We start from the raw sequence: 485,559 nt of genomic DNA, 5'->3' as shown, positions 1-485,559 counted from the left end.
CAAATCAGTTGGCGCCGAAGACCCGGGAGGAGACCCCTCCTCAGGCCTCTAAGGGTTGAGGAACCTCCTCCTGCTCCCACGCGGCAGACGGACCAGGACCTGAGACCCGCTTCCCTCACTCTCACGGCCTTTCTGGGGTAAGTGCCTTGTCTCCTCTTTACCTCCCTCGGCCAGAAATCCTGTGCAGGTCCGAGGTCCATTTGGAGCCACCAAGTGGCTCGGGAGACCCGTTCAGGACGGAGACGTCCGCCTGAAGGTAATCTCCATTTTGGCTTCCATTGTGTAAGTAAAGAGGAAACAAACGGGAAACCCCCAGTCCAAATTTCCAAAGAGCACCCCCTTAGGGTGCCTCCTAGCCAATTTAAAAAACCTTACAGCTTGTGGCCGGGCGCGGTGGCTCAAGCCTGTAATCCCAGCACTGTGGGAGGCCGAGACGGGCGAATCACGAGGTCAGGAGATCGAGACCATCCTGGCTAACACGGTGAAACCCCGTCTCTACTAAAAAATACAAAAAACTAGCCGGGCGAGGTGGCGGGCGCCTATAGTCCCAGCTACTCGGGAGGCTGAGGCAGGAGAATGGCGGGAACCCGGGAGGCGGAGCTTGCAGTGAGCTGAGATCCGGCCACTGCACTCCAGCCCGGGCGACAGAGCAAGACTCCGTCTCAAAAAAAAAAAAAAAAAAAAAAAAAAAAAAAAAAAAAAAAAAAAAAACCTTACAGCTTGAACAAGACCTTAGGAGGAAGCGGTTAATTTTCCTTTCCACTGTGGCGTGATCGACCTCAGCAATTTCTGCCAGCGGCTAGGCAAGTGGTCCGAAATTAATTACGTACAAGGCTTTGGGCCTTCTGGTCTCGTCCCGACCTGCCCTATATTCCTCCTTCTCTCCCCTCTCTCTCCAACCCCTCCCTTCCTGCCCAGACTCCTCCTTCCTCCTCCTTATCTACTAGTAATCCACTCGGTCCCGTGCCTCCTTCGGGGCCCCAACTGGCTGTCTTGAGTCCCCTATCTCTGCCCACACCCTCCTACAGTGTTAGCACCTTTGTGAGAGGTGGTTGGGGCAGAGGGGGTAGTCAAAGTACGTGTCCCTTTTTCATTGGCCGATCTTTTCAAAATTGAGAAGCGTTTAGGCGATTTCTCAGCTAATCCTACCATCTACATAAAGGAATTTAGATACCTTTGTCAGGCCTATGACTTAACTTGGCATGACCTCCAGGTTATCCTAACCTCTACCCTAAACTGACTGAGGTTCTAACCCAGTATACCGGTTGGATCCGGCCTCCCCCACAGGGGCCACTATTTTGGCGTCTTATTTCATTTCTCAATCAGCTCCTGACATTCGTAAGAAACTTTAAAAGGTAGAGGATGGTCCTCAGACACCAATACAAGACCTGGTTAAATTAGCCTTTAAGGTCTATAACTCCAGAGAGGAGACGGCAAGCTCGCCTTGAACAGAAGTTACAGCTCCTAGCAGCGGCTTTACAGCCCAGTTGTAACCCCAGGCCAGAGAGTACACACTCCGCAGACTCCAAGGCTACAAAAGGAGCCTGCTATAAGTGCGGCAAAGCAGGACACTATGCCAACAGGTGTCCGCAAGGTCCCCGAGCCCCAACGCAGCCTTGCTATAAGTGCAAGGCATCAGGACATTGGACCAGTGAATGTCCTAACCCTCGTCCACCAGCAACCCCCTGCCCTGCTTGCCAGCAGGGAGGACACTGGCAGTCTGATTGCCCCACCCTGAGAACGGTGCTGCGTCTCCACGTGACCCCCTTTCCCAGGATCCTGGGAGCTCCTTCCAGCTCCTACATCTAGACGACGACAACTGAAGGTGCCGAGACTCGGGGACCCCCATCACCCTCGCCGAGCCGCGGGTAACTCTCCTGGTAGCGGGTAAGACAATCAATTTTTTAATCAACAGCGAGGCTACCTATTCTGTTTTGCCGTCCTTCTCTGGACGTAGCCTTCCATCCAATATCTCTGTAGTAGGAGTAAGCGGAAAGCCATCCACTCCACAAAAACTCCACTCCTTAATTGCTGCCTGGCCAACAACTACTCTGCACACTCGTTCCTCATTCCCAGCTAAAAAGGGCCCCTACCGAAAGCAATCAGTGGAAATCAGTTTGGCTTTCCCCCACTCGCCTCAAACTTACTAAATTTTCTTAACTATCTCATACTCCTCAACCTTGCTGGGACCTTCCTTCTGGGTTTTTCCCCTATTCCAACAAATGCTTCCATTCCTCGTTCCTATACTAATACTGTGCCTTATTTTATTTTTCATCCGTGTGTCCAAATGCCAACCATGGGCCCCGACCTTAACGACGCCCCTTAACAGCAGGAAGTAGCCAGACAGACCACGGCGCCCCTTATCACTATTACCAATAAAAGGTTGGAATGTTTGGATGAACGGAGGCAAGATGGTGCACTTCGGGTTCTTCATCCCCCCCCAACTTTTCCCGCGCGTGCGAAAATGCAGCCGGCGACCCGGGAAGGTGCAGACGAACTAGGCATGCGCCAGGTGATGTCAATCCGAAGAGACCAAGATTTACCTGGTTGCACCTGGGGAACGCCCCCGACACGCCCGTGCCCCGCCTATCACCCTCCCACTCCTAGAAAAGCCGCTCCGGAGGGACGCCATGCGCGGGCTTCCTCAGCCCCTACCTTTGTCGGGACTGCATTAGGAACTCTGCCCGAGAGCTCTACTGGGTGACTCTCTCGGCCTCCTTTGCCGGAGGCCAACAGACTTCACCCCCATACCTTTTTCTCTGGAGCTAGATGACAAAGAATAAATTTGCAGTTTTGCTTTTAGCCTTGCCTACTCGCTGGTTCTTTTGTGCCCGCTCTGGTGGTCTTAGAAAAACAAGTCAAAAAACATAGTGATATGTTTCAGCCAGGCTAGATCTGAGGATCTTAAAAACAACCAGAGTATAGGTCTGGCTTCAGATTACAGGCGAGAGAAGATTCCCCAGGGAAAATAATATTTAATCCAATACTTGGAAAATGAGAAAGTGTCAGACTAGTGAAAAGAGTCCCCTTCTCAGACAGGCATCAAAAGGTCACGGATATGGAATTTTAGGAAAGCTGTGAGGTCAGTCTTGAGAGAAATTGGTAATTAGCTGTAGGTAAATATAACTTGCCAATAGACTCGTCCGTGATTAATTTTTATAGATTGGTCTTCACTAAGGCTGCTTCTGTGATTATTATTCATCTTTGATGGTTTTTGCCCTTCCAGTTTGTTAGCTAGTATCTGCCTGTTAGAATAACGTGGGGGTAGAGAAGCTTTCAAAAACTACCTGATGTTTTTAGAGCACTCCCGACCAACTTGATTAGCTGGGCTCATAACCACTTTAATTTTAAAGACAGTGGGACAGCGAGGGTTTCTCTACGTACTCACCTCGAGAATTCTGGAGTACCAAGGCAGCCTACTAGGAATATGATTTTCACTAGGGTCCTCAGAGCCCCTGTTCAGTGGTTCTAGCCACTGAACAAATAGGGTAGACAAATACCCAAATTCTCAGAAGACAGGGAATTCACCTTTTGGTGTATAGAGATTGTGTGTGTGTGTGTGTGTGTGTGTGTGTGTGTGTGTGTATTTTAAAGACAGGGTCTCAACTCTGTTGCCCAGGTTAGAGTACAGTGGCACAATCATGGCTCACTGCAGCCTCCAATTCCTGGGCTCAAATGATCCACCTGCCTCAGCCTCCTGAGTAGCTAGAACTATAGGTGTGTGCCACCACACCTGGCTAACTTTTTACTTTTTTGTAGAGATAGGGTCTTCCTGTATTGCCCAGACTGGTCAAAAACTCCTGACGTAAAGTGATCTGCCAGCCTCAGCCTCCCAATGTGCTGGGATTACGGGAGTGAAGCACCGCACTTGGCTCTGGAAATGAACATTTGATTCAGTCTAGGAAATGCCTCTTTTGAGCATAACTCTAGATACTTTTACTTTATTTTTCCACCTGCTACCTGGGGCATTTTACCCCTGGTACTTACTCAAAGGGAATAATAAAGTTGAAAGAACTGGATCTGTCCCACCCACATTCAAACATCATAAAAGCAAAACAAAGGAAAATTGATCTAAACCCTACCTCTCCATCCAGCTACCCCCTCTCTTTAGTACTCTCTACAGCCAAACCTCTTGAAAGACTTTTGTGCTCACTGACCCCATTTCCTCACAATCCACTCACTCATTATACCACTCCAGTCTGTCCTCGGGCTTCACAGTGAATTCACGGAATTCACTAATGAAGGACAAGTCGCTCAGCCCAACGGTCACTTCTCAGTCCTCTCCTCACCTAACTTCTCAGCTTCGTTTAACACTTCGCCTAGTTTCTCCTTCTTGAAATACTTCCATTAACTTCCATGAACCACCCACTCCTAGGAGCTTTCCTACTTAGAAAACCTGCTTTCTTTCTATACAAATTTAAATGTCAGAGTACCTCAAAGTTTGTTGCTAAGATTCCTCTCCATTCTATAATCTTTCCTAGTTGATTCCTCCATACCTGTTATTTAAGTTTCCAGCCATTCGTCAGTGACTGACAAATAATCTCTCCCCGTCAGATTCCTTATATGAATTCTAGAATGCTCTCCCCAAATCATCTACTCAACATTTCATTTGTATGACTCCTCAAACTCAAGCACCTCAAATGCAAGAGTGACCAAAACCAAATGTATCATCCACGCTCAGGCTCACCTCGTCTAGTGTCCCCATCTCAGTGAACAGCATTGACATCATCTAGTTGTGTGGACCAGAAACCTGGGTTTCTCCTTCACGCTTCCCTCTACTTCACCTCCTAGGTCTAATCTGTCCAATCCTGTCCATTTTTTCTCTTTCAAGTTTACCCACTCCTTTCCATGTCCACTTCCACCCCTCCGGTCCCAGCTATGATCACATCTTTCCCAGCATCCTTATTGATCTCACCCATCCTTTCTTGCCCTATTTCAATCCATTTTTCATAGCCAGAATAGATTTAAAAATGCAAACCTGATTAAGTTACCCATCTGCTTAATACCATTCAAGAATTTCACATTGTTCATGGGGTGGAAAACAATGTCCTCTCTATGGGCCAGCAAGTCCCCCTGCACTGGCCACACAGCCTTCCTCCATGGCCTCATGCCTGTTACATGCCCTTTGACTTGAAAGGTACCTGCCACTCTGTTTTTTTTCTTTTCTTTCTTTTCTTCTTTCTTTCTTTTTTTTTTTGAGACGGAGTTTCACTCTTGTCGCCTAGGCTGGAATGGAATGCAATGGCTCACTGCAACCTCCGCCTCCCAGGTTCAAGTGATTCTTCTGCCTCAGCCTCCCAAGTAGCAGGGATTACAGGCATGCACCACCACATCCAGCTAACTTTTGTCTTTTTAGTAGAGACAGGGTTTCACCATATTAGGCTGGTCTCAAACTCCTTACCTCAGGTGATCAGCCCATCTCTGCCTCCCAAAGTGCTGGGATTACAGGCGTGAGCCACTGCACCCGGCCTCTGTTTTTCCTTGAACACTGTGCTCCCTCCAGCCTCAGCTCTTTGCACAGTGTTCTTTCCTCTGCCAGGTGTACTCTTCACCCTCTCTCCATTGACCCCCTTTATACCCTCCATATCTCAGCTCATTATCACTTCCTCAAGAACATCTTCCCTGACACCCCCAAATTAGGTCAAGTCCCCTTGTTGCCCACTCTCATGCGACCCTGAAATTTCCTTTCACAGTGCTTTTCAGTTTGTCTTCGTGTGTGGGGGGGGGTGTTTGTGTCTGTAATACCAGTGCCTGGCTCTCCTTCCAGCTCTAAGTTCCATGGGGCCAGGACCATTGTCTGCTTTGCTCATCACTTGCAGTGGTATTGCCATGCACCACCCAGATTTCGCCTCAGGAATGATTGTTTCCTCGCTGCTAGGGGAGCGTTGCCCCAGCAGCTCTCTGATAGTAGTCCTCCTCGTGAAGTGATGGGGCTGAAGAGAGTTGCCTCACCCAAGGCCATGCCCCCTTCCCTAGGCAGCCCCTACATGCAGCAGTCATGGAGCAAAGGGAGAATATAAAGGCCCAGCCCCCATCACCTCCCTTGGACACCTTTGAAGGTATATCCCATCTTCAGAGCTCACGTGGGGTTCAATGAGACTTCATTGCAGCCCAGCTCCCCTCTCTGTTCAAGCCTGCATCTGTCACCTCCCTTCCACAAGTGTCGATGCCAAGAACAGTCCCTAATCTCTTGCACACTAATCTCCATCTCAGAGCCTTCTTCTCAAGAGTCCTGACCTATAGCAATACATATTCCCAACATGGAGAACAGGGCCTGGAACATAGGAGGTGCTCTGTAAACATGTGAAGTAGACCCATAAAATGAGGAAGAAAGAGTATGGGACAATCTCAAAGCACCACAGCTAGTAAGTAACACAGCAAGAGTTAAAACTGAGGTCGTGTTTCTGCTAGTCCTGGCCTACTTCTGACACATCTTCATATATTTAAGTTTGCACTAAAAAATGTATAATGTCAAATGCTATAAAACTAGCATCTCTTTCTGGTTGCCATATAAATTGTTAAAGCTCTTTCACAAAGCAATTTGGCAGTATGTGTTGAGTGCTATGAGAATGGACATATTCTGACCCCATAATCCTACTTCTGTAAAGTGGCCTGAAATATTAGAAACAGTGCTATGGACAAATTTGTTCCTTGAAGTATTATTTGTAATTCCAAACAAAACAAAACAAAAAACAAATTGTGACAACCTAAATACATGAAAGTAAAGGAATAGTTAAGTCAGTAACAGCACATCCACTTGATATACTATCAACAAAAATGATTGCTCTACAGACATTTTCAAGTCAAATGAAAATAGTGCTAAAGCCATATGTTCAATGTGTCATACTATGTAGGAAGCAAATACGTACATTAAAAAAATGCTTGGAGAAGGCTGGGCATGGTGGCTCATGCCTGTAATCCCAGCACTTTGGGAGGCCGAGGCGGGTGGATCACCTGAGGTCGGGAGGTCGAGACCTGTCTGACCAACGTGGAGAAACCCCATCTCTAATAAAAATACAAAATTAGCCAGGTGTGGTGGTTCATGCCTGTAATCCCAGCTGCTCGGGAGGCTGAGGTAGGAGAATCACTTGAACCTGGGAGATGGAGGTTGCGGTGAGCTGAGATCACGCCACTGCACTCCAGCCTGGGCAACAAGAGTAAAACTCTGTCTCAAAAAAAAAAAAAAAAAAAAAATGCTCAGACAAAATAAACCAAAATCCTTTCTTTGTTTATGTTATGGTAATAGCTTTTTTCTTTTAAAAATAATTTTCCAATTTTATGCAATGTAGTTATATTACTTTTATAATGAAAAACATAAATATAATAAATGCTTAAGACTATATATGTTAAGTTTATGGTTGTTATTACTTTAGGGATTCCTCAGAAGTGTTGCATTTAACCAGTTCGGGGCTCAGACCCTGGGAGCCTGGTTCCCAGCTGTGGCTGCCCAGTGCAGTCCCTGGGGAGCTTTTAAATCTACCAGTGTTGGAATCCTACCCCCAGAGATGCAAATTGTACTGATCTTGGATGAGATAATCTGGAGAAAATGACTTTAAAAAATATTTCTTTTAAAACTACTTACTTTACAATAATTCCAAACGTATATCAAGACACATTAATTTTTAAATTTTGCCACATTTGATTTATCATTCTCTTTGTCTCTAATAATATATTACAGTTTGTGTTCTGAACCATTTTAAGGAAGGTTACAAGCACCATGCCTCCTTATCCCTTAATACTTCAACATTCCTAAGAACAAAGATATTCTCTATCATAACCAGAATGCAGTTATAAAAATCAAGAAATTTAAGATAGACACAACAGCTTATTCATATTCTAATTCTAAGACAAGCATTTGACAAAGAAGGTAGTTATTATGGAGGAACTGGCTTTCTTCTAATTGTTACTCTGACTACACAGACCATCAGCTACAAAGCAGCAGGAATCAGCGCTTATACCAGAAATCAGACCTGTCCTTTCTCATGTTTCCTCAGACTCCTTCCATTCTCTGAGCTCCCATATATCATTCTAGCCAGTCCCCTTTTATTCCAATAAGTTTTATGTTATCTAGGGTCAGTTTCTGTTGCTTGCCACCAAAGAACCCTGCTAGTTTAGAGTAGTTGAGCTGGGACTGTTACTAGAATACTTGAGTTCTTCATGAGTGTCTTTAAGCTTATTGGGCTGTTCTAGGACATTCCTCCTCTCCTGTTTAGGACACAGAATGCTTCAGGATACAAAAACTGGTGGAAGACAAGTATCATTCCTGTCCACAGGAGATCTGGCCACACCTGACCGGGACTCCAAGGATCAAATCCTGACTTAAGAAAAATCCTGGAAGGCTGAGGCTCTGAGTGAGCAGAAAGCATTGCTTAAAGCTGCTGATCCCAAGACTAGAGGAAGCTGTAGCCAGGGACCTCCTGCAGACATGGGACTCCAAAGGTGACTGCTTCAGTTCCCTGTGTCTGGAGAGTCCTCTGGATGGGAGCCCCGTGGAGCTTTGTTAAGACTGCACCTGTCATGGACACCCCCTCAGGTCTTAGTGGAGGGAAACCAGTTGTCTGCGGGCCCAGGGGACCCACCAGCCTCCAGGCAGGATGTCAGGAGCTGCCTTTGTCTGGCATTCCAGCATTGCGGCATTCAAGTGTAGGGCTTTGCCTGCTCCATGATAAGAAAACCTTTGACCAGGGAACTTCTGTCTGGGCAAGTCTGCTCAACTCCAGGAGTTGTGGGCTGCATATTTCCCTGGAGGAAGAAAGATGCTGAAAAATGCATTTTCTGCCTCTCTGCTTCTCACTCTCTAAGTTGATTGAATATGTGGGATTGTGCTAAGAAGGAAGGGAGGTTTTAATGCTCCCATTAAATACGGAAGCATGAGAAGGTCTCTCCTTCTGCTCTCTTTCTCTTGACCTCCTCCTTCTTTCAAAAGTTTCTGGCTCTCTGGTCAAGAATTAGTTAGAAGACTCTAAATGGGAAGAAGACTTAGACTCAAATTCTGACTATAAATAAATGCAACTGAGGAGGTGAATATATGCTATTTGCAGTTAGTTAAAAAATAGATTTTAAAAGTTCTCACTGCAAAACATTGATAAGTCTGTTAAGTGATGGATATGGTAAGCAGCTTGATTTAATCATTCACAATGTAAGCATATATCAAAGCATTACATTGCAGCCCATAAATTATATAATTATTATTTGTCAATTAAAAATAGAATTAAATTTAGAAAGTTTTGAAGTATACTTTTTTCTGAAATGTTATTGAACCCAATGGCACATTTTACAGCCAGAATAAACAAATCCAGAAAATGCAGTGTATATTGTTGTGACAAGAGAGAGCTGTAAAATGGAATGAGCATTAGCTTGGGATCAGTAGGCTAGGTCTCCAGTCATCGCTCAGCCCCCGCAAAAAAGTGGCCTCAGTTAAATTTCTTCACATTGTGTTGAGGCTCAAAAGAGATCATGGAAAGCTGTTAACTCTGGGCACACAGTGAACCCACAACAAATGTTACTAGATTTGTGTATGGGTTGCTCTCTTTCAACTGCTTATTCAGTTTCCATTGACTTGAATTGGATAAACCTATAGCACTGTCATCTGATTTAGGCTGAAGTTTACCAAGCTGTTTGACATTTCAGATCAGAGAGAAATGGATTAGAATAGCAAGAGACCCAATGTTGACTCTTTAATTGTGAACTGATTATCCTTAACCTATACCTTACTGAAAAATAAGTGATCTAGTGTCAGTGCCAGAGGACTGCAGCTTGCAGTTTTATGGCTGGGATATGTTTAATTTTACACAAGAATTGTCATGTTGCCAGGATTTCTGTCCAATGGGAAATCCATTTTCAGACTAAACACTAAGCATAGATTTAAAATGCCTTTCATGGGAATAGAGAAGAGAAAGCTTGGATCTTATGGAAAGACCATAAATGGCAGAGAAAATTCAGTTACAAAGAACTTCATAGATCCATAGCTACCCCCATAGTCCATGCACACCAGTCCTTCAGAACCTGGTGGATGCGGGCAAAGCTTTCCTTAGAAATTAATGTGTCAAGGCTTTCGGGTTGTTCTTTGAGCAAATGGATAAGCAAGGATTAGAAATGGAATTCCAAATCAAAAAACGAACATTCCAGCTTAGGCCAATCCTAGTGGGATCAAAACAAGGTAAGATAAAAAGAAGCACACCTAAATCAAACCAGTTGTAATGAGCAAATGAGTAATTTAGGTTAAAAACAAAAGGTGGGATCAAAAACTGCAAAATGTGCTGCATTTTTTATGTTATTTTTTCCCCGTTTCCCTCTAAGGATGTCTTTAGTACTGCCCATGTCCAGACTATACCAAAACAAAGGTGGCAAAACCCAACAAAAGTTGGAAACTTAGCAATCTAGCAATATCTACTTCTTAGCCTTGTTCTGTTTCTTGTCTTGGGATATCTGATATCCAGCCACAGTGTTTTGACTGTGCACGTGGAGTGCCTGATATTAATCCTTCCATAAACAGTCCTGTTAAGTGGGTCATCACGGGCCCCTCAGCACAGGTCAAAAGGATTCATAGCACAAGTGATCGTAGTTAAGGGCCAGGGAGGGATGAAGTGTTTACATCTCGAGATGGAGAAGGGGAGGACATTCCTTATGCTCCTGAGGGAAGAAAATTTGTACTTCTGTAATAAAATGGTATGTTGGTAGACAAAAGAAAAGCAACAGTTTTTACTCAGCATGAAAATGAGTAGGGTAAGGCATTGGAAAAAGCATTAAGTTGAGTCACAATTACAACTTTCTTATCAATTTAATACACCTGTTAAGGCTACAGGGTTGCAGGTAGAGCAAGGATTGGAGTTGAAAGGGAATTGCTTTCAGGCGTTTGGAGGACAGTCACGTGGGATGTTCCGTAAGTACTCATTGCCATGCTGCATTGCTGGTGCTGTGCCACACGCTTTCCTCTCTACCTGTGAGCCATTTAGGGATTGGAAACATTTTTTCTCAGCTGTCAGCATATGTGGACCTGGAATTCTGACTCTCCAGGTCATGAAATCTATTCTGTTTATCTGACGCTGAGCCAGTGACTTTGGATCCGGCCAGAGCCCAGCAGCTCATCCTGTATTAATAGCAAGGCAAGTCTTAGGGAGTAGAGCTTCAGTATTTATAGGTTTTATCTTTTCAAAGCACTTTAAGATAATTTCATTCCCCTAATGGCCCTGTCAGAAAGGTGAGCTCAAAATTAGCCCCATTTGAAAGATGGGAACATTAAAACACAAAATGTACATGAGAAGCACAATATGGAGCCAGGTACTGTAGGCAAAGACACTGTGGCCTTAAGGAACCACCGAATCCCTCCAGACCTCAGGGTCACCAACGGTGAAGTAGTAGACATTGAATCAGGGGTTTTAAAACATTTCTGGCTGCCATTCATACTAATAGTTTGTAATGTGACTCAGTGCACATATTTCTATGTATATAAAAATGCAACTGAAATACATTTCACAGAAAGATATCGACCTTCACAGTATTCATTATTATATTATACTTGAATATTGTCTCTATTCCATTCTGTTCCAGTTTACTATTTTTTTAAAGTCTTATAATTTCAACACACCAATATTGATTTCATGACTCCACTAATGGGTTAAAACTTATAGTTTGAAAAACAGTGAACTATATGATTATTAATGACCCTTTCAATATTTATTTCCAGTTACATACCTGAAGTCAAGAAATCAGAACTCAATACCTGGTCTAAAGACCATGCCCTGTCACTGCTCAGGTGTTTTGATAAGGTAATGATCTCTTCCTGAATTATGAGTCCCACATTCACTTGTACTAATTCAAGTGTAGCCCTGTAATCTTTCTGCAGTTCATTCGAATGTTTTTTGATGTGTTCATTAATTGTCTCAAAAATCTTCTTGTTTGAAAAGACAAATCTAGGTTCGGATTCAAGCTTCACTTGTTAAAACACTCTCCCTAATTTTCTTGAATCTTCTTCTTGTAAAATGGGATAAATGAGCTTGTTGCAAGGGTTAGCCATCAGTAATGTAAGCCCATAGCGTGTGCAGGTGCAGGTGTGTGGCAAGCATCAAATAAGCAGTCCTTTCTTGACGGGTGTGCTGGGCACTGTGCTGGCACTGGTGTGACAAAGACCATGACCTGGAATGTACCTCTAAGGGGCTCCAGTGCTTCTCAGGCTCACCCTCTTTCTCTTTTTATTTTGTAAACTGCCTTGAAAATGTACCAATACATCACAAACATTTTTCTGTCAGCAAGTAGAACTGTAGGATATAATTTTTAATGGTTGGTTAGTATTACATTTTATGATTGCACCATAATTTATTTCATCATTTCCTCCTTATTTTTTAGGTGTTTCTAGTTTTTTACTTTGAAAATCTTTTTATATAAAAACAATGCATGAGGACTGAAATTTGAAATTGTTCTGTAGAAACGTAAAACCATTCTCTTTCTACTCCATCTCTTCCCATTCTTCAGCAATAACTACTATTAGTACTTTCTTGGGTATACTTTTAAAATATTTTCTAATGCATATACAATTTGCATATATTTATATAATTACGTGAATGAGTTAATATATACATGTAGAAAGCAAGATCTGCAATATGCCTTTTAAAATTAGTACATTTGGAACACCTTTTGTTGCTAGCACATGTAGATTAATTTTGTTTTCTAAGTGGCTGTATGTATTCCATTGTATAGATGGGCCATAATTTATTTAAATAATCCCCTACTTATTTAAATTCAGTGTATTCTAAAAGTTGTGTCTAGATTTTGCTATCATAAACAATTATGCCATAAACATCTGTGCACCCTCTTGAGATAACTGTGGGATAACTAATAGAAATGGAATTGTTTTATGTGTTTATAGTTGTGATCTATGTTACCAAGTTAGTCTCCTGAAAGATGTGCCAATTTAGGCTTGTACCAACAGTGTGTGAGAATGTCTATATCTGCAAAACCTCTCTAAACTTGGTATTCCATCAATATTTTATCTTTGAGATCTCTTTTTCTCTTATTTAGAAATATTAACAAGAATGTTTATGTTAACTCAGTGGAGAAAAGTAGGAGACATTTGGATAAGAGGGGTTAATGCCCCTTCGCATTCAGGAATTATTTGGGAGGAAAGCTGCTCCTGGGACAAGTCATTTTACCTTCCAGGAGAGATTTGACACTGGCCACTGACTATATGTGCAGCAAACACTTTTTCTGAAGGCTATAGGCATCCACCATGTGACAGATCATGAATCAAATGACCTGCAAGCCTAGATAGCCTTTCTCAGCCCTGCCACAGGCAGCTATGTTGATGTTGATGTGACTGATTTTACTTCCTCCCCTTTATTCACCAACAGAGAGGTCGCTATCACACCACCATCTTCTGTTGCTTAGGTCCTGGCTTATGAAGAATAGACTCTGGGAGCACACTGGAAATCAACACTCTTGCCTTATGCAGGACAGATGCTGAAATTCTCTTAAGAGTAGCTTCATGATCATTTTCTTTGGAAACATGGATTAACTCACTTGCCATCTTCAGGCAGAAGAAAATCCTCTTCCCTTCCCCACCCCACCCCTATAACTTTTAGATTCTGCAACTCTGTATTCTGAATTTTTTAAAGAAAATCTACAAATTAGAAATATCATTTTAGGGACAATCAGTATTAGGTTTCAATGTAACAGCAACTGTTGAATAAGAGAAAATACCTACTTTCAAAGCCCACATGTCAGTAAATAGTAATAATAAAGAAGTAGTAAAACTGGCTCAAGGAAAACTAGCCAAGGATTCAAAACTAGCAGATTCAAATGACCAAATGTACACAGAAGCAGCAAGATTCATATTGTTGAAATGTGACAGTGGACCTTAGAAATAATTAAACAAAACATCCTCAGTTCATGTGATGAATGAGAACATGGATACACAAAGAGGAGATATGACTTAGCCCAGGTCACACAGTATGTTAGAGGCACTGTCGTGACCTGTGACAATAGCAAATAAGAATGGCATGTTGAATTCTCAACAGCATGTACATTTGGCATTGAAAGGGAATTATTTTTATGTACAGAATGCTCCTATGTGAGCTGAATAATGTCATGTATTGAATGCACTAAAACCAAATGGATGCAATATCCAGTTTATTCTACATTTCCTGTGTTAATAGAGCATTTTAATCACCTTCTCTAGTCGAATTTGTTTCCTTCAGAACAACATTCCTGCTGAGCACCATGTTTCCATGAAACTCTGTTGTTTTTTTCTCTGCAACTGTGAAACTCTTGTCTTGCTCCTCTGAAATAAGATAACCACAGGCAGGCTTTAGGCTAAACCCACATTCTAGAAATATTTTATGAAAGGTTTTCTAACTTCTTGGAGAAGCTGCTGTTGTCTCTAATGGCAAAATCAATAGGGGGAAAATAAAAACACTTTAATTTGGGAAATTCTAGGACTTCCAACCAGTGAGACCGGAAAGATAGGAAACAATCTGCTCAGCCCAAACATAAAAGTTCTCACTGGGAAGTTCAGTGGAACACAGCAGCTTGTCTTAGACTCAGAAAATTCTGGGTCTTTGGGATGAAAAAAAAAAATTAAAAGTCTTTTTGTTGGCTTGTGTACCAGAAACAGAACATTCACTACATGTGAGCTTGCAGAAGAAAAGAGGCCAACTCCTGGCACAGTTTCCTCCCACCTTCCAGAGAAGCCACTGAGCCACACCCTAGTGCCTTCTGTGTGGGGCACAGTTTTAGTTTATTATTATTATTAAACTCACTATCTGTCATCTTTCAGTAGGTTATGCCACGGTAGCCAACAACACTAAAATCTTAGTGGCTTCAAAAAGAAAGGGATTTTATTGTTGTTGTTTTCCCTCCTTGCTCACACTATCAGCTGCAAGTTGGCACCACTGGTCTCCTTCATTCTGGAATTCAGGCTACAAGCGCAGCCTCTTTCTGGAGCTTGTCATTCTCTTGATAGAGGGCAAGGAGAGCAAGATCGCTGCGGGGAAGCCACAATGCCTCTTAACGCTTTCTGCTAGAACACACACGTCCACTTTCACTCTCATTTCATTGACCAAAGCTGGTCCCTTAGCCAAGCTGTTGTCAGTATGGCAGCGCAGAGCGGCACACTCCTCGTCTTCTCCGACTGGGGACTCTGCAAGTCACGTGGCAGGGGCAAGCCAAGTGGGGAAGGGGCAGAGAAAACTCGGGAACAACTGCACAACCTACCACTCAGGCTGAGTCCCAGAAACGTGCTCCTCGAAAGTCAGAGGGGATGAGGTGTTTTGACCAATAGCTCTGAAGCCAAGGGGCATCAATATTTAGTCATGATTCTAAAAGAAGGGATGGGTTAAGGTCAAAGTTCATGGGAGGTGTGGCTTCACTCTATGCAGCCCACATTACCCACCCGTCCCACCCTCATCTTTTCCTCCTTACTGAAATAGGTAGGTTTGATGTGGTTTCTACGTTTTCCAAAATTGGATAAGATAGCAACAACAGAAAAAGTCTATTAGGATGTTTTCCATATGGCTGAGCCTTGGATTTTTTTTATGTGGAAAATGGTTTAAGTGGGTGATTTTGAGTGGTGGCTGTAAAAGAAAAATCCAATTTTGAATCATTTCTGAGCCAATTTTCCCTACTTGTGTGTTTAGCTAAAACAAGGAAAAAAAGCAAGACTGAAGATCAGCTGCTTTTTAAAAATGAAATGAGTCTACTTTTTTTTTCCTCATGAAAATCAGTTTTAGATGTTGATTCTGAAATGCAAGTCCAGCTCTAGCAAAGGGTTTTCAGTGGATGGTTTGTCTTGCCTTTTTCCCGCTGAGCTCTTCAGGCATTCAGTACCCTCATGCTGCCCCCTGCAGCACTCTGGGCCAGGAATCTACAAAATTCAGCAAAAATGTAGGACACGTGTACTCAGGGCTGGGAACTATGCCAGCTAGAGCTGAGACGATGGATTCCACACTGCACCTCCCTTCAACAGCCAGCAATCTCAGAGGGGAGACAAACAAGTAAACAAGAAATTATACAAGAGTGATGAATGCTGCAAGGTTGAGGTACACAGAGAACTTTTGAAGTGCAAAGCGGGGAAGTATAACTCACTTTTACAAAATAGGAAAGGCTTCCTAGAGAGGGTGATTTATAAACTGAGAGATGAAGGATGAGTGGAGCCAGCCAGGTGATAGAGAGGAGAGGAAATCCTTTCTGGGACTCAGGCTGCACGCCCCTAAGTAGGAAGCAAAGGGTGAAGGGCTTTGTAGTTTACTTGCAGCAGCATCCCTGACCACTAAGATAATCGGATGATGATGATGATTGTTAGTATTATTATTTTGAGACAGGATCTTACACTGTCACCCAGGCTGGAGTACAGAGGTGCGATCTCGGCCCACTGCAGCCTTGACCTCCTGGGCTCAAGCAGTCCTCCCACTTCAGCCTCCCAAGTAGCTGGGATTACAGGTGCATGCCACCATGGCTGGTGGGGTTTTTTGTGTGTGTGTACTTTTTCATAGAGATGGAGTTTCGCCATGTTGTCCAGGCTGGTGAGCTTTTTATAATGGTGATTCTCATCCTGTTAACAGTCTTTTTTTAAAAAAAAATAAAAATAAAAATAAAAAACCGATCTCAGCTCCTGCTTTTGTGTTTTTCCAAAATATTTATAAACTGTTATAACTTATTTTTTATTTTGAATAACTAAAGACCAAAAAGTTATAAAAAGGATAAGATAAATGCCAGTGTACTTCCCATCCAGAATTAGCAAATATTTGTATGTCATATTTCATTTGATTTTTTTTTTTTTTTTTTTTTTTGAGACCGAATCTCGCTCTGTCGCCCAGGCTGGAGTGCAGTGGCCGGATCTCAGCTCACTGCAAGCTCCGCCTCCCAGGTTTACGCCATTCTCCTGCCTCAGCCTCCCAAGTAGCTGGGACTACAGGCACCAGCCACCTCGCCCGGCTAGCTTTTTGTATTTTTTAGTAGAGACGGGGTTTCACCGTGTTAGCCAGGATGGTCTCGAACTCCTGACCTCGTGATCCGCCCGTCTCGGCCTCCCAAAGTGCTGGGATTACAGGCTTGAGCCACCGCGCCCGGCCATTTCATTTGATTTTTAAAGAAATAAACTATTAACAACAAAGTTGAGTTCTCTATCAGCCTTTCTCTGGTTATATTTCTTTTTATTCTTCTCAGAGTTAAATGCTATCATGAATTTTGTGAGTCTGGTTTTATACGTTTACTAAATATATATTAATAAACAACATTGTTTTATGTATGTAAATTTTACATAAATGATCTACTGTACATAGTATTTTACAAATTGAATGTTTCTCAACGTGACGTTTTCAAGATCTACATATGTACTGAGCTTCATGATATAAATATACCAAGATTAATTAGGCTGTACCACTGCTATGAAAATATGGGTTGTCAAGTTTGTTTTCTTTCTAGGAGGACTGCAGTAAAAGTGTTTGAATGAGGCTATTTACCTATTTACTTATGTTTACACATTTAAGGGGTATTATCTCAAAATGTGATTACTGAGTCATTGAGAATACACATTTTAAGTTTTGCTAGATGTTAATATCTCAAATTGTTAGTTTTCATTTGTTTTCTTCTTGAAATCTTGGTGAGAATATTTCTTTCCTCTTGATCTTTAGTGATTGTGTGAGGTCCCATGTTAATTCATTTTAATTTGCAATTTCTCCAGTGAGGGATGATCTATGCAGATATACTCTTTGTTGAGTGATTGGCTGTGATGTTTCTCCTCACCACCTTCCCTTGCCTTGGTGCTATTAAATGCATTTCTCATATTTTCAGATCCAACACTCTCTTCCCTCTACACTCTCAATAAATGACTTCACTTCTTATTTAATGGAAAAAATATAAATAATGTGAAGAAAAGAACCTGAAGAAGTACCTCTAGATTCACTAATGTGCAATTTGTATACCATACCTGCCGTCTCCAGTTACAGACGGGAGGTGTCCTTGCTTGTAGTTAAGGCCAGTGCTTCCACTTGTACCCTGAATCTCATCTCTCTTAATCTTCAAGTCCACAGTTCCTCCAATTTCCCCGACCTCCTACCTCAGGGGTCAGCACACTTTTTCTGTAAAAGACTAGATAATACGTATTTTAGGCTTTGTAAGTCTCATGACATCTGTTGCTGTGTTTCAATAAAATTTTACTTTTAAAAGTAGGCAGAAGTCCGGATTTGTTCTGCAACAATTGTTTGTCAGTTCCTGTCCTATGTCATCCATAATTTCTCCAGCTCTACTAGAGTTTTTCCCTTCAGCGTACAAATGTGCTGCAATACCACCCATTTTAACAAATAGTCTTCCAACTGTGAAGGTCATCATAATTTCTCATCTCGGTTCAAATGAAGTGAGAATCCATGTGGTCAGATGGAAAGTGCTTTGTGATAGGAGTGAGGAGATAGGGAGATAGGGAACTGATCCTCCCTCTACTTCTGATGCAAAAAGAAAGGAAAAGAAAAATATTGACTTAAACCCACACCTCCTTCTAGCTACTGCTCCACTTCTCTACTTCCCTCTACAATAAACTTCCTAAAGGGTTGGTCTGTTCTTGATACCCCACTTCCTCTCCTCCCTTTCTCTCTTGAACCCGCTCCTATCCATGTTTGGTCGACCCTTACATGAAATATTTTTCCCAAAGTCAGCAGCCCCCATCTTGACAGCTCCCAAGGCCAATTCCCAGTCATGTTCATCACTTGGCAGCGTCTGAACTGTCTTCCATTGTCTTCCTTTTCTGGGTTCCTCTCATACCTTCTTGCCTTCTGTCTCTGACTAAATGCAGGAGTGCCCCAGGCTCAGATCCTGGCCGTCTTCTTTTCTGAATCTACCCTCATTCCCCAGAGCTTATGCAGTCACATAGCTTTAAATTACAATTATTTACAGATGACCTTCAAATTCATGTCTCCTGCCCAAATGACTCCCCTGAGCTACACACACATCTTAGATAGGATTCCTAAAAGTTAGCTCTATTAAACACATGCAAGGCTGGGCACAGTGGCTCATGCCTGTAATTCCAGCACTTTGGGAGGTGGAGGAGGGTAGATCACCTGAGGTCAGGAATTCAAGACCAGCCTGACCAATATAGTGAAACCCCATCTCTACTAAAAATACAAAAAAGCATCGCCAGGCTTGGTGGCGTGCACCTGTAGTCCCAGCAATTCAGGAGGCTGAGACAGGAGAATTGCTTGAACCCGGGAGGTGGAGGTTTCAGTGAGCCGAGATCATACCACTGCACTCCCACCTGGGCGATAGAGTGGAACTCTGTCTCAAAAAAAAAAAAAAAAGGCAAACCAGAACCTCAATTTCTACCTTCTCAGCTGTATTCCTCCCCAGATTTTTCCATCACAATGGCACCGTCACTCATCCAGTAGTGCTGATGCAGGACCAAGGAGTCATCTTTAATACTCTTTCTCTCACATACTACATCTGATTCATCAGAAGACTCTATCACCTCTCCCTTCAAATTATATCCTGAATATGACCACTTCTAATCATGTGCATAGCTGTTACCCTTATCCATGGCACCTCCACCTCCAGGCTGGATGGGTACAGCAGCCTCCTAATTGGTGTGCCTCTTCTACCTTTGTTCACATTCCATAAATTCTCAACACAGTAACTGAAATTATCTTTAAATGATGTAAACCCAATCATGTCATTCCCCTTTGGAATAAAATCCAAACCCTCCACTACCTGCCCCCTGGTCACCTGTGTTCTCTTTTCTCCCACAACCTCTCAGTTGATTGTGCTGCTTCCCTGACCCAGGCTCAGCATTCATTTCTGCCTCCACTTCTTTAATTTTCTTTGTCTCTGTAAGGCTCACCATGACCTTCACACTGGCCTATTTCTTCCTGGTCTTTCTTCAGATGTCACTTCCTCAGGCCTTTTGAGACCCCCATCTCCACTTCCTTATTTAGATTAATTTTCTTTTTTAAAATTATACTCTAGGTTCTGGAATACATGTGCAGAATGTGCAAGTTCGTTACCTACGTATGCATGCGCCATGGTGGTTTGCTGCTCTCATCAACCCGTTATCTAGGTTTTAAGCCCCACATGCATTAAGTATTTGTCCTAATTCTATCCCTCTTCTTGCCCCCCACCACCTGACAGGCCCCAGTGTGTGATGTTCCCCTCCCCGTGTCCATGTGTTCTCATTGTTCAACTCCCATTTATGAGTGAGAAAATGTGTTTGGTTTTCTGTTCCTGTGTTAGTTTGCTGAGAATGATGGTTTTCAGGTTCATCCATGTCCCTGCAAAGAACACAAACTCATCCTTTTTATGGCTGCATAGTATTCCATGATGTATATGTGCCACACTTTCTTTATCCAGTCTATAATTGATGGGCATTTGGGTTGGTTCCAAGTCTTTGCTGTTGTGAACAGTGCTGCAATAAACATACTTGTGCATGTGTTTTTATAGTAGAATGATTTATAATCCTTTGGTTATATACCAGTAATGGGATGGCTGGGTCAAATGGTATTTCTAGTTCTAGATCCTTGAGGAATCACCACACTGTCTTCCATGAGGGTTGAAGTAATTTACACTCCCACCAACAATGTAAAAGTGTTTCAATTTCTCCACTTTCTCTCCAGCATCTGTTGTTTCCTGACTTTTTAATGATGGCCATTCTAACTGGTGTGAGATGGTATCTCATTGTGGTTTTGATTTGCATTTCTCTAATGACCAGTTATGATGAACTTTTTTTCATATGTTTTTTGGCCACATAAATGTCTCCTTTTGAGACATGTCTGTTCATATCCTTTGCCCACTTTTAGATGGGGTTGTTTTGTTGTTGTTGTTGTTCTTGTTGTAAATTTGTTTAAGTTCCTTGTAGATTCTGGATATTGGACCTTTGTCAGATGAATAGATTGCAAAAATTTTCTCTCATTCTGTAGATTGCCTGTTCACTCTGATAGTTTCCTTTGCTGTGCAGAAGCTCTTTAATTAGATCCCATTTATCAATTTTAGCTTTTGTTGCCACTGCCTTTGGTGTTTTAGTCATGAAGTCTTTGACCATGCCTGTGTCCTGAATGGTATTAACTAGGTTTTCTTCCAGGGTTTTTATGGTTTTAGGTTTTACATTTAAGTCTTAATCCATCTTGAATTAATTTTTGTAGAAGGTATAATGAAGGGGTGCAATTTCAGTTTTCTGCATATGGCTAGCCAGTTTTCCCAACACCATTTATTAAATATGGAATCCTTTCCCCATTGCTTGCTTTTGTCAGGTTTGTCAAAGAGCAGATGGTTGTAGATGTGTGGCATTATTTCTGAGGTCTCTGTTCTGTTTCATTGGTCTATATATCTGTGTTGGTAGCAGTACCATACTGTTTTGATTATTGTAGACTTGTATAGTTTGAAGTCAGGTAGCATGATGCCTCCAGCTTTGTTCTTTTTGCTTAGGATTGTCTTGGCTATATGGGCTCTTTTTTGGTTCCATATGAAATTTAAAGTAGTTTTTTTTCTAATTCTCTGAAGAAAGTCAGTGGTAGCTTGATGGGAATAGCATTGAATCTATAAATTATTCTGGGCAGTATAGCCATCTGCACATTATTGATTCTTCCTGTCAATGAACATGGAATGTTTTTTCATTTGTTTGTGTCCTCTCTTATTTCCTTGAGCAATGGTTTGTAGTTCTCCTTGAAGAAGTCCTTCACATCCCTTCAATGGTTTGTAGTTCTCCTTGAAGAGGTCCTTCACATCCCTTGTAAGTCGTATTCCTAGGTATTCTATTCTCTTTGTAGCAATTGTAAATGGGACTTCACTCATGATTTGGCTGTCTGTCTGTCTATTTTGGAGTATAGGAATGCTTGTGATTTTTGCACATTGATTTTGTATCCTGAGACTGTGGAAATTGCTTATCAGCTTAAGGAGTTTTGGGGCTGAGACGATGGGGTTTGCTAAATATACAATCACGTCATCTGCAAACAGAGACAATTTGACTTCCTCTCTTCCTATTTGAATATGCTTATTTCTTTCTCTTTCCTGATTGCCCTGGCCAGAAGTTCTAATACTATGTTGAATAGGGGTGGTGAGAGAGGGCATCCTTGTCTTGTGCCAGTTTTTAAAGGAAATGCTTTCATCTTTTGCCCATTCAGTATGATATTGGCTATGGGTTTGTCATAAATAGCTCTTCTTATTTTGAGATATGTTCCATCAATACCTAGTTTATTGAATGTTTTTAGCATGAAAGGGTGTTGAATTTTACTGAAGGCCTTTTCTGCATCTGTAGAAATAATCATGTGTTTTTTGTCGTTGGTTCTGTTTATGTGATGGATTACGTTTATTGATTTGCATGTGTTGAACCAACCTTGCATTCCAGGGATGAAGCTGAATTGATCATGGTGGATAAGCTTTTTAATGTGCTGCTTGTGGTTTTGGTTTGTCAGTATTTTACTGAGGATTTTTGATCAATGTTCGTCAGGGATATTTGCCTAAAATTTCCTTTTTTGTTGTGTTTCTGCCAGATTTTGGTATCAGGATGATGTTGGCCTCATAAAATGAGTTAGGGAGGAGTTCTTCTTTTCTGTTGTTTAGAATAGTTTTAGAAGGAATGGTACCAGCTCCTCTTTGTACCTCTGGTAGAGTTTAGCTGTGAATCTGTCTGGTCCTGGGCTGTTTTTGGTTGGTAGGCTATTAATTACTGCCTCAATTTCAGAACTTGTTATTGGTCTATTCAGGGATTTGGCTTCTTCATGGTTTAGACTTGGGAGGCTGTATGTGTCCAGGAATTTATCAGTTTCTTCTAGATTTTCTAGTTTATTTGCATAGAGGTGTTTATAGTATTCTCTGATGGTAGTTTGTATTTCTGTGGGATTAGTGGTGGTATCCCCTTTATCATTTTTCATTGTGTCTATTTGATTCTTCTCTCTTTTCTTCTTTGTTAGTCTGGCTAGTGGTCTACCTATTTTGTTAATCTTTTCAAAAACCAGCTCCTGGATTCATTGATTTTTTGAAGGGTTTTTCATATTTCTATCTTCTTCACTTCTGCTCTGATCTTAGTTATTTCTTGCTTTCTACTAGCTTTTTAATTTGCTTGCTCTTGATTCTCTAAGTTCCTTTAATTTGATGTTAGGATGTCAATTTTAGATCTTTCTTGCTTTCTGATGTGGGCATTTAGTGCTATACATTTCCTTCTATATACTACTTTAGCTGTGTCCCAGAGATTCTGGTATGTTGTGTCTTTGTTCTCATTGGTTTTGAAGAACTTATTTATTTCTGCCTTAACTTTATTATTATTATTATTATTATTTTTTTTTTTTGTTGTTGTTGAAAGATATATATATATATATTTAGAATTAGGCAGCTGGACTCAGTTTAGATGATCCCAATTTTGTTGGCAACATCCAAAGCGTCGTAATCAGGAGCTAGTCGAACATATGCCTTTTTCTCTCCATCAGGCCGAATCAGGGTGTTGACCTTGGCCACATCATGTCATAGAGCTTCTCACAGCCTGTTTATCTGTGCTTGTTGGCTTTAACATCCACAATGAACACAAGTGTGTTGTTGTCTTCTATCTTCTTCATGGCTGACTCAGTGGTCAGCGGAAACTTGATGATAGCATAGTGGTCAAGCTTGTTTCTCCTGGGGGCGCTCTTCCGAGGATATTTGGGCTGCCTCCGGAGTCGCAGTGTCTTGGGCCGCCGAAGGTGGGTGACGTGCGGATCTTCTTTTTTTTGTGGCTGTGGACACCTTTCAATACTGCTTTCTTGGCCTTTAAAGCCTTTGCTTTGGCTTCGGCTTTAGGAGGGGCAGGAGCTTCCTTCTTCGCTTTCGGCGCCATCTTGTGAAAGGGGTTAACTTTATTATTTACCCAGTAATCATTTCATTCAGGAGCAGGTTGTTCAGTTTCCACGTAGTTGTGCGGTTTTGAGTGAGTTTCTTAATCCTGAGTTCTAATTTGATTGTACTGTGGTCTGAGAGACTGTTACAATTTCTGTTCTTTTGCATTTGCTGAGGAGTGTTTTACTTCCAATTATGTGGTTAATTTTAGAATAAATGCTAAGTGGTGCTGAGAAGAGTGTATATTCTGCAGATTTGGGGTGGAGAGTTCTGTAGATGTCTATTAGGCCCACTTGTTCCAGAGCTGAGTTCAAGTCCTGAAGAAGCTGGTTAATTTTCTGTCTCATTGATCTAATATTGACAGTGGGGTGTTAAAGTCTCCCACTATTATTGTGTGGGAGTCTCAGTCTCTTTATAGATCTCTAGAACTTGCTTTATGAATCTGGGTGCTCCTGTATTGGGTGCATATATATTTAGGGTAGTTAGCTCTAATTGTTGCATTGATCCCGTTACCACTATGTAGTGCCCTTCTTTGTCTTTTTTGATATTTGTTGGTTTAAAGTCTGTTTTATCAGAGACTAGGATTGCAACCCCTGCTTTTTTTTTTTTTTTTTTTTTTTTTTTTTGCTTTCCATTTGCTTGGTAAATCTTCCTTCATTCCTTTATTTTGAGCCTATGTGTGTCTTTGCATGTGAGATGGATCTCCTGAATATAGCACAGCAATGAGTCTTGACTCTATCCAATTTGCCTGTCTGTGTCTTTTAATTGAGGCATTTAGCCCATTTACATTTAAGGTTAATATTGGTATGTGTGGATTTGATCCTGTCATCATTATGCTAGCTGGTTATTTTGCACAGTAGTTGATTCAGTTTCTTCATAATGTCATTGGTCTTTATATTTTGGTATGTTTTTGCAGTGGCTGGTACCAGTTTTTCCTGTCTATATTTAGTGATTCCTTAAGGAGTTCTTGTAGGCAGGACTGATGGCAACAAAATTCCTCAGCATTTGCTTGCCTGTTAAGGGTTTTATTTCTCCTTTGCTTATGAAGCTTAGTTTGGCTGGATATGAAATTCTGGTTTGAAAATTCTTTTCTTTAAGAATGTTGAATATTGGCCCCCACTCTCTTCAGCTTGTGGGACTTGTGCAGAGATCTGCTGTTAGTCTGATGGGCTTCCCTTTGTAGGTAACCTGACGTTTCTCTCTGGCTGCTGTTAACATTTTTTCCTTCATTTCAACCTCGGTGAATCTGATGATTATAAGTCTTGGGGTTGCTCTTCTCGAGGAGTATCTTTGTGGTGTTCTCTGTGATTCCTGATTTGAATGTTGACCTGTCTTGCTAGGTTGGGGAAATTCTCCTGAAGTGTGTTTTCCAACTTGGTTCCATTTTCCTGCTCACTCTCAGGTATACCAATCAAATGTAGGTTTGGTCTTTTCACATAGTCCCATATTTCTTGGAGACTTTGTTCATTTCTTTTCATTATTTTTTCTCTAATGTGGTCTTCACACTTTATTTCATTAAGTTGATCTTTGATCTCTGATATCCTTTCTTCTGCTTGATCAATTTGGCTATTGATACTTGTGTATGCTTCACAAAGTTCTCGTGCTGTGCTGTGTTTTTCAGCTCCATTAGGTCATTTATATTCTTCTCTAACCTGGTTATTCTAGTTAGCAATTCCTCTAACCTTTTATCAAGGTTCTTAGCTTCCTTGCACTGAGTTAGAATATGCTCCTTTAGCTCAGAGGAGTTTGTTATTACCCACCTTCTGAAGCCCACTTCTGTCAATTCATCAAACTCATTCTCCATCTAGTTTTGTTCCCTTGCTGGCGATGAGTTGTGATCCTTTGGAGGACAAGAGTCATTCTGATTTTTGGAATTTTCAGCATTTTTGTGCTGGTTTTTTGTCATCTTTGTGGATTTATCTACCTTTGATCTTTGATGCTAATGACCTTTGGATGGGGTTTTTGCGTGGTCATCCTTTTTGTTGATGTTGATGTTATTGCTTTCTGTTTGTTAGTTTTCCTTCTAACAGTCCCCACTTCTGCAGGTCTGCTGGAGTTTGCTGGAGATCTACTCCAGACCCTGTTTGCCTGGGTATCATCAGTAGAGGCTGCAGAACAGCAAAGATTGGTGCCTGCTCCTTCCTCTGGAAGCTTCATCCCAGAGGGGCACCCACCAGATGCCAGCCAGAGCTCTCCTCTGTGAGGTGTCTGTTGACCCCTGCCAGGAGGTGTCTCCCCCAGTCAGGAGGCACAAGGGTCAGGAACCCACTTGAGGAGGCAGTCTGTCCCTTAGCGGAGCTCAAGTACTGTGCTGGGAGATCTGCTACTCTTTCCAGAGCTGGCAGGCAGGAATGTTTAAGTCTGCTGAAGCTGTGCCCACAGCTGCCCCTTCCCCCAGGTGCTCTGTCCCAGAGAGATGGGAGTTTTGTCTATAAACCCCTGCTGGGGCTGCTGTCTTTCTTTCAGAGATGCCCTGCTCAGTGAGGAGGAATCTAAAGAGGCAGTCTGGCTACAGTGGCTTTGCCGCACTGTGGTGAGTTCAACCCAGTCTGAACTTCCTGGCATCTTCGTTTATACTGTGAGAGCAAAACTGCTTACTCAAGCCTCAGTAATGGTGGATCCCCCTTCCCCCACCCAGCTCGAGTGTCCCAGGTTGACTTCAGACTTCTTTGCTAGCAGCAAGAATTTCAAGCCAGTGGATCTTAGCTTGCTGGACTTTGTGGGGGTGGGACCCACTGAGCAAGACCACTTGGCTCTGTGGCTTCAGCCCCCTTTCCAGGGGAGCAAATGGTTTTGTCTCGCTGGGGTTCCAGGCGCCACTAGGGTATAAAAAAAAAAAAAAAAAAAAAAAACCTGCAGCTAGCTCAGTGTCTGCCCAAACAGCCACCCAGTTTTGTGCTTGAAACCAGGGTCCTGGTGTTATAGGCACCCGAGCGAATCTAATGGTCTGCAGGTTGCAAAAACCATGGGAAAAGCATAGTATCTCAGCTGGATAGTACTGTGCCTCATGGCACAGTCCCTCATGGCTTCCCTTGGCTTGGGGTGGGAGTTCCCTGGCCCCTTGCACTTCCCAGGTGAGGCAACACCCCATCCTGCTTCTGCTCTGCCTCCCTGGGCTGCACCCACTGTCTAACCAGTTCCAATGAGATGAACCAGGTACCTCAATTGGAAATGCAGAAATCACCCACCTTCTTCATTGGTCTCCCTGGGAGCTGCAGACTGGAGCTGTTCCTATTTGGCCATCTTGCCAGATCACTAGATTAATTTTCTTCACAGCACTTAATGTTAAAAAGCAACATTTGTTCTTTATTTCCTATGTGAAGGTAAGCTGCTTGAAGGCAAGGAGTTTACCCCATTGCCAGGAAGAGTGTCTAGCATATAGTAGCCACTAAATAAATAGTTGCTGAGTGAATGAATAACTTTACCTCAGAAGGAAGGAAGGATTTTAAACACAATCCCAAGGCCAGTTCCTCTCACCCCACATGTTTCCATGCCGTGACTCTGCTGGACTGTGGCAAGGTGCTCTGACACTCAGAACCTCTGGAATACATGTGATATTGCCACTCCTAGATTTTCCCACTGTCATTCACCCCTACCCTGTCCTTCTTCATGATTAGTCAACAGCAGTGTCACTCACCCTCTCCACCTTTGTAGTGCAGACAATTCCCCATCTCTCTGGCTGGTTCAGACCTTATCTGCTGGGCCAGTGACAACCAGCAGGGACAGGAAAAAGGCTGTCAGATTTCTCCCTTTCTGGAGGTAAAAAATTAGAAGGTTACAAATGTGTCTTTCAATCTAATTCCACCAGTCTTGTAGTTTATAAAAATTCCTCCTAGAGTTGGGCAATAGCTTGACTGTCAGTACTAGCTCTGGCCAGTGTAAATACTTACATTTCATTCTGGATTTTCTTGGATTTTAATGAAAAATTGGGACACCAGGCATCAGTCTTCACACTACAGTCTGCTGTCAAATAGAATTTCCTTTCTTCCTTTATTTTACAATATACAGCCCCAGTCAACAAATAAACACATTTGTCTTCTTCCCCAACCCACTCATATCCACCAGATACTAGAACCCAAAGGTAATGAGGAATTAGGCAGAATGTATAATTTTCATTAAAATATTTGTTTACCCATTCCTTGAAAGCTACTTTCAGAAGTGTGAGATTCCCACTCTTTTAAAAAAAGTTAACTCTGATGCTGACTTTTTAATAATTCTAGGTTTGAACTGAACACACCTCCCATGGGGAGAATGTGGAGTGGCAGGTGGCACTTCTGTTAGACAGGCCATGTTCCTGCCTGTTTGTCCCTCCTCACCCCTACCCCCAACTATGAATATAGCAGTTCTGACCTGTAAATATGTATGACAAGCAGAGACATGGCATCTTTCAGGGCTTGACACTGAGGATTTCCACAGCTGGGGACCCGACAGAGGGAGAGGCAGCTCATTCAAGGGAAACAAGTTCTCTTGACATAATGGGCCTGGAATGTAGATGTGGGATCTGTCAAAGGAGCTTCTCTGTTCTCCATATTGACAGCTCGTGCTTGCTCCATGACATGCTTGCTGCAGAAACATGACCTGGAACTGATGTGTTCTGACAGAAACAAGCTGGGAGATTTCAGGCATGCTCTCTCTGTCTTTCTCTTTCTCTCTGCCTTTTTCTCTCCTCACTGATGGTGCTGAACTGTTGAAGAGGAATGGGGCCATGTAGCTGTCAGAACAGGGTCCCCAGCCCCACCATCATTGCCTTCCTGAAAGTCATGCTCCTTGGCCTATTAAATCCATATGGAGGCTGTTCCTGGAAGTCTTGGAAGAATGCGCTGTTATCTGAAAGTGGGATTTTACTGTACATAGACTACAACTCTGTTGTGATATCTGCAAAACAGTGATTGAAAGAATGAAAAAAAAAAAGAAAAAGAAACCCACTTGTAGAGACAGGTAGTATGGTATAACCAAGATAACAAGAACTTAATATAGAAAAAAGACACTCTTAATTTTGATGTTGAAAGATAAATAATCTATTATGATCAGTCTTGATTGCCTATATCAGTACAATTGAACTCTCTCTGTGTAGTTTTAAAATTTCTTTTTGGGAGTGAGGATTAATCAAATTTTACTTTGAAAAATTCTACCCAGATGATCAAGCATTACATTAATCAATTCATTCAGCAGGTATTGAAAGAGTATTTACTATGTGTTATGTACTGGGAATATAATGGTGCAGAAGAGGAGGGTGTTTCCCATCAGGTTTGTCTTTATCAAAGGCTTGGACTGATCAAAACAAATACACAAATAGGAGAATTACAACATCTGATAAAGTATATGAAAGAAATGAATGAGGGGCTGAACCAGAGAATATGAAGGAGGGGTAAGGGACTGAAGTTAATATTTATAGTGAGATTCCAAAGATGAGATTAGAATATTCACATGAGGAAGTGGGAAAGGGCATCCAGGAAAGGGTAGCAGTGAATTCAAAGGCCCTGTGATAGAAGAGGGCAGGATCTGTCCAAGGAACTGATGGAAAACCAGTGTGGCAGAAGTTAGGAGGGGTAAGGGGACAGAGGAGCTGAAGAAATGGGCAAGGGCAATATGGAGGACATGGCAAGGAGTTTGGATTTTGTTCTACATGTGATGGGAAGCCAGTAAAGACATTTAAGTTGGAAAGTGACATAATCCATTATACACACACAGGCACACACTTTATAAAACAAAAAACAAAAACTTAAAGTACAGCCTTTTCTCCAGAACCATCTGAGAGTAAGTTGCAATATGATGTCCTGTATTAGTTATCTATTGTCTAACAAATTACCCAAAAGTTTAGCAGCTTTAGGAATGAGATTATGTATTTAGAATGTATTTAATTCTAAAATAAAGGGAGAAAGGAAGTTCTATTTGACTGCAGACAGCAGAATGTAGTTTGAAGACTGATGCCTTGTGTCCCAACTTTTCATTAAAATCCAGGGAAATCCAGAAGGAAATGTAAATACTAAACAACATTTATTATCTCAGAGTTTCTGTGGGTCAAAATCCAGGTGTGGTTTGGCTGGGTCATCTGCCTCAGAGACTCTCAGAAGTCTTTGAACATGGTGTTGGCTATGGCTTCAGTCTCACTCAAATACTCAACTGTAGGAGGATTCACTTCCAAGCTCTTTCAAGTGGTCATTGGCAGGATTTAGCCCCTTTCAGGCTCCTGAACTAAGGTCTTCAGTTGCTTTCTGAGGATTGAGTTCCTCACTGGCATATGGCTGGAGGCTTCCCTCAGTTCCTTGCCATGTACTTCTCTCTATAGGGAAGCTCACAGCATGGAAGCTGACTTCTCAGTGTGAGTGAGTAAGAAAAGGAGAAAGAGTATCCAAGATGGCAGCCATGATCTTTTTGTAACCAAAAAGGCTAATCTCATAAGTGATATGCCATCATTTTTGCTGTGTTCTATTATTTGGAAGTGAGTCACTAGGCATAGATGTAACTCAATGGGTGGGGATTATATGAGGGCATGAATGTCAAGAGGAAGGGATCATGGAGACATCTTAAAGGCTGCCTACCACATGACCCATCAGCCCAACCACTTTATAACAGGGACATTCTCCTACTACTCACAATGCGACCCCACAAATCAGGAAATTAAATCAATACGTTATTTATTCATTTATTTATTTTTAGACAGTATTGCTCGGTCACCCAGACACTTGGCTCACTAAAACCTCTGCCTCCCAGCTTCAAGCGATCCTCATGCCTCCCAAGTAGCTGGGATTACAGGTGTGCACCAACACGCCCAGCTAATTTTTGTATTTTTAGTAAAGATGGGGTTTCACCATGTTGGCCAGGCTGGTCTCGAACTCCTGACCTCAACTGGTCCACCCACCTGGGCCTCCCAAAGTGCTGGGATGACAGTCTATTAACTAGTCCTTGGACCCTATTCAGGTTTTGCCAATTGTCACAATAATGTCCTTTATGGCAAAAGGATGCCATTCAAAATCATGCTTTGCTTTTAGGTAGCATGTCTCTTTAGTTTTCCTCAATCTGCTATAGTGCCTCACCTTTCCTTGATGGCCATGATCTTGACACTTTACAAGGTTCGAGGCTACTTCATAGACATCTCTCAATTGTGGTGTTTCTGATGTCACTTTATGATTAAATTCAGGTTATGTATACTTGGCAGGAATATCATAGGCGTGATGCATTACATCCTACAGAGTGGCGCATGGTTTTGAGCAACCTATTTAAGCCAGTGATTTTAACTTTGATCACTTGATTATGGCCAGGTGAGAGCCAGACCTCTCCACTGAAAAGTTACCTTTAAAATTTGTATTTATTTAATGAATATTTAGTATGATCACTAATTTTTGGTGCTAAAACAGTTCCAGATGTGACCAGTGGGAACCCCTTCAAGGTGGCTTCTGTGTTCTTTTGATATGTTTCCATCATTTTATGAACACTTTCTCAATTTCTCACACAAAACATTTTCCATAGTCATCTAGTACTTTCCTTGCCCCAGGCTTGGGATGATCCATTTCAATTAGGAGCCCTGGTTCTTTTTAGTAGAAAATGGTATTTAGACACTTGCACTTATTGTTACTTAGGTGTCAGTGCTCCCAGGCTTTCTCAGTGGATGGAGTTAGGGAGCTATATGTGTAAGTATGTGTGTGTGTTTACACATATTTACCTCTGTTGATTTTTATGTCCATTGGTATATATTGGAATCATGAATTCATACTGCTATCTCCAATTCCAGTGCAACACAACAAGGTAAGTCCTGTTTTAATACCTTTCCATATTTGTAGCCCTTTTCTCCCACAGTGAGAAATATGGCTTCCATTACCCTTAATCTATTTAACTTATTTGATCAGTATCCCTGCATATAATCAGTCTCCCATTTTTGCTGCCAACCCTCTGCACCTTCCAGCATTGACAATCTCACCCACTTAGGCTCCAACAGCCATGCTGGGCTATTGCCATCTCCTCGCCCTCCTATGGGGATATCCTTCTCACCCACCCAGGCTTAGGCAACACCCACCAAGCCGTCTCTCCACATGGATGCCCTCCTGAGCTCTCCCTGGGTTCTGACCCCCGTTTCTGGGTCATGGTGGCCAATCCCCCACAACATGAATGCCTATGTTGTTTAACACCAGTGAATGGCTTAGGGGCTGAATTGTTGAGGAAGGGTAAGGAAACAAAGGAAAAAGAAAGAGGAGGAGAAGGAAGAAGAGCTGTGGTATATTTTAAACCAACATCCCTTACATTTATCTGGAGCATGGATTGGAGAAGACAGGAACTGAAGCAGGGAAACTAGTTGAGGGGCTAATGTGCAAGGTCTGGTGAGAGGTGATTGTGGCACAATTGTGATATGATTTAAGGGACAGGCAGAGGAGAGAAAAATACATTATTTGGAGAGTTGAAAGCACTTTTTCTTGGATTGCATGCAGAAGGTAAGGGAAAGGTAGCAATTAAGGAAAATTCCTAGATTTATAGCTTGAGCAACTGTTAGAAAATGATGCTCTTGGGCCAGGCACAGTAGCTCATGCCTGTAATCCCAGCGTTTTGGGGGGCCAAGGTGGGTGGATCACCTGAGGTCAGGAGTTCAAGACCAGCCTGGCCAGCATGGTGAAACCCCATCTCTACTAAAAATACAAAAAAAATAAATAAATTAGCCAGGCATGGTGGTGGGCACCTGTAATACCAGCTTCTTGGTGGGCTGAGGCAAGAGAATTGCTTGAACCTGGGAGGCAGAGGTTGCAGTGAGCCAAGATTGTGCCATTGCACTCCACCCTGGGCAACAAAAGCAAAACTCTATCCCTACACCTACAAAAAAAGAAAAAAAATGCTTTTTAATAGGAGAGGAAGAAATTGGGGTTGGGGTGCAGTGTGTAATGAAAAATCAAAAATTATTTTTCAAATATGTCAAGCTGAAAATACGTGTATGAAACATTCAAAAGATGTTAAGTAGGCATATGGCTAAGGTAGCAAACTCAAACCAGAAGTCTGGGTTGGCAATATAAATTTGAGAGTCATGAACATAAAAAAGGATAGAGAGAGGGAGGGCATTCAGGACTGACCCTCAGCAGCCCCCAAAATCAAATTCCAGACCTAGCAAGCAAGCTTGAAAAGGACAGGCTAGTGGCAGAGGAGAAAGCCCAGAAAAACAGAAGTGGTAACAGAGAACTAAGAGAACAACGTGTTTTAAGAAGGCAGTCATAACTTCACATTTCAAATATCATTAAGAAGACAAGCTTGAGAACCCAAATCTTTTTTGGCTTTAGCAATAAGCACATTGCTATGGACAAAATTGTGTTCTCCTCCACACCACCCCAACCCTGCAAAATTCATCTATTGAAGCCTAAGCTTCCAATGTGATTGTATTTGGAGACAGAGCTTTTAGAAGTTAATTAAAGTTAAATGAGGTTGTAATGGTGGAATCCTAATCCATAGAATTGTTGGCTTTATAAAAAGAGGAAGATTCTCTCTCTCTCTCTCTCTCTCTCTCTCTCTGTATCTCTCTCTCTCTCTCTCTCTCTGTATCTCTCTCCCGCCTAACCCTCGACCACACATACATACAAATAAACCAAGGAAAGGTCATGTGAAGACACAGTGTGAAGGTGGCCATCTGCAAGCCGTAAAGAGCTCCCTCACAAGAAACCAAACCCTGTTGGCACCTTGATCTTTGATTTTCCAGCCTCTAGAACTGTGAAAAATTAAATTTTTGTTGTTTAACCCACTCAGTCTGTGATATTTTGTTATGGTAGCTGGAGCTGACTAATACAAAAGTCATTGGTGATCTTGACAATATTAAATTCAGTGGAATGGTTCAGGAGGAAATCAGATTATAGTGGATTAAATAGCGAGACAAAGAAAACGGAAATGTGGTATGAGACAGTTTTGAGAGGTTTGCTCGGAATGACGGGAGAAATGGTGCTGTCCTGGAGGAGCATTTAGAGTCAAGAATGAGTCAAATGGTGGTTGGTTTTGGAATCTGATCATATGTGGAGGGTGATGATCTCAGAGGAGGAGACTGATGAGGCAGAGTGAGGGGAGATAACCTAAAAGGGAAATCCTGGAGGGTACTTGTGGTTGTTGACAAAGTGGAGGATTAGCCTTTTATATGAATAGTCTCCGTGGTGATGGAAAAAGATAAAGACACTATGGATTAACAAATACATTTGTCATGTAGGAGAATGGACATCTAAAAACCATAACCTGACTTTTTTTTTTTTGTTATGTGGGTTTCTCTCTCGCTGACCTTCTACTATAAGGTTAAATTACACATATTATTGCCCCAAGGAAGAAGTGGAGGGTACTGCCTTGAGTAAAACACAAAGAATAGAAGAAGAGGAGAAAATGATAGGAGGGGACTTCCTGCCAGGCAGGCAAGGGGAGGACAAAGAGAGGAGATGCCAGAGAGAAGAAGTGTGAAAGAAAGAAGCAGCCACACGAATGTTCTTGAGGTCTAACTTGAGAGTATGTTATATTGGAAAGTTCTAGATAGATTTGTAGAAAACAAAATTTATATCGCTAGTACTTACTTTCCTGAGACACAACCTGGGGTGGTTGAAATCCTCTCAAATGAGCCCTACATTTGAGGCAACATCATCTCCAAGAAGGCAAAGGAATGGGAGATAAATCAAGGCTGAAAGAGATGCTTGAGAGATGCTTCAACAAACATTTCCATCAACACAAAGCCACTCCCACAGATTTGAGAAAGCAGCTGGTTCCAGCCCCCATTGGTGGCGGAAGTGTTGAGAGGAGCCAAGGCTCAGAATAAGGCTGAGGTTGAGATGGAAGTCTGTGATATGGTGAGGGACCAGAGTATCATCTGTGGAGGCTGCTGGATGGTCAGAAGCCCACTAGAATGACTTATCCCCTAGTGGGACTGGAGGCTCAAAGGAGAGGAAGTGGACCAGAGGCCTCTCTCCCACTGCTGTGAATTCACACAGGGTTCCACTATGTCCAGATGCTACCAAAGGAGAAGAGAAAGACAACAAGAAATGGAAAACACTTTGAAAAATTGAGTATTTAACTCCACAGAGACTATTTAACCAACAGCTTCTTTTAAATGGAAAGAAACCAAGTTACTCTTAGTAAACTTATTATGATTTTTTTTTCTTCATGGAAATGAGAACTCCAGAGAAAGATGAGGTCGATAAGAGATAAGGAAAAAAAGTCACCCTTTCCCTAAACATGGGCTGTGATATAAATTTTGACAGCAATACAGTAGGTTTATTGGTGAGAAGATGAATGAGGTTGCATTGAATGGCTTCTATGTTGCTCATGAAATGTGAGATCTGAGTGACAGTTTAGAGGAAGGGCTCGGAGAGAGGTGTGGGCGTTTGAGGAAAGAGGAGAAGGTATAACATTGCTATCTCAGGGGGATTCAGAATGCACATCAGTATCTTTTTTTTTTTTTTTTTTTTTGAGACAGAGTTTTGCTCTGTTGCCCAGGCTGGGGTGATCTTGGCTTACCACAACCTCCAGCTCCTGAGTTCAAGTGATTCTCCTGCCTCAGCCTCCTGAGTAGCTGGGATTACAGGTGCATGCCCGGGTAATGTTTGTATTTTTAGTAGAGACAGGGTTTCACTATGTTGGCCAGGCTAGTCTCAAACTCCTGACCTTGTGATCTGCCCGCCTCAGCCTCCCAAGGATTACAGGCCTGAGCCACGGCGCCTGACCTGCACATCAGTAGCTTAAAGTCTCTGAGAAGCCCTATTTTGTGAAACAGACACCTACTTAAATTTATATACAAGCTGAGGAAGATTCAGGTTTGATGGGTATCAAAGTTTATACAATTTGAAGGTCCTTTTTAAGAAAAAGAACACAGAGGGGCGGAGCAAGATGGCCGAATAGGAACAGCTCCAGTCTCCAACTCACAGCGCGAGTGACACAGAAGACCGGTGATTTCTGCATCTTCAACTGAGGTACTGGGGTCATCTCATTAGGGAGTGCCGGACAATCGGTGCTGGTCAGCTGCTGCAGCCTGACCAGCCAGAGCTGAAGCAGGGCGAGGCATCGCCTGACCTGGAAGCGCAAGGGGGAAGGAAATTCGTTTTCCTAGCCAGGGGAACTGAGACACAACACCTGGAAAATCGGGTAACTCCCACCCGAATACTGCGCTTTAAGGAAACAGGCACACCAGGAGAATATATCCCACACCTGGCCGGGAGGGTCCCACGCCCACGGAGCCTCCCTCACTACTAACACAGCAGTCTGCGGCGATCTATCCGCAAGGCAGCAGCGAGGCTGGGGGAGGGGCGCCCGCCATTGCTGAGGCTTAAGTAGGTAAACAAAGCCGCTGGGAAGCTTGAACTGGGTGGAGCTCACAGCAGCTCAAGGAAGCCTGCCTGTCTCTGTAGACCCCACTTCTGGGGACAGTGCACAGCTGAAGTCCAATAGGGGAAGCAGCAGGGGCCGGGGCAGACGCGAATGACTCTGTCTGACAGCTTTGGGGAGAGCCGCGGATCTCCCAACGCGGAGGTTGAGATCTGAGAAGGGACAGACTGCCTGCTCAGGTGGGTCCCTGACCCCTGAGTAGCCTAGCTGGGAGACATCCCCCACTAGGGGCAGTCTGACACCCCACACCTCACAGGGTGGAGTCACCCCTGAGAGGAAACTTCCAAAGGAAGAATCAGATAGGTACACTCGCTGTTCAGCAATATTCTATCTTCAGCAATCTCTGCTGCTGATACCCAGGCAAACAGGTCTGGAGTGGACCTCAAGCAATCTCCAACAGACCAACAGACAGTCCTTCTGACTGTCAGACGGAAAACTATCAAACAGGAAGGACACCTATACCAAAATCCCATCAGTACATCACCATCATCAAAGACCAGAGACAGATAAAACCACAAAGATGGGGAAGAAGCAGGGCAGAAAAGCTGGAAATTCAAAAAATAAGAGCGCATCTCCCCCTGCAAAGGAGCACAGTCCATCGCCAGCAACGGATCAAAGCTGGTCAGAGAATGACTTTGACGAGATGAGAGAAGAAGGCTTCAGTCCATCAAACGTCTCAGAGCTAAAGGAGGAATTACGTACCCAGCGCAAAGAAACTAAAAATCTTGAAAAAAGAGTGGAAGAATTGACAGCTAGAATAATTAATGCAGAGAAGATCATAAACGAAATGACAGAGATGAAAACCATGACACGAGAATACGTGACAAATGCACAAGCTTCAGTAACCGACTCGATCAACTGGAAGAAAGAGTATCAGCAATTGAGGATCAAATGAATGAAATGAAGCGAGAAGAGAACCAAAAGAAAAAAGAAGAAAAAGAAATGAACAAAGCCTGCAAGAAGTATGGGATTATGTAAAAAGACCAAATCTACGTCTGATTGGGGTGCCTGAAAGTGAGGGGGAAAATGGAACCAACTTGGAAAACACTCTTCAGGATATCATCCAGGAGAACTTCCCCAACCTAGTAGGGCAGGCCAACATTCAAATTCAGGAAATACAGAGAACGCCACAAAGATACTCCTCCAGAAGAGCAACTCCAAGACACATAATTGCCAGATTCACCAAAGTGGAAATTAAGGAAAAAATCTTAAGGGCAGCCAGAGAGAAAGGTCGGTTTACCCACAAAGGGAAGCCCATCAGACTAACAGCAGATCTCTCGGCAGAAACTCTACAAGCCAGAAGAGAGTGGGGGCCAATATTCAACGTTCTTAAAGAAAAGAATTTTCAACCCAGAATTTCATATCCAGCCAAACTAAGTTTCATCAGTGAAGGAGAAATAAAATCCTTTACAGATAAGCAAATGCTTAGAGATTTTGTCACCACCAGGCCTGCCTTACAAGAGACCCTGAAGGAAGCCCTAAACATGGAAAGGAACAACCGGTACCAGCCATTGCAAAAACATGCCAAAATGTAAAGACCATCGAGGCTAGGAAGAAACTGCATCAACTAACGAGCAAAATAACCAGTTAATATCATAATGGCAGGATCAAGTTCACACATAACAATATTAACCTTAAATGTTAATGGACTAAATGCTCCAATTAAAAGACACAGACTGGCAAACTGGATAAAGAGTCAAGACCCATCAGTCTGCTGTATTCAGGAGACCCATCTCACATGCAGAGACATACATAGGCTCAAAATAAAGGGATGGAAGAAGATCTACCAAGCAAATGGAGAACAAAAAAGGCAGGGGTTGCAATCCTAGTCTCTGATAAAACAGACTTTAAACCATCAAAGATCAAAAGAGACAAAGAAGGCCATTACATAATGGTAAAGGGATCAATTCAACAGGAAGAGCTAACTCTCCTAAATATATATGCACCCAATACAGGAGCACCCAGATTCATAAAGCAAGTCCTTAGAGACCTACAAAGAGACTTAGACTCCCATACAATAATAATGGGAGACTTCAACACTCCACTGTCAACATTAGACAGATCAACGAGACAGAAAGTTAACAAAGATATCCAGGAATTGAACTCATCTCTGCACCAAGAGGACCTAATAGACATCTATAGAACTCTCCACCCCAAATCAACAGAATATACATTCTTCTCAGCACCACATCGCACTTATTTCAAAATTGACCACATCATTGGAAGTAAAGCACTCCTCAGCAAATGGCAAAGAACAGAAATTATAACAAACTGTCTCTCAGACCACAGTGCAATCAAACTAGAACTCAGGACTAAGAAACTCAATCAAAACCGCTCAACTACATGGAAACTGAACAACCTGCTCCTGAATGACTACTGGGTACATAACGAAATGAAAGCAGAAATAAAGATGTTCTTTGAAACCAATGAGAACAAAGATACAACATACCAGAATCTCTGGGACACATTTAAAGCAGTGTGTAGAGGGAAATTTATAACACTAAATGCCCACAAGAGAAAGCAGGAAAGATCTAAAATTGACACTCTAACATCACAATTAAAAGAACTAGAGAGGCAAGAGCAAACACATTCAAAAGCTAGCAGAAGGCAAGAAATAACTAAGATCAGAGCAGAACTGAAGGAGATAGAGACACAAAAAGCCCTCCAAAAAATCAATGAATCCAGGAGTTGGTTTTTTGAAAAGATCAACAAAATTGACAGACCGCTAGCAAGACTAATAAAGAAGTAAAGAGAGAGGAATCAAATAGATGCAATAAAAAATGATAAAGGGGATATCACCACTGACCCCACAGAAATACAAACAACCATCAGAGAATACTATAAATGCCTCTATGCAAATCAACTAGAAAATCTAGAAGAAATGGATAATTTCCTGGACACTTACACTCTCCCAAGACTAAACCAGGAAGAAGTTGAATCCCTGAATAGACCAATAGCAGGCTCTGAAATCGAGGCAACAATTAATAGCCTACCCACCAAAAAAAGTCCAGGACCAGATGGATTCACAGCTGAATTCTACCAGAGGTACAAGGAGGAGCTGGTACCATTCCTTCTGAAACTATTCCAATCAATAGAAAAAGAGGGAATCCTCCCTAACTCATTTTATGAGGCCAACATCATCCTGATACCAAAGCCTGGCAGAGACACAACAAAAAAAGAGAATGTTAGACCAATATCCCTGATGAACATCGATGCAAAAATTCTCAATAAAATACTGGCAAACCGGATTCAGCAGCACATCAAAAAGCTTATCCACCATGATCAAGTGGGCTTCATCCCTGGGATGCAAGGCTGGTTCAACATTTGCAAATCAATAAACGTAATCCAGCATATAAACAGAACCAAAGACAAGAACCACATGATTATCTCAATAGATGCAGAAAAGGCTTTTGACAAAATTCAACAGCCCTTTATGCTAAAAACGCTCAATAAATTCGGTATTGATGGAACGTACCTCAAAATAATAAGAGCTATTTATGACAAACCCACAGCTAATATCATACTGAATGGGCAAAAACTGGAAAAATTCCCTTTGAAAACTGGCACAAGACAGGGATGCCCTCTCTCACCACACTTATTCAACATAGTGTTGGAAGTTCTGGCTAGGGCAATCAGGCAAGAGAAGGAAATCAAGGGTGTCCGGTTAGGAAAAGAAGAAGTCAAATTGTCCCTGTTTGCAGATGACATGATTGTATATTTAGAAAACCCCATTGTCTCAGCCCAAAATCTCCTTAATCTGATAAGCAACTTCAGCAAAGTCTCAGGATACAAAATTAATGTGCAAAAATCACAAGCATTCTTATACACCAGCAACAGACAAGCAGAGAGCCAAATCAGGAATCAACTTCCATTCACAATTGCTTCAAAGAGGATAAAACACCTAGGAATCCAGCTTACAAGGGATGTAAAGGACCTCTTCAAGGAGAACTACAAACCACTGCTCAGTGAAATCAAAGAGGACACAAACAAATGGAAGAACATACCATGCTCATGGATAGGAAGAATCAATATCGTGAAAATGGCCATACTGCCCAAGGTTATTTATAGATTCAATGCCGTCCCCATCAAGCTACCAATGACTTTCTTCACAGAATTGGAAAAAACTGCTTTAAAGTTCATATGGAACCAAAAAAGAGCCCACATTGCCAAGACAATCCTAAGTCAAAAGGACAAAGCTGGAGGCGTCACGCTACCTGACTTCAAACTATACTACAAGGCTACAGTAACCAAAACAGCATGGTACTGGTACCACAACAGAGATATAGACCAATGGAACAGAACAGAGTCCTCAGAAATAATACCACACATCTACAGCCATCTGATCTTTGACAAACCTGAGAGAAACAAGAAATGGGGAAAGGATTCCCTATTTAATCAATGGTGCTGGGAAAATTGGCTAGCCATAAGTAGAAAGCTGAAACTGGATCCTTTCCTTACCCTTATACGAAGATTAATTCAAGATGGATTAGAGACTTAAATGTTAGACCTAATACCATAAAAACCCTAGAAGAAAATCTAGATAGTACCATTCAGGACATAGGCATGGGCAAGGACTTCATGTCTAAAACACCAAAAGCAACGGCAGCAAAAGCCAAAACTGACAAATGGGATCTAATTAAACTAAAGAGCTTTTGCACAGCAAAAGAAACTACCATCAGAGTGAACAGGCAACCTACAGAATGGGAAAAATTTTTGCAACCTACTCATCTGACAAAGGGCTAATATCCAGAATCTACAAAGAACTCAAACAAATATACAAGAAGAAAACAAACAACCCCATCAAAAAGTGGGCAAAGGATATGAACAGACATTTCTCAAAAGAAGACATCCATACAGCCAACAGACACATGAAAAAATGCTCATCATCACTCGCCATCAAAGAAATGCAAATCAAAACCACAATGAGATACCATCTCACCCCAGTTAGAATGGCAATCATTAAGAAGTCAGGCAACAACAGGTGTTGGAGAGGATGTGGAGAAATAGGAACACTTTTACACTGTTGGTGGGATTGTAAACTAGTTCAACCATTATGGAAAACAGTATGGCGATTCCTCAAGGATCTAGAACTAGATGTACCATATGACCCAGCCATCCCACTACTGGGTATATACCCAAAGGATTATAAATTATTCTACTACAAAGACACATGCACACGTATGTTTATTGCGGCACTATTCACAATAGCAAAGACTTGGAATCAACCCATATGTCCATCTGTGACAGACTGGATTAAGAAAATGTGGACATATACACCATGGAATACTATGCAGCCATAAAAAAGGATGAGTTTGCATCCTTTGTAGGGATATGGATGCGGCTGGAAACCATCATTCTAGCAAACTATCACAAGAAGAGAAAACCAAACACCGCATGTTCTCACTCATAGGTGGGAACTGAACAATGAGGTCACTTGGACTCTGGAAGGGGAACATCACACACTGGGGCCTATCATGGGGAGGGTGGAGGAGGGAGGGATAGCATTGGGGAGTTATATATGATATAAATGATGAATTGATGGGTGCAGACGAGTTGATGGGTGCAGCACACCAACATGGCATAAGTATACATATGTAACAAACCTGCACGTTATGCATATGTACCCTAGAACTTAAAGTATAATAAAAATAAAAATTAAAATAAATAAATAAATAAAAAAGAAAGAAAAAGAACACAAAATTCAGAACAGAGCCTTGGAAGGGACCTATGAGAACAGAAGATTTAGCTTCCTTAGCTTTACCATAAACCCACTTCTGTCTACATGTTACAATGCCTGTATTTGCTCACCTGAAGACTTTCCCCTCCTCACGCCTACTAATAACTCCCAGAATAGGCTTCATTCACAGCAATTTGGGATATGCTGGCATAGACTGTTGCAGCTTCCCCTAACTTGTTTCCTTTCTTCCATTCTTCATCTCAAATGTAAATACATCATCCCACAGTGTTATTTTTCTGGACATGATTTTTCTAGGACACCAACCTCATCCCCACACTACATCTCTCTTCATGACTTAGGTTCCAACCTCTCTAGATGAGCACCTTCTGCACTTTTTAGGCCACAACCCACAATAAGAAGTATGTTTTATATTATGACCCAATACTCATACATATCATTGAAAAAAATTTCACAAAATCAACCTTAACTTTTCTATGTGTGATGTACTCTAATATTGTGTCACTGATATACTCAATATACAAACATAATCCTGGTAGGGCCACAGTAAAATAATTCTTACAGTCGGCAGGTTGAGAAACACTCCCTGGTCAGCATCGCACCCCTAATGGTTTTTTATGCTGCCATGCTTTGCTTTTTAGTCTGCTGTTTTATTTTTCTGTGTGGTTTGCTTTTGTGGTTCCCTCACTTTTGTGGATTGTCCTGTACCTCTGTTATGACTCTGCAAATTCTTTTCACCCCTCCAGTTTCAAATCAAATTCTATCTTTTAAATAAAGGCATCCGTTGAATCCTCTGTGCCCTCCAACATTTTGCATTCACATTGCTTTGGGAAATATTTCATTCTGCTTTTGATTATAATTAATTATTTAAAAGTCAGTCCTTTTTACTTCATTGTAAAGTCCTTGAGGGCAGGATCAGATCATTTATAGACATGGTCATTTCTATGAATCCTTCAGCAATCAGCACCCAGTATCTTGCAAAGTTTTAAAGTTGGAAGAAATAATAGTGGCTCACAAGGTTGTTGCGATGATTCAATGAGATAATACGTTTTAAAAATAATGGTATAACTAATATTTATGATAACTTGTTTTAAACTGAAGTAGCTGGCTTATGGTTGCACAAATAATAACTGGTGTTGCCAGGACTCAAGGCAAGCCCGATATTGGCAGTCACCACATTACAGTCTTATTCAAGTGCTTAGCCCATAGGAAGCATTCAGTAACTGGTAACTGTTATTGTCACTTAACAAAAGGGTGTTGAATCAAAGCTGAATGAATGAATTAGAGACTGTAGATTATGTATAATAGCCTTTGGGCCTAGGGATAATTCCATTCATCATTCTGCTATTAGTTTGCTATTTAGTCTGCTGTTTTATTTTTCCGTGTGAGTGGTTGTGACTATATGATTAAAAATCACCAGATCAGGAAAATGAATTTACTGTCTTCAGTAGTCTTAACGGCCACATCAGATTAACTGCAAGACTGATTCAACTATGAACAAATTAGATATTAAGATAGATGAAAAAAATCCAATTTGATCAAAAATAATTTTGAGACTGCATAGATAAAACTAATTTTCTTCCTTTGTGCACTTTAGTTCAATTGAATCTTTCAAATATATGCTGTAAGGCACGGCAGGAGATAGCAAAAAAAAAAAAAAAAAAAAAAAGCAATGTATTTTGTTACCAAGGAATTTATAATCAAGTGTGAGTATCTTGGGGGTGGGGGTAGAAGGAATATGATGTCTATCTAAATAAACAACCCTAATAGAAGGCAGAGCAAGAGCTGTTTCATGAGGTTTCAATGAGCTCTGAGGCTCCAAGGAGGAATGAATTGTTTCTCCAATGAGGGAATTGTGGAGAGGAAAGGTATTAAAAAAGTGGAATGAACAAATGTGATTCTGATTCTCAAAATGAAGTAGCAACATTTTTTCACTAAAGATCATTGGGAATTATATAGATTCCAAGTAAGATTCTAGTATTAATTATTAACAGGATGGTGGTGAGAAAGGAATCTGGTGATCATAAATATTGAAAAAGTCTTCTATGAAGACTTCAATCCTATTGACACTATTTGACAAGATAGAGAAAGAGGGAACCCTTCCTAATTCATTCTCTCAAGCCAGTATCACCCTAATAACAAAACCAGAACAGAACAAACCAGAAAAGGAAACTACAGACAGATATCACTGATGAACATAGATGCTAAAATCCTTAACACAATGCTAACTGAATCCAACAATATGTCAAAAAGATAATCTACCATGATCAACTGGGGTTCATACAAGGGTTGCAGGGATGGTTTAACATATGCAAGTCAACAAATGTGATACACCACATAAACATAATTTAAAACAAAAATCACATGATCGTCTGAATAGATGCAGAAAAAACATTCAACAAAATCCAGCAATGCTTTATGATTAAAAACTCTAAGCAAAATCAGCATACAAGGGACATATCTCAATGTAATAAAAGCCACGTATGACAAACCCACAGCCAACATAATACTGAATGGGGAAAAGTTGAAAGCATTCCCTCTGAGAACTGGAACAAGACAAGGATGCCCACTCTCACCACTCCTCTTCAACATAGTACTGAAAGTCCTAGCCAGAGCAATCAGGCAAGAGAAAGAAATAAAGGGCATCCAAATCTGTAAAAAAGAAGTCAAACTGTCACTGTTTGCAGATAATATTATTGTTTACCTCAAAAACCCTAAAGACTCCTCCAGAAAGCTCCTGGAACTAATAAAAGAATTCAATAAAGTTTCCAGATACAATATTAATGTATACAAATCAGTGGCTCTTCTACACACCAACAGCGACCAGGTAGAGAATCAAATAAAGAACTCAACACCTTTCACAATAGCTGAAAAAAAAAAGACAAATACTTAGGAATATACTTAACCAAAGAGGTGAAAGACCTCTACAAATAACACTACAAAACACTGCTGAAAGAAATCATAGATGACACAAACAAATGGAAACACATCCCATACTCATGCATAGGTAGAATCAGTAGTGTGAAAATGATCATACTGCCAAAAGCAATCTACAAATTCAATGCAGTCCTCATCAAAATACAACTATCATTCTTCACAGAATTATAAAAAAAAACTCTAAAACTCATATGGAACTTAAAAAGAGCCTACATAGCCAAAGCAAGACTAAGCAAAAAGAACAATTTGGAGGCATCACATTACCTGATTTCAAACTACACTATAAGGCCATAGTCACCAAAACAGCATGTTACTGGTATAAAAATGGGCACAGAGACCAATGCAACAGACTAGAGAACCCAGAAATAAACCCAAATACTTACAGTCAACTGATCTTTGAAAAAGCAAACAAAAACATAAAGTGGGAAAAGGACACCCTTTTCAACCAATGGTGCTGGGATAATTGGCTAGCCACGTGTAGGAGATGAAACTGGATCTTCATCTCTCACCTTATACAAAAATCAACTCAAGATGAATTAAGGACCCTAAAGAGACAACCCACAGAGTGGCAGAAAATCTTCACAATCTGTACATCTGACAAAGGACTAATATCCAGAATCTACAACGAACTCAAACACATCAGTAAGAAAGAAAGAAAAAACAAAAAACAAATAATCCCATCAAAAAGTGGGCTAAGGACATGAATAGAAAATTCTCAAAAGAAGATATAAAAATGGCCAACAAACATATGAAAAAAATGCTCAACATCACTAATAATCAGGGACATGTAAATCAAAACCACAATGTGATACCACCTTACCCCTGCAAGAATGGCCATAATAAAAAAGATAAAAAAAAAACAGTAGATGTTGGTGTGGATGTGGTGGTCAGGGAACACTCTACTCTGCTGGTGGGAATGTTAACTAGTACAGCCACTATGGAAAGTAGTGTGGAGATTCCTTAAAGAACTAAAAGTAGAACTACCATTTGATACAGCAATCCCAGTACTGGGTATCTACTCCGAGGAAAAGAAGTATTACACGAAAAAGATACTTACACACACATGTTTATAGCAGCACAATTTGCAATTGCAAAATCATGGAACTAACCCAAATGCCCATTAATCAACGAGTGAATAAAGTGTGATATATATATACACACACACATATATGCATGTATATATGATGGAATACTACTCAGCCATAAAAAAAATGAATTAACAACATTTGCAGAGACCTGGATGAGACTGGAGAGTATTATTGTAAGTGAAGTGACTCAGGAATGGAAAACCAAACATTGTATGTTCCCACTGGTATGTGGGAGCTAAGCTATGAGGATGCAAAGGCATAAGAATGATACAATGGACTTTGGGAACTTGGGGGGAAGGGTGGGAGGGGAGTGAGGGATAAAAGACTACAAATAGGGTGCAGCGTATGCCCCTTGGGTGATGGGTGCACCAAAATCTCACACATCACCACTAAAGAACTTACTCATGTAACCAAACACCATCTGTGCCCCCAATAACCTATGGAAAAAGAAAAAAAGTCTGCTGTAGGTGGAATGTTTCGGTCATCTCCAAACTTATGTTGAAACATAATTCCCAATGCAACATTATTGGGAGATATGGGCTTTGGGAGATGATTCAGTCATGTGGGCTCCACCCTCAAGAATGAGACTAAGAGGTCTCCTTGTAGAAAGGCTTGATGAAGTATGCCACTTTTTGCCCTTCTGCCTTCTGCCGTGTGAAGACATAGTGTTCCTCTTCTTCAGAGGACTCAGCATTCAAGATACCATGTTGGAAGTAGAGAGCAGTCCTTACCAGATGCTGGCATCTTGATCTTGAACTCCCTAACCTCCAGAAATGTGAGAAATTAAATTTCTGTTCTTTATAAATTACCCAGTCTGTGGTATTCTTTTATAGCAACACAAGTCATATCAAACTAATTTTTTCAAGGGGGCCTTGATTATTAAATTGGTACAAAGAAGAAATGCAATATATAGAGGCAGCATCCAACTTTCATGATAGCCTTGGGAATGGAACAGAAGAAAAATGAGGAACATTAAAATTGATGAATTGAACAATTTTATCCAAAGGATGCTGATTAATAGATAGATGTTACCCTGAAGGACACTCTTTAGTGTCTTTTCATAGGCCTCTAACTTTAACACTGCTTGATTCATATTTAATCAGAAACTTGGATAAAGATATAGAAGACATGATCATTAATCTGCAGATAAACCAAAGCTGGGAAGAATGGTGAACAGTGACAAAATCAGGATCTAAATTGACCTTTGTTAGGTTGAAATAATGACTCAAATCTACCAACATATGATCAGTAGTCTTGATCTTGGTCCAAAAGACAACAGTAGATTGAAAAGATGATGGAAATATGACTTAGTAACAGCAAAACAGACTTTTAGTTTTAATTAATTCACTAAATCAAGAGTATTACATGATTACTGAAACTATCACCATCTTCACCACACTACTATCACCACAACCACCACCACACCACCAACTCCACTACTACCGTCACCCTCCTCACCATCCCAACCACCACCATAACTACCACCTCCACAACCATCATCACCACCACTGTTACCACCATAATCACCATCACCACCACCACAAGGACTTGCTGTGTTCTTAGGCTGTGTTCATGGAAAAACTGTTTCTGGAGTGGAAGGGATAGCACCACTGATCACATCACACAGAGAACTGAACAATATACAGTCTTACCACATGCACAGCCTGGAGATTATTCCGGGGGAGAGCAATTATATGAGTGAAGAAACCTTAAAGTGTGTTATATTCACAAAACTAAAAGGCCCTGGAGTTGGTTAGCCTGCAGTAGAGAAGTCTTAGCAGGAATATGATAAAAGTTCCCAAGTGATTCAAGGACTGTGATATAAGAAAAGCAATGTAATTTCTTTTATAGAGCTTCAAAAAGCAGGACTAGACAAGTAACATTGATGATAAGAACAGAGGCTTCAGCTTATTAAAACATTTCTCATTGATAGAGATGTTTGAAAATGGAAAGTATGGCTCCTGCTGTAGTGAATTTTCTTTTTCTTTTTTTTTCTCCTTCAACTTTTAAGTTCAGGGGTAATGTGCAGGATGTGTAGGTTTGTTATATAGGTAAATGTGTGCCATGGTGGTTTGCTGCACAGTTTATCCCATCACCTAGGTATTAAGCCCAGCATCCATTAACTATTCTTCCCGATGCTCTTCCTCCTCGCAACTACCCCCCGGACAGGCTCCAGTGTGTGTTGTTCCCCCCATGTGTCCACGTGTCTCATCATTCATCTTCCACTTATAAGTGAGAACACACAGTATTTGGCTCTCTGTTTCTACATTAGTTTGCTAAGGATAATGGCTTCCATCTTCATCCATGTCTCTGCAAAGGACATGATATCATTCCTTCATATGCCTGCATAGTATTCTGTAGTGTATATGTATCACATTTTTTTATCCAGTCTATCACTGATGGGCATTTAGATTGATTCTATGTCTTTGCTATTTTGAATAGTGCTGCAATGAACATACATGTGCAAGTATCTTTATAATAGAATGATTTCCCTTCCTTTGAGATTATACCCAGTAATGTGATTGCTGGGTCTAATGGTATTCCCACCTTCAGGTCTTTGAGGAATCACCATGTTCTCTTCCACAGTGGTTGAACTAATTTACACTCCCCCCAACAGTGTAAAAGTGTTCCTTTTTCTCCACAACCTCACCAGCATCTGTCATTTTTGACTTTTTAATAATAGACATTCTGACTTGAATGAGATGGTATCCTACTGTAGTTTCAATTTGCATTTCTTTAATGGTCAATGATGTTGAGCTTTTTCTCATGTGTGCTGGCTGCATGTATTTCTTCTTCTGAGAAGTGTCTGTTTGTGTTCTTTGCCCACTTTTTAATGGCATTGTTTCTTGTAAAATTGTTTTAAAAGTTCCTTGTAGAGTCTGGATATTAGACCTTTGTCAGATGGATAGATTGCAAAACTTTTCTCCCGTTCTGTAGGTTGTCTGTTCACTCTGATGATAGTTTCTTTTGCTGTGCAGAAGCTCTTTAGTTTAATTAGATCTCATTTGTCAATTTTGGCTTTTGTTGCAATTGCTTTTGGCATTTTCATCATGAAATATTTGCCCATGCCTATGTCCTGAAGGAAAATCTATTGCCTAGATTTTCTTCTAGAGTTTTTATAGTTTTGGGTTTTACAATTAAGTCTTTAACTCATCCTGAGTTAACTTTTGCTTACAGTGTAAGGAAGAAGTCCAGTTTCAATTTTCTGCATATGGCTAGCTAGTTCTCCCAGCGCCATTTAATAAGTAAGGAATCATTTCCCCATTGATTGTTGTTGGCAGGTTTGTGGAATATCAGATGGTTGTAGGTGTGCAGTCTTATTTCTGAGTTCTCTGTTCTGTCATTGGTCTGTGTCTGTTTTTGTAGTAGTACCATGCTGTTTTGGTTACGGTAGCCTTGTAATATAGTTTGAAGTCAGGTAGCATGACGCCTCTTTGTTCTTTCTGCTTAGGATTGTCTTGGCTATTTGGACTCTGTTTTGGTTCCATATGAATTTTAAAATAGATTTTTTTCTAATTCTGTGCAGAATGTCAATAGTGTTTTAATGGTAATAGCATTGAATCTATAAATTACTTTGGGCAATATGGCCATGTTCGTGATATTGATTTTTCCCATACATGAGCATGGAATGTTTTTCCATTTGTTTGTGACCTCCCTGATTTCTTTGACCAGTGGTTTGTAGTTCTCCTTGAAGAGGCCCTTCACTTCCTTTGTTAGCTGTATTCCTAGGTATTTTATTCTTTTTGTGGAATTGTGAATGAAATTTCATTGATGGTTTGACTCTCTGCTTAACTGTTGTTGGTGTATAGGAATGCTAGTGATTTTTGCACATCGATTTTGTATCCTAAGACTTTGCTGAAGTTGCTTATCAGCTTAAGAAGATTTGGGGCTGAGGTGATGGGGTATTCTAGATATAGAATCATGTCATCTGCAAATAAAGATAATTTGACTTCCTCTCTTTTTATTTGATACACTTTATTCTTTCTCTTGCCTGATTGTCCTGGCCAGAACTTCCAATACTATGCTGAATGGGATGGTGAGAGAGGGCATCCTTGTCTTATGCTGGTTTTCAAGGGGAGTGATTCCAGCTTTTGCCCATTCAGTATGATATTGGTTATGAGTTTTTCATATATGGCTCTTATTCATTTGAGGTATATTCCTTCAACACCTAGTTTATTAAGAGTTTTTAACATGAAGGGATGTTGAATTTTATCGAAGGCCTTTTCTTATCTGTTGAGATAATCGTGTATTTTTTTTATCTTCAGTACTGTTTATGTGATGAATTACATTTATTGATTTGTGTATGTTGAACTAAGCTTGCATCCTGGAAATGAAGCCAACTTGATTGTGGTGGATAACCTTCTCGATGTGCTGCTGGATTTGGTTTGCCAGTATTTTATTGAGGATTTTTGCATCAATGTTCATCAAGGATATTGGCCTGAAGTTTTCTTCTTTTGTTGTATCTTTGCCAGGTTTTGGTATCAGGATGATACTGGCCTCATAGAATGAGTTATGGAGGAGTCCCTCCTTTTCAATTACTTGGAATAGCTTCAGTAGAAATGGTACCAGCTCTTCTTTGTACCTCTGGTATAACTCAACTGTGACTCCATCTGGTCCTGGGATTTTTTTGGTTGGTAGGCTATTTATTACACCTCAATTTCAGACTTGATATTGGTCTATTCGGATTCAATTTCTTACTGGTTCAGTCTTGGGAGGATGTATGTGTCCAGGAATTTATCCATTTCTTCTAGATTTTGTAGTTTATGTGCACTGAGGTGTTTATAGAATTCTCTGATGGTTGTTTTTATTTCTGTAAGGCCAGTGGTGATATTCCCCTTATCATTTCTAACAGTATTTTATTTGATTCATTGCTCTTTTCTTCTTTGTTCGTCTAGTTAGCAATCTATTTTATTATTATTTTTTTAAAACCATCTCCTGGATTCACTGATTTTTTTGAAGGGCTTTTCATGTCTGTATCTCCTTCAGTTCCTCTCTGAGCTTGGTTATTTCTTGTCTCTTGCTAGCTTTGTTTTTTTTTTTTTTTTCTTCTCTAGGTTCTCTCGTTCTTTTAGTTGTGATGTTAGGTTATTAACCTGAGATCTTTCTAGCTTTTTGATGTGGGCATTTAGTGCTGTAAATTTCCCTCTTAACACAGCTTTAGCTGTGTCCCAGAGATTCTGGTATGTTGTCTCTTTGTTCTCATTAGTTTCAAAGAACTTCTTGATTTCTGCCTTAATTTCATTGTTTACCCAGGAGTCATTCAGGAGCAGGTTGTTCAATTTCCATGTAGTTGTGTGGTCTGACCCTCTTAAAGTCTGGCTGCTTTTTGGTAGAGCAGGTGTGGTTTTGGCTGCTTTTTGGTAGAGCAGGTGTGCTGTATTGAGGGGGACCCTTCCTCATCCAGATTGTTTAGATTCTCCAAAGCTGGCAGGCTGGAATGGCTGAGTCCACCAAACCACAGAGATGGTGGCCACCCCTCTCCCAGGGAGCTCCATCCCAGGGAGAGATCAGAGCTGTGTGCATATAACCCTGGCTGGAGTGGCTGAAGCCCCTACAGGGAGATTCTGCACAGTGAAGAAGAATGGATCAGGGTCCCTCTTAAAGAAGCAGTCTGGCCACAATCTGGCAAGGCAGCTGTGCTGTGTTGTGGGGACCTTTCCTTGTCTGGACCATTTGGATTCTCCAAGCCAGAAGGCTAGAATGGCTGAGTCGACCAAACCCCAGAGATGGCAGCCACCCCTCCCCACAGGAACTCAGTCCCCTCTCAGGCAGACTCCAGCCTATTGCTGTTGGCTGGCTGGAATTCCAAGCCAGTGGGTCTTAACTTGTGAGGTACCATTGAAGTGGGGCACACAGAATGACACTGCTTGGCTCCCGGTATTCAGTCCCCTTCCTAGAGGTGTGTAAGAAGGGATCTGCAGCCTCGCCAGGGATCCTGGGGCTGAAGTATGCAAAACTCCTTGGTTTCTGGGTGTGCCTGAACAGCTGCTCTGCTGAGATGATGATGGGGTACAGGATGAGAGAAATGGAAAGAATGGTACCACTAGAGAGATTCTGCACTGTCATGGAGGATAAAAATAAAAGCAAATGTTAGTGGATGATATACAGAAAAGTTCGATAACCAAGTAGGCTGTTTGTAATCAAATGGAGGAACAGGAAGAAGCTGGAGGGGTGGTAGAGGGATCTGAAGAGGGGTGGGTTTGATTTGGAAAGCCTGAGGGTCCTGGAGCAGGTGGGAGAAGTGTTAGGGATTGCGGCAGCAAACACAGATAATGACAAGAAAGGAGGAGTTGGAAGGCCAATCTGACTTTCATATAGGTAAGAAAAGAAGGACTAAGGCAGGATTTCATTAATGAAGATGCCCCTAGGACTAGTTCCCCATTGTCTACCCGCCCCTACTCTCACCCTCAGTTCTCCTGCAACAGAGAGGTGAGGTATCACTTTGTACCAGCCTGCAGAGTGCACTGAGCTCTTGGCCTGTGTAAATACTGGAACAGATCCTGAGTGCACACACTGCTCCTTCCTCCTTTACAGGGTTCATATTTGTTTTTCTAATCTCTTTTTGGGGGAACAAAATCTAGAATAAAGCCTGAGAGGGTTTGGCATTCTGGCAACCCCTTATAGAAGATTCCAGACACTGGAGAAAGGAGGAGGAGCTGGGAGCTGGGAAGTGCCCTCATCACAGGGATGGATGATGTGAAGCATAGACTCTCAGAGTCATGCAACCTTTCTATAAAGAACATTTGAACCGTTTGAGGGTGAATTTTCTGTTTTTGTGTCTCCAGGATCTAGCCCAATCCTTGTCACATAGTAACTAGACATTGACAGATGTTATCTGGTTGACAGAGAGCTGGATCAATGCATGAGGTTGCCGTTCCTGGAAGGTTCACTCCCAAAGCAGGTCAGCTTCTGGCCCTGTTCACCCTTCTCTTTCCCACTCTACTTTAAAGAAACGCGGACTCCACAGTCTTAAGTGCTAGATGTGAGGCAATCCTATTTCTGAGGCATAGATTCTGAAACAAGAAGAACTCACAGGTAAACAGGATTTTTTCTCTTTGCAAATAATGAGAAGTTCTGTCTTAGTAATAGCTGGATTTGGTAGCAAGTAAAGGATATTTATAAGGATATCTTTCTTAGAAGTGTCTCTAAATACTTTAACACATACATGGTCTTCAAAAAGTCCTTGTTCAGTATATGACATTGTAAAATAGCTGAAGACATGCTAGAAACCATCTGTAGATGACATTTAAAGAGAAGTTGAATTTCATTTTCACATTCCATTTAGACTTCAGTTCTTAGCCATAGGGTAGAATTTGCCTCCTCTGCTAAATAGCCATATTTTGCTTGTCATGGAATCTGAAATAAGCTCTGTGTACAACATGTAATGCAATTGTCCTAGACAAGGAATACATCTTATTTAAAATGCTCTTTTTACAGATTTTTCCCATCGTTCCTGTGGCTCCAAATAGCCAAGTTTAAAGGTACAGAAAGGCTGTGTGAAGACCTTGTGTCACTTTACTTTGTCTTCAAAAGTAGTTTACATTAACACGTCACTGAAGTAGTCTGTTCTGTATACTGGGCGAGCAGGAACCACCACTGGCTGTCAAGAAAAAGACAATTTCCTAACGTCACTTTGCCTTTGGCAGAGCAAGGACAATACCAAAGTTTACTTCCTGTCTCTCTACTGCCTGTGCACTTTTCAAAGAAAGAAAAGCTTTTTCTTCTCTGTGGCCAAGGCCATGAACGCTAATAGGTGCAGCCTGTATGCACTCTATCCATCATTCCATCTATTATTCTATGCCCACTGGCTGGCCCCGACCTTGGCACGTAAGCGGTTTGAGTAATATTTATTTATGTTGAAGGAATGTTACTAGATCAGGTTCTACCCAGGGGAGCTTTTTTGATTAATCAAGAAACTATTTTCATTATTAAATTTGCATGAAAACTAGACTTCTCTTGAGACTTAAGTTCAAGAGAAAGAAAATCTATCCTTTCATTTATTCAGAGTCAAAGAGCTCTGACTTGGAATAAACCTAATAAATACCATCCTACGAAAGTGGCTTTGTTGGTTGTTACTTTGAATCATCTCATGACTGCCAGGAAACACTAAGCCGCACGTATAGAAAGAGCCTAATAAGATGGATAGCAGAAAGCAGAAAATCTGATTAGAACGACCGAGCACAATCAGAAAATAACCACATGGGCTGAACACAGGCCTGCTGTTCTCAGCTGATTGCTGCTGCGCCCTTCCCCATGGGTTTTTCTTTTCCTCACTTAAGCTCCATTCATTCATTCTCTCTCTCTGTCTCTTTCCCCCCTTTTTTTCTCTCTCAATATCCTGGTCTTACATTTCTAACAGGGTTGGTCTGTGATAATTGTGATTTTGTTACAAGATGTAAATGCAATCCTGGCTTTGTGGCAGGCCTAAAAAAAAAAAAGACATCTGTGTAAATGTTTGCATTTGTAATCTTATCCCACTCCCAGACTACACGTTTTGATAGGATTAACTGAAAAACTAGCGCCCAGGTAAATTCACACTGACTCAAACCCATCTGAGCCCCTGGTGGGTTAATGAGACCATTGTCATCAGCTTCCCAAGCATGAGAGGTGTGTTCTTTGGAAGGCACTGTGGGGTGAGCATTCTCTTTGTGCACAGGGGGTAGCAATAATCACAGGAGAACTTCATGTCTTTCATCACTGGATCGTTTTCTGAAATGAACCATGTGCAAAGTGATCCAGCAAAGCTGGGAAACAAGCTGACCTGTGGGTTAGGCCTGGCCAGGGATGAGGAAGTATTTAGCATTCTGGCAAATGCAAGAAGCCTCTAGCTAAGGCAAGTCTGTTGCCCAGGCTTCACCCAGAAGTGGTGGAGACAGGCTTGTCCGCACAGAAAGGCCTTTCCCCACATCCCCCTACACCTCAGTGCGTCTTCTGCTGCAGGACACAAACAGGTGGGCACTAGATTTCCTGACAATTGAAAGAACGTGGGTCCCAAATATATGTTACTGACTTGTTGAGCCTCTGTCAACACCCTTCAAGTGAAGATGAGGTCTGATGCCATGATCCAGACATATCAAGACCCCAAAGGTCTATTAATTGCAATATCCAATTAACTGAGAGTTAGCCAGGTGGGCTAAAGGTCCTGGGTAACTGTCCCTTCTCTTAGGATGTGCAGATGAACTGACTACAGGGCATAGGTTCTAAGCTGCACACCCAGCCCTGGCCTGCCGTGTTGGTGGGAGAGCTTGTTGCAACTGCCAGCAGGATGCTGCACTCCAAGAAAAACAAGACTGATGACATTTACCATTGCCATGTGTACTCTGACCTAACTCACTGGAAGGGGATTTGTCTTGGCCTCATCATGTGTTGGGGGAATGTTCAGCTTTATAAGACCTTAAGCTTATACATTTTTAGGGGTCCTCTTTAAGAGAAAGCATACAAAATTGGGTGTAGGAGTTTCTAATAAAGTTAACCATACACGTACTCTGTGACCCAGCAATTCTACTCTGACTTATATCCCCAAGAGAATTCTTACAGATGTCCACAAAAAGACTAATGCAAGAATGGTCACAGCAGTTTTATTCATAATGGCCCCAAACTGCAGAAATTTTAGCTATTTGAGATTACAGGCTATCAGTTTTCCACTTTAGAGAGTGGTTCTAATGCAATTCCTCTATTTAATCAAAAATTTTGATTTTTCTTGCTTTTAGCTGGAAAAATGACCATCCGCCAACTTTATACAGTCTTTACTTGTTTTTGATCCAGAGAATATAACACATTCCTTGTGCAAGCTGTTGATTCAGCAAGGCTAACAACAACAGAAAGACAAGAAACTACTGAAGAGCTTGTAATTGCCTGTTTCTGTACAACCCAAATGTCCATCAACAGATGAATGCATAAAGGAAGAGATATATATTTATACAATGGCATACTACTCAGCAGTAAAAAAAAAAAAATGAATTACTGGTATGTGTAATAACATGGATGAACTTTATATACATTATGCTAAGCAAAAGAAGCCATGTAAATAACTCCATTTGACATTCTAGAACAGGCAAAATTAATCTCAGGCAGTATCTATTAGAATGAGCAAATGATTAAAAACATCTAGAACTCTGGTGGGAATGTGAAATGGAACAGTCACTTTGGAAAGCACTTCAGCAGTTTCTTATAAAGTTCAACATACATTTAGCCCACAACCCAGCAATCCCATTCCTTGCTGTTTACCCAAGTGGAACAAAACCTATGTTCATATAAAAATCCATACATAAATGATTAGAGTGTTTTTATTCATAATAACCCCCAAGCTAAAATCAGCCCAAATGTCCCTCAACGGTGGAATGAATAACCACATTGTAATATATCAATATAATGAAATATAACACGGCAATAAAAATAGATCATTGATATACACAACAACACAGGTGGAGCTTAAGTGCTCCATGTTAGTAGGGGAAACCACACCCAAAGGATACATACAAACTCTGATTTCATTTCTGTGACATGCCACAGAAAACAAGATCAATGATTGCAAGTGGTTGGCTACAAAAGGTGTGGAGAAAATTTTGGCATGATGAAAATGTTCTATGTCTTTATTGTGATGGTAGGTACATGACTGTTTATTTGTGAAAACTCACAGAATTGTGGCCTTAACTCCACGGAGGTTTCTCCTTCAGTAGAAGTTATATATGTTATGAAAACCATGTGAGAAACAGCCTGGGGAGGAAAATCAATGAATTAAACTCAGGGAAATATCCACCAGAAGACTTAGCCACGAGCATCCACATAAAACTCTTTCCCATCTCTTAAAATCACAAACTCTATGGCTGGTAATATAGGTAGCAGTGTCCTTTTCCCTCTCGGAATCCTACCTCTCACCTTGGCAGCCTGGACATCTGCTTATTTTCTTGACTGAGAAAGACCTGACTCTAAGGGAGAGAATTCTTTATATTAGATAAGTTAGACCAAACTGAGGTAAGAAATAGACTCAAACATTTAATGGCTCAAACAATAGAAGTTAGCTAGAATTCAGTCACATCACCTCACCAAACTAGAAGAGAGGCTATAATATCAAGTCCAAGTGCATCCCAGGAAGATGGGGAAAATGGAATTGGGGGCACAACAAGCAGTAGCTTTGATGCTCTGAAACCATTTAAAATAGCAAGTGGTACTTTCAACTGCTTTGCTTATCAAGGATTTGGCTTAAACATAGGCAACTATTCACATATCTATTTTGTTTTGTTTTGTTTTGTTTTGTTTTGTTTTGTTTTGAGACAGGGTCTCATACTGTTTCCCAGGCTAGAGTGCAGTGGTGTAATCATAGTTTATTGAAGTTTATTGAGTTTATTGAAGCCTCAACCTCCTAGGCTGACGTGATCCTCCCACCTCAGCCCCCTGAGTAACTGGGACTACAGATGCATGCCACCATGCTGGGCTAATTTTTTTATTTTTCATAGAAATGGGATGTCACTATATTGCCCAGGCTGGTCTCGAATTGCTGAGCTTAAGTGATCCACCCACCTTGGCTTCCCAAAGTGCTGGGATTACAGGCATGAGCTACAGAGCCCACTACTATTTTTATCAAGGCTTTTGACCATTCATAACTCTTTTGATAGAAAGATAGAGAACAATGGCAAAGAAGATAAAAAATCATATTAACAGAAGGCCCAATAGTGAAAGATCTTATAATTATGGTTTCAATTGAAGCTGATGAATTACTTCTAGATTTAATGATGACACCACTCTGATCTTAGGTAATTGATAGGGGTCAAAATTATTAATATAATTAAATTTGTATTTGATATAATACATAATAGGCAAATCAATAACTACTAGGTGTAGCTGCTTTTGAGTTGACCTGAACTTAGAAGGCAGCACAGGCTGGAATCTTTCAGACAGTAAGAAGCTAAGCAGTGAGATTTTTCTAGGCTTTGCAATTTTTTTTTTTTTAATGTCAAATGCATTTCTCCATGAGCAAGGGGGAAGGTGATGGTGCTGGGGAAAATACAGTTATGTAACACCTAATGATAAAGACATGTTCTGAGAAATGCATCATTAGGTGAATTCATCATTATGGATACATTACAGCATGTATTTACACAAACCTAGATTGTATGGCTTACTACACACTTAGGCTGTATGGTACAGCGGATGGCTCCTAGGCTACAAACCAGATAGCATGTCACTATGTTGAATACTACAAGCAGTTATAACACAGTGGTATTTCTGTATTAAAACACAGAAAATGTAGAGTAAAAATATGGAATTATAATCTTATGGGACCATCATCCTATATGTAGTCCAACATTGACCAATATTGACAACATGGTCCAACGCTGTCATGGGGCATATGACTGTACTCCAAAGGATGATGTAACCCTAAACACTCAAGCATTGCTCATGGAACAATGCTAATAATGACTACTGACAATGTGTACTAAATAGGTATATTTTACAACAAAAAGACAAAATGTAGGCCATGATTAGAAGGAATACTGGGAACCAAACAAAATGTTTTCCTATCTTTGTTTCAGAAATGCTGGGTTCTGTGGGAAGTGCTAGCTGTGAATTATTAAGACAGAAAGCTACCTGAGATATCACAGGTAAGGACAAGTGGCTAAGCAAGGAGAGTAATATCTAGCTCTGTGAAGGTAAACTATAATATAAAAAGGACTTTTGTATAAAGTAAATGATCTTTAAATATTTGTTAAATAATTACATAAATTAATCAAAATCTTATAGGGTATAGAACATAGACGTATTTGCCAAATGCTGGAAGTAAGGATTAAGAGGATAAATTTAGCACACTCGTAAAAAACAAAGAAGAACTTTGCACAAGAGCAGTAAACCTAAGGAACAAGTTTGTTTGTTTTTTTTAAATTATACTTTATGTTCTAGGGTACATGTGCACAACGTGCAGGTTTGTTACATATGTATACATGTGCCATGTTGGTGTGCTGCATCCATTAACTCGTCATTTACATTAGGTATATCTCCTAATGCTATTCCTCCTCCCCCCGCCAACAACAGGCCCCGGTGTGTGATGTTCCCCACCCTGTGTCCAAGTGTTCTCATTGTTCAATTCCCACCTATGAGTGTTTGGTTTTCTGTTCTTGTGATGGTTTGCTGAGAATGATGGTTTCCAGCTGCATCCATGTCCCTACAAAGGACATGAACTCATCCTTTTTATGGCTGCATAGTATTCCATCGTGTATATGTGCCACATTTTCTTAATCCAGTCTATCATTGATGGACATTTGGGTTGGTTCCAAGTATTTGCTATTGTGAATAGTGCTGTAGTAAGCATACGTGTGCATGTGTCTTTGTAGCAGCATGATTTATTCTCCTTTGGGTATATCCCCAGTAATGGGATGGCTGGATCAAATGGTATTTCTAATTCTAGATCCTTGAGGAATTGCCACACTATCTTCTACAATGGTTGAACTAGTTTACACTCCCACCAACAGTGTAAAAGTGAGGAAAAGTTTTCTTAAGAGGCAGAACATGAAAAAATCAGTAGGACTGAGAGTGGATAAATAAATTCATGAACAATATATCATTAATGGGTTGCTAAGGGAAGCAAGGGATGTTTGAGGGTTATTTTTTGAGACTGTTGCTAAACTATAGTGTAACTTGGGGGAAGTTCTCCAAACTTTGCTTTTCTATAAATTGTCCCTGGATGTCACTATTGGAAAGAGGATAGTGGGATGAGCAGTCTATGTGTCCAGTATGGTTCTTCTTTTATAAAAACAAGCTTTTAAAGTAAAGCCAGAACAACAACAACAACAAACACCCAGGCATTTGTTTCTGTCCACAGCATTTTGAGATGGAGTCTGCCTGCTCAGAGATGCTGAGGAGTGCTCTGTGACTGACAGCCATTATCTAAAAAGACATCCATGACACAAGAAAGGAGTGGCCACTCAGGAAAGGGCTCTGTGCCCATTTGTGTTACAAGACACAGTCCAAGGAATCATAGTGATGGAATTTCTGCAGCCTGAAAGAGTGAGGGTAACAATTAATTAATGTTCAAAAAAGTGGAAAGCGTGCTAGCTATTTTTGGCTGCTATGTCTTCTAGAGTAGAGGCTGAATGGACAAGGAGTAGACAGAAAAGAACAACAAAGAGCACCTGGAGCCACTCCCAGAACACAAAGCTTTTGTGCCAGGGAGCTAGCCTCCTGGGAAACGTGTTGTCTTTTCCTGCAAGCGGAAAAAAGCACTTAGGTCCACAGGAGCACACATGCCCTTATGCCAGACGACCACAGCCAGAGGCAGTCTGTGTGACATCCTGGAAAGGCCAGGATGGGACTGTGAAAGAAAGAAGTCACCCAGGCCCATGTGCACAGCTCTGGTGACATCCTTTGAAACCTGGTTTCTGTTTTGAGATTTCCTCTTTGATCTCTTCATTCAAAAGTCTGATCTGAGGAAAACACAAATCCCTTGAGCTGGGTTATCTTGCCGTCCATCCGGTTCCTCTTCCAGGCAACTTGTTTCAGGACAAAAGTGCCAGAGATGACTGCCAGCACGATGACTTCTGGGGCTTCCTGGCATGAGTGATGCTGTATCGCTTGGGTATAAGCATGGCTTGGATGCTACATCATGAGGACAAAATGTACTTGTCCTCTCCCTGCTCTGGGCTCGTTGTGGTTTGCTCTCTGCCTTTCTCTCTATACACCTGTCTCTCTCTCCCTCCTTCTCCCCTGCCCTCCTTCTCTCTATTGCTCTCCCACCCAAGACATTTTTCATTCTAAAAAATGTAGCAACACATTTATTACCCCTGGGTAACTCCACAGACAATCAAGAAAATGCATTTCAGCATGATGAAGTGTCACGCACAATGAACATAAAGCAAAATAAATTACCCTATAAACGAAGAAAAACATTTCACCAATGCACGGTTCAGAAATATCTGAAGGTAACAATTTACTTCAATTAACAACTATGTGGAAAAAAACAACAACTCTAAGTCAGAACCTGATATTTATAAAGGGTTTCAGACTTGTGCAGTGCAATTATTTAGCCAGTGAGTTTGTTAAGGTGGAAGGCAGGCTGCCAGCACCGAAGCCTACTCATCCTTCATGTCTCGTGATCTTATGAGACCCCCCCCGGTCTGTGTTGGTGCCCTCTGACCTCTCATTACCCACGCACATAACTTTATTTTGCATCTAGTGCATTGTTTTGGGATTGCCATTTCATGCACCTGCACCTGTGGCTAGGTTGCAAGCTTCTTGAGGAACAGGTAGGACCTCAGCTGATTGAACTCTGCTGGCACAGGGCTCCCAGCATGATGGACAATTAATACATGATTGACAAATGCACAAGTGAATAATTGATACCAGCTCCAAGATCTTGATTGATTTCTGCAAGATGGCAGGGTGCAAAAACTAGTGTGTGGCTTCATGTTCTCTTGAGATCCAAGAAATATGAGTCAGGCCAAGTGGTCTGCAAGAGCAACTACCATCAGGGATTGCCTTTAGATGGCCTCCAGGCCAACCTCACATAGGGTGGGACTCAGCAGCAACCTTTTACAGTGAGTCCATCCACCATTATTGTAGCACTGGCTCACCTTCATGTCTCTGCTTGTATCACTGTCTCAGTGAGGCCTCCTCTGATCACCCATTTACGGTTGCACCTGCCCCACCCCACACCAGAACTCCTGACTCCTATGGCTCTGTCCTCCATTTTCCTCTCTAGCTCTTTTCTCCTTAATATATTACCTGATTTACTCTTTCATCCTGTTTATTGTTTACTGTTTCTCTTTCCCGCTAGAATGCAAACTCCGCTATGTGCTTGGCACATAGCAGGTGCTCAATAAATATGTGCTGAATGAATGTGTACTACCTTATGACACTGGCCAAGATATATAAACTAAAGCAATGGGATTTTATCTATGTCCTTTGGAAAAAAGAGTTCTGCTGAGATACTTCTGGCTGCAGGACGCTGAGAAGGAGGCCAAATAGGCAGGGTTTAGGGGATCTTCCTTCTATGTAGCCACTTTTGCCTGTTTTTTACTTTACGGTTTTATAAAATATTTATTTTGAGAAAGGAATTCTGCTGCTCTTAAAACATTCTGAAACCTGCTGATGTATAGCAAAATATACATCGCTCTGTATTTGAATAAAAATGTACCAGGGAGGATCTTTATTTGATTACCTATATTCTGAACCTTATGTAAAAGTAAAATAAGTTCTTATCTATTGCTTGTCAAGGTGTACCACTATTTGCCTAAGCCTTTTCTACTCAAAATGTTTGGATCCATGGACCAAAGATGATAGCATCACATGAGAACTTGTTGGAAATGCAAAATAGGGCCTGGCATGGTGGCTCACACCTGTAATCCCAGCACTTTGGGAGGCTGAGGCAGGAGGATCACAAGGTCACGAGATCGAGACCATCCTGGCTAACACTGTGAAACCCCGTCTCTACTAAAAAACTACAAAAAAAAAAAAAAAGCTGGGCGTGGTGGCACGTGCCTGTAGTCCCAGCTACTCAGGAGGCTGAGGTAGGAGAATGGCGTGAACCCAGGAGGCAGAGCTTGCAGTGAGCCCAGGTCATGCTGGTGCACTCCAGCCTGGGTGACAGAGTGAGACTCTGTCTCAAAAAAAAAAAAAAGAAAAAGAAAAAGAAAAAAAAAAGAAATGCAAAATCGTAGGCCCCACTCCAGACTCACGGAGTTAGAATTTGCATTTTAACAAGATCCCCAGTTGATTCAGAGCCACCTCTAAGGACTGTGTCTTTAATACTGTAATTTCTTGCTTTTTCTAGAATGCTGTGAACCCATTGGGAAGCTAGACTTCACGGTGCTGTCTTTCTTTAGGTTGGATTTAAAGCACAGGACTGCTGACAAAGTTGGGTAGGTAGAGTGGGCGAATATGGGGGAATCAGTGTATGTGGACACACCACACTTGAGATAATAAAACTTGACCAGCTGACTGCATGCCTGGGACTGGATTATTTGGCTAAAGAACAGAGTGAGAGCTCAAGTAATTGAAATATACTATATTCCCTGAACTTCATTTCAGCCAATACTTTCAACATCTTCCTGTAATAAATCTTCTACCATTGCTGCTAGCAAGAGGTAAAATGAATGGAATTAAGTTTCAGCTCCTTTCTCTGCTCCTTTGCCAAGTAGAAGCACTAACAAGGGATGACATATCTGGAAAGTAGGCAGCAGGAAAAACAAAGAGGAGAAAAAGGGTAAGGGAAATGGAGGCTCTATACAATCCCAAAACATTATTACCAAGCTATGTCCTCTGAAAAAGTAAGGGCTCACTGCACATTAATTTGAAATTATGCACACATTCTGTAAGCCAAACTTTATTAATTACATTTGGGAAGAGAAGTTTAGTAAGGTAGCTGAGCTTTTACCCACAGTATACTTTTAAGTTACCTGCAATCAAATTGAAAGATACTTTAATATTTCTTGAGCAATTGCAAGAGATCCTATAAACACCTTTCAGTTTCATTTTATCTTCCCTGTAACTTAGGGTTGTGGTTCTTGATGAATGATTTGGCATCTTCCTATATGACTTTGATCATACCAGTTAGCAACACTGTAGCAGGATACTTATGTGCCTTTGCTCTGAAACTACCCATTAAGAGATGAATAAAAAATCAACAACATTACCCACATCATTAGTTTATGTAATAAAAAGTGATTAAATACAGCTAGCTTTCAAATGCATGTAAAATAGATCTAGCTGAAAGTATAAATTTTCATAATGTTTACGTTCTGCTTGGATTGAATTACCTTAAATAACAGAAAATCACCATCCTACCTCACTGATAACAGTCAACACTGAAGTCATTACTGGATTATGACAATTTTGCAAAAATGGTTGGATGATGCTGTAGTTTACATTGCTAGTATTGTTATAGTTCTAATTGGTTAAATCCCCCAAAACTGACCAATTATATCTTCAGCAAAAAGAAATGAGAGCATGAATTTTTAGGTGTTGGAAGTGGAAGTGGGATATGTGAAAGAGGGAAAGATGAACTTATTATTTAAGAAATATACATGGTTGGTCGGGCGCGGTGGCTCAAGCCTGTAATCCCAGCACTTTGGGAGGCCGAGACGGGCGAATCACGAGGTCAGGAGATCGAGACCATCCTGGCTAACATGGTGAAACCCCGTCTCTACTAAAAAATACAAAAAACTAGCCGGGCGAAGTGGCAGGCGCCTGTAGTCCCAGCTACTCGGGAGGCTGAGGCAGGAAAATGGCGTAAACTCGGGAGGCGGAGCTTGCAGTGAGCTGAGATCCGGCCACTGCACTCCAGCCCGGGCGACAGAGCGAGACTCTGTCTCAAAAAAAAAGAAATATACATGGTTGACCGGGCACGGTGGCTCACGCCTGTAATCCCAGCACTTTGGGAGGCCGAGACGGGCGAATCACGAGGTCAGGAGATCGAGACCATCCTGGCTAACATGGTGAAACCCCGTCTCTACTAAAAAATACAAAAAACTAGCCGGGCGAAGTGGCAGGCGCCTGTAGTCCCAGCTACTCGGGAGGCTGAGGCAGGAAAATGGCGTAAACTCGGGAGGCGGAGCTTGCAGTGAGCTGAGATCCGGCCACTGCACTCCAGCCCGGGCGACAGAGCGAGACTCTGTCTCAAAAAAAAAAGAAATATACATGGTTGACCGGGCACGGTGGCTCACGCCTGTAATCCCAGCACTTTGGGAGGCCGAGGTCAGGAGTTTGAGATCAGCCTGGCCAACATGGTGAAACCCCATCTGTACTAAAATACAAAATTAGCCAGGCATGGTGGTGTGCAACTGTAATCCCAGCTACTCGGGAGGCTGAGGCAGGAGAATTTCTTGAACCTGGGAGGCGGCAGTTGCAGTGAGCCAAGTTCGTGTCACTGCACTCCAGCCTACACCTAGCAAGACTCCAACTCAAAAAAAAAAAAAAAAGAAAAAAGAAAAGAAAAGGAAAAGAAATACATGGCTTTGCCCTACCAAAAGATTTGATGAGTCATATGTGTGTGTTTACTCTCTCTGTTTTTAGAGATTAGCAGGATTATGGGCATTCCCAGCTCATGTCCACATTCCTGGACTTCTTTGGGTGGAAATTCTAGGAGCCAAGGTACTATGGGTTTGGAAACTTCATCTCTAGAACACCCTTCAGGTGGGTGAGTCATGGCTTATTACTAATGCTACTTGGAAGGCCACCAAGTCTCAAGTTCCCTAATCAGCATCAGGCGCTTCTTTTAACATTCACAAACCGTGTTCAACAGCACTCAACAGTGGTCACGCCTCCTCATTAAAAGGTTGTGTCTGGATGTGAGGTTTGTAATTTAATCTCTTTATGAAATACTTTTGACATGGAACTATATGAAATTTTCACAACGGACATTTTTCAGTCTTTATCCTTACTGAGTTCTCAGGAGCACTCAAACCACTCTTCTGTGCTTGTGGCTCCTTTCTCTTTGAAACACTCTCTTGCCTTGGTTTCCATGACGCTGGATTATGCTGATGTTCTTTCTACTTCTATGACGAACACTTCTGTCTCTCATTTAGTGGCTCATTCTCCTCATGATGGCCATTAAGTACAGATGTTCTATAAGTTCACTGTGGCCCTCAGTCTTATAGTCCTAAACTGGTCTTCTTTGCTTCTTGCTCTATTCTCTCTCCCTAATCAATCTCATTCACTCCAAGGCTTCATTGACCATTCATATGATGATGACCCCTAAATTATGATCTTCAGTTCAGAACTACTCTACCACCAACCTTGTCCAACTTACTAATAGTATCCCCCACCAGGATTATTTTGATTGAACCCTCTCAACACACATTGAATAGTGTGAAATTATTCGCCACACTATGGCCAGAGTGATTGTTGGAAATTCAGATCTGACTATGATGCCTCTGGCTGAATAGCTTCATATTGTTCTTAGGTGAACCCTGCCTTAGCCTTGCCTACGAAGATTGTAGGAACTCACCTCTGAGGACTCATCATGTCTCACCTTGTCTCCCCTGACATACCTCTGGGCTCTGCCACATTGGCCTTATATTTTAGGTCTCCATTTGTTCTGGGCTCCTTCTTTCCACAGGCTTTTTTCAAATAGTTCTTCTTTCTGGAATTTCGTTTTCTCCCTTGTTGCCTTCCTATAGCAATTTTCAAGATTTAATCTTGGCTTAGTCTCTTCTCTCTGCACTTTCTCACTCAGAGTTTTAGTTTTTATCAGTTTCCATGGTTCCAATAACCATTTCTGTGTCGACAATACTCTTATCTACCTCTTTTTAATTTTTATATTTTTTCCCATTTAGAACCACCTGCATTTAAAGAGCTACCTCTTCAAATTACACTTTCAGTAATGAATATTTCTATCTACATGGTCTTATAAATGCCTTAATTTAATATGTCTCAAAATCACTTTTTTTCCTAAATCTGCTCCTCCTTGTGCTCACTGTATCCTGGTAATGGTATCAGCAGTCTTAAAGTCACTCCCTTTTTATTTTTTTTTTTTGAGACGGAGTCTCGCTCTGTCGCCCGGGCTGGAGTGCAGTGGCCGGATCTCAGCTCACTGCAACCTCCGCCTCCCAGGTTCACGCCATTCTCCTGCCTCAGCCTCCCGAGTAGCTGGGACTACAGGTGCCCGCCACCTCGCCGGCTAGGTTTTTTTTTTTTTTTTTTTGTATTTTTTAGTAGAGACGGGGTTTCACCGTGTTAGCCAGGATGGTCTCGATCTCCTGACCTCGTGATCCACCCGTCTCGGCCTCCCAAAGTGCTAGGATTACAGGCTTGAGCCACCGCAGTCACTCCCTTTTTAAAATAACATCTTCATTGAGATAAAATTCACATGCCATGAAATATGTTACATTTATATTCACATGAATATAAAAACCCTTCAAAGTGTATAATTCGGTGGGTTTTGGTGGATTCAAAGAATTGTGCAATCATTACTAATATCTAATTTTAGAACATTATCATCATCTCACAAAGGAACCTCAAATCCATTAGCAGTTATTTCTCACCTGCCTCTCCCCCTAGTACCTGGGAACCACTAATCTACTTTCTCTCTCTCTGGATTTGCCTATGACAGACACTTCTTATAAACAGAATCAAAGAATCTGTAGCTTTTTGTGTCAGGCTTCCTCCACTTAGCATAATGTTTTCAAGGTTTGTCCATGTTGTAGCAGGAATTAGTACTTTATTCCTTTTTAAAGCCGATTAATATTCCATTCTGTGGATATACCACATTTTCTTTACCTACTCATCAGTTGATGGATATCTGAGTTGCTGCCACTTAGGGCTGTCAGGAATGATACTGCTGTAAATATTCCCACGCAGGTTTTTGTGTGGACACATGTTTTCCATTCTCTTGTATATCCCTGAGAGTGGAATTGCTGGGTCTTATGCTAGCTCTATGTCCGACTTTTTGAGGAACTGCCAAGCAGCTTTCCACAGTGACTGCACCATTTTACATTCTCATCAGCCGTGTAGGAGGGTTTCAGTTTCTATACATCTTTACCAATAAGGCCACTCACTTTTGAAGCCATAGTCAAGCTTGGATTTAGAAACAAAGAAGGAGTAACTGATTAGCTGGCTCATCTCACTTATTCAATCTCTGCAATGTCTCCTAAATCTGCCTCCTGCTTTCCACGAGCATTGGTACTGCCTTACACCATAGCTTCATGACTTTTCCTCTTGGAGACCGAAAGGTGTACAAACTCCTGTTTCCTTCCCTGTTTCTCCTTATTTTAGCTCTGCCTTTATCAAATTAATAAGAGCCAAATTAAAGCTCTGATTCTGTCACTCAAGTGGTAAAACATCCTCAATGACTTCCCAGTGCCAACTGAATTAAGCCAGACTCCTGGAATGGCATTAGGGGCCCTCCATGGTATTCCTCTTGCCTGATGTTTTGGTCTTAACTCCATCTACTCTAGCATAAAAGTTGATCTATTTGTAAAGCCTTTCCTGAATAATCACAATCACATCCCAAGTGGAAACCAGGTGAACTTTGTTAATCCTTTCCTAATACTTCCATAAGCACATCCATTTGTATTACAGTAAAAGTCTTCTTAGAACAATGTGCAAGTTCTAGAGCAATACACATAGTAGGTGCACAATAATGCATCCAACAATTTTTTGAATGAATTTTAAAAATGTATGAGTATTCATTTTCTTCTCTCTCTCCAATATACTCATTGAATTCATTCAACACCACTCTAGGGCGGTAAAGTTCCTGAGGGACAGGGCTGTGTCTCAGACATCTTTGAATCTTCATCAGGTAACACATGACCTGGCATACACTAAGTTTTCAATAAATACTTGTTGAATGAATGAATGCATGAATCAACCAATGAAAACCACACTGCACTGTGTCCTGGTCTTTGGACACGCTCTGAGCCTCTCCACCTTGCCTTTGATAACAGTGTTCCTTCTTCCTGAAATGCCGTCTCTCTCCAATAAGACCCATTTCAGAAGCCCGAGTAGCTGGGACTAAAGGCATGCACCTCCATGCCCAGTTAATTTTTATATTTTTAGTAGAGACAGGGTTTCACTATATTGGCCAGGCTAGTCTCGAATTCCTGACCTCAGGTGATCCGTCTGCCTCGGCCTCCCAAAGTGCTGGGATTACAGGTGTGAGCCACTGCGCCAGACTGATAAGTCTCTTTATTTTAAGTCAGTTGATTAGTTACTTGCCCAAAGGCATATGAGATAAATTTTAGTTTTGACTGGAATGGATCACAAAATCATCATAAAAATGATGAAGCTCAACACTCTTCTTTTAGATAGGTATAATCTGAAACCCAAGAGAAGTCACACAATTTTCTCAAAGGTACCTGTGAGGTAGCCACCCTGTGAGGTATCCAGTACTGAAACCTGTACTTTCCAACATTCGATCCAGCGTGCTTGCCAATGCAGTGAAGACTTGCATGAAGGCTGCTCCTGTGCCTCCATTCAGTTCTTAGCCACTACCATTCTGTTTTTATGCTTGACATTCAAATCTTGGTTTCATTTACATTGTAGCCCATTATTTAAAGTAGTGTTAATTTATTCAAGCAAAGAGATGACAAATCTTTTTAAAATGTATTCAGTGAACATATTGACTGAATCAATCACTCAAAACAAAACTCAAAAATTCCCTCATTCTTGGACATGCTCTGAACTGTAGGACCTTTTAATAAGTGTAGAGCCCCTGTTACGTGTATACTAATGGGCTAGTTTAGGAAGATGATGTGAATAAATGTACGATGCCACATCTCTAATAATTCAGGACAAGACAACAATAAGGAGACACATAATAATGCAAGTCAATGGGGGATTAGTTGCCAAATGAAATGATACAATAAAAATGTTGATAATAAAGTTCGGAGCAGAAGAGACCAATATGGACTGTTTAGACATGGAGAACTGGATCTTTCTTGCTGGAAAGAACAGAGATTAAAAAAAAAAATGCAGAAGGAGATGACAGAATGCTCTAAGAAAAGAAATAGTATGAGAAAAGAATTGGAAGTAAAACCTAACATGTTGTTCATAAATATAGTAAGAAAACCGTCCAGCCTAGAGGAAGAGATTAGCATCAGGAAACGGTGGATGACAAAGTTGAGTGGAGAGCATAGAACAGTTAGTGGAGAATTCTGAATGCTGTCATTTGCTTTTGCAAATACGAGAGTCAAGAAATGCTTGTCTCCGTCATTTTTTGCAATAATTTTCAATTTTTATCCAGCAAAAGCAAAATATCTCACGTTCATTGATAAATTTCATGAACAGCTCTTTGTTTTGGCAAAATTATACATAGAGACACAAAATGATCCGCTATTATTATTTAAAAGAACACCAAAAATAAAACTATGCACTATATATATTTTGTCTAAGTGCCAATAGAATTGAGAAATGAAGAGTGAAGATAATGTATCCTGTATCTTTAGGGATGCTGTTCTGAGAAGGCTCAACTCATGCTTCCTCAATGCATGGAATCAACAAGTCTGGAATCCTGCTTTGTACCAAGTGTTCTACTAAAAGGAGGGATTGTTAGGGCTGGGAACAGTTACCTGCAGAAATTTAGGAATAAGAGTGTACCTGATGGATAAGGTGGTGGGGAGGGAGGCATTCCAAGTAAAGGGGAGCAGATATGCCAAGGTAAAGCTTTGAGGTTAGAAAAATTAAATGGGCAATGCCAGTATTCAGGATGCCTGGAGACTACTAGAAAACAAAACTGAAAGTAGGGGGGAGGGAGATAACGAAGGGCCTTACATACCATGCTAATTACTTTGAATGTCAAAGCAGTGATTTTTTTTCTCTTTAAAAATGTTTTAATTGACTAACTTCTGTATACTTATGGTTTGCAACATGATATTTTAATAGATGTTTTCACTGTGAAATGGATAAAGTGAATTGTATGTATTACCTCACATAATTCTATTTGTAATGAGAACATTTAAAGTCTACTCTCTTAGCAATTTTCAAGAATATATTTTATTAACTATAGCTACCCTAATATACAATAGATATCTTAAACTTATTCCTACTGTCTAACTGAAATTTTGTATTCCTTGACCAACATCTCCTCAGCCATTCCCTTTCCCTAGCCTCTGGGAATCACCATTCTACTCTATGTTAGAAGTTCGACCTTTTTAAGACTCCACTTATAAATGTGATTATGTAGTATTTATCTTTCTGTGTCGGACTTATTTCACTTACAATAATGCTCCCCAGGTTTATCCATGTTTTTGCAAATGACAGAATTTCTCTATTTTTAAGGCTGAATAGTAATTCTTTGCGCATACGTGTGTGTGTGTGTGTGTGTATGATATACATATATCTCACATTTTCTTTATTTGTTTATTTGTTGGTGAACACTTAGATTAATTCAGTATCTTGTATATTGTAAATAATGCTGAAACGAACACAGAGGTGCAGATATCTCTTCAACATATTGATTCCAGTTCTTTTGCCTACATACCCAGAAGTGGAATTGCTGGGTCCTATGGTAGTTCTGTTTTTAGTTTTTAGAGAAAATTCCATATTGTTTTCTGTAATGCCTGTAGTAATTCCATTCACACTTCCGTCAACAGTGTGTAACGGCTCCCTTCTGTCCACTTTCTTGCCAACACTTGTTATCTTTCGTTTTTTTGACAAATGCCATTCTAACAGGTGAGAGGTGATATCCCACTGCGGTTTTCATTTGCATTTCCCCAATGACTAGTGATACTGAGCATTTTTTTTTCATATACCTGTTGGCTATTCATTTGTATGCTTGCTTTTTTTTTTCAACTCTTATTGTAGGTCCAGGAGCTGCAAGTGCAGGTTTGTTACATGAATAAATTGTGTGTCACTGAGGCCTAACCCTGTCACCAAGGTAGTGAGCATAGTACCCAATAGGCAGCCTTCCAAGCCACCCCCCTTGCTCCGTTCCCACCTCAAGTGGTCCTCAGTATCTATTGTTCCCATCTTTGTGTCCCTGTGTATTTAATATTCAGCTCCTACTTATAAGTGAGAGCATGTGGTATTTGGTTTTCTTTTTCTGTATTAGTTCACTTAGGATAATGGTCTCCAGCTGCATCCATGTTGCTGCAAAGGACATGATTTCATTCTTTTTTATGGCTGCATAGGATTCTATGGTATATGTAGCACATTTTCTTTATGCAGTCCATTGGTGAGCATTGATGGGCATCTTGGTCGATTTCATGTCTTTACTATGATGAATAGCACTACATGAACATAGGAGTACATGTGTCTTTTGGGTAGCACGATCTATTTTCCTTTGAGTATATATCCAGTAGAGCGATTGCTGGGTTGAATGGTAGTTCTGTCTTCAGTTCTTTGGGAAATCTCCACACTGCTTTCCACAGTGGCCAAGCTAATTTACATTCCCACCAGCAATATATAAATGTTCCCTTTTCTCTGCAACCTTGCCAGTGTCTGTTATTTTTTGACTTTTTAATAATAGCCATTCTGACTGGTGTGACATAGTGTGGTTTTGATTTGCATTTCTTTAATGATTAGTGATGATGAGCATTTTTTTCATATATTTATTGGCTGCATGAATGTCTCCTTTTGAGAAGTGCCTGTTCATGACCTTTGTAGGGCGGTGATTTCTATACAGGTTCCATGGCGTTCTGGAAGTTTCCTTATTAAGGGGGCACTGTGTAGTGTTATGGGGAACAGTGCAGGTTGTGGGGAAATGGAAGAGGGTTCTGACACTCTCCCATTGCTCAACGAGTGCTTAATATAAGAATTTTTATTTGCTTAAACTCTTACATAAGTATGTAAACAAAAGTTTTCAGGGCCAAAATGGTTATAAACCACTGGAGGAAAAAGGAAGCTGTAAGATTTTGAAAAAGACAAAATCAGGTGCAATTTGAGAAAACGACTCTGAATTCCAGAATAGAGCATTAGTCTCTAATCTTAAGTGGCTGTTCCCCAAACTATATTGGATTGGATTGATTGTTGTCAACTGGTACCATCAGCTCCAGTATCTTCTGAGGCTGGGAAATACATTTCTTGGAATTGCCTTCTCAGTAGAGTAATGTTTTAGAGTTTTCTGAGGAGAAGAACTTGGAGAAATTGAGAAGGTAGAGGTGAAGCAAAAAGCATCATATGCAGAAGGTCCTGGGGCCCCCAGAGATGGTCCCACACAGCAGTTTTCTGAGAATTCTGTAGGAGCTCCTACTTCACTGTCCTTATTTGTGGTCAGATCTACTGCTTCTGAGACTTATCTGCAAACTCCAACTCTTCCGTCAGCATTTCTACTTCAAGCTGAAGTTGTTAGTGTTTCTCCAGTCCTGACTCTCCCCTTCCAGACCCACCTGGGCTTCCTAGCTTCTCCCACATTCAGGTAAGCTGTAATTCTTCAGTGACTCCTCCAATGCTTGTAGCATCCTTTGTCTTGACAGTACACAGGATGATACGTGTATGTGTCAAATAATTCATTGAATGGGGAAGATCATCTTAGAACTTCTATTCACATTTATCTTTTAATCTGTCCATTTAAACATTTTAAATGTGTATAAACATCTTATTATATACATATAATAGTGAAAGTATGCATACTTATAAAGAAATCAGTGTGCAGGTATGGAAGTGTGTGCTCAATGTTTTCACTCACAGGGGTGTGAAGTTTTAAAAGTTTGGAGAATAGTGGTAGAAAAATGACCTTGGGAGGGAGGACAAAACTGAAGGCAAAACATGCCATCCATAGGCTATTACAGAAGTAGTGCAGGAGAGAATTTATGAGCATCTGAAGTAAGGCAGTGGCAGGGGCAGTCCTGATTAAAGTGGTATTTAGGATGTTAGATAAATAGGAAGCAGCAATTGATAGATCACCTTTGAGGAGTCAAAGAGTAGGACACTTTACACAGCTCGCATGCTTGCAGTTTAGCTGCTCCCATTCACAGAGCAAAGGCTGCTGAGTTTTTTGTTTGTTCTTCCCAGCTCAACCATTTAGAAAAGCAGCCAGTCTGCCACAACCAAGTAAGGTTTATCTTAGGAATGTGAGGGATGATATGAGAAAAACACGATCTCAAATCTATCTCATAAGAGCTTTAAAAGAAAATGATTGTAGGAGCAAAAGCTAATTTTCCAGCCAAATTTTGTCTTGGCTTTTAAGTTGCCTTGACCCAGAAATGACTCACATCACCACCACTGCTTTTTTTTTTTTCCCCTACACTCTTTCCGCTCTTGTCAGTCGAATGTAGACCAGTAAGGACTTAGGAGTTAATACACATATAAGGTGGAAGGAGTCTGGGTCCCTGAATTACCTTCTGGAGGAGAGCCACCTGCCTTCCTGTAATACAACTGAGAAGTAAGACTTCCATTGTGTTGGACGCCAGAATATATATCAGTGCAAGCCAATATAGTAGTTTAGTCTACCTTAAATATGACAGCGATTATTATAATAGGAGCCCCAAAGTATGCAATGATAGTAAATAATCATTGCTGATACAAACTGTGGAAAACAGATATCTTAGTTACTTTCTTAACAAGAGGTCCATGGACTTCCAGGGGTCCATGCATAGAATAAAATTTGGTTGGAAAGAAAATTACATTTTTATTTTGGCATTCCTTTCCATTATGAACATAGGCAACAAATCAAGTGTTATTAGCAGTTCTTGTGACTTGTCACCAACAGAAAACACAGATTTTTCCCCATCATATTACAGCCATTGCAGATATCTCATAAGATCATTTCTCATCACTAATTCAAAATTATAGCAGCAATGGAATGCTGTACGATTTTGTAATTTAATGCATTAATAAAAAGTATATATGTCACAAACTTTAAAAATGTTTTTGATAAATGTGTTTCAAAATAATTGGGTTTTTAGTAACTATATGTATTTTATGCATTTAAAAGCATAATTCTGAAAAGGGGCCCATGGCATAAAAAAGGCTAAGAGCCCCTGAAAGATATTTTTTCAATGTAGCAATGAATAGCTAATGTAAACAAGAGTTGCTGCCTCCAAATTTCATATTTCTAGTTTGAATAATAACTAAGATGTAATAAAGAAGCAGAATTATAGCAGTTAAAAAACTTATAGTATTTCTTAAGTACCAGAATAATATTAATTTGTAATAATATAATATAAAATAAACATTTTAAAAACCTGTGCATATCTGTGTGTGTTTGGACATATGAACATACATATTTGTAACTTTTTTATTGAGGGCAACCATAGCCCTTATACCTATTAAGACTTTTTTTGGGATGTTTCTAATTCATTCATACAATCACTTTATAAATAGTAGATTCAAGTTAAAGTATTTACACTATTCTTGAGCTTCACCAAACCATATAAGCAGGTGCTAATAGACACTTTATTCAGGAATCATGCTGGGGATTGCAATACTAAAATTTTAAATTTCATCTAAATTTTGTTAGTCTAAAAATATACTAGTGCACTTTTTCTAAATCCAGAATTCAAAGGCTTCTTGAACTTTTATTTTCAAACATAGCAGAACATACTCTGAGCCACCTGCCATATAAAGACTTGTATTATCAAGGCTTTTCATTTATGACTTTGGGATACCTAAAAAAAATCATTTATCAAAATCACTTTAAATCATGTTCCAATCACTTCCTTATAATCAACAGCCCCTCCCTTCAATAAAATATCCAAAAGTCATTTCCAAAAGTGAGAGGCTTGATCAGTGGTTTTCATGAAGCAGTAGAGCATGAAAGATTGGAACTTTCATATCAAAAAGACCTGAGTTTGGATTCCTAGTCCGTTACTTAGAAATGTTGTGAACTTAAATCATTTACTTATTTTTTTCCGAGTTTCGATTTCCTCCTCAGGAACTGGAGATACTATCACTTATCCCATGCTGTTTTTATGACTATTAAATGAGATACAGTACTTCTGTAAATTTTAACAGTTAATGCATGTGAAAAAATGTTTAATTTCCAATCTCCTACTGACTCGTAAATGGAATCACAACAATAGATGTGAACAGTTTGACCTTTGCGAAGACCTAGCAAAATCTCTATGGAGGGAACTATTTTGCACTAACATAGGATTCTTAAAAACTTAGCTTTCTAAACACATAGTATCTGTCACTATAAATGCTGATACTTTGAAGACCTGTATTCTCTCACAGTGCATGTATATAAGTTTTTAAACTATTGAGGTGGAATTCTGTTGGATACAGTGTTTGCCTGTTGGGTTTTGAGGTACTGTACACTTCGCCAACAGGAAACCATTTCAAATGCCAATAAAAACTTTCCAGAAAAACATCTCTGGGCATGTAATGGCTGATTAAGTCTAAAGCAGTGAATTCCATGGTTACTTAACACACTATCTGTGTATGAACAGCTAGTAGGAGTGCTGCATTTATTTGTTTTGGATGTGATGAATTGTTTGTGAAGGTATTACTTTTCCTTTTCTAAACTTGTGGTGAGATTAAATACTAAAGTGTTCTGCCAAACACGTTCTCTTGAAGAGGTTTGTATTATAATTTTAGGAAAATATATTTGGGGATAATTTTTACTGTTTAGATGTCCACAAAATTTGTACACATTCAGAGGTCAGATAATAAGAACAGCTAAAATTTACTGACCTCTTCCACAGGAATAGTAAGAAATGGCTTGCATATGTCATCCCTCCTAAACCTTAAACCTTCTCATGAGATGGGTATTAACAGAAGTGGAACTTGCCGAAGGTCAGGAAACCTGTAAATGGCACAACTGAGATCCAAACTCAGGAGCTTTTTTCCAAACCCCAGTCTCTTAATGATGCTGTACAGCCCTTTGATTTTGGATGAGTATCTGGATAACTGAACTAGTCATGATATTTCATGCATGTTGTAATGTTGAGAAATTTCAGAATCCTAAAACAGTTGTTAAACATTGGAACATAAGAATGAGCATGAAAATATTATAAGCGACTTGATTTCCTAGAGCCAAATGGAAATTAAAATAGTACATGATGACGTAGCAAATTATTTGCATACATCAGAGAACAAAAGATAAGCAGAGCATTACTACTGAGAGCTATGATGACAAAGCCTGTCAAAACTCTTTCCAATGGGTCTGAAAATCTTTATTGTTTTGATCCCAGCCCTACCACACCCTCTCTCCTGAGCTGTGGAAAATCAGTGGGTTAAATTCTATCATCAAATGCAGTAATGGAGTTTCAAACATTCAAGTTGAGTGAAGTATGCATGTCGTTCAATTTTATATCCTCTATCCTGAGTACTTTCTGAACTCTAGGTTCCCAACTCTAAGTATATGCAGATATTCACCACCATTTTAACTTTACCACATAAATTTAAAAGGGCTATATGCTACAAACTAGTACTTGGTAGTGAGACCACCAGGCTAGGCATTAGGGTCCAAGGCCCAGTTGCTTGTGTTCCAGTCCTGGCTCAGCCATTCGATATCCATACAACTTTGAACACATCACCCGGCCCCTCTCTGCTTCAGGTTTCTGATCCATGAAATGGGAATAATAATACTTATTTCATGGGGTTGTTATGAAGATTATATGCATTAAGTATAAAGCACTTAGAGAAGTGCTGGGCACAGTAAGCACTATGAAAATGTTGGCTGTTATTATTATTACCAGTGCTATTATTATTATTATTAATCATCCATGTTGAAAACTGCAGTCTTTTGTTTGGATTGCTGGAAGTGGGATTGGACAGCAAGACCTAGGGAGCAGTCAGTCCCTGCTTTAATTTCTCCTTTGGAATATTTATGTCATTCTTATGGCCACCACCCTAATTTAGGCCTCTATTACCTTTGAGTTACCCCATTACAATAGTAGTCTTTTTGTTGCCAGTACTTTTTGCCTACAATTTATATCCTATACCACCAGGAGATCTATCTTTCCAAAAGTTGATTTAATCGAATTATTCTCCTACTTGAAAACCTTCAATGTTTAATGCTATAGCATAGCGGGGAATTCCTTATTCTGGAACTAAAAATCCCTTCAATCTAGCCCCAAAGTGTCTTTCTAGCCTCATTTCCCAAGTCCTTGCACTCAAGGAAACTCTAGGTAAACCAGTCCACCCTCTTGTGTTAGTCTCACATTCCTAGCTCCTGGAATATCCTCTGCTCACTATTCAAATCCCACGTGCCTTTCAGGGGCCAGCTCAGATTTCCTCTCCTCCAAGAGTCTCTAGACATGCCATAAGCTCTACGACTTGGAGCAGACGTAAAGGACGTCAGCATCAAACGTCAAACTTTACTAATTCAGAGTGGACGTATATTGGGTATGATTAAGTAAAAAGCAAAGGAAAGGTGTAGAGTTTGAGAAAACCTCTGTGAATCATAACATTTTAAATGATTTAATTATTCTTATGCAGTGTTAGTCCGTTTGGGTTCGTTTAACAGAATACCACGAACTGGGTTAGTTACAGGTAAACTTGAATAATATGGGTTTGAACTGCCCAGGTCCACTCATATTCAGATTTCCTTCTGCCTCTGCCACCCCTGAGACAGCAAGAACAATCCCTCCTCTACCTCCTCCTCCTCAACCTTCTCAACATGAAGACAGTGAGGATGAAGACCTTTATGAGGATCCCCTTCCACTTAATAAAGAGTAAATATATTTTCTCTTCTTCATGATTTTTTTTTAAACATTTTATTTTCTCTAGTTTATTTCCCAGCACTTTGGGAAGTTGAGGCGGGCGGATCACGAGGTCAGGAGATCGAGACCATCCTGGCTAACATGGTGAATCCCCGTCTCTACTGAAAATACAAAAACTTGGCCGGGCCTGGTGGCGGGGGCCTGTATTCCCAGCTACTCGGGAGGCTGAGGCAGGAGAATGGCGTGAACTCGGGAGGCGGAGCTTGCAGTGAGCCAAGATCGTGCCACTGCACTCCAGCCTGAGGGGAAAAAAAATACAGAATGTAATCATTTAATATACAAAATATGTTAACTACTTATGTTGCCAACAAGGCTTCTAGTCGACAGTAGGCTATCAGTAGTTCAGTTTCTGGGGAGTCAAAAGTTGTATGTGGATTTTTGACTCAGCATGGGGTTGGGGTGGTCGGCACCCCTAATCCCCCTCTTGTTCAAGGGTCCACTGTAATAGAACTTTCTCACTGTTCAGGATGCCGGCAGATGGGGTGTGTGGTAAGGGCTCTCTCTCTGCTTCCAAGATGGTACCTTGTTGCTACACCCTCTGCAGGGATGAACAGTGTCCTCACATGGCAAAGGGAGGGAAGGGTAGAAGGGTCAAGGTGCTCTCTGAAACCTCTTAAAAGGGCATTAATCCCATTCGCAAGGCAGAGTCCTTATAACTTAATCACTCTCCCAAAGGCTCCACCTCTTAATATTACCACCTTGGCGTTTAAGTTCCCACCTATGAATTTTGGAGGGACACGTACATAAAACCATATAGTGATGGCAGGCAATGACAGAAGTAGCAAAGGGCTTGCTGTAATCTATTTTAATAAGTGGTTGGCATTGTGTACAAAAGAATGCCTGACATAATTGTTCAAGATCAAATTAATAGCCCCATCATCTCAAATATCTATGCTGCTATGTGACAGATACATTCCTAGGAAATCTTGCATGATAAAAAAAAAAATTAATAGCCCAAACAGGAGTTTCAAATGCATACCATTATTGTTTATGAAGAAATTTCAATAATAAAGGTGCTTTCTTATACCCATAAGTGTATAACTATGAAACCTAAATATTAATGAGCAAATATAGTATTTTATCATATCAAAAGGCCTTTCTGTGTTAGTTCTGGCCCTCCCACTAGCCAGAACTTCTTGCCATTTATATAAGCACTGATATAATAAATGGAGCAGAGCTGCTCAAATAAAGAGTACAATGAGTTTCCTTTTTCAGAGTGGAGAAGCTTCCTAATTAAGACTGCATTGCAAATACATTATCATGTAATGCAAATTGATGAAATTATAAAAGTCTATACTGTAATTAAAAAATCTTTTTTCATAAAAAATAATATGTTAAAGTCACTTACCTCAATTATCAGAAATTGCCAATTAGACAAGAAGTAGTTCATGGACTAAGACCCAGAAAAGCTGTATTCTAATGCAACCTTGGGCAAATCATTAAACTTTTCAAGGCTTGAGTTTTCTCATCCAAAAAATAAAGGGCAGGACTACACAATTTCTAAGACCTCCCAAATCAATACTCTTTTATTTTTCTTGTCTACAAGGCTATTATTTGTGTAAAGTTCTGTTACTTACTTACCTTGACCTTGATGTTCAATGTGTCTGTTCCCACATAACTTATTTTTCAAATAATTAGAATATAATTTCTTAATATTAAAATAATTATAAATTTTGAGTTTTCTTTTACTATTCACAAGACACTTTGGATTTTGCCACGGTCTGTTCTAAATACTCCATAGTAACATGACAAAATTGAATTGGTTCATTTTTTCATGCATTTTCTCTGCATTTCACATAGTATGTTTTTAATGACTGTAAAACCATATTTTGCTTTCATGTCAGAGCCACAGTCCCTTTTTTTTTTTTTTTTTTCAGGAATGGGAGGCACTAAATAATTGCTTAACAACTAAAAATTAATTTTAAATCTCAGATCATGTCAGATCTTTTGACTAAACACAGTGCTTTCAATTCCAGGATTTCTTGACTGCTTTGCTGGTGAGAAAAAATTCACTATCTCAAACCAGGTCTTTTTGCTGCCTCTTTCCTTATTTCCCTAAGTGCCTAGGAGTGCTCCCTTATCTTTCTTCTGATTCAAGACACTAGATTGTATTGTAACAGAGTGATACTTTTCTAGAAACTCACAATTTAAAAAATGATAAAAATTACATGTATAATGATGGAACAACATGACACTGCATCAGGCATTCATTTTCTATTTCATAGCCCAAGTAATGGCATCTAGGAAATAGCACTAGAAAAAAATGCTAGTTTCTAAAAAGCTACAAAAAGAAGTAATTATCAATGTGCAGGAACTTTTCTAATAGTTTACATTTCAAACATGCAGAATTGATAAGGTAACTTTTTTTTTTTTCTTGGCCAAACTACAAGTCTCAAATTTGAGGAATTTCAAGGTAATTAAATGGTGCCACCTATTGGCCAAATGTATCACTGCAGCCTGTCTTTTTAAATATGGAGGATGTTCAATAAAGTTGGCAAAATCCTAAGTGCAAAATTAGAGGTTCTCATCCATTTGAGATAGTCACATTTGCGAATAAATTTTAGTGCAACATAGATGACATATCTCAAATATATAACTATTTTTGTTGTTAGAAGGTTTGTCCACAAGGTGTGTGTATGTATGAATAAGAAATATATATGCTCATGAAAAGGACGCTCATTGTAGCTTTAGGTTATTTTTCACTCTGAAATGGACGGGCATACTGGAAAAGCTAATAGCTAAAGGCAATCCTGGACTTACAATAGCTCTTTCTGCTGGTTGAGACTAAACGGTACTCACAACACTGGGGATCTAGTATTTGAAATGACTGTAATGTTTTTTTCATACAACTTATGGAATTAGTTAATCTCAGTGATTTTCAGTTATCTTTCATAATGCAGTATCAGAAAAGGGGTTATCATAGTAGGCTTCTACAGAGTCTTTAACTTGCCTGTGAAAATAAACGTCACTTTAAAATGAAAGCCAGAATTAATTTAAGAAGCAGGCCACGAGTTCTGATAGCCCTAAAGAATAAACTGCTTGTTTTTTGCCTTATTGTGACTCCCCTACTTTGTTGAGAGGATTTTTAGTTGTATCTCTATTTTAGATTCCATGACCAACTTGCAGGGTTTTTTTTTCAATATGCTAAAATATTTTTTGCTTCTTAGAGACACTGTCTTGAATTAACATGGACTTTCGACTAATCTACATAAAACTACACTGTAGGTTAACCTACATTTGATTCTTGAAAAACTGTAACGTAAATAGAGAGCAATCTAGAAGCCAAGTGCTCATTCGTTTGAGATTAATTGCCTCTTCAGATCACTAATTCATGCTCCAGTGTCCCAGGAGAGTTAATTTATTTCCCATGAGTGACCACTTGACTCAGAAGGTATTTTAACTCATCCAGGCTTTGTACAGGACAAATCTTGTTACTGTAACTTAGTTACACTGCCACAAACATAGTTTCCCTTTCTCTTTCTCAGCTTGATTACTTAGTACCAGAAGAAAGTCTTCTCTGTGACCACTGGTGACTTAACTCACTTTGAATGGGCACAAATCCAGCAACTGACAACATTGTGTGACATTGAAAATGGAGTTCATATTATTTAAAATAACTTTAAACAAGGGTAAATGAAGTCACATTCACTGTAAGCAAACAAGGAATAGACCTCATGTCCTTCTGCAATCAAAAAGGGATGTGAAAAATAAAATTCTTATAAAATTATTGTTGATTTCAATGTTGAGGATCTTAGTCACAAATTTAAAACAAACAGGAGACATAAAATAGCAATTAATGAACAGTAACTATGAACCTTCAAAGGCAACAGCCTGAAATTATAAGCTGATGATGAGCCATGGAGGCACTGTTTAACCCGGAAAGTGCTGATTTTCTAGGGTACTCAAAGCTTGTACCCTTTTTGGCTTTAGCATTTTTTTTTTTTTTTTTGAGTCCCTCTACAATTTTACCATTAAAAATAACTGTCATTTGATAGCAATGTTGTCATTCACACACAGTCACCAGATTCAGCAAATACAAAAAAGAAGACACTAAGATAAATTTGAATTTCAGATTAAAAAAACTTTTTTAATATATGTGCTATTCAGTATTTGGGAGACAAGCAGTGTATTTCATTAAATATACTATCACAATTGTGCTGATAAAATAGTGCTACAGTTGTAAAACAGGCTAAACTAGTCTGAAACTACAGTCATGCATCTCTTAACTACAGGGATACGTTGAGAAATGGGTAGTTAGGAGACTTCATCAATGTGTGTATATCAGGAGTGTACACAAACCTGGATTGTATAAGCTACTATATGCCTGGGTTCTAATGGTATAGGCTATTGCTCCTAGGCTACAAACCTGTACAGCATGTTACTGTACTGAATACTGTAGGCAACTGTGATACAATGATACGTTTTTGTGTATCTAAACACAGAAAAGGTACAGTAAAAATATGACTACTATCATTTGTGGTCCAAACTTGACAGAAACGTTGTTATATGGTGCATGACTTCAATTAAAGATCTCTACACCAGGTTTTTGGATTAAAGCGGATACATGACACAGCTCCAGTTTGACCTCAACAAATCTAGATTTACTCTTCTGAATCATCATTAAGTTAATCAGCATCTAATTCACATCTGTTACTGAACATCTATGTGACAGGAAATGTGCTCAACAATTCTTCCAGTAACAAAATTGGACTTTCTGGCAGGCACTTTTTCAGGAAGTCTGTGACAAGGATGACTTTAAACTATTTAAAAACTACTAAAAATTAAATTTGTAGCAAAATGGCATATACAGCTACAACATAAGCTATGAGTACAAACCAGTGTTTAAAAAGTTTAATGTCGGCCAGGCACGGTGGCTCAAGCCTGTAATCCCAGCACTTTGGGAGGCCGAGACGGGAGGATCACGAGGTCAGGAGATCGAGACCATCCTGGCTAACACAGTGAAACCCCGTCTCTACCAAAAAAAAAAAAAAGCAAAACACTAGCTGGGCGAGGTGGCGGGCGCCTGTAGTCCCAGCTACTTTGGAGGCTGAGGCAGGAGAATGGCATGAACCCGGGAGGCGGAGCTTGCAGTGAGCTGAGATCGGGCCACTGCACTCCAGCCTGGGCGACAGAGCGAGACTCCGTCTCAACAACAACAACAACAACAACAACAAAAAAGTTTAATGTCTATTTTTGTACTACTAAATTGTCACTCATTTTAAATAGAGTGGCAATTTAATGACACAAAATATACTAGAAGATGTAAGAAGTCGTAACTTAAATATAATCCTATCTACATAAAATTAAAGCAATTAGAGCCTCTATTTTTATATAGAACAATGAGATAAAAGCAGATTATAGCATTGCAACCTTACCAGTTTAGCCTGTTTTCATTTAAAGGATACAAAGTTAGTGACTATGCCATTTCATATGAATACTCTGTGCCCAAGATGCAACATTTCATGAAATAACTGAAACAGTGAAAGAATGTTAGATTGATAAAGAGGAAATCTACATGGATGCCTCAATGTTAGGAACCCTAAGCATGATTTAACTATCCAAGCATTAAGAGGTTCTGGGAAAACTCTTAAAGCTCTTGACTAAAATGATCATGCTATAAAGAATGTAAAATATGTCTAATAAGAATATTAGTAAGAAAAATAAAATGCTTTGAAAACTTGTTTTATATAAGCATTAATGTATAATTAAAACTAAATATTTAATAAGAAGACAATTTTGCTTCAAAATTTCATTTACCTATAAATTTTAGTTCCTTTTTAAAAACTGGATTCAGTTTAAGGGCCCTTTGCTGGCATCATTTATTTGTGAATAGGTTCTCCCACTATTTTAAGAGTGGATTTGATTGTATTTTTCAAAACTTTATTGGAGTATACCATACATTCAAAAAAGTGCACGTTAAGTTTGCACAACTATATTCATCATGTGGTCAATACTCAAATTCAGAAAAACAAAACAGAACACAAAACATTACCAACATTCTAGAATCCTCTTTGTCCTTTCTTCCAGTCAATTCTTCCTTTCTGAAGGGTGAGCACTATCCTGACTTCAAGCAGCGTAGTTTTGTTTTTGTATTTCATATTAATAGAATTACATAGCATGTACTCATGTGTCTGGCTTCTTTGGTATATTATTACTTTCATCCATTTTGTTGCTAGTCATAAAGCATTTATTCTCATTATTATATAGTATCTCATTATGTGAATGTGACACAACTGATATATAAATTGACAAAAAAAATTCTAGTGTGCATCTGAGTAGTTTCTTACGTTTGGTTATTTAGCACCGGTATAGACTTTTACATGAGTAAACATCTTTTGGTGAATATATACATACATGTGCACACACACACATATATGCATTTCTGGTTGGTCTATACCTCAGAGTGAAATTGCCGGGTCCTAGGGCGCATTAAGCCTTAGAACTGTCAGTTTTCTGAAGTATTTATACCACTTTCCATTCCCATCAACAGAATTTTAAGTTGTTCTACATCTGTACTATAACTTGGTGTTATCTCTGTTTTCATTTTTCATTCTGGGAGAGATGTAGTGGTATGGCATTGTAGGTTTAATTTACATTTCTGATGATTAATGAAGTATTCCACCTTACCATATTTATCGACCATTTGAATATCTTTCTTTGTAAACGTTTATCTTTATTTTTCTGCTGGTTATTTGCTTACTGACTTTAGGAGCCTTTATATATTTTGAATACAGGCTCTTTATTGGATATGTATACTGCTGGATTGTTGGTATGTACTTATCTTTAACTCTGTTAGCTGCCTTCTCTTTCATAATGTCTTTTGATGAATTAAGAGTTCTTAGTTGTTTTGTGTGCGTGTGTATGTGTGTGTGTGTGTGTGTTTTGAGACACTTTCGCTATTGTTACCCAGGCCGGAGTGCAATGGCACGATCTCGGCTCAATGCACCCTCCACCTCCCAGGTTCAAGCGATTCTCCTGACTCAGTCTCCCGAGTAGCTGGGATTACAGGCATGCACCACCACGCCCAGCTAATTTTTTTTGTATTTTTAGTAGAGATGGGGTTTCTCCATGCTGCTTGGGCTGGTCTTGAATTCCCAACCTCAGGTGATCCGCCCGCCTTGGCCTCCCAAAGTGCTGGGATTACAGGTGTGAGCCATGGCACCCGACCAAGAGTTTAGTTTTAACATGATCCAATTAATCATTTTTTCCCTTTGTATGATTATGTTGTGTTCTCTTAAAAACAAATCTTTACTCCAAAGCACAAATATATATATATTTTTTCCCCTAGAAGCTTTAACCTTTCACATTTAGACTTGGAATCAATTTAGAAGTAATTTTCATGTATGTGTCATGTAAAAGCAAAAATACACTTTTTCTATATGAATATCCAGTTGACCCAGCAATATATACTGAAAAGATCATTCTTTTCTCACTGCACTGCAGTGTCACCTTTGTCATCAAGTGACCACTTTATGTGTTTTATAGTAGTGACATGGTTTTAACTGATTATAATTTCCAGTAATGAATGGAAGTCAAATGCTCAAAGTCTCAAAATACAAAAAATGCTCAAAGCCTTAATTTAAGTCTAGGTAATTTATAGTTTACATGTATTCTGAGAGGGCAATGAAAACCCTATGAAAAAGTTTAAAATATCCTGGTTAGTAATGAGAGGATAAGAGGAAAGTTATTACTGCATATTCAATGGTGTGTTTTAGTGGGAAATTGGGTCCTTACTTTCCAAGTGTGGGAGGCAAGATTTAAGACAAAAATACAAAGGAACTGTGTAAAAAATTGTGGTGGAGACCAAGATACAAATGAAGGAAAAGACCAGTGAGGGATGGAAGAGCCAGGAAAGGTTTCATAGAAGAGTGCAACTCAAATCCTTGAACTGATTTAGGCCTGATTAGGTCACTCTTAATGTAAAATATTAGAGCCTTCACTTTTGTTTTCTATAGCTCCTTAATACATGAACTGGATGACCAAATCTTACTCTTACTTCCTTAGATGCCGCTAATCCACCAATTACTACTGAGTTTCCGAAGAGACTGGAGGTTCTAACCTGAATGCACACTGAAACACCTGGGGAGCCCTTAAAAAGTACTTATGTCCAAACCTCATCAGACTAATGATATCAATCTGTGGGTGTGAGGCCAACTCATCAGTATTAAACGCCCTCAGGGGATCTAAATGTTCAGTTAAAGTTGAGGACTTCGAATCAGTGGTTCTCAACCCCAGTGACAGAGCTGTCAGGTAAAATTCAGAACACCTGGTTATATTTGATTTCTGGTAAGTCTTTTGTCCCATAGGAGAAATACAGCAATAACTGAAGACATTTTTGTTATAACCATGGATTGCTGTTATCTAGTAAGCAAATTAGGGAATGCTGCTAAACTTCCTACAATGTCTAGGACAGCCCACACAACAAAGATCTGGTTCAAGACGTCAGTAGTGCAGAAGTGGATAAACCCTGCTTTGGAGCAACAAGAGTCACAAGGAGAATATAGAGTTGGAAAAAGAGAGTTTTGTTCAAATGTAATAGCAATAACGACTAGGTTGATATTACAAGTAACAGAAGCCCAAGAAAGACATGAAGATTTTAAACTTGAAGCTAGAGAACTATTGTTTGAAGTCAAGCATTCTATAATTGAATTTTTAGATACATGTTTCAGTAAGTTTTCAAAGAAATTCGGAGCAGATAGAGTTCAATCTAACGAATTCCTAAGTTTATGAAGTGGTAGCATTAGTTAACCCGAAAGTTCTTTCACTTTAAATTCTTCAACTCTTTGATATTTTTGATCAGACACTTAATAGACTTCTTGATTATGACCATGAAGAGTGAATATAGAAAAATATATATAACTATTGGACTAACGGTCAAGTCCCAGTGCTGGGACTTAACACTAGCTGTGTGACCTGATGCCTGCTCCTGTTTCCCATTTTATCTACTATAAAATGAGGAATGTGGATCACATGATCTGAAAGATCTTTCAGCATTTAATTTCTATGTGCTTGATAAATTTTCATCTATGTAATCAGCATTCAAGAACAAAAATTCCTAAGTTCTTGTGAAAACATAAATTTAACAACAAACTTTTCTTCAGTGATAGCTCTAATAGTAATTTCAATGGCTCAGTCTTATTTTAAAAGGTAGCAAATTTATGTTTAAGATACATAATTTTGCAAATTCTTTCTTGTCCACGAGGTCCTGATCAAGTGAACAAAGTTACCTGAGGTGTTTTTTTCCTGTGGTACATAATAGTCAACCACTTTGTATTATTATCATTCAGTTAAAGTTCCTTGGGTTATATTTCTAAAACCTGAATCTTGCCATAATACTTCAGAAAAAAAAGTTTTTAATTAACAGTTACTGCTGATCATAGTATTTGTTTCTGGAAATCCCGTTAAAAAGCAAGTTGATAAGGAGTCTCACCACCATGTACCCTTTCTCAGTACAACAGAATGCACCGAGTTAGCCACCTATAGGGAATAAGTATCATTTTCAATCAGTAAGTGACATTTCATAATTGTTAAGGCAAATGTTGAAATTTCAAGGGAACTTGCCTTAAAGAATGGTGCAAGGTATGAAATGGCTTAATAAGCAAAATACACATTAGAAATAACGAGTGGTGCCAAGGTACCTGACCAAATTCTGTATTGTGTAAAACTGTCCTCTGTATTGTGGGATGTTCAGCACTAACCCTGTCCTCGACCTACTAAGTTCTGTAGCACAACTCCCCCATATCCCTCCAAATTGTGAAAACAAAAAATGTCTCCAGACATTGCTAAATTTCCCTTGAGGGGCAAAGCTGCCCCAATTCAGAAGCAATGAGAAAGCAAAAACTAGGCAAACAAGTGTGATACCATATATGATAATAGAAATTAATTTCACAATGTTGAGTAAAAGCTTTTATATATATATATGTGTGTGTGTACATACACATGTGTATGTGTGTATATCTATATATAAAGCATCAAAAGAGGCTAAATCAACCTATACTAAGGAAATCTGGACAGTGGTTACTCATGGAAAGGGCAAGGGCTGGGGCATGTTAAGTACCTAGAAAGGAGCAGGATGAGTATGTCTGAGGTATTCTGTGTTTTGATCTGGGTGCTGGTTACATAGATAAAAATTTATTGAGGATATATGACATATGCATATATATATATATATACACACACACACACACACTTTAATAAATGTTATTCTAAATGCTGTGGCAATCACTACACTTCATCATTTCAAAATGAATGCAAACTTTCTAGCTCTAGATCATAAGCAACACCTCTTATCAAACGACATGTTAACTAAGCTAGGAGTTTAAAAACAAGGTGTGATTAAAAAGTTATCTCCATGTAGTCCTTTTCAAAACAGGCATTTCATGAAAAGCCAAAAAAACAGAAAAAATCTATTTCAATTCATTTTGTAGAAGTTACTTTTACTCCTTAGATCTGCCTATTTCTATTAGAAAAGGTTCAAAAATGAAAGATAATTCTTTTGAAGTTTCTAATGCTATAAAAACAAGCCCCATCTCAAATGAGGCACCTTTGTAAAGTACTACAGTTTCCACCTATTGCTAAAATTGAAAAAATAAATTTGGCAGTTAAGGCATAGTTTTATTTATCTGTCTCAACTCAAGAGTTAAGAGAGAATTACCTTTTTTAGTAGGGATAAGGACAAGACTCATGTGTGTTTAAAGATGTATTATCCTTCTTCTTCTTTTCCTGAACATAAATTATTTCAAAGTAATACTCAGACTGGTACCACAACACTTTAATAGACAATAAAGATAAAAGAAAATTTGAAAAAGTAAAGTCTAAAATGAATCCAAAATTCTCAATTGTATTATTAAAAAGAACTTTAAAAAGATTAATACAGAAACTTAAGAATCAATAATGATGGTATTTTAAAAATATTGTAATGAAAACACACATTATTATAACCAAATGTGTGATTTATTTTGGGAAGAAAATAATTAAAACTGAGGCCTTTTTCCAAAAAAGGGGAGAAATAACAATAGCAGATCATACCCTGGTTACAAGCTAATTACCACATCCCATACAATGTGGATGTGCTCAATGTGTATTCAATGATACGAATAACGAAGATTTGCAATTTTAAAGTCCCAAATCACTTGCCAATGTTGTAAATTCATAAATGCTGAAATAAATACTTAGAAGTAAGTCTATTTTAAAAACTTGAGTCTGACAGTGTTTACAGATCAATCCAAAGATCACATACAAATAGTACAGCAAATAAATGGACATTTCTGCTAATTTCCACTTAATTTCTTCATAATATGGCTGTCTGGTGTTGCATTAGTGAAGATACTTCCTACAACTACATGGGTACCCCAGAGACTATGACGAATCACTTTACAGCATCCAAGGTCATCAACAGAGAATCCTAAATGTCGGTAGCGTTCATCAGTTTCAAAAAGAGTGTTGTTTGTATATGGTCCAAAAACTGAGGAAATAAAAATGAAGTTTTTTCATTAGTAAGAAAGACATTTTAGTAATAATTTTTAGGTAAACATGACACCTATCCACTTTAATATTCCAAATATTTAAAAAAACTAAATAAGTAAAAAGTCACATGCAACACTTAAACTGCCTTAACACCCCTTTCCCCCAATTCCTATGCATTCCGGAAATGTGAAATGATCTAGCAAATTTCATGTTACCCAGAATCAAACGCATAATATTGCACATCCTTTAAAGATGGAATAAACTTTAGACAATTCTCTACAGTTCACCATCATTTTCAAGACAAGGAAACTAAAGACCAAGCAAGTTTTCCATTTCTCGATACCTTATTTGACTTTGAGAAGAAATGGTATATATTCCTATCTTAAGATTCAAAAAATGATTTGATTACTACTTGTTACTGAAAGATATATCCAGAATTTAAAATGTGACTACAGTGGTAGTTCAGTTATTTCTTCAAAGTACAACCTTATAAATGTTAATTTCCAAAAATTTACTGGTCTAAGTATTTACTTTTACCACCTGTATTTTAATCAATTAATTCTAATAATAATTATTTCTTCCTTACAGAAACTAGACTGGACCAATTTATAGTTTTCAATTTATAAAAAGTAAACACACTAATGCAATGCAACTCAAATATAGAATATCTACTAGTGAGAACAGAAAGTAAAAACATTTATAATTAAAAAAATTAAAGTGATGGAGAAACTTAACTGTGAGTGATAGAGGTCTCTCAAAAGTTGTGAATTCCAATGACTCACAGTAGTATTTATTTGGGTAAAATTGTGAGATTTTTAAAAAGTCTTAATCTATTACCAAAGTTATAAACAAATTTTATAATAAAAATCATCTCTACTTCACATAATTTGATTTTCAAATGATAATTACTCACTGCCAAACCAGATGATGGGTCAATAAAGTCAGCCCAATATCCCTCAGCTCGAAGAGCGTAGCAAATTTCCTTAGCACCGTTGATGAACTGCATTGAAAGTCACAAGTAATATGCTTAAAGATAGCATTACTAGAGATTGTTTTATTTTTAAAGAAAATTTTAAGTGACTATCTTGTTTCAGAAAAGAACTCAAGATTAATAAAAAATAAAAACCAACGGCAAATTAGACTATAAAAGCATAAGATTTTTACCATTCCAGAAGATTGTTAATACAACACTTTAAAGACTAAATTCTACACATTTTCGTCTGAATTCTTTCTTACTTTATGAACTACTTGTAATCAGTTCTGTGCTACTAACTTCTGAATCTGTCATAAACTATCAACTATGGTTGCTATTTTCTATTATTACGGTGATAACAGATATAGGTAAAATACTAAATAGGTATTTTAATAGAAATAGGTAAAGGAAAACAAAATGCTCTTAGTGAAAAGATCTGAAACATTCATTTGTTTGAATGAAAGTTGTTTAAAAACATTTACTTGTTTGTGTGTCCTTCAAAATACATCTATCTACTCACATGAAATCATTCTGAAAAAACACATAAAAATAATATAAAATGGTAAATGGTGTACAGTTAAACAAGGTACTTGCTTTTCATTATATACTCTTCTCTATCTTTTGTATAGTGTACAATTACTACTACCATGTGCATGTATAAAAATTGTGGTCTTACCATCCTAATTTATAAGCTATTTTATTAGCTTTATCAGAAGTCTAAGTAGTGAAAAGACAGTAACAAATATTAAGACCAGATTACAATGTTGAAATAAAGAAGAGATCATGAATGTTTAAAAACAAGGGCACACAGCTACTTGGGAGGCTGAGGCAGAAGAACTGCTTGAACCCGGGAGGCAGAAGTTGCAGTGAGCCGAGATCACGCCACAGCACTCCAGCCTGGGCGACAGAGATACTCCATCTCAAAAAACAAAACAAAACAAAACAAAAAAATCAAGGGCACAGTTCCACTTTGGCCATAGCAGAGTTAACAGGTATTGAACTCGCAATCCTGTTGTAAAACTATAAAACTGATCAAAATATACAAAGTAACTATTTTTAGACCCTGAACAACAGGTGAGACAAGACTATGATCTTTCAGAGAAGGGAAACAAATGAAAAAATCCCCATATTTGCTCCAGCTTTCTGTCTGTGGACATTTGCCTGTCACAGGGCAAAGAACTAGAGCCCAAGCAAAGTGATGGTGTCACTGGAACTGAGGAGGTAGAAATCAAGAGTTCGAGACAGCTGAGGCACCTGGGATTTGTAGGGCAAGGTATTGGAAATGAAGGAGATACATAAAATGGGCTCCTGAGTTAGTCTGCAGAACTATTCACCATGATTTCTTAGCTAAGGGCTGAGCTGTGCACTCATGAGGCAAGATTCCAAGAGGCCTAGAGATCCATGTGTCATGCAGTGCTGGGAGACATGGATTTCCGACCCACCCAGAATTAAAAGGCCTTACTGACCAACTGTGGTATTTCAGCTGAGATCTCCAAAAGTCCAAGCCTTACAAATCAAGACTATATTGTAATTCAGAGGTTAGTAAGCTACTGTCCAACGGCCAAATCTGATCTGGTGCCTGTTTGGATAAACAGTTTTACCGGACACAGCCATGGCAATTCATTTACATATTGTCTACAGATGCTTTAACAACACTGGGGTAGAGGGTAGAGCTGGGTAGCTGAGACCCTAAGGCCTATAAAAGCTAAAATATTTACTATTTGGCCCCTGTTAAACAAATTTTATGGGAGCTCCTTGTTTTGGACTAGCCTCCTGCACTAGGTCGCAGGAGATGAGACCAAACCAGAATGGAGTCACTCATGCTAGGTACTGCCTAATCTAACTGAATTCTGAAACAGACTAGTTTTCAAACAAATGAACAACAAAAAAAACCAGGATTCACAGCAACCAATCAGAATGGGCTTAGTTTACCTGAGCCAGCATAAGAAAGCCACCTGTGTTTTAACCCTATAAGGAAAGTAACTTTGAAAGGAATAATCTGCTTCTTGTTTCCAATTGCTGCTTTCTCCAGCTCTTTGCCGTGTATAAAGCCAGTCTCCTCTGCTTAGTTGTTTGTAACACTCAATCTATTTTACAGAATGAGGCATTGCTTAATTCTAGAATTTCAAATCAAAACCAATTAGATCTTTAAATTTGTTATAATTTGTCTTTTAACACCCTTTCCAGAAAAAGTTAGTTGATCTAAGGTAACTTTTCTCTTAATATTTTCTTGTAAACTAACAATAACCATTAAGATAATACTGTATTCTTTAGATTATCTTCCATACTTAATATTTATTGCTGTATTTTATTAATCCTCACAATTTTTAAAAATAGGAAAACTACTGAATACGGCTTAGAAAACAGTCATTAGAATGTATTTCAATTTAATGAACAGATGTATCATACATAAACTACAAGGAGAGCAAAACAATGCAATGCAATCAAATGTTTACAAAGGTTAACTGAAAGAATCTCAAATTAACACAAAGCTGAAGTATTTTTCTTAGGATTTCTGTTCACCAACACTGACATCTGCTGGAAAAAATTAGAACAGATTTAAACCATAAAATATCAAATATTTACTTGGAGAGCTAGGTGTGGTTCCAAAATAATCACGAAGAAATCTTTAATCAAAAAAATCTCTTTTTTTCACAGAAAATAAAATAGCTTCAGTCATTACAAAATTAAAACTCTCAAGTTGAAGCATGTTGCTATTCAAAGCCCTGAAACTGGTTACAGGAAACTAACTTAGAACTATACTGGAGTCAGTATCAAATTAGGTGCAGAATCTTAAACTGACCAAAAATTAGAACCACAAATGCAATATACATGTGATAATATTCTAGCACTTCAATGATAGTGATGAGTATATATTTACTAAGCATTATTTTAATATGTAAATAGAAAAGATCCTACGCCTCTCTATAACTCCTTTGTTAATCAGTATATAATATGCTTGTGATTGTTAAAAACCACACAAAATCTATTAGCAGCCATATGACATTTAAATGTGAAATTATAATATTGCTGAATATGTAAATTACAATATACTTTTACAAATAAAAACCATACATCTAATCCCAAAGAAAACATAAAATAATTCCTAATATCCTGCATAGAAATCACTAATGGGATTTTTAAATTCAAGTTAGTGACTTGAACCCCTCAGCTAACCTGAGTTGGAAAGAACTGCTAACACCCAGGGTAAGCTGGCATGACAGTTTATATACTAGAACAATCTTTTTGGTGGGCAAATTGGAAGTGTCTTACCAAAATGTAAAAGGTAGATACACACTGATTCAGCAATTCTCTATTTAGGAATCTATAGATATTAGCATGCATAAAAGTATTTGTAAAAAGATTGTCACTGCTTGTTGCCTATAATAGCAAAAGTTGGATTTTAAACTTATAAATGACTAAGAAACTTCTTTTATAAGAGATGAGAGGTCTCACTTTGTTGCTTAGACTGAAGTGCAGTGGCACCATCAAGGCTCACTACAGCTCGACCTCTCAGGCTCCAGTGATCCGCCAGCTCAGCCTCCAGAGTAGCTGGGACTACAGGTGCGCACCACTACACCTGGATAATTTTTTTTTTTGTAGAGACAGGGTCTCGCAACATTGCCCAGGTTGGTCTCAAACTCCAGGACTCAAGCAATTCTCTGGCCTCAGCCTCCCAAAGTGTTGGAATTATAGGTGGGAGCCACTGCACCCGGTTAAAATTCTTAAATAATTTAAAAAGTTTATGGTTTACCCATGTGATATAGTGCTATGCAGATTTTATAAAGAATAAAATATATCTATGTATAAGTATGGAAACATGTCAAAGCATACTTTAGGTTAAAAGCAAAACACAGAAAAAAAGTGGGTATACATTATTATACTGTTATTGTATCGCATACTGTTACTGTTTACTCTTGGAGAGAGCTGGCATAATTTTCACTCATTATTTGACATGTTCTAAGCCCAGGAGAAAGGCGATAGAGATGGAGGGGAAGATGGGGAGATAAAGGGGGAGATGGAGGAGGAGCGGGAGGGGAGGCTGAGGGGAGAAGGATAAAGAGTTAATTTTACCTTTTTGTCATTTTCCAAATTTTCCAAAATAGACTTTTTAAAAATAAATTGAGGAAAGTAATAAACAGAATCTAAATTTTTAAGGATACTAAAAAAGCAGTTTTATTCTCAAAAAAGATGTAAGTCCTTTAGTATTACAACACTTTGGAGGAAAAGGAATGAAGGGTGGAAATGACAGTCATCATTTTAAGACACTGGTTCAGTTACTTAAATAATGACCATAAAATTAAATTATTAGCAATTGAAAGAATTACCTTTTCTAAGAGCACTTCTCTTTCAATTTCTACTTCTTCACTCCAAACAGTCATATCATTCTTAGTTTTCTGTGTTACAGTCAGAATCAGTAGTTTGTTATTAGCTACTTCTGGAAACAGTGATTCAAAATCTACAAATAAGAATAAATATTCCAGGTAGAAAAGAATTTGATTTTTAAAGAACAAATTTTTAAAGAAGGATACAAGTACTGCTTTAGAAAAATGCTGATTAAGTAAAATTACTGTGGCATTAGATTTTTATAAATGTATATTATTTTTGAAAAGGGTAAAATTAAACTTAGTTTTGTTTACTTCTGCTTTTGTTGGATGAACTGAAATATTACTACCAACAATCCTGAAGGGTAAGTAGGATTATACATTATTTGGGGTTAATATAATTTTCAAAAATGCTTACTAAGATTTTTCAGTATTATATTAACTCATAAAATTATAACTCTAATAATCACACAGGAGTAAAAATGACTTTAATTTAGCCTTAGGAAAAAAGTTATAAAAATTTTACTCTTCCTATCTAATGGCAGCATGAGGTCAGATGTCACAGGACATTTAAAAGCCTTTATCTTGGTCATGCAATCACTTCCAGCCAGATACAGTAAAATATAATATTAAGGTATAGAGCATTCCAATTTCTAGAGAGGACATTACTCAACATATTAAAAAAACTACTAACAGTATTTCAAAGTATAAACCATGACATACCTTTTCGCAGCAATTCTGGACATGTTTGTATTGCACACTCTACTCTGGCACTTTCAAAGTAAGTTTCTGCACTGTTAATTTCTTGTTCAACAGGTGCATCATTACCCTAAGGAGAACAAGGATGTAAGTCAACAAAATCTGGAGTTCAAATAAAACGGTATCTTGCCTGTTACAAACCTGTCTTCCTTAGAAAGCTTTTTGTTTGTTTTTACAAATAATTATAATCTATCTGGAAGGTGAGGTAATAATGTTTTTTCATTTACTCAAACTTTTCTCTACAATGAATATAAGATTTGGAAGTTCAAAAAATGTGAATACAGCAGAGCATGACTATATAAATATACTGATATTCTAAAACTTGCTATGAACAGAAATTGGCTAAGTAACTAAAATGCTATAATGTGTCTCATAATGTTACATCTTCTATTTTATGGTAATATATTTAATTATCTTTTCTTCTATAATCTGTAAAATGGGGATAATGATACTAACTTACAAGATACATGACTAAATAATACAGCCTCTCCTACAGGAAGAGCTTAGAGGCTTTTATTCAACTGAAATTTACTGAGAGCCTACTATACATCAGGCACTACGACAGGAGCAGGCACTGCAATGGTAAAAAATTCAGTCCTCACTTTCAGAGATTTCAGGCCTAACAAAAAAAATAAGCACAAGCACATAAATGCAATTCAATATGACAAGTGCTATCGAGTTATGAATAAAGTCTTCTAGGGGCATAGATGAGGAAGAAACACTTTGCTGGGAGGAATCAGGAAATGATTGAAATGGTGGTATTTGAGCTACAAGTTAATGTGTTATATCTGACAGGTAAAAAATAGGTGGTATAGAGATTAGGAATTCAGGAGGAAAAATAGTTCAGCAAAAGACAATAAAGTGCAAAGACACAGAAGGGTGTATTCAAGAAAAATGGCAAGTATGTGTGGCTGGAGTACAGAGGGAATAGGAAGTAGTGGCAGATAAGGTGGGAAGGATAAGGGATCAAAATTGTGAAATGCCATTTATTCAGCATTAAGAAATTTGAACTTTAGTCTACAGGCAATGAGAAACAGAAATATCAAATGCAAAAATTAGCCAGGAATGGTGGCATATGCCTGTAATCCCTGCTCGTTGGGAGGGTGAGGCATGAGAACTGCTTGAACCTGGGAGGCAGAGGTTGCAGTGAGCCAAGATCGTGCCATTGCACTCCAGCCTGGGCAACAGAGCAAACCTCTGTCTTAAAAAAAAAAAAAAATTCTTGTGGGCCAGAGATTACTACTATCCTCATCTGACATATAAAGAAACAGGAGTGGCCAGGCGTGGTGGCTCATGCCTGTAATCTCAGAACTTTGGGAGGCCGAGGCAGCCGGATCACGAGGTCTGGTGATCGAGACCATCCTGGCCAACATGGTGAAACTCCACCTCTACTAAAAATACAAAAATTAGCCGGGTGTGGTGGTGTGCGCCTGTAATCTCAGCTACTCAGCAGGCTGAGGCAGGAGAATCACTTGAACTAGGGAGCTGGAGATTGCAGTGAGTCAAGATTGCACCACTGCATGCACTCCAGCCTGGTGACTTCATCTCAAAACAACAACAACAACAAAAAAGAAACAGGAGCTTAGAAAGGTTAAGTAATTTCCTCGAGGTCACAAAATTAAGCAAGCTGCAGAGTCAATCTTTGAACCCAGATTTATTCTATCTTCATTGTGTGTCATACTATAATGACTCTAAAAATCCAGGTAAGACAAACAGGCCTTGAACTCTGGCAAAGAATTGAAAGGACACTAATATTTTAGGAGCAACATCAGAGAAAAAAGTGATGTGATTTTTATATTATCTATAGTGATGGAGAGAGAAGGTTGGTGCTCTAAGTTTTAACTTAGGAGAAAGGGCAGGATGGTTATTCCACTAATAGTATTGGTTATATGGGAGTTAGAACAGGTTTTTAAGGAAAAAAAATTATTACTTCAGTATTAGACACACAAAATCTGGGGACTTGTGAGACATCCAAACAAAGATGGTCCAGTAGGCATACAGAAATATAGAACTGGAAATATCAGAAAGAGAAATACTGGATTAGAAATTATAAAAACATAGACTGTAGAGGAGGCCAAGGGATTAAGTGACCAAGGAGTGATTCAAATGAGAAGCTGTAGGACAGAAACTTAGGGGAAATGTAATTTAATTGACAGACAGGAAGAACAAGGAGCCAAGAAGGCTGAGAAGGAATTATCTGATAAAAAGATAGGACAGGTCAACCGTGTCTCAGTGTCAGGTCATCTAATATAACTCAAAAGTAAGGAATTGCTGCTGCTTATAATATGGCTTTGATTAAAAAAAAAAAAAAACTCAGCTTAAAACTATGCAAAAATATGAAAAATGATAAACATCAGGGGTTTGACAGGAACCCTGAATTGCATGTAGCCTTCCACTTAAATAATCATAAATGCAAGTTTAAAATGTTTAAAAATGAAAAAAAAAACAACCTTAAGAAATTGTTTAAGAAAAAATAAACTTATGAAACTGGGTCCTTTTTATTATTATATCTGAACAATTTCAGAGATCTCAAATTTTTCTTAAGCTTTTAAATGGCTAGAGGAATACAGAACCAGTTGGAATTAGATCCATATACAAATTTAATTACCATTTATTAAAAGTGAAAAACAGGAAACCTAAATTTCCAGTATATAGACACAATTACATTGTGTATATCTAGAGTAGTTACTTAAAAACATATTTTTGAAGAAATATTTAAAAAATATTATAATCTACAGTACAAAAATTATATAGTAAACACTTTGTAGAGGACAATGCCAAGTCTTCCAAAGCTATACATGCTGTTTTTGTATATACAGGTACTGGAATTGATTTTTAACTTTTTCAACAAAAGCAACATGCTTATAATAATCAGGAGTAATATAGCATTAATAATCAGGAAACCACAATAAATGTTACCAACAATTTACCTGAAATTCATTCACATATTGTGCCATCACAAACTCATGTCTTTCACTTGATAAAGGTTCTGCTAGAACATCAGGCAAAGTTTTATGAACCAGGCTTTTCTTCTGTGAAGCAGTCCCATTGAGGTGACAATCAAAACCTATGTTCCCAGGAAGCTGGAACCTCTGATCTTGAGGTCCGAAGGGTCCCATAGTTTCATCAGGCCACACTGTTCGAGAGCCTGAAGAGAAACAACAAAAGGAACAGTTTCTCCTTAATAGTTAAGTATATTGGTAGACTGAAAGAATGTTCTTCTTAAAATTATGTATATTTTTATCTAAAAGATCTTTAAAATCTGTTTTCCCATGTGAATATAAATACATAGTTTCCTATTGTTTCCAAAACACTAATCAAAGCAACTGATTGACAGATTACAGGCAAGTCTGTTATTAGGGGAAAGACTGAATAAAATAATCCATACTAAGAAATGCTTGAATGTCATTAAAAAGAAGACAATAAACCTTTACGTACTGACATTGAATGAAATCCAGGATACAATGCATTAAAAGAAAAAGCTAAGTCAAAGAACAGCATGTATAATAACATATACATCCTCATTTCTGTGTATTATTTTGTTTTTGAGACAGGTCTCTGTCATCCAGGCTGTAGTACAGTGGTGTGATCGCAGCTCACTGAAGCCTTGACCTCTGCAGTCCACCTCAGCCTCCCAAGTAGCTGGAACCATAGGTGCACACCACCATGCCCAGCTAATTTTGTTTATTTTTGGTAGAGACAAGGTCTCCTCTTCCCTCAGCCTTCCCAAGTGTTGGGATTATAGTCATGAGCCACTGTGCCAGGCCCATGTTTTTAAGTAAAGAGAAGACCTAAAATGAAAGATGCTAAACTTAGTAATGGTCATCTGGAGAGGGGCATTCTGCTGCTGTTATCTGGTGGCACAAAACATGAATGGGAAAAAAAATCATGCAGCCACATGAGTTAATATGGATTGCAAATACAGAACAAACCACATTACTTTATTCACTTAAAACTTAAAAACAATCCTAACTTATAAAAAATTCAAAAAGATTCAGAAAAGAATAAAGCAGAAAATTAATAATTACTCAGAGTAGTGATTTGGGCTTACAGAAACAGAGGGACAACTGCTATGCATATTACTTAGCAATAAAAATAGATATTTAAAAATATCCTGCCAGAGAACTAAGTAACTGAAAATGGCTATGTCAGTATGGCTGCCTCATTCCTAGATCATGAGCCACCATATCCCTCTTCCACACTTAGGGCATACATCCCCCATCAATCATGGAACCATTTCCTGCTGAACCCAGACGATGTCTCAAGATTCTCAACATAAACTCTAGTCCAATGCTTCTCAAACTCTAAAGATGTACTTAAGATACATCTGGGATCTAGTTTAAATGCAGATTCTGATTTAACAGGTCTGGAGTGGGGCTCAAGATTTTGCATTTCTAACAAGCTCCTAAATGATACTGATGCAGATCATGTTGAATAACAAGGCTCTATACAGACAGCCACTAATGACAACTCAAGTCATTTCCCAAGAGAAAACCTGTTAGCTATTTTTGAACAAGATGGTTTTTAAAGGTCTAACAATCTCTAGTTCTCTTTACAGAAAACACACGTCCCATATTAATAGTAGATTTGGGCAGTGGATTTGACTGTATGTTTACTGGTCATTTTAGGTTTTCTTTTCTGGGAAAGCCCTATTCATGTCCTTTTGTTTTCTGATTTTTCTTTCGGGTTGTCTCTTCCTATTGATCTATTACAAATTCTTTATATATTCCAGATACTAATCCCTTACATAATTTGAATGGCAAATCTTTCATTTATTATAAATATATGGTTAGTCTTCGGGTGATGTAAATTGGGGAGTAGTCACGAGAGTTAGAAAACTTGAGCAGGATGGACGGCTCTGAATGTTCAAGTGAACTAAATTACACTGTAAGTAATGTGTGCCATGAAAAAAGGATTCCATGTCCAATATCTTTAGGACACATTAGGTTAAGTTTCTAAGAGTCTTTAATATTTTAGTGTGCATTATAAGCCTCCAAGACAGGAATATGGCATATAGCATTTCTCAAACTTACCTACCACAGAGACTATCCCTCCTACCCCCACTTTTTCTTTTTAACCTTGAAAAATGCTTCATGGCTTGACGTTAGTCTGGGAACTACTGCTGAAAGCAATGAAAGGTAACAGGTTTTTCAAGAAAGTGACGTGGTTAAAATATTTTAGAATGATTAGCATGGTAGCGGTGTACCAAACAGATTAGAAGAAACAGACTTTGTAGAAAGCAGGTAAGTTCAATAAACACTAACACATAAAAAGTACAAGGTACACTTATGAAATTTAGCAAAGAATGGGAAGAAATAATAATATGGTTTAACAGGACCAAAAGGACATTTGTTTCAGGGAAGACTCTATGTTTGAAGACAGAAAAAGTTTAAGAAGTTTTAGAAACCAGTACTCATTCTTTCTTCCTTTTTTATACTGTAGCTTTCTGACATAAATATATTTAGGCAGAGCTGTGATTCATTTTCAACCGAATAAACACAACTTTAGAAAAATGCATTAACCCTTAAGAAGAAATATTAGAGGAAATACAACTAGAAATGTTTTGAAAAAATTATAAGTAAAGCAATAACAACTTTCACTTACATATATCTGGAGGTGCAGCGGCCACATGAGACTCATCCGAACCTGACGATCCTGCAGTCGAAAAGGCTCTGGGATTGACAACCCTTTTAACTAAAGAGCAAAATCCTGGGAGATAGGAAACCAGTCTGGCTCTGTTACAAAGCACCTAAAAATGACACAAAATTAAAATGATTTCTTCTGAATATTAATGTTATACTTACATAGACAATCTCTGGCAAATCTTCACACTGCAAGGTTCTTTTAAAAACCAACATTCTACTTTTACTGAACACCTACCATATGACAAGCATTATGTATATTTGTAATTTTAAAAATAAAAATAAATATTGAAAAAAACAACTAATGAGTTAGTTTGGGTAAAAGTCTATGTACTTTTCAATAAAGGCTAGAATTCAAGAGTGCCACACATGAGAGAATAGACATCTGAAAGTTGTCTTACTTAGACACACTAAAAAGGTAGCACAACGAAGAAGATTCTTCTATCCTCAATAAAGAACTCTCAAAACATCTCTTTGGACCAAAATCTATTACTTTCGAACTTTCCTCTCTTCTTTTACGGCTATAAATTATGCTAATTCTCTCCCATACTGTCCTTTCATTGTGGTTTCACGGCAATGTCTGCTTTTCTCCACTTCAGCACATATCTTTGTGGTACATTTTTTTCTGCTTGTATGTTCACTTACTAGAGTGTGAGGTCATGTATTACAATGGATGAATGTGTAAATATCTTTCATTCATAAATTTTTTTACTAAGTACTTGGGTCAGAACAATTTAATGCAGGGATTGGCGAATGATTTCCCAATACAGCCCACTGTTTTGGTAAATAAAAGTTTTACTGTAACATAGCCATACTAATTTATGTATTGCCTATGGACACTTTCCCACCATAATGGCACAGTTAAGTAGTTACAAGAGAGATTCTATGGCCCACAAAGTCTAAAATATGCACTATCCGGATATTTGTATTAAAACACACACACACACACACACACACACACACACACACAGAGTGGCAACTCTCAGTTTAGTGAAAAAGATATAAGAACAAACACCAAATCATCTGTGAAATGCTATGAAAAGATCTGAATAATTGTTAAGAAATCTTTGGGAGAAAAGGTAATAAATTTCATGGAGGATATATTAAGCTTTGAAGACAATAAAAATTTGCTTGGGAAAAGGTGCATTTCAACGAGTGACTTTCAGGAACAAAGGAATAGAGACATATTTCAAAGAGTGACAAATTCAGTGAGGGTAGGTATAAGAATGCAATAAAAAAAGTTTGAAATTGAACTTATGGGCAACTATATAAGACGGTATATTTAACTCAGATGGTAAAGGGCTTGTTACATTAAGATAGTAAGTCAGAATTTTAATTTGTAGGCAGGAAACAGTCAGAGTAAACAGACAAAAACAAAGGCTGTTTCAAGAAATGTATCACTAAGGATGGTATGAAAAATGGACTGGAAGAGCAGCAGAGAGGTGGTATGAAAATTAGTTACCAGAATGTTGGAAAAATCCAGCCATCTGACACTTGAGAATTATTCTATTTCCCTTTCACAAAGTACAGTATTCTAAAATTCAACCTATTTTTTCCTTCCACCTTTGTCACCATTAAGTATAAGAGTGCATCCTAACTGGTCTTTTTGTCTTTCTGACATAATTTCCTACAAATTTACCCTCACTTCCCTTACTCTACTTTTCAATCACATAAAAATATCTCCCCAACATTTCCCATATTTCTCTTCATTCTTTATACTGCCGTAAGATTTCTTCTAAAAGATACTGTTTCCTTATCGTTCTAGAAAATTCTAGCAAATTCTTACTTTTTAAGACCTGTATAAATATAACCTCCTTGGTGATACGTGTCTCCAAAGAATTCTGTCTGCCTAAAATTTAAGCAGCCTCTCTTGGGGTCTGTACCCAATTTGCCCAAAGAAACAAAAATGGTAATTATTTGGCTTTTTACTTACAAACAAACTCAGACTTTTGGGTGTTTATATAGTACAAATTTACCTTTACAAGTAAGGATATTTAAGAGAATGCCCCCAAGATCTAAAGGAATCTAAAATTTCAAATTCCAAAAATATTTTCAGCAAGGGCTCAAAATAAGCAGCAGCAAAATAAAAGATTATCTGAAGGGGACAATATTTGAGAGCATGTTTAACAGTAATAATCAATTGATGTTGGACACTATGGGTCCAAGTTCTATAGTAAGTGCTTTACATATACATTGTTTTACTTACTTTCCATAACAATTCTATACACTGTTATTAGAACTAGTTTCAGCATGATTAATCTACAATCGGCGATCATTCACATTGTTTCACAAGCAAAAACAGAAGCAAAAGGAAGATCAAATTATTTCAAAAATTGCCTATTATTAATTATTATTTCAGCCTGTCTATCAAGGCCATTAGATTATATTTTGACATTCTTTTCTTGGTGATATAACTTTTAACAAAAGTTATATAATAAAATACTAATTTTGTTCCTAGCCTAAGAAAATCCAATCACCAAATTTCATTTTAATGGCAAAATAAACCAGTATCTAAATTGCCCACTGAAAGGGACAGTTGATGACAGTACTAATCTGTTTCAAACCTTACCCGTTAACCTGTAAGATTCTCAAATCTTGGCCAGGTGCAGTGGCTCATGCCTGTAATCCCAGCACTTAGGGAGGCAAAGGCGGGTGGATTACCTGAGGTCTAGCCTGGCCAACATGGTGAAACCCTGTCTCTACTAAAAATACAAAAAAAAGACAATTAGCCAGGCGTGGTGGTGAGTGCCTATAATCCCAGCTACTCGGGAGGCTGAGACAGGAGAACCACCTGAACCTGGGAGCCAGGCTTGCAGTGAGCAGAGATTCTGCCATTGCCCTCCAGCCTGGAAAACAAGTCTGAAACTGCATCTCAAAACAAAACGAAACAAAACAAAACTCAAATCTCTAATTGTGGAAGTGGAGTATTTTCTGACCACCTGACAGATTTTATGACTGGTTCAGCTGGTGAGCATAATAAAAAATAATTGCCAAAAAGCAAGACAAAATTACAGCAGAGAGTTCATTTTAGTTTGAGGATAAGTACATATTTTATATATGATTAAATTCAAACTTCTAGACTTAGGAAGATGACATGCTATTATGTTTTAACTTTAAAATCCTTATTAGTATATAAAAAGAAAGTGCCTTTTGTGCACTGCCTTAGGACTAGGTTCTGCTTTTGATCATGTGAGAAAACACAGTCTGTACAAAAACTAAAAACCGGTAGTTTATGCAATGCATCCACATCTATCCAGACATTTTTTGCAGCCCCCAGTGTTGCAAGATATTTGAATTACATACAAACATTGAGAAATTGAAATATTTACACAAAAGGTCCAGAAATTTGGCTCTTCCCGAAAACTCAGAGGATCTGGTAGTATTGGACTCACATAACCAAATGGCATTAGTTAGCAACAAATCACTGTGGCTAAGGGAAGGCTGTTCCCCTTTTAACAAAGGCTTTGTCATAGTCCCTATGAAGGCATCTTAATTTACCTGTCTAGACTCTGAAACATCAACATTTTTGCTCCTTGTTATGAAACACCTATCTGCATATTTCATTAGTAACATCCATCCAGAATTTACAACCCATATAAATTAACACAAAAATTGTTAACGTACATTTGGATACTGAAACTTAAAATTTACTTTTACTATGAACTTCTTTCTAACAAAAGACTTACAAAAGGATCTTCCCTACTGAACTATTATAACTTATTCATTTAAACCAAAATAAAACCAGGTCAAATATTCTACTTCAATTAATTTCTCTCCTTTGAAAGTGCCACATACTTCTTTTACAGCATTCTTTTCCTGTGCAGGTTAGGGGCAGGCAAAAATTCACCGTAGAACTTGGCCAAGACTAGTAATCTACTCTTATGACTTGTCTCTATAATAGTCACACTTTAGACTTAATATATCATGTTCAATTACAGAAATACCATCCTGGCTAACTGCTGCCATACAAGTCTTCCTAGCACACAGCTCTAAGTGAATAATCACAATTTAAGGAATAAAGTCTAAATTACTGAGTTCGGCATTCAAGGTTCTCATTTACTTGGTACCAACCTCACAATTCAATCTTATAACCCACTTACCTCTTTCACACATCTTACATTTAGGTTAGCAGGGAGCAATGACTTTTTAATTTTTCAAAGGGGTAGGCGGGTGGGGAGTTCTATGAATATACCTTCCTGTCCTTCCCGCTCATACTTTAGACTATACAAATCTCACCCATCTTTCAAACCTTTCAAAAGTTAAATGTTTCCCTCATGAAGTGATTCCAAACTCCTCTCCACAAAGCCTTGAATCTGCATTGCACCTTTGTGTAGGTTCTAAAAAAATTATTACTTTAATTGTAGCTGTTTTTATATATGTCTTATGACCGCTACATATGAATTCTATAGATAGGATGTATCTAATCACTGGAAAGTTACAGTCAATAAATATCTCTGGTATGTGACAGTATCTCCTGTTCTTATTTTGTAGGATTTGGAAGTTCACTTCCAATACAGAAACTTTAAAAAAAAAAAAGAAAAGAAAAAAACACCCTTCAGTTTAGCTAACCCAAAAGATAAAAAAGGGCCTAAACACAGATTCTAATATTTACTGAAACGCTGTATTTAAAAATACCGAAAGGGTGCTTGAATTTCCACATCTGTACAAGTCAAATTGTATAAATAAGTGTTACTTGCAGTGAAAAGAATGCTACCACCTTCAAAGCATAACACAATTTCACACCACTTGCTTCCCCTGACACTTTTGAGACATTATGTCTAACTCTATGCCACCCAATGCCATCATAATTAAACCCGTTCTTTCATTTCCTAACATTCCCAAACTAGTTTACTATGCTGATTCTTAGGAGATAATGTACTCACATTGGCCATCTCCACTGGAGAGGACAGTTCGCAAAATAGCTTTCTTTTGGTAAAGTTATTCCTGGGAAAGAACACAACAAAACAGACGAGTGACCGATTAAACTTCAACAACAGACAACTGAGGTAACGTCCACTCTTCGAAGGCGTGTCCTCCACCACGTCAGGACCAAAGTCCAAGCTCTCCCCGTACCCTAAGGAGGCCAGAACTCGCCCCCATACCGGGCACAGATCCCCCAGCCTCAGAGCCCTTCCGGTTTACAGCCGCGGAAAATAAACTCGGACCAGATCGGGGAGGGGAATGGGGGCTGGGCGGCCACAATTCAGTCCCGGGAATCAAAGCGGCTGCTTTAATAGAAGTTGGGGCTGCATAACAACAGCTCCAGGCAAAGCTTCCGGCTAAGCTGAAGGATGAGGAAGCAGAAAAGAGACTAAAAACAGAGGGACAGGATGGCTGGGGAGAACGACAGGGACCCAGTGAAAATACAGGCAATACCGAGGGCTGTAGCCCTAACACGAGCAAATTTGGAGGGGCTAACGTGGGCGGAAACCGTCCGTACCAGGTACCACCACTGTCCCCAGTTGTCCCAGAACCAGAGTCTTCCTGCCGTTAAAATGGCGGCGGCGACTGCAGCTGTGGTAGCGCCTACGCTGGCGGTGACCAGGCAGAAGAAGTTGCTTCTGAGCGCGTCGATGCGAAGGATAGCCGAACCGATGATGCGCACGCGCAAAGTAGGCATACGTGGAACCGACCTGTCACTGGGTTAAACGCATGGCAGGAGAAAAGGTGGGGCTAGGGTGATTTGGGTAGATGGAGAGGAGGGCTCCCAATCTGCGTTAGGCGGTCAATTAACCTTCCTGAACTCCTTGATGCGTTTGATAGTCTTCCCAACTTAAGCCTTTCTTACTGCCTCCAGGAGATACAGTCTTCTGTTCTTTTTGTCATAGTTGTTTATTTTTCATGAAAAGCTGTTTTTGGGCATAGGACCTCTTTCTGTGTTCCCATCCCTACCACAGTGCCAGGCTCTCAATATGCTCAATAAATAAATATTAGGTGATTGATTTGTAAATCGTATATCATTTTCATGTATCTAATACGTTTTTAAAAAATTGACTATTCACAATAGCAAAGACTTGGAATCAACCCAAATGTCCATCAGTGACAGACTGGATTAAGAAAATGTGGCACATATACACCATGGAATACTATGCAGCCATAAAAAAGGATGAGTTTGTGTCCTTTGTAGGGACATGGATGCAGCTGGAAACCATCATTCTCAGCAAACTATCGCAAGAACAGAAAACCAAACAGCGCATGTTCTCACTCATAGGTGGGAACTGAACAATGAGATCACTTGGACTCAGGAAGGGGAACATCACACACCGGGGCCTATCATGGGGAGGGGGGAGAGGGGAGGGATTGCATTGGGAGTTATACCTGATGTAAATGACGAGTTGATGGGTGCAGCACACCAACATGGCACAAGTATACATATGTAACAAACCTGCAAGTTATGCACATGTACCCTATAACTTAAAGTATAATAAATTAAAAAAAAACAAAAAACTAACTAACTAAATAAATAAATAAATAAAAATTGACTAAAGCCCATAAGCTCATATTTTATTTAAGCTGTCCTTAGTTTTCGGCCTGGTGTTCTTTTCCGTTCCAGGTTCCTGTCCGGAATACATCACCATGCCTCCCCAGGCTTCTCTGGACTGTGACCGTTTCTCAAACTTTCCTTGTTTTTGATAACCTTAATAATTTTGAAGCGACTTATTGGTCATTTGGTCAAATGTCCTTCAGTTGGATTTTGCCTGTATTTTTCTCATGCATTGACTGAGGTTATAGGTTTTTTTGTTAAGAGGTAAGGTAAAGTGATCTTCTCATCACGTCATGTCAAGGGTATATACTATCAACATGACTTATTACTGTTGATGCTAACCTCTATCACCTTGTTAATGTAGGGGTTGTCAGGTTTCTCCACTGTGAAGTTACTCTTTTTCAGTTCCTTTCCATGCTATACTCTTTGGAAGGGCATCACTCTGTGCAGCCCAAACTGTAGAAATGGGAAATTGTTATACTCCACCTTTATGAGGACAGAGTATCTTCATAAATTATTTGGAATTCTTTTGTATGGGAGATTTGTATGTACTCCTGCATTTCTTTAAGTATTCAATCATTTATGTCAATATGGACTCATGGATATTGATTTTACATTTTGGGTTATAATCCAATACTACTTTATTTTGTTGTTCATATTGGTTCCAGCTTTGGCTATTGAGATTTCCTTTAGTTGGCATTTGTGTCTTTTTGACACACCCTCCTCTTTTTGTGTTTATGGATTTTTTTCTTGAGCATTTTCTTAATTTCTATAAGATGCTCCAGGCTCATCTTGTATATTCCCTGCCCCAATCCTAGAATCAGCTACTTCTCCAAAGAGCCAAGGGTCCTTCTAATGAAAAATGATATTAGAAATAAAGATTTGGACATTTGGGATATTGTTGCCTCTAGACCCTCTCAGCTGACAGAGCAAGGAAATGTTCATGCATATGCTAACCTGACTAAATATGCATATCTGTAAGTATTTATATATGTATCTATCTGTATCTTTGACAGCTACACAGGAGTTCTAGGTTTAAGTATTAGAGCTGTTATCTTCAGTTCAATTCCAGCACCACATGGATCATTGTAGCCTTCTCCCCTTGCTTGTCTGTAACCTCCCACTCCAGTGTGAGACACTTGGCTCTCATCGTCTGCAATCCATTTACCTAATTGTGCAATTACAGGTTACATGTATAATGGATTCAGAACCGTTAACCCATATTCAGAGTACATGTATAGTTGTTTCTGAATTGTTGTCAGGTATACCTGTGAGAAACAGATTTACCTATTAGAGTACAATGCTTATGGATAGTTCTTTTGCTTTTAATCTTATAGATTCCACTTATTTTCAACTGAAGTCAGCAACCCTCCATCCTACCTCTACCTGGCTTCAGTGAAGTTATTTTATATGCTCCTAATACAGTTGTAATCTTTTGCCACAATCTGCATTACCTACTGGGATTCTTTGAGTTCCTATGATTTAAAAAAAAAAAATCTTCCTCCATTTAAGTTCTCTTTGTGCAATCCTCACATTGCACATTTATTTTTTTCTTTTCCTGTGCATAGTAGCAGACAGCTGGTCAGTAGTGGGATAGAAGTAAGACATTTTTTCACTTTAAATTTTCTTTCTATGGGGTTTGACAAATCCATACATAGTGTCATGGATCCACCATTATAACAGTGTCATACAGAAAAGTTACAGTTCTAAAGAGATCCTCTTTGTTTCATCTAGTAAACCCTCCCACCTTCCTATACCTCTAGCAACCCCTGATGTGTTTACCATCTCTATAATTTTGACTTTTCCAGAATGACATAGAAATGGAATAATACAGTATGTAGCATTTTCAGACTCGTTTTCCTCACATAGTAATAGCTACATTTAAGATTCATCCATGTTTTTGTGTGGCACAACGGTTCATTCCTGTCTTTTTATGGATTCCTTTTTAAGATGGTCTGATAGCTCTGTTGCCCAGGCTGCAGTCCAGTGGCATGATCATACCTCACTGTAACCTCAAATTCCTGGGCTCAAGCAATCCTCTTGCCTCAGCTTTCCAGGTAGCTGGGACTACAGGCACACACCATCATGCTTCACTAATTGTAAAAACTTTTTTGTAGAGAAGGGGGCCTCAAACTTCTGGCCTCAAGGGATCCTCCCACATCAGCCTCACAAAGCATTAGTATTACAGGTGTGAGCCTCCATGCCTGGTCTTTATTTCTCCCTTTTTGATCCCTGAATGGTATTCTAATGTATAGATGTACCACCATTTATACCTATTAAAGAACACTGTGATTCTTCCAGTTTTTGACAATTGTGAATAAAACTGCTATTAAGTATTTAAGTTCAGGTTTTTCTGTGGACATGTTTCAAATCAGTTGAGTAGATATCTAGAAGTATAATTGCTGGCAATTGTATTTTTATAAGATATTTGAAAATAGTTCTGCTAGGTTATTTGAGCATTTCCCCACAATCATATATATAGTTAATTTAAGAAATGCTGTTCTATGTTAATAACATAGAGCAAACTTCATTCCACTCCTGTCTGGTTACTACAAATTGGTGATGTCCAAATGAGTAGGCTTTACAAATCACAGGCTGACACTCCTGCAGCTGTTCAAATCAATGAATACTCAATCACAGATAAAGGAGAATATCTTCGAACGTCTTTGTTAAGGATATCCAGAGAAGGAATTCTAGGACTTTCCTTGGAAACCATCTGATAACTCAAAGAACCTTAATCTTAGGAAATTATCCCTGCCCCAGAATCCTCATGTTGTACATTTATTTCCTCTTCCTGTATGTAGTAGGAGACAGCCAGTCAGTTGTGGGATGGAAGTCAAAACATTTTGACTTCAAATTGTCTTTTTCTTTGATGCTTTTTTATGCTGGGAATTTGTTGCTCCAAAAGTAGGCCAATTACTAAAGTCATCAGACTCTCTCTCAATTTCTGAGATGTGAAATTGAAGGAGAGCAGCATGTTTTCTTACAGAAAACACTAGATATAAGGCACAACCAAGGAAGGGGTGGGAGGTCTGTTTCTCTGTTGTGACTTCATGATTCCTAGTTAAAGTCAGTGGGTGTCAAGTTGTTCAGTGATGAAGAGAGCAGAAAAGTGCCAAAGAAGCTGGTGATTTGAGACCTTTACTTTGCAAACATTAGTGATAGAAAACTAGAGTTGAGAAGAAATTCTAAATTTGAAGAGCGAATTCTAGATTATCCTTCCAAACTAACTATGTCCAGGAGTTACCAGCCTGAAGACCTCTACCACCACTACTGATGCTATTTTATAAAGGCAGAATGTTGTATGTAATGGTACAGGTATAGACTAACACTATATGGCCCTGATTGGATTCTTGAATCTGACATTTCTAGTTGAGTCATTGTCTTAGTCTATTTTATGTTGTTATAATCCCACAGACTGACTAATTTATAAAGAAATTCATTTAGCTTATGGTTATGGAGCTGGAAGTCCAAGAGTATATGCTAGAATCTTCTAAGGGCCTGTGTGCTTCATCATCCTGTGGCCAGAAGAAATGTAGGGGATTAAGAACATTTCAGGCAAAGGAAGCAACATGAATAGAGGAATAGAATCCAAAAGACTGTGAGCAGTTGGCGAGATCCACAACTAGTTCAAGGGATTGAGTTGGAGGTAGATGGGGCCAGATCATAATTGGTCTTCAGTGCAATGCTAAGGCGGATGTAATCTGGAAGCAATGAGAAGTAAGTGAGCAGGTTTAAGCAGTCATGCCACTATCAGATTTGTGTCTTGGGAAGATCCTCTGGCTACAGTGCAGAGAATAGATTGGAAGGGTGTTGGGCTGCAATTGGATCAACTAGTTAGGAGACTCTTGTAGTATCCATGAGGAAGAACACAAAAAGCCTGAACTAAGGGAAGGGGAGAGTTAAGGAATCAACATGGCATAGCTATCCATGGGTTGCTGATGAGAAAAAGAGGACAAGTTGAATCTTCAGCTTCTACATTTTTGATTCAAGATATGTGGCAAATGGAGTTCCTTTTACTGAGATTGGGAATCCAGTAAAAAGTGGATATTTGTAGAATATATCCTATGTGGATAGGCATTTTTTCAATATCGATTTTAATCCTCAATAATGCAGAAAATTGAGGTATTATTATCTTCATATTATACATGAAAAAACAAAAGCACAAAGAGGAAGTATATTACTGAAGCTTCTGGGGCTGGATTTAAATCTGGGTCTGTTTGGTTTAAAACTAGTATTCCCTTTTTCTTTTTTTTTTTTTTTTTTTTTTTTTTTTTTTTTTGAGACGGAGTCTCGCTCTGTCGCCCGGGCTGGAGTGCAGTGGCCGGATCTCAGCTCACTGCAAGCTCCGCCTTCCGGGTTCACGACATTCTCCTGCCTCAGCCTCCCGAGTAGCTGGGACTATAGGCGCCCGCCACGTCGCCCGGCTAGTTTTTTTTTTTTGTATTTTTTAGTAGAAACGGGGTTTCACCGTGTTAGCCAGGATGGTCTCGATCTCCTGACCTCGTGATCCTCCCGCCTCGGCCTCCCAAAGTGCTGGGATTACAGGCTTGAGCCACCGCGCCCGGCCCTAGTATTCCCTTTTTCATAGGATACTTCCTCCCAAGAAGAAAGCAAATTTAAGAAGAATAATATGCTTAGTTTGAATTTTGAATTTTAATTTAAGATGCCTGAGAGCATTCATGTGGGTTTTTGTCCAATAAGTCATTTGAAAGGTCTATTGCTCAAGAAAGTTGTTTGTTCTGCTCAGTGAAATAAAAGATGCCACAAGCAAATGGAAGAACATTCTATGCCTCATGGATAGGAAGAATCAATATCATGAAAATGACCATACAGTCCAAAGTAATTTATAGATTCAATGCCATCCCCATTAAGCTACCAATGACTTTCTTCACAGAATTGGAAAAAACTGCTTTAAAGTTGATATGGAACCAAAAAAGAGCCTGCATTTCCAAGACAATCCTAGGTCAAAAGAACAAAGCTGGAGGCATCACGCTATCTGACTTCAAACTATACTACAAGGCTACAGTAACCAAACAGCATGGTACTGGTACCAAAACAGACCAATGGAACAGAACAGAGCCCTCAGAAATAATACCACACATCTACAACCATCTGACTTTTGACAAACCTGACAAAAACAAGAATGGGGAAAGGATTCCCTATTTAATAAATGGTGCTGGGAAAACTGGCTGGCCATATGTAGAAAACTGAAACTGGATCCCTTCCTTACACCTTATACAAAAATTAATTCAAGATAGATTACAGACTTACATGTTAGACCTAAAACCATAAAAACTCTAGAAGAAAATCTATGCAATACCATTCAGGACATAGGCATGGGCAAGGACTTCATGTCTAAAACACCAAAAGCAATAGCAACAAAAGCCAAAATTGACAAATGGGATCTAATTAAACTAAAGAGCTTCTGCACAGCAAAGGAAACTACCATCAGAATGAACAGGCAGCCTACAGAATGGGAGAAAATTTTTGCAATCTATCCATCTGACAAAAGGCTAATATCCAGAACCTACAAAGAACTCAAACAAATTTATAAGAAAAAAACAAACAACCCCATCAAAAAGTGGACAAAGGATATGAACAGACACTTCTCAAAAGAAGACATTTATGCAGCCAACAGATACATGAAAAAATGCTTATCATCACTGGCCATCAGAAAAATGCAACTCAAAACCACAATGAGATACCATCTCATACCAGTTAGAATGGCAATCATTAAAAAGTCAGGAAACAACAGGTGCTGGAGAGGATGTGGAGCAATAGGAACACTTTTACACTGTTGGTGGGACTGTAAACTAATTCAACCATTGTGGAAGACAGTGTGGCAATTCCTCAAGGATCTAGAACTAGAAATACCATTTGACCCAGCCATCCCATTACTGGGTATATACCCAAAGGATTATAAATCATGCTGCTATAAAGACACATGCACATGTATGTTTATTGTGGCACTATTCACAATAGCAAAGACTTGGAACCAACGCAAATGTCCATCAATGACAGACTGGATTAAGCAAATGTGGCACATATATGCCATGGAATACTATGCAGCCATAGAAAAGGATGAGTCCATGTCCTTTGTAGGTACATGGATGCAGCTGGAAACCATCATTCTCAGCAAACTATCGCAAGAACAGAAAACCAAACACCACATGTTCTCACTCATAGGTGGAAATTGAACAATGAGAACACCTGGACACAGGAAGGGGAACATTATACACCGGGGCCTGTTGCTGGGTAGGGGGAGGGGGAAAGGATAGCTTTAGGAGATATACCTAATGTAAATGACGAGTTAATGGGTGCAGCATACCAACATGGCACATGTATACATATGTAACAAACCTGCATGCTGTGCACATGTACCCTAGTACTTAAAGTATAATAAAAAAAAAGTATATAATTTAAAAAGTAAAAAAAAAAAAAGAAAGAAAGAAAGTGGTTTGTGTATGTGAGAGATCAAGACTTGAGTTTTTTTTTTTTTTTGACGAGTCTGGCTCTGACATCCAGGCTGGAGTGCACTGGAGTGATCTCTGCTCACTGCAACCACCGCCTCCTAGGTTCAAGTGATTCTTCTGCCTCAACTTCCCAAGTAGCTGGGATTATAGGCATGCACCACCATGCTGGGGCTAATTTTTATATCTTTAGTAGAGACCGGTTTCACCATGTTGACCAAGCTTGTCTTAAACTCCTGACCTCAAGTGATCTGCCAACCTTGGCCTTCCAAAGTGCTGGGATTACATGCGTGAGCCACCGTGCCCAGCCAAAATTTGAGAGTCTTTAACAAAGAGTTAAAGCCATTGGAATCCCTTCAACTGGAGTACAATGATGGGCTTTGCAGAGAGTGAAGAAGATTTGTGAAATTCCTGAAAATGCATGTAAATTCCTGTATATTTATAAGTAGGTTTTGTTCCCCCTTAGAGGGAGCTGAGCTTCCTTAGGTCTTTGAAGGAGTCTGTGCCTCTGTAAAGATCAAGGGCCGCTAGTGGAGAGTGTAAAAGAAAAAGGGCAAAAGTCAGAGCTCTAGGAACTATCAATTAAAGGAGTAACCGAAGAAGAAAACTAGCAACAGAGACTGAAAAACTTTAGTCAGTGGGTAGACAAAAATCAGGAGAAATACATATTTTAAACATCGTGAAGATAATTGCTCAAGATTATTAGATGCTACACAATGGTCTTATTAAGGACCAAAAAGAGATCATCATATTTGATAGGGCAATGGTGACTTTGCTGGAGGAATTTCAGTGGAACAGTAAGAGATGAAACTGTGATTACTGTGGTATTCAAAGGATGAAACATAAACCTCTTGAGGACAGAGATTTTTTTATCTGTTCACTGTTCTTAAGACTTCACTATATTCCTGCCACAGAGAGATAATCAATAAATATTGTTGAAAGTTGAACAGATGAAGAAGTGGTGGCAGCGACCATTAATAACAGCTTTTCTTTGTTGTTCTATTTTCAGGCTCCATACCTACCTAACATCTATCTTCTCAAGAGCTCTGCCAGGGAAGGAGTAGTTTCTGTGTTTCATAAACAGACTGAGACTCAAAGAGGCTACGTAAACTACCTGAAGCCGTATGGCAGCAGAGTGACGGATGTGAGATTCAAACGTGGATTAATCTGGCTCCAAAATTTCCGTTTTTTTTTTTTTTTTTTTCCACTACAACAAAACTAAGGAGAAGAGACAGAGGTGAATAGCTGTCTCTCAGTGGTTATTCTATTTTCCCTTATCTGCATGTTTTCCTCCTTTCAGTCTCTTGGTTTGTTCTTATCCTTCAGAGGTAAAGAGGAGCCTTCAGAGAGCTAAAAAGGTTGATCAAAGTACCAGATTATGAGACTATTCGGAGGCTAATATGTAATCCTTGGGGTTTCCTTTCTCATCTCACTCTTACAGCTGCCTGTATTATTGCTTTCTGATTAACATATGGTCTCCTTTTTACTCCAGAAAACACTGGATCTGAATAATAAAGGATGCATACTTAAGCAGACTAAGGCATATATAGTTATCACTAAATGCTCAACCTGGAAAGAATATTGGATTGCAGTCTGCTCTTTCTGTAAAGACAATAGTATTATAAAACCACAAGAGACTAGAGGGAATATTTTCTACTCAACTAAGCATATCTAAAAGCACATTTGAAGTTTGGAGACAATATTCTATGTTATTATTTTTTTTTTTTCCCGAGACAGAGTCTCGCTCTGTCACCCAGGCTGGAGTGCAGTGGCCGGATCTCGGCTCACTGCAAGCTCCGCCTCCTGGGTTTACCCCATTCTCCTGCCTCAGCCTCCCAAGTAGCTGGGACTACAGGCACCCACCACCTCGCCCTGCTAGTTTTTTTTTTTTTGTATTTTTTAGTAGAGACGGGGTTTCACTGTGTTAGCCAGATGGTCTCGATCTCCTGACCTCGTGATCCACCCGTCTCAGCCTCCCAAAGTGCTGGGATTACAGGCTTGAGCCACTGCGCCCGGCCTCTATGTTATTTTAAGAAAAGATTCTATAGCATTATTACCCGGTGGTAAGAAAATAACATGTTAAAAAAAGGTAATAGAATAAAAAATAAGTAAAAGTATGTGAACATACTAGACCCGGTTATACAACTCAACTGTTGAGAATACATTTTTTTAAAGTTGCCTGCATGGTTGCTCCAAGAGTTCTTCAGTATTTAGTATATGAAGACAGGCATATGCTCTGGCCATTTCCAGAAAAGCCAAGGCTGTCCTGTATGTTCTAGCCATCCGTTGTTAGGTGAAATGCATGAATGGTATAGAGAAATGTTATGGAGAGTGAATGTTACATGCCTCTGAGATACAATAGAAAAGAAGCCCTTGATTTAATATTTTGGTTCTTAGTTTGACTGTGACTCACCAGGGAGTGATCCTGACCTGGGCCTTTCTGTCTCCTTTGTATCAGGAAATGATTTAGTTCAGAGAAAAGCAGGCATAGGTTTTAGTGGGACTCCCACCAGGATAATGGCCTTCTTTGTTCCTAGCTACTTCTTGAGGTTACTATGGCTATCCTTTAGGCCCCAAGCATGTGGACAGAGTTGAGAACAGGGTTAAGGAGAAGACTTAAGCAAAATCTCTTTAGCCACTGAGCAAGAAGCACTTATAAGTTGCATTTTGTAAACGCAGAGGATTTGGTCTGTGGTGATCTAGCTACATAAGAACTGGAAATGCCTAGGTTTAAAATCAGGGTATCAAGCAACCCAGAGCTTGTTAGATATGCAAGATCTCTGGCTCTATCCCCAAACTACTGTGCCAGAATATGCATTTTAACAAGACTGCTAGTGACTCATGCTCAATAATGTTTGAAAAGCCCTGCTCCAGACTATTGAATAAGATTGGCCAGGAGGTGGGAAAAGGGATGGTAGCAGTGGTGCTTGCAATGTACATAGCCCCAGATATATAGAATCAGGATCTGTAAGAGTGGGGGCTTAGGAATCTATGTTTTAACAAGCTCCTCAGGGAATTTTTATGGACACTGGAATTTGAAGATCACAGGTAAAAAATAAAAACAGCTCAGGGGAGAAGTGCGATATACACTGTGAACACCAGCTGTCACTACTCTACAATTTAAAAATGACCTTGATAGTTAACAGTGAAAAGCATTATTACAAGAACATTTTCTAAATTTGAAATGTAAAGATCTAGGGAACATGAGCTCTAAGTTAAACAGATTTGAATTATCCTGTGATTTTATTAAAGATCTCTAGACATATAAATAGTTTACAGAGAGTAGTGGTTGGAGATTTAGAGATTTTGGGTACGTGTGACTAAGTCCATGTCAGAATAATGTCTTACTGTACTTGGGGAAATAAAGTGAATGCTTTTGTGGTTTAAAAACCAAACTGGACTCTACAGTCTGATAGTATGTAAGGCAGGTCAATGACTTTCTGAGAATATCTTTTCATTTTCTTGGCATTATGTCATGATGTTACTGGGTTTTTCAGATACTTAAGTTTCATGTGCAGCTCAGGGATTAAAAGTCTTGTACAGTATTCACAGGAACTTTTTCTGTGTTTGTAGACACCACACCACACTGGCAGACTTGGATATGAATTCTGACTTTTCCTTATAGTTTCGTGCAGATTACAATGACAATTCCTTAACATCTCTGAGCCTTTAAGTGTGCATAAAAATACCCACATAAGGGTTGTCATGAGGAGGAATATGAAAGGCTCTACCAATTGAAGCATTAAATAAATGCAAAGTAGTAGTTGAATGCTTATGGCGTTGGGCCTTCATTTTTATATTTGATCTTTGGAACCCCACTATAGCACCCATTTCCATAAAAATGACTCAGGTTTCACTAGAAGCCTAGTTACTTTTCCTAGTTAGGTCTTTTTTTTTCCCCATCCCAAATAGCCTTGCCTGATAAAATACTGGACAGCTAGGTAAGTTTGATGTAAAGTTTGATTTCATGTAAACAATGAATTTTTTTTTTTTAAATTATTCAGCTAAGACAGCGGAAGAGGTGATTTATTGTATGGTTGTTACACTCGGGCACAAGTAAACACAGAAGTAGTCCAGAATGTCACAGGTCCAGGGCAAAAGACCAACAAGGGCAGTTTGGGTTATGAGCAACGTGGGTCTTACAGGTGATTGGCGATCAGAGGGCAGTGAAGTTCTAGATCATGAGATAAGCTCTGGACAGTAGCATGCAGTCCAGACTTGTACCAGCTTCCCTAGCATCTAGCATTCCATGTTTCTGCTCCTGTGGCTTCCACGGTGCAAGAAGCTAGTGGTTACTTGGACATCTGACTCATCTTTCTTCTTTTGTGCTTCAACTTGTACATTTGCTTCTTCCTCCACTTGGCTTTCATGGCACAGAGGTTTCTAAGAAAATGGTGCTAAGGCCGAGAGGACAATGAATAATTTTTTAGTATGACTATGTCCTATGTATTGCACAGCAAACTGGAAAATCTAACTCCAAAACCAAATGCTATCTACATTCATGCATCTTCTACTCACCAATGTCATCTAATTACTTACATCTTCTATTTTGCCTGCATTGAAAAAGTCTGATTCAAAGACAGTAATGTAGATCTAAAAATGTTCTTGAGAGAAATTATTGCTATCTGAAAGTGCGCATCTTCAAAAATTTTTATACTTCCTGTCTAGAAATGGCTCCGGCTTATCTCTAAAGATTGCTTAGAATAAAATAGAGTCTCTTAAGTACTTACTCCTTGGGATTATTTTTGATTTTTGTTACATTCTGTTATTCTGTTGACTTTTGGTTATTCATTAACATCTCTTTCTCTGTCTCACTGTGTGGTTGTGGGAGTAGAAGGAGGGAAGAGGTGAATCTCCAAAATGCAATAATGTGAAAGCCACTTACATGTTGCTATTATGAACAATTCTGAGGCATTTTTTGGTACAACTTTCTCTTTCCAATTATCTTTGGTGTAGCAAATAATGCTATTAAAATATATAGACTTTATATAAAGAAAGGCCACATCCTGATACTGAAGGAGAGGAGGAAGAAGGAAAGGTGGGAGTTTGCTGTGTGCTCAGTAGAAGGAAGGGTTGTCCTGGGGAACACTTGGCAGTTTCAAAGTACTTGAGGAGGGTAGGTCACAAAATGGGAGTTTAACTGCACTAAAATAAATTCTTAATGATACTTTCACGTGGATGCCCTGAAGTAGAGTGAGGAATCACACCAGGAAACCTGATGTGGGAGAGAGCCACGTCCCACAGTTGGATCTAAGAAAAATGTCACTTTTGGACTCACTTAACTCCGGACACTAGGTGTCAGTATACAGCAATGTAACGATTTTAGGATACGGGATGGATGTGCTGATTTAGTGAGGGAAGAGTTGTGAGATGATGTTTCGTTTCCTGCTGTTAACATAGGTTCTCGATTTATGGTAGAAGGTTCTTTCAGCTGTGATCTTATGAATCATCAATTGAGACAGGAACTGTGTTAGAGTCACCTCTGGGGGTTTCCTTCATATTTTCTTTTTCTTTTCTCACCGACTAGGACTGATTACTTCTTCACACCTCTGCAAAGTACTTAATTAGTCTCATCAGGCAGCCAAACTTGATACCTTCATCCAATTTTAGATACAGAGATGATGAAGGTGTTTCATTGGCAGTTGGAGCCATTAGAGGGACCCTGCAGGGCAGAGAGACATTGCATTGAGGCGATCTGAGCTGAGCATAGGGGTAAGGATATATTCCTGGACTGTGCGTTGCTGTCACTGAGAACATTTGCAAATCTGCTGACACATTACAGTGGGAATATCCCCTGGACGCATGGAAGGCCTAGTGCCCTGTCATTTGAGCAGTGCAGGCACGTCACCGGTCCATGAGAATGTCAGTGTTCATGCTGCTCTTTGATATAAAGTTCGCATTTTCTATATGGTTTGATGATGTTTAGTGGGATCAGTGATGCCTGTTTGTTAATTGCTTACAGGAGATTTGGACTTAAAAATAAGATCTTGGTAACATTGTATGTTTTAAATTTTATTGATATTTCTGAATTCCAAGGAAATTACATACATATCAGATGATCTCTGAGATCTCATTTTTTTTCTATTATTTTTAGTATTCTCTGCACTCTCTCTTATATTTCTACCCTTTCTCCTGCATAAGTAAAACAGAATGATTTGGTTAGAATTTGAGGATGAAAATTATCAAGGCTCTATTCTCAACAACAATCTGGGATTTGAGTTAATTTTAATGTCCAATTTGTATCCCACTTGCCCCCTTTACATGTGTGACTTTATTTTGAGCTTTTAATATTATTCACTCTTAGTCATACCAACTATGCTTATCCCTACCTAAGTCTTTCTCATCTTGTTATCACCAGCTGGTAAATTCTTCCTGCTTCCTTTACTTATATAAATGTGGCTGCTTTTTCAATATTCAGCTCCAAGCCATGTCCTCTGTGAAGCTATCTGGGTAATTCATGGTAATCTGCTTTCCTGAATCATAGAGCATTGCTCAGTTTAGCTCATGATTATAACCTAGTCTCAGTTATTTTTAATTAGTTTTACTCACATGTACATATACACACACATGCCCACACACAACCAACTAGATTATAAGCTTTTCAAAAGTGAAGGCTGTGCCCCAGTGACATCTAGTAATATGGTGGGTATTATATATACATTTTCAATAGATAGCCATTTTTTGTTTATCTCTTTGATTACAGAGGCTAAAACATAATAGGTATTTAATAAATGTTGAGAGATCTGAGGAATTGATTTAAACTACTCTGCTGAAGTACTAGATCTTTGATAATATTAGATTGTGACATTTGGTGTGACAAACCTGGTAGTCATTAGCATATACCTTTGCAAGAGCTAGCTCAAGTTGTATGCCTTCCATGACAACTTCTCCAGGCTAATACAGTCCTCGTTGCTCTTCCTGGTGCTGATTTTCTCCTTCTCCTGTTTCTGAACTACTAAAGCATCTTATCATATCTACATTGGGCAAGTGCCTTAGGACTATATCTGTAGAATGGGTTTAATAATAGTGCCCATCTAATTGGAACTATGATAATTAAATGAATTAGTATATATAAATTACTTAGAACATTGTCTGGCATATGATAAGTAATCAATTTAGTCATGGTTCTCCAGAGAGGCAGAACTGATGAGATATATGAATTAGCTCAGTTGATTATGGAGTCCCATGACAGGCATCTGCAAGCTAGAGAACCAGGGCAACTGGTAGCATGGCTCACTGGGAAGTGTGGAGGCTGCAGAACGAAGGAAGCCAATAGCATAACTCTCAGTTCAAGGCCAAAAACCCAGGAGCCTGGGGGTTGCTGATGTGTTTCTCAGAGTCCAAAAGCTAAGAAGGGGAGTTGTAACATTCAAGACCAGCAGGAAAGTATCCTAGCTCTAGAAGACACAGCAAGATTTTGCCCTTTCTCCACCCTTTTATTCCATCTGGGCCCCCAGCCAATTGGAAGGTATCTGCCCACATTGAGGGGGGATCTTCCCCACTCAGTTCATAGACTCAAATTCTAATCTCTTCTCGGAACATTCTCAGAGACATACCTATGGTGGCCTAATAATTTTAGCCAAGTGCCAAATCACCTGGAGTTTCCCTTCAGCAGAGCGAAAGACTTTAATTTATCACAATCTAACTGGAGAGATTGTGGAGAAAAGGGAAAAGTTATATACACTGTTGGGGGGAATGTAAATTAGTTTAGCCATTGTAGAAAGCAGTTTGGCAATTTCTCAAAGAACTTAAAACAGAATTAAGATTTTATCCAGCAATTCCATTATTGGGTATATACTAAAAGGAACATAAATCATTCTACCATAAAGACACATGCACGCATATGTTCATCACAGCACTATTCACAATAGCAAAGACGTGGAATCAATCTAAATGCGCGTCAGTGGTAGACTAGATAAAGAAAATGTGGTACATATACACCATTGAATACTATGCAGCCATAAAAAAGTACAAGATCCTGACCTTTGCAGCAACATGAATGAAGCTGGAGGCCGTTACCCAAACAGCAAACCAAATACTGCATGTTCTCACTTATAAGTGGGAGCTAAACATTGGGTATGGACACAAATAAGGGAACAACAGACACCAGGGTCTATTTGAGGGTGGAGGATGGGAGGAGGGTGAAGATCCAAAAACTACCTATCAGGCATTTTGCTTATTACCTGGATGATGAAATAATCTGTACACCAAACCTTGTGACTTGCAATTTGCCTATGAAAAAAACCTGCACATGTACCCCAAACCTAATTTTTTTTTAAAAAAGTCACATATTGATGTAAAAAAAAAAAAAAAAATTTTTATTAGAAAAACCTTATCCCAATCTACCTTATACCTCTTCACATATAGTATAAGAACATCACAACAGGGTGCTTCCATCTCTATATCCTGATGGTTGCTGTTCTCATGTATTTTACTTCCACGTTTGCTGTGAATCCCATACTACACTGCTCTCATTTTTGCTTTAAACAGTCGATTATGTTTTGCTGATATTTTTTAAAATGAGAAAATTGTTTTTTCACATTCCCTAACATACTTACCATTTCTGGCTTTTTTAATCCTTTGTGTAGCTTTAATTTTCCACCTGGTGTTATTTCAGCTCTGCCTAAAGGACTTCTTTTAGCACTGTTGGAATGCAAGTCTTTTGGTGATGAATTCTCTTTATTTTGTTCTTCCAGAAATGTCCATTCATTCTTCACATTGGAAACATATTTTTCTTGATAAAAAAATGTAGGTAGACAATATTTCCCCTTCTCAATACATCTGGCTTGCATAGTTTATGATGGAAGTCTACGTCATTCTTCTTTTTATTGCTTTGTTTGCAGTGTGTCACAATGTATCTTATTTTTATGACCGATCTTAAGATTTTCTTTTTATCATTAGTTTTTGGCAATTTAATTATATAGCGCTTTGGAATGCAATACCATTTTCAAGCTTCTACTTGATACCTTATATATTTGTTTTTTGGTTTTTAAAATGTTGCTGTGGTTGTTATTGTTTCATCTTGGCTGGTGGGAATATGAACAATTCCTAGCCCGCTGTGAGCTCCAGGAATATTTCTGACTACTCCTTTCTTGTGGTTCCTTCCCTAGCTTGAGTCATTTCCTCTTATGCATGCACAGATCAGTACTTAGGCAAAGCGTCCTCCAGACCCCACTGCAGATGTCCAGAGTTCCTTTTCCGTGCAGCTCCTTCCTCTGTGCTACTATGCCCCACAAACTCCACCTTTCGTAATATCCCTGAATTCTAATCTCTCTTTCTTCAGCTTAAAAACACTGCCTGACTCTGCTGTTGCCTGGAAACTGCCTACAGGAAGTAAGATGGTACGGGTTAGCATTTCGTCATCTGGTTTCTTTCTCTCAGGGATCAGTCTTATAACGCCTCTTTTCAAATGCCTGTAAACCACTGTTTCCTATGTGTTGTCTGATTTTTTCTAGTCGCTTACAGCATGTGATGGGGTGATAGTGCTAAATCTATTCCATTTAACTCTATTTTAACTTGCAACAAAAGTGTCCATGGAGATGGAGCCAGTTTCTTACTTCCTGAATTCTTATTCCTAAACTCTAATAGAATACTCCAGAGTTTATGATAAAAGAGAATAGCCATTAAATTAATGATAAGATCAGTGCATATATGAATACTTCAGTAATTCCCAGGTGATTATAAATAAAATGATCACAAAGAGCTGCAGAATTAAAAAGCTATTTGAACTTTGAATCAACTATGTTGAAGCAATATCATGAAATACAGAGTCTTTTCTTCTAAAGACTCTGTAAAGTCATAGAATTTTAGAAAGTATTGTTCTCATTATTTCTGATGCAGTAAAGTTCAAAGAGGTAATTACATTGCTTTCTGGCAGACAATTGACCAGAAAGGCCAAAGTAGAACTCATAAGCCAACTGCCTTAATGGTTTGGGTAGTGGTATAGGTAAATGAAAAGGCAACTTTAATCTTCTCACTTCAAATTACGAGATTATATATTTAACTTCCTAATAGATAAACATATTATTGCCTTTCAATTCATTTTTGTTTGAAAACAGCTTCTTCTAGAATTCTGTTTTGGTGTATTGCTTTAGCGTGGGCACAAATTCCCAAAGATTCCATTAAGAATTTAGTATATAATCTCCCTTAGAAAAAATACAGCATTTTTATGAGCAGAATAATAATATTCAGAAATGATATAAATGTACACACAGGAATATGTGTGTAGCTTCAATCTCTATAAGGAATTATAATTTTAACATTTTCTTTTTATTGATCTTTTAAGGTGTTTTGAGTTTTCAAATAAAATTACTCTTTATTATTGTGCACTTAGAGATACTTTTCCAGGCAATAATATGTAATTTCATTGCCTTTTCAGGCTGTGCTATGGTTTCCCATTGTACCATGGAATAATATATTGGGAAGATTTTTCTGTTTTGTGGCAGTTTTAACTATCTTTTAAAAATGGTTAAAATTTCCAGTTGCAATATCTTAGCATTAAATTATTTAAAAACTGTTATGAAGAAATATATCTCAGGATTAATAGAAAAAATTTCTTATATTGGCCAATTTCAAATTTAACCACAATTCTTAATATATTTCTCTTTGACATGAATTTATAAATACCAATTATAGTGAGTATGGTTCTCTAAATCAAAGAACCTGTTAAAACCAAATGATCCAATTACAGGTTTATATTAAAAATGAATGAATAAGGAAAACTTTTTAGCCCTTAAGATGCTATCATTCCTTTTATAGAATGTCAAGATTTACAGAATACCAGGAAAGCAATCATCTTCCTTTGATTTGGCTTGTATCTTCTCTTTCTCTCAAATTTCTGCAGACTTTCCTTTTGCTGGGGGGAAAAGTGGAAAGCTATGGGACAGTGAAAGATGACAGTTAAGAATTTCCAAAGGATTCAAGGGTGTAGAAACAGAAATGACTCAGATGGTCATTGCACTTCATATTCCATCAGAAAGGCTGAGACGCTGTAGTCCTATCCTGAACTGGTCCTAATATTCTACCCTCACATATGATTTTAATTTGTATTGCATATAGAATTCTAGGTTGCAAATAATTTTCCATAAAAATTTTGAAAGCATATTTCTATTGTTCTCTGATTTCAGATTGGAATTAGAGAAATCTCTGCCATTGTGATTCTTGAAACTTTGTTTGAAACTCCTTCCCTTTAAACTTGTTTCTGGACTCTTACATTTTATTATTTTAATTATTACTAATAATTTTTTTAGATATGGGCCCTCCCTTTGTTGCCCCAAACTGGTCTCAAACTGCTGGGCTCAAGCAATGTTCCCATCTTGGCCTCCCAAAGTGCTGGGATTACAAGCGTGAGCCACCATGCCTGGCTTCTCTGGACGCTTACTGGATTGTCTAGTTCCTACTCACCCTCCCCCCGACCAAGTGTTTTACAATTTCATAGTGATGGCATTTGGTGTAGGCCTAATTTCCTTCATTATGCTTAGTACTGACTAGATCCTTTCAATCTGGAAACTTGTGTCCTTCAACTCTATAAATTTTCACAGATTTTTTCCTTGATGATTTTCTTCTCTCCATTTGTATTTTTCTCTGACCTCCTATTATTCAAATAGGAGTTGTATTGTTATTCTATTTTTTTCTTTCCTGTTTTCCATATTTTGACTTTTTGTCTTATTTTTGGAATATGTACTCAGTTTTTTCTTGCAGCCCTTCTATTAAGGTTTTGCTTTGTTTTGTTTAGGTATGAAACGAATATCTATTTAGGCTAAGAAATTCCCGCAAATTACAAATTTTTAAAAGGTGACAAATATTATAAACATTATTTTTTGCTATGCTTTTCAATAATATTTGTTGGTAATTTGAATTAAAGTAGATTAATAAAGATCATAAAGGCAAATTAAGTATATTATTCTGCTACTGGCGTTACTTGTCAAATTCAGCAGTCAATTTATTATCTCCTCTTACTCAACTGTTCTACAGCATTTGACAGCGGTGACCACTGCATACCTCTTTTGACACACTTTCTTCTTCAGCCTCAATTACACCACAGTCTTCTGGTTGTTTCTTCTAATTTTCTGGTTGGTCATGCTCAGTATCTTTTGCTGGCTTCTCTTCCTCTGCTGAATTTCTAGATAATGGAGAATTTAATAATGTGCTGAGAATTTAATCCTAGACCTCCTTCTCTTTTCGTATTAACCCTGTAGGTGATTTTATTTTTTAAATAGAAACTTTATTGAGCTATAATTCACATACCATGAAATTCACCATTTTAAGTTGTTTAATTCAATGTTTGTTGTACAATCATCATTACTATCTACTTCTATTTGGGCTATGATGTAATGTTTTTATATATATATTCAATGTGAAATGACTAAATCAAGTTAACTGACCTAGCCATCACCTTACTTACCTATTGTTTTTTATAGTGAGATAGTTGAAATTTACTGTTATTTTGAAATACGCAATACATTTTTATTGACTATAGTCACCTGCTGTGCAATAGATCTCAACATTTATTTATTCTGCCTTTCTGAAACTTTGTACCCTTTGACCAGTAACTCCACATTCCCTTCCTTCTCTCAATCTCCCAATCTGTAGTAACCATCATTCTACTCCCTACTTCTATGAGTTCCACTTTTTTAGATTCCACATATCCACAAGTCTGTCTGTACCTGACTTATTTCACTTAGCATAATGTCCTCCAGGTTCATCTCTATTGTCACAAATGATAGCGTTTCCTTTTTTTAAAAAAAGTCTGAATAGTATTTCATTATGTACACATACCACATTTTCTTTACCTATCATTCACTAAGAGATATTTAGGTTGATTTCATATCTTGGCTATTGTGAGTAATGCTGGAATGAATGTGGGAGTGCAGAGATCCCTTCAACATGTTGATTTAAATTCCTTTGATTATATACTCAGGAAGTGAGGTTATTGGAGTATATAGTAGTTCTAGTTTTACTTTTTTGAGGAACATCCATACTGTTTTCTTTATAATGTCCCTACTAATTTACATTCTCACCAGCAACGTGTAAGAGTTCCCTTTTTGCACATCCTTGCCAACACTTATCTTTCATCTTTTGAATAAAAGCTATTCTAACGGGTATGAGGTAATATCTCCTTGTGGTCTTAATTTGCATTTCTCTAATGATTACTGATACTAAGCATTTTTTTCATGTACTTACTGGCCATTTGTATGACTTCTTTTCAAAAATATCTTTTCAGACCCTTTGTGCATATTAAAATCATGTTATTTGTTTTATTGCTGTATTAGGTCAATCTTGCATTGGTATAAAGAAATACCAGAGACTGGGTAATTTATAAAGGAAAGAAGTTTAATTGGCTTATGGTTCTGCAGGCTGTATAGGAAGTGTGGTGCTGGCATCTGCTCAGCTTGTGGGGAGGCCTCAAGGAGCTTTTACTCATGGTAGAAGGCAAAGTAGAAGCAGGCACATCGCATAGCAAAAGCAGGAGCAAGAGGGGTGGGGTGAGGTGTCACACACTTTTAAACAAACACATCTTACGAGAACTCACTCACTATTGTGAGGATAGCACCAAGTCTTGGGGATCCACTCCCATGATCCAATCACCACCCACCAGGCCCCCCCGACATGTTGTGGGAGGGGTCCAGCGGGAGGTAATTGAATCATGGGGGCCAGTCTTTCCTATGCTATTCTTGTTATAGTTAATAAGTCTCATGAGATCTGATGGGTTTATCAGGAGTTTCAGTTTTTGCTTCTTCTCATTTTCTCTTGCCACTGCTACGTAAGATGTGCCTTTCACCTCCCGCCATAATTGTGAGGCCTCCCTAGCCATGTGCAACTGTAGGTTCAATTAAACCTCTTTTTCTTCCTAGTCTCAGGTATGTCTTTATCAGCAGCATGAAAATGGACTAATACAGGTGGGCACAAATACTCAAACTATATCATCCTGCTCCTGATCCCCCAAATCTTATGTCCTTCTCTAATTGCAAAATACAATTATACCTTCCCAATAGTTCTCCAGAGTCTTAACTCATTCCAGCATTAACTCAAAAGTTCCAAGTCCAGGTTCAAAGTCTCATCTGGACTCATTTGCTTCTATTTATGAGCCTGAGAAATCAAAACAAGTTATTTACTTCCAAGATACAGTGGGGATACAGGCATTGGGTTATCATTCCTGTTCTAAAAGGGAGAAATCAGCCAAAAGAGAGGGGCTACAGGCCTCAAGCAACTCTGAAACCCAGCAGCACAGCCATTAAATTGTAAAGCTCAAAAATAATCTCTTTTGACACCATGTCCCATGTCCCATGTCCAGGGCACACTAACACAAAGGTTGGGATTTACAAAAGTGGAGCTCATGGAGTAGAGAGTAGAATGGTGGTTATCAGAATCTGGGAAAAGAAGAGGAGGAGGATGAAGAGAAGTTTGTTAATGGCTGCAAAAATACAGTTGGCTAGAAGGAATGAGTTCTAAAAATCAGTAGAGTAGTAGGGAAATTATAGCTATCAATAATTTATCGTATATTTAAAAAATAGCTAGAAGAGAAGAATTAAAATGTTCCAAACACAAGAGATAAATATTTGAGGTAATGGATGTCCCAATTACCCTGATTTGATCATTACGCATTGTATACATCTATCAAAATACCATATGTACCCTCAAAATATGTGCAAGTATGATATATCAATTTTTTTTAAAAGAAACTCTTATCTAAGGTCGTAAAGATTTGCTGTTATGTTTTCTTCTGAGGTTTTATAGTTTTTGCTCTTACATTTCAGTGTCTGATCCATTTTTAGTTAATTTTTGTGTATGGTGTGAAATAGGGATCAAACTTTATTATTTTGCATGAGGATATCCAGTTATCTCAGCACCATTCATAGAAAAGACTGCTTTTTCCACATTGAATTAACATATGAAATTCTGATTATGTAATCACTTTTAAGTTTCAAGAACTCTGTTTCCTTTCATAATATTCCTATTTGATAATATCCTGTTTTTGTTTTTCTCTTGTTTTCTCTGAGGGTATTTTGATATGACTCTCGCCGCAGAAACTTTTTGTTTCCCTTTTAAAAATCTCCCTCCTCTACTCTCTTTTTGGTCACATCTCCCATGTTACAATATTTCTTCAGCTATCTGGTAATCCTTGGTCCTGGTTCTTGATTAATATTGGTGTCTTATTTCGGGGGCTTGTGAGCTCAATTGTAGGATGATTTGAGTGGGCTTTTTTTGGTGAAATGCTGATGCCAATATATGTTAAGTCTTTTTTCTTGGGTTGGTCAAGTTCTGCAGTGAATATTCCTCTATTCTCTTTCCAGGAGGGTAAAGGTCTGGCTGCCAGTATTCTGGAAGCTTTGTGGGGGAAGAAGTTAGGGGCCTCATTATTCCACCTCTAGTATGATTGCTGTTACTTACGCCTTCTGTGTGAGATCTGGTACCACACATTCAACTATGCCCAGTGAATTCCCAGTCCAAGGACTTTATCTGTCACCCTCCTCCAGAGAATAAATTCCCAGTTTCCTTTCTGAGAGGTGGTGGGTCAATTTCACAGCAACAGGAATGGGGAGGAGATCTAGGGTTCTAACTATTTATAAGCAACTTGTATAAAAATATTTGTACAAGTGTAAAACTATGTACATATAGTTTCACACATATAGTAACCTTGCACATATAGTTCTGCATTTGGTGCAATCTAACCTTGCACATATAGTTTTGCACTTGTACAAATAACATTTCAATATTATTTATAATCCAAATACGTTGGACACTATCTAGATTTCTAGCAATAAGACAAATATACACATTCCATACAATAAGATATAGTATAAAAAAGGTTAGGTAGAATGTATGTTAATGTGGAAAAATGTTCATAAAATATTGCTAATATAAAACAATTGGAATACCATTCTCCAATTTATGTAAAAATGTATACAAATGTTCATATAATGCATTCCATGCATGCATAGAGAAGAGTCTGGAATGATATACAGCCAGAATTAGAAGTGAATATGATTTTGTCCCCTTTATTTTTAGCTGTATTTCATACTATTCTACAAGACAGATCAGTTACTGACAAATGATACTTTTGTAAAGTGCAATTCTCAGTTCACAGGTGTGAGCTCCTTTCTTAAGCAGGAACGATCATTTTTGAACTCGTGTGTTGTAAGTAAACAGCACAGAACCTGCACCTAAGTGCTCAGCAAACCTGTGTGTAAGGAATTCATTCCATTTGCTTTCTTTCATGTTAATAATTTCTCCCGTATTCAGTGAAATCTACTTTACCTTGATGTTCCTGTTTTCTTTTGTCCTCATCAGTGTGAATGCTAAGGGAATGTGTGAATGTAATTTGTTAAAGTGATCTGATGAAACTTTTGACAAAATTGATATAAGCTTGTTTTCAAAAGATATAACAATTTGTTAAACTTATAAGTAAGACTGTTGAAATGACGTTTGACTTAAAATTGAAAAGCTATCAACTCTGAGTTACTGTTTAGAGGGCCATCTGAAGAAATTGCTGCCTCCTAGCCCACAAAAGAAGAAATGATAGGATCATTTTATAGTAAGTCCATTGGCAGACATATAGCGTGGAGGCTGGAAGACAGGATTGCTTGCTGATTTTGGAAAGTGTTCTGAACATTTGATTTGGGGGTTCTGTCTCATAGGAATCACTGGAGGAAACAGCAGGAGTTGTGTTTGATAAATCACTTAAGAAATAAATTCTATTGTGTATATTTAAGGTATACAACATGATTTTATAAGATACATGGATAGTAAAAAGATATATAGAGCATTCACAAATTTGCATGTCATTCTTGCACGTGGGCATGCTGATCTTCTCTGTATTGTTCCAATTATAGAATATGTGTTGTCAAAGCAAGCACTAATTTTTTTTTTTTTTTTTTTTCGGAGGGAGTCTCGCTTGTTGCCAGGCTGGAGTGCAGTGCCACGATCTTGGCTCACTGCAACCTCCGCCTCCCAGGTTCAAGCAATTCTCCTGCCTCAGCCTTCTGAGTAACTGGGACTACAGGCGCACACCACCGTGCCCAGCTAATTTTTTTGTATTTTTAGTAGAGACAGGGTTTTACCATGTTGGCCTGGATGTTCTCCATCTTTTGACCTCATGATCCACCTGCCTCTGCCTCCTAAAGTGCTGGGATTACAGGTGTGAGCCACTGTGCCCGGCCTAAATAATTTTTATTTATTTATTTTCCTACTAGTTAGAAGACTTGATAGGGAGAAGCAAGGAAGAGGAGCAGAGCTCTGGTCACGTCCTTCATTGGCTCAGCACTTGAGCTGCTCTTTAATAGGCCTCAGGCTGCCCTTGAAACCCCAGGATGAGAGGTACTTTACTTTGCCAGATTATCCTGTGTATCAGTCAGGGTCCAGCCAGAAAAATAAGTCACTCTAGGTCTTTCAGTAGATGAAATTTAGTCCAGGAAATAGATCTTGCAGATGATGGAGAGGGAGTTTAGGGACCAGAGATAGGGCTTTTGTATGGGAACCAGAACTGTGGAAGAAAAGATAACCTGGAAGGAGGTGCAGCTTCTGGAGACATCAAAGGAGACAGAGAGAGAAGGGAGAAAATTCGCTTGCCATGCCATTCCTTGTGGCCTTCATCTTCTAGCTGTGCCTCCCATATGCTGAAGCCAGAGGGCAAAAGAGCCTGAAGAGTCGTTCCCTGAGATGGAGAGCAGAGCAGGGCAAGGCAGGGAAGAGCACAGACTGGCAGGGATAGGCACATTGAGTACATTTTATGAAGTTGAGATTGTATGAATTAACTTACTACGCCTGCACCTCTGACATGTTCTTACATACCCACATGCACCCAAGCATTTTCAGTGTGTGTGTGTACCTGTGTTTGTGTATGCATACCTCTGAGATCTTGGTTGGGCTAACGTCCTACTTATGAGAAAAGTGCAAGTGCTCATTCTAAGACTGTATGCAAAATGACAGTGAACACTCCTGTTTTCAATTGGCACTTAGCATTTACATAATGCTGAAACATCTGGTCTTTCCCATCAACCCGGGCATGAAGTTAGTCCAGTTGATTGCCTGGCATTATGTACAGACAACAGCTGGCTGGTTAACTGGAGTTTTGATTATGGCTGAGTTGGCTGGATGTTTGGTGTCACATAGACTGATGTTATGACTGGCTAACGGTGGAACAGAGCCAGTTACAGAGAAGATCAATGACAAATTTGTGAAATCAAACTTTTGTATGAAACTTCACCAGAAAAGATAATTATTTATTTCCAAGACTGAGTTTCAGAAACTCACTGGAATTTCACTGGAAAAGATAATTATTTGTTTCCAAGATAGTTTCAGAAACACTGAGACCTAGCTGAGTTTATCTCTGGTGTCTTTTCATTCCCATTTCATCTCCTTGTACCCAAGTGTCCCCTGCCCATGTACCCAATATCCTCAGGTGCCCTTGGCCGTTCACCCTTAAAGCACCTGGCTCCTGGGCTCATCACCCTGGGAACAACCTCCAGATTCTGAATTTTTTAGCCTTTGTGTCTCTTTCCCCTTTGTCCCTTTCATCAAATCACATTTGTCCTGTCATTCAGAGATCTGCTGTCTGTTGCAGGATAAACTGATCTCAGAATCTAATTTTCATGAAGATGTTTGTAGATGATACTGTGCAAATACTTATATTTTCATCTTTCCATATGTGGAAGTGGTCTCAACTGAGACTGAAATTCAGGCATACTTGGCACGTTTTTATCTTGTGCTTGCCAGAAGCATGTTTGCACAAACACTGAGGAATGTCCTGGGAGAAGAAGAAGCCAGGTTGGATAAGCTGTCAGCAGAGGGCCTTGCCTTTCAGGGGGTGCTGAGCCAGCATGTGCCATGGTTTCAGGCACCTAGAGCTGTCTCCCTGCCCTAATGGAACATATCTGAGTTTTCTGGAGAGCAGAGGAATTCTAAAATTTTAAGGGAGGTTAGGGGTGAGAAGAGAGAGAGATAGAGAACTCTATAAAGTAAGTTCTGAGACCTAAGTGATCATGTTTGGGAATCTCTCCAAAGCAAAATGGAAGTAAGATTTCTTTCTTGTGACATAGTTCTTGCATAGATTTGATTTCTGGAGAGCCCTATGAGGAACTGGGGTACTTGCAGGAATGATGGCTAAGCCAAGCTGAGGTCTTCACAGGAGCCAGCAGGAATGGGATTATTTAGCAGCCTGTCTCAGACTCAGAAATATTGGAAAAAAGTTTTTGAAGGGATCAGGGCGAGTAGTGGGGTGGGGAAGGCTGAAGGCCTGAAAGCCTGTCAAACACAAATGGTTATACAGACTAGAAACATTTAAATTATTCCATTAAATAAAACTTCATTTTAACCCACACTTTTAAGGTCTAAGGAAATTCAGATGGTACCTGTAGCATATTTGCCTTTTACCAGAACCTTTGAATGTTTTGCATCCAATACATGATTGATGGTAGCAACTTCAGATCATACCAATGGTAAATTGGTGAAGGAAAAACACTTTTAGGCAATCATTTAAGTATTCTTCAAATAATACTCCATAAATTTGCTTCTTAGCCCCCTGGTTTTATTTGTTAGCTTAAGACATGGGGACTTGAAATATCACTATATGATTACTATATGATTATTGATAGAGACTTGACTGCTACTGGGTAGAAGAGTGTGAAATCCAAACACATTTAAAAAATCTGAGTAGAGGAGGGGCGGAGCAAGATGGCCGACTAGGAACAGCTCCAGTCTCCAACTCCCAGTGTGAGCGACACAGAAGACCGGAGATTTCTGCGTTTTCAACTGAGGTACTGGGGTCATCTCTCTAGGGAGTGCCGGACAATTGGTGCTGGTCAGCTGCTGCAGCCTGACCAGCGTGAGCTGAAGCAGGGTGAGGCATCGCCTCACCTGGAAGTGCAAGGGGGAAGGGAATCCCTTTTCCTAGCCAGGGGAACTGAGACACACAACACCTGGAAAATCGGGTAACTCCCACCCCAATACTGCGCTTTAAGGAAACAGGCACACCAGGAGAATATATCCCACACCTGGCTGGGAGGGTCCCACACCCACGGAGCCTCCCTCACTACTAACACAGCCATCTGCAAAGATGGGAAGAAGCAGGTCAGAAAAGCTGAAATTCAAAAAATAAGAGCACATCTCCCCCTGCAAAGGAGCGCAGCCCATCGCCGGCAACGGATCGAAGCTGGTCAGAGAATGACTTTGAAGAGATGAGAGAAGAAAGCTTCAGCCCATCAAACTTCTCAGAGCTAAAGGAGGAATTACGTACCCAGCGTAAAGAAACTAAAAATCTTGAAAAAAGAGTGGAAGAATTGACAGCTAGACTAATTAATGCAGAGAAGATCATAAACGAAATGACAGAGATGAAAACCATGACACGAGAAATACGTGACAAATGCACAAGCTTCAGTAACCGACTCGATCAACTGGAAGAAAGAGTATCAGTGATTGAGGATCAAATGAATGAAATGAAGCGAGAAGAGAAACCAAAAGAAAAAAGAAGAAAAAGAAATGAACAAAGCCTGCAAGAAGTATGGGATTATGTAAAAAGACCAAATCTACGTCTGATTGGGATGCCTGAAAGTGAGGGGGAAAATGGAACCAAGTTGGAAAACACTCTTCAGGATATCATCCAGGAGAACTTCCCCAACCTAGTAGGGCAGGCCAACATTCAAATTCAGGAAATACAGAGAACGCCACAAAGATACTCCTCCAGAAGAGCAACTCCAAGACACATAATTGCCAGATTCACCAAAGTTGAAATGAAGGAAAAAATCTTAAGGGCAGCCAGAGAGAAAGGTCGGGTTACCCACAAAGGGAAGCCCATCAGAATAACAGCAGATCTCTTGGCAGAAACTCTACAAGCCAGAAGAGAGTGGGGGCCAATATAACAACGTTCTTAAAGAAAAGAATTTTAAACCCAGAATTTCATATCCAGCCAAACTAAGCTTCATCAGTGAAGGAGAAATAAAATCCTTTACAGATAAGCAAATGCTTAGAGATTTTGTCACCACCAGGCCTGCCTTACAAGAGACCCTGAAGGAAGCCCTAAACATGGAAAGGAGCAACCGGTACCAGCCATTGCAAAAACATGCCAAAATGTAAAGACCATCGAGGCTAGGAAGAAACTGCATCAACTAACGAGCAAAATAACCAGTTAATATCATAATGACAGGATCAAGTTCACACATAACAATATTAACCTTAAATGTCAATGGACTAAATGCTCCAATTAAAAGACACAGACTGGCAAACTGGATCAAGAGTCAAGACCCATCAGTCTGCTGTATTCAGGAGACCCATCTCACATGCAGAGACATACATAGGCTCAAAATAAAGGGATGGAGGAAGATCTACCAAGCAAATGGAGAACAAAAAAAAGCAGGGGTTGCAATCCTAGTCTCTGATAAAACAGACTTTAAACCATCAAAGATCAAAAGAGACAAAGAAGGCCATTACATCATGGTAAAGGGATCAATTCAACAGGAAGAGCTAACTCTCCTAAATATATATGCACCCAATACAGGAGCACCCAGATTCATAAAGCAAGTCCTTAGAGACCTACAAAGAGACTTAGACTCCCATACAATAATAATGGGAGACTTCAACACTCCACTGTCAACATTAGACAGATCAACGAGACAGAAAGTTAACAAGGATATCCAGGAATTGAACTCATCTCTGCACCAAGTGGACCTAATAGACATCTATAGAACTCTCCACCCCAAATCAACAGAATATACATTCTTCTCAGCACCACATCGCACTTATTCCAAAATTGACCACATAATTGGAAGTAAAGCACTCCTCAGCAAATGTACAAGAACAGAAATTATAACAAACTGTCTCTCAGACCACAGTGCAATCAAACTAGAACTCAGGACTAAGAAACTCAATCAAACCGCTCAACTACATGGAAACTGAACAACCTGCTCCTGAATGACTACTGGGTACATAACGAAATGAAGGCAGAAATAAAGATGTTCTTTGAAACCAATGAGAACAAAGATACAACATACCAGAACTCTGGGACACATTTAAAGCAGTGTGTAGAGGGAAATTTATAGCACTAAATGTCCACAAGAGAAAGCAGGAGAGATCTAAAATTGACACTCTAACATCACAATTAAAAGAACTAGAGAGGCAAGAGCAAACACATTCAAAAGCTAGCAGAAGGCAAGAAATAACTAAGATCAGAGCAGAACTGAAGGAGATAGAGACACAAAAAACCCTTCAAAAAATAATTGAATGCAGGAGTTGGTTTTTTGAAAAGATCAACAAAATTGACAGACCGCTAGCTAGACTAATAAAGAAGAAAAGAGAGAGGAATCAAATAGACGCAATAAAAAATGATAAAGGGGATATCACCACCGACCCCACAGAAATACAAACAACCATCAGAGAATACTATAAATGCCTCTACGCAAATCAACTAGAAAATCCAGAAGAAATGGATAATTCCTGGACACTTACACTCTCCCAAGACTAAACCAGGAAGAAGTTGAATCCCTGAATAGACCAATAGCAGGCTCTGAAATTGAGGCAACAATTAATAGCCTACCCACCAAAAAAAGTCCAGGACCAGATGGATTCACAGCTGAATTCTACCAGAGGTACAAGGAGGAGCTGGTACCATTCCTTCTGAAACTATTCCAATCAATAGAAAAAGAGGGAATCCTCCCTAACTCTTTTTATGAGGCCAACATCATCCTGATACCAAAGCCTGGCAGAGACACAACAAAAAAAGAGAATTTTAGACCAATATCCCTGATGAACATCGATGCAAAAATCCTCAATAAAATACTGGCAAACCGGATTCAGCAGCACATCAAAAAGCTCATCCACCATGATCAAGTGGGCTTCATCCCTGGGATGCAAGGCTGGTTCAACATTGCAAATCAATAAACGTATTCCAGCATATAAACAGAACCAAGGACAAGAACACATGATTATCTCAATAGATGCAGAAAAGGCTTTTGACAAAATTCAACAGCCCTTTATGCTAAAACGCTCAATAAATTCGGTATTGATGGAACGTACCTCAAAATAAAGAGCTATTTATGACAAACCACAGCTAATATCATACTGAATGGGCAAAAACTGGAAAAATTCTTTGAAAACTGGCACAAGACAGGGATGCCCTCTCTCACCACTCCTATTCAACATCGTGTTGGAAGTTCTGGCTAGGGCAATCAGGCAAGAGAAAGAAATCAAGGGTATCCAGTTAGAAAAAGAAGAAGTCAAATTGTCCCTGTTTGCAGATGACATGATTGTATATTTAGAAAACCCCATCGTCTCAGCCCAAAATCTCCTTAAGTGATAAGCAACTTCAGCAAAGTCTCAGGATACAAAATTAATGTGCAAAAATCACAAGCATTCTTATACACCAGTAACAGACAAGCAGAGAGCCAAATCAGGAATGAACTTCCATTCACAATTGCTTCAAAGAGAATAAAATACCTAGGAATCCAGCTTACAAGGGATGTAAAGGACCTCTTCAAGGAGAACTACAAACCACTGCTCAGTGAAATCAAAGAGGACACAAACAATGGAAGAACATACCATGCTCATGGATAGGAAGAATCAATATCGTGAAAATGGCCATACTGCCCAGGTGATTTATAGATTCAATGCCATCCCCATCAAGCTACCAATGACTTTCTTCACAGAATTGGAAAAAAAACGGCTTTAAAGTTCATATGGAACCAAAAAAGAGCCCGCATTGCCAAGACAATCCTAAGTCAAAAGGACAAAGCTGGAGGCGTCACGCTACCTGACTTCAAACTATACTACAAGGCTACAGTAACCAAAACAGCATGGTACTGGTACCACAACAGAGATATAGACCAATGGAACAGAACAGAGTCCTCAGAAATAATACCACACATCTACAGCCATCTGATCTTTGACAAACCTGAGAGAAACAAGAAATGGGGAAAGGATTCCCTATTTAATCAATGGTGCTGGGAAAATTGGCTAGCCATAAGTAGAAAGCTGAAACTGGATCCTTTCCTTACCCCTTATACGAAAATTAATTCAAGATGGATTAGAGACTTAAATGTTAGACCTAATACCATAAAAACCCTAGAAGAAAATCTAGGTAGTACCATTCAGGACATAGGCATGGGCAAGGACTTCATGTCTAAAACACCAAAAGCAACGGCAGCAAAAGCAAAAATTGACACATGGGATCTAATTAAACTAAAGAGCTTTTGCACAGCAAAAGAAACTACCATCAGAGTGAACAGGCAACCTACAGAATGGGAGAAAATTTTTGCAACCTACTCATCTGACAAAGGGCTAATATCCAGAATCTACAAAGAACTCAAACAAATATACAAGAAAAAAACAAACAACCCCATCAAAAAGTGGGGAAAGGATATGAACAGACATTTCTCAAAAGAAGACATCCATACCGCCAACAGACACATGAAAAAATGCTCATCATCACTGGCCATCAGAGAAATGCAAATCAAAACCACAATGAGATACCATCTCACACCAGTTAGAATGGCAATCATTAAGAAGTCAGGAAACAACAGGTGTTGGAGAGGATGTGGAGAAATAGGAACACTTTTACACTGTTGGTGGGATTGTAAACTAGTTCAACCATTATGGAAAACAGTATGGCGATTCCTCAAGGATCTAGAACTAGATGTACCATATGACCCAGCCATCCCACTACTGGGTATATACCCAAAGGATTAAATTACTCTACTACAAAGACACATGCACACGTATGTTTATTGCGGCACTATTCACAATAGCAAAGACTTGGAATCAACCCAAATGTCCATCTGTGACAGACTGGATTAAGAAAATGTGGCACATATACACCATGGAATACTATGCAGCCATAAAAAAGGATGAGTTTGCGTCCTTTGTAGGGACATGGATGCAGCTGGAATCCATCATTCTTAGCAAACTATCACAAGAAGAGAAAACCAAACACCGCATGTTCTCACTCATAGGTGGGAACTGAACAATGAGATCACTTGGACTCGGGAAGGGGAACATCACACACTGGGGCCTATCATGGGGAGGGGGGAGGAGGGAGGGATTGCATTGAGGAGTTATACATGATAAAACGTCATGCACATGTACCCTAGAACTTAAAGTATAATAAAAAAATAAAAAAAAAATAAAAAAAAAGAAGTCAGGAACAACAGGTGTTGGAGAGGATGTGGAGAAATAGGAACACTTTTACACTGTTGGTGGGATTGTAAACTAGTTCAACCATTATGGAAAACAGTATGGCGATTCCTCAAGGATCTAGAATAGATGTACCATATGACCCAGCCATCCCACTACTGGGTATATACCAAAGGATTATAAATTACTCTACTACAAAGAACATGCACACGTGGTTTATTGCGGCAATTACAACAGCAAAGACTTGGAATCAACCCAAATGTCCATCTGTGACAGACTGGATTAAAAATGTGGCATATATACACTATGGAGTACTATGCAGCCATCAAAAAGGATGAGTTTGCGTCCTTTGTAGGGACATGGATGCAGCTGGAAACCATCATTCTTAGCAAACTATCACAAGAAAAGAGAAACCAAACACCGCATGTTCTCACTCACAGGTGAGAACTGAACAATGAGATCACTTGGACTGGTGAAGGGGAACATCACACACTGGGGCCTATCATGGGGAGGGGGGAGGAGGGAGGGATTGCACTGGGGAGTTATACATGATATAAATGATGAATTGATGGGTGCTGACGAGTTGATGGGTGCAGCACACAAACATGTCATAAGTATACATATGTAACAAACCTGCACGTTATGCACATGTACCCTAGAACTTAAAGTATAATAAAAAAAAAAATGAAAAAAAAAATCTGAGTAGATCTTTATTAGCTCATAACCAGCAATACTACAATGGAAATTATTTTAGTGTATGTAAATAAGGTAAAACTTCAGTTTTAATGATAGGTTACTGATTGTTCTTACTATATTAATTCATTTAACAGACATTTGCTTGGTGCCTATAATGTATTAAACAGTTTGGTGGGCTCAGGGTGAACTTTGGTGAATGCAGCAGATTTAAAATCTAATATAACTAAATCAGGCTTAACTTTCTTTGTTGTCTAGCTGAGACACCAACTGAAAAGATTAAGGTATCAAAACAATAAATTTTCCCTAAGAAAGATTATGCTCTATATCCTCAGAAAGTATGTTCCCTGTCCCAAGATCTGGACATATGAATATATATCAATGTTTTGTGTATGTGTGTGTGTGTGTGTAGTATAACTTGTGTTCATATCACAGAACCTCATATGGCTAAATAAAAATTACAGAAATTTAAATATCAAACATATAGGTTTCATCTTTAGAAAAAAATTCCAGATTTTATTTAAGCCACCAAAATTGCAGTCAGCTGCTGAGAGAAAAATAAAGGCAAAGATCTGTTTACAAGGCACCTAGAGTTCAGCCATCAGATGGTTTTGGTTAAGATGTAGTTTCTCTTCATGCCGATGTTTCTATAAGACATTTTTGTGAGTCAGTCATCACCCAACATCCTAGTGTCTTTCTTTCCCTTGTGTGGTTTCTTTCTTTCTTTCTTTCTTTTTTTTTTTACAATACCTTTATAGCACTGCTTTTAATTTTTGACATTTACTGAAAACTTACTCCTTTGCAGCTTTTATGGGATTTGTAGAATTGCATTCTATAATAGGCAAAATTCTGATGTATGTGTTGTGTGTGTGTGTGTGTGTGTGTGTGTGTGTGTGGTGGGGGGAGCGGGCTCTTGTTTCTTTGTGGCTCTTTCTGTCCATCTTTAACTTCTGCTGGCAAGACGCTGATATTAAATCTTTACCCCACTAAGTTGTTAAGTATTTAAGCTTTTAATAGACTTGTCCTCTCTACCTTGTCTATGCATTCCTGGAATGAAAGTACATTAGAAGGTTTATGGGTTGTAACTACCCCACCATGCCTAGAATAACTAGGTGATAAGCCATCTCATGCCAAGCTAATATTCTGCCCTCTGGGAAGTTTGCTATAGATATTGGGGTGTACCCCACTACACCAAAGGTGAGGGAGTTAAGCTGCCTGTTTGCCAGAGGGTCACAGCTTTCCCATGTATGTATGCCAGGATCTGCTGATAGGGAGTCTGTCTTGATGAGCTGCACTGCACTCAGTGCCTTCACTGCTAAAGCATTCAATGAAAATCTTTTTGATTGACTGCTCCCACTATGGCAGTTTTTGATTTCGCAGTGGGTTAGGATTTAAACCTGTTGTCCTCATTTTCTGATAATGGGAACCCCTACGTGCCCATTGCCATAAAAGGAACCCAGTAGACACACCTGTGAATTATATTTTGCATGTTTTCTACCAACTGGTAAAGCCATTTAAAATATTTAGATTCATTTGTTTTAGATGTAGAAAAAAAACTCTCTGTGTGACTACAATTGCAAGTCCACTATGTGTGTATTTGTTTTTAACCATTCTTTCTGAAATGGAAACTGATCATTCTGAGTCATAGCTGAAGAAGTACTTACCCCCTTTTCAGGGGTAAGTACTGAATTATGGGTATATGAATTATGGGAGAATAAAATATATGAAATATGGGAGAATAAAATATGGGAGAATAAAATAAATAATTATGAATTTTGGGTATGCACCTAAATTATGGGAGAATAAAAAGAAACCTTCAGTTCACCGTTCTTCTTGGCTCCTTTCCTTTGGTAGAGAGGAGGTAGGGTTGAAAGGAAGAAAAATAAAACTGCACACACACCAAAACCTCTTGGACTATTCCCTTAACTTCTTTCCCTGGATTCATTGATTACTAACTGAAATAAACCTATCTATTGATTAAAGAAATTTTTATTTACCTATTTTAAAAAGCCTATTTTTCTGTATCTCTTATTTTTCTTTAATTCTGAAGAGTATTGAATGGAAAATGTGCATTTTCTTTTTTTTTTTTTACATAGTTTGTGAACAATTTAAAGAAAACTGTAAAACGTTATTATGTTTTAGCTTGTGACTTTGTGCAGATCTGAGTATTGTGTGTTCTTCATAATGTATTGTGTAAATGATTAGTTACAATCACAACCCACTCTTTTGGCTCTGACAGCAGATATTTTTGTTAGATTTGAATTAGGCAACAAATAGAATGCTAACTCTTAAAATTTTTTTGCTATAAGTGTTTTTTGTTTGTTTGTTTGTTTGAGACAAACTCTTGCTCTTGTCACCCAGGCTGGAGTACAATGGTGCGATCTCGGCTCGCTGCAACCTCCGCCTCCTAGGTTCAAGTGATTCTCCTGCCTCAGCCTCCTGAGTAACTGGGATTACAGGCACCTGCCACCATGCACAGCTAATTTTTGTATTTTTAGTAGAGACAGCGTTTCACCATATTGGCCAGGCTGGTCTCAAACTCATGACCTCCAGGCGATTCACCCGCCTCGGCATCCCAAAGTTCTGGGATTACAGGTGTGAGCCACCATTCTTGGCTGCTCTAAGTGTTTCTATTATTTGTAATAAGACACTTTATTTATACAACAGTGTATAAAACTTCATTGCCTTCTTTGAGTCTCAGCTCCCTAAAACAGGTGCCATTGTCTCCAAATTGGGAGCCAGAATGTATTCATGACTTGTTTGAGGTCACACATTAGGTTAGTGACAGAGCCAGAACCCAAATTGAAATTCTTTCTACAAAGGCTGGACACCTTGACCAAGTATATCAGTTTATCTAGAGCTTTGGCATAGCTAGAGCTTGTCTGTCGTTCAAAATGCAATTTTTCTCTCTTCTCTGCTTCTATATGAAGACAGCAGTCTTATCCATCTTGTTCCCAATTTCAGCCCCAGCAACTTGCACAGAACTTTGAATGGAATCGTTAATACATGTAGATGAATACATACATGTGAATGAATGAAGTACAGAAGATGCTGAGGGTTTACTTTGAATAACAATGCAGTATGCCTCCCATCCCCTTTCTGCATGCTTCTCTTATGCTAGAAACAATATTTGAAGTTTGAAATAATGGAGTTGGATGCTGCCTTATTATTTAAGGATTTGATGTGGTAGTCAGGCAAAAATAATTTCATTTAAATCTCCTATTTTTTGACTTACTCTGCTCTCTTAGAAAATTAAATTAATCTCTCTGCTGGGTCTTGAGATCCATCTAGAACTTGGCTATCACCTGAGAACGTTTTGTGTTCTGGTTTTTTCTTCACTGTTGGAGTCTGCTTGAGAAGGCTGGAAATGTATTTTCATTCCATTTTTCAGTATAACACATTGTGAGTCTTCACAGAGTTAGATTCTTCCCCCTGAAAAAGCTGACCCTGGAAAGATGTTGGGCACTTTTGGATATTGCTCTTTTTTTTTTTTTGGATCCCCCAGAGAACCATTTAGTAAAAATGAACCATTATACTCAAATCCCTGTTCAGCCACTAGAAGAACCATTGCCCATGACTTCCCATTCATAAAAGCCATGCTCCAGCATACGTTTCTGTCTGAAGTGCTTTCTGGTTCCAATCCCATGTCTTTGGAATATTTCAGGCATGCAGGAGATCTTTTCTGGAGGTTTTACTGGAATGATTAGTTTGTGCTTGAAACAGGAGAAGCAGCTAAGGACGAGGCCTACTGGGACTCTAGATGCCATGGAGACAAGCAGATATTAGTTATGATTTCCATCATTTTTTTCACTACCTCTCTGAAAGTAGTAGATGTTGTGATAAGACCTCTCAAGGAAGGGAGGACAATTATTCTCTTTCTCCCTTACCTCACCTTTCCACCCTATAAAAGTGTGGCAGACTCAAACCAAACTTGTTGGCTGGAAGCCTAAAGGGATTCCTCCTCATGTGGCAGGCTGTCGTAGCATTTTTATGATAGCTAGTGTTTCTTTTGGTCTGAAACTCTGGTATGTGAAATATAGGTCAGGGGTTGGAAATTAATGCCTGCTTTTCATGTGAGAAGGAATAATTGGCATGAAATGTAGTAAAGAATGCCCACAAGCCTGGCGGTGTTGGGTCATTTCTTTTTTTTTTTTTTTTTATTGGTTTTGGCTGCTATTCCCAGAAAAATAATGGGCAGGTTCACATTTCTTAGAACATATCTTTATCAACTCTGACAACTTACTGTGTCTTGGACCCCCAAGAGACAATCAGCCAGGAAGTCTTTGCTTATGCCATTTCCGTGCTGGATCCTTGGCTGTACACACCATGATAAATTAATACAGACGGAATAATAAATTTCTCTTATCCCTGAGACTAGACCTACTGGGGAAAACATCTACATCCTTTGAGAGATTTGAAATTAGTATAACAAGTTCTATACAGAGATGAGCATGTTGAATAAAGATTTTATTTTACTCTTACATATACAGTCATCACTGGAGTATGCACATATTATAGGGAAGCTTAGTCTCCAAATGGGTTGAGTTCTAACCATTAATTTTGGAATGTTGCAGACATTTTCCTTTATGAAGAATGTTATAAGTAGTGTTTCAGATCCTACGTCTACCTGACTTAAAAATCAATAGGGGAGTAAAAGTACAGTGCATTTTCAATGAAAAACAATAGAAAACACAGTTTTAATACTATAAATTAGGGAAAACAGAGGAACAACACAATCGAAGAAGAAATAGTTTTTGCTTTTCTCAAATGTGGGTGCTTGCAGTTTGATTAGGGGCAGATGAATCAATGCCTTTTGGTGTTTTAAAGTGGTTTTGAAAACATTCAAGGACTTGAAGAGTTGGAGGCCAATCTTTTTCTATTAAGTCTGCGACCATTGTAGTTAAAAAAATGCTCATTAGAAAAAAAAAAACAAAAAACAAACCTGAAGCAACTTTTTTTTTCTTTCCCTCATTGTCTCTTTAACACATTGGGTTGAATAGCTTTTTTCCTGATTCTTGGATGAAATTTTGAGCAGATCTCAGAGTTTTAAAAATTACTCTCTATTTTCTGGCAATTAATAATCTTCTAGTTACTTTAAAGCTTTAAGTAGTTCAGTTCAGTATAATAATAGAAACCCATTGTCCTCTTTAAATTTTCTCCCATTTCCCAGCCATGGCCTGACCAAGAATTGGTAGCCTGGTGTGTGTGTGTAGTGTGTGTGTGCGCAATTGTGTGTGAATGCATATAAATGCATGTGTATGAGAGTGTATGTATATGAATGTATGTATATGAATGTAAAGTGTGTGGGTGTGTGTGAGACGTGGCATCTCCTCTTCCATCACTAACTATGGCTTCTAGTGCCTCCAGCACTGGAGGGGGATGAAGGAGAAGAGTTAAGGGGACAGCAAATATCTTACTGATGTGATCTGGATTTGCCATCATAGATGCTCAAAGCTGACTTTATCACAGGGGTGTTTTTGGAGTGGTTTTGCCCCGGGAGCCTCAACTGCAACTATAATTCCTGTAAGATAGGTGACACCTCATGCAGTTTGCTACTTTTGACACTGTCCTTGATTCCTGGCAGTTTGCTTTGTCTTTCCAGGCAGTCCTTTCAACAACTCTAGGTTTGTTCTCTCCTGTGTGGCACACAGTTGGTCTGCAGAAAGTTTGATTTCTGCCTTGTTCTCTGCATTGCTCCTTCAGGCCAGTCTAGCCACAATGTCTTATACCTGCACTAACATTTCTTTTTAAACTCTGGGAGATATTTATCAAACTCTTCAAGTGTCTCCTCCCCTTGAAGTTCCTCTCACTTGGCTAAAAGCAAAGCAGTAGGTTTTCTCTCTTGGGGGAGCCATACTGCCAATAACTCAACAGGATTCTTCCCCAGTTCTTCCAACTCCAGAGGTTTTTTTTTTCTTTCTTTCTTTTTTTTTTTTTTTTAATTGGTTAGGGTTCGTTGGTGCTGATAAAATGGTTTTACAATAATCTTAGCAGTTCTGCACAGGGCTCTCTTCTTACCTCACTGTCATATGATATCTAGGCCTTATGAGCCTAGAAAAAGCTGAAGTAGAAAGAATTTTATTTATTATTCTGTCAAATGTCCAATTTTACTTCAATACATGAAGTCTTCTTGGCTTTTGCTGTATTATTAATACTGCCCCAATCAGCCCAAATTCGGGTTTTATATGCTCACAAGTAGCGTTATAAGAAAAACGAAAAGGCAGATATTGGTAAAAAAGATATTGTTTACTCTGAGATAAATCTGACAGAGATATACGACAGGAAGAAATGCAAATGGCTAAGAAATGCTAAAAACATAGTCTAGCGTGAATTCTAATGTAGAAAAATGGTGGTGAGGAAGGGAAGTTTCCACTAGGGGACGAGGTCAAATGGAGGACGTCTTGGCGCCTCCAGGGGAGTGAAGGAGCAGAAATGGTGTACAAATGGCACCGTTCAATTTGCCTGTTACCAACCTGGAAATTTTCTTTATCCATAGAGAAAACTATTCTTCAAATTAATCTCTTGATTCTTTCTCCTTGTTCTAATGCAATCTCATACCCTATTCTATACCACTAACCCGTCATATGCCCAGGCTACTGCCAGTGTTACCCAGGTGAATCATTTATTCAGCAAAACAGCTATATAGGAGGCACCTGTTAAATACAAGGGCCTGTGCCTGGTGTGTTGAGGATATACTATATTATGGCATAACCCACTCTCAAGAAGATTGTAGTTGAGGTGGGAATGCATGATTGTATGAAGGATGACATAGAATTATAGGCCTGTTAGGATTAGAACGTTATTTCATGTGCTCCTGTTATTGTATAGATGAGAAAACTGAGATCCAGAAAGGTTCAGTGGCCTTGGAATCAACTAGTTGTGGAATGACAGAATGAGGGCTAGCACTTGGTTCTTTTTACTTTTGCTCAGTGCTGCTTCTACACCTCTTTTAAAAGTACAATAGCTTGATACAGTCTTACAAAGCTATGGGCCATTTGTTCCTAAAAAAACAATTGTCTGCTGGAGCCAGCTTTCACCAGCTCTTACCAGCAGATTGTGAACACCTTTTCAACTGGCCATGGTAAGAGAGTTTACACCACAGAAATGGACAAACACCACAAATCTGGGATCCTCTTCCTTCCAGGGACAGCCAGTTATTAAATATTTACCAGCAACCACTGCTTATAAATAACAAATGTGGTAAGCTCAGACACCCCCTCATGAAGTGGTCATCACGTGAATGGATTTTATGGAGAAATGAACTTTAGACAGGGAAAGGGGAATGACGGAGGCTATTTGAGATTGGAATTATGGAGTGAACATAATTCTGGGATATCAAATAGAGAAATTTGGCGGGGTGGGGGAACATAGGACAGGAATCCCTAAATCACATGCCTGCAAAGACCAGGCTGAAAAAATAAAGGTGTAAATCAGGGTAGAGTTATGAATATTAGGGCATGAGGAGTCTGTGGTAAAGTGAAAAGTAAAAGCCTCCTTAAAGGTATTAAAAAAAAAAATAAAAAAACTTGTTGTATTCTACCCACTTTGACTTTCCCGTAAGGAACTAACAAGAGTAAGACTAGACAGCAGTTCACATCAAATAGGGCCCTGAGAAGGGATTATCATTTTCCCTCTTAAATGATCATTAGTTTCCCTGACACAGTGAAGGCAACATTTAGCATCCTAATTTATTTCTCTTTTCTTTCTTACTTTACTTCCATGTTTTCACTGGGAAATGTCTGTAAATTATTGCTTTTTGGTATGTGTAAAAAGTCGTTCAACCAGCATTTTCCTTTGTTAGTGTGGGTTATTTATAGATGAGTTTATGGTACTATTCTCAGCTTTATCATCCTGTTTCAAGGGTAGTGATACTCCCAAAGAAATAAAGACTCAGTTATGTTTCTAAGGATGTTCATTCATATCTCTAGGTATCTGAAAAAAATGTCACTATACAAAATGGAAAGTTTGTGTATTTTATGAAAGGATCTAGAATCACATTATTTAATTGATTTTTCCTTTCAAAGTGTCCCCAAGTTAATTTCAAATAGGGGTTTAAACATGTTTCTTTTTTACATTAATCTGTAAGGATAACTCCACATTGATCAACAGTCATTTTTTAAAAATGAGAATTGCCTTCTGCAGAGATATCTTTATTCTAACACATTAAATCCACAGGGACTTACAAAAAATGAAAAAATGAATAAAATGAATGATGTGACTCCTAGTGAAAAGTTGTTCTGTATAAACCAAATACTGTAATTTTTGTCTGAAAAAGTCCTAAATTCTTAAAATTCCCTAATTATAATTGCAACTGCAAGAAGCCTAACAAGAAAAAATATTGCTCTTTGAAAATGTTCTGCAAGCCCCTCTAATGACAATGACTTCCATTGTGTTTGACAAGAATCCCACTGATGTCTGCTGCCAGGGGTACATGTTGTCTCTAGCCTCAAAGATGGACTTAACTGAGGTGCCCTCTGGGATGAACTGGTCAGAAGAAGGGCAAGGGTAGGATGGACACCGATTTTGGCATTCAGTCGTCAGAAAATAAGAGACAATCTAATCATGACCATCTAGTCTACAACTTTAGCCTCCTTAGCACAGATGGGCTAACTGGCAGAGTGTATTATAGGGGTTTGGGGATCCTGGCTTGCTTGCCCCTATGACTCTGCTAGAGATATAAATGAGAAAAAAGTAGGTGCTTAATAATTGTTTGCTGAAGGAGTCAGGAACTGAGAGGTCAGGTGGTGCAAGTTCTCTCACAATTTTCAGTCGACTTCAGCCTAGACTCTGGGCCTCAGCCCATCGCCCCAGGTTTCTCTCTGGATCTCTGCTGCAGAGGAGGACGGCACCCAACAAATTCTGTGCGGAAAGCCAGGAGAGTGCAGAGAATGTCACGCTCATGAGCAAAGTTCTGTGTACAAAGGACTTGTGGCATCTGGAAATACCTGAATTTTCCTTGGAAAGATTAGGCCTGAGTAGGTGTTCCAAATTGGACCCCTCCTTCCAAAATGTGTCTGAAAAGTGTGTCTGGGATGGCAACATGCATGGATGTACTTTGAGAAGTACTGCGTGTTCAACAATAGCCAGTCAGGTTAAAAGGTGAGCCCATAGGCCCAGAGCTGCCCATGTGCCGTGGAAGAAGGACCAATAGCACCATGAGCTTCCTGCTAGGGCACCAAAATGAAAGTGTTTGGTTTGAGATGTGTACTACACCCTCCAAGTCAAAATTCTGACTTTCTTCTGGACTGCCAGGTTTTTCATTTCACAAAAATTTCAGCCTTTCACTTCCCTTGCTCAGATTCTTTTTACCCTGGGATTTACCCGGGGAATTTTTACCGTCTAAAAAAACTACTCTGTAATTTTTTTTACCCTGAGATATTACCCTGTAATGTTTTTATCCTGGGATTTACCCTTTCACAATCCATAACTTGGTTTTAGCTCCTGTTTTTCTGGTTTCATTTAGTCCTCAGTGGCCTGAAGCACATGCCATCAGTGTCCCCTTTTTTCCTTTCTGTCATCATCCAGTGGGCTTTTCCCTGACTTCTAATTCCCAGTATTTTCATCTCAGTATCTCATTTCTTTTTCAGCAGAAGCACAGAAAACAGCTTTGCCTATGATCCATGATCAGTGAGCCAGAAGTGCCTGGGAATTAACAAACCCTGGGAGCAGCTTTCAACAATGATCTCAGGACAACTCCTGAGATATAAATACCCCAGCTCCCCTGCCTCTTGGATGCAGTAATTCGAAGGGGTATGTTCCCTGGCTCTCAGAGTTTCCTCAGTGAGATTAAACTCAAGTTGCATACAACACTAGTGGGACTGGTAAGGAACCCCTTTTTTTTGTATTCCTTCCTTTCTTCTTTACTGTTACACCCAGCATTTCCTAAAATTGCTGTTTGCACTCAAATCCTTGTCTCAGGGTGCTCTGGAACAATACAAACTCCAGCACATGTCTAACATTAGGGGCTCTACCTCTACTCCCTTGCTGTTTCTGTCTTTTTAAAAAACCTCTTGCTGAATCACCTAGATTCTGTTTCTACAAAAGGATGAGCAATGGTTTCGAGATAAAAAGGAAATTCTAGAAATGTCCAAATAATTTATACTTATGCTAGATATTCAGTGCTTTTAAATCATTAGAAACCAAGGTTGTTGGCTGACCACATCAAGTGAAAGAATTCAGTGAAACCAGGATGGAGGTAGAAAAGGGTACCAGTATTTTTAGGAATGGTAATAGCTTATCATTTATTGAACACTTATGTGCTAGTGACAATGTTTAACTATGTGTGTATGTTACTTAAGTTTATAATAAACCTAAGAGGTAGATATATTTATTCCATTTTTACTGATGATGAATATGAATGGACCAAAGTAATTTGCCTTAAATCAGTCAGCTCATAATGGGCAAAATCCACATTTAAAGATCTCACTCCTGTCAAAGTCCATTCTCTTAATTAGTCTACAGTCTTCCTTGTAAGTTTTATTTGAAGTAGATGGGAGATACGTAATCAATCCTACTTACTGATTCTGAAATGCGATTGATCAAATCATCATTCTGAAGGCGTATGATTATAGCTTTTCTTTAAAAAGGATTGAGCTGGATATAAATTGCAGTATAAATTCAGATTTATTCTGTTTCATCATTTAATTCTTGGAAAAGACCATTCATAAAAATTCTTGCATAGCATTATTGTTATTATGCATTAAGAGCTAGAAAAATGGGTCAAAGTTTTAGATGTATTTCTGGTGGCGCATTTTGCTATTAGTCTACAAGGATTATAGCAGATCACTATCTTTAAATGACATTGCAACTTGATGCTCAAATTTGATGATCCTGGGAAAGTTGAAATTTAGTGCCCTATTTTGAGGTTAAACTATGGCTGCAAGTAATTTTTGGAAAACTGACATCCTGATAGACTTGAAAAAGAAAAATAAAAAGAAAGAAAAAGGAAACAAATTAAAATTGTTCTGTCAGGCTTTGCCAGGGTCTAGAAGTTCTAATTTATAATGAAATTGAAGGTGAGCTAAGATAGGAATAGAATGAGAAGATAGGAAAGGGAAGAAATTGACTGGGAACAGTGAAAATACTGCTTACATTATCTTACATCAGAATTCAGGAGTCTCCAACATTCATTAACTAAATTCTCTCTTTTGTGTTTACTCTGATAGTTTTGCAGTTGTGATAATATTATAGATATAGTCTAGTTGTTGACATTTGAAGGTGAGAGTATGTCCAACCTGGGTCGGGTAGCAGTTTAGTAAAACATTTTCTCTTCATTAAGATGAGAGGTGTTATCAAACGGAATAAGTATTTGACTTTTCAGTGTGACCACATGATATAGGTGTTAAATAGGTTTGTCTTCAGGTGCAAACATCAGAAAACCTGACTAAAATCCCTCAGGATTAATGGGGTTTACTTTTTCTAAATAGTACTAAGTCTGAAGGTAGGTGGCTCTGAGCATTTATGGGTTTAGACGTGAGAACTCTCCTTCCTGGTTGCAAGTAGCAATCCTGGCTTAATCAAGTTTATACTCAAGGCAGAAAGAAGAGGGAATGGATGACAAAAGCTTCCCCAGAACCCACATGTGGAGTTTTCCTATGTCTCATTAGCCAGAACTGGGTTATGTTGGCAAGCCCTTGCTGAAACAGAGACCAGGAAAGTGAAGATTTAGTTTTTCTGCTCATGTTGTGGAAGCTGAAAGGAATGGAGGTTAGGAGAGGGTATAGAATTAGCAAGCCAAGAGTTCCTATGTAATGCCAATGTGTAAGTAGGATCTATAAATATTAAATCTAAGAAAACAAACTTTAGTAGAACATACCAAGAAGGACTAACTAATCATCATGGCTGCCCAGAATTGAAACAGGCTCCCCACTAGGTAATTCATTCGCTATCAGAGCATATGTTTAAACACTGGGGGAATGAGCATTTGACCGATTTACTATGGAGAAGATTTAAACATTAGATAGCTAAGTGGTTGAACTTTATGTCTTTAAAGTTGTCTTCAAATCCTCAGGATTTCATGATACTCTGTAAACATTCCAATTGCTTGCACTTTGAAAATGGTTTTTTTCTTCGTGGTTCACTTTTCTGTCATGTCCACTGGCACAAATCTGCTTTACTTTTATCCTAACATTAATACCCAACAGTGAGATATCTAGTCTCTACAAAGAAAATGTGTTTATCTCTGACTGTGTTCATATCTTAAATAAAAACCTTTTACTTCCTTCCAGGAATGTTGACAGAATAGATGCTGAAATAATTTTTTTTCTAATGCGTATGGTTTTTAATTTGATGCATTTTAAACTTTCAAAGGCTTCATTAAAGCCCACACACCTTGTCTTTAAGATGCCCAGTAGGACTGTACATTTCTGTAGTCGTCTCGAAGCACTTCCGCTATTTTTGTATAAACTTATGAGAGAATCTCTATTTGGAATTAAGTCTATGTTCATGAAAGTCAGAAGTTGCTCAAAGAGAAAAATCATGTAAGTAGTGAGTTGAAATTTTGAACTGGGTAATACTGAAAGTTTTGAATTTTTGCCAAATACAGGCCAAACTGAAATGTATCCTAATCCCAGTACTTTATATGAAATAAGATTGATTTCTGCTTTGTATGAGAGAAAGCTAAACTAAAGATGTTAGAAAAAATGCTGGAATTAATAGTCTACCCAAGAGCACTGAATTATATTTGCCAATTCCTGGAATCAAATGAATATTTCAAATATACCTGTAAGTCTCAAGACAGAAAACTTTTATTGTTATTATTTTCCTTTTCACAAATAGTATCAGGAAAGACTAATTAAACAAGGATGTGGAGAATACAGGATTAACTTAAAAAGAAAAATACTCAACTTTGATTTGTTAAAAATAATCCAAATTGAATACAAGTTGAGATATATTCTTCTTCTCTGGTCAGGCATTATTAAAATAATTGATAGCATTCAGTGATGGTAAGGGTATAAGAAAACAGGCCTTATCATTTATTTCTGATGAGAATGTAAATTGACTCAAGTGATTTGGAAGGTAATTTTTAAAGTATTTGTAAAAAGCCCTAAAAATGGAATGATCATTGACTCAGAAATTTCACCTTTAGCAATTTATCCTTTGGAAATTCTTACATAAGTTCCAAAATATAACCAAAGAATTATTGCTGTGGTATTATTTGTAATAGTGAAAAATTGCGTATAACCTAAATAAATCATCATTGATACAATGGTGGTTGAGAAAACTATAGGACATTTGTAGAGTGGCAAATTATGTGGATTTAAAAATATAATAAAGCCTGAAAATGAAAATATCTATAATATATTGAAAAAAGAAAAATTTAGGATATTATGCATAGCCCAATCTCACTTTGATTTTAAAAATTATATGACTGTATCCATCTTATAAAAAGTTTTGAAGGATCATTAACCGTTTAATAGTAGTCACATTTTGGAGCTGGAGTTCAGCATGATTTTATAAAACAATGTCTTAAAAGTTGAACTCAGCCTGAGCAACATGGCGAAACCACTTCTCTACAAAAAATACAAAAATTGTGCCACTGCATTCCAGCCTGGGCAACACAGGGAGACCTTGTCCCAAAAGAAAAAAAAAGAACTCGATTTGAGGACCATGTATCCAGTGAAGGCTCTGTTAAGAGTATTTCTTTCATGTTAGGTATCTTAAAAATATTCATGTGGTCCTAGGAATAGCGAGTCTTACAGCCAGGATGTATGGAGAAGAAATTGCCTGAGAAATTAGTAAAAAAAGCAATTGGAGATAAATTTACTTCTAGTTCTGGTCTTTACACAGGCTATTTATAATTTAGGTCGCATCAACAAAATTCAGTGCTTCAGTTTGTCTATCTGGAAAATGGGAAGCTTAAAGATGAACTGAAACTGAGTAATTCTAAATGCTTCTGTATATAAATGTCAAGCAATATTTATTTACCTCTTCGTTTTCTTCTTTGTGAGTTTTTTTAAACATGGGTATCTTTAAGATTAAGTTATTCTAGGCACACTATCTTTGCATTATTAAATTCATGGAATGGTTTCTTCTTATTAAATTTCTTCTTATTTGAAGCTTGTCTTGGAGAAAAGTAAGTTTCTCCTTTTCTGAATATCCTGTCACAACTATAAGGTACACTTCCTTAGGGAAGGGTAGGAAATTATGCAGAACAACTTTCCTAATGCAGCTATTCTCTTTTTGAGTCTTTATCAAATCCCTCTCTTGCATGCTGTCTTTTTGCAGGTTTCCATTTCCTTTGCCCAAATGGGATCATCTTGGGATTGTAGGTCCTTTGGACTCAGTGATATTTAATAAAGGTCTTACTGTATATTCCAGATCAGAAGGACAGTTCTTTTCTATGGTTATAAGTTTTGTTTTTTTTTTTTTTTTTAAATAATTCTTACTTTTCAATGCAGTGGCTGGAATAAGTGGCCATGGAGGGTTGATTGGTGAACTGAATTTTGTTGTTGTTGTTGTTGTTGTTTTACACTTGGCCTTTTCATCTCCATTTTTTCCCTTAGTTTCCTTATGAGAATTTTCTCTTTTGTTTGTATATCACAATTATAGTGGTCACTCATTTTAAAAATACCTCTCACATACATAGGTGGTTGGTCATACGTCATATATTACATACATAATGAAAGCTGAGTTTGAGAATAGATCACAAGTACTAGCATCAAATCTACTTTTCAAATGTCTTATATTCGATTTCATGATGCAGTTTTGAAGAAAGTGTTATGACATTTGCCGAACACATCTATCAATGCATGTATTATAATGTATCACTTGCTGTCTATTCTGCTCAGTGAAGCTCTAAGCTGAGGAGGTCACCTCTAGGCAAGAACAGCATTAGAGCATTTCTGGTTCAGTATCATTTGGCATGATACAGAGCCATTAATGCAGGTGTCTAAAGGGCTTTGAAAGAACTTGGCAGGTCAGTGGCTTTTAAACATGATTAATAGCCATTAATTAGTTTTATTTAATTTACTATTATATTCTAGTCAATCCTAGAGGTAAGATAATACACAAATTTTAAATAACCCAGTAAGGAAGAATACATTAGAATTAAATAACCAAGACTAATCCAAGTCATTAAGAATAAAAATCTTCAGAAAACTTCTGAACATCTAGATCAAAGTTGTCCAGTAGAAATATAATGCAAGCCACATTCATAATTTAAAATTTTCCAGTCACCACATTAAAAATAAAATGAAACAACTGGTATTAATTTTAAGAATATATTTAATTTTACTCAATATAATCAAAATATTATCATCTCAACATGCAATCAGTTTTAAAAATTAGAGATGTTTTGTATTCTTTTTTAATAATAACTTTTTGAAATCTGGTGGTGTGTATTTTATGCTTACAGCATCTCTGAATTCAGATTAGTCATATTTCAAATGCTCAATGGCCATATGTAGAGGCTACCATATTGGACAGTGCAGGTCTAGATTTTTAAAGTTGAAGCTGGAGCACAAGTTCCTTTTTATCTTAATGAAAGAAATAGAATGGCTAGTAGGTTATAATTAGAGTAACTAATAAATGCTTAAAATGACAACAAAGTCTGAGGACATACAGCAAACCACCACTTAATCTTAATAAAGGAAGTGCAGTGGATCCATTGCTGATTCAATGCCAAGGTGTAAAGAAACATACAAGCTGCTAGTTAGTGGCTTCTATTATGCAACAAATAAAACTGTAACCCACAAATCCAAAGGGAAAAGTAAAACTAATGAGCTTTGGTTGGAATGAGACCAATGGCGGAACCAGTTTGACCACACAAGCCTTTCCTGCAATCTCTTGGGGAGATGGATTTAAGGGCCACACTCTAGGCCTGAGGGCAGAGAGCCAAAGGGCAAACGTGAGCTCTTACAAATATAAGCTTTTACATGTTGCCCATCTGTTAGTCTCCTAATGAAGCCTGGTGAACTGACAGGCAGACTGACTGGTGGACGTATGGTGGGCTGTTTTAGTATCATATTCCAGTTAATAGTAGGAATAGCTTGTATTTATTCAGCATTCATTCTTTTAAAGAGCATTTCCATTTATTATTTTGCCACTTTTTAAAGCAGGTTTTACTAATTATGGCACACTAAGAAACTAAGGCCCCAAAATTTCATTTTAACCAATGATATTGAGCAATTAATAGCAAGGAATTATGCTGGGCTTCAAGATATAATCGTAATTGTTACTTGAGAATATAGATATATAAGATCTCATATATCTAAGTCCCGAAAATGACCGTTTGAATCATTTGGTTTCAGGATAATGTGTTCAGGTCTCCTTCAGGCAAATGCCCAAATCTTGCTGTGTAGCTAAGTCTATCTACTTCTTTATCCTGGCGAACTGGATTTACTATGCATAAGCCTCAAGGAATCCTTTTCTCAGGCTGAGGTAGAGCCACCAAAACTTTTTTTTTTCTTTTTATGGGTTCATTTTAGCCTTCCCATCAGCTTTCTAAGGGGAAGATAAAAGGTAATTAAGAATGAGCTGCTTTTGGACTCTTCATTTTTCCAGCCAAAGCTGTACTTAATCTTTAAGACTCTTGGACCTATGCCAGAGCTCTGCTTTTAGGAAGTACATATATTCTACATGGGTGATGGTGACAATGACTGTGAAAAGACAGGTACCACCTGAAATTCTCCCTAGAGCTTAACATGAGATAGAGCAGAGTATGTAACTAAAGCATTCCCAATCTTGTATTTTTCTTCCCTTGAGTCAATTGACTTAACTTCCAAATCTAGTGAACCAAAGATGTTGCTACCTCTTTCAAGAGAGATGAGTGGAGGTTTTTTGTCAGTTGTGTGTGTGTGTGTGTGTATGTGTGTGTGTGTGTGTGTGTGTGACTTCTGCAGTCCTTGGCATTGCTTCTATTTATCTTAAAAAAAACATGGTAGGCATTTTTATCCATATGGCTATTTATAAGTGTGCTACTTTTATTGCCCCCAGAAACCACTAAAATATATGATGTAGTTACTTAAATTGGCAGCAAATTCATTCTAAAGCCATATTGTAAAATGGGCAAGAATTTCACCTTAATTATTCTCTCAAATTGTGCCTAACTATTGTTTAACCAAATTTACAAGCTTGATCTATATAGTTATGTGTCACTTAATAATGGGGATATGTTCTGAGATATATATCCTTAGGTGATTTCATTGTTCGAACATCACAGAGTGTACTTCACAAAACTAGATTATTGCTCCTATAATACAAACCTACAGAGTATGTTACCATACTGAACATTGTAGGCAATTATAACACAGAGGTAAATATTTGTATGTGTAAACACATTCAAACATGGAAAAGGTACAGTACAAACATGGCATAAAAGATTTTTTTATAAAGTACACCTGTACAGTGCACTTACCATGAATGAAGCTTGCAGGACTGGCAGTTGCTCTGGATGTCAGGGAGTGAGTGGTGAGTGAATGTGAAAGCCTAGGACACTACTGTATAATACTGTAGACATTACAAACACTACACTTAGGCTACACTAAACTTATTAAAAATATATTTATGTCTTTCATAGTAAATTAACCTTGGCTTTTTGTAACCTTTTTACTTGATAAACTTTTTAATTCTTTTTCTTGACTGTTTTGTAAAAACCCTTAGTTTAAAGTATGAACACATTGTATACCTATACAGAATTATTTTCTTTATATCCTTATTCTATAAGCTTTTGTCTATTTTAACATTTTTATTTTATTTTATTTTACTTTTAAAGGTCTTTGTTAAAAACCTAAGACACAAACACACAATGAGCCCAGGCCTACACAGGGTCAGGATCATTAATATCACTGTCTTCCACCTCCACATTTTATCCCATCGGGTGGTCTTCAAGGGCAATAACAAGCACAGAACTGTCTTCTCCTATGATAACCATGCCTTCTTCTGGAATAGTTCCTGAAGGACCTGCTTGACGCTGTTTTACAGTTAACTATTCTATATAAGTAGAAGGAGTACACTGTAAAACAATGATTAAAAGTATAGTGCAGTAAATACATAAACTAGTAATGTAGTCATTTATTATCAAGTATTACATACTATACATAATTGTATGTGTTATGCATGTGTACAACTAGTAGTACATTTGTTTATACTAGCATCACCACAAACACATGAGTGATACATTGTGCTATGACACTAGATAGCTATGACATCACTAGGCAATATGAATTTTTCAGCTCCATTTTAATATTAGGGATCCACCATAGTATATGAGGTCTGTCCTTCATAATGTTATGAGGTGCACGACTATGTATTTTGTGCCAGACTTGTATTGCAAGTTTAAACAAATAATACAGTATTAGTAGTATAAAGGTGCCTGAAATTGTTCTATCATCTTTTACATATGTATTTAATATTACAAGAATTTGTCATCTTTTCAGTGAAATGTTTGTTCTTACATAATGTGCGAAAGTCTCTCCTTTGGTACAAAAATACTGGATTTCCCTCTCTGACTCTAATGGGAATGAGGTCCTTCTTCTGAGGCCTGACTAGAGTTTGTGGAACAGGTTATTTCTCTCTGGCTTTTTCTACTTTCCAAAGTTATTAGGGACAATCAGGAATCACTGCAGCAATCCTGGCCCCCAAAAGACCTTATTATCCAAGAAGTTTGTTGTTGAAAGGTAGGAAATTGATATGGTTTGGCTGTGTCCCCACCTAAATCTCATCTTGCATTGTAGCTCCCACATTTCCCACGTGTCATGGGAGGGACCAGGTGGGAAGTAATTGAATCATCAGGGTGGGTCTTCCCCGTGCTATTCTCGTGGTAGTGAATAAGTCTCACAAGATCTGATGGTGTTATAATCACCTGTTTCCTCTTTTGCTCGGCTCTCTTTCTTGCCTGCTGTGGTGTATAGACGTGTCTTTCGCCTTCTGCCATGATTGTGAGGTTTCCTCAGCCATATGGAACTGTAAGTCCATTACATTTCTTTTTCTTTATAAGTTTTCCAGTCTCAGGCTTGTCTTTATCAGCAGCATGAAAACAGACGAATGCAGAAATCAATGGAGAGTTACCTCTAGGGTTAACAAGGTTCTTGGAAGTTCCTTTTGTTTTGGAAGGTCTTCTGTTTTTGTTTTTATGGTGAGAGAGACTTCACATGGTTGTGATCAGAAAGAAAAGTCCACTGAGAAGAGGAGATGATGGTTTTATCATCGTTATTTTCAGTAACCCAGGTGAGAATGATGGTGAGGTTGTGATGATAGAGATGTTTCTTTCTTTTTTTTTTTTTTTGAGACGGAGTCTTGCTCTGTCGCCCGGGCTGGAGTGCAGTGGCCGGATCTCAGCTCACTGCAAGCTCGGCCTCCCGGGTTTACGCCATTCTCCTGCCTCAGCCTCCCCAGTAGCTGGGACTACAGGCGCCAGTCACCTTGCCCGGCTAGCTTTTTGTATTTTTCAGTAGAGACGGGGTTTCACCGTGTTAGCCAGGATGGTCTCAAACTCCTGACCTCGTGATCCACCCGTCTCGGCCTCCCAAAGTGCTGGGATTACAGGCTTGAGCCACCGCGCCCGGCCAGAGATGTTTCTTGATTAAAAATCAAAGTGATAGCAGACAAAAAGAAAAAGATGACAGAACTTATATCACACTCCCATAATCTATGTTAGGTAAAAGACATGGTTATAGTTAAGAGTAGGTTTGAGGCCAGGCACGGTGGCTCACGCCTGTAATCCCTGCACTTTGGGAGGCTGAGGCGGGTGGATCACAAGGTCAGGAGATCAAGACCATCCTGGCTAACATGGTGAAAACCCGTCTCTACTGAAAATACAAAAAATTAGCCAGGTGTGGTGGGACGCGCCTGTAGTCCCAGATACTCAGAAGTCTGAGGCAGGAGAATTGCTTGAACCTGGGAGGCAGAGGTTGCAGTGAGCTGAGATTGTGCCACTGCACTCCAGGCTGAGCAACAGAGCAAGACTCCACCTTAGGAAAAAAAACCACAAAGAGTGGGTTTGGAGAAGTAGTTTTGAAACAAATGGAGAAAATAGCCTCTCTGTTTGGGAGGTTTGGCAGTGCTTTTGAACTCTGGAAATCACCTGTGACCTTTGAAAAACACCAGATGTCAGGACCCCACCTTGGACTAAATGAATTTCTGGAAGGTGGGACTAAGGCCTGGTGTTTTTTAGAAGTCTCAGAAGTTTCTCATGTGCAGCCAGGGTTGAGAATCTACTAGTATGGTATTGCCATGGAATGTACTGGCAAAAACCATAATTACTTTTGCACCAACCTAATTCTAAGGTGGTAATTTCCCACTCAAGACCAGTTAAATTAGAAGTTCAGAGTGTGGGGTCAGGATCACTGTTTTGCAAAAGCTTTCCAGGTGGTTTCAATGAGTAGCTCTGAGAATCACTGCACTGGAGAACCTGGGTGAAAGAATACAAAAGCAGGAAGGGTGGCAGATGGAGGGATTTGCCTCTAAAACTTAGGATGCTCCTTTATATTTTCCAGGAGTTTCTCTTACTTGATCTCTACTTCCTTGGTGTTGATGTTTAGCCTCTACTGTGAATTTCCATCATATTCACCCATATTTGGACCCAGAACAAATATATCTGCTATTGTAACACATCTAGTGATGTAAGCCTGCCCCACATGGTTTCTTCTCCAAGTCTGCCTTAAAACTTCAGACAAGGCCGGGCGCGGTGGCTCAAGCCTGTAATCCCAGCACTTTGGGAGGCCGAGACGGGCGGATCACGAGTTCAGGAGATCGAGACCATCCTGGCTAACACGGTGAAACCCCGTCTCTACTAAAAACTACAAAAAACTAGCCGGGCGACGTGGCGGCTCCTGTGGTCCCAGCTACCCGGGAGGCTGAGGCAGGAGAATGGCGTGAACCCGGGAGGCGGAGCTTGCAGTGAGCTGAGATCCGGCCACAGCACTCCAGCCTGGGTGGCCAAAAAAAAAAAAAAAACTTCAGACAGCCGGGCGCAGTGGCTCACGCCTGTAATCCCAACACTTTGGGAGGCCGAGGCAGGCAGATCATCTGAGGTCAGGAGTTTGAGATCAGCCTGGCCAATATGGTGAAATCCTGTCTCTACTAAAAATATGAAATTACCTGGGTGTGGTGGTGCATGCCTGTAATCTCAGCTACTCAGAAGGCTGAGGCAGGAAAATTGCTTGAACCTGGGAGGCTGAGGTTGCAGTAAGTCAAGATTGTGCCATTGCACATGCCTGGGCGACAGAGCAAAACTCCGTCTCAAAACAAAAAAACAAACTTCAGACTAAACCAGACTTTGTTCCCCTTGGTCTCCCACAAACCTGGGAAGGGAGATTAAACCCTTACTATCTGTACCCTAGATTTTTAAGAGTTTATTCTATGGACTCCTGCTAAAGAAGCCTCAATTTACTTTGACTAAGATTTGACTCGTGATTCCAATCTACTCTCAGTGTAAAGGGAGACCAGACACTACAAAGGGAACCACAGGCACTTCAACACCAAAATCCTCAAATGAACTGTTTTCTAACTCATTCGAATCTGCCTGCTATGCTATATTCCTTATCTAAGTGAATGGGATCGCTATTCCACCTTATGCTGGTTTAAAACTTCCAGTTTCATCCTAAAATTTACAAAAGTTGTTGTTATAAGACACAGAACACACTTACTTAAACTGAAAATGAATTCACTAGTCCTGTGTAATTTTTAACTCTTTGGAGTTTCTCTTGCTGATTAGAAAACCATTATATCCACTTAATTCTCCAATTCTATTTCTTTGTCCACATCTTAATTGGTTTCATCCTCTTTTCTCTATCTTGATCATCACTGACAAAACTCAAGCTACCATCTCTACTAATGCATTAATTCCCATACTTATCTGCCAACCTCTAGTCCCATTCCAGTTACCCCTCCCTCCTCCTCGCCCTTAATCCATCTTTTTCATTGCTGCCAAATTGGCCTATCTCCAATGCAAACGTGATGATTTTACTTCCCTAATCAAATTCTTTTAGTGTCTTCCATAGGCTCAAGTAACATCTGGGGGTGGCATTCAAAGCCATCATGATGTGGTTCCTGTCTACCTCTCCTGTTTTATTCCTGCTGTTGTGCCTCTTTCCATTTCATAGTGTTCTGTTTTTGCCCATGTGGTACCCTGCCCAGTTAGTTCACCTGATACATTGCTCATCCTTCAGGTCTCAGCTCCATATCTTCTATCTGAAGCTACCCTTCCTTGCCTAGGCAGCCTGAGGCAGCTCTTTGCTTGATAATGCCATCATTCTTTAGAACGTTCTTCCACTAAGTCATTTTCTTCACTCTAATTGCTAATCACATATGTCTCTAATCCCATTAGACTATATGCTTCTTGAAGGTGCAGCTTTTATGTTTGTATTTGAATCTTTAGATAAACTAATAGTATAATTTGAGTTGGCTGAGAGAAAACTAGTGTTGTAAATAATAGCAGAATCTTCACAGTCCATTTAGCACAGAATCATATTAACTCAAAGCTAGTGAGGTTATTTTAAGTGATAAATCCAATTTCTTATGACATATTTTGTAACTAAAGTTTCACTAATGGCATTTTTATTTAACAGTAAAAAGATTTTATTACTGAGTATGCACATTTCAATCTGGAAAATACTCTCTTGTTTCAGCATTCTTGGTCTATAGTCATGATCTATGATCCTTTGGTCATCTGTTTCAAAATGCACTTGCTAGCATTCTAAAGCTCCTTGACTTGTTTATTAATTCATTTATTTAATACATGTTTATTCAATATGCACTAAATGTGGAGGACTATGCTAAGGCTGAAGGACTTAAAGACATAAAAGCATGGTTTACCCCTTGTGGAATTAGAAAGTATGTAGGCTTTATTTATCTAAATTAATTCTCGTAACAGCCTGACAGGCAGTTATTATCTCTGTCTTATAAATGAGGATATTGCAGAACAGTATTTATAATTTCAAAAGTGTCTTAGAATGCGCATGTTTGTCAAATATAAAATGTGCAAGTCTCTTGTTTTGGAGATTTTCTTATAGTTTACAATGATGGGTATATTTTTTCTTATTACACTTTAAGATCTGGGATACATGTGCGGAACATGCAGGTTTGTTACACAGGTATACATGTACCATGGTGATTTGCTGCATCCATCAACCCTTCATCTACATTAGATATTTCTCCTAATGCTATCCCTGCCCTAGTCCCCCACACCCAATAGGCCCTGGTGTGTGATGTTCCCCTCCCTGTGTCCATGTGTTCTCATTGTTCAGTTCGCACTTATGAGTGAGAACATGCAGTGTTTGGTTTTCTGTTCTTGTGTTAGTTTGCTGAGAATGATGATTTGCAGCTTCATCCATATCCCTGCAAAGGATATGAACTCATCCTTTTTTGTGGCTGTGTAGTATTCCATAGTGTATATGTGCCACATTTTTTTTTTTTTTAATTTAAGTTCTAGGGTACATGTGCACAACGTGCAGATTTGTTACATATGTATACATGTGCCATGTTGGTGTGCTGCACCCATTAACTCATCATTTACATTAGGTATATCTCCTAATGCTATCCCTCCCCACTACCCCCTCCCCACAATAGGACCCAGTGTGTGATGTTCCCCTTTCTGTGTCCAAGTGATCTCACTGTTCAATTCCCACCTATGAGTGAGAGCATGTGGTATTTGGTTTTCTGTTCTTGTGATAGTTTGCTGAGAATGATGGTTTCCAGCTGCATCCATGTCCCTACAAAGGACATAAACTCATCCTTTTTTATGGCTGCATAGTATTCTATGGTGTATATGTGCCACATTTTCTTAATCCAGTCTATCACTGATGGGCATTTGGGTTGGTTCCAAGTCTTTGCCATTGTGAATAGTTCCACAATAAACATATATGTGCATATGTGTTTAGTGTAGAATTATTTATAATCCTTTGGGTATATACCCAGTAATGGAATTGCTGGATCAAACGGTATTTCTGGTTCTAGATCCTTGAGGAATTGCCAGTGTCTTCCACAATGGCTGAACTAATTTACACTCCCACCAATAATGTAAAAGCATTCCTATTTCTTCACATCCTCTCCAGCATCTGTTGTTTCCTGACTTTTTAATGATTACCATTCTAACTGGCATGAGATGTTATCTCACTGTGGATTTGATTTGCATTTCCCTAATGACCAGTGATGATAAGCTTTTTTTCATTATATTTGTTGGCTGCATAAATGTCTTCTTTTGAGAAGTGTCTTTTCACATCCTTTGCCTACTTTTTGATGGGGTTGTTTTTTAAACGTTAATGTTCACATGTCATCCCAGGATCTTGTTAAAATATAGACCCGAGTCAATAGGTCTGGGGCAGGATCTGAGATTCTGCATATCCAATAAACTCTGAGACACCATGCAACTGGTTTATGAACCATGCTTTAATAGCAAAGATTTAGAAATTGCCATTTGTAGAATTCTGTTGCATCGAACATTGTTCTCTTATTCACTGAGTCTTTTGTATTGAAGATGGAGTCAGCACTACCTCTAAAAATTTGTTTAAAAATGTGGGCTGAGTATTAGTACTCAGATCCTTGATTTTCCTCAGCTCTGAGACCCGTCAATATGTTTCTACCATAAATCCTCTTTAATGGTTCTACCCCACAACAATTGATTTATCCTTCCAAATATTGTTGTGATTATTAATAGTTACATTTTCATACCTGCTAGCTTTGTTTCCTAACCTGGACTCTAAGCTCCTTAAGGGCAGGACCAGATCTTATTCATTCATTAACCCCCATACTGCTAACATAATGCCGTACATCTGATACGTCTTGGGTCCAAGATGTATTTCTGTGAATAGTAGGAGCTTTTATTTACTAAGGAATCTAGTATGTCCCTTGGACTGAACTTCATCTTTTGTATGCATTTTCTCATTTAATATTTCACAAAACCTATGAAGTTCTTACCATTTTGCAGATATACAAACTAAGACCCAGATAGTTTAATGAAATAAATTGATGTACTCAGTAGTGGCATCAGAATTTGAATGCAGGTTTAATTCCACAGCCCATGTTCTTTTCTTTCTGACAAACTACACCATTTCCCATTACAGTAGACACTTAATTATACTTGAACTGATGACTGATCCTATGAGCTAATTATTGTTTGAAGCAGAATTGAATTAGAAACTTTATTTGACTTTGTTTTATCCTTCTTTTTTATGATGAGAACCTCTGTATTAGGAATCAACAGGGGAATTTCAGTAAATGATTCTGATTAAATTACTGTTATTTTTCAGTCAGGTGAGATTCCTAGACTTTGGCAGATTTCAGGCTGAAAGTGCCATTAGCTTTAAATTTTATGAAAGAGTGGCAGCCCTGACAAGGCCATCGTCAGTGCTTCTACCCAGATTAGTGGCTACATGGTTGTCCAATCCTCATCACTTCTTTACTTCATTTATTTCACTTCTGGCTTTCTGTCCTCCCAAGCTGAGGAAGACTGATTTGGTGGACATGTATGTATTCTGCTGAATACCAGTTGATGTGGAAGTAGTTGTTTTACAGTTCAACATGTTTTTATGACTAAGATCTGTCTTATGACAATTTCACCTATACGAGGAAATATACTTAGTCTAGATGGACTCCAATGTGTCTCTGTTTACTGATACTTATTTATTCATTATTTTCAAGTAAAATGTAGAAGTGAATAAGTTAAGTTTTATGAGAAAAAAATACCCACTTTCTTTTTATTACTTTGTTCCTCTAGAGGTTCATGAATAACATATTGGACATGTGAGGAGTGAGGCCTATCTAGCTCTTTTCCTAACATTTCCACTCCTGTGACCTCTTATTAGGTGCCTTTCTCAGTGAAGAGACACAATAAGAACTTTGCATGCTTATTGGGAATTTGTCTGAAAAATCACTCAAATGTCATTAAGGCTTTTCTCACAAACCTTAATCATCCAACAACCAGAGTATTTCTTAAAATAGCTGCTCTAGAAGAATACCATAGAATGAAGTTGCTTCCTAGGATGGCAGTCAAGGATCCTGGTTCCTTGCATGAGCTCTGAAGAAGACAGACTATGTTCACCACTTACTATATCTGAGTGCCCTTGGACAATTCATTTAAACTGCCCCTAATTTTTTTTTTTATCCTCTGTAAAATGAATGTAATAATAGCTCTTAATGGGTATAAAATTAGATAATAAGGGCACTGGAATTTAGTAAGAACTTAATAAATGTTAGCTTTTATTTTTTCACATTTTTCCTTGATCACTCCTACCAGTAATAAAATTCTGGAAGGGTATAAGTAAGTAGTGAAGTGCTAACTGGTCTGGTTAATTGTTAGAGTTTTGTTAAAAAAAAAAAAAAAGTTATTTGAAAAAAAATTTTGGAGCTAGTATCTAATTTATTAATATATCTGGATTTTCTTTTTCAATTTTGGTGTCCATTATTCATATAAGTAATTGTGGTTTTGCTATATTTTTTCCTCATGAAAAATTAATCACGGCTCTATAACTAATCTTATTGTATACTGAATTTTGGAATTTTTTAGGATTTGATGTTCTTACTGGGGAGATAATTTTGAATTATTTAGCCACTTTACCTTTGAACTTCTTATCCACAGATGGATCCACTTACAATAAATGAGTACTACACCAGCATGAAAAGGGCTAGAATAATGACACTTTGCATAAGAAACTAGCAATAATACTTGGTAGTTTTTTAATACTTTTCTTCCACATAGATTTTGGTTATCTTAGGCTACACTGTATTTGGTTGGAAGCTCAATAACCACCACAGGACATTTATATCTTTTCAGCATCCATTTTTTTCTTGGACCCAAGATTACCTATATAGCACTTAAGTTAAACTTCTACTCTCTTTATGTGCATACTTAGACATTGAAGCATAGATCATTTATTCTTACAGGTCAAGACCCTGTAAAAATTAATGAGATGTGTCAGAATAGTGCCCTTGGGGATGACAAAACTAGTGTGCAATTCCAGATGGAAGTCAAGGCAGGTTCTGCCAGTGGGGGGCATTAGTGGCCTAGTTCAGTAGGAAGAGTTTTTTCAGTCCTGGAGATCCTCTGTTATGGGCTATCCATAAGGACGAACTCAGCATATTTTAATAAACTGGGATAGCTAAAAATACAAGATTATATTAAAAATATTTTTAGACCCCTTCTACATTGTTCTAAATCTCAAAGTGGGCTCTGCTTTTCAGAGTATCATCTACAAAATGTACATATAAAGAATGAGTGATTTGCTTTACCATAAGAGTGTTTATTCACTAGAATATTTTATGTAGGATTATTTTAAATCAAGGCTCACAAACCCAAGTGTTTATAGGGGTCAGGTAGAATATATAAGTAAGTAAAGGGGGCTGGATGGAGAACTAAACAGTTCAATCCACTTGCTAGAACTAGTCTCATATATTCATTCACCTGTCTCTAGCTGGTGTGGTAAAAGTAACAATGGCCTCAGAGTCTACAGATTTGAGTTTTGGGTTGAGCTCTTTCACTTATTGGCTCTATAACTTTGGATATCACTGTCTTCATTGACATGAAGACATATTGCAATACACGCTCTCTAAGGTGACTTCCAGTTTTGAGTGATGGAAGTTTGTGGACAACGATCACCTCAGCCCTCTACCTTACAGATTTCTAAATCATAGAGGAAAATCACAAGGAGCCAAATGGAAATAAAATATCAGCTTTATTCAGAAGTCTTTGATAGTGGCTAGAGGACACTGAAGGGCTTTCTACTTCTCTCTCCGAATGGAGACCTCAAGAACCATTCCCTTAGACTTACTCCCTACTCCTATGACTGCCCCAGAAGAAAAGTCAAAACAAGCTAAACATGATGAGCTGAGGAGGCCCTATGTGAAAAGTATAAGTACAAAGTCTGTAAAAGTTGAATACAGACAGGTGGAAGAAAAATACAGAAAAAATAAATTAGCTGTACTTAAAGACGTGGTGGATCACACCTGTAATCCCAGCACTTTGGGAGGCCAAGGCGGGTGGATCACGTGGTCAGGAGATCAAGACCATCCTGGCTCACACAGTAAAACCCTGTCTCTACTGAAAATACAAACAAACAAACAAACAAAAAAACAAACCACCACCAACAACAAAACTAGCTGGGCGTGGTGGCGGGTGCCTGTAGTCCCAGTTACTGGAGAGTCTGAGGCAAGAGAATGGTGTGAACCCAGGAGGTGGAGCTTGAGTGAGCCGAGATCGCACCACTGCACTCCAGCCTGGGTGACAGAGTGAGACTCCGTCTCAAAAACAAAACAAACGAACAAACAAGAATGATCTTTTCTTCCGAATCTCACCCAGAAGAGAAACACCAACCACCCAGTGCATGCTAAGCTCACACTGGCCTCACAAAGTAGACATGAGGGGCGCAATATTTTCCAAATTAAATTGAAGTATTTGACATTAGCCCCATGTTTGTCATTCACACACGCTTATACTAATAAGGATTTTTAGCAACATAAAATAGAATTTTTAATCTAGTTTAAGCACAAAGGATTTATTGAGTGTAAAGACAGCTTAAAGAATTTTGGGGAAGAGTGAAGCAGCTTCTCGGTATGATTTCAAAAGTTCCTAGACTGCCCACGGAGCTACTTCCCCTGCTTGATTAGGAAGTTGCCAGCTGCCAACTCCAGAACCTTACCACCTCTGGTAATTTACCATCAAGAAGTTACCAAATCAGAGCTACTTCTACAACTGTCAGCTCTAGTACATACTTTCCTTTCCAAGGTTCCTGCTGGAAAAATGAATGCCTTGCACTCTGCCTCTCTCCCCAGTCAGGTCAGTGTGAACCAAAGTTTTGTGTCAGCACATTTGATGGACAGAGGCCAGATCTCATTCAGAACCTACCTGCAAGGGAGTCTGGGAAATGTAGATTTTAGTTTTCTAACACCTAATGTTTTTAGACTGGAAGTTGAATGAGTCACTTCATCATCCAGAAAGTCATGTTTCCTCAGAAGGATACAGGAAGCTTAACACCACAGGCAGGGCAGGAGGAGCTGGTATTTAATGTGTTTAGCAAAGCAATAATCTTAAAGGATTAGAAGTTATTTAAAATTTTAGCATTAGGCACAGTCCCAGCTACTTGGGAAGCTGAGGCAGGAAGATTGCTTGAGCCCAGGAGTTCAGGGTTGTAGTACACTGTGATCATACCTGTGAGTAGCCATTGTACTACAGTCTGGGCAACATAGCAAGACCCAGTCTCCCAAAAGAGGGGGAAAAAGGAGAGAAAACTGGGAAAGCAGCCAAAATGGCCGAATAGAAACAGCTCAAGTCTGTGGCTTCCACTAAAAAGAATGAAAATTGCAAGTGAATTCTGCATCTTCATTTGAGGTACCCATGTTCTCTCATTGTACCTGACTCGATGGTTGGTGCTATCCATGGAGAGCAAGCAAAAGCAGGGTAGTGTGAGGTTCCACCTGAAGGCTGCACCAGGCAAAGGGAGTTCCTTCCCCCAGCCAAGGGAGGCGGTAAGGGATTGTGCTACTCTGCCCTAAAAACCATGCTTTCTCCAAGGATCTTTGCAACCTGTGTATCAGGAGGTCCCCTCATGAGCCCACGTCACCAGGGCCTTGGGTCCCAAACACAGATCTTTGCGGACTCACGGTGGCTGCTCAGGTCGGCAGGCACTGAGACACAGGAGTTTTTACATACTCCGTATCGGGGAACTCCTGTGAGGCAGGAGATCCATTCACTCCCTTGGGAAGGGGTCTGAAGCCAGGGAGCTAAGCAGCCTCTTTCAGTGGGCCCCACTCTCATGGAACCCCACAAGCAAAAACCCAGTGGCTTGGAATCCCTGCCAGCCAGCGCAACAGGCTGGGCACTGCCTAAGAAGAATGAGTTCCAGTGGGAGGGGCGGCAGCCATCACTGCTGCCTCAGTTGGCCATTTTCCTCTGCGGCTGGTGCCAGTGAAACTGGGCAGTTTGGACTGGGAGCAATTCCCCACAGTGTCGCAGCAGAGTGGCTGTGACAATTTGTGGCCGGACTGCTTCTTTAAGTGGGACCCTGACCCATTCTTCCTCAGTGGGTAGGGCTCCCCTATGGAATTTTTAGCATTGTGAGACAGGGGTTTATGGACAAAACTGTTTTCTCTAAGAAGAGCCCCTGGGAGGAAGGGCGGTGGGAGTATAATGGATCAGCGGTCTTAGTCTTTTTTACCTGCTGTCTCTGGAGAGTCAGGGGAGCCTACATGAGGGGGATTCCCTCTGGTGCAGCACACCTGCTCTGCTAAGGGGCAGCCAGACTACTTAATTGAGGGGGTCCCTGATCTCATTCATCCTGACTGGGTGAGAACTCCCAACAGGGGTCTCTAGACACCTCATATGGATAGTTCTGGCTGGCATCAAGTTGGTGCCCTTCTGGTACAGAGCTCCTAGAGGAGGGAGCAGGTTGCCATCTTTGATGTTCTGCTGCCTCCACTGGAGATACCTCCAGGTGTGGGAGGGACCCAGGCAAGTAGGATCTGGAGTGGACCCCCAGCAAACTGCAGTGGCCCTGTGGAAGAAGGGCCTGACTGCTAAAAGAAAAAGCAACAACAACATCAACAAAAAAGACCCCACAAAAAAACCTATCCAAAGGTCAGCAGCCTCAAATATCAAAGATAGATAAACTTGTGAAGATGAGAAAGAATCAATGCAAAAACACTGAAAACTCAAATAGCCAAAAGTCCAAATGATTGCAACATATCTGCAGTAAGGCACAGAACTGGGCTGAGGCTGAGATGGATGAATTGACAGAAGTAGGCTTCAGAAGATGGGTAATAATGAACTTTGCTGTGCTAAAGGGGTATGTTCTAACCGATTGCAAAGAAGCTAAGAACTATGATAAAACATTACAGGAACTGTTAACCAGCTTAGAAAAGAACATAAATGACATGATGGAGCTGAAAAACACAACATGAGAACTTCACAATGCAAACACAGGTATTAATAGTCAATAGACCAAGTAGAAGAAAGGATATCAGAGCTTGAAGACTATCTTGCTGAAATAAGACAAGCAGATAAGGTTAGAGAAAAAGAATGAAGAGGAATGAACAAAACTTCCAAGAACTATGGGATTATGTGAAAATAAAACAAACAAAAAAACAAACTACGACTGACTGGGGTACCTGAAAGAGACAGGGAGAATGGAACCATGTTGGAAAACACACTTCAGGATATCATCCAGGAGAACTTCCCCAGCTTAGCAAAACAGGTCAACATTCAAATTCAGGAAATCTAGAGAATCCCAGTAAGATATTCCATGAGAAGATTAACTCCAAGTCACACAATCATTAGATTCTCCAAGGTTGAAATAAAAAAGAAAACGTTAAGGGCAGCCTGAGAGAAAGGCCAGGTCACCTATAAAGAGAAGCCCATCAGATTAGCAGCAGACCTCTCAGTGGAAACCCTACATGCCAGAAGAGAATGGGGGCCAATACTCAACACTCTAAAGAAAAGAATTTCCGACCTAGAATTTCATATCTGGCCAAACTAAGCTTCATAAACAGAGGAGAAATTAAAATCTTTTTCAGAGAAGCAAATCCTGAGGGAATTCATTGCCACCAGGCCTGCTTTGCAAGAGCTCCTGAAAGAAGCATTAAATATGGACAAGAAAAATCATTACTAGCCACTAGAAAAACTCATTGAAGTACACAGACCAATGGCACTATGAAGCAGCTACATAATAAACAAGTCTACAAAATAACGAGCTAGCATCATGACAACAGGATCAAATTCACACATACCAATATTAGCCTTAAGTGTAAATGGGCTAAATGCCCCAATTAAAAGACACAGAATGGCAAGTTGGATAAAAAGTCAAGATCCACCAGTGTGCTGTATTCCAGAGACCTGTCTCATATGCAGAGACACTCACAGACTCAATATAAAGGGATAAAGGAAAATTAACCAAGCAAATGGAAAGCAGAAAAAAGCAGGGGTTGCAATCCTAGTTTCTGACAAAACAGACTTTAAACCAACAAAGATCAAAAAAGACAAAGAAGGGCATTACATAATGGTAAAGGGGTCAAGTCAATAAGAAGAGCTTACCTAAATTTATATGCATCCAATACAGGAGCATCCAGATTCATAAAACAAGTTCTTAGAGACCTGCAAAGAGACTTGGACTCCCAAACAATAATAATGGGAGACTTTAACACCCACTGTCAGTATTAGTTCATCGAGACAGAAAATTAACAAATGTATTCAGGACTTGAACTCAGCTCTGGATCAAGTGGACCTGATAGATATCTACAGAACTCTCCACCCCAAAATAACAGAATATACTTTCTTCTCAGCATCACGTGGCACTTACCCTAAAATTCATCACATTATTGGAAGTAAATCACTCCTCAGCAAATGCAAAAGAAGTGAAATCATAACAGTCTCTCAGACCACAGCATAATCAAATTAGAACTCGAGATTAAGAAGCTCATTCAAAACCACACAACTATGTGGAAATTGAACAACCTGCTCCTGAATGACTCCTGGCGAAATAATGAAATTATGGCAGAAATCAAGAAGTTTTTTAAAACTAATGAGAACAGAGAGGCAATGTACCAGAATCTCTGGGATGCAGCTGAAGCAGTGTTGAGAGAGAAATTTATAGCACTAAATGCCCACATCTAAAAGCTAGAAAGATCTCAAATCAACATCCTGACATCACAACTAAAAGAATGAGAGGACCAAGAGCAAACAAACCCCAAAGACCTCTTCAAGCAGAACTACAAATCACTGCTTAAGGATATCAGAGAGGACACAAATAAATGGAAAAACTTTCCAAAGCTAGCAGAAGACAAGAAATAACCAAGATCAGAGCAGAACTGAAGGAGCTAGAGACAGGAAAAACCCTTCAAAAAATCAATGAATCCAAGTGCTGGTTCTTTGAAAAAAAAAATTAATAAAATAGATAAACCTCTAACTAGACTAATAAGAAAGAAGAAACAAATAGACACAGTAGAAACTAATAAAGGGGTTATCACCACTGACCCCAGAGAAATACGAACAGCCATCAGGGAATACTATAAACACCTCTATACAAATAAACTAGAAAATCTAGAAGAAATAGATAAATTCCTGGATACGTACACCCTCCCAAGATAGAACCAGGAAGAGGCTGAATCCCTGAATGATCAATAACAAGTTCTGAAATTGAGGCAGTAATAAATAGCCTACCAACAAAAAAAGCCCAGGACCAGACAGGCTTATAGCTGAATTCTACCAGAGGTACAAGGAGGAGCTGATACCCTTTTTTCTGAAACTATTCCAAACAATTGAAAAGGAAGGACTCCTCCCTAACTCATTTTAAGAGACCAGCATCATCCTGATACCAAAACCTGGCAGAGATACAAGAACAACAATAAAAACTTCAGAACCATTGTAGAAGGCAGATATAATGGAAGGACAGGGAGAGGAGAGTGAGTCACAGAGAGGTAGAGGAAAGTAGATGTCAAGATCATTTTTTTCTCCACTGTTAGAACCAAACTGGAGAAATCCTGGAATTCAACTTCCTAGCAGGTTCCTCTCTCACCCAATAAATTCAGTGGGGCAGCATGGATAAGCTGAGGGACTGCTGGAGTACAGCTTTCCTAAGACATTGCATTTCTGTGTATTGTGTGGTTGTGCAAACCAGATTCTTGTGTGGCCCTGAGTGGGGAGGATATGAAAGGCAGGTATGTTGAATATCAGCAGACACACTAACCAGAGTCATAAGGAGTGAGTCACCCTTCAGCAGAGCTGAGAGCTGACAACCCAGGCCATGGAACTGTATGGAAACTGTGGAGACATTTAGAGAGATGCGTAGTGTCATGGAAAGCTGAGATGAGGCTGAGTCAGAGATGAGGCTGAGTAGCTGGTGCCAAACCACTGGGCAGAGAAAGACCCGCTCTTCACCAGAGCCTCCCATTTTCTGTGAATTCCAGCAAGATGAACAGCAACTGAGAAGACAAGTAACATTGCTGAAGAGACCAGGGGACATAGAAGACATCTATGGATATGAGAACTTCTTTATCCCTAAGGCCCTAAAGCTTTAGATAGCAATCTTGGTGTGAAAACCGGGGTAGGAGGCTAGGAATCTAATCGACTGAGTGCATTCTACCTATAGAGACTACACTTTAGTTTTTAAAAACGCTTAACATATCATAAGGTTATTGGTTTGAACTAAATGTTAACTTCTTCCTGTTACCAGCAGGCTTTAAGAAGATGATCCAGGCAGTTGTAACCCAAATAATGATGTAGATTTTCTTTGTACATGTGGTTTTAGAGGGAGTAACTTTGTGACACTGACAGTTCTCTCTTTTTCTGACAGAAACAGCTTCCCTATCACTTCACTAGGAAGTAGAAATATTGCTTCCCTGACATAAAGCAGGGATGTTGCCCGAGTGGGAGATGGGTCTACATCCCCACACTTCTAATCTGTGCTTTTATTGAGATAAATTTTACTCTGTGCATTGCAAAGGGTTAAACCAAAGAAAACACCACCACCACCACCACCACAACCAGAAACAACAACAACAACAAACAAACCCTAGAATACCTTTTATACTGGTAGAGCAGATGTCAGGAAACTGCAGCCTGTGGGCCAAATCTGTCTTGTCACCTAAAGTTTTATTGGAACATAACCATTCTCATCCATTTACATATTATCTATAGCTGCTTTGTCAAACTTGAGTAGTTGGAACAGAGATTGTATGTCCTACAAAGCCTAAAATGTTTACTATCTGGCCTTTTATGGAAAAAGACAAAGCTTGCCAATGTCTTCCATAGAGTATAAAAAATAAGTACATACTAGTGGGATGCATTTTATACTAAAGGAACACAGAATTGGAGGGGAGTCATCATGGGATAGTGTTCACCAAAAATGATTTTCTAGAAGAGCGGGATACATCTGGCTGGGCTTGTAAGAGAAGGCAGGATGGCGTTCATTTTTTGTTCAACAGGGGCTGGATGAAAAGTGTCCCAAAGCAAGCCCTAAGATGTCATCATGGCTTAACTACTTTATAGTTGGGTGACTGGGAATGAAGTGACTGGGTAGTTACTTTAATAATAAGATTGAATAATTGGCTAATAGTTGTCATGCTCTATAGCAGAGACACCTGTCTCCCAAAGTTATTCTCACTCATAGAACATTCTTACCCACTCCCTCTTGGTCATCTGCAGATGAGCATGATGAGCTTGGGCCAAAGGTGAAGATGATGCAACCACAAGATGGGAGGAGCCTGTGATCCTAAATCTCTGCTTAGAGGAGAGGCTCCTGCTGATAATGAATACTGATTTTGGACTTCCTGTGAGAATAAAGAAAACTTTTAATATGTGTGAGCCATTGTGTACTTCTAGACTCATGTTTGTTATGTCAATTGACACTATTTTAATGCCTGAAATTGTTCTTGGAAGTGGAGTGCTGCAAAACAAAACCAAAACTAAACTAAACTAAAATGTATTTGAGCAGTGGGGATGGTGAGGGAATTGATATCAAGCCTGGAAAATGAAGATCCAAATTACATAGCTTCAAAACATTTGGAAAATCTGTTCCTTTCCATAATCTGCAAATAAGACCCCATCAAACCTACTGAGTCTATAACTTGGAGTGTTGAGAAATGCTAGAATAATAGTGTATATTGTGTTTTAGTTTTTTTTTTTGTTTAGTATTGTATTATGAGATATAGATGAATTCAGGAGAAAATTTGCAAATCTCTAGTATAAATAAAGGTAATAAAGAATGTCTAGAAATTTGAGGTCTTGAAAAATTGAGAAAGCCAACTACAAGCAGCTACTGAGTTCCTATCAAATTCAAGTATTAATCACGTGTCAGGCACTGGCTGGTGGCTGACGGTCAGAATCTAATCCTAGCCCTACCACTCATTGTTTGTGTGACAGTAAGTGTGTTATTTAACTTTTGCAATGGAGAGAAGTTATGAGGTGAAGTGGCCCTGAAGGTTAAAGCAGGTCTTTAAGAAGCTGAGACTATGAGGAAGCAGAAACTATCAGTGAACAGGAATACGAGACAGAGAGAAAACCGGCACATTTGTGGTGAGGACTTCAGTGTATGTGGTTTGGAGAATGGAGCAGATGGGCACTTGTGGGACAGCCAAATCCCTTCAATGGTAGATAAGAACTTCATGAACTTTCCCTGCTAAGGTTTTGAGAAATGCTGTTGCTCTGGAACTCCAGTTTCTACGAGGCCTCATGCTAGTATACTCTTGCTGAGTCTGTCCCACAGACTGTGGCCAAGCAACAGATGAAAGTAGTACACAGACACAGGTACTTTGCCTGAGAGTGCGGCTGGGGGACTGCATGGCCTAGCACTGCTGATGAGAGTGCAGCCCTAATAAGCTGGAGCCATTTGTATTTATTTAGTACAGATTTAATGACAAAGGCCTGGAGCCAGCACAACCTGTGGATAATTAATATTGTCATCCCCCCTTGCAGGGAGCAGTCTTGCAGATGATCAAAGGTCGGTTTCCAGACAACATGAGTAAATAAACTTATCTAAACTCCCTTATATTCCCTTGTACCTGCTTCTTGCCCTCTGCTTCAGGATAATAGAATTAACTGCCTTCAGCTTTTATTCTCTCCTGGATCTTTGCAAAACCTCCCAGCCTTCCAAGAAGATTTGCATTTTTCCCTATAACTTTTCCTACCACCTTGACTGATCTCTTGCACATTCTTCTTGTACTCTATGAGATTTGCCATTCCTCATTTTTTCTTTTTATTCTAAAATAACTCCACCTTTTACTTAAGATAAACTGAGTGAACCTAGCAAAAACACCTATGATTAAACAAATATTTAACTTTTATGTATCTATATTGGGATGGAGAATTTGGCTTGGTAATGGAATAAATTGTCAGGCAAACCTATCAGTTTACTCTGTAGAGATATTTTTGTAAAAATGAGATGCTTGTGCTCAGATATTCAATTAGAAGATGCTTCTTTCACATCTCCCTAATTGCTAACTTCTTTGCCTATTAAATTTGTGATTATGTTTTACAAAAAAGTAAATAGTGAAATTAAAAACATATAGTAAACAAAATTATAATAGTCATATGGGAAATTTTCAGTTTTTGAGTGAAGACATGTCAAAGTGTCCCCAAAAAGAAAAATCCTGCTCCACAAAGTATCTCATGATCCCATTAAATCCACAATTTTGTCCTCATCAATTTTTTTTTTCCTGAAATTTGATCCCTTTAATTTATTTCGGGATAGCATTTGGTGTGGAAAGGTAGAAAAGGTCAATGAGAGCTTGTTAAAAAGATTCCGTTGGGAGAGGGTTGTTGGTGCCAGGTCAACTCCCCTGTTCCTTGCCAGCACCAGCCTTGAGTTGCAACTGCAGCAGCAGAATGGTCGCTGGGAGTTTCATGAACATTGACACTTCCTACCTTCCCCTCTTCTGCCCTAGTAAAATTAACTTTCTGTGAGTCCAGGTACTTCAGCTGCAGCTTTTTAATGTTAGCTGAATCACCCAGGGCCTGAAAGGAGGAACATTTATCATGTACCCACTCGGTTCCAGATGCTTTAAATACACTCTCTCAGCTAATACACACTGTTGTTATCATCTCTATTTTACAGATAAGGAAGTTTAGAAAGACTTACCGGCCTGTGCAAGATCATCAGTTTTTCAAATATCAAGATTTTCTGATTCCAAAGTCCATTTTTCTCCCACTTGCTCATGTTACCTCTTGAGCAAATTCTTTAGGAGGCAGAAACATTATTGGGAAAATTACAAGAAGCAGTTCTTTCTATGGCCTCGTGATACACAGGATATAACTTATTCCACTAGACCACAGTGCATCCTATCTAAAACACAGGACATTATAAATGTGACTAGAAATCTTTTAGATAGCAGAGATGTTTAGTTCAGAAGGGGAAAGAGGGAGGAGCGTTGCAATCTCTTTCTTCTGTGCATTTTGACTTCATTTCGTTTCTCTTCATGCTCCTTGGCATGCTTTGCTCAAAAGTAGCTCCTAACCACATTTGCCTGTAGTATGCCTCATAATAGCAAGGGCCCCAGAAAGCCCAGAAAGCTCAGAGTTGAGGCTGAGGTGCTGATGACAATGTTCATTTTGTAAGTGGCCACCAGAGCCTCATCGGCCATGCATCGTCAGGTCTGCATCAGATCTGGCTATGTAGCAATTTAGCTGTGCTGGTTCCTTCTTGCTCTTCCTCCACTCCAATAACTTACAAAAATAAAAACATTCTTCAGTTTTAAAATTGCAGTTTCATAATCATGGAAAGAACACAAAGGAACAGGGATTTTTTCCGTTAGGAATAACTGGGGGACATACTGGACCACAGCTGAGAATTCTAACTTAAACTCTTCCAGTAGACCTCTTCTACCTTGCTGTATACAAGGAAGTTGCTGAATACATTACTCATTGGTGCCTCAGCTGATTTTATAATTCTATGACTATGGGCTAGTGAGAGCCCACAGATATCTCCGTCATGGGCTAACATCAAATGTACCATGTTATTCTTTGAATAACTCATTCATTCATTCACCAAATACTTGTTGAATGCCAGTTGCATGCTAGGTACTGTTCTAGGCACTTGAATCACAGGAGAAAGCAAGATAGCCAACCTCCCTTCCCTCGTTGAGCTTTTTTCCTACCGGGGAGGGAGAAAATAGACAAGTAGACACAGGGAATAATTTGTGATGGTAATGACTATTCTGAAAGCTGTAACACTAGCAATGTGATAGAGATGGGAAATAGATAGGGAGAATAGGGAGACAAAGCGGGGTATAGAGATCTCACTGAAATCTAAGGAGTAAGATTTGACCTGAGACCTGAGTGTCATGAAAGGGGTCTTTTGTCTGGCCAGCATCATCTCCCACCCGGATTGTTGTGACACCATCTTTATGGGCAGCCTGCCTTTAGTCTTCCCCACCTTCAACCCACCTCATTCACTGCTGTCAGATTGTCTGCTAAAATTCTATGTGATGAAGTCACAGCCTGACCTCAGCCTTTCCAGAATTCTCCTGGACCTGAGGGGTAATGTGAAAACCTTGTGGCAGAATTTGTGTAATCCTTTATGATGTGTCCTCTAGGTAGTTTTTTAGACTAACTTTTAGTCAATGGAGATAAAGCAGACATTCAGCCAATCTTTGGCCATGCCCTGAATCTGGCTGTTCCTGGCTGGGTTGTGCCATTACCTCTACCTCGGCCCTCTAACCACACTTGGCTCCTACCAAGTGTGCATTCCTACCCGTTCCTTATCTTGAAATCCCAGGTCAGACAACCCCTCCTCCATGAATTCTTTTGAATCACCTCTTTCACCATTATCACCTGGCACTTCTGATAGAAATATTTTCTCTCTGTCAAGTTCCTATAGCCTATTGTGCACATTTCTGTGATGCCACATTATATGACATTGTGGTGATTTATTTGCATGTGGGTCTTTTTCACTAGATTATGAACTCTCCAACAGGTAGGGCTTTAAATACCAATATTCCTAGCGCTCTGCACATTTGCTTGCATATACTAAGGGTGCAAATAACATTTGTTTGATGCATTAAGATATATTCTTCATCCTATGTGCTAAAGTCAAGGTGTTGGCAGAGATGTATGTGCAGTTAAGTTTGGCCTAATTGTGCCACGATTCATATCGTATAATACTTTCAGGGGAAGATATGAAGTATAAACTTTTAATATAGGTGTAGAATCCTGTAATGTAGGTGCAGAACCAGGAAGTAAGGATAGAGGGAGTGGAGAGAATAGGAACTTGAAGGGGCAGGAAAAAAAAAAGAATGAAATTTCTGTAGAAAGTAACAATTTTTTTTCTGATCTTCTGACTACCTCAAATATTTTTAAAAGAGAAAGAAATACAATTCTTTTTTTTTTTTTTTTTAAACAGACTTGCTGTATCACCCAGGCTGGAATGCAGTGGCGCAATCTTGGCTCACTGCAACTTCTGCCTCCTGGATTCAAGTGATTCTCCTGCCTCAGCCTCCCAAGTAGCTGGGATTACAGGTACACACCACCATGCCCGGCTAATTTTTGTATTTTCATTAGAGACGGGGTGCCACCAGGTTGGCCAGGCTGATCTTGAACTCCTGACCTCAAGTGATCTGCCCACCTTGGTCTCCCAAAGTTCTGGGATTACAGGCATGAACCACGGTGCCCAGTCTTTTTGTTTTCTATTTTAAATTGTATTATTAATATATAAATGCATTCCAATTATACAACTCAAGCACTATTCAAGACAGCTAAAGTCCTCTGTGGTATGCTGAATAATGGCCTCTCTAAAGATGTTCATAGCCTAATCCCTGGGTCCTATGGATGTTACTTTACATGATAAAGGGAGTTAAAGATTTTGAGATGAAGAAATACTCTTGGATTATCCAGGCAGGCTCAAGGTAATGACAAGTGTCCTTCTGAAAAGAGGTAGGAGGATCTAAGTCAGCAGTGGAAGATGTGGCCATCGAAGCAGGTGGTGGGAGTGAAGCAAGGAAGAGGCTGCAAGTCATCTAGTGCAGGTAGCCTCTAGAAGCTGAAAAAGGTAAAGAAATAGATTCTCCCTTAGAGCCCCAGAAAGAACCATCTCTGCCAACACCTTGACTTTAGCTCAGTGAAACTGATTTTGGTTTTCTATCCTCTAGAAGTATAAGATAATCAATTCATGTTTTGTTTTGATTTTTCGTTTTCGACTTTTATTTTAGAATCAGTGGGTGTCATATGGGTGCAGTTTTGTTACATGAGTATATTGTGTGATTCTCAGGTTTGGAATATGATTGAACCCACCTACGTAGTGAGCATAGTACCCACTAGGTAGTTTTTCTGCACTCACGCCCTTACCTCTCTCCCCTTCTAGTAGTCCCCAGTATCTATTTTTCTTGTCTTTATGTCCATGTGTACTCAATATTTAGCTTCCACTTGTGAGAACATGCAGTATTTCATTTTCTGTTTCTGTGTTCATTTGTTTAGGATTATGGCCTCCTGCGGCATCTGTGTTGCTGCAAAGGACATGATTTCATTCTTCTTTATGGCTGCATAGTATTTCAAATTCATTTTTTTTAAAAGCCACTAAGTTTGTGGCAAATTACAACAGTGGCAATAGGAAACTACTCTGGTGTCTCAATTTCACTCTACCAAATGTAACCCAAAGTTATTAATGTGGTGTGTATCTTTCCAGGCTTTTAAAAACAAATAACATATAACTGTGCATGTGTAAATAGTTTGGTTTTTGAATGATTTAAAAAAAAATTTGCTGCATATATATTCTGTAATTTTCTTTTTCACTTATCACTGTTTCTTGGATATTTTTAAAATCAGTATATTATAACGTATTTCATTCCTTTCAACTACATTTTGATTCTTCCCTTCTATGGATCTTCCATAATTTACATTACATTTTAGTAATTATATAATTACTAAATTATAATAAATTGTTGAAATTTATCTTTCTGGTTGAAAAGCATAGCTAGGTTTTTGTTTGGGATATTAAAAACCCAATTTTAACTGTACATGATCATCATTGGAAATATTATATTTCTCTAAAATGAATGGTTACATCTGAATGCACCTTGGAGAAAGCAATGTTAACAAATCCTCCCTGATCCAAGATTTTCATTTATGATTTTTTAAAAATCTTGAAGTTTTATGAACAACTGTGTATTTCATTTGCAGATAGATTATATATAGCTTTAACAGATTAAAAATAATAGTAAAAAAAAATTCCACCCTACAAAACAGTCTTTTTTTGAGGCAGACTTGTCAGAGCAGGTTACAACACATAATGAGATGTCATAGCCTGGTGAGATATGCAAAGCAGGTTCAGAAAAACTGTCAATACTGCATAGTGACTTTAATACTGAGGATAGTAAATCTGGGGAAAAAGAAATCCATTGGCTGTCATTCTATTTAAATGACTGGAAATATGTAGTTACCAAAGCTCTGATAAATGTTCCCTGTAGGTCAAGTTCTTTCTTTTAAAAAAGGACTACGGTTTTATAGAATTGTTTTGGAAACTGAATGTACTTTGCTACCCAAGCCCTACTCAAAGCACTTGCTGTCAATCAGTAGAAAAGATTTGGCCACCACCTTTGTGTTAAATATAAATGCAGTCGAAAGGTTTAATGGATTAAAACTGTGCTGTTTAATTTGAAATGGAATTTCCCACCATCCTAGCTTAGGTAGTTAGGATTCTGTAAGTTTGCTTTTCATTCCAGCCTGGTTTATAGGCACAATAAAGAAAAGGCAAGCAATGGATTTAGAATGCAAGTGTGTCAAGTTGAGGAGATAGGCCTCCTTTTGGTAGAAGGAGAGGGGAAAATCACCCCATTAACTGCAACTTGTTAAAATTTATGAAGTCTCTATAGTTTATTAGCCCTTTTTTCCCTCTTCACACCAAAAGAGTAGGTAAAAGGTAAGCAGCAACAAGGAGAGACATTATATGCAGAGGTGAACACTGATATGACAGAGTCTTCTTTTAATAACAAACAGTGTTAGCTCTCTAGGAGGTAGACAGTATGAAGTGCAACAAAAACTGTAATTATGCTCTCAGCAGGGAACCTGTATTTAGAGTGACAGTAAGAGTGTCTCTAAAAACCTGCTAGGTTAAGGCTGCTAGTCTTAATTACATGTATTAGGAGTTTGTGTCTTTACTTTTTTCCTTTTAAAATTCAAAGAAAAAACCTAATTATAACTTGGACCCTAGTAAATTGGGCCATATTTAAACAATGAACATTTGGCAATCTCATCATGCATCATGACACATCTGACTGGTACAGCTGCTGTAGAAGCCAAACTGGCTCCCCCAAATAATTTGTTTTTGCTGCCTCCGTGACAGAGGAACAACAAACAAAAGCTAAACAAGGGAAATAATGAAATTATGCTTCTTTTCAGTCAATGACACCTAAGCCTTCTGGAGGTGGGGATCATTCCTTGGGTAGATTCTTATATACAGAATTACAGGTCGTTCATATGTTGTTAACGTGTATTTTAGCTAGATGATGGTGGGATAAATCTTGGTTGGATTTTTGCTGCTGTTTTGGTCCTAGATATAACAATAGCTCACAACTGCTTCTAGTTGACTTTAATGGAAGTGTATGAAGCCCCAAATTTTAGTTTTTGCAGGGAGTGCAGCAGAATGTGTTATAACTGAACAACATGTTTCAGAGTTATAAGGACCGGTCCTGTGGCATTCATTATAAAGATGGCTCCTGAACATGGAGCTGACTACATTTGACTTTTCCATGTATGACTTAACCTTCACTTGGTTTATTCCATACTAGCTTCTTATGCTTGTATACAATGTGCACTGGACTTCAAGAAAGAAGAGCTCAATCTGTTAGGCTTAGATTATAATACTATGGATAAGTGTATGAATATGGGCGATTGTGATGCCCTCTTAGTGGGGTTACTTGTCATTAAGGTGACACTTTGTAATTTTGCTAAGCACTCAATAAATATGTTCATTACTAATTCTCATTGCTCATATGTAGATTAAAAAAGCTGAGTATTACAAAGTTGTGGGATGAACTGAATAAAATTAATTTGTTGAGTTTAATAGGCAAAAGTTATGCTGATATGACTGAGCTAATGAATCAAGCTGTATAAAAGTGAATTTAATTTATTTTGATACTATTCTTTTCTATGGCTCTATTTTTGGAAGTTCTGATGGGTTCTATGACTCACGTGATTTTAAGATAGTCGGCACAAAATTGTGGTGACTAAAACATTTTCTTCTCTTTGGAATTTATATATAACTAAATTGAATTTCTATTTGCTTTCAAATAACTATCAAAGTAAAATAATAGTAGTTCTGAAAGGATTTAAATAAATGCTGAAAATTTGGAAACCATTTGCATATTTATTGGTGCCCCCATTGAAGTTTTATCTTGGGCAGCCCAACTTTCAATTTTGCTGAAATACTAATTTAGTCTTCATTATTGTTGGCTTGAGGAAAGTAATCACTGGTTCTAAAGTTAATAATAATTTTATAGTACAGTCTTGTGGAATTTTACAGTGATAGGGATCTGTAGTCTAAATAATAGCACTTTTCTAATTAAGCAGCAATTGAATAAACAATTAAAATCAAGGATGAACTATTCATTTATTTTGATGTGTTTAGTTCAATTTAGATTATACTTCATAGAGTATTTGTTATTGCTCTGTTGAATAATTTATTAAAGTAATGAGTAACATGAATCACTGGGACAGTTTTCTATATTTTATCAAAATAAATTGTTAGATGAAAAATTGAGCAAGGTTTATAGAGGCCACTTGAAACATTATTGGATATTACTAACAATAAGCATTAGGTAGTGAGCACAATAATCTTTCATATAATCTGTCCCTAAAGTGTGATCAGTTCAAGCAAGAAGTTAGTGAATATTATTATTAAAAGATGATCAGTTGCCATAATAGTAGAAATGGTGGCAAAAATACAAGACAACAGGGTCCCATTGATTTAAGAATGACTTTTAAAAACATCACCAAAAGAGTTAGATTCTTTGAGCATATTTTAACCACATAAAGTAGTAATTATCTTAAGTGTTCCAAAATTGAGCCATGTAATATTGGAAGTGAACCCACAGATCTTTATAGCAGGTTTTCCCCTTTTTATAGATGCAAAATCATAGAAAAGATAATCACTGGAAAACCTGAATAAATAATTTTCATGGTACTATCAAGGAGGTCTTAGAACTGACATTCAATGCATTTGTTTCCCATTCCTATGTATGTCCATTATTGAAGATGGTGAATGACTAGCCTTTCTATGGAATCTCAAAATATTACCATATGTTACCATATGCTTCCAAGCCAAAGGAAAACCTGAATGGCCATCTCATCAATTTCACACCCTGCAAGGAGATTCACGTAAGTTAGTTAATACCAGTCAGATATTACCCAATTTTAAATTTTCTCTGGCAAAGCTCTGCCTTCTGTAACCCCACTTTAAGTGGGTTTAGCTAATCTCATAGTCTGGAAAATCTTCATAAATAACATCCATTTAAGTCAGACCCATTTTGTGGTTCTGTCTCCACAGAAATAAATGACAATTGATTTAAACATGTTCGCCTGTGATTCTTGATTGACTTTTGACCATTTCAACATCTATATTCATTTAGAACATTTTGTTTTACTCCATCTGTTTTTTTCTTTCCCTTTCTATCAAAAGCTTTAAATGTCATTCTGGCTTTTTATTTTTCTTTAAGTTAAACTCATTAATCTGAGGTGGGATTTGAGAATATTAGGATATTAGGAAAGTGTTTGAGACAAATTGAGTGTTTGAGATGAATTTAGACCTTCTATGATGTTTCACATTTAAGCTTGGAAATGATTCTTTTATGTGTAGTAATATTTTGAATTCTTAAAAGTTTTCAGTCATACCTTATAATTTACCCATTTCTTAGTCATATACATTTGTTCTTTCCCAATGTTTTCCACAACTGCATAATACTACAGTTGACCTTTGAACAACTCTAGGGACACCAACCCCAGCGCAGTGGAAAATCCGTGCATAACTTTTGACTCCCCAAGAACATTAACTACTAATAGACTGCTGTTGAATGGAAGCCTTACCAATAACATAAGCGTTGATTAACACATCATAGTTTATATGTTATAGGTATTACATACTGTAGTCTTATAATAACATAAGCAGGAGAGAAGAAAATGTTAAGAAAATCATAAGGAAGAGAAAATGTATTTACTATTAAGTGGAAGTAGATCATCATAGAGGTCTTCATCCTTGTTATCTTCATGTACAGTAGGCTGAGGAGGAGGAGGAGGAAGAAAAGGGGCTGGTCTTGCTGTTTAAGGGGTGCAGAGGCAGAATAAAATCTATATGTAAGTAAATCTGTGCAGCTTAAACCCATGTTATTCAAGAGTCAACTGGTCTGCGTATTATAATGTAAGTGGAATACATGTTATTAATATGAGTAAAAACAGTGATATTCTGTAATCCCAGCACTTTGGGAGGCCGAGACAGGCGGATCACGAGGTCAGGAGATCGAGACCATCCTGGCTAACATGGTGAGACCCGTCTCTACTAATAATACAAAAACTAGCCGGGCGTGGTGGCAGGCGCCTGTAGTCCCAGCTACTCGGGAGGCTGAGGCAGGAGAATGGCGTAAACCCGGGAGGCGGAGCTTGCAGTGAGCTGAGATCCGGCCACTGCACTCCAGTCCGGGCGACAGAGTGAGACTCCGCCTCAAAAAAAAAAAAAAAGTGATATTTATCTCTAAAGAACTGTCAGACTAAATGTATTTGTAGATTCATTGATTCAAGTGATAAATGTAAGAATAGTGATCTTTAATATGTAAATAAGTTATATTTGACAGCAGTAAATACTCAGCATAATGTTATTTCATTTATTTATTTTTACTGTTTTACAATCTAGATGATACCAAGAAATTTGTTCTTAAAATGTTGTAATTAATCTAGTTGAGGAAAATGTCATATAAGGGAGTCAAACTTTTAAAAATGATTGTTGTTATACTGTGTTTCACAATTAATATAATTTTTTTAGCATAAGAAAAGTTTTACACTAGCATAAAATGGAATTGTTTAGACTGGTACTTTGGTTTGGCAATGGTAGGTAATACAGTGCAGTCCTCATTTTACTATAAGAAAGTCCACCTAATGTTTTATCTATGACCCCTGATACCATTGCTTTAAAAAGATTCAGTCCACTTAATTTGTTAATTTGTTAAAGACCAGGTCATAGCTGCTCATTCATTTGAATCTTACCATGTATCTCAAGTGATCAATTCAATTTGCATGGAAAAGACACAGGGCAGAGAAGGTTTGTGAAAATTCTCATGAAAGAAGACTGGTGAAGCCAGAATTATAATTTATCCTGATTTAGCTCAGTCTCCTTCAGTATGGGAATATTAATGCTGCTTTGCTCTGTTCACCCCCAAATTATGTTTTAAGCATAAGTCCAAATCTAGATTTAGAATAATTTCTGAGTTTTAAAGAGCGAGTCTGTGTTTTTCATCTCAGACATTATATTCATAAGAAATCTGGGGCAATACCACTTGAAAATAGGAATTTCTTAACTCCAAAATTTATGAGACTTCTGTCTGTTAGAAGAAAAATATGGAATTTTCTTTCCTTAAGACACGTTTTTACTGGGACAGCCTGTTTGCCATTGCTGCTTAAAACTGATCCCAAAGAGAAAATCCTCATGATTCATTGGATTGCTTGCCTTGGAGCAAGGCCAGGAGCAGTAAGTTTTCAAGATAAACAGTGCTCAGGCTGAAAGAATGGCACAGACGATTTCTCAGGTGGAGTGTTCCCACTTCCCTTCTGGCATGTACTGTATTTCATAGTGTCTTACAGATAAGGCTTGAGGGGAATCCAGTATGAAATAAGTTTATGTCATAATACTTATTTCCTGGCAGTTTTATCAAACTATATCTTGAATATCCCAAAGAACATGGTTCTAAATGTATTGGCATTTATGGACTGAAACCTATTTTCATCACATTTTAACCGGGGACCCTGATGCCTGTTTTGTTCAGTGTTGTATCAGTGTTGGCATAGCATCTTGCCCAGACCAGGTGTTCAATGAATATTGACTGTAGAAGTTGAATGAATGAATTCAGGTTCACCTCAATTGAAATTTGATTAATAAAGTCTAGGATGATGTAAATGTAGCCAAGTCATACCAGACGGAACATTTGGTCTTCATAATTGGCCATGTTTATGTCTTCTGAATAATCATACAATGCCATTTGTTCATTTTTGTTCATTCAGTCATCCAAAAGATATCTATTAACTATCTTGGCCATGATTGGTATTTCACTAGGAGTTAAGATACAGCAATAAGATAGACTAGGCCTCTGAGCTATATCAGAATGCATGAGGCACTTGCCCTGCCTTGCTTGGTGTTGCCATTCTGTATTTGACTTGAGGCAAGCACAAAAATATTCACAAAATTGAATCATGTGCAGACTAACATGATCAGAGTGGGAAGATATGACATGGTGCTAAGGGATAAAAAGGCCTTCACAGAGGTAGCTAGGGCTCAAGGATAGGTAGGCATTTGGAAGGTAACGTTGGTGACACAGTTTCCTAATATTGCAAGAACTGTGTATGTGTGTGTGTGTGTGTGTGTATTTGTACACTTGACTAGAGAGAAAAGGAAATGGGGAAAAAAAAGAGACATGGTCCAAGAGAAATTAGAAAGAAATATTTTTTTTTCCATGTTTGCACTCTACTATTCTATTCTCCTATTTACTGAGATTGGAGGCCCATGGGGTGAATAATTTCATCTTTGCTTTCTACATTGCCCTTCATTAGTACACACTCATGATCAGGTTTCTGGAACTTAATGGCAAACTTGTTCTGATTGAGAGTGCAGCTAACTGCTATAATGATGCGTTGTCTGAGAGACCAAAGTTAAAGACATTTGGTTGTTTCTGCACTCTGATATCACCAAAATCAACCATTAATCAGAACCTCATTCAGTATCCTAAGTACGAATGTTACTCTCAGATGTTATTTATGAACCTTATGTCTTAGAGCACAAAAGTATCATTTAAAACATAGAAATTTATAGAAGGTAATTTTGTGATTCTAAAGAGTTATTGCAGTACCAAGCAAGTATCATGCATCCCCTGAGCTTTCATATGAAAGTAAAATTGATTTGTCCACCTAATTTCTTTCAGATCAATTTTACTAATATGTATTTATTGGTCATTTAGGACTTTTGTTGACCTTTTCTTTCTTATTCAAAACTATTGCTTATTTTAGAGTTCAAGTATTCTCCCAATATTCAGGAAACTATCTGTAAAATGAGTTGACCTAGATTAGGCTTTTTAAAAGTGACGATGGGTGGACTTGAGAAGTTCATATATCCTCTAGAATTACATGAAGCTTTGTGTACACATAGTTGATTCTTAGTATTTGCAAATTATGTATATGCAAATTTGCCTACATGTCAAAATTTGTGGGTAATGCCCAAATTAATACTCACAGCACTTTTGCAGGCCTTTATAGAAATGTGAGGAGCAGTGAAAAATTTGTGTTGCCTGACATACACCTTCCTAGCTGAGATTAAACCAGGCAGTGCACTGCCCTCGTTTCAGCTCATGTACTGTACACAAGTGTGCTTTCACAGTCCCTTTACTGACACATTTTTCACATATATGTACTTTTTATTAGTGATTCCCATGTTTGAAATGAACCCCCAATGTGTGTTAATGTCTTGTCCAGTGTTCCTAACCACAAAAAATATTGTGCTATATCATATAGAGAAAATGTGTGTCATGTAAGCTTTGTTCCAGTATGAGTTACAGGGCTGTTGGCCATGAGTTCTATGTTAATGAGTCAACAATGTATATTAAATAAGATGTCTATAAACAGAAACACACATAAAACAAGGTTATATACTGCATTGATGAAAATGTGACCAGTGGCTCATAGGAACCTAACCCTGTATTTCCCCTAGGAGCAGAGGTTCCGTATTATCTGCCCTAGTGTTCATGGTGACTTTAAAGAACATAACTACCATGAATAACCAGAATTGAATGTACACATGTTTTTTGGAGGGGATAAGGGAGCATAATATGCATCAGATTCTTAGTGGGGACTGCAATTCTGCGAAGGGTTAAGAAATATTATTTCTTTGTAAGAGTTGTTTCCATGCTAACATTCTTAAACTCCTAGGCCCACCACATAGAAACTGGGACTAGTGTGCTGGCATTGAAGTGTTAAAGAAAGAAAGCAACACAGATAACTGAAAAATGGGGATTCATATCTTTAACTTGCCATTTACTGAGCCATCTCTTCATTACTGCCTTTGCAGTTAGAGCTAGTTTGAATCCTGTTTTTCAGTTTACTAGCTAAGTGATCTTGGGAAAACATTTTTTTTTCTTTTTTAATTATAATTTTAACTTTCATTTTAGATTTAGGAGTTACTTGTGCAGGTTTGCTACACAGGTTTATTGTGTGACACTGAAATCTGAGATATGAATGTTCCTGTCACTCATGTAGTGAGAATAATACACAATAGTTTTTCAGCTCCTGTCCCCTTTCTCTCTCCCCACTGTGGTAGTCCCTAGAGTCTATTGTTCCATCTTCATGTCCATATGTCCCCAATATTTAACTCCCACTTACAAGTGAACACATGCAGTATTTGGTTTTCTGTTCCTGCATTACTTTGCTAAGGATAATGACCTTTAGCTGCATCTGTGTTGCTGCAAAGGACATGCTTTTGTTCTTTTTTATGGCTGCATAGTATTCCATGGTGTATATGTACCACATTTTTCTTATCCAATCCACCATTGATGGGCACCTAGGTTGATTCCATGTCTTTACTATTGTGAATAGTGCTGTAATGAACATATGAAAGCATGTGTCTATTTGGTAGAATGATTTGTTTTCCTTTGGGTGTATACCCCATAGTGGGATTACTGAGTTGAATGATAGTTCCACTTTACATTCTTTGAGAAATCTCCAAACTACTTTCCACAGTGGATGAACTAACTTATATTACCAACAGTATATGAGCATTCCCTTTTCTCTGCAGCCTTGCCACTGTTATTATTTATTTATTTATTTATGACTTTTTAGTCATAGCCATTCTGACTAGCATGAGATGATATGTCATTGTGGTTTTGATTTTGGGAAAAAATTCTTAAGTTTCATTTTTTAAAAATATGTACAAAGGCATACAATAATACCTAACTAAGAATTATTTTAAAAATTAAATTAGATGATGCATTTAAAGCACCATGTAAAGTGAGAATAGCCAAAACCATTTCTATAAATGTTATTAAGACACTTGATAGAAAACTGTTAATTCCTTTCTTTTTCTCTTTCCCACTTAGAAATAGTGTAAGACCCATTTTCATAGATGAATTAGTAAATGTACTTTAGCATTGCCTCTTTCCTAACAATAACTAGTGGAGAAAGCAGCACAGGCTCCCAGGGTCTCTGGTTTTCTTCCTCCTGATCCCTCTGGTCTGTGCTCTGTGGCAGGGAAGGATAATTGGAGCACTGTGGCACTGGTGGGGAGCAGTGTGCTGTCTCTTGGTTACAAGGGGAATCACCTGTCTCCAACTCTGGACCAAGGATGAAGGGCTCATGCATCAGCTCTCTCCCAGGTGCTTGTCTCCCGAAGGGAAGATCAGGTTGACTCTAGCCATTCAGAAGCCTGTGAATGACATCTAAGTGCCCATTTCATATCCACCTCAAGGGGACTCTTAGGATTTCACTTTTCTAATTTGAAAACCTGAAACCCCATTTTCCTCAAGAATTTTAGACTAATCATTTTCCTTAACCTCTCAGAATTCTCCTGACTTATCTTAAATATGTAAAATAACGTAAGTGCAATGACAGATTATTGAAGAAGGAGGCATTCTACGCTAATGGATTTTCCAGGTGAAATTGGCCCCTTGCTGTGTTTTACTTTAATAATTTCGTAGAATTAGCCATAAGTTGTATTAGATGTTCTTTTGAGTTCTTAGATGTGTTTCTCGAGGGTGGATAATTTAAGCTTTTCTTAATAACTATAAATCAACTGCTGTGCTATGTTATAGAACACAGCAACTCCCTCAGAGCCTGCTAATACAAGTAGATTAATTGTCTCCGTATATTAATAGTCCCAGTTTTGTTGCTTTTCATTTGTTGTTGTCCTTGTCATTGGATTTTTTTTCTTGATGATGTAAGTATGTAAGGAATGCCATTGTAGCTCACATTCTAGACTGCATTAAAGGATAAACCAACTAATTTCTAATTGTTTGCATGACAATACAGATGCAACCATTTGTGTACATATTTGTTTAATAACATATTGTCATTCACTAGTTATAAATATGAATTGTGGCATTATAGTGGTACATTTTATGTTTATATTGAAGATATAAAACATATTTGAATGGACTAATATATATATACACTTCTGTAAATATTTTTCTCTCCCTTCTGTGAATTCTTGCTCTAGATGAGTCATTGTAATAGAACTATTTTTTGGGGGGGGGGCCCAGGATAAACTCCAAAATAACCTCACATTACTAAGAATTAAATATTTTAGTTACAGTTATGCTTTGTTTCAATGTAGTGCATATACATGCATCCCTGTATAGTTCTAGGCTCTCTTAAGTTGACACTTAGACATCACTGTTTCCTGTCTAGAGGTGGCATTTTATCCATGGACTTACAGAATAACTTCAACTCCTTTCAACTCTGGCAAAAGTAATCTATTGTTTGCAGTATAATCTCACTCTCATTTAAAACAAAAACAAACAGAATATAAATAAACAACATCAGGTTTTAGTGTTCAGTGTCTCTGTTTTGCCCTGTATGGAAATAACCCAAACCAAAGCCTCTGTGTCTATTTATTTACTTTTGTGCTAGTTGAGATGGTTAGTGAAGTGGGTCATACAGTCAGCCTCTCAGTTTCTCTACCACCAACACTAAAAGTGGCCATATCTGCCTAATTTGAAAATGACACATTCAGTAGAATAGAGACAAAGAAATGTAGTAGCTATGAAATAAAATGTCTTTCACAGACAGACAGCAAATGTGAGAGAAGGTGTATTTAATGTAAAAAACACAACTGGGGTGCCATTCTTTTTCTAAAGCACCCTAAGTAGAGAGTGCAATGTAGTGCATGATAATGAAGGTGCCCAATTTTGGAAAGTGGTTTTTAAAATGCTGCTGCAGAATGCTATCTAGAGTCTCTTAGGAAAAAGCAAAATCTCATCAGGGACCTTTTCAAGCATCATTTTCTCCTGTTTTAAATGATCTCACGTGAACTTGCTGTTAGTCGACTTGGCACAGTTTCAATTATTCATTATTTTTGACCGCTTGCAAAAGGAACAAAGGGCTTGTTATTAGTGATTTGCCAGTTGGTTGCAAGACTTAATCTAGGTATTTATGGAGCTCTTTGCCTCATGTTTATTTTGTTGTATACAGTTGTATGATCTAAGGGATTTCATAGCCCCTTGATCCTCAATTTAGAAAATCTCTTCTCAAGTGATTAGTGTGGAAGAAACTATAGTCTTTGCACACCAGGTCTCTGCTCATAATGAAGTTTCGCTGAAATCTTTTCTCCTAGCATGAGAGAGTTTAGTTTGAGATAAAGAAGTGTACTCTCTTTGATTATTTGTGCAAAGATTCCTTTCTTCCATGAGGTGAAAATGCAACTTTTCATGTACTTCTTTCTTCAAATTTCATTTTTTATTATATATATTTAAGGTGTACAATAAGACATTTTGATAATACATACACTTAAATAATTACTACAGCCAAGCAAATTAACATATGTATCACATCATATAGTTACCTTTTTCTTTGTGTTTTCATGGTAAAAGCACTTAAAATCTACTCTCTTAGCAAATTTTCAATATACAGTATGATATTATAATCCCCATGCTGTATATAATATCTCTAGATATATCTCCCTAAGTGCAAGTTTGTATTCTTTGGTATATCTCACTATCCCCACTTCTGTTCCACTACTGGTAACCACCATTCTACTCTGCTTCTATGACTTCAACTTATTTTAGATTCCATATACAATAATGAAATATTTTTCTTTCTGTGTCTGGCTTATTTTACTTAGCATAATGCTCTCCAGGTTCATCCATATTTTCACAAATGGCAGCATCTCCTTCTTTGCTAATGTTGAATTGTGCCCCATTGTGTATATGTACTGCAATTTCTTTATCCATTCACCTGTTGTTGGACACAGGTTGATTCCATACCTTGGCTATTGGGAATAATATTGCAATGAACATGAAAACACAGATATCTCAATCAGGTGCTAATTGTATTTCCTTGTATATATACCCACCAGAGGAATTAGTGGGTCATATGGTAATTCTGTTTTTAATTTTTTGATGAAGTTCCATACTGTTTTCCATAGTGGCAGTACCAATTTGCATTTCCCCCAACAGTGTACAAGGGTTCCCTTTTCCCCTACACCCTTGCCAACTTTGTTAGCTCGTATCTTTTGGACCCATCTTCACAGGCAAGAGGTGATAACTCCTTGTCATTTTGATTTCCATTTCCCTGATATTAGTGATGCTGAGTACCTTTTCATATACCTGTTGGCTATTTGTGTATCTTCTTTGGAAAAAATGTCTACTCATATCCTTTGACCATATCAAAATCAGGTTATTTTGTTTTGGTTTTTGCTCTTGAGTTGTGAGTTGGGAAAAGTGGATATTCACATGCAAAATAATGAAACTGGTCCTTTATCTTCCAATACAAAAATTAACTGAAATGGATTAAAGACCGAAATGTAAGACCTGAAACTGCAAAACTCTTACAAGATGACAGGAGAAAAGCTTATCGATATTGGCTGTAGCAATGATTTTTTTGGATATCACATCAAAAGCTAAATAAAAATAAAAAAGAAACAAGTGAGAATCCATCAAACTAAAAAGCATCTGTACAGCAAAGCAAAAACTAACAAAATCAAAAGGGAAGCCTGCAGATTGGGGGAAAATATTTATAAACCATATAGCTGATAAGTTAATATCGCATACTTCTATGTGTACATCTTATTAATTGGGTCATATGTCACCTACTGCACTGTCTGTGGTGCTGTGTAATGTATGGTTTATGCTATGCTATTACTTGTATAAAAATTTCCAGCTAAGGAATTTTGGACTTAGAGGGTAAGTAGAATACAGTAAGTCACATTAGGAGATAAAAGCTGCATGGGTACACAGGAGGAAGAAATCTGAGTCATGAGACAACAGCCCAGGCTCCATGGGGGCGGGGGGGAGTGGAAAGTGCTATTTGGAAAAGGATGAGTATAGTTTTACATGCAGGAATCATAAGGGACTGTAGGGTGAGGTTTGCTATGTTTTCAATGTTTACGTTCCCCCAAAATTAATATGTTGAAACTTAACCCCCAATGGGATGGTATTAAGAGGTGGGACTTTTAGGAAGTGATTAGATTACCTAATGGGATTAGTGCCCCTTTTAAAAGAGACTCGAGGCATCCTGTTTGTGCACACACATAGAAGGCGCCATTAAGAGAAACAGGCCCTCACCAGACACTGAATCTGCTGGTCCTTGATTTTGGACTTTGCAGCCTCCAGAACTGTGAGAAATAAATTTCTGTTTTTTATAAATTCTGCAATCTAAGGTATTTTGTTATGGCAGCTTGAATAGAGCAAGACAGTTTATAGTCAGCATAAAGAGTATGACTAAAGAAGCAGAGTAAAAATGGTACACATTTCTCTAGGAGAAATCAGAAGCAACCTAACTGGAGAGTATCCTAAAAAGATTTTAACTGATCTCCTTGGTAATAACACACATTCCTGTGGTTGATGTGATGGTGGGTTTGTGGGCTGTGAAGAACTGTTTGATAGGACCGTGTTGCCCTAATTGAGTCTTACAATGATGGTGCAGTGGCTTTGATCCTAATGGACTGTTGAAGTCATGCTACAGCTGTATTTCATGGTAACATGCTAGTTGTAATTGTTCTTGGTCATTTGTCTGATGTATAATGGCTCCTTTGAAATACTAAATTATGATTATGCATATATGTATTTACATATGATTTATAATGGAAGGAAATTTGATAGGCTACATACAGAATATTTTGAGTCTGAATGAAATCTTTCTTTTATGTACTTTTGGAGTTCAAATTTCTTTATCTAGAAGTATCATTACTTCAGAGCAGATTTGGAACAAATAGTATTCTACCGTAATATAGCACAGGCTGAATTGAAAGAGAAAGCACACAAAAACCCCAATAAGTTATAGTGTTTGGGTGTCTAAAGAGTTAGTATTTATAGGGAAATATAGTAGGTATGCTGGTATGAGGATCAGATTAAATTTGCAACAGTGGGCATGCACACACACACTGTAACTTCAGAAAGGTAAAGCTATACAAGAATACACTGGAAATAGCACATACTATCTTTCACCTATTTTTTTCCTTTGGACCTGCATGTTTTTCAAAACTAGCTTATAGAGTGCAATGGATTTCACAGATAATTCAAACAACCCAGCATTTTTCAGAATACAATTTCAGTTCAATTGATCAGCCACTTTCTTTTCTGGACGGGGTGGTGGTGAAGAAAGTGGGAGAGTTGGAAGGATTGGTTTGTCACTATCTCATAAGGAATATCCTTTTTGGTACTTTCATGTCAGTCCCCATCTGGCTGTTTCCAGCCCTCTGGCTTTGGGCAAGTTAATGAAATTTTCTACAACTTGATATTCTCATCTACAAAATGGAGATAAGATGCCTATGTGACAAGTTTGTGATAATGTATGGAAAACATGTAACTCAGTGTCTAGCACATATTACACACTCACTGTTGGCCAGTGTTGCACACCCTCTATGAGAAAGGCACTTTGACTCATGCTTCTCATGTAATTCTCGTGGTAATCCTGTGAGTATTATTATGATTCTAAATTTATGGATAAAAATCTTGAAACCCAAGAGAGTAAAGTGATTTCAAAAAGGTTAAGCCAACTCAAGAATAAAAGCCAGGAGTTTAATTTTTACCTTGCAGTGCCAAGCCTCCAACATGCGGCTGCATTAAGTGCAATCCCTCCCTCTTCTGTTTTCTCTATCTCCCCCTTTCCTGTTCTCTGCAGTTCAACCTTCTTCAATATCCTTGGAGATTTTTTTTATACTTTAACTTCTGAGTACATGTGAAGAAAGTGCAGTTTTGTTACATAGGTGTAAATGTGCCATGGTGGTTTGCTGCACCCATCAACTTGTCACCTACATTAGGTTTTTCTCCTAATGTTATCCTTCCCCTAGCCCCCCACCCCGCAACAGGCCCCAGTGTGTGATGTTCCCCTCCCTGTGTCCATGTGTTCGCATTGTTCAACTACCACTTATGAGTGAGAACATGTGGTGTTTGGTTTTCTGTTTTGTTAGTTTGCTGAGAATGATGGTTTCCAGCTTCATCCATGTCCCTGCAGAGGACATGAACTCATCCATTTTTGTGGCTGCATAGTATTCCATGGTGTATATGTGTCACATTTTCTTTATCCAGTCTATTATTGATGGACATTTGAGTTGGTTCCAGGTCTTTGCTACTGTGAACAGTGCCATAATAAACATAAGTGTGCATGTGTCTTTATAGTAGAATGATTTATAATCCTTTGGGTATATGCCCAGTAATGGCATTGCTGGATCAAAGGGTATTTCTGGTTCTAGATCCTTGAGGAAGTGCCACACTGTCTTCCACAATGGTTGAACTAATTTACACTCCCACCAACAGTGTAAAAGCATTCCTATTTCTCCACATCCTCTCCAGCATCTGTTGTTTCCTGACTTTTTAATGATTGCCATTCCAACTGGCATGAGATGATATCTTATTGTGGTTTTGATTTGCATTTCTCTAATGACCAGAGATGATGAACTTTTTTTCATATGTTTTTTGGCTGCATAAATGTCTTCTTTTGAGAAGTGTCTATTCATATTCTTTGCCCACTTTTTGATGGGTTGCTTTTTTCTTGTAAATTTAAGTTCTTTGTAGCCCTTTGTCAGATGGATAGATTGCAAAAAATTTCTACCATTATTTAGGTTGCCTGTTCTTTCTGATGATAGTTTCTTTAGCTGTGCAGAAACTCTTTAGTTTAATTAGATCCCATTTGTCAATTTTGGCTTTTGTTTCCATTGCTTTTGATGTTTTAGACATGAAGTCTTTGCCCATGCCGGTGTCCTGATTGGTATTGCCTAGGTTTTCTTCTAGGATCTTTATGATCCTAGATCTTACATTTAAGTCTTTTATTCATCTTGAGTTGATTTTTGTATAAGGTGTAAGGAAGTGATCCAGTTTCAGTTTTCTGCATATGGCTAGCCAGTTTTCCCAACACCATTTATTAAATAGGGAATCTTTTCTCCATTGCTTGTTTTTGTGTCAGGTTTGTCAAAGATCAGATGGTTGGAGATGTGTAGTGTTATTTCTGAGGCCTCTGTTCTGTTCCATTGGTCTATATATCTGTTTTGGTAGCAGTACTATGCTGTTTTGGTTACTGTAGCCTTGTATTATAGTTTTAAGTCAGGTAGCGTGATGCCTCGAGCTATGTTCTTGCCAAGGATTGTCTCTGCTATACAGGCTCTTTTTTGATTCCATATGAAGTTTAAAGTATTTTTTTCCCAATTCTGTGCAGAAAGTCAGTGGTAGCTTGATGGGGATACACAGAACCTATAAATTACTTTGGGCAGTATAGCCACTTTCATGATATTGATTCTTCTGATCCATGAGCATGGAATGTCTTTTCATTTGTTTGTGTCCTTGAGCAGTGGTTTGTAGTTTTCTTGAGCAGTGGTTTGTAGTTCTCCTTGAAGAGGTCCTTCACATCCCTTGTAAGTTGGATTCCTAGGTTTTTATTCTCTTTGTAGCAAATGTGAATGGCAGTTCACTGATAATTTGGCTGTCTGTCTGTTATTGGCGTATACGAATGCTTGTGATTTTTGCACATTGATTTTGTATTCTGAGACTGCTGAAGTTGCTTATCAGCTTAAGGAGATTTTGGGCTGAGACGATGGGGTTTTCTAAATATACAATCATGTAATCTGCAAACAGAGACAATTTGACTTCCTCTGTGTTGAGTAGGAGTCGGGAGAGAGGGCATCTTGTCTTGTGCTGGTTTTCAAAGGCAATGCTTCCAGTTTTTTCCCATTCAGTATGATATTGGCTGTGGGTTTGTCATAAATAGCTCTTATTATTTTGAGATGTGTTCCATTGATACCTAGTTTATTGATAGTTTTTAGCATGAAGGGGTGTTGGATTTTATCGGAGAAGTTTTCTGCATATATTGAGATAATCATGTAATTTTTGTCATTGGTTCTGTTTATGTGATGGATTACATTTATTGATTTGCGTATGTTGAACCAGCCTTGCACCCCAGGGATGAAGAGGACTTGATTGTGGTGGATAAAGTTTTTGATGTGCTGCTGGATTCAGTTTGCCAGTATTTTATTGAGGATTTTCACATTGGTGTTCATCAGGGATATTGGCCTGAAATTTCTTTTTTTCTTGTGTCTCTGGCAGGTTTTGGTATCAGGATGATGTTGGCTCATAAACTGAGTTAGGGAGGATTCCCTCTTTTTCGGTTGTTTGGAATAGTTTTAGAAGGAATGGTACCAGCTCCTCTTTGTACCTCTGGTAGAATTCAGCTGTGAATCTGCCGGTCCTTGACTATTTTTGGTTGGTAGGCTGTTAATTACTGCCACAATTTCAGAACTTGTTATTGGCTTATTCAGGGATTCAACTTCTTCCTTTAGACTTGGGACGGTATGTGTGTCCAGGAATTTATCCATTTCTTCTAGATTTTCTAGTTTATTTGTATAGAGGTACGTATAGCATTCTCTGATGGTAGTTTCTGTTTTTGTGGGATCAGTGGTGATACCCTCTATATCATTTTTCATTGCATCTGTTTGATTCTTCTCTCTTTTCTTCTTTATTAGTCTGACTAGCACTCTATTTACTTTGCTGATTTTTTCAAAAAAGCAGCTCCTGAATTCATTGATTTTTTTCAAGGGTTTTTGGAGTCTCTATCTCTTTGGAGAATTTTTTAAAGAGTTAAAAATCATGGCATACCAAATCAAATGGAATGAAACAATATTTTTATTCCAGTACATTACAACAAATATGATGACATCATTATATCTCATGCCATTAATTTCCATTTTTTTTAATTTTTTTATTTTTTATTTTTTATTTTATTTTATTTTATTTTTATTATACTTTAAGTTCTAGGGTACATGTGCATAACGTTTATATCATGTATAACTCCCCAATGCAATCCCTCCCTCCTCCCCCCTCCCCATGATAGGCCCCAGTGTGTGATGTTCCCCTTCCGAGTCCAAGTGATCTCATTGTTCAGTTCCCACCTATGAGTGAGAACATGCGGTGTTTGGTTTCTCTTCTTGTGATAGTTTGCTAAGAATGATGGTTTCCAGCTGCATCCATGTCCCTACAAAGGACGCAAACTCATCCTTTTTGATGGCTGCATAGTATTCCATGGTGTATATGTGCCACATTTTCTTAATCCATTCTGTCACAGATGGACATTTGGGTTGATTCCAAGTCTTTGCTATTGTGAATAGTGCCGCAATAAACATACGTGTGCATGTGTCTTTGTAGTAGAGTAATTTATAATCCTTTGGGTATATACCCAGTAGTGGGATGGCTGGGTCATATGGTACATCTAGTTCTAGATCCTTGAGGAATCGCCATACTGTTTTCCATAATGGTTGAACTAGTTTACAATCCCACCAACAGTGTAAAAGTGTTCCTATTTCTCCACATCCTCTCCAACATCTATTGTTTCCTGACTTCTTAATGACTGCCATTCTAACTGGTGTGAGATGGTATCTCATTGTGGTTTTGATTTGCATTTCTCTGATGGCGAGTGATGATGAGCATTTTTTCATGTGTCTGTTGGCTGTATGGATGTCTTCTTTTGAGAAATGTCTGCTCATATCCTTTGCCCACTTTTTGATGGGGTTGTTTGTTTTTTTCTTGTATATTTGTTTGAGTTCTTTGTAGATTCTGGATAATAGCCCTTTGTCAGATGAGTAGGTTGCAAAAATTTTCTCCCATTCTGTAGGTTGCCTGTTCACTCTGATGGTAGTTTCTTTTGCTGTGCAAAAGCTCTTTAGTTTAATTAGATCCCATTTGTCAATTTTGGCTTTTGCTGCCGTTGCTTTTGGTGTTTTAGACATGAAGTTCTTGCCCATGCCTATGTCCTGAATGGTACTACCTAGATTTTCTTCTAGGGTTTTTATGGTATTAGGTCTAACATTTAAGTCTCTAATCCATCTTGAATTAATTTTCGTATAAGGGGTAAGGAAAGGATCCAGTTTCAGCTTTCTACTTATGGCTAGCCAATTTTCCCAGCACCATTTATTAAATAGGGAATCCTTTCCCCATTTCTTGTTTTTGTCAGGTTTGTCAAAGATCAGATGGCTGTAGATGTGTGGTATTATTTCTGAGGACTCTGTTCTGTTCCATTGGTCTATATCTCTGTTTTGGTACCAGTACCATGCTGTTTTGGTTACTGTAGCCTTGTAGTATAGTTTGAAGTCAGGTAGCGTAATGCCTCCAGCTTTGTCCTTTTGACCTAGGATTGTCTTGGCAATGCGGGCTCTTTTTTGGTTCCATATGAACTTTAAAGCCGTTTTTTCCAATTCTGTGAAGAAAGTCATTGGTAGCTTGATGGGGATGGCATTGAATCTATAAATACCTTGGGCAGTATGGCCATTTTCACGATATTGATTCTTCCTATCCATGAGCATGGTATGTTCTTCCATTGTTTGTGTCCTCTTTGATTTCACTGAGCAGTGGTTTGTAGTTCTCCTTGAAGAGGTCCTTTACATCCCTTGTAAGCTGGATTCCTAGGTATTTGATTCTCTTTGAAGCAATTGTGAATGGAAGTTGATTCCTGATTTGGCTCTCTGCTTGTCTGTTACTGGTGTATAAGAATGCTTGTGATTTTTGCACATTGATTTTGTATCCTGAGACTTTGCTGAAGTTTCTTATCAGTTTAAGGAGATTTTGGGCTGAGACAATGGGGTTTTCTAAATATACAATCATGTCATCTGCAAACAGGGACAATTGACTTCTTCTTTTCCTAACTGGATACCCTTGATTTCTTTCTCTTGCCTGATTGCCCTAGCCAGAACTTCCAACACTATGTTGAATAGGAGTGGTGAGAGAGGGCATCCCTGTCTTGTGCCAGTTTTCAAAGGGAATTTTTCCAGTTTTTGCTCATTCAGTATGATATTAGCTGTGGGTTTGTCGTAAATAGCTCTTATTATTTTGAGGTACGTTCCATCAATACCGAATTTATTGAGCGTTTTTAGCATAAAGGGCTGTTGAATTTTGTCAAAAGCCTTTTCTGCATCTATTGAGATAATCATGTGGTTCTTGTCTTTGGTTCTGTTATATGCTGGATTACGTTTATTGATTTGCAAATGTTGAACCAGCTTGCATCCCAGGGATGAAGCCCACTTGATCATGTTGATAAGCTTTTTGATGTGCTGCTGAATCCGGTTTGCCAGTATTTTATTGAGAATTTTTGCATTGATGTTCATCAGGGATATTGGTCTAAAATTCTCTTTTTTTGTTGTGTCTCTGCCAGGCTTTGGTATCAGGATGATGTTGGCCTCATAAAATGAGTTAGGGAGGATTCCCTCTTTTTCTATTGATTGGAATAGTTTTAAAAGGAATGGTACCAGCTCCTCCTTGTACCTCTGGTAGAATTCAGCTGTGAATCCATCTGGTCCTGGACTTTTTTTGGTGGGTAGGCTATTAATTGTTGCCTCAATTTCAGAGCCTGTTATTGGTCTATTCAGGGATTCAACTTCTTCCTGGTTCAGTCTTGGGAGAGTGTAAGTGTCCAGGAAATTATCCATTTCTTCTAGATTTTCTAGTTGATTTGCGTAGAGGTGTTTATAGTATTCTCTGATGGTTGTTTGTATTTCTGTGGGGTGGTGGTGATATCCCCTTTATCATTTTTTATTGCGTCTATTTGATTCCTCTCTCTTTTCTTCTTTATTAGTCTTGCTAGCGGTCTGTCAATTTTGTTGATCTTTTGAAAAAACCACTCCTGGATTCATTGATTTTTTGGAGGGTTTTTTGTGACTCTATCTCCTTCAGTTCTGCTCTGATCTTAGTTATTTCTTGCCTTCTGCTAGCTTTTGAATGTGTTTGCTCTTGCCTCTCTAGTTCTTTTAATTGTGATGTTAGAGTGTCAATTTTAGATCTTTCCAGCTTTCTCTTGTGGGCATTTAGTGCTATAATTTCCCTCTACACACTGCTTTAAATGTGTCCCAGAGATTCTGGTATGTTGTATCTTTGTTCTCATTGGTTTCAAAGAACATCTTTATTTCTGCTTTCATTTCGTTATGTACCCAGTAGTCATTCAGGAGCAGGTTGTTCAGTTTCCATGTAGTTGAGCGGTTTTGATTGAGTTTCTTAGTCCTGAGTTCTAGTTTGATTGCACTGTGGTCTGAGAGACAGTTTGTTATAATTTCTGTTCTTGTACATTTGCTGAGGAGTGCTTTAATTCCAATTATGTGGTCAATTTTGGAATAAGTGCGATGTGGTGCTGAGAAGAATGTATATTCTGTTGATTTGGGGTGGAGAGTTCTATAGATGTCTATTAGGTCCGCTTGGTGCAGAGATGAGTTCAATTCCTGGATATCCTTGTTAACTTTCTGTCTCGTTGATCTGTCTAATGTTGACAGTGGAGTGTTGAAGTCTCCCATTATTATTGTATGGGAGTCTAAGTCTCTTTGTAGGTCTCTAAGGACTTGCTTTATGAATCTGGTGCTCCTGTATTGGGTGCATATATATTTAGGAGAGTTAGCTCTTCCTGTTGAATTGATCCCTTTACCATTATGTAATGGCCTTCTTTGTCTCTTTTGATCTTTGATGGTTTAAAGTCTGTTTTATCAGAGACTAGTATTGCAACCCCTGCTTTTTTTTGTTCTCCATTTGCTTGGTAGATCTTCCTCCATCCCTTTATTTTGAGCCTATGTATGTCTCTGCATGTGAGATGGGTCTCCTGAATACAGCAGACTGATGGGTCTTGACTCTTTATCCAGTTTGCCAGTCTGTGTCTTTTAATTGGAGCATTTAGTCCATTAACATTTAAGGTTAATATTGTTATGTGTGAACTTGATCCTGCCATTATGATATTAACTGGTTATTTTGCTCGTTAGTTGATGCAGTTTCTTCCTAGCCTCGATGGTCTTTACATTTTGGCATGTTTTTGCAATGGCTGGTACCGGTGTTCCTTTCCATGTTTAGGGCTTCCTTCAGGGTCTCTTGTAAGGCAGGCCTGGTGGTGACAAAATCTCTAAGCATTTGCTTATCTGTAAAGGATTTTATTTCTCCTTCACTGATGAAACTTAGTTTGGCTGGATATGAAATTCTGGGTTGAAAATTCTTTTCTTTAAGAATGTTGCATATTGGCCCCCACTCTCTTCTGGCTTGTAGAGTTTCTGCTGAGAGATCTGCTCTTAGTCTGATGGGCTTCCCTTTGTGGGTAACCCGACCTTTCTCTCTGGCTGCCCTTAAGATTTTTTCCTTCATTTCCACTTTGGTGAATCTGGCAATTATGTGTCTTGGAGTTGCTCTTCTCGAGGAGTATCTTTGTGGCGTTCTCTGTATTTCCTGAATTTGAATGTTGGCCTGCCCTACTAGGTTGGGGAAGTTCTCCTGGATGATATCCTGAAGAGTGTTTTCCAACTTGGTTCCATTTTCCCCCTCACTTTCAGGCACCCCAATCAGACGTAGATTTGGTCTTTTTACATAATCCCATACTTCTTGCAGGCTTTGTTCATTTCTTTTTCTTCTTTTTTTCTTTTGGTTTCTCTTCTCGCTTCATTTCATTCATTTGATCCTCAATCGCTGATACTCTTTCTTCCAGTTGATCGAGTCGGTTACTGAAGCTTGTGCATTGTCACGTATTTCTCGTGTCATGGTTTTCATCTCTGTCATTTCGTTTATGATCTTCTCTGCATTAATTAGTCTAGCTGTCAATTCTTCCACTCTTTTTTCAAGATTTTTAGTTTCTTTACGCTGGGTACGTAATTCCTCCTTTAGCTCTGAGAAGTTTGATGGGCTGAAGCCTTCTTCTCTCATCTCTTCAAAGTCATTCTCTGACCAGCTTCGATCCGTTGCCGGCGATGGGCTGCGCTCCTTTGCAGGGGGAGATGTGCTCTTATTTTTTGAATTTCCAGCTTTTCTGCCCTGCTTCTTCCCCATCTTTGTGGTTTTATCTGTCTCTGGTCTTTGATGACGGTGACGTACTGATGGGGTTTTGGTGTAGGTGTCCTTCCTGTTTGATAGTTTTGCGTCTGACAGTCAGAAGGACTGTCTGTTCGTCTGCTGGAGATTGCTTGAGGTCCAATCCAGACCCTGTTTGCCTGGGTATCAGCAGCAGAGTTTGCAGAAGATAGAATATTGCTGAACAGCGAGTGTACCTGTCTGATTCTTCCTTTGGAAGTTTCCTCTCAGGGATGACTCCACCCTGTGAGGTGTGGGGTGTCAGACTGCCCCTAGTGGGGGATGACTCCCAGCTAGGCTACTCAGGGGTCAGGGACCCACCTGAGCAGGCAGTCTGTCCATTCTCGGATCTCAACCTCCGCGTTGGGAGAACCACGGCTCTCCCCAAAGCTGTCAGACAGAGTCGTTCGCGTCTGCACCGGCCCCCGCTGCTTTCCCTATTGGACCTCAGCTGTGGGCTGTCCCCAGAGGTGGAGTCTACAGAGACAGGCAGGTTTCCTTGAGCTGCTGTGAGCTCCACCCAGTTCGAGCTTCCCAGCGGCTTTGTTTACCTACTTAAGCCTCAGCAATGGCGGGCACCCCTCCCCCAGCCTCGCTGCTGCCTTGCGGATAGATCGCTGCAGACTGCTGTGTTAGCAGCGAGGGAGGCTCCATGGGCGTGGGACCCTGCCGGCCAGGTGTGGGATATATTCTCCTGGTGTGCCTGTTTCCTTAAAGCGCAGTATTGGGGTGGGAGTTACCCGATTTTCCAGGTGTTACGTGTCTCAGTTCCCCTGGCTAGGAAAATGGATTTCCTTCCCCCTTGTGCTTCCAGGGGAGGCCATGCCTTGCCCTGCTTCAGCTCACGCTGGTCAGGCTGCAGCAGCTGACCAGCACCGATTGTCCGGCACTCCCTAGAGAGATGACCCCAGTACCTCAGTTGAAAATGCAGAAATCACCGGTCTTCTGTGTCACTCGCGCTGGGAGTTGGAGACTGGAGCTGTTCCTATTCGGCCATCTTGCTCCGCCCTCCGTCAATTTCCATTATTTTTATTGTTCAAAAATGCATACTCAAGTAATACATATTAATTTCAGACATTAGGAAGTATAAATAAACAAATTGCATGAATACCAAATAATCACAGGCAACATTATATTGTATTTCCTACAATTCATAGCTATCCATATACATTTTTTTCCTCTTATAACACTATCATATTATAATTATGTTTATAATGTGCCTTTATCAGTTAATCATTCAAAAATATCTTTCCAAGTTGGCACATATGCATCTGGATAATTATTTCCATTGACTGCATAACATTCCATTATATAGAAGCATTTGATTAAAATAACTTTCATTTTTGGACACTTATGCTGTTTTTAATTTTTTGCTTTTGTAAACTATATACTCTTGCGTGTGTGTGTATGTATGTGTGTGTATGTATATATATTTATGCCCTCGACCAATTATCTTCTTAGGATAATTCCCTAGAAGTGGAAATTATGTATTGTTGTTTACACACTTCTCTGGCTTTAAATATATATTGCCAAATTCCTTTCCTTTTAAGAATGAACCAACTCATACTCCCTCTAGTAATGTATGAGAATGCCCATTTTCACACTCCCACACTAATGATTATCATTCCTTTTAATCTTTGAGAACTCCATTCTACAAAAAAAGTAACTTTATTGCTTTTCTTTGCATTCCTATGTCTATCCATTCTATAAAACAATCACATTTCTCAGACTACTATCTAAACAAAATGTAAACTTCCTTAGGTCAAAGACATAATCTCAAAATAATGAAATATTTATATCAGCCATCCTTCTAAAATAGAATAACCCCCTAAAGAGGCATTTGAGACACTACATGGTAGAAAACCATGGATTAACAGCCTTATTAAGAACATCTTTGAATTTTGTTTTTAAACCTCAAGCTCATTGTTCTCAGAACTCATCTGCTGGTGTAACCTTGTCTTGACTATTTGAGGGCAACACTGTTCTAGGCAGAATCTCAATCTCAAAACAGAGGAGTGGAGAAGGTTATGACATCTAAGCCTGGCATGTCCTGATTTTTGTGTTCTAGCCTGGACTGATGGAATCCAAGTAGCACTAAGAAGATAATAACCTTTAGGGTCTGTTAATTCCTTAAACAACTATCCTCAATTTGGAAACTCAGCAAGACCAAGCTATGTTTGGCTCCATATGGTTTTCTACTTAATTTAACTGTCCCTCTGTATTATTTAAACCAACATAAATTTTAAAATTTCATATCAAAAATTAATTTTTACTTGAATAAACAGAATTTTATTTATTAAGAAGCATGCACTGTTTAAAGAGACTTCCTTAAAATAGCAAGTTTTATTTAACTAAATGTAAGGAAATGGAGAGAATCTACTCAAATCTGTGATTATAGCCTGACCTCTCACATTATCTAAGCGCCTTCCTTGGCTAAACCAGATACATTTTAATGATTGGTCAAATCTGGTTCAAGAGAAAGGTACTGCTGTATTATTACAAGGAAACTTTAATGATTGAGTTGCCATTGGGAACGTCACAAAATCCACATTAAAGCTCACTTTATGCACTGATCACAAGGCACTTGATCTTGGCATTCAGTGGCGTTTCGCATAATTTAAAAGTTGACAGCAAAGTGAAATTTGTTCAACAACCTTTGTCACCATGTCCTGGAAGTGAGATAGATTAACTCTTTGATATCCACTCAAAAAGAATCAGAATGTGAGTGAGATGGTAGACAGTGGTTTGTTTTTGTTTTTCATATATGAGAAAAGGCAGCTCTTCCAATTACTCCCAATGAGAATATTCAAATGAGCTGGAGAAACACTACAATATGTACACTGTAAGAGGGTAAAGGATTATGAAGCACTCAGGATTTATGAAGAAACAAAATATCATATTATAGGGTGATGTCTCAGATTCCTTGAAGACAGTGAGAAAGGAATGGAAGGAAGAATATGAGCTAACATTTATATGGCATATAGAATCATGCAATTCTTATGTGCCAAACACTGTTTTAAGTGTTTTTTATGCATTAATTATTTCAACCCTCCAAACAGCCTCATGAGGTAGTTATTTTATTTTGCAGAAGATAATGTTAAGATACAGAGAGGTTAAATAACTTACTAAAGATTGCCCAGCTGGTAAGTGACAGAGCTATAATATGAATTTTCTTTTGATTTAAGATAGTACATCTAGATGCCCAGGTTAAAACAGTACTGCCAAGCATGCCCACAAGGAAATATACAACATTACTAGGGAGTTTTATGATTGGCCTATGAGGAAGTAGTATGTTGGCAAACGTCACAAAATTAAATATGCCCTTAAGAACTAGTGTGACAGCTTGGCATTGGAGTAGAAACTACATGCGTTTCAGAAAACTGGTTTCTAAGATCTGAGTCTACCACTAAATATCTGTGGAATCTGAGTCAAAACATGTCATTTTCTGGGGCTCAGTTTCCTCTTCCTTAAAACAAAAGAGATGGATGACATACTCAAAAAGACATTCTACAATCCTTTTATAAGACAAACATGTACACTGTAGTCTGGTGGGCAGATCTTTCTGTCAAGACCTCACAGACGCACAGTGGTAGGGTTGTCTGAGATGAAATGGATTCAGTACAAAATGACTTGCTCATATTCTGAGATACTTCTACACCTCTGTGTTTTGTAGATTCCTCATCTGGGAGACAAGCTAAAACAGAAAGCAAAGTGGCATTTGTGGCTTTGGAATACCGTGGAGCAAACCCTTCTTGTTTCTCTTAGAGATAAGCTTCAGTGATAAGGCAGAGGGTATTGATACCAGCAACAGAAAATCTATTCCTAAATGAAATTCAAATCAAATGATTCCACTCTTCTGAGAATTCTCCAACAGTGGCTTTTCTTTGCAAATGGAGTCCAGCAGTTAATTTCGGTCTCCCGGGTTTGCCCATATAACTGTTCCAATCTTAGATTTACAAAGCCATTTCTGATGAAGATAATAAAAGCCTCCTTTCCTTCCTGTGTTGCCTTGTGCTCTGACACTTTATCAAAGCACACAGACAGGGGGCTGTTCTTAACTATATATGAAACAAAGCAGTCTCACAAATCATGTTTTACTGTTGCACTATGGAAACACCAGGGTCAAAAGGTAGGTCTGTGGCATAACCATATTGATTAATTTTGAGGTAGGAAAGTCAGGCAAATCTTTATCTTGCTTTGAAAGACTCTAGTTCTACATGGCAGGTGTGTTCCTGTGTGAAAAGATAAAAAAGAAAATATGGAGCCCTAATACAGAGAAAATGGGGAAAATCTTATCAAACATCACTCAGAAGGGCAGTGAAAAGAGTCCTCGTGCAAAGAAAATAGAGAAATATTGTTAAACAATATTTCAGAAAGGCAAAGCACTAACATGGGACCTGGAAGGTGGAAGTTATTTGGATTTCCCTTTACTTTTTAGTAGGCTTTATAGGAAACACCTTCACCAGTGAAAGAGTCATAGAAGTACCAGGGCAAAGGTAGTGACTTTAGATAATCTCACCCTCTTCCCTGATCCTTGAGAACAGAAAAAGAGAGCTTCACACCTCTCTTCTCAACAAGACTGGAATCTGTTGAAGTAGCAAACCTAACTTCTCTGACCAAGTCCTGCCTAGGTGAAAAACACATAACACTGCCTCTCACAACATGGCTTCTGTATCCCCAGGATGTTGGGGAACGAGGGAATTATCCCTAGCACACGTGGAGATGCACACATATTTAAGAATGGCTTGCCCAACTTCATTTCTGGCCTGAAAAAGATAACAAAGTTTGACAGCTGAAATTTAGAACCCTGAGAAAACAGAAAGATACAAATGCAAGTGAGGAAGGACTAAAGGCTAAACATGTGTAAGTGTGGAGAGAGAAAAATGATCCAGGGACCACAAAGACACAATGCAAATCCTGAAATACACTGCTGTTGAATGAGAAGAAGGGACTAGGCTGGCACAGGAAGGGGCCTGGAAGGGGGTGGAAGTGGGAGTGCATGTTGGAAATTTTTTCTCATTATAGTTGTATTAGGATTGTCTGGAGAGACAGAACCAATGGGAAATATATATGTGTGTGCATATACATGTGCGTGCACACACACACACACGAGAGGGGATTTATTAGCGGAACTTGCTCAGGTGAGTATGAGAAGTCCTGCGACAGACTGTCTGCAAGCTGGAGACCCTGGGATGCCCATAGTATGGTTCAGTCGAAGTCCAAAGGACTCAGACCCCAAGAAGCCAATAGCATAACTCAGTCCAAGGATGAAGGCCTGAGAACCTGGTGTAGAGGGTGACTGCTGGTACAAGTCCCAGAATCCAAAAGCCAGACAGCCTGGAGATTTGATGTCCAAGGTCAGGAGAAGGAGGGTGCCCCCAGTGTCAGGAGAAAGAGTGAATTTGCCTTTCCTCTGCCTTTTTGTTCTATCTGGGCCCCTAGCCGATTGAATGGTGCTCACCCGCACTGGTGAGGGATCTTCCCCACTCAGTCCGCCAACTTGTAACAGCAGTCTCCTTGGGAAACACCTTCACAGACACATCCAGAAATAACACCTTACCAGCTCTCTAGGTATCCTTTAATCCAGTCAAGTGCACACCTGAAGTTAACCATCACAATGTTCACACCTTAAAAAGACCTGTAGTAAGTGTCTGAAACTAGATGGACTAGACTATAATGTAGTCACAAGCACACCTCAGAGGCTTACTACAATAAAAGTTTACTTTTGGCTCATGCAAAGTCCAATGCAGTTGGGTGACACTTCTTCATCTTATACCTCTGGCATTTAGAACATGTGGCCTTACCACAGCTATGAGGAGATGCCTGGAAGATTTCATGAGATACCTTGAAGGACAGATCTGGAAGTGGGTTGCATCCTCTTTCTTACATGGTGCTGGTCTGGGTGTGGTCACATGGCCCTTGACCGACTGCTAGGGAGACTGGGAAATATTCCATATAAATATCCCATAAAAAGGTGATTTGTCTAGGTTTATCTTAGAACACCAGAGATTTAAGTTTTCCTAAAGAAAAAATTTCTCTATTTTTTTCTGCACTATTAAATATCAGAAGGAGTTACCAGGGGATGTTTGGAAACTTCACTGCTATTTTAGACACTAGAGATAGGAGACAAGACTCATCTTTAAGTTCTACTCTTTATACACAATGTTATGCTTTTATTACTGCGTAGGCTTTATAGGGAAAGCATGAAAAGTAAGCTAGCTATTTGAAATTATTTTCTTATTAAAGTGAGTTTAATTATCAGTGAATAAATCACTGATCATGGCGACTACTTAGAAGTAGGTAGTAGGCAAGGAAATGTTTATATTAGAGAAGTAAAAAAAGAACGAGTGGAATAGGAGATTAAATGTATTTTATTCACAAATTTACCCATTTTGTGGCATAAGAGTAACATGATTAATAATAAATACTTAAGGACATAAATCATAATACACTACTAATTCATATGTAAAATATAAAGTCTAACCTTAACATTATAGTCATTGAGATTCTGATGGGTTCTGTGAGAGACATTTTGCATTTACGTGTCATTTGCTTCAATATATGTTAATAGATGATAATTATATGCTTTTAATTTGGACAGCCCTTATCCAAAAACGATTTAATATTCGCATGTCTAATGGGTTGCACATGGCTATTGATCATTTGGATCAGAGTTCAATTTAAACTGCTGCTGGTTAGATTGGGAATTGTAATCATGGTAAAAAGTAAATTACAAGGGCTCTGCAGATCAGTTCTGTTTTCAGAGTAGATGTGCTTTTAGATATGAAACACCAAATAGAGAGATTAGGGGAGATCCCTGGTGGTATCATTCCATGGGCTTTCTGAGAAATATATCCACAGATCATCTGTAACCCCTCCACCATTATACCAGCAATAGGAAATGTATAGGGAATGATATTTTACTACATAAAGATAGTGACAAACACCAGTAAGTTGTTCGTGAATTATAACTATAGGCAAAAAGGAAGCATAATTTGTAAATATAAATTTTGATGTAATAAATAAAATGTTGTACTCTTAAAATTATGTGATTTTCAATATAGAGAGATTTTGTTTGGATTAGAAGACATCTAAGTGAATATTAATTTAGATAAAGCAGACCTCTGGAGGCTTCAATAGTAAAAGGATTTTATCTTTGCTTTGAAAACGATTTTTAATCTAATTACAGAATAAATACATTTCTCATTGTAGAAAACTTTGAAAATTTAGAAAACTCTATTCAAGACAACAAAAGATACTCACCATCCAACAGCCCCGATATATTACTATTAATATCTAGATCAGGTCCTTCCCTTTGAATTTTTTTGGTCATGAGATATTTTAAATAAAAAGAAACAGAAAACAATAAAGCCATACACATCTACCATCTAGATTTAAATATGTTAACTTTTTGCTATATTTACTTCTGATCTTTCTTATTCACAAATAAGTAGATCACAGATATAAATACTCTGCTTCTTTTTCCTGCCTCCTTTTTCTGGAATTAACTGTTGTGAAATTTCTGTTTTGTGATTTTACTGTGTGTTATCTATAAACAATATATAGTACTGTTTTCATGTTTGAAAAGTAAATGTTATAATCCCCTTCTTCAACATTGTGATTATGATGGTGAACACATTAAGTACCTGCTGTCTTTCAGGCAGTGTTCTAAAGAATATTACACATATTACCCTCAGAAAGTGGGTGCTATTATTATCATCATTTTATAGACAAGAAAACTGAGTACAGAGAGAGTAATTAAATTACATAGGGTTGTACCACTTTCTCTTTTTTTCCCACTTATTCTTTTATTTATCCATAATGATATGTATAACTCTCATTCATTCAATTTAACTATTGTATGGTATTCCAGTATATAAATGTCATAGTTTATCTGTTCTCCTATTGACAGACAGAACTTTAAATGTCCTTTATGTATTTCCTTGTGCCTGTTGGTGGGAGTTTCCTTAGAGTGGTTACATAGAAGTTGAATTACTGAGTTATAAATAATTCACATTTTATATTCTGTGTGATATGGAAAAATATATATGAATATTACAGCTCTCATTGCTTTTCTAAACTTTCTTATAAATTCTAATTATCTGTATTTTTTCTTCTCTGCTAATAGTTATATTTTCTGTAACAGTTGAGTGACCATTTTCTTCCTTTCATTCTTTACATATTTCATTTCTTTTTTTTTTTCTCACTGCATAGGCAAGGACACCCAGTTCAATATGGAGGAGGAATGGTGACAGAGAGAATACTTGTCTATTTCATGATTAAAAAAAGAGTACTTTGTAAGTGTGCATGGTAAAAATGTACATGGTAGTTGGCTTTCAAGAGCTGAGAAAGAGCGCAATGAAGGACCATACCTACAACTGGCCTGGGGACACTTTCACTGTACTCTGTTGGTCACAGAGTCTACCCAGATGAAAGAGACCAAAAGTAAACTCCCTTTACTGATGGGGGAGTGGGCCCTTGATGGGGAGGTCAGATTGCAGAATAACACATGGGTTGTTATTAAGTGTGCATTGTTAAGTGTCTGTATTTGTTGTACATATGCAGTGAGTACCCCTTATCAGATTGAGAATGCTTCCTCTAGTACTATTTTGCTAAGAAATTTGTTAAATCTTATTTAATGCTTTTCTTCACCATTAAGAGAATTACATCGCTTTTCTTTTTTAACCTGCAAATTGTGGAGCATCACATATCATAATGTCTAAAGTTTAACAATCTATGTATTTCTGTGGCACCACATATTTAGTCATGATATTTTATTTTTTGATAGTGCTGGTATTGTTTTCTAATATTCTATTCAGATTTTTTACATCCATATTCAAAACTGAGGTTTGTCTATAATTATTTCTTGAATTATCTTACACATTATTGATACGAAAGCTTTTAGCTTTATGGAATGAGTTGGAGACTTTATTTTTTTCTATTCTTTTGAAATAGTTCCTGAGATTTTGGTAAAACTTGCCTGTCAAACTACTGGGGCAAGATCTAGGGGGGTGCCTACTAGTGGAAATTTGGTAAATATAAAAATGTTATGTAATACTCAAAAATGAATTATTTCAAGGTATAAGGAATGTAATAACAACCAAGATCAAAAAGAAAAAAAGGCAACTGCAAGGTAATAGAGTAATAGGAGTTTTTAAAATCATTTATAACAGGAAATAGATGTTGATTAAAGAAATAAAAGATTAAGATAGTATATGTCATTAGATTAATACTTATATAGGGCTTGCTAGGTACAAGGCTCTGTTATAAGTGGTTTACAAATATTAACTCATTTAATATTCAGAACAATCCTTTTATGTAGCTATTATTATTTATCCTCATTTTATAGATGAGGAAACTGACCCAGAGAGAAGTTAAATATAATTAGCCAAAGCCACCAGCAAGGGTGCAAATAGTTATAATGATAGCCATTACACGAAGCTGAAACAAGACTACGGAACTAGCATCCCAGACATACTGCACATATTCCTGTTCGTTTCTTCCTTTCTTTTTTCTTTTTTTGAGATGAAGTCTCACTCTGTCACCCAGGCTGTTATGCAGTGGCATGATCTCGACTCATTGCAACCTCCACCTCCCAGGTTCAAGCGATTCTCCTGCCTCACCCTCTCAAGTAGCTGGGATTACAATCGCGTGCCACCACGCCTGGCTAATTTTTGTATTTTTAGTAGGGATGGGGTTTCACCATGTTGGCCTGGCTGGTCTCGAACTCCTGACCTCAGGTGATCCACCCATCTCGGCCTCCTAAAGTGCTGGGATTACAGGCACAAGTCACTACACCCAGTTGTCCATTTCTTTTCAAAGAAGGATGTTTCTGTCTATGCATTTGCAGACTATCCCATGTTGTAAGATGGAGAATTATTTAGGATTGAAGAGTGGGAGTATTTATTTCCACTTTGAGGGAGGAGACTTCAAGAATAATTTCTTTGGTAAGTGGACTAAAAACACAAAGCAGATTTAAAAATAGGCAAAAGATGTGAATAGACATTTTTCAAAAGAAGACATACAAATGGGAAACACTCATGAAAATGTGCTCAACATTATTGATTATCAGATAAATACAAATCAAAACTATAATGAGGTATAATCTCACCATGTAAGTTAAAATGGCTTATATCCAAAAGACAATTAATAGCAAATGCTGGTGAGGATGTGGAGAAACAGGAACACTTGTGCACTGTTGGTGAGAATATAAACTAGTACAATCACGATGGAGAACAGTCTGAAGCTTCCTCAAAACACCAAGAATAGAGCTGTCATATCCAGCAATTCCACTACTGGTATATACCCCAAAGAAAACAGTATATGAAAGAGGTATCTGTACTCCCATGTTTGCTGCAGCACTATTCACAATAGCCAAGATTTGGAAGCAACCTAAGTGTCCATCAACAGATGTCTGAATAAAGAAAATGTGGTACATATACACAATGGAGTACTACCTAGCCATGAAAAAGAATGAGATTCAGTCATTTGCAACAACATGAATATAACTGGAGGTCATTATGTTAAGAGAAATAATCCAGGCACAGAAAGACAAACATAGTATGTTCTCACTTATTTCTAAGATCTACGAATCAAAAAAAAATTGAACTCATGGAGACAGAGTGTAGAAGTATGGTTACCAGAGGCTAGGAAGGGTAGTGAGAGATGGTAGTGGGGATGATTAATGGGTACAAAAGATAGAAATAATGAATAAGACCAATATTTGATAGCATACCAGAATGACTATGGGAATAATAATTTAATCGTACATTTTAAAATAACAAAGAGTGTAATTGGATTGTTTGTAAATGCTTGAGGCTATGGATACTCCATTTTCTGTGATGTGATAATTGTGCATCACATGCTTGCATCAAAACATCTCATGTACCCCATAAATATATACACCTACTATGTACCCACAAAAAAATAAAAAAAAATAAAAAATCAAAAAAATCTGAAAGCCATGGTGATATCAAGTGATAATGAGTTTGTGACCACACTTTCATCACTGCTATGACCAAAGAAGGGAATTTTTCCTTTTTCTCTGTGTTTTGAAATGCTTTATAGTTATTGTGAAGTAAACTCTTTGTTCTCCTTCCCTGACATTAAAACAGTAAAGAAAAATATGCTTTGGTGCTAATCCTTGGATTGATCTTTTAAATGTCTCTCTAATTGAAGTAAGAAAGGTATTAACCCTGGGGAAAATGTCATGGACAACAAAACATTCTTGGCTTTGCCGTTCACAGGATGTGTTGGTACCAATTATAGCATTTTTTCCCCCAACAGAGTCGAATGTAGTGGAAGCCAAAGGACTCTACCAACTCAATGTGCTTTTTCAACACATTAACTGAGCCAGTAGAATTCATTTCAAGTTCATTTCTGCATGGATCATTTACAGTGTTAATTTGTGGGTTTGGATGATGACTGCTTTTTTAATTCTTTTTTTGCTTCACAGTTATTGGTCACAAAATGAGTTAATTAATTTTGTCACTTAATGGTTGCTATACTTTCTTTCTTAAGCAATGACTGTTTTTTGTCATTGTTTGCTGGACTAGATCAGGTTTCCCTCTATGATTTTTTTAAAGACCTCAGTGCACACAGCTGCTTTGGCAAGTCAGGAATCAAACTGACAGCCTATTGGAAAGGCATACCCCATCACAAGTCTAAAGAGACACAGAGTGACAGTTCACAGGCGCGGGTGCAAGGCCTGCCTCTCAATCTTCTTCAGCTGGCTAGGATCTTGGCTGATGCAGGGCGCCCATGCCAGACGGCAGAGAGCCTGAAGTAACAAAAACAGGCCCAGTGAGGTAATTAGGACTGACAGAATGTTTGCCCATCCACAGACTTCTTTGCAACAGGCAGCCAAATTTAATATATCCTATGAGAGTCTGAATACATAGTTTTTGCTGTGTCCCTGTTGAGATCCTTAAACTTTCATGATTATTTTGTTTTATTTTTGCCACAGATTTCTCAATCTACTCTTTTTTTTCTGGATTTGTGGCCCAAAGCGTGTCATAGCAATCATCTTGTTTTCTTTTCTTTTGTGTTAAAACTCATCATGAACCATGAAGCCCGAAAACACATGAGGAAATGCAGACTCGATTAGAGTTGAAGAGGCGAGAGTGCTATTGGATATCTCTGAGGCGTTATTCACAATCAATGTTTTTAGCTGCTATTATTGCTGTACCTGCTGCTAAATGAGAAGGGCAGTCTTCACACTTTGGTTCAGGTTCTTCAAAGTGTGCAGTTAGCTGGTGACATAGAATCTAATCAAAGATGAGGTGATCAGATCTCAAAAATAAAGGGCAAGTATGAATTTTCAAGAAGAATAGCCTGGGTAAAGGACAATGCTATTTCTACCAGTAGCAAGAGGCAGGCCATATGACATTCACTCTGTTTACCCTTCCCTTCGCTATGAGAAGATAATTTAGATTTTAGTAAATTTCCAGAAATACAAGCTTACTGGGCCACCCTGGTATTATTGTGTGTGTGTGTGTGTGTGTGTGTGTGTGTTTGTTTCTTTTTTGTAAGTTCAGGGTCATTTTTACCCATCAAAATAATGTAGGATTAGAATCTAGGATATGATCTTAAATGACCAGGAATATGGAACTCAGGCAGAACTGGAATCTGATTTACTTCAAAAGGGGAGGGGTCTGTAGTAGTGGAATTATTTTTTCTTAGTTCTATTGATGACATCATTTATGCCAGAAAAAGAATGTATCTGTCATAAACATGTGGCAAATAAACTTCAGAATAGTGAGAGAAGGTTTGGGGGAGCCATCTGACACTTAGCAGATGTTCATGCAGAAAAGTAGCTGTATAGAGCTAAAACTTTTCATAGTGGTTTATTCAACAGCCATTTCTTTTACTTCTTTTCACAGTAAGTTAATTTGGTTCAGCAATCAGATGGGCATGTCACCAGGAGAGGCTAGCCCCTTCCACATCCCCAAGGAGGGAATTTTGATAAATCTAACCCTGTCATGATAAGCCCATCCACCTTGCCATTTTTTGGTTTGGAAATAGTGCACGTGATATTTTCCTGGACAATGAGTACATATCTGTTGCAGAGGCTTGGGAGAAAGATGTTTTGATCTTTAAAATTGTCTCAGGAGAAAGTTTAGCTGCTTAGCTGTCTCTAGTTAAATTAGGGTGAGGAGAAGATGCTGTATCTTCTGAATCTATCCTGTAATTATGAGAAGGAAGTAGAGGACCAAGACAGCATGTTGAAGATGGCAGAGTGGACAAGCAAAATATGGCTAGCTTGAGGATGTCACTGCAGAAGCAAAATAACCAACCCCACAACCACTCTGCCTCCCAGCTTCTTGTTACATCAGACAACAAATTTCCTGATGTTTTAAACATATTTAGTTGGGTTTTCTTCATCTTTTTTTTCTGTCTTTTTTTTTTGCCAAAACGGATGCAAATATTACTAGAGATAAATTATATATTCCATAGTTAAAATCAAATCAGAAACCTACAAATATAATCACTAGTCTGTTTTCTGAAAGTTAATTAATTTGACACTGGTCTAGACATATTCACTCATTCATGAATTCATTCAATAAACAGTTATCGAGCCTTTATTATGAGCCAAGAACTGAGGATAGAGTCATAAACCAAATCAACATTGTTGTTCCTTTCATGGAATTTATAATCTAGCAAGAAGTAAAGATGTTGAACAAGTGTAGTTAAAGTAAAATACCTTGTGGGTTCAATGATGACTTGACCTGCAAGCATTAGCATCTAGCATTTCAGGATGCACACTCAGCCAAAGCGGTTACAGCCACAGCTAAAGATCAAAGAGAATCTGGCCTCCCTGTAATTGTACTGCAGTGATTGCTAGGCTTCGCAGATGGAGCTATGGGGTGACGAGAGGAGAGTGGTCACTAGGTATGCAGTTTCATACTTTCTTCTGTCCAGTTTACTAGTTTACAGCACTTTCATGTGCCATTTTTGCCCTTTGGACTGGTTAATTGGTGGTAAAACAATAAAAATCAAAATGTATTGATATAAAGATATAAATGCAATTCCCAGGAAATAGTATGTCAAGTACAGGAATATTTACCTCTAGTTATTCCTAATTTGTATTTGGGAGAGACCATGAGCCACCTGTTAAGTGGGTACTGTTCTTCACTAGTCAGGCTTTTTTTTTTTTTCCTGAAACTTTTCCCACTCATGGCCTCTTATTCCAGTCTGCATATATTTATTGACATTTTGCTATGCCTTGGGAATGCAATGAATAAGCCAGACACAAACATAGGAGTCTCCTTTTTATTCTTGAAGAGTTTAATTTTAAATTAAGAGCACAGGTTTGGGAGACAGACAGCGGGTTTTGAATACTGGCACTGCCACTGATTGTGAGGTCTCGGGTAAGTCAAGAGATCCATTTGACTTTAGACTCTTTTTATGCAAAATTATCAATAATTATAGCACCCATCACACAGGTGTTTATAGGGATTCCATGAGATAATGCAGGCAAAGCATTTAGCTGAGTGTCTGGCATATGACAATTTTTCAGTAAATGGCAGCCCTACTCAGAGCTTAAGTATGTGCACAAGCAACTATAACAAGCTAGCAGGCAGTACGCACCATAAGATGCAGAGGAAAAAATGCTGCATGAATTCAGAGGAAGGAGCCTCTGAAAAGAGATGGGGAGCCACTTCAAGAAGGAGGTGCCATTTGACCTGGGTTATTCCAGTCCTGCTTTGACGTTGGCTTTCCTTTTGGTAGTGGTTCACCTTCTGTGAGAAGCCTACCCTCTAGGTTTTCAGGGGCAGACTCAATCTTGATGAGGACCAGGTCTTCTTTGTTCCCTGTTCGCACCACTGACTCTAAGAAGTCACTCCCTGAAAACCAGCCCTCGGCACTGTGCAGAGATGGAAATATGACAGAGCAATCTATCCCGACTTAGTAGTGAAGTAGTGAAAGTAGCAGTAGTAGCGATGTAGTGAAATATACCACTTGTTTTCTCCTGGATTGCTCCACAGATAGCACCAGATCCAAACCTGTGATTTCAAAGAACTATGTGATATGAGCTGTGTAACAGGTTATTTTGTTTTTCCAGGCTTAATTCAATCATATTTAAATAGAGACACTGGACTACACAATCTACTGAGGAGACACTATGGCAAGGACTAAATGGAATGCAGTACATAATTGCTTAGCACAGTGCTTTAAACATAGCGGTCACTCAGAGGGTATCATCTAAATATTCATAATAGGTTCTATAATACTATTGTATCAGCTTGCTATTGCTGCTAAGTTACAAGTGACCATAAACTTTATGGCCTTAAACAATACAAATTTGTCATCTTATGTTTCTGTAGATTAGAATATGGGTCTCAGGCCAGGTGTGGTGGCTCACGCCTGTAATCCCAGCACTTTGGGAAGCTGAGGCAGGTGGATCACTTGAGGTCAGAAGTTCGAGACCAGCCTGGCCAACATAACAAAACTTCATCTCTATTAAAAATACAAAAATTAGCAAGGCGTGGTGGTGCATGCCTGTAATCCCAGCTACTCTGGAGGCTGAGGCAGGAGAATCACTTGGAGCCCGGGAGGTAGAGGTTGTCGTGAGCTGAGAACATGCCACTGCACTCCAGCCAGGGTGATAGAGCAAGACTCCGTCTCAAAAAACAAAAAAAAGAAAAATAGAGTACGGGTCTCAGAAAGCTGTGATCATGGGGTTGACAGAGCCTGTGTTCCTTTGTGGAGATTCTAGAGAAGGATCTGTTTCCCAGTTATTTGGGTCATTGGCAGCATTCATTTTCTTGTGGTTGTAGAAAGAAAATCCCTTTGTCCTTGTGTGCTGTCAGCTGAGGGCCTTTCTCAGCTTTGAGGAGACACCCGCATTCCTTGGCTCTTACATCCCTTCCTTCATCTTCAAAGCCAGCACCATGGGTTGAATTCTTTTGCTTCCAATCTCTCTCTCTTCTGTCTTGCCTCCTAACTCAGCCTAGAAGAGTTCTCTGCTTTTGAGGACTGATGAGTTTAGACTGGATCCATCCAAATAATCCAAGATAGTCTCTCCATTCCAGAGTTTGTATTCTTATTTACAGCCACAAGTCCCTTTGCCATGGAAAATGTCCACTGGCGCATGGACATCTTTGGGGAAGGGGCATTACTCTGCCTTCACACTGATCTTTTCACATTAAGGGAAGCACTTTATGATGAGACCTTTTGCTATTTCATCTTGGAGTGCTCATTTTCTATTTCATTTTTTATCCCCAGAGCATCCAACATTTTGACAGATCTTTGTTTCCATGCAACAGTCTTCACAGCTGACTTCTCTTTTCATGCACGAATGCCTTTTCTTTATTTCAACTTTTTCTTTCCTTTCCCTTCAAACCAATAATTTTCATACTTACCTAATCTGTGATTACAGATATCATTTCCATATCTGTTATATTTAGCTTTTGTTTCTACTTTTCCTCCAACTGGTGGTATTGTTACCTTCCTTTTTTTTCCATTTTCATTAGTGTATGGCTTCTGCATTTTAGACTCTTGAAAATAGTCATTATTTTAAGTTAAACAGAAATGGATTGAGAAGAAGAGAAGAAATTCAATAATTTAGGAAATGTTCTGCTTTCCAGGAATATATTATTTTATTAAGTTTTCATTATAAGTTTTTCATTACATTTAATAGCTATTCATTGTAACAATTAATGCAATGTCAAATGTGTAATCAAATATGTAATAAGTACTCCTCAACCTTAGCTAATCACATGCCCATGAAATGAAAGTTAACAGTTTGTGCATCCTGTGTATACTTCTACCTCTTTCTCTATGTAAATATAACTGTATACAAATACAAAGACCTTTTTCTTTTTCATTTACTGTAGTAGATTGTATTATATCCTTCCAAAATTCACATGTTGATGTCTTAGCCTTCAGTACCACAGAATGTAACCTTATTTGGAAATAGAGTTGTAGATATAATTAGTTAAGATGAGGCCACTAGGCTGGGTGCTAATTCAATGTGATTGTATCATTATGTAAAGAGGAAATTAGGACACAGAGATGTATGTACACTCAGAGTGCTCTGTGAAGGTGAAGGCAGAGATTAGGGTGATACTTCCGTAAACCAAGGAATGCCACACTTGCCAGTAGACCTCCAGAAGCCAGGCAAGAGGCGTGGAACAGGTCCTCTTTCACAGTCGTTAGAAGGAACAAACTCTGCTCACACCTTGGTCTTGGATTTATAGCCTCCAGAACAATGAGACAATGCATTTCTCTTGTTAAACCACTCCATTTGTGGTACCTTGTTAAGGTAACCCTAGCAGACTAATATATCTGCTTTCCAAATATAGGGTCATATTGTAGAAATTGTCTTGTGATATGTGTTGTTCACTTTAACATGTCATGAGCATCTCTTTAGATCATGTATTTTAAACAAGGGAATTGCCATGCTGTGAACAGGAAAGTGGAATGTGGAGCTGGAGCTGCTCAAGGCCCCCTTCCTTGGAACAGCCTGGGTCCGGGAAGCTGTAGAAGTCATGGAGTAGTTCTGGCTATGGGATGTGACCAACATGGGCGCTGGCATGGTGGGCAGGGACTCAGGGCAGCTCTTCACTGGGTAACTCCTGGAAGCCCCTCAGATACCAGCATGCACAGAGCTTTACTGTAGGAGAAAAACATTTTCTCCCCCACAGTCTGTGTGATATGAATAACATAGCACTGGCTGAATAGCTAGGTCTCTGTTCAGTTTTTAGGAAAAAAAAAAAAAAAAAAATTCAAACAAATAAGTAACCACATTTGAAGAGTGGAGGAGTTTCCACACTCTAGGAATTTCTTTGACTTTCTGGTACTTCACATAAAACTCTGTTTTTCCCTTTTTATCCCCTCAATATATTGTGTATGGGAGAAAATTCATTACATGAGGCTTTGTGATGCTTGTAGCTTCTCAACTATGGATCTGGTTTTCTGTAGGGAAGGAGAGAAAGGTCTTTTAAGGAGACTAGTGCCAAGAGGCTAAGGGAACATTGAATTTGTCAGTGCCTGAGCCAACTAAGTCTTTTGCATTTTGTAAAGTTTGCAAGCCCAGTTTGCAAAATCTGGGCTTATGTTAATTGTCTTTCTTACATCATCAACCTTTAATAATGGGAAAACAGAAAATAAGTAATAATTTGTGCAACGTTAGAGTAATTCTTATTTCATCTCTGAAATTATGTAACTATAGAATTTTTATTTCTTGGCTCACTTAGTCCATGGAGATGTAATTTCATGGCCAGCTCTGAGGAAATTAAGGAAGGTTTTGGAGTAAGCACAATTTCAAGGAACCAATTTAACCATTTTGCTTGGTGCTTAGAATTTGAGAATGACACATGAGCCATAAATTCAACTTGGGCTGATTAAATATCTGCTATTATGGGATAAACTCTGAAAGAAAAAATAATTATTTCCGTAGCTAAATATAGAGGTGAAGGAAGGTGTGTGAGTGAAGTAGTATGATAGAGACTTTCAGGCAAAGGAATTCTATTTTGCCTTAGAAGAACCGAATAATTAGAGAAGCCAGTAGTATAAAATCCACCACGGGAAAATTTGAGGTTGCCATGTAATTCAGTCTTCCATTTTCCCACATATTTCGTTCCCTTTACTTGATCTGTGAAAGTCAAATGAGGTTGGAGTAGGGGAAAGTGGAGATACTTGGGTTTCATCATTTCTAAGATTACTAATATTCTCTGCTTTTATACTTAAGTACATTAAATGTGTTTTTTATAATATTTGAGAGAATGTGGAAACTTAGTCCACAATAGCTTTTTCTTCCAAATCCACAAGCATTAAGTTAATATAGGCTAATGGCTATAACAAATAGCCCCAATGTTTAAATGGCTTAACATACAAGAAGTTTATTTTTCTTTTGTTTCATAGTCCTATATGAATCAGTGTAGAGCTTTGCTCCATGTGGTCACTCAAGGACCCAGGCTTATTCCTTTGTGTGGCTCCACCATTTTCTAGGGGCTCGTCGTCTTCTGCATTCAGCTGCACATATAGGGAGAGTGATGGAATGTGGAGAAGGCATATTCACTCTTAACTGCTGTGCCCTGGAGGTGATGCACTTCACTTCTACTTACATTGCATGGCCTGGAACTCATTTCGATGATTTTCTCTAATTTCAAAAGAGGTAGGAATATAGTCTGACAGCAGGACCAGAAGAAAATACCTGCTGCCACAATATGCAGTGATTTTCAAATAAATATAAAGGAGTGAAAGGAACTTGACATTAAAGACAATATAAGATATATTTAATATTTAGATTTTACAGTGCTTATTGTTATGAATATGAAGTCTCTTTGTACAATAGGTTCATTCATTTATTCATCAAATATTTACTGAGTGTCTGCTGTGTGCCACTGTGCTAGGCACTGCTCCAGCGTGAGCCAGATGGTCATAGTTCCTGAATTCATCAAGCTAATAGTTTAATGGCAGAGACATATGCTAATTAATGTATAATTTCAAACTATCCAGATGCACTTTTGTGGTAGTTCTGGGTAGTACAATGCCACATGAAGAATGTTCTCTTGATTTCCCTTTAAATATCTTTGTCACTTCTCATCATAATTTCTCAGTTATTTAATTAATTTTATATTTCTCAATTGCCATTTCTTCCATTTCTCCAGACTCAATCATTTTCAGAGTATGTAGTGGATGATTGTCATTCCCTAGGGATTTTTAGTGGAAATGGAGGGTTGTCTTTACTTGGAGATGAGTTTGAGCTAATTGTGTCATTTTATACCCTTTGATAAGTATTTTTTTTTTTTCTTTTTGAGACGGAGTCTCGCTCTGTGGCCCAGGTTGGAGTGCAGTGGCGCAATCTCGGCTCACTGCAAGCTCCGCCTCCCGGGTTCACGCCATTCTCCTGCCTCAGCCTCCCAAGTAGCTGGGACTACAGGCGCCCGTCGCCAAGCCCAGCTAATTTTTTTTTTGCATTTTTAGTAGAGATGGGGTTTCACCATGTTAGCCAGGATGGTCTTGATCTCCTGACCTTGTGATCCACCCTCCTCGGCCTCCCAAAGTGCTGGGATTACAGGTGTGAGCCACCGCGCCCGGCCTGATAAGTGTTTTTAAATGAAAATCCTTTTACTCTATTCCGTTTATAACTCTTACTGTGAACATATAAAAAATGTTCTATTCTGTAACTTGGGCCTCTTCTTGCACAAAACAACCTTAAGAGATGAATAACTCAAACTGCTGGGAGAGTCTACTGGTGATTCTGGCAGAACAAAGCCTATCTGGGAACGGGCCAGTCAGCTTCCTACCCTAGCACAGGTGCTAAGAAGCCTCACATGACTGCATCTGCCCTAGACACAATCCGCCACAACTGCTTTAGGTGAGGTTTGCTCAAGGAATGCCCCAGTGTGAGAAGGGATTCAAGGGCATTTTTCCACAGCCCATAACTCTACTGTCTGATTTCACTATTAGAACAGGGAAGGTTGTATTAGTCCAGTTAAGTATACAAGTTTGGGAATGGGCTAGCAGTTTGGGTGCCTGGTGCCTTTTATTTTTGGAGGTACACAGATATGAGGAGACATCCCCAGGTAACGATATAATAAGGGAAAGATTGCCTTTTCTTGCAGACTCTTCCTGACTGTGTCCTGGCTCCCCAGGGTGAAGGGGCTTGGGATGTGGATGAAAGCATCTGTAATGTTGAGTTCAAAATTAATCGACTCTCTCTTGAGGTCCCAGCAGCCTGGAGGCAAAATTGGAATCTACGAAGATTGCTAGAGAATCTTCTCTCTGGGACCAAATGAGAAACTAAATTTACAATAATCCCTTAAGAAGAAAAATAATCCCAAGAGCCTTTGATCCTTGCTGTGTACAATTGGAATCACCATAGAATAAAAAAAAATAAATATTAAGAATTCAGTGACCTCAAACTTTGCTGACGTTCTCAGCTGACACTGAGTTCAAGCAAAATAAGCAAACCTTAGAAAAAAGCCCTCTGCAAAAGTGACCTTAAGATGGTGGTGACCTCCCCTTTTTCAGAAAAGCCAGAAATGAATGAAGCTATAGCTTAACTATTAACATTTTATCATGAGCTTTGTCTCTTTGACATACGAGAATTATCATTTATGAAAAGATGCCCATCTGTAAGGAATGAGATAGATTACCTGTGGAATATTAAAGGTGATAAGACTATGTCTGGTATTAATGGAAACATTTTTGGGCTACATCTCATCTCCAGATAAATAACTTTTTTTCTGTAGCTTCTAGAGTTGCAACTTACTTTTATTACATTTATGGGGACATACACACGCACAGACACACACAATATATTTAAGTGAGGGAAATGGGAATTCCAGTACCTGGGATGTTTAAAAGATGTTTCCAATAAAATATTTAAATTCCTTAGATGTTTCTTAGGTATTTTGGGAAAATCAATCACGTGGTAAATGGCTTCATACTGGAATAATATAATGGTTGGCAACTTGCAACTATTTTTGTCAAAAATTAAATGATAAATGTTTTCCATTGGAATTTTTTTTGTTGCAAGGGATTTTTTATTTTCTTTTTGTGAAGAACAGCCTTTCTAAAATCTAAAGTAAAATTCAGAATAAAATCTTTCTGAGTGCGAAGAGACTAAATTTTACTTGGTATAAATATGGTTGCTGTTTTTGTTTAAACCAGACTATTAAAATCTATGTCCAGTATTACTGGGGCCATAAAGTTGTGATTTTTGCTCAGATTATCGATTATTATCATCACCACCAATGGGGACATTAAAGGGGGAAAAATGGAGAAGGCAAATGCAGGTTTTGTTTTTTGTGCTTTGTTTTCTTAACTTTTTATTTAGCATAATTAATTCCTCTCTGGTTTCTTTAATGTTTTCTCTTTTTTTTGAAGCACATGTTATATGATTTTAAGATTTGTTAAAAAATTTTGTTACTTAGATGATTTTGAAAAATTGTCTGCTATCACTATTCCTACTAGATGTGTTATTTGTGGGCCTATAGAAGATATTATGTAAACAAAAATCTGATATGATCTGTGATGTGTGTGTGTATGTAATATGTGTTTGTGGGTATGTATGTGTGCGTGTGTGTGTGTGTATGTGTGTGTGATTTCTGGTAGCTAAAGCCCCAAAGTGGAAAATTTAATTTTTATATTTATTGATATCTATTGGCTGCCAGGTGGATGGCCAAGTCTTTTGAATTATAAACTTTTGTATGTAAGTTAAAAACATTTACAATAAACTATAGAGCTTTTCCTCAAATTGCTCAATATTTAGGTTTTCTGCTTGCTGGTTTAGTCAACAGAAAATCTAGTCAGAAAGGTCACGGAGGCTCCTGAAGTGGACCAAGGAACCTCTGTCATAAACCCTGAAAGTGAGTCTGCACATGAAACCTGCCCCTCCATCAGGCACTGAGTTTCCTTAGACTCAGAAAGGCACCCATTTTCAGCCAGCCCCGTGAAGGAAGCAGTGCAGTAGACTCTGGCTTTAGAGCTGAAGGCCTGGTTTTGAGAATTGCATCAACGTTTTTATTATTTACATATTTTAGAAAATATACTTAGTTTTATTTCTTTTCAATTGAATAAAACTTTCCATAAACCATAGATAATGATAACTTACTGCACAGAATTTTATTAGGGATGCGTGAAACAAAGGTGGTAAAAGTATTATAAAGTTCTCCAAAGATGCTAGATGTTTTTTTTGTTTTGTTTTGTTTTAAAATGTAATATCACCTCTTCCACTGGCCCTGTTTGGTTTCTATTCATTTACTCAGCAGAGATATATTGAATTTCTACTCAGTGGCAGACCCTGAGCAGGTCCTGGGCTGTGGTGGCCACCCCCAACCCAGAGTTAATGGTCCAGTGGGAAATCTGACTGTAAAGAAACACATTAGCCAATACATAGTCACACCTGGTGATAGAAGATGAGGTGGAAAAGTGATCAGTTTTAGGAGAGAGTGTAATAGAGACTTAATTTGGATTGCGAGTCAGGGAAGGCCTGTTTGAGGAACTGACATTGCATTTGATGTTGGATTATAAGGAAGCTTTGGGTGGATGAAGAGCAGGCAGAATGTCTTCTCACTGGAGGAAACATCAAGTGCTATTACTCTGGGATGGAAAGCAAGTTTAAAAGGCTGAAGGGATACAGAGACAGCCAGGCAGGAATGGCTGAAGCATAGTGAATTAGAGGGGGCTCGGGGGTTGAATGACAAAGGATAAATCTGCAAAGACAGTCATAGTCTAGACCATATTAAAGATTTGGGTTTTATTGCAAATTCAGCTGGAGGCCATTACAATATCTGGAGCAGATGAGTGGCACGAGCTGATTTATGTTTAAAAGAGTATAAGCCCTAAATATAAGCCATATCATCAGCCATGCTGTAATATGGATTATTTAGTAGCTTAATGACTCTTGTAGAAATATAGATACTCATCATAAACATTCAAACAATTTACAAAAGTCCACAAAGGAAGGCAAAATAAATTGTGAATACCAGGCCAGGCGCAATGGCACACGCCTGTAATCCCAGCACTTTGTGAGGCTGAGGCGGGTAGATTATTTTTGTCCAAGAGTTCGAGACCTGCCTGGCCAACATGGCGAAAACAAATCTCTACTAAAATTCTAAAAATTAGCCAGGTGTGATGGTATATGCCTGTAATCTCACCTACTTGGGAGGCTGAGGCAAGAGAATCTCTTGAACCCAGGAGGCAGAGACTGCAGTGAGCTAAGATCATACACTACACTCCCACCTGGGCAACACAGTGAGACTCTGTCTTAAAAAAAAAAAAAAAAGTCATTGTGAATCCCATCATTCAGAGAAAATCACTCGTAACATTTGCACACATGCTTACAATTTTATATTTGGATGATCAAAATTATATTGTTTTATTCTCCACTGACCTGAATAAAAACTCCACTATTGTGTATTGTGGTCTTATTTCCATGACAACAGTGAGGTACATCAATATGTCTGATGGATGCTTAGCTGTGAATTACTCTAATTGGTTTAGTCAATTCCCTATTGATGACTTTCAGCTTTTCCCTATTTGTTGCTAATATACTGATGTGGTGAAGCATCCTTGTGCCTCTTTTGTGTGTGGATATAGTTCGTGTATGCAATTATCTAATTAAAGCAAACGTCTAAAAGGGAAAATGCTGGATTAAGGAACTTGTGCATTTGAGGTTTTCATGCGTGTTGCCAGTCATCTGGAATTTACTTTAGGAAATCATGTGAAGAAGAATCAGATATTTTTCTTCTGTAGATGAAGAGTCAACTGTCTTATTCACTGAAAAAGTAGGGTGCAATTTTAAAGCAACACAATGATCAATTTTACTCTTTGCAAATTTAAGACTTCTTTCTCTCATTCATTTTCTCTGTGTACAGGTCCATTTTCCTCACTGGACTGTAAGCTCCTTGCAGTCATAATAATGTATGCTTTAGGTCAATCCCAAACTCCTATCCCAGCTTGGACTACTTGACAGTTGTAGAACTGAAGGCAATGGATTATTAGAGTAGGTGTAACTTATCTTTAAGATACTTCAGCATAGATGATACCATGGGCACCATGTGTGAATGAGTGTAAATTGGTTTTAATCCATGCTTAATTAACATTTAAAATATAATTCAGAGTACACACCAGAGGGATGCTTAGTTAGCATGTGAAAAACTGTAGTCAGAATTTCACTTTCTGAAGGCCTTGGCTACAAGCCTTCAACTACCACTATCTCAATTCACATTAGAGTGTTTTCTTTTCTTTTTTTTTATTATACTTTAAGTTCTAGGGTACATGTGCATAACGTGCAGGTTTGTTACATATGTATATTTGTGCCATGTTGGTGTGCTGCACCCATCAACTCATCAGCACTCATCAATTCATCATTTATATCATGTATAACTCCCCAATGCAATCCCTCCCCCACCCCCATGATAGGCCCCAGTGTGTGATGTTCCCCTTCCCAAGTCCAAGTGATCTCATTGTTCAGTTCCCACCTATGAGTGAGAACATGCGGTGTTTGGTTTTCTCTTCTTGTGATAGTTTGCTAAGAATGATGGTTTCCAGCTGCATCCATGTCCCTACAAAGGACGCAAACTCATCCTTTTTGATGGCTGCATAGTATTCCATGGTGTATATGTGCCACATTTTCTTAATCCAGTCTGTCACAGATGGACATTTGGGTTGATTCCAAGTCTTTGCTATTGTGAATAGTGCTGCAATAAACATACGTGTGCATGTGTCTTTGTAGTAGAATAATTTATAATCCTTTGGTATATACCCAGTATTGGGATGGCTGGGTCATATGGTACATCTAGTTCTAGATCCTTGAGGAATCGCCATACTGTTTTCCATAATGGTTGAACTAGTTTACAATCCCACCAACAGTGTAAAAGTGTTCCTATTTCTCCACATCCTCTCCAACAACTGTTGTTTCCTGACTTTTTAATGATTGCCATTCTAACTGGTGTGAGATGGTATCTCATTGTGGTTTTGATTTGCATTTCTCTGATGGCGAGTGATGATGAGCATTTTTTCATGTGTCTGTTGGCTGTATGGATGTCTTCTTTTGAGAAATGTCTGTTCATATCCTTTCCCACTTTTTGATGGGGTTGTTTGTTTTTTTCTTGTATATTTGTTTGAGTTCTTTGTAGATTCTGGATATTAGCCCTTTGTCAGATGAGTAGGTTGCAAAAATTTTCTCCCATTCTGTAGGTTGCCTGTTCACTCTGATGGTAGTTTCTTTTGCTGTGCAGAAGCTCTTTAGTTTAATTAGATCCCATTTGTCAATTTTTGCTTTTGCTGCCGTTGCTTTTGGTGTTTTAGACATGAAGTCCTTGCCCATGCCTATGTCCTGAATGGTACTACCTAGATTTTCTTCTAGGGTTATTATGGTATTAGGTCTAACATTTAAGTCTCTAATCCCTCTTGAATTAATCTTCGTATAAGGAGTAAGGAAAGGATCCAGTTTCAGCTTTCTACTTATGGCTAGCCAATTTTCCCAGCACCATTGATTAAATAGGGAATCCTTTCCCCATTTCTTGTTTCTCTCAGGTTTGTCAAAGATCAGATGGCTGTAGATGTGTGGTATTATTTCTGAGGACTCTGTTCTGTTCCATTGGTCTATAGCTCTGTTTTGGTACCAGTACCATGCTGTTTTGGTTACTGTAGCCTTGTAGTATAGTTTGAAGTCAGGTAGCATGACACCTCCAGCTTTGTCCTTTTGACTTAGGATTGTCTTGGCAATGCGGGCTCTTTTTTGGTTCCATATGAACTTTAAAGCCGTTTTTTCCAATTCTGTGAAGAAAGTCATTGGTAGCTTGATGGGGATGGCATTGAATCTATAAATCACCTTGGGCAGTATGGCCATTTTCACGATATCGGTTCTTCCTATCCATGAGCATGGTATGTTCTTCCATTTGTTTGTGTCCTCTTTGATTTCACTGAGCAGTGGTTTGTAGTTCTCCTTGAAGAGGTCCTTTACATCCCTTGTAAGTTGGATTCCTAGGTATTTGATTCTCTTTGAAGCAATTGTGAATGGAAGTTCATTCCTGATTTGGCTCTCTGCTTGTCTGTTACTGGTGTATAAGAATGCTTGTGATTTTTGCACATTAATTTTGTATCCTGAGACTTTCCTGAAGTTTCTTATCAGCTTAAGGAGCTTTTGGGCTGAGACGATGAGGTTTTCTAAATATACAATCATGTCATCTGCAAACAGGGACAATTTGACTTCTTCTTTTCCTAACTGAATACCCTTGATTTCTTTCTCTTGCCTGATTGCCCTAGCCAGAACTTCCAACACTATGTTGAATAGGAGTGGTGAGAGAGGGCATCCCTGTCTTGTGCCAGTTTTCAAAGGGAATTTTTCCAGTTTTTGCCCATTCAGTATGATATTAGCTGTGGGTTTGTCATAAATTGCTCTTATTATTTTGAGGTACATTCCATCAATACCGAATTAATTGAGCGTTTTTAGCATGAAGGGCTGTTGAATTTTGTCAAAAGCCTTTTCTGCATCTATTGAGATAATCATGTGGTTCTTGACTTTGGTTCTGTTTATATGCTGGATTACGTTTATTGATTTGCGAATGTTGAACCAGCCTTGCATCCCAGGGATGAAGCCCACTTGATCATGGTGGATAAGCTTTTTGATGTGCTGCTGAATCTGGTTTGCCAGTATTTTATTGAGGATTTTTGCATCGATGTTCATCAGGGATATTGGTCTAAAATTTTCTTTTTTTGTTGTGTCTCTGCCAGGCTTTGGTATCAGGATGATATTGGCCTCATAAAATGAGTTAGGGAGGATTCCCTCTTTTTCTATTGATTGGAATAGTTTCAGAAGGAATGGTACCAGCTCCTCTTTGTATCTCTGGTAGAATTCAGCTGTGAGTCCATCTGGTCCTGGACTTTTTTTGGTGAGTAGGCTATTAATTATTGCTTCAATTTCAGAGCCTGCTATTGGTCTATTCAGGGATTCAACTTCTTCCTGGTTTAGTCTTGGAAGAGTGTAAGTGTCCAGGAAATTATCCATTTCTTCTAGATTTTCTAGTTGATTTGCGTAGAGGTGTTTATAGTATTCTCTGATGGTAGTTTGTATTTCTGTGGGGTCATTGGTGATATCCCCTTTATCATTTTTTATTGCGTCTATTTGATTCCTCTCTCTTTTCTTCTTTATTAGTCTAGCTAGCGGTCTGTCAATTTTGTTGATCTTTTCAAAAAACCAACTCCTGGATTCATTGATTTTTTGGAGGGTTTTTTGTGTCTCTATCTCCTTCAGTTCTGCTCTGATCTTAGTTATTTCTTGCCTTCTGCTAGCTTTTGAATGTGTTTGCTCTTGCCTCTCTAGTTCTTTTAATTGTGATGTTAGAGTGTCAATTTTAGATCTCTCCTGCTTTCTCTTGTGGGCATTTAGTGCTATAAATTTCCTCTACACACTGCTTTAAATGTGTCCCAGAGATTCTGGTATGTTGTATCTCTGTTCTCATTGGTTTCAAAAAACATCTTTATTTCTGCCTTCATTTCATTATGTACCCAGTAGTCATTCAGGAGCAGGTTATTCAGTTTCCATGTAGTTGAGCGGTTTTGATTGAGTTTCTTAGTCCTGAGTTCTAGTTTGATTGCACTGTGGTCTGAGAGACAGTTTGTTATAATTTCTGTTCTTTTACATTTGCTGAGGTGTGCTTTACTTCCAATTATGTGGTCAATTTTGGAATAAGTGCGATGTGGTGCTGAGAAGAATGTATATTCTGTTGATTTGGGGTGGAGAGTTCTATAGATGTCTATTAGGTCTGCTTGGTGCAGAGATGAGTTCAATTCCTGGATATCCTTGTTAACTTTCTGTCTCGTTGATCTGTCTAATGTTGACAGTGGAGTGTTGAAGTCTCCCATTATTATTGTATGGGAGTCTAAGTCTCTTTGTAAGTTTCTAAGGACTTGCTTTATGAATCTGGGTGCTCCTGTATTGGGTGCATATATATTTAGGAGAGTTAGCTCTTCCTGTTGAATTGATCCCTTTACCATTATGTAATGGCCTTCTTTGTCTCTTTTGATCTTTGATGGTTTAAAGTCTGTTTTATCAGAGACTAGGATTGCAACCCCTGCTTTTTTTTGTTCTCCATTTGCTTGGTAGATCTTCCTCCATCCCTTTATTTTGAGCCTATGTATGTCTCTGCATGTGAGATGGGGCTCCTGAATACAGCAGACTGATGGCTCTTGACTCTTTATCCAGTTTGCCAGTCTGTGTCTTTTATTTTTTTTTTTTTTTATTTTTATTTTTTATTATACTTTAAGTTCTGGGGTACATGTGCATGACGTTTATATCATGTATAACTCCCCAATGCAATCCCTCCCTCCTCCCCCCTCCCCATGATAGGCCCCAGTGTGTAGCAAACTATCACAAGAAGAGAAAACCAAACACCGCATGTTCTCACTCATAGGTGGGAACTGAACAATGAGATCACTTGGACTCGGGAAGGGGAACATCACACACTGTGTCTTTTAATTGGAGCATTTAGTCCATTGACATTTAAGGTTAATATTGTTATGTGTGAACTTGATCCTGCCACTATGATATTAACTGGTTATTTTGCTCGTTAGTTGATGCACTTTCTTCCTAGCCTCGATGGTCTTTACAATTTGGCATGTTTTTGCAATGGCTGGTACCGGTTGCTCCTTTCCATGTTTAGGGCTTCCTTCAGGGTCTCTTGTAAGGCAGGCCTGGTGGTGACAAAATCTCTAAGTATTTGCTTATCTGTAAAGGATTTTATTTCTCCTTCACTGATGAAACTTAGTTTGGCTGGATATGAAATTCTGGGTTGAAAATTCTTTTCTTTAAGAATGTTGAATATTGGCCCCCACTCTCTTCTGGCTTGTAGAGTTTCTGCCGAGAGATCTGCTGTTAGTCTGATGGGCTTCCCTTTGTGGGTAACCCGACCTTTCTCTCTGGCTGCCCTTAAGATTTTTTCCTTCATTTCCACTTTGGTCAATCTGGCAATTATGTGTCTTGGAGTTGCTCTTCTGGAGGAGTATCTTTGTGGCGTTCTCTGTATTTCCTGAATTTGAATGTTGGCCTGCCCTACTAGGTTGGGGAAGTTCTCCTGGATGATATCCTGAAGAGTGTTTACCAACTTGGTTCCATTTTCCCCCTCACTTTCAGGCACCCCAATCAGACGTAGATTTGGTCTTTTTACATAATCCCATACTTCTTGCAGGCTTTGTTCATTTCTTTTTCTTCTTTTTTCTTTTGGTTTCTCTTCTCGCTTCATTTCATTCATTTGATCCTCAATCGCTGATACTCTTTCTTCCAGTTGATCGAGTCGGTTACTGAAGCTTGTGGATTTCTCACGTATTTCTCGTGTCATGGTTTTCATCTCTGTCATTTTGTTTATGACCTTCTCTGCATTAATTAGTCTAGCTGTCAATTCTTCCACTCTTTTTTCAAGATTTTTAGTTTCTTTGTGCTGAGTACGTAATTCCTCCTTTAGCTCTGAGAAGTTTGATGGAGTGAAGCCTTCTTCTCTCATCTCTTCAAAGTCATTCTCTGACCAGCTTTGATCCGTTGCTGGCGATGGGCTGTGCTCCTTTGCATGGGGAGATGCGCTCTTATTTTTTGAATTTCCAGCTTTTCTGCCCTGCTTTTTCCCCATCTTTGTGGTTTTATCTGTCTCTGGTCTTTGATGATGGTGACGTACTGATGGGGTTTTGGTATAGGTGTCCTTCCTGTTTGATAGTTTTCCTTCTGACAATCAGGACCCTCAGCTATAGGTCTGTTGGAGATTGCCTGAGGTCCCCTCCAGACCCTGTTTGCCTGGGTATCAGCAGCAGAGTTTGCAGAAGATAGAATATTCCTGAACAGCGAGTGTACCTGTCTGATTCTTCCTTTGGAAGCTTCCTCTCAGGGGTGTACTCCACCCTGTGAGGTGTGGGGTGTCAGACTGCCCCTAGTGGGGGATGTCTCCCAGTTAGGCTACTCAGGGGTCAGGGACCCACTTGAGTAGGCAGTCTGTCCGTTCTCAGATCTCAACCTCCGTGTTGGGAGATCCACTGCTCTCTTCAAAGCTGTCAGACAGAGTCGTTCCCGTCTGCTCAGGCCTCTGCTGCTTCCCCTGTTGTTTTTTTAGCCGAGCCCTGCCCCCAGAGGTGGAGTCTATAGAGACAGACAGGTTTCCTTGAGCTGCTGTGAGCTCCACCCAGTTCGAGCTTCCCAGCCGCTTTGTTTACCTACTTAAGCCTCAGCAATGGCGGGCGCCCCTCCCCCAGCCTCACTGCCTTGCGGTTAGATCCCCGCAGACTGCTGTGTTAGCAATGAGGGAGGCTCCGTGGGCGTGGGACCCTCCCGGCCAGGTGAGGGATATATTCTTCTGGTGTGCCCGTTTGTTTAAAGCACAGTATTGGGGTGGGAGTTACCCGATTTTCCAGGTGTTGTGTGTCTCAGTTCCCCTGGCTAGGAAAAGGGATTCCCTTCCCCCTTGCGCTTCCCAAGTGAGGCGATGCCTCACCCTGCTTCAGCTCTCGCTGGTCGGGCTGCAGCAGCTGACCAGCACCGATTGTCCGGCACTCCCTAGTGAGATCACCCCAGTACCTCAGTTGAAAATGCAGAAATCACCAGTCTTCTGTGTCGCTCGCCCTGGGAGTTGGAGACTGGAGCTGTTCCTATTTGGCCATCTTGCTCCGCCCCCCCGAGTGTTTTCAATTAATATAATAAGGTAGAAATTCTATTCCATTGGTGAAACAGATAAACAGATACTGTAGTAGATATGTGGATAGGTATGCTGTGAGATATATGAGAGCCCTCTGGCGCATTTACCCTCAATATAGACTTAGAGGCACTTGGGTCCTCCAATTCTTCTCTGTGCCTTCCACTGCTGAGAATTCCTGATCCAAACCTGATGCACCTGATGAAAATAGAAGCTTAGTTGAATCCAGTTTCTGTGGTATTGCCTTACTAGTTTGGAGTGGCTCTTTCATGCAAAGCCCACTCTTAAGAGTCTAATGGGTATAGAGTTGGGACAAGAGCAATCTTCCAATAACAGGTTTTACAATGGTTTCTGTAGCCATTTGGTAGTAACTGTTTGGAAGGATTGCTGAATTTGGTCTGAGACTTGCTTTATTTGTACCATATGGTAACCTGGAATAAGATATCCACTGGAAAGAATCTACTGGCTGTGCAGATCAATTCACAATGCTGGGAATACCTTGAAAGTCTCTTTCTCTCTTTTTATGGAAACATTCAGCCATGGGACTTTCAGCAACTCAAAACTGCTGAGCCCCCTTGTAGCCTTGGGCAGCCAGTTGGCTGAATTGAGGTTGGTCACAAAACTCTCCCTGTGCCCCATTCTTCTTAAAATAAAAAGCTCACACCGAAAATCATGGCAGGTATGCAAATATTACTACAGTTTTTACAGGGAGATGCGATTGTCAAGTCACAGGCAGAGTTTAGGCAAGCTTCCCTTTAAACACTGTTCTCTCTCACCAGTCTTATCTCCACCCTCTCTCTTCCCTTTCTCATTTTCCATTGACTGTTTGATTTTCTTTCCACTTTCCTACTTTTCTAAGGCCTCAAAAATCCCATTTATTTATGGTTCACACCCTTGCAGCAAAACTAAATTGTTGCTCATAAATGCCCATTGGAACCATGGAACTATTCTTGTGTGAAAGAGCAGAACTAGAGTTATTTCATTATTTCCCCTCAGGCAAGAAATTTCAGAACGATAGAGCGTTCATTCCTCACACAGGGCATGTTTTGCCCAGAATTTTGCTTCATTGCCTCTCAGCCCACCATGAAGCCCCCTTATGTTGCCTCCTCACATCTTAGGGCAACTAAAGCCTGTCTAGCTGTGTTGGAAACGGGGCAAAGGAAATATGTATTGCAGGAGCGTGTTCCAGGGAGGGGAAGTATTTCCTAGAACATAGAGTCTGCATTCCACTTTCTTCAGAGTGGTGTCAGCAAACAATCCAGAGTGTGAAAAAGACATTTTGTATCATGTTTACAGGGCCCGTGGATACAACTTTTTTTTTTTTTTTTTTTTTATTAGGGTATGAGCTTATCTGTCCTTAAGATCTTTTGATTAGCACGTGGAGCCCAAGGCACTTTAGGCCTGGCCTAGTGCAGTCTATAAAGAACTGACCGTGGTACGAATGTTCCCTCCTTGACTCCTGCAGTATGCTTTAACATTTTTAATTCTGTGCTTCTCACGCTCACAACAGTGACTTCTCATGAATAGTAGGCATCTCATGAAGTGCAGTATGGTTTGCATTTTAATTATAATAGGTACCTTTCTTGACCACTTGGGTTCTTTTTGACTCTCCTAACCTCACAAGTTGGATAATATGTAATGTGTGGAATCAGTTTATTCTAGTGGTTAAGGACACAGGGAAAGAATCCTAATTTTGTCACCCACCCACTCTGTACTGTTTGATGATTGCAAACACTTCTAAATCTTAGTTGCCTCATCTGTAGAATGAGTGTATTAACAATACTTAAATTATAGGATGGTTGTGAAATACAAATTAGATAATATACATGAAATGTATACATAATATACATAAAGTGTCTGGTAAGTCAATAAATGATAGTTATCATCATCTTCATCACCTAAGATGACAGAGTTGAGAAGCGGGATTTCTGGGATTCAAACCCTGTCCTAACTTCTAAGTTTATGTATTTGGAATTGTGTTTTATGACAAAGACAGCAGTGAATCAGAGCTCTAAAAAGACTTGCTGGGTACTATTGTAAGCACATAAACCTATTAACCTCTCTTATAGTCATGACAACCTTATGAGACTGGTATAACTGTTATCATTTTCTGTATTTGGAGATGGAGACACTGAGGCCCAGGGAGGTTGAGTAACTTGCTCAAGATTCCTGCTGGTAAGTGGCCTTAGCCAGCCACCACCTGCCTGGAGAGTGCACGCACTGAGCCACTTGCCGTGCTCTGCCACCTTTGTGAGCCCCATTCTTGGACTGGACACTTCATTGCTCAGAATTCTTTCCTGAAGTAGGGATGGTTTCTGTGCAGCATTATGGGGACTTGCAGTGTGGGAGCCTGAGCCAAGTAAGCAGGCCTCAAGAGTTGGCAGGACGGTGTGTCAGGGTTCTCTCTTAGTGAAGAGAAGGAATTGACCCTCCTGTTGGAAAAATGAAAGATGGGGAATTCATGAAACACAAGTTGAGTCCAAAGCTGGTGACCACTAGGGAAGGAAAATTTTGAGTAGAGTTATTGTGTCAAGTAAGTGGATTTCTCCCTGACTTAGCTTGGGCTAATGCCTGCATGGGAAGCAGGGACCATATAAGACAATGAGATTAACAACTCACATTTATTACAGCTCCGTATGAGTGATCTTATGTAATTATCATGACAAGCATTTGAAGTAGTTGTTATATTTGTACCCATTTATCAGATGGGAAGCCTGAGGCATAGAAAAGTTTAAAATTATGCCCACGGTCACAGCGCTGGAGTGAGGGTCTTGACAGACAGACTCCAGAGTGCGTTCCACTTCTGTGAATGTGACGATGGTACAGGGAAGCCACCTGGTCCGCAAAGCATCGGAGCAACCACACCATGAGGGACATGACTTTTCCAAGCAAGCATTCCAAGGAATTTTCTGAAAGAGCCAGGAATTGACATGAAAGTGGGGAAGTTTTGCACATTCTGAGGTCTTATCAGTAAGAGAAATAACTAAATGAGCTGAATAAAACATTCCCTTGTTTCTCTTCTGTTCCAAGGTGGTGAGGCTTGAGGAAACATGTTAGAGAGGAAATGATTTAGTCAGAGATTGTGCATGAATAATCATACTTTTGTTTTCCTCAAGGCCATGCCATCGGTAGATGAAACACTTTAAAGAGGGCACATCCTGTATATCTTTCTACTTTCAGGGAGAAAATTTTTCTCAGAGTAGAAAAATTATAATGGGGATTCTGCTATCCTTTGTAGGAGGGAAATGGTAATAATTTAGTGACGTGGCTGGAAGGATCATGTGTCTTTTCTCTGAGGCATCATTCTGACTTCAGTGAGGGGAGTTCTTAATTATTAAGATAATGCCAGACCAATAGGCCAACTAGCCCTAGCGTAGTCAATAATAATTCTATGAGAAAAGCTTGAAATCATTTGCTGTTTGTGATTTCATAGCAAATAAAACTTTTCCCATCAGGTGTTTTAAATAACTTAGTTTGACTCCAAGGTCTACATACAATGTTTTCTTTATGCTAAATTAGTTTGCTTAAGAAGTGTCCAAGATAGGTAAAGTGAAAAGCATTGCTCCCAAGAATCAAACCAACACAACCACTTAAAACCTAATAAAAATGTATTTGACTAAGACAGGGAATAGTACCTCATTATTCTAGCAAAAGTTTAGTTTGTGTTTTATTTCACTTAGCTTCATCTTTCTGTGAACCATAAATAAGAAATGCCAAGTAATAAATACACTATACAAAATGCATTTTAATAATCCTAAAGGGCTTCATTACTGTAGTTACAACCTGCAGATGTAAATTATGGCTGATACTCTAGCCTTCATTTATCAACTTCAGAGGTTCTGTTTTTGCTGCTGTAAATGCTATAGGATTATGCTATTTTCAGAATAAATTAACTTGATGTAGCTAAATGGAATTTCATTGCTTTTAAATATCTAAAAGATAATATCAAAATCTTCAAGGAATATATCATAATACATAATTTTGTGCGGTTTTGGATTTTTTTAAAACTGAAAACAATCCTTACTGCAAGGTAATAGATTGGGAAGTTACCCAAGAGAAACCAAACAGCTGTTTTCAATAATGCAGGTAAATTCTAGTCATGGGAAAATCTCTATTACTGCCTGAGCTGTTGGAAAAGTTTTGTGCATTAAACAGGCCTTGAGACTAGCAGAGAAATCCCTTATGCAATCTAGACCAAAACCACTGTTCTTTTTTTGTTTTGTTTTCTGTTTTTCATTTTTACCTTCCATTTCAGTGAATCTGGAATTTGGAATAGTTGGTGCATCAGAAAAAAACAAAACAAAACAAAAAAACTATATGCCACTGCACATTTTTTGTTTTTAATCTTTTAAATTATTTCGCTTTTTTTTGGTTATAACTAACACATAATTGTACATGTTTATGGGATATGGTGTGAGGTTTCAATATATGTATATACATCGTATAATGGTCAAATCAAGGTAGGTGGCATGTCAGTCACCTTAAATCTTTATCATTTCTTTGTGGTGATAGCTTTCAAGATCCTCCTTCCTAGCTATATTGAAATATACAATATATTGTTATTAGCTATAGCACCCTACTGTGCAATAGAATACCCGAATTCATTCTTCCTATTTAACTGTAACTTTGTACTCATTGGCCAGTCTCTATCCATCTTCCCCTGCTCCCTTCCCTTCCCAGCCTCTGGTAACCACTACTCTATTCACTACTTCTATGAGATCAACTTTATTAGATTCCACATATGAGTGAGATCAAGCACATTTTTCTTTCTGTACTTGGTTTATTTCATTTACATTATATCCTCCAGGTTCATCCATGTTGCTGCAAATGACAAGATTTTCTTTTATTTATAGCAGAATAGTATTTCATTGTGTATCTATACATTTTCTTTATTCATTCATCTGTTAGTAGACACTTAGATTGATTATATCTCTTGGCTATTATTCATAATGCTACAATAAATGGGAGTGCAGTTATCTTTTTGACTTAACTCATTTCAGTTCCTTTGGATATATGCCCAGGAGTAGAATTGCTAGGTCATATGGTAGTTCTATTTTCAATTTTTGAGGAATCTCCATACTGTCTTCCATAATAACTGTACTACTTTACATTCCTACCAACAGTGTATAAAGCTCCCTTTTCTCTTCATCGTCACCAGCATTTGTATATATTTTTTGCCTTTTTGATAACAACCATTTTTACTGAGGATAGGTAACATCTCATTGTGGTTTTGATTTGAATTTCCTTGATGATTAGTGATGTTGAGCATTTTGTTATATACCTGCTGACTGTATGTCTTCTTTTGATAAATGACTATTCAGATATTTTGCCTATTTTTAATTGGATTATTTCTTTATTTGCGTATTTGCTATTGAGTTCCTTCCATATCCTGGGTATTAATCCCTTGTCAGATGCATAGTTTACAAATACTTACTCTCATTCTGTAGGTTCTCTTTGCTTTGTCGATTGTTTCCTAATCCCTACCAAAACACCAATGACATTCTTCACAGAAATGGAACAAACAATTCTAATATTTGTGTGGCACACAACAGACTCCAAATAACTAAAGTAATCTTGAGCAAACTGAGAAAAGCTAAAGGCATCAGGCATTACACTTCTGGACTTCAAAATATCCTATAAAGCTAGGGTAACCAAAACAACCTGGTGTTGGCAAAATAATAGAAACATAGACCATAGAATGGAGAGTCTAGAAATCCATGCATTTACAGCCAATCAATTTTTGACAAAGGTGCCAAGAACACACACTGGGGAAAACACAAGTCTTTAATAAATGGTGCTGAGAAAACTGTATATCCACATGCAGAAGAATGAAACTAGACCCTTATCTCTCTCCTTACACAAAAATCAACTCAGAATGGATGAAAGACTTAAATGTAACATCATAAACTATAAAAATATTAGAAGAAAACACAGGGGTAATTCTTCATTGGTTTGGGCAAGGATTTTTTGGATAGGACCTCAAAAACCCAGGCAACAAAAGCAAAAATAAACAAACGGGATTACACTAAGCTAAAAAGCTTCTGCACTCCTGTATATTTTTACTAAAGTTTGCTACTGATCTGGAATGCCCCTTTGAAATCTCTACCCTCCTTCAAATCCTAAACCAGATGCTGCCTCTTCCATGAAGTGCTTAAACAGAATAATTATTAGACCCTTTTCTGAATCCTTTCAAAATGGTTTGCTTAGATTCACATGTAACAGACATTACGGAAACTTTTTGTTATATCTGCATACAATTCTGATCTTCCAAATAAACTGTAATTTCTGTGAGGACAGAAATCTTCTTGTCTTATGCTTGTCTGCATTTCCCAAATGACTTAGCACAGTGCCTTATATGCTTTGGAGATTCAATAAGTATTTGTTGACTGTACAGATGGGTGGCTTTCTAATGAACTGGTCTGATCCAGGAAATAATTTGTTTACCCTGCGTAGGTCTTGATTTTGCTGTTTTAAATGCCCCCAGCTACTCATGATGTAAAGAAAAATCCGTGAGAAATGAATATTGCATAATGTTTGTGACGCATTTTTTCAGTATATGTTTTACTTCTGTCCCAAAAATATTACATATGTATGTGTGTAAAATTGTTTCTTATTACAAAGTAGTGACATTTGTATTCCCTATCCTCATCACACAGTATCCTGTTTCAACCAAGAGTACAGCTCAGTTCTTTTTCTGTGCATGATGGAAGAGTGGAGATTTTTTATATAGATACAGAGCTACATTCTTATATCATGGTACTCAGTGCTGTTTCCAGCAAGACCATTTTTCTTTCCTGGAACACTGGCCATGTGCCACACTGGTCTGAGGCCACCATTTTATTTGTGAACCAGCTCAAAAGTTACTTCTGCCTAAATGCTTTTCCAGCCTGTTCACGTACGTACCCAAAGTTCCTTCCGTATTTATGTAGGTCATGTACAGTATATTATTTCAATATTCATAAGTTTACTTGGTCATTCAGCAAATATTTACAACATTCAAGCCCTATATTAGTGAAGGTGAAGTTATTAAGATGCCTCAGACACATCATGTCTTCAATAAATGTACAGCTTAGAATGAAAGATTAAACACACCTGTGTGCCCAGGTAGTAGAGATGAGAACCACAAAAAAGGTATAAATGAAACAATACAGTTACTCAGAGGGAAGAGAATCTAATGTAAGCTGTATATTATTGGATTGGGTTGTAATTTGAATGGGCAGGTGGAATTTGAGCATTTGTTAACTTATTGCTTTCTTATAAGTCATGGTAGACTAGAGAACAAATCTATATGATTAGCATAAAGTCTTTGTAATTCCTCCAAAGAAAACCTACTCCTCCAAGCATTTTTGAGAAATGAAAATTATACCAGTAGTCACATAGCAGAGAAGGAGGTGGGTTTTACATTGCACAGTCAAAGAGATTCCTTCAGCCCATCCTCTCTATTTGTCTTATTTCCTGTCTCTCACCCTGGAGGCAAGAGGTCCCTTCTCCTCAAGTGTTCCTTTCTGATGCATCCAGCCTTGCTGACTCTAGCCTGTCTCCCTGCATCTGTCCTACTGCTTTCCCATCTCCCCTTCTCACAAAGCACTACCGTTCTCCTCTAACTGTTCCTACCCACTACTTAATGCTACATTTGTCAAAGGCCATTATTATAAGAGTAAAGATTTTATTGCACTCAATGGTTCTCAGCATCCTCTCTCCTTAGAATTCAGTGAGAAATTATAAATAACACAATTTTTGGTTATCCTACAATTATTTCATGTGTGCATGTTCTGTCTCTCAATTGCATTTTAACTCTCATGGGCTACATCTTCCAATTCTTTGGAAGCCCTCTCTTTCTTTTTTCATAATACCTGGCATGGTGCTATGTGCACAGGAGAAGGAGAAGCAAAGCTCCTGTCACTGTATAGGGCCATAGTTCTTGGGCACTACTCTGCCAGGTGAATCAGTAGCTGCAAATAAGTGGTGTTGTTGCTGCTGACATAATAGCTGGATACCCAGTCCTCAGGAATCGAGTTTGCTTCTGTTGACTTAGGAGACCCTTGGAAGCTTCTTTTGGTATCTCAGACTGCATACCAAAGTTTGAGTGAGATGTGATGCTCTGCATCCCCTGGGAATTATCATGAAGGAATGGGAGAGTAAGGAAGGTGAGAAAAGGACAAATTTATCTCTGTCCCTAAGATGTCAGCCACTGTTAGCCATGCTAATATTTATTATGACAATTTGATTCTCCCAGGTACAAAAGGAAGGCACTGCAGCAAATTCTATTCATTAACTCTAGTTGTGCATAATAAAACGTGACATCCCAATATTTCCACCATCTTTGTCAGAATTTATTTCCATATGTTATTTTCCTGACATAATAAATGTACATATGGCCTGTTTCCCTCTTTATGGCCTAATTGCTATAAATAGCCTAGAGCCCTTTCAACTGTATTGAACCATCATGTATTACAAGGTTGTTTATTCCTGTCTTCTGAAGAAGCACATGACATTAAAAATTCTGGAAAGGAGAGTTTAGAATTCAATGAAAAGAATACTGTAAATATTTCCTATGCATAACATTACAACCTATAAAAAAACATATATCTTGAGCTGTAGTCACATAGGGAAAAGAAAATGTCCACCAATTTATATTCATTCCTGGATTAAAACATATATGAATGACAGAAACAAAATTAAAACCATTTAAACTAGATGTATTACCCCTGCTCAGAGGAAACTACAGGAAATACTCCTTAATGGCTATTTATTCTTACATTTGTTTGGAATGTGGATGTTGGAGGGCCAAGGGCATCTCTAGGTCTTTAGCTTCCAGAAACAAACAAGCAAAGAAAAAGAAAATTAAAAAGGAAAAGTGAGCAAGGGGACAGTGTTTGAAGGAAGGATTATTTAGGAGGATAATTTTTCGAAAAATGAACAAAATACGCCCCTTGTAGTTAAAAGTCCCTGACTGCGTCCTGTGTCAGGCAAATCTTAGATGCACTGCAGAATGCAGAGCCAAAGGTTTCTTTGTGGTCGTCAAGCACCACCAAAAAGCAGGGATATGCTGTGATTCATGAAGCTAATTATTGGCAAAACTGAGTCTGATGCTTATGCCTCTAACCTGCTAATCCAGTGCTTTGTCAATCTTTGCTCTCCAACATCCATGGTAGCATTTCTGATGGCTGGAAGCCATATTTGGAGTGATTATTTTTTTACAATAAAAGTTGTGATTTGTAGAAAGTTTTCTCTCACAATGAGTAAATTTTGCCCCCCTATATCCAGTCAAATATTCTCACTCTGTCTGCTAAAGCTTCATTGTCTGTTTTCTTTCTCTTTTATAGAAGTGTCATTGAGGTATTTGTGTTGGAAACAATGCCAGGATTGAGGTGTCATTGGCTAGACTTTGGCCTGGGGATTTCAGGAATACCCCAGTCCAGCCTTGGACTGGACCAGTCAGCTCTCCTCCCTGTAAAGTCTTCAGGAGATAAATATAAGAAAATAGAACAGTGAGCTGCTTTACTATTAACTTTGCTTCTTGCCAAAACACTATTGGAAAGTTCTAGTAATTTGGCCCAAAGGCATAAGGAGACCTCACCCTCTCACAAGCACCAAATCCAAATCTTACAACTAGTGAACAAAAGAGAGAGGAGGAGAGAATGGCAGAACTTGAGCAAGGAAGGAGAACTGGCGCAGCAGTGCTGGGGAGGGCAGAATGGTGCTGGTTGTTTTACTGCTTAGGGCAGGATGCTGCTGAAAAGCCATCACGGAATGCAGAGAAAGAAGCCAGAGCTGGTTTTCTTGCATCTGCTTATGAGAAACTTTCTGTTTTGATGGCAGGCAGGCATGAGGAATGACAAGCCCTATATGAGCAGTAACCCTTAACACTACAGTGTTGTTACCTTCCGGGAAATATGGCTCAGTCTGGGTTGTAATATATTACTAGTCAGTCTGGTATTTTGCCTATGAATGAGAAGGACAGAGCAACATGTGCCAGAGAAATTGAGAATGGCCCCCGCCTCTATTTTGAAGGTGGCCCTTTTGTCTTCCTTATGTTTTGCATGCTCTATCTTAAGTACCCACAGTTATATGATCTTCATATCATCTTTCAGCATCCTAGTCATCCTCTTCTGAATGGGCTTCCTTAGTGAGTATTACCTAGAACTCTGTGAGGATCTTCAGATATGGTCTGACTTAGAGGCTTTGAAAGTTTGTCAAGATCCAAATAAACCATACCTATGGAACTTCCTGACTTACCACTTAGTAATTTTATACAAACAGAAATGAAAATTCATTCACTCACGTATTCACTCACATTCATTTGACACCTATACTGGCTCTCTTGGCCTCCTACTGGGAAGCTCACTGTAGCTGGTGACTCCACCATCAACCACCCATTCTCCAGGATAATAGCTGGGGATTTATTCTCAGCCCTTCCCTTTCCATGTTCTTTTCCATCCAATCAATTACCAGACTGGCCATGCTGCCTCCCATCTGTCTGCTGTTATGATTGTTGTAGTAGCAGTCTTTATCATTTCTTAATTGGGTGCCACAATAATTTCCTCATTGATTCTCTTCTTCACCACTGCAAGTCTAGCCATTTCACCTTCCTACCCTTCTGTCATTCCCCACTGTGGACAGGACACAGTCCAAGTTCCTTTTGCGTATCTCACCAGGACATTATCTAGCCTTGTGGGTGACCTTTTCCCTGACCTTTTCATGTTTTTTGCAAAAACAGCTTTTTTCCTGTCTTGGGCTTTCACATTCAGAACACCATATGGCTTGTAACTCTTAGTACTTGGTAGCTTTCCTACACCTCTGCAATTTCCATGTCTTTGCTTAATGATGTCCCTTGACTGGGATATCACCCCCCACTTCCATTGTTGTGAGAATTAAATTAGGTAATACATATACTTGGAACACATTGAATAGGAGCTGGCATATCACACATGCTCAGAAACTGTTGGCCCTGAGAATGTAACCCAGTGGTTTAAGGGGCAGAAGCTGAAGCCAGACCAGCTGTTTTGGAATGCATAATTCACTTAACATCTCTTTGTCTTCACTGCCTCTTCTGTAGAAGAGATAATAATTGTGCCTATCTCATAAGTTGTTATGAAGATTGAGATCATAAATGCAAAATACTTAGAGTCATGCCTAAGAAATAAATTCTCAATTAGTTACTATTATTATTAACCTTTGAGCTTTAGTTCAGGCAACATCGCCTCTGCCTATTGCCCTTATTAGCTGAGTTATTGTTAGGTGCTCTTCTTCAGTGCTTACCTAGCACTCACTTCATTCATTCATTCATTCACTCACTCAATAAAGAAATATTTACAGAAAGCATACATTCTGGTAAAAATGAAGACACAAATAAGACTGCCTTCAAGGAAATCTCAATCTAATGGAGAAGACCAAAACATTGATGTTGCACAAGCAATATGACAAGTACAGTGATAGGAACAAAAGCCCAGAAATGTAATGACAAGACCCAGTAGTTACAAATGATCACCAAAGTTCCCATTACTACTTTGTTTTGCCTGTCTTCTAGTTTGACAATGAGAATTAGAAAAGGTCCTTTACTTTCTGTTTCACCGTATTTTCCAAGCAATCCTTTTAGGTGTGACTTTCCTTTTAGTTTCACCAATGGTCTTCATTTTACCTTTCCCTTCAAACTTGTGCTATGTCCTACTGACGGGTCACAAACTCAAATATGAGAGGAGCTAATGTGGTGGAGACTGGGGCATGGCTGAACTCATGGCACGACTGTTCAATACTGATTAGAGTGAGAATGTTTAAGAAGGTCTAGGTCGGGCACGATGGCTCATGCCTGTAATCCCAGCACTTTGGGAGGCTGTGGTGGGCAGATCACGAGGTTAGGAGTTGAAGACCAGCCTGACCAACATGGTGAAACATCATCTCTACTAAAAATACAAAAATTAGCCAAGTGTGATGGTGCACGCCTATAATCCCAACTACTCAGGAGGCTGAGGCAGGAGAATGGCTTGAACCCAGGAGCAGAGGTTGCAGTGAATTGAAACTGTGCCACTGCACTCCAGCCTGGGAGACAGAGCAAGACTCCTTCTCAAAAAAAAAAAAAAAAAAAAAAAAGGTCTAAATGGTTAAAGGAAATATCAGAAGAGTGGACTTCGCTCCTTCTTGTCTGTGTTATGTTGGATAAAGTGCCTGAATAACATTTCCCAAGAACTGTTATAATTTTGTATTTAATGATGCTTGAAAAGTGGACTCTTCAGTTAGATTAGGGAAGAATACCAATGCTGTCAGAAACAGCATTGCACATTTGGGTTCTGTTCTTTTTTTGACCACATATTGAGAGCATTAAAAGAAAACTGAAAGTTGTTTTGTGTCAGGTAATGCTTACGGATGTGGTGGTTCTATACTTTTGACACATTGGAGGCACTCCATAAATAGTTTCAAGTCCTAATGAAAAGCTCTTTAAGCTTCTGCAGAGCAAACAAAAATGTCATCAGAGCAAATAGACAACCTACAGAATGAGAGAAAATTTTTGCCATCTATTCATCTAAGGTCTAATAATATCCAGCATCTACAACGAACTTAAGCAAATTTACAAGAAAAGAAACAACCCCGTTAAAAAGTGGGCAAAGGATATGAACAGATACTTCTCAAAAAATGACATACATGTGGCCAACAAACATATGAAAAAAAGCTCAGTATCACTGATCGTTAGAGAAATGCAATCAAAACTGCAATGAGATACCATCTCATGCCAGTCAGAATGGTGATTATTAAAAAGTCAAGAAAGCCGGGTGTGGTGGCTCACACCTGTAATCCCAGCACTTTGGGAGGCTGAGGCAGGCGGATTGCCTGAGGTCAGCAGTTCAAGAACAGCATGGCCAAAATGGTGTAAACCCCGTCTCTACTAAAAATACAAAAATTAGCCTGGCGTGGTGGCAGGTGCCTGTAATCCCAGCTACTTAGGAGGCTGAGGCAGGAGAATCGCTTGAACCTGGGAGGCGGAGGTTGCAGTGAGCCGAGATCATGCCATTGCACTCCAGCCTGGGTGACAAGAGCAAGACTTCGGCTAAAAAAAAAAAAAAACTCAAGAAACAACAGATGCTGGTGAGGTTACAGAGAAATAAGAACACTTTTACACTGTTGGTGGGAATGTAAATTAGTTCAACCAGTGTGAAGATTTCTCAAAGAGTTAGAACCAGAAGTACTATTTGACCCAGCAATCCCATTATTGGGTATATACCCAAAAGAATATAAATCATTCTATTACAAAGGTACATGTATGTGAATGTTCATTGCATCACTATTCACAATAGCAAAGACATGGAATCAACCGAAATGCCCATCAACGATAGACTGGATAAAGAAAATGAGCTATATATATACCATGGAATACTATGCAGCCATAAAAAGGAATGAGATCATGTCCTTTGCAGGAACGTGGATGGAGCTGGAAGCCATCATCCTCAGCAAACAAATGCAGGAACAGAAAATCAAACACCATATGTTCTCACTTTTAAGTGGGAGCTGAACAATAAGAACACATGGACACAGGGAGGGGAACAACACTCACCCAGGGCCTGTTGGGGAAGGGCAAGGGAGAAGAACATTAGGGAAAAGAGCTAATGCATACTGGGATTAATACCTAGGTGATAGGTTGTTAAGTGCAGCAAACCAATATGGCACACATTTTTTTTTTTTTTTGAGACGGAGTCTCGCTCTGTCGCCCAGGCTGGAGTGCAGTGGCCAGATCTCAGCTCACTGCAAGCTCTGCCTCCCGGGTTTATGCCATTCTCCTGCCTCAGCCTCCCGAGTAGCTGGGACTACAGGCGCCTGCCACCTCGCCCGGCTAGTTTTTTGTATTTTTAGTAGAGACGGGGTTTCACCGTGTTAGCCAGGATGGTCTCGATCTCATGACCTCATGATCCGCCCGTCTCGGCCTCCCAAAGTGCTGGGATTACAGGCTTGAGCCACCGCGCCCGGCCAGCACACATTTACCTATGTAATAAACATGCACATCTTGCACATGTACCCTGGAACTTAAAGAATAAAAATAGAAATTAAATTTTTTTTTAAAAAGAGAAAAGCTCTTTAAATTGCTTTGCCAAGGCAATAATAATTAACAGTCATAATGCAAACTGAGGAACTGACTCACTCTTCTGAATCATCAAAAAGATTTAATTATATTTTATTATTATTTGTACTGTATTGTATTTTTTGGAAACTAGAAATAATTGTTTAGTAATTTTTCTGTCTATTGCCTCCAATATTTGATCCATGAAAGCATGCTTTCCCCATCCTGTATCATAAAAATCATCATCATGATTGTAATCGTCATCATGATCATCTTAGCTTTTATGACAGCATTTCATAATTTTCAAAGAGCTGTTTTGTATTATCTAATTTGATTTTCCTATTCCCCTTTTGAAGTAAACTGAAGGGATGCATTCTTTAAGACTTCGTTTTCTTTCTTGTAAAATTGGTATATTCATACTTATGTGGATGTTAGAGTAAACTGCATGTGGCCCCTGCCAGCCCTTTGATGGTCGCGTCATTTTTTACAATGCCCGTTATATGAGTTTGCTGTGGCTGCTGTAACAATCTACCACAAACCAGGTGACTTAACATAACAGGAATTTATTCTCTCACGGTTTGGGAGCCCAGAAGTCTGAAGTTAGAGTGTTGGCAGGGCTGTGCTCCCTCCAGAGGCTCCAAGGGAGATTGCATTCTTTGCTTCTTCCAGTTTCTGGTAGCTGTCAGCCTTCCTTGGCTTGTGTCTCACTCCAACCTCCTCCTCCAAGGTCACATTGCTTCCTCCTCTTGTCTGTGGGTCTCTCCTTGTGTGTTATAGGAACACTTGTTTTTAGATTTATGGCCTACTCAGATAACCTAGAAGGATTTCCTCATCTTGAGGTCCTTCATTGCATCTGCAAAGACCCTTTTTCCACACAAGGTCACATCCACATGTCCCAGTGATGAGGATTGTGGGCATATATTTGGAGGGTATGGGGCACACAGATTTTTTCCTCTGCCACACAGATCTTAGGTGATTTGCGTGGAGCTTATGTACTGTAACAGATCTCTGATGCAGGGGTCTATGTTCACTCCACAACCATGCCCCTGAGTTTTCTGACTTTAACTTTTTTTGTAAAAAAAGTTATGTAAGTGATTTTCCAAGGTCACAAGACAGTGAAACCAGACCTTTGGTGTTTTTTTGGGACCCAGTGCTCTTCGCAATAACCACATTATTACAAGATTACTGTAAGACAAAGTAGGACATTTGAAAGGTCTGCCTGCACTGAGAGTAATATTCCTCATTGGGATTGTGATTATCCATGTTTAGCCTCTGGAAATGGTGAACAGCTGAATGAGTTCAGGGTAGTTGAATAAGAGCCTGGACTGAACTCTGCAGCCAGGCTGCTTGGGTTCACGTTCCACTTCTCCCATTTGTTAGCATGTGACCGTAGACAACATACTTTACCCCTGCATTCTCATCCATGAAAAGAGCTTGATAACAACAACAACAGACTGCTGATTATTAAGTGACATATGTAAGAATGTCTGGTCTGAGGAAGCGTAAGTGCTAGCTTCTGCCATCATTATCATCACTGTCACTATTTGTATTGCTTTTTGTCATATGAGTGTGTAATAGGAAATAGGCTGGCCTTTGAAAGTAAGGTTTACTGTCACTTAGTGAAGAACATGCAAAGTAGAAGTTCATGAAGGGGCTGATCATTCAGTTTAGGAAACACACGAAAAACTTAAGAAACAAAGCCAGTGGGTGCCAAAGAAAGGATTTTGGAACTAAAAATGTCACTTACTGTAAAAAGGCTTAGAAACGGAGCTGCTTTTTCACTACTGAATAATAAACTGTCAAATTTTGCTACTGGCTGCCTGCCCTGATCAAAGATTTGGAAAAGTGTGGTAAAGACAGCTGGTTGTTAAATAAAACTATTTACAAATGCTTTAGTTTTCCCTTACATAGACACATATGTGGCTTTTACCTGACAGAACCTCAAAGGTGTTTCCCCCCTTCCCACCTTTTTGATTCGCTGTAGAAATCAAACAAAAATGTTAGTAGGGCAGCGAGGCAGGAGAATGTCAGTTACCTGAATGGTGCTACAATGGAAGGAGTCATAAGGCTACAGCATTCAAAGAATCGGAAGCATTCAGCCAACTTAGAGGACCTGGTGGGAGGCTAATTCAGGATTTCCTTGCAGAGGGACCTTGTATAACAGCAATTATTTCATTGGCTGACTTTGTATTCATCTGAAGCCTGTTTATAGAGCAACTAGAAACTTGGGCAGCCAGGCTGTAACAGAGCTTTGGGAGGATGAAAGGGACTCACAGGTTACTGTGTGCTCTTGGAAAAGGTTTGTGATTCCAGGCTCTTGGCAGGGTTAAGTAATTTGTCCATGATCCACAGACAGTACAGGCCAACACTTTGTTCTCTGCTAACACAGTTTTTTCGTAACATGTTTGGGGATAGAACCCGACCTGAATCGACATGAGGCTATTTAACATCTTAGTGTGTGCATTAGTTTGCTGGAGCTGCCGTAACAAAGCATCACAGACTGGGAGGCTGAAACAGTAGAACTTCATTTTCTCACATTTCTGGAGGCTGGAGTCTGAGATCAGCGTGTTGAAAGGGTTGGTTTCTTCTGAGGTCTCTCCTTGGCTTGGAGATGGGCATCCTCTCCCTGTGTTTTTACTTGGTCTTCCCTCTTGCCTGTCTGTGCCTCAATTTCATCGTCTTATAAGGACAGTAGTCATGTTGAATTAGGGCCCATGCTAATGTTCTCATTTTGACTCACCTCTTTAAAGACTGTTCATAAAACCAATCACATTCTAGGTACTAGGGGTTAGCACTTCAACATAGGAATTTTGAGAGGACACATTTCAGCCACAAAAATGTGAATAATAATGTGTTTCTTGCAGAGATATTACCGAGTTTGATTACGGGGTGCGGTTCCAGACCCCACTGGAGGCGTGGTTTTTTAATATGTTGTATGTACTCTATTATAATAGCTTCCTAATGTGCCCCCAATTCTGAACTTCAAAATATATCTTGCTACAAAGGTTTCAGAAAAGGAGCTGTGGACCTGTAACAGTTATAGCTGAGATTCCACCTGAGGCCAGGCCTCTGCTCTTACCCACAGAGCTAGACCATAAAATGATGAGATGAAGTGAATGGTCCCCAAGGTCCTCCCAAGTATTAAAATACCATTAACTCTATGACAATGAGCAGAGATGATTTAAAAATAATTTTTTATCTCTTAAAAATTGCTGGCATTCTTCAAGACTGATTCTTCTAATGGAGCACATCTACTTGATGACCTGCAAGACAGGACTGCATCATGCTGTCACAGAAGATGACTCGAGGGCTGGGTGGGGTGGCTCACGCCTGTAATCCCAGCACTTTGGGAGGCCCGGGAGGGTCAGTCACATGAGGTCAGGAGTTTGATATCATCCTGGCCAACATGGTGAAACCCCATCTCTACTAAAAATACAGAAATTAGCTGGGCGTGGTGCTGGGCTCCTGTAATCCCAGCTACTCAGGAGGCTGAGGCAGGAGAATCACTTGAACCCGGGAGGTGGAGGTTGCAGTGAGCCGAGATCACGCCATTGCACTCCAGCCTGGGTGACAAGAGTGAAACTCTGTCTCAAAAAAAGAAGAAGAAGAAAGAAAAATGGCTTGAGCTATTGGGCGTGAAATTCTGGAGTTCAAAGTGCCTAGAGGGTAGTCTAGAAGGGTGGAGTGGGCATCTACCCAAATAAGTCATAATATTCTCTTGCTCTGTGAGGAGTGGTCAGGCTGGAGGAGGGCCAGAATGGAGCCTTCCAGAGCACAGGCCAAAAGTGGCATTGTCTGACAGCTAGGCATTTTAGGGGTTGCATGAGGAAGACAGAACCAAAGAATTCCCATCAGACAAGAAATAGGTTGAATTGTAAATCTTATGGGGCATGGAGTACTGTTTTTCCTTTTTTGTTCTTGCATATGGAGAACTTTTTGCTCTTGAGAACCATTCCTCAGGAGACAGGAGAGGGGTAAAAATTCTCTGCTGTTTCCAAGTCAACATACAATTCAAAATAAAACATAAGAAGCTCTTAAGATTTATTTTAGTAAACTTTGAAGAGCTGGCTAATGCCATGTGAGATCTGAGGGTTTTAGGTTTTGGAGGATAAAAGCTTTGCTTTTAAAAATAGTAATTGCCATTATGGGGCATTAAACTTTGAAAGTATGTTTTGAAGCCAAATGTTTCATTAAAAATAAAATCTAAGAAGGAATACCTAAAGAGAAAGTTGCTTTCTTGTATTTGATGCCTTTCCATAAACTGAGATGAAAGAAATATTTCCCCCAGTTTTGAAAATATTTCTATTTTGTAAGAGGTTTGGTGGTTTCACTCTTTTAGGACTTTTTAGAGACTCTCCAAACACACGGAAGCCCTCATATGAAGGACTTTGAGTCCTATAATAAAATCTGTTATTATCTATTCTGATGTCCTGTCTTCTCTGGGTTTGAGTTTCCCTGGGTCAGTGGGCAGTACCTGGTGACTGGAAACACAACACCAAATTTCCCAGATCAAGGCTAAAGACCATGGAGGGTCACAGCAAGTGAACTTACTTGGTCTCCAGAGTGGGTATGTCACCTTGTGCTGGCTGAGAACCACGAATCCAGTTTCAAAGATTATTGTGGATGATACCCAACTCGTAGTTAAGGTCATTTTTGCTTCTGTTTGCTAGATCAAACCTACAGATAGTGCAAAGGCAGTATATGTGAATGAGGATATGAGTGAGTGGACAGCCCCCTTAGTCTTGAAGACATACTCAGGACTCAGTAGTCAACACAGAGGAATCTGACATGTAAGAAAAGCCCAGACAAAGAGTTAGCTGCAGTTTATGGCACATCAAGAATTTACCCTTTCGAGTAAAAATCTCTTCTGTGCCACACTTCTATATTCTATTTCTCACAGATTCATCAGGGCAGCGACAGGTCTGGTCACCATACCTCTGGGAATCAAGGCAGGAACATGGGGTTGTGGTCCAGCCAAATCTACATGAGGCTGAGACAAAGCAAACATTTGGCCAGTGTGAATCTTGTTCAAAGAATGTCTCCATATATCCTCAGGCTTCTGTTTCTGACCTCATGGGGGCCTCTAGCAAACATCTACCCTTCCAAGTCCTGCTACATACAAAGCTGACTTCAGTTTTAGGGCAACCACATGCAAGAGAGCAGCAGCTCATGTTTCTCCATGGCTCTTCTACTGTCCCTTTTTATACCACATGGGATTTGAGGTTGAATTGATTCATCCACATATCAAGGAGGGCACTTATTACACCGTGGGCCTGGATATAAGCATGGGTCTTAACGCAGAAGATTTTCCATTCTCTAGTTAGTGACTTTAAAAGTAGTATTCCGCATCTGAATGGATGGGGACAAAGTCTGTGATACAACCGTCATGCAGTTAAGCAGTCAAGATACACACTTTGAAATGATGTTACAGTGCTTTGTTGGAATAAACACGGGACACATGAGTGGCTGACAATGAGTGATATGGAGGTTCCAGAGGGGAAGAGAGAACAGAGAGGAGTTGTCCAGGGAGGTACTTTGGAAATGTTGAGCTCTGAAATGAGCATTGCAAGTGGGCAGGGAAGGCAGCCAAAGTTGGGGAAGGGGGCCCTCCTTGATAAACAGAACAGCACAAACCAAAGTGTGAAGTTGGACCAAACAGTGATTACTGGGGACCAGTGGTGGGCCAGGCAGACAGGGAAAGTCCTTATCATTAGAACTCTGTCATGTGGTCAGTCTCCCTTCAGGCACCATAATATACTGCTGGTTTTTCTTTTGAAATACTTTTGGGTAATTTTCTTTCTCCAAAATTCTTACAATCAGAAAACTGCCATCAGCAGGTTCTGGGCTGTAACTGCTTCATCTGGCCTCAGGATCAGTCAACATTCATGCCTGCAAAGCAGGAGACTGGACCCCACTGACTCCTGTGTTGTTTGCACAATTTCTGCTGTAGCCCCTGATCCATGCCATGCCCTGAGGACTGCGTTTGGAAGGCAGCCATATTCTTTTCCCCAGGAAAGATTCCTACCAACAGCCTGCTCCATATGGTAGAGAGAGAATGGGTGGGGAGGGAGAGAAGACTGGGCTAATTTCATCCTTTCATACATTTTTTACATGCAATAACTTTTTCTACACAGAAAAAGTCATTGTGTTTAGGTTATTTGCCCTAAAAAGCACATTTCTTTGGTAATTTAAGTGGTAATTGGATTTATCTGAAGGCTGTTCAGTCCCATGTTGTCTGATCCCCAGTGTTTAATTGTGTGGGTGCAGTGAAGTCTCCTTGTGAGGAATAGCTTTGCAGCTTCCCTTGGGAAGAAATGCATCCCTACATGGGTTAATTCCACTCGGCTACATTATCTTTTTAATGTTGAAGTAAGCAACTTTGTCTTCTATGTCCTAAAAAGCTTCTTTCAGGAACACTACACATCTAAATAGCCTCCTAGATTTATTGTTTATTCAGCTGAAAAACAAAACATTATTGGCAACAGAACAAACTCAAAACTAATGAAACAAGATTTTTTTTTTAATTGGTGGAAGATTTATCTAATTGGAGTATGTATCACAGCCCTCATACTGAAAGAGATATTGTAGAAAATGCTGCAAATCAAGGGATATTGTAGAAAATGCTGCAAATCAGACATACAAAGAGAACAAAATAAGTTTCCTGTAGGGTCAAAAAATCCTTCTCACTGGGTACATGAATGCTGGTTCCCAGTGTCCTAGGGAGCTTTGCCTCTTAAATAACAACACAGTTAGTGTTTGTGCCTGAGCTGTCTTAGAGTAGCAAAAATCAGTGTTTAATGAGGAAGCTTCTTCCTGGACACCTCAGGAGGCCACATCAGTCCTCTTGAGCTGTCTTACGTGGGATGGAGGAATGCTCCCCAGATTAGTTCAAATACCAAATGCTGGTCTACCTCATAAGAAATGAAAAATTTCTCTTGTGCCTGTAACCTCGTATTTCTAGAATGGATGAAGTGCAGAGACTTGACCGTATGTGCACCTACTTCTTCCCCTTACCATTATTCAGAAACAGTGTTTGGCCATCAGGTCCTATGCATTGAACCTCATTCACCTCCTTATCCAGAGGTAGTTCAAGGCTAAGAATTTCAGCAACACTATTGCTATCACTTTTGATTTCCCTGACCTGTTGACCATCTGCTATTCCCACCAGCTGAAAAGGACACTGGGAAACAGCAGCACACAGAAGCTAATAGCTCTGCCTTGTCAGTTTGGGGATTTTTATTCTCTTTTGTTTGCAGGCTGCTGACAATCCACAGAGTTAAGTCACAAAGCAAATCCCAGAGCTTAAATGAAAGTGTGTTAAATACATGGTCTGTCATGGGGCCTTTCGTGCTGCTGCACAGTGCTTTGCCCTCTCTTTTACACTCCTTCACACATTCTGCTGAGTCTTGATTCTAAAGCATCTCAAAGCTCTGTGAGCTCTCTGAGGCTGGGCATCAACCTCTGACTCTAGAAGTGAATTGAGCCTTCTTTACCATTGTGAGTGAGGGACTTTCTTCTCTCTAGTATTTCCCATCATCTTCACCCAATTTTTTACACTTGTCTTCTAGTCCCTGGAAAAGGGGCATTACTCCACTTCCTTGTTAGCCTCCTTAATTTCTATGCCTTTCTGCTTCTCCTAAGATCTTGCACTCCTGCTTATTCCCTTTACATTTTATGTCAATAAAAGTATCTCCAGAACTATGGGACTCTTCTTTCTACCTGACAAATATGGACACGTTCTCATTAACTAAAACAAAAAAATAAGTGAACAAACATCAAAGAAACGCGTTTCTCTGGACTCCTTGCCTCAGACACCACTTCTCTTGTTTTCTTTTGGTGACAAACATCTTAGTCTGCACCTGCTGTCTTCATCTCCTTAGCACTCATACACTCCCTGGGATTTGACTCCCAACCTCAACATTCTGCTCAAACTCCCCTCTTGGTCACCGATATCTCATGGTCTGCAACTCAAATGACCTCATCCTAGTTCTCACGTCATTACTGTCTCTGCCATGTGATGCACAATGACCACCCACACCTTAAATTTTCAGGTGAATTTGGTGATGCTGCACGTTTCTTGTCCTCCTCTGGGTCTTCTGGTGACTATTAACATTTGCCCTTTGGTCCTCTTTCTTCTTCCTAAATGAGGAAGCTCTTTCTTCTCTTTTTCATCCTTCTCGTTTCTCCCCTAGCCATAGTCTTTCTCTAAGTGATCATATCTATTCACTTGAATTAACAAACCACTTTTTGGAAAATGCCTCCAGATTCTATGTCACAGTAATGACCTCTCTTAGACCTGCATTTCTGATTGTCTGCAACAGAGCTTCACCTGAAAGATGACCTGTGGACTCAACTTCAAACTCAACATTATCAAAACTAAACTCGCTCTTTTCTCCCTATTACTACTTTACTTCAGTCCTTCTTCACTGCTTATCAAGAATACAGCAGCACCTTCCTACCTGGTTGCTCTAATTCCCAGGTCACCTGCTCATAATTCACATATGTGGATATATTTATTAATGATGAATTTTCCTTCAAATATTCTGTTTAGAAACTCATAGTAGCAATTTTTGCCTACTGAATTGAACCCAGTCAGAGCCTTGTTTTTTAAGACTTCTCTACAATCTGGACAGACTCTACATATTCCTTATGCTATAGACAAAACTGACAACTTATGGTTCTGTGAATTGTTCTCTCTCATCTCCATTTCAATAAACTGAGATGAAAAATGGTAAATTTAACAAGTGGATAAATAAATCTACCTTTATTAGTTGAGTTCATGAACCAAGAGATGATATATAATTCTAAACTATCAATATAGGTTAAAAAAGGTTGAGTGGGTAGGTACATCTTTGTCATCATAACTTTTGTAACTTGCTTGTCTTTGATCATAATCACATTTCTTCTGTATATGTTGTCTCTTTCCAAAGAAAAAGAAACAGAACCATGAGCTCCTTGGAGACATCAATATGAACTTATTCTTCTTTATATCTTCCAAAACATGAAGAGCACACCAAATATTCTACAATGAAAGGATACATGGATGGTTAAGAGTGGACACTATGCATATTATCTTTTGAGAAAAAAAAATCTGCTATTTATCACACAAGACTGGTTTCCTGTTGTCAAGTGAAAGTTTAATGGTAAACATCTGAAAGCCTAGACAAATGGAAATTAAGCTGTTCCCAAATATATCTAGAGATTACAAGGCACTTTGTGATGCTTTTCCCATTTTATCTTCCAGCTTAATTTTCATCTGGAAGGCAATAGTCCATGAATGGCTCTAGCAAGTTGCAGATGCCAGCTGGGAGAATTTGCCATTTATAGCATGAGCCATTAAGCTTTTTCACAAAATTTCCAAGTTTTTTTTTTGAGGCTGGTGATAACTGCAAGGATAATGCGTATTTTCTATGCCAAAAGATGTGAATTAATGAGGTAAAGGAAACATTTATCTCTTGCAAATGACCAGACAAGTCTTGCCAAATCTCTTCAAGTTGTCTCTTTTCTCTTGGCATTTTCTTGGAAAGAGTACATCTTGGTAATCAGAATTGCATGTGATTAAAGAGACCTTTATGAACTGATGCAGCCTTACATAGCCACAATTAGTGATGTGGGGATATTGGAAGTTGAAATAGTATTTGAAACACATCCAGAATGTATATTAAAGTGTGATAAATGAAAAATGTCCAACATCTAAACTTGGTCCAATGCAAAGTGTGTGTGTGTTTGTCTTACATGTGATGTAGCAATTAAAATGTTGAAAATAAGGTTGAAAATAAGGAAACATTCTAGAGAAAAGCCTATCCTGGTGAAAACTGACAGAGGCTGATATCTCTAAAGGAAAATTTTTGGGTGACTGAGGATGTGGACGGTTAGTCTGGCTACTCCTTATTCTCCGAATAAGAAAGAATAGAATTTCAGGGCTTTATGTTCTTTACTCTGGATGATTTCTATAGATGTTATTAGATAATAGACTTTACTTAGGCTCCACATGTAGATTACCTTATGCTCATTCTGTCTTCAACTTTTAACGCATTCATAACAAGGTGGAAATACTTTGCACTCTACTTCCTAGACCAAATAGTTCCTTATTCAGTTAAATAAACTGACCTCTGGCCTAGAGGACTTAGACACAAGCAGAACCCTTTAAGTGATTTGTTATGTAGTCTGTTTAGTACCATCCCTCCCAAATAGCCAGAGCATGCTTATTCATTTTGGGGCTTGATTTTGCTTTTATTTGCTTTTTTTTGGTTCTGTGTCAGATCTTCCCCTATCCTACTCTTTACCTTTCCTGTTCTCCTGCTTCCCTTGTTTTTGATTATATAATTCTAGATGCCTAGAAGTTAACATGACTTGTTAAATATTCTCTGCTTAGAGTTTAGAGCTCTTTAGTGGAAAAGCGCTATGTGTGTCATGCAAATAATGATAAGGAATCAAATTCCTCTCTGTGCTTTTGTGACTCTGTGGTAATAAGTTACGTAATAATGCACTAAACGATCAATTGGCAGCCTGGCTGGGTGAATGCACTTCTCTAAGTGCCTCGAGAATGTGCTGGGAGTGGCTTAGATGCTAAGAAGTATAGAACTCAATAATACATGTCAGCACTGATCCACTTGAGAATTAATGTCTTGAGAAATTTCAATGGAAAAAAATGTAATTTCAAAGCCACAATGGCATTTGATTTGCATTCAAAGAGGGATACTGTTCTGGTCTGTTTGCTCAGGGAGGGAGCAGAGAGCTCAGAAAACCTTTTAAGCCCTTAATTTTTGTTCATTTCCTGTTACCAGTGAATGATCACTAAGTTCATGCCACTGCCTGCAAGAACAGCCAAGATAAGAGCAAGATGGGTCTGGTTGGTGTCTCTGAGATTTTTATGGCCCATAATCACCAAAAATGTCCCTTACCTGGAACTCAGCTAAGGAGTTCACTCAAATAGCTAGTATCCTGATCTATGAAGAAAAAAGCCTGTGGTCTGTCATGCATTGGTAATCCCAAACCCCAGCTCCAATATAAGGTACAGTTCCTGGACACAAATTGTCTACAGATGAGTTGAAGAAACCCATATGCTTGTTGTAAAACAACTGGTGAGCGTCATTGTCTATATCAAAGTTCAGGGAATAAATAACAGAAAAATTAGGGCAAGTAAGATCTGTACGCGCTGCGACTATCAGATGGAAGCCTCATGAGGATAGTAAGACCTGAGCTTGGTGTTTTGAAATAAAGAAGGACTCTAACTACAAGGAGCCAATGTGGTGCAGCAGAAAAAGAAGGGACTTTTGGAACAAACTGGCCAAGTTTGAATTTTGTTTGTCACCTCAGACTAGTTGCTAAACTTTTCTGCATCTCAGTTCTCTCCTGAGCAAACTCTGCTGAGATGCGTAATGGGCACAGTGTAAGTCAGACTTAACAAGGTGGAGGGCATGGAGAAAAGGCAACTGAAGGAGGTGAGCAAAGGTGCAGAGCATGAGGGAATAAGTCTGTGGGGTAGCAGTGCGGTTACTGACTGGAGATTGCGAAAGGTAATCTAGAGAGAAGTGCAAATAAGGTCAGATTATGGGAGGAAATAGAAAATGTGTAAGTCAGATACTCAAGTTTTGCAGTTAACCAGAAAATTGTGTTCACGAATGCACTCAGTTATCTGGTGTGAGGGAATTTACTGTAAAATTTGGCACTCTCCTGGTTGTGCTTCAGGTCTCGGTTTTGGTGTCACCTCCTAGGGAAGCCTTCCAGATTTTCTAAGGCTAGTCTGTGTATGTACTCGTATTATGTTGCATTGCAATTGCTTTCCCCCATGACTATCTCCTACTCTAGATGGGTATGTTTCCTGAGAGTGGCTCATTCTGTGTCCATTTTATTCACTGCTGCCTTCCCAGCACTTAGCACAGGACGTGGCACAGAGTAGATACTTACTAAATATTGATAGATGGAGGAAAAGAGGAAAAAGGGACAATGAAAGAAAGAAGGAGGGAAGAGAACTAATCAATAAGCTGCAAGAGAGAAGATTCTGGTCCAGTGAAGACAAATGCTTTGAGAGAGAGTTGGTGAGCAGGGAGTGAAAGCTGACCTGCAAATTCCTATCGCTGGGTTTTATTTGGAACAGGCAAATAATTTAGCTTTCCAATACCTAATTGATTGAGAGTCAGTCTGCAGCTACTAGAAGTGCATTTTCCTTAAAAGCCCTGCTCCTCTCTTTTCTGCAGTTATTTTCAATGCTTAAGTACAACTGCAAAAAGAAGTCAACAATAAAAATAGTCATCTCTTAAACAGGGCAAGCAACCAGACAGGATCACTTTCAGAAATATCTGTTTTGCTGAGCCCCTACCTCTCAATTATACCATTTATCATTGATTCTAAGCTGTACTGTTTTTCATATTTTAAACATCTCTGCAATCAGAATGCATTTTATAATTAATGTATATTGCAACTCTAAATGACTATTTTTTCTTTCCTGGTGATCAGTAAAATCGTGGTTTGTCTTTTAATCAGTACTATCTTGCATAAGATGAAGAAACCAAGGCCTCAGTTAATTTAGAGATTTGCCAAAGGTTATCCTAGAATTTGGAAATAGTGCTTATCTGGTACGGAGGGCCCTGATCTCACATTAAGGTCATGGCTCTGCTCCTATACGTCCTTCTTGTTCTTAAAAATTCCACACATCAAAATGGTATATACTTCATGGTAAAAATTGCTTTTCCCCCTCAGCTGCAATAAATAAGCCAACTCCAACCCAGGACTGGGAAAAGACCACATGGGAAAACTGGAGAGTTAGAGTTTATATAACCAGTGTGAGATGCAGGAGCATCCACTCTTGATCTGAGTCCTGTGAAAGTTAACCAGAAGATGTTTACCACCAAAGTGGTTCAAAGAGACTCTGTTCCACTCCTGTGAAACCAGGGGATGCAGCAGGGACACCATGATGGCACACATTTCCATCTTGGTTCTCCTGCCTCTTCTCAGCCCTGAGGGCCTGTATAATGAGACCTTGACTCGCCTGGACTGGATCAAATTATTAAGCATTATATTGTTCAGTGACTATTTGGATTTTAATGCCATCATGCCCTGGGTGGCCTTGCCTGACAATCTGGAAGCCTGAGGGAAGTAAGTCTCTTTGTATTATGCATGCTTTGAGGGTCCCACCGTCAGGCAGCCCCTGCTCCAGATAATGAATGGGCAGATATAAGTCTCTGCGGGAAGCAAAATTTGGTATCCCAAGGTTTAGGTCAGGCTGTTCACAGTGAGTATCTTGCTGCAGAACACTCATTCAGTTTCATTTAGCTATTTCCCCCATGTGTGTATTTTCCTGGTCTCACAAAGAATATTTCTCATTCTAGAAGTTTCCACACTCAAAGAACATTTGGCTTTTGTGCGCTTCTTGTCCATTTATCTTTGTGCTTTCTTGTGGAATGTATTATGCTAATATATGTGAGGTGAGCTCTAAGACAAGTCCTTAGACTTCACCTGGCATTTGTCATTAAGATATTTTCATGGGGCCTTTATAAAACTCTTTGCTCACGTGGCTTTGTAAATATCACAATGGCTGTTTCTCTATGTTACCCTCTGATAGCAATCTGTGAATCTTGTTCTCTGGCTGCATCTACACTGATGATATTATCTAATTCTCTGGTGAATTTAGTGATTTTCCCAGGATTAGACTTTATCTTTAGGGTTCTAGAAGAGAATTAAATTACTCATTGGGCAATCAACTAGTTTAAAAAGGAAAAACTAATTAGGGTTAGGATTTGCAGACATTTCCCCCCCGCCAATAAAATGTTGGAGGGCAAAGGTCTCTAAAAAAAAAAAACAAAAAAAAACCTGATTGTTCATTAAGACTGTAATGACCTGCATGCGTTTACTAAATAGTTTCTTTTCACAAGCAATAGTAACAGCTAACATTTGAACACCTCTTTGTGCAGGAAATAAATTGTTGGGGCTTTAGTCTCTGAATCAAAATGTAGAGACCTGAGTATGTATAGTCATAGATATTATACAAGATTCCCATTGATTTTTTTTTTCTGTCTAGATCTGATTTTTTTTTCCCCTGGGAAATTATTTTCATCAGTTTCTCTCCTCTTTAGAATGAAAATAACCAATATTTTACATGAGCCTCTGGTCACAGTCCATGGGTTGTCAGAAGACTCAAGCTAGGTCTATCACAGTCCCTTACTTAGGAAATTTGGAATTGGGATCAAGAGATTAACTCTATTTCTTGTGACGTGTAAACTAGCTGTCTGTTGGCCACCTTATTTTCTACTCATATGGCTCCCTGAAGGAGAGAGAACTATAGAGCTAGAAATGAATAAAGTCTATGTGTAAAGCGAGCAGAGAGGAGAGGTCGCAGGCCTTTCTGATGGTATCAGAGGCCCTGTTTTTGACCTCATAGTAATTCTATTATTTTTTTTCTTATTTAATCATGAAGGAGTTTCTGTTGATAACCAAAAAGTTCAAAGCAACATAAGGACAGATGTTTAAAGTGCATAGATATCATAAACACTGTATAAGATAACCCAAATCCAAAACTGATTTTAAATCCTACTTGAATTAGTTTTGAAAAACTGTGGAGTAGGTGGTCTTGCTCAATTAAATGAAGAAAAAAAGATACATAAACATACTTTCTATTCTACTTTTTATTTTGTGGATTGTCCATTCAACAACTTTCACTGAGCACCCGTTATCCGCAAACCAATACAAAAAGTAGCAAAAACAAAGATAATGTGTACTTACACACTCCCTGTCCTTGAGGATCCTGTAATCTAGTTGAGGGAAAATATATAGAGGAAACATTCCTAACTATTCTACCAAAGCAACAACTGTATAAATACAAATTAAACAGAGCAAAGTAATTGCATAAATGCTGAGGGGTGACAGAGTAATGAACAGGTTCAAGGAAATGATCTCTAAGGTCTGTTTCAGCTACAAAATGTCATGAGGCTGTACAGGACTGATAATTGGATAAGGCAGCACTTAGTAGTCTTAGGGAGCTTCAAGAAATCAGGCCAAAAACAAGCAAGGATTTGAATGAAGCTTGAATGTTGGGAATGCATGTTGTTCTGGACTATAATAGAAGCTTTCGTACATGATTACAGTAAGGGGACTCCTGAAAGATATTTGGAATCTGCCTCAAAGAGAGGACAGACAACAAGTTCTCCTCCGGAAGCTTTCGGCCAGGAGAGAAAGGGAAGGCCATCTTTGCCAGACTATCTATGACTGCTCACTAAGTTTATCAAGAGAGGGCAGTTTGGCTGGTCTTCTAGATTATTTCAATTTGGGTTTCAAGTCAGCGTATGTATATATTTTAATTATCTCATTTTCTGTTATCCATTTAGATTATTTCCTCTGAAGATCCTTGTTTTAAATACATTCTGTAGAGGGAGAGTCCTTGGCATCATGTATTAAGAGAGTTTGATATGATGAGGTATGGCAGTGTAATAACAGCTATGTTTCTGGAATTAATAGATTTATTTATAATGAGATGGTTATTTACTGTTTCTCCTTCCTAAACTGTAAGTTCCTTGACCACAGGGAATATAGTCATTAAAAACAAATCTTGTTCTCCCTTGTTCTTAGAACAATGTATGACACCTAAGAGTACTCAACAGAGGCAGGATAGCTGAGCTGGCTCTGAAGTCAAAGATTTGGTTTCAAGTATTGACTCTGCAAAATTGGGTGAGGAACATTGGGCAGGTGACCATTGCTCAGTCTTCCTAGCTGTAAGGTAGGGTAATAGTAGGATGCACCCTATATAGTCAATATGAGGAGTCAATGTGAGAAGGTAGAGCACCTAGAATAGTATGCATAGAGAGCATAGCAAGCTCTCAGTGAAGCATAGCTTTCTGTTTTCTGTATTAATATCTGCTGTTGAAAAAAATAGATTACCAGATGAATGGTTTGGAAGCATTCTGTGATAAAGTGGTATCAATAAATATTTTGGCCCCTGAAAATAATGAAATAATTGGAATTTTTTAAAAAAGTCTCACTATAATTAAAGGCTGTAAGACTGGTTTTATCCTCTATCCCAGAGAGTTACATTTCACCTATATTATTAGAAAAGTCGGGAACAAGGCTCCACATTTTTAATTCACATAGACTTGTGGGTAGCTGGGAACACTGTCGTGCCTGCAGGCATATGGGTTACAATGTGGAGATGCATCTTACTGCTGCTAGAAGTATCTCTGAAGCATAGAGATATCCTTTGCTCTCCTCTGCATGTAGTCAGTGACAAGCAGATTTGCAGATGCAAGATGGTATTGGCAGAGGCTGAGCTGTCATCCAAACAATGTCTTTTGTCATTTAAACTCTCATTCATTTTGAGGGAGAGGGAGGAAGAATTGCCTTTTGCACTAAAGCTGTAATGCCAAGGCATTGTATGAGCCAGAGCTCTGTGGATCTTATCACTAAACTTCCTTAGGTCTTGAAACACAAAATGGGGACTTCCTTTAACAGTGAAACTCTTTTCTTACAGCTTCATTTGTAGCAGCAATGAACTAAGATTAAATTCTCTCTTTGAAACCAAGAAAAGATAGTTTGCCAAAAGAGAATGTCAGAACAGCCATTCAGCTGCAGCCAGTCAAACTCAACATAATAATGAAGGGGGAAAAAAAGGAAACCTGAAGGAGGCTTGGTTAATGTATTTGTTTTCTAGGGCTGTCATAATGAAGTAGCACAAACTGGGTGTTTAAAATGTCAGAAACTTACTGTCTCCCAGTTCTAGAAGCAAGAAGCCCCCAATCAAGATACTAGCAGGCCGTACTCCCTCTAAAATCTGTAGGGGAAATTCTTCCTTGCCTCTTCCTAGCTTCTGGGGGTTTACCAGCAATCTCTGGCATTCCTTGGCTTGTGGGTACCTCACTCCAATCTTCCATTTTCATACGGTGTTCTCCCTGTGTGTCTTCCTGTTATCTTCCTCTGTGTTTGTCTCTGTGTTTAACTTTCTCCTTTTTACAAACACACCAGTTATATTGGATCAGGACCCATCCTAATGACCTCGTACTAACTGGTTACCTCTATAAAGATCCTATTTCCAAGTAAAGTCACATTCTGAGGTACTGGGGGTTACGGCTTCAAGAAACTTTTCTTTGAGAGGGGTGCACAATTCAACCCATAACAGTTGATAAGACAAAGTGTAAGTTTTTGCATATCAAGAAGGGATCATGCTTACTGCATTAAGCATAACACTTAAGCTCAGTAATGTTTCCTTCCAATTAAATGTTGAGGAGTGACCAACAATGAAAGGAGTCAGCTTGAACTCTGGGATACTAGGATGCAAAGGAAAGAAACTACTCTTGAATTGTCCTCAGTGAAGTGACACAAATGTTTGGTTTAACCGCAGGCAGGATGAGTCATATTTCTATTAAGTGAGTTAACCTCTCTTCTGCACCTCAATGCCTAAGTGTGGGGGCAATCTAGATACCATCCTAGCTGCTGTGACCACACAGCCCACGTTACAGAACCAGGCTGGACATGTAAATCACCTAATGGGTTCTTTCTGCCCGCTTCAGTGATAAAACCAAAGGTAAGTAAAGAAAGAGTTTAATTAATGCAAGGCAGGTCACGTGGTAAATAGAGTTTTAACTCAAATCAGTCTCCCTGAAGGCTTGGAGGTTAGTTTTTATGGACAATTTGGTGGGCAGGGTGCTAGAGAAGGGGTGCTGCTGATTGGGTGGGGAATGAAGTCATAGGGGTGTGGAAAACGTTCCTCATACATTGAGTCTTCCTCTGGGTGGGGGCCCAGGACCAGTTGAGTCATGAATCAGGAGTCTGGGTAGAGTCAGTTTGAAAACCATCTCATAAAAAGTCAATCTTAGGTTCTACAATAGTGATGTTTTCTGTAGTAGCAGTTGGGGAAGCCACAGATCTTGTGACCTCTGGCCACATGACCCCTGAGCAGTAAAGGACTACAGAAATTTTGTTTACATTTTAGCAGAACTCAGGCTCTTTCCAGAATCCTCATTTTGTGGCCTTTCATTAGTCTTACCAAGTCAGTTTCAAAGTCAATTTCAGCCCTCAAACAGTGGCAGAGGTTGGAGTGGGGAATAGAGTTAGTTTTAAGGAGGGACTACTGTCATACTTGCTTCAAAGTTAAAGTATAAGCTAAATTCCTCCCATGGTTAGCTTGGTCTATGCCCAGGAATGAGCAAAGGCAGCTCAGAGGTCAGAAGCAAGATGGAGTCCACTATGTTAGATTTACTCTCATTGTCATAATTTTGTACAGGCAGTTTCATGTGGAACTGCTGAGCATCTCAGTGGGGCAGCTGTGCCCTCTTGGGCCCTGTCCCAGGACTCCCCACCACTTTATATTTTAGTCTTTTTCATGGGAATGTGTGGGATAGTACATGTGAGAGTCTTATGGGGTTATTCTGAGGGTTACCCTATATGCAAATATACAAATATACTAATCTTGTAAAGTGGTTGTAAGAATTCCATGACTTATTTCATGTAAAGCTGTTAGTATAGCGTCTGCCAAATAGAAATGCTCAACATTTGAGGGTAAATTTTTAAAATATGATCACTATGAAAGTAATCAACTAGACTGAATTCTTTTAAATCAAAGAATATTTTAGTCAAAACATAGGAAAAGTAATCAAAAGGGCATTTAAGAATGACTATACAGAGTAGCCTAAGGGGCCTTATATTTGAAATGTATTCTAATGTTTTAAAAACTATAAATCATTACATAACTCTTTCTTATTACCTGTGCTGTAAATATGAAAACTTGCAAAATCAGTGTAGGAAGATGATTTAAGGAAGCAGTTGTTGATCAATATACATTGAATTTTAAACCCATTAAACACAGTAGATTTAATGAGGAGGAAAATAGAGCTTCCCATTTAGTAGAAAAGTGTGGAAAAGTGGAAGTTTTTCAGAAACAACCATTTAAAAAAAATGATTTATTCTTAGCCACAACACTAAATGTATTACCATATCATGCTCTCTGTATTTCAGTTAATTAAAGCTTTATGGATTATGGTTTCTTGTTTATTTCTAGATGGCAAATGTTAAATTTGTATCACTATTTAGAGAAAAATGCAACTTTTTGATATTCAAGCTAGTTCATATATATGTAAAATTCTGACATAACTCCTGTAGATTTATTTTAAAATGTCAGTAATACAGGAAATGAGAAATGAAGACAGAAAAAGGAGAGAAACAAAGATAAATAAAGGGAGTGGGCCTGGGGAAATTTTCTCATTTTAAATGCTCTACATTTCCTGCCCTGGGGGAATGTGCTTTTATCTGTGCAGTTCTATGTTTTCTGTAATTTGACTTATCATTTTTTCAGTAGATTATAAAGCATTGTTTCCTTTGTCTACAGTGTTGAGGCTGTTGCCCTTACCCCCACCCTAGGAATTCTGCCCATAAATCACTGCTTACAGTCACTTTCTCAGACTGAGCCTAACTTCCCTTCTATCTATATTTGCCTGACCCTTCTATCAGAGGATGGAAAGTTTTCGGTAACAATTTCTTGTGCTCTACAAAGAACCAAGTTGAGATAAAATTTTAACTTCTCAGGCATAACTTTTAAAAGAGTTCTTTCATCTAAGTAATTTGAATGCAGCGAGTCAACATGTGTGCTTGGCAATGGCAGGACTAGTTGGGCTATGTGCTGAGGGATGTTGGAAAGTGATGTTAACATGGAGACTCTTGGTAGTAAAAGTCTATGAAGTCAAAGTAATATCCTTTGTCTTTGTGCCTGCTCCTAGAATTCCTGTCTTAACTCTACTTCCCATTATTCTTCCTTATGTTTACTTCAAATTTCAGTCAACACAGCCGACTGCAGTTCCTTTTTTTATGCCCTGGTTCATGGCGTTGACTGTCAAAATGGAAACCTAGCATCCTGCTCCTGGAGGCTCCATGCAATGCACTTTTTTCCACCTTTCAGTTTCCTGTGTCTCTCACAATGGGCTTCGTAAGCTTAAATGTATATCCTGTTAGCCTTGAATTTGAAGGGTGCACCTGCAGTTTTGGGCATAGCTAAGGACCAGTGTCTTAATGAGAGGGGAGATACTTGAAAGGGCCAGGAACAGCAGAGCAGAGGACTACATTAGAAAGTAACTAAATCAGTTACACAATTTTATTTCTGCCTCCCACTAACTGTGTTTTCCTTTTTTTCTTTCTTTTATTCTTCCTGAGGCAGACCCGGCCTCTGGATGAACACTTAGGCAGTCCCTTAACTTTTCTGGTCACTCTTAGTAGCAAAATGTCTTATGAACAAGACATAAAACACAGCCTGGGACAAGGATGTAATGTCCAGTCACATATAATTAACACTAACAACTTGATTTTAGTTGAGGCATCTTGTCTTTCTCTCCAGTTTGGTTCTGTTTCAGGTGGAAAGTCCATGGTTGGGGAAGGGTGGTTATGTTTAGCTACTTTTTAAAAACTAGTAGTTCTAGTCTTTCCACTGCCCCATATTCCCAAAGAGTTTGAAATTGGGTAAAGGTGGGGAGCGGAGCAAGATGGCCAAATAGGAACAGCTCCAGTCTCCAACTCCCGGCGCGAGCGACACAGAAGACCGGTGATTTCTGCATTTTCAACTGAGGTACTGGGGTCATCTCACTGGGGAGTGCCAGACAATCGGTGCTGGTCAGCTGCTGCAGCCCGACCAGCGAGAGCTGAAGCAGGGCGAGGCATTGCCTCACCTGGGAAGCGCAAGGGGGAAGGGAATCCCTTTTCCTAGCCAGGGGAACTGAGACACACAACACCTGGAAAATCGGGTAATTCCCACCCCAATACTGCGCTTTAAGCAAACGGGCACACAAGGAGATTATACCCACACCTGGCCGGGAGGGTCCCACGGCCACGGAGCCTCCCTCATTGCTAGCACAGCAGTCTGCGATCTAACCGCAAGCCAGCAGCGAGGCGGGGGGAGGGGCGCCCGCCATTGCTGAGGCTTAAGTAGGTAAACAAAGCCGCTGGGAAGCTCGAACTGTGTGGAGCTCATAGCAGCTCAAGGAAACCTGCCTGTCTCTGTAGACTCCACCTCTGGGGACAGGGCACAGCTAAAAAAAACAACAGGGGAAGCAGCAGAGGCCTGTGCAGACCCGAACGACTCTGTCTGACAGCTTTGAAGAGAGCAGTGGATCTCCCAACACGGAGGTTGAGATCTGAGAACGGACAGACTGCCTGCTCAAGTGGGCCCCTGACCCCTGAGTAGCCTAACTGGGAGACATCCCCCACTAGGGGCAGTCTGACACCCTACACCTCAAAGGGTGGAGTACACCCCTGAGAGGAAGCTTCCAAAGGAAGAATCAGACAGGTACACTCGCTGTTCAGCAATATTCTATCTTCTGCAACCACTGCTGCTGATACCCAGGCAAACAGGGTCTGGAGTGGACCTCAAGCAATCTCCAACAGACCTACAGCTGAGGGTCCTGACTATTAGAAGGAAAACTATCAAATAGGAAGAGCACCTATACCAAAACGCCATCAGTACGTCACCATCATCAAAGACCAGAGGCAGATAAAACCACAAAGATGGGGAAGAAGCAGGGCAGAAAAGCTGGAAATTCAAAAAATAAGAGCACATCTCCCCCTGCAAAGGAGCGCAGCCCATCGCCAGCAACGGATCAAAGCTGGTCAGAGAATGACCTTGACGAGATGAGAGAAGAAGCCTTCAGTCCATCAAACTTCTCAGAGCTAAAGGAGGAATTATGTACCCAGCGCAAAGAAACTAAAAATCTTGAAAAAAGAGTGGAAGAATTGACAGCTAGACTAATTAATGCAGAGAAGGTCATAAACGAAATGACAGAGATGAAAACCATAACATGAGAAATACGTGACAAATGCACAAGCTTCAGTAACCGACTCGATCAACTGGAAGAAAGAGTATCAGCGATTGAGGATCAAATGAATGAAATGAAGCGAGAAGAGAAACCAAAAGAAAAAAGAAGAAAAAGAAATGAACAAAACCTGCAAGAAGTATGGGATTATGTAAAAAGACCAAATCTACGTCTGATTGGGGTGCCTGAAAGTGAGGGGGAAAATGGAACCAAGTTGGAAAACACTCTTCAGGATATCATCCAGGAGAACTTCCCCAACCTAGTAGGGCAGGCCAACATTCAAATTCAGGAAATACAGAGAACGCCACAAAGATACTCCTCCAGAAGAGCAACTCCAAGACACATAATTGCCAGATTCACCAAAGTGGAAATGAAGGAAAAAATCTTAAGGGCAGCCAGAGAGAAAGGTCGGGTTACCCACAAAGGGAAGCCCATCAGACTAACAGCAGACCTCTCGGCAGAAACTCTACAAGCCAGAAGAGAGTGGGGGCCAATATTCAACATTCTTAAAGAAAAGAATTTTCAACCCAGAATTTCATATCCAGCCAAACTAAGTTTCATCAGTGAAGGAGAAATAAAATCCTTTACAGATAAGCAAATGCTTAGAGATTTTGTCACCACCAGGCAGGCCTGCCTTACAAGAGACCCTGAAGGAAGCCCTAAACATGGAAAGGAGCAACCGGTACCAGCCATTGCAAAAACATGCCAAAATGTAAAGACCATCGAGGCTAGGAAGAAACTGCATCAACTAACGAGCAAAATAACCAGTTAATATCATAATGACAGGATCAAGTTCACACATAACAATATTAACCTTAAATGTAAATGGACTAAATGCTCCCATTAAAAGACACAGACTGGTAAAGTGGATAAAGAGTCAAGACCCATCAGTCTGCTGTATTCAGGAGACCCATCTCACATGCAGAGACATACATAGGCTCAAAATAAAGGGATGGAGGAAGATCTACCAAGCAAATGGAGAACAAAAAAAGCAGGGGTTGCAATCCTAGTCTCTGATAAAATAGATTTTAAACCATCAAAGATCAAAAGAGACAAAGAAGGCCATTACATAATGGTAAAGGGATCAATTCAACAGGAAGAGCTAACTCTCCTAAATATATATGCACCCAATACAGGAGCACCCAAATTCATAAAGCAAGTCCTTAGAGACTTCCAAAGAGACTTAGACTCCCATACAATAATAATGGGAGACTTCAACACTCCACTGTCAACATTAGACAGATCAACGAGACAGAAAGTTAACAAGGATATCCAGGAATTGAACTCATCTCTGCACCAAGCGGACCTAATAGACATCTATAGAATTCTCCACCCCAAATCAACAGAATATACATTCTTCTCAGCACCACATCACACTTATTCCAAAATTGACCACATAATTGGAAGTAAAGCACTCCTCAGCAAATGTACAAGAACAGAAATTATAACAAACTGTCTCTCAGACCACAGTGCAATCAAACTAGAACTCAGGACTAAGAAACTCAATCAAAACCGCTCAACTACATGGAAACTGAACAACCTGCTCCTGAATGACTACTGGGTACATAATGAAATAAAGGCAGAAATAAAGATGTTCTTTGAAACCAATGAGAACAAAGATACAACATACCAGAATCTCTGGGACACATTTAAAGCAGTGTGTAGAGGGAAATTTATAGCACTAAATGCCCACAAGAGAAAGCTGGAAAGATCTAAAATTGACACTCTAACATCACAATTAAAAGAACTGGAGAAGCAAGAGCAAACACATTCAAAAGCTAGCAGAAGGCAAGAAATAACTAAGATCAGAGCAGAACTGAAGGAGATAGAGACACAAAAAACCCTCCAAAAAATCAATGAATCCAGGAGTTGGTTTTTTGAAAAAATCAACAAAATTGACAGGCAGCTAGCAAGACTAATAAAGAAGAAAAGAGAGAAGAATCAAATAGACGCAATAAAAAATGATAAAGGGGATATCACCACCGACCCCACAGAAATACAAACTACCATCAGAGAATACTATAAACACCTCTACGCAAATCAACTAGAAAATCTAGAAGAAATGGATAATTTCCTGGACACTTACACTCTTCCAAGACTAAACCAGGAAGAAGTTGAATGCCTGAATAGACCAATAGCAGGCTCTGAAATTGAAGCAATAATTAATAGCCTACCAACCAAAAAAAAGTCCAGGACCAGATGGATTCACAGCTGAATTCTACCAGAGATACAAAGAGGAGCTGGTACCATTCCTTCTGAAACTATTCCAATCAATAGAAAAAGAGGGAATCCTCCCTAACTCTTTTTATGAGGCCAACATCATCCTGATACCAAAGCCTGGCAGAGACACAACAAAAAAAGAGAATTTTAGACCAATATCCCTGATGAACATCGATGCAAAAATCCTCAATAAAATACTGGCAAACCGGATTCAGCAGCACATCAAAAAGCTCATCCACCGTGATCAAGTGGGCTTCATCCCTGGGATGCAAGGATGGTTCAACATTTGCAAATCAATAAACGTAATCCAGCATATAAACAGAACCAAAGACAAGAACCACATGATTATCTCAATAGATGCAGAAAAGGCTTTAGACCAAATTCAACAGCCCTTCATGCTAAATACGCTCAATAGATTCGGTATTGATGGAACGTACCTCAAAATAATAAGAGCTATTTATGACAAACCCACAGCCAATATCATACTGAATGGGCAAAAACTGGAAAAATTTCCTTTGAAAACTGGCACAAGACAGGGATGCCCTCTCTCACCACTCCTATTCAACATAGTGTTGGAAGTTCTGGCTAGGGCAATCAGGCAAGAGAAAGAAATCAAGGGTATCCAGTTAGGAAAAGAAGAAGTCAAATTGTCCCTGTTTGCAGATGACATGATTGTATATTTAGAAAACCCCATTGTCTCAGCCCAAAATCTCCTTAAGCTGATAAGCAACTTCAGCAAAGTCTCAGGATACAAAATCAATGTGCAAAAATCACAAGCATTCTTATACACCAGTAACAGACAAACACAGAGCCAAATCAGGAATCAACTTCCATTCACAATTGCTTCAAAGAGAATCAAATACCCAGGAATCCAACTTACAAGAGACGTAAAGGACCTCTTCAAGGAGAACTACAAACCCCTGCTCAGTGAAATAAAAGAGGACACTAACAAATGGAAGAACATACCATGCTCATGGATAGGAAGAATCAATGGATAGGAAGTCAGCTCTTGGGCACAATACAGAAAGTGTCTCAGTTGTCTCAGTACATTTAATTGTCTTGAATTCTTGTTGTTGTACCTCCAGGGTCTATGTCCTGCTGCTCACTGCCCAGCATGCCAATCATGGAGTCAATGAGTATTGCCAGGGAAGAAGGCTTTAATTGGTGCTGCAGCCAAGGAGAATGAGAGGTCATTCTCAAATTTGTCTCCCCAAGTGAACAAAATTGGGGTGTTTATATATTGAGGAAAGAGGAAAACAGGAATTAGAGAGGAGTCAGGAAGCAAGCCTGATAAACGCCTGATAAACGAGGTGTCCGGCATCTCTTTGGATGTGGTGATCTAGTGAGTTTCAGTCCCTTGCCTAAGGATTGGTTTCCTGAGGAAGAAACTCAGTTAAGACAAATATAAGTGTCAAGTTTTAATATGGAGGGTCAATTTCTATGTTTATTAAAAACCTGTAAATATTATTTCTGTGGGACAATTTGGCTGGTTTCATTCTCATAAAAACAGTGTCATTGCCCTAAAACCTGGACTCAAGTATATGAAGAGTAAACACTGGATCAAAAGTGACCAATAGAATCAAGATGCTTTTGATTCTATTGCAAGTTAATGTGGATTAAAGCACAATCAGTCCAGTTAGTTGTGCCACTTAAGGAAGTTGAAAACTTTAAGTATAATAACAAAAAATTAGACAATGTTCATGTGAAAATAGTCTTAGTAAGATTAGCGGCAAACAGCCTGTGATTTAGGCATCATAATTTCATCTGATAGACTGTGAAACTGAAACTCAGAGAGATTAATGACTTGGATGGATTCAGCAAGCAATAGTGAGGGGCAGAACTAGAATTCAGATCCAGATCCTTCGGACTCCAAATAACATATTACTTATACTACATTCTGCAGTGTCCTAGAATAGACCAAAATAATATCAACTTTTAAGATGGTGAAGCTGGTCAATAATTTCAAGTATTCAGAGAGGTAAGGATGTAGTGGGAGGGAGGTTAAGAAAATGCCTTTGCAGAGAGGAATGGTGTGGTTGGGACCATCTGAAGACCAATCAATTCAGTCCATCTGGCTAAGTAGGCAGGTGGTAGCTTCCTCCCTTCACACTCTCTCTGACTGTCCTGAAAGTAGAGAAGGGCCATTCTTTTGTTAAAGGGGTGGGATTCCTGCATAGTCCTCCAATAAGTTCTCAATAACTTTCTGTGGAATAAGCTAAAGAACAGGGTGTTTGATGTGGCATTGTCAGTGGGAAACTCCAAGACAGCAATTACAATACAGTGTTGAGTACAGAAGGAAGAATATGTAGCAAGCAAGGACTTTCCTTTAGAAAGTTTTCCAAATAAAAGGGGGAAAACTGTTCAAAGGGAGATGTGCATCTCAGAATAAATGTTTCTGAATTCTAATTTTAGATTTTGCAAGACCTGGATACATTCATAGGCAGGGGAAGAAGGATCCTAAGGAGAGGGAGAGAGATGGATTTTGCAAGGAAGAAAAACTGTAACATAAATTTGTCATAGCTTAAAGGATACTGTGTACAGATGAAAGAACTGGTCATGAAAAAAGATACTTTTTTTTTTTTTTTCTTTCTTGGTCAGGGTAAAAAGAAAGAGTGAGAGAAAGTCACGTGAAGAAGTTAAAAAAAATTTTAAATTTCTGTATAATTAGAATGATTGTAAAGTTTATCATTTAAACCAGATCACTTTGAAGGGGAAAGGGACATTGTCTGGGGGGATGTGGAAGAGCAGGCATAAGCCAAGGCTAACAGCGATGTATGGTCACCCTCCGATGACTTCAACCTTCTTATTAAAATTAAGTTAAGGCTGTCTCCCCTACTCTTTGTTTTCCAAACATCTCTTTATGAGGTATACATCATGCCTATGTAGTATTTTTTCTTCTATTTATTTGCTTAAAAATACTTATCAATAACTTTAATATGCCACGCCATATTCACTACACTCTGATGTGTGGTGGAGCAGCCAGCAACTTTTTTGATAACACACTCTATCAGATTTTTTGAACATATATTCTTAATAGAAATAAATTTATTTTTATGAATTTCATATATATCCCATTCAATTAATATATTATGTCTATTTTATTCCAAAAGAGAAAAGTTTCAAAATGGAACAAAGATGAAATATATAATATTTTAAAGCTTTATATTTGTTGATGACCAATCATTTTGTTCTGCATAAAATACTAAACTTACTAGTACTAAACTTTATTAATATTAAATGTATTCCAAATAGTTTATTGTCTTTGAAATTATTTGTTTAAAATTTGAAACAGTGATTCATGGATTGGCTTCTAAGTGGATATACTTGGTTTCAATAATATTCATTACTGAGAAAAAAAAAACACCTCCAAAAGCACAGTGCATGCAAATACGTAACATAGGCAAAGGCAATGTTTAAATAATGAATACCAACCCATACCTCAAATAGGCTTGATAATTAAAAGAATTTTTTTGCCTGACTTTGAGTCAGAGTCTATTGTGTCATCGTTTCTCTTTTTTTGTGACTGACAAAGAGATCACGCTCACACGCTTCACATGTGTATACACCATTAGTGTTTACATCAGTCTCTTGCTTCTTTAGAGGGATGTTTTGGAGCCATTAGTCTATTCTCTGAAGTATATTAGTTAAAAACTCAATATAAGAGACTTTACTGGGCCACGTAAACTACAGCACATCATAATACACTAAAAGCTGATCAATGAATGAGGAGAATGCTGCCATCCTTCTGTCAACCCCTCTTAATTCAGGATATTTTGTGAACCGGATGTGGTATGTCACTACCTGGATTGGATTAAAATGATCTTACTGGTAAGTACAGGTCAAAAATAATAAATCTAATTAGGAATTTTAATGTTTTCTTTCTGCACCCCAGAGTGTTGTCTTGCTCATGCTTCGGGGTACAGGCATAGGCTTTGATATCACATAGACCTTGATTCAGATTTTACCTCCAATGCTTAGAAACTGTGTGGTCTTCCTTACAAGTTGCTTCCTATCTCTGAAACTCATCTCTTCCTTGTAAAATGATGATAATAATGCTTGACTTAGTTTTTTTCCTTTTGAAGATCAGCTAAAACAATGGCCATGAACAAAAAATCCAACAAAGAGCCAAGAGCACAATAGGTGTTTATTGAACCATGAACTATTTCTCTCTCTACCTTTTTTCCATCTTTCTTGCCTACCATGATTAGCTCACACCCCATGCTTTGTACTTAAGCTTGAAATATTAAAAAAAAAAAAAAAGAGTAACTTGGTATGTTTCATTAGTCATTTGGAATCCTCAAATTTATTCTCCTACAATGTTAGTTTACAGACATCTGTTTGATATTAGAGAAAGGGGAGCTCTCCCCAGATTCATATATACCACACATTTCTCTTAGGACTCATCAGCTAGGACCACATGAGGTCACATTAATAAGAACAGCTCAAATTCCACTAGTTTTGCTAGCGTTTCCTACTTGTTGGTAAAGGACTTTCGGGTCCCCTGCCAGACCACCCACCAGCATTTTGGGGCCCTCTAAAGGGTGCCTCAAATGTTCTTGCAAGCAGTTTCACCCTGGAGGCACCCAGCAGCCCTGCTCAGTTTGATCCTCTTATTGCTCTTCTGTAAGCTCTGTCCCCCTGACACTACTCTGCATCTGCTTTCCTGGTTTTGGACCCACCTGCTCCTTGCTCCCCCACTGGCCGTTTCAGTTTTTCCTGTTTCTCTGCTCAGCACTGTTGGCAGCTGGATTGATTCACCATCAAGGAAGACCTGAGCTGACATCATAACCAACCTGCCTGGGGTTTGTGTCAGGGGAGTGGGATGAGGTAGGAAATGAAAGAGAGCTGGATTCTCTTCCCTTTGCCTTATGTTCTGGTAGGGAAATTGGAACAGAAGGACTACACAATTTACTAAACATAATTATTTTGATTAGCTATTACAGCTCTATCTCCCTCTCTTGGGCTTATACATGTGTCCAGGAGGCTGGGGCAGGAGCAGCTCTGAGAAGGTTTACCATAATGTACTCAGGCTTCCCACCTGACTCTGATAACAGCCTTTGTAATTGGACCAGCAGGTGAACACAGTCCAAGATGAATTTCTACTATGTCCAATTCTCTTTGTCACCCCAGGCATTACCAGCACATGCCATTCTGGTGAGACAGAGCTTACGGTGAGGAACAAGAGGCATAGGAGGTAGTAGTATGGACTGGGGAGACCACTGCGTAACTCAAATAGATTTGAGCCACTGAAAACATGTATGAAAAGTGACAAAAAATGTGCTGTTGTCTTTAAATGGTAAAGCCTTCAGTTCCACTATAATTTTCATAAGTTTATTCTTCATAATTCAGTTAAAGGGCAAAAGCAACTTATTTTTTGAGCGTTGTGCATTTTAATGAAATGCCCTGGAAGCATTAGCATCTCCTTATCTTTCCTTCCCCTGGAAAGAGCAATATATAATGAACATGCTGACATTGAAATGAGTAATTAATATGCAGCTTGTTTAGTCAGTATGAATCAGCATTTTGATGATGTCTTTTGAGGATAGGATTATAACTGGCAGAGTTTCTGCCTTATGGGTGACAATTCTGGATTCTAGAAGGAAAAAATGCATTAAATGGTACTGTTAATTTGTCTTATAGTAAAGCATACAGCTTTACAAGGGAGAAGTAAAACTTAGACAAATGAATAAAAATGAATTAAAAATATGCTAGCTTTGAAATATTGAGGTCATTAAAAATTTGTGGCAACTCTTGAATTATTCAGGACAACATTTTTAAAAACCAATTTAAGAATTCTCTTCTGTGATGTGTTATCTATAAGGATAATGGATTCTTCAAGATTTTACCTGCACTCTTCTCACTGACCTCTTAGTAATTATGATTCAAAGTGTTGGTTGACTTTTCTAGTTACCCGATGTGCTAGGACTGCTGCAATATTCTTAGAGAAAGCTCCCTGAACCAAGCCTACTTTGGAATTCATGTTTCTTCTGTGAATGTAAATTGTTCTCATCCATGCCAAACGAGTTCAACCTCTAAGCCGTGGCATGCTCCTTCAGCCCAACATGCCTTCCACTCACTTATCCACCAAATTATTTACCTCTCTCTTTCCAAACTCTACTCCAGCTTCTCCAAAGTTGTTTCCTAATTAATCCTAGATGAGCCTAATCTTTACTGGAAGGATTTTTAGCAAGTGTGTTTTTTTTGAAATGCAACTCTTTTGAAATGCTCTGGGTAAAGGGTTTCACGAACAAAGAATTTAGGAAAATGTTGCTTTTATTGTAGGCCTAGAGCACATTCCATAGAACAGTGGTTCCTAGGCAGGGAAATGTGTGATCAAATAAGTTAATCAAGATAAGCTTCTTACAGCAGAACTTTTAATAAGTGTTCTAGGAATTATGTACTCTAGCTGTGATAACCTGATATTAAGATTATGTTTGCTTATGTTACTTTCAGATTATTTACTAATTTCTCCTCCATTTTATTTATTTATTTAGTCTTGCTCTGTCTCCCAGACTGGAGTGCGGTGGTGCAATCTCAGCTCACTGAAACCTCTATTTTCCAGGCTCCAGCAATCCTCCCACCTCAGTCTCCTGAGTAGCTGGCATTACAGGCACACACCACCATGCTCAGCTAATGAAACTTTTTTTTTTTTTTTGTAAAGTTGAGGTCTTACTATGTTACCCAAGCTGGTCTTGAACTCCTGGGCTCAAGTGATCTTTCTGCCTTGGCTTCCCCAAGGTGTTGGGATTATAGGCATAAGCAACTGTGCCCAGCATTCTCCATTTTATGTAAAGTGCTTCAGTCTTATTATCTCATCTATCCAAGCACCCATATGTACTCTGCTCAAAGTAGACTTTTAATTCACATTGACTGAATGTAAAAATGGAAGATTAATTGTGATAGACCTGGAAGTTACTATCCTATCTTGATTTGCAAGGATTCCTCATATTTTTATAAATAGTGCCTAGCAACTTTGTCTTATACTGGCCCTGTCCATCCCTTCTTCTAATTCTGTAGTCACCACCTTAGTTAAAAATGCTGCTAAACACATTCAACTTCAAAGCTATATCATGGGCTTTTGATTTTAGTTCCTATTGCTGAAGTCTGGCCTTTCCTGGGTACGCAAGTCACAGCTGGTAATGATGGGGACCAGATGATGCCCTAGCAGCACATTAAAGGTTTTTACCAGGATGTGGTTTGATGGTTTTGCTTGGGTATTTTGTTGTTGTTATTCTTTCCTTTGGAATGTGAGTTGTGGCCAAGAATTATTTCCCTGATTGCATTTTTGCTATCCCTACACATTTGGAGAGTTGGAAAGTATACAGAAACCTAAGGAACATGCTTGTAAACCACTTCTCAAGCTAACGAATAGGCTCTTATAGGGTGACTTTTAACTGTGACCTTTTGTTTATTCAATAAATATGCTTCTATTATGTCCAAAATGCCACACTGTGCCACACTGACATCTTGGCCTTATGATTTTTGCCAAAGCATCATTATTCTAGACTTTTAGAACCACTTAAATGCCTATAGACATAATTCATTGAGTATCACAAAAAAGATGTTCACCTTTACAGTGTGTGTTCACATCATAATGTGATGGGGTGTGCATGCTCTTATGATGGTTGAGATGCACTGTAAACAATATATAGGCTATTAAGATTTAAAATGTTTATTGTATTTGTTTCATAACATTGTCATGTGTCCACTGTAGAGAATTTGAACAATATAAAAAAGGACAGGAAAGAAATGAAAAATCATCTATAATCTTACCACCTTAAAGTAACCATATATATCTCACTCTTTATTTTACAGTTGGGGAAAAACAATAGGATTAGTACAATTGACACTCTAACCATTAGTGTCAGCAACATAACTAGACAATCTGCCTGTTAGTGGCATTCACCAGACTCAGAACCTACTGATGATTTTATATTCAGCAATTCTAAATGTTAGAGCTATCCAATCCAAGATGACTTTCTTTCCTAAATTTATGCTGTCTTTCTCTTTATTGTCTTAATCCATTTCTGCTGCTATCGCAAAATACCTGAGACTAGGGCATTTACAAAGAGTGGAAATTTATTTTCTCCAGTTTTGGAGGTTGGGAAGTCCAAGATCAAGGTGCTGTCAGGTTTGGTGTCTGGCAAGGACCCTGTTCCCTGCTTTCAAGATGGTGCCTTGTTGACGCATCCACTGGGGTGGTGAATGTTGTGCCCTCACATGATGAAAGGACAAATGGCAAAAGGGCTTAAGCTGGTTCTTCCCAGCCTTTTTAAAAGGCACTAATTCAATTATGAGGGCAGAGCCCTCCCAACTTAATCTCTTCCCAAAAGGTGCCACCACTTAATACCACAACCATGGGAATTGAGTTTTGACACGAATTTTAGAGAGAACACATTCAAACCATAGCGGTTATCTTTACCAGGCCGAGGACTTAGAACTATTTACCTGTCCCAAATGTACATCTCTAACCCTGGTCACTCCTTGGAATCTTAACTCCTATCGTCAACTGTCATATGGACAAATCCATTTAGATGTGTAAGAGGCATCTCAAACTTAACAAGGCCAAAGCTGAAACCCTGATGTTCCCTTCTCTCTCTAGACAGTTTTTTTCCAGGCAGTTTTTCACATCTTAATATGGAGCATAACATCCACCCAGGTGCTCAGGTCAAAATCTTCACCTCATTTAGCTTATATGAATCTGGAGAAAGACCTGGGGCAATGCCGGATTTCTCTGGGCAAAACCATTATTAAAGAATGTAATTTATAGAGGTCAGTTCTTCCCCTGCTAGAAGCAAATGGAATTCTGTCAACTCCCATGCTGGGGGTAGGCATGACTTTGGCAGAACAAATGTTTTCCATATTGGAAAAAAAAAAAAAACCTGTATGGATGACCCAGTAATATGTAGCAGACTCAACAACTGCTGTTTTTGGCAGCAAAAATCAACCCCAAGGGCTGAAATTTTCAAGCAGTGGCCTTCTGAGTAGCTGCCAATAAAGAGTATTCAGCAGGTTGACCGAATACTGCGAGCCAAGAAACTGGGAGAACCTGGATCAGAAGAGATCACAATCCAGAACAATAGGTTGTCTTTTAGGGGTGATATGTTAATCCACTTCCTCTCTTCTCCCACAGGGCACCTGATGGAATAAATTGTTGTGAGAGGGAGTATTGAGAAGTAAGTGAAAAAAAGAAGGGATGGAGGAAGACTCTTCATGGATTCAGTGATACTGGGGAGGGACATTTTGTATTTATGCAGATGGCCCCACACATTGTAGGGCATTTAGCATCTTTGGTTGGGAATGCCAGAAGAGCCCACCAGTCACTGGGATAACCACACATGTTTCTGCATATTTCTATGGATATGGAACAGTTCCAACTTTTCTGTAGTCTCTTGAGAGCATCTATTAGGAAGGAAAGAACTCTTAAGAGTCGAAGGAAAGGAGTGTGTGTGTGTGTGTTTGTGTATAATAGAGGAGAAAGCTCTTTTACCTCCTGGGGTGGTTAGAGTTAGGGAGACATGGTGACACACTGGATCGAGGGCAGCCCATTTCAGGATCCTCGAGGATTCCTCAGACAGGGCAGAGTGCCCATTGCAAGGGTCCTGCGGGAGAATTCTTCCATCCTGAACTGAACGGACAAGGAATTCTGGGATTTGTTTTGCCATATGCATCCAAACCCCTGTTGGAGTAGGATTCTATTACACAACCTTAAATAGCCAGAGTGTATGACACACTGGAGCATCTGTGATGTCATTTTCTCTGTGATACATTCTAAGGGCCTGAGTAATACTAATTAAAACACATATGTTCCATCTCCCTGCAGCTTGGGGCCAGGACTGGCTCTGGTGATCACATGCATATAGGAAGAAGGGTACAAAAAATAATCTCAGATGATTTAGACTCATCTGCCATGAATATTAATTTCATAAATTTTATAAATGCACTAACATACAGCATGCCGTTAGACTATTTATTTCACTTCTCTTAACCTCAGTTTTCCTATCAGCAAAAGGATAATGATAATTACTTTATAATGTTATAGGAAAGAATGGATAAAATAATCATGTGAAGTATCTGATCCACGTTTCATGGCTAAATACTTGTTAATTCCCCATCTAGCCAGACAGCCTAGATAATTAATTACCTGAAATAAGGAAAATACTTTTGACTAAATTAACTTATATAGTTTTTTTAAAGTTTGTCTTTTGTAGGTACTTTCCAACCTTCCTCTTGTCTATCTCATGCTTTTGCACTAGACAACTTAGAAGAATGCATCTACACATTACCCTGAAGTTTAAACTGAAATATTAAACCTATGAGGATGTCAGCAGGAAAGGGGGTTCTGTAATTTTTCAAGAGCCAAAGAGAGGGTATGATATACCGTTCAATCTGGGCCTCAAGTGCCAGTTGTGTTGTAACAAATTGGTGGAAACAGAGGGAAAAATAATCTACTTGGAACTGATGTATGCTGCAGGCAGCACCGGCATTTATACTACTCATGGCATGACTAAGCATTTGTTTGCTGTCATGTAACATAACCTTGAAGCCAAATACTTTTAAATATCTGCAAAAAACTCAAATAATTGGAGAGATTCCTTAAGAGGCATTCAGAAGTTACAGAAGTCAGGGATGTCAGTAACGACACGAACATTAAGATGATAAAAATGAAGCTGGGATATGTGTAGTCAGACATCAAAATGGAACAGGCTGTTCATGGTGCTTCCTTTTGCTGTTGTTCATTCTTTAAGACATCCTTTCTTACTCAGACAGCTTCATCTTTTTTCCCCAACCTCCGTCTCTTCTGTTTCTTTCAAATTTCTCTGTAATACAGTCTGTATACTTCCCCTTCCCCAAAATGTCCCTTCAACACCATGAATATTCCAGTTATCTTTTATCACAGGATGGATACATAAAGCTGTTTTTATATGTTTATATACAGCATGAACCTAAGCAAAATAATTACAAGAATTGTTGAAGCAAAAAAAAAAAAAAAAAAAAAAAAGTGTTAAAGCCCCAATGTTCTCGTATACTAATTAACCCAGATAGAGGCATACTTTCCAAAACTGCTTTTATTTCATGTAAGAGTGCCAAAATTAATGAACTATTCAAGCTCAGCTGGAGTCTCAAAAATGTGGTACCTAGTTCTGACAGGAAATGCTTTTATTTTTTCCATAAAAACAAAGAAACTGGGAAATGAGCCAGCGGCTTCTGCTTCTCTTCCAATATCTTCTGTCTTGGCCCTGAGGTTAAATATACTCATCACAGACACAGGCACAGACATAGGTGACCTCATAGGGGCTGAAAAAGAAATTAGAAACAGCAAGAGAGGCAAAAAAATAAATAAATAAACAGCGATCATTTCTGACACGCGTGTCATATTTGAGCAAAGTAATAATAGCTTAGCATTAATTGGGCACTTACTGTCTATGTATGTGCCCCCAAGATACGTGCTTTACTAGGCATTACTTATCTATTCCTTACACAGCTCTAAATGGTAGCTAATGACGACCACAGCAGACATTCAAGTAACATTTACTATGTGTTAAGTATACTTCTAAGCACTTTGTAAATGATAACCCATTTAATCTTTGTAACAATCATGTGAGATAAATACTACCAGTATTCCTATTTCACATGGGAGAAAATTGAAGCACGGAGAATTTTAGTAATTTGCTCAACATCACAGCTAATAAGTTAGAGGACCCTATGATTTGAACCCCGGGGCTGGTACCAAATAGTAGTAACCACCACTAAAGCTATAGGCTATTTCTCCTGGGTTAAAGGATGCCTGACACTTGATGTGCCCAGTATTTGTAGACTTTATACCCAGTTTTTGTCTTCTGAGTAGCCAACATTAGGACTGCTGAAGAGAAAAGGGAGACCAAGGTGATCCCAACTAGGGAGGGAGTCGGGGTTGGTGTGTGGAGATGGGCAAGAATGTGCCCTGTGAAGGCACAAAACAGGGAAGATAAGAGAAAACCAGGAAACACGCCTGAGTGAGGACCCACTCCTGCCGAGTTTAGTGAGAGATGCACTTCATGACCGGACAATGTCTTTAGCTTTGGACCTGCAGGGATTCATTCCCAGGCCCTTGGTGGCAGCAACCATGTCTGAATAGCTATCATCTTTTATGAAGACGACATTTTTATCTGCCATTTTGTCCTTCTATGATCCTGTCCCCCATCTAACAGCCAACAGGGAGCTTTTAAAAGTGTAAATCAGATTATGAGGCCTCTTGCCTGGAAATCATCCAAATCCTTCCTTCCCTCTTGGAATAAAATACTCCTCACCCCGGTGTTTGGGGCCCTAGGTGACCTGCCTTTGCCTAACTAGGTGGAAAACTTTGCTCTCGAAAAGAACATTCTGCACGGGATGTACATTACTTGACTGAAAACGTTTTCCTTAATATAATATTTTGTGCTATCAGACATGATTGGGAAATTTACATTTATAGGCTTAATAGTTTTCAAACATATCATTTGTCTTCAGCAAAGATGTAGCAGGTGGAAGAACATCAGAAACTGGGTTCTACAAAGAAACCATAAGTGAAATTCATAGGAGAGAGTTGGTTTTCAACACCTACTGCATTTTAAAAGCTCTGATGCTGGATAAACACATCGGTACGAAGCAAACATAAACATTCCTGTGCCCCTTTGCCTTTCTTCTATTTGGCTGCTCCCTCTCTAAATATCAGAAGCCAGTCAGAAAAATGTAAGGGCAAGAGGAGACTCTTGGCTACTAAAACTTTTCAAACTAAGAGAGCAATATGGACTCCAAAGAATCAAAGCATGAAGGCAAGGCCTGGAGTCAGGGAGGCATGTATACCAAACTTTGGAGATAGTCTACCCACAAAGTAGAACTACCTAATTGTGCAAACGCTATTTATATAAAAGTCCTATCAAAATAAGTATAAAGTTTTAATATGTATTCAGCATTTTTATTTTATTGTCAAAAATATGAAGTACCCTTTAATCACTGCTAAGGTCTTGCCATCTGTTTATTTCTTGACACCACAATAGAAACATGATTTTCCTTTTTTGTCTTGTTAACATCGAGTTAGAAATAGTTCAAACTATCTAGAAAACTAAAAAGAACCACGGAGGTCAAATCAATCAAAGGATTGAGTCATCCACTAAAATCCTCAAATCTTTTTGAATGCTTTTGGCTAGCATCCCAGCTAACAGTATGATAACTCATCACTTCAATTCTTTTTCTGCCATACCAAGTACTCCTACGATTGCACCTCATAGAAGCTTCCTCTAGGCTTTCCTATAACACTTTGAAATCTCAACATTGATTTCTGCCTGAAGGGCTTCCTTGAGATATCATGCTAACCCCATCCTGTACAAACACCCAGTTCACTTGAGGACAATCGATGATCTATTCTAGTCCTGATCAAATCACTTGCCGCTTCTGTGATTATTCAGGCTCTTGGGCTGGGTGCAATCAGGCAGAGAATTATTAGAACATTGACAGATTAGTCTCATCAGTTACGTGCTGTGACCACCAGCTTTCTGTATATGAATAAGAAAAAAGGGAGCCTGCTGATTGCCATTAAATTACATGAGGATATATTTGTCTTTTGGAACTCCAAGGCATTTAAATGTGATGTAAGATCAAAATTCATTAAAGAAGGCAAAGAGATGTCCCAGCAAACATTTCCCAGGAGGTGAAAGTATAAAACTTGCTTAGTGGAGAAGATAAGTACATTTTATGTTTAATCATTTTTAGTGTGAAACACAGTTTAATTTAACAAATATTTATTGAGCACTTACTATGGGCAAAGTATTGTGTTTGGCTCTGGAAAAGAAAGGGAAGTGAGGACCCCTCATTTCAAAGGTCAATTGTTGAAATCAACATATAAGTAAACATAATCCAAGAAAGACTATAACATGTGATGCACAGAACTTCCAACATGAAAAAGACCACATTATAGGGGCAATAAGGAAGGTCTTCATAGAGAGAGGAGAATGTCTATGTAAACTTTTTTTTTTTTTAATGGAGTCTCATTCTGTTGCCCAGGCTGGAGTGCAGTGGCATGATCTTAGCTCACTGCAAACTCCGCCTCCCGGATTCAAACAGTTCTCCTGCCTCAGCCTCTCAAGTAGCTGGGATTATAGTCAACTACCACCACACCCAGCTAATTGTATTTTTAGTAGAGATGGGGTTTCACCATATTGGCCAGACTGGTCTTGAACTCCTGACCTCAGGTGATCCGCCCTCCTCAGCCTCCCAAAGTGCTGGGATTACAGGCATGAACCGCCATGCCTGGCCTGAGTAGGCCTTTTAAAAGATAGAAAAGAGGGAATTGCAAGTAGAAATAAGTGCAACAACAAACTCATAGAAGTGGGCGTGGGAGATACTGAAGGTTTTCCTACCGTCCTATAGACCTGTTGCTTCTTGCTGCAAACATGGCAACTCTACCAGATAGCCTTTTCTGGCTATGGAGGTGTGCTCAGTGGGCATGCAGGGTGAGATTGTTGGGATCAGGGAGTTGATGCCCCTGAATGCAATTCCAATCAGTGACAAACAGTGGCTTCCTTGTCCCTCAGGTGGGACAACTCCAAGGTGTGCTTTATTCCAATGTCCTGAAGATACTCAGTGGGGCTGCACCTCAGTTACCCAGACTGGCTAATATTCATTAACTTTATATTGGTTCTCTTCCCTTTTCTGCCTCATTTCTGTGTTCTCCTGATGGATGCTTCCTGGGATCACTTCCCAAATAAACTATTTGCCCTCAAATACAATCTATGACAATGAAGAAGCACAAGCCATGATAAATAACCCGCAAACTGCCCAGCTTGTTTAAAGAGGGGTAGGTCTATAGGACAAAATAATAGCAGGGGCAGCAAAGTTTTTGGCATTTTACTCTGTGCCAGGAATTGTGTAAAGTGCTTGCATGTATTCTATCTCATTTAATAATCAAGAAACTCCTATGAGTTAGATACAACTATAAATCAGTGGCACCAAAAGGTTAACTAAGTTGCTCAAGATCACACGTCTGTCACGTGGGAAAACCAGAATCCAACTCTGATCTCTGAGATGCAGAAACCTGATTTTGAAATCCAATGCTCTTCACCTCCCTAACATTGTTGAGGTTATTGAATGCCAGGCTGGAAAATTTCTACTTACCTAGGAGAACACTGAGTAACCATGGAAGTTCCTGAGGCAACTGAGGTACAACAAAGATGCCTCAGGTTGGTGACACTAACAAGAAAGAAGAGAATGTTTACACTGTAAGCAAAGCCTGGTCTGGAAACATCAGAGGAGCTCAGCCATCCAAGGCCCTGTTTAGACGCTCCTAGTACATCGATAGTCAATGCATGGTCACTGGTTGGGGAGCTCTAAAATTGAAATTCAGGTTCCAATTCAGTAATCGGACAAACCTTGGTCAGAGTCCTGGCCCCATGATTAGGTTTTTTGGATTTGAGTGAGTTACCTCCATTCTCTGAGCCTCAGGCATGTTGTTTCTAGCAACTCAAGTTATTTCACAAAGTTGTTATAAAGATTAGGAGAGCTAACAGTTTTAAATAACTGCCTTTCACTTGACATGTTCAATGTACATTAGCTGGTATCAGGGAAGCCTGGAACTATATCTTGGGCACACGTGGTCTGACCCTTTCTAAGGGCCTACAAAATTGAGCCTCTTCACCAGCTTCCACAAAAAAATTCAAGAATATCAAGCATGTTGTTGCTTTATTGAAGATTTATGGGGCTAATATACAGAGTGAATATGGAGGTGCACTCTTGGTAATGTACGTCCTCATAAGACCTTCTCAAACTCTTTCTTCCTCTGCTGTCAGAGTTTTATAAGAGCAAGAGATGAAGAACAGCGGTAGTAGGGTCACAGTGGAAATATACTCTGGCATGTGTGGAACAAGACCTGCTTTCCTCCTGCTTTGGAAGATGTTCTAATGGAAGTCCCACTGAGGACCAAGTTCAGGAGTGCTGCTGCTGCATTTTGGTATGAGCAGGATTAAACAAAAGGCAGAAAGGACATGTTTAACTAGTAAAAGGCAAGCTCATAGAGTGATCTAGAAATTGAGAGAGCCAGCTGCACATGCCTTGGATTTTTACCTATTGTAAAATATTCTTCTATAATACCCTTCGTATTCATATAGTGCCTTTTTTATTTTTAGTACACCTTGGAACATAGTATTTTTCCAAATTATCATCCATATACTAGGCATTTTTCATTGCAGTGAAATTTGATTAGGTTTAAAGGGTATTTTGCACTAATCCCAGCCTTGTTCTTGGTCTTATAGGGGAATTCAGAGAAATGTAAGCCACATTTCCTTCCCTAAGTAGCTTATAATTTCATCAGTAAGAGGAAAAGAAAGTACTATCATATGGTCAATGTAGAGAAGGAATGATGTGGCTGTGGGTGGGAATGATCTAAAGAAGTGGGGAGATGGAACTTGAGCTTGGATGTATAAAATGGTTGTGGTATAGGTAAATGAAGAAGATGGTATTTGTGAAGAAAGGAGCAACAGGAACAAAGGTAGAAGGAAGACTAGGAATAATTTGGGTAGATGATAGAATATTCGCCTATCAGAGTGGTAATCGTTGAAAGTAGATTTGGAAAAGAGAAGTATACTCAGATTGGAGTGGGTTTTGGCTTCCAGGAGACTGCGTTGTCCTCTGAACCTTGTTCCAAGGTTCTCATTTTCTCACTTATGCTGATACAACAAGATCATAACTTGTCTCCTGAATCCAGTTTGCACGGCTCATGACAGGCAAAGTGATACTCTTAAAAATGCTGAATTAGCTATGTCACTTCCCTGCTACAACCCTTTCCCAGGGAGAAATTCAAAACTGTTAACGTGGCCCATGAGGCATTGGATGGTTGTGATCTGGTTTCTGCTGACCTTTAAACTTCATCTCGTTCTCTGCACATTCCCCACTCCAACTCCTTGTTCAGCCACATTTTTTTTTTTTTTAATTCTGTCCCCCAGTGATCCCTCCCACACCTACTGGAAAGCGTTAACTTGTACTAGAACGTTCTTCTCCTCCAGTTCTCACCTTCACCTAATTGGTTGGTCTTTATCATGAACTGCAGCTCACAGCACACATAAGACTTGCTAGGGGAAGCTTTCCCTGACTCCCTAGAGTAAATCCCATATTTATTCCCACAAAACACCTACACATCTGTCTTTTTTTTTTTTTTCCTTTTTTTTTTTTGAGATGGAGTTTCGCTCTTGTTGCCCTGGCTAGAGGGCAATGGCATGATCTGGGCTCACCGCAACCTCCACCTTCCCAGGTTCAAGTGATTGTCCTGCCCCAGCCTCCTGAGTAGCTGGGATTACAGGCATGTACCACCACGCCTGGCTAACTTTTTGTATTTTTAGTAGAGATGGTGTTTCTCTATATTGGTCAGGCTGGTCTTGAACTGCCAATCTCAGGTAATCCACCTCGGCCTCTCAAAGTGCTGGGATTACAGGCATGAGCCACCACGCCTGGCCTACAAGTCTGTCTGTTAAGACTGAATCTCAGTTTGTGCTTACCTATCTATTTATATGACTATTTAAATGCTGTCTTCTACTGGACTATAAACACCAGGAGGAAACAAAATAATTGGTTTGCTCATGGCTGCATCTCAGCAATAGCACAATGCTTGACAAAGAATAGACACTGAATGGAGATCTGTTGAATTAATAAATGGTTCAATGATTGAATTGGTGAATGAACAATAAGCAATGCTCCCACCAGAGTTTGGGCCATATTTGATATCTACTTTCTCATGATCAAGTTTGAGGAGTATTAGTTGCTTGTTTTAAGAGCTTCCTATGTTTCTCTTCAGCCAGTTAGCTTATTTTTAGAACTCTCATACATGAATTGATAAATCAATTTTACACCAACCCTTATCTTTTATTCCTCTGAGTCCAAGTTGTTTTTAAAATAGAGAAGTAAACACTCCAATTTTGTTGTTCAGTTCATAATTCAGTTTTTCTCTTCTTTTATTCTGAATATTGTAAATGGTTAGAAAAACCAAACTTTTGCATTTATATTGCTCTTTTTATCAGCAGATTTATCAGAGCTTTAAAGTCATTTATTAATATTTATGATAGCATTTCAACCTATAACATTTATCCACATTAAATCTCCTTGAAGACACAGATGCTGCAGTGGTTTTACAATATGCAGCAAAAATTTCAAATATGAATTGGATGTTTTCATTAAACCCAATAAACTGACTAATGGTGAATTCCTACAGGAAGAACCCATCATTCTAAACTCAACAACAACAACATCTCTTGAAAGCATAGGTGAATTTAGAAGGCTGCTGTTTCAAAATTCAAGGATTTATAATACTTGCAAAAGAACAGGATAACATTTGCTCAGCTACTTCTAACTTCTTGAGAAATGTAATTGAATCTTTAGCCCTACATTTTTTCCTAATATATGTATATAAAGCTATAAATTTTTCTTTAAGCACAAGATTTTACTATATCCTGCATATTTTGATATGCTGTATTTTAGTTATTTTTACTTCAAAAATATTTTTTAATTTCCACTTTAGTTTTTTTCTTTGACCCGTGGGTTCTTTAGAAATGTGTTGCTTAGTTTTCACATATTTGGCTATTTTCTAGTTACCATTTTTACTGATCTCAGCTTTAATTCTTCTGTGGTAAGAGAATATTATTTATATGGTTTCTTAAGAATAGCAGTATGGTCTCTATGCACAAATTTCCATTTTTGTGAATGATGTGCATAAACTGCATATTTTCAAATGTGTGTACTGTTTTATATATATACACAAGTAAATTAGATTGAATTTGTTAATCGTGTCATTCAAATATTTTACATCCTTTTTGATGTATTATAGGCTTTTTAAATCAGTTACTATTTTATCAACAATTACTAAAGCCTTGAACGATAGTGTGACTATGTCAAATTTTCCTGTTAATTTTGTTCATTTTTACTTAATGCTTTTTGGTATGGTGCTATGAGTGCATATTGAGAATTATTGCATTGAGAATTATTGACCTCTTCAAGGAGAACTACAAACCACTGCTCAAGTAAATAAGAGAGGACACAAACAAATGGAAAAACATTCCATGCTCATGGATAGGAAGAATCAATATTGTGAAAATGGCCATACTTCCCAAAGTAATTTATAGGTTCAATGCTATTCCCATCAAGCTACCAGTGACTTCCTTCACATAATTAGAAAAAACTACTTTAAATTTCATATGCAACCAAAAAAGAGCCTGCGTAGCAAAGACAATCCTGGGCAAGAAGAACAAAACTGGAGGTATCACTCTACTTGACTTCAAACTATACTACAAGGCTACAGTAACCAAAACAGCATGGTACTGGTACCAAAATATATATATAGACCAAACGGAATAGCACAGAGGCCTCAGAAATAATGCCACACATCTACAACCATCTAATCTTTGACAAACCTGATGAAAACAAGCAATGGGTAAAGGATTCCCTATATAAATGATGTTGGGAAAACTGGCTAGCCATATGCAAAAGACTGAAACTGGAACCCTTTCTTACATCTTATACACAAATTAACTCAAGATGAATTAAAGACTTAAATGTAAGACCTAAAACCATAAACACCCCAGAAGAAAACCTAGGCAATACAATTCAGAACATAGGCATGGGCAAAGACTTCATGACCAAAACACCAAAAGTAATGGCAACAAAACCAAAATTGACAAATGGGATCTAATTAAACTAAAGAGCTTCTGCATAGCAAAATAAACTATCATCAGAGTGAACAGGCAACCTGCAGAATGGGAGAAAATTTTTGCAATCTATCCATCTGACAACAAGCTAATATCTAGAATCTACAAGGAACTTAAACAAATTTACAAGAAAAAAACAACCCCATGAAAAAGTGGGCAAAGTATATGAACAGACACTTCTCAAAAGAAGACATTTATGCAGCAAACAAACATATAAAAAAAGTTCATCATCACTGGTCATTAGAGATATGCAAATCAAAATCACAATGAGATGCCATCTCATGCCAGTTAGAATGGCTGTCATTAAAAAGTCAGGAAACAACAGATGCTGGAGTGGATGTGGAGAAATAGGAATGCTTTTACACTGTTGGTAGGAGTGTAAATAAGTTCAACCATTGTGGAAAACAGTGTGACGATTCCTAAAGGATCTAGAACCAGAAATACCATTTGACCCAGCAATCCCATTACTGGGTATATACCCAAAGGATGGTAAATCATTCTACTCTAAAAACACATACTCACATATGTTTATTGTGGCACTATTCACAATGGCAAAGACTTGGAACCAACTTAAATGCCCATCAATGATAGACTGGATTAAGAAAATGTGGCACATATACACCATGGAATACATGCAGCCATGAAAAGGGATGAGTTCATGTCCTTTGCAGGGACATGGATGAAGCTGGAGACCATCAGTCTCACAAATTAACACAGGAACAGAAAACCAAACACCACATGTTCTCACTCATAAGTGGGAGTTGAACAAAGAGAACACGTGGACACAGGGAGGAGAACATCACACACTGGGGCCTGTCGGGGAGTGGGGGGGTTGGGGAGGGATAGTGTTAGGAGAAATACCTAATATAGGTGATGGGTTGATGGGTGCAGCAAACCACCATGACATGTGTATACTTCTGTAGCAAACCTGCACTTTCTGCACATGTATCCCAGAACTTAAAGTATATATATAAAAAAAAATAGAAAAAAATATTCAAAACCTAAAAAAAAAAGATGTCTCCTGAGAATGTTGGCACTTTCATCACCATAAAATGAAATGTTACTCTTTATCCCCTTTTTAAACCTCTTTTTCTTCTTCTTTTTTTTTTTTTTTTCCTCTGACCCAGGATCCAGGGCAGTATAACCTCTTTTATAAAAAATGATTTTAACATAGCTATATTAGGGTTTCTTATTTTGTGAGACAGTAATTTTATCTATTTCATTTTCATTTCCATTCCTTTCCTTTTTTTTTTTTTTTTTTGAGACAGTCTCAGTTTTTCACCCAGGCTGGAGTGCAGTGGCATGATCTTGGCTCATGCAACCTCTGCCTCCCTAGTTCAAGCAAGTGATTTTCCTGCCTCAGTCTTCCGAGTAGCTGGGATTACAGGTGCCTGCCACTGTGCCCGACTAATTATTGTATTTTTAGTAGAGATGGGGTTTTGCTGAGTTGGCCAGGCTGGTCCTGAACTCCTGACCTCAAGTGATCCACCTGCCTTGGTCTCCCTGGGATTACAGGTGTGAGCCACCACACCTGGCCCATTCTTTTATTTTCAGTTTGACTTCTTATATTTAAATGTGTCTCTTCTAAGCAGCATATAGTTTTCTCTTCTTCATTCTTATGGTCCTCATCTTTTAATTAGAATATTGTTCTGTTTACATTTAATATATTTGTTGGTATATTTTGAGTTTTCTCTTTGTCCCATCTGATATTTAGTCTTTTCTATTTATCTTTTCAGTAAATGCAGTATTTTCTTTTTCCATTTTTTTTCTTTGGCTTGTTAATTACATCTTTTTTCATTGTTTCCTTAGTAGCTGCCCTGGAAATAATACACATCCTTAGACTTTATTAGAGTCATCTGTAATTTAATACTTTTAAAACTTCCTGACGGTGCAAAGACATTAAAACACTTGAACTCCATTTCATTCCTTCCTTCTTCGTATGCTATCTTTGCATATATCTAATGCATTTCAATTATATATATGTTTTTAAGCCCAATTATTTAATTATTTTAATTATATAATAAAAGTAATATTAACTTAGATTTTCTTCCTATATTTACCCCTTTGTTCTTTGTTTCCTCCAATTCCATGTGTCCACTGAAATAATTTTTCCTTCATTTGGAGGACATTCCTTAGTCTTTCTTTCCTTGTGGGTCTTCCGGTAGTACAAAATAATTTTGATAGAAAATATATTTGTTTATATTGTTTTTATTTTTTTCTTCCATGCATTTTTAAAAGCTTGTATTTTGAAATAATTACACATTTACAAGGAGTTGCAAAAATGGTATGGAGGGTTTTCATGTAATCTTTACTCAATTTCCTCCAATAATTACTTTTTGCACAATTGTGATAGGCAGAATTCTCAGTCTCCACAGGATTGCCATCCCCTGATTATTCAGTCAAACACTAGTTACTGCTGTAAAAGAACTATGCAAATGTCATAAAAGTTATGGACCTTAAAATAGAAAAGAAAATCCTGGATTGTCCAGGTGGACATAATCTAATCAATCGAGCTCTTGAAAGCAGAGAGATGTGGTAGAAGAGAAAATCAGAGGACAGATGAAGCAGAGGGAGAGGTCTAAGAGGTTTAAATATGAAAAGGACTTGACTTGCTATTGCTAGCTAAGGTAGAGAAAGGAGGTCATGAGCCAAGAAATGCAACCAACCTTCCGAAACTAAGAATGAGCCTGGCCAACAACCAGCAAAGAAACAGAGACATTAGTCCTACAACCACATGGAACTGGGATTCTACCAAAACCCACATGAGCTAGGAAGCAGATTCAACCCCAGAACCTCCTAAAGAAATGCAACCCTGCTGTCACCTAAATTTTGGCTCTGTGAAACCAGGAGCAAATAGTCAGTTGAGCCACTCTATGCCCAGACTTCTGACCTACAAAATTCTGAGATAATGCATTTGCGCTGGTTAAGACACATAAATCTATGGAATTTCTTGCCAAAGCAATAGAAAACTAATACAATATCTATAGTACAATATCAAATCTGGGAAAATGATGTTGGGGCTGTGTGTGTGTATGGTTCTATGCCATTTATCACATGTGTAGAGAGTCACAGAACCACCAATGCAATCAAGATACAGAACTATTCAATCATGACAAAGATGTCCCTCATGTTACCCCTTTATAGTTACAATTCATTCCCACACACAATTCCTAATCCCTAGCAAGTACTAATCTCTTTTCCGCTTTTACAATTTTTAAATTGTGAAAATGTTATATAAATAGAATCATACAATATGTGACTATTTAAGGATGGCTTCTTTACTCAGCATGCCATTGAGATTTATTCAATTTGCTGCACGTATCAGTAGTTCTTGCCTCCCATAACTCCTCTTACCATGACTTTTTTTTAACTGTGGTGAAAACACAATAAAATGTGCCATCTTAACCTTATTTTTGTTTTCTTAAATTGATATATCAATTTTACATATTTTGAGGGTACACGTAATATTTTGATAGATGTATATAAAGTGTAATGATCAAATCAGGGCAATTTGGATATCCAACACCCCAAACATTTATCTTTTCTTTATATTGAGAATGTTACAATTCTTCCAGCTATTTTGAAATATATAATAAATTATTGTTAATTATAATTTTTCTACTCTATTATCAAATACTAGAATGTATTCCTTCTAACTGTGTTTGTGTTTTCATTAAACAACTTCTTTGGCTGGGCACGGTGGCTTACCCTGTAATCCCAGCACTTTGGGAGGCTGAGGCAGGTGGATCACTTGAGGTCAGGAGTTCGAGACCACCCTGGGCAACATGGTGAAACCACATCTCTACTAAAAATACAAAACTTAGCTGGGTGTGGTGGCATGTGCCTATAGTCCCAGCTACTCAGGAGGCTGAAGCATAAGAATCGCTTGAACTTGGGAGGCAGAGGCTGTAGTGAGCAGAGATAGCGTCACTGCACTCCAGCCTGGGTGACAGAGACTCTGTCTCAAGAAAAAAACAAAACAAAATAAATTATTTTATCCCTTCCTCCCTAATTTTCCTAGCCTCCAATAACCACCACTTTACTCTCTATCTCCATGAGATTCACTTTTTCAGCTCCCACATATGAGTGAGAACATATGAAAATTGTATTACAATAAGTGGGTTATTTCACTTAACATAATGACTTCTAATTTCATTCATGTTGCTGCAAATGACAGGGTTTCTTCTTTTAATGGCTGAATAATATTCCATTGTATGTATATACATCATCTTTTCTTAATCCATTCATCTGTTGATGGACACCTAGATTGATTTTATATCTTGGCTATTGTGAATAGTGCTGCAATAAACATAGAAATGCAGATATCTCTTCAATATACTGATTTCCTTTTTTGCTGGACATATACCCAGCAGTGGGATTGCTCTATCTAGTAGTTCTATTTTTAGTTTTTTAAGGAACCTTCATACTATTTTTCATAATGGCTGTACTACTTTACATTCTCATCAACAGCATATAAAAGTTCCCCTTTCTCACCTTCCTTGACAGCATTTGTTATATTTTATCTTTTTGATATTAGCCATTCTAAGTGGGGTGGTATGACTTCTCATTGTGGTTTGGATTTGCCTTTCCTTGATGATTAGCAATGTTGAACTTTTTTTTTTACAAATCTGTTAACCATTTGTATGTATTCTTTTGAGAAATGTCTATTCAGGCATTCAAAATGTTTATTTTGTACATTCTTAGTTGGCTTATTGCTTTTTTTTTTTTTTTGCTGTTGAGTTGTTTGAGTTCCTTATGTATTCTGATTATTTATTCTTTGTCAGATGGATAGTTTCAAATATTTTCTCCCATTCTGTTTGTTGTCTCTTTGTTAATTGTTTCCTTTTCTGTGCAGAAGCTTTTCTGCTTGTTGTAATCCTGTTTGTCTGTTTTGCTCTTGTTGCTTGTGCAAGGTTTTATACATAAAAATCTTTGCCCAGATCAGTGATTTTTAAAAAAATTATTATTATTATGCTTTAAGTTCGGGATACACATGCAGAATGTGCAGGTCTGTTACATAGGTATACACATACCATGGTAGTTTGCTGCACCCATCAACCCATCACCTACATTAGGTCTTTCTCCTAATGCTATCCCTCCTCTAGCCCCTTACCCCCTGACACGCCCAAGTGTGTGATGTTCCCCTCCCTATATCCATGTGTTCTATTTGTTCAACTCCCACTTATGAGTGAGAACATGCGGTGTTTGGTTTTCTGTTCCTGTGTTAGTTTGCTGAGAATAATTGTTTCCAGCATCATTCATGTTCCTGCAAAGGACATGAACTCATCCTTTTTTATGGCTGCATAATATTCTACAGTGTATATGTGCCACATTTTCTTAATCCAGTCTGTCATTGATGGGCATTTAGGTTGGTTCCAAGTCTTTGCTATTGTGAACAGTGCTGCAATAGATATATGTGTGCATGTGTCTTTGTAGCACTTCTTCAATGTTTTACTTCTAGTAGTTTCAAAGTTTCCTTTACATTAAAGGCTTAGATTTAAATCTTTAATACATTTTTGATTTTGTTTGTGGTGAAAGGTAGAGCTCTAGTTTTATTTATATTTATTAATTTCTGGGTTATAGGATTTATTTCTGGGTTCTCTGTTGTGTTCCATTGGTCTATGTTTCTGTTTTTATGCCAGTACCAAGCTGTTTCTGTTAATTTAGCTTTGTAGTATATTTTGAAGTCAGGTAGTAGGATGCCTTCAGCCTGGGTTTTTTGGCTCAAAATTGCTTTAGCTATTTGAAGTTTTTTGTGGGTTCCATATAAATTTAAAATTGTTTTTTTATTTCTGTGAAGAATGTCATTGGTATTTTGATAGGGATGGGATTGAATGGGTAGTATAGACATCTTTTTTTTTTTTTTTCCAGGCGAGTTTTGCTCTTGTTGCCCAGGCTTGAGTGCAGTGGTGCAATCTTGGCTCACTGCAACCTCCACCTCCTGGGTTTAAGTAATTCTCCTGCCTCAGCCTCCTGAGTAGCTGGGATTACAGGCATGTGCCACCATGCCCAGCCAATTTTGTATTTTTAGTAGACAGTGTTTCTCCATGTTGGTCAGGCTAGACTCGAACTCCGGACCTCAGGTGATTCACCCACCTCGGCCTCCCAAAGTGCTAGGGTTACAGGAATGAGCCACTGTGCCTGGCCTACATTTTAAGAGTATTAATTCTTGCAATCAATGGTCATGAAATTTCTTCCCATTTTTGTGTCTTCTTCAATTTCTTTCATCAATGATACATGGTTTTCTGTGTGGAGATCTTTCATTTCTTCGGTAAAATTTATTTCTAGGTATTTTATTTTATTTCTGTAGCTACTATAAATGGTATTGCATTCTTGATTTCTTTTTCAGATAGATTGCAGTTAATGTATAGAAATGCTACTGATTTTTATATGTTGATTTTGTATCCTACAACTTTATTAAATGTTTGTTTCTATTCTAAGAGTTTTTTATTGGTGAGGTCTTTAGGCTTTTCTAAATATAAAATCACGTAGTCTACAAACAGGAATAATTTGACTTCTACCTTTCCAAGTTAGATGCCCTTTCTTTCTGTCTCTTGCTTAATTGTTCTGGCTAGGACTTTCAGAACTATGTTGAATAAAAGTGGTAAAAATGGGCATCCTTGTCTTGTTTCAGATCTTAGCAGAAAGGTTTCAATTTTTCCTTATGCAATATGATATTAATTATGGGCTTGTCATACGTAGCCTTTATCGTGTTGTGGTATGTTCCTTCTATACCCAGTCTGTTGAGAGTTTTTATTGTGAAAGGGATGTTGACTTTTATTGAATGCTTCTCAGCATCTATTGAAATGATCATACGGTTTTTGTCCTTGATTCTCTTGCTATGATTTATTTTGTTTATTGATTTGTGTATATTGAATCCTCCTTGCAACTTTTTGAAGTATATATTTTTAAGTGTACAGTTCAGTAGTGTTACAAATGTTAACATTGCCGTGAAAGAGATCTCTAAACTTTTTATCTTGCAAATCTATTTTTTATTTTTATTTATTTTATTATTATTTTTTGAGATGGAGTCTTGCTCTGTCACCCAGGCTGGAGTGCAGTGGCATGATCTCGGCTCACTGCAACCTCTGCCTCCCGGGTTCAAGCAATTCTCCTGCCTCAGCCTCCTGAGTAGCTGGAACTACAGGCGCCCGCCACCATGCCTGGCTAATGTTTTGTATTTTTAGTAGAGACGGAGTTTCACCGTGTTAGCCAGGATGGTCTCAATCTCCTGATCTCGTGATCCTCCCGCCTTGTCCTCCCAAAGTGCTGGGATTACAGGCATGAACCACTGCGCCTGGCTGCAAATCTAAAACTCTATATCCATTAAACAAAACTCCCCTCTCCCGCTCTCTGCCACCAACCTCTGGTAACCACCATTCTACTTTGTGTTTCTATAAATCTGACTACTTTAAAAACATCACGTAAGTGGCATTATACAATATTTGTATTTTTGTGACTGACTTATTTTACTTAGCATATTTCCCTCAAGGTTCATCCATGTTGTAAATTATGCCCTTTTTATTGCTGCATAGGATTTTATGATATGAATATACCACAGTTTGTTTAGCCATTCACCTATCGAAGGACACTTTGGTTGTTTCTAGGTTTTTACTATTACAAATAAAGCTGATAGGAACATTTGTGTACAGATTTTTGTGTGGACATATGTTTTTATTTTTCTGGAATGAATGCCCTGGTGTGAAATTGCCAGGTTAGATATTAAGTATATTTTTAGTTTTGAAGAAACTGCTAACATATTTTTTTGAGTAGTTTACCATTTTACCTTCCCACTAGCAATGTATAAGAGATCGAGTGTCGGCCGGGCGCGGTGGCTTACACCTGTAATCCCAGCACTTTGGGAGGCCGAGGCAGGCGGATCATGAGGTCAGGAGTTCGAGACCATCCTGGTTAATACGGTGAAACTCCGTCTCTACTGAAAATACAAAAAATTAGCCAGGCATGGTGGCAGGTGCCTGTAATCCCAGCTACTCAGGAGGCTGAGTCACGAGAATGGCATGAACCCAGGAGGCAGAGCTTGCAGTGAGCCAAGATCGTGCCATTGCACTCCAGCCTGGACCACAGAGCGAGACTCCATCTCCAAAAAAAAAAAAAAAAAAGAGAGATCCAATATCTTCACATACTTGCCAAAAGTTGGTATTGTCACTGTTTTTTAAATAAATTTTAAATGTTCTAATAAATGTATAATGATAATTCATTTTGGTTTTAATTTGCATTTCCCTGATGGGAAATGTGATGTTGAGTATCTTTTCATGTGCTTATTTGACATCTGTACACCTTCTTTGAAGAAATATCTCATCGTGTCTTTTGTCCATTTTAAAATTTTATGTTTTCTTAATTTTCAAGTTTTGTTAGAGTTCTTTATATGCTCTAGAACAGGTCTTGTGAGGTATTTTCTCTAGTCTTTAGTTTGTGTTTTCATACTCTTAACAGGGTCTTTCTAGAGTAAAACTTTTAGCTTTGATGAAATCTAATCAATTGATTTTTAAAAAATAAATTTTGCTATTGATAACATGTCTAAAAACTCCCTGCTAAAGGTCATACAGATTTTCTCCTACATTATATTCTAAAAGTTTGTAGTTTTATAATTTCCATTTAAATCTATAATCCATTTTGAGTTTATTTTTGCATAAGGTTGTCATTTAGGTTAAGATTCATGTTTTTGCCAATGGATATCCAGTGTTTCTTCAAATATCTTTTAGTCACACCCTCTTTCTCCTCCACTTTTGCTACTCTTATAATACATATATTTAATATTTCTTATGGTCCTATAGGTTTCTGGGTATCTGATTATTTAGGTTTTTTTAAAGGTCTATTTCTCTCTGTCCTTCGTATTGAGCAGTTTCTATTGTTTTATATTAAGTCCCTTGATTCTTTCCTCTGTCCTCTCCATTCTGCTATTGAACCTATCCAGTGAGGTTATTATTTTTTAATTTGGTTCTTGGTTCTTCATTTCTTTTTTTTTTTTTTTTTTGCAAAGGAAATACTTTTTCATTTGTTTCAAACATGCTTGTAAATTACTTAATAAAACATTTTTATAATGACTGCTTTAAAATCCTTGTCAGAGATTTTCAGCATCTATGTCATCTTGGTGAATTATTGACTATCTTTTCTTATTTAAGTTGCAATTTGTCTGATTCTTGTTATGACATCAAGGTGATATTTTTATTGTATTGGCACATTTTGGGTATTTCGTTATGAGACCATGGGTCTTAGTTAAATATTTTGTTTTAGCTGGCGTCCTTTAAAGGAAGGTGTTACATCATTACTGACAAATGGTAGTAGAGTCCAGGTTCCCTCTTCAACCTCTTGTGACACCTCAGTTGGAGAGGGATTCCTCATTATTGTTAGGCAGAGTTTGAAGTTCTGGCTCTCCATTAAGTCTTCACTGATACCATGCTGCCTGGGAAGAGAAAAAGTGCTTTATTACTGCTTCTTTCTAGCTTCCACTGACACTTGTGGGTTGAGGGTATGGGGAGGTTAGTTTTATCATATCTGGGGGATGGTGAAATTTCTGATTCTCCACTAGGCCTCCTCTGATACCAACCCCATTGGGAGGACACTTCATTATGGATGGGTGAGAGTGGAATTACAGAATCACCCTTTGCCCTTCTGTGGTCTCTACTGATGCCACAACTGGAAAAGGGCTTGCTACCAGGGGTAGAAATAAAAGTTTCTGCTTACCACTTGGCCTCCTTGGGCACCACTCTGGTGGGGATTGGAGGGACTCTTAGTTATGGTTGTGTGCAGGTAGAAGTCTAGGCTCACCAATTAGTCTGTGTTTGTAGGGATGCGTTGAAATTCAGGTTTTCCTGTGGTGTTTGGTTTGAGTAGCTTGTTTACTGTCTAAACATTTTCTGTATTGTTAGGCTGCCCCTGTCCTGATAATTTGGCTTGGAGGAGACTCTGTTGCTTGTGGCTGTTGGTGTGCTAGGTTGCTCTGTAGATCGCTCGTTTTATTTATCCCCCAAAACTTGTTATCACTTTAGATCTTGACTATTTAGAACATAGATTTCTAAAAATTGAAAATAAAAAAAGCTTTTTTCTAATGTTGTTATGGAAAGCTAAAGAAAACGTTTTCAAAAAGTTGTCAACTATCTTAGCTATTTGAAAGACAAAACTTTACTAGGATCAAATCCTTCTATTTTATGTTAAAAATGAATACCACCTTTTTATTTTAAGTCCATGAGTCATTAGGATTCTCTAAAGTCTTTGTTTTCTTACCACTACTGTATTATTTAAGCATATAATGCTATATAAATTATTATAGAAACTTTATTGATATACATCAGAAATAATGAAATAAGACAACCTAATAATAAAAACCTTCTTGGATTCAGTACTTGAAGCCAAATAAAATTATTCTTTTCATTTAATATTTACAACAGAGCTCCAGGATCCTATGAGTGGTAATGGAGAACATATGGAGGGTAGAAAGATATGGCATATCACCTCATACCATGTTCATAAGAACATTTTCAACAGGGTATTCTCAAATATGAATTACAGGCTTTTCAAGTATTTATTTTAGATTTTCAGGTAGCAAAAGTTCTGCAATAGGTAATTAAGCTAGCACTTAAAAATATTAGTCACACAGGACTCATTCAAACAATAGACAATTCATAATTACTTTAGAGATTATTCTCTGAGGTAGGAAAAAAGCAGCAATCGATGCCAGATTCAGCCATTTACTGCTTCTCCCCATCTCCTAAGTTTCTCCTAGAGTTATCCCCACATAGGGTCAGTCATAGTTGGCTGAAAAGCGAATCACCTTATGTTGTTAAATCTTTACAGATTAGTGATTAGTGATGCAGACTTTGGAAACAGACAAAACTTGTTTTGATTCTAAATTCCAACACTTACTAGATGCTTGATCTTCAATAACTTATTTAGTCCGTCAAAACCCATTTTTCATCTAAAATGAGGCTTACCATATTTAATTAAATGTTACAATAATTAAAACATGAGAAGTGTTGCATTTAGCATACTATGTGATGCTTTTTATTTTTTATTTATTATAGGAAAAAAATGACTGTCTTGCTTAGAATATACCTTTCTTTGGGATCTCCTAAATTTCAGGTAAAAGAAAAATAGCCCCTATAGATTGGTTTCTGAAAATTTTCATTGATATTGAATCCACTTTCCTGGAGACTCACATATTAGTACCATGCCTGGCACTTTGAGTCAAGGTAGCCCATAATTCTGCAAAGACAGACAAATTAAGACATATGGCAGACAAGGGAGACACCTGTTGATGGCAGGTCAAAGCCTGTTCACTTATTAAATGACAATGCACTGTAGTGTGGTGGGTTAAACTGTGTAAACTAAGGACAGACTATTTAAATTTGTGTTTAGCTATACCTACCGCTAGCTGTACAACTGCAGATAAGTTTACCTCACTCTCAATATCCCAGTTTCTACATATGTAAAATGGTGTTAGTAACAGAACCTATCTCTTATGGTTATGCATATTAGAAAAAAATAGTGGATATTAAGTTGATAGAACATTATTACTTACTATTTAACTCTGACTACACAGAGTTTAATGTTACAGCAAAGCCTAGGCTGTTCAGATAATTTATTTAAGTTTTAACTTGGTGGGGGAAAAGAATGAAAGAAAAAACCTTTCTACAGCCTTTATATTTTGTATTAGGTGAAGCTAATTTTGGTATGCTTGCTCCTTTGTTGTATTTTCATTAGAGAATAGGAGAAACTTGCCTTTCAATGTCCAAATTGAAAAAAGAAATTTATATAATTTAACATCATACTTGTCAACTATTTTGTTTTTATGTATTTGTTTTTGCTAACAAAAGAAACATATAATCTCATGGGGAGAGTGTGGCTACAGTGTCCACAGAGCTGACTATGAGTGCATGTGTTTCTGTCTACACATGTTAGATGGAAGGTGGGGCTGGCTTCAGTGTTCCAAATATTCTCAATAGTTTGAGCAAAGACATGTCCCAAGAGAAGGCTGAGAAACTAATGTGTGTAACATCTAATTATTGCTTAATAATATCTTGAGTAGAAAATGAAGGATAGTCTCTGCCTGAAAACTATCTCTGGAAGTTCCATTATCTTTTATTCCCTGCCTTACAAAAAAGCTATTTGCCCATCTGGAGCCTGGTGAAGAGAAGGGAATCTTCTCTTTCTTTTGGATAAAAAACTCCACATAAAGCAACATCCCAGTAGCTTTATACAACCAATATTCTGACTATGTTTATATTTTTACCTATACTTATTGGTATAGGCATAGGCTCTAAAGAGAATATCCAAGTTTTAGGCTTTTTTCCTTCCTGCATGCATTGCATTAAATATACACTTTATTGAAGTATGTTTAATTTTCATGCAATTGAATACACCTCTCTTAAATGTGAAATTGAGTTCTGACAAATGTTTATACTCTTATAACCACTGCCATAATCATATATATGACATCTCTGTCAGCTTTCCCAAAATAATCTCATGTGCTTTTGTAATGAATAGTAGTTACCCTCTCTCCCCAACCAGCCGCTGATCTGCTTTCTCTCTTAAAGATGATTTTCTTCCTAAAATTTCATATAAATGATATTTCTTTTGTAATCTTTTTGTCTGGCTTACTTCACTCAGTATACTAATTTTAAAATACATCCACGTCTTTGCATGTATCAGTGGTTTGCATACTCCCTCATTTTATTTGTTTGTTTATTTGCTGTATATATTTCATTGTGTGTATGTCCTATAATTTGTTTATCCATTTACCTATTGATGGACTTGGGGGTTGTTTCTAGTATGGGGCTATTATGAGTAAAGCTGACATGAACATTTGTATACAAATTATTTTGCTATTGCATATTTTTTTCTCATTGGCATTTACATACATTCTATATTTGTATGAAATACTTCATAGACATAGGAGAGAGATATACATGATGTAGTTACGGCTCTGTTGCTTTTGTTATTTTTTTCTGTTTCTAAAGATGGGGTGATGTTATCCTTTAAGTATCTGGCATGTGACATCACGTAATTTGTTTGGTAGTTACTGTGTTCTCCGTTTCCCAGGACACATGGGAGTGGCTAAGTATTTTTAATGGTTGTTTCCACTTTTTATTTTATATTTCTCTTTTTCCTCTGTGAGATGGTGAGTAATGCCATGCCTGAGAGCGGAGGGGAGGGGAGTGCTATGTGGATTCAGTATTTCCTTGAAGATGAGATTTTAATATTTTTTTTTTTGGTGGAAGATTTTCTCCTCTTCCTCCATTCCATCTTCAGATTTTGTTCCCTTGGCAAGTTCTTACTCACTGATCCCCTGGTGTTTCCTTTGCCAGTAGCCTCAGCACTGAAGCTGCTGGGAGGAGAGCCAAAAAGAAGCAGCTATAACAGAGACATTTTCAACCTTCCCTGCTTTTACCTTAGCCCATGAAATACATGTGCTCAGCCTCCACATGAGAAATGGTTTGATTCTAAGAATCATGTTCAATGGGTTCTTTATTGCCCTTCGGATTATGGTGAAATTCCAACCTTTTCTCAAATTTGAACTTTTCCTTTATACAGTTCCTTTGAGCTTTTACAGTCACTTGAATTCTTTTTTTTTTTTTTTTACAAATATTACAAATATTACACTGAAATGCCTTTATACTCAATATCTAAGTCTCAAATACAGTGATGTTCTTGGAAGCTTTGCAAACCTTCAATAATACAAACTCTGAGAATAAAGACAAATAGATGTGGCAGCATTCAGACTTTCAGCTGTGCTTGTGAAGGAGTCAAAGCATTCAAAGCAGAAGTGTCTCCCAGCAAGGTAGTAATTACTGAGCTCAACAGCTTCCGTTTTATTAAATTAAGGCCAAATAAGATACCTAACCAAACTGCCTCTTAAAAAGACTGACTCATAGCCTAATTGATGTGAGAGTTGAATAAATACCATGAACTCCAGGAGGAAGAAATTCTTTTTAATTTAAGTTCCATTTTAATGGAATTCACTGAACCTCTTCAAAATTTTCCATAAATGGTTCAATAAAAAGCACAAAGTCTTGAAAGAGTTTAAATCATTGTTTAAAAAGGGATGGTGAAACTCTTTTCCCTTTCCTCCCACCACATGAGAGGAGGAATGTGGTGCTGTAAATTCCCCTGTAATTTTAACTATGAGGACCTGGATCTGGAGGAGAATGTCTAGCTGAAGAGTTCAAGCTGGCATAAAGCTGCCCAAAGCATACAAGGAATTGAGTTTCCAAGAGTACTCATCAGGGGACAGTTGACTGGATGGGGTTTTACTCTGACACATTAAACAAATCAGTCCCAGAGTAAAGGTTTGTTCAGTCAGCCTTTGATTTTGTTTTCCTTATGTCAGAGTTTTGGGTTGGTGGTTTCTTTTTAAAAACTCAGTCTCCAGGTTTTATTTATCTTACAGATTTTCCTTGCAGATTGCTGACTATTGTGCATAGGCAATTTAGAAGAGTTTCTAACTAAATTTCAGACAATCCTGACTACTTTTGTAGCTACAATGGGATCTGGTTCAATTATGTGTACAGAGGGTTAGCAGAGTCTTGTAGTGAAGTGGTTTGAGTAGAATATTTGGCATCACAGAGCAGGATTTAAATTTCTTCTCTGCTGCATACTAGAGGCATATTTTTAATTAAATTATTGGCACTTTGATCTTCTGATTTCTCCTCTTGAATAAGAGGATAAAACTACTTTACTTGAAAAAATACCGTTTAATTACAAGAAATGATGTATGCAGAATAAGGTATATAGGAGATGGTGACTCACATCTGTAATCCCAGATGCTCTGGAGGCTAAAGCAGGAGGATCACTTAAGCCCAGGAATTTGAGATCAGCCTGGAAAACATAACAAGAATCTATATAAAGAAAAAACAAAGTTTACTTCTGCCACTATATTTTTAGAGGACCATTTCCAGCCTTCTCCTCCTTGAAAATTGTTGATTTCAGATTGAATGTGCTCATAGGTATCTGCTAGAGGCAAATTCTTCTTGCAAAAAGGTAATATATGCAATACAGAATCCTCAATTAAAACTACAAGTCATGTAAAGTAATGAAACAGTAAAAGAAAAGATAAGAAAATAATAACACCATAGAAAAAGACCCATCGGCCTCCAATTAATATAGCAATCAGACATAACACTTAAAATAGCTATGCTTAAAGTATTCAAGAAGATAAAAGAACACACTGAGGATTTTGGGAGAGGCCTAGTAACTCTAAAAATTCCAAGAGAAGTTATAAAATTGGAAAACCTAATATCTGAAATTTGGAACTCAATGTATGGGATTAAAAGCAGATACAGCTGAACTTTTTAAAAAATGTAGCAAGTAGAAGTTAGAGTAGAGTAAAATATCTAGAATGAAACCCAGATAAGCAAAAAAATGGGAAAATGGAAGAGAAGGACTGAGATGTAGAGGATATGGTAAGACAGTCTCACATGTAACTGGAATCCTAGAAAAAGAGGCAGAATAAGGCAAAAGCAACATTTGAAGAAGTAATGCCTGAGAATGTTCTAGATTAATGACAGACATGAATCCTTAGTTTCAAGCTGTATACATTATATTCCCAAGCATTGTCTGGTTTCCTGAATGAATGGCCATCAAGGGATAAGGTAACACAGTTACCTAGTTGTAAAGAGTTAGCTCTGTTCTTTCTTCCATGGAATATTCCTAGGTGTGGTTCCCTTTTGCACCCCTTATTAAGACGTCATGTATGCCAGAAAGTAAACTCAGCTACTGAGCAGCTACCATGTTTCTTGGCAGCTTGATGTAATAGTCAGTATAGTAACACATTTTATGACATTCCTTGCATATTTTCTGTCTCATTTCCCATTTTCCATACCTATACTACCCTGGGTTTGCACTTCTCAAATAAAGTAATGCCACATTCATCTGTGCCACAGTGTCTGCTTCTTGAGGATTCAAACAGAGGAACACTTATATAAGGAGTAAAAGTGGCAAGAAAGCTACATCTAGGTACATCATAGTGTAACTTCAAGAAACCAGGAAAAAGAAAAGAGACCGATTATGGTCAAAAGACTTTCACTCAGAACATACTCCTCACCAGAACCTATGGAAGCCAAAATATAAGGCAGCATCTTTACATTGCTGAAAGAAAATTCATGACATCTTAGACGTTTATGCGCACACAAAATGTTTTTATGGATAAAGATGAAATGTATATATTTCAGTCAAACAAGAGTAAGAGAATTTATCAATGACATATAAAAAGGAAACATTCACACTAAAGAACCAAAGGAAATATTAAAACTTATATTTCTGGTAGGAGAAATATCCCAGACCGAAGTTTAAAAATGATAGAAGAAATAAAGAACAAAAATTTGTTCAATATGAGGACAAATCTAAATGACAATTGTCTGTATAAAATACTATCTGAATATTGACTATATGAAATGATAATGTCTTGGTAATTTAAAATATATATAAAATCAAAGCAGATTGTTGGGAGGTGGGTAAATAGCAACGAAGTGTTTTATTAACCTTGCCTTGCTTAGGAACAGCTACCATCACATTCTAGTAAGCAGCAGATTATAATCTCATTGTTCACTACTGAAATACAGTAAAGGAAGCCTTTTATTGGTGAAGGGGAGGGGAAAGGAGAGTGAAAAAGATCAATCTAGATGAAGGGAAGAAAAGAGAGGAAAATGTTACGTTACAAAAACTGGTGGGGAAAAATGGAAATCATGGTAAATTATAGTAGATTTAGTCTCTATTATATTAGTAATTATATCACAGGTAAATGGGCCCAATTCTATAATTAAAACGTAGAATTTAGTTGGATAAAACAAAAGCAACCCTATATATGTGCTGTTTGTAAGAAATGCCTCAAAAATATAAGAATACTTAAATTACAGGCAAAATTATTTTAAAAAATTAATACCAAAAAAGGTTAACCAAGCAAAAACTGGTGTTATTGTCTGACAATGAACAGACAATATAGACTAAAGCATTTCCAGAGATAAAGAATATCATGATAAATGGTGATAAAAGGAATTCACTAAGAAAATGTAACTATTATACATTTAAAAAAATGTAGCCTCAAATAAATGAAAAAATTGACAGAATAAAAGGAAAAATAGCCTAACATATAATCATAGAGATGTATTTTTAGACACTGCTTTCAATAGTTAAGAAATCAAGCAGTTAAAAAATAGATTGCTTAACCCATGGATCAAAGAAAGATTCCAAATGAAAGCTATGAATATTTTGAATCAAGTGACAGTGAAAGAACTTATCTAAATATTGTGAGATTGCACATAAGGAACATTTAAAGAGAAATTTAAGCATTAAATGGATATATTTGAAAAGTAAAGACTGAAAATCAACAAGCTAAGTATGTATTGCTGAAAGTTAGAAAATAAGGAAATAGGCCGGGCACAGTGGCTCATGCCTGTAATCCCCACACTTTGGGAGGCCAAGGTGGGTGGATCATGAGGTCAGGAGTTTGACACCAACCTGGCCAAGATGGTGAAACTCCATCTCTACTAAAAAATACAAAAATTAGCCAGGTGCAGTGGCAGGTGCCTGTAATCCCAGCTACTCTGGAGGCTGAGGCAGGAGAATTGCTTGAACCCGGGAGGCGCAGTCTGCAGTGAGCTGAGATCATGCCACTGCACTCTAGCCTGGGTGACAGAGCAAGACTCTGTCTCAAAAAAAAAAAAAAAAAAAAGGAAGACAATAATAAAGGGCAGAAATTAGTTTAGAAGCAAACATTCATTAGAGAAAATTTACAAAGATAAATTTTATAATATATACTATACATAAAAATAAAACTCATTGAAAAGATTAATAGCATTGATAACAGTGATCAAAATCATGTTTAGAAAACAATTAGGAAAGAAGTCACAAAAATTCTAGGAAAAAAAACACAAATCACCAATATCAGGAATGAAAACTAAACATTACTATATACTCTGTATATACTAAAAATAAGAAACTGTCAAGAACAACTAAATTTGAATCCATAGAAAATATAGAGATGATGCACATATTCCTAGAAAATCATAATTTACTAAAAGTGACAGGAAAGAAAGAGAAAATATGTGTAAATCCTATAACTATTAAGTGCCTTGAATCTTTAATTAAAAACTGAAACCTTTTTCTACATATAAAATGCTAGGCCAAGAGGGTTTCACCACTTAATTTTATTAAAAATTTAAAACAAGATATAAAAAGGCTTGCACAAACATGTCTAAGAATAATGAAAAAGAAACATTTCACAACCTGTTTTATGAAGGTATCTTTGACACTCAAATCTGGCAATAATAAAAGGAAGAAAAATTACAGCACAATCTCACTTCTGAATGTAGATGAAAAAATCCTAAACAAAACATTAGTAAACAAGATCTAGCAACTATGAAAACAGATAATCCAAGTTGAGTTCTTTACCTTTTGAAAAGTAGCCAATATAAACTACCACATTAACAGAGTAGAGAAGAAAAATAATGTTACCATAAAACATGCAAACGATTTCTGATAAATCATTCATTCATGACAAAAAAAAAGGTTTGGCAAATTGAGGTCAGAAGATCTCATCTTTAATCTGATAAATAGGGTCTGAATAAAACCTACTGTAAATATAATACTAAAGTTTAAAGCTTTCCCTTTGTTATCAGAAATTAGGCAAAGATGGCTACTATCACCCTTACAATTCAACTATATACGGGAGATCTTCTGCAATAAATAAATTTACAAAAATAGGAAAATATATAAGGTTGGGAAAATTAGAAATAAAACTACCATTATTCTCAGATGACATGATTTTCATACAAAAATAATCTTTAAATTACAAACAAGTTATTAGAATTAGTGAGTTTAGCTACTTGCTGAATATTTGTTAAATATAAACATTTAATTACATTTCTCTCTTTGGGGATAAGTTTTATTTTTTTAATTTTTTGACTTTATTTTTTAAAAACTTTTAGGTTCAGGGGTACGTGTGCAGGTTTTTTACAGAGGTAAACTCGTGTCATGGGGGTTTGTTGTACAGATTATTTCATCACCCAGGTACTAATCTTTGTACCCAATAGTTATTTTTTCTGATCTTCTCCCTTCTCCCACCCTGCACCGTCAAGTAGACCCCAGTGTCTGTTGCTCCTCTCTGTGTGTCCATGTGTTCTCATCATTTAGCCCCCACTTATAAGTGAGAACATGTGGTATTTGGTTTTCTGTTCCTGCATTAGTTTGCTGAAGATAATGGCCTCTGGCTCCATCCATGTTCCCACAAAAGACACAATCTCATTATTTTTTATAGCTGCACAGCATTCCATGGTGTGTATGTACTGCATTTTCTTTAACCAATCTGCCATTGACCAGCATATAGACCGATTCCATGTCTTTGCTATTTTGAATAGTGCTGCAGTGAATATACATGGGCATTTGTCGTTATGGTAGAATAATTTATATTCCTTTGTGTATGTACCCAATAATGGGATTGTTGGGTTGAATGGTAGTTCTCTTTTTAGCTCTTTGAGGAATCACCACAGTGCTTTCCACAATGGTTGAACTAATTTTTACTCCCATCAAAAGTGTATAAGCATTCATTTTCTCCGTAACCTTGTTAGCATGTAATTTTTTGATATTTTAATAATAGCCATTCTGACTAGTGTGAGATGGTATCTCATTGTGGTTTGATTTATATTTTTCTAATGATCAGAGATATTGAGCTTTTTTTCATATGTTTGTTGGCTGCATGTATGTCACCTATTGAAAAGTGTCTGTTCGTGGTCTTTGCCCACTTTTTAATGGGGTTGTCTTTTTTTCTTGTAGATTTAAGTTCCTTATAGATGCTAGATAGTAGACATTTGTCAGATGCATAGTTTGCAAAAATTGTCTCCCACTCTGTAGGTTGATGTTTACTCTGTTGATAGTTTCTTTTGCTGTGCAGAAGCTCTTTAGTTTAATTAGATCCCATTTGTCAATTTTTGCCTTTGTTGTGATTGCTTTTGTCATCTTTGTCATGAACTGTTTGCCAGTTCCTATGTTCAGAATGGTGTTGCTTATGTTGTGTTTTTTCCACAATGAAATTTAAAATACAGTTTATCTAGAAATAAATTGAGTTAATGATGTGCAAGATTGCTTCAAAGACAACTGTAAAGCATTATTCATAGAAATTAGAGAAGACCTAAATAAATAAATCGATATGTCATTGTAAAGACTTGATATTGTAAAGATGTCATTTCTTCTCAAAATGATCTATAGTTTGTATGTATTCCCATAAAATACCTCAATAATTTTTATGTTTGTATATATGTTGTATGTCACTCAACATGCTAATTGTAATATATAATTGGAAACATACAGAACTAAAATTAGCTGACAGACTTATATAGTGAAAAACAAGACAGAAGGACTTTCTCGTGAAGATATTAAGAATTAGTATACAATTTCAGGCTAATGTGGTATTTATTCAAGTACTGATAAATAGGCTAGTAGAATAAAATTGAGAGCTCAGAAACAGACTGAAACACAAATGGACACTTAATTCATAACAAATTCGCTAGTGTAGAGCAGTACAGAATTTCTTTAAATGGTGTTGAGTAAATTGAATATCAATATAGAAAATATAAATTTGATCTTTACCATATACCATACAACATACATGAACATTAATTTCAGAAAGATAGTAAACTTAATTGTAAAAAACAAATTGTGCTTCCAGAAGATAATAGGAAAAAGTGTTTTATTCTCTTCAGTAGAGAAAGATAACCACAGAGGAAATACTTATTAATTTATCTCAATTAAAATTATTTATTTATCAAAAATACAGGAAAATGTAAGTTCTGAAAGGAGAAAATATATTTCCCACAAGTATATCTGATAAGGGGCTTTTGTGTCCTGAATATATATAGAATGAGTACAAATTGGTAAGCAAAACATAGATAACAGTGAAAAAATTGGAGCGACTTGAACAGACATTTCATAAAAGATGTACAAATGGCCAGCAAGGTTAGGAAATGGCCAATATGCCCAGAAAACCTTATTAGTCTTAAGAAAAATGTGAATTAATACCAAATGATGTGCCACTGCATATGTATTAAAGTAGATAAAAATCGAGATATCAGCAATACCAAATGTTGGCAAGAGTGTAGAGTTCCTGGAACTGGTTGCGAATGGGAGTGAATATTAGCACACCCACCTAGAAAACTGCTGTTTGGTATTATCTACTAAGAATAGATAATACATATATACCATGAACAATAAACTTTATTGTCAGATTATTATACAAAAGAAACACCAAGAGTTGGATACATGAGGGTTTATAATAACATTACTTTAAAATCCCCCAAACTAGAAATAACTCAAATATCAATCAACAGTGTCCTGGATCAATAAACTATTAGTTTATTTATTTATGGAATATTGACACAAATAAATGTTATACAGAAATAAAAATTAACCATAGCTACATACTGTAACATGCATATATTTCATGAACACAATATTGAGAGAAAAATGTCAATTATAGAGGAACATCTACTATAGATTCTATTTACATAACACTCAAAAACAAGCAAAACTAACTTATAATGCTAGAATTCAGGATAGTGATTACTTTTGTAGAAGAGGAAGATAGAGGTAGGGGCTATGTGAGGAAGTTCCTGTGGTGCCTATAAGCTCCTACAGCCCTAGCACCAGCACCCAGCACCCAACATTCAGCATCCGGCTGTTTCTTTGACCAGGGTGGTGGCTACATTCATGTTTACTTTACGAAAATTTATTGAATGATACATTTAATTTTGTGGCATTTCCTGTAAATGCTTTATAATCCACAATAAAAAATGTAAAATACTACATTGAAAATAGTTTTAGGTGTCTTTCAAAATATACTAAGGGACAGGTTTTGTTTCCTTGTACTTTCCATGTTTTATTTCTTTTTGCTTGTAATTGAAATACTTGATTTAGTAACATATTACTCAGGGTTGTGAGATAACCTAATTCAGAAGCCTACTAGACATCTCGGGACCAGCCGAGAAGAAGTCCTTGGATACTGAAATTAAGACACCAAGAATGGGAAACTTCTGTCCCCAGTCCACTGGGGGTTCTGGTGCTCAGGTGGGCGTAAGCTGGTGGGAGAGATGCTTCCTTAGCACCTGCAGTGGTGGACAGCAAAGGCAGTACCAAACAGGCATCTTTGTTAGGACTACTGACCCATGACTTGTACAGACTTTTTCTAATTCTCTCAACATTTCTTCAGGTTAGTGTTGCCACCATTTCATGAGTGAAGAAAGTAGAGTTGGAGAAGTTAAGCGATTTCCTCAGTGTTCTATAATACAAGGTGGCATCTAAGCAGGTTATAGAAAAGGCAAAATGGAAATGTACACTTATTGGGCCAGAAAGCGACATTAATTTGGTCTTTAGTTCACTATTTATGCCCTGTCGCCTAAATGCACAATGTTTCAGAAACAAAATATGTGTGTGTGTGTGTCTCTCTCTATATATAATATATATTTTTTAATCTCTAGAAGTTCAATTTGTGTCTGTTTTTGAAAAATACCTTCCATGTCCTATAATCTCAAGTTTTCTTTTGACTTTTTTTCTTCCTTTTACAATTTAAACATATTTAATACACTGAACAAGTCAAAGAAAAGAAATATTCATAATATAAAAGTGAACAAAGAACATAATCTAGGTGTAAACATAAATGATGTGTGTACAAATTATTGATAAAATATACATAAAACATGCAACTAATCCCAAAATTTGAATAAAAAATAAAAATTGAATAAAAAATATTTTGCCTATCAGTTCACTAAAAATAAAAGCAATTGACAAGACTGCTTTTGGTGAGGGTTGGGGCAATAGCATTGTTTTGTACTCTGTTATAGGAATATAAATTGGTCAAATGTGTCAAATATATCTTTTTTTTTTTTTTTTTTTTTTTTTTTTTTTTTGAGACGGAGTCTCGCTCTGTCGCCCAGGCTGGAGTGCAGTGGCCGGATCTCAGCTCACTGCAAGCTCCGCCTCCCGGGTTTACGCCATTCTCCTGCCTCAGCCTCCGGAGTAGCTGGGACTACAGTCGCCCGCCACCTCGCCCGGCTAGTTTTTTTTTGTTTTTTTTTTGTATTTTTTAGTAGAGACGGGGTTTCACCATGTTAGCCAGTATGGTCTCGATCTCCTGACCTCGTGATCTGCCCGTCTCGGCCTCCCAAAGTGCTGGGATTACAGGCTTGAGCCACCGCGCCCGGCCATATATCTTTAATATTTATATCCTTGGAGTCAATGATCCCACTCCCATATGTCTACTCGAAAGAGATAATTGCATTAGAAGATGAGTATTCATTCATTCATTTAGCTGATAATCTAGGGAAAAAGAAGATAGGATGTGCTGCTCCTACAGGGTGATTAGGAAAGGCTTCTCTGATAAAAAGATATTTGAGCAGAGACTTGAAGGACGTAGGGAAACAGGGCGTAGATTTACCAGCAAAGGATGATTCCAAGCTGAGGAAACAGAAGGTGCAATGGTGGGGGTGTGTTGGTATGTCTAAGGACCAGCGAGGAGGCCAGCGAGACTGGAGCAGACAGAGGAAGGAATAAAGTGGTGGAAGCTGAAGCAGGTTGGGTTGGGTGGAACCCGTGCTCTGAGATTGAGCAGGACTTTTTCAGCCATTGTAAAGCCAGGAGATTTTACTGTCAATGAAATAAACAGTGTTGGAGGGCTTTGAGTGGAGCAGTGATGAGCTATGACTTGAATTTGTAAATACTTTTTCTGGCTGCTGGATGGTAAACAGGCTGGAAATAAGCAAAAGTGTAAGGAGAAAGACCCCTTTGGAAATAATGACAGTAATCCATATGCTATATATTGGGGAGGGGACAGTGGAGGTGCTTGAAAGTGATTGAATTCTCAATACTCTTTGAAAGTGGAAGCATCAAGATTTCCTGGTGGAGCAGATGTGAGTTGTAAAAGAAAAAACTCAAGGATAACTGAGACTTGTGGCTGAGAAGACGTATGACATGTATTGACATGGGAAAGCCTATAGGAAGAAAAGTTGGGCTAGGTCAGAAAAATCAAGTGCTTTCAACTTGTGAAGTTTGGAATATCTATTAGACATTTAATTAGAGAATTCAGGAATTTAGAAAGATATCTAGGCTGGAGATGGAGATGTACATTTGGGAGTTGTGTGAATGGTATTGAGTACTGAGACCAGATAAGATCACCTAAGGAATGAATATATATAGGGAAGAAAAAAGACCGGAGAACTAAACCATGGAATATGCCAAAATTTAAAGGCCAGGAAGATGAAGAGAAACAAGCAAAAAGGTCAGAAAAACCGTAGCCAAGAAAATAGGAGAAAACCTGAGCGAGTGGTGTCCTAGAAGGCAAGTGAAGAATTTCAAGAAATAAAGGAATGAACTTATGTGTCAATTGCTGCTCATGGGTCAAAGAGAATGAAGATGGAGGACAGACCAAGGGCATGACAACACAGAGGTTATGTAAACTGATTGGAGTGGGTTTGAGAGAAGTAGGAGGAGAGAAAGCAAGGATGACAATATAAAGAACTCTTTCAAGCATCTTCGTTGTCTGGGGGAAGACTCTTTCAAGCATCTTAGTAGTCTAAGGGGAAGAAGTCCTTTGCCTCCTTGAACATATAGAATACAATTATAATAAATGAATGTTTTAACATCCTGTAACTACTAATTCAATCATCCGTGTCACTTCTTGGTCAATTTCAATTGATTGATTTTTCTCTTTATTATGTGTAGTATTTGCCTGCTTCATTGCATGCATGGTAATTTGTAATGGGATGTAATACATTCTGCATTTTTCCTTTTGAGGAACTAGAAATTTCTGTATTCCTATACATGTTCTTGAACTTTGCTCTGGGGCACAGATAAGTTGTTAGTTATTTGATCCTTTTGAAGCTTGCCTTTAAGCTTTGTGATGCAGGACTAAAGTAGTCTTTAATCTAGCTTTGCTTAGACTACTACTGAGGCAAATCCCTGAATTACGAGATTTTCTGATTCTCATTGACTGGTGGGAATACAACTGGAATACAAACAATTCCTATTTATGTGTGAGTTTCAAAGATTTTTTCCTTTTCTCCTATTCAGTGGTTCTTTCCCTGGCCATGGATTATTTCCTTACAGAAATACAGTGATCAACACTTAGTTCAAGGCCCAGGGGAGAACCTCTCCTGGTATGGGGAGCTATCTCTCTGTGTAGCTCTTTTCTCTTCTCTTCTCTTCTCTTCTCTCCTCTCTCTCTTCTCTCTCTCTTTTCTTTTCTTTCTTTCTTTCTTTCTCTTTCTTTCTTTTTTTCTTTCTTTCTTTTCTTTCTTTTTCTTTCTTCTCTTTCCTCTCCCTTCCTTCCTTCCTTCCTTCCTTCCTTCCTTCCTTCCTTCTTTTCTTTTCTTTTCTTTTCTTTTCTTTCCTTCTTTCCTTCTTTCTTTTGTGTTTCCCTTCCCTTCCTTTCCCCTCCCTTCCCTTTTCTTCTTTCTCTTTCTTTGATGGAGTCTCATCTGTAGGCCAGGTGATCTCGGCTCACTGTAACCTCCATCTCCTGGGTTAAAGCAGTTCACCTGTCTCATCCTCTCAAGTAGCTGGGACTACAGATGCCCACCACCAAGCCTGGCTAATTTTGTTTTTTGTTTTTTTGCATTTTTAGTAGAGACAGGATTTCACCACATTGGTCAGGCTGGTAAAACTCCTGACCTAAGGTGATCCACCCGACTCAGCCTCCCAAAGTGCTGGGATTACAGGTGTGGACCACCACGCCTGGCCAGCTTTTTCTTCTTCAGTACCTTGCCTTGTAAATCACAGTGTCTTGTCTCTTTGGACTCCCATGTCATCTCAACTTAGGGAGACTATTTGGGACTCCCCTACCTGCACTGTACCCTGGAAACTTTTCAGGCTGTAAGAGGGTAATTGTAGGACTGACTTCTTATGTCTCCCTCCTCTTGAGAATGATTATTTTGTGCTGTCTGGGAAAAGCATTGTTTCATATATTTTGCTGTTTCTTTTGTTGCTTGCTTTGTTTAGGGCTGACACGTAAATCTGGTTCCTTTTATCTGTTTTGGCTGGAAGCAGATGCCAAATGTTTTCCTTTTTATTGTACCTTTTTCTGTTTTCTCCAAGTGAAATAAATCTAACATATGTCTCTGTGTTGCACTAACTTGGAATCATCCATCTACCTATTAACGTGTGGCAAGTATTCTAAGTGAAGTCATAGTTCTTTGAAAGAATGGAAAAGTCTTCATGCACTTGACCTGTAACACAGACTTTTCTGTATTAACAGCAGATAGTCCCATTCCTTTCTCTTCCTCAACTACTACAGAACATTCACCTATTATTCTCCTGCAAATACATGAAACCTCAGCTTCATTTGATCCTTAGTGAATGAGATGATCCATCTAAACTGTTACACAGGTCCAGACTGTAGCCATAAAACAAGCATAACTTACAAAATGTTTTAGAAAGAAAGCCAACATTTCAACATTTATTCAACACACAACATCTGTTAGGGACTGCACCATGAGCTCTTCCGTACATTATCAATTGACATTTCATGACAACCTTATTAGATGGGCGGCATTATCTCTATTTTATTTTCATTAATATTCATGTAAAATCCTGCAATAGAGGATAAATGCTTCATATATGACAGTTGTAATAATGCTTGCTACTGAATTGATGGTAAACAAAGTTATAGTTATGCCTTTACATGCTTTGATTTTCTACATCAGAAAAGTGAGCATCATGATACGAAAATTACCTCAAGGACAATCTGAGGTGAGAAACCATAAGGAAAAAAAATAGTGAGAAACCATAAGGAAAAAAATAGGTGAGAAATCATAAGAAAAAAAAATGGATCCCATTTACACTATTCCCTGCTGCTATTTTTCAAGGAAGCTAGTTCGAGAAAAGAGTTAATCCCTCCTTTAAGAGAGTTTATTCTCTCTTACCATTGTTTTTTCCTTTCTGCTGCAGAAACAGACCTATTCATCATCATTTTAAATCAAGGTTATGCAAGACCAGGGAGTTCCAACTTGCAAACTGAAGTTTGGCAAACCCAGTCCAATTTCTAGGATAGCTGTAAGCACAGCACACCTGCCTGTACCTTCACCTGAATGCATACTTTGCCAAGTCCATTCACTCAAACTTTGTAGGGATGACAACCAGGACTTGGATACCTTCAAATCCAAAACAGTCCTTTTGCTTATAGAAATTTCCTGCATGCATACTTACGGGCATTACCACATAGGTGCAGGTGGCCCTTGCGTGAGACTGAAAAGTGAGCTGATATTTCCTTTCTTGTTTCTCTTCCCTCGGGCTTCAGCATGCTTCCCACCTTCACCTGCAATGTGCAGTGCTTCCCTCTGCTAATTGTCTGCCACAGGTCTTAGTTCAGCTAGGTTATAGCGTTTAGAGACGGATTCACTATGGAGGAAAATCTAACTCCTGTTTGTATGTTACCTACTTAATAGATTACCTTTACTAGGTGACATATGGAAATGAGTTAAAGGGAACATTTCTTAAGGAGGCCAAGAGGCAGGCTAAGATCTTTCTCACATTCCACTTTACCAAAGTAGGTGCCATCTCTACTATTTCCACATGGAAGGCCAGTCTTGGTTTTGTTGGCAGTTTTTAAAATGTGTTCTGATATCTCACATACATTTCCTTTCTGAATAATATTTTAAAATTAGCATTTATTGTGAGCTTATTATGTGCTTGGCACTGAGTAAGTAGTTTTACAAGCTCTTATATCTCATTAAGCCACCAAGACAACTTTGTGAAGTAAATACTTTAATCCTCACTTTATATAGATAAGAAAACTGACACTCAAAGGAGTTAAGTGGCTGTCAACGTCCTCCTTATAAGTCATAGAACCATGATTCCAACCCTCATCTAGTTCTTTCCACTACACAGAGTTTGGGAGCAAAAGTAATTAATATGAAGATTCACAGGCTGTGTGCATTAAGCTGGCCACTTATGCTCAGCAGGTCTGTTATAAGACCATTATATTTATAAAGTACAGGATTATACACACAGTTTGCCGTCAGATACATACAGAGATCAAACTACTTAGTTTGTAGTGCTTTGATCTTAGCAAAGGAAAGACTTTCACTGAATCCACGGAGCAGAATGTGAGACATACATGCTACTTGGAGGTAAATATGGAGAGAGAGGTGATGTTAGTAAACTTTAAAAAACTAGACATGAAGGGAGAATATTGGTGATCAAGCTTTATTAGAATGAAGGGGTGGTTTAGTGTAAGTAAAAATACTACAATAGGATGACTTCATGATTGTCCATGAAGGCACTCAATTTCCTTCTCGAGCATGTGCTATTTTCACTGCATGAAGAAATCTTGGTGCTATTTTAGCCTTCTCATGTTCCACTTGCCTTTACATATTCTTATTTTGGGGACTGATGTTTGCTAGAGATAAAGTTGTAGGTGTTTTCATGGGTTTTGCTTGCTTAATCTGTATAGCAGTGTATAGCTCAAGGAAATTCATTCTGTATACTCATAAGCAAAATGTTTTAGGAAAAGGTTAGATTTCCTGAGAAGGCTGTGTTCCATTTTTCTTAAGTAGAGTTAAGATGGTAGAAAGGACTGCACACATAATCTCTGTCTTTATAGTGCTCCAAAATTTAAAACGTAATGTTATAAAATAATTCAAATAAATCAGAGGCATATCTCAGAAGGTATGTCCTACCATCATATCATCCCTCCCTCTTTCTCTGTCAACTTCTTTTCCTTTCCCAGAGGTGATCTTTGTTAACAATATGGGGTATAACATTCTAGCCATTATTTTTCCTGGCAACTCACAAACCACACACCCCCCCCACCCCTAAAAAACCCACACACAAACACCAGACACAACACATATCATTTAATCAGACCTTGCTATTCATAATAAGGCTTCAACACAGCATTGATTCATTCGTATATCTTACTGTTAACGCTATTAACCATCTCTCTCGCTCATAAAAAACTCTTAAGGAGTTCTATGGATAAAAATTCCTGAGAGATTGCCAGGTAGTTCAGGCCTGGATTATTTGATCCATGTGCTTTGATGACTCAGCAGATGAAGTTAACACGTTATAGTAACTTATCTGATTGTGGTGGTGTTTTGTCCTTATATTCTCAGTTGTAGTGATTTTCAAGCTTTCTTGTTGCCAGTACTGCCATTATTGTTGATTCAAGGAAACAGATTAGAGTTCTACATATCATGGCTTTATTGTGTGTGTTTCTATATATAGAGAGATCTAAAAGATCAATCTGTCTTATGGGTGTTTCCCAGCATTTTGGACCACTCACAGAAAATGGCTGGGATGAAATGGTCACCTGCTCAGGCTCTGTTGTCAGGGTCAGCCTCTCTACTCATGAGCTACGTAACTCAATCCTTTCATTTGGTTATGCCCCAAAATCCTAGCATCATCTTTGATCTCTTTTACTCATTACCCCACACCCAATACATCTAGAAATTGTTTGGCTCTACTTTTCATGTAAAAACCTACAATTTGACCGCTTCTTACCACCACCACTGTTGCCACTGTAATCTGAAGCATTGCCTGCAGTTGCCTGCATATTTACCATCACTTTCTAACTAGCCTCCCTGCCTCTCTCTAAGCTTCCCTGCTCTCTATTCTCGGCCCAGCCCTACAGTGATTCTTAGATTTGCTACTCCACGGACTAGAAGCATAAGCTTTACCTGGGAGCTCATTAGAAAGGCAGAATCCCAGACTCTACTCCAGACCTGAATAAGAATCTGCCTCTTAATAAGACCTTCAGGTACCGTGAGACTGTATGTGGTGAAAGATCATTAAGAAAACTGAACAGAAAAAAAAAAACACTCTGAATCATCATGAACCAAAACTTTTATAAAATGTTATAAAAAATGAGCTATCCAAAAATAAAATTTAAAAAACACAGGAAATAGATATAAAATATGCATGCCCCAATTTTGTGTTATTTAATTCAACAGACCTAAAACTAATCTGTCATACTGTCATAGAAAGTTTCTAAATGCTTACCCCCAATGTCAGGACTAAGCTTTTCATAGAGCAGTTTATGGACAGCTCCCTGACCAAGGGCCACGCTCTCCAGTTTCTGCTCTGGCTAGCCTGCCCTCCTTGATGTTCCCAGACCTCACAGGTATGTTTGTCTCTCCCCGGCATCTTGGTCTGCCAGTTCCCTCTGCCTGGAGCTCTAGTCCATAATTAGCCGCTTGGCTAAATCCATCACCTATTCAAGACTTTCAGTCAGTGGTCACCAATCCACGGCCTTTGTGTTCGATGACCCCATCAGTTCTGCTGCTTAGATATTTTGTTAAATGTATTCTGCCTGGGAATTTTCTGCTGTTTTTCTCATGATTATACTGAGGTCACAGGTTTTGGAGAGGGAGACCACAGAGATGAAATGCCTATGTCTTCACGTCATATCAAGGGTATGTATTATCAACCTGACTTATCACAGTTGATGTTAAATTGATTGCTTGGCCAAGGTAGTGTGTGTCAGGTTTCTCCACCGTAAAGTTCTTCTTTCCAATAGCCTGGTGCTGACCCCTTTCCAAGCTGTCAGAAGAAAGTCATTTTGCAGTGCCCACATTTAGGTGTAGAGAGCTATGCTTTACCTCCTTGAGAGTGGAAGATGGACATAAACAATTTGTATTAATAATTCATCTGCATGGGAGATGATCTCTTCTTTCAATTATTCATTCATTCATTTATATCAGTATCAACTCATAAATATTTACTTTATGCTTTGAGTGATAATCCAATTCTACTTTATTTTGTTGCTTCAGTTCTTACAGCTTGGGACCACTGGGAGCTCATTCAGTTGGCACTTCTGTCCCTTTGACCTGCCTCCATATTTGTTTGTTTGTTTTTTCAGCCGTTTCTTACTTTCCAGCATCATAAGATGCTCCAGACTCATTTTTGTATATTTCCTGCCTCAGTCCTCGAATCAGCCATTTCTCTAATAAGCCTTCATTTCTTTTAATGGGAAATGGCATTGAAAACCAAGATACAGGTGGTAAGGGTGCTTGCTGCTCCTGGAGTGCTATCAGTCTTTTTAATCTTATTGGGATTTTAATTTTCTTTTCCTGATGAGTAATGAGGTTGAACACCTTTTTACATGCTATTTAGCTATTTGTATATCCTTATTTATGAAGTGTCTGTTCAAGTCTTTGATCCATTTTTATTGCTTTTCTTTTTTTTCTTAGTTTTAAAAATCAAATTGTAGGACTGCTTTGTAGTCTGAATACAATGAATGTGAAGCTTTGTCAAATACACACACATATCAAGATATTGCAAATATATTCTCCAAGTTTGTGGCTTGTCCATCTACTTTTAAACTAATATGTTTTAAATTTACAAACAATGAAATGGACTCATTTTGATAAATATATAGTTTAAATTTGTCACTCTATTATTTTTCTTCAACTTGTTTCTTCTGTCTCCTGTTCCTCGGTTTCTCTTTTATTGACTTCCTGGGAGTTACATGAATTTTTTTTGGATCCCATTTTCATTTATAGTGTTTTTAAGTATATCACTTTGTGTAGTTTTTTTTTGTGGTTGCTCTAGCTATTATAATACATGTTTTGCTTGTCACAGTCAGCTGTTATCAATGTTTTACCACTTCAAGTAAAGTGTAGAATTATTACTTTAATTTCCTTTACTTCCCCATTTTTAAAATACAACTGTCTTAAGAATTTTCTCTACATTCATTGAGCACACCATCAAATGTAAAAATTTTTTCTTCAGTCATCAAGAAATTCGTAAGGAGAACATATCATATTTATTTTATTTGTACCTCTGATTTTACCCATTGCAAAGTCATTATTTCTTTTCTGAAATTTGAAGGTTTCTTCATTTCATTTCTTCAAATTATTTCATTTCTGTTTAAAGAAATTTCCTTAGTCATTCTTTATGGGTAGATTTACTAGTGACAAATTCATATAGTTTTCTTCTGCCTAAAAATGTCTTTAATTCCCTTTTACTCCTGAAGGATATTTTTTGGCAGATACAAAATTCATGATTGACGGTTCTGTTCTTTCAGAGTGTGAAAAATGTGGTGCCACTTTCTTCTGGCCTTTTGGCTTTAGATGAGAAATTGCTGTTATTCAAATTGGTGCTTCTCTATAAGTACTATGTCATTTAAAAATTGTTTTCTTTGTCTTTAATTTTCAGAAGTTTAATTATGATATGTCTCAGAATACATATTTTCTGTGTGTGTTTATCTTGAGTTTTATTTCAGCCTCTGAAATCTTTAAATTTATATCTTTTCAAAACTGAGACGTTTCAGCCATTATTATCTTTGAATACTTTTTAAATTTCAGTTTTGCTCACTCTCTTTTTTCTTTCTGGAACTCCAATGATGTAAATATTGGCTCTTGTTATTATCTCATAAGTACCTGAGAACTTGTTAAGCTTTTTCAGTCTATTTCGTCACTGTTATTCAAGTTGGGTTAATTCTGTTGATCTGACCTCAAGTTCACTGATGCTATTCTCTGTTATCTCCATTCTACTATTGAGCCCATCCAGTGATTTTCCTTTTAATTTTGGTTGTTATATTTTATGGAGACATAATTTTCACTTGGTTATTTTTTATAACTCCTATTTTTTTGGTGTTGAGATTTTCTTGTTTTCTATTTGAGGAGAATTTCTAAATGCATTTTAAGGTATTTTTATGCCTTTAAAATCCTTGTCAGATAATCCCAACATCCCATCCCTTTCAATGTTGGCATCTGTTTAACTCTCATTCTCATTCCAGTTGTGATTTCCCTGATTCTTGGTGTGATGAGTAACATTTGGGTATCCTGGACATGTTGGATGTTGTATTTTGAAACTCTGGATTCTGTTCTGTAGAGTTATGTCACAAGGGCTGAGTTGGCACATATCTTCAGCTTCCCACTGTGCAGATGTGGGGCACTGATTCACACTGCTCTGTAGCAAATGAGTGCGGTACAACTTTAGCTCCTCCCTTGTTCCCCGTGATAGCTTGCCAGAGCAAGTGGGCATTGGCTCAGACCAAGTTTTGCCCCTGAGAGAGAGTAAAATCAGCTCCTGCTGAGTTTTGCTGACACCAGGGAAAGGAAAAAGGGGCAGGAAAGGGCAGATCTGTGCCATCTCCCACCACTTGTTTCCACCACTTGATGTCAGGTGGAGGTGAGAAGCTGGTCTCCCTTTCGGGTCCCACAGATACAGGGATTGGAGGTGTACAGCAGAGGGGTGATGAGACCCGCCTCTAATTATGACCCACCACCTAATTAAGTCTCTTTGTTGCCAGGTAGGAATGGAGGTTCAGCTCAATTCTAGATCCCACTGATGCTCCCTGGATGGGGCAATCAGAGCACCTCCCGTTTTTGCTGGGCAGGAGAGGAAAGATCAACTCCCCAATTGGCCTTGACACCACTAACATGGCAGGAGAGTCAGGGCTTTGTCTGCTCTAGGAAGAACAGCTCTCAACTTGGCCCTGCCAGCACCACTGGGTCGGGAGATTGGAGGACGAGTGTCTGATTTCACTGTGCAAGGAGCTGAGGGAGTGAAGTGATGAGCAAATGGAGAGAAGATAAGCTGCTTTCTTAGCCCAACATGGAAGTGTGTGTGTGTGTGTGTGTGGTGTGTGTGTGTGTGTGTGTGTTGAAAGTTGGCTTTTTTATTGGTATTTGGTTTGAATGGGGTGGATATTGTCAAAAAGTTTCTCTGTTCTGTTAGGTCACTCTTTACTTGATGTTTGGAGTGTGAGTATCACCTTCTCTTGGAGCTTTTTGTCTGGGTTTGTGCCTGTTAGCAGTTCTGGGTTGGAGGCTTCTGCAGTGTTTTTGCTGGGATGTATGGGAGGTAGTATGGAGACCCAGGGAACTCACCTCCTTGTGATTCCTTAAGTCTCAGGGTTCCCAGACATTCTGCTTTCTTCTTTCCACCTTTCAGTGCCTATAATTATTCGTTATGTGATTCAACGGTAAGATGGAGGACTTGGGAGGAATGGGCTAATTCATCTTGGTCAGAACTCAAAGTCACCAACAGTATCTTTTGAAGAGTCAAAGTTTTCAAGTTTAAGAGATTCCAGTTTTCATTTTTTTTTCCTTGCTGGATCATAGTCTCACCACTAAAAAATATGTTACCTGTTGATTTTTTTTTTTTTTTTTTTGAGACGGAGTCTCACTCTGTCACCCAGGCTGGAGGGCAGTGGCGTGATCTCGGCTCACTGCAAACTCTGCCTCCCAGGCTCACGCCAATCTCCTGCCTCAGCCTCCCGAATAGCTGGGACTAAAGGCGCCCGCCACCACGCCCGGCTAATTTTTTGTATTTTTAGGAGAGACGGGGTTTCACCTTGTTAGCCAGGCTGGTCTTGATCTCCTGACCTCGTGATCCGCCTGCCTCGGCCTCCCAAAGTGCTGGGATTACAGGCGTGAGCCACTGAGCCTGGCCTGTTGATTTTTTGTAAACACCATCAGGTTGAGGAAGTTCCTTCTATTCATTCTTTGTTGTGAGTTGTTTTTGTTTTTGTTTTTTTTCTTTAATCAGGCATTAAAAAAAAACCTGTATGTTGAATTTTGTCAACCTTTTTGTTCTACATCTATGGAGATGATTATATAATTTTTCTTAGTTTTTTAATGTGCTGAAGTATTTTATTAATTTTTGAATGTTAAACTAGCCTTTTATTTCTGGTGCAAACCTCAGTTACGATTATACTTTTTGTATTTGTTGGATTCAACTTGCTAAAATTTCATTTAGAATTTTGGCTGCATTTTCATTAGGGATATTGGTCTAGAGTTCTTTTGTTCTTGTAATTCTGTTTGGTATTGGTATCAGGGTTTTCATAAACATGTAACTTAGTAAAACATTTGCTAACTTTTCTAGATCTTCTTGGTGCCCATAAACTTTATGTATATTTTTTGTTTCAGCAGGTCTTCTTTTGATATATTCCTCCCTTGCCAACAGTAATTAAAGAATCTGATGGTTAGTAATTAACTCCAAGGTCAAGAATAAATTAGTATACACTTGAATTACAATCTTTTGATTTATGGTGACCCTAAAGTGAAGGTAATTAAATGTTACAGCCATAATCTCTGATCAAATCTTTAAGGATGTATATTTAAGTAGTTCATCTAAATAAAAAACTAGTTTTTGTAGGAACTCTAACTACCATTACCAAATCATTTTTTAAAGTTATTTTCCATTCTGAGACACTTTAGTGGCTATGAAGAATGCAAACATGGAACACATTTAAACTTGTTTCTGTTTTTTCTGGTTTAACTTTACCAAACTATCGTGAGTCAATTATGCAAAGTGGTGGTAATCAATTTGCATCTTTAGACAAGTGAAAGCTTTTTACAAAGGATAGTTATTAAATGTTTGGTATTTCTAAGGAGGATGGAGGAAGAAAAAAAGAGTCCTTATAATTAGAAGAAATATGGGATTTACAGAACAAAAGAATGCAAATATGATTCTTTGACCCTGACTCTGTCACCACAAGGAGATACTAGTGTATACTTTCCTTGCACTAATTCCAGATGGTGCAATTCCCTTTATCCTTAAATGTGGCAATGCCTTACATTTTATATTTAAATCAGGCAATCGTTAGAAATTCAATTTTTATTTTAAAAATAAAAACTAGGTATAACATTACCTGATAAGTAGAAAATGAATCTTTGAAAATTTTCTACTTTGATAAGTAGAAAATGAATCTTCAACATTTTTAATTGTTTTTCTTTGCTCATGAAAAGATTAATGCAATTTAAAAAATTCTGGTAGTTTTAATGACAATAATTTCAGGGCTACTCTTTCCAGAAACAATCTTACTTGAAATGTTTCCATTTCTCAATAACTGTGTTTTCCATCTCCATTCTATGCTTTGAAATGTGTCAGTTATTTCATGAGGTTTAAAATGCTCTTACACAAGGTTATGTGACAGTACAGGATAACTTAAATGAGAACATTACCACAAAATAAGCTGTTATTGAAATTTTGCATCTCCGTAGACCTTCTCAGGTATTTCAATAGAAACACAGAGAGAAGGAAGTTTTCCTTAAAGCCTTTTCAATTCCTTCCATTCATTGGCTTTGAGTGAGGGAACTTGTTCCCTCAGACTGAATTTTCAAGGTAACAGATCCCTGAAAGCTTTCTGCTTTTTAAGAGTAACTCCAAAGTTTGGGCTTACTCATTAAACTCTGTTTTCAAATAATTTTTAAGTCTTTAGAAAATGTATTTTCTGTCTTTTCGTGACACTCGAGAAGATGAGTCGTTATATGTACTATCATTATAAAATATTTATCTTCTTTAATATTGACCGTAACTCTGGATGGTAGATTATATTATCTAGGCTTTCTATAACCTGAGAGAGATGAAAGTGACAGATCCAAGATCATACAGCTCATAGACAGCAGAGCATATCTGAAATCCCAGCTGTACTTGATTCTATAGCCCGTGATCTTTTCTTGAGCAACAGTCAGGATGGTCTAGTGCCCATTCAGAAGAACGTTTAGTTGGGGTGGGGATCATGCTCTAACATTTAAGAGACTGTGAAGACATATTCAGAAATCCTTTGTGACATTACCTAAAATAACAAATGTTCAATTATGGCAGATGCATAATTGACTATAAAGTTAGTGAGTGCCATTTTGCTACTTGCATGAGTTATAGCAGATCTCCTTAGCAGAACTTGAGAGAAATAAGTGAAATCTCAGCTTTCCTTTTCTACCTAATTAAAATTTCATCAGTTTTAAAATTTCATAAATAACCAATACTGTATTTTTTACATGAATAGGTAGTAAAATTAAAATGGAATTAGAATAGTCTGAAACCCTTACAAAATAGTAAAAGCTACCCCCAAATATCATTTATAACTTGAAAATCTCTTTCTTGTCAAAAAGTATAGCTTCATGGCTCACATTAATAGTTTTGTATTTCTTATACTTAAAGCTTTTGTGTTAGTTCTTTATTTGTTTATTTTTGAGACAGAGTCTTGCTCTGTCGCCCAGGCTGGAGTGCAGTGGCACGATCTCTGCTCACTGCAATCTCCACCTCCCAGGCTCAAGTGATTCTCATGCCTCAGCCTCCTAAGTAGCTGGGATTACAGGCATGCATCACCATGTGTGGTTAATTTTTTTTTTTTTTTTGTATTTTTAGTGGAGACAGGGTTTCACCATGTTGGCCAGGCTGGTCTCGAACTCCTGACCTCAAGTGATCCACACGCCTCAGCCTCCCAAAGTACTGGAATTACAGTCTTGAGCCACTGTGCCCAGCCTTTCTTCTTTATTGAAAGAAAACTGTACTGTCATTTTTAAATCATTAGACAATTGATTTTGTTACCCAAAGTCTTGTCGAAAAATGGGATCGTAGATAGGATTGGCAAGATAGTCAAGAAAGTTACAACCTTTTATGTCTACACATGTCTCAAATGGCCTAAAGGTTCTCATTAGCCTTTAAGTTTCCCAGGCAGTCACAAAATTTGTTTGATATAGATTGAACACTGGTTCTTAATAAATTCCATAAAAGAATCTTATAGTTTAGTGTACTCTGCTGACGTCTCTCTCAGAACCTGGGGCTTCCTTTGAAGGCTGCTGTTGTTGCTGCTGCTAATACCTCACACGAAATCCTTTGGACAACTGGAGCCATCTAATACAAAGGAGGCTGAGGGGTATCCAAGAGTTGTTTCTTGACTGGTAAATACCTACTGCCTTGCCTCCAGGAGGGAGATAGCAACCTGGTACAATTATGGAAGCAGGCTGAGGCTAGGTGCACCAGAAATCAATTCCCTGCTTAGCTTATCTTTTACATCTTACTTCCTTAACTCCCTGTGTTCCCCTCAAGAGCATTTTCTTAAAAACAAACAAACAAACAAGCAAACAAAATCCTGCCTAAGAATCCTAGCCTCAGGACCTGCTATTAGAGGAGTAGACCTAAGGCATGTCACAATTTAACCAACAGCAATTATCTCCCTTGCTTGTGTTTCAAGAGTGCGCCTGTGTTGAATTTTGGATTACATTGATGAGTATATATTAATTTAGCTTGCTGCGTGTGTTACTTAACTCTATAGTTCTCTTTTCTTTGCCCTCTTCTTCCAGTGGTGGAGGAATACTAGAGTTATATATAGTAAACATTATAATACATTTCATAAACAGTTGATTATGGAAAGAAATGACATATTATTGGTATGTGAGAAAAGTTACTAAAAGTATGATGCACTGGAAGGTCACAATTGTAATCACCTTTTCCCTTCTTGTACGCTTTGGAAATAATTTTATAATCACGTTTATGTCTTTTTGCTCCAGATTTTATAGTCTCCCACCCATCTCTCCTCTTGGCAGCATCTCACTGTGTTTTATGATTGTAGGTTTTACCAGACTGGAAATACAACAGATAAGAAACAGAAGCCTATGTTTTTCCCATCTGATATGGGCACTGTTAATTCATAAGAAAGCTGTTTTGCCATTACTAGAGGAAAAAAATAAATAAATAAAGCAAAGCAAACAGCTGGTTTGATAGAAAAGCTGCCCTAATCCCTGGAGAATGGGAAGTTCAGACGTGATATAAACTGACAGAGGGTGGAAAAATAATCTTCAGGCCGACAATTTAGTGCAGCTATGATGGGCGGGACTGGGTGGCATTTGCCACAGCAGAGAAAACAGGGTATCCTGTGGGTGTACGGCATACTTAGAAAAGGTGACACTGGGAAATAATAATTAGCTTACCAATGTTTATGGTAATGAAAGAGTGACAAGGAATGGAGAACTGAAATTTTGGAATAAAGTTCATATGTAAAGGAGGTTTGCCTGCTTAGGATCTTTCTAGGATTATTGTTCTGTCTCAGTTGATATTTTCCTAAACACCAGTAGAGGCCTCCAGACACTTCATTAAGTAAACAAAAGTACCAAGATGCTAACACCATTCACACACAGGGAAGAGCTGACACCCGTCATGTCCACTGACTCTGCAGAGCGCAAATGAAATCTTTGATGATGATTTCAGTGAGAATCAGCTATAATTAAGGAAGGTGCTAACCTTTGTAGTAAAACCTGCCCAAATATCCATTAAAAAAATACTTGGTCCAGAATGGAAGGGCGTCGTGGTAAGTATGATTGTTATTTTAGATCACATTTAACCCAATATCATAATATGAGCATTTTTGTTAGGCTTTCTATAAAGCCTATTTTAGATCACATTTAACTCCATATGGTAATATGAGCATTTGTGTTAACAATTTGTGTTGTTAATAACAAGTTGTTTCAAGCTAACTAATATGTTCAGCATTGGAATCAAAAGACCAGAAGGGGAGAAGAATCGAAATGAGGTAATGCCAAGACCCCCAGCCTGAGTTATTTAGCAAGTACTACCTTTTTTCAACACATTTTGAACTGAGTATAATCCTGGCGAAAAAGTTTGCTAAATAGTGACTAGCTGTGACTGCTTTATAGAAAATATAACTAACGTAACTCATAAACAGCTTACTAGTAAGTAGTCTAAGGCACCTATTTTATTTGTGTATATATAAATGCATTTATATGTGTGTTTGCAAATAAGCACCAAGATCTACATGATGACTGCTGACCAACCAACTACATGTTTTAATGAATAATCACAATTAGAATCATCCAAGTTCTATAACACCCCGGGGTGTCTGCAAGTACAGGACAGAGGCTGCCTCCAAGGTAAATCTCCATCAGATTCTGGGTGTCATTGGTAAAATTCTCAAAGCATCAGCTCCTTCATAACTGCTTAAGAAACTCCAGCAGCTTCTTTATATATTTCCCACTTGTTTGGCTATACCTTTAGCTGACAGTATAAATACATTCATTTTGCTGTCACATTAATTGATTTTAGCTAATTAGGAGCATTTTTGGCCCTAATTTGATAAGGAAGTGTGAATGCATTTTTCCCCCACAGCAGGCTTGTTATTTGCTGAAGTATTAGGAGTGTGTTAATTAGGCACAGTTCTTCTGTCACCTTGATGGTTTTTAAGCAGCATTCATCCTATAGACTAAACCGATCAGAGAGGAAGCTGGGTTTCAGCCATGGGTGATAAATGTTGAATTAGGTTAGTTACCTGTGGAATAGAAATCTGAAAGAGGGGACTATGTGTATGACAAATACCATATTTTTTCCTTCCATTCACAAATGTTCCTCATGGCTGACCTGCTCAGCCCCACCTGCATTTTGGACCCTCTCAAGAGGCTGTAGGAATCCTCCTCTGTCTTCAGTCATTGTCATTCTGTCAACCCTCCAGCATCCAGTTGGGTGTTCATCCTGACCCTTCTTAATATTAAAGCAAAGGCACAGGTTTTGAAAATTCACTGGCCCTGAAGTGTTTGCAGAAGGTCTTTTGAACACTTTGGACCCTGGGATTTCTTTGTTCAATCTCTTCTGCTGCAGGCAAAGCTGGGCCGACTGTCTGCTGTCTGCTTGTAGCAGCGAAGCAAAGGGAAACAAACAACAGAGCAGTTTGAAATTCCTGCTAGGAGCTTGTTTGGAGATAGAGCCTCTACAGTGTCTTTTGTTTATTTGTGGAGCTTTTGGTAGGGAAGAGCTGGGATATGCATAAAAAGGAGCTTGCAACAAGTAACCATTTAGGAAAGGAGGAAAAGATGTTTGACAACAATATTTTTAGTTTTAAGGTGGAGAGAAATGCTCGTTTATCTATTGTGAGTCTTCTGTAAAGATATAGTTGCTCTGTGAGGCATGTGATTTGTTTTTTTCTTATAGCTTTACACTAATCATTTAAACATTTGCCTCCCATCCTGCTTGTGACCAATCTATAAATAATAGAAGTAAATAAAATAACCGAATGTCCTCCAGTTTTTCCATGCTACCATTTTGATTCCACAAATCAAATCTTAAATATTAGTCCCACTACCAAAAGACTAATTTGATTATTACAGTGTTCATTGGAAATATCTGCTGTTGCCTGCGGTTTATAACTATCTTTGAATCACAGAAAATAATAGGATGTAGGGAGGAGCCCTTTAGCAGAATACATGGTTTTTGGAAAGAAGTGATGAAGTGGAAAGAATATGATATTTGGAGACTCTACCTGTCACTTGCTTATAAACTTCATTACCTGGTCTTGATGAGTCTTAGCTGTTTCCTTTGTAAAATGTAGATAATAATGCCTATCTTATAGCATAGTTATATATATATATTTTTGCCATGCAAGTTTTTACATAAGTATATTGCATGATATGGAGTTTTGGGGCACAAATGATCCCATCACCTAGGTACTGGGCATAGTAACCAACAGTGAGTTTTTCAACCCTTTCCCTCATGTCTCTTTCATGCCTAATAGTCCCCTGTTTCTATTGTTGCCATCTGTATGTCCATTAGTACCCAGTGTTTAGCTCCCTGTTAGTAGTGAGAGTATGTGATATTTGGTTTTCTGTTCCTGCATTAATTCACTTAGGATAATGGCCTCCAGCTGCATCCATGTTGCTGCTAAGGACATTATTTCATTCTTTTTTATGGCTGTGTAGTATTCCACAGTGTATATGTACCACATTTTCTTCATCTAATCTACCGTTGGTGGGCACTTAGGTTGATTCCATGTCTTTGTGAATAGTGCTGTGATGAACATATGAGTGCATGTGTCTTTTTGGTAAAGCAATACATTTTCTTTTGGATACATACCCAGTAATGAATTGCTGACTTGAATGATAGTTCTATTTCAATTTCTTTGAGAAATTTTCAAACTGCTTTTCACAGTGGCTAAACTAATTTACATTCCCAATAACAACATATAAGCATTCCCTTTTCTCTGCTGCCTCACCAGCATCTGTAATTTTTTTAATTTTTAATGATAACCCATTCTGCTTGGTTTGAGATGGTATCTTGTTGTGGTTTTGATTTGCATTTCTCTGATGATTAGTGATGTTGAGCATTTTTTCATGTTGTTAGCTTCTTTTATGTCTTTTGAGAAGCATCTGTTCATGTCTTTTGTCTGTTTTTTTTAATGGGGTTATTTGATTTTTGCTTGTCCAACTGTTTACATTCCTTATAGATTCTAGATATTAGGCCTTTGTCAGATGTGTAGTTTGCAAATATTTTCATCTGTTCTGTAGGTTGTCTGTTGACTGTCTGTTTACTCTGTTGGTAGGGTTTTTTTTTTTTTTTTTTTTGAGATGGAGTCTCACTCTGTTGCCCAGGCTGGAGTGCAGTGGCGAGATCTCTGCTCACTGCAAGCTCCGCCTCCTGAGTTCACGCCATTTTCCTGCCTCAGCCTCCCGAGTAGCTGGGACTACAGGTGCCCGCCACCACACCCGGCTAATTTTTTTTTTTTTGTATTTTTAGTAGAGACGGGGCTTCACCGTGTTAGCCAGGGTGGTCTCGATCTGCTGACCTGGTGATCTGCCTGACTCGGCCTCCCAAAGTGCTAGGATTACAGGCCTGAGCCACTGGGCCTGGCCAATATGTTTTGTTTGCTTTTTCCCCTGCAGAAGTGCTTTAGTTTAATTGGATCCTACTTGTCAGTTATTGATTTTGTTGCAATTGTTTTTGAGGACTTCCAAGGCCATTGTCCAAAATGGTGTTTCCCAGGTTTTCTCCTAAGAGCCTTATAGTTTCCTTATAGTTTGAGGACTTATGTTTAAATCTTTAATCCATCTTGAGTTAATTTTTTTTATATGGTGAAAATATGTGTCCAGTTTCATTCTGCATGTGGCTAGCCAGGTATCCCAGCACCATTTATTGAATAGGGAGTCTTTTTCCCATTCTTATTCTGGATGACTGTCAAAGATCAGATGACTGTAGGTGTGCAGCTTTATTTCAGGATTCTTTTGGCACTTCTTAATTTTAAAACAAAAGTCACAACCATTTAACACTGGTTGTCAAGGAGTAGATAATTAATAAACATTTGCATGTGTAGCATCATCTCCTGTATTTATTTGTTTGCTTATGTGATTATTATCCTTTGTCCCCCATTAGTACAAGCTTCATGAGGATAGGCCTGTGTCTTATTCACCACTATGTCCCCAGCTCTTGGCCTGTGACAGACAATAAATATTTGTTGTATAGTTTGATGAAGTGTCAGCTATTAGGAACCTAATGTTAATACTGTTGTTATCTTTGTGGTTAAAATTCACTAAATAATTTCCAATACAGATACAAATTATATAAAAACATAAGCGGTATTTCCTAACAGAAAGTTACCGAGTAAATGGAAGGCTGGAAATGAATTCTGTAAACTTCTATGTTAGGAACAAAAGAAAAGCAAAGTAAAGCCAAAGGAAATAGAAAAAAGGAAATTCTAAAAATAAGAAATCAATGAAGTAGTGTTTTTATAACAATCAAATAAAATTTGAGAAACCAATGAAATAGAAAACCAATATGAAACAGAAAATCGACAGCCAAATTAGAGTTATTGAAAAGGCTAATATAATTGATAAAGCCCTAACAAAACTGACCAGGAGAAAAGAGAGAAAAAATTAGCAATTTCAGAAATTAAAAAGTGGTTATTAATATGAATACTAACAACATTTAAAAAGACAATATTGAAAAACTTTAGTCATCTACTGTGTCGATGAAGTGGAAAAATTTTATGAAAAACGATACTTACCAAAAGTGATACAGTCTCAATGATCATAGTCTAAATGATCTGTTGAGGAAATTGAATATATCATTATCTTTAGTGATCATTATGAGATCAGTAAAGTAATCATTATTTAGTGCTAATAAGTAAAAATACATAGTCATGCATTGCTTGATGGTAGCAATATGTTCTGAGAAATGCATCATTAAGCAAGTTTGTCATTGCGTGAACATCAAAGAGTATACTAACAAACCTAGATGGTAGAGCCTACTGCACACCTAGGCCAGATGATATAGTGTGTTGCTCCTAGTCTACAAACCTGTACAGCATGTTACTGTACTGATTACTGCAGGCAGTTGTAACACAATGGCAAGTGTTTATGTATCTAACCCTGTCTAAACATAGAAAAGGTGCAGTCAAAGTACAGTGTTGTAATCTTATGGGACTACCATTGTTAACCAAAATGTGATGCAGCACATGACTATATTATCATTGTCAATATCCAAAGAGTATTATATGTATTATTAGATATATTATAAGCCATTTTAAAAACCACTTTCACTAAGACATTTGAGGTGGTTTTCAAATTGCTGCCATTCTAAACAGTACCTACATGGGCTCCCTTTAAAATGACTATGGTGCTCTGCTTCTGGCTATCTGTCACACATGTTCCATTCCACCATCACTCCCTGCCAGTTGCACACTATTCACATGACAGTGAGACATGCCCTCCCCAAACATGCAAGGATGTTACTCATCTGAGAAATCCTTTTTCCCAAGATAACATTTCATAAGCTTGTTCTAAAATCATGTTCCTAGAGACCATTCCTGTTCAGAAATTTTAGAAAGTCTAGGTTAAAAAAAATTAAAGATTTATTGTTTAATTTCCTCTGTATTAACTGAGGAAGCTAGGAAACCATGGGGCAGTTGTTCTAAAACTTTAAAGTAGTTAATAGTTTGTACATTTTTTACCTAAACACTGTAAGGTGCTCCTTTTGTAAGCATAATTTAAATATTTACTAATGCTTAAAGTTTTCAAGTTTTCTTATTCTGATAGAACCACCAGATTCTGGTTAAGAAGAGAAAGAAAAACAAATGTCTGAAAACATATGGGCTCTTCATTTTTCTCAACACCGTACTTCCCTCTAACTGAATGCAGATTAGACTTTCAAAGTATTAGATAGATGTTCATAATTTATTACTTTATAGTTCAAAAGCAAGGGCAACATTTATTTCTGTAGCACTATATATGTAAATGAGAGTAAAAGAGGGCAATTCTGAGCTCACTGCAGTGAAATTATTCACGAAAGGAAAACAGAATGGTCCTTCTTCACTGGAGATGCAATATCCACAACTTGTGAATGCGGTTGACTCCTTGTACCTCCCTAAGATGGAGATAATAAAGAGATAAATCTGTTGAGTGAAGTACACAAAACAAACCTGGTCAGGGACTCAAACCCTGTAAAATTTCATTGGAGTCATGTAGGGGGAGAAACTTCCACCTCAAAATATATGGTAGATGGTATCTTCTTCCTTTAAAATGTTTTGGTAAGATAAGCCAATTCATAACAATGTTCAGTGTCACTTTCCCAGGAAAATATGTCTTGGGATATGATTAATTCAGTTGCCTTTTGATAAATAAAAAGTGATCTTGCATCCATTTCATTCCCTTTAATCTGTCATTTTATTCTGGTTTATAGTGAGTCCAGTGCTTGGAGGTATAAGACAAAATTTATAAAAACAAAAGGAATAGAGTGGAGACATGTGTCATCATGCATTTTTATTTTTCTAAGCTTTTAAGAAAAGTTATTAATGACTTTGTACTGTAGTACCAAAGTAACATTGAGTAGCCATCATTTGGGGGCAATTTGCTCTGGCAAACTTGCCCACTAACCATAGACATTTGCTAAGGTGTTTATTTTTTTTTCCTCCAAAATTGAAAAACCACAATAGGATTTTCCTAATGTAGAGGTAGAGCTGTTTTAAGTCCAAAGAAAGGTGACAGTATAGTTGGATACATTCACTGATTGTTTTCTAAATAAAATCTGTGAGAAAAAATTTAAATGAACATCTGTTTGAAGAATAGAGCTATTAAAGGGAATGTTCTGCACAAACAATATGCCATACAGAATAGTTGTACAAATAATGCTGTGAAATTGTTTAATTAACTCATAAAAGAGGGAATCTAGTAGAGGGAATGTATGCAGTACACTATGGAGCTGTTTGACAGTCTTCAAGAGCAGATGTGATTATGATTATAATTATTTTAGTAAATTGAGCCATAATTTCTCTTTCTGTTGTAAAATAAGGTGAAGTATATTATGAATCCTAAGTAGGACCAACCTTTAGGCATAAATAATTCATGCAAATTCTGACTTTTGTTGGAGCCACAGCATTGCTATCATTTCCTTCTTTTCATTGAGGTGTATCTTTGTAAATACAATGGAGAAGAGCAAGTATTCAATGCGTGGCTCAGAGGTAAAGAGGTTGAATTTTATGTGTGCTTTGTGGAAATGGGTTTCAATATTTTATGGATATATATATATGCCTTTCATCATAGGTTTGAATGTCCACAAAGCAAATGTTTTTGCTTCTAGGAAGTACCAGTTACTTATAAAATCATCATATGTAGTGGGCATGGAGTAATTTTATTTGCTTTATTACCAGGAAAATGCAATCAGAGACCTTACATTATTGAACACAAAGGCTACATCAGCAGTTTTGTGTGTGTGAGGTCAACCAGTGTTACTTGAAGTAGATTCATTGACCATATATTACATATTAAGTTTGTTTAATATTATTATGCAAATTTATCACATGTGTGCAACTCCATTATTTTTCGTCCTTTCCATTTTGGGAATTACATAATTTTATATTCATAACTTTAGTTAGTAATTATGAGAATTTTAGGTTTTCTGTGTATTGCCTTTATCACTCTTATTAACTGAAATTACTCCTGGAAGGAAATTAATCAGACAAATTAGTATGCTTATTCATGAAGCCTAGATTATCGTAAACCCTAAGATTAAGACTAATGAAACAATCACTTATTTAATCATTAATGAAAATAGGAATATTGCTCAGATTATCTGACAGTAAGCGTAACAAGCTTTGGAAGTAGACAAATGAATGTGTTTTTTTTTGACTGCTCTTTCATGAAAGCAAGATTATTATCACTTGCTGGGAGTTTTGCTCTCATATGCAACATTTTCCCTAGGAAAAAGTCTCTTCTTACCAGTAAAAAGAGAAATCCAATTTCTCCGGTAGACACCTCTCCGTGAAACTTAAGCTATTCTGACTCTTACATTTCAAAATTTAAGATATATATGAAAGTATTCATAAGCCGAGGTTATATACACTTATTATGGGCACAATTCTTCTGACACTTTATAACAATAAACACTGTGAACTCAGAAAATCTGAACCAGGTCTCAATTAATTTAGAAAGTTTATTTTGCCAAGGTTGAGAACCTACCCGTGACACAGCCTCAGGAAGTTTTGACGACATATGCCCAAGGTGGTCAGGGCACAGCTTGGTTTATACATTTTAGGGAGACAGGAGACATGAATCAATATATGTAAGAAGTACGTTCCTTGGGTCTGGAAAGGCGGGACAACTTGAAGGAAAGTTAGGAAGACCAGAAGACGGGAGGGAGCTTCCAGGTCACAGATAGGTGATACACAAGCGGTTACTACGTTCTTTTGAGTTTCTGATTAGCCTTTCCAAGGGAGGTAAATCAGATATGCATCTATCTCGGTGAGCAGAAGGGTGACTTTGAATAGAACAGGAGGCAGATTTGCCCTAAGAACTTTCCAGCTTGAGTTTTCCTTAGTGATTTCGGGAGTCCACAATATTTTCCTTTCATAACAGTGTACTAGAAGTAAAATTATTCAGTCAAGACATTTTTAAAAAGCAAATTAAAAATTTTTAATCTAAGTTAAGAGCATATTTTAAAAAGCAAAATATGCAACAAGGTTAGCGTGAAAAATCCACAATCTTCTTCTCTGTATGTCATTTCAACCAGCTTTTTGGTGCCCAGAAACAATTATTATTCAATTGTTTCTCCGTTAAGTTTTCCTGATGGTTGCCATGATTTCGGGCTGCTTTTCTTGTTTCTAAACTTCAGATGCTAACAGAAAGTTAGTGACTTTCTGCTATAATAGCTGAAGATATTATTCAAAGCACTTTCCACATTGTGTTATATTTCTAAAAAAGCTCTGGATTAATAACTTTATTACCTGATTTAAATATTATATTTAAAATATCAATGCCTTGTTCTATCAAATCCAGACACCATCTCTTGATTCTCCACATTGTAAGATGAGAATATCAGCATTCCTAACATTTCCTTACCCTGCTTTCCCTCATATTTGGGTCACTGATAACAATTTAGGACACCCAGTTAGATTTGAATTTCAGATAAACAATTAATTTTTTAGATAAGTATGTCTTAATTTTATATGGCATACACTGACATTCAAATATTTTCATTTGGAAAATAATAAATAGATAAGCAATATTTGATGAATTACACCTAAGAAAGAAGAATTTCTTTGGAGGTATGTTAAAAACAAGTCCACCAATTCATGTTGCATAACTCCCAAAGTCTTAGGATATTTTAGATACTTCTAAACTGAGCTTAGACACTGAAGCCAAAATCCAGAAGACTGGTGGAAAGTTCTATATAAGGAGGAACTAGACTCTCAGATTATTTCCCCAAGCTTTCACAACTAGGTAGAATTCTAAGTCCCACCCTAGCAGAGAAAAAGAAGTTCCTCTTTCTTTTTTGCAAAGTCAGTACAGGGAGGCTTTTATTGCAGGGACAGCAGACAAAGCTAAGGGCAAGGTGTCACCCTGAATTTGAAAGAAGACTGAATAAAAGTCTGTTCTGTCTGGAGAGTCCCATTTTCCTTTTTCACTATCAGGATGCTGATGGCAGCATAATTTAGCAGGAGGGTTCCTATCCTTACCTCAGAAGATTGGGTCAAATAAAAAAACTTGGCCGGGCGCGGTGGCTCAAGCCTGTAATCCCAGCACTTTGGGAGGCCGAGACGGGCGGATCACGAGGTCAGGAGATCGAGACCATCCTGGCTAATACGGTGAAACCCCGTCTCTACTAAAAAAAATACAAAAAACTGGCCGGGCGAGGTGGCGGGCGCCTGTAGTCCCAGCTACTCGGGAGGCTGAGGCAGGAGAATGGCGTAAACCCGGGGGGCGGAGCTTGCAGTGAGCTGAGATCCGGCCACTGCACTCCACCTGGGCGACACAGCGAGACTCCGTCTCAAAAAAAAAAAAAAAAAAAAAAAAACTTATAAAAACTGTCAATGGGACTCCTCAGTGAAATAGCATGGTCCCTACCTTATCACTCATGGAGAGACCTATCAATCCACAACTTTTGTTACCCAAGCAGAGTTTTCGATTCTTTTTTTTTTTTTTTAAGGACTGCATTCTTAAATATAGATTGCTGGCCAGGGAAAACCAGACACTTGAAGCCTCTAATATGAAAGACAAACTCCAAAATTTAAAAGTGGAAAAGGAGGACTCAGAGGAAACAAAGTTCATAAAAGAATAAAACTTAAAAAACAAATGAACTACAATTAAAGTTATCAGTAAGATAAGCTACTGCATTCAAAACAAGAACAGGTCTTTGCTTTTGTGAATACCTGTTCTTGTTTTGAATGCAGTAGCTTATCTTACTGATAACTTTAATTGTAGTTCATTTCTTTTTTAAGTTTTATTCTTTTATGAACTTTGTGAAACCATCATTCTTAGCAAACTATCACAAGAAGAGAAAACCAAACACCGCATGTTCTCACTCATAGGTGGGAACTGAACAATGAGATCACTTGGACTCGGGAAGGGGAACATCACACACCGGGGCCTATCATGGGAAGGGGGAGGTGGGAGGGATTGCATTGGGAGTTATACCTCATATAAATGATGAATTGATGGGTGCTGAGGAGTTGATGGGTGCAGCACACCAACATGGCACAAGTATACATATGTAACAAACCTGCACGTTATGCACATGTACCCTAGAACTTAAAGTATAATAATAATAAAAAAAATTAAAACAAAGACAAAAACAAAAACAAAAAACAAAACCAAGAACAGGATCTTTTAACAAGAGAGCATTCTTGAGCAAGATAGATCTCTTGCATATTACATGCAGGCTAAGCGAAACCTTCAAATCAATTAGAAGTTTAGAATATATGTATTTGAGGTAATCTTCCCAGAAGAAGAATCAAAAGACAAAAAATAAATTTGGAGGAAAACTTAGGAAAATAATATTTTTCATAAAGATACAAAAACTGAATAATATGAATTCCAAAAAAGAAACCAAAAAATCAAAGGAGAAAAGTTTTTGAAGAAGTAATATATTTCCTGCAATTGATGAGCACAAGTTTTTAGACTGAAAGAGTTTACCAGGAGTTTAGGAAGAAACAAAAAATCCATGAAAAATACCAATACTAGAGAAATGGATCATGAAATGTCAAAACATCAAGGAAGAAGAAAATAAATCTTTAAAGTTCTGAGAAACAGAGAAGGAAAGAGGAGGGGAGAGAGAGAAATAAACAGAGAAAGAGAAGAAGAAAAAAGAGGTGGAGGAGAGAATCATATCAATTCAAGTATGAATAGCGTTAGCTTTTCAACAGAAATATTGAAACCTAGAAAACAGTAGAGCGATGTTTAAAAATCTTGAGGGGAAATAATTTTCAACCTGGAATACCATATTCAGATAAATTATAAATAAAGGGTAAAGGCAGAGGCCAGGTGCGGTGGCTCACACCTGTAATTCCAGCACTTTGGGAGGCCAAGGTGGGCAGATCACGAGGTTGAGAGATCCAGACCATCCTGGCCAACATGATGAATCCCCATCTCTACTAAAAATACAAAAATTAGCTGGGTGTGGTAACGCACGCCTGTAGACCCAGCTACTCAGGAGGCTGAGGCAGGAGAGTCACTTGAATCCGAGAGGCGGAGGTTGACTGCACTCCGGCCTGGGTGACACAGCGAGACTCAGTCTCAAAAAAAAAAAAAAAAAAAGTGGCAGAAATGAAAACTTCTCAGTCATTCAACATCTCAAAAATGTACTTAGCATACAACCTTTTCCAGGACACCATTGAAAGATGTGCTAGCAACAAAATGAAATAAACCAAGAAAGAGTGAAACATGGGATCCGAAATACACGGGCCAAACAGAAGGAAGAGGAAGAGAATTTCCAGAATAATGATGAAAGAAAATCTGAGGAAAACAATGTTTTAGCAAGTCCAAATTGGAACAAGGGAGAATATTCTAGTAGGTATTGAAAGCTTATCTGTTAACTAGCTTGATTTAGCCATTCCACACTGTATACATATTTCAAAACATCATGTTGTACACTATGAATATATATAATTTTTTATTTGTCAATTTAAATAATTATTTTTTAAAAAGACAGCTTACATGATTTGTGCGACCCTCATAGTTAAGGTATACTTTTAAAGTTCTGTTTGAAAATTTGTGAATGAATTAGTGTTACTTTAAAGCAAAATGAAATTAAAAAAAAAAAAAGATGCAATTACTAACTCTAAGACAAATAAAATGTTGGCCATGTGGGGTGGCTCATGCCTGTAATCTCAGCACCTTGGGAGGCTGTGGTGGGCAAATCACTTGAAGACAGGAGGTCAAGACCAGCCTGGCCAACCTGGTGAAACCCCATCTCTACCAAAAATACAAAAAAATTAGCTGGGTGTGATGGCACATGCTTGTAATCCCAACTACTTGGGAGGCTGAGGCAGAAGAATCACTTGAACCCAGGAGGTAGAGGTGATAGTGAGCCGATATCAAGCCACTGCTCTCCAGCCTGGGTGACAGAACAAGACTGTCTCAAAAAAAAAAAAAAGTTTATAACAAAGGAAATACATACATAGTATGTTGTCTGTATGAGCTATAAAATATTTATAGAAATGACCGGGTGTGGTGGCTCACACCTGTAGGTGGGTGGATCACGAGGTCAGGAGTTCAAGACCAGCCTGGCCAAGATGGTGAAACCCTGTCACTACTAAAAATACAAAAATTAGCCAGGCACGGTGGTGGGTGCCTATAATCCCAGCTACCTGGGAGGCTGAGGCAGAGAGTTGCTTGAACCTGGGAGGTGGAGGTTGCAGTGGACCGAGATCGTGCCACTGCGCTCCAGCCTTGGCAACAGAGCAAGACTCCATCTCAAGAAAAAAAGCATTTATAGAAATGATTATATATTAAATACTAATTTGATAAAATGATGATATAACTAGATTGAAAAAATGTTGAGAAGGTCAGAGAGAGGGAGAGATGAAAGTTTGCGTAACAGAATCAAATCCTCCTCTTGCATTATTGAAATGCCTTAGACAATATTAAAAAAACTGAAAAATCAAGATATAGGTACATATTTTGTTTGTAAAGAAGAGGCATAACGTGGTTTGGATATGTGTCCCCTCCAAATCTCATGATGAGATGTGATCCCCAATGTTAAATGTGGGGTCTAGTGGGAGATACTGGATCATGGGAGTGTATACCTCATCAGTGGCTTAGTGCCATCCCCTCGGTGATGAGTGAGTTCTTGCTTAGTTAGTTCATGCAAGATCTGTTCATTTAGAAGAGCTTGGGACCACTCCCTTCTCTCTTTCACTCCCTATCTCAGCATGTGTTACATCTGCTCCCCCTTCACCCTCCTCCATGATTATAAGCTTCCTGAGGCCCTCACCAGGAGCAGATACCAGCACTGTGTTTCCTGTACAGCCTGCAGAACCACGTGCCAAAATAAACCTCTTTTCTTTATAAATTACCCGGTCTCAGGTATTCCTTTATAGCAATGCAAATGGACTAACACAAAGTAAATGCCAGAAAAAAACAACTCCAACAAAGAAAATGATGGCTTGTGCTAATCAGGACTTGGGATAAGAGAGGGGTAGAGCAGAAGTCAACTTTTTTCTTTTGTTACCTGTAAAGGTATTTGACATTTATTATTTTATATACATTAAAATAATGTATATAATATATAACATACAATATATAATATAAATGAACAAATAGATGGAAGTATTACATGTTCCTTTTTTTATAGAAAAGGAGAAACCAATTAAGCCATAAAAACCCAGTAAAATAAAGCATCAGAGTAGCTCCAAGTGTGGACACATGGACATTTTATAGCTATCTGGAACAATTCATAGTAAAATTTGCAAGCTTATTAGAAACATGAGGTGAGCCATAGACAAGGCAGGCTTCTTCTTTGTGTTCACAGCCCTAAAGCTTTTGAGGGGAGCTGCAACAGGCTTATATGACAGATCCCTGTTGGGAGCAGAGAGGCATCACAAGGCTATTGTGGTAATAGCCATAGACACTCATGACCCAGAGGTTGATGCATTGCCGCCTCCTCCTCCTCCTTTTTTTGTTGTTTTTTTTTTTTTTTTTTGAGACAGGGTCTGGCTCTCTCCATCACACCTGACCTATTGCATCCTTCTTGGATACTGTTTTAAGAGCCTGGAAAATATACCACTACCAAAATAAGAATGACATTGTGACACTTTGCAGACTGACATTGTGACACTTTGCAGACCGGGGCAATTCTTTTGACTTCCACCATCTGAAGTGATCATCAAACATCATAGAAAGACCTAGCTTGGGGCTGATCATGGCGACTCAAGCCTGTAATCCCAGAACTTTGAGAAGCTGAGGCAGGAGGATTTCTTGAGGTCAGGAATTCATGACCAGCCTGGGCAACAACAAAGTGAGACCTTGTCTCTAAAAAAAAAAAATGTAAAAATTAGCTAAGTGTCATGATGTGCTCCTGTAGTGTCAGCTACTTGGGAGGCTGTGGGAGGGTCTTTTGAGCCTACAGAGAGCTATGATTGCACCACTGCACTCCAGCCTGGGAGACAGAACAATATCTCATCTCTAAAACAAACAAACAAATTAACAAGCAGAAAATAGAACTGGTTTTCTTTGGAAAAGCTTTGAAGGCAAATAAAAATCAGAAGGAAGAGAAGAGGGAAAAAAAACCCTGTATTTTGTTATGACATAGGCCCTGTTTAAGATACTTACACATATACTATGTCACACATATATTTTGAGTCAATAGGAATTAAATATAGTTACTTACATACAGCAAAGAAAAGTCATAGATTTCCAGGAGCTATCATAGCTTTTATAGGCATGTGCCTAGCCCAACAGGATTCAATTTTTTATAGATTTAGTAGGACATCACTAACAATGCAGAGGTAAGCTACACTAACAAAATTATGGGTCCAGATCAAGGATGATAATGGTTTCACTGTACTTTGCCTGTGTCATACCACATTTGGAGTGCTGTGGGATTTGGATGTCATATGGGGACACAAGCTGACTGAGAAACAATGACTGAGGAGAACCAAACCCAGACTGTATAAGGAATAGGGGAAAGGACCGAGGCTTTAGGCCTGGAGGAAGAGAGGGCTTACTACCGCATGTTATGGCTATCTTGCCATATTTTAGGTACTCTTAATGTAGGAAAAGGAATGGATTCCTTCTAGATTGTTCCTGATATTGGAACTGGTACATGGGTAGAAGTTATAGGAGGCATTCAACAGAAGTATTTTCTAATAGGTAGGGAATGATAGAATATCATGTCTCACAAATTACTGATCCTTCATTGGAAGTGTTCAAGGAACAACCAGATTATCCTCAATTAAGCACTTTGAGAGAGGATTCTTGCATTGGAATTGAAGTTGGACCAGTTTGGATTTAAAGTCTAATAAAGGTCTAATACTCTTAAGTTTTTAGATACATCAATCTTGAAATTCAGTCTCCAAATACTGATTATACAATAAATAACCATTGGCAGCTTTCTATGTGTCGGGAAACAAGAGACATTGTTCCTGCCTAGTGAAGCATTACATCCAGCAGACGGAATAAGAATTAGGCAGATGATTGGATAAATAATTGTAATTGTAATAAGCATGATGCAGAAATAAAGATTATATGGCAACATATTACACAGGCTCTAATATAGGTTGGAGGGTAAGGGAAGGCTTCTTTAAGAAAGTGATGTTTAAGTGTAGACCCAAAGGCTGAGTTAGCTACTAGGAAACTACTTTTGATTCAGTGTCAAGGTCTAGAAAAGTGTCTTTTATTAGAAAATGGCACATATTGAAAAAGAATTCTGCCTTACCATTCAACCAGTCTTGAAATGTCCTTGAACACCTCCCATACTTATTGACATTAACTATTGGCATGCTATTAGTATTGGCTGAAGGTTGATTTTATTCTTTATGGGAAGTTTTCCTTTGCTTACAACCCAGTCAATTTGCTTTGAATTTATACTTTGGGTCCTTTTAGTTTGAGTGAGTGAATTGTGGTGTTGTTATTGTTGGCTCTGACTGATACCAGGACTCACTATTCTATACTTGTAGGCACCCAAAAGTGTCAGATTCTGAATTATAGTCACAGAGGTAAGTGAAGTTGCTTTTTTGCCCTTGACTTTAGAGCTCAAAAGACTGTTTAAATGCCACTTGAAAAACAAAGAAGTGAGTGAAGAATGGCTCTGGGAGTAAATGAACTCATCCTTCTCCCGAGCATATTTCAAAAACCTACAGAGAGAAATCTTTTATCTAAATTAAAGATGGACCCTCATGAAACCTCAAAGAGATCTGATGATATAAAAGGAGTATACAGGGCTTATGAAGTGCCGGTGGATAATTACAATCTGAGATTTATTGGTGACCACTCTTGTGTCAGTGAAAGGTTGGCTGACCAGATAAAACCAGGCATTGGCTAGAGGGAGGACTCTTGAACCACTCAATCTTTTGAAATTTCTAAGGAGTTTTCCAAGGTGGAAATCAGCATTCTCATGCTATGTAGGAAGATCTTTACATACAGCAAATGGATTCAGCTGGGTTAGGTTGCTTCACTTGACAACGTCCAATTCAGTATCTGAGAAATGTCGTCATGCTTTAGGTCTTAGGGATATCCAGCGTGCCTACTAAGAGCGAAATGAGCATTTCTATGTCTACAAGGTATGTTATTGAATCCATCATGTTAGTTATCTTCAGATCAATTAAGGAATACAACATTGGCATTTAACATGGATCAAATCAAAGACCATGTAATCAGTGTCACCTAAAACATGATTATGAGGACAGTTTTGAATGAAGTTGTAGTTTTCATAGTGTGAGTCATGGTAAAACACTAAAATGGTGGCTTTTGTTTAACACTTGTTAATAGTGAGGCTACTAAGATGCTATGAGCATGTAGTAATCACCTGGGTCTTTTCCTTATCATAATTGCTCTATCTTCTAGTTGATACTAGATCTGTAGACCAAGTAGATTGTGACTATGGCAGGTAAATGGATGAATTTAGGGGGGAAAATTATGAGCATACTTTTTAGGAATAGTTAGGTAATCAAGACTAAAATTTTCAGGATGGGAACTTTTGTTGGTCAATATGCCTGTACACTGAAATGTATCTTTGGGCTTTCGGAAGCATGGTATAATTTCTTCCTCAAAGATCTGCTTGCTATGTTACATGGGTACAGAGCCATGGGAGTGAAGATGACAACCGTAAGAAAGAGACAAAAGAATCTGGCAGCAAAATCAACCCCAGCAAAACAAAGTGGAAATTAGAGAAATTAATAAATGGAATGAAATTATATTGCTCAAGTTCTTCAGTTTCTAAATAGGCTTTTATGTTCCATGAAATTACGTTACAGTTTTAACTTTTTATTGTACTTTTATCCAAGAGGCTTTGGCTGGAAGTGTGCCCTGATAGGTCTAATGTTAATCATTTGAATTATTCTGCATAACTTTCAGGTTTGGTTACTCATTGATTGACTCTTCAAACTTAAATGAATAGTTGAAAGAATAAGGCAAATTGTATTTTTTTCTTTTTTCTTTTTTTTTTTTTTTTTTACCAGACATTCTTTTCATTATGGTACTATGTGCTATGATGTCCTTGGGCAAGGAAACATTGTCTTGATATTTCACCAGAGTAAAATAATTATTGATTAGGCATTATTGATTTCTCAATTTCTGCAAGGAATTTGAGCTTCATTCTTGAGGAAAAAGGTGACAGAAAAAAACCACAATATTATATAAATGAGGTTTCTGAGTCAAAGATGAGGTTCATGCAAGGATCCCTATTTTAATTTTTTATTGAGTGTCCAAATTAATGTCAATGTAACAGAATTCAAAGGGAAAGATAAAAGTCCACAGGCTGAATTCTAGCTACATCACATGTCAGTAGTGCAGTGTCTGCTATGTGGAAAGACTGAGAAAGTGTCTTAATCAAAATTTCTACAAATCTTTGATATCTGCTTATTTATTTTCTGCAGAACAGGAGCCTCTTCATGTTTGATGTCCCAGAAGCAAGGGCCTGTTTCTGTTGAGTTTGATTATAGAAGAGAGGTCTCCTCCCAGGGAGCTCAGCTGGATGTATCCTGCTTGCTGCCTTAGTTTCTTTTATGGAAGGAGATAAAGGAGGAAGAAGACCACATTATAGAATTGGTAGTTGTTTGTAGTGCTGGCAGAGTCTCAAATGATATTTGTTCTGTTACAGTCACTTCCAACCAAAGGATTCATTTTTGCAGCAGATGAAAGATGGACAGCATGCAAATGCTTGGATTAGACACATTCCAATTTTTTGAAATTCCATGCATTGGTGTCTGTTATATGTGTTGTTTTTTGATATATTTTGCTGCTGTTACATGGGTGCTTACTTAGAACAATTAGTAAGAAAAACCAACTGGATTTGTTTGTAGTCCTTACCAAATATTTGAATAGGAGTCAGGTGACTATTAGAGTGTGAACAAAAAGTGCAGAAGTTTAGGATTTGGCCTTGTTCCAAAAACTGTTAAGTTTTAATGACTCTGATAATGTGTTCAGTCTCTTAAAGGTTATGGGGCTGACATTTTCCACTTTTTATGGAAAGAGAATTAGATTAATTGTTAGGGTATGTCACTGGGGAACTTTTACTTAAGGGCTACTTTTGAGTTTATTCCTGGAAAGGAATGAAATTGGCAGAAACAAGGTCAGTTTTCTATTATGTCTGATGACTGTTTCCAGGAAAGTTTGGTTAGCCAAACCACATGGATTCTTGGTCTCTATTGTAAATTGCCAAAAGGGACATCCACCCACGGAAATTGTTACACTTTCTTTTTAAATATTGGCATCTGTAAGCTCCTCATGGTAAGAGGAGTAAAATTTTGAGAAGTCTGAAAAGATATAACTCCTAAGATCCAGCAAATGAAAAACACTGTCTTTCATAAGTGGAAGGTCTATCCCCATTGGATATGCTAGAAGGTTGGAAAATCATTCTCGAAATGAGAGAGACTTTGTGGAGGTGACTCAGCCTTCATAATGGTCTCTGATGAAGCTGGACTTGATATTTTATAATATATTCTAATTTAAAATGATACTCTTAACAAATCAGCCATTTATATAGTCATTTAACACCTGAGACATTACAATTAAAATAAGAACGGCATTAACGGTGCTGCAGTGGCTGCTGCCAATTCTGGATCTCATTGCCGCATGTCCCCGACGACCGCCTGACGTGCATTCCCGATTCCTTTTGGTTCCAAGTCCAATATGGCAACCCTCAAGGATCAGCTGATTCATAATCTTCTAAAGGAAGAACAGACCCCCCAGAATAAGATTACAGTTGTTGGGGTTGGTGCTGTTGGCATGGCATGTGCCATCAGTATCTTAATGAAGGACTTGGCAGATGAACTTGCTCTTGTTGATGTCATCGAAGACAAATTGAAGGGAGAGATGATGAATCTCCAACATGGCATCCTTTTCCTTAGAATACCAAAGATTGTCTCTGGCAAAGACTATAGTGTAACTGCAAACTCCAAGCTGGTCATTATCACGGCTGGGGCACGTCAACAAGAGGGAGAAAGCCGTGTTAATTTGGTCCAGTGTAACGTGAACATCTTTAAATTCATCGTTCCTAATGTTGGAAAATACAGGCCGAACTGCAAGTTGCTTATTGTTTCAAATCCAGTGGATATCTTGACCTACGTGGTTTGGAAGATAAGTGGTTTTCCCAAAAACCGTGTTATTGGAAGTGGTTGCAATCTGGATTCAGCCAGATTCCGTTACCTGATGGGGGAAAGGCTAGGAGTTCACCCATTAAGCTGTCGTGGGTGGGTCCTTGGGGAACATGGAGATTCCAGTGTGCCTGTATGGAGTGGAATGAATGTTGCTGGTGTCTCCCTGAAGACTCTGCACCCAGATTTAGGGACTGATAAAGATAAGCAACAGTGGAAAGAGGTTCACAAGCAGGTGGTTGAGAGTGCTTATGAGGTGATCAAACTCAAAGGCTACACATCCTGGGTCATTGGACTCTCTGTAGCAGATTTGACAGAGAGTATAATGAAGAATCTTAGGTGGGTGCACCCAGTTTCCACCATGTTTAAGGGTCTCTATGGAATAAAGGATGATGTCTTCTTTAGTGTTCCTTGCATTTTGGGACAGAATGGAATCTCAGACCTTGTGAAGGTGACTCAGACTCCTGAGGAAGAGGCCCGTTTGAAGAAGAGTGCAGATACACTTTGGGGGATCCAAAAAGAGCTGCAATTTTAAAGTCTTCTGATGTCATACCATTTCACTGTCTAGGCTACAACAGGATTCTAGTTGGAGGTTGTGCATGTTGTCCTTTTTATCTGATCTGTGATTAAAGCAGTAATATTTTAAGATGGACTGGGAAAAGCATTAACTCCTGAAGTTAGAAATAGGAATGGTTTGTAAAATCCACAGCTATATCCTGATGCTAGATGGTATTAATCTTGTGTAGTCCTAAACTGGTTAGTGTGAAATAGTTCTGATGTACCACTGCCGATTCTGTATGTGCTGCATTTGCCCCTTGAGCCAGGTGGATGTTTACTGTGTGTTATATAATTTCCTGGCTCCTTCACTGAACATGCCTAGTCCAACATTTTTTCCCAGTCAGTCACATCCTGGGATCCAGTGTATAAATCCAATATCGTATGTCTTGTGCATAATTGTTCCAAAGGATCTTATTTTGTGAACTGTATATATCAGTAGTGTACATTACCATATAACAGAAAAAGATCTACATATAAACAATGCAACCAACTATCCAAGTGTTATACCAACTAAAACCCCCAATAAACCTTGAACAGTGAAAAAAAGGCATTAACTAATTCATGTATTTATTTCATGCAACAAATATTTATTGAGCACCTTGCAAGGGACAGAGACAGTGAGAAAAGTGACCAAGATAAAAATATTTCTACTTTCATGATACTTTCACCTTAATGAAGTAATACATTATGGGAAAATGTGTTTTTTAATGTTATACTTTATATTTCAAAAGGGAAGTATTTGGATAACTTCAGCAGATCTTGCAATCATGATATTTTTGTATTGCTTGGGATATACTCTTGTTGATTCCTGCATGTTCTTCATTTTTGCAAACTTGTGATAACATAAAGCCTTTTTGAGACAGGTGGCAGACTTTGCCTAACGTTAGTCTTGAATGCAATAATGTTAACTTACAAAAGATTTAACTTAAGGATGCTACTCACTTGCAGTACTAATTGGATTTCTTTCCTGACCCAGTGAAATTGAGAATTTACTAGATACTCATGATTATACAAAGGTATATCAGCCTGTTCTTTAAATATTATATTATCCCTTTTGTGGAGATACAATCAGGCATTTTGTATCTACTCATTGTGGACATTCTTACTAATAAATCTGAAACTTATTAGTCAAATAGTTGACACAATTAATTTGTTTAGGTCTCAAAAGGCAAAGTTTTGATAGTTTGCAGAGCATTTTAGCATTATTGGTCATTAATTTCCAGATGTTATTACTCTTGAAAACACATGTGACCATGGCTATTAGCATATAATATATTGTACTTCTAGTTTATTTTTATGATGCTGTTTAAAAAACACACAGTTTACATGTATGAGTTCAAAGTGAGATAACAACTCTGACAATTATATGGTGCCTGCAACTAGAGTAAGCCAGATATTCTCCATGTTATACTACATAAATGAGTCTTCGATTACTTGTTACCTCTGATGCTACTAATTACTAAAATGAAATATCAAAATTTGTGAATATTTAATCTTTAAGACAAATTAGAAGAATTCAAGGCTATCCATATAATATCACTAATTACTATACATTATGCATTATGATGTATTTCTTGAAGAGGCAGAAGTGAAACTTTATAAACCTGGGAATGCCTATGGGAGTGCATGTATATGTGACTTGCATTTGTCCTATGTATATGGTGGATACTCATATGATAGCCTTTAGTCCAGGCAGACCTTGGCCTGGCCCAAATCTTAGTCTAGCACTAAATGATCTGCTTCTCTGACTGTCCTACAGCCTCTACCTCCACCAACATATTTTCATCTCGTATTGTTCTGACAAATATATTTCAATTATTTTCATTAAATATTCAGATTCAGAGTTTAAAATTTAATTATTTAAATTAAATTTAAGAGTTTAAAAATTTATTTTTATTAACTAGTCAGATTCAGAGTTAAAAATGCCCCTTACAAACAAAACCCACTTAATTTGCAAATTTCAAACCTTGTATATGTCTGTTTTTCAGTCACCTTATTTACCTCTTGACTTAAATATATATCAATTTTTTTTGTACAATGGTCCTTGCCTTTATTGTAAGCTGCTGCAAATCCCTTTGGGGAAGAGGTTATTTATGATTTGTAGCAACAGTCAGAGTCTAGTCAGGAAAACACACAGTACTCTAGGTATTTCAAATAGAGGGCCTTTTTCCAGGCAATTAGTAACACAGGTGAAAAAAGAACTAGAAAGCCAAACAAAGAACAGAGGAAACCCAAGAATTTGCAGCAGCAGGAAGTAGCTACCATGCGTAGGTCTGAAGGGTGAAAATGCATGGAGGAGGTGGTTTACCAGAATCCAGGTGACAAAGCCATCTGGCAAACCTGTCTAGTGGAATCTGAAGCAATGCAGGTTGCCAGAATTTCTTCTTGGGAACGGAGAGAGGAAAATATCCTGATTTATCCCGTCTTCCCATCATCCCCTTCCCTAACTCCCTAATCCATTTCCAGTACCTCCTTTTGACAAAATCTGGCAAGAAACTAGCACACACAGAGTCTTGCTGGGGTCGACTGTGACGTGACAGAGAACAGAGCAGAGGAAGACTAAGAAATGGTTCTGTAAGCAAACAGGACAAAGACAAAGATATGGGTCAAGCAATCAAGACAAATAATCTTTTATTCATATTCATGGTATCCCCCAGAGAAAATAAACTGATAATTGCTAATAAAAAAACAAGCACTATATTCCTTGATTAGCTTGATTCCTTTGATTAGATTACAACAAAGTTGGAATGACTTTCAGTACTTATTTTTAGGAAAAATATATCTCTTATTAGTTTAATAAGAAAATATTTATCCCATAAAATATGGTATACCGAGCTTTTATGAAGTTTGAATGATTAAAATTAAGCCTTGGCTGGACTTCATCAAATTCAGTGTGGAGCTTTGGAGACTCATTGAACAGTTCTTTCCTTAGATAATTACCTTGCTTAGAAGTGCTTCCTGTCCAGATAGAATTCCCGATTTTTTTCACTTATTAAAAGAAGTTGGTGCCTTCATAACTTTATAAATGGAGTAAAGCATGAATACATTTTCTAGGAAGAGTGATCTTGTTTATTGAAATCAAACTATTTTAACTAGAATTATAGTAAGAAAAATTCCAACCACAGTGATATTTAAAATGGTTTTATTCTCTCTCTTTCTTAGCTTTTTTCCATCTCTTTTTGTAAGTCATATACACTCGAACAAACTAATAATAATAGTAAGATCTAGTTTCGAGGTAGTGGACTGCAACATTGAAGTCTGTAGACTTCTTTGCAAAGAAAAATGTTTCTTGGCATTAAAAGTTTTTCTATCCAATACAAAATTCTGAGTGAGATACATCAATAGAGTGTATAGGAGTTCCTCCACTCTGGTCAGCTTATTCTATGGAGTGAGACTGATACTGCTGCTTATCTCATAGTTTTGTTATGATAGTTAACATTTATTAAACTCAGACTAATGTTTGACACATAGTAAATAACAAAGAAATGCTTACAGAATAAATAAATACATTCATAAATAAGTTGATCTCTGTTGAAGTCATGCCATATTAATTACAATCCACATGCTAGAGTGTGTGATATTCTCTCTGCCTGGTTCCCCACCTCTCTTTCTATTACTTAAATCCTATTATTCTTCAAGGACTGTGCAGATCCCACCTGTCTAAGCCTTTCAGGACAGACAGCTCTGGACTCCACTAACTATGTTTCTCCTTCAGTCATTTGCACTTCTGCACCAATATCCTATTTGCTTTATTTAGCCTTTACCATTGGTTGTTAACCAGGCAAAGACATTAGAATTCCCTGGGTTGCTTTTCTACAATGTATATCCCTAGGTCAAACCCCTAGAATTTTTAGATTCAGTGAGTCCTGCCTGGCACCAAAACATGCACATTTTGATAGGGTTCTTCAGCAAAGTCAATATAAGCCACTCGTCAAGATACACTGATCAAAATTATCTTTTGTTGCCAGTATGTAGCTTTTCTTTATCAACACAAATATAAACATCTTGAAGACATAGACTATGTTTTGTTTTTCTTATGTAAACATGGCCACTACTGAATAATAGTCCTCTTTCATGTTTCATTGTAAGATCTCTGAGAGTGGCACCCAGATTATGCCTTGCCAGTGAGTTGGGGAGTGTATTCATTCTCATGCTGCTAATAAAAACATACCTGAGACTGGGCAATTTATAAAAAAAGAGAGGGTTAATGGACTCATGTGGCTGTGGTGGCCTCATAATCATGGCAGAATGTGAAAGGCACATCTTACATGGTGGCAGGCAAGAGAGAATGTGAGCCAAGCAAAAGGGGAAACCCCTTATAAAACCGTCAGATCTCAATGACTACCATGAGAACAGTATGGGGAAAACCACCCCCATGATTCAGTTGTCTCCAAAATGAGTCTCTCCCACAACACTGGGAGTTATGGGATCTACAATTCAAGATGAGATTTGGGTGGGGACACCGCCACACCATATCAGAGAGGGACAAAGAGAGCCACAGGTAGATCATTCAACTGTTGCCACAATTATGCTATGTCCTGAATAACCACAAATCTTCGGTGATATACCAAAAAGGCACTCTCATTCATGTTTCTGGAATCAGCAGGAATAGCCTAGGCACCTGTGCTGATCCTGGCTGGGCTTTCTCACATGTTTGTGGGGTCAGCTGACTGCTGGCTGGGCCCAACTCACTCATGTATCTGTGAGCTGACACTGTTCCATGTGACTTTGGTCTTTCTCCTGAGACCAGAAGGCTAGTCAATGCAAATTTTGTCTTGGCAATAATGGAGGACAAGAGGGCAAACGCAGATGTGCAATCTCATTTCAAGCCTCTATTGTATTGCATTGGCCAAAGCAAGTCAAGTGGTAAAAGCCCACTCATGCAAGGTGAGTACTGTACATTACATGACAAAAGCTGTAAATATGAGGAGGTGGGAAGAGTTCATGTTATTTTCTCCGCATGAAGCTCTTGTTAATGTCTCTCTTCTGCACTGCACCCACTCTGGTACCTTCCTGAAGGTTATTTCTTATTGCTTATAATTCTGATATAATGTCTTTAAAACAACCTTATCACTCTGAGTAAGCAAGTAAGGGATCTTGTTCAGAGAAAAATGTTGCAAATAAACAATCACATTAATGCTATTTCATTTGCCATTAAATAGAAAAATACCACCCTGTATTCCACAGACTTGACATCACCAGAATAATATGTCACACTTCATTAGACTAGAACGTCAAATGCAGAAAACAAAATATTTGCTGTTCAGTAGGATTATCTGCTACTCGAACAAGGTTTGAGGAATTGTCAAGATGATGTGTTTGAATCCAGGACATTAAAACAAGAACGATGACTGAAAAATATGTTAAAAATCCCACACATTTGCTTTGAAAGGATACAGCATCTTGTTATCACTTGTGATTTGACCGTTGGTTCCGTCTTTATTACCTGTGTCGTTGCTTAGTGAACTGTTGCAAAGCAACCTGTGAAGTATGCTATAAAAATTCAATTTACTAATACCAGAGAATCACCATGGGGAAGAATGGGAGTTTTTGCTAAGTTCCCTGGGATCTAACAAGGCCATGCCATGTTTTGGTCTGAGGGACTTTGTCTCTTAACAGATCAAAAACTTACAATATAGTATGGCATAACCAACTGTATCTATAGACAAACAGTAGCCAAAATAATAGATAAATTACTATAGCCATTTGTCTGAATTAATATGCTCATTTTCTATATTTGATTCTTTACTTGCTCTCAGGTAGGTACTTCATTGGCTCCTGGTGAGAGATTGATCAGATACATGAATATTAAATAAACTATTGGAAATTGCTTTACAACCCTGCTTTGCCCTTATTCTTCTGTGGAATTTTAGGCAAATCACTTAGCTGATTGATATTCTTATCTAAAAGAAACAATACAATTTGGATATATAGTTAGCAAGGGCCCTTGCCTATGTAGCTGAACAACAGATAATGGACCTGAAGTAAACTCTAAGTCTGTCAACTACACACCTTTGTTCAGAATCGCAATGTATGCGTAGGTTTATATTTTATTAAAGCTGTGCTGTTTTATTTGATTTCTCTTTCTGAAAGGAAGAATATTAACTTGTAAAATAAAGAAAACAAAAGGCAGCATAGAGAAGCAGACTATGTGGTTTGGCTGTGTCCCCACCTAAATCTCATCTTGAATTGTAGTTTCCAAAATCCCCACATGTTGTGGGAGGGACCAGGTGGAGATAATTGAATCATGGGAGCAGTTTTCCCCATCCTGTTCTCATGATAGTGAGTTCGTTTTCACAAGATCTGATGGTTTTATAAGTCTTCCCCCTTTGCTGGGTACTCATTCTTCTCTACCTTGCCACTTTGTGAAGAAGGATGTGTTTGCTTCCCCTTCTGCCATGATTGTACATTTCCTGAGGCCTGCAGAACTGTGAGTCAATTAAACCTCTTTCCTGTATAAATTACCCAGTCTAATGATGTCCTTATAGCAGCGTGAGAATGGACTAATATACTAGGGTGTGGGCTTATGCAACATACCTAGTCCAGTTCAATCTCATTACCTTGCACTGATGATGAGATTCTCAGTCACAACTACAGAAATAACTAAAGCAGGTGGTGATTTTTATATAACTGAAAAGTTTCTTCTCAGACTATAATTGCTAGAGGAGAAAAAAACAGAGAAGCATGAAAATTTTACATGTGTAATTACCAAGGAACATGAGAACAGGTCCATTTTCCTAGTAAGTCAGAAACCATAGTTTTCCACAGCATTAAGAACTCTCTCCCTCTTGCACGAATGTACATATATATGTCCACTTTGTTTTCAGACAATAGCCCAGCGGGATCAAGCTGGGCACAAAGTTGGGCCCTCAGGAGAGTGGGTTAAAGGCCTAGTTTCCCTTTCTTATTTGGAAAATGCTGTGGAACTAACATTGTAATTTATCTTGCAAGCAGAAAGGAGAAATAATAGCTTTGGGATTCAGTTCTTTTATGAACTCTTTGGTAAACTATGCATAGTGTGAATTGCAGTAAGGAAAATTTAGCCAGCACTTGGATGAGCTACGCTGGACTTAGGACACTATATAATCAAGAGATGTTGACAGAATGTTTCTAAAGGAGGATGAGGGGAGCAATGGCTGGCCCTGACTTGGGACCAGCTCACATTCACCTTAGGAAAGGGAAGGTTGTAATGGAAACAAAGCTAGTGGTGGAGAATAAATTATTTCAGAATGTTTGTTATCAAGAGAGTTTGAATCTTTATGCCTTGTATGTGGATAAATAGGCAATGAGTAGAAGAGCACAGTGCTATGAATGTTTGATAGCCCAATGATAGCTTGATGTCAAAGCTACTGATAAGTATATGCCATTTTAACTTCATTTGATTGCAGCAGTAGGACAAACTAAAACTGAAACACAATAATTTTCAGGATTTAAAAGTTTAAAAATTCAAGCTGCATGGTATTGTCTTAGAAGGGAGCAAAGAGGACAAAGTCATTCTTGTAATGGCAAAAAAAAAGATGAGTCATGGAAAAATGGTTAAAGCTTAGATTCATAATTTGATGCTCAGCTGTGACAAAGATCACCGATATATTCTACAAGAAAAGAGAATAACATTTTTAGGAGGCATCCTGTACATGAGGAAAAGTGCTCCATTTAATTTTGGGTTCTTGTTTCTATAAAAATAAATATTGTGAATCAATATAGGATTGATGGTGCTGTTGAGAACATTTGGTTATGTGACTCATGCTTTAGAACAGCACTTTCCTATCAGGCAACTAGCCAGAGATCCTCCTACTGCTGGAAAATGTGTTTAATCAGAAGACAGGCTTTAATTAGATAGGATCATGCAGCTTGCTAACTCTTCATCTCTAATTTTCCAGGAGCCATTTCCTCATCATAAGGATGCAGTAGCCATAATTATTCCAATCATCCAAAAGAGAAGACTTTAAAGTACAATAGTTAGCCATCAAAAAGAGAAGGCTAATTTCCAGTTATGAGAGCATTTTCCAAAGGCAAATATTCCTTTTGTTCTGGATAGATATATTTTTGCCTATTTCTACCTTTTTTGGGCTCCATTTTCGTGTCCTTGAATAGCTAAGTTCTCTGCTAACTGTTCTGAATTCAGTAACTTTCTCTACTCCAGAAACTTTTCCAGTTATTTTTTTTAGCACTAGCCAAATTGTCTACATTGCCTAAATAAGTAAAAAGATGGCACATGAAATAAAAATGCCCAACAAAAAATTTGGAGAAATCTCTCATGATATGTGGAATTTTAATAGATGTAAAGTAAAAAATAATGATTGTCAAATATTTGGGCAATCATGAGCTAAATGAACAGAATTTTTTTGCTGTAGAATTTATCAGTGTGTTTGCTCTACTGATATATGTAGGCACATTTATGAAGCAGGTTCACTGTGCATTGGTTACCAACTTGTCTGAGTCTAGTGAGGCCCAATACCCACACACACAGCAAGTTGATTGAAGTGGGTTTATTATATATAGATGGGCAGCAAGAGACAACAGAATTCTAGTATTCATTGCCAACTAATCCCAGAAGCCTCAGGAAAGCTGCCTGGGGTAGATGGAGTTTTTACAGCATGTGTCCCAATTGCATCACAGCTGGTGGACCCCAAAAAGCAGCCCATCCTGGGTAACATGACATGCTGGGCTAAAGCATTGAAGGACATCCTGTTTCAGGGTTGGGGGTAGTAGGGAACTGGAACAGAGCCCAGACTGTTCCAGCCAATTTCCTCCTTATCTCAGGATTTTGCATTCTCGCACATACTGCAGTTATTCTTGAGAACTACACGAGGAAAAGGGAGGAGAACTGGATTGAGTCCCTGCCACCTGGAGAGCTGTCCAGCATCATTGGCATTAGACTTCCTGGTCTTTCCACCTCCATGATATTTTCTTGGGAAAAGGGGACATGGGGGAAGGAGTTTTCTCATTTGAGTAACTAGTAATATTACCATTTTATTTCAAACCCATTGTAAGATCATACTTTTCCACCATGTCGCCTATTAAAAAGTTTGAAAATGGCTTCATGATTCCCACTATTAAGGAGAAAGAAAACCTGATTCCGGGCCAGGCTCGGTAGCTCAAGCCTGTAATCCCAGCACTTTGGGAGGCCGAGACGGGCGGATCACGAGGTCAGGAGATCGAGACCATCCTGGCTAACACGGTGAAACCCCGTCTCTACTAAAAAATACAAAAAGCTAGCCGGGCGAGGTGGCGGGCGCCTGTAGTCACAGCTACTCGGGAGGCTGAGGCAGGAGAATGGCGTAAACCCGGGAGGCGGAGCTTGCAGTGAGCTGAGATCCGGCCACTGCACTGCAGCCTGGGCAACAGAGTGAGACTCTGTCTCAAAAAAAAAAAAAAAAAAAAAGAAAAAAAAAAGAAAACCTGATTCCACTATAAAGAGGAAAGAAAATCTGATTCCATGTGACTGACAGCATACATTAAGCTTTATGTTAGTCAAAATAAACTAGGCAAATGGGGGTGCCCAATCTCTAAGTTTTAGCCCCTCAGTCGTTACTTTTTAGATACTTTGATGATAGAGATAGTCATAGCCCAATGGGCTAAGAATTGTTCATTACATTTTAACATTTTTTGAGGGTTATACATGTAAATGAAAATAAAGCTGCTCATTTGACATTATTTTTTAAACTAGAGCATATATTTATTGATTATTTGATTGGTATATACTGAAAACTATAGTCCATATAAATATTTGGCTTAATCCATGCTATCATCTCATTTGCTAAGCCCTAGCTTAAGCTACTATCATCTCTTTCCTGACAATTTTAATCACCTCCTGTTAGTCTCCTTTTTTATACCCAGGTCACATTATAGCCTATTCATCACCCAGCAGCCAGGGGGATTAATTTAAAGCATAAATGAATCCAGACCATGTTCTTTGCTGCTCTGAATCATCAAATGATGTCCTGTGGTATGCAGAATTCAAAGATGGCCCTCAGATTTCCATACCCTCATGTAAAACATCTTGTGTAATTGTTTGGAAGAATAACCTCTTGAACGTTAACGGGACTTGCAAATATGATGGGATTTCACTCAAGATTGTTACAGTATATCACAAAATGGATTTTGTAAATGTAATTAAAGTCCCAATTCAAACCTTGCCTTCAGCTAATTAAAAGGGACATTATCCTGAGCAGGCCTGAGCTAATCGAATGAGCCCTTCAGAGGGATCCAGGTCTTCCTGGAGGTCAGAGAGATTTGTTGTCAGCAAGATGTTCCCCTGTTGTCTTGGAAGAAAGCAGTCATGTTGATGGAAGGAGGAGAGGAGGAGACAGTTGGCAAAGATTTGAGAGCAGCCTCTAGGAGCTGTGAGTGATCCTTGGCTGACATCCAACAAAGAGACAGAGACTTCAGGCCTACAACTGCAGGGAAATGAATTCTACAAATGACCTGAATATAATGGAAGAGCACCCCAAGCCTCAGATGAGAGCATAGTCACTGCCAACGCCTGGCTTGTAGCCTGGCCAGATTCTGAGCAGAGATCCTTGCAATGCCATGCTAGATTCCTGACCCATAGGAACTGTAAGATAATCAATTTGTGTTGGTTTAAGCTTTTATGTTTGTAGTAATTTGTCACGTAGAAAAATAATATACTTTCTATCTCTAACAGAAGAATATATGCATGGCTTTAGTAAGGATTTTGGATTTTATTCTGGGTTCTGGCCTTCTCTTTGTCATCATCTTCTATTCTGTCCATGGTTCACACTGCTTTAGCCACACTGCTTTCACAGCTCTTGGAACACTGTGGTGTGCTCTTGCCTAAGGGCCTCTGTTCTTATTGTTTCCTATTCCTGGAGTCCCCCTGCATCAGGGCATCCACATGGCTACCTATCACACATCATTCAGATTAGTGAGAATAAGCTAACTTGTCTAGTCAGGACAGGCAGGAGTTCTGCTGTGCCAATAAATAATCCCTAAATCTCAATGACTTAAAACAACAAAAGTTATTTAAAAGTTTGTTATTCCTTTTTCCTATATGTTTAGTATAGATTAACAAGATGGCTTTCCTCATCACAGGCACGAGGGTCCCAGGCTGACTGAGGCTTCCTATCTTGTAATGGATTTTTTTAAATTAATGTTAGCATAGTATACATTTCTCTATCACTTTACTCTCCTGGATCTCATTACACTTAATCTATTTGTGTCTTTATATTGAAAATGGATTTCTTGTAGACAAAAAATAGGTTTTTTTCCTTTTTAAGTCCGCTCTGACAGTTTCTTTTAATTGTTATATTTAGATCACTGACATTTAAAGCAATTATTGGTATAATTGCATTAATATCCACCATGTTTGTTACTATTGTCTATTTTTGACTTTGTTCTGTGTTTCTTTTCCTTTTTTATATTTGTCTTGTATCTTCTACCTCCTCTGCTTTTAATATATGATTTTTTCAGCCTATCAGTTTTATCATTTTTTAAACTTTCTTTAGTAATTTTCCTTGAGTTTGTAGTATACACTTATAACTAATACAAGTCTGCTTTTAAATAACAATGTGCCACTTCATGGGCAGTACAAGTACTTTATACAGTACAAGTACTCAAATTCTTCCTCCCACTCTGTAATATTACTGCCATTCATTTGTCTATAAGCTATAATTACTGAATATATGGTAGATATTATTTTAAACAAGCTTTTTTGTTACATTCAAATAAGAAATTTTATTGTACCTTTATTACTTCTCTAATGTACTTCCTTTTTTATGTAGATCTGAGTTTCTGACATATTTTTTTCCTTCTTTCTGAAAAATTTCTGTTTTATATTCAATGGAAAGTAGGTCTACTGGTGAAAATTTTCCCCAATTTTTGTTTGTCTGAGAAAGTCCTCATTTCTCCTTCACTTTTGAATGATAATTTGATAAAATACAGAATTCTAGAGATTTTCTCCAACACTTTAAATATTCGACTCCAGTCTCTTCTTGCTTCATACCTATGTGGTTTCTGAAAACAAGTCCATTGTGATTATTACCCTTCACCCTGTATAGATAGGATGTTTTTCTCTTCGGCTTCTCTCAAGATTTTTTCTTTGTCTTTGATTTTCTGTAGTTTGAATATGATATGCCTAGCTATGCGAATACACACACACACACACACACGCACACACAGACACACAGATGCAGGGGTGTGTGTGTGTGTTTGTGTATTCTCCTGCTTGGTGTTCTCTGAGTTCTCTGGATCTTTGATTCTGTGTCTATCATTTGTTTGGGAAAACTCTTAGTCATTATTGTCTCGATTTTTTCTTCCGTTCTCTCTATCCTCTTTCTCATATTCCCATTATGCATATATTACACATTTCATAATAGTTTAACAATTCTTGGATATTCTGTTCCATCTTTATTCTTTTCTCTTTTTGTATTTTAGTTTTAGAGGTTTCTTTTGACACTTTCTTCCTGCCTATGATTCTTTTCTTGGACATATCTAGTCCATTGATGAGCTTATAAAAGACATTTTCATTTATTATAGTGTTTTTGATCTCTAGCATTTTCTTTACATTTTTTCTTAGAGTTCCCATCTCTCTGCTTTTATTACCCGTATGTTATTGCAGGTTGTACACTTTTTTCCCTTATAGCCCTCAGCATATAAATCAAAGTTTTAAATCCCTAGTCTGATATTCCTACATCCCTGGCATGTCTGCATCTGTTCTGATGCTTGTTCTGTCTCTTCAAACTGTTTTAGCAAGCCGTGTGATTTTTTTTGTTGTAAGCTAAACATGATGCACCGACTAAAAGGCACTGAGGTTAACTCTCCTTTAGTGAAAGGTTTATCTAGTTAAGAGGTAGATTGTATTTACTATTGGCTGTAGCTGTAAGTGTCGGAGGCTCAAGTTTTCTTTGTTCTCATTTTCTCTCCCCTGTTGCCTTTGTGTTTCCTTAGAAACTTCTAAAATAAGGTCAGAAGCATGCAGTTCTTTCCATTGTATTCCCCTGTGTTATATGGGAGCCTTATTAATATGATGGTGAGGTGTGTGGAGAGAGCAAGCATTCTCTAACTCGATGCTTTGGTCTCAGTCCTTTAGTGAGCCCGTGCCTGTGCAAGTGCTTCCCAGTCTCCCTTCCTTTTAGTGGATGTGGGAAAGATAGAGGGGTCTGTGGTTGGGTATTTCCATTTTTCTAGGTCAGTTAGATTTTGGTAAAACCTTAGTCAGTTAGGTCCTGCTAAAAGATGTTCTCCTGAGGGCACGCCTTGTTAATAAGAGCAGAAGGCTCTCAGTATATTTCAAAATAGTTACTCTCTTCTTCCTCTGCAGGAAGCACCAGAGGATTTTTCTTAGATATTCAGTGTGAAAACCTGGTGAGTCTTGTAGGTAAAATTCCCTGAAGTGTGGAGTGCCCCTAAGACTGAGCTTTGCTGGAGTTTTTAACTCTAAAAGTTGCTTACGTTGTGCCTCTAGCAATTCCATCAATTACCATTCAGGTTTCCCTACCCCAGTACTGGTTCACATGGATATTTCTACACCTTCTGTAAGTTGTAGTTCTCTGTATCATCTATCTGTCTCTCCAGTTCTGGGGACAGGTGTTTGCCCTGTGACCTCAGTTTTCTGAAGGATCTAAAAATAGTTGTCGATTTTTAGTTTGGTCAGCTTTCTTCTTGCTGAATGGACAGGAGGAATGACTTTCAAGACCGTTTCCTGCTGGACTAGAAACTAGAAATGGTAATACCACTATGGGACTGAAAGCTTTGACACAGCATGGGGAAACACGTTAGAGAACTGCACACTGGCTCCTAAATTCCTCAGCCTGACAGTGACACATTTCTATTCATATTTCATTGGCCGAAGTAAGTCATATTGTAACATCCAATTTTTAAAGTGTGAGTAATCTAACCCTCCTGTGTTTGTGGAAAAAGAGAACAAGAAGTGCTGGGGAACATTATTAAAGTTGAGCAGAGGACTCTATATAGGGTACTACTAACTCTATCTACCACTTTGCTTTCTTATCATATAATATTTTCTCCCTGGAATTTGACAATACCATATTTTACCATAGGATATTACAAAGAAACCTATTATGCTAGATACTCTGTTTGTTGTTTGTCTCCCCACTCCCATCTACACCAATGTGAGCACCACAGGAACAGGAATTTTATCTCTATCCCCAAAATAATATCCCCACTTTAATACCCTGAACACAGGATATTCTAGGCTCTGTACACATTGGGCGAATGGCTTAGTGAATGTTTATTTGTTTAAACCCTGAGAACCCTGAAAGATAAACTCTTGCTTGAATCCACTATAATAGCCAAATCAGGCACAGAAACTGTCTCTATGACCAGAAAGAAGGTGATAAAACTTGTGCAGAGCCTTTGTCACACTGGCTGGGTGCATCCTTTGCTATCAGACAGCAAGGAGAGAATGAAAATGTGTCAGAAGTTCCTTAGGAATATGGTGCTATTTTAAGGCAAATGCATAGAAAAATGAGATTGAAAATAAGCTTAGAGTTTTAAGTAATGTAGTCAAAAGTGTCAATAACTGGAAAAAGAGACAATTCTCAATTTAAAAATCTTCCCATCTCAGTTTTATGTTGATAACCAAGGATATGCAGCTTTCATTTCTCACTAAAAAGCAAAAAGCTAAATCATGTCTTGAATATGAAATGTAGATGCAGTGCTTAGAACATTCTCCTTCTTAAGGAACAGACCTGCCAGATCCTGGGGTGCTTGAAATGCATGCTTCCTGCTGGTTCAGTATCACCATCTTTGAGCTTCTTTATGCTTATTATTCACTCTGAGCTTAATGAGTGCATTCAGGCATGTAATGAAGAACAACACTATCACACAAACACTTTATTGAAGTCCAAAGATATGGTGGTTTTATCAGTTATATTATTCAGTAGAGTAAATTTGCAATTTATTTAAAAATACATCAATTGGGTGACATCTGGAACACTGGTGCATTGACACTCACAATATTAGCAGCCATGCTATAAAAGAAAATCTTAAATGGATGGCATTTTGTTACAGTGAGTGTACAGTTTTTTTCTGTCTACGAACTAGAGGAAATACATGAGAGCAACGCAATTGTGAATCACAAGTCCTTCTGGTATGAAATTCATCCTAACTAAGCTTAAAACATTTGATAGCCAAAAAGGCATGAGCCTCCATGGCAAATAGTTCTCATTTTCACCTCTGCTAGCCTCAGTTAATGGAATGAATGTATGACTAGAGGGCAGGTGAACCCCTCTAGCTATCCAAGAGTAACTTGATCTAAGCAATACGCTTGTCTTATGTTTTTATCTTTCTTTTCTTTTTTGGTTAATTTTTATGTATTTATTTTTATTATTGCTTTTTTATTATACTTTAAGTTCTGGGATACATGGGCAGAACGTGCAGATTCATTACATAGGTATACATGTGCCATGGTGGTTTGCTGCACCCTTCAACCCATCATCTACACTAGGTATTTCTCTTAACACTATCCCTCCACTAGCCCCCCACCCCACAACAGGCCCCAGTGTGTGATGTTCCCCTTGCTGTGTCCATGTGCTCTCATTGTTCAACTCCCACTTACGAGTGAGAACATTCAGTGTTTGGTTTTCTGTTCCTGTGTTGGTTTGCTGAGAATGATGGTTTCCAGCTTCATCCATGTATCTGCAAAGGATATGAACTCGTCCTTTTTTACAGCTGCATAGTATTCCATGGTGTATATGTGCCACATTTTCCATATGCAGTCTATCATTGATGGGCATTTGGGTTGGTTCCAAGTCTTCGCTACTGTGAATAGTGCTACAATAAACATATGTGTGCATATGTCGTTATAGTAGAATAATTTATAATCCTTTGGGTATGTACCCAGTACAGTAATGGCATTGCTGGGTCAAATGATATTTCTGGTTCTAGATCCTTGAGGAATCACCACACTGTCTTCCACTATGGTTGAGCTAATTTACACTCCCACCAACAGTGTAAAAGTGTTCCTATTTCTCCACATCCTCTCCAGCATCTGTTGTTTCCTGGCTTTTTACTGATGGCCATTCTAACTGGCATGTGATGGTATCTCATTTTGTTTTTGATTTGCATTTCTCTAATGATCAGTGATGATGGGCTTTTTTTCATATACTTGTTGACTGCATAAATGTCTTCTTTAAAAAGTGTCTGTTCATATCCTTCACCCACTTATTGAAGAAGTTGTTTTTTTTTTTATTGTAAATTTCTTTAAGTTCTTTGTAGATTGTAGATATTAGCCCTTTGTCAGATGAATAGATTCCAAATTTTTTCTCCCATTCTGTAGGTTGCCTGTTCACCCTGATGATAGCTTCCTTTGCTGTGCAAAAGCTCTTTAATTTAATTAGATCCCATTTGTCAATTTTGGTTTTGTTGCAATTGCTTTTGGTATTTTATTTATGAAGTCTTTGCCCATGCCTGTGTCCTGAATTGTATTGCCTAGGTTTTATTCTAGGGTTTTTATGGTTTTCAGGTCATACATTTAAGTCCTTAATCCATCTTGAGTTAATTTTTGTATAAGGTGTAAGGAAGGGGTCCAGTTTCAGTTTTCTGCATATGGCTAGCCAGTTTTCCCAACACCATTTATTAAATAGTGAATCTTTTCCCCATTGCTTTTTTTTTTGTCAGGTTAGTCAAAGATCAGATGGTTGCAGATGTGTGCCATTATTTCTGAGGCCTCTGTTCTGTTCCATTGGTCTATATATCTGTTTTGGTAGCAGTACCATGCTGTTTTGGTTACTGTAGCCTTGTAGCATAGTTTGAAGTCAGATAGCCTGTGACGCCTCCAGCTTTGTTCTTTTGGCTTAGATTGTCTTGGCTATACGGGTTCTTTTTTGGTTTAATCTATAATTTAAAGTAGTTTTTTCTAATTCTGTGAAGAAAGTTGATGGTAGCTTGATGGGGATAGCATTGAATATCTAAATTACTTTGGGCAGTATGGCCATTTTCACAGTATTGATTCTTGCTATCCATGAGCATGAAATATTTTTCCATTTGTTTGTGTCCTCTCTCATTTCCTTGAGCAGTGGTTTGTAGTTCTCCTTGAAGATGTCCTTCACATCCTTCATAAGTTGAATTCCTAGGTATTTGATTCCCTTTGTAGCAACTGTGAATTGGAGTTCACTCCTGATTTCACTTTCTGTTTGTCTATTATTGGTGTACAGGAATGTTGGTGATTTTTGCACATTGATTTTGAATTCTGAGACTTTGCTGAAGTTGCTTATCAGCCTGAGGAAATTTTGGGCTGAGATGATGGGGTTTTCTAAATATACAATCAAGTCATCTGTAAACAGAGACAATTTGACTTCCTCTCTTCCTATTTGGATAGATTTAATTTCATTCTCTTGCCTGATTGCCCTGGACAGAACTTCCAATACTATGTTGAATAGGAGTGGTGAGAGAGGGCATCCTTGTCTTGTGCTGGTTTTCAAAGGAAGTGCTTCCAGCTTTTGCCCATTCAGTATGATATTGGCTGTTTGTCATAAATAGTTCTTATTTTGAGATACATTCCATCAACACCTAGTGTCTTGAGAGTTTGTAGCATGAAGGGTGTTGAATTTTATCGAAGGCCTTTTCTGCATCTATTGAGACAACCATGTGTTTTTTTGTCATTTGTTCTGTTTATGTGATGGATTATGTTTATTGATTTGCATATGTTGAACCAGCCTTGCATCTCAGGGATGAAGCAGACTTGATCATGGTGGATAAGCTTTTTGATGTGCCGCTGGATTGGGTTTGCCAGTATTTTACTGAGGATTCTTGCATCGATGTTAATCAGGGACATTGGCCTGAAATTTTCTTTTTTGTGTCTCTGCCAGGTTTTGGTATCAGGATGATGCTGGTCTCATAAAATGAGTTAGGGAGGAGTCCCTCTTTTTCTATTGTTTTGAATAGTTTCAGAAGGAAGAGTACCAACTCCTCTTTGTACGTCTGGTAGAATTTGACTGTGAATCTGCCTGGTCCTAGGCTTTGCTTGGTTGGTAGCCTATTAATTACTGCCTCAGTTTCAGAACTTGTTATTGGTCTATTCAGGGATTTGACTTCTTCCTGGTTTAGTCTTGTGAGGGTGTGTGTGTCCGGGAATTTATCCATTTCTTCTAGATTTTCTAGTTTATTTGTGTGGAGGTGTTTATAGTATTCTCTAATGGTAGTTTGTATTTCTGTGGGATCAGTGGTGATGTACTCTTTATCATTTTTATTGTGTCTATTTGATTCTTCTCTCTTTTTTCCTTTTTTAGTCTGGCTAGTGGTCTATCTATTTTGTTAATCTTTTCAAAAAAACCAGCTCCTGGATTCACTGATTCTTTGAAGGGTTTTTTTGTGTCTCTATCGCCTTCATTTCTGCTCTGATCTTAGTTGTTTCTTATTTTCTGGTCGCTTTTAAATTTGTTTGCTCTTCCTTCTCTAGTTCTTGTAATTGTAATATTAGGGTGTCAATTTTAGATCTTTCCTGCTTTCTCCTGTGGGCATTTAGTGCTATAAATTTCCCTCTAAACACTGCTTTAGCTGTGTCCCAGAGATTCTGGTATGTTGTGTCTTTGTTCTCATTAGTTTCAAAGAACTTTTTTATTTCGACCTTCATTTCGTTATTTACTCAGTAGTCATTCAGGAGCAGGTTGTTCAGTTTCCATATACTTGTGCAGTTTTGAGTGAGTTTCTTAATTCTAAGTTCTAATTTGATTGCACTGTGGTCTGAGAGACTGTTATGATTTCTGTCTTTTTCATTTGCTGAGGAGTGTTTTACTCCCAATTATGTGGTCAATTTTAGAATAAGTGCAATGTGGTGCTGAGAAGAATGTATGTCTTGTTGATTTGGGGTAGAGAGTCCTATAGATAACTATTAGGTCTGCTGGTCCAGAGCTGAGTTCAAGTCCTAAACATCCTTGTTAATTTTCTGTCCCATTGATCAGTCTAATATTGACAGTGGGGTGTTAATGTCTCCCACTATTATTCTGTGGGAGTCTAAGTCTCTTTGTAGGTCTCTAAGAGCTTGCTTTATGAATCTGGATGCTCCTGTATTAGATGCATATATATTTAGGCTAGTTAGCTCTTCTTGTTGCATTGATCCCTTTACCACTATATAATGCCCTTCTTTGTCTTTTTTGATCTCTGTTGGTTTAAATTTTTTTTTTTTTTTTTTTTTTGAGACAGAGTCTCACTCTGTTGCCAGGCTGGAGTGCAGTGGTATGATCTCGGCTTACTACAACCTCCGCATCCCACATTCAAGCGATTCTCTTACCTCAGCCTCCCGAGTAGCTGGCACTACAGGCGCATGTCACCATGCCCAGCTAATTTTTGTACTTTTAGTAGAGACAGGGTTTCACAATGTTGGCCAGAATGGTCTCTAGCTCTTGACGTTGTGATCTGCCTGCCTTGGCCTCCCAAAGTGCTGGGATTATAGGTGTGAGCCACCAGGCCCTGCCTCAAGTCTGTTTTATCAGAGACTGGCATTGTAACCCCTGCTTTATTTGCTTTCTGTTTGCTTAGTAAATATTCCTCCATCCCTTTATTTTGAACCTATGTGCATCTTTGCACATGAGATGGGTCTCCTGAATACAGCACACTGATGGATCTTGACTCTTTATCCAATTCTCCCATCTGTGTCTTTCAATTGGGGCATTTCGTCTGTTTACATTTAAGGTTAATATTGTTATATGTGAATTTGATCCTGTCATTATGATTCTAGCTGGTTATTTTGTCCATTAATTGATGCAGTTTCTACATAGTGTTGATGGTCTTTACAATTTGGTATGTTTTTGCAGTGGCTGGTACTAGTTTTTCCTTTCTATATTTAGTGCTTCCTTCAGGAGCTCTTGTAAGTTAGGCTTGGTGGTGATAAAATCTGTCAGCATTTGCTTGTTTGTAAAGGATTTTATTTCTCCTTCTGCTTATGAAGCTTAGTTTGGCTGGATATGAAATTCTGGGTTGAAAATTCTTTTCTTTAAGAATGTTGAATATTGGCCCCTACTCTCTTCTGGATTGTAGGGTTTCTGCAGAAAGATCTGCTGTTAGCCTGAAGGGCTCCCCTTTGTGGATAACCCAATCTTTTTCTCTGGCTGCCCTTAACATACTTCCTTCATTTCATCCTTGATGAATCTGATGACTTGTGTATGCTTCATGAAGTTCTTGTGCTGTGTTTTTCAGCTCCATCAGGTTATTTATGTTCTCCTCTAAACTGGTTATTCTAATTAGCAATTCCTCTAATCTGTTTCAAGGTTCTTAGTTTCCTCGCACTGGGTTAGAACATGCTCCTTTAGCTCAGAGCAGTTTGTTACTACCCGCCTTCTGAAGTCTACTTCTGTCAGTTCGTCAAACTCATTCTCCATCCAGTTTTGTTCCCTTGCTGGTGAGGATTTATGATCTTTTTGAGGAGAAGAGGTTTCTGGGTTTTGGAATTTTCAGCCTTTTTGTGCTGGTTTTTCCTCGTCTTCATGGATTTATCTACCTTTGGTCTTTGTTGTTGGTGACTTTTGGACGGGGTTTCTGTGGACGTCCTTTTTGTTGATGTTAATGCTATTCCTTTCTCTTTGTTAGTTTTTCTTCTAACAGGCCCCTCGGCTGCAGGTCTGCTGGAGTTAGCTGGAAGTCCTCTCTAGACCCTGCTTGCATGGGTGTCACCAGTGGAGGCTGCTGAACAACAAAGATTGCTGCCTGTTTCTTCCTCTGGAAGCTTTGTCCCAGAGGGGCACCCACCAGATGCCAGCCAGAGCCCTCCTATATGAGATATCTGCTGACCCCTGCTGGGAGATGTCTCCCAGTCCAGAGACACTGGGGTCAGTGATCCACCTAAGGAGGCAGTCTGTCCCTTAGCAGAGCTAGAACACTGTACTGGGAGATCTGCTGCTGTCTTCAGAGCCAGCAGGCAGGAACGTTTAAGTCTGCTGAAGCTGTGCCCACAGCTGCCCCTTCCCCCAGGTGCTCTGTCCCAGGGTGATGGGAGTTTTATCTATCAGCCTCTGACTGGGGCTGCTGTCTTTCTTTCAGAGATTCTCTGCCCATAGAGGAGGAATCTAGAGAGGTCTCTTTTTCCTTTTAATAAAGTGTTTTATGGAGTTTTCGGAGCATGCTCATATTCATCTCATTTGATCTTTACAACATCTCAGTGAAGTAAGTTAGTCAAGGTTCTCACTTCCATTTTTAGATAAGGGACACATGGTTCTTGGGGAGTTGAGTGGGATGGGGGCCCAAGGTTTTGACTCTAAGCCCTATGCTTTTTTTTTTTTTTTTTTCATTATAGTGCAGTGATAGTTTAGGCCTCAGTTTCCTTACTTTAAACCAATGATAAATATACCTAGTTTGCCAACTTATCAAGTTGTAGGAATGACAAGACATTGTTGAGTCTAAAGAACTATGACTAATCAAAGCCATATGTAATTGTGAAATAATTTTCTTGCTTTCGTCAAATTCAAGGGATCGTTTTTTCAGATCAAAAAGTCTTCCTCTACTTTCTTCAATAGAAAATGGCCAAAACTGATGCATGTGTACAGAGTTCTGGAATTCCCCATGTGACAACATTTAGGAATAAACTCTCTTAAAGAAAAAATGGAAGGTCATTAAAAAGCAACCAAATAGTAAATCCGATTTGACTTTCTACAGAGACTGTGATCAAATTTATTTTTTAATAATGAATGATTGGTTTGCTTGAATGTAGTTCTATTTTCTCACTCATTGATAAATATGGCCCTCTTACTTTTGAATTATTTCTGCTATATAGGACTATGATTTTTAAGAACAGAAGTACAAAAATAAACAGATATTTTATATTCCAAAATTGGTTATGACCAGAGCCTTGTTTTCAAAATATAGAGCATAAATTAGAGAAATTTTCCAGCAAAGGACCAGAAATATGGTCTGTCAAGAATTATCATCTCTGCCATTGCAGAGTGTAAAAATAGCCATGAGAAATATATGAGTGAATGGGCGTGTTCCAAAAAAGCTTTATTTATGAACACTAAAATGTGAATTTCATAAAATTTTCATATGTAATGAAATACTATTTATTTTTTCAACCACTTAAAAATGGAAAAACCATTCTTATGATCATACAAAAACAGATGATGGGCTGGATTTGGCTCATGGGCCATGTTCAACACCAAATTAAAGCACCAAACACTCATTGCTGCTGGAGACACTGCTCAGTTCCAGTGATTCTTGGAGCTGGAAAAGCATTTCTAGGGAGTTTTTTCTCACAACACAAATTTTCAGCACTGATGTCAGCAAAAGCAATACCTTTAAAGTAGGGGTCTAGAAGTCATCTTGTCATAAGAAAAGCAGAAGTATTTCCTTGTCAGTAAGTTAGAGATCCTGGCTTTACTTTCAAAAGAGAAAGATTATTGAGCATAATTTGGCATGGAGCTGGCAAAATCTTGGAGCCAAGGCTTTAACAATCTCACAGGGTTTAGTGCATTTCCACTCTCAATTTCATCCTCAATAAGTTTCTGTTGAATTGGAATTCCCATGAAGTTCCTAAGTTTTTGCTTATAATGTAGAATGAAGTGAATATAGACTATAATTGTCTGTTTAGAAGAGAAAGTGTTAATGAGCCTTTTAGTGGCACTCTTTACTGCCACTTTAAAAGATTAAGAAAGACTTAAATGACAGTGAGGTTTTACAAAAGTGCTGGCAGTAGGGCAAGGTGTGCACAATATCTAAATGATTAGCTATTATGAGCATGATAATACCCATGACTAAGCTAATTTGTGGCTATAAATTGGATATTTATGGAATCTGTTAAATTATTTCAGATCTCCAGTGTGTAATTGAATCACAATGAAGTAGCTAATTATTGCTATGTCCTATTATCTAAGAAGTTCAAACCCATTCCAAACTTCTTTGACTCACAGCCAATAGCATGACATTTTAGTACCTAACTTATCTTTGTGTTTTTTACGTATGTTACTTTCATTTGTTCAACTACATCACAAGTTTCTTTTGGGCAGAGTCATGTTACATAAATAGGAGCAACATGATGGTTAGGAGCAGGGCTGTAAACTCAGATTGCTAGGGTTCACATTTTGCTTTGGCATTTACTAGCAATGCAATCTGGAGCACATTACGTAGTCTCTCTTTGCTCTTAGTTTATTTATTTGCAAATAGCAATAATAATAAAGGTATCTACCTGACTGAGTTGGACTGCTGGGAGAGCTGAATGAATCAATGCATGTAGGCACACAGAGCAGTTGCTAATGCACAGTGAGCCTTAGATAAATGCCAGTTTAAAATATGCCTTTGGGTCCTAGTCTGAGGCTATAAAATCCTATTTATAAGCTGATGATTTCTCCAGTCCTGATCTTTCCAGTGAACCCCACATAAGTTATCCACTTGGAATACTTACACATCTCCACTTGGAAATCAAATACACATCCCAAAAGTACCATGCCCACAAAACTCACTTGATTTCTTTTCCACCCCAAACTTATTCTCCCTTAGTGTTTCCCATCCTGATATAAAGACCAGCTTTAGACTTCAGGCTAGAAAACAAATACAATCCCACAATCTCCATCTTTAACCTCTTTCTTTTTCACATATTTCATGTCCTCTCCATTAGCCTGTTCTGTGAGTTCTATAACATTATATCTAAATCCAACTAACCCATCAGTTTGCCTGTCCTGCTAGTCTGTATCATAATGATCTCTTTCTTAGGCTATGCTTGGAGGCACCTCCTAACTGGTCTTCCTTCTGTCCACAATCCTCTACCATCGACTTCCCACACACTAGCCAGAGTGCTGCATGCATAGCACCCACACAATTCCTGGTACATGGTAAGAGTTCAATACATAAACTAAAGGGATGTTTGATTGGAATATTTGGAAACTAATTTATGTATAACCATATGATAGGCACTAAGAGAATTTGATTAAAAGTGATGTAAAATTCTCAGTAGTCTCTGCCTTTTAAAATTATTGAAATAAGTAATTCCTTTATAAGTGAAATCAGAAGAAGATAGGAATGCGTAATTTGGAAGGTTTCTTCAAACTATAAAATTCCAACTATAAGAGTCCATGATTGGTTAAAAGCCATAAGGTTAAGAATGTGACAGATAATTCAACCTATTCCCCAATTTTTTTACGGGAATATTCTTGAAAAAGTACTGGATTGGGAAGCTTTTGTTTAACAAACTCTGCATTTGTACCAGAAAGGTTAATTTGTGAGTCCTGCACTTATACCGAACATATATACTTTATATTCATGCAGTTTGTCAGGACATATTATTTCATAAAAAAGAAAAGAAAAACACTTTCCTTAATTAGATCTTTCAGAAGGTAGAAAAACAATTTGTGTCAAATTATGAATCTCCAAATATTTTCTTTTGCAGTACTGCTCTAGCCTATAAATCTTTTATTCAATTATCTTTTTAAAAGTTAAAGTGGGCCAGGCGCGGTGGCTCAAGCCTGTAATCTCAGCACTTTGGGAGGCCCAGACGGGCGGATCACAAGGTCAGGAGATCGACACCATCCTGGCGAACACGGTGAAACCCCGTCTCTACTAAAAAAATACAAAAACCTAGCCGGGCGAGGTGGCGGGCGCCTGTAGTCCCAGCTACTCGGGAGGCTGAGGCAGGAGAATGGCGTAAACCCGGGAGGCGGAGCTTGCAGTGAGCTGAGATCCGGCCACTGCACTCCAGCCTGGGCGACAGAGCGAGACTCCGTCTCAAAAAAAAAAAAAAAAAAAAAAAAGTTAAAGTGTTCAGTATAATTTTTTAATTGTGAAGTTTTTCATTTTTATGTATTTATTTTTAAGATGATGTTTAAGTGTTTAGAGGCTTAGACCTAGGATTTTTAAATATTAAGCCCTGATTCCTCTCATTTCTCTGTAGTGAATTTTGACCAGACTGAGACATATACTGCAAAGGATAGTTGCCAGAAATAACACCCAAAGGTATATTTTAAGCTGGCATTTATTGATGGCTAGAGAACAACGGGCTTGTTAGGTCATAGCATGCTGCTGAAGGCTGATAGGTCTATATCTCTTCCTGGGATACTTTCAGTTTGCAGCCCCTCTCCTATCTATCCCATTTTTTCTTCAGTGCCAGAGAGAGGTACATGAGTTTTGTATCCAGAAAATTCAGAGACCCTTTTCTCTTGACTATAAGTAAGGAGACTATGAGTAGACATGGGGAAAAAATGAAAATTAAAGGAAGAAAGAATGGAAAAAGAGAAGGAGAAGATGATGGCCAGAAGAGGAAAGAAAAAGAAAAGGAAGAAAGAAAATATATTAACTCTCAACTTCTGAAAAATATAGATAAAACGAATTATATGTTTGTGTGTATATACATATATGTGTGGTGTCTGTGTGTGCGCGCACACAAGTAGCCTACCTCTGTCTGCCTAGAGACCTGGAAACAATGCCATACCTATAGCAAAGCATACACCTAGAACCCAGATGCTCTTGATCTGTAATCATAATCTCCACTAAAAGGAATCAGATCTAGGGCTTCTTGGAGAGACAGCTGCTTGTGGAATTTGGGAAGGAAAGAACAAGATAAGTCTGGAACATTTTGTGACAGAAAGTAAGAAGATGTTCAAGGAATGACAGACCCATATCAAAAGGACATAGGAACCAGCTTGAAGAGACTTCCACTGGACGGATTTGAGAACTATTTCAGCATCAGAATATAACAACATAATAATAATTGTAATAATTACAGTCCATTATATAAAATAAGAATTCACAAGTCCATTCTTACATTAACTTTCAAAACACGCAAACAGATAAGTGAAAGCTGCTTTTCTTGATGGTAGAGTGCCAACCAATTAATGTAGAAGAAATGGTGGATGCTAAAACTGGTGGATAAAATTTTGACAAGAACTGTTGTATTTGCATAGGCTTAAAGTATCCCAAACAAATTCTTAATTAATTACAAAGACAAAAAAACTTTTCAGTGGAAAAAGTGCTGTAAACCAAAGTAAGTTTCATTACTACTGGGCCCATGAACATCAAATATTTCCAGATATGATCAAGAGAAGGACAAGCCATCACTTCCACAGAAGTGTTGCCAAAGTCAATCACCTGAATTTAATCATGAGGAAACATCAACCAAACCTAAAGCAAGAAGCATTCTATGAAGTAATTGACAAGTACCCTTCAAAATTGTCAAGGTCAAAAAGCATTAAAAGACAGAGGAAAGCTTCCAGATGTAAGGAAATTAAAGAGATTTGACAACTAAATAAAATATCTGTTCCTCGGTTGGATCCTCAACTTAAGGAAAAAAATGACTGTAAAGAACATTATTGGAACAACTGAAAAAATTTGCATATGAATTGTGGATTGATATCTTAGTATCTGTGGGCTGCAGAACCAGATACCATATTCTGGGTCGTTTAAACAACAGAAATTTATTTTTTCACAATTCTGGAGGCTAAAAGTCTAAGATTAGAGTGTCGCATGGTTGTTTTCTGAGGAGGGCTCTTCCTTTGGATTACAGACAGCCACCATCTTGCTGTGTGCTCACATGACCTCTTCTTTGTATGCACAGGCGCACACACACACACACACACACACACACACACGAGGAGAGAGAAAGAGAGAGCAAGAGCAAGAGAGAGTCCTGGTTCACCAATCTCACTGGACGAGGGCCTCATCCTCATAATCTCATCTAAGCCTAATAACCTCCCAAAGGCCCCATGTCCAAACACCATCACATTGAGGGTTAGTACTTCAACATATGAATCTGTGTGGGGGACACAAGCATTCGATACATAATCTTCAGGTATCAAAGTTAAGTTTCTTGATTGTGATAACTTTGCAGGCGTTCTGTAAGAGAATGTCCTTGCTCTTAAGAAAATCACCCTAACATTTTTAGGGTTAAAGAAACATATTGACTCCAGGTTACTATCAAATGGTTCAGAAAAAAAATGTACATATACATACACAAATAGAAAAAAAGAAATTAGGCAAAATGTAAATACTTGTAGAATCTGGGTAATGAGTGTAATGGGATTTCCTTGTACATCAAACTAAAAGATACAAAAAATTTTATTCAAAAGGATTCTTGGAGCTCCAAGGTAGATTCTTATTATCCTTCATTAATCAACCTATTACTACTTATCCAGGGAGTTAGCAAGCTTTCTCCATTTTACTTAATCTTCTTTCTGAAAATGGTAATTAATCTTCTGGCTTTCAAAAAATAAAAATCTGAAAGTCCTCAGGTTCTCAGCATCTGTAACATTAGTTTAACATGAGTAATGCAACATTTTTGTAAGATATAATTTAATAGACAAAATACAAAGTCCTGTATTTGAATTTTAAAAAATCAATTGTTTTGGAACAAAATTAAAGATAGCTAAGAACTGCTCACCTGAAAAATCAGAGTTGATAAACAAATGCAATATAAAATATTAAAACGTATATGTAATTGTACATGTGAATGTACATATATGTAATTGTATATGTGAATGCAATTAAACTTAGTAACAATTTTTGGATCTTCTTTTAAAGGTATCAGTACTTAACAATATTTCTTTTTATTATTATTTTTTATTATACTTTAAGTTCTAGGGTACATGTGCATAACGTGCAGGTTTGTTACATATGTATACTTGTGCCATGTTGGTGTGCTGCACCCATCAACTCGTCAGCACCCATCAATTCATCATTTACATCAGGTATAACTCCCAATGCAATCCCTCCCCCCTCCCCCCTCCCCATGATAGGCCCCGATATGTGATGTTCCCCTTCCCAAGTCCAAGTGATGTCATTGTTCAGTTCCCACCTATGAGTGAGAACATGTGGTGTTTGGTTTTCTGTTCTTGTGATAGTTTGCTAAGAATGATGGTTTCCAGCTGTATCCATGTCCCTACAAAGGACGCAAACTCATCCTTTTTGATGGCTGCATAGTATTCCATGGTGTATATGTGCCACATTTTCTTAATCCAATCTGTCACAGATGGACATTTGGGTTGATTCCAAGTCTTTGCTATTGTGAATAATGCCACAATAAACATACGTGTGCATGTGTCTTTATAGCAGCATGATTTATAATCCTTTGGGTATATACCCAGTAGTGGGATGGCTGGGTCATATGGTACATCTAGTTCTAGATCCTTGAGAAATTGCCATACTGTTTTCCATAATGGTTGAACTAGTTTACAATCCTACCAACAGTGTAAAAGTGTTCCTATTTCTCCACATCCTCTCCAACACCTGTTGTTTCCTGACTTTTTAATGATTGCCATTCTAACTGGTATGAGATGATATCTCATTGTGGTTTTGATTTGCATTTCTCTGATGGCCAGTGATGACGAGCATTGTTTCATGTGTGTGTTGGCTCTATGAATGTCTTCTTTTGAGAAATGTCTGTTCATATCCTTTGCCCACTTTTTGATGGGGTTGTTTGTTTTTTTTCTTGTAAATTTGTTTGAGTTCTTTGTAGATTCTGGATATTAGCCCTTTGTCAGATGAATAGATTGCAAAAATGTTCTCCCATTCTGTAGGTTGCCTGTTCACTCTGATGGTAGTTTCTTTTGCTGTGCAGAAGCTCTTTAGTTTAATTAGATCCCATTTGTCAATTTTTGCTTTTGCTGCCGTTGCTTTTGGTGTTTTAGACATGAAGTCCTTGCCCATGCCTATGTCCTGAATGGTACTACCTAGGTTTTCTTCTAGAGTTTTTATGGTATTAGGTCTGACATTTAAGTCTCTAATCCATCTTGAATTAATCTTCGTATAAGGAGTAAGGAAGGGATCCAGTTTCAGCTTTCTACTTATGGCTAGCCAATTTTCCCAGCACCATTGATTAAATAGGGAATCCTTTCCCCATTTCTTGTTTCTCTCAGGTTTGTCAAAGATCAGATGGCTGTAGGTGTGTGGTATTATTTCTGAAGACTCTGTTCTGTTCCATTGGTCTATATCTCTGTTTTGATACCAGTACCATGCTGTTTTGGTTACTGTAGCCTTGTAGTATAGTTTGAAGTCAGGTAGCGTGACGCCTCCAGCTTTGTCCTTGTTTAGTCTTAATGTGATTATTCACATATTTCCATTTTCCTTGAAAATGTAATTCTTAATAAAGCACCTTTCTTCCAAAATATAAACATTTTTTTCTCTTTCTCTAGAAAACAATAACATACAACAATAGGGGCTTACTTTCACCTTTTTTCAAAATCTTAATGACTTAAAAAATTCTGTAGGTTTATTTTCTATGCGTTTTCAAAATACGTGAACTTGAAATAACAAGAATATATGTATTCACATTTTCTATTTCACGTAAATGTGTTGGGTCTTAAAAGCATAGAATATATGTATTAAATGAAATATTTGTATGAGTGACAGATAATCATGTTTATGCCCACACATGGTGGACTACTTGAAAAGATTGATTCCTCCCTAGGAGAAGAAATGAATGATCATTCTAGATTTTCCCTTAAGTCAATAGTTGCAAATACAGTTCTCCCTTGTATTGTCCTGAGGGCCTGAATGCTATGCGCTCAGTGCAGGGTTAGCTATTGAGGAGGTTTGGCAAATAGTGAGCTACTTTTTGAATTGAGTGTTGAAAATGATCTCATCTACCCCAAATATGGCCTATAGTTGCATTCCTCTCCAAATCGACTTGCAACAGACAGAGTTTTATTTCATGGGTTTGAGACCTTGGGGTGTTAAATACAGAAGGAGACGCAGTGAAAATTAGACACGGGGGAGGGTATCCACAAATGGCAGGATGGGTGGATGTGACAATAGTGTGAAGTGTGTGAACAGCAAAAGGACAATTCAGAATGTCCAGGCTGGCCAGGAGGAACCCAGTGAAGAAAAGTGGAGGTGGAATTTGTGCAGGGTTTGCCCTACTGAAGGGCTTGTGGAACAGAGACACCCCACATCCAGCAACCTTTGTGCTTTCATGAATCGTGTAGTCAGATGCTACCACTCATGAAGCATTGGTACCGTTGTAAATACATTGCCTACTGTGCATGATGCTTTGCTAAAACATCATGTGCCTCGCAGAAGTAGTATTTTATCTTTAAAATGCCTGTCCTATCAACTTTTTCTCTTTAAACTTCCTATCACATCTTAAAATTTTTGCTACCATCTTTATTAGGCATAAATATCAAAGTTATACCTGCCTTATAAAAATATTGAACAGTTGTTCTTGGCTTTTAATACCCGGAGACAATTTAAAGAGCATCGGGACTATCTGGTCTTGTTTTTGCTTGTCAAATCATAATTGTATAAATTTATGAGATGTAATGTGATATTTTGATGTCTACATACAATATGGGATGATTAAATCAAGCTAATTAACATATCTAGCACCTCATTTACTTGTCTTTTTTATGGTGAGACATTTAAAATTTATCCTGTTATTATTTTGAAATACTATATACAAGACATTCTTCTTGACTATAGTCACCGCGCTATGCAATAGATCTCAAACCCCGTTTCGCCTGTCTATCTGAAACTATGTAACCCATTTTCCTTCTATTTTTGCAGATATTTCTCCCCTGGACCTTGTTCCCAGGCTCCGTCTGAAGCTGAACACTCTGCATGATCTCCCTGCCACCGCAGCAAGCTATGAAGTTCATTACACATGCAGGTAGCAGACAGTACAGCTCTGCTTCCCTTTCTGAGCACCTAGGGTAGCCTGCAATTATTCAGTGTGCCAGCCTGTTTCCAAGCCTACAATGTATAGTCCCTCTAGTACATACTCATTTTTTTCTCAGCGAGCCAAGTAGAGACATAGGCAGTTTTCTTCTCAAAATGTGCCAGAAATTCCAAAACAATGTCAAGACATTGAAGGCTATGTGCAGAATAGCAGTTGTAGAGTCCCTCCTTTGCAGAACCTTGTACTTCAGCCTACCAGCATTTCCTTGCTGCTTCTCTTCTTGACCCTCATCCTCATGCACAGACCACTGGATTTTACTGCACTCACATACTTGTGTACTTCTTTCTAACAGCTGACTGAAATCCTTCCTACATTTTCAGGGTAGTGGGCAGAAAGTTTTTCTCAGGAAACATTGTAGGGAAGCTGGCAGGGGACAGTAATATATATGGGGAGGGTCACATTCTATTATTCATGGGTTTCCGTGGTCACAGGGAGTCAGGGCTGATTGGAAATGGAAAGAAACAAGTTCATGTTAACACAGCTGAGTGCAAGACTATGGCCTAAAGACCTGAGATGCTCCAGGAATAGGTTCAGGATGCTTCCTTTTTGTCTTCTGATGAAACCAAAATCTGCCATTTCTGTTTGAGAGTTTTGGGAAAGAGATGGCAGGTGAGGAGGTTAGAGCATAGATGTATGAATACTGCCACTATGAACCCCAAAGCACATTTGCCATGATTGGTCTAAAAATAAGATAATAATCCAAATGTAGCTAAATATAGACTACTATCTAGTTTCTCTCTTTTACACTCTTTGGCTACCAGTGATCCTTTATGCCTGTCCCTTGCGGAACTTAGGAAGGACAAAGAAGAGACAAGAATCAGTGTAACATTTAAACAACAGTGCAACCGTGCTGTGACAGCCATCTCAACGTGATGTCCTAAGTAGCCAGTGTTTCCTTTGCAACACAACAATGGTAAACAAAGATGTTTTCTGGATGGTTGAAGCAAATGTAATTTTTATGCTCAGACCATCCGCCTGCCCTTAAGCCCCTACCATGGTTAAAAATTTTTTTTTCCTTTTTTTTTTTTTTTTTTGCTATGAATTTTCTACATGGAGATAGGTGAAATGAGACATTATTTTCTTCTTCTGTTTATTTTTTATGTTACACAATTTCAAAATGCTGGAAATTTTGTTGAAACACTACTCACTGCAGAGAATATAAGCTTGCATATTGAATTCTAAAATCCCCCTGTTGTGTGGCATTGCTAAGAATGCAGGAGGGGAAGTTCTGTTGTGTGAAATCCCAGGGTTATGACAAGTTTGACAAGATGAGCTTGATTGACCTTACCTCATGTGATCACACAGGCAAATCTACCATCGAGGTTCTCAAAAACAGATAAGGCACATGAGGAATGGCCCTCTAGAGATGAACACTGATTTGTTGTAACCTGAGTAGAAAACATAAATCAGGGAGATTTTAAAACATTGTTTAATGAATAAAATAATGCGATGTGAAGAATGATGGGGTTTTATAATTCCTCCCTAAGCCCCACGGTAAAAATTACAAATCATCATTGTTTAGTAAAAATCGGATGCATTTAAAAAAAATTCAACTGGAGTAGGAGGTTGGGAAGAAGTAAGTATATTCATTAAAATGTTTATTGGTGAGCTGTGGCTGTTTTTCATGAGCCACTGACATCTATTCTAATACACAGACAAAGAAAATCCTCAAAGGCAATGCTCAATGAAATCTTGGCAATATTTTTCACTTAGGAAGGATTAATTTCTATGAAGGAAAGCTTTTTAGAAACATGAAATAATGAGCTCTAAATGTATGTCCTTGTCAGGCACATTAGCACAAATGGCTTGGACTATTTCCTAGAGGAAATTAGATGCTTGGTGGGATGCAGGAGTAGGAGTACATTTTGATTGGAGTCAAGATTGGGAAAAAATGATTGGGATTTAGGATTGGGTGAAGGTGAAACTGAATGATCCTCAACTAACAAGCCTGGGTCAAAGACTGTGATCTGTGGAGAGAATAAACTGCAAAGGAGAAGCAACTAGAGACCAACGTTGTATAAACTCTCCTGTCCAGGATAGAGCTAATTTCTCTGCCTGCTGAATTACAGCTCAAAAATGCAAATTCAGTTATTTGCAAGCTATATTTCCCAGTCAAAATACTAAAACCCAATTCTATGATTACAAAGAAAGGGAGAAAGACAGAGGTTGACTTTTGGCATCTAAAAACGCATGTCTCCCATTACTCAATTGTGACTGCTCAGAGAGAACAACTCTCTGTCAATGGAAACTGAGAGGTTGTGAGAAAAATAATGTGATGATGGGCAACAAGATGGCAGAAAGGAGGAGAGCAGTTCATAGAGATAAGAAGTGATCAGAGAAAAGAAAAACAAGAATTCAATCGTTTCCAAATGTCTTGTCTGTTTCTTCTTTTATGCTGTCTCCTCTCCACCTACCCTTCCATGATTGCTGTAGGTATACACATAGAGTATTTTAATTTGTGAACATCTGTTCATCTGATTTGAATTCCATATTCTCTAGGGGAAATTCTGTGATGCAATGAGCATAAAATGAGTTGCAGAACCATTAGTAGCAACAAAGGTGGGGAGGGGGTCTCTTACCTGAGGTGCTGCTTTGAAAACATCTTCTAATATTCTTGGCTTTCCTAACGAAATGCTATCACCTCTGCAGATGGTAAAATTATGTATGTATTTTGTGGAGTTCCCTTAGCAAGGACACTTTCATTGGGGGAGTTTAATAAGAATGATATTCTTTGGTGAAAAAAAAACACTGGCTACTTATGATATCACATTGAGATGGCTATAGCACGATTGCAGTGTTGTTTGAATGTTACATTGATTTTTGTCTCTTCTCTGTCCTTCCTAAGTCCCTTGAGGGATAGGCAAAAAGGATTGCTGGTAGCCTTTCCCCACTGCAACCTGTAAATTTAATTCAATAGGATCTCATTGAAATCTGAACATTTAAGTCCAAGGAAATATCACCTGAAAGTTACTTTTAAAGGGCTACATGAATTTTTAAATTATGCTAAAAGATTGAGAATCATAATGAAGAAGCATGTTTTTAAGGGAGATTTAAAAGGAGGAAACATTGTCTAGTCCAACTCTAAACTCCTGCCCTTCTCCATAGTCAACACATTTACCAAAAGCCAGAAGCATACGTAATTTCTACTAATTTTCAGGGAAAAAATAAAAATTCATACTACAGTTATATAACTTATTATCTAAATTTGGACATTTAAAAAAAATAGATGGGAATTTTTAAAACATCTATTAAAACAACAGGCATAACCTAGAACTGTCCTAAGCAAACTAGATAACTAGAAGTATAGCCGCCCTACTTACCTTCATCCTATAGATGTGCACAGTTAGTACTGGAACCATTGCTACAAATCCTTCTCCAGCTTGGTGGAGAAATCACTATGGAACTGGCGCATTGCTGCTGAGTCATCCTCTCCTTCACTTCATAACTCATCATCTAAATGTGTTTCTATATTTCCAGAAAGTTGAGGCTCAGGAAAAGTAAGCAACTTTCTCTCCACCTCACAGCAACCTATGCACTATACTTCCCTTATATTTTATAACTATCCATCCTATAGTTTCTAGATCCTCAGGAATGTTCCCCATGGCTCCTCTGACATGAATTATGACATCACTAACACTTCCAGGGATGTGGTTTGAAGAGTATTTTTTTTTCCCCTAGCACTCAGTACTTACACTAAAAATTTCTAGATCTCAAGACCTGATCATCTTGAGCACTGTCACATTCACAGTGATCCTCAGCAATGAAGTTTTAATATTTATTTCTTGATAATAGGAGATAAACTAAAAATGTGTTTCAGTATACTCACAGAGGTAAAGTCTTTTAACAAGCCCAAGTTAAGGAACTATGGTTATCAACATTGTTTCTAGATGATGGCTTCTTTTTCTCCTTCTTGAATGGAGTTTAATGTTGTTAGTGTTCAGAGAGAAAGGTCTAACATTTAGGACTCTTGGCCCTGCCAAACTTCCTTCCCTCAAGAGCAATGCCAGGAATAAACTTTTAAGAACAGAGGGGCAAACTAACAGTAAAGGCACAAGCGGCAATGCTTAAGCTGAGTCTTAAGGGACTGATTTTCCTCATCTTTAGAATCCTGCATAGACAGAGGTTCCACAGCATTTAGGAGAATATTGAAAACTGGGAGCTTCTGCAGGATGGGTGAGGAATTCGTGAGGACTGGCACTGAAGGAGCCTGAGTAACACGCTAAAGAGCTAGACTTTATTCTGTGTCCACTAGGGAATAACTGAAGAATGTTGAGCAAGAGAGAGAGAGATGTATATATAGTAAGCACCTTTTAAAAAGAAGTCAGGTGACTTTGAAGAGCTGGATTGTAGGGTGTAACATGATACCAGAAGAGTAGCTAGGAGGCTCTTGGAAATGCTTGGATAAGGGGACAGATCTGAGCTAAATATCTGACTGAGAAGATTGATAGAAATGCACGAATCAGCAAGAGATTCAGGTACTAAACTTATAGGTCTAGGTTTCTGCAATATGTGTGTGTGTGTGTGTGTGTGTGTATAAAATATAGAAACTATACAGAACCGCTTAAAGAAGCACTGTATTACCGAAAATAGAAAAGGAGATGACTAGTAGATTTCTGGCTATGGAAACAGGGCAGTTGGTGGCATTTTAAACTGAGGTAAGGATTACTGAAGAAAGAGGGACTATTGGTGATTTGTTTTTCTAAGACCACCAGAGCGGGCACAAAAGAACCAGCGACTAGGCAAGTGTAGGAGCAAAAACTGCAAGTTTATTTTGGTCACCTAAGGTGTGGGGTGGAATGTTTGGACGAACGGAGGCAAGATGGTGCACTTCTGGGTTCTTCTTCACCAACTTTTCCTGCGCGTGCGAAAATGCAGCCGGTGCCCGGGAAGGTGCAGACCAACTGGGCATGTGCCAGGTGACGTCAATCCGAAGAGACCAACATTTACCTGGTCGCACCTGCAGAACGCCCCCTGACACGCCCGTGCCCCGCCTATTGCCCTTCCACTCTTAGAAAAGCCGCTCTGGAGGGACGCCACGGGCAGCCTTCTCACAGCCCCACTCCTGTCGGGATGTCGGGACTGTGGGAACTCCGTCCCAGAGTCCCACCGGGGGACTCTGTCGGCCTTCTTTGCCGGAGGCCGACAGACCTCTTCCCCACACCTTAGGTGACCAAAATAAACTTGCAGTTTTGCTCTTACACTTGCCTACTCGCTGGTTCTTTTGTGCCCGCTCTGGTGGTCTTAGAAAAACAAATCAATTGGTAAGAAATGAGTAAAAATAGTAAGTTAAATATGAATGTATTTCATTTGTTCATACGACACTGGAAACAGATATCCAGAAACTTATTAATAAGTGTCATCAATTAAAATGCTCTTCATGAAATGCATGATAATACTAAGATTAAGAGGAATCAAGTAAATTTAAAAGATCACCCAAAGTCTTACAGAGCTGGAATTGAAACACGAAGCTTCTGAGCGTCAACCCAGCAACTCTTTCTCTGAGTCAAAGCTTACTGTGTCTTGCTGCTGTTTATTTAGTTAGTTGAAAGAAAAGTTGGTTGACTTAATAACAGGATTTTAATTCCAGGAAGAATTTTGCTAGAGTGTTACCTTTTTGCCTGAGTTATTGCTATGTATGCTAGCTGTGTTTCTGCATTAATTGTATTTAGAAATTGCATAAATCCTGCTTTTGGAGCAAAATTCTATAAGAAGATGACACACCTCTGTGCTGTCACAGGATCCTGAGAGGGTTTCTAAAGGCTATTGCTGAAGGCAGTCATAATGTTCAGGTTGGGTGTCCCCATTTCATCTTTTGTTTTATTCTGTTCGGCTGTGTTGGAATCAAGCAGAGGAAGTAACCCAAAGTGCATCTGGTTTAGAAGGATTCTCAAACTTCCCTCTCCAACATCTGCCTTGCGATGGGATCATTAAACAAAAGGTGACCTCACAAATAGCCCTTTGTCAAACAAGCAGCCTGTTTTTCTCGTGAGAAATGCCCTTTTGCCTAATGTGGGTGTTGAAACTGTCGCTCATCAAAAGTAAAGTGTCTGCCCCTCATGGGTGAGCACTAGTAATGGGAATGTGACTAGTTCTGCAAAGTGAAAGCAGATGTTTGCAGAGAGGAGTCAACATTGAGAAAGTTTTTTAGGATCACATAAAAATATTGTTAATAAAATATTACTTTTTTTAAGAAATAAAAAGTCCACAACTGATCTTTCAGGCTTCAGTGAGGGCTGTTTATAAGATTTCAAAGGGTATTTTTCACAGTTGTTTCCATCCCAATGATTCTAAAATGATACTTATTTAAAGTTATGGTGACTCAATGACATTTCTTTGGTTGTTTTGTTGTTTGAAGGTTATTAGAAAATGGCAACATCTTGGTATATTAGATTCAATTTTAGTCAGTGGTATATTTTCATAATCCCGTTTTTATAAGTATCAAAACATGTTCTAGATATTTAGATTGATATCCAGACAGTGGCTTTGTTCAAGTTGGATGAGCCAAATAGGACTTGCACATTTTAAGATGTCGGTTTTGACTTTCACTTTGTTAAGTCTCTTTGTCTTTGACTTTTGCCCATGAATTTCTGCTTAGCCAGAAAATATTGTGTGTTTGGTATTTTGTTGTTGTTTAATTTTACTTTGTGTTGTTGGCTATAATTAAGACAAACCTAGATGTTCAATGTATAGCCTTATTGTTTTGGGGTAAATTCTTTGACTGAATCACTCCACACCAAATGCACAAACCTGTATATATCCACCCGGAAGCATGTCTCTACCTTAGAGTGATACAATCTTGACCTATAATAAGTCTTTCTTTCCACTTGTGACATCAAGGTTATGAGTCCCACAATCACTTTAGTTGATGGAGTTCTCCACAATGTGTTTCAGGGCCTGGTAGGTAGGACTATGTTCCTACATTAGCCTCTGTGAGTGGCATGCTTACTGAAATGTGCACCAGTGGCTCTGATCTCTTTAATCACATGAGGGAAGGGAAGGGGAGAGAGAGGAAAGGCTCTCTGATTATCTGATTCCCATGGAAGTTTTCCTTGTTTTGTTGCTGGAGCACTACAAGGCAAATGCTACTCACTTCTTTTAAGAAATCCCAGCTGCAGAGGAGCTGCTGACCACAACAGGGTCTGTTGCCAAAACACTCTACTGGAGTGCTGCTGTGGCCTAGAAATAGCTGCAAATAATGAGAAGTTCTCAGAAAAAAAGAAAAAAGAAAAATGAAAGCTCATGGAAATATTTTAAGATAAAAGGAGCCTTATCTGTGGTTATGTATATACAAACACAGTTTGTGGGTTTGGAGACCAAGGCCATACTTTTGTTCATACTGTTCAGGCTCCTTTGTTCTAGCTGGATTAGGAAAACTTTTTCTCTTGGCTTAGATGACATCAGGTCTTAATTGGTGGCTCTGTAGTATTTTATTTTAAAAATGCACAAACTATAAAAAGGTAAGCGGCACTTAATAATTTGGTTACTGTATTAGTCCATTCCCACATTGCTATAAAGAACTACCTGATTTTAGGTAATTTACAAAGAAACGAGGTTTAATTGGCAAACAGTTCCACAGGCTGTACAGGAAGTGTGGCTGGGGAGGCCTCAGGAAACTAACAATCATGGCAGAAGGCAAAATGGAAGCCAGCATGTCCTACCTGACTGGAGCAGGAAGAATAGAGAGAAAGGGGAGATGCTACACATTTTGCAATAGCCAGATCTCAGGAGGACTCACTCACTGTCATGGGAAAAACAAGGGGAAAGTCCAGCCCTGTGGTCCAGTCACCTCCCACCAGGTCCCCCCTCCAACATTGGGGATTATTATTCAACATGAGATTTGGGAGAGGACATAATTACAAACCATATCAGTTACTTTTTATAGAGAAGGTAAACTTTGATATCATAGCTGTGGTTAGAATATACGGGTTGTTCAGTTGATTTGCTCTAATCCATGATGTTATATCTCTGTGTTGCTGGAAAAATTTCTTCAGATCTTGACCTGTAACAAGTCTTTGTTTCCACTTGTGACATCAAAGTTATGTTTTCAGTTTACTTTGACTCTAAACATGTCATTAATCCCAGCCTATAAATGGAGTATGGAATGGGGAAGAAAAATGTTTTTAACTGGATGCATCACTATTATTTCTCCAAGCTGTAGGCATGACCTTAGGATGATGACACCCAGGAACAGGAGGATGAAAAGCTTCCTCCGTAAAATATGCAATAATAAGAGTAAAGTTTTTGATGAATGGGTACTTGAGGCTTTTAGGAAATCGATAAATAACATCCTTTTTTTCTCCTGAGTTTGGAAAACTAAGACAGAAGCCAAACAAAAGAAGAATATAAAATTACTTTCATTATTAATAAAGATTGCATCAGATAATACAATTTAATATGTAGCAAAGTGGACATCTAATATTTTCTGTACTTTCCATAATGGATTCAGTCTAGCACTCAGAACTATAAGCATTCCTCTTGTAGGAATAGGGGCAATCCACATGGTTGAGAGCAGGACATAGTGCCTTCTCTGTACACATAGCCCATCCCTATAAGAGATCAAAGCCCACAAAGCCTTCCTTAAAACTCACATCACATCAACTCATCCTTCCACAGGGAAGTATGGAAAAGATTGGGAACAGAGGTCAGAGGAAAACATAGAAAGTCCGCTATGGAAATATGAGGAAAGGGAAGTTGAGACTCTTTAAACATTCATTAGCAGCATTAAGATAGAAGTGAATTATAGTTGGTAAAGGGAGAAAAATGTCAGCGTCTTAGAAGTTCTAGGAGTAAGATAGGCAATGAGCCTACTAGGTAAGGAGGTTAAAAATGGAGGAGGATGGCCAGGGGTGGTGACTCACACTTGTAATCCCAGCACTTTGGGAGGCCAAGGTGGGCGGATCACCTGAGGTCGGGAGTTTGGGGCCAGCCTGACCAACATGGAGAAACCCCATCTCTACTAAAAATACAAAATTAGCCTGGTGTGGTAGCGCATGCCTGTAATCCCAGCTACTCGGGAGACTGAGGCAGGAGAATTGCTTGAACCTGGGAGGCAGAGGTTGTGGTGAGTCAAGATCACGCCATCGCACTCCAGCCTGGGCAACAAGAGTGAAAATCCATCTCAAAAAAAAAAAAAAAAAAAAAGAGAGAGAAGAAGGACAACAGAAGGTGGTGAATAAAGGCCACTTTTTAGCGCCACCTTTGCTGATTCATATGGGCAAGTAGGAGGCTGAACTGATTGATAGATTTAAGAGGCTAAGAGTACAGAAGTTGGAGTCCAAGTTCTGCTGAGGGGCAAATCCAGGTAGTCCTTGCTTTTTTCAGGTTTGAAATCCCTAAAACACCAAAAGCAACGGCAGCAAAAGCCAAAATTGACAAATGGGATCTAATTAAACTAAAGAGCTTTTGCACAGCAAAAGAAACTACCATCAGAGTGAACAGGCAACCTACAGAATGGGAGAAAATTTTTGCAACCTACTCATCTGACAAAGGGCTAATATCCAGAATCTACAAAGAACTCAAACAAATATACAAGAAAAAAACAAACAACCCCATCAAAAAGTGGGGAAAGGACATGAACAGACATTTCTCAAAAGAAGACATCCATACCGCCAACAGACACATGAAAAAATGCTCATCATCACTGGCCATCAGAGAAATGCAAATCAAAACCACAATGAGATACCATCTCACACCAGTTAGAATGGCAATCATTAAGAAGTCAGGAAACAACAGATGTTGGAGAGGATGTGGAGAAATAGGAACACTTTTACACTGTTGGTGGGATTGTAAACTAGTTCAACCATTATGGAAAACAGTATGGCGATTCCTCAAGGATCTAGAACTAGATGTACCATATGACCCAGCCATCCCACTACTGGGTATATACCCAAAGGATTATAAATTACTACAAAGACACATGCACACGTATGTTTATTGCGGCACTATTCACAATAGCAAAGACCTGGAATCAACCCAAATGTCCATCTGTGACAGACTGGATTAAGAAAATGCGGCACATATACACCATGGAATACTATGCAGCCATCAAAAAGGATGAGTTTGCGTCCTTTGTAGGGACATGGATGCAGCTGGAAACCATCATTCTCAGCAAACTATCACAAGAAGAGAAAACCAAACACCGCATGTTCTCACTCATAGGTGGGAACTGAACAATGAGATCACTTGGACTCGGGAAGGGGAACATCACACACTGGGGCCTATCAGGGGAGGGGGGAGGAGGGAGGGATTGCATTGGGGAGTTATACATGATATAAACGTTATGCACATGTACCCTAGAACTTAAAGTATAATAAAAAAAAATAAATAAATAAAATCAAAAAAAAAAAAAAAAAAAAGAAATCCCTGAAGGGCTGCACCCTAGGAGAAAGGATAAACTAAAAGTAAACAGATTCTCACAGAAACTGCAGCTTATCTTAGAATTCTCTTAATTCCTATACTTCAATTGAGATGATTTTAATTTGCCCGTGCTCACAGGCATGTGGCAGAAATAAATAAAAATACTCCCTTACGGATGATAACACCATATTACTCCTAAGTTTACTTTCACAGACAATATTACAAATACAATTTCTGGCTGATAATAAAACATTCATGGAAATATGAGGCAAGGGAAGAGACACGAATACAAAGAGACAAGATAACATGAATAGGAATTAACTGGAACACAGAATGATATAAGTAGATCTTCAGGTTTCCAGATGTTGGTGTTATCAGATACAGACCTTAGCATAACTATGCTTTCTATTGCTCAAGGAAAAAAGAGACAATATGCAGAATTATGGCAAAAGTAAAAAATAAAAAACTTTACAAGAAAACAATAGTGCAGGCCTTAGAAATAGCACCACACATCTACAACCATCGGATCTTTGACAAACCTGACAAAAACAAGAAATGGGGAAAGGATTCCCTATTTAATAAATGGTACTGGGAAAATTGGCTAGTCATATGCAGAAAACTGAAACTGGACCCCTTCCTTACACCTTATATAAAAATTAACTCAAGATAGACTAAAGACTTAAACATAAAACCTAAAACCATAAAAATCCTAGAAGAAAACCTAGGCAATACCATTCAGGACATAGGCATGGGCAAAGACTTCATGATTAAAACACTAAAAGCAATGACAACAAAAGCCAAAAATGACAAATGGGATCTGATTAAACTAAAGAGCTTCTGCATAGCAAAAGAAACTATCATCAGAGTGAACAGGTAACCTATAGAATGCGAGAAAATCTTTGCAATCTACCCATCTGGAGCATAATAATACCTATTAGTATTGCTAAAATAAAAAACAGTAGTAAAATGCTAATAACGCCATTTTTTAAATGGGCTAAAAGCTGAAATAGAAATTTCTCCAAAAAAGACATATGGCTGGGCATGGTAGCTCATGCCTGTACTCCCACCACTTTGGGAGGCCAAGGTGGGCAGATCACAAGGTTAGGAGTTCGAGACCAGCCTGGCCAATATGACAAAACCCTATCTCTACTAAAAATACAAAAATTAGCTGGGTATGGTGGCATGCACCTGTATTTCCAGCTACTCTTGAGGCTGAGGCAGGAGAATCTCTTGAATCCAGAGGCAGAAGTTGCAGTGAGCCAAGACTGTGCCACTGCACTCCAGCCTGGGCAACAGAGTGAAACTTCTTCTAAAAAATAAAATGAAATAAAAAAGACACACTAATGGCCATCAAATACATGAAAGATGCTCAACATCACTAATAATCAGGGAAACGCAAATCAAAACTAAAAGTAGATAGCATTTCATATCTGTTAGGATGACCATTATAAAAAAAAAAATGGTGAGAATGTGGAGAAATTGGAACACTTGTACACTTTTACTGGAAATGCAAAATAGTGAGGCACTATGGAAAACAGTATGGAAGTTCCTCAAAGTGTTAAATATAGTGCTACCATATGATCCAGCAATCCTAGTTCTGGATATTTATCTGAAGGAATGAAATCAGAATTTCAAAGAGATACTAGCACTCCAATGTTCACTGAAGCAGTATTCAAAATAGCCAAGATTAGAAACCACCTAAATATTCATTGATGGATGAATGACTAAAGAAAAATGTGATATATACATACAATGGAATAATATTCAGTCTTAAAATAGAAAGAAATCCTTCAATGTGACAACATAAATGAACCTTGCCGACATTTTGCTAAACATAATAAGCCAGTCACAGAAGGACAAATACTGCATAATTCTACTTATATGAGATACCTAAAATAATGAAACTCATAGAATCAGTGTGTAGAAGGATGATTACCAAGGCCTGGGTGACGAGCAAAGTGTGAAATTGCTAATCAATGGGCATAAAGCTTTAATTATGAAACCTGAATAAGTTCTAGAGATCTATTGTACAACATTATAGAAAACAACACTATATTGTCCACTTAAAAAGGTGTTAAGATGGTAGAGCTTACATTAAATGTTCTTGCCACCATGAAACAAAAACTTTAAAAATAGTAACAATATCAAATGTTGGCTAGTATACAGAGAAATAAAATTTCTTACACATGGAAATGTAATCTGGTAAAGCCACTCTGAAAAAGTTTGGCAGTTTGTAAAAAATTAAGCATACATTTACTATTCAAACCAACAATTGCATTGTTGGGCATTTATCCCAGATAAATGAAAATATATGTCCACAAACTACTACACATGATTGTTCATAGCAATTTTGTTTGTAATACCCCAAACTGAAAACAACAAAAAATGCTGATAGAAGAAAACCAATCTTAGAAGATTGTATACTGTATAATTTCACTTCAATCTCAGAATGACAAAATTATAAAGATGGAAAACAGATTAGCGGTTGTCATGGGTTAGCGATGATGGGGTGAGATTATGAAGGGGTAGTATGAGGGAAATCTTTGTGATGATGGAATAGTTTTTTATTTTGGTTGTAGCAGTGGTTACACAAATATACACATGTGTGGAAGTTACATACTATGCACACACATTGTGCCAATGTCAAATCTTTGATTTTGGTATTAGACTACAATTATATAAGACACGAATTGAGTGAAGAGTACAGGAGCTCTTTCTGTACTATCTTTGTATTTTTCTGTGAATCTATTGTTATTTTAAAATATAAACATTTTCCACAAATTTATTAGTAATTACATTAAATGTAAATGGATTAAATGCTCCAATTATAAGACAAAGATTACCGGATTAGATTTTTGTTTTTAAAAGCCAAATTCTGTTTATAAGATATGTTTTTAAAGCATTAGGATATAGGAAGTTTGAATAAAAAATGGTAGAACTGGTAACCAATGAAAGCTGTTATAAAAATATTAATATCAAACAAAGTAAATTGAAGCCAATACTGTTTATGAACCATCACATGGTTTGGGAGGTCTATTTTTTGAGTATTTTCTTAGTGTGCTAGAATCACCCAAACCAGAATATCACTACAACTGAGATAAAGACAAACTAAAAATTTATACCTCATTAATGATGGAATAGAACCATTGCATTCACACACACACACACACACACACACACACACACCACATTGCAAAAATTTACTTTAACATCAACTTAAGTAACATTTTTAAAATGGTAGTACATTTTTGTAGTTCATCTCATGACTACTGCAGGCACTCTCACTAACTTATTATATACACTTGGTGTTGTTTTGTTTTGTTTTCTTATCTGATTCTGTTCCCATCTGCCCTATGGACTGAGTGTGCTGCAGTCTTTACCTTTCGGGAATAGTATATATCCTATTTTTCTAAGGTTGCCTATTTATTGTCTCATTTTATTAGTAGCCATGTCTAGATTTCATAAATATCTCAATTGATTTTGTACGTCACTCTCCCAACATCATAAAACTCCTCAGAAAACAGGCAGTATTATTAAAACATGGAAAGTAAATGGATCTCTCTGGGAGGAAGAATATACGGTGGGTGGCTAGAGAAGGGAAAACAGTCTTTATAACCACATGTAGAAACAGAAATAGCCATTTTGCATGTTAAAATCAGCTTATTCCATTTCAACCTCTCCCATGGATAACTTTTTTCCCTTGCTGAGAAACTCTTCAATAATGATCCATCATGAAGAAAGCTTATTTGAAAATGAAAGCACAAAAAGTTCCTCTGAGATTTAGATACCATTTAAATTTATTTTCATGCTTACACTGTTTGAATGCTAATAGTTGCCTGCCCAACTCAAAGGCAAAGTGTTTACTCCTATTATTAAGAAATTTAAGATAATGATTAATCAGACCATTTTATATTCATTTATATTTCATAAGACAATACTCATACACATTTTTATGTTTGACCTTCACAGTTGTTCTCTGAATTTTCATAGCAATAATTTTTACTCCTATTTGCAGAAAAGGAAACTGAGGCTCAGGAAGGCCGTGTGGCTTACCCAAAAGCACACAACTATTCTACAGCAAAGATTGGTCTCAAACCTAGTCTTCATCATTTCTTCAAAGTGCTACTTTTACCCTATCATGCTGCCTTCCTTTCCATATTGATGGCAATGCAGTGGCCTTTGCCATGGTGAAAGGGATATCTCAGGAAAAGTATACATACCCTCTCCTTGGCACCTTCCTTATTATGTGCTCATGCCTCATGGGGGCCAGGCTGCTGCAGTCTGTCTGCTGTGAATTTGTCTTTCCTCAGCAAAAGTATATGGTAGTTTCTGCAACAGTATGTAGTCCCATGGCAAATTCATGGCAGGCTGATTGCTGGTTTTTTTTGCCTGTCAATGTCAGTTGAAGCCAAAGAGATTAAATAGAATCCAAATCAGGCTAAGTGCAGTGCCAACCACAGCCCACATGAAAAGCCTCAACTTTGAAAATAAGATTGGCAGCATTATCAGTACTGAATATTCTGATAAAATTTTACTGATAAATGACAACCAAAGTCTGCGGAAGAATATAAATGAAAACAGTGTTGGCTTTATTCTTTTAATTTTAAGAAGGCATTTTTCATTTGGATTCACATTATAGTCTAATTATTGATTTCATCACCGCAAATGAAAAACAGAAAGACTGCAGGAAGGCAAGAGCCAACAAAAATATACTAAAAAGTAGGGAGAGAGTAGAAGGAATGTAGGGAAATTGTATACAAAGGGCTTAAAGAACAACCACCTTAGGAAGAGCTTTCTGGAACTAGGAAAGATGGAGCCTACGGCCACTTGGGTTTCAAAAGCTCCCTTGGATTCAAAGTCCAGTGCCTGTCTTGAAGCAAGCTCGAGGGCTTCACAATGACCTGGCTGTAAGCTGAGCAATTTCTGGCTGATTGGATTCATCTAGCCTGGCAATGTGGTCTTATGCACATAAAAACATTTTAAATCATTTTTTACTCTGACTAATTTATGCATTAAAAATAAACTGCGTTAGAAGTCTTTGCTTTTTGATGACTTTTGGTTTTAACCACACCACAGCAGAACCTGCTCTCTTACACAAAATTAGACTTTGATATACTTAGGACTTAGACAAATTCAACCTGAGAACTCCAAAGAAGATAATCAGAAAATACATTTAAGATAGTAGGGAACAAGGTTTAATAAAAGAGGCTGCGATTTTTTTTTTTTAAAGGGATATTGGAAAAGAAGGAAGATTTGGTCGTGGGAGTATGATGAAGAGTGGGTTAGACTAACCACTAAACTGGCCATTGCCCAGATCCCTTTGCTTAAGCAGCGTTTTCCAACATTCAGTCATTCTCACGTGTTCTTGATTGTTCCCATATCAGCCTCCAAATGTTCAATTTTTAAAATATTTTTAAGTTATGTTTTTTTAAACATTTTATATGACACACCATAAATGGAAAACCAACAGCACTAGTCATAAATAGAAATCAGTGTAAAAGGAAATATAATACAATCAATTTCATTGAATTCTAGCAGTAAACAATTTTGTTTACTCAAAGTTCTAAGCTTGAAGCCTTATTTTTTATTGTTGTTGGAGAGGGAGATTAACAAGTATAGGGAGAGTTTTAAAGTTATGTCATAATAAAGCTGGTTCTATCCGATAGTTGAAAGGAAAATTGTAAATTTATGAGTATTCTTATTTTGTGAATGAATGCTAATAAATACTATGGTTGCTGTTTGATTTATTTAGCTGCAAGCAATAAAAACCAATATTAGGAGGAAATGAAGTAGGTGACATGAACTGATCACTATGAGTCATCTCCTAGGGTCGTTACGTGGTGAACCAACTCCACGCTCCAGCCCTCCCCACACAGTTTGCAGCTGTCTAGGGGAGACTGAAAGATTCAGAGCAGGAAGCCTAATGGGCTTAGAGCATGTGTCCATTCCTTGAGTGGTGATAGAAGGGTGCTTGAGCTGTAGTTCCACAAGAATGTGTACAATGGGAGAGAGGTCATTTCTCCAAAGGAAACTCTAACTCTGGTACCACCAGAAAGGGAAATGAATGTTGCATAATCAAAAAAATGATAAATGCTTGCTGCACGTGTTTGACACCCTAGATGAACACCATCAGTGGTTTACCACCACCCCAACTTCAAACTCTGGGAACCACTGTGCAGAGAAGATTACTGCCCTAAGAAGCTGTAAACACATGTTTTAGCTCCCAGGAGCCACGGGAATATGTGATACAGGATGAGACTAGCCTGAAATTTATAAATTAAAAACAGAATTTCTGGTTTATGTCTTAATCTCCAATGAGACATTTATGAAAAATGAGCCTTAGGGCTCTGGGTAGCACTTGACCAATGAGCAGAATTTTGACAAAATGGTTGGGGGAAAAGTTGAAGAGGTTCAAGGTCAGGTTCTGAGTTGAGAAGAGATATGTCACCCAGAGGAACCTGGAAAAAGGCCAGGATCACTAAAAGGTAGCAGGTAAGGAAGGGCATCTGTGATAGCCTGTATTGGGAGCAGGGGACAAAACAGTCTGGACACTATAAACCAGATGGAAGGTTTTTAAAGTAATCCTAAGGACAGTGAAAGCAGGTTGATGACATAACAAAAATAATCAAATTCATCTTTTTTTTAAAAAAAAAAGATCATGCCACAGGAGAGGCTTTCAGTAATGGTGGTCAGGATAAACAATTAATTAATTAATTATTTTTCTTATAAAGACAGGGTTCCCTCTGTTACCTGGAGTGCAGTGACATGATCAAGGCTTGCTGCAATCTTGAACTCCTGTGCACAAATGGTCCTCCTGCCTCAGCCTCCCAAGTAGCTAGGGCTACAGGCATGCAGCACCACACCCAACTAATTTTTTATTTTTTAATTCTTTGTAGAGATGGGGGTCTCACTGTGTTGGTCAGGCTGGTCTTGAATTGCTGGGATCTGGTAATACTCCTGCCTTGGCTTCCCAAAGTGATGGGATTACAGGCATGAGTCAGCCCACCCAGCCTTCAGGGCAGTTTAGACAAATCCTCCCACTGCTCATAAAAGCTGTATAAAAGTAGAAAAAAAAATCTGACTAAAATACTTGGAATGATGACAAGGCTGTAATAAATTAAGGGGCCAACATCTTGGAGAAGAAGGAAAACTCCATAGAAACATCTGATGATTCTGGAAAAACAAAACTGCTGTGGAGTTGAAATACTGAGCAAAGATTTCAATAGATTTACAAGGCCAAAATGACCACAAGAATCCTTGAAGCTTAGAGCCTGGGGAAGTGCCCTTCCCCCATACTGCACATGAAACATACATAAAGCTTGAGACTGATTCTTTCACTTAGCATATTGTTTTCAAGTTTTATTCTTGAAATGTATTAGTGCTTCATTTTTATTGCTGGATAATATTTTCTTGCACAGATAAATGACATTTAATTTATTCATTCATAAATTGATAGACATTTGAGTTGTTTTCACTTTTTGGCTATTATGAACAGTGCCTCTATGAACAATCATGTACAAATTTTTGTGTGGACATATTCTTTTATTTCTCTTGGGTATATCATAGGAATAGAATTGCTGGGTCATTGGCATCTCTATGTTAAACTTTTAGGAACTGCAAGACTCTTTTACAAAGTGGCTGCACTATTTTACATTTTCACTGGCAGTATATGAGGGGTCCAATTTCTTCTTTTTTTTGCCAACAATTGTTATTTTTCTGCCTTTGTGATTATAGACAAACTAGTAGGTATAATGTGGTATCTCACTGTAGTTTTGATTTGTGTTTTCCTAATGGCTAATGATGCTGAGCATCTTTTCATGTGATTATTGTCCATCTTTTTTGGAGAAATGTTTATTCAGAGACTTTGTCTACTTTAAAAATTGGGCTATTTGTCTTTCTGTTATTGAATTGTAAAAGTTCTTTATATAGGCTAGATACTAGTCCCTTAGCACACATACGATTTGCAAATATTTTCTTCCATTTTGTGATTATTGTTTCACTTTCTTGATGGTATCCTTTGAAGTACAAAAGTCTTCACTTTGCTAAAGGCCAGTTTATCAATAATTCATTATTGCTTGTGCTTTGGGTGCCACAAGTAGGAAGTCTTTGCCTAACCCAAGGTCACAAAAATTTACTCATATTTTCTATGTGCTTTAGTGTTTTAACTTTTACATTGAGGTTTATGATTTAAGTTAATTTTTGTGTATAACATAGGAAAGGGGAAGCTGATTATTTACACTACTATTTAGATCTAGAAAGTTTGAAGGGATAGGGAAAATTGCAATGTGTGTGATAACAATTTACATTAAGAAATTAAAATATTTTGTAATGTTTTCCAATTATAATCTATTAAATATAACTTCATTATAATGCTTGAACGTTATATATAAAATCCTTAGATAAATTTGACAATTGCTTGTTCTATTTGCTATAGTCTCAGCAGAGCAAAATTTCTCCAAATTGATATTAAAACCATCTAAGACCCATAATATTTCTTTAAATTTGTCAATAGACAACTAATTTTACAAAATTTTTAGTTATATTATTATAATAATTATTTTGCTGAAAAGAAGGCAAACTTTTTTAATGAAAAAATGTATCATATTTATAAATGAGGGATGAATTAATTTTATTTCTATTCCAAAAATTACTGGTCCAAAACAGAATGTCCAGGTCATGTGCGATGATAAACTTAGGCATCTTTGTATTTTGCTAAATTTCAGTCATATAAAAACTGTGGTTTTATGGTTTTATAAATATTTTAAAATATCCTTTAGAAAATATAATAATTCAGTTGCTATATGTTAGTCAATAGATAAACAGCTATTTATGATGTATAAATTTTAAATCTGTAGCACCCTCAAATGTTTGGAATAGAAGTATAGAAATAGAACAGCAAATTGAATGCAAATAAAGTAAAATGTAGAAAAGAATGAGAAAAGAAATTACCAAAATAGAAAACAGGCATACAATTGAGAGAATCAAGAAAGCAAATGAATAAGAAAATCTGTAATAGGACAAGGAGTAAGAATATTGGACAGACACATAGAACATAGATAAATTATTGATAATCCCATCAGTAATAAGGAAATGCAAATGAAAACTACAGTGAATAATGTCCAACTGGCCAATGGATACACAGATGGTAGCACATTACTGCAATGAGATATAATTTAGTAATAAAAAGGAACAAACTGTCAATGCCTACAACAACATGGACAAACTCCAAAAGCATCATGCTGGGTGAAATAAGACAGAAAAAATGACTACATACTGTACAATTCTATCTCCGTAAAATTCTAGAAAGGGCAAAATTGTAGTGACAGCAGATCAATGGTTTTCTGGGTCTGTAGGTTGGGGAGAGGATTGACTACAAAGGAACATGAGAAAACATTCTGGGGTGTTGGAAATGTTCTATGTCTTTTGTCTGGTGGTGGTTACATGGCAACTTATTTTTGTTAAAACTCATTGAATTTATTTATACCATGAAAAATTATAAGAAATGGAAATGAATGAATCGCTGCACTAACATGGATGAACTTTTAAAGTATGATGTTGAGAAATCATAATAAAAGAATGCATGTGATCAAGTTATACAAACAGGCAAATCTAAACCGTAGTGTTCTGAGTCAGGAGAGTGATCTCCCTTAAGCACAAGCAAGGAAATAATGATTGCAAGAGGCCATAACAGGGTGAGGGGTTTGTGGCGAGCTAGCAGTGCTCTGGTTCCTCACCTAACTGGTAGGTACCTGTGTGAGTAACTCACACAGGTACCTACTTTTTATTTATGTTTTTATTTTATTTATTTATGTTTTATTTTATTTTTATTTTGTTTTATTTTATTTAACTTTTTATTTATGTTTGGGGTCACTTTTCTGATGATATATGACCTGAGTCCGGCTTGGGGAGGTGTGGGAAACAGGGGCGTGATAAATGTGTTGCTTTATTTTATTTTTTTAGATGAAAGATATTTGAGAAATACTACTTTTATTTAGGACTGATTTCATAGGAAGAGAAGCAATAATTACTAGTGCAGATCTCCTGATAAGGAGGGAGGAGTTAGGATCCAGTTAGAAGAATTGGTTATAAGCTAATTGGAGGGAGGAGGAAAGAACATGGTGCATGTATAGGTATGCAGGTGGAAAGTGAGTTATGGACTGAATTATGACCTGGGTATAGTTTGGCTGTGTCTCCACCCAAATCTCATCTTGAATTGTAATCCCCATAATCCCCACATGTCAAGGGAGGAACCCAGTGGGAGGTGATAGGATCATGGGGGCAGTTTCCTCATGCTGTTCTCATGATAGAGAGTGAGTTCTCAGGAGATCTGATGGTTTTATAAGTGTTCGACAGTTCCTCCTTCACATGCTCACACCCTCTCCTGCCTGCCCCCATGTAAGATGAAACCGCTTCCCCTTCTGCCATGACTGTAAGTTTCCTGAGGCCTCCCCAGCCATGGGGAACTGAGTCAACTAAACCTGTTTTCTTTATAAATTACCCAGTCCCAGGTATATCTTTATAGCAGTGCGAAAATAGACTAATACAGAATCTCCCCCACCCCAAAATGTGTATGCTGAAGTCTTTACTCTCAGTACCACAAAATGTCACTGTATTTGGAGATAGGGTATCTTAAAAAGTAATTAAGGTAAAATGAAGTGATATGGTTGGAGCCTAATGCTAACTGATATCCTTATAAGAAGAGAAAATTAGGACACGAACACACACAGAGGAACGCCACAAGAACACAGGGAGAAGGCAGCCATCTGCAAGAAAAGGAGAAAGGTCTCAGAAGAAACTGAACACGTGAACACCTTGATCTCAAACTTCTAGCCTCCACAACTGTGAGAAAATAAATTCCTATTGTCTAAGCCAGCCAGTCTGTGATACTTTGTAATGATAGCCCAGCAAACTAATACAGATGCCTTCTATTGTCTCTAGATTGGAAACAGAGTTCCTTCTTGGGAGGAAAAAGGGAAATTAGCAATGCAATTTGATAAACATAGAGAAATTGGAACTATTAATTTAAGAAACTGGAAGGTCTGCCTGAGCTGTAATTGTCTGAAGCATTGCTTGTCTATGTTGTGGGGCCCCAAAGAGCATCGTGAATTGAACTCACCCGTATGAGAAGAACTTCTGTTCTGAACTCAGACCACGGCAGTTTGTAGTTTGACCTCTTTGACAACTCACAGTGCCCAAATTCTAGATCTGAAGAGAAACATGAATATGTGAAATTACTGTTGCTTTAAATAAGTAGCCACAACTGGCTCAGAGTAGGTCATAGAGGTGGAGTCACAAATGAAATCTGCACCTGGAACGGGGAAGGAGACTAAAAAGAGGGACATTTGCCAATAGTAACAGAAATCATGACAATGGGGTATTCTTCTTAAGACACAACGGTATATATAAAATTAGAGGAAACATCCACATATCTCAGCTTTTTGTTCAAGTCATAGGATTCAAAAACAAAGAGCCATAAAAGTATGTGAGTATCAAAAATGGTTGGGTGTACATCTTATTTTGCTAAATGCTGATTTCAAATCTAAAATGCAAATTAGTGAGAATGTGAATGAATCGACATTAATTCACTTCTACTTTTTGAAATTAACTCCAAGTATTTGTCATAGAAAGAATTGCTCAGTAGTAGTAGTTACTTGTGTGTAACTGTGTCCAGAATTGGTGGGTTCTTGGTCTCACTGACTTCAAGAATGAAGCTGTGGACCCTCGCATTGAGTGTTACAGTTCTTAAAGATAGTGTGTCTACAGTTTGTTCCTTCAGACTTTCAGATGTGTCTGAAGCTTCCTCCTTCTGGTGGGTTTGTGGTTTTGCTGTCAGGAGTGAAGCTGCACACCTTCATGGTAAGTGTTACAGCTCTAAAAGAGAGCACGTTTGGAGTTCGTTCTTCCTGGTGGGTTCGTGGTCTTGCTGGCTTCAGGAGTGAAGCTGCAGACCTTCGCAGTGAGTGTGACAACTCTGAAACACAGCATGGACCCAAACAATGAGCACCAGCAAGATTTATTGTAAAGAACAAAAGAACAATCCTTCCACAGTGTGGAAGGGGACCCAAGCAGGTTGCCACTGCTGTTTCAGGAGGCCTGGTTTATTTCGTTATCTGACCCCACCCACATCCTGCTGATTGGTCCATTTTACAGAGAGCTGATTGGTCCATTTTGACAGAGTGCTGATTGGTGTGTTTACAATCCCGGAGCTAGACACAGAGTGCTGATTGGTGCATTTACAATCCTCTAGCTAGACATAAAAGTTCTCCAAGTCCCCACCAGACTTAGCTCAGCTGGCTTCACCCAGTGTATCCCACATGGGGGCCACAGGCCAAGCTGCCCACCAGTCCCTTGCCATGCGCCCTCACTCCTCGGCCCCTGGGTGGTTGATGGAATCCAGCGCCGTGGAGCATGGAGCGGTGCTTGTTGGGGAGGCTCCGGCTGCGAAGGAGCCCACCCTAGGGGGTGTTCAGGCATGGTGGGCTGCAGGTCCCAAGTCCTGTCCAGCGGGCAGGCGGCTGAGGCCCGGCAAGAATTCAAGAGCAGTGCATGCGAGCCGGCAGTGCTGGGGGACCGGGCGCAACCTCTGCAGCTGCTGGCCCGGGTGCTCAACCACTCACTGCCCCGGGCTGGCGGCGCTGGCAGGCCTCTCCGAGGGCGGGACCGTGGAGCGTGCTCCTGCCTGAACTTGCGCTGGCCTGTGAGCGCAGCAGTTGGCCCTGGTTCCCGCCTGCGCCTCTCCCTCCACACCTCCCCACAGGCAGAGGGAGCTGGCTCTGGCCTCTGCCAGCCCAGGGAGGCGCTCCCACAGTGCAATGGCGGGCTGAAGGGCTCCTCAGGTGCCACCAGAGTAGACGCTGAAGCCGAAGAGGTGCTGAGAGTGAGGGCTGCTAGCACATTGTCACCTCTCGTAACCATTAAATATTGTCATTTGATAGCATTTAGGCTAATCTTGTACATTGTAGAAATAGTTTCTTTAAGGATAATTACAGTACTTTGTCAAAATAAAGTGACACAGAAGTTAAGCATAAATAAGAGAGATGGAAGTTTGACATACTCCCTTAAAAATGAACAGAAACAAGCAAAAAGTGTAAATATCTTGGAATTGAAACATTATTCTGTATTTTGCTTAATTTTTTAAAAGCATGTGTATATTTTATTGGTGAATATCAAGAGAAACAAAGCTAAAACAGGTACTCAAGAACAGTAGGCAAAAATATAAACATTTTTCTTTTTCTTGTCAGCTGTTTATTGTGCTATTGATAGGTGAAAGAAAAATAAGTTTTGGAGGAATTTAAAACAAAAAATTTACCTGTGGGCTCAGGTAAAGAACAAAGGTTGGTAGACCCACTTAAGAGTCTTGATACCAACTACATATTTAAGGTCAACTATTGAAGTATTATACTCAAAACCTGTGTACATAATTAGTGATTAACTGTACAGTAAAGGTCTTAGATACCCAAAGAAATCTTGTTAAATGGATTTGTTTTACTTCACCACAATAACGAATGATTAATTTTTAAATTTAAACAGTACAAATATATAAATGAAAAGTTAATATTCTTAAGTCCCCTTGTTCTACCTTCAGCTAACTAATGTTACAATTTGTATCTTTATTTTTATATATTTCAGGTTTATTCAATTATATGCAAACGTGCTTTTTCTCTGTGTGCATGTATGCAAAAACAAAAATAATATCCAGCTAAATAGGTTACTCTGCAATTTGCTTTTAGCACTAAAAAATATGGCATGACCATCCAGTTCAACAAATAGATTTAATTATACTCATGCTTATTGGTAGATGCAGATTATTGCATACTATGTATATGCACTCTCATTTACTTAAAACATTCTACGAATTGACAATTGAAAATAAATTGAGGTTATTTGCAGTTGTTTGCTACCACAAATATTACTATAACACATATCCTTCAATGTGTATCCTTACGTAATAGTGCTTTTGGTTTTGTGTGTGGATAGAGTCCTATTATTTTCCCAGAAGTTTGTAGGAATCCACACTTCCACCAGCAAAGGATGAGGGTGCCCTCTTCCTTTTAGCATTGCTGCCACTGGAGGTTTTCAGTCTTTCTCAAATTTTTTCTTAATTTTTTCTTAATTTTCTTAATTTGATGGATGAAAAATAGTACCTCATTCTTGAAGGATATAGTGAGAAGTGTGTTCCATAGGAATACTGGCTTTAAGTTAAAGCAGGCCTTTGGGACTTTTAGCCTATTATTTTGTTTATCATCTGCTAAATAAGACCTCAGAGCACCTAACAGAAAAAGTAAATTCATATTTTTTAGTATTTTGGCCACATTCATTCATTATATGATCTAGTCCTCAAAACTCTGTTATAATCTCTCTTTTGTAAAGGAAAAATCAAAGATCCACAGAGTCATTAATTTCAAAGCATACAGATTTTAGGGGTAGCTGGGAAGGAAGTTCAATCCCACTTTGTCTTAATCCAAAAACCGTGTTTTTTTTTTTTTTTTCTTTTTTAATTACAAGGCCTATCAGTTGGGAATCCTCACCGTGGTCAGTATAGAATTTAAGCATCGGATAAAACCATGTAGGTAGGTAGGTACATAGGTAGGTATAGATACGTAGGTAGGTAAGTACATAGGTAGGTATAGATATGATTTATTTTAAGGAATTGGCACACAATGTGAGGCCTGGGAAATGTGAAAACTGCAGAGCAGGCCACCACCTGAAAACCCAAGAAAGAGTTAATGTTGAGTCCAAAGTCAGTCTGGAGGCAGGATTCCTCCTTTCTCAGGTGATCTGCCTTTTCCCTTAAGACCCTCAATTGACTGGATGAGGTCCACCTGTATTCTGGAGGGTAATCTACATTGCTTGGAATGTATGGATTTAAATACTAATCACATCTAAAACATACCTTCATAGCAATATCTAGTCTGATGTATGACCAAAAACTGGCTACTATAGCTTAGTTAAGTTGGCACATAAAATTAGCCAACACACATAATATCACATAATGTTAATATCACACGTATATTCCTGTAGGATTTGCTTTTTAAAATTTTACATTTTGCTTTTGTCATTCTTACAGACTACAGTTCTTTCAATGTCTCTGCTAAAGATCATTCTATTGCATGAATGTATCACTATCCACCTGTTCCTGTTGATAAATATTTGTGTCATTTTTTTCCTGTTACAATGTAGGTTATGGCTCCAAGCGTTCCTGTGCGAATTTCTTTAGAATATATCTAGGAGTAAACTTTGAGTCGTGGTCTATGCACGTATTTAACCTACAAGATAATTCCAGATTGTTAAAAGTGATGTGCCAGTTGACACTTCTACCAACAGTTGGGTGAGAGTTGTGCCCTGCTATGCCCCATTTTTGTCTTGTTAAGACCTTTTAATGTCTGACAATGTTTTAGTCAAAAATAGGAATTCTGGATTCTCTCATGAGCTCTGTTAAACACTAGCTGTGTGGCCATCATTAAATCATAATACTCGAAGGCACCTGTCAGTCTTAGATTCTACTGTCCCAAGCAAGCTCTTCTCTCAAACCAGATAGATCATGTTAGAAAACAAATCAAATTCACAATTTACTGTGCTCCAACACTGAAGACATTTATTTGATTTAACTTGGTTCAAGGTGTTCACTGGTCAAAGAACCAAGCAGTTGAGTTGTCAGTTTCTGAGTAAGGAACCTAAGCAGTATGACTGGTTTTCCAGAAGGACAGTTGTGTGGGAATGGATTTACAGTATGCCTAAGGCAGTAGGCTGATTGCAGCTGAGTTTTTCATGTTAAAGTAGACAGATTTTATAAAGTCACTTACATAGCACATTCTACTATGAGCCTCTTACTATTTAACATATTTTCTATTAGAGGGTTGTGAATTTGGGGGCAGTGGGATGGACCTTGAACATTTGAGAGCTTTTCTTTATCAAATGTTGGTTTTAAAAACGCCTTTTTTGAGTTCTTCAAAAGCAATTTTCTCCTCAGATCATTATTATTTCAGAGGCTTAATTTAATAACTTTTTTTTAAAAAATGAAAGCTTATGCTGTTCAAACACACAAAAATAGCTGCTCTAAAAGCCACATTTGGCCTCATTTTTTACTTCAAAAAGAAACAACAATTTCATTTCCATTTATTCTCAACAATTTTATTTTCATCCCTTATTAGAGTCAAATAGAATTTGGAATCAAAAGTTTCTATATGAGTAGTAACTATATGCATGAACATCAAGAACTCAGTGTAAAAGTTGCTAAAATAAGTCTACTGCTCTCTTAAACCAAGTTGTTCAGTGATAGACCAGAGTTGGTACATTTTTTTCCTTTTCTCTTTTTTTGAGGCAGGGTCTTGCTTTGTTGCCCAGGCTGGAGTGCAGTGACATGATCATGGCTCACTGCAGCCTCAATCTCCTGGCTCTAGTGACCCTCCAACCTCAGCCTTCCAAAGTGTATGAACCATAGCACCCAGCCACTTTTTCTTTTAAGGGACAGACAATAAATATTTGAAACTTTGTGGGTCATACAGTCTCTGTTGCATCCACTTAACCCTGCTGTTGTGGCATGAAAGGAAAGCAGCCATAGGCAACATATAAACAAATGGGCATGACTGTGTTCCAGTAAAACTTAACAAAAACAAGTGATAGACTGCATTTAGCGTGCAGGTTGCAGTTTGCTAGTCACATTTAGATCAATAAGTAAATTACACTAAGTAGTAAACATAATGTACAAAACATTTGTTATCATACTCTTACTTCTCTTGCCTAAAGACTCTGGTGTTCCTCTAACATGAGACAATGCCTGCCATCCTCCTTATTATCATTTATTCGGAGGACAATCACAATGGGCTTTTTGTTGAGCTATTGGTACTGAATTTAAAAAGGTTAATGCATTCTTTCTAAGGACATGGTGCATTTCATGGGACTGTTTATGGGAAGTTTTGATTGATTGAGTCTGTTTGTTTATTGATTGTAATAGTTCTTCCGGCTGGTGGGAGGAAGGGCTGCTGAGCTAGGCTGGGCTGGTTAAGTCTACGGATTTGGCAGGTGTTTAAAGCTTTTAAACCCAGGGCCCACAGGGAGTGGGTGAGTCTTTCATTCTGCACCTGTGGCCTGCTGGCACTCAGCATTCCTCCCACTGCCTATCATGTGCCAGCTCCAGGAGGAGGCAACATGCACATGTTGTGACACACCACAAGCTGTTCTTCCCTGACCTCTTAGGAAATCAGCTGAGCACAGCATGGAACATGGGGTATGAACCCGAACCAACAAATCCTGCGTATAGCTAATAACCATGGAAAATGATGCTGGACTTACATGGGCATTACACACCAGCTAGTGGCTGTATTTGGGAGGACCACGATGCACATGCCTGGAATGTGGTTGGGGAGGAGGGCGATATTCCCTTTTTTCCTCTCGAGCCCATCATTTTCTTCCCACCTCCACGCCATTACTGCATCACAAGTTACCGTCCTATCTCTTGGACTTCCACGATTTGTTCCTGATGGGATTCCTTAATTCGTCTCACTTCACTCTAATCTGTCCTCCAGAATGACTTAAAAGGTCAGTTTTACAAGAATGCAAAGCTGATCATGCCACAGCATGATTTCACTTCCTTTAAGGCTTCACATTGCTCTTAAGAGAAAGCCAATATTATTGTCATGACTTTCCGTCAAATCTATGCATAGCCAGGCCTCGTTCACCTCTGCAAGCTCAGCTGAACCCACTCTCCCCCATGCTGTGTTCCACTCACACTTGCATTGTTTAGATTCTTGAACTGCTCTCCATGCTGCCTCTCACTTGGAAGTCTTGCCTCCTTTCCACATGCTTATCGTTTGTTCTGGAACTCTCTTCCCTTCCATCCTCAGTGGATCCCTGACAATTAGGTGGCTCTACTCACTGATTCTCTATCAATGGAGGTGTTCACACATTGACCAAATCATTAGAAGGATGTGGGAGCCAGGTGTGGTGGTTCATGCCTGTAATCCCCGGACTTTGAGAGGTCAAGGAGGGCGGATGGCTTGAGTTCAAGACCAGCTTGGGCAACATGATGAGACTCTGTCTCTACAAAAAATACAAAAATTAGCTGGGCATGGTCGCATACATCTGTAGTCCCAGCTACTTGGGAGGCTGAAGTGAGAGGATCATTTGAGCATTGGGAGGTCAAGGCTGCAGTGAGCTGTGTTTGCACCACAGCACTCCAGCCTGGGTGACAGAGTGAGACCCTGTCTCAAAAAAAAAAAAAAAAAAAAAAAAAGAAAAAGAAAAAGAAAAAAGGTTGTGGGAGAGATGTATCTATTATCAGATTGATAAATGAGATAAGTGAATTTTAAGGCCCCTTAAGAAAGCTGTGATTTTTTCTTTCTATGACTCATCAATTTAACCTTGTCTGTAAAGTATATAGATACAGTAATACAGATATAGTAATTCTCATCGCATCTGTATTGGGAAAAGGAATATATAGACACATGATGTAAAAAGAACTATTGATCTTCTCTTTATAATTTTGATTTCTTAAATGGATAAAAGGCAGTACAATATGCTATAATCTGTTCTATGACAAGTCATATTTTTTGGGGTCTCAACTTGTTCTAACAATTGATGTAAGTCTGACATGTTGCTTATTAAATTTAGTCATTGTTGTTTTTGGCAGTGGTCTAGAAACATAAAGAAGAAATTCAGTGATTTTAATCACAGGTTACATACAGCTAGTCTTTTGAAATACCAATTAAAGAGTCCTTAAAACAATAGTGTTGCCAATGGCAATAATTTCCAAAATTTGGCAAATTTGGAAATTTCCCTGATAAATTGAATTGAAAAAATCTACTTTCATGCTTTCATATAATATATAGAGAAAATTAAGTCAAATGTATATATGTAGATGTTGGTTATGATTTGCCCTGTATGTGGCTTAATCCCCTTATCCTAGAAACAAGTATGTTACCCAAGCTTCTCCATCTGTAAATATGGGGTTCAAGTTACCTTTCAACAGTTCCTTAAGTTCTCTGTAGGCTTTTATGAAAGCATAGTGATTTCAGCCAACATAATTTCCTGAGGTTCCACTCATGCAAAAGATAAATGGGACAGGTGCAGTGGCTCACGCCTGTAATCCCAGCACTTTGGGAGGCCAAGGCAGATGGATCACCTGAGGTCAGGAGTTCAAGACCAACCTGGCTAACATGGTTAAACCCCATCTCTACTAAAAATACAAAATTAGCTAGGCGTGATGGTGCATGGCTGTAATCCCAGCTACTCAGGAGGCTGAAGCAAGAGAATCTCTTGAACCCAGGAGGCGGAAGTTGCAGTGAGCCAAGATCACACCTTTGTACTCCAGCCCCTAGGTGACAAGAGCGAAACTCTATCTCAAATAAATAAATAAATAAATAAATAATTCTCACCAGGAAGAACTCCATGTATAGCAATTGATATCATTTATTTTTTATTATGATAACTAGCAGTCTATTCAATTGGAAAAGAATGATAATAATAAATAAAGAAAATGCTTAAACATGCTTAGGCTACTTTATAAGGTTTCATGACCCCCTAATTTTATGTCATAATAAAATAACAGATTTGTAAAATTCAAAAACTGATATTAATTTTAAAAATATGTAATTATACCAATCCTCAAAGGTAACAAAATTACAAGAGGAAAAGTGAGACATGAAGATATGGTGAAGAATAGTAACACTTCCTTTGTTCATACATTTAACAACTGTGTTTTTTTTTTTTTTTTTACCACCAAAATGTCATTTTTATCAATGCAAAAACTGTAGTCTCAAGATCCTGAGATAATTTCTTGCATCATAGTATTTAACTTAAAACCTTCCATGGATTTTAACTGTACCATGGGGCAGAATAAAAAGAAACATGCAGTCTTACTGCCAGCAGGCCTAATTTCAACTCACAGCTTTTATACATTTGTTGCTGTTGCCCTCCAAAAACTCAGTTAACTCCTGTAAGACTCATTTTTCCCTTCTGTAGAATGAGGACGCTCATGCCAATCTCAGAGAGTGATTTATAGATTAGCGGAGCTAATGCATGAAAAGTTTCTTTGTAAATTATAAAGTACAACGAATTTAACAAGTTACCATCTCAAAAGAAGCAAAAATGCTAACGTATTTTTTTTTAGATGTTATCAAAATTGAAAAAAGTCAAAATATTGATCTAAGAATGGTTAGTTGGTAATACAAAGAGTAGATAACTCAAGTTTTGCTAAAGTCTATAACATCTTTCTCCAACATCATGAGATGAATCTCTAATCTGATCAACCCTTAATATCCACATTGTTTGAACAACCATTAACTATTATTGTGACTTTTAAATTGCAAATTCTGTTATGCTATACATCTTTTCTATTGAAATTGAAAGAATAAGGAAACAAATTATGTTGTTATAACTCCTAACCTCTTTGCCCCATGAGTAAGTTTGTGTACAGAATAGTAAATGTTAGGTAGGATTATTTAGCTTTCTTTCCCTACTTAGAACACTAGTCCCACAAAAATCCATTGAAATCTGATGTTTGTTGCTGTCCTGTAATTTATTTGTTTTCAGTTGACTTCACTTGATCTTAGCCAAGAGGCCAAAAAGTGATGATTTGCAGTTGACTTAATGCATAATATTTAGAGTTCTTTTAAAAACTCAGCAGTAATTTTTTTTTTAAATGTGTTCTTTAACAGTCTAATTTGAAGAGTGAGGAAAGATACAGGAAAAATACAAAATAAGTTCAATGTTAATGGCATTAAGCTTCCAATGGTAAATGAAGAAAGCCACATGACTTTCCAAAATTGTTCTTCTAAATCTCTTTAACGTAAAGGAAGAGGCTTAGAGACTACATATGTTGGAGAGGAAGGCAAGCTTGTTTGCTGGAAATTAGAAACTAGACTTTTTTTTTTTTTTTTTTCCATTAGTGTCATTGACTGTCATAGTCTCTGGTATATATTTAATGCTTAATAAATATTTTTCAATTAGTTACCAAGTTCAAATCCCACCTACTTTCAGAAGCCTTCTCTGATAAATCCAGCTGGAACTAATACTTGAATTATTTTGCATTTTTAAAAGTACATGTCTTATTAATTCATTACATAAATATTTAGAGAGTACCAGATATGTTCACAGCACTGCATAAGACACTGAAGTTACAGCAAAGAAAAAAAATGAGACAAAAATCACAGTCTAGGGATATTTCATTCTAGTAGAGAGAGACAACCAATAAACTATAAAATATGCTAGTGAGTTATATTGCTGTGAAAAATATTAAGGAAAAATAGGAGGATAGAAAGAGCCGATGGTCCAAGGACAGTTTACACCTTAAACAGGTCAGGGAAAGGCTCCCTGAGAAAATATTTGGAGAAAATGAGAAAATATTCCTGGCAGGGAAAGTAAAAAGTGCAAGTATCCTGTGGCAGGAGGGTTTCTTGCTTGTCTAAAAAAATAGCAGCCAAGTCAGGAAGGCTGGGCAATGAGCAGAGGAGAGAGAAGCTGAGGTAGGAGAAGTAATAAGGACCCAGATCAAGTCAGGTTTCCTGGACTGCTGCTCTAACAACTTTGGCTTTTACTGAGTGAGATGGAAAGAATGGCAAATTTTGGGCAGAAGAGGAACACAATCTCACTTTTTGCAAGTGAGATTTTTTTTTTTTTTAATTAGCAGATCACTGAGGAGGTACTGTTGCTTGTTGGTTGAAGAGAAGTCACACATGGAAGGGGAAAGACCAGTTAGAGGGCTATTGTAACAAATCCAGTAAGAGATGATGGTGCCTCAGTGAAAGTGATAAAAAGTGGGATAATTCTGGACCACTTTCAAGGGAGAACTGGTAGGGTTTTTAAAATAACGTGAATGTGGGATATAAGTTAAAAAAAAAGGAGTCAAGAATGTCTCCGAGGTTTTCGGCATAAGCAACTTTAGTTTCCATTAAATTAGGTAGTAGATATCTTATGGATAATAGTTTACATATTATTTTCTGCATGATTGTCCATGCAGAAAGTCCAAAGAAATATATAGATAAATTAATATAATTAATACATAACGTTAATGTAGGGCCAGATGCAAGTCAATCTATTAAAAAAAATTGTATTTATACATACCAAAAACAAAAATAAAACTTTAAAAATACTATAATTGCATAATTTGTTAGGAGTAAATCTAAATTAAATGATCTAAACAGCTAGGGTTAAATCCATATAAAATAACTTAGATATAATTGCATTAACTCTAACAGTTTCATGGTCTTCATATAAATATTTTAGACATTATCACAGGTAATTAAAGATGACCTCAATCAATGAAGAGTTATGTCAAATTTTGAGAATTCTCTCCCAAATCTATCTATGAAATTAATGAACCCCCTACAAATCTAAGCAGAATTATTTAATGAAAATGAGCAAATGGATTCTAAAATTTATATGGAAAACAAAGAACTGAGAACAGCAAAGACAAAATCGAAGAATTGAAAATCAGAACTTGAAAATAGATAAGCAGATGAAGATACAATAATTAAATAAATACATTATTAGTGTGAGAATAGACAAAGACCCAGAGGAACAGAATAGAGAGGGTGAAAACTCGCCCAAGTGTGCATGAATACTTGGTTTATGACAAAATAGTTCGGCAGAGGAATGAAGAAAGGAAAGTGTTTTCAGTAATATCATTTGGATATTCAAATGAAAAAATAAAATGTAACCACTGTTTCATAACACTAGTTTGAAACTAATGTTTCAAACATTAGTTCTATTTACTCTAACTGAGAAAGGTAAAAACAATGCAGACTTCAAAAAGTTACTTAGGATAGTATGTTTGTGTTATTGGGATAAAAAAGAATATAAATATAATGACCATCAAGGGAAGGACTGACATTTTGTCAATATATTAAAATTAAGAACCTCTCTTTATCAAAAGACACCACTAAGAGAGTGAAAAAGTAAGTCAAAGAGAGGGAGAGAATATTTGTACATATGTAATCTAGAAAAGGACTCTTCTTCAGCATTCCTTCAAATCAATAAGAAGATAGATAACCCAATAGAAAAACGGGAGAGAAACTGGACTATTATTAGAAGGATATTCAGAAGGTCAACAAATATGTGGAAAAATCCCCCAACTTCTTTAGTCATCAGGGAAACACAAATTTAAATCTCTGGGAGTTGTAACTACATGACCACCAGAATGATGAAATGAATGAACCAAACTCCCCTTGGCAGGCATTGGTGAAGAGATGGAGCATGGGAATGCCCGTGAACTGCTGGCAAGAGTGTAATTTGTATACTTACTTGAGAAGATCATTTGTCATTGTCTACTCACAATGTTGAATGTGCTCATCCACGAACCCGCACTTTTCCATTTAGGTATATCTTCTACAGAAACACTTGCACACGTCCTCTGAAGACATGCACAAGACTATCAGGGCAAGACTATTTGTGTAGTATCCCCAAGCTCAAAACAGTCCAAATGTCCACCAGTGAAGGAGTGACTAAACGTTTTTGTGTGTTTATAAAGTAGAATATTTTTCAGCAATGAAAATAAATGAACTATGTATGTACAAAAACAGATGATTTTCATAGCTACACTGGTGAACAATAGAAGTCAAGCACACAATCACATACACTGTATGACTTGATTTATAGAAAGTTCCTAGAGAGACAAAAATAATCTATGGCATTAGAAATAAGACACTATTACCTCTGAAGAGAGAAGGAATTACTTAAAGGGGACACAGAAGAGGCTTCTGGGGGCTGATAATGTTCTGTTTCGGATGGAATCTACTTTGCATGTTCACTATGTGATAAGTCTTCAAGCTGCATATTTACAAGGCATACTCTTTTTAATATTCAGATAATTTAATATTCAAGTAAAAAGATAAAGCAATATCTGAATCCTAGATTTTGGTATTTTGTATAATGGGTGTTTAATTGTGTACTAAGTAGATGGAATGAAATTGATTGTCCTTGGATGTTCAGTCAAGTGATGGAACATTCCCTGACATTTGTGCTTGAAGGTTAAATTTGAATTGAGATCTGCATCCATAAGCTCAAAAACACTTGACTGGATGCAGGTTTTCAATGTTTTTCTATTATTTATGCCATTTCACTCTTTTTCTATTTCTTTTAGTCAATAGTTTTATGAAATGATTGACACAAAGACCTAGAAAATCTTCCTGTAAACTGAATTGATGATTCTTTCCTAGCTGTAATAGAGGACATCATTCTTCTTTTATAATGCTAAATGCCAGCTGAAGACAGGAATATTTATACTCAGGAACACAGCAGTCAGTGCTGTTACAGGTTCAGATTATTCCTCTCATCTCTTAAAGGTTATGGTCTGGACATGGGGCTCTTTCCCAAGGCATACATCTTGAACTGTCTGAAACAACTGCTAAACCAGATAATCATTTGCCAACAAATGCTCTGAAGCCTAAACAAACAAACAACAACAAAAAACCCTGGTTTTGTTATGACAATTTTTTTTTTTTTTTAAGGTGGAGTCTCGCTTTGTCACCCAGGCTGGAGTGCAGTGGCACAATCTCGGTTCACTGCAACCTCCACCTCCTGGGTTCAGACAATTCTCCTGTCTCAGCCTCCCAAGTAGCTGGGACTACAGGTGCCTGCCACCATGCCGGACTAATTCTTGTATTTTTAGTAGAGACAGGATTTCACCATGTTAGCCAGGCTGGTCTCAAATGCCTGACCTCAGGTGATCCGCCCACCTTGGCCTCCCAAAGTTCTGGGATTACAGGTGTGGCCAATGATAATTTTAATTATAAAGGCAGAGTTGATTTAAATAAAACACTCCTATACACCTGAATTTTTCAGGGGAAAATTACCCTATAGAGCATTTGATTCCAGATGGAATAATCGTGTAGATTGAACTGTTTCTTCTGTTACAATGCATTTTTTTTCAAATGATAATATCCAAGATAAGCATCACATAGCCTATGAACTACTAAAACATACTCACTGACTGGTTAACCTCTGAGATATCAGAACTGCATTTGCTGCAGTATCTCATAATATTATCTCTGGCAGTCTTCAAATTTTTCAAAAAAGTAATGTACTTGATAATGTCTTCATATGTGGTAATTTGGAAGTATTTGAGGCTGTGAACAAGTACAAGGCATAGGTAAAAGAGGCAATGGCTATTCAGTGTGATTTTAACAGTGTTGGAAGAAGGTCTCCTACAATCTCTCTCTTTTTTTTTTTTTTTTTTGGACGGAGTCTCGCTTTGTAGCCCAGGCTGGAGTGCAGTGGTGCGATCCCAGCTCACTGCGAGCTCCGCCTCCCGGATTCACGCCATTCTCCTGCCTCAGCCTCCCAAGTAGCTGGGACTACAGGTGCCTGCCACCACGCCCGGCTAGTTTTTTTATATTTTTAGTAGAGGCGGGGTTTCACCGTGTTAGCCAGGATGGTCTCGATCTCCTGACCTTGTGATCCGCCCGCCTTGGCCTCCCAAAGTGCTGGGATTACAGGAGTGGGCCACCGCACCTGGTCACAAATCTTAACCCAAACTATTAACAAGTTGTTTTTACTTTAAGTTAAAACAGCATATACAAGGAAGGTCACTATTAAAATATGTTCTCATTTTAGAAGGTAGCATATTTGTTTATTTTCCTTATATTACAAATCCAGTTTATAGATTAGAATAAACAAAATAGGCCAAGGTGAGGCCCCTGCTGTCCCCTCCTGTGTTGGATCTTCGCCTTGACCCTCTCCCATGGATTCTTGGGAATCCAGCTGCAGCGTATTGCTGTCCACAGTGGGTGTAGGGCAAGGGGAGGGGAGAGCTTTCCTTATCCTCTGCTGCTTTGCACTTGCTGGGATCTCGACAAGTGATGGGAGTGATAATATATAAATATGAGATGTCAGAATACAAAGAATGAGTGAGTAATGACAGCATTCCATGGTTTTAACTCAGATGACTGGCATTGTGCATTTCAGCATATCGGACTAGAATGTTTTGCCAGTGTCTTAGTACTTGTTTACTCTCATCCTGAATTTACGAGAGTAGCTGACATTGATTGGGTGTTTTGTATATGCCAAGCATGGTGCTAAACTCTTTTTCCTTGCCCTTTTTATTTCCTTAAAAACAAAACAAAACAAAAACAAAAACAAAAAAAAACTCTGGGATCGTTCACTCTCATTTTACAGATGAAGAAATTGAGGACCCAAACAGTTAAGGACCTTTAAAAATGTTCTATAACCAGTCAGTGGGGAGCAGGGTTTCAAGCCAGCTGTACCTCACCAGAGCCTCAGTCCCTAAACACCATGTACTTCTGTTCCTCCTGTTCCTTTCCCAGCACTTCTTTGCCTCTGCCAGACCCAATCCCTTGAAGGCAGGTGCTGTGCTTCCTTTTTCTTTACATATCTAGCACCTGACTCAGTGGCTGAAGCAGCTCATGCTCAGAAAGTGATTGATGAAATCCAGTCTTGTAGAGAGCTTGCAGCTGTCTGAATGTGAAAAACTGCTTGGTTATGGTTCATCAATCGTGCTCTGTGGTTACTGCGGCTACCCTAATTAGGAAACACTGTGTGTGAAACATCCCAGTGGTGCAGGTTTGGTGTAATGACTCACAAGCACCAACCAAACACTTCCCCATTTCCCATTCAGCACAAAGGGGTGGTATGGAGGCTCTAGAGGGAATAGGGATCCAGTCTCCTTCCTTCTTATGCATTTCCAGTGAGGTCAGTGGGAGAAGAAACATGGAGCAGGTGGAGTGGATGGTAACACCCTGAGAGCTGTTTGACTCTTGGTTTTTAGGCTGGGGAAAGGTCATTTCATAGCGCAAGACATGCAGCTGAATCCAGGGTGCCCAAGAACACTTGGATTGGCAGGGCTGAGGAGCAGTTATCTAAACAGTTTGTAGTTATTTAAGTTCTAAGTGATCTGGTTACAGACCATTGATGACTTTTCCACTTCCATGCCTCCTCAAGCTGTGGCTCTCAGAAAATAGAATTCAAGAGTAATTATATGTTAGAAATACCTGGCTTCACAGTGGGATGTGATGGAACCTGTGCACTGCACCTTGACCATTTAACCTCCTTTTTCTCTTGGTTGCATGAAGTCATGCTCCCTGGAAGAGCCTTTCAAGCCATTCCCTTTTATCCCCTTACCTTCCTATCCTCAAGCTAACAATCCTCTTTTCAGTCTCTCTCCTCTTTGAACTGTGCCTCTCACTACCTCAAAAAGGAATATTTACTTCACACTCAACCTTTCAGAATTACTCTTGGGCAAATAGAAGTTTAGAGACTCTCCATAGGCACGGCAATTATAGGGATATTAATGAGACGTGGTAGAGAAATCCATTGGAATACACAATGGATATATTTTAAACTGTGTGGTTTAATTCTTCGAATTTTTTTTCATGAAACAATCCTTTATGTACAGAATTCAACTGATACTCAACTCTGATAAATATAATGGTGATTTGTTACCAAGTACAACTGGGTGGGCTTATTACCGTAGGTGAGATTAAATTTAAAATATATGTAATAAACGAGATCATATCCTTTGCAGGAACATGGATGGAGCTGGAGGCCATTATCCTTAGCCAACTAACACAGGAACAGAAAACCAAATGCCACATGTTCTCACATATAAGTGGGAGCTAAATGATGAGAGCACATGGACACATAGAGGGGAACAGCACACACTGGGGCCTGTGGGAGGTTGGAGGATGGGAGGAGGCAGAAGATCAGGAAAAATAACTAACTAATGAGTACTAGACTTAACACCTGGGTGACAAAACAATCTGTACAACAAACCCCCACAACACAAGTTTACCTATGTAACAAAACTGCACATGTACCCCTAAACTTAAAACTCAAAATAATTTAATGCATATATATATATACACACACACATTCATATATACATGTGTATACACACACACACACACACACACACACATGTATTTCCCCTCTGTGTCTCAGAGTAAGAAAGGACGTTAGCATACTCAAACCCATTGAAGGCTGGGTCTACATTTAACTCCTGTGGTAACTCAAGCCCCAAGATCCAAGAAAACCTTTAAAAAATGTGATGGTAGGAAAGAAGCTTTGGATGATGTTTTATATAGAAGCCATGACTGGAATAAGGTGTAGAGGCCTCTTCTCCTTCTTGTTAAACTCAATTTGATCCATGGATTTTTTTTTTTTCCAGGTTGTTATCAACCTTTCTCCTCCAAGTGAGTGTATGCCTTTCTTAGATTCCTCAGAAAGCAGGCTCTCTGATGGTAACAGGCATGCAGAAAGCCGACAGAAGGGTGTGCTCAGCAGCAGCACCTGGGAGGAGGCAGGGGCAGTAGCACTGGGCAGTTGAACTGTGATGCAGTTGCATAAAGGCTTCAAGTTGAACCCTCAAGGAGCATTGGAATGAGATAGCCCTTCAAAGTAGTGCTGAAATGGTGTAAGCTGCCCCCAGTGAGGGGCATAAAATTGAGCAAGGAAGCTTTCTTTCAGTTCTGGGGAGAGATTCAAGCTATGAGCCCTCAGGGCAGCACCCCCACCTGTCAGGCAAATGAGCTCCCCAGACTTTAGAGAGGAAATGTGGATAGGGCCCCTTGACATCCACCACAGTCCCTCCTGTGCTGCTGGGATCCACTTGCTTTGATAATCTCACTCCATCTGATCCCATAGTAGAAAAAGAAGTTCAGGGGGCAAAATAGAGTGCGTCTAACAGTCAGTGTTCTTACGGCCACAACTGATACTCAACATTACTGCTCATTTTAGATTTCTTTGCCACTTCTTAGGCAGCACCTCCTCTGTCCAGGTGGCTTATCAGGTGGAGTGCCCCAGAGTGTCATCTATGAAGGGCCTGTGCCCTTGATCCCCAGGGCCCTCTCAGGCTATAGCTATTGCATTTGTCCATTTAATCACAAAGTAGGGCAGAGAAGTAGCAATAAATGACCATAGTATCTACTAAAGGAAACTGTGATAACAAAAATAGATCTGTTTCCTCATGAACAACAGCGCTATCTCCTTCTGATGATCAAGGTTTTTTATCACTGCAGGTAACTCCCTTTCTTGCCTGCTGGTCTTTTGGCACCAGGAGCCCTCTGTGACTAGGAGGCAGCTATGGCTGGAAGTTTAATGAGACTCTTTCTGTGTGCCCTGCAGAAGCTTTCCCCTGAAAACCCATAGAGCCCAGAGCAGTGAGTACGGAGAGGACACATTTCCCAAGTGGTCACTGGAAGTAATGATAAGTGAGGCCACACTCACTTTTACCACTTGTTTCACAGCTCGTGTTTTCTACCTACTGGGGACATGTACCATACAATGGCCATTGGCTTAGAGTCCTGTAGAAAGGCAGCCAGTTGTCACAATTTCTTCTGCAAGGTGATAGCTCAGTTGTGCCTTCAAAAAGCCATTCTTTTGCTCTGCCAGGCCTATGGCTTCCAGATGGTGCTGTATGTGATGAAAATTTTAGATCCTGTGGGCATATGCCTGCCTCTTTGCTGTGTAGTAGATTCCTCGGTTACATGTGTTGTTAGGCAAGATTTCATGTTAGTGAAGTTAACACTCTGTAAATCCTCAGAGAGTGGTACTGAATGATGGGAAGTGCAAATTGAGACTGAGAATATGTGTTGAATCCAGATAAGTGGCTAATCTTTCCAGAGTAAAAGGTTCTTAATGTAATCAACTTGTCACCAAGTGGCTGGTTCCTCTCCTTGAAAAATGCAGCCATATTAGGAACTCTGCATAGATCTCTGTTGTTAGCAGGTTGAGCATTCAGTGGCAGCAGTAGCTAAGCCAGTAGAGTCTATGCTATTTTGCTATATATGGCTTCCATCCCTTACCATGGTTACTGCAGTCATTCATCCATGTGCCAGCCCTAGAGTAGCAATGACAGAGGTTGGTGAAAATCAACCACCTAAAACAATGTTTCTAGATGATTGTTTGATAACTCTTCTAAAGCACTTTTCTGGGTGTATGAATATAAAACAAAATTCTTTACAATTGGTGCTCATTTGCAAAGGTCCATCCACATGACTGTTTCCCAGACCCCAGACCACCTTGTCCCTGATCTTTCAGTCTCTTTACTTATAGGGCCTTAGAAGACGTTACAGGCTGAATTGCATTCCCCCAAATTTATATGTTGAAGTCCCAGCCCTTAGTACCTATGAATGGGACTGTATTTGAAGATAGGGCCTTTAAGAGTTGATTGAGGTAAAACAAGGCTATTAGGGTGGGCTCTACTTCAATCCAACTAGAGTCCTTGTAAGAAGAAATTAGGACACACAGAAATACCAGGGATGTGTATTCACAAAGGCACAACCATGTGATGAGCAGCAAGAGGGAGGTTATCCGCCAGCCCAGGAAAGAGGTCTCAGGAGAAATCATCCCTACTGGCACCTTGATCTTAGACCCTTCCAGAACTGTGAGAAAATACATTTCTTTTGTTTAAACCACCTAGTTTGTGGTATTTTGTGATGGCAACCCAAGCAGACTAAGAGAGAAGCTCTGCCAACCACCCAGGTCATTCAGAATACTGCCCATATATGCCCCAATCCGTTCATAGGTTACTTGTCTTTCCAAACTAAGTGATCAGTTGCCTCACCCAGAGCTAGGTCAATGGGAAGACTTCCTCTCACTGTTGCTAGTCAGGGCCACTCCTGTACAGTTCTTTCTCACTTTGCACCCAATGTACTGAACCAACACATTTATTAACCAAGCTTAGCATTTTTTCTTCTTCTATTGGTTTGTCATAAGGGATCCTCCACTCAGTCACAGGTATGAGCTGAAATAGATGACTTGGAGGCAGATGTCATGGGAGTCTGGGTACTACCCATACAGCTTACTGGCTTATTTGTCTTCTCCGGCCATGCGTATGCCAATCCCAGATAAATCACTAAGTATATCATTAGATTGAACATACTTGACATTTGCCATTATCCCCACATCGTTTCTTTTAATCTGGAGGAGTAAAGCCTATTGTTATGCAGAGATCTGCTCCAGCTCCCCTTCCTGCTCTGCATTCCATATAGAGCTTGCAGTCTTTCATGCAGCTTAGTGGGTGGGTGGAGGATTCTCAAGCATAGAATATGTTGCCTTCAAAACTCAAAGCGGCCTACCAGATATTGTGTTTTCTTCTTCATGGTGCGAGGCATGGGATGAAATACTTTGTCCTTAATTTGGAGTGGATTTCCTGGCATGACCTAGACTGCTTGATCTTCAAAATCTTAACTGATTATTGAGACTCTGAGTCTTTGGAGAGTCTATTTTCTATTTTCTGCATCGTACATGTCATATGAAAGTCTTTACTATACTTGTCGCTTCTTGCTCATCCAGTACAATTAACATGATCTCGAACCTCAGTCCAACAGTCCTTGAAATATCTGAGTATTGCTATCTCCCAGTGAATGGTTATCCAAATAAATAGCCATAGGTCCCAGTGATTACTTATCTGAATAAATAGCCATAGGTCTCTTGAGGAAAGACTGGAGGTGTCATGGTGATTCAGGGTCCTTCTACTTAAGGAATCTGCTGCTCTTTCAGTCAATGTGTTCTGGGTCTGAACACTGGTTCGGGCTCAGAGACTGAAGTATGAATTATGACTCTTTATTGGGCTGGCTGCTCTCAATATCTTCTTTAATACACTTGATTTCTTTTGAATTTTCCATTAGTACCTTTGTTGATTGTCCATGCATCTTGCCCCTAGGAAAGCCTTGTACTAAATATATCCATAACTCTCTTTAGTTCAGCCCCCCTTGAATGCTATTCTAATATCTTTATTATAATTGCACTCATTTTGTCTGATGGCTAAGCACTGGCACTTAGCCTCTGTTAGTCAATATACTATAATCCAATGGTTCCCAAACTCTACCAATGTTAGCATCACTTGGTAAATTTTTTTAAAATCCCGATGCCCAGTTTGCAACCTATCCCAATTAAACCACAATATTTGGATGGAAACCAGGCATTAATCATTTTTAATGATGCCCAGGTGCAGCAAAGTTTGTACACTCCTGCTGTAATCCATGCTGCTGTTTTGAAGCCCAGTGTTGTAATAGAATATCCTACTACCAGACACTAGTAAACCTCTCCATGATGTTGGCATTCTGCTTACAAAAACATTGCTCATCCCTTTGGTAAATAGTACGTCCTCCAGGTCCTCTGAAGGAATGTATCCAGCTGATTGGTTTTTCATGGCTTCAATATCATGCCCATTTCTCTGAGTAATCATGCCCATTTCTCTGAGTAATTTGATCGCTTGTTCTACCATCTACACAGCTATTCTGAAATTTCTACTTTACTTAGTGTGAGCCATTCCTTCCTCCAAATTTCTAGGAGCTATATTCCAGCAGCATGTTATTGTAATTTTCTGAGGTCCTTGCTGTCCTTGCTAGAGTATTAAAACCTGTAGTAGAGAAAACTTTTCTCCTAATGATAAAATCTCCTTCATTCAACAAATATCCAAATGGTTATTTGGATAACCATTCACTGGGGATAGCAATACTCAGACATTTCAAGGACTGTTGGACTGAGGTTCGAGATCATGCACCTTTCCCCTACATTGACCCAACACCTTCAGGATCCAGTTCCATGGATACTCTTCTAGTTCCTACTAGTACACACTGGCTAGGTCCTGTAGCTCCTTCAACATATTCCTTTTCTTCCTTAGTGTGTCCAACATTTCTCTAGCTTGTTTACACTGTGACATGATCCAAGTTACTGGTCTGGCAGCAGGGAGAAAAGAGGTGGGTTGATCCCAGGAGGTAGGAGCAGTAGGGCTGTATTGTCTTGCAAGGCTGAGACTCTGTATTGTTTTCAGCCACAGGGGAAGTGCTCACCTTTGAAAGGGAAAACTCAAACCACTTCTATATGTCCAAAAGGGTGAAAGGGTGAGGAGACTCTGGGATTTCAAGGCCCTTACGTGCATGAATCGGACATTGCTTTTGCAGTCTCGGGGCCCCAGCTCTTCCTGCCCCTTCTTTGGCCAGCAGACTGAGTGGAAATGTGAATGCAACCTTCCCAGTGCTCCACCACACTTAACTGAGCCCTGAGCCAAAGGCTCAGCTTCTTATGCCCTTCTGGACGTCAGAGTCTTTATATGTTGCCAAAAGGCCCTTTGATGTTTCACACTTTGCTTTAAATTGCTGATTAATCATGAACAGCCTGTATTTGTGTCTTTCTGATGTATAGATGGCATTCTACAAAAGTGTTCAGATTGTTCAGTAATTAAAGGACAAATGCGTCCTCATAATTATTACTTTCCTTAAACCTCTTCATATCTCTGATACTGCACCCACCAGCGCATTCTCTTTCGAAGGCGTCGCATCCCAACACCAGTGAAAGTTGCAGCAATCTCACTGCTACCGTATGCCATGGACTGACTATCAACACTTAAAATGTCCCAGTAATGGGGTCCTCCTTGCCCATTCAGAACTGGACTCATCTTAAAAATCTAATTTTAGGGTTTGCTTCCTTGAACCACTTCTGGCGCCAGCCTTTGTAGTGGTTCCCTGGGAAACAGACTCCAAAGAGGAGAATCACACTCATTCTTTCAGGAGGTTTATTGGCACACCCTCAGCCATGATGCTCATGAGGAAGTGAAGGAAGCAGAATTCCACAGAAGCAAAACTAAACTATGGTTGCAACAAAGGCCTCAGTTGATCCCTAGGATCTGGGTTTGGGCTTTAGGGTGGTCCTGAAGTGAGGCACGGGGCCAAGCTTTCCACCCCTGCACTGGCCAGTTGTTAGAATTGGGCTGTGTTTGCCTTTGGCCAAGGCCTATCCCAGGGGTGGAGCTCAGCAGACATCATTCCCACGAGGGAAATGAGTAAGTCGATTTTAAAGTGGGGATCAGTCAGCTCACTTTGGCCGTGGTTTGGGCCGTTAAGAGACTGATCAAGTCTTAGGTGACTTTCAGTGCCAAAAGGAATTTTAGCCACCATGTAGTGCTATCTCCCTTACTTTGTAGCCTCTGAATTAGGGGCACATGCAGAGCAAAAGTAAGATTCCTGATTAATACTCTAGGACCCCTTTTAAAAAAATTTTATCTCATCACACTTACACTGTATTCTGGTATGTTGTGTACCATAAATATAGGAAAACAGAGGGAAAACTGAAATAATTATGTAAAAATATTCTAGCTTTTGCCATTGCTAGGTATACTTTAATTTAGGCAACAGACATGCTTCTAAAACATCTAAGCAAGAAACACATTCTGAAACATCCTTCTCTACTATCTAGAGAATTTCTCTAAGAGAACCATTAAAAAACAAACAAGCAAAAATAAATATGAAACTGGATGCTTTAGGACACATTTTCCCACTTTATTCCAAGGACAAATCCCAGTCATTCAAACCTCCCTGTCTCTATTCTTCTCTCTTCTTCTCCCCTTTGTGAAAAACATCTCCTTCAGCACTTTTGAAAATTTTAAACTTTGTGCTCCAATTTAAAATTTGATCATACTGAAATTTGTTTGAAAGTATTTAATTTTTTAAAGGAAAATACTTGTTGGACTAATGACAATATTAGCAGTTGTTCTTTACTGTGAACTAATTGAGATTGTTGTTCTTGATACGTGGCTGAGGCTCTCTACACTTAGAGAGTGGGACTTTGATTGCAAGAAGGGGCTTGCTTATGAGCACATGTTTGGCTGAGAGACATAAAAAGGGTCTAGGAAAAGACTAGAAAGCCCGCACTATGACAGAAGTTGGAACCCAAGGAGACAGATGGTCAGTGAGAAATTTCAGGCTGTGGTGACTGTGGAATATTAGCACTGTGATGTCTAAAATTTCAGTGTCCTTTCTTACTCCTCAGTTATACTAAACCCTCTGTAAAAGATTATTATGTACACTACATCTGTGTAGGGGTTCTTTAAGAGAACTCAATGGAAAGTCAGAGGAAACAGTGAAATAAGGACAGCAGTTATAGAAGATAAGCCAGGAAGAGAAATTTGGAATGAGTCAGGAGTGTACAAGCTCCTCAGAAATTCTGAAAGCGTGTTGACACACTGACCCCAGGAGGCTGAAGACTTGGAAACACAAGTCACACTTTTTTTTCTTTTTTGAGACAGAGTCTCGCTCCATCACCCAGGCTGGAGTGCAGTGGCGCAATCTCAGCTCACCGCAACCTCTGCCTCCTGGGTTCAAGCGATTCTCTTGCCTCAGCCTCCGAGTAGCTGGGACTACAGGCACGTGCCACCACGCCAAGCTAATTTTTGTATTTTTAGTAGAGATGGGGTTTCACCATGTTGGCCAGGATGGTCTCGATCTCTTGAGCTCATGATCCACCGGCCTCGGCCTCCCAAGTGCTGGGATTATAGGTGTGAGCCACCACGCCCAGCCGAGTCACACTTTTTTTTTTTTTTGTATTTTTTTTTTTTAATTATACTTTAAGTTCTAGGGTACATGTGCATGACGTTTATATCATGTATAACTCCCCAATGCAATCCCTCCCTCCTCCCCCCTCCCCATGATAGGCCCCAGTTGTGATGTTCCCCTTCCCGAGTCCAAGTGATCTCATTGTTCAGTTCCCACCTATGAGTGAGAACATGCGGTGTTTGGTTTTCTCTTCTTGTGATAGTTTGCTGAGAATGATGGTTTCCAGCTGCATTTTGTCCCTACAAAGGACGCAAACTCATCCTTTTTGATGGCTGCATAGTATTCCATGGTGTATATGTGCCACATTTTCTTAATCCAGTCTGTCACAGATGGACATTTGGGTTGATTCCAAGTCTTTGCTATTGTGAATAGTGCCGCAATAAACATACGTGTGCATGTGTCTTTGTAGTAGAGTAATTTATAATCCTTTGGGTATATACCCAGTAGTGGGATGGCTGGGTCATATGGTACATCTAGTTCTAGATCCTTGAGGAATCGCCATACTGTTTTCCATAATGGTTGAACTAGTTTACAATCCCACCAACAGTGTAAAAGTGTTCCTATTTCTCCACATCCTCTCCAACAACTGTTGTTTCCTGACTTCTTAATGATTGCCATTCTAACTGGTGTGAGATGGTATCTCATTGTGGTTTTGATTTGCATTTCTCTGATGGCCAGTGATGATGAGCATTTTTTCATGTGTCTGTTGGCGGTATGGATGTCTTCTTTTGAGAAATGTCTGTTCATGTCCTTTCCCACTTTTTGATGGGTTGTTTGTTTTTTTCTTGTATATTTGTTTGAGTTCTTTATAGATTCTGGATATTAGCCCTTTGTCAGATGAGTAGGTTGCAAAAATTTTCTCCCATTCTGTAGGTTGCCTGTTCACTCTGATGGTAGTTTCTTTTGCTGTGCAAAAGCTCTTTAGTTTAATTAGATCCCATGTGTCAATTTTTGCTTTTGCTGCCATTGCTTTTGGTGTTTTAGACATGAAGTCCTTGCCCATGCCTATGTCCTGAATGGTACTACCTAGATTTTCTTCTAGGGTTTTTATGGTATTAGGTCTAACATTTAAGTCTCTAATCCATCTTGAATTAATTTTCATATAAGGGGTAAGGAAAGGATCCAGTTTCAGCTTTCTACTTATGGCTAGCCAATTTTCCCAGCACCATTTATTAAATAGGGAATCCTTTCCCCATTTCTTGTTTCTCTCAGGTTTGTCAAAGATCAGATGGCTGTAGATGTGTGGTATTATTTCTGAGGACTCTGTTCTGTTCCATTGGTCTATATCTCTGTTGTGGTACCAGTACCATGCTGCTTTGGTTACTGTAGCCTTGTAGTATAGTTTGAAGTCAGGTAGCGTGACGCCTCCAGCTTTGTCCTTTGACTTAGGATTGTCTTGGCAATGCGGGCTCTTTTTTGGTTCCATATGAACTTTAAAGTCGTTTTTTCCAATTCTGTGAAGAAAGTCATTGGTAGCTTGATGGGGATGGCATTGAATCTATAAATCACCTTGGGCAGTATGGCCATTTTCACGATATTGATTCTTCCTATCCATGAGCATGGTATGTTCTTCCATTTGTTTGTGTCCTCTTTGATTTCACTGAGCAGTGGTTTGTAGTTCTCCTTGAAGAGGTCCTTTACATCCCTTGTAAGCTGGATTCCTAGGTATTTATTCTCTTTGAAGCAATTGTGAATGGAGTTCATTCCTGATTTGGCTCTCTGCTTGTCTGTTACTGGTGTATAAGAATGCTTGTGATTTTTGCACATTAATTTTGTATCCTGAGACTTTGCTGAAGTTGCTTATCAGCTTAAGGAGATTTTGGGCTGAGACGATGGGGTTTTCTAAATATACATCATGTCATCTGCAAACAGGGACAATTTGACTTCTTCTTTTCCTAACTGGATACCCTTGATTTCTTTCTCTTGCCTGATTGCCCTAGCCAGAACTTCCAACACTATGTTGAATAGGAGTGGTGAGAGAGGGCATCCCTGTCTTGTGCCAGTTTTCAAAGGGAATTTTTCCAGTTTTTGCCCATTCAGTATGATATTAGCTGTGGGTTTGTCATAAATAGCTCTTATTATTTTGAGGTACATTCCATCAATACCGAATTTATTGAGCGTTTTTAGCATGAAGGGCTGTTGAATTTTGTCAAAAGCCTTTTCTGCATCTATTGAGATAATCATGTGGTTCTTGTCCTTTTTCTGTTTATATGCTGGATTACGTTTATTGATTTGCGAATGTTGAACCAGCCTTGCATCCCAGGGATGAAGCCCACTTGATCATGGTGGATAAGCTTTTTGATGTGCTGCTGAATCCGGTTTGCTAGTATTTTATTGAGGATATTTGCATCGATGTTCATCAGGGATATTGGTCTAAAATTCTCTTTTTTTGTTGTGTCTCTGCCAGGCTTTGGTATCAGGATGATGTTGGCCTCATAAAAAGAGTTAGGGAGGATTCCCTCTTTTTCTATTGATTGAATAGTTTCAGAGGAATGGTACCAGCTCCTCCTTGTACCTCTGGTAGAATTCAGCTGTGAATCCATCTGGTCCTGGACTTTTTTCGGTGGGTAGGCTATTATTTGTTGCCTCATTTCAGAGCCTGCTATTGGTCTATTCAGGGATTCAACTTCTTCCTGTTTAGTCTTGGAGAGTGTAAGTGTCCAGGAAATTATCCATTTCTTCTAGATTTTCTAGTTGAGTTGCGTAGAGGTGTTTATAGTATTCTCTGATGGTTGTTTGTATTTCTGTGGGGTCGGTGGTGATATCCCCTTTATCATTTTTTATTGCGTCTATTTGATTCCTCTCTCTTTTCTTCTTTATTAGTCTAGCTAGCGGTCTGTCAATTTTGTTGATCTTTTCAAAAAACCAACTCCTGGATTCATTGATTTTTTGGAGGGTTTTTTGTGTCTCTATCTCCTTCAGTTCTGCTCTGATCTTAGTTATTTCTTGCCTTCTGCTAGCTTTTGAATGTGTTTGCTCTTGCCTCTCTAGTTCTTTTCATTGTGATGTTAGAGTGTCAATTTTAGATCTCTCCTGCTTTCTCTTGTGGGCATTTAGTGCTATAAATTTCCCTCTACACACTGCTTTAAATGTGTCCCAGAGATTCTGGTATGTTGTATCTTTGTTCTCATTGGTTTCAAAGAACATCTTTATTTCTGCTTTCATTTCGTTTTGTACCCAGTAGTCATTCAGGAGCAGGTTGTTCAGTTTCCATGTAGTTGAGCGGTTTGATTGAGTTTCTTAGTCCTGAGTTCTAGTTTGATTGCACTGTGGTCTGAGAGACAGTTTGTTATAATTTCTGTTCTTGTACATTTGCTGAGGAGTGCTTTACTTCCAATTATGTGGTCAATTTTGGAATAAGTGCGATGTGGTGCTGAGAAGAATGTATATTCTGTTGATTTGGGGTGGAGAGTTCTATAGATGTCTATTAGGTCCGCCTGGTGCAGAGATGAGTTCAATTCCTGGATATCCTTGTTAACTTTCTGTCTCGTTGATCTGTCTAATGTTGACAGTGGAGTGTTGAAGTCTCCCATTATTATTGTATGGGAGTCTAAGTCTCTTTGTAGGTCTCTAAGGACTTGCTTTATGAATCTGGGTGCTCCTGTATTGGGTGCATAGATATTTAGAGAGTTAGCTCTTCCTGTTGAATTGATCCCTTTACCATTATGTAATGGCCTTCTTTGTCTCTTTTGATCTTTGATGGTTTAAAGTCTGTTTTATCAGAGACTGGGATTGCAACCCCTGCTTTTTTTTGTTCTCCATTTGCTTGGTAGATCTTCCTCCATCCCTTTATTTTGAGCCTATGTATGTCTCTGCATGTGAGATGGTCTCCTGAATACAGCAGACTGATGGGTCTTGACTCTTGATCCAGTTTGCCAGTCTGTGTCTTTTAATTGGAGCATTTAGTCCATTACATTTAAGGTTAATATTGTTATGTGTGAACTTGATCCTGTCATTATGATATTAACTGGTTATTTTGCTCGTTAGTTGATGCAGTTTCTTCCTAGCCTCGATGGTCTTTACATTTTGGCATGTTTTTGCAATGGCTGGTACCGGTTGCCCTTTCCATGTTTAGGGCTTCCTTCAGGGTCTCTTGTAAGGCAGGCCTGGTGGTGACAAAATCTCTAAGCATTTGCTTATCTGTAAAGGATTTTATTTCTCCTTCACTGATGAAGCTTAGTTTGGCTGGATATGAAATTCTGGGTTTAAAATTCCTTTCTTTAAGAATGTTGAATTGGCCCCCACTCTCTTCTGGCTTGTAGAGTTTCTGCCGAGAGATCTGCTGTTATTCTGATGGGCTTCCCTTTGTGGGTAACCCGACCTTTCTCTCTGGCTGCCCTTAAGATTTTTTCCTTCATTTCCACTTTGGTGAATCTGGCAATTATGTGTCTTGGAGTTGCTCTTCTGGAGGAGTATCTTTGTGGCGTTCTCTGTATTTCCTGAATTTGAATGTTGGCCTGCCCTACTAGGTTGGGGAAGTTCTCCTGGATGATATCCTGAAGAGTGTTTTCCAACTTGGTTCCATTTTCCCCCTCACTTTCAGGCACCCCAATCAGACGTAGATTTGGTCTTTTTACATAATCCCATACTTCTTGCAGGCTTTGTTCATTTCTTTTTCTTCTTTTTTCTTTTGGTTTCTCTTCTCGCTTCATTTCATTCATTTGATCCTCAATCGCTGATACTCTTTCTTCCAGTTGATCGAGTCGGTTCCTGAAGCTTGTGCATTGTCACGTATTTCTCGTGTCATGGTTTCATCTCTGTCATTTCGTTTATGATCTTCTCTGCATTAATTAGTCTAGCTGTCAATTCTTCCACTTTTTTTTCAAGATTTTTAGTTTCTTTGCGCTGGGTACGTAATTCCTCCTTTAGCTCTGAGAGGTTTGATGGACTGAAGCCTTCTTCTCTCATCTCGTCAAAGTCATTCTCTGACCAGCTTTGATCCGTTGCTGGCGATGGGCTGCGCTCCTTTGCAGGGGGAGATGCGCTCTTATTTTTTGAATTTCCAGCTTTTCTGCCCTGCTTCTTCCCCATCTTTGTGGTTTTATCTGTCTCTGGTCTTTGATGATGGTGACGTACTGATGGGGTTTTGGTATAGGTGTCCTTCCTGTTTGATAGTTTTCCGTCTGACAGTCAGAAGGACTGTCTGTTGGTCTGTTGGAGATTGCTTGAGGTCCACTCCAGACCCTGTTTGCCTGGGTATCAGCAGCAGAGGTTGCCGAAGATAGAATATTGCTGAACAGTGAGTGTACCTGTCTGATTCTTTCTTTGGAAGTTTCCTCTCAGGGGTGACTCCACCCTGTGAGGTGTGGGGTGTCAGACTGCCCCTAGTGGGGGATGTCTCCCATCTAGGCTACTCAGGGGTCAGGGACCCACCTGAGCAGGCAGTCTGTCCGTTCTCAGATCTCAACCTCCGCGTTAGGAGATCCTCGCTCTCCCCAAAGCTGTCAGACAGAGTCGTTCGCGTCTGCACCGCCCCTGCTCTTTCCCCTAATGGACTGCAGCTGTGCGCTGTCCGCAGAGGTAGAGTCTACAGAGACAGGCAGGCTTCCTTGAGCTGCTGTGAGCTCCACCCAGTTCGAACTTCCCAGCGGCTTTGTTTACCTACTTAAGCCTCAGCAATGGCGGGCGCCCCTCCCCCAGCCTCGCTGCTGCCTTGCGGATAGATCGCCGCAGACGGCTGTGTTAGCAGTGAGGGAGGCTCCATGGGCGTGGGACCCTCCGGCCAGGTGTGGGATATATTCTCCTGGTGTGCCTGTTTCCTTAAAGCGCAGTATTGGGGTGGGAGTTACCCGATTTTCCAGGTGTTGTGTGTCTCAGTTCCCCTGGTTAGGAAAAGGGATTCCCTTCCCCTTGCGCTTCCAGGTGAGGCGATGCCTCGCCCTGCTTCAGCTCACGCTGGTCAGGCTGCAGCAGCTGACCAGCACCGATTGTCCGGCACTCCCTAGAGAGATGACCCCAGTACCTCAGTTGAAAATGCAGAAATCACCGTTCTTCTGTGTCGCTCGCGCTGGGAGTTGGAGACTGGAGCTGTTCCTATTCGGCCATCTTGCTCCGCCCCCCCGAGTCACACTTTTTTTTTTTTTTGGATTTTTTTTTTTTAATGGACAGTTTGCTTAGTTACTGTATTTTAAGTTTTTATAATTTATTTATTTATTATTTATTTATTTATTTTATTATACTTTAAGTTCTAGGGTACATGTGCATGACGTTTATATCATGTATAACTCCCCAATGCAATCCCCCCTCCTCCCCCCTCCCCATGATAGGCCCCAGTGTGTGATGTCCCCTTCCCGAGTCCAAGTGATCTCATTGTTCAGTTCCCACCTATGAGTGAGAACATGCGGTGTTTGGTTTTCTCTTCTTGTGATAGTTTGCTAAGAATGATGGTTTCCAGCTGCATCCATGTCCCTACAAAGGACGCAAACTCATCCTTTTAAGTGTTATTTTCAGGTATTGTATTTTCAGCATTAAAAAACTGTTTGATTATAAAGCCCACATTTCTCCATTCATTTCCCCTGGAATCTCTTCTCTAGAAGATATTTTCTAAAAGCTGTGACTTCCAAAATTCAGGCCATGTGGATTATTTCTCTGCAGTCAGTATGGGCATTTGCTTGGCATTTGCTTAGCATTTTTGTGTCCCACCCCCCACCATATGGTGAGGCTCTGTATATCTATGTGTTCAACTTGACACCCAGCACTTCCTGTTGGGCAGGTCCAGCATGCTGTGAGGCAGCCCAGGCGAGTGGTCAACAGCACAGGCTCTGGAACTGGACAGGCTGTGTCCCTTTCATCTCCTCTATTTATAAACTGCAAGCTTGAGCAAGTTACTTAACCTCTGTGCCTCATCCGTAAAAGAGAATCATAAGAGCACCTGCTGCTTAGAGTGAGGGTTAGATGAATGATAAATACAAAGTACATATAAGAACATCAGACATATAGTAATTGTTAGTTGCTGTCACTACACAGAAGTTTTTATGGAAACATTTGTGGAACGGATGAGAACAGGAGCAATTGCTGAGTTCCAAGGATTACTTTCTGTCTCTGTGAAAACTAAGACTGGGCAGGTAGGTAGATCCACAATATGTTAGATGAATGAAGAGATCCCTGAAGTTGAAAACTGCATCTTCCCACAGCTATTATTACAGGATTCAGGGCTGCTATGCACAGAAAGGAGACTGCTGTGGCATGATGATGCAAGTAGCTCAGCTTCAGCCCATTTAGTTTTGATCTTATGGAATGTGCAGAGATATTACATTATTTACCATAATCCAGAACTGTAGAAAAGTATGATGGAGAATAATATATAGTCCTTAGAGAGCAAGACAGTCATGTTTTCAAATACTGTTTCCATATTCTGTAGGCCAAATTCGAGACAATCAAAATTTGGGGAGAATAGAGTATAAAAGTGTGGATGTTGCAAAAAGACCTGGATTCAAATTACTCTTCTGCAATTTAAAAATTCTGCATCCTTGTGTCTGTCTACCAACCTATTCCCTCATTCAGAAATGATTTAGAAGTAGCTTACAAAATAGCATTTAAAAGAAGTCAAGGTCAAAAATGAAGGATATACTAGGAACAATTGTGATATAGATGACATACAAAGAACTATCATCAATAAATAAATGCGGCCGGGTGCAGTGGCTCACGCCTGTAATCCCAGCACTTTGGGAGGCCGAGTTGAGCAGATCACGAGGTCAGGAGATTGAGACCATCCTGGCTAACACTGTGAAACCCCATCTCTACTAAAAATACAAAAAATTAGCCAGGCGCGGCTGCGGGCGCCTGTAGTTCAGGCTACGCAGGAGGCTGAGGCAGGAGAATGGCGTGAACCCGGGAGGCAGAGCTTGCAGTGAGTGGAGATCGCGCCACTGCACTCCAGCCTGGGCAACAGAGTGAGACTCCATCTCAAAAAATAAAAAAAAAAGTTAAAAAAAGTAAAAAAAATAAAAAAGTAAAAAAATAAAAATGTAAATAAATGCTCTTGCAAATGAATAAGAGAATAAAGAACTCAAAGGGAAAAATAAACAAAAGACATGAATAATCAACAAGAGAAAATATAACATATAAACTGATAGCCACTCTCAATAATAATAAAAGAAATGCAAATTAAAGCAAAAATGACATTTTATTTTTCCTATAAATTGGCATTGACTTAAAAAATGAGGAAAAACTAATGACATACCTATCTAGGGAGAGGAAACAGAAGAATAAGCACTCACAAACTACCAGCAGGAATACAAATTGTTGCAACTTTCCTGAAAGATAATTTAGTAACATTTATCAAAAGTCTTGAAAATCTGCATACAATTTGACCTGAAAATTTCACCTCTAGGAATTCTTCTAAAGAAACAATAGGGCCTGGGCACTGTAGATCATGCCTGTAATCCCAGCACTTTGGGAAGCCGAGGCAAGTAGACTACCTGAGGTCAGGAGCTCAAGACCAGCCTGGCCAACATAGTGAAAACTGGTCTCCAATTAAAAAATAATAATAATAAAACAAAACATTTATTAGCTGGACATGGGGGCATGCGCCTGGAATCCCAGCTGCTAGGGAGGCTGAAGCAGGAGAATTGCTTAAACTCGGGAGGCGGAGGTTGCAGTGAGTTGAGATTGCACCACTGCACTCCAGCCTGAGCAACAGAGGCAGACTCCGTCTCAAAAAACAAAAAACAAAAAACAACAACAAAAAAAGAGAAGAACCAATAGGACTAACATATAAAGCTAATTATACAAGGGTATTCACTGTAGCATTGTTTAGTTATTAAATAAAAATTGGAAATAACCTAAATGCACATTATTGGGATATTGGATAAATTATGGTATGTTTGTACAAGTTTAACAACAATGATCGATATAGATACACAGATATATAAAGGCCTTACTGCAATAAATGAAAAAATATTATATTACAAAGTCATATGTATAATATTGTCCTTTTTTTTTTCTAAAATGTGTGTCCATGCACAGAAAAATGAAAAAATTTAGTGCTTCTGTTATAATGCTAATTTTTTTGGTAATGGGCTTATAGGCAATGCATTTGTTTTGTTTTTGTTTGTTTAAATTACATTTTTTACAGGATGCATAGGTTGCTTTAATCAGAAAAAATAAACTACTTCTATTTTGATAAAGCAAAAAATTCATCAACTTATAACCGAATGCTAGTTAATAAAATATCATATTGCTAACTTGGTTAAAAACCATAGTGGCACCAATGATCACCACTAGTCAACAGAATCTCTTTTGAATATCTTATACCCTAGCATGCATGCTCCAGTCTAGAAAAACAAAACAAAACAAAACAGTTTTACTTTGAGATCAATTCTGAATTTCCCAATGAAGAAGCTGCCACTCAATTATGCAGAAACACTGTTTTGCTTCATCTTTATTAATAGCACCATTATCCTTCTCTTCAGTCAATTTTTTTCTCCGCACTTGCTAAGGTAGAGAACAATTCACCACAAGATAATAATTTCTTTGTCTGCAATGGGCTCCTGTGTAATGCGGCTTATTCACATGAAATGCGAATTCACGTGAAACAGAGGAGGAAAAATCTTTAAAACCAAAATAAATACAACTTATTTCCTGCTGGAATTTTAATCCCCTCTGCAGGGCCATTAGTACATAGCCTTGCTAGCGTCTAGTGGCGTTTGACCTAATTTGGCTGGAGTCCTGAGCTCAGAGACCCTGGATGCTGAGAAATTCTGCGGAGACCTTCTGTTTCTCATTTACATAGTCCACGACTGTGAAAGTAGAGCACTTTAAACATGGATTCAAAAATGGCATCTTGAAAATTTTAAATGCTTAGACGAGGTGATTATCATATTATTTGTTTTAACAAAATAAGAAAGACTCTTAGCATTTTACAACTCAGAAGTCCTCTGTATACTGGAATTACAGCCGAATAGTTTGCAGAGATTAGAAAGCTGACACTAATGGAATAAATTCAGTAGTTTTTAGGATAACTACTTGGTTATCCTAAATAATACTGCACACAATATTTTTAATGATTGAATTTTTCAAAGTTATGCCTTAACTATGTGCTGAAATAATTTAATAAAGGGAAGGCTGAAAGTAACATGGCTTTTTAAAATGTAGTTTCAATTGTATGCGTTTCTCGAACATTGATTGCTATGTACGTACTGAAAAGAAATTCCTCATGCCTCATGAGAAAACAAATTTTGTTTGCAACCAATATTGGTCAACATTTATTTAGAAATGTTCTGTAGCTTAGAGTCAATTCTCTATATCTGTAAGAACTTATATTAATTTTTAGATACAAGTAATTAAAGAATTAGCTTAATTTCAATTCTTTTTTTTTTTTTTTTATTTTTTATTTTTATTATACTTTAAGTTCTAGGGTACATGTGCATAACGTTTATATCATGTATAACTCCCCAATGCAATCCCTCCCTCCTCCCCCCTCCCCATGATAGGCCCCAGTGTGTGATGTTCCCCTTCCCGAGTCCAAGTGATCTCATTGTTCAGTTCCCACCTATGAGTGAGAACATGCGGTGTTTGGTTTTCTCTTCTTGTGATAGTTTGCTAAGAATGATGGTTTCCAGCTGCATCCATGTCCCTACAAAGGACGCAAACTCATCCTTTTTGATGGCTGCAATCAACAGAATATACATTCTTCTCAGCACCACATCGCACTTATTCCAAAATTGACCACATAATTGGAAGTAAAGCACTCCTCAGCAAATGTACAAGAACAGAAATTATAACAAACTGTCTCTCAGACCACAGTGCAATCAAACTAGAACTCAGGACTAAGAAACTCAATCAAAACCGCTCAACTACATGGAAACTGAATAACCTGCTCCTGAATGACTACTGGGTACATAACGAAATGAAAGCAGAAATAAAGATGTTCTTTGAAACCAATGAGAACAAAGATACAACATACCAGAATCTCTGGGACACATTTAAAGCAGTGTGTAGAGGGAAATTTATAGCACTAAATGCCCACAAGAGAAAGCAGGAAAGATCTAAAATTGACACTTTAACATCACAATTAAAAGAACTAGAGAGGCAAGAGCAAACACATTCAAAAGCTAACAGAAGGCAAGAAATAATTAATTTCAATTCTTAATGCAACCATGCTTTCCTAATGAGCAGATTTCTTTTAAAAAATCAGGCAATTTATGAAATCCTACAGGATAGCAAATATTTGCTAATTTAAATGTGAATAACATCTGTAGTTATTTGGAATATAAGGGAGATAATAAACAGCGCTTCCAGGAAAACCCAGAGTATAACTACTACTCACACACAAAACTGTTTTTTAAACTAAGCTGTATGCCAGTTGGTGCAGCAGATTTGGAATGCAAAGTCTGCTTGCATTTAACTTAAAAATTTGTTTTTGAGTCAATTTTAAAATTGATATTTTAAAATTAATATATACTCAAATAAGAAGCTTTTTGATACTTGCTGAATTGAGATGTCATTAGAAAAAAATTTATTTGTAAATTCTATAAGTTTTAAAATACTTTTTTTAACATCATAGATACAATGGTAACTGCAAAGCTTTAAGTCAAAACAAAATTTTTTAAAAATTTTCTAGGTCTGTGAAATGTGTTAAGTTTGAAAAAAATGTCTCCTTCTTTGCTTAAAATGTAATGTAATCTTGTTCAGCTTTTCTGAATTATATACTGATTCTAATCTTCTGGGATTTGTTTATTTGTAGCAAATACAGTTTCTTTGTTTGGAAGACAGAGTTTATAATGAATTATGAGAAACTCACAGGTTTCTAGATCACAACACAGGGCTGTTTTAATGGGTTTAGATGAACTGAATTTTCTGTAAAAGCCAGTAGAGATAGAAAAAGGAAAGAGGAAAGGGAGGAGATAATATTTTATATTTTCCTGACACATATATAATTCTTAACAAATGATTACTAATATCTGATAAGATCCAAATATAGAGTGAATTGTTTACCTCCTAATTGGTACATGTTTCCATTAGCTTTGCAATAAACAGGATGTTTTCATTTTGTCTTTCCCTGATTTGTGCATCATTATCAGAAATGTTGTTAAACAAGCTAAAGATAAGATAAAAATGAAGTATCTTCTCTAAGTGAAATGACTTTGTCTTAACAGGACATCACCATTTTAAGACTGTGTTAGTCAGGACTGTTATGGTTTTGCAAACTGGGCAAAATGCCTATCCTGGTCTTTGCACCAACTGTTAGAAACCCTATCTCTTAGGGTGGAATTACTGTGGGTGAGCCCATGCATTAATCAGTTGAAGTGGAAGAAACTTGGAATGAGCTTAGGGAGAGAGCAGTCCCCATTTGTTTTCAAAATGTATTAGCTTCCTGCATGATGGACACATTTCCAAACCTTCAGGCAGGAATCCTTGGACACGGACTTTTACGAATTGATGCCCCCATGACTGGTAACTACTTTTGAGAGACCATGATGGGGTGAGGCAGAAGCTTGACTTACTGCTGCTTTTAGCCTTCAACTGCTGGGAAAAGGTACTCTGTATACAAAGAAAATACAAACATTTTTTCCAGATCATTGTAAAGCAGTAATGGTTTAATAGTTTCCTCTATGGGTCACAGACATGCTTCACTAGAATTAAGTTTTCTGTGTACATGAGGGCCTGGTGAAACTCTCTTGTTTGTATCTCTCTAGGTCTTTTGTCTCCAACTACAAACCTCAATTAGATATCTGCCATGGACAAGGCAGTATGAGTAGATTTAAAGACGATTACACCACGGTCGCTATCCTAGAAAATGTTCACAATTTAGACAGGGAGATAAGGTAGACACTATGATGGGGGTTCCCCAGACCACTCCCAGTTTTGGTGATTTGCTAAGAGAATTTACAGAACACAGTATACAGTCATATTTACTGCTATGATTTATTACAGTGAAAGGATACAAAGTAAAATTTACAAAAGCAAAAGTTGGGTGGGGCAAAGTCAAGAGGCAATCAGACATAAGCTTCCATGAGTCCTCTCCAGTGCAGTCACCCAGAATGTGCTTAATTTCTCCAGTGATAAACTGGGACAATGTGCCTTATATGCCTACCAGGGAAAATCATTCAGGACACAGTGCCCAGGGTTTTCATCAGAGGTAAGTCAGGTAGGCGCCCCCTGCTTAGCACATTCCAAAATTCCCGATTCCCAGAAGGAAATCAGGTGTTCAGTATTCACCACACTGCTTGCACAGTTTGGGTGCAGCAAGCCACTCTTCTCAGCCAGGAGTGGTGGCAGTGTTTCTGAAATCGAAGTTTCCACATGCCAGTCAAGGGCGAAGCTTGCAAGCAGGTTCTTCTAAGGATGGCCATTTCAGGCCTGCTGTATTATCTCTTTTCTGCACAAAACCATATTGTTTTAATTTTGGGAGGCCAAGGTGGGCAGATCACTTGAACACAGGTGTTTGAGACCAGCCTGGGCAACATGACAAAACGCTGTCTCTATAAAATATACAAAAAATTAGCCAGGCACGGTAACACATGCCTGTCGTCCCAGCTACTTGGGAAGCTGAGGTGGGAGGATAACAGGAGCCTGGGAGGTTGAGATTGCAGTGAGCTGTGATCATGCCATTGCACTGCAGCCTGGGCAATGAAGTGACACCCTGTCTCTAATAATAATAATAATAATAATAATAATAATAGACTCAGAATTTAAGAAAATTAAAAACTGTATAGGAATTAAGTACGAGATAGATATATGAAGAACTATTGGCAGTAGGAGAAGTATGTAGATCAGTGTAACAGAATAATGAGTCTAAAAATAGACCGAGAAGTTTCAGGGTGATTCAATAGGGAAAAGAATAGTCTTTCAATAAATGGTGCTGGAATAATTGGACATTTATTTGGAAAATTAAGACCTCCCTTCTTACCTGGTATCATATATAAAAATAAACTCAAAATGAATGAGACCACCATATAAGAATTAAAACAATAAAATTCCCTAAAGAAAATACACACAAAAAATTTTGTGACCTTGGTTAGGCAAACATTCCTTAGCAAGAAATGCTAAAGAAAAAAGACCACTAAAGAAAAAAGATAACTTGGACTTCATCAAAATTCAAACTTCAGCTCTTGAAAGACACTGTAAGGAAAGTTGAAAAGGCAAACCACTAGAATTGCAGAAAATATTAGCAAACACACAGTAATATGTATATTGTGCAGGAAATCTTTCCTTAGAAATTTACCACTCAAGAAGATAATGCGATTAAAAATATGCAAAAGAAGAAGAGAGAAGAATCAGATACAATAAAAATGATAAAGGGAATATCACCACTGATCCCACAGAAACACGAACTACCATCACAGAATACTATAAACACTTCTATGTAAATAAACTAGAAAATCTAGGAGAAATGGATAAATTCCTGGACACATACACCCTGCAAAGACTAAACCAGGAGGAAGTCGAATCCCTGAATATACCAATAACAAGTTCTGAAATTGAGGCAATAATTAATAGAACAGCCTATCAACCAAAAAAAAAAAAAAAAAAAAAATGCCCAGGACCAGATGGATTCACAGTTGAATTCTACCAGAGGTACAAAGAGGAGCTGGTACCATTCCTTCTGAAACTCTTTCAAACAATAGAAAAAGAAGGAATCCTCCCTAACTCATTTTATGAGGCCAGCATCATCCTGATGCCAAAACCTGGGAGAGACACAACAAAAGCAGAAAATATCAGCTAATATCCTTTATTAACACCGATGCAAAAATACTCAATAAAATACTGGCAAACTGAATCCAGTGGCACATCAAAAAGCTTATCCACCATCACGATCAAGTCTGCTTCATCCCTGTGATGCAAGGCTGGTTCAACATATGCAAATCAATAAACATAATCCATCACATAAATAGAATCAATGACAAAAACTACATGATTATCTCATATGCAGAAAAGGCCTTTGATAAAATTCAACACCCCTTCATGCTACAAACTCTCAATAAACTAAGTATTGATGGAACATATCTCAAAATAATAAGAGCTGTTTATGACAAACCCATAGCCAATATCATACTGAATGGGCAAAGGCTGGAAAACCAGCACAAGACAAGGATGCCCTGTCTCACCACACCTATTCAACATAGTATTAGAAGTTCTGGCCAGGGCAATCAGGCAAGAGAAAGAAATAAAGCACATTCAAATAGGAAGACAGACAGCCAAATTGTCTCTGTTTGAAGACGACATGATTCTATATTTAGAAAACACCATTGTCTCAGTCCAAAAACTCCTTAAGCTGATAAGCAACATCAGCAAAATCTCAGGATACAAAATTAATGTGCAAAAATCACAAGCATTCCTATACACCAACAATAGACAAGCAGAGAGCCAAATCATGAGTGAACTCCCATTCACATATGCTACAAAGAGAATAAAATACCTAAAAATACAACTTACACGGGACATGAAGGACCTCTTCAAGGAGAACTATAAACCACTGCTCAAAGAAATGAGAGAAGACACAAACAAATGGAAAAACGTTCCATGCTCATGGATAGGAAGAATTAATATTATAAAAATGGCCATACTGCCTAAAGTAATTTATAGATTCAATACTATTCCAATCACACTCCCAGTGACTTTCTTCACAGAATTAGAAAAAACTACTTTAAATTTCATATGGGACCAAAAAAGAACCCATATAGCCAAGACAACCTAAGCAAAAAGAACAAAGCTGGAGGCATCACACTACCTGACTTCAAACTATACTACAAGGCTACAGTAACCAAAAGAGCATGGTACCAGTACCAAAACAGATATATAGACCAATAAAACAGAACAGAGTCCTCAGAAATAATGCCACACATCTACAACCATCTGCTCTTTGACAAACCTGATGAAAACAAGAAATGGGGAAAGGATTCCCTACTTAATAAGTGATGTTGGGAACACTGGCTAGCGATATGCAGAAAACAGAAACTGGACCCCTTCCTTACACCTTATACAAAAATTAAATCAAGACGGATGAAAGACTTAAATGTAAGACATAAAACCCTAGAAGAAAACCTAGGCAAAACCATTCAGGACATAGGCATGGGCAAAGGCTTCATGACTAAAACACCAAAAGCAATGGCAACAAAAACCAAAATTGAAAAATGGGATCTAATCAAACTAAAGATCTTCTGCACAGCAAAAGAAACTATCATCAGGGTGAACACACAACCTACAGAATGGGAGAAAATTTTTGCAATCTATCCATCTGATAAAGTTCTAATATCCAGAATCTACAAGGAACTTCAACAAATTTACAAGAAAAAAACAAGCCCATCAAAAAGTGGGCAATGGATAGGAACAGATACTTCTCAAAGAAAGACATTTATGTGGCCAAAAAACATGAAAAAAGCTAATCATCTCTGGTCATTAGAGAAACACAAATCAAAACCAATGATTTTGATGATGAGATACCATCTCATGCCAGTGAAAATGCTGATTTTTTTTTTTTTTTTTTTTTTTTTTTTTTTTTTTTTTTTTTTTTTGAGACGGAGTCTCGCTCTGTCGCCCAGGCTGGAGTGCAGTGGCCGGATCTCAGCTCACTGCAAGCTCCGCCTCCCGGGTTTACGCCATTCTCTCGCCTCAGCCTCCCGAGTAGCTGGGACTACAGGCGCCCGCCATCTCGCCCGGCTAATTTTTTGTATATTTTAGTAGAGACGGGGTTTCACCGTGTTAGCCAGGATGGTCTCGATCTCCTGACCTCGTGATCCGCCCGTCTCGGCCTCCCAAAGTGCTGGGATTACAGGCTTGAGCCACCGCGCCCGGCTGAAAATGCTGATTATTAAAAAGTCAGGAAACAACAGATGCTGGTGAGGCATTGGAGAAATAGAAATGCTTTTAGACTGTTAGTGGGAGCATAAATTAATTCAACCATTGAAGAAGACAGTGTGGCAATTCCTCAAGGTTCTACAACCAGAAATACCATTTGACCCAGCAATTCTATTAGTGGGCATATACCCAAAGGATTATAAATTATTCTACTATAAAGACACATACACATATATGTTTATTGCAGCACTATTTGCAATAGCAAAGACATGGAACCAACCCAAATGCCCACCGATGATAGACTGGATAAAGAAAATGTGGCACATATACACCATGGAATACTATGCAGCCATTAAAAAGAATGAGTTCATGTCCTTTGCAGGCACATGGATGAAGCCAGAGGCTATCATTCTCAGCAAACTAACACCAGAACAGAAAACCAAACACTGCATGTTCTCATAAGTGGGAGTTGAACATTAACAACACATGGACACAGGGAGGGGAAAATCACACACCAGGGCCTGTCAGCGGGTGGGAGGCAAGGGGAGGGAGAGCATTAGGACAAATACCTAATCCATGTGGAGCTTAAAACCTAGATGATGTATTGATAGATGCAGTAAACCACCCTGGCACATGTATACCTATGGAACAGACCTGCACGTTCTACACATGTATCCCAGAACTTAAAGTAAAATAAAAACAAAACAAAACAAAAAATGTGCGAAAGATTTAGCTTCATGGAAGAAGGTATAAGAATGTGAATAACCACTTGAAAAGTCGTTAATGTTATTAGTCATGAATAAAATGCAAATTAAAGCTAAATTGAGTTACCACTTTACATCCACTAGATTGACTAAAGTTAAAGATTCACATTACCAAGTGCTGACAAGGATCCAGAGAAATTGGAACTTTTATACTTTGCTGATGGGGTTGTAAAATAGTATAACAACATGGAAAACAGTCTGGCAATTTCAAATAAAGTTAAAAATATATATACCATCCAATCCAGAAATATCACTTCTATGTATTTACCCAGAAGAAGTGGAAACATATATCTACACAAAGACCTATATGCAAGTGTACATAGTTACTTTATTTGTAATGGAAAAAACCAGAAGGAACCCAAATGTTCACTTGGTTAATGAATAAAAAATATGGTTTATTTATACAATAAAATATTACTCAGTAATGCAAAGAAATTTTAGTTGACAAAATAACACAAATGAATCTCACAAGCATTAGGATGAATCAAAGAAGCCAGACCCAAAAGATTTCATGACATATGATTCCATTTATATGACATTGTCGAAAAGACAACATTTTAGAGTAAAATTGTTACCTCGAGTCAAGGGTGGGGAGAGAATTGTTGCAAGGAAGCATGAGATAACTTTTTGAGATGTTGGAAATATTCTCTATCTTGATTATGGTTATACAAATATAAATATAAAATTATGTATTTATAAAAGTGATGAATTTTGCAAGTATTTTTCAAAAATGCTTATATTACACAAATACTGTCAAAAATATGCTTTGTACTATACACATTTATATTATACAAACATTTATTACCTATAAATACCACCTTATGTGCCAGATGGCAAAAAATGCAAGGGTTGTCACATTGCAGCATATTGTTAATTCAGAAATTAGTCATATGGGCCCTTAATGCTTGAGGAGTTCAGAGCAAAGAGATCACCACAGCCCCTGCACTAGAGAGGATTTCAGTCCAGAAAATGAACTTGAGTTGTATTCTAAGGAATGTGAAAGACTCAAGGAGGCAAAGTAGAAGAGAGAGATCATTCTGCTTCATCTTCCTCCAAATATTCTCCATACTTCTTAAGAGATCTCTTTTGATAATCCCACAAACTCAGGCATGTCACTCTCCTGCTACAAGACTCTGAACTCTACCTTTCCAACTGTAGATTCAGTTGTTCTCCATCAGCTTGAGGATCCCATCCAAACTCCTCAGCATGGCATGCACAGTACTGATGACCTGGCTCCTGTCCGTCTTGAGGTCCATTTCCAACAGCACTGCCTTCATGTCCTGAATTATCGATAGGTCAACATGCCCAGTCAGCAGCCCTGCCTGGGCCCTGCTCAGAGCATCAGGGTGCCAGCCTCCAGGCTATGGAGCCTGGGAAGGCAGAAAAACCAAAGCTGCCAAGTCAGAATTCTTGGTAGGAAATGAGACAGATTGTCTAGCAAGGAATTCAGAATGGCATCAAAAGAGACAATGAGTCCTACAATGTGGATCTCTAGAGAGAATTCTGGCTCAGAGACTTTTAGCAGGAATCTCATTAATAAAACAAGGGTACTGGAAGAGGGTGGAGCTATGAGCGAAAAGGTCAATTCAAAAGCTCCTATTCCAGGTCAGCACAGCAAAACCATTCAAACCCAGAGAGTGAGGCAGTGTAGCCCAGTGGCTAAGAGCACAATTCCCAAGACTCTGAATGCTACCTTTCCACTCTAACGACTATGCCATCTTGGGCAAGTAATTAACCTTTCAAAGCCTCAATTTTTAATCTGTATATTGATTAAATGCAATTATACATGTGAAACTATTAACACAATGATTGGCAAATGGCAAGTTCTGAGTAAATGATGTCCACAAGTGTTAAGAAGAGTAACTGAAGCAACTTGAGTACTTCTTGATTCTAGAAGGGGCATTTCAAAGGTGGGAAGTTCTTAAACTCACCTGTGGAGAATGGGATAATGTAGCAGTCAAATGAATTAAAGTTACATTTAGATCATGTAAAACTAGAAACAATGAACAAGAAACAATGGACTACAAAAGCTTGAATGAATTACTTTACCTCTCTGGACCTCAGTTTCTTGTTTGTTTAGTTTTTTACCTATAAATCTGGATTTGATGACATTTTATGAACCTTCCAGCTCTAACATGTTATGACTCTATAAAAAGAGATGGATTGTTGAATTATGACAAGAGTACTCTTTCATTTTATATGACCTTAGCAAAGAATGATGCCCTCAGATGATCTGACATTTTCCAGCTCTAACTTGCTTCATTAATTTAGGATTGAAGCAATAACATAAGATTGACAATGAAATTGAAATTGAAATTAGTACATAAATTATGTAGAAATGTATTAATTTGGTACAGCAAAGTTTGAGATAATAGTTTTGCTGAAGAATATTTATGCAGTGGTTAAAAGGATACTGAATCAGTTCTAAAGAGGGTATTTTCAGTAAGGAGGATGTCTAGGAAATGACTTCAACGGGATGATGAGATGGGAACTTATTACTGTCATCCCACTGCAGAAGTATCAATCTGGACAACTACTCACACATAGAGTACCATTGTGGGATTACAGGATTCCGGTAGAGAAATTCCAGAACACTGTTGGAGCAAAACATCGAAGAATAGATACATTGAAGAGGGTAAAAAGAACATTTTCACTTTACCTGCATTACATGTCCCCCAAGGTGACTTGGTGAGTGCCAAGAGAGAACTCTTTGACCTACAATTTCTCTGACAGGGGAAAGTGAGAACATAGTGAGTGAGTACTCAGCTTCCCCAGATGTGTGGAACACTCCCCAAGAGGCCCATTTTTTTTCTCTCATCCAGAAAACTGAGCGTGAATTAGGAGATGCTGGGAACAGGACAGTCAGGACACAAACCCTAACTGCTCCACCAACTCCATCAGGAAGCTCACTCACAAGTCACTTGGGGCACCTCACCTGTGGACCCTCCAACTGGCCTATAGGCACTCCAGATATTTTATATGTCTCACTTCCCCTGCACCCAGGCTGGTTCCTCAAGTGTAACTTCCCTGAAATTACATTTATGTCTTGTAAAGCTAGAACAATAAACAAGGAACAATTGTTCCCTGAGTGTGTTCTCATGAACGGTGAGTGCAAGTATCTTTTATAGACACCCAACTCATCTCTATGGGATTGGAAAAAGCCACGCAAACTTAAGAATTTCAGGGCACCACCAGGGAAAGCAAACAGGAGGCTGTCAACACCTGGCTTGGCTTTGTGTGACCTAACCAAGACAGAGAATCTAAAGCATTAATCCCCAAGAGGGAACGAGGTATGGAGCAGGTACACTCATAAAAAAGATCTGATCTAGTCTCAGAATCCCTAGCTGGGCTAATTGGTGAAGATGTTTCTTTCCTGAATCCAGTTAGTAAAAACTGAAGGAGATGACTGCTTCTTCAAACATGAATATAGCAATGTAAGACTTTAAGAAACATGAAAAATCAATGGAACATGATACCATCTAAGAGGCAAAATAATACTTAAGTAATTAATCCCATAGAGGTGGAGATCAAGAAACTGCCTGACCAAAAATTCGATATAATTGTTTTAGGGAAACTCAGTGAGCTAGATGAAAACATCAATAGACATCTCAACAAAATAAAAAAAAAAAAAACACATAGAAAGTAAAAGGTTTAATAAAAAGATATAAATTATTAAAAAGATCAGAAATTTTTGAGCTGAAGAATGCAATGGATTAATGCAAAAAAATGCAATAGAAATCAGCAGCTGATGTGATCAAATAGAAGAAAGAATCTGTGAACTTGAAGATAAGTCACTTGTATTTCATCAGAGGAGAAAATAGAAAAGAGAATGGAAAAGGATGAAGAAAGATTATTGGACATATGACACACCATCAGCAAAGCTAACTTTTACATTATGAGTATTCCAGAAGGATAAGGAATAGATAAAGGGACAGAAAACTTATTTAAAGAAATAATGGATTAAAACTTCCCAAATCTGGGGAAAGATATTGACATCTAGGTATATGAAGCTTAAAAGTCTCTAAATACATTCAACTTTCAAGAAGACTTGATGGGATATATTATAATCAAAGTGTCCAAAATCAAAGACAAAGAGAATTTTGAAAGCAGCAAAGGAAGGTGGCTGATAACATACAATGAAAGCTTCATTAGGGTAGCAACATATTTTTTTTAGCAGAAATTTGGCAGTATAGGAAAGTGAGACAATATATTCAAAGTGCTAGAAGTTAACAAATTGTCAGTCAAAAATACTTTATCTGACAAAACTGTCCTTCAGAAAGAAAGGAGATAAAGACATTCCTAGACAAATAATAAATGCCAAGGGGTTCATCACTGTTGGACCTGCCTTATAAGAAAGGCTACAGGGTAATATTTAGGCTGAAATAAAAGAATGTTAATTAGTACCATGAAAATATATGAAGTATAAAACTCACTAGTAAAGATAAGTATGTACTCAAATGCAGAGCACTCTAATACTGTAACAGTGATATGTAAATTTTGTTTGGGATGATGAAAATGTTTTGAAAATGAATAGTGGTGATGGTTTTGCAACATTGTTAATGCATTTGATGCCACTGAGTTGAATAGTCAATAATTATTATGATTGAAATTTTATATATACCACAATAAAAAACAAAAAAGAAATACTTGTAACTCTAGTATAAAGATTAAAAGTAAAAAGTATCCAAAATAACCATTAGCTGCAATAATTTGCTGAATACACAATATAAAAAGATGTAAATTGTGACATCAAAAAATAAAATATGTGGAAGAAGAGGATTAAAAGTGTAGTTTTGGGATGAGATAAAAAAGTTTTTACATTAAAATAGACTGTTATAACCATATGATAGTTTCTGTAAGCCTCACTGTAACCACAAAGCAAAAACATATAAAGGCACAAAAGATAAAGGGAAAGGAATCCATGCATACTACTATGGAAAATTATCAAAATACAAAGTAAGACAGCAAAAGAAGATAAAAGGAACAGAGGATTTACAATACAGTCAGAAAACACTAAACAAAATGAAAATACTAAGTCCTTATCTTTCAATCACTACATTAAATGTATATTGATTAACTTCTCTCATCTAAAGACTTGGAGTGGCTGCATGGAAAAAGATAAGACAACACTCAACTATATGTTGTCAGTAAGAGACTCACTTGAGCTTTAAGACCACATATAGAATGACAGTAAAAGGCTAGAAAAAATATTCTATGAAAATGAAAACCAAAATAAATCAGGGGTAGAAATACAAGTATCAGACAAAAAGATTTTGAGTTCAAAACTGTCACAAAAGACAAATAAGGCTATCATATAATTATAAAGGAGTACATTTATCATGTGGATAGAACAATTTAAGTATATATGTATCTAACATTTGAGTAACTAAATATATAAGACAAATATTAAAAGATCTGAAGGGGTAAACAGCAATACAAAATAGTAGGGGGCTTCAATTCTCCACTTTCAGCAATAGATAGACTATCCAGACAGAAAACTAATAAGGAAATATTGGACTGGAACTATACTTTAGATGAAATAGATCTGACAAAGTTATTTAGAAGATTCTATCCAACAGCAACAGAATACACATTATTCTCAAGAGCACATGAGACTTTTTTTCAGGATAGATCACATGTTAAGCCATCACACAAGTATTAAATTTAAGAAGATGGAAATCATATGAAATATTGTTTTTGACCACCATTATATAAAACTAGAAATTGATAGCTTAAGGGAAATTGGAAAATTCACAATTATGTGGATATTAGATAATATGCTTCTGAACAACCAAAGGACCTAAGAAGAATTCAGAAAAGGCCTTGGACAAAATTCAACAGCCCTTCATGCTAACAAACTCTCAATAAATTCGGTATTGATGGACTGTATCTCAAAATAATAAGAGCTATTTATGACAAACTCACAGCCAATATCATACTGAATGGGCAAAAACTGGAAGCATTCCCTTTGAAAACCGGCACAAGACAGGGATACCCTCTCTCACCACTCCTATTCAACATAATGTTGGAAGTACTGGCTAGGGCAATCAGGCAAGAGAAAGAAATAAAGGGTATTCAGATAGGAAAAGAAGAAGTCAAATTGTCCCTGTTTGCAGATGACACAATTGTATATTTAGAAAACCTCATTGTCTCAGCCCAAAATCTCCTTAAGCTGATAAGCAACTTCAGCGAAGTCTCAGGATACAAAATTAATGTACAAAAATCACAAGCATTCTTATACACCAGTAACAGACAAACAGAGTCAAATCATGAATGAACTCCCATTCACAATAGCTTTAAAGAGAATAAAATACCTAGGAATCCAACTTACAAGGGATGTACAGGACCTCTTCAAGGAGAACTACAAACCACTGCTCAGTGAAATAAAAGAGGACACAAACAAATGGAAGAACATACCATGCTCATGGATAGGAAGAATCAATATTGTGAAAATGGCCATATTGCCAAAGGTAATTTATAGATTCAGTGCCACCCACATTAAGCTACCAATGAGTTTCTTCACCGAATTGGAAAAAAATGCTTTAAAGTTCATATGGAACCAAAAAAGACCCCGCATGGCCAAGACAATCCTAAGCCAAAAGAACAAAGCTGGAGGCATCATGCTACCTGACTTCAAACTATACTACAAGGCTACAGTAACCAAAACATCATGGTACTGGTACCAAAACAGAGATATAGACCAATGGAACAGAACAGAGCCCTCAGAAATAATACCACACATCTACAGCCATCTGATCTTTGGCAAACCTGACAAAAACAAGCAATGGGGAAAGGATTCCCTATTTAATCAATGGTGCTGGGAAAATTGGCTAGCCACAAGTAGAAAGCTGAAACTGTATCCTTTCCTTACTCCTTATACGAAAATTAATTCAAGATGGATTAGAGACTTAAATGTTAGACCTAAAACCATAAAAACCCTGGAAGAAAACCTAGGTAATACCATTCAGGACATAGGCATGGACAAGGACTTCATGTCTAAAACACTAAAAGCAATGGCAACAAAAGCCAAAATTGACAAATGGGATCTAATTAAACTAAAGAGCTTCTGCACAGCAAAAGAAACTACCATCAGAGTGAACAGACAACCTACAGAATGGGAGAAAATTTTTGCAATCTACTCATCTGACAAAGGGCTAATATCCAGAACCTACAAAGAACTCAAACAAATTTACAAGAAAAAAACAACCTCATCAAAAGTGGGCAAAGGATATGAACAGACGCTTCTCAAAAGAAGACATTTATACAGCCAGCAAACATATGAAAAAAAGCTCTTCATCACTGGTCATTAGAGAAATGCAAATCAAAACCACAATGAGATACCATCTCATACCAGTTAGAATGGCAATCATTAAAAAATCAGGAAACAACAGGTGCTGGAGAGGATGTGGAGAAATAGGAACACTTTTACACTGTTGGTGGGACTGTAAACTAGTTCAACCATTGTGGAAAACAGTATGGCAATTCCTCGAGGATCTGGAACTAGAAATACCATTTGACCCAGCCATCCCATTACTAGGGATATACCCAAAGGATTATAAGTCATGCTGCTATAAAGACACATGCACACGTATGTTTATCGCAACACTATTCACAATAGCAAAGACTTGGAATCAACCCAAATGTCCATCAGTGACAGACTGGATTAAGAAAATGTGGCATATATACACCATGGAATACCATGCAGCCATAAAGAAGGACGAGTTCATGTCCTTTTTAGGGACAGGGATGCAGCTGGAAACCATCATTCTTAGCAAACTATCGCAAGAACAGAAAACCAAACACTGCATGTTCTCACTTATAGGTGGGAATTGAACAATGAGATCACTTAGACATAGGAAGGGGAACATCACACACCAGGGCCTATTGTGGGGAGGGGGGAGGGGGGAGGGATAGCATTAGGAGATATACCTAATGTAAATGATGAGTTAATGGGTGCAGCACACCAACATGGCACATGTATACATATGTAACAAACCCTGCATGTTGTCCACAGGTACCCTAGAACTTAAAGTATAATAATAATAATAATAATAATAATGAAAGAAATCAAATGGGAATTTTTTTAAATTTTGAGAAAAACTGGGGTGGAAATATAACATATTAAAACTGATGAGATGCAGCAAAAGCAGTACTAAGTGGGAAGTTTATAGTAATTAATACTTACATGAAGAAAAAAAAAGAATCTCAAATAAACATTCATCCTAATTTTACACCTGAAGAAAGGTGAAAAAGAACAAACTAAGTCCCACATCAGTAGGGAGAAGATAACAAAAATCAGAGCAGAAATAAATGAAATAGAGACTAGTAGAACAATAGAAAAAATTTAAAAACGAAGACCAGTTTTTTTGCAAAGGTAAACAAAATCAACAAATCTTCAGCTAGACTGAAAAAAAGGGAAGACTCAAATAAATAAAACTAGGAATGAAACAGGAGACATTATAACTGCTACCACAGAAATACAAAGATGAGAGGCTGAACATATTATGCCAACAAATTGGATACACTAAAATAAATGAATCATTCCAAGAAATATTTAACCTAGCAAGACTAAATTATGAAAAAATAGAAAATCAGAACAGATCAATCATAAGTAAGAATATTGAATCAGTAATCAAAAATCTCCCAACAAAGAAAAGCCCTGATGGCTTCTCTGTTGCATTCCACCAAATATTTGAAGAATTGATATCAATTCTTCTCAATTTCTTCCAAAAAATTGAGGGGGAGGTAAAACTTCCAAATTCATTTAATGAGTCCAGCATTACTCTGCTATCAAAGCCAGACAAGAACACTGAAAAAAAAAAAAAAGAAAAATACACGTCGATACCCAGATGATAATAGATGTAATATACCACATTACCAGAATAAAGTTTAAAAATTATTAATAAATGCAGAGAAAGCATTTGAAAAAATTCAATATCCTTCTATGATACATCTCTCAAATAATTAGTTACAGAAGGAATGTATCTCAACACAATAAAGGTCATAATGGAAAGCCCACAGCTAACATCATTATCAAATGGTAAAAAGCTAAAAGTGTTTTCTTTAAGGTCAAGGGACAAGATAAAAATGCCCACTAGGCAAAATAAATAAATACAATAAATAAAAGACATCCACATCATATTGTAGAAAGGTAAATCATCTATGTTTGCTATGATATACTCTTCACCAAAAAAACTGTTAGAACTAACAAATGAATTCAGTAAAGTTGTAGGATAAAAAGTTAACATACAAAGATCAGTAGCATTTTTATATACAACTAAAAACTATAAAAACAAGAAATTAAGAAAACAATTCCATTTACAATAACTTCAAAAAGAATAAAATTCTTTGGAATGAATTTAACCAACGAGGTGAATGATCTGTACACTGAAAACAGTAAACATTGATAAAAGCAATTGAAAAAGACATGAATAAATGAAAAGGTTTTCCATATTTATGGATTAAAAGAATTAATTTTATCAAAATATCCATACTACCAAAAGTGGTCTACAGATTCAATACAATCAATATCAAAATTCAAATGACAGTTTTCACAAAAATATTTTAAACATATTAAAATTTGCATGGAACCACAAAAGACCCTGAATATCTAAAGCAATCTTGAGCAAGAACAGTGCTAGAAACATTATACTTCCTGATCCAAATTATATTAAAAAGCTATAGTAATCAAAATAGTATGATACAGACATAAAAACACAAACACCAATGCAACAGAATAGAAAGCTCAGAAATAAGTCCTCACCTATATAGTCAACTACTTTTTGACAAAGGGTCTGAGAATGCACAATGAAAAATGTATGGTCTCTTCAAAAATGTTGGTGGAAAAACTAGATGTCCATATGCAAATAAATAAATAAGTAAATAAATTTGATCCTCATCTTCTATACACAATAGTCAGCTCAAAATTGATGAAAGACTTAAACATAGTACCTTAAACTATAAAACTCCTGTAAGAAAATATAGAGAAAAAGCTCTATGACATTGGTTTGGCAAAGATTTTTGCGGATATGACATTTAAAGCACAGGCAACAAAAACAAAAATAAGCGAGTGGAGCTGCATCAAACTAAAATGTTTCTGTATCTCAAAGGAAACAATCAACAAAGTAAAAAACGAACATATAGAAAGAAAGAAAATATTTGCAAATTATACATTGGTTGACAGGTTAATATCCAAAATATATAAAGACTGTATATAATTCAATAGCAATAAACAAGAAGAAGAACAACAAATAACCTGTTTTTAAAATGTTCAAAGGACCTGTATGAACATTTTTCCAAAGAAGCCATACACATGGCCTGATATATGAAAAGGCGACTAACATCACTAGTCATTAGGGAAATGTAACTCAAAACCTCAATGAAGTATCATCTCACACCTATTAGGATGACTGTTATCAAAAAGTCAAAAGATAAATAATTATTGCAAGGATGTGGAGAAAAGGGAACTCTTATACATTGTTGGTGGGAATTTAAATCGGTGCAGCCATAATGAAAAATGGCTTGGAATTCCCTCAAAATAATTTAAAAAGAAATACCATATGACCCAGAAATCTCACTTCTGGGTGGATATCCAAAGGATATAAAATTACTATCTCAGAGATCTGCACACCAATGTGTCACATGCATGAACCTGGAGGATATTGTGTTAAATGAAATAAGCCAGGCACAGAAAGACAAATACTGCTTTATGTCACTTATGTTGGATCTAAAATAGTCAAACTTAGAGAAACAGACAGTAGAATAGTGGTTGCCAGGGGAAACAGACCAGGGGAAATAGTTGCTGGTCGAATGCTACAAACTTTCAGTTTTAATAGGAATAGGATCTGGAGACCTATCATATGGCATAGTGACTATAGTTGATGATGTATTATATACTTGAAATTTCCTAAGAGCATACATTTTAAGTATTTTCACCACACACACAAAAGGTAACTGTGAAGTGATGGATATATTGATTAATTTGATTGTGGGAATCATTTAACAATGTATATGTATATCAAAACATGTTGTACACCATAGGTATGTTCAACCTCTGTCAGTTTTACCTTAATAAAGTAGGGGGAGGAAAGATTATATCAGTTTGGCTTAAACCAATTTATTTTAATGAAAATCGAACTGAGGAGAAGTTTTCTGTAATTATTAAAGACTTTATTCATATCGAACACACAGAGAACTCAGTAAATGAGCCCTTCTGCTTTCTTATTTTCCTTCTCATTCCATAACAGTTCCCAGCTTAGTAGCATTGAAGTCTTCAGAACATGTTAGTTTACATGACCTACTGCTTTGCTGAGCTCTTCTGCACAAGGAAGAGAAGCTTCAGGAATGAGCTTAAGTGGCCAAAAGCCCCTTCCCAGGATTCAGCTGGGATCTGCAAACCATCAGAACTCTCCAGTAGGGGCTGTGAGCTAAAGCTTAGTCAAATCCAACTTTCCTAAACTTTCAAAAAGATGGTCTGCAGGACTCTAACTCAGAGTTATACTTTTACTGCTTAGGGAATCAATCACTTGTCTTTAAATGCTTTGCATACAGATTAGTTACCAATGTACTTCTCTAATAGCCAAAAAATTTACAAGAGCATGGAATATAGCAAAGCAAATCTGATATGAGGAAGTGAAAAAACCCATGATTTCTCTGTTTCAGAAGTATCTGTTGTTATTACAGATTCAAAATAAGGTAAAAAAATCTGAATCTTCCTCTCAGTTGAAGGCTTTTGTCATTGTCTTTACAGAAATTTAGCTGAGGAAAGTCTCTTAGAGGTATGTGGTTATGTGTAGCAAAAACAATACTGGGTATAATGTAATTACATGGTGACATCATGGTGCTCTTAACTAGCTAGCAGGGCATAATAATGCTTATTAATGACACATAGGAAACATCGTGGCACAGAACAATGGGAGAAATTTTTTTCAGTTTGACCTCAACAAAGAAAAGAAAGGATTTCAAAATATCCATTTCATCAACTACACAGAGGACAGAGAGAATGTCACTTGTAAGAAGAACCAAAATTTACCAAAATTTGATGAGGTTAATATCCAAAACATATAAGGAATTTATACAACTGAATAGCAAGAAAACAAAAAACCGGTTTACAAGCTGGTAGATCTACAGGGTCAAATAAAATAACAAAAACTTTCTCAAAAATCGACAGGAAAATCAGGAAGTCCATGTTTTGTATAAGAATGATAGAAATGAAGCCTTCAAAAAGAGCACTCACAGTGAGTTTTGAGCACAGGCAGAGGCAAAGATTAAGGATTGGGTAAATATTATCACCAGGGACCTAAAATGTGATAACAAAGACTTATCACAAAATGAAAAACTACAGACAGTAGAGGACTCACAGAAGAGGATCAGCAACAAGGGAAACAAGGGAACATGAGGTATGGAGGTTTTCATACAAAGTCCATCCCTTACCCGCCGAGGAGCAAGCAAAGATTCATTCCAATGTATTGAATAAGATTTTTAGTCATGGTGATTGTGACTAAGTTGATGAATAATAACATAAAGAGCTAGTCGGGTCTGACTGGGGAAGGAGATCAGGCATTTGTATATGAGGGAGATTTCTGAAACTGCAATTCAATTCTAGAAGGATATCTAGTTGCAGTTTGTTGTTGTTGTTGTTTGTTTTTCGTGTTTTTTGTTTTGTTTTGTTTTGTTTTTTTCTGAGACAGAGTATTATTCTGTCCCCCAGACTGGAGTGCAGTGATGCAGCCATGGCTCACTGCAACCTAGAACTTTCAGGCTCAGACAATCCTCCTATTTCAGCCTCCCAAGTAGCTGGGACTACAACCACATACCACTACTCCTGGCTAATTTTTAAAAATGTTTTTGTAGAGATGAGGTCTAGCCATGTTGCCCAGGCTGGTCTTGAACCCCTGGACTCAAGTGATCCGCCCTCTTTGGCCTCCTAAAGTGCTGGGATTACAGATGTGAGCCATTGTGTTCCACCTAATGGCGGAAATTCTTAAATGAGCCCTATGGAGTTATTGTGTGTAGATGAGTCATCCCATGAGCATACCTGAGTAACAATCAATGTTATAAAAATGCTGTTTTCTAGTTTTGCAAATGAGGTATGTGAATTCAGGGCTAGAGATAAATTGCAGGGATCACAGAGAAGGTATCACCAGTAGTTTTCTTTCTCTAATCTTCCTTCATATGGAAGGAAGATATTGAACAAATATTTTTAAAATATCTACTTTAAGTTATACTAGGGCATTAGTCTGTCTGAGGTACCTATGTGTCTCTGTGTAGTCCATGGAAAATACAAACTGCTCTCAGTGCAAAACTTGGGTTGAGTCACTCTCAAAAAACACTTGATCATTGTCATAAAGATTTTTATGTTAAAAATTTCTTAGAGGTCTTGCTTAGATCCCATCCAGTGTGATCAGGGTGAAGTCTCCTTGATTAGCAGAGTTAGAGTTCTAGCACCCCCAAAAAGACAACTCAGATAAAAAGCACTATTTACAGACTGTTTCCTTCTGGATAAGTTATAACTTCCATTTGCATTTCATAACACTAAACATACCGGCCATGATCCTATTAATCATATTCTTTTAAAAAGGATAAATATTTTGATAATATGTTATCTAGAGGAGGGAAACATCTAGTATATCTGATATCCAATCTATACAACCTGTTTCCAATATGTAGTTGATAAAAGATGTCAGCAATATATTATTTGTTTCTACAAAGGCTTTAGTAAACATATTGCTATGAGCCTATATGGTATGTGTATGTGTGTACATGTGTAGCACTATACATTGTAAAAGAACATGAACTTGCATACAGGATTACATGTTACAGAACAATGCCCTAAATAATTAAAAATAACACAATAATTGTATTATGCTTAACATGATAGTGTATTTCAAGTGACTATAATCTTCATAGGCCATCATTTTGTATGTAACCAGTGGGAAACTCACTTACTCTCAGGTGGACTTAGCACCCCACTTTGACAGGGTTTCTGCCCTCTGTGTGCCAGGCTTCCCAAATGACCAGAATATGGCCATCTCTATGAATTACCTCTTCAGATAGCTAGGAAGTTTCTACTAGGTATATATATGAAACTGCCTCAAAAGCTCCAAAAGAGGAGAAGGACTAAAATAAATCTTGGCTGAAATGTAACCAGGTAAACACAGAGATGCTCCAAGGAATCAACACCAGGAAAAATAGAAGTGCAAGTTCTATTCTCCATTTAACGAGAATGAGTGGAAAATAGAGCTTGCACTTCTATGAGAAGCTTCATCTTTTCTCTGGTCTCATGCTTATGATCAATGAATGCAGTCTTAGAAAGACATTAGCTTTCCCTACCCCAGCCCACACGGCCTGAATGTCACAGTATCTCCAAGTTACTGTCCTCAGTGGGAAACAGGTAATTCAATTTCACCTATTTCATGGATTTCTAAAAATGAGAATAATAATTGCAGTCTCTATTTACATAAAAAAAAAAAGTTCATTATATTAGACACCATTCCCAGAAAGAAGAAAAGCCCACAGTCCTGTGGTGTGAGGAAGCAGGCAAGTGCTGAGCTCTGCTACATATTGCTTTGCTCAGCTCTGCTCATCAGATGAATCTTTCTGTTAAGGGAATTTTAAGTCTTAGGTTTCACTAGGAAATTTGTAATCTCATGAGAGGAAACAAACTGCAGTGGTTTAAGAGAGCATTCTGAAATTAGACTGACCAGTTCAAATCCAAGCCCCACTACATCCTAGTTGTTTGACCTGGAACATTTACTTAACCTCAATTTCCCTACCTCTAAAATGTAGATACTCTTAGCATCTGCCTCTTAGCATTCATATGAAAATTAAACAAAATTGTCCATATAAAATGTTTTGTACAGTACTGACCACATATGAGAAATGCAGTATCTTAATTGCTATAATTATTTTCAACTTAGCAATGGGTTTTATATTTTTATACTCAATTTTTAACAATGATTTGAAAATTCCAATAATGAAAAAACTGCGGGTCAGGTGCGGCGGCTCACGCCTGTAATCCCAGCACTTTGGGAGGCTGAGATGGGTGGATCACCTGAGGTCAGGAGTTCGAGACCAGTCCGGCCAACATGGTGAAATCCTGTCTCTACTAAAAATACAAAAATTAGCTGGGCGTGGTTGTGCACACCTGTAATCGTAGCTACTCAGGAGGCTGAGGCAGGAGAATCGCTACCCAGGAGGCGGAGGTTGCAGTGAGCCGAGATTGCGCCATTGCACTCCAGCCTGGACAACAAGAGCAAAGCTCCATCTAAAAAGAAAAACAAAACAAAACAAAACACTATTTTTTAAAACTATTGTTACCATTTCCTCCACCCAGTAGCTTTTGGGCCAAAAAAAAAAAAAAAAAAACCAAAACACTTAAATTTGAAATCAGGTTTGAGACTGCACCAATCTTTTTCAGGAGGAATGAGCACCAATAAATAGCACATACTTTTTTAATACTATTTTGTTTAATGCTGGTTTTTGACCTAAGTATGAGAAAAGATTACTTAGTTTTCATTCATGAATATTTACTTTCTAAATATACTTTAGATGTTATGTCCTCAGTGTAGTCTGGATTTCTTTCCCATTCGACATAGCATTCACCTTCAAAGCCTGCATGTGAGACACCAGATTTGTTTAATTTATTGGAATATTTATTTCATAGTCATTGTACCATTTTGTTTGACAACTGCATGTAATGTAAAGGATAGGAAAGAAAAATCTGTTTCCTTTATAATGTGCAAAAGCAAGTCATGGCATCAACAGCTTTTCAGTCGTTTTGAAAATGGCTTGTTTACATTACTCTTGTCTGATACAGGCAGAAAGCTATTCAGGTTTAAAAAATAGTGGTTTTTGCTTCAAAGAAAGGGGATTATAGAACTATTTGTGATATAACTAATTAACCTGATCTGAGGATACTTTTTGATAAGGAGAAAAATAGTAATGTTGCAAAAGGCAAGATCTAGGAAATGTCAAGGTACAAGGGATGCTCCCTTCTAAGTCCTTTCTTCTTGGGGGAGGATCCTACATTTTTGCCCATAAAAGAAAATAGTATTGTCATTCTTATTTATTAGATAACCTAGCCTTTGAGTTATTGAGCACAATATTTCCTATGCAATATGCATGTATGTATCTGAGTGTGATATGATTTGTCATGACTGGCACAATTCTTCAGTTGAGATGTGTTATTAAAAACATAGAGTGGCCATTTCTCGTTATTGGGAGTTGACATTGATAGCAGGTACTATGGTTGGAAATTTTGGTAAACTCACTGGAATAAATCCCTAAATGCTGGTAGACTTTAAAATGTACATTTACAGAACCTGAGATCACTTCTACTACACTGTAATAGCCCAGCAAAATGCATCAATTACAGAATAACTCGTTTAAAAAGTCCTTTGCCAAGCAAATTTCCCCATCTGCTACCCAGCCAACAAGCTGTGTGTAGCCAACATTACTGCCAGCTGCCAGACTAGGGTGTGTCACATCACCTCTTTTCAAAGTGAGAGGAGTGTCACAGCAGCTGGAGATCCTTTGCTTGGTGCTGGCAACATGTAACTCTGCCCTCTCAGCTCCTCACCCCTGTGGTCATTCCTCTGGTGATTTGGAGGCTTGCCCATCAGACAATCAACCTGGCTCAGCTGCTTAGGCACTGAAAGGCTGAGTGAACCCAGAACCTTCCATTCCATGCCAGTGTCTTGGATTTCACTCATTTTTCTAATTCATCTATTAGATGTGTATTTATTAAGTCCAAATTACTCTTCTAGGCATTTGGAGCATTAACAATCAATAAAATAGAAGAAAAAAGTACTGCTTTCACAGAGCTTATGTTCTAGTGAACTGACATTTCAATAGTTTCTCTTGATAATCAGGGCATGTATTGGATCGAATTTGAATGAGAACTTTTAAAATATATGAATAGCAAGATCCCTTACAGACTATACAAAAACATTTTGCTATAAAGTTTGGGAATACTTTGTTTGCTTTTAATGTTGTAATAGTATTAGATCTATCATAGAGCAGTAAAAATAATAGAGATGTCCTGTATCCCTTTTATCCAGCTTCCTTAAATGTTAACATCTTACATAACCGTAGTAGAGTTATCAAAGCTAAGAAATTAACTCTAGCACAATACTATGAAATAAACTATAGACTTCATTTGTATTTTATGAGCTTTTCCACTAATGGCTGTTTTATTTCTGTGCCGGGATCCCACATAGCATTTCTTCGTCATATCTCTTTGGCCTCCTCCAATCTATGACAATTGTAATCTTTCTTTGTCTTTCATGACCTTGACCTTTCGAAGAGTACTGGCCACATATTTTAATAGAATGCCTCTTAAAGTTGTTTTCATGGTATTTTCTCAAGATTAGTTTGAGTTATGCACTTTAAAGAAAAATACTCAAAAGTCATGTGGCCTTCCCACTTCATCATATTAGAGGCGTGCACGTTGCCAGTATATCTTCTTATTGGTGATGTTAACCTTGATTACTTGAATAAGGGCTTATCTGACAGTTTTTCCCATTGCAAACTGACTATATTTCCCTTTGAAATTAGTAAGTGTTTTGGAGGAAATGTTTTGAGAATATGCAAATATCTTGCTCTTCCAAAACTTTTACCCACCAATTTTACCATTTATTGGTGGAATTTTTTTTTTTTCAGGAATTATTACTATGGCATGCTAAGGATGATTTTCTATGTCACCTGTTCCTTTTTATATATTAATTAGAAATGTTTGGTAAGGAAGGGCTGTCTCTTATCTGTCAATTATTTATTTCTCAATTTATTTAATAATTAAAATCACTATAGATTTATATATATTTATTTTATTCTTTGGTTTATAATATTATTATTTTTAATTTTTTTACAAAAATTGTTCCAATTTTGGCCTTTGAAGGCTCTTCCAGATTGGCCCTTTTGGGTAGGTCAATGTCTCCTTAATGTAGATAGAAATGAGGAAGATTTACTTCCATGAATTCTGTTTGCTTATTTTACATCTGCTAGGACATTTTATTTTTAAAGAAACTTTTTAATATGTATTTTAAAAACTGCTAAAACATATACAAAGGATACAACATGAAACGTGTATTAAAGAAAGCCAAGCTGCTCCACTAATATGTGACTGTTTGATCTCTCCCAATTTAATCAGGAATTATGACTAAGACTGGGAGAAAATGCTCCCTAACAGCATACTATTCAGTGATTGAGAATATACCAAAGCAAAGGCATCATCTGATCAAATATGGACAGATGAGCAGACATATTCAATCACAGCATATTGTAATATTTCCCACATTCCCAGAGTATCTTAGCTGTTATTCAATCACAACATATTGTAATATTTCCCACATTCCCATAGTATCTTAGCTGTTATAATTCAAAGTACATTATGGCATGAGGACTGACCATCTCTTTGTTCTATTTTAAGAATTATATTCCTCTGTTCACAAGTAAAGTTGAACTACATTATTTACATGTTTTTAAAATTTTAAAATATATGAGTCTTATAAATAGAATAAAATTTGTTTTAAAGTGTTAATTTCCTTCAGTTCCATCATGTTGCCAGGAATGACAGGAATGACAGGATATCATTCTTCTTTATGGCTGAATAGTATTCCACTGTGCATATATATATATATATATATATATATATATATAATCACATTTTCTCTATCAATTTATTTGTTTTTGGACACTTTGCTTTCTTCCATATCTTGGTTATTGTGAATAGTGCTACAGTAAACATGGGGTGCAGATAGGACATTATGTTAAGTGAATTAAGCCAGGAACAGAAAATTAAGCACTGCAAGTTCTCACTCATATATGGAAGCCAAACAATGTTGATTTCATAGAATCAAAAAGTAGAACAAAGGATACTAGAGGCTGGGAAGGGTAGAAGGAAAGGAAAGATAGGGAGAGATTTGTTAAAGGATACCAAATTACAGCTAGGTAGGAGGAATAGATTCTAGTGTTCCATACCATTGTAGGATGGCAATATTAATAATAATATATAGTTCCAAATAGCTGGAAGGAGAATATTGAATTTGCCCAGCACAAAGAAAGGACAAAACTTTGAGATGTTGGATGTACCAGTTACCCTGATCTGATCACTATACATTATATGTATCAAAAACCACTATATACCCCATAAATATGTACAATCATTACTTGTCCATTAAAAATAAAATTTAAAAAGTAAGTCTTTTTTTTTTTTGAGACGGAGTCTTGCTCTGCCACCCAGGCTGGAGTGCAGTGGCCGGATCTCAGCTCACTGCAAGCTCCGCCTCCCGGATTTACGCCATTCTCCTGTCTCAGCCTCTGGAGCAGCTGGGACTACAGGCGCCCACCACCTCGCCCGGCTAGTTTTTTGTATTTTTAGTAGAGACGGGGTTTCACCGTGTTAGCCAGGATGGTCTCGATCTCCTGACCTCGTGATCCGCCCGTCTCGGCCTCCCAAAGTGCTGGGATTACAGGCTTGAGCCACCGCGCCCGGCCTAAAAAGTAAGTCTTAATTTCAATGTCATGTTACATAAGTACTCTAAGAGATTTTTTTCTATTTATTACTATTTTCTTGAGGCTATCACATCATAACTTTGGTAAAAGAAGCTTTTGGACAAAATAAAATCACTTTTAAGAAATGCTCTAACATGGATACAGCTGGAAGCCATTATCCTAAGTGAATTAACACAGGAACAGAAAATGAAATACTGCATGTTCTCACTTATAAATGCGAGCTAAGCGATGGGTACTCATGGACATAAAAATGGCAACCATAGACACTGGGGACTGCAGGAAGGGGGATGGAGGGAGGGAGACAAGGATTTAAAAGCTAACTATTGGGTACTATGCTCAGTACCTGGGTGATGGGATGAATCATGCCCCAAACCTCAGCATCACACAATATACCAGCTAGCAAACCTGCATATGTACCCCTGAATCTAAAATAAAATTAGAAACTAATAGAAAAAGAAATGCATAGAAAGGATCCCAAATCTTTGTTGCTTAGATGATGATTTCTCTGCACCAGTACACAGAGACTCATGCCATCAGGAACACTTGACAGATGTTGTTGTGTTCCCATGCTATTCTGCTGTAACCACTGGCCTCCCACTGTGCCCTGGGCAGTACAGCACAGATAGCACCTGCAAAGATACAGAAGCCAGGGCTCATGGGAACACCTATCAGCTGAGAAGAGTCACAATCTCACTTGATACAATTAAGATGGCATAGATTTCAAGCAGTAATTGGTTTAGTCTAATAGCTCCCAGTCTGTACTATCCTTTGTTCCCCTCCCGCAGACTATTTCTCCCTAATCTAGTATATCTCACCCTCAGCTTCCAGATCCTTGAAAAGGGAAGCTTTGTTTTTTTTCTTCTCTGCCCTAGGATCTCTAAACTCCTCTCTGCTTCCTGCCTTATCCACTTTGAAACTCTTCCACTATCCTTCCTAACATGGCTGATAGCAGTGCACTGTCTACCACACACATCTTGACAGCTTGGTCCTTGGTTAACATCCTCATTTTCTTATTATCTTATATTTAGAATAAGAACTTGTCACCATCTTAGACCAGATCCATCTCATTCTCTTCTGATTTTTATATTGATGCCTTTTTCTAATATGCTAATTACCTAATCCTTCTCACTCTCATTAACCTAATTCTGTGTACTCTTAAAATTTATATTTGAAAGATCCATAAGAGGATCTCAAGATCCTTAAGAAACATTTCTTTATTCATTGCCTCACCCCCATCTCCTCACCTCCATCTCTCTCTCTCTCTCTCAGACACACACAAACACAATCTTTTCTTTTTCTTTTACAACTCTGACACCTAATCCAATTAAGTCACTTTCATGACTTGCAATACAACCTCTATAAGCAAATATTGTCCCCTTTCCCCATCCCATCAATTAAATATAACTTATGTTTCCTAGATTTTTAAACTCTTCTAGATTCAAATAGGCTGACAACTTTCAAATTTACCTAGATCTCTTTCAAGTGTTTGGGATAGGGGAGTTTATTTTCATCACAAATGTGATAATGGTTGTCTTCCCCATGTGAACCTCTAAAAGGTTCTGAAAGTTTAGCATAGTACAATAGCTTCCATTATCGATTTATTATCATTATGAAGGTATGCAAACCTTTTTTGAACAAAATTCCGTGTTCACTCTTTTAAGATTTAAGTATTAGTTTTTCCTTATGGGAAAATTTTTCATGTTCTAAATGTTCATTCTTCATATTACATATGTTCTTCCAATATTTAGCAAACTATTTGATGCAGCTTTCCTCCTCGATTTTATTTACTTACTAGAATAAATTTAGAGCCAAGGATTGGTTCAACATTGCAACAAACTCAAGAATAGCATTCACATTTCTGCATGAAAATCTGAGGTCTTAAACATAATTTCTTTTAAATGAGGCAGATTTCCACTTAAAGAGAATTAAATGCAAGGACATAATAAAATATTGAGGAACACAAATGTTATAACTCTACAAATGCAAAGAGAAGGTGGGAGAAGACATCAGTGGTGTGGAAGTTTCGATAAATCTTTGAAAAAACTGAAAGGCGATGGAGAAATTATAGTTGATTAAACAAGACACATTCACAGGAAGCCAAAGCTTAAATGGTGTGCAGAGGGGAAAGAAATGATACGAGAGTCAGCTGTTCATGTGGAATACAGAGAGGTGATGGGAAGCAAAAGGTGTGGGGACACGGGGTGAGAAATGCTGTAGAAAATTGGATGATTTGGATGTCTGTATTTGAAATACTTATCAAACATCCCTCAGCCCCATAACTCAGAATGCCAGGCAGATAGCTGTAGGTCATTTAGGACGTTAAGCAGGATAGTCTTAGGACTCAGGGGCAGTAGAGCTCATGAAGGAAAGAGATAACTCAAAGACTGAAAACTGAGTACAGGGCATTCTGTGAAGGTAAAAACTAAGAACCTATCATTTCCCAACTGTAAATAATTTACTCTTCTCAGCCAAGCGATTGTTGGAGTCAGCAGGCTGATGGAGATTGAAGTCCAGGAACAAAGACCTGGACATTTTTAGCAGCTCCTTGGAGAAAGCTCATGAAGGACTGTCTTGGTTCTGGATTCAGTGGGGACCTGACATCCAGTGTCAGAAAGTCCACGCTAAACACAGCACATGGCAGGCTTCTAATGGCTCCTCAGAGAGAAGGCCATCAATCCATACAACTGTAACAGATGGGACTGGAAACTGTAGAGAAAACACTGAACAAGGGACCAAGTCCTCTCAATTCTCAAACCTGCAAACAAACACATAAACAAGCAAACAAACAAGACAAGGATGACAAAGATTGCCTCTTGTTGTTTAAACAACGGATTATTATATTGGCAAATTCTGTACATCAGTCCCTAGAAGCAAAAACCAGTGTACCGTCAACATTTAAGATAACTCAGAGACCCAACCTGACAATGTGAGCCCCAGTTATTACACAAAGAGTAATAACTCACCTAAGTAGTCAAAGTGCCACACAAACAACAATAAAACAACAACAAAAAACCAGAACTCTCATAATAAACCCCTGGGATCAGCACACAACTTGAATAAAAAATAATAATAATAAGATAATTTAATGAAATTCAGATCAATGTAATTCCAAGGCCTTCACTTCAACAGACTGTGGTGGACAGATTTTTAGGTGGCCATCATGATCCCTGCTTTTTAGTGATTGCTATTCCTTCCTCTTCTGTGTGGGTAGAACCTGTGATTTGCTTCTAACCAGTAGAAAACAGCAAAGGCGATGAAATGTGTGTGACTGCATTACCTAAGGTTGAAGTGCCCATTTCTCTGCCATTTCTCTCGCCCTGAGTGAGAGTGAGGAGGAAAGCAGCCCTGTTGGGGAACCCCACATGGCGAGGAACTGCAGGTGACCTCTGAGAGCTGGGAATAGCCTGTGACCAACAGAAACTAAAAGCTCCCAGTTCTACAGTCACAAGGAACGTAATGCTGCCAGCAACCATGAAAGCAGGGAAGTGGCTAATTCCCCTTTCAAGCTCCAGATGATACTGCAGCCCTGGGTGTTCCACCTTGATTGCAGGCTTGTAAGACCCCAAAGCAGAGGATTCAGCTACACCATGCCCAGGCTCCTGACCCACAGGAACTGTGAGATAATTAATTTGTATTTGGGCCTCCAGTTTGTGGAAATATTCTTATGCAGCAATAGATAACTAATGCATAGATCTCAATGTGATCTGATGTTTGCAATTCGCAATTTGCACAGTCATGCCTGGTAACCCTGGGTGGAAAGGAGGAGGAGGACAAGATGGAAAGAGATACAGGCAAAAAAAGAAAATACTTTATAAAAATATTTTATACAGTCCCATTTGTGTTAAAATTATGTATGTTCATTAATAATTGGAAAATATGTTATTAAGTGAAAAGCAGATGGTGTAGTAATGAATATATTCAGTAATTCTTTTTCATTAAAACTAAGCACAATCAAGCACATCACAATTTTCCATATAGGTAAGTACATTTATAGATGACTGTGCATTCTTTGGCTCCATGACTATTAGCTCTTTATAGCACAAGTATTCTGCCTTTGCAAACAAATCTCTAGTTTCATATATGATGAAAATTTCTGAAGAACTTGTTTCAAAATAGAAGATGCAGTGGTATTTTAGAGTTTAGGTTTCACACAACAGTATGGCTTTATGTTCCTCAGTTTTCTTCGTAAAATGTGCTTCATTAAATATTATTTTTCTATTGGTTGCTCAAGTTGATCCTCTACTCATTACCTTTCTGCTTTCCCTGTCATTAACAACACTTGCAATCTAAGACAGATGCAATTTAAATAGGCTGCCAATTACCTTTAATTTTCAAAGTTAGATGATGATTGAATTGTGAATTTTTTGTTCAATTTTAATCCCCTGGATTTGGAGAACTTAATGATTCATTTTGATAACTTGCATTGTTTCTTATTTATCATCCTTCAAAGCACTTCATGAATAGGCTGTTCATTTAACTCATCCTTTACAAAGGTATTAGCATTTTTACTCTCTTTTATAAATAATCTTGAAATGACATTTTATATCAAAGCAATTCTAGGAAAATCACAGTAGGATAAAACAAAAGAAGGGTCTCAATAAGATGAAAGCATTGTTTGTAATAGATATGTTTCTAGATTTTTGAGTTCACAGAGCACTAGGTTTGTAATCATGACTGCTCTCTGGAAAAAAGAAAGGAGGGTTTATATGTATTTTTTAAACAAACATGGAAAAATAATTTTACAATTTTTCAATAGCGTTGAAATATTTGTGCTATTCAGAATATAGCCTCATATCATTCATTAGTTCATCTATCCACTAGCTTTACCACACCTTTACAATCATGTATATGTATAATAAACGTATACATGACTTGCAACTAAGGCATATGTGACTTTAAAATGTTTGCTGGTTTTAGGTCTTTAGGTGTTAATTATTCATTCATTCGACAAATTAGGCAACAATGCATTAGTTGAAAACTATGCAATACTGAGTAAGAAAAACAAAATATTCCTTAATCCCACGGAGCACACAATGTAAAAAAGAAAGAGTTTTATGGAAGAATCGTACCAATAATTAAACTGTCACAAATATCATAAGTGCTATTAAGATACATCTGTTGCCCTAAGTTGACATGTGGGAGAGACTTAGGAAGGTGGGTCAGGGGTTCCTTGAAAAAGTGAAGAGTGAGCTGACTCTGAAGGCAGAGCAGGATGACCCTAGTGAAAGTGTCTGGGGAGTGTTCCAGGATGGAGGAAAATCCTGTGGAAAGTCCTGGAACGAGAAGGAGCCTGACAGGTTGGAGGCACAGGAGATCTGTGCAGCAGCGCTGAGAGTGAACGAAAACAGGGAAGACTTGAGCTGAAGGGGCCACAGGGACAAGATCAGGACTTCTGCAACAGGGTTGCCTTGAAAGTCACCTGGGTAGTGCAGGCCACGCAGACCCAGTCAAGGAGGACCTCTAGGGCAGGACTTGTACACTAGTATAAAGTGCCCCAGAGATTCCCAAGTTCATCCAGTGTTCACAGATGCTTGACTTGGCCAGGCAGGACCCTCAGCCATGTTTGGATTCTAGTTATTTCCCTAAGAACAATGTGTTTTTATTAAAACATAACAAGTTCAGATTTGGGGGTTGAGAATAACATTTAAACTACTATGTGGAAAATATATTAATGGCGCATCATATAGTGGATGCAAAGAGAAGCAGGAGGCTATTGGAATAGTCCCCAAGAGGAGGAAATAATGAGATGGCTAGAGTACTGAAGAAATAAAATGAAATAAAAAAGTAATTTAAATACTATATTTTGACTGGGCACAGGGGATCATGCCTGTAATCCCAGCACTTTGGAAGGCTGAGGCGGGAGGACTGCTTGAGATCAGGAGTTTGAGACCAGTCTGGGCAACATGGCAAAACCCTGTCTCTACAAAAAGTATAAAACTTAGCTGGGTGTGGTGGTGTGCACCCGTAATGCTAGCTACTTGGGAGGCTGAGATGGGAGGATCACTTGAGCCTTCAGGCAGAGGTTGCAGTGAGCTGAGATCCAACCATTGCACTCTAGCCTGGGTGACAGAGCCAGAACGTGTCTCAAAATAACAACAGTTTTTTTACTTTGTTTCATGCGAGATTAAAAAACGTTTAAATAATTGTAATGGGTTTATTGGAGACATTACTCCACTGTTTTTATGCATCCAGTGTTGCTGTTGAAAAGTCATACTCTTGTTCATTTTTAGGTGATTTCCCTTTTTTTTCTTCAGAAAATTTTAGAATATTCTCTTTTATGTTTTCGAGTCACAGTACAATGTGCTTAGCTGAAGTTTTAATATTTTTAATTTTATATAATTTTTTCCTAATTTATCCTGTTTGGCACTGTATGAATTTCTTCAGCCAGAAGTCTGATATATCTTTCTTTAATTCTAGGAAATTCTGGTTAATTATTTTTTCAACTCTTCCCTCTTTTTTGTAAGACTTATATTAAATAATGCTGATGCTGTTACTTCTAATTTCTCACTCTTTCTGTCTCTCACTCTGTAATAAGTATGTTTTTAAACATATATATACTTTAAATATATACATGTGTTTTATATAGGTATATAAAATATACACACATATATAAACATATATACATGTGTAAACATATATACATAATATGTGTGTATCTTTAACATTTGTTTCCTGCTTTTCATTATTTTTATCCCTTGTTGATTCATTCTGAGAGTTCTTCAACTTGAGCCTACAGTTTAAATCATTTTCAGTGGTTTACATTCTTCTATTGTACCCATCCATTGCGTTCTCTATTTCAATAACAATAGATTTCATCCTAATATCTCCAACTGGATCCTCTCTGTAATTGCTTGCTATTTCATCATGTTTCCAATCTCTCTTCCTATTTCTCTGAGAATAGTATACTATTTTGAATATCTGTTCTGTGCATTCCGAGAGTTGGTTTTCCAGTATAAGTTTATTTATAGTGTGGCTTTTCCTGCCTATTGTGCTCTGGCTTCATAAGTGTGTTGAGTGCTAATATTGCTTTGGAGAAGGAAAAGAAAAAGAGCAAAAGTTTAGGTTTTGCTTTGTGCTCCTAAAAATGCCCTAGATGTGCATAAGAGGTGTGCACCTCAAGACCTATAATTTTGTAATCTGAGTTTTGCCATTCCCTGTTCATCTGCTTCCACTCTCAGTTCCCCTACACCCCCAACCAGTCTAGTCACCAGAACTCTTTCCAGGACTTCAGTCCTGCTCTTATGGGGCAGCTGCTTGTAACAGTCAATGGGTTGGGCTGTTCAGAGGCCAGCTAGGCAATCGGGACTCCTTGCATAAGGCTCCCAATTTAAGCTCACATGTGGCACTTCCTTGTGTTCTCTCTTATCCTCATCTGCTGCTATTGCTTTCTTGTCCAGTACCAAATAGATGGAAAATAATCTAGGACTTTGGATTTCAAGGCAGTAGCGTGGGCCTAGCCTGGGTAAAGAAATGAATGCAATTAGAATACTCTTCTCTTGCCATCCCCTGCTGGAATTCAGGCCGCAGTTCCCCAGCTATGCCAATGCTCCTACTCCACTAGGAGTTTACTCTCAGTCTTCTCAAGGTTTCCTCTCGGCTTCTTAGTAATTTACTGATTAGAGTTCTAAGATCTATCAGCCTCCCTTCTTCTGCTCTGCAGCCTCCACTGTTAGTTATATGAGTTGAGATAACAGCCATCAGAGCTTACCATTTCCTCATTGAATGATCCCTAGTAATTTAGAATCTCTTCTTATCTTTGACCAAGACCTTTTATCAATATATGCATATGATTAATTTGCCCATTAACTTCTTCCACAATTAATTTTCAATCTTCAGAAAATTCTCCTTCTTTTTCTGGACTCTTTCTAAATACCTTCTCCCTGATTGCTTTACTTTTAGAAGAATGTAAACCACTATGATAGACTTCTCAGGCATAAAAGCATTACATTTCCTATAAAATTACACTGCTATCAATTTCTCTTATAGTTCCAGTTTTTACCTCATGTGTTTGGATGCTCTGACATGTTTTGCACAAAAGTTTATGACTTTATGTGGTATTTGAAAATATTATTTTTATGTAATATTAAACCTTGAACTTAATACTGTGACTATACTTATATTTGTCTAATAAATCTTTTCCTATTTGCTTTATATTTTACTTTATTTTATTGTTTAGATATATCTCAGGTATAGATTAAATATTTTTAAAGATATTACATAATCTTTCACTTTTATGGAAGAGTTCAAGCTTTCTGTATTTATTAACATGATATACTTAGTTTTACTTTTGCCATGTTTTCCTAATTTTGTTTATATTTCTTTATTTGTTTATATTTTATTGTCATTTTGTTTTGTCTTTTGCCATATGGATCGTTTTATTTGCTAGCAATTCAGCAATTTGAGCATTATATGTTATACTTTTAATTAATTGTGAATTTTTAAATAAGGATTTTCCTATTAAATGAAGGAAAACTATAAGGTGATAAATTTAACATATCATTATTCCTCTTATAGTACAAGCTCCCAGCAGTTTTAATATAATATGGACTTTGTTTTAAACCACTATTCCTTGTTACATTCCACATCCTCTCCTTGAGCAGCATTTTTAGCATTAGTAATCCTTTCGGATTTAAATTACAACAATGATTTTATCATCTCAGTTTTTAGCTGGTATGAATGCCGATTGCCAACTGTTTTATGCTATGACTTATTTATTCTTAATATTCACATGAAATCGAGATGCTAACCTTGATTTTCAGGGTTGTAAGCATTAGAGATTCTCTAGTTGAAATGGAAATATAGATTTGGCACAAAGTAATCATTTAATAAAACTAATAATTGTATTTATAGTCTTACGTTTTGGAGTGCATGAGAAGATTTTTTTTTTTTTTTTTTCTGAGGCAGAGTCTCACTCTGTTGTCCAGGCTGTAGTTCAATGGCACGATCTCGACTCACCACAACTTCTGCCTCCCAGGTTCAAGCGAGTCTCCTGCCTCAGCCTCCTAATAGCTGGGACTACAGGCGTGCACCACCACGCCCTGCTAATTTTTGTATTTTTAGTAGAGATGGGGTTTCACTATGTTGGCCAGGCTGGTCTTGAACTCCTGACCTCGTGATCCTCCCGTCTTGGCCTCCTTGGGAGATTATAGACATGAGCCTATATACTTACTTACTTACTTACTATACACTTACTTAAAATGTCTTCTCGGCTGGGCATGAGCCACCATGCCCAGCCGAGAAGACATTTTAAGTAAAATAGTTATTATTTAAAAACTATTAATGACATTATTTGTAATTCATCACATCAAAAATACATCTTCTGTAAGTTTTTTTCCCAAGTAAAATTCAGAGTAGAATTTCTGTATCCTTGCACAGGTAAAGATAAACATTTTTTTCTGTCATCTGAATGCATACATTTGATTAATTGTAATAGATTTGTAGCATATTTTTAAAATTTGCACATTTTTATCTTGAATTTGTTTCTGTGCTTAGTTTTGTAGAAGAGAAATATAGGTTACCTCATTTTATCACCATTAGAGCATGTTTTCTCTCCTCATTCCCCTTCGTCTTTCTTTTCTTCCTTCCTCTCCCATCTGGTTGCCTCTAGAACTTTTTCTTTGATGTAGTTTATGCTTTCATCTAGATGTAAATATATTTCTATCAACTGCGCCTGGGATATGGTTGATCCATTCTAGCAATACCTGCATCAGTGAGCCTTTGATGATCGTTTCTTTTCAATTATCTTTTTTGTTGCACTTGTTTCAATATTAGAAACCATGATCAAGACCCAGAAACCAAAGTCAGACTCCTATCATCTCTATCCTCCAAATCCATCCTCTTTTCTATAATCACATCCTGCACCTGTCTATGTATTCTACATTCCTGGAAAAATTTTCAGAACAATTTCTGGTCAGTGTTCAGATTTTCTGTTATCACAGTAGTGTCCTTTACTGTATTAAATAATTACTTAAACTTTGAAGTGACTTTTTTTTCTTTTTTTTTGGCCTGTTTATTTTTATCTACTCCTATTTTATATATTTCTTCCTGCTTCTCTCATCACTTTCCTCCCCCAGCCCTGATTATAGGTATTTTTATTCAGTTGCCAACATATGAAAACCGATTTCTTAGCAATCTCATATTCTAGCTTTTTTGGATGTAAGAGCTCTGACACCATTGTATCTCAGCTCCCACCTGTAACCATTGGCTGAGGCTCCCGTCGTTAGCTAGAACATTTTCTCTCCAATTTGTCGCTGACTCCCCACTCCTTGACACTATGTTTGAGTTGTATTTTATTATTATACTTGTGAGTTTTTTCTTAAGCTTGTGCTAAATATAAAGTAAAATATTTTTATCTTATTTTGTACTCAAATTTCCACCAAAAGAGAGGAGAAGGGGATGAAAGACAGAGTGAGGAGCTGCTTACTTAAGAAATATATGATAATGGATGTTTTCTTCTGTGGATGTGAAGAATGGTCCTTCATGGATCCTATGCAAGCAAAAACTATCTGTGCCTAAAGAGCATGTGTTCAGACATCTTTATAAAACAAATCATAAAGAGACTAGGTAGAAAATACAGGAAAAAGGCCGGGCGCGGTGGCTCAAGCCTGTAATCCCAGCACTTTGGGAGGCCGAGACGGGCGGATCACGAGGTCAGGAGATCGAGACCATCCTGGCTAACACTGTGAAACCCCGTCTCTACTAAAAATAAAAAATACAAAAAACTAGCCGGGCGAGGTGGCGGCGCCTGTAGTCCCAGCTACTCGGGAGGCTGAGGCAGGAGAATGGCGGGAACCCGGGAGGCGGAGCTTGCAGTGAGCTGAGATCCGGCCACTGCACTCCAGTCCGGGTGACAGAGCGAGACTCCGTCTCAAAAAAAAAAAAAAAAAAAAAAAAAAAAAAAGAAAGAAAGAAAATACAGGAAAAAAGCAAGCAAAAAATTTAATAAGCTAAAAAACATTTAGCTAAACATTGATATTCACATTGTAATATGCTAGAAGGTTTATATCTAAAATGTTTTGGGTAATAAAATTGCCCCAAATTAAAAGTTTCTCACAATGTTATGTTTAATTTTTAAAATGTATTGAATATAGAAAGGTATGTTTTCCAAACAAGAACAAGCATTTACATTTATAAATAGAATTATAATTCTACTGATTAGAATGTTTAATCTATGGTTAGAAAAATTAAAGAAGAAAACATGAATAATTTGGGGTATTTTCCATTGCAACTGTTGAAAACACAGATAAAAAATATCACTGAGTTAGCCACATCTATAACCTTGATAAAAAAAATTTAGTATGGAAAATAAAGGCAAAATTCTAGAAAATGCATTCTTTGTGTTAAAAATTTTGCAAAGGTTTAATTTTGTCCTTGCAAAATTAATAAGTTTATACATAAAGGATATTTCTGAAGTTGTTGAAGTTGATCTCAAAACTGTAAGAAAACTTATATTCAAGTTGGTACATTTGGCAAGAATAGGGAACTTCAATTTAAAAATGATATAGGTAAACTTATTGACATAGGTTTGTGCTAAAAAGTTGAAAATGGAATACATAATGGATATAAAATAATGGACATATTATTTCATAATAATATTTCATAAAATGGAATGCATAATGGACATAATATAATGGACATATATCATTATTATATTATATATAATATAATAATAATACTGTTAACATTGTAAGCAGAATTAATTCCCATGTCTTGACCCCTCCATGAATTAGGTGCACAGTAGAGTAGATAGTTGTGTTGCATTGAAGCCAGATCACAGACGGTGATGATGCTTTTTAAACCCTTGAAACAAATTAATTTGCTCATGTCTTCCAAAGAAAGTTCTTGCCTCAGCTTCCCAATGGAAAAATAGGTCATAACTTTCTTTTTTAGTTTAATATAATACCCCAACAAAATTTCTTTGAATATTTCTATGCAAGCAAATTTGTTATTAATTATGAAAGTTCATGATTTTCTCATTTTAAATGAAAGCATGTTGTCTTAGTTTCTTATGGCTTCTGTAATATATTACCACAAAACTTGGTGGCTTAAAACAACAGTAATTTATTCTCTTACAGTTCTAGAGGTCAGAATTCTTAAATCTGTTTCACTAGCCAAAATCAAGATGTCGGCAGCTCCATGCTCCCTCTGGAGGCCCTAAGGGAGCAACCTGTTCCTTGCCTCTTCCAGCTTCTGGTGGTTTCTGGTAATCTTCTGCTTGTGGCTACATCATTCTAATCTCTGTCTTCATGGTCGCATTGCCTCCTCCTCTTCTGTATGTCTAATCTTCCCCTGTCTCTCTCTTATAAGGACACATGTGATAGCATTTAGGGCCCAGCCAAATAATTCAAAACAATCTCCCAATCTCAAGGTCCTTAACTCTAATTACATCTGCAAAGATACTTCTTCCAAGGTAACAATGACAGTTTCCAGAGATAAGGACTGGATATCTTTGAAGTCACTGTTTAGCTTACTACACATGCCTTTGGGAAATACATTTGGCAAAGCAAAATCTGGCCTCTTTTCCTATGCTGAAATTAGTTTCAAGAAATAAAAATAATTTTGTAAATTACATTTCCAATATTGTGGAGATAAAATTCAAAAAAAGTTTGTATAGTCACAGACTTTATGAAAATGAAGTAAAATTGAGTGGTTCTCTTTCCCAATGAACACTAATGGTATGCATGAAAAAATACAAATAAAAATTATTGCACTGGAGGGCAAAATGGCACTGAAAAGTCACAGAAACAAAATGGATATTCCTGATTGGTCCACAGCTTCTCTACAATTATTGATACAGGGACCAAGTGTCCTTCTGTCTCGTGATTTCATTATCTTCAAAACACAGCTTCCTGCACTGCTACAGAATAGAAAAGAACATGGAAGCTGATAATGTGGGAGAGAGTTCTCTAGGCCAGGCCTGGCAGTGGTAACCCTCACTTTCTTTTATATCTTACTATCTGTAACTCGTGCTATGACCTGAATACTTGTATCCCCCTACCCCCCGCAAATTTACATGTTGAAATCCCAACTCCCAAGATAATGGTGTTAGGAAGTAGAACTTTTGGGAGGTAAACTGGTCATGAGGGCAAAGCCCTCATGGGTGGGAATAATATTCTGACAAAAGAAACTGTAGACAGAACTGTCACCCCTTTCACCATGTGAGGACACAGCAAGAAGGTGCCATACGTGAGGACGTGGACCCTCATCAGATACGAGATCTGCTAGTTCCTTGATCTTGGACTTTCTAGCCTCCAGAACTGTGAGAAATACATTTCTGTTGTTTATAAGCTACCTAGTTCAAGGTGTTTTTGTTACAGCAACCCAAATAGATGAAGACAACTCAGTTACATCTAAATTCAAATGAATATGAAAAATATTATCTAACTGCTATCCCAGAAAAAAGAAGAAATGGATAGGTGAATAACTAGCCATCTCTTCCACAACTCTTCTTCCTAACCTAAAAACAAATAGAAAAGAAAAAAAAATAAATAAATAAAAACAAGAATTTGATCTTCAATGAAACAAGAAAGTGTCCCAACCTTAAATCATAAATCATATAATATCTGTGCATCAGTGATCATATAGAAACAAACATTGGTAAGAACACAAAGAAGTAATATATGTTTTTAAAGTCTACATGCTTTTGTGAAAGAAGTTACAGTAAACAAAAGCATAGAATAGGATGACAAAATTTTCAACCAAGAATGAACCATTGAAGAACAAGATATCTCAGTCAAAACCTAGTTCATTCATATGATAGCAAGAGAAGAGTAGTAGCTGCAGAAGAAGTCTTATTTATAAACCATCTTTATTGCTAAATCATACCTCCTTTGTTTAAACAAAACACAGAAAATGAATCAATTTTTTAAAAAAAGAAGAAAGGAAAGAACTTAAATAAAAGGCAATGCAAACACACATTACAAGAAGAATATAAGAGTTTCCCAAAGAAAAGGAAGCATTCAACAAAACAATTTCCACTATTCTCAAGCAAACTATACACAACATGATTGCTTTTTAAAAGAGAGCTTAAAGATCACATGATAATGTCTAGGAAAAGATTGTACGAAAGAGAAAATCAGAAAACTGAACTGGGAGAACTTAGAAAAGAAATGGAAGAATATAATGGAAGCATACAAAATGAAAAAATTAAAATAGTACAGATTTTAAAGACATATTTGAAATAATAAAAATACAATAAACTTGATTGAAAATGCCATGGACATGGTAAATAGATTAAAGATAAATCAAACAAAAGTGATATTGCAAAGATGGTAAATATTTATAAGGGACAAAGTAAATATTAAAATGACAATAAAAACAAAACAGAAACAAATACTCCAAGTTGTGGTATAAAAAAATATTTTCTTGAAATAAAGACAAAGAGTTTTGAAATCCGAAGGGCCAAGACTTCCATTTAAAAACAATTCAGAGCATTGAAACTGCTGAGCTTAAAGGTTTTTTTCTTTTGTTTTGTTTTGTTTTTTAATTTTTGATGTTATATAAGAACCCAAACATATAAAGAAAATAGCACAGAACAGACTAGCGGGCTGCCATAACAGAATGCCTGAGACTGGATAATTTATAATGAATATAGTTCTCATAGTTCTGAATGCTGAGAAGTGCAAGATCAAGGAATCAGCATCTGAGAAGAGTTTCTTCCTGCATCATTACATGTGGGGGAGAAAAAAAAGCCAAAGAGAGCAAAAGGGACAAAACTCACCCCTTTACAGCGGCATTAATCCCACCCAGAGGCTGGAGACTTTATGGACTAATCACCTCTTCACAGTCCCACTTCATTAGCAATTAAACTTCAACATGAGTTTTGGAGAGGACAGACATACAGATCATATCATTCTCCTTTAGCCTCCCAAACCTCATCTCCTTTTCACGTACAAAATACATTCATTCCATCCCAATAGCTCTAAAAGTCTTAACTCATGAGAGCATCAACTCAAATGTCCCAAATCCAGAGTCTCATCTCAATTAGATGTGAATGAAACTTAAGGTTTGATTCATCCAAAGGCAAATTCCTCTCCAGGTGTGAGCCTGTGAAATCAAAACAAATTATCTCCTTCCAAAATATAATGGTGAGATATGCATAGGATAGATTTATCTATTTCATAAAGGAGAACCAGGAAACAAGAAAGGATAACTGGTCCCAAATAAGTCCTAACCCCAATAGATTGAATGACACTAAATTCTAATGCTTGAGTATAATGTCCTGTGACTCTATGTCCTGCCTGGGCACACTGGGGCAAGGGTTGGGCCCCTATGTCCTCAGGTAGCTCCACCTCTGTGACTTTTCTGGGCTCAGCCCATGCAGCAGCTCTCACAGGTTGCAGTCTCTCCTGCCTGCAACTCTCCCAGACTGGCATTGTATGCTGATGTTGCTACAGTTCTAGGATCTCAGTAGTGGCCCAACTCCCACAGCCCTACTAGGCCCTAGTGGATACTCTCTGCAGCAGCTGCACCCCACTGGCAAGTCTCTGTAGCAGCTTTTAAAATCTAAGTGGAAGGAACCATGCCACCATAGCTTTCACACACCCTGTGCCTGCAGATTTAGTAGTGCCACATGGACACTGCCAAGGTTTATGGCTTGCACTTCCGGGAACAAAGGCCAGAACTGCATTTGGACTTGCTTGAGCCACAGCTGGGAAGGCCAAGGGTTGCTGTTTCAGAACACAAGGAATAGAGACTTGGGGTCATCACAGGGCAGAGAATGCTGTGGTCCCGCAGACACCCTTAGCCCTCCCCTAGAAAACTTTCTGCCCTCAGTATCCTAGCATTCTGGCCCTGTGATGGGAAGGCAGCTTCAAACGTATCTGAAATGCCTCTGGGATCATTCTCCTCTTGTCTTTATGAATGGCACCTGGCTATCTTCTGTCTATACTAGTCTGTTTATCAAGCTGTCACTTGGCTAGTTTCAGACTTTCCCTATATCTCTCCCCTTCTCCTGAGCCCTGACCAGAATCACTCTTAGAGCTCCATTAATGGCAATCTAGGCTTTTGAGGCTGCCCTCAGACTTCTCCACAGCCATGCTTTCTACCAGAAGACAGATATCAATGTCCTGCTCCTCCAAATTCTTCTAGCCTCTATGCTTTACCCAGTTCCAAAGCTGCTTCCATATTTTTATGTATATGTTATGGCCGTATCCCACTTCTCTAGCATTCATTTCTGTTTTAATCTGTTTAGTACTGCTATTACAGAATACCTGAAATGGGGTAATTTATAAGGAAAACACATTTATTTTCTTACAGTTTAGGAGACTGGGAAGTCCAAGATCAGGTGCTGGCATCTTGCATAGGCTTTCTTGCTGCATCATCATATGGCGGAAGGCATCACATGACAGAAGAGCAAGGAAAGAGCAAGAGGGGGTGAACCCAGTTTCATGATCATGGACCCACAGTAATGGAATAATCCAGGCAGAGCCCTCATGGCCTAATCATCTCCTAAAGGTTCCACTTCTAAGTACTGTTGCAATGGCAATTACATTTCCACATGAGTTTTGTAGGGGACAAACATTCAAACCATAGCACACATGGAAGAAATGTAGTTTGCTCTCAGACTTCTCCACAGCTATACTTTCTAACAGAAGACAGATATCAACGTCTAAACATTATGAGAGAAACCATGACCCAGTAACTTTGTACTCAGTTAAATTTATAAAGGCAACAGAAAGACATTCCCAAGGATGGCTGAGGTCAGGGAATAAAATCACCATGAGGCTCTCTTGAAAAAAAGATAATATCCAGTCCATCAAGAGTATATTAAAATTGAAATGCAGAAAAGATATGGTTTAAGGATGGTTGTTGTATCTATCAAGATATATCAGTTTGCGCTGCAGTATTAAGCAATATTTGAACATCAGGAGCTTAGCAGAACAAAGTCAGTGTTTCCCCCACAGAATACATCTCTGCAGGTAAACATGGGTGTTGTCCATAGATAAGGGACCTAGAGTGGCAGACGCTGCATCTGCTCATAGCTGAGCTGTGAACATGCAGCCTCCTCAGTTATTATGGCATGAGAAGAGACTGAAGAATCATATATAGTCTTTTCATTGCCTTTGCTCAGGATTGACACATGCTACTTTGCTCAGAGTCCATGTTCAGGGTCAATAGTGCCCTATAGTGAAGCTTGGAAATGAGACTGAAACATTTTTACTTCAAAAGCAAGGTCACAAGGCCGGGTGTGGTGACTCATGCCCATAATCTCAGCAATTTGGGAGGCCAAGGTGAGAAGATCACTTGAGTCCAGGAGTTTGAGACCACCCTGGGCAACATAGTAAGACCCAGTCTCTACAGAAAAAAAAAAAAAAAAGCCAGGTGTGGTGTCATGCAGCCGTTCTTCCAGCTACTCAGGAGGCTGAGGTGGAAGGATCACTTGAGCTAAGGAGGTTGAGGCTAATGTGAGCTTTGATTGTGCCACTGTACTGAAGCCTGGGCGACAGAGCAAGACTGTCTCAAAGGAACAAAACAAAACAAAACAAAACAGCCAAAAAAAAAAAAAAAACCCCAGCAAGGTCATTATTTTCTCAGAAATGTTAGTGTAGGTCCCTGGTTTTCACTTATAAATTCAAACACAGAGTATATAGGCACATGTACATATGCATACATATGAATATATGATAATGTATACTGTATATACATATACAAATGTATATCAAATGTATAGCATTTACTGATGCTAAAGGATTTTGGAAGCAAATAAGTAATGTATAGAACAGTAGCTACAATATGATCTATTTTGGGATTTTGTGTGTGTGTGTGTACACGTTTCTTCATTTGGAGATTATAAAAACATTGGATTGTTCTCTCTAAGTGTTAAGGTTATAGGCAAACTGCATGTTTTTCTCATTCGTTTTCCTCAATTTTTCAAATTAACATGTATTGTGCAATGAAGATTTTTTTTTAAAGAAGAAATGTATCAACTTACATTAATTCCTAAATAAGTTGAGAGAAATACATATGGTTTTTAAGAACTGCTCAGTTTCCTACTTTGCACATAAAAATGTACTAAGGTAAATTAAGTAATGTACCCAATACCCTGGTGTCCTAAAATTGTGCTTTTACAATGGGCAAAGCAAAAAATTGCATAACAAATAAACCCATTAGAACTCTTTGCAGAAAGTTTCCATTTTCTCTACCTTTTTCTTAATAAGAAATGTTTTAGCTCATGTGAATAGGCAAGGAAATTTTCCCAGCTGTTCAATGCCAAAACTTTTATGAAATCTCATCAGGCCAACGTATTTGTTCTTTTTTTTCGGTTACATTGCACCGCGGTTTGCGTTATTATTTACTAACTAGATTACAGTCTGCAGTTCTTTTCAACTATTTTCCAGTTTTTTTTTTTATTTTTCCATGTGAGGATTTCTTCTTTTCTCAAATGCTAGCAATTCATTCATTCAATTTCTGTGCAGAGGGTGAATAGCTACATAGCAATTTCAAAGCCACAGGAGAATGTCAAAGGCATTTCTTAATCTGTTTTACAAATGATTATAACAGCTGACAAGGAAGTCAAGGGCAGGAAATCATGTTCTCCAACTAGGAATTTATTGTCCATTTAGGTCTAAGAAAAATCTAACTCAGTGGGGATGATTATATTTTCTTTTATTTTAAATTTAGAAGATTTAGAAAAGACACACAAAGAGAAGTGCTTAGAGTTATTGTATGAATATTTCAATCTAGCATAGTTTAGATAACTGGAAATTTAACAAGAAAATACTGCTGTAAGAAGACCCATAGAAATATAGACATGGGAACAGCCAGCTAGATTCCATTTTTTTTTTTTCCTTGAAACATATTGCTTGTTTCTTATTTATTTTAGATGATACTGAGTCAGGTAGACCCACCCAGTGAAGGCCTTACTTTCTCACCCGTGACTAGAAGCAATAATTCAGAAGTATATCAGAGAGATGGGGAAGAACATCTTATTTTTGTAATACTGCTCTGTACAGATAAAAGGTATTTTTAAATATGACATATATTTAAATATAAACATACTTGCATATTACATGCCTTTTAATATTTGAAAATTGGTAATTCTTTTAACTCCAGGATAAGTATTTTATCTCACAAAATAAAATGGGGTTTGCATATTCTTCAAATCCTCTCAAGCCTCCTTTTTGCTCCAGCCATTGCTTCCCTAACCAGTTCTGCATCTGCTTGGATGCATCTTGCACAGGTGTAACCTGACACAACTTCTCTTGGGCCTACATGACGTATCTGCTTATTGCTTTCTGCCCCAGGGCTTCTTCAACAGAGTGATGAAGGATACCTGTGGGAATTCATCTAGCATTCAGGCATGTGCAATGAAGAGTTAATACCCAAAAGTCATCCTTGACCAATGGAAGATGGAATCCAAAAAGTGTGTTACCCTTTCTCCTCTAAAGAGGACAGTTCAGAGACTCATTTCATTATACTCCCCAAGGGGTCTAATTGGTATTAGCACTAGTCACTTGTAGTGGTATTCAATGCAGTTTTCTCACTGTTCTTTTCTTTTTTACTCTCCGTTTCTCTCACTCTTGCCTTCTGTGATTACTTTTCTTTTAAAATATCTGCATATCAAGCTATGCTTTCAGGGAAACCCAGATTAAAATAGAGATACCAAGAGCAACCTCAGAAAGCTATCAGGATAGGATTTTGGAAATGGTAATAAGGACAAATTGCTGATGATGACTGAGGTAGATAGACGTCATTCCTAGCCCACAGTAGCATCACAGTGACAAAGAATCTCACCTGAGATGGGCTGCACTGAGATCCTGGTGGAAGGAAAAGCATGGAATTGCATTGGAGCTGTGGCACTTGAGTGAAATGGAGCTGACAGTAATTATAAAATTATGGAGTTGCTTATTTTTATTTTCTAGTTTGGAAGACTTGAAAAATGAAAATAATAAACTCAGTTTAGTAAATTTTTAACCCAAGATATACCTTAAAACCAGAGGCCTTCTATGGTAAGGAAAACCCTCGTCTCCTACCACTATGTGGCAGATTGTGCCAAATAGTCTGCATGCCTGTGATT

At 38.3% G+C, this 485,559-nt stretch overlaps 2 protein-coding genes, 1 long non-coding RNA gene, 1 other non-coding gene and 2 pseudogenes across 6 annotated transcripts; 2 read left to right on the top strand and 4 right to left on the bottom strand.

Moving 5' to 3' along the window:
* Positions 1-23,259: 23,259 nt before the first annotated feature.
* LOC117095018 lies at positions 23,260-23,782 on the bottom strand (annotated as a pseudogene).
* A 64,810-nt stretch (positions 23,783-88,592) lies between these two features.
* Positions 88,593-106,617, bottom strand: MMADHC (metabolism of cobalamin associated D). The gene is made up of 8 exons (XM_033231546.1): positions 106,449-106,617; positions 105,892-105,952; positions 100,971-101,115; positions 98,297-98,514; positions 95,331-95,436; positions 94,611-94,741; positions 90,223-90,309; positions 88,593-89,307 (listed from the first exon to the last, which is right to left on the bottom strand). The coding sequence occupies exons 2-8, from the start codon at positions 105,898-105,900 to the stop codon at positions 89,248-89,250; spliced, it is 756 nt and encodes a 251-aa protein (XP_033087437.1). The 5' UTR covers positions 105,901-105,952; positions 106,449-106,617; the 3' UTR covers positions 88,593-89,247.
* Positions 106,143-383,032, top strand: LOC117095016. 2 transcript variants are annotated; one of them, XM_033231547.1, is made up of 3 exons: positions 106,143-106,651; positions 282,668-282,710; positions 382,714-383,032. In XM_033231547.1, the coding sequence occupies exons 1-2, from the start codon at positions 106,339-106,341 to the stop codon at positions 282,682-282,684; spliced, it is 330 nt and encodes a 109-aa protein (XP_033087438.1). In that variant the 5' UTR covers positions 106,143-106,338; the 3' UTR covers positions 282,685-282,710; positions 382,714-383,032. The 2 variants fall into 2 exon arrangements, 1 of the variants encoding a protein (XP_033087438.1); XR_004441776.1 differs by lacking the exons at positions 106,143-106,651; positions 282,668-282,710 and adding an exon at positions 184,402-184,496 and having other exon boundaries at positions 382,714-382,768.
* On the bottom strand, positions 130,715-130,821 carry LOC117095450. Its single transcript, XR_004441993.1, has one exon. It is a non-coding gene; the product is annotated as a U6 spliceosomal RNA (small nuclear RNA).
* LOC117095017 lies at positions 276,210-280,716 on the bottom strand. The gene is made up of 3 exons (XR_004441777.1): positions 280,706-280,716; positions 279,381-279,387; positions 276,210-277,359 (listed from the first exon to the last, which is right to left on the bottom strand). It is a non-coding gene; the product is annotated as an uncharacterized LOC117095017 (long non-coding RNA).
* LOC117095014 lies at positions 351,209-352,869 on the top strand (annotated as a pseudogene). Its single transcript, XR_004441775.1, has one exon. The product of XR_004441775.1 is annotated as an L-lactate dehydrogenase A chain-like (transcript).
* Positions 383,033-485,559: the final 102,527 nt, after the last annotated feature.

The sequence above is a fragment of the Trachypithecus francoisi genome, unplaced genomic scaffold, assembly GCF_009764315.1.
Source record: "Trachypithecus francoisi isolate TF-2019V2 unplaced genomic scaffold, Tfra_2.0 Lachesis_group13, whole genome shotgun sequence".
NCBI classification, from domain to species: domain Eukaryota; kingdom Metazoa; phylum Chordata; class Mammalia; order Primates; family Cercopithecidae; genus Trachypithecus; species Trachypithecus francoisi.
The sequence above is the reverse complement of the archived record's forward strand: the minus strand, read 5'-3'. Positions and strand labels throughout refer to the sequence as shown.

Bases quoted from the DNA above. Each gene is read 5' to 3' on its own strand.
- MMADHC (XM_033231546.1), bottom strand. The intron at 94,742-95,330 runs GTATGTCATGGT...TCTTATTTGTAG, and splicing joins TCCAGAATTGCTGCGAAAAG to ATTTTGAATCACTGTTTCCA. The intron at 89,308-90,222 runs GTGAGTAATTAT...TTATTTCCTCAG, and splicing joins ACCCATCATCTGGTTTGGCA to TTTTTGGACCATATACAAAC.
- LOC117095016 (XM_033231547.1), top strand. From the start codon at position 106,339: ATGGCTGGGGAGAACGACAGGGACCCAGTGAAAATACAGGCAATACCG.